The sequence below is a fragment of the Cyanistes caeruleus genome, unplaced genomic scaffold (assembly GCF_971803275.1).
Source record: "Cyanistes caeruleus unplaced genomic scaffold, bCyaCae1.hap1.1 HAP1_SCAFFOLD_125, whole genome shotgun sequence".
Taxonomy (NCBI): domain Eukaryota; kingdom Metazoa; phylum Chordata; class Aves; order Passeriformes; family Paridae; genus Cyanistes; species Cyanistes caeruleus.
The window spans coordinates 12,453-558,645 of NW_028255922.1; the positions used below are offsets into that span (position 1 = coordinate 12,453).

General features: G+C 45.5%; 12 protein-coding genes, 1 long non-coding RNA gene and 2 pseudogenes across 20 annotated transcripts in view; 10 read left to right on the forward strand and 5 right to left on the reverse strand.

Annotated features, from left to right (window-relative positions):
* Positions 1–5,481, forward strand: part of LOC147646085 (serine/threonine-protein kinase PAK 1-like) — a 10,219-nt gene extending 4,738 nt beyond the window's left edge. For both annotated transcript variants that reach the window (XM_086873935.1, XM_086873936.1), the window contains exons 4-11: positions 208–271; positions 597–645; positions 1,655–1,764; positions 2,530–2,647; positions 3,040–3,139; positions 3,559–3,755; positions 4,660–4,797; positions 5,249–5,481. In XM_086873935.1, coding sequence (XP_086730061.1) covers positions 208–271; positions 597–645; positions 1,655–1,764; positions 2,530–2,647; positions 3,040–3,139; positions 3,559–3,755; positions 4,660–4,797; positions 5,249–5,341 — 869 coding nt within the window. In that variant the 3' untranslated portion in view covers positions 5,342–5,481. The remainder of the gene's footprint in view (positions 1–207; positions 272–596; positions 646–1,654; positions 1,765–2,529; positions 2,648–3,039; positions 3,140–3,558; positions 3,756–4,659; positions 4,798–5,248) is intronic.
* A 12,162-nt stretch (positions 5,482–17,643) lies between these two features.
* Positions 17,644–27,297, forward strand: LOC147646086 (uncharacterized). Its single transcript, XM_086873938.1, has 11 exons — positions 17,644–20,404; positions 20,861–20,898; positions 21,308–21,812; positions 22,021–22,084; positions 22,410–22,458; positions 23,468–23,577; positions 24,343–24,460; positions 24,853–24,952; positions 25,371–25,567; positions 26,475–26,612; positions 27,064–27,297. The coding sequence occupies exons 1-11, from the start codon at positions 19,876–19,878 to the stop codon at positions 27,154–27,156; spliced, it is 1,941 nt and encodes a 646-aa protein (XP_086730064.1). The 5' UTR covers positions 17,644–19,875; the 3' UTR covers positions 27,157–27,297.
* A 2,967-nt stretch (positions 27,298–30,264) lies between these two features.
* On the forward strand, positions 30,265–114,955 carry LOC147646087 (uncharacterized). Its single transcript, XM_086873947.1, has 3 exons — positions 30,265–30,382; positions 32,786–32,908; positions 112,947–114,955. The coding sequence occupies exons 2-3, from the start codon at positions 32,890–32,892 to the stop codon at positions 113,693–113,695; spliced, it is 768 nt and encodes a 255-aa protein (XP_086730073.1). The 5' UTR covers positions 30,265–30,382; positions 32,786–32,889; the 3' UTR covers positions 113,696–114,955.
* LOC147646088 (uncharacterized) lies at positions 36,819–37,544 on the forward strand. Its single transcript, XM_086873933.1, has 2 exons — positions 36,819–37,118; positions 37,203–37,544. The coding sequence occupies exons 1-2, from the start codon at positions 36,819–36,821 to the stop codon at positions 37,542–37,544; spliced, it is 642 nt and encodes a 213-aa protein (XP_086730059.1).
* Positions 114,956–118,428: 3,473 nt separating the features above from the next.
* Positions 118,429–131,989, forward strand: LOC147646089 (uncharacterized). Its single transcript, XM_086873939.1, has 13 exons — positions 118,429–118,830; positions 120,489–120,526; positions 120,970–121,101; positions 122,584–122,718; positions 122,991–123,332; positions 123,779–123,868; positions 124,268–124,439; positions 125,919–125,982; positions 126,679–126,727; positions 127,106–127,218; positions 127,811–127,928; positions 128,352–128,451; positions 128,910–131,989. The coding sequence occupies exons 1-13, from the start codon at positions 118,752–118,754 to the stop codon at positions 129,383–129,385; spliced, it is 1,908 nt and encodes a 635-aa protein (XP_086730065.1). The 5' UTR covers positions 118,429–118,751; the 3' UTR covers positions 129,386–131,989.
* A 9,350-nt stretch (positions 131,990–141,339) lies between these two features.
* Positions 141,340–143,389, forward strand: LOC147646090 (uncharacterized). Its single transcript, XM_086873934.1, has 2 exons — positions 141,340–142,435; positions 143,322–143,389. The coding sequence occupies exons 1-2, from the start codon at positions 141,679–141,681 to the stop codon at positions 143,387–143,389; spliced, it is 825 nt and encodes a 274-aa protein (XP_086730060.1). The 5' UTR covers positions 141,340–141,678.
* A 2,871-nt stretch (positions 143,390–146,260) lies between these two features.
* On the reverse strand, positions 146,261–376,607 carry LOC147646091 (serine/threonine-protein kinase PAK 1-like). 5 transcript variants are annotated; one of them, XR_015281968.1, is made up of 11 exons: positions 181,022–184,745; positions 180,528–180,565; positions 179,614–180,118; positions 179,342–179,405; positions 178,967–179,015; positions 177,848–177,957; positions 176,965–177,082; positions 176,295–176,577; positions 175,863–176,059; positions 174,821–174,958; positions 146,261–146,493 (listed from the first exon to the last, which is right to left on the reverse strand). XR_015281968.1 is itself a non-coding variant. In XM_086873943.1 (11 exons), the coding sequence occupies exons 1-11, from the start codon at positions 373,411–373,413 to the stop codon at positions 146,404–146,406; spliced, it is 1,938 nt and encodes a 645-aa protein (XP_086730069.1). In that variant the 5' UTR covers positions 373,414–376,607; the 3' UTR covers positions 146,261–146,403. The 5 variants fall into 5 exon arrangements, 2 of the variants coding, with proteins under 2 accessions (XP_086730069.1, XP_086730070.1); XR_015281967.1 differs by having other exon boundaries at positions 146,261–146,415; positions 174,291–174,958; positions 181,022–181,753; XM_086873943.1 differs by lacking the exons at positions 174,821–174,958; positions 175,863–176,059; positions 176,295–176,577; ... (5 more) ...; positions 180,528–180,565; positions 181,022–184,745 and adding exons at positions 366,678–366,815; positions 367,723–367,919; positions 368,342–368,441; ... (5 more) ...; positions 372,391–372,428; positions 372,885–376,607.
* Positions 149,063–156,776, reverse strand: LOC147646092 (uncharacterized). Its single transcript, XR_015281970.1, has 4 exons — positions 151,467–156,776; positions 151,093–151,141; positions 149,974–150,083; positions 149,063–149,209 (listed from the first exon to the last, which is right to left on the reverse strand). It is a non-coding gene; the product is annotated as an uncharacterized LOC147646092 (long non-coding RNA).
* LOC147646093 (uncharacterized) lies at positions 156,974–385,279 on the forward strand. 2 transcript variants are annotated; one of them, XM_086873945.1, is made up of 3 exons: positions 156,974–157,083; positions 191,307–191,715; positions 383,510–385,279. In XM_086873945.1, the coding sequence occupies exons 2-3, from the start codon at positions 191,425–191,427 to the stop codon at positions 384,026–384,028; spliced, it is 810 nt and encodes a 269-aa protein (XP_086730071.1). In that variant the 5' UTR covers positions 156,974–157,083; positions 191,307–191,424; the 3' UTR covers positions 384,029–385,279. The 2 variants fall into 2 exon arrangements, with proteins under 2 accessions (XP_086730071.1, XP_086730072.1); XM_086873946.1 differs by lacking the exon at positions 156,974–157,083 and adding an exon at positions 184,932–185,012.
* Positions 182,421–183,635, forward strand: LOC111922110 (uncharacterized; annotated as a pseudogene).
* LOC147646094 (serine/threonine-protein kinase PAK 3-like) lies at positions 196,777–209,779 on the forward strand. The gene is made up of 14 exons (XM_086873941.1): positions 196,777–197,381; positions 199,049–199,086; positions 199,529–199,660; positions 200,798–201,142; positions 201,589–201,678; positions 202,078–202,252; positions 203,726–203,789; positions 204,486–204,534; positions 204,913–205,025; positions 205,618–205,735; positions 206,159–206,258; positions 206,723–206,919; positions 208,270–208,407; positions 209,516–209,779. The coding sequence occupies exons 1-14, from the start codon at positions 197,303–197,305 to the stop codon at positions 209,633–209,635; spliced, it is 1,758 nt and encodes a 585-aa protein (XP_086730067.1). The 5' UTR covers positions 196,777–197,302; the 3' UTR covers positions 209,636–209,779.
* On the reverse strand, positions 246,138–250,977 carry LOC147646095 (uncharacterized). Its single transcript, XM_086873942.1, has 4 exons — positions 250,522–250,977; positions 250,184–250,243; positions 249,861–250,059; positions 246,138–249,219 (listed from the first exon to the last, which is right to left on the reverse strand). The coding sequence occupies exon 4, from the start codon at positions 248,861–248,863 to the stop codon at positions 247,109–247,111; it is 1,755 nt and encodes a 584-aa protein (XP_086730068.1). The 5' UTR covers positions 248,864–249,219; positions 249,861–250,059; positions 250,184–250,243; positions 250,522–250,977; the 3' UTR covers positions 246,138–247,108.
* A 4,825-nt stretch (positions 385,280–390,104) lies between the features above and the next one.
* Positions 390,105–478,437, reverse strand: LOC147646096 (serine/threonine-protein kinase PAK 3-like). Of its 2 annotated transcripts, XR_015281965.1 has the most exons (16): positions 477,706–478,437; positions 476,009–476,046; positions 475,434–475,565; positions 473,817–473,951; positions 473,200–473,544; positions 472,664–472,753; positions 472,090–472,264; positions 470,547–470,610; positions 470,038–470,086; positions 469,155–469,267; positions 468,445–468,562; positions 467,922–468,021; positions 467,261–467,457; positions 465,777–465,914; positions 464,509–464,689; positions 390,105–390,229 (listed from the first exon to the last, which is right to left on the reverse strand). XR_015281965.1 is itself a non-coding variant. In XM_086873937.1 (15 exons), exons 1-15 carry the CDS (start codon positions 477,980–477,982, stop codon positions 464,588–464,590), a joined length of 2,073 nt encoding a protein of 690 aa, XP_086730063.1. In that variant the 5' UTR covers positions 477,983–478,437; the 3' UTR covers positions 464,424–464,587. The 2 variants fall into 2 exon arrangements, 1 of the variants encoding a protein (XP_086730063.1); XM_086873937.1 differs by lacking the exon at positions 390,105–390,229 and having other exon boundaries at positions 464,424–464,689.
* An 18,546-nt stretch (positions 478,438–496,983) lies between these two features.
* On the forward strand, positions 496,984–510,669 carry LOC147646097 (uncharacterized). The gene is made up of 15 exons (XM_086873948.1): positions 496,984–497,260; positions 498,928–498,965; positions 499,391–499,522; positions 501,005–501,139; positions 501,412–501,753; positions 502,200–502,289; positions 502,689–502,860; positions 504,342–504,405; positions 505,102–505,150; positions 505,529–505,641; positions 506,234–506,351; positions 507,039–507,138; positions 507,603–507,799; positions 509,150–509,287; positions 510,404–510,669. Exons 1-15 carry the CDS (start codon positions 496,993–496,995, stop codon positions 510,503–510,505), a joined length of 2,058 nt encoding a protein of 685 aa, XP_086730074.1. The 5' UTR covers positions 496,984–496,992; the 3' UTR covers positions 510,506–510,669.
* Positions 510,670–535,182: 24,513 nt separating this feature from the next.
* Positions 535,183–546,188, reverse strand: LOC147646098 (uncharacterized; annotated as a pseudogene).
* Between the last annotated feature and the right edge of the window lie 5 nt (positions 546,189–546,193).

Consider the following 546,193-nt stretch of genomic DNA (forward strand, 5'->3'; position numbering starts at 1 on the left):
TACGTCTGCTCTGTTCCTGTGTGCCAGAGCAGGGTGCTGTGTGTGTGTCTCAGCATCAGCTGCACCCAGGGTTGCTCTGCAGCTGAATGGCACAGGGTCATTTATTGTCCTTCCACAGCTGAGAGCAAGGGGCTCCTGGCCCCAGGGAGTGGGGCTGCATTCTGGCTCTCATCTGAGAGGGAGCATCTTCCCCCTGGTTTCTTTCAGGGAACACCGTGAGCGTGGGGGAGCCTGCCGAGAAATACCTGGAACTGGAGCAGATTGGCCAAGGGTAAGTGCAAGGCAGTTACTTCTGCACAAGCAGGGCCCAGGTATTTTGCTGGTGCAGGATGCAGTGAGAAGTCAGGAGAGCTCCAAACCCCTTCAGACACTGGGGTACGATGCTTCTGCCTCTCAGGGCTGATCAGAATTGATAACTGTGGTCAGAAGGCACCTTGCATGGCAGAGGGCTGGTGGCTGCTGTGCTGTTGTTTGAAGGGTGGATGCACTCGGGTGTTTTGTGAACGCTGCAGGCAGCAGAGATCTCCTGTCTGGGCTGGCTTTCACTGCCAGGGCCTAAAGCGCTGCTTCTTTCTTCTCTGCTGTTTTGTCTCCAGGGCTTTTGGAACCGTTTCCAAAGGACTCGACAGGGCCACGGGAGGAGAGGTCAGTGTCAACACGCCCAGCACGTCTGGCAGCTCTCGAGGGCTTTCCCCTCTGCTGGGAGCTGTGGCTGGAGCTGTGGGGCCCAGCAGAGCTTTCCTGCACAGGCTGCTCCTCTGAAGGCAGAGCAGGGTCAGCCTGCAGAGCACAGCTGGGACAGACTTGGTCCTTCTCAAGTTCCCAAAGGAAGGCAAGGAGGGCAGCGGTGTCTGTCAGAGCAGGACACGCTGGCCTGGTCTTCATGTCTAAAAGTGTGAATGCATCAGCTGGTGGAGGCTAAGGCCCAATTTACCTTCATCCCAGCCTCAGACAGGAACATTATTTAACAGTTTTATCATCCTGAGTTTCATCAGGATACCTCAAGGCCCAATTAAGGAGAGATCCTGCTTGGGCTCAGTTTGGGGTTTTAGTCCTACTGCAGCTGTCCCCACAGAGACAGGAGAGAAATGAGAAGATGGATGTGCAGAGCAAAGCTCTCTCCTAAACCCTGCAGCTGTGTTTGGGTCTGGTGTCAGTGGCAGCTGGGACAGGGATTATCTGAGCAATGGATGTGCACGTTTGCTTTGTTGTGCTATCCCAAACAGGGCAGGGACATTTGAAATCATGGCCAAATGCCATAGAATTGCTAAAGGGTTCCCAGCTGTTTTGCTCTGTGTGCACAGAAACAGAATTACCTCCTGCTTGCAAAATGTGTTGGAATAATAATCCTAAGAGTGCTGAGGCCATTTGAGAAGACTGTAGGTGCAGAGAATGTTGTTAGAGCTTGGAGGCTGACAGCTGAGGGAGCATTTCTGCAGAGCTTACAGAGCCAAATGTCTCTGGCCATGAGTCCTGTAACAGCCCCAGTGAGCAGAGCAATGGGCTGTGGGAATGGCACTTGCTGAGCTCTGGTGTCCCATCCCAAGGCAGTTTGGCACAGCCCGGCTCGCTCGCTCCAAAAAGACTCGCTCCGTGTTTGCTGTGGCCTCCTGCCACAGACTGCTCCAGTTAAAGGTCTGCAATGTCCCTTCAGGTGGCCATCAAGAAAATGAGCCTCAGAGGGCAGAACAGGGAACGAGCTGTGAATGAGGTCGTGGTCCTGAAGGACAAGAAGAACCCCAACATTGTCAACTCTCTGGACAGGTGAGTGCTTCAGGTCTTCTCCCGTACACGGGCCCTGCGTTCATCTTTCCTGGCATCCCCAGTCTGTAGCCTGTTCTGAAAATGCCTGACCCGGCCATATCTTCCCAGAACAACAGCCTGGCACTTCACTCCTTCCATGTGCTTTTGTTGCTTTGCTTTGGCTTTTTCTTCAAGTTGACCCCATTTGCTGTGTTTTACAGCAAGTGCTGATAAACCCTGGTAGAAATTATTTTCCTTGGCTTCTTCTTCCCAGCCCTTTCCCATTGCTGCAGGTGCCAGGAAAACCAGGTTCTTGTTTCCAGAAATGCCTCATTTTCCCATTTTTCAATGGCTCTGCCTATTTCTGAAGGGACTTTGTGCAAGGTTTTCCAAGCATTTGCCTGCTTTTGCCCCAAGTGCTGCACGGCCTCCTCCCCTGGAGAACTCTGGAAGTTGTGTTGCCTTGTTCCGGAGGGAATGGTGGAACTGATGAGTTCAGATGCTGAAGCAGCTGGGGGCAAGTGTTGTGGTTCCACATTGAGCTGGGCTGTTGCTAAAGTGCATTTTTCACCTGCTTGCCATCTAAGGCCTCTCCTTTCTCCCAGGTGCCTCCTTCTCCTTTAGCCTGGGCAGATTCCAAGGCCTGTGCAGCCTGGCAGGAATGTCTCTCCATCTGATTCTGTCCTCATTGACAAGTGACCTGGGAACAAAACTCCACTCTGGGCTTTTCCCTGGGGGAATTGAGCAATGCACATTCATCTCTGTGCCATTGTTCTCCTCTTCCAGCTTCCTTGTTGATGGAGATCTCTGGCTGGTGATGGAATACATGGATGGAGGAACTTTGCAGGACGTTGTCAGACAGACACGCATGGCTGAAGGAGAGATGGCAGCTGTCAGTCAGGAGGTGAGGGATCCTGCTTGTGCTTCCCATGGCTGGGACACCATGGTCCTTCCAAAGAAGCTGTGAGAACAGAGTGGCTCCATGCTCAGGCCTTTGTTTCTGTGTTGTTTTTATGAGCTGGAGAGGAAAGAGCCTCTGAAGTGAATGGCCAGCAAATATCACTGCATTTCTACTCTGTTCTTGTCTTCTTTCCTGCTGTTGTGGTACTCTTTGTCTTTTTTGGATCTGATTTGCTGCTCTCAGCTTCGCCTTGAACCTTTTGCCTGGAGTTTGTCTGCACTGCACTCCTGGGCTGTCACAGCAAAGTTGCTGCTGGCAGAATTCTAAACTGTCCTTTCTTGTATGATATATTCCGGCCTCTGATTTTTTCCCTCGTGTTTCTTGTTGTCTCTCAGTGTCTGCAGGGCCTGGATTTCCTCCATTCCATCCGGGTGATCCACAGAGATCTGAAGAGCTCCAACATCCTTCTGGGAATGGACGGCTCTGTCAAGCTGGGTGGGTGTTCCTGGCCAGGCACGGCGCTCCCGGGGTGCGGCTGTGGGGCTGCTTCCCAGTGAGGGCCAGAGCCCCACAAGTGCTGCTGGTGGCACTGCCCGGCCCCTGCTGCCAGCTGAGAGCGGCTGCCCCGTGCAGAGAGCTCAGGAGAGGAGCAGGCTGTCAGGAGTGCCTTTGCTCTGGGAATGGCCCTCCCAGAGGGGCAGGAGTTGCAATCTAAAGCTTCAAAGGAAATCAGTAAAAGCCAAGCATGAAAGCTGAGGGCTTCTTTAAGGGTCCAGTTCCATCTTTCCTTGGCTACAGCCCTGAGGACTTTTCCAGCTGGATTCAGCACTGCATTCCCAGACTGAGAGTGGGGAATCTTTGTGCTTGGTTTCCTCATTGCAGCTGCCTTTGACAGTGCTTGTTTCTGTCCTCAGCTGATTTTGGCCTCTGTGCTCAGCTCAGCCCTGAGCAGGACCAGTGCAGCTCCATGGTGGGCACTGCTCACTGGATGGCCCCAGAAGTTGTGACCCGTTCTCCTTACGGCCCTAAGGTGGACATCTGGTCCTTTGGCATTGTGACCATCGAGATGGTGGAAGGAGAACCTCCTTACTTCCAGCAAACGGGGGCCATGGTAAGAGGCAAATTCTCCAGGCTTTGCAGAGGCCTGTGAGCACAGGGTGACCCTGCACTGGGAGGAGCAGCTGGAGGTTTCTGCACATCGCAAAGGGAATTCCCACAGCACCTGAGCCTGAACACAGACAAATATTCTGCAGTCTCCAGCAACAATTTGCTTTGGCATTTAAGTTGTTGCAGCTCTTGTGAGGATCACCCAAATACATGAAGCAAGTGCATCAGCTCTAATGTTGTCTTGTAGAAAACCCCAAACCAACCCCAACACCCACACCCAAACCCAACAAGATTTCTGGAGGAGTTTCTAAAAGAAGTTTTGTGAGATGAACTACCCCCTGGCTCTTCTCACTGGGAAACTATACTGAAACATGAAGATGATTGTTTAACATCCCCACAGTCTAACATATTTCTTTCCTTCCTTTTACTTTCTCTGCGTCACCAAGCCTGAGCTTTCAGCCACACAAACCTGCTGTTCCTTGCCTGGCAGTTTCTGGCATGGGGCATCAGGAATGCTTTTACTTGAGTGTCAGTGGCACTGCAGAGATGCATCTGATGTAAAAATACCTTAAAATAACACAGGCAGACCACACTAACTCTTGAAAATGGCCTGTAAAGCTGGCGTCTGTATTTGGAGAAGCAAAATGGGCTATTTCTGATGGAGGTTCCTACTGACAAAGTCAGCCAATGCAGTCGGCTCTGAAGGCGAGATCATTTGGATGTTGCAATGTCTGTGGCTGCTCCAGGGTTTGGGTTTTTTGGCTGGCCCAGAAGAATGAGCTGTGAGCAGCAGCATCTGTGCCAGGGAGGAAAGTGCCCGGGGAGCTGGGGCAGAGAAAGCGGGCTGGATGTGAGCACGTGTGGGTGTGGAGGAAGCTGTCAGAGCGCTGTGTTTGCTTTTCCTGCAGGCCCGCGCTCTGATCCGGCAGAACGGGAGCCCGCAGCTGCAGGAGCCCAGGCGCCTGTCGGCTCTGCTGCGGGACTTCCTCGAGTGCAGCCTGGAGCCGGACGAGGAGCGGCGCTTCTCTGCCCAGGAGCTGCTGCAGGTGAATGCCAAGCGGCTGCGGGGGAAACGGCAGCGCCAGGGAGGGCTTTTCTTGTGGGGCCCCCTCCCATCATCTCCAGTCCCGCTGCTTTTCACACGCAAAGCCAGCAGAATCCTCGCCTGCTTTGGCTTGGCAGGCTCCTGTCGAGCTCATCTGGAGCTGGTGCCCCGCCACGAGCGGGGACATCTTCAAGCACATCAGGTGGCTCAGAGCCCTGCCTGACCTGAGCCTGGATGTTTCCAGGGAGGAGCCACCTCCCACATCTCTGGGCTCCCTCTCTCAGTGTTTCCCCACTCTCCTGCTACAGCAATTCTTCTTTACATCTAATCTGAGCCTGCTTCCCTCTCTTGACTTTCAAACCATTCCCCTTTGTCCTGTTGCAACAGAGCCTGTGAGGAACTTGAGTCTGGAAAGTAACAGTTCATTTCTTTCTTTTTTATCCCTTGGGCAGCACCCATTTTTGTCATCAGCCAAGCCTCTCTCCAGCCTGACCCCTCTGATCACTGCAGCAAAGCAACTGAGGGAGCAGCGCAGGAGGAGATGAAGCCCTGGAGGCCAGCTTTTCATTATAGTAGTTAGGAGAAGTAGTTAGTTATGTTAGTTAGGACTGCTAGTTACTTAGGGTAGTTAGGACAGCCTGCTTGTTATGGCAGTTATTTGAATAAAATCTCTGTTAAACCTCAATCCCTTGAGGTGTCCTGTCCTTCTCCCGCTGTGACTCAGCTGCCCGGAGCACTGCGAGGGGAGAGCGGGCCCAGCCTCGCCCAGAGCTGAGCCCCAGCAGAGCCTGGCAGAGCCCAGAGCAGCCTCGGCATCTGCAGAGTCAGCCTGGAAGGAGGCGCTTGGAGCCTTCTGGGCTGCAGCCGGCTCTTGCTTACAAACTGTGTGCGCTGGAAAATGCCTCTGGTTCTGCGGGAGGGCAGAAGGGGCCCGGGGAAGGCCCAAGTGTTCCATGCAAGGGAAAAACCTGCCCTGTGTTTGTGATAAAGAACTATGTTGTTTTTGACCTTCGCTATTATGTGTTGGCTTTTGCAAATTATTATAATCAGAACGATTTTGATATAGCACAGTTTGTAATCACTTTGAACTGCTTTTGATATAGTAGTGTTATAAATGACTTTCAAATTTCCAAACAATCAAATTTAATTAATTATAACATAGCTTAATAAATTGGATACAAAATAATAAAAGAATAGAATTTAGTAAAAGAATAGAATTTAGTAAAAAAGAGATACAATTTAGTAGATATAATCAGATACATATTTTATATATATATATATATATATATATGTGTGAATATAATTGGCCAGTGGTTACAAATGCTTAAGGCATAAGCAAAACCAACCAGGGTGTGGGGGGGTCTTCTCACCTCACCTCACGTACGAAACAAAGCACTTCAAGCTAAACTTATATACTGTATGCTTATACATATTCATTAATGTTTCCCATAAGTTTCCTCCTTTTTCTGGTTTTACTGACCATTTATTTTCTAAACTACATCCTGTACCTTAATTTTGACATGTAACATCTGCAAAGGGGTGCATCTGCTTTGTAACACTGATTCTTGATAGTTTCTAATAATAACTTTAATAACAGTTACAATTTAGTTAGCACGAATCAATTCCATTTATTACACTGGGAATGGGGAACCCCTGCGCTTCCATTTCTGGGCGAACCCCCCTTCCTGGGCACAGAGACCCCCTTGAACGTTCATTTCGGGGCACCGGGACCCCCTGGTACCCCCTTCCCCGGCCCCAAAAACCCCTGCACCCCCTTATCTGGAACCTGGAATCCCCTTAAACCCCCATTCTCGGGAATGGAAACCTCTCAGAACCCCCATTTCTGGGCACCAGAACCCCCCTGAACCTCCATTTTCAGGCACTGGGACCCCTTGAGCCCCAGAACAGAGGGACCCTCCTGAACTCCCATTCCGCTGCAGCAGGACCCCCGTGCACCCCTGTATCCAGGACTGGAACCCTCCCAAACCCCCCATCCTCACACCCTAGGACCCCCCGCAGATGAGCCAGGGACCGGCCTGGCCCGGCAGGCCCCGCTGTACAAGGCTCAGCGAGCCCTCCCAGGGCTCTCCCACTGCAGAGGTCAATCAGGGAGAAGTGCCAACTGACCAGCCCTGCTGGGGAGACGTGTATCCAAAATGAGAATGGATCCCCCAAAACCACAGCTCTTCCTTTTAAACAGAAAAGGGGGAGATGTTGTGGTGTGTTTTTGTTTAATTTAAAGTTGTTTCTATAAGTGGTTTGTTCTGTTACCCCCCTGCTTTGTTGGTTTAACCCAAAGTTATCTCCTCCCCTGCCCTGCCTATCATTGTATCCCAACCCCTTTTTCCAGTACCTTCCCTATCAATCTTGTCCACCCTGCCCCTTGTTCCCCAATGTTCCCTGTCAATCCTGCCTTATGCCAACCCCCTGCTTGGACGTCCCCTTTGGAAATCCCCTAATCCACAGCACCCCATTGGTCCATGTGTCCTATTCCCCTCCCCAGGATATCCCTCACTGGTTGAAGTTTTGTATCCACCCCTGGGCCCTCCCCATATATAAATTGCTGTACGCTTGTGTTCTGAGTCTTTTGTCCCTGGACCCTTGGGAGATTAAGCCTTTCCCTGAAACCCAATACCAAAACCCAAAAAAAAATACCTTCCCCCCATTCTTGCCTCCACACTGTGCCTGACAGCTGTTAAGTGCTGCAGAGCATTGCTCTAAGCCACACCTTGGGTCATCCTGCTCCAGAGGTGTGTTCCACTCCTGGCGTGGAGCTGAGGAAGAGCTGACCGGCCTTGGCACCATTTCACACCCAGCTGATCGCATTGTGCCCAATCTCTCCGAGCGCCCACCCCAGCATGTCCATCTCGCTGGTGCCCTTGAGCTGGAGCCAGCAGCTCCTGGTGCTGCTGGAAACCGCCCCCGGCATTGCGAGCTCAGCTCCAGCTGCCAGGTGGAGCACGGCAGCCTGGAGCACCCCCTGAGCAGGCACTGGGGCACGGCCCGGCCCCCACAGCGCCGGGGGCAGCGGGGGAGGCACTGGGGGGGCCCAGAGGGGGATTGGGGTGTGCTGGGAGGAACTGGGAGGGAGTTTGAGATAGACTGGTTTAAACTGGGGAAGGGATTGAGGTGCTTAGGATGGCTGGGAAGGGGTTTGAAGGATGTTGGGGAGGGTGGGATGGGGTTCTGGGGGTCCTGGTGGACCCTGGGAGGGAGTTTGGGGGTGCTGGGTGTCACAGGGAGGGATTTGAGTGAGCCTGGAGGAGCTGCAAGGAGATTGGGGATTGGAAAGCAGGGATTGGGATGAGGTTGGTTGTGCTGGGAAGAGACTGGGAGGAGTCTTGATGAGTCCTGGTGGGGCTGGGAAGGGACTGGGAGAGGGTTTGGGGGTCCAGGGGCAGTGGGGAGAAATTGTGAGGGGGCTGTGGGATCCTGAGAGGAATAGGAGGGGCTCTGCTGGGTCCTGGGGAGGCTGGGAAGAGACTGGCAGTGATTTACCAAAATAGCAATATTGATCCAGTATCAACATCAATCTGTTAATGGACAAAAAAACCTCTCCAACAGTTTAAAGTTACAAAGTGGATGTTTAATCACAGCACTGGGCGAGTGCGGGAGTCGCGCCTTAATACGCACTGCGAGTTGACAAAAGATTCCAGTGTCTATTTATTTACAAAAGTCTTGAATATCCAAAATACTAATACATATTAATACTAATGCATATGCATAATGCTAACACTTCCCATTCCCCAGGTTTGATTAAAATGCACGGTAATGATTTAAAAAGTCATTATGCCTGCATGGTGGGCTCCTTAATTTGAGGAGGGGGTCATTTTGGCATGTAGTGGTCATCAAGAGATGAAGGAAAACCACTCTTCCTCACTCTCACCTTTCTACCATTACAATGGTGGACATTACAAAGGACATTTGGTACAACTCCAATTTCCTCCCTTGTGACTTTGAAATGGGTTTCCAGATGTAAGGTCTGTGATCTTCCTGAACCCGTTTATCAGTTTCTCTTTTCACATTATAAACACAGCTGACCAAACATACAATGACAAGTAATTTTTTACCTAAGTTCAAGATTCATTATCTCAAATCCTGCTTCTCACTTAAATCATTAACTCTAACTAGTTCCAGCAAGGCCTATCTCTAGCCATAATCTCTAATTTTTCTCTAATTCTTAATTGTTTAAAATTAGTGACTCCAAAAGAGGTTTCAGAGGGTCCTGGGTGGGCTGGGAGAGACTGGGAGGGTCCTTGGAGGAGGTTGGGATGTCTGTGAGAGGTTTTGGGGGTCCTGACCCCGGCAGGTGCCCCAGGGATGAGTGAAATGCCACCCGCAGCAAGATGCTGACGGGGACCGGGGGCTCCACGTTGGCCTTCATCTTCCTGGCACTGGGGCTCAGCTTCTGCCTGTGCAGGAAGGTGAGGTGGGGTCACAGGGGTCGTGTCCTCCCTCCCCACAGAGTGTGTGTGCTCCCCTCTGGGCCCCCAAGCCCGGTGTCACCCCCTTTTCTCTGCCCACACAGCTCCTGAGGCAAAAGGTTCTTGAAGATTCAAAGTCAACAATTCCCACCGTCATTCTGTATCCTGTTGGATTTTCATTCCCCTGCTTTCATCCAGGTACCCACCTGGCTTCCAGGGAGCCAGGAAGATGTGGAGCCTCCCAGCCAGGTGTCTTCCCAACACGCATCACCAGGACCACGGATCACCAGGGCTCTGCCCAACGGGGGTCACTGGGGATCATCCAACGCCCATCCTCCCATGGGGGATGGAGCTGGAGCAGCGCACGAAGCTCTTCCCGCACTCAGGGCACTCGCAGGGCTTCCCTTACTGGTGCCTACGTTGGTGTCGGGACAAGTGAGAGCTGGTGGAGAAGCTCTTCCCACACTAGGGACACTCGTAGGGCCTCTCCCCAGTGTGGATGCGCCGGTGGACGGTGAGGTGGCCATTGTACTGGAAGCCCTTCCCGCAGTCGGGGCAGCGGAAGGGCCTCTCCTCTGTGTGAATCCGCTCATGTTTGAGAACATCAGAGCTGCGCTGAAACCTCTTCCCACACTTGGGACACTCGAAGGGCCTCTCCCCAGTGTGGATGAGCTGGTGTGCCCTCAGGTTGGAGCTCCACCCAAAGCTCTTCCCACATTCCAAGCAGGTGTAGGGCCGTTCCCCTGTGTGGATCACCTGGTGTCTCATCAGGTCAGAGATACTTCTGAAGCTCTTCCCACATTTCCCACACTCATAGGGTCGTTTCCCAGTGTGGATCATCTGGTGTTTCCAAAAGTCGGAGCTCCGGCTGAAGCTCTTCCCACATTTCCCACACTCATATGGCCGTTCCCCAGTGTGGATCACCTGGTGTTTCATCAGGTAAGATGTGTTGGTGAAGCTCTTCCCACATTCCCCACACCCATAGGGCTTTTCCCCAGTGTGGGTCATCTGGTGCTGGATCAGTTGGGAGCTCCACCTGAAACCCTTCCCACACTCCAAGCACTTGTGAGGCTTCTCCCCCTGCTCTGAGCTCCGGCTGGATCTCTGGCCGTGTTCCTGGCACTGGGGGGATCTTTCCTCCTCGGAGCTCCCTGGACTGGATTTGCAGACCCTCCTTGTGCGGCATCTCTGGAGCTTTTTCTTCTCTTCCATCTCAACATAGTTTGGGAACGTAAAATCCTGGTTGGGGGGAAAAAAAAAACAGGAGAGCACCTTGGACTGGAGTTTCCTCCTTGCCCAAGTTCATCTCAGAAAGTCATTGGGCATCTTGTGTCTATAAGAACGTCCAGCACACAAAGATTCGGCCCAAACATCCTCAAAAAAGATCCATAGCTAATCAAACTACGAGATTCAGCCAAAACCCCCTGCAGAACAGAAAGGTGCAGCCCCTACAAGAAACAAAAGCACCAACATTTATCCCAATAAAGCTCAGAAACACAAAGATTCAGCCCCGTGAAAATGGTTATTCCCCTCCCCAGTCACCTACTGCATTTGGTGGGGGGGGAATGCTCCTGGGGCTGGGGGAGCTGCAGACACAGGGATGAACTTTGTGCTGCTTCCTCTTTGTGCTCCTCTTCCTCCTGTGTCCCTGCTCTAGGTCACACTCCTCCTCCTCCTTCTGCACAGCCCCAGGTACATATTTTCACCATTTTGTTCTTCAGCCCTGCTTCTCCTTCCCTTCTCCTCCTGCCCCCAGGCCCAGCACCCACTGCCGCCTCCCTCTTCCCCCCCAGTCCCACAGCATCCCACCGCAGGGGCACGGATGCAGCTGGGCCAGCTCGGCCTGGGGCAGCGCTGGGCTCTCGGCCGCTTCCGCCCGCACTCGCTCCCCACTGCAGCCGCTCCCGCCACCACAGCGCGGGGGGGCCCGGCCTTGGCGCTCCCCCCTCCCACCTCCCCAAATTCCCCTCCAGGGGGGCGCCAAGGCCCGGGGGGGAGGGGCGCAGCTGGGCTCCAGCTGGGGAACGCTGGCAGCTGCGGCTCTGCCTGGACACTGATGAGTCATCAGCGCCGCGCGCTCTGATTGGCTCAGCCCTGCCTGAGCCCTGCGCCTGCACCAAGGGGGGACACCCTGCTCCAGGGGGGATGGCCCCAAAACGGGGGAACCCCAGCAAAGGAACAACAACAAAGCCTCTTTACAAACTGATCCCCTCAACCTCACTGCACATAGGGCCAGGGACGTGGACATAAGGAAGTGACAGGAGGAGCCAGCAGCTGCAGAAAATGTTATGAATTGATGACACAGACTGCTGCTCAGCCAAGGTCCTGCTAAATTCATCAACTTCCAGAAGAACAACAAAGACTTAACACAACCATCAATATCCTTAGCTATACAAGTGGGGTGCATATTAAGGGGGTATGTAGGAGGTGCATTGGGAAGTCTCTACCTCTCCAGGACTACAGCCAATGGGGAAAGGGAGAGGGAGATGTGACCAAGAAAATTAGGATGAAAAGGAGGCTGTGTCCTCCAACAACTGGAGAGACCCCACAGGAAATGAACCATGGCCTCTCCCTATTTTTATGAATGAAATAACTTACAGGACTCCTATGTCTTCCTTGTAGACAGAAGCCTGTGGGGATGTCAAGTTTTCCACACACCTTGGGGCTCCTCCGCAATTCCTTCCACCGTCCGGGCCAGCGGGCAGTGAGTGCAGCTGAAGGGGCCTCACCCAGTTTGAGGGATCGGCTCCCTCGGCTGGCGGCGGCACCGGGCATTGATTGGGTACCCGAGAGTGAGCAGGAGACAGACGAGTGACGGATCAGGGCGGCTCTCAAGAGTCGGCAGGGAGAGAGCACTGAAAATCTCAGCAGTGACTACAGTGGCATCTTCGGGGAGTGAACATGGCAGGGCACCCAGGGAGGGGACAAAAGGGAAAGCCACAATGGGGTCCCAGCAAAAGGGATGAGGATCCCAAAATATCTCTCAAGGGTCCCTTGGGAGCATGTGGAGGTCATTTGCACATTCTCCCAGAGGGAATTAAGGACATGGACACCCAGGGGGCAATAAGGGAAGTCCAGAAGGGATTTAGACAACAGGGGATGGATGGTGTTGGTGTGTTGGAAAGGGATTGGCTGAAGGGGGGTGTGCAGGAATGTGCTTAAGGCAAGAAGCAACAAGAGCAATCTATGGGGTAAGAAAAATAATAATGGAAGAGTAAGAGAAAAGTACTGAGGATTGTGATGTTTTCCAGAAGGGTCTTATCCTCAGAATTTGCCAGCAGATCCATTGTATCCCAGTTTTGGAGGACAGGAAAACAAGGAGGTGAGGATTTCAGGGGGTTTCTCTGAGCTGGGAGCGGCAGGAGCGGGCGCAGAGCTGCGGCACCGGGAGCACGGGCTGGGGGCCTGTGGGGAGCTGTGGGGCCGGGCCGGGGCTGTGGGGCAGCCGGGGCTCAGCGCCGGGCGCTGCCTGAGCCCAGCACCCCCCGGGCAGGGCCGGCAGTGGCCCCCGGCCCCCAGGAGGCTGCGGGACGCCCCGGCCGCTGCCCGGCCCCGTGGAGCTGCCGGCCCTGCCCGCCGGGGGGGCCGCCTTTGGACACTGCGGCAGGACAGGGACCGGCTCTGGGATACGGGCTGGGGAGGGGAGCCTCAGCACAGCCAGCACGAGGAAGGAACAGCTCACAAATGGCGATTAGACCTGCAAGGATCCACATGATCTTTTAAGCATTTCCTGGTGGGTCCCTGGAGAAAGGAAGGATTGTGCAGAAAGCTCAGCAGCTGCCACAGGATGGGCACCCACAGGCACTGAGGGGGCTGCAGCAGCGACAGAAGAAGCCCCTGCAGCACTTGCTCACAAAGGCTCAGCAGCTGAATGCAGCAAGGGATGAGCAAAAGGCCAAGCTGAAGGCAAAGGCCATAGCACAGTTCCTACAGCCCCTGAGGGATCAAGCCCAGGGCCCAAGGGGGCCCCAGCACCCAGGGGACACCCTCGGCCACAAGCACCTGGCACAGGCATTGCCCTCCTGGCCAGGGCACAGCCCACCCAAACAGCCCCTGGCAAGGAATCAGCCTTCCAGCTGCAGGGCACAAGGACACTGCAAGCACAGACAGCAGCACCCTCAGCACCAGCAAGTCCAGCCCTTGATGGACACGCATTCTTAGCGGTGGCACAGCTCCCATTCCACCAGGGACCCACCACACTGCAGCCCTTGGGAACATCCAGGGTGGGGCTGGATCCAGAGGAGACCTTTCCTGATGGACACAGGGGCCTCTCCATCCACTCGGAATCTTACACCTAAGGGGGAAAATTGTTAAGGTATATTTTAATTATTAAGGCACAAAGTGGGAAAGATGAGTTGTTGTCTTTTATTCAGCCACTATTAGCAGATGTGGAGGATGGGTTTAAAATGCAGGAGCTTTTATTTGCTCACAATTGTGATTGTAATTTACTGGGAAGGGATTTGATGGCTAAATGGGGAATGCAAATTAATGTTGCAAAAGGTGATACAGAGGCTGGTTCTGTTGTACCTCTGTGTCAAATGTCTGGCAGAGCCATGGCTGAAGTGAACCCACAAGTGTGGGCAGCCCCAGGGAAATTGGCAAAATTAGATATGGAGCCTCTCCAAATTTCCCTGAAGCAACCAGGACAAGAGGTGTCCAAAAGCAATCCCCTGTTCCAAGGGAGGGAAGGAAGGGCTCACAGCCTGTCTGGGAGTCCTGCTCAAGGCACGGCTTGGGCAGCCAGGGATGGCTCCCTAGAATGCTCCTATCCTGCCAAACAAGAAATCCAATGGAATCCACAGAATGCTGCAGGACCCAAGAAGAAGAAATGAGATGATGAAACCGAGGCACCCCACACTCTCAGATCCTTACACCAGCCTCAACCAGGTGCCCTCCTCACACTGCTGCCATTCACAACTTGATGCAAAAGATGCTTTCTGGGGATCTGCCCACTCACAGAGGATGCAAACTGAATTCTGCCTTGGGCTGGCAACAAGAGCTAGAAGGGAAAATGCTCAAGACATGGACGGTCCTTCTGCAGGGATGCACGGAAGCACCGGCCTGATTGGGGCAAGCCTTGCAGGAAATATCAAAGGAAATGACCTCACCTCCAGGGACTGGCTTAATGCAGGATGTGGATGACTTGATCCAGTCAGAAAAACAAGGAGAAGAGGTAGAGGAAGCCTCTGTGAAATGGCTTCATTTTCAGGCAAAAAAGCAGCTTTGAGTATCTGAAAAAAAAGAAAGGGCAAAAGGTAGAGAAAATGGTTAAATATTTGGGACCTACGTTGATGGAAGTTTTGTCTTTTATTGACCCTGAGAGGGTTCAGGGAATCTCAGAAATAATGTTTCCCTGGACTAAAATAGTGCTGCAGCAATTCTTAGGATTAACAGGGAATTGCAGGAGCTGGATTGAGGATTCTCTTTTCTAGCCAGAACACTGTGTGACTTCTTTAGCCCCAGATAGTCTCAATGTTATGGTGTAGATATAAGAAAGAGAACAAAACTTAACAAAATGAAAATAATAAAATGATTGATGCCCCAGCCATGGCTCTTCCCGACTCAGAAATCTGAACTGGAAGGGAATATTAAACAGGCCACCCCTGAGCCTGCACTGAAGGCAACGCAGCAGCAGCCAGGGCTCCCCAGCGGGGGAAGCCCCTGCGCCTGCCCACAGATCCTCTGCTCAAATCCTCGGCCTGGGCACCCTCCTTTGCCATCTCCAGCCACTGCGGGACAATCCTTGCTCTCACTCTTGCAGCTTCAGGCCTTTCTGTGCCTGCCCTCGCCACAGCTGCTGGGGAAGGCACCGGGACAATTCCACTCTGCCTCTCAATTCCACTCACACTCTGCCCTGCCTGGGATTAGCTGCTGGCAAAATAGACCAACTTGAAAATGATTTAAAATCTTATTTCTCTAAAGGGACTTGGTTTGCCTTTGCCTTGGGGAAAGGAGTTTTAATGTTTCTTTTCCACCACTCAGCAGAGATGAAATTAACATCTCAACAGACTGGGAATAGCCCAAAAGATTCTCCCCAAGATAATGACCATCCACAAAACATCAACACCCAGCAGCAAACATCAACCAACACCTGCCCCATACACTGCCCCAGGCACAGCTGGAGACACCTGGTCTGGAAAAGGCTGAGCAGGAAATCCAAGAGTGCCCACCTAATTCCCATCACAGGCACAGAAATCCGGCTGCAACAGGAAACCAAATCCTAACAACTCCACACCTTCAAACCAATGAACATTAAACCAATGGATTTCTATGGGGTCAGACTGTATAAATTTAGGAAAATCTAGTCAAACTCGTGTGTCATGGAATGATTTTCTCTGTACACCCAGCCTAAGTGTGCATGAAATTATTCCTGTTGCACATTCTGGCCAGAATCAAGTAATGCCTTATTTCTCTAAAGACATTGTTGAATAGTTTTTGCTTTTCTCAGTTTCAGTGAAAGGATTACACCGTTAGAGTAATTTTTTCTAATAATTTTACTTCTCTATTGTCGGTTCTGTTTGGGCCAGTGGTGTGAGAATCAGTTTTTAGCCCTAGGAGAATAAAAAGAAAACACTTGATTGCTTTCGCAGTTTTGTTTTATATTTGAACGTGACTCTTAGTGATGACAAAATGATGGTATGAGTTTTTCGATGTTCACCTTTAAGCTGCACTTTGAAAACTAGAAGAGCTTTAAAGTTGGTGCTTTAACACATAAACAATTATTAGAATATTGTTTAAAAAAAAATAAATAGCAGATCTGTGGGGGGCCACGTGTGAGTCAGGGGATGTCTGCCCTGGAAGAGAAGCTTTGCTCCAGGCAGCCAGGAGAGGAGCTTTAGAAATGCAAATTAACACTGATGGCCCAAAGCCTGCACAATGGACCAGGGGTTTCCTGGCTGCAGGAGGAATTGGGCTGATTCCAGGAAGGAAAAAACAGAGGCAATGAGTGAATCTGCTTGGAGATAGGGACAGGGACTTGTACATAAGGCAACAATGGGAGAAACCATCATTTTCAGAAAATGTTACTAATTGACAAGGACTGCTGCTCAGACCAAGTCCCAATACATTCCTGAACTTCCAGAAGAACAAACACTTCACCGAGCCACGAATATCGGATGTTATACAAAAAGGACATGCAGCAGGCGGATCGGGAAGGCTGAACCTTCCAAGCACCTCCGCCAGTGTTGGGCAAAGGGACAGGGACATGCGGCCGGGAAAATCAGGACAAAAACGAGGCCGCGTCCTCCAACAACTGGAGAGAGCGCACGGCAAATGCCCCATGGCCTCTCCCTTTGGGCAGCAATAAAGTCACTTGCACACCGCTCCTCTGGCTCCTTGGGCCACACAAACCTCTGGCGCCGGGAATTTTCCCGCCCGGCCCCGGGCCCAGCGCAGCCACCTCCGGCCTCCCGACACGAAGCGGGACGAGCCAGCGCTGCTCCGCCACCGCCTCCTGCCGAGGCCCCAGCGGCAAGGAGACCGCGGGCAGCCGCTCCCGCAGCGCCCTCAGCCCAGGGCCAACACGGGCCGGCCACGGCACAAGCCACCCGCCACAGCCCCCTGCCGCCCCCTCCCGGGCCCGCAGCGAGCCCCGAGCCCCCGCAGAACCGAGCGCGGCTCCCACCTGCGATGGCCGGGGCCGCCTCCGAGCTCCGCCGCCGCCTCACCGGGCTCCGGCCGCCGCTGCCGCCGCTGCCGGGCCCGCACAGACGCTCCGGCAATGGCGGCTCTCCCAAGCCACGGCCGCCCTGGGAGCGCCAGCGGGGCCGGGCTTGTGCCCTCTCTGCCCAATCAGCGCGCGCCAGAGCCACGAGTGACGGCAGCAGCAGCCAATGGCAGCCAGCGGCGGGCTCTGCACACGGCACAGCCCTGCCCCGCACTCTCAGGGCCCGCCCCGGGCTGCGTGAGGGGAAAGGCGGGGATGAGGAACAGCCCTGGAACGGGCCCGGCCCGAGCCGCCATTGAGCTCCCAACACAAAGTTCTCCGCAGCTCCCGGCTCACCTTGCCCAGCCCTGGCTGCTGGGTGCCTCCGGCTCAGCGGGAAACTCTGGAGCCTCATGCACGTCTAATTAGGAGCATCAGTGCATCGCTTTGATTTCCCCCAAAAAAGGGAACCCGCCCTCCAAACCCCTTCAGCTGAGTGGAGGAGAGATTTCTTGCAGAAAACTCCCAAAAATACCAAAACCAAAGCGAAGTGAGCCAGGACCCCCCAGCAGCGCCTCTCTGCCGTCCCAGCTGAAGCCCTCGCTGGCTGCTCCAGGCTGGAGCGGCACACTGGGAGCACTGGGAAGGGGCCCCGGCTCGGGGCGCAGCCCCCGGGGCAGCCCCACGGCCCCCACGGCAGCTCCAAGGCTCCGCCAGCCGGGATCGAACGTGGGACGGGGAGCAGGGGAAGGGACGGGGATACCGGAGCCGAGGAAACACGAGGGACACCGGGGGCACTTCACGAGCATTTAACGCAAAAGATAAAATCATAAGGGAGACAAAAGCAACAGCACCTGTAGCACCATAGCACAGGGCCACACAAGGACATGTCCCACTGCTGTGGGGTGATGCTAGCCCGAGTCCAGGCACCCACCACAGCTGCTCTCTCACTGCCCTCCACAGCCACACAGGGAGAGAAAATTTAACCAAGGGTTCATGAGTTAAGGACCCGGGAGCATTTCCTCATCAAATGAAGTCACGGATAAAACAGGAGATTTGACTTGAATTTATTGCCAATAAGCTCAGAGCAGGAGAATAAGAAGACCCTTAAAAGCACCTTCCTTCCACCCCTCCCTCCTTCCAGCTCTGCATCCTAACCTGGCAGTGCAAGGATACAGGGAATGGAGCCATGGTCAGTTCATCTCCTGGGGCTTTTCCTGCTGTTCAAGGACAGGAGTCGTTCCCCTGCTGCACTCTGGGATCTCTCCCACCAGAGAGGTCTCCAGGAACTTCTCCAACCTGAGTCCATTCCATGGGAGCAGCCCCCTCACAGTGCTGCAGCGTGGGTCATTCTGCCACGGGGTCAGTCCTTCCAGGACAGGCGGCTCCAGCAGGGACCCCTCTGTCCACAGGTGTCCCCTGGGGTCACAGCCTCATCTCAGGCATTCCCCTGCTCTGGCATGGGCTTCTCCAGGGGCTTTGGGTGTATCTCTGCATCCCAGTGAATCTCCAGGGGCAGTCAATCTGCAATTCCCATTGTTGGTCTGTGTTCTGATGGATATTCCTGCCTTTGTGTTTACCCAGGTGCCCACGGGGAGTCAGGAAGATCTGTTTGGTCAAGGTTGAGCTCTGTGAGAAGCTCTTCCCACACTGGGGACACTCGTAGGGCCTCACCCCAGTGCGGATGTGTCGGTGCCTGATGAGGGTGCAGTTTTGTGAAGCCCTTCCCCCAGTCAGGGAAGCAGAAGGGCCTCTCCTCTGTGTGAATCCACTGATGTTTGATGAGACCTGAGCCCTTTGGAAATCTCTTCCCACACTCAGGATGCACTGGTGTGCCCCGAGGTTGGAGCTCCAGCTGAAGCTCTTCCCACATTCCAAGCATTTGTGGGGCTTCTCCCTGCCATGAGCTCTCTCCCCCAGCTCTGAGCTCCGGCAGGATCTCCAGATGCCTTCCTGGCACTGGGGGGATCTTTCCTCCTTGCAGCTCCCTGGGTTGGGTTTGCAGCCCCTCCTCATGCAGGATCTCTGGGGATTTTCCTCCTCCTCCATCTGGCCATGGCTTGGGAATGACAAATCCTGGTTTGGGGGAAACCAAAGTGGGAGTGCCTTGGAGTAGAGGCTCCTCCTACCCAAGTCCATGTCTAGAGCTCAGCAGGAGTCTTGTGGCCATGATAATATCCAAAATATCAAGATTCAGCCCCAAAAAAGTCTCCCAGGATTTCCCCATCTCTTGTCTTTCCTATTTGGTCTCCCAGAAGTTTCAGTTCCCTGGGATGATGGGGGTCCAAGGGCTCCAGGGGTTCCCCCTTCTCTGGGGTCCTCCTTAGCGATGATCCAGGGACTTTTGGGGGTCCATGGGCTCCCTTCTCCCCTGATGCTCTGCTTTGAGATCCCAGGGATCCCAGGAGTCTCTCCTCTCCAGGCTCCCACCTCTCCAAGCTGCCAGGGTCCCCTAGCTCTGGGATCGCCCCTCTCTGCTCTCCCCATTCTGGGGGTCCCAGGGGTTCCTCTCCTCTGCTCTCCCAGGGGTCCCCAGGACCAATGTCCTCCCCAGCCAATACTGGGCAATGGCCATGTGGACCCCAAAGATCCCCCAAGGGGCTCAGCTTTGGGGTCCTGCAAGATCCAAACCTACACACACAGAGAAAAAAAGTCTCCCAGGGACGCCAGACAATATTTAGGGCTCAATTCCGCAATCTGCAAGTTCCAAACACACCCTAATAAAAGGACCCTCTCAGGGACCCCTCTGACAGATTTGGGACCAGCTCCCCCTCCCTGCTCACCTGCAGGATGAGGTGGGGGCGATGGGCCAGTGGCTGGGGGTGCTGCAGACACAGGGGGCACTGGAACCTCCAGCTACTCCTTCTATTCCTGTTCCTGCTCCTCCTTTTCCTTTCTCCCTCCTCCTGCTCCTCCTCCTTCTTAATCCCACCTCCTCCCCAGTTCCTGCCTTCTGTATATTTACATTGAAGAATCTTGCTTGTTTTTAGAACTAGAACAAAGATTCCAGATGGAACAAGCCTTGCTGGTTTTATTCAGCAGTATCAGTGACTACAGGTCGTGTTTGCTTTGGTTTGGTGCTGTCCTCGTTCCTCCTCAGTGCTCAGGCTGGGCTATGGGGTGTCCTTGTTTGCTGCATTTTCAGAGTTCCTCTTGGATCCTTTGGGCAATAGGCCGTGCCCTGGGAGGATTCTTTGTGCTCCTTTGTGACACAGGAGAAGCTTCCAGGCGGTTTTTGCGTGAGCGGCTGCTGTGGTGTCACAGGAGCGTTGCCACGTCCCCGTGGTGTTCCCGTTGCTGTGGGACACGGAGGCCTCAGTGTCCAGAGCGGCTCTGGGCGCCTGCTCGTTGCCAGAGGATCCTCCTGCCCGAGGCATTCTCAGCAGCCAGCCCAGCCCCTGACGGGTGTCCTTCGGTGCTTGCAGGGGTACAGTCTGCAGACGTGTGCAGCGCAGCCAAAATGATGCAGCAAGTGGTTGCTGCAGTTGGCACTCTGTTCTCTGTGGCTTATTCGGGGTATTTTTTAACCCACTTGGCACGTAAGTTGAGGTTTTCCCTCGGTGCAGCCTCTGTGGCTTTGGGCTTGCTGTGTGCTTTCTGTTCTTCCACTGGAACGGAGTTGACTCTGTAACCAAATTGCCCTGAGGACAGGGTTGGTTTGGGAGAGCTCCTGCCAGCAGCTGCAGCTGAAAAAGGGGGTGTCTGCAGCCAGCGGGGCGTGCACAGCATTTGCAATGAGGCCTGGGGGGGTTCTGTTCCCTCAAGCGGGGAGTCTGTGGCAGCGGAGCCTGGAACTCCCTCCGTTTGCTGCTCCAGCCAAGAGCTGACACAGCCCAGTATTTTGTGCTGCTCTCTTGCTTGCTGTGTGAAGGGCCTGTGGCTCCTGGAGGGATGCTGTGAAAGCAAAATGCTCTCTCAGGCTTGCCTTGCTCATTTCCCACCACAGGCAGTTTTTTCCTAACAACATCTGGTTCACGTTCCCTCTCCCGTTGCAGGGCACCTCACGCGTGGATCCCGAGCAGCTCCTCCTTCGGTGAGTGGCAAAGGAAGCTTTGGTGTTCAGAATTGTGCAGCAAGTTGTGAGCTCGGCGTGTGGCAGCCGAGTGCCAGCCTGGGAGGCTGAAGGAAAGTTCCTGTCAGTGTCTTTGCAGCAGCAGCAGCAGCAGCAGCAAAGAGATCCCTGGCAGTTTTCTCTGTTTTTTCTGAAGAGCTTTTGAAGAGCTGCAGGACTGGTTTTGCAAGCAGAAGATTGCTTGCTGGCTTTAGGCATGGTGGAATATGGAATTCCCAACAATAAGTGGCAATGTGGGCTTTAGCCCATTGTTAGTTTGAACAGCTCTGAACCCTATTTCTGCTTAGTGCAGCTGGATGTGTAGCTGAGGATAAAGAAGGTGATAACTGAGATAGAACTTCTCGTCCCTCACGCTCCCGTCTGTCCACAGGGCACCAAAGCAGCATCAGCACCTCCTCTGGCTCCCTCTGCTTGCAAAGAGGAGGCCAAAGAGGAGGAAGAGAGCAGTGAACTTCCCGCTGTTCTGGGAGACGAGGGCGAACACCCCGCGGTTTGGGAATACAACGGCGAGGCTCCCGCAGTGTGTGACAAGGACAGTGGACATCTCCCGGTGTGGGACGAGGACGGTGGATGTCCCTTGGTGTGGGATGAGCATGGCCAAGCTCCCATGGCATGGGACGAGGATGACAGCAATCTCCCAGTGTGGGATGAGGACAGAGAACGTCCTGTGGCTTGGGAAGAGGAGGGTGAACCAGCAGCTTTTTGGGAAGAGGACGAGGAGCCTGCACTGCTTTGGGAAGAGGACGAGGAACCTCCCTCTGCTCCTGAAGAGGACACCGAAGCTCCCTGTGCTGCAGGATCCTGGGCTGAACATTCTGACAGCAGCACAGCCCTGCAGCCAGAGGGGAGCGGGGAGTGGAGCCTGATGCAGCTGAGTACGTCTGCTCTGTTCCTGTGTGCCAGAGCAGGGTGCTGTGTGTGTGTCTCAGCATCAGCTGCACCCAGGGTTGCTCTGCAGCTGAATGGCACGGGGTCATTTATTGTCCTTCCCCAGCTGAGAGCAAGGGGCTCCCGGCCCCAGGGAGTGGGGCTGCATTCTGGCTCTCATCTGAGAGGGAGCATCTTCCCCCTGGTTTCTTTCAGGGAACACCGTGAGCGTGGGGGAGCCTGCCGAGAAATACCTGGAACTGGAGCAGATTGGCCAAGGGTAAGTGCAAGGCAGTTACTTCTGCACAAGCAGGGCCCAGGTATTTTGCTGGTGCAGGATGCAGTGAGAAGTCAGGAGAGCTCCAAACCCCTTCAGACACTGGGGTACGATGCTTCTGCCTCTCAGGGCTGATCAGAATTGATAACTGTGGTCAGAAGGCACCTTGCATGGCAGAGGGCTGGTGGCTGCTGTGCTGTTGTTTGAAGGGTGGATGCACTCGGGTGTTTTGTGAACGCTGCAGGCAGCAGAGATCTCCTGTCTGGGCTGGCTTTCACTGCCAGGGCCTAAAGCGCTGCTTCTTTCTTCTCTGCTGTTTTGTCTCCAGGGCTTTTGGAACCGTTTCCAAAGGACTCGACAGGGCCACGGGAGGAGAGGTCAGTGTCAACACGCCCGGCACGTCTGGCAGCTCTCGAGGGCTTTCCCCTCTGCTGGGAGCTGTGGCTGGAGCTGTGGGGCCCAGCAGAGCTTTCCTGCACAGGCTGCTCCTCTGAAGGCAGAGCAGGGTCAGCCTGCAGAGCACAGCTGGGACAGACTTGGTCCTTCTCAAGTGCCCAAAGGAAGGCAAGGAGGGCAGTGGTGTCTGTCAGAGCAGGACACACTGGCCTGGTCTTCATGTCTAAAAGTGTGAATGCATCAGCTGGTGGAGACTGAGGCCCAATTTACCTTCATCCCAGCCTCAGACAGGAACACTGTTTAGCAGTTTTATCATCCTGAGTTTCATCAGGATACCTCAAGGCCTAATTAAGGAGAGATCCTGCTTGGGCTCAGTTTGGGGTTTTAGTCCTACTGCAGCTGTCCCCACAGAGACAGGAGAGAAATGAGAAGATGGATGTGCAGAGCAAAGCTCTCTCCTAAACCCTGCAGCTGTGTTTGGGTCTGGTGTCAGTGGCAGCTGGGACAGGGATTATCTGAGCAATGGATGTGCACGTTTGCTTTGTTGTGCTATCCCAAACAGGGCAGGGACATTTGAAATCCTGGCCAAATGCCATAGAATTGCTAAAGGGTTCCCGGCTGTTTTGCTCTGTGTGCACAGAAACAGAATTACCTCCTGCTTGCAAAATGTGTTGGAATAATAATCCTAAGAGTGCTGAGGCCATTTGAGAAGACTGTAGGTGCAGAGAATGTTGTTAGAGCTTGGAGGCTGACAGCTGAGGGAGCATTTCTGCAGAGCTTACAGAGCCAAATGTCTCTGGCCATGAGTCCTGTAACAGCCCCAGCGAGCAGAGCAATGGGCTGTGGGAATGGCACTTGCTGAGCTCTGGTGTCCCATCCCAAGGCAGTTTGGCACAGCCCGGCTCGCTCGCTCCAAAAAGATTCGCTCCGTCTTTGCTGTGGCCTCCTGCCACAGACTGCTCCAGTTAAAGGTCTGCAATGTCCCTTCAGGTGGCCATCAAGAAAATGAGTCTCAGAGGGCACAACAGGGAACGAGCTGTGAATGAGGTCGTGGTCCTGAAGGACAAGAAGAACCCCAACATTGTCAACTCTCTGGACAGGTGAGTGCTTCAGGTCTTCTCCCGTACACGGGCCCTGCGTTCATCTTTCCTGGCATCCCCAGTCTGTAGCCTGTTCTGAAAATGCCTGACCCGGCCATATCTTCCCAGAACAACAGCCTGGCACTTCACTCCTTCCATGTGCTTTTGTTGCTTTGCTTTGGCTTTTTCTTCAAGTTGACCCCATTTGCTGTGTTTTACAGCAAGTGCTGATAAACCCTGGTAGAAATTATTTTCCTTGGCTTCTTCTTCCCAGCCCTGTCCCATTGCTGCAGGTGACAGGAAGACCAGGTTCCTGTTTCCAGAAATGCCTGATTTTCCCATTTTTCAATGGCCTTGCCTATTTCTGAAGGGACTTTGTGCAAGGTTTTCCAAGCATTTGCCTGCTTTTGCCCCAAGTGCTGCACGGCCTCCTCCCCTGGAGAACTCTGGAAGTTGTGTTGCCTTGTTCCGGAGGGAATGGTGGAACTGATGAGTTCAGATGCTGAAGCAGCTGGGGGCAAGTGTTGTGGTTCCACATTGAGCTGGGCTGTTGCTAAAGTGCATTTTTCACCTGCTTGCCATCTAAGGCCTCTCCTTTCTCCCGGGTGCCTCCTTCTCCTTCAGACTGTGCAGATTCCAAGGCCTGTGCAGCCTGGCAGGAATGTCTCTCCATCTGATTCTGTCCTCACTGACAAGTGACCTGGGAACAAAACTCCACTCTGGGCTTTTCCCTGGGGGAATTGAGCAATGCACATTCATCTCTGTGCCATTGTTCTCCTCTTCCAGCTTCCTTGTTGATGGAGATCTCTGGCTGGTGATGGAATACATGGATGGAGGAACTTTGCAGGACGTTGTCAGACAGACACGCATGGCTGAAGGAGAGATGGCAGCTGTCAGTCAGGAGGTGAGGGATCCTGCTTGTGCTTCCCATGGCTGGGACACCATGGTCCTTCCAAAGAGGCTGTGAGAGCAGAGTGGCTCCATGCTCAGGCCTTTGTTTCTGTGTTGTTTTTATGAGCTGGAGAGGAAAGAGCCTCTGAAGTGAATGGCCAGCAAATATCACTGCATTTCTACTCTGTTCTTGTCTTCTTTCCTGCTGTTGTGGTACTCTCTGTCTTTTTTGGATCTGATTTCCTGCTCTCAGCTTCGCCTTGAACCTTTTGCCTGGAGTTTGTCTGCACTGCACTCCTGGGCTGTCACAGCAAAGTTGCTGCTGGCAGAATTCTAAACTGTCCTTTCTTGTATGATATATTCTGGCCTCTGATTTTTTCCCTCGTGTTTCTTGTTGTCTCTCAGTGTCTGCAGGGCCTGGATTTCCTCCATTCCAACCGGGTGATCCACAGAGATCTGAAGAGCTCCAACATCCTTCTGGGAATGGACGGCTCTGTCAAGCTGGGTGGGTGTTCCTGGTCAGGCACGGCGCTCCCGGGGTGCGGCTGTGGGGCTGCTTCCCAGTGAGGGCCAGAGCCCCACAAGTGCTGCTGGTGGCACTGCCCGGCCCCTGCTGCCAGCTGAGAGTGGCTGCCCCATGCAGAGAGCTCAGGAGAGGAGCAGGCTGTCAGGAGTGCCTTTGCTCTGGGTATGGCCCTCCCAGAGGGGCAGGAGTTGCAATCTAAAGCTTCAAAGGAAATCAGTAAAGCCAAGCATGAAAGCTGAGGGCTTCTTTAAGGGTCCAGTTCCATCTTTCCTTGGCTACAGCCCTGAGGACATTTCCAGCTGGATTCAGCACTGCATTCCCAGACTGAGAGTGGGGAATCTTTGTGCTTGGTTTCCTCATTGCAGCTGCCTTTGACAGTGCTTGTTTCTGTCCTCAGCTGATTTTGGCCTCTGCGCTCAGCTCAGCCCTGAGCAGGACCAGTGCAGCTCCATGGTGGGCACTGCTCACTGGATGGCCCCAGAAGTTGTGACCAGTTCTCCTTACGGCCCCAAGGTGGACATCTGGTCCTTTGGCATTGTGACCATCGAGATGGTGGAAGGAGAACCTCCTTACTTCCAGCAAACGGGGGCCATGGTAAGAGGCAAATTCTCCAGGCTTTGCAGAGGCCTGTGAGCACAGGGTGACCCTGCACTGGGAGGAGCAGCTGGAGGTTTCTGCACCTCGCGAAGGGAATTCCCACAGCACCTGAGCCTGAACACAGACAAATATTCTGCAGTCTCCAGCAACAATTTGCTTTGGCATTTAAGTTGTTGCAGCTCTTGTGAGGATCACCCAAATACATGAAGCAAGTGCATCAGCTCTAATGTTGTCTTGCAGAAAACCCCAAACCAACCCCAACACCCGCACCCAAACCCAACAAGTTTTCTGAAGGAGTTTCTAAAAGAAGTTTTGTGAGATGAACTCCCCCTGGCTCTTCTCACTGGGAAACTTGTCTAAAACATGAAGATGATTGTTTAACATCCCCACAGTCTAACACATTTCTTTCCTAGTCCAAGCTACTTTCTCTGTGTCACCAAGCCTGAGCCTTCAGCCACACAAACCTGCTGTTCCTTGCCTGGCAGTTTCTGGCATGGGGCATCAGGAATACTTTTAACTTGAGTGTCAGTGGCACTGCAGAGATGCATTTGATGTAAGAATCCCTTGAAATAACACAGGCAGACCACACTGACTCTTGAAAATGGCCTGTAAAGCTGGTGTGTGTATTTGGAGAAGCAAAATGGGCTATTTCTGATGGAGGTTCCTACTGACAAAGTCAGCCAATGCAGTCGGCTCTGAAGGCGAGATCATTTGGATGTTGCAATGGCTGTGGCTGCACCAGGGTTTGGGTTTTTTGGCTGGCCCAGAAGAATGAGCTGTGAGCAGCAGCATCTGTGCCAGGGAGGAAAGTGCCCGGGGAGCTGGGGCAGAGAAAGCGGGCTGGATGTGAGCACGTGTGGGTGTGGAGGAAGCTGTCAGAGCGCTGTGTTTGCTTTTCCTGCAGGCCCGCGCTCTGATCCGGCAGAACGGGAGCCCGCAGCTGCAGGAGCCCAGGCGCCTGTCGGCTCTGCTGCGGGACTTCCTCGAGTGCAGCCTGGAGCCGGACGAGGAGCGGCGCTTCTCTGCCCAGGAGCTGCTGCAGGTGAATGCCAAGCGGCTGCGGGGGAAACGGCAGCGCCAGGGAGGGCTTTTCTTGTGGGGCCCCCTCCCATCATCTCCAGTCCCGCTGCTTTTCACACGCAAAGCCAGCAGAATCCTCGCCTGCTTTGGCTTGGCAGGCTCCTGTCGAGCTCATCTGGAGCTGGTGCCCCGCCACGAGCGGGGACATCTTCAAGCACATCAGGTGGCTCAGAGCCCTGCCTGACCTGAGCCTGGATGTTTCCAGGGAGGAGCCACCTCCCACATCTCTGGGCTCCCTCTCTCAGTGTTTCCCCACTCTCCTGCTACAGCAATTCTTCTTTACATCTAATCTGAGCCCGCTTCCCTCTCTTGACTTTCAAACCATTCCCCTTTGTCCCGTTGCAACAGAGCCTGTGAGGAACTTGAGTCTGGAAAGTAACAGTTCATTTCTTTCTTTTTTATCCCTTGGGCAGCACCCATTTTTGTCATCAGCCAAGCCTCTCTCCAGCCTGACCCCTCTGATCACTGCAGCAAAGCAACTGAGGGAGCAGCGCAGGAGGAGATGAAGCCCTGGAGGCCAGCTTTTCATTATAGTAGTTAGGAGAAGTAGTTAGTTATGTTAGTTAGCACTGTTAGTTAGTTAGAGTAGGTTAGGACAGCCTGTTTGTTATGGCAGTTATTTGAATAAAATCTCTGTTAAACCTCCAGTCCCTTGAGGTGTCCTGTCCTTCTCCCGCTGTGACTCAGCTGCCCGGAGCACTGCGAGGGGAGAGCGGGCCCAGCCTCGCCCAGAGCTGAGCCCCAGCAGAGCCTGGCAGAGCCCAGAGCAGCCTCGGCATCTGCAGAGTCAGCCTGGAAGGAGGCGCTTGGAGCCTTCTGGGCTGCAGCCGGCTCTTGCTTACAAACTGTGTGCGCTGGAAAATGCCTCTGGTTCTGCGGGAGGGCAGAAGGGGCCCGGGGAAGGCCCAAGTGCTCCATGCAAGGGAAAAACCTGCCCTGTGTTTGTGAGAAAGAACTATGTTGTTGTTGCCCTTTGCTATTATGTGCTGGCTTTTGCCAATTATTATAATCACAATGATTTTGATATAGCACAGTTTGTAATCACTTTTATCTGCTTTTGATATAGTAGAATTTGTCAGCTTTCTGTGGCCAATGCCCTGGCCCCTGTGTAGCTCATATCCTCAGGACATCATTTATGGATGATATTTTAGCTTGTGGACAGTGTGATAAACATATATTATAGTTTTGGCTTTTACAGAATATTAAGGTGTATGTTATGTGTTGTGCAATATAATGTTAACTTTGGCAGAAGTAGCTGTGATATAACAACAAATGCTTTTATTTTTGTAACTAACTGACTATAATGAGAATAACTCAGATGTATTTCTGAAATAGCTGATGTTAATTTAAAGTACTTGTGGAAGTAGCTAAAACTGTCTGCACGGTCAGATAACATTTAAGGAACAGATGTGACAAGGACCCGTGCCACTGACCCTCGGGCTATCAGTACCTGTCTCCTGCTGCGAGCATGGAACGGGGCTGTTGTGAGTGAGTCACACACAACCCTCAAAACAACAATCCACAATTACTGCTCCTACTCTAAAAAGGCAGGTCAGGGGTTGAAACAAGCTAAAGAACTCCTGGAACATATAAACGAGTTCAGAGCAATGTTTGAATATGTATTAATGTTATGGATATGTATTTGACCAATGCAATGAAAAAATATAGAAGAGTTGTTACTGATGTGCTTCTGGTTATGGCTACGCACCCAATGCTGTTTTTATCCCCTTTTATCCCTTATTAAACTTTTAAAAATTTTCAAGAGGTAGGCTCATTTCTCACAAAACCCAAGGTGCTCACACCTTGCTTTTTCCCCAAGCCAAGATTTGTCAATCCCAAACTTTGTCCGGATGGAGAAGGAGGATTAGAGGTAAAGGAAGGTACCCCGGGATCCCCAGGAAGGTCAGGAGGAAGCCACTGCCCTTTTCCCCCCTCTCCTCTGCTCTATCTCCCAGCCCAGCATTGCCCCTGGCTGCAGGACAACCCTGCTGCTAATGCCAGATTGGGGGGATCTCCTTCCCCATCCCTCTGGCATGGAGACAAATCCCATCCTCTCTTTCTCCAAACTCCTTCCTCTCTTCATTCTGCCTTTCACCCATCTACATTCCTTTACCTTTTCCATCCTCTCTGGTTCCTTCTTGTACCTTCCCCTCATTCTGCTTTTTCCTTTCCCTTCTCCCTGTCTCTTCCTCTCCTTGTCCTTCCTCCTGCAGGCACTGAGCTGTGGACAGAGACCAGGGAAAACAAATCCCTGCCACAGAACCTCGTGGAAGAGGCCATTTGGAGCAGCTGCTCCACAAAGAAATCCAAAGGGGAGGAAAAGCCCCCAAGATCCCACAGCAGGAGGGGCTGCAAACCCAGCCCAGGGAGCTGTGAGGGGGAAAGACCCTCCCTGTCCCACGAAGGTGGCCGGAGACCCGGCCAGAGCTCAGAGCTAGGGGAGAAGCCTCATGGTGGGGAGAAGCCCCACAAGTGCTTGGGATGTGGGAAGGACTTCAAGTGGAGCTTCAAGCTGAAGAAACCTCAGAACATCCACAGCGGGGATTGGCCCTACGTGTGTGGGGAACGTGAGAAGAGCGTCAGGTGCAGCTCTACCTAGTTCTGGTGCCTCCAAAGATGGCGGTGCTGGATGCAGAGATCCATGAGGATGCAGAGATCCCCCCACAGTCCCTGGAGAAGCCCATGCCTGAGCAGGGGAATGCCTGAGATGAGGCTGTGACCCTGGGGGACACCTGTGGACAGAGGGGTCCCTGTTGGAGCCGCCTGTCCTGGAAGGTCTGACCCCGTGGCAGAGTGACCCACGCTGCAGCACTGTGAGGGGGCTGCTTCCATGGAATGGACTCAGGTTGGAGAAGTTCCTGGAGACCTCTCTGGTGGGAGAGATCCCAGAGTGCAGCAGGGGAACGACTCCTGTCGCTGAGAAGTGAGAAAAGCCACGGAAGATGAACTGACCATGGCTCCATCCCGGCTGGCAGAGCCTTAGAGCTGCTGTGGGGGCCGTGGGGCTGCCCCGGGGGCTGCACCCCGAGCCGGGGCCCCTTCCCAGTGCTCCCAGTGTGCCGCTCCAGCCTGGAGCAGCCAGCGAGGGCTTCAGCTGGGACGGCAGAGAGGCACTGCTATGGGGTCTTGGCTCATTTCGCTTTGGCTGGCTCTTCCCAAGCTGGGGACAAACTATTTTGGTTGTTTTCTACCAGAATTCTCCCTCTTTCTCGTCCACAGGGTTTGGGGCTGTTTTCCCTGTTTGGGGGAAATCAAAGCAATGCACTGATGCTCCTAATTAGAGGTGGGAGAAGTGACGCTACAGGGCTTCCCGCCGAGCCGGAGCCACCCAGCAGCCAGGGCTGGGCAAGGTGAGCCGGGAGCTGCAGAGAACTTTGTTTGTGTTGGGAGCTCAATGGCGGCTCGGGCCGGGCCCGTTCCAGGGCTGTTCCTCATCCCCGCCTTTCCCCTCACGCAGCCCGGGGCGGGCCCTGAGAGCGCGGGGCGGGGCTGTGCCGTGTGCAGAGCCCGCCGCTGGCTGCGATTGGCTGATTCTGCCGTCACTCGTGGCTCTGGCGCGCGCTGATTGGGCAGAGAGGGCACAAGCCCGGCCCCGCTGGCGCCGCCAGGGCGGCCGTGGGGCAGGAGAGCCGCCATTGCCGGAGCGTCTGTGCGGGCCCGGCAGCGGCGGCAGCAGCGGCCGGAGCCCGGTGAGGCGGCGGCGGAGCTCGGAGGCGGCCCCGGCCATCGCAGGTGGGAGCCGCGCTCGGTTCTGCGGGGGCTCGGGGCTCCCTGCGGGCCCGGGAGGGGGCGGCAGGGGGCTGTGGCGGGTGGCTTGTGCCGTGGCCGGCCCGTGTTGGCCCTGGGCTGAGGGCGCTGCGGGAGCGGCTGCCCGCGGTCTCCTTGCCGCTGGGGCCTCGGCAGGAGGCGGTGGCGGAGCAGCGCTGGCTCGTCCCGCTTCGTGTCGGGAGGCCGGAGGTGGCTGCGCTGGGCCCGGGGCTGGGCGGGAAAATTCCCGGCGCCAGAGGTTTGTGTGGCCCAAGGAGCCAGAGGAGCGGTGTGCAAGTGACTTTATTGCTGCCCAAAGGGAGAGGCCATGGGGCATTTGCCGTGCGCTCTCTCCAGTTGTTGGAGGACGCGGCCTCGTTTTTGTCCTGATTTTCCCGGCCGCATGTCCCTGTCCCTTTGCCCAACACTGGCCGAGGTGCTTGGAAGGTTCAGCCTTCCCGATCCTCCTGCTGCATGTCCTTTTTGTATAACACCCGATATTCCTGCCTCTGTGAAGTGTTTGTTCTTCTGGAAGTTCAGGAATGTATCGGGACTTGGTCTGAGCAGCAGTCCTTGTCAATTAGTAACATTTTCTGAAACTGATGGTTTCTCCCTTTGTTGCCTTATGTACAAGTCCCTGGCCCTATCTCCAAGCAGATTCACTCATTGCCTCTGTTTTTTCTTCCTGGAATCAGCCCAATTCCTCCTGCAGGCAGGAAGCCCCTGGTCCATTGTGCAGGCTTTGGGCCATCAGTGTTAATTTGCATTTCTAAAGCTCCTCTCCTGGCTGCCTGGAGCAAAGCTTCTCTTCCAGGGCAGACATCCCGTGACTCACACGTGGCCCCCCACAGATCTGCTATTTATTTTTTTTTAAACAATATTCTAATAATTGTTTATGTGTTAAAGCACCAACTTTAAAGCTCTTCTAGTTTTCAAAGTGCAGCTTAAAGGGGAACATCAAAAAACTCATACCATCATTTTGTCATGACTAAGAGTCAAGTACAAATATAAAACAAAAATGAGAAAGCAATCAAGTGTTTTCTTTCTCCTAGGACTAAAACTGATTCTCACACCACTGGCCCAAACAGAACCAACAATATAGAAGTAAAATTATTACAAAAAATTACTCTAACGGTGTAATCCTTTCACTGAAACTGGGAAAAGCAAAAACTCTTCAACAGTGTCTTTAGAAAAATAAGACATTACTTGATTCTGGCCAGAATGTGCAACAGGAATAATTTCATGCACACTTAGGCTGGGTGTGCAGAGAAAATCATTCCATGACACACGAGTTTGACTAGATTTTTCTAAATTCATACACTCTGACACCATAGAAATCCCTTGGTTTACTGTTCATTGGTTTGAAGGTGTGGAGTTGTTAGGATTTGGTTTCCTGTTGCAGCCGGATTTCTGTGCCTGTGATGGGAATTAGGTGGGCACTCCTGGATTTTCTGCTCAGCCTTTACCAGACCAGGTGTCTCCAGCTGTGCCTGGGGCAGTGTCTGGGGTAAGATGTTGGTTGATGTTTGCTGCTGGGTGTTGATGTTTTGTTGTTGGTCGTTATCTTGGTGGGAATCTTTTGGGCTATTCCCAGTCTGTTGAGATGTTAATTTCATCTCTGCTGAGTGGTGGAAAAGAAACATCCCTTAAAAAAACCTTTAAATTTCCTTTCCCCAAGGCGAAGGCAAACCAAGTTCCTTTAGAGAAATAAGATTTGAAGCCATTTTAAAGTTTGTCTATTTTGCCAGCAGCTCATCCCAGGCAGGGCAGAGTGTGAGTGGAATTGAGAGGCAGAGTGGAATTGTCCCGGTGCCTTCCCCAGCAGCTGTGGCGAGGGCAGGCACAGAAAGGCCTGAAGGTGCAAGAGTGAGAGCAAGGATTGTCCCGCAGTGGCTGGAGATGGCAAAGGAGGGTGGCCAGGCCGAGGATTTGAGCAGAGGATCTGTGGGCAGGCCCAGGAGCTTCCCCCGCTGGGGAGCCCTGGCTGCTGCTGCGTTGCCTTCAGTGCAGGCTCAGGGGTGGCCTGTTTAATATTCCCTTCCAATTCAGATTTCTGAGTCTGGAAGAGCCATGGCTGGGGCATCTGTCATTTTATTTTTTTCATTTTGTTGAGTTTTGTTCTCTTTCTTATGTCCACTCCATAACATTGAGACTATATGGGGGAAAAAAATTCATGTAATGTTCTGGGTGGAAGAGAGAATCCTCAATCCAGCTCCTGCTATTCCCTGTTAATTGTAAGAATTGTACCAGCTACATTTTAGTCCTGGGTAACATTATTTCTTAGTTTCCCTGGACTCTCTCAGGGTCAATACACCACAAGCCTTCAGTCAAAATAGGTCCCAAATGTTTAACCATTTTCTCTACCATTTGCTCTTCCTTTTTTTTCAGATACTCAAAGCTGTTTTTTTGCCTGAAAATGAAGCCATTTCACAGAGGCTTCCTCTACCTCTTCTCCTTGTTTTTCTGACTGGATCAAGTCCTCCACATCCTGCATGAAGCCAGTCCCTGGGGGTGAGGTCAATTCCTTTGATATTTCCTGCAAGGCTTGCCCCAATCAGGCCGGTGCTTCCGTGCATCCCTGCAGAAGGACCGTCCATGTCTTGAGCATTTTCCCTTCTAGCTCTTGTTGCCAGCCCAAGGCAGAATTGTGTTTGCATCCTCTGGAAGTGGGCAGATCCCCAGAAAGCATCTTTTGCATCAAGCTCTGAATGGCAGCAGTGTGAGGGGGGCACCTGGTTCAGGCTGGTGTAAGGATCTGAGAGTGTGGGGTGCCTCGGTTTCATCATCTCATTTCTTCTTCTTGGGTCCTGCAGCATTCTGTGGATTCCATTGGATTTCTTGTTTGGCAGGATAGGAGCATTCTAGGGAGCCATCCCTGGCTCCCCAAGCCGTGCCTTGAGCAGGACTCCCAGACAGGCTGTGAGCCCTTCCTTCCCTCCCTTGGAACAGGGGATTGCTTTTGGACACCTCTTGTCCTGGTTGCTTCAGGGAAATTTGGAGAGGCTCCATATCTAATTTTGCCAATTTCCCTGGGGCTGCCCACACTTGTGGGTTCACTTCAGCCTAGGCTCTGCCAGACATTTGACACAGAGGTACAACAGAACCAGTCTCTGTATCACCTTTTCCAACATTAATTTGCATTCCCCGTTTTGCCATCAAATCCCTTCCCAGTAAATTACAATCACAATTGTGAGCAAATAAAAGTTCCTGCATTTTAAACCCATCCCCCACATTTGTTAATAGTGGCTGAATAAAACACACCCACTCATCTTTCCCACTTAGTGCCTCAATAGCTAAAATATTCCTTAACAATTTTCCCCCCTTTTATTGTAAGATTCTGATTGGATGGAGAGGCCCCTGTGTCCATCAGGAAAGGTCTCCTCTGGATCCAGAGCCACCCTGTGTTCCCAAGGGCTGCAGTGTGGTGGGTCCCTGGTGGAATGGGAGCTGTGCCACCGCTAAGAATGCGTGTCCATCAAGGGCTGGACTTGCTGGTGCTGAGGGTGCTGCTGTCTGTGCTTGCAGTGTCCTTGTGCCCTGCAGCTGGAAGGCTGATTCCTTGCCAGGGGCTGTTTGGGTGGGCTGTACCCTGGCCAGGAGGGCAATGCCTGTGCCAGGTGCTTTGGCCGAGGGTGTCCCCTGGGTGCTGGGGCCCCCTTGGGCCCTGGGCTTGATCCCTCAGGGGCTGTAGGAACTGTGCCATGGCCTTTGCCTTCAGCTTGGCCTTTTGCTCATCCCTTGCTGCATTCAGCTGCTGAGCCTTTGTGAGCAAGTGCTGCAGGGGCTTCTTCTGTCGCTGCTGCAGCCCCCCTCAGTGCCTGTGGGTGCTCATCCTGTGGCAGCTGCTGAGCTTTCTGCAAAATCCTTCCTGTCTCCAGGGACCCACCAGGAAATGCTTAAAAGATCATGTGGATCCTTGCAGGTCTAATCGCCATTTGTGAGCTGTTCCTTTCTCGTGCTGGCTGTGCTGAGGCTCCCCTCCCCAGCCCGTATCCCAGAGCCGGTCCCTGTCCTGCCGCAGTGTCCAAAGGCGGCCCCCCCGGCGGGCAGGGCCGGCAGCTCCACGGGGCCGGGCAGCGGCCGGGGCGTCCCGCAGCCTCCTGGGGGCCGGGGGCCACTGCCGGCCCTGCCCGGGGGGTGCTGGGCTCAGGCAGCGCCCGGCGCTGAGCCCCGGCTGCCCCACAGCCCCGGCCCGGCCCCACAGCTCCCCACAGGCCCCCAGCCCGTGCTCCCGGTGCCGCAGCTCTGCGCCCGCTCCTGCCGCTCCCAGCTCAGAGAAACCCCCTGAAATCCTCACCTCCTTGTTTTCCTGTCCTCCAAAACTGGGATACAAAGGATCTGAGTCAGCTGGCAAATTCTGAGGATAAGACCCTTCTGAAAATCCTTCCAATCCTCAGTATTTTTCTCTTTTTCCTCTTTTATATAATCATTTTTCTTACCCCGTGGATTCCTCCTGCTGCTTCTTGCCTTAAGCACATTCCTGCACACTCCCCTTCAGCCAATCCCTTCCCAGCACACCAACACCATCCATCCCCTGTTGTCTAAATCCCTTCTGGACTTCCCTTCTTGCCCCCCTGGGTGTCCATGTCCTTAATTCCCTCTGGGAGAATGTGCAAACGACCTCCACATGCTCCCAAGGGACCCTTGAGAGATATTTTGGGATCCTCATCCCTTTGGCTGGGACCCCATTGTGGCTTTCCCTTTTGTCCCCTCCCTGGGTGCCCTGCCATGTTCACTCCCCTAAGATGCCACTGTAGTCACTGCTGAGATTTTCAGTGCTCTCTCCCTGCCGACTCTTGAGAGCCGCCCTGATCCGTCACTCGTCTGTCTCCTGCTCACTCTCGGGTACCCAATCAATGCCCGGTGCCGCCGCCAGCCGAGGGAGCCGATCCCCCAAACTGGGTGAGGCCCCTTCAGCTGCACTCACTGCCCGCCGGCCCGGACGGTGGAAGGAATTGCAGAGGAGCCCCAAGGTGTGTGGAAAAATTGACATCCCCAGAGGTTTCTGTCCACAAGGAAGGCAGAGGAGTCCTGTAACAGTAATTTCATTCATAAAAATAGGGCGAGGCTATGGGACATTTCCCATGGGGTCTCTCCAATTATTGGAGGACACAGCCTCCTTTTCATCCTAATTTTCTTGGTCACATCTCCCTCTCCCTTTCCCCATTGGCTGAAGTCCTGGAGAGGCACAGACTTCCCAATGCACCTCCCACATACCCCCTTAATATGTACCTCACTTTTGTATAGCTAACGATATTGATGGCTGTGTTAAGTCTTTGTTGTTCTTCTGGAAGTTGATGAATTTAGCAGGACCTTGGCTGAGCAGCAGTCTGTGTCATCAATTCATAACATTTTGTGCAGCTGATGGCTCCTCCTGTCACTTCCTTATGTCCACGTCCCTGGCCCTATGTGCAATGAGGTTGAGGGGATCAGTTTGTAAAGAGGCTTTGTTGTTGTTCCTTTGCTGGGGTTGCCCCGTTTTGGGGCCATCCCCCCTGGAGCAGGGTGTCCCCCCTTGGTGCAGGCGCAGGGCTCAGGCAGGGCTGAGCCAATCAGAGCGCGCGGCGCTGATGACTCATCAGTGTCCAGGCAGAGCCGCAGCTGCCAGCGTTCCCCAGCTGGAGCCCAGCTGCGCCCCTCCCCCCCGGGCCTTGGCGCCCCCCTGGAGGGGAATTTGGGGAGGTGGGAGGGGGGAGCGCCAAGGCCGGGCCCCCCCGCGCTGTGGTGGCGGGAGCGGCTGCAGTGGGGAGCGAGTGCGGGCGGAAGCGGCCGAGAGCCCAGCGCTGCCCCAGGCCGAGCTGGCCCAGCTGCATCCGTGCCCCTGCGGTGGGATGCTGTGGGACTGGGGGGGAAGAGGGAGACGGCAGTGGGTGCTGGGCCTGGGGGCAGGAGGAGAAGGGAAGGAGAAGCAGGTTTGAAGAACAAAACGGTCGAAGGATTCACGTGGGAGGAGCAGGTGCAGGAGGAGGAGAAATAGTAGGAGGAAGCAGAGTGGGAGGAAGAGTAGGGCCACAGGAGGAGGTGGGAGAGAAGGAAGAGAAAGCAGGACAACGTTCCATTCTCCCTGTATGTGCAGTTCCAGGAGTGTTGCCCTGGAGGTGACTGGGGAGGGGATCCACGATTTTGATGGGGCTGAATCTTGGTGTTTCTGAACTTTTTTGGGCTAAATATTGGTGCTTTTTTTTTTTGCAGGGGCTGAATCTTTGTATTCTGGAGGGGGTTTTTCCTGAATTTGGTGTTTGGGTAGTTTTTCATCATTGTTTTCTTGTTTGGGCTGAATCTTGGTGCTTTGCTTTGTTACAGACACAAGATGCCCAATGACTTTCTGAGATGAACTTGGGCATGGAGGAACCCCCTGCCCAAGGCGCTCTCCTCTCCTTTTCCTCCTAACCAGGAATTTTCATTCCCAAACTGTGTCCAGATGGAAGAGGAGGAGAAAAAGCCCCAGAGATCCTGCATGAGGAGGGGCTGGAAACCCAGTCCAGGGAGCTGCGAGGAGGAAAGATCCCCCCAGTGCCAGGAACACGGCCAGAGATCCAGCCGGAGCTCAGAGCTGGGGGAGAAGTCCCACAAGTGCTTGGAATGTGGGAAGGGCTTCAGAAAGAGATCTCACCTGATCGAGCACCAGGTGATCCACACTGGTGAAAAGCCCTATGGGTGTGGGGAATGTGGGAAGAGCTTCAGCCAGAGCTCCAGCCTGAGGAATCACCAGAAGATCCACATGAGAGAACAACCCTATGAGTGTGGGAAATGTGGGCAGAGCTTCAGAAATATCTCTGACCTGATGAGACACCAGGTGATCCACACAGGGGAACGGCCCTACACCTGCTTGGAATGTGGGAAGAGCTTTGGGTGGAGCTCCAGTCTGAGGGAGCACCAGCGCATCCACACTGGGGAGAGGCCCTATGAGTGTCCCCAGTGTGGGAAGAGGTTTCGGACCAGCTCCAATGTCCTCAAACATGAGCGGATTCACACAGAGGAGAGGCCCTTCCGCTGCCCCGACTGCGGGAAGGGCTTCAAACACAACTCCAACCTCATCAGGCACCGGCGCATCCACAGTGGGGAGAGGCCCTACGAGTGTCCCCAGTGTGGGAAGAGCTTCTCACGGAGCTCTCACTTGACCCGACACCAACGGAGGCCCCAGTAAGGGAAGTCCTGTGAGTGCCCCGAGTGCGGGAAGAGCTTCGTGCGCTGCTCCAGCTCCATCCCCCATGGGAGGATGGGCGTTGGATGATCCCCAGTGACCCCCGTTGGGCAGAGCCCTGGTGATCCGTGGTCCTGGTGATCCATGTTGGGAAGACACCTGGCTGGGAGGCTCCACATCTTCCTGGCTCCCTGTGGACACCTGGATGAAATCAGGGGAATGGAAATTCAACAGGATACAGAATGACAATGGGAATTGTTGACTTTCAATCCTTGGAACCTTTTGCCTCAGGAGCTGTGTGGGCAGAGAAAAGGGGGTGACACCGGGCTCGGGGGCCCAGAGGGGAGCACAAACGCTCTGGGTGAGGGAGACACGACCCCCAGAACCCTCCCTCACCTTCCTGCGCAGGCAGAAGCCAAGCCCCAGTGCCAAGAAGACGAAGCCCAACACTGAGACTCCAATCCCCATCAGCATCTTGCGTTGGGCAGCGTTTGATGGCATCCCTGGGGCATCTGCAGAGGTCAGGACCCCCAAAACCTCTCACAGACACCCCAAGCCCCTCCAAGGACCCTCCCAGTCTCCCCCAGCCTACCCAGGACCCTCTGAAACCTCCTTTGGAGTCACTAATTTTAAACAATTAGTAATTTTAGAAAAATTAGGGGTCTTGGCTAGAGATAGGCCTTGTTGGAACTAGTTAGAGTTAATGATGAAGTGAGAAGCAGGATTTGAGATAATGAATCTCGGACTTAGATAAAAAATTACTTTTCATTGTATATTTGTTCAGCTGTGCTTATAATGAGAAAAGAGAAACTGATAAACGGGTTCAGGAAGATCACAGACCTTACATCTGGAAACCCATTTAAAAGTCACAAGGGAGGAAACTGGAGTTGGACCAAATGTCATTTGTAATGTTAACCATTGTAAAGGCAGAAAGGTGAGAGTGAGGAAAAGCGGTTTTCCTTCATCTCCTGATGAACCCTCCACACCAAAATGACCTCCTCCTCAAATTGGGGAGCCAACCATGCAGGTGTAATGACATTAAAATCATTACCATGAATTCTAATCCGAAGTGGCACATGGGAGGTGCTAGCATTATGCATATGCATTAGTATTAATAAGTATTAGTATTTTGGATATTTAAGACTTTTGTAAATAAATAGACACTGGAATCTTTTGTCAGCTTGCAGTGCGTATTAAGGGGTGACTCCTGCACTTGCCCAGTGCTGTGATTAAACATCCACTTTGTAACTTTAAACTGTTGGAGAGGTTTTTTGTCCATTAACAGATTGATGTTGATACTCGATCAATATTGCTATTTTGGTAAATCACTGCCAGTCTCTTCCCAGCCTCCCCAGGACCCAGCAGAGCCCCTCCTGTTCCTCTCAGGATCCCACAGCCCCCTCCCAATTTCTCCCCACTGCCCCTGGACCCCCAAACCCTCTCCCAGTCCCTTCCCAGCCCCACCAGGACTCATCAAGACTCCTCCCAGTCTCTTTCCAGCACAACCAACCTCATCCCAATCCCTGCTTTCCAATCCTCAGTCTCCTTCCAGCTCGTCCAGGCTCACTCAGATCTCTCCCAGTGACACCCAGCACCCCCAAACTCCCTCCCAGGGTCCAGCAAGACCCCCAGAACCCCATCCCACCCTCCCCAACATCCTTCAAACCCCTTCCCAGCCATCCTAAGCACATCAATCCCTTCCCCAGTTTAAACCAGTCTATCTCAAACTCCCTCCCAGTTCCTCCCAGCACCCCCCAATCCCCCTCTGGGCCCCCCCAGTGCCTCCCCCGCTGCCCCCGGCGCTGTGGGGGCCGGGCCGTGCCCCAGTGCCGGCTCAGGGGGTGCTCCAGGCTGCCGTGCTCCACCTGGCAGCTGGAGCTGAGCCCGCATTGCCGGGGGCGGTTTCCAGCAGCACCAGGAGCTGCTGGCTCCAGTCCCCGCTGGGGAGCACGGCAGTGGCCAGCACGTGGCCCGAGAGCTGCTGCTGGCCCTGGGAGCAGCTCAGCTGGATGTGGGCAGGGGAGAAATCCATCAGGGAGCAGAGCAGGCGGCCGGGGCCGGGCTGGGAGCTGGAGGGCACCAGCGAGATGGACACGCTGGGATGGGCACTGGGAGAGAGTGGAGAGGAGTGGTGTGGCATTGGGAGGGACTGGGAATGGACAGGGAGGGACTGGGGTGGCACTGAAAGAGATGAGAGTGGATACTGGGACACTGGATGAGGGCGTGGAGTTTTGGGAGTGAAGTGAGAATGAGCCAGGAATCGACTGGAAATGGCTAAAAAGGAGTGCAAGGGACTCTGGGGCCTCTGGGAGGGACTGTGGTGGCACTGGGAGGGACTGTGGGGGCACTGGACGGGACTGCGGTGGCACTGGGCGGGACTGTGGTGGCACTGGGCGGGACTGTGGTGGCACTGGGCGGGACTGTGGTGGCACTGGGAGGGACTGTGGTGGCACTGGGCGGGACTAGGAATGAAGTGCGCGGCACTGGGAGGCCGAGTCCAGCGCGGGGCTCTCGGCTCTGTGGATCTGCCCGGCAACTGATGAGTCATCAGAGAGACGCGCTCTGATTGGCTGGGGGGCGAGAGATACACGGAGAGGCGAGATCGACAGGCGGGGTCACTGGGAGAGGCTGGGATGGACTGGGAGAGGCTGGGATGGACTGGGAGAGGCTGGGATGGACTGGGAGAGCCACGGGAGCCATTGGGAGGGACAAGGGGCCCCGGGGATGGGCACAAGGAAGGCTGAGGGCTCTGGGGTGATTCCCAGGGAGGTTTCGAGGGACACGGCCGGGCCCCTCTCTGTGCCCCGCGAGCAGCGGCCCGGACAGAAGAGTTCAGGAGCGGGAGGAGGTGTTTCTCAAGATTGATTTTAATCCTCATTCTCCTGGTCTGATTTGCTCAGTCCTAAGCTCAGTTCATTTCCCCATGTCGGGCTGTTGTGCCCCTGATGGTGATCCCTGAGTGACCTCTCCCTGCCCTTGTCCCGACCCACGAGGATTTGGATTTGTTTCAGTTCAGTGGAATTCGTGGTGATTTGGGAGGAGCTGGAGCAAAGCAGCTGGAAAGCACAGTGGGCGTGTGTCCTGGGTTGATTATGATGTTAAATTGTATCCCCATTCGTCCACCTAACCCCGACACAGGTTCTGTATTCTTAAAATTCCATCTGAGAGTAAAAGTGAGTGGAAAAGAAGCACCAAGTCTGTTATCAGACTGCACTTGCTCCCCCCGCATCGGGAGTTTTGACTACAGCACAGACAGACAACAAGACACAGATCGCCTTGGCTTTCCAGCTAGCCGGAGCAGAGAGGTCTTCCTGGACTGTTTTCTTTCCCTTTTCCTGAAACGAATCGAAGCTGCTCTGGACTGGGGACTCGGGGCAGCACCGGGAGCACCCCTGGACTACCGGGAGCCCAGCCTGGGCAGCGGCATTTTCCAGCGCCAGAGGGACTGATAACAGAGCCAACACCCCCAGGAAAGAGACCCTCTGAAGTTCCTCATCTCTGCTGAAGGGCGAGAGGTTTTGTAATTTGATATCGTTCATTTTTGTGCTGGGTAGTGCTGTGCCTGGGAAATAAACAGGTTTTTTCCACTTCTCTCAGAGAAATCTCTTCCCGAACTGGATGGGGGGTGGGAGAAAGGGGCCACGTGGGTTTGCTTCCCGGGGGAACCCACTGGAGGTTTTCTCCCAAATTTGCCCTAAACCAGGAGAATCACCCAAATTACACAAACACATCACAAAATTCCAGAAACATCCCTCAAAATTCCAGAAAAATCCCAAAAAATGACAGAAAACACCCACAAAAATTCCTAAATCTTCTCAAAACCCTACCAAATTCCAGAAATATCCCACATTATCTCCAAAAACTTCCGCACAATCTAAGAAAAACCCCTCAAAACACTTCAAGACTCCTCAAAATCCCACAAAATTTCAGAAAAACCTCACAAAATTCCAGTAAAATATCCACAAAATTCCCTTAATCTTCTCATAAGCTTACCAAATTCCAGAAATATCCCACAAAAATCTCCACAAATTTCCGCACAATCAAAGTAAAATCCCACACAATTCTTCAAGGCTCCTCAAAATCCCACAAAATTCCAGAAAATTACCACAACATTCCAAAACAATCCCACCAAATTCCAGAAACGCCTCACAAACTTACAAAAAAAACCCCCACAAAGTCCCCAAAATCTTCTCATAAGCCCACCAACTTCCAGATACATCCCACACAATCTTTAAAAATTTCCAAAAAACCTAAGAAAAATCCCTCAAAGTTCTTCAATTCTCCTCCATATCCCACAAAATTCCACAGAAACCACACAACATTCCAAAAATATCCCAAAAAATTCCAGAAACATCCCACAAAATCCTTCAAGTCTCCTCAGAATCCCACAAAATTCCAGATAATTCCTCAACATTCCAAAGAAATCCCAACAAATTCCAGAAACATCTCACAAAATTCCTGAAAAAACCCCACAAAATTCCCAAAATCTTCTCAAAACCCTACCAAATTCCAGAAATATCCCACAAAATCTCCACTAATTTCCACCAAAGCTAAGAAAAATCCCACACAATTCTTCAAGGCTCCTCAAAATCCCACAAAATTCCAGAAACATTGAACAAAATTCCATAAAAAACCCCACAAAATTCCCAAAATCTTCTCATAAGCCTACCAAATTCCAGAAACATCCCACAAAACCACCACTAATTTCCACACAATCGATGAAACATCCCACATAATCCTTCAAGTCTCCTCAAAATCTCACAAAATTCCAGACAATTCCACGACATTCGAAAGAAACACCTCAAAATTCCGGAAACATCTCACAAAATTCCTGAAAAAACCCCACAAAATTCCAAAAATCTTCTCATAAGCTCGACAAATTCCAGAAACATCCCACAAAATCTCTACAAATTTCCACACAATATAAGAAAAACCCCTCAAAATCCTTCAAGTCTCCTCAAAATCCTACAATATTTCAGACAATTCCACAACATTCCAAAGAAACCCCACCAAATTCCAGAGACATCTCAAAAATTCCTGAAAAAACCCCACAAAATTCCCAAAATCTTCTCATAAGCTCAACAAATTACAGAAACATCCCACAATATCTCCACTAATTTCCACTAAACCTAAGAAAAATCCCACAAAATCCTTCAAGTCTCCTCAAAATCCCACCAAATTCCATAAACATTCCACAAAATTCCAGAAAAAAATCCACAAAATTCCCAAAATCTTCTCAAAACCCTACCAAATTCTACAAATATCCCACAAAATCTCCACTAATTTCCACATAATCTAAGAAAAATATACTCAAAATTCTTCAAGTCTCCTCAAAATCCCACAAAATTCCAGAAACATTGAACAATATTCCAGAAAAAAATCCATAAAATTCCCCAAATCTTCTCATAAGCCCACCAAATTCCAGAAGCATCCCACAATATCTCCACTAATTTCCACACAATCTTAGAAAAATCCCACAAAATCCTTCAAGTCTCCTCAAAATCACACCAAATTCCATAAACATTCCACAAAATTCCAGAAAAAAATCCACGAAATTCCCAAAATCTTCTCATAAGCCCACAAAATTCCAAAAACATCTCACAAAATTCCTGAAAAAACCCCACAAAATTCCCAAAATCTTCTAATAAGCCCACCAAATTCCAAAAACACCCCACAAAATCTCCACTAATTTCCACACAATCTAAGAAAAATCCCACACAATTCTTCAAGTCTCCTCAAAATCCCACAAAATTTCAGACAATTCCACAACATTCCAAAGAAATCCCACCAAATTCCAGAAACATCTCAAAAATTCCTGAAAAAACCCCACAAAATTCCTAAAATCTTCTCATAAGCTCAACAAATTCCAGAAACATCCCACAAAATCTCCACTAATTTCCACAGAATCTAAGAAAAATATACTCAAAATTCTTCAAGTCTCCTCCATACCTCACAAAATTCCACAGAAACCACACAACATTCCAAAATAATCCTAAAAATTCTAGAAACACCCCTCAAAATCCTTCAAGTCTCCTCAAAATCCCACAAAATTCCAGACAATTCCACAACATTCCAAAGAAATCCCAACAAATTCCAGAAACACCTCACAAAATTCCTGAAAAAAATCCACAAAATCCCCAAAATCTTCTCATAAGCCTACCAAATTCCAGAAATATCCCACAAAATCTCCACAAATTTCCACACAATCTAAGAAAAATCCCACACAATTCTTCAAGTCTTCTCAAAATCCCAAAAAATTCCAGAAAATTACCACAACTTTCCAAAAAAAACCCCACAAAATTCCCTAAATCTTCTCAAAACCCTACCAAATTCCAGAAATATCCCACAAAATCTCCACTAATTTCCACTAAACCTAAGAAAAACCCCTCAAAATTCTTCAAGTCTCCTCCATATCCCACAAAATTCCACAGAAACCACACAACATTCCAAAATAATCCTAAAAATTCTAGAAACATCCCACAAAATCCTTCAAGTCTCCTCAAAATCCCAAAATATTTCAGACAATTCCACAACATTCCAAAGAAATCCCACCAAATTCCAGAAACATCTCAAGAATTCAAGAAAAAAATCCACAAAATTCCCAAAATCTTCTCATAAGCCTGCCAAGTTCCAGAAATCTCCCACAAAATCTCCACAAGTTTCCATGCAATCTAAGAAAAATCCCACACAATTCTCCAAGTCTCCTCAAAATCCCACACAATTCCAGAAAATTACTACAACATTCCCAATAAATGCCACAAAATTCCCTGAAACTTCTAAAAACCCAACCAAATTCCAGAAACACCCCACAAAATCTCCACTAATTTCCACAAAATCTAAGAAAAAGGCCATCAAAATTCTTCAAGTCTCCTCAAAATCACCCAAATTACACAAAAACATCACAAAATTCTGGAAACACACCGCAAAATTCCAGAAAAATCCCAAAAAATGGCAGAAAACAGCCACAAAAGTTCCCGAATCTTCTCAAAACCCTACCAAATTCCAGAAATATCACACAAAATCTCCACTAATTTCCACTAAACCTAAGAAAAACCCCTCAAAATTCTTCAGGTCTCCTCAAAATCCCACAAAATTCCACAGAAACCACACAACATTCCAAAATAATCATAAAAATTCTAGAAACACCCCACGAAATCCTTCAAGTCTCCTCAAAATCCCACAAAATTCCAGACAATTCCACAACATTCCAAAGAAATCCAATCAAATTCCAGAAACACCTCAAAAATTACAGAAAAAAAATCCACAAAATTCCCAAAATCTTCTAATAAGCCCACCAAATTCCAAAAACATCCCACAAAATCTCCACAAGTTTGCACACAATCTAACAAAACTCCCACTAAATCCTTCAAGTCTCCTCAAAATCCCATAAAATTCCAGACGATTCCACGACATTCCAAAGAAATCCCTCAAAATTCCAGAAACATCTCACAAAATTCCTGAAAAAACCCCACAAAATTCCCAAAATCTTCTAAAAACCCTACCAAATTCCAGAAATATCCCACAAAATCTCCACTAATTTCCACTAAACCTAAGAAAAATCCCTCAAAACTCTTCAAGTCTCCTCCATATCCTACAAAATTCCACAGAAACCACACAACATTCCAAAATAATCCTAAAAATTCTAGAAACATCCCTCAAAATCCTTCAAGTCTCCTCAAAATCCCACAATATTTCAGACAATTCCACAACATTCCAAAGAAATCCCACCAAATTCCAAAAACATCTCAAGAATTCAAGAAAAAAATCCACAAAATTCCCAAAATCATCTCATAAACGTACAAAATTCCAAAAATATCCCACATAATCTCCACCAGTTTCCACGCAATCTAAGAAAAATCCCACACAATTCTTCAAGTCTCCTCAAAATCCCACAAAATTCCAGAAACACCTCACAAAATTCCAGACAAAAATCCACAAAATTCCCAAAATCTTCTCATAAACCCAACAAATTCCAGAAATATCCCAAAAAATCTCCACTAATTTCCACACAATCTAAGAAAAATATACTCAAAATTCTTCAAGTCTCCTCAAAATCCCACAAAATTTCAAACAATTCCACAACATTCCAAAGAAATCCCACCAAATTCCAGAAACACCTCACAAAGTTCCCGAAAAAAATCCATAAAATTCTCTAAATCTTCTCAAACCCCCACCAAATTCCAGAAACTTCCCACAAAATCTCCACTAATTTCCACTAAACCTAAGAAAAATCCCTCAAAATTCTTCAAGTCTCCTCAAAATCCCACAAAATTCCAGACAATTCCACAACATTTCAAAGAAATCCCAACAAATTCCAGAAACACCTCACAAAATTCCAGACAAAAATCCAAAAAATTCCCAAAATCTTCTCATAAGCCTACCAAATTCCAGAAAATCTCCCACAAAATCTCCACAAGTTTCCACACATTCTAACAAAAATCCTACACAATTCTTCAAGTCTCCTCATAATCCCAAAAAATTCCAGAAAATTACCACAACATTCCCAATAAATGCCACAAAATTCCCTGAAACTTCCGAAAACCCAACCAAATTCCAGAAACACCCCACAAAATCTCCACCAATTTCCACAAAATCTAAGAAAAAGGCCATCAAAATTCTACAAGTCTCCTCAAAATCAACCAAATTACACAAAAACATCACAAAATTCTAGAAACACACCACAAAATTCCAGAAAAATCCCCCAAAATGGCAGAAAACACCCACAAAAGTTCCCGAATCTTCTCAAAACCCTACCAAATTCCAGAAATATCCCACAAAATCTCCACTAATTTCCACGCAATCTAAGAAAAATCCCACAAAATCCTTCAAGTCTCCCCAAAATCCCACCAAATTCCATAAACATTCCACAAAATTCCAGAAAAAAATCCACGAAATTCCCAAAATCTTCTCATAAGCCCACCAAATTACAAAAAAATCCCACAAAATTCCCTAAATCATCTCAAAACCTAACCAAATTATAGAAACAACCCTCATGGTCTTTAAAAATTTCCACCAAACCTAAGAAAAATCCCACACAATTCTTCAAGGCTCCTCAAAATCCCACAAAATTCCAGAAACATTGAACAAAATTTCATAAAAAACGCCACAAAATTCCCAAAATCTTCTCATAAGCTCGACAAATTCCAGAAATATCCCACAAAATCTCCACTAATTTCCACACAATATAAGAAAAACCCCTCAAAATCCTTCAAGTCTCCTCAAAATCCCACAAAATTCCAGACAATTCCACAACATTCCAAAGAAATCCCACCAAATTCCAGAGACATCTCAAAAATTCCTCAAAAAAACCCACAAAATTCCCAAAATTTTCTCATAAGCTCACCAAATTCCAGAAACATCCCACAAAATCTCCACTAATTTCCACACAATCTAAGAAAAATCCCACACAATTCTTCAGGGCTCCTCAAAATCCCACAAAATTCCAGAAAATTACCACAACATTCCCAATAAATGCCACAAAATTCCCTGAAACTTCCGAAAACCCAACCAAATTCCAGAAACATCCCACAAAATCTCCAATAATTTCCACACAATCTATGAAAAATATACTCAAAATTCTTCAAGTTTCCTCAAAATCCCACAAAATTTCAGACAATTCCACAACATTCCAAAGAAATCCCTCAAAATTCCAGAAACACCTAACAAAATTCCAGAAAAAAATCCATAAAATTCCCCAAATCTTCTCAAACCCCCACCAAATTCCAGAAACATCCCACAAAATCTCCACTAATTTCCACTAAACCTAAGAAAAATCCCTCAAAATTCTTCAAGTCTCCTCCATATCTCACAAAATTCCACAGAAACCACACAACATTCCAAAATAATCCTAAAAATTCTAGAAACACCCCTCAAAATCCTTCAAGTCTCCTCAAAATCCCACAAAATTCCAGACAATTCCACAACATTCCAAAGAAATCCCAACAAATTCCAGAAACACCTCACAAAATTACAGAAAAAAATTCACAAAATTACATAAATCTTCTAATAAGCCTACCAAATTCCAGAAATATCCCACAAAATCTCCACAATTTTCCACACAATCTAAGAAAAATCCCACACAGTTCTCCAAGTCTTCTCAAAATCAAAAAAAATTCCAGAAAATTACCACAACTTTCCAAAAAAAATCCCACAAAATTCCCTAAATCTTCTCAAAACCCTACCAAATTCCAGAAATATCCCACAAAATCTCCACTAATTTCCACAAAACCTAAGAAAAATCCCTCAAAAATCTTCAAGTCTCCTCCATATCCCACAAAATTCCACAGAAACCACACAACATTCAAAATAATCCTAAAAATTCTAGAAACACCACTCAAAATCCTTCAAGTCTCCTCAAAATCCCACAAAATTCCAGAAATACCTCACAAAATGCCAGACAAAAATCCACAAAATTCCCAAAATCTTCTCATAAGCCCAACAAATTCCAGAAATATCCCAAAAAATCTCCACTAATTTCCACACAATCTAAGAAAAATCCCACACAATTCTACAAGTCTCCTCAAAATCCCACACAATTCCAGAAAATTACCACAACATTCCCAATAAATGCCACAAAATTCCCTGAAACTTCCGAAAACCCAACCAAATTCCAGAAACACCCCACAAAATCTCCACCAATTTCCACAAAATCTAAGAAAAAGGCCATTAAAATTCTACAAGTCTCCTCAAAATCACCCAAATTGCACAAAAACATCAAAAAATTCTAGAAACATCCCTCAAAATTCCAGAAAAATCCCAAAAAATGGCGGAAAACAGCCACAAAAGTTCCCTAAATCTTCTCAAAACCCTACCAAATTCCAGAAATATCCCACAAAATCTCCACTAATTTCCACACAATATAAGAAACATCCCACAAAATCCTTCAAGTCTCCTCAAAATCCCACAAAATTCCTGACAATTCCACAACATTCAAAAAAAATCCCACCAAATTCCAGGAACACCTCACAAAATTCCTGAAAAAAACCCTCAAAATTCCAAAAATCTTCTCATAAGCCCAACAAATTCCAGAAGTATCCCAAAAAATCACCACAAATTTCCACACAATCTAAGAAGAATCCCTCACAATTCTTCAAGTCTCCTCAAAATCCCAGAAAATTCCAGAAAATTACCACAACATTCCAACGAAATCCCACAAAATTCCCTAAATCTTCTCATAAACTCAACAAATTCCAGAAACATCCCACAAAATCCCCACAAATTTCCACACAATCTAAGAAAAATCCCACACAATTCTTGAAGGCTCCTCCATATCCCACAAAATTCCACAGAAACCACACAACATTCCAAAAAATTCCTAAAAATTCTAGAAACATCCCACAAAATCCTTCAAGTCTCCTCAAAATCCCACAAAATTCCAGACAATTCCACAACATTCCAAAGAAATCGCACCGAAATCCAGAAATACCTCACAAAATTCCAGACAAAAAGCCGCAAAATTCCCAAAATCTTCTCCTAAGCCCAACAAATTCCAGAAACATCCCACAAAATCTCCCCAAATTTCCACACAATCTAAGAAAAACCTTTCAAAATTTTTCAAGTCTCCTCAAAATCCCACAAAATTCCAGAAACACCTCACAAAATTCCTGAAAAAAATCTACAAAATTCCCTAAATCTTCTCATAAGCCTACCATATTCCAGAAATATCCCACAAAAATCTCCAGAAATTTCCATGCAATCTAAGAAAAATCCCACACAATTCATCAAGGCTGCTTAAAATCACACAAAATTCCAGAAAATTACCACAACATTCCAAAAAAATCCCACAAAATTCCCTAAAACTTCAGAAAACCCTACCAAATTCTTGAAATATCCCCACAAAATCTCCACTAATTTCCTCACAATCTAAGAAAAATGTACTCAAAATTCTTCAAGTCTCTCCAAAAGCACCCAAATTACAAAAAATCATCACAAAATTCCAGAAACATCCCGCCACCTTCCAGAAAAATCCAGAAAAATGCCTGAAAACACCCACAAAATTCCCTAAATCTTCTCAAAACCCTACCAAATTCCAGAAATATCCCACATAATTTTCACATATTTCCACAAAGCCTGAGAAAATCCCACACAATTCTTCAGGGCTCCTCAATATCCTACAAAATTCCACAAAAACCCCACAACATTCCAAAAAATCCTAACAATTCTAGAAACAACCCACAAAATATCTCAGGTCTTCTCAAAATCCTACAAAATTCCTGACAATTCCACAACATTTAAAAAAAATCCCACCAAATTCCAGGAACACCTCACAAAATTCCAGAAAAAAACCCCTCAAAATTCCAAAAATCTTCTCATAAGCCCAACAAATTCCAGAAATATCCCAAAAAATCTCCACAAATTTCCACACAATCTAAGAAGAATCCCTCACAATTCTTCAAGTCTCCTCAAAATCCCAGAAAATTCCAGAAAATTACCACAACATTCCAACGAAATCCCACAAAATTCCCTAAATCTTCTCATAAGCTCAACAAATTCCAGAAACATCCCACAAAATCCCCACAAATTTCCACACAATCTAAGAAAAATCCCACACAATTCTTGAAGGCTCCTCCATATCCCACAAAATTCCACAGAAACCACACAACATTCCAAAAAATTCCTAAAAATTCTAGAAACATCCCACAAAATCCTTCAAGTCTCCTCAAAATCCCACAAAATTCCAGACAATTCCACAACATTCCAAAGAAATCGCACCGAAATCCAGAAATACCTCACAAAATTCCAGACAAAAAGCCGCAAAATTCCCAAAATCTTCTCCTAAGCCCAACAAATTCCAGAAACATCCCACAAAATCTCCCCAAATTTCCACACAATCTAAGAAAAACCTTTCAAAATTTTTCAAGTCTCCTCAAAATCCCACAAAATTCCAGAAACACCTCACAAAATTCCTGAAAAAAATCTACAAAATTCCCTAAATCTTCTCATAAGCCTACCATATTCCAGAAATATCCCACAAAAATCTCCAGAAATTTCCATGCAATCTAAGAAAAATCCCACACAATTCATCAAGGCTGCTTAAAATCACACAAAATTCCAGAAAATTACCACAACATTCCAAAAAAATCCCACAAAATTCCCTAAAACTTCAGAAAACCCTACCAAATTCTTGAAATATCCCCACAAAATCTCCACTAATTTCCTCACAATCTAAGAAAAATGTACTCAAAATTCTTCAAGTCTCTCCAAAAGCACCCAAATTACAAAAAATCATCACAAAATTCCAGAAACATCCCGCCACCTTCCAGAAAAATCCAGAAAAATGCCTGAAAACACCCACAAAATTCCCTAAATCTTCTCAAAACCCTACCAAATTCCAGAAATATCCCACATAATTTTCACATATTTCCACAAAGCCTGAGAAAATCCCACACAATTCTTCAGGGCTCCTCAATATCCTACAAAATTCCACAAAAACCCCACAACATTCCAAAAAATCCTAACAATTCTAGAAACAACCCACAAAATATCTCAGGTCTTCTCAAAATCCTACAAAATTCCTGACAATTCCACAACATTTAAAAAAAATCCCACCAAATTCCAGGAACACCTCACAAAATTCCAGAAAAAAACCCCTCAAAATTCCAAAAATCTTCTCATAAGCCCAACAAATTCCAGAAATATCCCAAAAAATCTCCACAAATTTCCACACAATCTAAGAAGAATCCCTCACAATTCTTCAAGTCTCCTCAAAATCCCACAAAATTCCAGAAAATTACTACAACATTCCAAAAAAATCCCACAAAATTCCCTGAAACTTCCGAAAACCCAACCAAATTCCAGAAACACCCCACAAAATCTCCACTAATTTCCACACAATCTAAGAAAAAGGCCATCAAAATCCTTCAAGTCTCCTCAAAATCCTACAAAGATCCACAAAACAATCCAAAAAAATCCTAAAAATTCTAGAAACATCCCACAAAATTCTAGAAAAAAATCACGAAATTCCTTAAATCTTCTCACAGGCTCATGAAATTCCAGATATATCCCACAAAATTCTCCACAAATTTCCACGCAATCTAAGAAAAATGCTTAAAAACTTTTCATGAGTCTTCGAAATCTTTCAAAATTCAAAGAAAATCTCACAAAATTCAAGAAACTTCCACAAAAATCTCTTCAAAATCCCACAAAATTTTTAAAAAAATCCCACAACATTAAAGAAAAAAATACCACAAAATTCACTAAATCTTCTCAAAACTTTACCGAATTCCAGAAATATCCCACAAAATCTCCACAATTTCCACAAAATTCTACAAAAATCCCTCAAAATTTGAGAAAATTCCACAAAATTTAAGAGAAGTTTGACAACATTTGAAAAAAATACCACAAAATTACCTAAATTTTCTCCCTTCACCAAATTCCAGAAACATCTCACAAAATCTGCACAAATTTCCAGAAAATATTAGAAATATCCCTCAAAATTCATCAAGTTTCCTCAATATACCACAAAATTCCAGAAAAATCCTACAAAATTGCAGCAAAATCCCAAAAAATTCTTAAATCTTCTCATAACCCTACCAAATTTTTGAAACATCCCACAAAATCTCCACAAATTTCCACACAATCTAAGAAAAATCCCACAAAATTGTTCAAGTCTCCTCAAAATCCCACAAAATTTCACAACATTCAAAACAAATCCCACAAAATTCCAAAAAAATCCCACAAAAATATTTAAATTTTATCAAAATCCCACAAAAGCTCTGAAAAATCCCATGAAATTCCAGAAAAATCACACAAAAATCCCTGAAACGTCTCAAAACTCTACCAAATTCCAGAAACATCCCAAAAAATCTGCTGCAATTTCCTCAAAGCCTAAGAAAAATCCCTCAAAATTCCTCAAGTCTCCTCAAAATCCCACAAAATTCCACAAAAACCCCACAACATTCCATAAAAATCCCAATAATTCTATAAACCTCCCACAAAATCCTTCAAGTCTCCTTAAAATCTCACAAAATGGCAGAAAACACCCACAAAATTTTCTAAAACTTCTCAAAACCCTACACATTTCCAGAAACATCCCAAAATATCTCCACAATTTTTACAAAATTCCAGAAAAATCCCATATATTGCAGAAAAATTAAAAAAAACCCTCAATCTTATCAAAACCCTACCAATTTCCAGAAACATCCCACAGAATCTCCTCCTATTTACACAGAATTCCAGAAAAAAAAATCACAAAATTCTTGAAAAGCCCCACAAAATTCAAGAAAAATCCCACCAAATTCCAGAAGCATCCGCAAAATCTCCACAGTGTTCCACAAAATTCCAGAAAAATACCAAAAAACTCTTCAAGTCTTCTCAGAATCCCAAAAAATTCTAGAAAAATCCTCAAAATTCCAGAAAATTTCCCACAAAATTCACTATATCTCCTCAATATCTCACAAAATTTTACAAAATATCCCACAAAATTCCACAAATTTCTCACAAAATTCCAGTAAAATCTGATGAAATTGTTAGCGTTCAGGAGCACAGACAATCATGAATGATTATATGCAGGTGCTTTATTAAGAGATCTGGGTGTCAGGGGTACACATACCCAAATCTGACCCGACTTGGTTTTGAGTTGAACATGTTTTTCTACTCTATCGTTATATAACTTACATATTAATTGTTAAACTTACAGCGTTCTATTGTATACATTGATGTTACCCAAGCATGGATTTCTCATGATCCCCCTCAGACCCCTAACATTGTTTCTCATGTTCTTTAAACAATAATAATATCTAATCACATCTAACAATTGTATCATTTATTATATACTGCTAACACAGGTGCAGTTTCACCTGATCTTTAGCAAGGACAAGGCCTAACATTTCCCATAGCCTACTTTTCCCAGGCTTGCCAAACCTAACTTTATTTCTTAGTCCCTGAATTTTCTAAGATTTTAAGACCTTTTACTATTATTCCCCCCTTTGAAAGCATTTTTACTTCACTAGAAGTGCAAATGTTTTCACTTGATACAGTCCTTTGTTTCTGAGTTTATACTTGATGTTCTTCGAATCCTTGATTGATGTAAGCATTGTCCTGGATGTTGTCACGAACTGGAGAACCAGAAGATGGTGGGGGTGAGGATCTCACATCAGTGCCTTTATTATTTTCTGGTTCCAGGACATTTTCTTCTGTATTTCTCCCTTGAAGATGCTGTCAACTAACCAAATTGCTAAGAATACAGTTAGTAAGATGATCACACTCTCAATGATAGATTTAATCCATGAACTCACATTCCACCCTAACCCTTTGAAGATTTTGCCTAACCAACTTGTAGACAAATCCTTTTGCTCTTCCTGTGCTCCGTGCTCTATTTGTTGCAATTGATTGATGTCATATTCTACATGTGCAGTCACATTTGGGGTGTGGACGCAGCAATGATCAATCCATCCCTTTAAAAAACTCACACACTCCATGCTCTTTCAGGAGTAGTAAATTGTAATTGTGCGTTTAGTTCTTTAAATCTTTCTCAGGTCACTCTTGCTAATTTATCTACCCGACCTGTAAGTCTGTACAACATTTCTTTATTCTGATAGTTTGCTATAGGACCGAGCAAAGACTCTAGGGCCCACCCAGATTCCACTCTACTAGAGGCTTCTTGCCAAGTGTCATCCTGATTCTGTTCCTATCCTAATCTTCCCTAGCTATGCCTGTGTCTAGTCACTGAGTTGTTTTTTAAGCAGATTTCACATTTTGACATTACTGATTTTGTCATTGTTAGCATCTGTACCGAGATTAATTTTTGTTTCATCAATTTCACCAATGCCTCTGCACCCCAATGACATTTGCTATGTTTCATTTGTAGAACTTTATTGGAGGACTGCCAGCGATTCACCGCTCATCACAGAAGTAAACGTGAACGCCGTTTATTTCTATCTTTAGCACACCTTTTATAGGGTTCTACAGGGCCTGCGGGCAGAGCAAGTTACTATTGGCTAACACACACAGGTTTGCATTTTTTCTCCTACACACAAAGATATTGTTTTGCTTTACTCTTCTGCAGGAGGGTTTCAAGGACTTTAGCCTTTAATATCACGACTTATTTCAAAGGCTGTTTTGTGCATACAGGCCTTTACTAATATATAAAATATAGCAACAATTCCCCCTTTCTCTTTTTGCACAAACCAGGCTTTGGATGTGACTCATTCTATATTCTTATGAAGACAAGATAACACAAAACTTAGACTTTCATCCCGATTAACATTATAAGTAAAGTCCGTCCCCCTTCTAGCACAAGAGACCTCAACCATCCAGTGATGCTCCAGCTGGAGAACCAACTTCCAATGGGGTCACTATCTTCTTTCAGGGCATGTAACCCATCCTGTAGCTGTTGCAGTTGCGCATGGATGGAAACTGAATGATCAGTAAGATTCAAGCAGCACATGCCTTCAAACTCCCCACAACCATGTCCTTGTGCTAAGAGCAAAGAGTCAATTGCAGCTCGATTTTATAATACTGCATGACGTACACTACTCACATCAGCTGAAAGTTCACTTAACATCATGGATGTTAAGTTCAATCCTTCTTAGTCTAACAAGCGAGCCTTTTTAGAGTTGCTAAGCTTTAATTCATTCAGGCTTCACTTTGACTGATGTTTTTTATTTTATCAACTACATTCAGCAATTGGTGTAAGCTTGGATGGAAACAAAGTAAGTTTCCCAAAATAACAGGGTTTTCTATGTGGATTAGCAGGAATCTAATTCCATGCTCTATCTCCACAGATTAGCAATATGGAACTAAGTAATCGCTTTGGTAATTGTCCTGTGAGATTGCACCACTAATAAAGGCTTTACTCTCAGTGTGAGTAACGAGATCAGCTATAGGGTTGTCTGCAGCCCAGTGCTGCATTACTTTGTTAGAATAACGTTTTGTCGGGGGTTCAAACATTATCCATCCACCTGAGGTATGGGTGGAACCTAACAAATCTAATTCTTCTGAGGGCTGCATGGTAACATTGAGAACTTTGATAATTTTTGCTTGCCTGCAGGCTTCAAGTTGTCTTAATGTGAAGCCAACAGTGCAACTGCACTCTTGCAACATTGCAAATTGATTCAGTCGAGTCTCATTACTTATTAAACCTTTAAATGCTGGAGGATCCCATTCAGGGACTCCTATGAGACAGGTGTGAAGGGATCTCCAGGTGTGGCTAGGCTCAAACACATTGACCTTTGGCCAGTTCAGTGTGCCAGAGTGACCCATATGTTCTGTCACTTTTGGATGTTAGTTAGCAGACAGTTGGTCAGGACTATACACAACACAATTACCATAAGCAGTTTTTTCCATGTAAATGACACCATACTAGCAAATTCACAGCTAAACTTTAACGTTAAATGAACTTTCAAAGATGCTTACACTAGCTCTTGAAGGGGGAAATGCTTATACTTTATACTAATTTATACTAAATAACAATTGCTATACAGGCTAAACTCTTTATCTTAAACTATTATCTAACTACTTTTAACACACGTGCTCTGGTATATGTGTAGTCTAAGCGTGAAAGCAATTTGCTGAAAGGGTAAACACACAACTACAATTTGCTTTATATACAGTTAGATGGAGTCTCTACACTTTTCTTAGATCTTCTACAGAATTTCCTTCACAAACAGACTATAATTTAACACAGTTCAGTCTTGGAACGTTCACTGCTCCCGTGATGTCAGCTGGCAGCTGATCGGTGACTGAAGGCTTTGATGTTCAGGTTGTTCTTCACGTCCTTCTAAATCATAAAACAAAAGATAACTGAAAAATTGGTAGAGACACAACATCATAATAACAACATAAAATCTCTGTTGGCAACTGTCTGTGTAGTGTTCAGACACAACTGTGTCCTGACAGCTCCACTTCTGATCCATGTCTGGAGTACCAAGGCTGTGTGGTGACATCTCTGTTCACTGATCTCGTGTGTTCAGGGGCACACAGTCTGGTCAGATGGACAGGTGACCTTTTTGAACCTGCCAACAAAACACAGACACTTCTCCCCTTGAAGTTAATGAATTACACTAATCAAATGCTTTTAGGGCATCAATTTCCCCCGTTTTTTTTTAAAAAAAATAAAAATGAGATGTACTTCTGTTATAAACATCAACATTAACACAAAACCATATACAATCAGTAAGAACCTATAGCAGTTTAAAATCAATAAATCATAAACATTATTAATAAGATATGTAATATAAAACTACTATTAATTACTAAAACACTGCACCAGCATCCCATAGTTAGCAAACAAACAGAAACAAAAAATTATCAGTGAAGGATTGGATCACCACCTCCGGAAATGATTCTCCAAGCTCACTTCAAAATTGATCCAGCTGTCATATTAATAGGGTCAAATTGCTGAGTCAAAAAGTGACTCAAATACTGATTTGGGACAGAAAACATCTGGATCTATTGGCAAACAGATCTGTCCAGGTAAAGTTAAGGCTTGGTCAGGGCCTGGCTTTAAACTGGAAAGATGCCTCTTAACTCATTTCTAAAACAAGGTTCTCAATAGCAGCAGCTAGGAGATGCTCACAGCACAGCAAACTGTTAAAATGCATTTGTACAAATCAAATGATCAGAAGCCTCAGGTACCAGACCAATTAAACCATGCAGCAGCTGGTTTAATCTGAAGCCTCTCCCATGGCAGCTGATCCTCAGCAATGGTACATCTTCTTAAAATTCTGGAAACACTGAAAAATAAGAAAACTATGGCAAACAAAAACTGCAGAGATTGTAACAACCAATAGAACTCCCGATGAAGTCAAGGGTGTCACCGACTGCATTCCCTTCTATCCACAAGCAGGTGTTCATCAGTGTTCTGTCACAGCTGTTTCAGTTGTGGCTGTCTTCATCTCTCTAGGAAAATAACTATACTTTGCAGTTTAGACAAGTGTCTCCAATAAAACATAAACAATTTAAATTAAACAATATTTAAACCTAACAATAATGATTTATGACAAAAGGAAATAACAAAACTTAACCTTAAAAAATATCTAAGTTATAAAACTTAACTTAAAAACATTCAAGCCTAAACATAATAAAACTTGACTTTTCTTAATTCTATTAACACTTAATCTATATTAAATAAAAACATACCTTAATCTTATTCTGTTACTATAAAGAGGCAACTAAAAATTTGATATGTACCTTCTAAACACAATATAACAATAACATGGATTCACTATAAAGATTATAAAAACATAACAAATCCATCACAATTCTATGTCATCTAGCTTTGAGAATAACTCACAATAACTGCAAATGGTACTAAAAATACTCATTCAAAACAGGAATTTGTCTAGTATATATTCAAATTAGTTAGGATTTTAAAGTGCAGATTTTCTAGAGAAAAACCACAACACAGGATTTGGCAAGTTGCCATTCAGCTTTTGTAGCACTTTTCAGAAATATTAAGTCTAATTCTTAAACTAAAATCTAAAATCCAAATTGGTATATATGCAGTTATATGTGTTTTATATAACAAAAGGACTCACATTGAAATTACCTTATTAAAATTGTGGAAAAAACAAGCAAATGGGTAATATATACTTTAACTTAACTTTGTCTTGTACAGTAAAGTTCTCTTAACTAATTATTTTTTAAACCACAAATCTCTTCTGCAGATAACGTTAATTGGAGTGTTTTCCTAGTAGCTGTAAATCATACCATATTTTAACCTTAGGTTCTAAAACCAGTTATTGCACGGTAACTTCTGTTAATATTCACCTTAAACACCTTTTTTTTTTTTAACTTTCAAAGAATCACAATAATTTCTCCAGTAAAACTCCAAAAACTGCAACTGCATGAACTCATAATTACTTAAAACACAAAATCAACTCTAAAAGGGTATATAAAAACATTTTAAAAAACCAATGAACCATGACTTTTTAACAAACTGGTACTATCCCGGTGCTTTTTCTTAGAGAGGGAGGGGGGGGTGGACTGCCCGCCCTGCTGCTGCTCTCTGCTGCTGTTATCTTTATTCACATTCTCCACATACTCTCGCAGGAAAAAAAAAAACAAAAAAACACCTCACAAAGTTAACTTTAACACATACAGCTGTTTCTCTCAATCTCTCTTGTTCACTGATAGAGGAAAAAAGGGGCACAATTTTTACAAAAGCAGGCGATGTTACACAAAAAGTCTCTCACGGTCAGGTGCTAACAACGGTGACCATTGCAGCTTATCAACTTCTAATTACAGTGATGAATTTCGAACTAGATACCATATAGTTTGTGATTTTTTGGCAATTTTGTCTCTTTCTGAAGCTGTCTGAGCCACCTGTTCCTGCTCAGCTGTTTCTGTAATTGTTCAGTGTGGCCTTGGAACTTTTTCTGCACTGCTTCTGCCCCGGGGGTGCCCCCGCTCTCTGCGCACACCTCAGTGCTCCCCATGTCCCACTGGTTCGGGTGGAAACCAATCTATATTTGGATTCTTTTCCTCCAGGGTAGCAAAGTTGGAACTTAAATAAGATTGTAATGTTAAGAGTGACTCCATAAGTGAAGAAAATAGTTCAGGATATATCACATCCTGCCGTAACTGAACAGATTCTGTTCGTTGTTTCAGCGTTTCCTCTGGAATTTCTTTCTCATTATTTCCTTCTCTCTGACTCTCCCTCCCTCTTTCCATGGGCAGCACAGATAGGAGTGTTTGCCCAGCAGTGGGAGGCAAAGGCGTGAGCATACCCATAAGCAAGAAGTCCAGGAAGCTCCTTGCGCAAATCAAAACCCTTAAGCTGTGGCTTTTCTAAAAAGCAGGTAAATAAATCATGTGCTGCTTGCCTTTCCATCTTACCGTCAGCGCTGTTGCAGCCCTACAAGGTTTGGCAGCACGTTACGGCCAGGACTCTCCTCTGAGGTCGCCTGGGGCGCGGCACCGTTGCTTTTCGCCGTCCTTGCTGCGGAGGACCCGTCCCCTGTCGCCGACTCCCGTGGCCTTCGCTTTTTAATGTCCCAAAGGTCCCAAAGGTCCCAAGGGTCCCATTTGTTCGGGCGCCATTTGATGAGTTCGGCGGGAGACAAGCAGCACTCAATATGAATGATCAGCAAGTCTCATTTATTGGCAACTCCAAACTCCCTATATAACATCAATAATTAGGCTCACACATAGTGCAAAAGCAAGCTCATTATTGGATATTTCATTTAAGGAGAACTCCACCTAGTTCCACATTCTTGTGGTCATTCATCTGTGCTGAATCCACATTCTTCTGATCACAGTGTCCTGTTCTCAGTTCACAGTTATCAGTAAGGTCTTTCTGACATTGAAACATCTCATACCAACTACACTCTACTGTTGTTTAATTCTTTCTCAGCTAATTGCTGCATGGGAACACGACCTTTGTTAGCTAGCCACTCTTTCACACTGTTGAGCTTCAGGAGCCTCCTGGGAAGCACCAGCCATGAAGATTCCAGTGGGCTCAGCTGCACCCTGCAGGGGTACTGGGTGTGGCCCGTTGTGACTCAGCGGTGCTAAGAGACCCCTGTGACATCAGAGAGCCCCACCACGACTCAGGGTGTGTCAGCGGCGCAGAACCCTGAGGTGCCCAGTCCCGTGAGAGCCACTCTTGCAGAAGGAAGCAGCTCCCGAGATCCATTCGCGCTTCAGGATCTCAGAGATGGAGGAGAAGAAGGCAAAACCCAAATGCTCCCAGCCACCCAGCCCCCTGCCCAGCTGGGGGCAAGACCAGGCCCTCAGCGGGCACTTGGTGGGGGCAGTGGGTGGCTCAGCCTGGCCACAGTCAGGCACTGAGGAGAAGGAGGGGCCCTTGGTCATCACGGAAGAGAAGAACCCTGACGTGGATGACGAGCCTTCCCAGTGGGGAGACCTTCGGGCCCAAGAGCCTCGCCTCTACGGAGCAGGGAGTCACCAAGAGTTGCACCAGGGGAAGGTGGCTGTGAGAGTGCCCTGGGGAGATGTGGCACAGCAACACCTCTACCAGTGGCAACAAAGGGTGACAGTCAAGGAGCTGCCTCAAGGGGAGAAGGAGGTGAGTGACCTAAAGCTGTCCCAGCAAGGGGAAGGAAGTGCGAACAGCCAGGAGAACCAGACACATTCTCCTGCCCCCAGTGAGGAGATGCCATCAGCAGGGGTACAGAGCTCAGGCCCTGCCCCTCACAGCACCTGCTGCTCCCCCAGCCTGCCGGGAGCCCAGAGCCCCAGTGAGCAGCAGGCTGTCGCTGAGGGGAGGTCACTCCTAGCAGAGGAAGGGAGTGAGGAGGGGACCCCAGCTGAGTATGATGAAGACTGGGAACAATACACCCAGAGTGAGTCTTCCCAGGAGTGCCAAGCAGAGCCAGAGCTGTCCCAGGAAGAGGTCAGCAGCTGCCAGGACTGGTACGACTCGGAAGAGTGCAGCGAACTGGGCCATGGAGACTTCCTGGACGGGGACTCCAGCAGCCTAGACGATTCCACCGAGGAAGACAACAGCAGCACACAGGACAGCTATGAATATGTGAGCATCCTCAGCTTTGGGATCACCCCCCTGCCACAGGAGGAGGACAGCTTGGACAAAGTCAGCGTCCTCGAGCTGTGTGAAGCAGAAAGCAGGGCCCAAAGCCTGGCAGCTCTTGCGGCAGACGGGCTGCCAGTGCCTGTCCCTCGGGAGGCCTGGCTTGAGGTCCAGGCACCAGAGTCACTCCGTGCCTCACTTTCCTCCCTGCACGGCCAAGCCTCCATGGCCCAGCAGGGGCCTGAGGCAGGGCCTCAGAGCCTGGGGCCTGCCCTGCACAGCCTCGAGGTCCCCGAGGCCCTCAGGCAGCAGCCGTCTCCCTCCAGCAAACGGCCCGGCTTCCTCAGGCGGGCACGGCGGGCGCTGCGGGCGCTGTTCCGCTGGCCCTGCTGGGCACCACAGCCACAGGAGTAGCGCCGCTGCCAGGCTTACAGATGGCAGCTGGCCCAGGGCCCCAGGGAGCCACACCTTGCCCTGGACATGGCCCTGCAGCCTCAGCTGCCATGGCTACTGTGGACTGTGCCAGGGGCATCTCCCCAACACCCAGAGTCACCGCTGTGGCCAACCCCAAACAGCAGCCATGGGGCACATTGGTGCCAGGGCGCTCAGCAGTGAATCCCAGAGTCATCAAGGTGGGAAGAGACCCCGACAGTCACCCAGTGCCACTGGCCTCCTGGCAGCACTGCCATCACCGCAAAACCACATCCTCAAGGGCCACAACTCTTCGACACTCCAGAGACAGCCACTCCACCACCTCCCCGGGCAACTTCTTCTAATGCCTCACGCCTCTGTCAGAGAAAAACTGCTTCTGATATTGAGTCTGAACTTCCCCTGGTGGCATCACGGGACATTTCCTCTCATGAAAGGATCCCATGCCAGTCCTTTGGGATTATATCCATGAAGAATGGGCACAGACCAGAGGTGCTGCTCCACTGACGTGACTGCAGAACTCTGACTCGTACCATTCTTCCAAAAAAATCAACGTTGAGTTTAGGAAATAGTAGTAGTTAGGAATAAGAATAGGAATAGGAATAAGAAGATGAATAGGAATAAGAAGATGAAGATAGTCATTAATATAAGAAGAATAGGAATTACAGGAAGCATAACAAGTGAATAAGATTAATTAGAATAAGAAGAATAGGATGAAGAAGAAATAGTAGTAGTAAATAGGAATAAAAATTAGGAATAAGAAGAATAAGAGTAAGACGAAGAAGAAAAAATAGTAGTAGCAATTAAGAAGGGAAAGAAGAAGAAGAAGAAGAAGCAGAAGGGAAAGAAGAAGACGATTTAGATGAAGAAATAGTAAATAGGAAGAAGAAGAAGAAGAAGAAGATCATCAAATTAAAATACACATCTGGGATCCCAGAATGCAGGGGAGGACTTTAAAAAGCGCCTACTTCCACCTGATCGTCTTCTGAGCACTCTCTGCCTCTGAGACCTCCTCCCTATTTCTATGTCCCTGGCACCCATTTCTTTCTCAATAAAACCCACGTTCAATAAAATCTGCTTGTTGTCCTCCTATGGTCTCATTTGCACCTTCACTGGGGCAGAGGCACCTCTCCTGCATGGCATCCTAACCCTGGGTGGAACCATGGGCAGGGTCCCTTCCAGTCATGAACACTCCAGGATTCTGTCAGGACTCCCTTCCCTTCTTCCCTCCGCTTCCAGCTGGAGAATGTGCAGCAAAGCAACCTTTGCTGTCTGCTCTGGGAGCCCACCCAGCTGCTGGACCCTGCCCAGCTCCCTTGGGAGGCACAGCAGGAGCAGCACCCTGGCAGCCTCGGGAATTGCCCTCTGGGGTCCATGGCACACACTGCAATGGGCTGGCATTCCAGCTTCCAGCAAGGAAAAGATGTTCCTGCCCTTCAAGGCAAAGTTCTCAAAGGGCAGAGACCCAAGTGGAGTGTCATGGAGTTACTTTACCTTTAAGGGAGTTGGAGTTGCTGGGAAGTGCTTGGAGTCTTTTCTCCTGACCAATTATCGGTCATTGCTGGGAACTGACAGCAGTTTAGGCCATTGAAAAGTGAGATCAACTTGTGAACCCTACCTTAAAATGTAAAAGCAGAGCTCTCTGAGTTCTCTTTGTTTCCTGGCAATGAAGGGTGGCAGAGCTCCAGGCCTCCCGTCCCTGCCCAGGCCATGCGGCCGGGCGGGGATGGGGCCGGGCCTGCCCCGTCTCCCGGCCGGGAGATGGGGGGGGTCTGGGGAAGGTTTTCCCCGGGCCAGGCCGGGCCGAGCCGATCTCTGGCTCGGCTGCAGGTTTTGCTGTAACTACATTCACTAGAAACTGCCCAGTGAAGAAAGAGAGAGGCCCTGGACTTGCAGCGGGTTGGAGCAGAGACTACACGCTCTAAAGCAGCCATGAGAAAACTTCCCTTCGCAGACGGCTCCAGCTCCTGTTCGGCAGAGATCTCCGAACCATCTACAAAAGCCTGGGCAAGATGTTAACTCTTTCATTACCCAGATGAGACTTGCAGATTAATCTTTTTATCCAGAGAGAGAGAGAGAGAGAGATCAACATGAAAAGAGACTTTATAAACTACCAGTGACAAGAAAGAAAAGAAGCTTCAAGAAAGGTAGAGAATTAAGAAGATGCTTTAATTAAGCTGAAATATCTCCCTGTTAAAACTATGGAGATGGACAATGAAGTCCTGAAAAGAACTCCTTTAATTCATTATATAGGATCTAGAGAGGAATAGTGTTCAAAGTGTAAATTTGAGTAAAGAGTAATTATAGTATAGTGAAGTACTAAGAGATTAAAAGCCCTGAGAGGCCATGAGAAAACGGTTTTCTGGTGAAGCTCACAGAAACAGATGAAGAAGACTTTTTTTGCCTTTGAATAACTTATCCTTAAAAATGCTATCTCTAGACTCATGGCCCATACACACTTCAGAGTGATGTGAGAATGGGAGGAGTGAACTCTAATAATAGCAGCTCTAGGCAGCTAACATTAGGGCAATAGAAAACTATTGTGAGAAACTCCATAAATTAACAGGAAGAAACTTCTGTTTCTCTATAAAGATTGGTAAAAAGACTAGCAAGAATTGGGACTGTTTTAACCATCAGAGTTCCAGAGTTTTTGTCTCTGTTGTCATGTGAACAAGGGAATAGTGGGTAGATAGGGGATGGAAGGGTTTTTCTGGAAGTTTATTCTGGTGTTCTTATTATTGTGGTTTGTCAATAAACTTTCTTTTTTTTTCCCTTTTAAGTTGTATGCCTGTTTTGCTCTTATTCTAATCCATATCTTACAGCAAGAAGTAAGTAATTTTCTTAGTTAGTGGTTTAAAACCACGACATGGAGCAAGATCTTACAATGACATTCCACTGCCAGCCTCCATAACTTCATCCAGGGCTGCTTTACCTCCTGGATTGGGGAAAAACAAAAATCAGGAGAGGGTCTTTGGCTGGGAACTGCCACAGGAAAAGAGGGACACTGGGAGGGAAAAAGAGCAGACAAAGGAAGGCAGGAGAGAAAGGAGGACACAAATGGCAACCAGCTGAGAAGGTGGCACTCTGAAAACCAAACAGAAAAAGAATGGGGCAGAAATGAAGGATTCTGAAACTTTATTTACTATGCTTCTCTGGGCAACCTGTGCCAGGACCTCACCACCCTCACAGGGAAGATTTTCTACATTAAACATGAATTTCCTCTCTTTCACTCTGAGCCACACAAACTCGTTTGTGGTAATTCTCATAAACTGCTCAGCTCTTTGTTCCAGTGCACCCAGCAAGCAACAGGCAGGACAGTTCCACCAGCATGGAAACCCAACTCACAGCTGAGGGACTCAGAAAATCTAAACACCAGCAGAACACCAAAAGGGCACATTTATCATTTTTGCTACAATACACAGCACTGAAAGTGATAGCTAATGACAGCCTCCTAGTCACCCCAATCCTTTCTCCATTTTAAACTTTCTCTGAAATAACCAAAATAACTCTTCAAATTCCTTCATCTTTATCAATCACAGAGCTTTTCAGAGCAGACTCAGGAAGAGAGCACATTAGCATGTTGTTATTCAGACATGGCTTGTTGTCCGTCTTCCCCTGCTAAATGACAGCAGTAGATACTGGGAATAACCAGGTATCCTGAGGAATTTTTCCTGCAGCAAGTTATTTTCCTATCATGGTCCATCTGTAATTTTATGACTTATTAAAAGACCAATATAAATACAGTACAGTGCCTTGCAATTACTCCCCCATATATTTATAAACCTCAAAGTCTTCCAGGTCCTAAAAACAGGAAAAACCCTGTGTCACTCTTTCAGGAGATTAACGTAGTTAGGGACTGGACACATCCTCTGTAGGACTAACTAGAGAAACAGCTGAAGCTCCAGCAGATCCTCAATAAACTTTTCAGGAATAAAATTGTGTTATTTCAGTGTGCTGATTTTTTATTAATCTAGTTATTATCTTTTTATTTCTTTTCTCTTTCTGACTTTTCAAAAGCTGATGTTGCACAAAAAAGTGAGCTGTGGAAACCTGAAGCAAGCTGGGCAATTAGGGCTGAACTGCTCCATCTGCTTCACAGAGAATTTTTATTTGACCCCAGGAATGCTGGTTACTCAAGCAGACTAAACAATTTTGATTCATTTCAGCATGTGAGGACTGGGGTGTGCAGCTTCAGGCCAGGCTGGCAGGGTTGAACAGGAATTCCCAAACAGCACTGGAGTCATGGTCCCCTCAGCATACCCTGCTCCACCCAGCCCCAGCCTGCTGGGAATCAGGCTCAGACGTAAAAGCATGAATTCTGAATATCTCAGGATTGCTGTGTCGCTGCCCGCTCGGCCCTTCACGCCCCGGCTAGCTCGTGCCAAGCGTCAGCAGCAGGAGTGGGGAACCAGGTGAGCACTGTGTGGCTCGACCTGGAACCTCTAGAGCTCCTTTGGGCTCGGGCTCTATAGTGTGCAGGGCGACACGAGGTGCAGTAAAGGGAGAGAGAGTGCTCGGAGTTCTCCAATTTCCCAGGAACAAATTTCTTCCAGCAGGTGCAGGGAGAAGGCGATGAGGGACAGGGCTGGGATCTCGAGGAGAAAGTCCGAGCCGAGACCCTGGGCACCTCTGTGCGCCAGGTTTTAAAGCCCGTGGGCGGCTCATACAACAACCAATAATATGGCAGCAGGGGAGGTGTTGTGGGAAGGGGTTACAATACACAAATCCAATGGTAGGGACTTGGGGGAGGGAGGATAGCTATACAACCAATAGGGCATCGAGTAAGGGGTGATGAACAGGGAAGGAACCAGAACAAAAGGTGTGGTGTACATAGACTGATAGGGCTTGGGGGTAGGACCAAAGTGATGGATGGGGAACAATCTGAAAAGAGGGGAGAGGTTTACAATGACAGGCAACTGGGAACAAACCATATCGGGATAGTGGGGAGTAACTGGGACAAACCAACTCTAAACTCAATGAAGGTGAACAAACATACTTAATGAAGGTAAACTAACAGGCGGCAACATCTCCCCCTTTCTTTTTTAGAAAGAGGAGGTTGCATCGGCAGGAGGTGCAGAGGGTTCAACAAACCAGTCCTGGGGTACGGGAGAAGGAGGAGGTGAAGAGGGAGGAGAAGGAACGCTAACAAAATTGACTTGAGGGGAGGGGGATACAAGATGTAAAACTGATTGAACTAAACATCTTCTTAAAACTGCAAACGCTATTAAAACGATGAAAACGACGAAAACAATCCATAAAACAGTCTTTAAAATGGATGAGAGCCATCCGGAGACCCCCCATCCCGAAAAAAGACTGGTGACCCAGTCATTAGTCTCTTGGCGTATTTGGTGGATCATGCCCTTCATTTCTGTGATGGTTTTCTTGATGTCTGTGCTCCTGGTGGTCAGATTCATGCAGCAAAGTCCCTCAAATTCTTTACAATCATGATTATGGAGGAGCAGTAGGAAATCAATAGCAGCGCGATTTTGTAGCGTTGCTCGCCTGGTTATCTCCTCGTCTTCGAGGAGGTCGCTCAGCGCGGTTGACGTTAAATTGGCTTGCTTGACCACCCAACACTCTAATTGGCCTAATTCTCCGAGGGCTTGTGCCGCAGCCAACCATGGCAGAAATACTGACACAGCAACCCGTTTTGGTTTATTCCAATGAAAAATTTCAGAGTCGCAATCAGGGTCAAGATCTTCGAGACTGCGCTTCTTAATGACCGAATTATTCTTTCGTTCCCAATTTTCAATTTGAGATGTATTGGGCGCAAACAAAGACAACCGGCCTAAAGTGCACGGCCCTCCGAGAAGGCGAGAGGGGATGCCAGCTCACGCTCGGTCCCCACAAACTAAAAATATGCCCTTAGGCAACTTAAGAGGGTAGGAACTGAGGGTGGAGGGCATCTTAACATGGGCGATGTTCTTGCACCAGGAGGCTGCTTGAAACTGTTTGTTGTCTTGTATTAAATTAGAATAAAGAGTAGGATCTGAGGGGTAGTAACGGAAATGGATACAATAGGGTGCGGGGGAGGAGTTTAACAAATCAAATTCCTGGGGCTCAGCGGTTGCCCGTTCCAAGAAGGCCAGCCAGTCTCTCCACAGTAGGAGGGGGTTCTGGACAGGCCTCTTTATCTTGTAAGTGGGTGCAGAGCGGGCCACTCGCTGAGCTGGCCTCCCTTTATTAGCTTCTTTGAACAAACCCAACAGGGAATCCGGGTACTCATCAGGCTTTAACGGGATCCCCACCAGGCAAGTGGTCATCGGATTTCCCGCTGCTCCTGTGGATAAGCATAGCTCATCCCGTTGGAGGGACTTTGCCAACATGACCCAAACATTTTGTTTGGGTTGGGGCACGATCCACATGTTGATCTGGGTCACCAGCATCATCAGGAGCGCAGTGGTTGGCGCAACAATCGGGGTGGTCATCTTTCCGATGGCTCTTTCTGAAAACAAAGAAAACAGATACTTCACTGAACATAAAGGGATATCAAAAAATCAATAGAGGGAAAAGGGGGCTCGAGGTTTTCCTCCTCCTCATTACTCCTGGGGGTTACGGATTTGGCCTGCACAGACATCTTCTTGATCGTCCGGTGGCCTGGAGGGATGTTTTGGGATATAAGGTTTCACCCACTTTTGTGGGATCCACCTTAGTCCCTGGGGCGAAGAAACACATGCGTATCCTCCCCCCCAGGTCACTAGATCGAATGGACCCAGGATTTTTTGGGTCTCTGGGTCCCGAACCAGCACTGGAGGGCGGTGCTGCAGCTGGTAGTTGCTGGTGGAGTCAAAGTGCTGGGTCACCGGAGGGTTGGGATTACTATCACTGCAGTTTAGAAAATTGATGGTGAACAGTGCCTTTGATAGTCTGTCCTGAGGGACACAACCTTTCATGGAATCCCACTGACGTTTGAGGACGCGCTTGAGCGATTGGTGGGCTCGCTCCACGATCGCTTGGCCGGTGGGGGAGTGTGGGATGCCTCTCTTATGTGTCACTCCCCAACTCTGCAGGAATTCCTCCAGTTTCCTGGAGGCATATGCTGGGCCATTATCCGTTTTTAACTCCTTGGGGACCCCCAACACAGAGAAAGCTTTCATGAGGTGTTTACAGACATGCTCGGCTTTCTCCCCGGCGTGGGCAGAAGCAAAGACTGCTCCCGAGAAAGTGTCTACCGAAACGTGCACGAACTTTAACCTGCTTTATTCAGGAATATGGGTCACGTCCATTTGCCACACCTCACAACTCCCTAGGCCTCGAGGGTTCACCCCTGACCCCAGAGAGGGCATTGCGGTAGTCTGGCAATGTGGGCATGTGGCCACAATGGCTCTGGCCTGATCTCGCCGCAGGTGGAATTGGCGGACTAGACCAGGCACATTTTGATGGAACATCTGATGGCTCAGCTTAGCTTGTTGGAACAGATCTGGGAGCTGAGCCATGGAAACAGGGGCAGCGAGGGAATCAGCTACCTGGTTTCCCTCGGCTACCGGGCCAGGGAGATTCGTATGTGACCTTACATGCATTACAAAAAATGGTTGCTTTCTGTGGGAAACAGGATATATTAGCTTAGAAAGCAACTCAAACAATTTTGGGTTTGAGACCTCCTTCAGAGCAGCGTGCTCTGCTCTGGCAACTACCCCTGCAACATAGGCCGAATCAGTGATTAAATTGAAAGGTTCAGGAAACTTCTCAAAGGCTCTGACGACTGCATCCAACTCAGCAACTTGTGGAGACCCTTCCACATATTGAATATCTGCTTCCCACTGCTGAGTTTCGGGATCTCGCCAAGTCACTACAGACTTGTGAGATGCCCCGGATGCGTCTGTGAACACAGTCAAAGCTTTGAGGGGCTTTCTGCTCCGCATTTCTTTTGGAATCGGTTCAAATTTAGAATTGAAAAATTTGTGGGCAGGGGCATGGACCGAAACTTGGCCTTCAAAACTATCTAAAGCAATCTGGAGTGTCTCATTCTCCCGAAGTAGTTGATTAAACATTTCTTTTGTGAGCCTATCTGGAGACGCTTTGTCCCGAGACAAGCTGACTGGTACTCGAACGCATGCAAAATCACATCCTGCCATCTCCTGAAGCCGAGCTCGAGCTCTCCTGATGAGCTGAGCCATCAGCTCCTGTGGCCGGGTGATACTTTTGGACCTTTGATGGCTCAAGAAAACCCACTCTATGATTAAGAGGGGATCCTTAGAGCCCTGGTCCCACTGAAAAATCAGCCCACTGAGGTGTGGCATTCTCCCGAGTATGATGAATTCAAAAGGCAGGGTCGGTTCGTACTGATGTGCTTGCCTTTCGACAAGCGCATCCTCCACTTTCTCTAGGGTTTTCCTCGCCTCTGGGGTCAGAGTCCTGGGAGAACTCAGCTCCTTCTCCCCCTTCAAAAGTGTGAAGAGGGGGGCTAGGTCTTCTGTGGAAAGGCCCAGCCAAGGCCTGACCCAGTTTAAGGTCCCACACAGCGAGTGAAGGTCCGCTAAGGTTTTCGGATTGCTGTTTATTGCCAATTTTTGAGGCACAACAGTCCTCTCAGCAATCCGCAGACCCAAATACTTCCAGGGTGGCATCCATTGAACTTTATCCTCCTGGAGTTGAAAGCCTGCAGATGTTAAAACCTTAACCACTCGGTCAAGTGATCGGGTAAGTAGATCGTCATGGGGGGCGCACACTAGGACATCATCCATGTAGTGATGGATGATGACCTCCCCCATCTCTTTGCGCACAGGAGACAGCAACGAGGAGACGTACCACTGGCAGATGGTGGGTGAATTCTTCATGCCTTGTGGCAAAACCCGCCAGTGGAACCTCCTCATTGGGGCTTCTCGGTTGAGGGTTGGCACCGAGAAGGCAAACCGTGGGGCGTCGTCAGGATGTAGGGAAATTTGAAAGAAGCAGTCCTTGATGTCAATTATAGCCAGATTCCAATTTTGGGGGAGCATAGTCGGGGTAGGCATCCCTGGTTGAAGGGGCCCCATGTCAACAATGATTTTGTTGATGGCATGAAGGTCGTGGAGGAGTCGCCACTTGTCTTTCCCCGGCGTTTGGATAACAAACACCGGGGAATTCCAAGGGCTGGTAGTTTCTACTATGTTACCCTTATACAACTGCTCCTCCACGAGCTCATTGAGCGCCCTTAATTTGTCTTTTCGAAGCGGCCACTGATCAATCCAGATTGCTTCATCAGTGGTCCAATCGAGCTTCTGGAAGGGGCGCTCTACAGTGGCCGCTATTAAAAATCCCGAGGGGTTTTCGGGATTTCAATCTTTACCCCCCATTGTGACATAAGGTCCCTCCCCCACAAGGGAACCTGAAAATCTGCAACAAATGGGCGTAAATTTGCCAATTGCCCATCCGGTCCCTTAATTTGTACTATGCTCTTAGATACCTGCGCCAATTGAGTACCCCCTATACCCTGAACCTTCCCCGCCACGGGTTGCAACTCCCAATGTGACGGCCATCTCCTTTGGGGGATGATTGTCACATCTGCCCCTGTATCAAGCAGACCCCTCAAGTTGACAGATTCCGCACCCTGCTTGATGCTGCAGTCGATGATGGGTTTATTTTCACCCACCACCTCTGCCCTGTAGACGCCTGGTGCGTGGTCGTCTACCGGGACTCCCTCTGGGACAGGAATGTACTGAGCTATGATTTGCCCTTTTGGGAGAAAATATGGTGGGTGAATGCAGCGCGCTAAGAGGATGAGATCTTCCGGACCACCCGGGAAGGTGATCGGGGAGATCTCAATCTCTGGGGGTGTGTGTCTTGTGTCCCCGATGGCGATGAACTTACAGTCGTATCCATTCCCTGGCTGGTTCTCCTCCAGTGGGTCCACAGCTACCACCGTCCAGTGCTGGGACCGGAAGAGGATGTCTTTGACGGTGATAAGGTGTCGCGTCCGGTAAATTTGCCACGTCCGATGTTTCTTTCCCCCCACCTCCGCGATACCTGCCCCATTTTTTGCATCGCGCGGGGCAGGTTCGCGCCGCGCTCTCAGTTTTTTTGTTTTTTATTAGCTGTTCCCTCCAGTACCCTCTCCCAGATCCATTTCCCACGAGCCCCTGGCATGGGTGGGCGGTGGGACAGTCCCTCGCCATGTGACCCAGTTGTCCACATCGGAAACACTGAGTAGTTCTTGCTGGTGGAAGGATGAACTGGCCCGACGGGTGTTGAGTCACTGCCGCTGTTGGAGTTCTCCTGGCCGCCTGTGGTGGTGGTGGTACCCTGGACGCCCCCACTAACGGAACTTTCTTCTCACATGCATCAATGAGGACGTCCAAGGTTGGCGGTGGATACATGGGCAAACTAAATATAACCTGTTTGCAGATGTCATTACAGTTTGCCTTAGCCATTTCTAAGACAAGCTGCTCTTGTAGCTCAGGTTTATCAACTTGTCTTTCTATTTGCTCCTGTAAACGGTTAATAAACACGGTAAATGGCTCATCGGGGAACTGTTTAATATTTGAGAAGTTGGTCAGGGGTTCCCCCCCTGGCAGGATGTTAAATACCTTCTCTGCGGCCTCCGTGATCTTAGCTAAGACAGGCCGTGGTAAAACCCTTGCCTGTTCTTCCGGCTTCCCCCAATTCCCTTCACCGCACAAGTGATCTATCGAGAGGGGGTTTTCGTCCGCGTCAACCGCGGACTCCTCGCTGCGCAACAGCTCAGGAAGGATGGCCTCTAACGACTTCTTCCACCTCTGTTTCCACAGCCTATAATCAGCTGGGGAAAGGAGGCAGGCAAACAACTCTTTTAAGTCGTGGGGGACCATCTCGTTCGCGGAGAAGGTGGCTTTTAATAAACCCTTAAAGTATTCACTTCTCCTGCCGAACTCTTTCTGGGCTTTGCACAGCTCCCTCTTTGTCTGGAAGAAGAAGGGTTCCCATTCTCGGTACCTCCCTCCCCTTCCTCTAAAACTGACCGGTGCGGCAAAGGGAATCACTACCTGTTCCGGGTTCTGGCCTTCAGGCCTGTCACTTCCTGTCCCCGAAGCGTGGGAACCGGATGGGACAGTGTGGGAGCTGGGAGGAGGGACGTGGGAACCAGGAGGAGGGGCGTGGGAACCGGAAGGGGGGGCGTGGGAACCGGAAGGAGGGGCGTGGGAACCAGAAGCCGGAAGAGGCGGGGCTGGAGGACCGACTGAGGAGGAGGGCTGAAGGGAGGAGCAGCGGCCGGAAGGGGTGGGGCTTTGGGAGGTCACACTTTGGAGACACGCCCCCGAGGAGGAGGAACCACCCAAGGGGAAGTGGGAGGAGTCAGGGTAGGATGGAAGGGAGGGGCTAGGGAGGAAGGGGTTGGTCATTGAGGGAAGAAAGGGGTTCTTGGAAGAAGGAGCACAAGGGGGGGGTCCGACCATGCGGTCCCCGCCATCTTGTGCCCCTTGGAGGCCATTTTTAGGGTTAGGAGAGGGGTCAGAGAATATAGGGGAGCATTGGAAACTGGGGGAAACTGAGGCACGGGGGTTAGAAGAGGAATCGGGGAACATGGAGGAGCCTTGGAGACTGGGGGAAACTGAGGCATGGGGGTCTGAGGGTAAAAACTGGGGACTTGTAACCTGGGAAGCATTTAACTGAGGGCTGATAACTGGGGAAACAGAGGAATGGGAAGACACTCTGGCAGCTTGGCCAGGGCTGCCAGGGCAAGGGTTCTGGGAGAGACGTGGGGAGCCAGGGATTCTGTTACCCTTGGGGGATTCCTGAACAGGACAACTTGCCCTGCAGGTCGCTCTGCAGGTCTCCCTCAACTCAGGATCAGGGGGAGAGGTACATGGGGATAGGGAAACTGGGGAAACTGGGGAATTGTGTGGCGGCTGCTTCTGCATTTTCTTTTCCTCTATTACAGCAGACTGAATTAAAATAAATAATGTTACAAATTTTTCAACTGAATTATCACCTCCATTAACTATTTCCGTTAATTTGGACCCAACCACATTCCAGAAATCTACAGAATTTGCTTTGTCTGGGGTTACATTTGGGAAATGCAGGAACAGCCATCTCACAAACCTCTTTACCCTCCCACGAGAAAACTTCTTATTCCCCCCCTCAAGGGTGCCCACAACTTGGTAAAAAACTCTCTTTTGCTGCGCCGAAAGACGTGCTCCCATCTTGTCAACCCTGGCAAAACAATCCCACCGCCCCCTGCAACCAAACAACAAATCAACTAAAATAAAAATACGGGTCCAGACCGGGCTACACACACACTCCCCCTGAGGGAGTTTTCACACACTGGGCACCCCCTTTTCCCACACACAGGGACCACTCACCCAAGTCCGGACAGTTGTTGCAGGCGACGTCCACACCTCCCGAGGCGACCGTCTGCACGTCTGACGGCTGCCGCCTTGACCTCTGGGAGCACAACTCGGCAAAAACGAGTCTGCTACTACCAGAGCAGCTGCCGCTCACGGTCTTTGTGAAATAGGTCCACCAACCTCTCCGGGGGTCTCTACGCCTCGCGAGAGGCCCCACGTTGGGCGCCAGCTGTCGCTGCCCGCTCGGCCATTCACGCCCCAGCTAGCTTGTGCCAAGCGTCAGCGGCAGGAGTGGGGAACCAGGTGAGCACTGTGTGGCTCGACCTGGAACCTCTAGAGCTCCTTTGGGCTCGGGCTCTATAGTGTGCAGGGCGACACGAGGTGCAGTAAAGGGAGAGAGAGTGCTCGGAGTTCTCCAATTTCCCAGGAACAAGTTTATTCCAGCAGGTGCAGGGAGAAGGCGATGAGGGACAGGGCTGGGATCTCGAGGAGAAAGTCCGAGCCGAGACCCTGGGCACCTCTGTGCGCCAGGTTTTAAAGCCCGTGGGCGGCTCATACAACAACCAATAATATGGCAGCAGGGGAGGTGTTGTGGGAAGGGGTTACAATACTCAAATCCAATGGTAGGGACTTGGGGGAGGGAGGATAGCTATACAACCAATAGGGCATCGAGTAAGGGGTGATGAGCAGGGAAGGAACCAGAACAAAATGTGTGGGGTACATAGATTGATAGGGCTTGGGGGTAGGACCAAAGTGATGGATGGGGAACAATCTGGAAAGAGGGTAGAGGTTTACAATGACAGGCAACTGGGAAAAACTATATCGGGATAGTGGGGGAGTAACTGGGACAAACCAACTCAAAACTCAAAGAAGGTGAACAAATATACTTAATGAAAGTAAACTAACAGGAGGCAACAAATCTCCTCCAATATCCACACAATTTCAGAAATATCCTTCCAAATTCTTCACGTCTCATCAATATCCCACAACATTCCGAAAAAATCCCACAAAATTGCAGAAAAATGCCACAAAATGGCAGAAAACTCCCACAAAATTCCCTAAAACTTCTCAAAACTCTAACAAATTCAAGAAACATCCCACAAAATCTCCTGCAATTTCCACACAATTCCAGAAATATCCTTCAAAATTCTTCAAGTCTCATCAATATCCCACAACATTCCAGAAAAATCCCACAACATTCAGAAAAAATCCCACAAAATTGCAGCCAAATCCCACAAAATTGCAGAAAAGTCACAATAAAATCCTTACATCTTCTCAAAACCATATCAAATATATGAAATATCCCACAAAATCTTTTCCAAGTTCCACAGAATCTAAGATAATTGACTCAAAATTCTTCTTGTCTCCTCAATATCACTCAAAATTCCACAAAACCCCCACGTAATTCCAGAAACAGCCCACAAAATTTAAGGAACAATCCCACAAAATGGCAGAAAACTCCCACCAAATTCCCTAAAACTTCTCAGAACTCTACCAAATTCCTGAAACATCCCACAAAATCTCCACAAATTTCCACACAATCTAAGAAAAATCCCACAAAATTCTTCAGGTCTCCTCAGAATCCATCAAAATTCTATAAAAATTCCACCAAAATTCTAAAAAATGTCAACAAATTCCAGAAACATCCAACAAAATCTCCTCAATATCCCACAAAATTAAAGGAAAACCCCATAAAATGGCAGAAAACTCCCACCAAATTCCCTACACCTTCTCAAAACCCTACCAGATTCCAGAAACATCCCACAAAATCTCCACAGATTTCCACACAATCTAAGAAAATTCCACAAAATTCTTCAAGTCTCCTCAGAATCCCACAAAATTCCAAAAAAATTCCACAAAATTCTTCAAAATGTCACCAAATTCCAGAAACATCCCAAAAAATCACCTCCAATTCCCACAAAATTCCACAAATATCCTTCAAAATTCTTCAAGTCTCATCAATATCCCTCAAAATTCCACAAAACCCCCATGTAATTCCAGAAATATCCCACAAAATTTAAGGAACAATCCAACAAAATGGCAATAAACTTCCACAAAATTCCCTAAATCGTCTCTATACACGAACAAATTCAAGAAACATCGCACAAAATCTCCACAAATTTCCACACAATCTAAGAAAAATCCAAAAAAATTCTTCAACTCTCCTCATAATTCCACAAAATTCCACAAAAATTCCACAGAATTCTTAAACTTGTCACCAAATTCCAGAAACATCCCACAAAATCTCCTCCAATTTCCACACAATTCCAGAAATATCCTTCAAAATTCTTCAAGTCTCATCAACATCCCTCAAAATTCCAGAAAAATCCCACAACATTCAGAAAGAATCCCACAAAATTGCAGCCAAATCCCACAAAATTGCAGAAAAGTCACAATAAAATCCTTACATCTTCTCAAAACCATATCAAATATTTGAAATATCCCACAAAATCTTGACCAAGTTCCACAGAATCTAAGATAATTGACTCAAAATTCTTCCTGTCTCCTCAATATCCCTCAAAATTCCACAAAACCCCCACGTAATTCCAGAAACAGCCCACAAAATTTAAGGAACAATCCCACAAAATGGCAGAAAACTCCCACCAAATTCCCTAAAACTTCTCAAAACCCTACCAAATTCCTGAAACATCCCACAAAATCTCCACAAATTTCCACACAATCTAAGAAAAATCCCACAAAATTCTTCAGGTCTCCTCAGAATCCCTCAAAATTCTAAAAAAATTCCACCAAAATTCTACAAAATTCTTAAAAATGTTACCAAATTCCAGAGACATCCCAAAAAATTTCCTCCAATTTCCTCAAAATTCCAGAAATATCCTTCAAAATTCTTCAAGTCTCCTCAATATCCCTCAAAATTCCACAAAACCCACACGTAATTCCAGAAACATCCCACAAAATAGATGCAAAAATCCCATAAAATGGCAGAAAACTCCCACCAAATTCCCTAAAACTTCTCAAAACCCTACCAAATTCCTGAAACATCCCACAAAATCTCCACAAATTTCCACACAATCTAAGAAAATTCCACAAAATTCTTTGTCTCCTCAGAATCCCACAAAATCCCACAAAAATTCCACAAAATTCTTAAAAATGTCAACAAATTCCAGAAACATCCCACAAAATCTCCTCAATATCCCACAAAATTAAAAGAAAACCCCATAAAATGGCAGAAAACTCCCACCAAATTCCCTACACCTTCTCAAAACCCTACCAGATTCCAGAAACATCCCACAAAATCTCCACAGATTTCCACACAATCTAAGAAAATTCCACAAAATTCTTCAAGTCTCCTCAGAATCCCACAAAATTCCAAAAAAATTCCACAAAATTCTTCAAAATGTCACCAAATTCCAGAAACATCCCAAAAAATCACCTCCAATTCCCACAAAATTCCACAAATATCCTTCAAAATTCTTCAAGTCTCATCAATATCCCTCAAAATTCCACAAAACCCCCATGTAATTCCAGAAATATCCCACAAAATTTAAGGAACAATCCAACAAAATGGCAATAAACTTCCACAAAATTCCCTAAATCGTCTCTATACACGAACAAATTCAAGAAACATCGCACAAAATCTCCACAAATTTCCACACAATCTAAGAAAAATCCAAAAAAATTCTTCAACTCTCCTCATAATTCCACAAAATTCCACAAAAATTCCACAGAATTCTTAAACTTGTCACCAAATTCCAGAAACATCCCACAAAATCTCCTCCAATTTCCACACAATTCCAGAAATATCCTTCAAAATTCTTCAAGTCTCATCAACATCCCTCAAAATTCCAGAAAAATCCCACAACATTCAGAAAGAATCCCACAAAATTGCAGCCAAATCCCACAAAATTGCAGAAAAGTCACAATAAAATCCTTACATCTTCTCAAAACCATATCAAATATTTGAAATATCCCACAAAATCTTGACCAAGTTCCACAGAATCTAAGATAATTGACTCAAAATTCTTCCTGTCTCCTCAATATCCCTCAAAATTCCACAAAACCCCCACGTAATTCCAGAAACAGCCCACAAAATTTAAGGAACAATCCCACAAAATGGCAGAAAACTCCCACCAAATTCCCTAAAACTTCTCAAAACCCTACCAAATTCCTGAAACATCCCACAAAATCTCCACAAATTTCCACACAATCTAAGAAAAATCCCACAAAATTCTTCAGGTCTCCTCAGAATCCCTCAAAATTCTAAAAAAATTCCACCAAAATTCTACAAAATTCTTAAAAATGTTACCAAATTCCAGAGACATCCCAAAAAATTTCCTCCAATTTCCTCAAAATTCCAGAAATATCCTTCAAAATTCTTCAAGTCTCCTCAATATCCCTCAAAATTCCACAAAACCCACACGTAATTCCAGAAACATCCCACAAAATAGATGCAAAAATCCCATAAAATGGCAGAAAACTCCCACCAAATTCCCTAAAACTTCTCAAAACCCTACCAAATTCCTGAAACATCCCACAAAATCTCCACAAATTTCCACACAATCTAAGAAAATTCCACAAAATTCTTTGTCTCCTCAGAATCCCACAAAATCCCACAAAAATTCCACAAAATTCTTAAAAATGTCAACAAATTCCAGAAACATCCCACAAAATCTCCTCAATATCCCACAAAATTAAAAGAAAACCCCATAAAATGGCAGAAAACTCCCACCAAATTCCCTACACCTTCTCAAAACCCTACCAGATTCCAGAAACATCCCACAAAATCTCCACAGATTTCCACACAATCTAAGAAAATTCCACAAAATTCTTCAAGTCTCCTCAGAATCCCACAAAATTCCAAAAAAATTCCACAAAATTCTTCAAAATGTCACCAAATTCCAGAAACATCCCAAAAAAACACCTCCAATTCCCACAAAATTCCACAAATATCCTTCAAAATTCTTCAAGTCTCATCAATATCCCTCAAAATTCCACAAAACCCCCATGTAATTCCAGAAATATCCCACAAAATTTAAGGAACAATCCAACAAAATGGCAATAAACTTCCACAAAATTCCCTAAATCGTCTCTATACACGAACAAATTCAAGAAACATCCCACAAAATCTCCACAAATTTCCACACAATCTAAGAAAAATCCCACAAAATTCTTCAGGTCTCCTCAGAATCCCTCAAAATTCTAAAAAAATTCCACCAAAATTCTACAAAATTCTTTAAAATGTTACCAAATTCCAGAAACATCCCAAAAAATCACCTCCAATTTCCTCAAAATTCCACAAATATCCTTCAAAATTCTTCAAGTCTCCTCAATATCCCTCAAAATTCCACAAAACCCACACGTAATTCCAGAAACATCCCACAAAATAGATGCAAAAATCCCATAAAATGGCAGAAAACTCCCACCAAATTCCCTAAAACTTCTCAAAACCTTACCAAATTCCAGAAACATCTCATGAAATCTCCACAAATTTCCACACAATCTAAGAAAAATCCCACAAAATTCTTCAACTCTCCTCAATACCCCACAAAATTCCACAAAAATTCCACAAAATTCTTAAACTTGTCACCAAATTCCAGAAACATCCCACAAAATCTCCTCCAATTTCCACACAATTCCAGAAATATCCTTCAAAATTCTTCAAGTCTCATCAATATCCCACAACATTCCAGAAAAATCCCACAACATTCAGAAAGAATCCCACAAAATTGCAGCCAAATCCCACAAAATTGCAGAAAAGTCACAAAAAAATCCTTAAATCTTCTCAAAACCATATCAAATATTTGAAATATCCCACAAAATCTTTACCAAGTTCTACAGAATCTAAGATAATTGACTCAAAATTCTTCTTGTCTCCTCAATATCCCTCAAAATTCCACAAAACCCCCACGTAATTCCAGAAACAGCCCACAAAATTTAAGGAACAATCCCACAAAATGGCAGAAAACTCCCACCAAAATCCCTAAAACTTCTCAAAACTCTACCAAATTCCTGAAACATCCCACAAAATCTCCACAAATTTCCACACAATCTAAGAAAAATCCCACAAAATTCTTCAGGTCTCCTCAGAATCCCTCAAAATTCTAAAAAAATTCCACCAAAATTCTACAAAATTCTTAAAAATGTTACCAAATTCCAGAAACATCCCAAAAAATCACCTCCAATTTCCTCAAAATTCCAGAAATAGCCTTCAAAATTCTTCAAGTCTCCTCAATATCCCTCAAAATTCCACAAAACCCACACGTAATTCCAGAAACATCCCACAAAATAGATGCAAAAATCCCATAAAATGGCAGAAAACTCCCACCAAATTCCCTAAAACTTCTCAAAACCCTACCAGGTTCCAGAAACATCCCACAAAATCTCCACAAATTTCCACACAATCTAAGAAAATTCCACAAAATTCTTTGTCTCCTCAGAATCCCACAAAATTCCACAAAAATTCCACAAAATTCTTAAAAATGTCAACAAATTCCAGAAACATCCCACAAAATCTCCTCAATATCCCACAAAATTAAAAGAAAACCCCATAAAATGGCAGAAAACTCCCACCAAATTCCCTACACCTTCTCAAAACCCTACCAAATTCCAGAAACATCCCACAAAATCTCCACAAATTTCCACACAATCTAAGAAAATTCCACAAAATTCTTTGTCTCCTCAGAATCCCACAAAATTCCACAAAAATTCCACAAAATTCTTAAAAATGTCAACAAATTCCAGAAACATCCCACAAAATCTCCTCAATATCCCACAAAATTAAAAGAAAACCCCATAAAATGGCAGAAAACTCCAACCAAATTCCCTACACCTTCTCAAAACCCTACCAGATTCCAGAAACATCCCACAAAATCTCCACAGATTTCCACACAATCTAAGAAAATTCCACAAAATTCTTCAAGTCTCCTCAGAATCCCACAAAATTCCAAAAAAATTCCACAAAATTCTTCAAAATGTCACCAAATTCCAGAAACATCCCAAAAAATCACCTCCAATTCCCACAAAATTCCACAAATATCCTTCAAAATTCTTCAAGTCTCATCAATATCCCTCAAAATTCCACAAAACCCCCATGTAATTCCAGAAATATCCCACAAAATTTAGGGAACAATCCAACAAAATGGCAATAAACTTCCACAAAATTCCCTAAATCGTCTCTATACACGAACAAATTCAAGAAACATCCCACAAAATCTCCACAAATTTCCACACAATCTAAGAAAAATAAAAAAAAATTCTTCAAGTCTCCTCATAATTCCACAAAATTCCACAAAAATTCCACAGAATTCTTAAACTTGTCACCAAATTCCAGAAACATCCCACAAAATCTCCACAAATTTCCACACAATCTAAGAAAAATCCCACAAAATTCTTCAGGTCTCCTCAGAATCCCTCAAAATTCTAAAAAAATTCCACCAAAATTCTACAAAATTCTTTAAAATGTTACCAAATTCCAGAAACATCCCAAAAAATCACCTCCAATTTCCTCAAAATTCCACAAATATCCTTCAAAATTCTTCAAGTCTCCTCAATATCCCTCAAAATTCCACAAAACCCACACGTAATTCCAGAAACATCCCACAAAATAGATGCAAAAATCCCATAAAATGGCAGAAAACTCCCACCAAATTCCCTAAAACTTCTCAAAACCTTACCAAATTCCAGAAACATCTCATGAAATCTCCACAAATTTCCACACAATCTAAGAAAAATCCCACAAAATTCTTCAACTCTCCTCAATACCCCACAAAATTCCACAAAAATTCCACAAAATTCTTAAACTTGTCACCAAATTCCAGAAACATCCCACAAAATCTCCTCCAATTTCCACACAATTCCAGAAATATCCTTCAAAATTCTTCAAGTCTCATCAATATCCCACAACATTCCAGAAAAATCCCACAACATTCAGAAAGAATCCCACAAAATTGCAGCCAAATCCCACAAAATTGCAGAAAAGTCACAAAAAAATCCTTAAATCTTCTCAAAACCATATCAAATATTTGAAATATCCCACAAAATCTTTACCAAGTTCTACAGAATCTAAGATAATTGACTCAAAATTCTTCTTGTCTCCTCAATATCCCTCAAAATTCCACAAAACCCCCACGTAATTCCAGAAACAGCCCACAAAATTTAAGGAACAATCCCACAAAATGGCAGAAAACTCCCACCAAAATCCCTAAAACTTCTCAAAACTCTACCAAATTCCTGAAACATCCCACAAAATCTCCACAAATTTCCACACAATCTAAGAAAAATCCCACAAAATTCTTCAGGTCTCCTCAGAATCCCTCAAAATTCTAAAAAAATTCCACCAAAATTCTACAAAATTCTTAAAAATGTTACCAAATTCCAGAAACATCCCAAAAAATCACCTCCAATTTCCTCAAAATTCCAGAAATAGCCTTCAAAATTCTTCAAGTCTCCTCAATATCCCTCAAAATTCCACAAAACCCACACGTAATTCCAGAAACATCCCACAAAATAGATGCAAAAATCCCATAAAATGGCAGAAAACTCCCACCAAATTCCCTAAAACTTCTCAAAACCCTACCAGGTTCCAGAAACATCCCACAAAATCTCCACAAATTTCCACACAATCTAAGAAAATTCCACAAAATTCTTTGTCTCCTCAGAATCCCACAAAATTCCACAAAAATTCCACAAAATTCTTAAAAATGTCAACAAATTCCAGAAACATCCCACAAAATCTCCTCAATATCCCACAAAATTAAAAGAAAACCCCATAAAATGGCAGAAAACTCCCACCAAATTCCCTACACCTTCTCAAAACCCTACCAAATTCCAGAAACATCCCACAAAATCTCCACAAATTTCCACACAATCTAAGAAAATTCCACAAAATTCTTTGTCTCCTCAGAATCCCACAAAATTCCACAAAAATTCCACAAAATTCTTAAAAATGTCAACAAATTCCAGAAACATCCCACAAAATCTCCTCAATATCCCACAAAATTAAAAGAAAACCCCATAAAATGGCAGAAAACTCCCACCAAATTCCCTACACCTTCTCAAAACCCTACCAGATTCCAGAAACATCCCACAAAATCTCCACAGATTTCCACACAATCTAAGAAAATACCACAAAATTCTTCAAGTCTCCTCAGAATCCCACAAAATTCCAAAAAAATTCCACAAAATTCTTCAAAATGTCACCAAATTCCAGAAACATCCCAAAAAATCACCTCCAATTCCCACAAAATTCCACAAATATCCTTCAAAATTCTTCAAGTCTCATCAATATCCCTCAAAATTCCACAAAACCCCCATGTAATTCCAGAAATATCCCACAAAATTTAGGGAACAATCCAACAAAATGGCAATAAACTTCCACAAAATTCCCTAAATCGTCTCTATACACGAACAAATTCAAGAAACATCCCACAAAATCTCCACAAATTTCCACACAATCTAAGAAAAATAAAAAAAAATTCTTCAAGTCTCCTCATAATTCCACAAAATTCCACAAAAATTCCACAGAATTCTTAAACTTGTCACCAAATTCCAGAAACATCCCACAAAATCTCCACAAATTTCCACACAATCTAAGAAAAATCCCACAAAATTCTTCAGGTCTCCTCAGAATCCCTCAAAATTCTAAAAAAATTCCACCAAAATTCTACAAAATTCTTTAAAATGTTACCAAATTCCAGAAACATCCCAAAAAATCACCTCCAATTTCCTCAAAATTCCACAAATATCCTTCAAAATTCTTCAAGTCTCCTCAATATCCCTCAAAATTCCACAAAACCCACACGTAATTCCAGAAACATCCCACAAAATAGATGCAAAAATCCCATAAAATGGCAGAAAACTCCCACCAAATTCCCTAAAACTTCTCAAAACCTTACCAAATTCCAGAAACATCTCATGAAATCTCCACAAATTTCCACACAATCTAAGAAAAATCCCACAAAATTCTTCAACTCTCCTCAATACCCCACAAAATTCCACAAAAATTCCACAAAATTCTTAAACTTGTCACCAAATTCCAGAAACATCCCACAAAATCTCCTCCAATTTCCACACAATTCCAGAAATATCCTTCAAAATTCTTCAAGTCTCATCAATATCCCACAACATTCCAGAAAAATCCCACAACATTCAGAAAGAATCCCACAAAATTGCAGCCAAATCCCACAAAATTGCAGAAAAGTCACAAAAAAATCCTTAAATCTTCTCAAAACCATATCAAATATTTGAAATATCCCACAAAATCTTTACCAAGTTCTACAGAATCTAAGATAATTGACTCAAAATTCTTCTTGTCTCCTCAATATCCCTCAAAATTCCACAAAACCCCCACGTAATTCCAGAAACAGCCCACAAAATTTAAGGAACAATCCCACAAAATGGCAGAAAACTCCCACCAAAATCCCTAAAACTTCTCAAAACTCTACCAAATTCCTGAAACATCCCACAAAATCTCCACAAATTTCCACACAATCTAAGAAAAATCCCACAAAATTCTTCAGGTCTCCTCAGAATCCCTCAAAATTCTAAAAAAATTCCACCAAAATTCTACAAAATTCTTAAAAATGTTACCAAATTCCAGAAACATCCCAAAAAATCACCTCCAATTTCCTCAAAATTCCAGAAATAGCCTTCAAAATTCTTCAAGTCTCCTCAATATCCCTCAAAATTCCACAAAACCCACACGTAATTCCAGAAACATCCCACAAAATAGATGCAAAAATCCCATAAAATGGCAGAAAACTCCCACCAAATTCCCTAAAACTTCTCAAAACCCTACCAGGTTCCAGAAACATCCCACAAAATCTCCACAAATTTCCACACAATCTAAGAAAATTCCACAAAATTCTTTGTCTCCTCAGAATCCCACAAAATTCCATAAAAATTCCACAAAATTCTTAAAAATGTCAACAAATTCCAGAAACATCCCACAAAATCTCCTCAATATCCCACAAAATTAAAAGAAAACCCCATAAAATGGCAGAAAACTCCCACCAAATTCCCTACACCTTCTCAAAACCCTACCAAATTCCAGAAACATCCCACAAAATCTCCACAAATTTCCACACAATCTATAAAAATTCCACAAAATTCTTTGTCTCCTCAGAATCCCACAAAATTCCACAAAAATTCCACAAAATTCTTCAAAATGTCAACAAATTCCAGAAACATCCCACAAAATCTCCTCAATATCCCACAAAATTAAAAGAAAACCCCATAAAATGGCAGAAAACTCCCACCAAATTCCCTACACCTTCTCAAAACCCTACCAGATTCCAGAAACATCCCACAAAATCTCCACAGATTTCCACACAATCTAAGAAAATTCCACAAAATTCTTCAAGTCTCCTCAGAATCCCACAAAATTCCAAAAAATTCCACAAAATTCTTCAAAATGTCACCAAATTCCAGAAACATCCCAAAAAATCACCTCCAATTCCCACAAAATTCCACAAATATCCTTCAAAATTCTTCAAGTCTCATCAATATCCCTCAAAATTCCACAAAACCCCCATGTAATTCCAGAAATATCCCACAAAATTTAGGGAACAATCCAACAAAATGGCAATAAACTTCCACAAAATTCCCTAAATCGTCTCTATACACGAACAAATTCAAGAAACATCCCACAAAATCTCCACAAATTTCCACACAATCTAAGAAAAATAAAAAAAAATTCTTCAAGTCTCCTCATAATTCCACAAAATTCCACAAAAATTCCACAGAATTCTTAAACTTGTCACCAAATTCCAGAAACATCCCACAAAATCTCCACAAATTTCCACACAATCTAAGAAAAATCCCACAAAATTCTTCAGGTCTCCTCAGAATCCCTCAAAATTCTAAAAAAATTCCACCAAAATTCTACAAAATTCTTTAAAATGTTACCAAATTCCAGAAACATCCCAAAAAATCACCTCCAATTTCCTCAAAATTCCACAAATATCCTTCAAAATTCTTCAAGTCTCCTCAATATCCCTCAAAATTCCACAAAACCCACACGTAATTCCAGAAACATCCCACAAAATAGATGCAAAAATCCCATAAAATGGCAGAAAACTCCCACCAAATTCCCTAAAACTTCTCAAAACCTTACCAAATTCCAGAAACATCTCATGAAATCTCCACAAATTTCCACACAATCTAAGAAAAATCCCACAAAATTCTTCAACTCTCCTCAATACCCCACAAAATTCCACAAAAATTCCACAAAATTCTTAAACTTGTCACCAAATTCCAGAAACATCCCACAAAATCTCCTCCAATTTCCACACAATTCCAGAAATATCCTTCAAAATTCTTCAAGTCTCATCAATATCCCACAACATTCCAGAAAAATCCCACAACATTCAGAAAGAATCCCACAAAATTGCAGCCAAATCCCACAAAATTGCAGAAAAGTCACAAAAAAATCCTTAAATCTTCTCAAAACCATATCAAATATTTGAAATATCCCACAAAATCTTTACCAAGTTCTACAGAATCTAAGATAATTGACTCAAAATTCTTCTTGTCTCCTCAATATCCCTCAAAATTCCACAAAACCCCCACGTAATTCCAGAAACAGCCCACAAAATTTAAGGAACAATCCCACAAAATGGCAGAAAACTCCCACCAAAATCCCTAAAACTTCTCAAAACTCTACCAAATTCCTGAAACATCCCACAAAATCTCCACAAATTTCCACACAATCTAAGAAAAATCCCACAAAATTCTTCAGGTCTCCTCAGAATCCCTCAAAATTCTAAAAAAATTCCACCAAAATTCTACAAAATTCTTAAAAATGTTACCAAATTCCAGAAACATCCCAAAAAATCACCTCCAATTTCCTCAAAATTCCAGAAATAGCCTTCAAAATTCTTCAAGTCTCCTCAATATCCCTCAAAATTCCACAAAACCCACACGTAATTCCAGAAACATCCCACAAAATAGATGCAAAAATCCCATAAAATGGCAGAAAACTCCCACCAAATTCCCTAAAACTTCTCAAAACCCTACCAGGTTCCAGAAACATCCCACAAAATCTCCACAAATTTCCACACAATCTAAGAAAATTCCACAAAATTCTTTGTCTCCTCAGAATCCCACAAAATTCCATAAAAATTCCACAAAATTCTTAAAAATGTCAACAAATTCCAGAAACATCCCACAAAATCTCCTCAATATCCCACAAAATTAAAAGAAAACCCCATAAAATGGCAGAAAACTCCCACCAAATTCCCTACACCTTCTCAAAACCCTACCAAATTCCAGAAACATCCCACAAAATCTCCACAAATTTCCACACAATCTATAAAAATTCCACAAAATTCTTTGTCTCCTCAGAATCCCACAAAATTCCACAAAAATTCCACAAAATTCTTAAAAATGTCAACAAATTCCAGAAACATCCCACAAAATCTCCTCAATATCCCACAAAATTAAAAGAAAACCCCATAAAATGGCAGAAAACTCCCACCAAATTCCCTACACCTTCTCAAAACCCTACCAGATTCCAGAAACATCCCACAAAATCTCCACAGATTTCCACACAATCTAAGAAAATTCCACAAAATTCTTCAAGTCTCCTCAGAATCCCACAAAATTCCAAAAAAATTCCACAAAATTCTTCAAAATGTCACCAAATTCCAGAAACATCCCAAAAAATCACCTCCAATTCCCACAAAATTCCACAAATATCCTTCAAAATTCTTCAAGTCTCATCAATATCCCTCAAAATTCCACAAAACCCCCATGTAATTCCAGAAATATCCCACAAAATTTAGGGAACAATCCAACAAAATGGCAATAAACTTCCACAAAATTCCCTAAATCGTCTCTATACACGAACAAATTCAAGAAACATCCCACAAAATCTCCACAAATTTCCACACAATCTAAGAAAAATAAAAAAAAATTCTTCAAGTCTCCTCATAATTCCACAAAATTCCACAAAAATTCCACAGAATTCTTAAACTTGTCACCAAATTCCAGAAACATCCCACAAAATCTCCACAAATTTCCACACAATCTAAGAAAAATCCCACAAAATTCTTCAGGTCTCCTCAGAATCCCTCAAAATTCTAAAAAAATTCCACCAAAATTCTACAAAATTCTTTAAAATGTTACCAAATTCCAGAAACATCCCAAAAAATCACCTCCAATTTCCTCAAAATTCCACAAATATCCTTCAAAATTCTTCAAGTCTCCTCAATATCCCTCAAAATTCCACAAAACCCACACGTAATTCCAGAAACATCCCACAAAATAGATGCAAAAATCCCATAAAATGGCAGAAAACTCCCACCAAATTCCCTAAAACTTCTCAAAACCTTACCAAATTCCAGAAACATCTCATGAAATCTCCACAAATTTCCACACAATCTAAGAAAAATCCCACAAAATTCTTCAACTCTCCTCAATACCCCACAAAATTCCACAAAAATTCCACAAAATTCTTAAACTTGTCACCAAATTCCAGAAACATCCCACAAAATCTCCTCCAATTTCCACACAATTCCAGAAATATCCTTCAAAATTCTTCAAGTCTCATCAATATCCCACAACATTCCAGAAAAATCCCACAACATTCAGAAAGAATCCCACAAAATTGCAGCCAAATCCCACAAAATTGCAGAAAAGTCACAAAAAAATCCTTAAATCTTCTCAAAACCATATCAAATATTTGAAATATCCCACAAAATCTTTACCAAGTTCTACAGAATCTAAGATAATTGACTCAAAATTCTTCTTGTCTCCTCAATATCCCTCAAAATTCCACAAAACCCCCACGTAATTCCAGAAACAGCCCACAAAATTTAAGGAACAATCCCACAAAATGGCAGAAAACTCCCACCAAAATCCCTAAAACTTCTCAAAACTCTACCAAATTCCTGAAACATCCCACAAAATCTCCACAAATTTCCACACAATCTAAGAAAAATCCCACAAAATTCTTCAGGTCTCCTCAGAATCCCTCAAAATTCTAAAAAAATTCCACCAAAATTCTACAAAATTCTTTAAAATGTTACCAAATTCCAGAAACATCCCAAAAAATCACCTCCAATTTCCTCAAAATTCCAGAAATAGCCTTCAAAATTCTTCAAGTCTCCTCAATATCTCTCAAAATTCCACAAAACCCACATGTAATTCCAGAAACATCCCACAAAATAGATGCAAAAATCCCATAAAATGGCAGAAAACTCCCACAAAATTCCCTAAAACTTCTCAAAACCCTACCAGGTTCCAGAAACATCTCACGAAATCTCCACAAATTTCCACACAATCTAAGAAAATTCCACAAAATTCTTCAAGTCTCCTCAGAATCCCACAAAATTCCACAAAAATTCCACAAAATTCTTAAAAATGTCAACAAATTCCAGAAACACCCCAAAAAATCACCTCCAATTCCCACAAAATTCCACAAATATCCTTCAAAATTCTTCAAGTCTCCTCAATATCCCTCAAAATTCCACAAAACCCCCATGTAATTCCAGAAATATCCCACAAAATTTAAGGAACAATCCAACAAAATGGCAATAAACTTCCACAAAATTCCCGAAGAATTGTCTCTATACACGAACAAATTCCAGAAACATCCCACAAAATCTCCACAAATTTCCACACAATCTAAGAAAAATCCCACAAAATTCTTCAAGTCTCCTCATAATTCCACAAAATTCCACAAAAATTCCACAGAATTTTTAAACTTGTCACCAAATTCCAGAAACATCCCACAAAACCTCCTCCAATTTCCACACAATTCCAGAAATATCCTTCAAAATTCTTCAAGTCTCATCAATATCCCACAACATTCCAGAAAAATCCCACAACATTCAGAAAGAATCCCACAAAATTGCAGAAAAGTCACAAAAAAATCCTTAAATCTTCTCAAAACCATATCAAATATTTGAAATATCCCACAAAATCTTTACCAAGTTCCACAGAATCTAAGATAATTGACTCAAAATTCTTCTTGTCTCCTCAATATCCCTCAAAATTCCACAAAACCCCCACGTAATTCCAGAAACAGCCCAAAAATTTAAGGAACAATCCCACAAAATGGCAGAAAACTCCCACCAAATTCCCTAAAACTTTTCAAAACCCTACCAAATTCCTGAAACATCCCATAAAATCTCCTCCAATTTCCACACAATTCCAGAAATATCCTTCAACATTTTTCAATTCTTATCAATATCCCACAACATTCCAGAAAAATTCCATAAAATGGCAGAAAACTCCCACAAAATTCTTTAAAACTTCTCAAAACCTTACCAAATTCCCCAAAAATTCCACAAAATTCTTAAAAATGTCACCAAATTCCTGAAACATCCCACAAAATCACCACAAAGTTGCACAAAATTCCAAAAAGATACACAAGATTCCAGAAAAATTTCCACAAAATTCCCTAAATCTCCTCAATATCCCACAAAATTTTACAGAAAATCCCACAAAATTCCAGTAAAATCTGATTAAATTGTTATCGTTCAAGAACACAGACAATCACAGAATGATTATATGAAGGTGCTTTATTGTAGAGATTTGGGATTTATGGGTACACATACCCAAATCTGACCCGACTTGGTTTTGAGTTGAACATGTTTTTGTACTCTATCGTTATATAACTTACATATTAATTGTTAAACTTACATTGTTCTATTTTATACATTGATGTTACATGGATTTCTCGTGATCCCCCCCAGCCCCCTAACATTGTTCCTCATGTTCTTTAAACAATAATTGTATCTAATCACATCTAACAATTGTATCATTTATCATCTACTGACTACACAGGTGCAGTTTCACCTGATCTTTAGCAAGCACAAGGCCTAACATTTTCCATGGCCTACTTTTCCCAGGTTTGCCAAACCTAACTTTCTTTCTAAGTCCCTGAATTTTCTATGATTTCAAAGCCTTTTACTATCATTCCCCCCTTTGAAAGCATTTTCACTTCACTATAAGTGCAAATGTTTTCACTTGATACAGTCCTTTGTTTCTGAGTTTATACTTGATGTTCTTCGAATCCTTGAGTGATGTAAGCGTTGTCCTGGATGTTGTCATGAACTGGAGAACCAGAAGATGGTGGGTGAGGATCTCACATCAGTGCCTTTATTATTTTCTGGTTCCAGGACGTTTTCTTCTGTATTTCTCCCTTGAAGATGCTGTCAACTAACCAAATTGCTAAGAATACAGTTAGTAAGATGATCACACTCTCAATGATAGATTTAATCCATGAACTCACATTCCACCCTAACCCTTTGAAGATTTTGCCTAACCAACTTGTAGACAAATCCTTTTGCTCTTCCTGTGCTCCGTGCTCTATTTGTTGTAATTCATTGATGTCATATTCTACATGTGCAGTTACATTTGCGGTGTGGATGCAGCAATGATCAATCCGTCCCTTTAAAAAACTCACACACTCCATGCTCTTTCAGGAGTAGTAAATTGTAATTGTACGCTTAGTTCTTTAAATCTTTCTCAGATCACTCTTGCTAATTTATCTACCGGACCTGTAAGTTTGTACAACATTTCTCTCTTCTGATAGTTTGCTATAGGACCAAGCAAAGACTCTAGGGCCCACCCAAATTTCACTCTACTAGAGGCTTCTTGCCAAGTGTCATCCTGATTCTGTTCCTATCCTAATCTTCCCTAGCTATGCCTGTGTCTAGTCACTGAGTTGTTTTTTAAGCAGATTTCACATTTTGACATTACTGATTTTGCCATTGTTAGCATCCGTACCGAGATTAATTTTTGTTTCATCAATTTCACCAATGCCTCTGCACCCCAATGACATTTGTTATGTTTCATTTGTAGAACTTTATTGGAGGACCGCCAGCAACCCACCGCTCTTCACAGAAGTAAACGTGAACCCCGTTTATTTCTATCTTTAGCACACCTTTTATAGGGTTCTACAGGGCCTGCAGGCAGAGCAAGTTACTATTGGCTAACACACACAGGTTTACATTTTTTCTCCTGGACACAAGGATTTTGTTTTGCTTTACTCTCTCTTCTGCAGGAGGGTTTCAAGGACTTTAGCCTTTAATATCACGACTTATTTCAAAGACTGGTTTGTGCAGACAGGCCTTTACTAATATATAAAATATAGCAACAATTCCCCCTTTCACTTTTTGCACAAACCAGGCTTTGGATGTGACTCATTCTATAGTTTCATGAAGCCAAGATAACACACAAACTAGACTTTCATCCCCATTAACATTATAAGTAAAGTCCGTCCCCCCTCCAGCACAAGAGACCTCAACCATCCAGTGATGCCCCAGCTGGCGAACCAACTTCCAATGGGGTCACTATCTTCCTCCAGGGCATGTAACCCATCCTGTAGCTGTTGTAGTTGCCCATGGATGGAAGCTGAATGATCAGTAAGATTCAGACAGCACATGCCTTCAAACTCCTTACAACCATGTCCTTGTGCTAAGAGCAAAAAGTCAATTGTGGCTCGATTTTGTAATACTGCATGACGTACACTACTCACATCAGCTGAAAGTTCACTTAACATTGTGGATATTAAATTCAATTTTTTATTAGTCTAACAAGCGAGCCTTTTTAGAGTTGCTAAGCTTTAATTCATTCAGGCTTCACTTTGACTGATGTTTTTTATTTTATCAGCTACATTCTACAATTGATGTAAGCTTGGATGGAAACAAAGTAAATTTCCCAAAATAACAGGGTTTTCTATGTGGATTAGCAGGAATCTAATTCTATGCTCTATCTCCACAGATCAGGAATATGGAACTAGGTAATCACTTTGGTAATTGTTCTGTGAGATTGCACCACTAATAAAGGCTTTACTGTCAGTGTGAGTAACGAGATCAGCTATAGGGTTGTCTGCAGCCCAGTGCTGCATTACTTTGTTGGAATGACGTTTTGTTGGGGGTTCAAACATTATCCAGCCACCTGAGGTATTGGTGGAACCTAACAAATCTAATTCTTCTGAGGGCTGCATGGTAACATTGAGAACTTTGGTAATTTTTGCTTGCCTGCAGGCTTCAAGTTGTCTTAATGTGAAGCCAACAGTGCAATTGCACTCTTGCAACATTGCCAATCCATTCAGTCGAGTCTCATTACTAATTAAACCTTTAAATGCTGCTTGAGGATCCCATTCAGGGGCTCCTATGAGACAGGTGTGAAAAGGATCTCCAGGTGTGGCTAGGCTCAAACACATTGACCTTTGGCCAGTTCAGTGTGCCAGAGTGACCCATATGTTCTGTCACTTTTGAATGTTAGTTAGCAGACAGTTGGTCAGGACTATACACAACACAATTACCATAAGCAGTTTGTTCCATGTAAATGACACCATACTTGCAAACTCACAGCTAAACTTTAACGTTAAATGAACTTTCAAAGATGCTTACACTACCTCTTGAAGGGGGAAATGCTTATACTTTATACTAACATAACAATTACTACACAGGCTAAACTCTTAAACTATTATCTAACTACTTTTAACACACATGCTCTGGTATATATGTAGTCTAAGCGTGGAAGCAATTTGCTGAAAGGGTAAACACACAACTACAATTTGCTTTATATACAGTTAGATGGAGTCTCAACACTTTTCTTAGATCTTCTACAGAATTTCCTTCACAAACAGACTATGATTTAACACGATTCAGTCTTGGAACATTCACTGCTCCCATGATGTCAGCTGGCAGCTGATCGGTGACTGAGGGCTTTGATGTTCAGGTTGTTCTTCACATCCTTCTAAACCTTAAAACAAAAGAAAACTAAAAAATTGGTAGAGACACAACATCATAATAACAACATAAAATTTCTGTTGGCAGCCGTCTGTGTAGTGCTCAGACACAACTGTGTCCTGACAGCTCCACTTCTGATCCATGTCTGGAGTACCAAGGCTGTGTGGTGACATCTCTGTTCACTGATCTCGTGTGTTCAGAGGCAGACAGTCTGGTCAGATGGACAGGTGACCTTTTTGAACCTGCCAACAAAACACAGACACTTCTCCCCTTGAAGTTAATGAATTACACTAATCAAAATGCTTTTAGGATATCAATTTTCCCCGTTTTCTTAAAAAAAAATAAAAATGAGATGTACTTCTGTTATAAACATCAACATCAACACAAACCCATATATACAAGGATTAAGAACCTATAGCAGGTAAAAAATGAATTAAATCATAAACATTATTAATAAGATATGTAATATAAAACTACTATTAATTACTAAAACACTGCACCAGCATCCCATAGTTAGCAAACAAACAGAAACAAAAAATCATCAGTGAAGGATTGGATAACCACCTCCGGAAATGATTCTCCAAGCTCACTTCAAAATTGATCCAGCTGTCATATTAATAGGGTCAAATTGCTGAGTCAAAAAGTGACTCAAATACTGATTTGGTACAGAAAACATCTGGATCTGCTGGCAAACATTCTGTCCAGGTAAAGTTAAGGCTTGGCCAGGGCCTGGCTTTAAACTGGAAAGATGCCTCTTAACTCATTTCTAAAACAAGGTTCTCAATAGCAGCAGCTAGGAGATGCTCACAGCACAGCAAACTGTTAAAATGCATTTGTACAAAGCAAATGATCAGAAGCCTCAGGTACCAGACCAATTAAACCATGCAGCAGTTGGTTTAATCTGAAGCCTCTCCCATGGCAGCTGATCCTCAGCAATGGTACATCTTCTTAAAATTCTGGAAACACTGAAAAATAAGAAAGCTATAACAAACAAAAACTGCAGAGATTGCAACAACCAATAGAACTCCTGATGAAGTCAAGGGTGTCACAGACTGCATTCCCTTCTATCCACAAGCAGGTGTTTATCAGCGTTCTGTCACAGCTGTTTCAGTTGTGGCTATCTTCATCTCTCTAGGAAAATAACTATACTTTGCAGTTTAGACAAGTGTCTCCAATAAAACATAAAGAATTTAAATTAAACAATATTTAAACCTAACAATAATGATTTATGACAAAAGGAAGTAACAAACTTAACCTTAAAAGAATATCTAAGTTATAAAACTTAACTTATAAACATTCAAGCCTAAATATAATAAAACTTGACTTTTCTTAATTCTATTAACACTTAATCTATATTAAATAAAAACATACCTTAATCTTATTCTGTTACTATAAAGAGGCAACTAAAGGTTTGATATGTACCTTTTAAACACAATATAACAGTAACATGGATTCACTATAAAGATTATAAAAACATAACAAATCCATCACAATACTATGTCATCTAGCTTTGAGAATAACTCGCAATAACTGCAAATGGTACTAAAAATACTTATTCATAATAGGAATTTGCCTTGCTTAAATTGGTTAGGATTTTAAAGTGCAGTATTTCTAGAGAAAAACCACAACAACACTGGATTTGGCAAGTTGCCATTTAGCTTTTGTAGCACTTTTCAGAAACATTAAGCCCAATTCTTAAACTAAAATCCAAATTGGTATATATGCAGTTATATGTGTTTTATATAACAAAAGGACTCACATTGAAATTACCTTATTAAAATTGTGGAAAAAACAAGCAAATGGGTAATATATACTTTAACTTAACTTTGTCTTGTACAGTAAAGTTCTCTTAACTAATTATTTTTTAAACCACAAATCTCTTCTGCAGATAACGTTAATTGGAGTGTTTTCCTAGTAGCTGTAAATCATACCATATTTTAACCTTAGGTTCTAAAACCAGTTATTGCAAGGTAACTTCTGTTAATATTCACCTTAAACACCTTTTTTTTTGAAAAGGGGCCTTTTTAAACTTTCAAAGAATCACAATAATTTCTCCAGTAAAACTCTAAAAACTACAACTGCATAAACTCATAATTACTTAAAACACAAAATTAACTCTAACCGGGTATACAAAAACATTTTTAAAAACCAATGAATCATGACTTTTTAACAAACTGGGTACTATCCCGGTGCTTTTTCTTAGAGAGGGAGCGGGGGGGTGGACTGCCCGCCCTGCTGCTGCTCTCTGCTGCTGTTATCTTTCTTCACATTCTCCACATACTCTCGCAGAAAATAACCCAAAAAAAACACCTCACAAAGTTAACTTTAACACATACAGTTGTTTCTCTCAATCTCTCTTGTTCACTGAGAGAGGAAAAAACTGGCACAATTTTTACAAAAGCAGGCGATGTTACACGAAAATCTCTCACAGCCAGGTGCTAACAACGGTGACCATTGCAGCTTATCAACTTCTAATTACAGTGATGAATTTCATACTAGATACCATATAGTTTGTGATTTTTTGGCTATTTTGTCTCTTTTTGAAGCTGTCTGAGCCACCTGTTTCTGCTCAGCTGTTTCTGTAATTGTTCAGTGTGGCCTTGGAACTTTTTCTGCACTGCTTCTGCCCCAGGGGTGCCCCTGCTCTCTGCGCACACCTCAGTGCTCCCCCATGTCCCTCTGGTTCGGGTGGAAACCAATCTAAATCTGGATTCTTTTCTTCCAGGGTAGCAAAGTTGGAACTTAAATAAGATTGTAGTGTTAAGAGTGACTCCAAAAGTGAAGCAAATAGTTCAGGATATATCACATCCTGCTGTAACTGAACAGATTCTGTTCGTTGTTTCAGCGTTGCTGTGGAATTTCTTTCTCATTATTTCCTTCTCTCTGACTCTCCCTCCCTCTTTCCATGGGCAGCATAGATAGGAGTGTTTGCCCAGCAGTGGGAGGTAAAGGTGTACGCATACCCATAAGCAAGAAGTCCAGGAAGCTCCTTGCACAAATCAAAACCCTTAAGCTGTGGCTTTTCTAAAAAGCAGGTAAATAAATCATGTGCTGCTTGCCTTTCCATCTTACCGTCAGCGCTGTTGCAGCCCTACAAGGTTCGGCAGCACGTTACGGCCAGGACTCTCCTCTGAGGTCGCCTGGGGCGCGGCACCGTTGCTTTTCGCCGTCCTTGCTGCGGAGGACCCGTCCCCTGTCGCCGACTCCCGTGGCCTTCGCTTTTTAATGTCCCAAAGGTCCCAAAGGTCCCAAGGGTCCCATTTGTTCGGGCGCCATTTGATGAGTTCGGCGGGAGACAAGCAGCACTCAATATGAAAGATCAGCAAGTCTCCTTTATTGGTAACTCCAAACTCCCTATATAACATCAATAATTAGGCTCACACATAGTGCAAAAGCAAGCTCATTATTGGATATTTTGTTTAAGGACAACTCCACCTAGTTCCACATTCTTGTGGTCGTTCATCTGTGCTGAATCCACATTCTTCTGATCACAGTGTCCTGTTCTGAGTTCACAGTTATCACTAAGGTCTTTCTGACATTGCAACATCTCATACCAACTACACTCTACCGTTGTTTAATTCTTTCTCAGCTAATTGCTGCATGGGAACACGACCTTTGTTAGCTAGCCACTCTTCCACACTGTTGAGCTTCGGGAGCCTCCCGGGAAGCACCAGCCCTCCCCAGCCCACCCTTGGGAGCACTTTTCCTTTTCTCCCTCCTGACAATTTTATCCCCAAAACTGCCGTGGGAACGTTGTATCCAAGCACATCCTCCAGCGCTGCACTTTCCTCCTGTGAATTCCCTGTGCAGGGAATGTGTCTGTGCTTTTCCCTGCTCTGTTCACTGACAAGCAAACCTGAGCCCGTGGGACTGTCAGAGCTCCTTCATGCCATGAAATCAGGTTGTGTTTCTCATGGCATGTTCTGGAGGAGCTTTTCTTGGTGTGCCTTGTGCTGCTGGAAATGACACAAGAGCCAGGAGGGAACAGAAGCTGCTGCTGCCCGTTGGCTCAGGGCCAGGGAACCAAGTTGTGCTCCCGGGCAGTTGGGCCCTGCTGGAAGCAGAGCCGCGTTTCCCTTGAGCAGCTCAAGCTTGTGACAGCTCCAAACAGGAAACCTCAGCAGAAAACTCTTCCTCCAAACTCAGCTGCTTTCCCTCCTGCAGCTGTTTGGGAAAGAGCCTCAAAGCACAGACTCTGCTGGGAGCCATTGGTGCATTTCCTCCCTCCCGGCAGCAGCAGCTCCTGAGCCCTTCACGGGCTCCTGGCCCTTCCCAAACCCTTCAGCTCCCTCAGAACTCTCAGCACTCACTAACATGTGCATTTCTTTCATATTTAAACTGCATTTAAACTTCTCCTTTTCTCTCCTCTCTATCTTTTTTATCTCCTCTTTATCTCCTTTAATCCCGTCAGCACCAGTAGGATGGGGATGGAGTCTTGGGGTGGGTGTGGGATGAACTGAGGATCCAGCAGAGAAGGGCAAGGCAGAGGGGAGAGGACTCAGCCAACCCTTCTCCTGCTCTCTCCTCCCCCAGGCTCCAGCTAAAGCAAGTCAGACAGGAAAGGATCCCACAAATGCTGTGTTCTCCTCTATCTGAGCTTGGCTGGGGATCCTCAGCTTCAGCCTGGTGCAGTGGCTGAGATTCGCTAATTTGAGTTTTTTGTCTAATGCACTAAATAATGTGGTGGGTTTAGCACAGGCTGAAATCTCCAGGGCACTTACTCATTTCTCACTGTGAAATATGGATTAGGAGAAGGGAAAACCAGGCTTTAAACTTAGAAGGAATAAAGGAACTTTATTAACAGGACTACAAGAATGAGAAACCAGAATAAAACTTACAGAATGCCTTTCTTCTCCTGAATAACTTTTGTTGTTTTTTTTTTTTTAACTGACAGCATAGAGATAGAACTTGGGATGTTAAAACAGAATTCATTACACAAGAGTTTTTTATTAGTTTTTGTAGGGAGAGGAGTTTTTTCTTATTGTATCATGAAGACTTTTTTACAAGAAACAAGTTTTTTGTGGTTTTTTATTTTTACAAATAGCAGGCATCTGGGAAAAAAAATTTCTATTGTGACATTTTTCTCATTTTTACAGCCCTCCTAGAGGTGTGTCTATGGGTTATGAATTCATGGGGTGTTATTTTAAGGATGAGTTGTTTGAAGGCAAAAGTTTTCTTCATTTGTTTTTGCGATCATCTTTGGAAATGGAAGTTTTCTACTTCTCTCCATCAATGCAATGGGGATGTTATTGTTTTTATTTATTTTCTGTTCAAGCTTTTCATGGGATTACAGTTATTTTAACATTTGTTTCATTAATGGATGCTTTTGTTTAGATTTACAATTTTAATACTTTATTTTATACTTTTTTTCATGAAGTAAATGAGATATTTTAGTATATCAATGATTATCTCTATAGTCTTACTAAATGATTATTTTAGTTTCAATTGCCATTTTTTCATTTCTTTTCTATCTGAGGTTTGGCCCTTTTTTTTACTGACTTTGATGTTTTTATGTTGTTTTTTTGTGTGTTATTACTGTGAAAAACGAAGTTCACTCCTGTAAAATTTTAAAAATGTTTAATAAAGACAATAAGAGACATAAAGAAAAGCAAAGAGATACGGCCGGGTGCCTTGGCGCGCTGCCAAGAGCACACCTGGTATTTCAGGAGTGTCCTTTTTATCCCATCCTTGCTGCGAGAGGTTAATGCATATTCAAGCATGTCCCCTCCCTGGTTCCACCTTCTTGGATCATATTTTTTTCAATTTTATTTTCTGTTGGCCAGCATAATTTTTGCTGGTCTAGCTGGTCAGCATTATTTCGGAGTTTTTGGTTTCCTTTCTGCTGCAGATGGTCACTTGTTGATAAGAGTCCAGGCCCCTTATACTTCCTCAGAGAGCAGATGGGCTTCATATCTTTCCCCCTTGCCAACGTCCTGGTACCGGCTTTTTGGTAACAGTTTGCTCTCCATTTCCTGCTGCTGATAACAGCCTGTTTTCCACAGTTTGATCCTCCCATTGTCTTGCCTGTTGGAGTTATCTTGCCTTCTCCAGATGAGACATATCCTTACCATTCAGAATTCCTATCTAAGCCTATAACTTGCTAAGAGAGAAAAGAATATAGTGAAAGCATATAATATATTTATCAGAATAATTGTGAAAAGCCAATATTTACAACATGAATTCACAACAAGCCCTCCTTTTATTTTTTTTATAAATCATTTGGCTTGAGCAATAATTCTTGTTTTCTAGCTTCTAGCACTCGTTCATTTTTCTCACAAATCAGTTTAGCTTCTTCCAATGGATCTTTCACATTATTTTGTTTTCTTAATACCATGATTTTTTGTGCCGTTCCAGATGTGGCCAATTTTGGTTCTGTAGGCATTGCTACTATTTGCATGCCCTGCACCACTTTGGTAATTAGTTGGATGAAACAGGGGATTAGACAAGGAAGGAATATTAAACTAGCTGTAGCGCATAGGAGGAAGAAACCTAGCTTCTTCCACCATTCTGTCCCCAGCAGGTTATCCCACCAATTAGTGGTCATCATTGACTCCCATTTTTGGACTGGCACATGGGCTATTTTTCTGATGTTCTTGGCGATATCTAGAACGGCATTTCCATTGTCATCAATTTGCAAACAACAATCTGATGTATTAAATTTCCCGCAAACACCCCCTTCTTCAGCCAATAGATAGTCTAAAGCCAGTCTATTCTGATATATTGCAGCTCTGGCTTGGCGTTGCTGACTGACTATTAATTCCATAGCCCCAGCTGTTTCATTGGTTATGATTTCTACCACAGCTTGGAGTCTTATAATGCGATTTAGCATGTAAATTGGGGTTCGATATCCCCAGCTTCCATCTTGTGCCTAAGTAGCTGGTCCATATGTTTCTAGTATGCGTTCAGGGGGCCATTCCTCATCTCCCCATTTTTGAGGTCCTCCAAACAATTCCCTTTTATTTCTTTTTAGGTCCTCATAAACCGGCACTCCTAATTGATCTCCATCTGGTCCTGGCAAAAGGAAGAATCCTGGTTGAATGATTCCCAGAGTACAACTCCCTTTCCATTGTGAAGGGAGCTTTGGGTATGCCCTTTTTCCACATATCTAAAATAAGCCATCTGGTGCCTTCCAATAGTCATTTTTCTGTTGATTTATATTTTCCCAAAATTTAGATATTTCTGGGATTCCAGAGTAAGGATTTTTCTCTTTACCATTACATCTGAAGAGTGTGGTTCGATTATCATAAACACAATTCTTTTCTTTTACTTTTCCTTGAGTCTAATACAGAGTTGGTTCCTCTGGGATCCACCATGTAGAAGTTCCATTGCTAACCTTATACCTTTTACAGGGAGTTTTCCTTATTTCTTTAATAAATTCCTTACCAGTTCGCCACAAACATTCCTCCCCTATCACTGTTGAACTTAGAATCCATCCTTCTGGTCGAGTCCCCCCTCTTATATTGGTCCGGTTCCACTTAAGGAGTTCCACCGGGCCTATGCTACTACCTTTCCATGGCCATTCTTCCGTCATTAAAGCTCCTCCACAGACCCAACAGTTCGTTATGTTAAGTTCTTTACTTATCCTTTCCTCTAAATCCACAAACAGGTTTTTTCCTAGTCTTGAGATATCTATTTCTCCTTTTAATTGCTGTTTGAGCCTTGCATACAAGTCCTGACGTGAGGTTAAGTTAGGTTTAGGTTGCTGTGTTGGTTTTATGTTTTTTCTTATCACTTGTTCTTTTCTCAAATCTTGGGTCTTTCCCTTGACCGCCCCCGTGAAACAAATCCATTTTTCCCCTTTTGGGCAAGTGCTTCCCAATCTAGTACCACTGACTCCTAAGTTTTCTGTGATCCAATATTTTTCTTCTTTATGTATACAGGTACTTAACTTGGATGGGTTATAGCAGTGACTATTGATATTGGTGTGGGTAATAAGAAAGAAACCCCGGCGTCTTTCCATGTACAGCTTTCGATAGCATTTGTAACATGGCTTTGCTGGTGTCCCAAAAGGGAGAAGGATAAGTGACAGAAGAAGGAATAATAGGGGTCCAGTATGGCTTACACCCCCACCCATCCTGCCTATGAGGTTGCAGCTCACAGCAGGTGTTTTATATTCTTCTTGGTGGCGAGTTATAGAGGCCAATCTGGTCTTGCCCCCTATTTCCTTGTCACTTCCTCTTTTGTAATTTCCAAGCAAATCTCTTTTGACACCTTTTAACAGTAGTATTCCACTGTTCCTCAGGTATTTCCCACTCAACAGGCACCAGTAATTCCCATCCACAGAGCAGAGTTATTATTTCATTTGCCTGCAACTCCGTTTGGACAGAGGATCGATTTTGTGCTCGACACTCCTTACAACAAGAACGCCGATTGTGTGAGCTGCAATACCAATTTTTCCTACAAATTAAACACTTATATTTAACCCAGCTAGCATGTCCCGTATTGGGATGATTTAGACAAGGTATATGGTGTGGCACTGATGGAAGTTGTGATTCTCCCCCTTCTTTATACAGATCACAGGCCAAAGCAAAAATATGAGGATTTCCCGACCGAAACAGCCCCGATCCTCCTGTTTGGAGTGGGAGTATTCCTCCCCAAGGTGGATATCGAAGGTGTCTCAGAACTTGTCCAGGCAGGACTTGAAACCACTGATACAGGCTTGGTTTCACTTCCCAATTAGGTGTGATTCTTTGCTCATCCCTTAGATCCTGTGGATTGTCCCAGTTCATTACCGCCCAGCCCCCGCTTTAGAGTCAGTTTGGTATCACCCGGTTCAGAAGTTACAGTCCATTCCTCAGGTCTCTTCACAGGTCCCTTGATTCTACTGGCGTGGATCCACCCTCGTTCCCTGGTCCGGATTGCAGCCTCCGTTGTCAGCAGTACCTGGAAAGGACCTTCCCATTGAGGAGTTAAAGATTGTTCCTTCCATGTCTTTACCAGTACCCATTCTCCTGGATGAATATTATGAATTTTGAACTCCAAAGGGGTGGTTTGAGGGATCATTCCTTTTAGCCTTAAGTTTTCAAGTGTTTTAGCAATTGTGGTGACATATTTTCTGACACTTACTTCTCCTACTTCATAAGTGGCGGTTTCATGTCGGGTGGTAAGGAAGGGTAGTCCAAACATCATTTCATAGGGTGACACTCCCAGGTCTGACCTGGGTTGTGTTCGAACTCTTAATAGAGACGGGGTAAACATTTTACCCAGGACATCTGGGTTTCAATCATTAATTTTGTTAAGGTCTTCTTTAAAGTTTGATTCATTCTTTCCACCCGGCCTGAACTTTGTGGGTGCCAGGGGGTATGCAATTCCCATTTTATTCCCAAGGTTTGGGTTATTTGCTGTAAGACTTTAGATGTAAAATGTGTTCCTCTATCTGAGTCTATTTTATTAATCATTCCATACCTGGGAATAATCTGTTCCAAAAGAGTTTTACACACCACATTAGCTGTGGCCCTGGCAGCGGGAATAGCTTCCACCCAGTGAGTTAAGTGGTCTACTATTACCAATAGGAACTTCCATTTTTGGACTTGGGGAAGTTCAGTAAAATCCACTTGAATACTTTGGAACGGCCGTAAGGCTAATTCACGGCCACCCAATGGTGTTTTTCTCATTATTTTTCTATTTACCTTTTGGCAAGTTATGCAGTTTTCAGTTATTTGTTTTGCTACCCCAAAAATTCCAATACATCCAAAATCCCTTAGAAAGTGATCACACAAAGCCTGAGTACCCCAATGAGTTTTCTGATGCATATCTTCTAATATTTTCCTGGTGAGTGGTTTATTAAGTAACTGTCTCCCATCAGGGAGTTTCCACTTTCCAGACTGATCCCGTTCTCCCCCTATCTTGAGTAATTCTTTTTCTTCTTTCTCATTAAATTTAGGGATTTCCAATTCTTCCCTGTCTGGGGTTAAAATTAACATTACTCGTTTGTCCCCATTTTCTGCCGCCTCTTTAGCCTCCTGATCCGCCAAGTTATTCCCTCTTATTTCAGGTGTCATTCCCTTTTGGTGTCCTTTGATATGTACTACAGCTATCTCCTCAGGCAGTTTTAACGCTTCTAAAACTTCTAAAATAAGTCCCTCATGTACTAGTCCTTTCCTTTTTGAGTTTAGTAACCCCCTTTCTTCCCAAATTTTCTCAAAGGTATGAATTACTCTAAAGGCATACTTTGAATCAGTATAGATTGTCCCCTTTTTATGTGCTAAATGCTCCAGTGCTCTTTTTAAAGCATATAATTCACAAGATTGAGCAGACCAGTTTGAAGGTAGACTTCCTTTTTCGATGGTCTGCATATTTTCCCCATCAACTACAGCATATCCCGACATTCTTTTTCCTTGCAAGCATCTGGATGAACCATCAACATATATTTTTTTCCCCTCCAAAAGGGTTTGTTCTGCTAAATCTTCCCGAACTTTAGTTTGGCATTGTATAATTTCCAGACAATTATGTACCAAATCATCTTTTGGTTCCCCATACAGGAATTGGGCCGGATTGAGACTCCTGCTTGTTTCTATTGTCAAATCATTATTGTCAATTAAGATTGCTTCATATTTTAACATCCTGGAGTCTGTTAACCATTTCTCAGCTTTTTGATTTAGCACATTTCGAACAGCATGAGGAGTGCATACAATTAATTTACTTCCAAAGGTGAGCTTACGGCTTTCTTCCACCAAAATAGCAGTAGCTGCTGTTGCCTGAATACATACTGGCCAGCCATGGCTCACTGGATCCAATAATTTGGATAGAAAGGCGATTGGTTTCTTCACCCCCCCCCCCCCATTCTTGAACTAAAACCCCGTGAGCTACTCCGTTTTCCACATTAACATATAAATGAAAGGGTTTTTCTAAGGAGGGTAGGCTTAGGGCTGGTACTGAGGCTAGTTTCAATTTCAATTGTTCTAATTTATCATCATCATCTTTAGTCCATATTATATTGTCCCCTCCTGTCAATTTCTCATACAAAAATTTTACTGCTTGTGTGTATCCTTCAATCCACAATCTACAGTATCCCAGTAGTCCTAGCAGTTTCCTAACCTCTTTCTTTGAAGAGGGAGGAGGAAGGGATAGGATCTCTGCAATTCTTTCAGGATTTAATTTCCTGCTACCTTTGCTTATCAGGTGACCAAGATATTTTACCTCTGATTCTACAAACTGTAACTTTCCTTTTGATACTCTGAGTCCCTTTTCTCCAAGAAAATTCAGAAGTTTTATAGTAGCTTCTCTAACTTCAGCTTCTATTTCTCCTGATATTAGGAGATCATCCACATATTGGATGATTTGTATTCCTACAGGAGTGGGGAAAGTTTGTAGTATCTCTTCTAAGGCTTGCCCGAATAGATTTGGGGACTCTGTGAATCCTTGTGGTAATTTTGTCCATCTTAATTGTTGCTTTCTCCCAGTATTTGGATCTTCCCATTCAAAGGCAAAAATATCTCGGCTTTCTTCTGCCAGTGGGCAGGCCCAGAAAGCATCTTTAAGATCCACCACACTGAACCACTGATGTTGAGGTGGGACTTTACTTAAAAGAGTATAAGGATTAGGAACCACAGGGTAACGGGCTCGTGTTCTTTTATTAACCTCCCTTAAATCCTGCACTAATCTGTAATTTCCATCAGATTTCTTTACTGGGAGTATAGGGGTGTTATGAGGAGATTTGCAAGGTTCCAATGTCCCATCCTTTATCAATTCTTCTATGACTGGCTTTAAGCCTTCTCTCCCCTCCAAAGAAATAGGATACTGACGTACACGTATGGGACATTCTTCCCTTTCAATAGTGACCCTTATGGGGTCAATATTCAATCCACCCCTATTTCCTTTTCCAGCCCAAACCTCTTTGTTAATTTGTTCTTCATCTTCCTGGCCAAGTTTTAACACTTTGGCTGTCATTTTCCCTTCTTCTGGGATAACCCCAATTCCTAATTGTATCTGTAAATCCCTTCCCAATAAGTTGCTGCCAGCCCCAGGAACTAGTAAAACATCTCCTATTCCTATTTTTGTTTCTCCTTCTATGACTACATTTTTAGTGACAGGAACTTTAAACCCTTCCCCTTTTGCCCCTGTTACTTTTACAGTATCATTACTTATATCACATCCCTTTGGAATATTAACAACACAAGTCCTTTCTGCCCCAGTATCAACTATAAATTCTAATTTCTCCTCTTGGGGGCCCACTTTTAAAGTTATCAAAGGCTCCAGATGGTATTTGTCTCCCCAAAAATAATAGAGCCCCTGACTTCCCTATTCTTCCTCTGGAGGTGTCTCTTGAAATATCTTTAGATCCCTCCTTAAGTGAGGGCACTCTCGTTTAAAATGCCCTTCCTTTTTGCAATAAAAACAGGTATTCCTGGGTTGCCCCGGGAATTTTGATTGTGCTGGATTTTTATTTCTTCCCTTTTCCCCACTTCTAGCCCCTGAGTGTTTAGGAGGAATTCCTGAGGGGTTTTGATTCAGATTTTTCTGGAAGGTGTTTTCCCTCATAGTGGCTATCATGATTTTTGCTTCTACTTTAGCTTTTTCTTCATCTCTCCGTACATAAACCCTTTGAGCTTCTCTTAATAAATCATTTAAGGGTTTGTCATGCCAGTCCTCCAATTTTTCTAGTTTTTTCCTAATATCTGGCCATGCTCGGGTGACAAAATTAACCCTTAGCAGGGCTTGTCCTGCTAGGGACTCAGGGTCTATTCCAGAGTATTGTTTCATATTTTTTCGGAGCCTTTCCAGCCATTCAGTTGGGGTTTCCTCTTTTCCCTGTTGTCCCTCAAAGGCTTTTCTGACATTTTGCCCTCGGGGCGCTCCCTCCTTTATCCCTTTGATTATCAAATTACGATAATCATTCATACTTCCCCTCCCAACTTCATCATTCTGGTTCCAATCAGGAGGTGCAGTTGGCAATTTCTGTTCTCCTGGTGGGCCTTGTTGGTTTTCTCTTTCCCATATTTTTATCCCAGCAGTTCTAATCATATCTCTTTCCTCTTGGGAAAATATTATTTTCATTATTGATTGCATTTCTTCCCAAGTGAAAATATTGGGCCCTAGGAATTGATCTAATTGTTCGGCTGTACCTATAGGGTCTTCTAATAGCCCTTTAATCTCCTTTTTGAAATTCCTAACTTCTGTAGAAGTCAAAGGAGCATTCACAAATCCCGTTCCCCCCTGGACTCCCCCCATAGGTACTTCTCGTAATGGGAATAAATTGATTTCTTGGTTCCACTCTCTCTGTTTATCTGTTTTTACACCCCCCTTCCCTTGTTTTGTATTAGTGTTGGTAACATAGAGATTATCAGGCTGCTTTTGAGCTTTAATTGCTCCCCTTGTGTTCTGATATGGTGCCCCTTCATTAAGAAGAGATGTTATCTGGGCGGCAGGCGCTGAACCCTCCAAAGGAAAAGAGGCAGAAACAGAGCCCGGCAGGGAAGCTGGAATCCCTAGTGCAGAAGGAGTGAGGGCAGGGCCTGGCAGTGAAGCCAGGGCCGCCTGTGCCGAGCTGCTGGGGTCTGGCAGTGAAGCCGGGGCTGCTGCAGCCGGAGTGCTGGTGTCTGGCAATGAAGCCGGGGCTGCCAGGACAGGGATGCTGGAGCCTGGCAATGAAGCCGGGGCTGCCAGGGCAGGGATGCTGTAGCCCGCCAATGAAGCCAGGGCCGCCAGGGCGGGTGGAGCAGAAGCCAGAGTCGGGACACCCAGCGCTCTCCCCGGTTCGAAGGGGGGAGCAGGAGTTCCCGGGACAGGTGGAATTCCCAGCATCAGCGGGGGTGGGAGGATTCCCAGCGCCATTGGAGGCGGAGGAATTCCCGGAGGCTGGGGAACCCCTGCGGCTGGCTGCAGCGGGGGGGGCTCCCTGTGCCAGCGGTGGATGTAAAGCATCCAGGGGGTCCCATTTTTTTTTATTTTCTGTTTGCTCAACCTCTGGAGTTTTAGATACTTTAAAAACTCTGGCTCCCAGAAGTTCTGTGTTTCCTAGCCAGCAAGAGGCATATTCTCTTTCTTCTGGATTAAATGGCTCTTTTGAATTCACAAATATATTTAGAGCCTGGCAGATCCAAGCCTCAGAGGACCCGTATTTTGGCCAGTAAACATGATCAGGTGTAATTTCCTTTTTTACCCACTCCTTCATGCAAAATTGGATCATTTTTACTTTGTCTTTCCCCTTTGTATCAGGATCTGAATCCCAATTTGCTAGCTTGATCCCGAGGGGACTATCTTGAGGTATATCCTCTGGTATTTTATTAATTCTTTTTTCTCTTAAGGCCAGCTTACTGGTTCTCTGTCCCATTTTTCCAAGTGTTCTCTGTTTCAACCTACTCCTTTAAGCACCACTATTTAGAACACCAATTGTACTATTTTAGAATACCAATTTCACTCCTTTAAAACACCAGTTCACTTCTTCAAAACAACATACCACAAGTTCACTTCTTTAAAACACTAATTACCCTTCACAGCACCACCAACAAAAACCAACAAACCCCAAATCCTTCTTTCAATGCTCTTGTTACAGTCCACCTTCCCCCTCCTTCAAGATACAGTTATACACGATCTCTCATTCACACATGCATTCTCATTTCTTTAATAGGTTTTTCTCACTCATTTTTCACTCACACCAAGACAATACAATAATAAGGTACCTTCAATGTTGTTGGCCAACCCCCCCAGATTTTCTTGGGTACTGTATCCCACACTTCCCGTGGTTTGCACCCTCAACCTGGCAATATTCCCGGGGATTTATTATTTTTTATCCCCTTTTTGTCCCGTCTCCCAGTACACTGGACTTAGGAGAACTCCCGACTCCTTCCTTTCCAGGGGCTCAACCCCTCCCTGAGACCCCAGTCTCAGAAACCCCGGGGGGATTCTCTCACTCCTCTTTCTTTCGCTTCGTCCAATTCCCGGCCTATTTTCTCGCGAAAGATAGGAACCGCGGTACTATGGACTCCACTCTCGCTCCGCAGGTCTGGGGTAACCAGCTTGCGTCTCATTCACACACATTCATCCCCCCGTTTCCACCCCCCTGATCAGTACTTACCAATTCCTGTTCAGGTCCTGAAAGATTATGGGGTTTTGAAGGAGCGCTTTATTACCTTTATTTTTTTGTTTGTTTTTATTTTTCTTTGCTTTACTTGTCTCTCTCTTGTCCTCCGGGTGTTGTCCTGCTACCACCGATGACACCAGAAGAGCCAAAGCGGATTACCAAAACTGGCAGGGAGGCGCCTTCCCCCGCCTGGAATCTCCTGGTTTCCCCGGGGCGAGGTGCTTAATCCCGGACGAGCCCCCAATTTCTGTGAAAAACGAAGTTCACTCCTGTAAAATTTTAAAAATGTTTAATAAAGACAATAAGAGACATAAAGTAAAGCAAAGAGATACGGCCGGGTGCCTTGGCGCGCTGCCAAGAGCACACCTGGTATCTCAGGAGTGTCCTTTTTATCCCATCCTTGCTGCGAGAGGTTAATGCATATTCAAGCATGTCCCCTCCCTGGTTCCACCTTCTTGGATCATATTTTTTTCAATTTTATTTTCTGTTGGCCAGCATAATTTTTGCTGGTCTAGCTGGTCAGCATTATTTCGGAGTTTTTGGTTTCCTTTCTGCTGCAGATGGTCACTTGTTGATGAGAGTCCAAGCCCCTTATACTTCCTCAGAGAGCAGATGGGCTTCATATCTTTCCCCCTTGCCAACGTCCTGGTACCGGCTTTTTGGTAACAGTTTGCTCTCAATTTCCTGCTGCTGATAACAGCCTGTTTTCCACAGCTTGATCCTCCCATTGTCTTGCCTGTTGGAGTTATCTTGCCTTCTCCAGATGAGACATATCTTTACCATTCAGAATTCCTATCTAAGCCTATAACTTGCTAAGAGAGAAAAGAATATAGTGAAAGCATATAATATATTTATCAGAATAATTGTGAAAAGCCAATATTTACAACATGAATTCACAACACTGATATGAATTCTTTCAGGTTCCTGGAGTCTGGTGTTGCAGGATTTGTTCTGATGGCAGGTCATCTTTTCCCGTTTTTTGGGTGCTCCCTCCAGCCAGGGCTGCATCAATTGTCAACTTTTCCCTAATTATTCATCACATACTTGGATTCTCAACTGATTTCTCTGAACTTGTGGTAGCAAATAAACCCCAGTAGTCTGATACACCCTATATAACATAGACAGAGACAGCACATGTTGGAGTGGGGACAGGGATGATTCCCCCCCACTTGTTTTAGTGAAGTTTTCACAACATTCTCCATTTTCTGTTTTCCATTGCAGCTGAACCAATTTCTGCTGCAGAGTCAGATATCCTCACAATGGGCTGTGCCTTTAGCTGTGCAAATTCCATCTGTGCAAGCAGGCAGAGCTTGGGCTGAGGGGCAGAGCGAATCAGCCCAATTCCTCCTGCAGGCAGGAAGCCCCTGGGCCATTGTGCAGGATTTGGGCCATCAGTGTTAATTTGCATTTCTAAAGCTCCTTTCCTGGCTGCCTGGAACAAAGCTTCTCTTTCTGGGCAGCTGGGGGTGATTCAAGTGTTCTCCCCAATTCCCTATTGGTGCCTTCTTTGGCCCTTTTCTTTTTTTGACAAAAAAATATTCTATTAAAGGTTTACGAGTTAAAGGGTCATCTTTAAAGCTCTTCTAGTTTTTCAAAATGCAGCTTAAATGTGAAGATAACCCATACCATTTTGCCAACACTATGAGCCACACACATACATAAAAAGAAAAATTACAAAGCAATCAAGTATTTTCTTTTTCTTCTCCTAGGACTAAAAACTGATTCTCACACCACGGTCCCAAACAGAACCAACAATATAGAAGTAAAATTATTATGAAATTTTTTTCTAATGGTGTAATTCTTTCACTGAAACTGTGAATATCAAAAATTCTTCAACAATGTCTTTAGGGAAATAAATCATTACTTGATTCTGTACAGAATGTGCAACAGGAATAATTTCATGCACACTTAGGCTGGGTGTGCAGAGAAAATCATTCCATGACACATGAGTTTGACTAGATTTTTCTAAATTTATACATTCTGACCCCATAGAAATCCCTTGGTTTAATGTTCATTGGTTTGAAGGTGTGGAGTTGTTAGGATTTGGTTTCCTGTTGCAGCCGGATTTCTGTGCCTGTGATGGGAATTAGGTGGGCACTCCTGGATTTCCTGCTCAGCCTTTTCCAGACCAGGTGTCTCCAGCTGTGCCTGGGGCAGTGTCTGGGTAGATGTTGGTTGATGTTTGCTGCTGGGTGTTGATGTTTTGTTGATGGTCGTTATCTTGGGGGGAATCTTTTGGGCTATTCCTAGTCTGTTGAGATGTTAATTTCATCTCTGCTGAGTGGTGGAGCATCCTTTAAAAAACACCTTTAAATTTCCTTTCTCCAAGGCAAAGGCAAACCAAGACCATTTAGAAAAATAAAATTTGAAGCCATTTTCAAGTTGGTCTATTTTGCCAGCAGCTAATCCCAGGCAGGGCAGAGTGTGAGTGGAATTGAGAGGCAGAGTGGAATTGTCCCGGTGCCTTCCCCAGCAGCTGTGGCGAGGGCAGGCACAGAAAGGCCTGAAGGTGCAAGAGTGAGAGCAAGGATTGTCCCGCAGTGGCTGGAGATGGCAAAGGAGGGTGGCCAGGCCGAGGATTTGAGCAGAGGATCTGTGGGCAGGCGCAGGGGCTTCCCCCGCTGGGGAGCCCTGGCTGCTGCTGCGTTGCCTTCAGTGCAGGCTCAGGGGTGGCCTGTTTAATATTCCCTTCCAGTTCAGATTTCTGAGTCTGGAAGAGCCATGGCTGGGTCATCAATCATTTTATTTTTCTTATTTTGTTAAGTTTTGTTCTCTTTCTTATGTCCACCCCATAATATTGAGACTATCTGGGGGTAAAAAATGCACGCAATGTTCTGGGTGGAAAAGAGAATCCTCAATCCAGCTCCTGCAATTCCCTGTTAATCCTAAGAATTGCTTCAGCTCCATTTTAGTCCGGGGAAACATTATTTCTGAGATTCCCTCGACTCTCTCAGGGTCAATACAAGACAAACCTGCAATCAAAATAGGTCTTGAATATTTAACCATTTTCTCTACCATTTGCCCTTTCTTTTTTTTCAGATACTCAAAGCTGCTTTTTTGCCTGAAAATGAAGCCATTTCACAGAGGCTTCCTCTACCTCTTCTCCTTGTTTTTCTGACTGGAGCAAGTCATCCACATCCTGCATTAAGCCAGTCCCTGGGGGTGAGGTCAATTCCTTTGATATTTCCTGCAAGGCTTGCCCCAATCAGGCCGGTGCTTCCGTGCATCCCTGCAGAAGGACCGTCCATGTCTTGAGCATTTTCCCTTCTAGCTCTTGTTGCCAGCCCAAGGCAAAATTGTGTTTGCATCCTCTGGAAGTGGGCAGATCCCCAGAAAGCCTCTTTTGCATCAAGTTGTGAATGGCAGCAGTGTGAGGAGGGCACCAGGTTCAGGCTGGTGTAAGGATCTGAGAGTGTGGGGTGCCTCGGTTTCATCATCTCATTTCTTCTTCTTGGGTCCTGCAGCATTCTGTGGATTCCATTGGATTTCTTGTTTGGCAGGATAGGAGCATTCTAGGGAGCCATCCCTGGCTCCCCAAGCCGTGCCTTGAGCAGGACTCCCAGACAGGCTGTGAGCCCTTCCTTCCCTCCCTTGGAACAGGGGATTGCTTTTGGACACCTCTTGTCCTGGTTGCTTCAGGGAAATTTGGAGAGGCTCCATATCTAATTTTGCCAATTTCCCTGGGGCTGCCCACACTTGTGGGTTCACTTCAGCCTAGGCTCTGCCAGACATTTGACACAGAGGTACAGCAGAACCAGCCTCTGTATCCCCTTTTGCAACATTAATTTGCATTCCCAATTTTAGCCATCAAATCCCTTCCCAGTAAATTACAATTTGAATTACAATTGTGAGCCAATAAAAGTTCCTGCATTTTATACCCATCCCCCACATCTGTTAATAGTGGCTGAAGAAAACACACCCACTCATCTTTCCCACTTAGTGTCTAAATAATTAAAATATTCCCTAACACCTTTAGGTGTAAGATTCTGAGTGGATGGAGAGGCCCCTGTGTCCATCAGGAAAGGTCTCCTCTGGATCCAGAGCCACCCTGGATGTTCCCAAGGGCTGCAGTGTGGTGGGTCCCTGGTGGAATGGGAGCTGTGCCACCGCTAAGAATGCGTGTCCATCAAGGGCTGGACTTGCTGGTGCTGAGGGTGCTGCTGTCTGTGCTTGCAGTGTCCTTGTGCCCTGCAGCTGGAAGGCTGATTCCTTGCCAGGGGCTGTTTGGGTGGGCTGTGCCCTGGCCAGGAGGGCAATGCCTGTGCCAGGTGCTTGTGGCCGAGGGTGTCCCCTGGGTGCTGGGGCCCCCTTGGGCCCTGGGCTTGATCCCTCAGGGGCTGTAGGAACTGTGCCATGGCCTTTGCCTAAATGTTGGTGCTTTGGTTTCTTTTGAGGGCTGAACCTTTCTATTCTGTAGGGGGTTTTGGCTGAATCTTGTTATTTGATTAGTTTTTGATCTGTTTTGATATTTAGAGGATATTTGGGCTGAGTCTTGGTGTCCTGGAGGTTCTTACAGATACAAGATGCCAAACGACTTTCTGAGATGAACTTGGGCAAGGAGGAACCCCCAGTCCAAGACGCTCTCCTGTTTTGTTCTTTTTTCCCCCCAACCAGGATTTTACATTCCCGAACTGTGTTCAGATGGAGGAGGAGGAGAAAAGCCCTGGGGATCGCACACAAGGAGGGGCTGCAAACCCAGTCCAGGGAGCTGTGAGGAGAGACCCTCCCAGTTCCAGGAACACGGCCAGAGGTCCAGTCTAGGCTCAGAGCTGGAGGAGAAGCCCCACAAGTGTTTGGAATGTGGGAAGGGCTTCAGCTACAGGTCCTTCCTGCTCCGGCACCAGGTGATCCACACTGGGGAAAAGCCCTACGAGTGTGGGGAATGTGGGAAGAGCTTCAGCCAGAGCTCTGACCTGAGGAATCACCAGAGGATCCACACTGGGGAAAAGCGCTATGAGTGTGAGAAATGTGGGAAGAGCTTCACCAACACGTTTTACCTGATTAAACACCAGGTGATTCACACAGGGGAACGGCCGTACACCTGCTTGGAATGTGGGAAGAGCTTTGGGTGGAACTCCTACCTGAGGGCACACCAGCGCATCCACACCAGGGAGAGGCCGTACGAGTGTCCCAAGTGTGGGAAGAGGTTTCAGACCAGCTCCAATGTTCTCAGACACGAGCGGATTCACACAGGGGAGAGGCCCTTCCGCTGCCCCGACTGCGGGAAGGGCTTCCAGCACAACTCCAACCTTCTCAGGCACCAGCTCATCCACAGTGGGGAGAGGCCCTACGAGTGTCCCCAGTGTGGGAAGAGCTTCTCACAGAGCGCTCACTTGACCCGACACCAACGGAGGCACCAGTAAGGGAAGCCCTGCGAGTGCCCCGAGTGCGGGAAGAGCTTCGTGCGCTGCTCCAGCTCCATCCCCCATGGGAGGATGGGCGTTGGATGATCCCCAGTGACCCCCGTTGGGCAGAGCCCTGGTGATCCGTGGTCCTGGTGATGCGTGTTGGGAAGACACCTGGCTGGGAGGCTCCACATCTTCCTGGCTCCCTGTGGGCACCTGGATGAAAGCAGGGGAATGAAGTCCATCAGGACACAGACCAACAATGGGAATTCCTTCAGGAGAGTGGATTTTTTGACCTTCAATCCTAGAGAAACTTTTGTTGCTGCCTCAGGAGCTCTGTGGGCAGAGAAAAGTGTGTGACACTGGGCTTGGGGGTCCTGAAGGAAGACACATGCTCTAGGAGAGGGGATATCCAAACCTAGGGACCCCGTCTCACATTCTTGCTCAGGTAGAAGCCAAGCCCCAGTGCCAGAAAGACTAAACCCAACATGGAGCCCCCGATCCCCATCAGCATCTTGCTGCAGGTGGCATTTTACGGCGTCACTGGGGCATCTGCAGAGGTCAGGACCCCCAAAACCTCTCACAGAACCCCCAAGTACCTCAAAGTTCCCTCCCAGTGTCCCCCAGCCCACCCAGGACCCTCTGAAACCTCCTTCAGAGTCACTAATTTTAAACAATTAGGTATTTTAGAAAAATTGGAGATCTTAGCTAGAGATAGGCCTTGCTGGAACTAGTCAGAGATAATGATTAAGTGAGAAGCAGGATTTGAGATAATGAATTTCAGACTGAGGTAAAAAGTTACTTGTCATTGTATGTTTGGTCAGCTGTGCTTATAATGAGAAAAGAGAAAGTGATAAACGGGTTCAGGAAGATCACAGACCTTACATCTGGAAACCCATTTCCAAGTCACAAGGGAGGAAATTGGAGTTGTACCAAATGTCATTTGTAATGTCAACCACTGTAAAGGTAGAAAGGTGAGAGTGAGGAAGAGCTGTTTTCCTTCATCTCTTGATGACCCCTCCTCACCAAAACGACCCCCTCCTCAAATTAGGGAGCCCACCACGCAGGCATAATGACGTTTTAAACTCATTACCATGAATTTTAGTCTGAAGTGGAGCATGGGAGGTGTTAGCATTATGAATATGTATTTATATTTTGGATATTCAAGACTCCTGTGAATAGACACTGGAATCTTTTGTCAACTTGCAGTGCGTATTAAGGGGATGACTCCTGCACTCTCCCAGTGCTGTGATTAAACATCAACTGTGTAACTTTAAACTGTTGGAGAGGTTTTTTGTCCATTAACAGATTGATATTGATACTGGATCAATATTGCTATTTTGGTAAATCACTGCCAGTCTCTTCCCAGCCTCCCCAGGACCCAGCAGAGCCCCTCCTGTTCCTCTCAGAATCCCACAGCCCCCTCCCAATTTCCCCCCACTGCCCCAGGACCCCCAGACCCTCTCCCAGTCCCTTCCCAGCCCCACCAGGACTCATCAAGATTCCTCCCAGTCTCTTCCTAGCACAACCAACCTCATCCCAATCCCTGCTTTCCAATCCCCAGTCTCCTTCCAGCTCCTCCAGGCTCACTCAAATCTCTCCCAGAGACACCCAGCACCCCCAAACTCCCTCCCAGGGTCCACCAGGACCCCCAGAACCCCATCCCACCCTCCCCAACATCCTTCAAACCCCTTCCCAGCCATCCTAAGCACCTCAATCCCTTCCCCAGTTTAAACCAGTCTATCTCAAACTCCCTCCCAGTTCCTCCCAGCACAGCCCAATCCCCCTCTGGGCCCCCCCAGTGCCTCCCCCGCTGCCCCCGGCGCTGTGGGGGCCGGGCCGTGCCCCAGTGCCGGCTCAGGGGGTGCTCCAGGCTGCCGTGCTCCACCTGGCAGCTGGAGCTGAGCCCGCATTGCCGGGGGCGGTTTCCAGCAGCACCAGGAGCTGCTGGCTCCAGTCCCCGCTGGGGAGCACGGCAGTGGCCAGCACGTGGCCCGAGAGCTGCTGCTGGCCCTGGGAGCAGCTCAGCTGGATGTGGGCAGGGGAGAAATCCATCCGGTAGCAGAGCAGGCAGCCGGGGCCGGGCTGCGAGCTGGAGGGCACCAGCGAGATGGACACGCTGGGGACTCTGGGAGAGAGTGGAGAGGAGTGGTGTGAGTGAGTGGTGTGTCATTGGGAGGGACTGGGAATGGACTGGGAGGGACTGGGGTGGCACTAAAAGAGATGGGAGCAGATACTGGGACACTGGAAGAGAGCGTGGAGGTCTGGGAGTGAAGTGACAATGAACTCGGAATAGACTGGGAATGGACTAAAAAGGAGTGGGAGGGACTCTGGGGCCTCTGGGAGGGACTGTGGTGGCACTGGGCGGGACTGTGGTGGCACTGGGAGGGACTGTGGTGGCACTGGGCGGGACTGTGGTGGTACTGGGCGGGACTGGGAATGAAGTGCGCGGCACTGGGCGGCCGAGTCCAGCGCGGGGCTCTCGGCTCTGTGGATCTGCCCGGCAACTGATGAGTCATCAGAGAGACGCGCTCTGATTGGCTGAGGGGCGGCAGATCCATGGAGGGGCGAGATGGACAGGCGGGGTCACTGGGAGTGACTGGGATGGACTGGGAGAGGCTGGGATGGACTGGGAGAGCTACGGGAGCCACTGGGAGGGACAAGGGGCCCCGGGGATGGGCACAAGGAAGGCTGAGGGCTCTGGGGTGATTCCCAGGGAGGTTTGCAGGGACACGGCCGGGCCCCTCTCTGTGCCCCGCGAGCAGCGGCCCGGACAGAAAAGTTCAGGAGCGGGAGGAGGCGTTTCTCAAGATTGATTTTAATCCTCATTCTCCTGGTCTGATTTGCTCAGTTTTAAGCTCAGTTCATTTCCCCATGTCTGGGGATCTGTGCCCCTGATGGTGATCCCTGAGTGACCTCTCCCTGCCCTTGTCCCGACCCACGAGGACTTGGATTTGTTTCAGTTCAGTGGAATTCATGGTGATTTGGGGGGAGCTGGAGCAAAGCAGCTGGAAAGCACAGTGGGCTTGACAGGGACTGAACCAGGGCAGGAGTTGGGGCTGCCTTGAGTGAGCTCTCAGTGTGAACCTTCATGGGGTCTTTAAGGGAATTTTGTTGAATTTTTATATTCATTATGAAAAAGCAGGGTCACAAGTGGAGCTCCACTTTCAGCTTGAAATGAGGGGATGGAACGTGGGCACTGGAACTTCTGTAACCTCAAGTTGTTCCTTTTTGCTGGACACTTTAGCTTTGGCAATCTGAAGCCCTTCAGCAGCAATGTCTCTGACACCCCCTGGTTTCTGGCTCAGACCCAGCTCGCAGCTTGGACAAGGTCTGGGCTTTGTCCTCTTGAGCTTCGGGAGCCTCCCGGGAAGCACCAGCCCTCCCCAGCCCACCCTTGGTAGCACTTTTTCTTTTCTCTCTGCTGACGATTTTATCCCCAAAACTGCCATGGGAACGTTGTATCCAAGCACATCCTCCAGCGCTGCACTTTCCTCCTGTGAATTCCCTGTGCAGGGAATGTGGCTGTGCTTTTCCCTGCTCTGTTCACTGACAAACAAACCTGAGCCCGTGGGACTGTCAGAGCTCCTTCATGCAATGAAATCAGGTTGTGTTTCTCATGGCATGTTCTGGAGGAGCTTTTCTTGCTGTGTCTTGTGCTGCTGGAAATGACACAAGAGCCAGGAGGGAACAGAAGCTGCTGCTGCCCGTTGGCTCAGGGCCAGGGAACCAAGTTGTGCTCCCGGGCAGTTGGGCCCTGCTGGAAGCAGAGCCGCGTTTCCCTTGAGCAGCTCAAGCTTGTGACAGCTCCAAACAGGAAACCTCAGCAGAAAACTCTTCCTCCAAACTCAGCTGCTTTCCCTCCTGCAGCTGTTTGGGAAAGAGCCTCAAAGCACAGACTCTGCTGGGAGCCATTGGTGCATTCCCTCCCTCCCGGCAGCAGCAGCTCCTGAGCCCTTCACGGGCTCCTGGCCCTTCCCAAACCCTTCAGCTCCCTTTCAACTCTCAGCAGTCACTAACATGTGCATTTCTTTCATATTTAAGCTGCATTTAAACTTCTCTTTTTCTCTCCTCTCTATCTTTTTAATCTCCTCTTCATCTCCTTTAATCCCCTCAGCACCAGTAGGATGGGGATGGAGTCTTGGGGTGGGTGTGGGATGAACTGAGGATCCAGCAGAGAAGGGCCAGGCAGAGGGGAGAGGACTCAGCCAACCCTTCTCCTGCTCTCTCCTCCCCCAGGCTCCAGCTAAAGCAAGTCAGACTGGAAAGGATCCCACAAATGCTGTGTTCTCCTCCCTCTGAGCTTGGCTGGGGATCCTCAGCTTCAGCCTGGTGCAGTGGCTGAGATTCACTAATTTGAGATTTTTGGCTAATGCACTAAATTGAAGAGGTTTATTATTACTTAATCACCTTTCATCTTTGCCAAGTTCTGCTGCACTGTGTCTGCTTTTCACCCAATACACTGCTAGCTCACCTACACACATGTGCTTCTTAGGATAATATTTAGATTCATAGCTTACTCTCTAAAATCACACAATTACACTTGAAATCTCTCCACCATCTCACTCAATGCAGTTTTTTATTTACTTATGGCATATTCTTACTTGCAGCTATAGGAACATAAGCTTATGAATTCTCAACTAAACGTCTGTGAACCTTTAGCATTGCATGAACCCAAGCTCCTTCCAAGGCTGTAAATCAAATCCTTCAGTATCTGTGGAAGTTTCTGTCTTTCCATTTCCCACAGCCCAGCAAAGGATTTGTGACCCTTTGTGACAGAGGAGAACCTGCCAGGCAATTTTGTGTTTGCTGTAGGGAAGGTTGGGTTGCTCTGCATCAATTCCCAGAGCAGTGCAGAGCATTGGCTTTGTGATGTCAGGGCATGGATGCCACCTTGTCGTGGTGACATCCCAAGGTTGCCTTGGTGCACGGAAGGCCTCAGGGTCAGAGCAGCTCTTGGGCTTGCTCAGTGCAGGAGCATCCTCCTGCTTGAGGCGTTTGTCAGTGGGCAGCTGCACACTGACAGGAGCCGTGTTTGTTTTTGTGGTGGAGCAGAGTGTGCAAACTGGCAAAAATGATGGAGCAGCTCGCTGCTGCCATTTGCACCATTTATGGCATTGGCTACGCCGGCTATTACCTCACCAACCTGGCACGTAAGTAGAGGTTTTCCCTGGCTGGAACCTGAGCTGGCTTTTGTAGGTCTCCCTGCTCTTTCTTAGTGACCGGGTTGCTATTGAAACACAAAGACCATGAGGATGCCCCTGGTTTGGTCAAGCTCCTGTCAACACCTTCAGCAAAACACGGGGTGTCTGTAGCCAGGGGGCTGCGGGCAGCATTTGCAGGGCTTCTGTTCCCTCCACGGGAGAGCCTGTGGCAGCAGAGTCTGGCATTTCCTCACTTTGCTGGCTCAATCTCTTGGGGTGACTTTACTTTTAAGATAGCTCTGAGAGCTGGGGAAGTTGAAACTGCTGGAGGCTGATGGGAGTTTTTTCTCCTGACTAATTCCTGGCCATGGGTGAGAATTGGCAGCGGTTTTAACTATTGAGAAGTGAGATCAACCTGTGAACACCACCTTAAGATGGGAGGCCGGGAATTTCTTGCTCTCTTTGGTTTCTGGCTTCTGACGAGGTCACAGGGCTCTGTCTCGGCCTCCTCCCCCCCTCCAGGCCGGACAAGGCTGCAGAGGACAGGGTGGGGGGAGAAACGGAGCCGGCCAGCCTGACTTGGTTTGCAGTTTCTGCCACTGAACTGAAACCTGACACCATCAACATCTGCAGCTTTAGCAAGATTTTAACTCTTTTACTGCCTGCATGAGACTTGCAGATTAATCCTTTTTTTCCAGAGAGAGAGAGAGAGGGAGTGATCAACCATCAACCCATCAAAGAGAGTGAAGAAACAAATTAAATTGAGAGGGGGAAGAGAAAGGAGATGCTTTAATAAGCTGAAATATTTTTCTGTTAAAGCTATGGAGATGGACAGTAGTGTTCTGAAAAAACCTCCTTTAATTCATGACAGAGTATATTGGGAGGAATGGAGTGTTTCCAAGTGTGGATTTTGAGCAAATGATGAAGTAGTTGTGACACTGTGAGATGCTGGAACAGAGCGGGAGAAGTAAGAGTTGAAGATTTGGGCTTTTAAGAAGCAAAAAGAAAACTTCTGTTTCCAGGAGGGCTCACAAAAACAGATAAAGAGAACTTTTGCCTTTGAATAACTCATTCATAAAAATGACATCCCTAGACTCATGACCCATAACACACCTCAGAGTGATGGGAAATGGGAGGAGACAACTGATGGCAGATTTGCGGGCAGCTGGCATCAGAGAAATAGAAAGCTATGAAGAAAAATAGTTTTTGTGTGAAAAACTCCATAGATAGCAGAAGAAGACTTTTGTTTCTTTACAATGACTGATGAAAAGACTCCAGCAGGAATTGGGACTGTTGTAAACACCAAAGATCCAAAGTTTCTTGTCTCTATGTTGTCATGTAAACAAGGGAATGGTTGGGTAGTGGGGGAGAAAAGGGTTGTTCTGGAAGTTTTATTCTGGTTTCTTATTCTTGTACTTTTTGTTAATGAACTTCCTTTATTCCATTTAAGTTTTCAGCCTGTTTTGCTCTTGTTCTAATCCATATCTCACAGCAAGAAATAAGTAAGTTTTCTAGTGATTTTTTAGTTGCTGCTTTAAACCACACCAGTCAAGCAGGACACCTTTGAAAATGCAGACTGGGAGATCTTCTCAGATGCTGCTCTAAATAGGCCACGGTTCTCTCCAGTTTTCTCAAAGAATTTGGTTCCTTTTCCTTGCCCACTGCAGGTCATCTGAGCCGTGTGTTCAGAGGTGCCGATCCTGAGGTGAGTCAGAAAGGAACATTTGATGTTTCTGGAGTTTCAGAACTGTGCAGGGAACTGTGAGCTTGGCCTGTGGCAGTAGAGTGCAGAGGGCCAGCTGGGTGGGCTGAAAGAAGATCCATTTCCATGTTTACAGCAGCAATAGCAAAGGCATTGTTGGCTATTTCCTAATTTTCCATTGCAGAGCTTTAAAAGAACTCAAAGCTCAGATTTGCAGAGAGAACGTTGTTTGCTGATAGTAGCCAGGGTGAACTCTCTAATTCAGAACTATTTTCTGCCTGGCTGAATTAACCCATTTTAATTTACTTGGAGAGACTTAGAATCCCATTGCTATCAAAGCTGATGATTTGTGCTTGGTAGAGCTGGTTGTAGAAATCGAGCTGAAGAGAAATAAGGTTCTAAATGATAGGGAGCTGCCTGTCCCTAACTCCACCATCTGTCCACAGAGCCCAGAAGCAAGAGCAGACTCTGCTGTGGCTCCCTCTGCTCCTGGAGAAGAGGCCAAAGAGGAGCAAAATGAGCAAAAGGAGCACGAGCCTCCAGCTGTGGTCACAGCCCAGCCTGACCATGCCCAGACAGTAAGTGCCAGTGCTGGGTGCTGCTGTCTTTAGTGCAAGGCAGAGCTGCAAGTTTCTGAGCAGCCAGCACTTGCTGTTGCTGGCTGAGGATGCTGAGTGCTGGAGTCCTGCCAGCACCCAGCCATTCCCCCATCCCGTGGCAGCTGGAAATTGGGCTTTGAGCCGTCGTGCTGAGGCCCCAAAGCGCTGCTGCCTGCGGGTGAGCAGCTGGCTGCTTGGCTCAGGGAAGCTCTGTCTCTTGGCTTCTGCCAAGCCATGGCCAAGGGCTCACACGGCATTTCTGGGGCTCACAGGGATTGCTTTGTTTGCTGTCCCTTTTTGGAAACATCTGGATGACCTGGAGAACTGTTCTGTAGTTTTCTTGAGCAATTCTTCACTTCTGCAGAGTCTTTTAGGCCACCTGTCTTTTGGCTTTTGATAAGCTGCAAGGAGATGATTGTGTTGTCCATGAAGCTGTGGCCGGCCATTCTTGTCCTGTGTGGCCAAAGAAACAAACTGTGTAGTTCTGAACCCTTCTTCTGAGGCAAAATCCACAAGTGGCAAGTTTCTCTTGATACGTTTTGTGGTGAAGTCTGCAGCTTTGGAAACTGCATTGGAGCCTAGTGTGGGGGCAAAGCTGCAAGTCCTTGAGTGCTGTCTTTTGTTGCTAAGAACCCCTTTAGAGATGGTTGTTTTTTCTCCTTAGAGCTGTTTTCCTCCTCCTGCCTCTTCTGTCCTGACACTCCCTGTTCAACCTCTAAATTTCTGCCTGTCCTAGTGAGGTGGGACAATTCCATGGTTTAGGTGGTTTTTGGTGACTTTGGTCATACATGCATTACATGACCCATGGCTTCCTTCATTGGCATCCCTAGGGGTGTGTCAATTAATTTGTTGGTGGGGCCTTTTGAGGATCTCTGTCAGTGCCACTCAGAATTCTCAGCTGACAAAAGAGGGAGGAGAAACACCTTGGTCCTCTTCCATATCCTGAGGTGGCCATAGAGGCTCTCTGACCTGCAGCAGAGGATCAAATTGCACACATCCTTGTCTCCTGAATGAGCAGGATTTCTAACAAGAGTGTAGATGTCAGAAGGGCAGGAGTGGCAGGGCAGGCCTGAAAAGAACATGAACTCCAGCAGTGTCTCTCCCAAGGGCTGAGCTCACCCAGGAAGCCCCTGCAGAGCCAGGATGGAGCTGTGGGACAGGGCTGGCTGTCAGTCACTAGGGAGAGACAAGCAGGACACAGCAGAAGGGGAGGGAGGCCCTTGAGAAATGCCCCACATTTCCTGTCAGCTGCCCAAGAGTCTGTTGGAGTTTCAGTGCCAGATGGGCCCTGATTGCACTGCCAGGGTCCCTTTGGAATCTGTGCTTCCCCACGGGCAGAGAACAAGGCAGGAGAGCAGCAGCACAGAGCTTTGGGAACGTGGGAGCCCATCAGCCTTTGAGTCTTGGCCCACAAATGTTGGATGAGAAGTTGAAGCCCATCTTCTCTTGCTTTCTCTGCAGGTCCATCCAGAGAAAGAGCAGGAGCAGATTGTTTTATCAGGACGGCCGTGCCAGCCTGAGGGAGAGCTGTTCCCAGCCCAAGAGCAGGAAGAGCAGCTGGGGCAGCAGGTGGAAGAGCCACTGGAGAATGGCCAGGTAAGGCTGACTCAGCAGGGGACAGAGTGAAGGGCAGGAAGAGGGGCATAAAACGCAGCTCTTGGGACTGAGCAGGCCACAAGTGCCAGAGGCCCTGAAAGCAAAGAGCCTCTGCAGAGATCAGCAGCGGGACAGGAGGTTACAGTGGAAGCAGAGGTGGGTAGGGAAGCAGAAAGAAGTGACTGAATGAGTGTGATTTTGAGGCTGAAACTGAGGAAGAAGCTGAGCCTGATGGCAGCTCCCAGGCACTTGCTCTCCATTTGTGTGTACAGAACATCGAGGCAGAGCCCCAGGCAGAGCTGCCCGAAGCTCCGAGGGCCATCATGGCAGTGAAGAGGAGGCCTGAGGAAGACAGAAGCATCGAAGAGGAGATGGATCTCCCCTGGCAGAGAGGAAATCAAGAAAACCAGGTGAGTGAAAGAGTGGCAGACACTCCACTCATGGAAATTCCTCTCTGTCATTCTTCACAGGCCTCCGATGAAGAGCTGCTGGCAGAGCTGCAGGAAACTGAGGCTAGGATCAGGGCAAGGGAGGAGAGGCTGGAGGAAGAAAGAAGAATAATCGAAGAGAAATTCCATCTCCTCGCTCAGCAGCAAGAGGCTCTAGAAAATCGAGTGAGTGAAAGAGCGATAGGCACAGCAGTCACTGCAGTCTGGTGCTTTCTGCCCTTCTTGCCTTTCCTCTGCAGAGCAGCAGGGGGCTGGGCTGATGCCTCTCAGTGCCATCCTGCTGTAGTGTCTATCCCAGCTGCTTGGAAGGACATTTCCTGCTGTGCTCAATCTCAGCTGCTGCCCTGGACAGTGGCACCAGTCATTTGCCCCTTTTGCCAGCACTCATCTCAAGGGATTCCTGCTGGCCTGCTCCTGCTCTCCTTGTTTCTTCAGGGCTTTTTGCAAGTGAACTCAGTCCCCCAGACAGATTTGGAATACAAGCTGCAAGCTGTCTGTATCCCTTGGTGAATCTGCTGCTGTCCTGCTCTTTCCCTTTGCTCACAGTCAATGAGCCTTGGCACACAGGGACAAGCTGTGGTCTCTGACTGCTTTGTTCTCTTTGACTTGAGGTGGACGTGTTGATATCTCACCTGGCAGCCCGCGAAGGCTTCCAGCAAATGCCTGCTGATGAAGAGCCCCAAGGTCGGCGGCAGGCACAGGTACTGTCCCAAGCACAAGTGCTGCAGGCTGAGCACCTTCTGAAGATGGTGCAGGAAAAGAGGACTGAGGGGGAGGAGCTCCAACATTAGAACAAGGAGCTGCAAATGTGTCTGCAGCCCTTGGAGGGGGAAAGGGATCCTTGGGAGAAAGTGGAATGGTCGTTGTTGCAGTCATCCTTCAGAAAATCCAGGAAAATGGAATATGAAACTGGCCATGAACTTGATTAAAACCAACCTTGGGTTTTGACCATTTGGTTCCAGAAGTGGGCATCCAAAAAATCCAGCTGATGAGCTTTGCATGTGGCTAACAGCAACTTCCTAAGGGCTTGCATTTGAAAAGGGAACTCGGGGTAATCTCTGCCAGCCAGCTTCCTGACACAAACTCCTTTCTTCTCGCAGATCTACGCAGGCTCTTCCATTCAATCTGCTGCAGCAGCAGCAGCAGCAGCATATAAAGGAGCCTTTGTTCCCCAAGCTGAGCAGTGGAGCCGGGGCAGTTTGTCCATTTCCAGCAGTGACACATCTGCTGCTCAGCTCCAGGAGAGCCTGGGAGACTTCGTGGAGCAACTGAGTACGTCTGGTGTATTTCTTGTCTGAGGGACAGTGTATTGTGTGCACGTGCCAGCAGAGCTGTAGCAAATGATCCTCCTCACTTTGGTGTCCCAGAGACATTTAGGACTCCCCACAGGAACTGCTGTGCTCTGAGGCAGCGAGAGAGCGCTCTGGCTGTTCCTGCTGCCTCTGAGGGCAGCTTGGACTGGCTCGGCTTTGCCTGGCATTCCCTTGCCACTAAAGGCAGAAGCAGGAAATGTTCTTGGATCAGCAGGAGGCTGTGGCCTAGCAAATGATCTATGCAAGTCCTGTGTGCTAGTAGCCAGACTGAACAGAATATTTGATTCCTAAATTCTCCTTAGACTCCAGACTTCCCACCAGTCGTCAGAACCAAAAGACTTCAGAGATACTGATTGGTTTCGGGGTTTTGTCTTTTTGTTGTGGTTCCGTTTTTAGTTTTCAGTTTCTATACTCTTTGGTTTCAGATTTGGGGTTTTTTGGTAGAGTTTTTTTTTTCTCCATCCTGAAAGAGCTGTTCTGCCCCATGTGTCCTACTAGTGTCATTTTTAGGACTGTTTTTATTGCCTCTACTATATCTACAAGGTTTTTATGAGAATGCTGTATTTTTGTCAGTGAGGACTCGTTTGAAAGAACATCAGGTGACAGCAGAAACAGAGAGCAAGAGATGTTTTCATTGGGCCCACACTGAAGAAACAGATACTTGTATAACAATCTGTAATTAATATCCTAGTTTTATTTTTCTAAAGATGTGTCCAAGAGACACATCGACGTGGTGTGATCAGATAAAACAGCACTGCAGGCATTTCTCAGGAGCGAGCCTGCAGCCCCTGTGCTGTGTATTCCTCAGATCCATGGCACTTTTTCATCCCTGATTCCCAGCCATTCCCATGACTCTTAGAATCCTACCTATTGGCCCAAGCCCTGCTCAGATCAGTCTCTGGGAAAACACATCAAGCCCTTTGTGATTCTGCAGCACAACCCATTTAATCTGCTTCTTGCCCATAACAGCTGCCAGTGCTGTGCTCTCAGAAAAGACCTGGTGGGGTTGAGGAAAGATCCCAGCTGATTTGGTGTCTACCTTCACCTGCTGGCACACAAAAGGGCCTTGATCTGCACCTGGCTGTGTCTGATCTCCAAGGCAATGCTGTTGTGTCCTGAACGGGGGCCACAGCTTTTCAGGGGCTCAGGCTGGCTGTGTCTTCTTGCCATTGCTTGTCAGTGCTCATGCTTGGCCTTTGCCAGCCTTGTGCTGTGCCCTGCTGTGCCCTCTGTGCTTCATTTCCTTCCAAGGACTGCACAAAATCAGTCTCTCTGCTGGCCATTTGTACTGCACAACTGCCTGTCTTGTTGCTGCTGTGCTTGCTGCCCAGCTGACCACAGAGGGTTCAGAGCCCCAGACAGCGGGGCTGCCTTTGGCATCTCCTGCAAGTTCGGATCTCTGCCTGAGAGTCAGCATCTTGCATTTTGTTTCCCTCAGGGAGAATGGTGAACAAGGAAAATCCCATCACAAAATACATCGAACTGGAAAGCCTTGGCAGCGGGTGAGTCCAACCACAGTCACTTCTACACAGCCATGGGCCAGGTGTTTCCCTGGGGGAATATCCATCAAGTGGGAAGTCAGACAAGTTGTCCACATGTTTAGACAGCGGGCTTAGTCTGCCCCATCTCTCAGTACTGGCCAGAATTTGTCAAGTGTGCTCAGAAGGCATTGTCAAAGACATCTCCATGCTGCCAAGGTCTTGCCTGCAGCAAGGAACAGAACCTGGTAAATCTGCTTGTCTCTCAAGTGTGGGACAGCTCAGGATTCATTTTCTTCGCATTTTTGGATGTCTCCAAATCATCTGGCCACACTAATGAAAGGAGAAGAATCTTGCTTGCCTGAAAGCATAACCTACCCCCAATGAGAGCTGTCAGATAACAGTTCTCAGGAACATTTCTCTCCAAGAGTTTGCTAAAGGAAATACTCCGTGCTCAGGATTAGAATTGCACAGTTTAGAAGCTGATAGCCGAGATGAAGGAATAAGCTGCCTTTTGGAGCTGAGGCAGTAAAGCCCAAGGCTTCAGGAACAGGCACAGTGCCCAGGCACTTGAGGGGAAAATGCATCATCTGCCTTCTGGCAGACCCCTCCTGCAACCTGCAGCTTTTAGGCATTTACAGCAGAGCTCTCCTGTCTGGACTGGCTTCCACTGCAAGATCTAAATGGCTTCTCCTTTCTTTGCTGCTGTTTTGTTTCTAGGGGTTTTGGAGAGGTTTCCAGAGCACTTGACATTGCAACAGGAGGAGAGGTAAATGTCAACAGCCCCTGCAGCCTCTGCTGCTCTCCAGGCCTTTCCCCACTGCTGACAGCTGGGGCTGGAGCTTTGAGCAGAGCTGTGCTGAAAAGGCACAAGAAGCACAGACTGGAGCCAGCCTGCAAATTGCACTTGGAACAGGCTTTGTGGACAAGGCAAATCGCCAGTGGCCACGTGTCCTGTAACTGACCCCCAAGGGAGCAGAGAAATGGGCTGTTGCAATGTCACTCCCTAATTACTCCAGTGATGAGGTCTAATCACAAGGCACTTGGGCACAGCTTGGCTGTGCCATTCCAAAATCACTTGCTCCATGTGTGTTGTGGTCTCATGCTACCAATTTTCTCAAATTACTCCTTTTCAATGTCATTTGAGGTGGCCATAAAGAAAATAAATGTGCAAGGAGTGAGTAGGAAGATACTAACCATGAATGAAATCAGGATCATGGAGAGTAATAGGAGTCCCAGGATCGTGAATTACTTAGCCAGGTGAGTGGTCACGGTCCTATCCCTTGAATGTTTGTTTACATACTACAAGCAGGAGAGCTTAAAAACCCACTTTGGTCAGTGGCAGGAAATAGAGCTGTTAATGATTATTTCTCTACTTATCTCCAATGGATGGGAAGAGACTGCATTTTGTCTGCATGAATCCACCCTGGCAAATGCAGACTGAAAATTGTTCAAAAACCTGCATCAGCCCTATCTTAAGAATTCAATACCTTCTAAGTTCATTGTCTCCACAGTTCTTTGGGCTTGAGTTTTTCAAGTTTCTTAAATGCTGATGAACCATCCAAGAGAGGATTGCCCTTGCATTGTTGCCCCTCTTTTCCATTGCTGTGTATGCCAGGAAGACTAGGTGCTTATTTCCAGAAATGCCATGCGTGACAAGTTTTTTATCTGGGCTCTTCCTAAACTGCCTTTCTCCTTGAGACAGCACAGACTGCAAACACTGCACAGCCTAGAGGCAATGTCTATGCCTTTACTTCTGCCCTTGTCTCCAAGGGACCCAGAAACAAGACTCAAGCAAAAAACCAACCTAGCCGTGCATGTTCACCTGCATGGCCTTGTTTCCTTTTTTCAGCTACCTTGTGCATGAGGAACTCTGGTTGGTGATGGAGTACATGGACGGAGGCACTCTGAGAGATCTCATCGACGAGATTCAAATGTCTGAAGGAGAGATTGCAGCTGTCAGTCGGGAGGTCAGGGATCCCATCTGTGCTTCCAAGGCCTTGAGCTGCATTGTCTGGGAAACAGGGGCTCAGAACGGGAGGGATTTCATGGGCCAGGCTTGGTTTCTGTGCTGCTGCTCGGCTATGGGCAAGCAAGAGCATCTCAAGGGAACTGTCTGCCAGTGCCCCTACACTCACTGGACTCACTTCCTGTACTCTTATCCCCTGCTCTTGTATTCTATCTCTGTCTCTTGCATTGGCATTTGCAGTTCTCCACTGAGAAAGGTGCTGCTCTGCTACTGTGGGAGCAGCAGGCTTTTGCTCTCAATGGCGCTGTGTTCTGCAATTCCTCCCCATTCCCCTGCAAAGGGAACCTTCCACAGCTGTTTCCTTGCTTGTGCGATGAACTCACAGCACTACTTTTTGTCCTCCTGGTTCTGTTTTCTCTCTCAGTGCCTGCAAGGACTGGATTTTCTTCACTCCAACCACGTGATCCATCGAGATGTCAAGAGCAACAACATCCTTCTCAGAACCGACGGCTCTGTCAAGCTGGGTCAGTGTATTCTTGCTCAGCTTCAGCCTTCCAGGAATGGGGGGTGTGGGGCTGCTTTCAGTGACTGCCAGCTCCCCAAAAATGCTGCTGCTGGCAGTGCAGGGGTCCCCCCTGCTGTGGGCTGAAGGCACAGTTGCAGGGTGCACACAGCTATGACAAGGAACCACAAGCAGCCCAGAGTGCTATTGCTCTGTGTGTGTCTGAGTGTGTTCCTTCCAGAGGGAGGGAGCTGCAATCTAAACCTTCAGGGGAACAAAAGGCACTGCTGGAGGAAGTGTAAGAAATGGGGGGATGTTTGAAGTAGCCAATTGCCTTGGCTAAAGCCCCAAGGAAACAGAGCAGGGAGTATTGTCCAGGAAATTCAACTGCACATTCTCAAACTTCTACCGGGGAATTCTCTGGCTTGGTTTCCTAATTGACAGTATTAAAATTAAAAGAGTATTTTGCTTTCTCCTCAGCTGATTTTGGCCTTTCTGCTCAGCTCACCCCTGAGCAAAATCAGCGGTGCTCGGTGACCGGGACTCCTTGGTGGATGGCACCTGAAGTGGTGAAGCGTCAACCATATGGCCCCAAAGTGGACGTGTGGTCTTTTGGAATTGTGGCAATTGAAATGGCCGAACAAAAAACTCCTTATGACAGTTTCACTGCTCGATCGGTAAGGAGCAAATACTCTCTGATCCCGCTGTCTTTCTCACCTGTCCCGGGTTCTCTGCTCACTGCACAAAATCCCATGGCCATCTGCTGGAAGTACTTCCACCAAGGCCCCTTCTACAAATGTCCCTGCAGCACATCAGCATCTGCTGGAGCTTCGGTTGCAGCACTGGGGGAACTCAAGCCTTACCTCGCCCAAACCATCTCCATTCTCAGGCAGCATTTTGCTTTGCCTTACAAGTCGTTCCAGCTCTTTTGGCTGTGTAGATGGCCCCAAGAATAGGAAACAAGCATCTCAGAGCTGCTGTTATCTTTCCAGAAATGAAGCAAAGAAACTCAAACCAAACCAAGTTTCTAAAACAGTGCTTTTGAGAGAAGAAGTGCAGCCCCATTCTTCTCACAGGGAAACTTGCCTGAAACCTGGAGATGAGGCTGTAAAGCCAGAGTCTCTTCTGCTTCTTGTGCAGTGCTGCTGAGACACTCAGTGACCACCTTCTTTCCTAACCCAAGCTACTTTCTCCATATCACCAAGCTGGAGCCTGGTGACAGGGAGAGCCTGCCAAAACCTCCTGTTTGTTTCCTGGCACTTTCTGGGATGGGCACAGCGTTAATGCATTGACTTGAGAATCCAACGAGCACAGGCTTACCACAGGGATGACACTTCTGATTTCACCATGAATATTTTCCTTTTGCCACATAAGGGAACCTGAAATTTTCAGAGTGCTGAGAGACAGAGCTGCAGGTGGCTCCTGTGTGCCCAAACAGGCATTTTCAACCCAATACATTTGTGGAGGCATCTTAATGTGTCTGTGTTGAAAATGAGATTCCAAAGGTTTGTTTCCTTCCCTGAGGAACACCTGCTGCATTTCCTTTCTTTTCTTCCAATTACCATCATTTTCAAGAACAGGACGAAAAGCTGGATGAGTTTTGCTTTATGGCAGCTGTGCTTAAGGGACCAACAAGCACTGCAGAGATTCTTTTCATATAAGAATCCTTGGAATAGTACAGTTAGTTAGAATAGCAAAATCCCTCTTCCAAAAAGGCTGCCAAGCTGCTGGGAATCCTTTGAGAAGGAAACACGTATTTGCTGATGTAGTTGCCACTAACTAGAGCAGGCAATGAAATCAGCTGCCAAGGCAAGATCTGCTGGATGTTGGCAAAGCTGTGGCTTTGGGGCTTGGGTTTTTTCATGATACAGGAAAGTCGTCATCCAAATGCTACAGGAAAGTCATGTCTGCCTCTCTGCCAGGGCAAAAACTGCCACTGCAGAGTGGAGCTGGAACAATGGGCTCTGGGAGAGCAGTTCCAGATGGGAAAGAAGCAGGTGGAGCCTTGTGTTTCCTTTTTCTCCAGGCTAAATTCCACATAGCCACAGAAGGGACCCCACAGCTGCGGCAGCCCGAGCAATTCTCGCCTTTGCTGCGTGACTTCCTGAGCTGCTGCCTGCAGAAAGGCGAGGCGCAGCGCTGGTCTGCCAAGGAGCTGCTGCAGGTAAAATGCCAAAAGGGCTGCAGGTGAAACAGTGTCCCAGGGATGGGCTCCTCCTCCACTGAAATCCAAGGCATCAGATGAGCCCCCATCCTCCTCCCTTCCAACCTTGGTGCTGTTCAGCTGACAGTGGGGAGCAATCCTAGACTGGGCTGGGCTGGCAGGGAGTGCTGGGTTTTAGCGCTGGCTAAAATCACCAGGGCACTTACTCATTTCTTGCTGGGAGCTATGGATTAGGAGAAGGGCAAAACAGGCTTCAAACTTCAAAGGAATAACAAATTTTATTATCAGGCCCACAAGAATAAGAAAGGTCTCACCTGTGCAGTGAAAGGGTTCAATCTCACCCAGGTCATGGCAGTCACGGTGTTGGATTTCAGGCTGTGCTGGGCCCCTCTCTCTGCCCGGGAGCCGCTGGGAGGGGAGGCTCGGCCTGGAGCCGTCGCTGCACGCCGGGGAGAGGGTTTAGTGTGGGCAAGATGTCAGCAGCCGTGGCCTGGCCCAGCCTGGGGCCGGGGTCCCGCAGCCTCCATCCCCCGCCCGGGAGCCGCTGGGCTCTGGCCCGGCCTCCCCCAGGAGCACAGGCCGTGGGCAAGCAGGGCCGGCCTCACCAGAGCTCCGTTACCTTCGGGCTCCGGAAGCAAAGAGGGCCAGTGCCCGGGCTGGTGGTTTTCAAAATGTGCATCATCACAGAAGCACATCTCATTTCTAAATGGTGCAAAATGTTGTCAGTTCTCAGAACTAGCCAGCCATTGGCCTGTCTCAGGCACAGAGGAAGCTCCCAGCAGCTTCTCTCAAAGAAATCACTTCCGTGCGGGGTTTCTTACTTCTTTCCCTAAACGTCAATTCATCTCAAACTAACTCACAGGGACATGGAAAGGTCATCTAGTCTGTGTCCTGCAATGAGCAGGGACATCTTTCAAGAGATCAGGATACTCACACCTCAGATATTTCCAGGGATGGGCCTCCTACCAGCTCTTGGGGCAACCAAGTGCCACTCTTGCCCCATGCTCCTGACCTACTCTGACTCAATCCCCTTTCCATTTAAAAACTATTCCCCTGCCTTTGAAGCTCTTACCTTGGAAAATCATGCTTTCTTGTTGTTTTCTTTTCCTTTCTGCAGCATCAATTTATAACATCGGCCATGCCTGGGTCCAGCCTGGCACCTCTCATCGTTGCAGTAAAGAAGTGGAAGGAGGAGGCAGGAATGCAACAATTAATTTAGAACTGCCTTCTCCATGCCCAGTTTAGAGTAGGATTATAGAGTAGGATTGTAGAGTAGGGTTGTAGAGTAGGGTTGTAGAGTAGGATTATAGAGTAGGATTGTAGTGCAGGATGGTAGTGTAGGTTTGTAGTGTAGGATTGTAGAGTAGGATTTTAAATAAAATTTATAAAATCTCAACTCCTTTGGAACATTTCTCTCCTTCTGACCCTGTGAGAAAGCTCAACATTTCCTCCTGAATTGTCAGTTTTTTCTTAGAGGTGGAAAGTGACATTGATGGCTTCTTTGGTACAGTTTGTAAGGGGGGAAGGCTCCTCTTCATTCATCCTCTCCAGACCACACTGCCTTTGGAATATGGCCAACTGGACAAGTTTTGCCAGAATGCTGTGGCATTTCTATTTGAGGCAGAAACAGCAATGGCATTTGCAGGAAAAACCAAAGGAGGAGCGGTGCAACACAAACATCCTGTGCAGATGCAGGTTGTGCAGATTTGACTCGAGAGTATTTGGGTTCCTGCCACTTGGATTTGTATCCCGAAGAGAAATCTCTTTGGCTGGAGGAGAGTCTGGCTGAAGAGAGAAAGCAGAAAGAGCAGTGAGGGTGCTGTGCAAGGTCTCCTGTGGTGCAGAGCTGTCAGCGACTGTGAGAGCGGGCCCAGCCTTGGCCAGGCTGGAGCCCCAGCAGAGCCCTGGCAGAGCCCGGAGAAGCCTGAGCCTCGGCAGAGGCAGGCTGGAAGGAGGCCCTTGGAGCTGCAAGAGGCAGCAGCCTGGCCCTGGCTGCCTCTTGCTGGCACCAGGCAAATCCTCCGCTCTCAGAGCCAAGCTGGCAGCTGGCTGCTCCTGAGGGGAAGCGGCGCCGTGCTGGGCACAGCACACACTGGTGCCATGGGCTGTCTGGAGTCTGCACAGGAGGAGAGAAAGGCAAAGAGCAGCCCAGGGCTGCTGCCCTGCCTGACCATTGCTGCGCTTCTGCCGCCTGCCCTGGAACTCCTGGCAATGGTCAGCAGTGTGTGCAGCACTCTGGGCACAGGGGGAGGGAGCCGGGCTGCTCCGCAGGCTCCAGCACAGGGCAGTGTCCTTCAGGCACGGCATTTCTGCCAGGGGAACCGAGGCCAGCGTGAGGCACTGACAGCAAGTCAGGGCACATCTGCACGAGCCAGTGCCTCACACAGCTCTGGGACCAAGCGCCTGCAATCCTGGAGCTCTGCACTGAGCCACAGCAAAGCTGTGAAATGCAGAGGGTTTTGCAGAAATATTCAGGGGCACCAGGCCAGCCTGCTTGGTGCTCTCTGGGGCACAGCAAGCACTGTGCAATGCAGCTCGGAGCTGCTGGCAGAGAGGGACTATGGGCATGTGCCTGAGGCTTCTTCTTGAGTAGTGATTTGGGAGGGAGCAGAAGGGTCTCAGTAGGCAATTGGTGTTTTCTTCATTAATTGCTTAATGAAAGATACAATGTGGCCTCACACAGCAAGAGCACTTGTAGAACTTACTGACTATAAGTTTGTGTTGAATTCCCAGAAAAGGGAAGTGTTGAAGTGTAACAAAAAGGCCTTTTGAATTCAGTTAGCCCCTGAGCCTTCATCCAAAACAACCACCAGGAGGCTGACAACTACCTCATGCAGAGCCCTGCTGCAAGGGCTTCCATAATCATGGAATTAGAAAATATGAAGCTTAGGAAAGTAGAATGTGCCCATTAAGTTTAAAAAGTTTAAAAGCTTGTCCTGTGCAAAGAATGGACAAGTGAGTTTGTGGTGGAGCTTCCCCCTCACTCCTGGTGTTGAATAAACGAATCCCTGCTCTGCAGGCCCTACACTATGGAGTACTGTTTTCTTGACTACTATTTGTGCATCATAATCATGCTATGCTTTTCATTGTCTTCTTAGAACCTTCCAGGCATAAAGTGAGTAAGACAGTGAGTTGTGTATTGATAGGGCCGAAGAAACATTTCCAAATGCCATCCTGGGAAAGGAAAGGACACGAAACAGCGCTGGGGAAGAGCGTCCCTCGCACAGCCCTCAGAGCTGCCACCATGCACAAGATGGCGGCCGGGGCTGAGGCTGTGCCACCATGCACAAGATGGCGGCCGGGGCTGAGGCTGTGCCACCATGCACAAGATGGCGGCCGGGGCTGAGGCTGTGCCACCGTGCACAAGATGCCGGCCGGGGCTGAGGCTGTGCCACCGTGCACAAGATGCCGGCCGGGGCTGAGGCTGTGCCACCGTGCACAAGATGCCGGCCGGGGCTGAGGCTGTGCCTCTCAGAGCGCTCTGCAGCCTCTGCCAGCCCAGCCCCAGCCCCGGAGCAGCGCAGGGCGGGCAGAGCCCCCTTCCAGCCGTCTGCTTCAATGGACATTGACAGACACCCGGGCCACGCACACAGGCTGACACCTTTGCTCTGTGCACACAAACACATACCACACACTTGGGAACCTCGGCTGGCAGCATTTTCAGGTGGAAATACAAAGAAACTCCAGGGTTTGAATGTTTTCAAATAGAATATTTCATTTGCCAATAAAAAGATTAAAAGCAGAAAGGGGCATCCCAGCCTGTTTCTTCCATGCAGGAATAGTGTCACAGTGACTGTGAGCTGATGAAGACGGAGATGGGATTTAATCCAAAGCAGATTGTGCAGTGGGTGCTCACCTGTGATATGTATCCCTCACAGTACCTATTTATTTGGAACACTAGGAAGATTATGAGGCTGGGCAAGATATTAACCCTTTCAATACAGACATGAGACCTACAAACCTTGTTCATCTCTCCAGGGACAGAAAAGGACAAAATAATAACACACAAAAAAACAACATAAAAACATCAAAGTCAGTAAAAAAAAAGGCCAAACCTCAGATAGAAAAGAAATGAAAAAATGGCAGCTGAAACTAAAATAATCATTTAGTAAGGCCATAGAGATAATCACTGATATACTAAAATATCTCATTTAATTCATGAAAAAAAGTATAAAATAAAGTATTAAAACTATAAATCTAAACAAAAGCATCCATTAATGAAACAAATGTTAAAATAACTGTAATCCCATGAAAAGCCTGAACAGAAAATAAATAAAAACAATAACATGCCCATTGCACCCAGGGAGAGAAGTAGAAAACTTCCATTTCCAAAGATGATCACAAAAACAAATGAAGAAAACTTTTGCCTTCAAACAACTCATCCTTAAAATAACACCCCATGAATTCATAACCCATAGACACACCTCTAGGAGGGCTGTAAAAATGAGAAAAATGTCACAATAGAAAATTTTTTTCCCAGATGTCTGCTATTTGTAAAAATGAAAAACCACAAAAAACCTGTTTCTTGTAAAAAAGTCTTCATGATACAATAAGAAAAAAGTCCTCTCCCTACAAAAAATAATAAAAAACTCTTGTGTAATTAATACCGTTTTAACATCCCAAGTTCTATCTCTATGCTGTCAGTTTGAAAAAAACAAAAACAAAAGTTATTCAGGAGAGGAAAGGCGTTCTGTAAGTTTTATTCTGGTTTCTCATTCTTATAGTCCTGTTAATAAAGTTTTTTATTCCTTCTAAGTTTAAAGCCTGGTTTTCCCTTCTCCTAGTCCATATCTCACAGTGAGAAATGAGTAAGTGCCCTGGAGATTTCAGCCAGCGCTAAACCCACCACATTATTTAGTGCATTAGCCAAAAAACTCAAATTAGCGAATCTCAGCCACTGCACCAGGCTGAAGCTGAGGATCCCCAGCCAAGCTCAGAGGGAGGAGAACACAGCATTTGTGGGATCCTTTCCAGTCTGACTTGCTTTAGCTGGAGCCTGGGGGAGGAGAGAGCAGGAGAAGGGTTGGCTGAGTCCTCTCCCCTCTGCCTTGCCCTTCTCTGCTGGATCCTCAGTTCATCCCACACCCACCCCAAGACTCCATCCCCATCCTACTGGGGCTGACGGGATTAAAGGAGATAAAGAGGAGATAAAAAAGATAGAGAGGAGAGAAAAAGAGAAGTTTAAATGCAGTTAAATATGAAAGAAATGCATATGTTAGTGAGTGCTGAGAGTTCCAAGGGAGCTGAAGGGTTTGCGAAGGGCCAGGAGCCCGTGAAGGGCTCAGGAGCTGCTGCTGCCGGGAGGGAGGAAATGCACCAATGGCTCCCAGCAGAGTCTGTGCTTTGAGGCTCTTTCCCAAACAGCTGCAGGAGGGAAAGCAGCTGAGTTTGGAGGAAGAGTTTTCTGCTGAGGTTTCCTGTTTGGAGCTGTCACAAGCTTGAGCTGCTCAAGGGAAACGCGGCTCTGCTTCCAGCAGGGCCCAACTGCCCGGGAGCACAACTTGGTTCCCTGGCCCTGAGCCAACGGGCAGCAGCAGCTTCTGTTCCCTCCTGGCTCTTGTGTCATTTCCAGCAGCACAAGACACAGCAAGAAAAGCTCCTCCAGAACATGCCATGAGAAACACAACCTGATTTCATTGCATGAAGGAGCTCTGACAGTCCCACGGGCTCAGGTTTGTTTGTCAGTGAACAGAGCAGGGAAAAGCACAGACACATTCCCTGCACAGGGAATTCACAGGAGGAAAGTGCAGCGCTGGAGGATGAGCTTGGATACAACGTTCCCACGGCAGTTTTGGGGATAAAATTGTCAGGAGAGAGAATAGAAAAAGTGCTACCAAGGGTGGTCTGGGGAGGGCTGGTGCTTCCCGGGAGGCTCCCGAAGCTCAGCAGTGTGGTAGAGTGGCTAGCTAACAAAGGTCGTGTTCCCATGCAGCAATTAGCTGAGAAAGAATTAAACAACAGTAGAGTGTAGTTGGTATGAGATGTTGCAATGTCAGAAAGACCTTAGTGATAACTGTGAACTGAGAACAGGACACTGTGATCAGAAGAATGTGAATTCAGCACAGATGAACGACCACAAGAAGGTGGAACTAGGTGGAGTTGTCCTTAAATTAAATACCCAATAATGAGCTTGCTTTTGCACTATGTAGGAGCCTAATTATTGATGTTATATAGGGAGTTTGGAGTTGCCAATAAAGGAGACTTGCTGATCATTCATATTGAGTGCTGCTTGTCTCCCGCCGAACTCATCAAATGGCGCCCGAACAAATGGGACCCTTGGGACCTTTGGGACCTTTGGGACATTAAAAAGCGAAGGCCACGGGAGTCGGCGACAGGGGACGGGTCCTCCGCAGCAAGGACGGCGAAAAGCAACGGTGCCGCGCCCCAGGCGACCTCAGAGGAGAGTCCTGGCCGTAACGTGCTGCCAAACCTTGTAGGGCTGCAACAGCGCTGACGGTAAGATGGAAAGGCAAGCAGCACATGATTTATTTACCTGCTTTTTAGAAAAGCCACAGCTTAAGGGTTTTGATTTGCTCAAGGAGCTCCCTGGACTTCTTGCTTGTGGGTATGCTCACGCCTTTGCCTCCCACTGCTGGGCAAACACTCCTGTCTATGCTGCCCATGGAAAGAGGGAGGGAGAGTCAGAGAGAAGGAAATAATGAGAAAGAAATTCCAGAGGAAACGCTGAAACAACGAACAGAATCTGTTCAGTTACGGCAGGATGTGATATATCCTGAACTATTTGCTTCACTTTTGGAGTCACTCTTAACACTACAATCTTATTTAAGTTCCAACTTTGCTACCCTGGAAGAAAAGAATCCAAATTTAGATTGGTTTCCACCCGAACCAGGGGGACATGGGGGAGCACTGAGGTGTGCGCAGAGAGCGGGGGCACCCCCGGGGCAGAAGCAGTGCAGAAAAAATTCCAAGGCCACACTGAACAATTACAGAAACAGCTGAGCAGGAACAGGTGGCTCAGACAGCTTCAGAAAGAGACAAAATAGCCAAAATTCACAAACTATATGGTACCTAGTTCGAAATTCATCACTGTAATTAGAAGTTGATAAGCTGGAATGGTCACCGTTGTTACCACCTGGTCCTAAGAGACTTTTGTGTCTTTGCCTCGCCTGCTTTTGTAAAAATTGTGCCCCTTTTTTCCTCTATCAGTGAACAAGAGAGATTGAGAGAAACAGCTGTATGTGTTAAAGTTAACTTTGTGAGGTGTTTTTTTGTTTTTTTTTTTTCTGCAAGAGCATGTGGAGAATGTGAAGAAAGGTAACAGCAGCAGAGAGCAGCAGCAGGGCGGGCAGTCCACCCCCCTGCTCCCTCTCTAAGAAAAAGCACTGGGATAGTACCCAGTTTGTTAAAAAGTCATGATTCATGGGTTTTTAAAAATGTTTTTATATACCCTGTTAGAGTTAATTTTGTGTTTTAAGTAATTATGAGTTTATGCAGTTGCAGTTTTTTAGAGTTTTCCTGGAGAAATTATTGTGATTCTTTGAAAGTTTAAAAAGGCCCCTTTTCAAAAAAAAAGGTGTTTAAGGTGAATATTAACAGAAGTTACCTTGCAATAATTAGCCTCAAAACCTAAGGTTAAAATATAGTATAATTTACAGCTACTAAGAAAACCTTCCAATTGATGTTATCTACAAAAGATATTTATGGTTTAAAAAAATTAATTAGTTAAGAGAACTTCACTGTACAAGACAAAGTTAAGTTAAAGTATATATTACCCATTTGCTTGTTTTTTCCACTATTTTAATAAGGTAATTTCAATGTGAGTCCTTTTGTTATATAAAACACATATAACTGCATATATACCAATTTGGATTTTGGATTTTAGTTTAAGAATTAGACTTAATGTTTCTGAAAAGTGCTACAAAAGCTGAATGGCAACTTGCCAAATCCTGTGTTGTTGTGGTTTTTCTCTAGAAATACTGCACTTTAAAATCCTAACCAATTTGAACATATACTAGGCAAATTCCTGTTTTGAATGAGTATTTTTAGTACCATTTGCAGTTATTGTGGGTTATTCTCAAAGCTAGATGACATAGAATTGTGATATACTTGTTACATTTTTATAATCTTCATAGTGAATCCATGTTACTATTATATTGTGTTTAGAAGGTATATATCAAACTTTTAGTTGCCTCTTTGTAGTAACAGAATAAGATTAAGTTATGTTTTTATTTAATATAGATTAAGTGTTAATAGAATTAAGAGAAGTCAAGTTTTATTATGTTTAGGCTTGAATGTTTTTAAGTTAAGTTTTATAACTTAGATATTCTTTTAAGGTTAAGTTTGTTACTTCCTTTTGTCATAAATCATTACTGTTAGGTTTAAATATTGTTTAATTTAAATTGTTTTATGTTTTATTGGAGACACTTGTCTAAACTGCAAAGTATAGTTATTTTCCTAGAGAGATGAAGATAGCCACAACTGAAACAGCTGTGACAGAACACTGATGAAACCTGCTTGTGGATAGAAGGGAATGCAGTCTGTGACACCCTTGACTTCATCAGGAGTTCTATTGGTTGTTACAATCTCTGCAGTTTTTGTTTGTTATAGCTTTCTTATTTTTCAGTGTTTCCAGAATTTTAAGAAGATTTACCATTGCTGAGGATCAGCTGCCATGGGAGAGGCTTCAGATTAAACCAACTGCTGCATGGTTTGATTGGTCTGGTACCTGAGGCTTCTGATCATTTGCTTTGTACAAATGCATTTTAACAGTTTGCTGTGCTGTGAGCATCTCCTAGCTGCTACTATTGAGAACCTTGTTTTAGAAATGAGTTAAGAGGCATCTTTCCAGTTTAAAGCCAGGCCCTGGCCAAGCCTTGACTTTACCTGGACGGAATGTTTGCCAGCAGATCCAGATGTTTTCTGTACCAAATCAGTATTTGAGTCACTTTTTGACTCAGCAATTTGACCCTATTAATATGGCAGCTGGATCAATTTTGAAGTGGGCTTGGAGAATCATTTCCGGAGGTGGTGATCCAATCCTTCACTGATGATTTTTCGTTTCTCTTTGTTTGCTAACTATGGGATGCTGGTGCAGTGTTTTAGTAATTAATAGTAGTTTTATATTACATATGTTATTAATAATGTTTCTGATTTAATTGATTTTTAACTGCTATAGGTTCTTACTAATTGTATATAGTTTTGTGTTAATGTTGATGTGTATAACAGAAGTACATCTCATTTTTATTTTTTTTAAAAAAAATGGGGGAAATTGATGCCCTAAAAGCATTTTGATTAGTGTAATTCATTAACTTCAAGGGGAGAAGTGTCTGTGTTTTGTTGGCAGGTTCAAAAAGGTCACCTGTCCATCTGACCAGACTGTGTGCCTCTGAACACACGAGATCCAGTGAACAGAGAAGTCACCACACAGCCTTGGTACTCCAGACATGGATCAGAAGTGGAGCTGTCAGGACACAGTTGTGTCTGAACACTACACAGACAGTTGCCAACAGAAATTCTATGTTGTTATTATGATGTTGTGTCTCTACCAATTTTTCAGTTATCCTTTGTTTTAAGATTTAGAAGGATGTGAAGAACAACCTGAACATCAAAGCCCTCAGTCACCGATCAGCTGCCAGCTGACATCACGGGAGCAGTGAACGTTCCAAGACTGAATCGTGTTAAATCAACTAACATCCAAAAGTGACAGAACATATGGGTCACTCTGGCACACTGAACTGGCCAAAGGTCAATGTGTCTGAGCCTAGCCACACCTGGAGATCCTTTTCACACCTGTCTCATAGGAATCCCTGAATGGGATCCTCCAGCATTTAAAGGTTTAGTCAGTAATGAGACTCGACTGAATCAATTGGCAATGTTGCAAGAGTGCAATTGCACTGTTGGCTTCACATTAAGACAACTTGAAGCCTGCTGGCAAGTAAAAATTATCAAAGTTCTCAATGTTACCATAGGGCCCCCCAGAAGAATTAGATTTGTTAGGTTCCACCAATACCTCAGGTGGATGGATAATGTTTGAACCCCCAACAAAACGTCATTCTAACAAAGTAATGCAGCACTGGGCTGCAGACAACCCTGTAGCTGATCTCGTTACTACACAGAGTAAAGCCTTTATTAGTGGTGCAATCTCACAGAACAATTACCAAAGCGATTAATTAGTTCCATATTCCTAATCTGTGGAGATAGAGCATAGAATGAGATTCCTGCTAATCCACATAGAAAACTCTGTTATTTTGGGAAACTTACTTTGTTTCCATCCAAGTTTACACCAATTGCTGAATGTAGTTGATAAAATAAAAAATATCAGTCAGTCAAAGTGAAGCCTGAATGAATTAAAGCTTAGCAACTCTAAAAAGGCTCGCTTGTTAGACTAAGAAAAAATTGAACTTAACATCCACAATGTTAAGTGAACTTTCAGCTGATGTGAGTAGTGTATGTCATGCAGTATTACAAAATCGAGCTGCAATTGACTTTTTGCTCTTAGCACAAGGACATGGTTGTGAGGAGTTTGAAGGCATGTGCTGTCTGAATCTTCCTGATCATTCAGTTTCCATCCATGGGCAACTACAACAGCTTCAGGATGGGTTACATGCCCTGAAAGAAGATAGTGACCCCACTGGAAGTTGGTTCTCCAGCTGGGGCATCACCGGATGGTTGAGGTCTCTTGTGCTAGAAGGGGGACGGACTTTACTTATAATGTTAATGGGGATGAAAGTCTAAGTTGTGTGTTATCTTGTCTTCATGAAACTATAGAATGAGTCACATCCAAAGCCTGGTTTGTGCAAAAAGAGAAAGGGGGAATTGTTGCTATATTTTATATATTAGTAAAGGCCTGTCTGCACAAACCAGTCTTTGAAATAAGTCGTGATATTAAGGGCTGAAATCCTTGAAACTTGCCTGCAGAAGAGAGAGTAAAGCAAAACAATATCCTTGTGTACAAGGATAAGAATGTAAACCTGTGTGTGTTAGCCAATAGTAACTTGCTCTGCCCGCAGACCCTGTAGAACCCTATAAAAGGTGTGCTAAAGATAGAAATAAACGGCATTCACAATTACTTCTGTTAAGACTGGTGAACAGCTCGGGGGTCTTTCAACACCAAACTATGTTGAGATGGAAGAGAAGAAAAAGCCCCAGAGATGCCGCACAAGGAGGGTCTGCAAATCCAGTCCAGGGAGCTCCGAGGAGGAAAGATCCCCCCAGTGCCAGGAACACGGCCAGAGATCCAGCCGGAGCTCAGAGCAGGGGGAAAAGCCCCACAAGTGCTTGGAGTGTGGGAAGGGTTTCAGGTGGAGCTCCCAACTGATCCAGCACCAGGTGATTCACACTGGGGAAAAGCCCTACGAGTGTGGGAAATGCGGGAAGAGCTTCACCAACACATCTTACCTGATGAAACACCAGGTGATCCACAGTGGGGAACGGCCGTATGAGAGTGGGAAATGTGGGCAGAGCTTCAGAAGTATCTCTGACCTGATGACACACCAGGTGATCCACACAGGGGAACGGCCCTACACCTGCTTGGAATGTGGGAAGAGCTTTGGGTGGAGCTCCTACCTGAGGGTACACCAGCTCATCCACACTGGGGAGAGGCCCTTCGAGTGTCCCGAGTGTGGGAAGAGGTTTCAGCGCAGCTCTGATGTTCTCAAACATGAGCGGATTCACACAGACGAGAGGCCCTTCCGCTGCCCCGACTGCGGGAAGAGCTTCCAGTACAACGGCCACCTCACCGTTCACCGGCGCATCCACACTGGGGAGAGGCCCTACGAGTGTCCCCAGTGTGGGAAGAGCTTCTCCACCAGCTCAACCTTGACACCAACGGAGTCACCAGTAAGGGAAGCCCTGCGAGTGCCCCGAGTGCGGGAAGAGCTTCGTGCGCTGCTCCAGCTCCATCCCCCATGGGAGGATGGGCGTTGGATGATCCCCAGTGACCCCCGTTGGGCAGAGCCCTGGTGATCCGTGGTCCTGGTGATGCGTGTTGGGAAGACACCTGGCTGGGAGGCTCCACATCTTCCTGGCTCCCTGTGGGCACCTGGATGAAAGCAGGGGAATGAAAATCCAACAGGATACAGAATGACAGTGGGAATTGTTGACTTTCAATCTTCAAGAACCTTTTGCCTCAGGAGCTGTGTGGGCAGAGAAAAGGGGGTGACACCGGACTTGGGGGCCCAGAGGGGAGCACACACACTCTGTGGAGGGGAGGACACGACCCCCGTGACCCCACCTCACCTTCCTGCACAGGCAGAAGCCGAGCCCCAGTGCCAGGAAGATGAAGGCCAACGTGGAGCCCCCGGTCCCCGTCAGCATCTTGCTGCGGGTGGCATTTCACGCATCCCTGGGGCAACTGCCGGGGTCAGGACCCCCAAAACCTCTCACAGACATCCCAACCTCCTCCAAGGATCCCCCCAGTCTCTCCCAGCCCACGCAGGACCCTCTGAAACCTCTTTTGGAGTCACTAATTTTAAACAATTAAGAATTAGAGAAAAATTAGAGATTATGGCTAGAGATAGGCCTTGCTGGAACTAGTTAGAGTTAATGATTTAAGTGAGAAGCAAGATTTGAGTTAATGAATCTTGAACTTAGGTAAAAAATTACTTGTCATTGTATGTTTGGTCAGCTGTGCTTATAATGTGAAAAGAGAAACTGATAAACGGGTTCAGGAAGATCACAGACCTTACATCTGGAAACCCATTTAAAAGTCACAAGGAAGGAAATTGGAATTGTACCAAATGTTATTTGTAATGTCAACCATTGTAAAGGTAGAAAGGTGAGAGTGCGGAAGAGTGGTTTTCCTTCATCTCTTGATGACCACTACATGCCAAAATGACCCCCTCCTCAAATTAAGGAGCCCACCATGCAGGCATAATGACTTTTTAAATCATTACCATGCATTTTAATCAAACCTGGGAATGGGAAGTGTTAGCATTATGCATATGCATTAGTATTAATATGTATTAGTATTTTAGATATTTTAAGACTTCTGTAAATAAATAGACACTGGAATCTTTTGTGAACTTGCAGTGCATATTAAGGCGTGAGTCCCACACTCACCCAGTGCTGTGATTAAACATCCACTTTGTAACTTTAAACTGTTGGAGAGGTTTTTTTGTCCATTAACAGATTGGTGTTGATACCAGATCAGTATCACTATTTTGGTAAATCACTGCCAGTCTCTTCCCAGCCTCCTCAGGACCCAGCAGAGCCCCTCCTGTTCCTCTCAGGATCCCTCAGCCCCCTCCCAATTTCTCCCCACTTCCCCAGGACCCCCAGACCCTCTCCCAGTCCCTTCCCAGCCCCACCAGGACTCATCAAGACTCCTTCCAGTCTCTTCCCAGCACAACCAACCTCATCCTAATCCCTGTTTTCCAATGCCCAATCTCCTTCCAGCTCCTCCAGGCTCACTCAAATCCCTCCCAGTGACACCCAGCACCCCCAAACTCCCTCCCAGGGTCCACCAGGACCCCCAGAACCCCATCCCACCCTCCCCAACATCCTTTCAAACCCCTTCCCAGCCATCCTAAGCACCTCAGTCCCTTCCCCAGTTTAAACCAGTCTATCTCAAACTCCCTCCCATTTCCTCCCAGCACACCCTAATCCCCCTCTGGGCCCCCCCAGTGCCTCCCCTTCTGTCCCCGACGCTGTGGGGGCCGGGCCGTGCCCCAGTGCCGGCTCAGGGGGTGCTCCAGGCTGCCGTGCTCCACCTGGCAGCTGGAGCTGAGCCCGCATTGCCGGGGGAGTTTCCAGCAGCACCAGGAGCTGCTGGCTTCAGCTCAAGGGCACCAGCGAGATGGACACGCTGGGGTGGGCGCTTGGAGAGATTGGGCACACTGGGATCAGCTGGGTGTGAAATGGTGCCAAGGCCGGTCAGCTCTTCCTCAGCTCCACGCCAGGAGTGGAACACACCTCTGGAGCAGGATGACCCGAGATGTGGCTTAGAGCAATGCTCTACAGCACTTAACAGCTGTCAGGCACAGTGTGGAGACAAGAATGGGGGGAAGGTCTTTTATATTGGGGTTCAGAGAAAGGTTTAACCACCCAAGGGTCCAGGGACAAAAGACACAGAACACAAGCGTACAGCAATTTATATATGGGGAGGGCCCAGGGGTGGATACAATTTCAACCAGTGAGGGATATCCTGGGGAGGGGAATAGGACACATGGACCAATGGGGTGCTGTGGATTAGGGGATTTCCAAAGGGGACGTCCAAGCAGGGGGTTGGCATAAGGCAGGATTGACAGGGAACATTTGGGAACAAGGGGCAGGGTGGACAAGATTGATAGGGAAGGTGCTGGAAAAAGGGGTTGGGATACAATGATAGGCAGGGCAGGGGAGGAGATAACTTTGGGTTATACCAACAAAGCAGGGGGGTAACAGCCTGGCTTGGCTGCAGGGGGGTCCCAGGGTGTGAGGATGGGGGGTTTGGGAGGGTTCCAGCCCTGGATACAGGGGTGCACGGGGGTCCTGCTGCAGCGGAATGGGAGTTCAGGGGGATCCCTTCCTCTGTTCTGGGGTTCAAGGGGTCCCGGTGCCTGAAAATGGAGGTTCATGGGGGTTCTGGTGCCGAGAAATGGGGGTTCTGGGAGGTTTCCATTCCCGAGAATGGGTGTTCAGGGGATTCCAGGTTCCAGATAAGGGGGTGCAGGGGTTTTTGGGGGTGGGTAAGGGAGTTCCAGGGTTCCCAGTGCCCCGAAATGAAAGTTCAAGGGGGTCTCTGTGCCCAGGAAGGGGGGTTTGCCCGGAAATGGAAGTGCAGGGGTTCCCCATTCCCAGTGTAATAAATGGAATTGATTCGTGCTACTTAAATTGCAACTGTTACTAAAGTTATCATTAGAAACGATCAAGAATTAGTGTTACAAAGCAGATGTACCCCTTTGCAGATGTTACACGTCAAAATTAAGGTACAGGATGTAGTTTAGAAAATAAACGGTCAGTAAAATCAGAAAAAGGAGGAAACTTATGGGAAACATTAATGAATATGTATAAGCATACAGTATATAAGTTTAGCTTGAAGTGCTTTGTTTCGTACGTGAGGTGAGGTGAGAAGAACCCCCCACACCCCAGTCGGTTTTGTTTATGCCTTAAGCATTTGTAACCACTGGCCAATTATATTCACATATATATATATATATATATATATATATGTATCTGAATATATCTACTAAATTGTATCTCTTTTTTACTAAATTCTATTCTTTTATTATTTTGTATCCAATTTATTAAGCTATGTTATCAATTAATTAAATTTGATTGTTTGGAAATTTGAAAGTCATTTATAACACTACTATATCAAAAGCAGTTAAAAGTGATTACAAACTGTGCTATATCAAAATCGTTCTGATTATAATAATTTGCAAAAGCCAGCACATAATACAAAGGGCAACAACAACATAGTTATTTCTCACAAACACAGGGCAGGTTTTTCCCTTGCATGGAGCACTTGCGCCTTCCCCGGGCCCCTTCTGCCCTCCCGCAGAACCAGAGGCATTTTCCAGCGCACACAGTTTGTAAGCAAGAGCCGGCTGCAGCCCAGAAGGCTCCAAGCGCCTCCTTCCAGGCTGACTCTGCAGATGCCGAGGCTGCTCTGGGCTCTGCCAGGCTCTGCTGGGGCTCAGCTCCGGGCGAGGCTGGGCCCGCTCTCCCCTCGCAGTGCTCCGGGCAGCTGAGTCACAGCGGGAGAAGGACAGGACACCTCAAGGGATTGAGGTTTAACAGAGATTTTATTCAAATAACTGCCATAACAAACAGGCTGTCCTAACCTACTCTAACTAACTAACAGTGTTAACTAACATAACTAACATAACTTGTCCTAACTACTATAACGAAAAGTTGGCCTCCTGTGCTTCATCTTCTCCGCTGCTCCCTCAGTTGCTTTGCTGCAGTGATCAGAGGGGTCAGGCTGGAGAGAGGCTTGGCTGATGACAAAAATGGGTGCTGCCCAAGGGATAAAAAAGAAAGAAATGAACTGTTACTTTCCAGACTCAAGTTCCTCACAGGCTCTGTTGCAACGGGACAAAGGGGAATGGTTTGAAAGTCAAGAGAGGGAAGCGGGCTCAGATTAGATGTAAAGAAGAATTGCTGTAGCAGGAGAGTGGGGAAACACTGAGAGAGGGAGCCCAGAGATGTGGGAGGTGGCTCCTCCCTGGAAACATCCAGGCTCAGGTCAGGCAGGGCTCTGAGCCACCTGATGTGCTTGAAGATGTCCCCGCTCGTGGCGGGGCACCAGCTCCAGATGAGCTCGACAGGAGCCTGCCAAGCCAAAGCAGGCGAGGATTCTGCTGGCTTTGCGTGTGAAAAGCAGCGGGACTGGAGATGATGGGAGGGGGCCCCACAAGAAAAGCCCTCCCTGGCGCTGCCGTTTCCCCCGCAGCCGCTTGGCATTCACCTGCAGCAGCTCCTGGGCAGAGAAGCGCCGCTCCTCGTCCGGCTCCAGGCTGCACTCGAGGAAGTCCCGCAGCAGAGCCGACAGGCGCCTGGGCTCCTGCAGCTGCGGGCTCCCGTTCTGCCGGATCAGAGCGCGGGCCTGCAGGAAAAGCAAACACAGCGCTCTGACAGCTTCCTCCACACCCACACGTGCTCACATCCAGCCCGCTTTCTCTGCCCCAGCTCCCCGGGCACTTTCCTCCCTGGCACAGATGCTGCTGCTCACAGCTCATTCTTCTGGGCCAGCCAAAAAACCCAAACCCTGGTGCAGCCACAGCCATTGCAACATCCAAATGATCTTGCCTTCAGAGCCGATTGCATTGGCTGACTTTGTCAGTAGGAACCTCCATCAGAAATAGCCCATTTTGCTTCTCCAAATACAGACACCAGCTTTACAGGCCATTTTCAAGAGTTAGTGTGGTCTGTCTGTGTTATTTTAAGGTATTCTTACATCAAATGCATCTCTGCAGTGCCACTGACACTCAAGTAAAAGCATTCCTGTTGCCCCATGCCAGAAACTGCCAGGCAAGGAACAGCAGGTTTGTGTGGCTGAAAGCTCAGCCTTGGTGACACAGAGAAAGTAGCTTGGACTAGGAAATAAATGTGTTAGACTGTGGGGATGTTAAACAATCATCTTCATGTTTCAGTATAGTTTCCCAGTGAGAAGAGCCAGGGGGAAATGCATCTCACAAAACTTCTTTTAGAAACTCCTTCAGAAAACTTGTTGGGTTTGGGTGTGGGTGTTGGGGCTGGTTTGGGGTTTTGTACAAGACAACATTAGAGCTGATGCACTTGCTTCATGTATTTGGGTCATCCTCACAAGAGCTGCAACAACTTAAATGCCAAAGCAAATTGTTGCTGGAGGCTGCAGAATATTTGTCTGTGTTCAGGCTCAGGTGCTGTGGGAATTCCCTTTGCGATGTGCAGAAACCTCCAGCTGCTCCTCCCAGTGCAGGGTCACCCTGTGCTCACAGGCCTCTGCAAAGCCTGGAGAATTTGCCTCTTACCATGGCCCCCGTTTGCTGGAAGTAAGGAGGTTCTCCTTCCACCATCTCGATGGTCACAATGCCAAAGGACCAGATGTCCACCTTGGGGCCGTAAGGAGAACTGGTCACAACTTCTGGGGCCATCCAGTGAGCAGTGCCCACCATGGAGCTGCACTGGTCCTGCTCAGGGCTGAGCTGAGCACAGAGGCCAAAATCAGCTGAGGACAGAAACAAGCACTGTCAAAGGCAGCTGCAATGAGGAAACCAAGCACAAAGATTCCCCACTCTCAGTCTGGGAATGCAGTGCTGAATCCAGCTGGAAAAGTGCTCAGGGCTGTAGCCAAGGAAAGATGGAACTGGACCCTTAAAGAAGCCCTCAGCTTTCATGCTTGGCTTTACTGATTTCCTTTGAAGCTTAAGATTGCAACTCCTGCCCCTCTGGGAGGGCCATACCCAGAGCAAAGGCACTCCTGACAGCCTGCTCCTCTCCTGAGCTCTCTGCACGGGGCAGCCGCTCTCAGCTGGCAGCAGGGGCCGGGCAGTGCCACCAGCAGCACTTGTGGGGCTCTGGCCCTCACTGGGAAGCAGCCCCACAGCCGCACCCCGGGAGCGCCGTGCCTGGCCAGGAACACCCACCCAGCTTGACAGAGCCGTCCATTCCCAGAAGGATGTTGGAGCTCTTCAGATCTCTGTGGATCACCCGGATGGAATGGAGGAAATCCAGGCCCTGCAGACACTGAGAGACAACAAGAAACACAAGGGAAAAAATCAGAGGCTGGAATATATCACACAAGAAAGGACAGTTTAGAATTCTGCCAGCAGCAACTTTGCTGTGACAGCCCAGGAGTGCAGCGCAGACAGGCTCCAAGCAAAAGGTTCAAGGCAAAGCTGAGAACAGCAAATCCAAAAAAGCCAGGGAGTACCACAACAGCAGGAAAGAACACAAGAACAGAGTAGAAATGCAGTGATATTTGCAGGCCATTCACTTCAGAGGCTCTTTCCTCTCCAGCTCATAAAAACAACACAGAAACAAAGGCCTGAGCATGGAGCCACTCTGCTCTCACAGCCTCTTTGGAAGGACCATGGTGTCCCAGCCATGGGAAGCACAAGCAGGATCCCTCACCTCCTGACTGACAGCTGCCATCTCTCCTTCAGCCATGCGTGTCTGTCTGACAACGTCCTGCAAAGTTCCTCCATCCATGTATTCCATCACCAGCCAGAGATCTCCATCAACAAGGAAGCTGGAAGAGGAGAACAATGGCACAGAGATGAATGTGCATTGCTCAGTTCCCCCAGGGAAAAGCCCAGAGTGGAGTTTTGTTCCCAGGTCACTTGTCAATGAGGACAGAATCAGATGGAGAGACATTCCTGCCAGGCTGCACAGGCCTTGGAATCTGCACAGTCTGAAGGAGAAGGAGGCACCCGGGAGAAAGGAGAGGCCTTAGATGGCAAGCAGGTGAAAAATGCACTTTAGCAACAGCCCAGCTCAATGTGGAACCACAACACTTGTCCCCAGCTGCTTCAGCATCTGAACTCATCAGTTCCACCATTCCCTCCGGAACAAGGCAACACAACTTCCAGAGTTATCCAGGGGAGGAGGCCGTGCAGCACTTGGGGCAAAAGCAGTCAAATGCTTGGAAAACCTTGCACAAAGTCCCTTCAGAAATAGGCAAGGCCATTGAAAAATGGGCAAATGAGGCATTTCTGGAAACAAGAACCTGGTTTTCCTGGCACCTGCAGCATGGGAAAGGGCTGGGAAGAAGAAGCCAAGGAAAATAATTTCTACCAGGTTTTATCAGCACTTGCTGTAAAACACAGCAAATGGGGTCAACTTGAAGAAAAAGGCAAAGCAAAGCAACAAAAGCACATGGAAGGAGTGAAGTGCCAGGCTGTTGTTCTGGGAAGATATGGCCGGGTCAGGCATTTTCAGAACAGGCTACAGACTGGGGATGCCAGGAAAGATGAACGCAGGGCCCGTGCACGGGAGAAGACCTGAAGCACTCACCTGTCCAGAGAGTTGACAATGTTGGGGTTCTTCTTGTCCTTCAGGACCACGACCTCATTCACAGCTCGTTCCCTGTTGTGCCCTCTGAGACTCATTTTCTTGATGGCCACCTGAAGGGACATTGCAGGCCTTTAACTGGAGCAGTCTGTGGCAGGAGGCCACAGCAAACACAGAGCGAGTCTTCTTGGAGCAAGCGAGCCGGGCTGTGCCAAACTGCCTTGGGATGGGACACCAGAGCTCAGCAAGTGCCATTCCCACAGCCCATTGCTCTGCTCGCTGGGGCTGTTACAGGACTCATGGCCAGAGACATTTGGCTCTGTAAGCTCTGCAGAAATGCTCCCTCAGCTGTCAGCCTCCAAGCTCTAACAACATTCTCTGCACCTACAGTCTTCTCAAATGGCCTCAGCACTCTTAGGATTATTATTCCAACACATTTTGCAAGCAGGAGGTAATTCTGTTTCTGTGCACACAGAGCAAAACAGCCGGGAACCCTTTAGCAATTCTATGGCATTTGGCCAGGATTTCAAATGTCCCTGCCCTGTTTGGGATAGCACAACAAAGCAAACGTGCACATCCATTGCTCAGATAATCCCTGTCCCAGCTGCCACTGACACCAGACCCAAACACAGCTGCAGGGTTTAGGAGAGAGCTTTGCTCTGCACATCCATCTTCTCATTTCTCTCCTGTCTCTGTGGGGACAGCTGCAGTAGGACTAAAACCCCAAACTGAGCCCAAGCAGGATCTCTCCTTAATTAGGCCTTGAGGTATCCTGATGAAACTCAGGATGATAAAATTGATAAACAGTGTTCCTGTCTGAGGCTGGGATGAAGGTAAATTGGGCCTCAGTCTCCAGCAGCTGATGCATTCACACTTTTAGACATGAAGACCAGGCCAGTGTGTCCTGCTCTGACAGACACCGCTGCCCTCCTTGCCTTCCTTTGGGCACTTGAGAAGGACCAAGTCTGTCCCAGCTGTGCTCTGCAGGCTGACCCTGCTCTGCCTTCAGAGGAGCAGCCTGTGCAGGAAAGCTCTGCTGGGCCCCACAGCTCCAGCCACAGCTCCCAGCAGAGGGGAAAGCCTTCGAGAGCTGCCAGACGTGCTGGGCGTGTTGACACTGACCTCTCCTCCCGTGGCCCTGTTGAGTCCTTTGGAAACGGTTCCAAAAGCCCTGGAGACAAAACAGCAGAGAAGAAAGAAGCAGCGCTTTAGGCCCTGGCAGTGAAAGCCAGCCCAGACAGGAGATCTCTGCTGCCTGCAGCGTTCACAAAACACCCGAGTGCATCCACCCTTCAAACAACAGCACAGCAGCCACCAGCCCTCTGCCATGCAAGGTGCCTTCTGACCACAGTTATCAATTCTGATCAGCCCTGAGAGGCAGCAGCATCGTACCCCAGTGTCTGAAGGGGTTTGGAGCTCTCCTGACTTTTCACTGGATCCTGCACCAGCAAAATACCTGGGCCCTGCTTGTGCAGAAGTAACTGCCTTGCACTTACCCTTGGCCAATCTGCTCCAGTTCCAGGTATTTCTCGGCAGGCTCCCCCACGCTCACGGTGTTCCCTGAAAGAAACCAGGGGGAAGATGCTCCCTCTCAGATGAGAGCCAGAATGCAGCCCCACTCCCTGGGGCCGGGAGCCCCTTGCTCTCAGCTGGGGAAGGACAATAAATGACCCTGTGCCATTCAGCTGCAGAGCAACCCTGGGTGCAGCTGATGCTGAGACACACACACAGCACCCTGCTCTGGCACACAGGAACAGAGCAGACGTACTCAGCTGCATCAGGCTCCACTCCCCGCTCCCCTCTGGCTGCAGGGCTGTGCTGCTGTCAGAATGTTCAGCCCAGGATCCTGCAGCACAGGGAGCTTCGGTGTCCTCTTCAGGAGCAGAGGGAGGTTCCTCATCCTCTTCCCAAAAAGCTGCTGGTTCACCCTCCTCTTCCCAAGCCACAGGACGTTCTCTGTCCTCATCCCACACCGGGAGATTGCTGTCATCCTCGTCACACGCCATGGGAGCTTGGCCATGCTCATCCCACACCAGGGGACATCCACCGTCCTCATCCCCCACCGGGAGATGTCCACTGTCCTTGTCCCACACCGCGGGAGCCTTGCCGTTGTTTTCCCAAACCGCGGGGTGTTCGCCCTCGTCTCCCAGAACAGCGGGAAGTTCACTGCTCTCTTCCTCCTCTTTGGCCTCCTCTTGGCAAGCAGAGGGAGCCAGAGGAGGTGCTGATGCTGCTTTGGTGCCCTGTGGACAGACGGGAGCGTGAGGGACGGGAAGTTCTATCTCAGTTATCACCTTCTTTATCCTCAGCTACACATCCAGCTGCACTAAGCAGAAATAGGGTTCAGAGCTGTTCAAACTAACAATGGGCTAAAGCCGACATTGCCACTTATTGTTGGGAATTCCATATTCCACCATGGCTAAAGCCAGCAAGCAATCTTCTGCCTGCAAAACCAGTCCTGCAGCTCTTCAAAAGCTCTTCAGCAGAAACAGAGAAAACTGCCAGGGATCTCTTTGCTGCTGCTGCTGCTGCAGCAAAGACACTGACAGGAACTTTCCTTCAGCCTCCCAGGCTGGCACTCGGCTGCCACACGCCGAGCTCACAACTTGCTGCACAATTCTGAACACCAAAGCTTCCTTTGCCACTCACCGAAGGAGGAGCTGCTGGGGATCCACGCGTGAGGTGCCCTGCAACGGGAGAGGGAACGTGAACCAGATGTTGTTAGGAAAAAACTGCCTGTGGTGGGAAATGAGCAAGGCAAGCCCGAGAGAGCATTTTGCTTTCACAGCATCCCTCCAGGAGCCACAGGCCCTTCACACAGCAAGCAAGAGAGCAGCACAAAATACTGGGCTGTGTCAGCTCTTGGCTGGAGCAGCAAACGGAGGGAGTTCCAGGCTCCGCTGCCACAGACTCCCCGCTTGAGGGAACAGAACCCCCCCAGGCCTCATTGCAAATGCTGTGCACGCCCCGCTGGCTGCAGACACCCCCTTTTTCAGCTGCAGCTTCTGGCAGGAGCTCTCCCAAACCAACCGTGTCCTCAGGGCAATTTGGTTACAGAGTCAACTCCGTTCCAGTGGAAGAACAGAAAGCACACAGCAAGCCCAAAGCCACAGAGGCTGCACCGAGGGAAAACCTCAACTTACGTGCCAAGTGGGTTAAAAAATACCCCGAATAAGCCACAGAGAACAGAGTGCCAACTGCAGCAACCACTTGCTGCATCATTTTGGCTGCGCTGCACACGTCTGCAGACTGTACCCCTGCAAGCACAGAAGGACACCCGTCAGGGGCTGGGCTGGCTGCTGAGAATGCCTCGGGCAGGAGGATCCTCTGGCAAAGAGCAGGCGCCCAGAGCCGCTCTGGACACTGAGGCCTCCGTGTCCCACAGCAACGGGAACACCACGGGGACGTGGCAACGCTCCTGTGACACCACAGCAGCCGCTCACGCAAAAACCGCCTGGAAGCTTCTCCTGTGTCACAAAGGAGCACAAAGAATCCTCCCAGGGCACAGCCTATTGCCCAAAGGATCCAAGAGGAACTCTGAAAATGCAGCAAACAAGGACACCCCATAGCCCAGTCTGAGCACTGAGGAGGAACGAGGACAGCACCAAACCAAAGCAAACACGACCTGTAGTCACTGATACTGCTGAATAAAACCAGCAAGGCTTGTTCCATCTGGAATCTTTGTTCTAGTTCTAAAAACAAGCAAGGTTCTTCACTGTAAATATACAGAAAGCAGGAACTGGGGAGGAGGTGGGATTAGGAAGGAGGAGGAGCAGGAGGAGAGAGAAAGGAAAAGGAGGAGCAGGAACAGGAATAGAAGGAGAAGCTGGAGGTTCCAGTGCCCCCTGTGTCCACAGCACCCCCGGCCACGGGCCCATCGCCCCCACCTCATCCTGCAGGTGAGCAGGGAGGGGGAGCTGGTCCCAAATCTGTCAGGGGGTCCCTGAGAGGGTCTTTTTATTGGAGTGTGTTTGGAACTTGCAGATTGTGGAATTGAGCCCCAAATATTGTCTGGTGTCCCTGGGAGGTTTTTATCCTCTGTGTGTGTAGGTTTGGATCTTGCAGGACCCCAAAGCTGAGCCCCTTGGGAGATCTTTGGGGTCCACGTGGCCATTGCCCAGTATTGGCTGGGGAGGACATTGGTCCTGGGGACCCCTGGGAGAGCAGAGGAGAGGAACCCCTGGGACCCCCAGAATGGGGAGAGCAGAGAGGGGCGATCCCGGAGCTGGGGGACCCTGGCAGCTTGGAGAGGTGGGAGCCTGAGAGGAGACACTCCTGGGATTCCTGGGATCTCAAAGCAGAGATCAGGGGAGAAGGGACCCCATGGACCCCCAAAAGCCTCTGGATCATCGCTAAGGAGGACCCCAGAGAAGGGGGAACCCCTGGAGCCCTTGGACCCCCATCATCCCAGGGAAGGGAAACCTCTGGAATCCCAAATAGGAAAGACAAGAGATGGGGAAATCCTGGGAGACTTTTTTTGAGGCTGAATCTTGATATTTTGGAGATTATCATGGACACAAGACTCCTGCTGAGCTCGAGACATGGACTTAGGCAGGAGGAGCCTCTACTTCAAGGCACTCCCACTTTGTTTACCCCCAAATCAGGATTTGTCATTCCCAAGCCATGGCCAGATGGAGGAAGAGGAGGAAAATCCCCAGAGATCCTGCATGAGGAGGGGCTGCAAACCCAGCCCAGGGAGCTGCAAGGAGGAAAGATCCCCCCTGTGCCAGGAAGGCATCTGGAGATCCTGCCGGAGCTCAGAGCTGGGGGAGAGAGCTCATGGCAGGGAGAAGCCCCACAAATGCTTGGAATGTGGGAAGAGCTTCAGCTGGAGCTTCAAGTGGAGGAAACACCAAAGGATCCACCCTGGGAAATGGCTCTGGGAGTGTGGGGAGTGTGGGAAGGGCTTCAAGAACAGCTCCCATCTGATCTGGCACCAGGTGATTCACACTGGGGAGAGCCCCTAGGAGTGTGGGGAGTGTGGGAAGAGGTTCAGGAAGATCTCTGTCCTGATTAACCACCGTAGGATCCACACAGGGGATAAGCCTGGAAAGTGCTTGGAATGTGGGAAGAGCTTCAGTCGCAGCTCCCACCTGATCTGGCACCAGAACATCCACACAGGAGAATGCCCCAGAGAGTGTGGGGAATGTGGTAAGAGCTTCATTGAGATGTCCAATCTGATCCACACAGGGGAAAAGCCCTACACGTGTGGGGAGTGTGGAGAGGGCTTCAGCTGGAGCTCCAACCTCGGGGCACACCAGTGCATCCTGAGTGTGGGAAGAGATTTCCAAGGAGCTCAAGTCTCATCAAACATCAGTGGATTCACACAGAGGAGAGGCCCTTCCGCTGCCCTGACTGTGGGAAGGGCTTCACAAAACTGCACCCTCATCAGGCACCGGCACATCCACACTGGGGAGAGGCCCTATGAGTGTCCCCAGTGTGGGAAGAGCTTCTCACAGAGCTCAACCTTGACCAAACAGATCTTCCGGACTCCCTGTGGGCACCTGGATGAACACAGGGGCAGGAACATCCATCAGAACACAGAGCAACAATGGGAATTGCAGATTGACTGCCCCTGGAGATTCACCAGAATGCAGAGATCCCCCCACAGCCCCTGGAGAAGCCCATGCCCGAGCAGTGGAATGCCTGAGATGAGGCTGTGACCCCAGGGGACACCTGTGGACTGAGGGGCCCCTGCTGGAGCCCCCTGTCATGGAAGGTCTGACCCCATGGCAGAGTGACCCACGCTTCAGCACTGTGAGGGGGCTGCTTCCATGGAATAGACTCAGGTTGGAGAAGTTCCTGGAGACCTCTCTGGTGGGAGAGATCCCAGAGTGCAGCAGGGGAATGACTCCTGTCCCTGAACAGCAGGAAAAGCCCTGGGAGATGAACTGACCATGCCTCCATTCCCTGTATCCCTGCACTGCCAGGTTAGGATGCAGAGCTGGAAGGAGGGAGGGGTGGAAGGAAGGTGCTTTTAAGGGTCTTCTTATTCTCCTGCTCTGAACTTATTTGCAATAAATTCAATTTATATCTGCTGTTTTGCCCATGACTGTGTTTGATGAGGAAACAGTCTCGGGTCCTTAACTCATGAACCCTTGGTTAAATTTTCTCTCCCTGTGTGGCTGTGGAGGGCAGTGAGAGAGCAGCTGTGGTGGGTGCCTGGACTCGGGCCAGCATCACCCCACAGCAGTGGGACATGTCCTTGTGTGGCCCTGTGCTATGGTGCTACAGGTGCTGTTGCTTTTGTCTCCCTTATGATTTTATCTTTTGCATTAAATGCTTGTGAAGTGCCCCCGGTGACCCTCGTCTTCCCTCAGCTCCGGTATCCCCGTCCCTTCCCCTGCTCCCTGTCCCACGTTCCATCCCGGCTGGCGGAGCCTTGGAGCTGCCGTGGGGGCCGTGGGGCTGCCCCGGGGGCTGCGCCCCGAGCCGGGGCCCCTTCCCAGTGCTCCCAGTGTGCCGCTCCAGCCTGGAGCAGCCAGCGAGGGCTTCAGCTGGGACGGCAGAGAGGCGCTGCTGGGGGGTCCTGGCTCACTTCGCTTTGGTTTTGGTATTCTTGGGAGTTTTCTGCAAGAAATCTCTCCTCCACTCAGCTGAAGGGGTTTGGAGGGCGGGTCCCCTTTTTTGGGGGAAATCAAAGCGATGCACTGATGCTCCTAATTAGACGTGCATGAGGCTCCAGAGTTTCCCGCTGAGCCGGAGCCACCCAGCAGCCAGGGCTGGGCAAGGTGAGCCGGGAGCTGCGGAGAACTTTGTTTGTGTTGGGAGCTCAATGGCGGCTCGGGCCGGGCCCGTTCCAGGGCTGTTCCTCGTCCCCGCCCTTCCCCTCACGCAGCCCGGGGCGGGCCCTGAGAGCGCGGGGCGGGGCTGTGCCGTGTACAGAGCCCGCCGCTGGCTGCGATTGGCTGCTGCTGCCGTCACTCGTGGCTCTGCCGCGCGCTGATTGGGCAGAGAGGGGACAAGCCCGGCCCCGCTGGCGCTCCCAGGGCGGCCGTGGGGCAGGAGAGCCGCCATTGCCGGAGCGTCTGTGCGGGCCCGGCAGCGGCGGCAGCAGCGGCCGGAGCCCGGTGAGGCGGCGGCGGAGCTCGGAGGCGGCCCCGGCCATCGCAGGTGGGAGCCGCGCTCGGTTCTGCGGGGGCTCGGGGCTCGCTGCGGGCCCGGGAGGGGGCGGCAGGGGGCTGTGGCGGGTGGCTTGTGCCGTGGCCGGCCCGTGTTGGCCCTGGGCTGAGGGCGCTGCGGGAGCGGCTGCCCGCGGTCTCCTTGCCGCTGGGGCCTCGGCAGGAGGCGGTGGCGGAGCAGCGCTGGCTCGTCCCGCTTCGTGTTGGGAGGCCGGAGGTGGCTGCGCTGGGCCCGGGGCCGGGCGGGAAAATTCCCGGCGCCAGAGGTCTGTGTGGCCCAAGGAGCCAGAGGAGTGGTGTGCAAGTGACTTTATTGCTGCCCAAAGGGAGAGGCCATGGGGCATTTGCCGTGCGCTCTCTCCAGGTGTTGGAGGACGCGGCCTCGTTTTTGTCCTGATTTTCCCGGCCGCATGTCCCTGTCCCTTTGCCCAACACTGGCGGAGGAGCTTGGAAGGTTCAGCCTTCCCGATCCGCCTGCTGCATGTCCTTTTTGTATAACATCCGATATTCCTGGCTCTGTTAAATGTTTGTTCTTCTGGAAGTTCAGGAATGTAGCGGAGCTTGGTCTGAGCAGCAGTCCTTGTCAATTAGTAACATTTTCTGAAACTGATGGTTTCTCCCATTGCTTCCTTATGTACAAGTCCCTGGCCCTATCTCCAAGCAGATTCACTCATTGCCTCTGTTTTTTCCTTCCTGGAATCAGCCCAATTCCTCCTGCAGGCAGGAAGCCCCTGGGCCATTGTGCAGGCTTTGGGCCATCAGTGTTAATTTGCATTTCTAAAGCTCCTCTCCTGGCTGCCTGGAACAAAGCTTCTCTTCCAGGGCAGACATCCCGTGATTCACACGTGGCCCCCCACAGATCTGCTATTTATTTTTCGTTAAACAATATTCTAATAATTGTTTATGTGTTAAAGCACCAACTTTAAAGCTCTTCTAGTTTTCAAAGTGCAGCTTAAAGGTGAACATCGAAAAACTCATGCCATCATTTTGTCATCACTAAGTGTCACGTTCAAATATAAAACAAAACTGCGAAAGTAATCAGGTGTTTTCTTTTTATTCTCCTGGGACTAAAAACTGATTCTCACACCACTGGCCCAAACAGAACCGACAATAGAGAAGTAAAATTATTAGAAAAAATTACTCTAACGGTGTAATCCTTTCACTGAAACTGAGAAAAGCAAAAACTATTCAACAGTGTCTTTAGAGAAATAAGGCATTACTTGATTCTGGCCAGGATGTGCAACAGGAATAATTTCATGCACACTTAGGCTGGGTGTGCAGAGAAAATCATTCCATGACACACGAGTTTGACTAGATTTTTCTAAATTTATACAGTCTGACCCCATAGAAATCCCTTGGTTTAATGTTCATTGGTTTGAAGGTGTGGAGTTGTTAGGATTTGGTTTCCTGTTGCACCTGGATTTCTGTGCCTGTGATGGGAATTAGGTGGGCACTCCTGGATTTCCTGCTCAGCCTTTTCCAGACCAGGTGTCTCCAGCTGTGCCTGGGGCAGTGTCTGGGGTAGGTGTTGGTTGATGTTTGCTGCTGGGTGTTGATGTTTTGTTGATGGTCGTTATCTTGCTGGGAATCTTTTGGGCTATTCCCAGTCTGTTGAGATGTTAATTTCATCTCTGCTGAGTGGTGGAAAAGAAACATTAAAATTCCTTTCCCCAAGGCAAAGGCAAACCAAGTCCCTTTAGAGAAATAAGATTTTAAATCATTTTCAAGTTGGTCTATTTTGCCAGCAGCTAATCCCAGGCAGGGCAGAGTGTGAGTGGAATTGAGAGGCAGAGTGGAATTGTCCCGGTGCCTTCCCCAGCAGCTGTGGCGAGGGCAGGCACAGAAAGGCCTGAAGCTGCAAGAGTGAGAGCAAGGATTGTCCCGCAGTGGCTGGAGATGGGAAAGGAGGGTGGCCAGGCCGAGGATTTGAGCAGAGGATCTGTGGGCAGGCGCAGGGGCTTCCCCCGCTGGGGAGCCCTGGCTGCTGCTGCGTTGCCTTCAGTGCAGGCTCAGGGGTGGCCTGTTTAATATTCCCTTCCAATTCAGATTTCTGAGTCTGGAAGAGCCATGGCTGGGGCATCAATCTTTTATTTTTTTCATTTTGTTAAGTTTTGTTCTCTTTCTTATATCTACACCATAACATTGAGACTCTCTGGGGCTAAAGAAGTCACACAATGTTCTGCCTAGAAAAGAGAATCCTCAATCCAGCTCCTGCAATTCCCTGTTAATTGTAGGAATTGTTCCAGCTCCATTTTAGTACTGGGTCACATTATTTCTGAGATTCCCTGAACCCTCTCAGGGTCAATAAAAGACAAAACTTCCATCAACGTAGGTCCCAAATATTTAACCATTTTCTCTACCTTTTGCCCTTTCTTTTTTTTCAGCTACTCAAAGCTGCTTTTTAGCCTGAAAATGAAGCCATTTCACAGAGGCTTCCTTTACCTCTTCTCCTTGTTTTTCTGACTGGATCAAGTCATCCACATCCTGCATTAAGCCAGTCCCTGGAGGTGAGGTCAATTCCTTTGATATTTCCTGCAAGGCTTGCCCCAATCAGGCCAGTGCTTCCGTGCATCCCTGCAGAAGGACCGTCCATGTCTTGAGCATTTTCCCTTCTAGCTCTTGTTGCCAGCCCAAGGCAGAATTGTGTTTGCATCCTCTGGAAGTGGGCAGATCCCCAGAAAGCATCTTTTGCATCAAGTTGTGAATGGCAGCAGTGTGAGGAGGGCACCTGGTTGAGGCTGGTGTAAGGATCTGAGAGTGTGGGGTGCCTCGGTTTCATCATCTCATTTCTTCTTCTTGGGTCCTGCAGCATTCTGTGGATTCCATTGGATTTCTTGTTTGGCAGGATAGGAGCATTCTAGGGAGCCATCCCTGGCTCCCCAAGCCGTGCCTTGAGCAGGACTCCCAGACAGGCTGTGAGCCCTTCCTTCCCTCCCTTGGAACAGGGGATTGCTTTTGGACACCTCTTGTCCTGGTTGCTTCATGGAGATTTGGAGAGGCTCCATATCTAATTTTGCCAATTTCCCTGGGGCTGCCCACACTTGTGGGTTCACTTCAGCCTAGGCTCTGCCAGACATTTGACACAGAGGTACAACAGAACCAGCCTCTGTATCACCTTTTGCAACATTCATTTGCAATCCCAATTTAGCCATCAAATCCCTTCCCAGTAAATTACAATCACAATTGTGAGCAAATAAAAGTTCCTGCATTTCAAACCAAACCCCCACATCTGCTAATAGTGGCTGAATACAACACACCTGCTCATCTTTCCCACTTAGTGCCTTAATAATTAAAATATACCTTAACAATTTACTCCCCTTAGGTGTAAGATTCCGAGTGGATGGAGAGGCCCCTGTGTCCATCAGGAAAGGTCTCCTCTGGATCCAGAGCCACCCTGGATGTTCCCAAGGGCTGCAGTGTGGTGGGTCCCTGGTGGAATGGGAGCTGTGCCACCGCTAAGAATGCGTGTCCATCAAGGGCTGGACTTGCTGGTGCTGAGGGTGCTGCTGTCTGTGCTTGCAGTGTCCTTGTGCCCTGCAGCTGGAAGGCTGATTCCTTGCCAGGGGCTGTTTGGGTGGGCTGTGCCCTGGCCAGGAGGGCAATGCCTGTGCCAGGTGCTTGTGGCCGAGGGTGTCCCCTGGGTGCTGGGGCCCCCTTGGGCCCTGGGCTTGATCCCTCAGGGGCTGTAGGAACTGTGCCATGGCCTTTGCCTTCAGCTTGGCCTTTTGCTCATCCCTTGCTGCATTCAGCTGCTGAGCCTTTGTGAGCAAGTGCTGCAGGGGCTTCTTCTGTCGCTGCTGCAGCCCCCCTCAGTGCCTGTGGGTGCTCATCGTGTGGCAGCTGCTGAGCTTTCTGCAAAATCCTTCCTTTCTCCAGGGACCCAGCAGGAAATGCTTAAAAGATCATGTGGATCCTTGCATGTCTAATCGCCATTTGTGAGCTGTTCCTTCCTCGTGCTGGCTGTGCTGAGGCTCCCCTCCCCAGCCCGTATCCCAGAGCCGGTCCCTGTCCTGCCGCAGTGTCCAAAGGCGGCCCCCCCGGCGGGCAGGGCCGGCAGCTCCACGGGGCCGGGCAGCGGCCGGGGCGTCCCGCAGCCTCCTGGGGGCCGGGGGCCACTGCCGGCCCTGCCCGGGGGGTGCTGGGCTCAGGCAGCGCCCGGCGCTGAGCCCCGGCTGCCCCACAGCCCCGGCCCGGCCCCACAGCTCCCCACAGGCCCCCAGCCCGTGCTCCCGGTGCCGCAGCTCTGCGCCCGCTCCTGCCGCTCCCAGCTCAGAGAAACCCCCTGAAATCCTCACCTATTTGTTTTCCTGTCCTCCAAAACTGGGATACAAAGGATCTGAGTCAGCTGCGTTGCCTTCGAAAGGCACGGCGACCTCGTTCAGGGGTGACATGGTGACCAACCCCAGGTCACTCGGTCCATCTGCACACTGACACAAATGTGGTGGACAGCAAAATGGCGTTTATTGGTGAAGAATTTGACACTTTATAACCTAAGTTTCCAATGTCACTCCCATCTGCTTTCATCACAGCTAGGTGCCATTGGCTAATTATGGGTGTAATTACCATAAACTCTTTGGGGGGGTGTTTCTGTCTTTCCGTACATCGCGATGTCTTCCGACTGCTGGCCCCTAGCTCTCCACATTTCTCCCCTTCTTATGCTTAACTAAATTGTCTAGAATATACGGTGTATTAGTCTTGAAAGTTCTAGCGTTATTTTATCTTTATCTGTCTTTAAACATTTTATCTAACTTACCTATATTATGAAAAGTTTTAAAAGTATATATCATAGACTTGAGTAAAAATGTAAGGTGCGCTATACTTAACTAAAAAGGCTAAAAACTTATAAAATAGACACTGCAGCTTTTCATTAACAAACATAAGGCACACTGAGCAGGCAGTGACCAAGTGCATTCTTAGAGCATCTGCTGTCTTTCTACAAACAGGATGTTGACCCTCTCTAGTCGGCTCTTGACAAAAGACACAAGCTTATTTAAAACACATGGTCCAAAGATTAACACTAGTAAGATCATTACGATTGGCCTGATCAGGGTGGACACTGGGGTGGTCAGCCATGGAGACTGGTTAAACAGTGATTCGAACCACCCTTGTTGAACTTCTCTATCTCTCTTTCTCTGCGCTAGTCTTTCTTTCAGTTCAGCTATAGAATCTCTGACCACTCCGGTGTGATCAGCATAAAAGCAACACTCTTCCCTTAAGGCGGCACAGAGGCCTCCTTGCTGCATTAGCAGAAGATCTAGCCCACATCTGTTCTGCAGGACAACTTCAGAGAGTGAGGACAGTGAATGTTCTAGAAAGGAGATGGATTTTTCAATTATCTGCAATTCTTCATCAATTCTCATCTGCAGCTGAGACAGTCTCTGTTGTTGGGTCACGAGGGCAGAGACACCTGTGACAGCACCAGTTGCTCCCAGGCTAAGCAGCATCCCTATGGTCACACCTGTCACCAGTTCTCTTTTCTGAAGTCAGGTGAGTCTGTCCGACTGCAGATTTAACTCCTCATCCGAGTGGTACAGGATCCTGGGAACAATCACAACTTGCACACAAAAATCGTTAGAAACACTGAAGTCACAAACAGATGGGCATGGGGTAATCATTGTCGGGTCTGTGCCCATTAGCTGCTGCAGACTGGAACCTTGCAATTTAGGGTTTATTGGTGAGTGGATCTTCTGTCCCCCATCTGTCACCCGGACTGAGAACGCCAGCGCAGCTGAAGGGACCCAGCTGGCACATGCAGCTTTTACTTCTCCCCAGTCTGTGAGAGGGCTATCTCCTCTCAGTTCTTTAGTAATGTGGAGGGGAATATTCTTGTTTATTTTTGTTGTTTCCTCCTCTAAGGAGTCGGTCACGGACCACTCATCCCCGCTGGTGTCTCAGTCGGAGTTGGAACTCGACTGGCTAACCATTTCTGGTTTCCCGTGCCTTTTTGTTGGGCTCCGGCCCCACCTACGTCCCTCGTGGGCAGGTCATTCCCTCCCTCCTGGTTCGCCCCTTTCTTTTGGTCTGCTCCGCCCTCTGCTCTTCTCCCCCTTACAGCTCTCCCCCCCCACCCTTTCTCCTTCACGTTCTCCTGTTCTCGCTGTGCAGCACTCCCACTTCTTATCTCCTTCGCTTCACATTCTCGTTCCCTCCCACGTACTTTATCTTTCTTGTCCTCATTCTTTGCCCATCTACGTACGCTTGTCAATGCCAGCGTTTGTTCCCTGCTCCTACCAAGGACATTTTCACTTTGCTCTTTGTCTTTTTGCTTGGTGCCATCTTGGGGCACATAGGGCGGTGGTCCTTCCCAGGCTTTCCCCGCGGCACCCCTGGCTTCTTCTGTTAACTCCTTCCAGAAAGTTTCTGCTCTCTGCTGACCCTCGGTAAGTGGATCGGGATTTGGGAATTGAGGGGACGTATCGCCCTCTTGTTTCCCCTTTGGCTCAGCAGAGCCGCTCTCATCTGGGACCTGTAATGTCTGTGTAGCCGCCCTGACCCCCAGTTTCGGGGTGGCCAACAAACAGTTTTTTGCTCTTGTATAGCTTTTCGCAGAGCTTTAACAATCTTCCCCCATGACTTAAGATGTTTCCCGGTGCCTGAGGACATGGTTTCCTCGGCTAAAGCTTTGGTACATCTGTCCCACTCCTCAGGGTGGAGAATATCTACTGGCTGGTCTATGACCCCAATATGCAAAAGCCTTGCAAGTGCAAGAGTAAAATCCTTAGGTTTACAATCGATACCCCACTGCTTATGTAATTGCGATACAACCTTCACAAGGGCTTCCATCTCCTTGTTGGTCCAGGAGCATCCTCCCTGCTGGGCTGGTCCAGCGGCTCCGCCCGTCGCCCCCCGTCCAGGCGATTCCCGCTTTCTGGATTTGATCCCGGGTTTCGGCACCACTTTGTCGCCTTTAAAGGCATGGCGACCTGGTTTAGGGACGGCACGGTGACCAATCCCAGGTCACTCAGTCCATCTGCACACACCACCAATGTGACGGATGGCAAAATGGCGTTTATTGGTGAAGAATTTGACACTTTATAATCTGTGTTCACAGTGTCACTCCCATCTGCTTTCATCACAGCTAGGTGCCATTGGCTAATTATGGGAGTAATTACCATAAACTGTTGAGGAGGGGAGTGATTCCATCTTTCTGTACATCCCAATATCTTCCGACCGCCGGACCTTAGCTGCCCACAGAGGCCATGTGACATTTCCCATGGGGTCTCTCCAGTTGTTGGCAGACACAGCCTCCTTTTCATCCTAATTTTCTTGGCCACATCTCCCTCTCCCTTTCCCCATTGGCTGAAGTACTGGACAGGTACAGACTGCCCAATACCACTTAATATGAACTCTTTTAGCCATAATTTTGTTTAGCTAACAATATTGATGGCTGTGTTAAGTCTTTGTTGTTCTCCTGGAAGTTCATGAATTTAGGAGAAACTTGGCTGAGCAGCAGTCTGTGTCATCACTTAATAACATTTTGTGCAACTGATGGCTCCTCGTGTCACTTCCTTATGTCCACGTCCCTGGCCCTATGTGCAATGAGGTTGAGGGGATCAGTTTGTAAAGAGGCTTTGTTGTTGTTCCTTTGCTGGGGTTGCCCCGTTTTGGGGCCATCCCCCCTGGAGCAGGGTGTCCCCCCTTGGTGCAGGCGCAGGGCTCAGGCAGGGCTGAGCCAATCAGAGCGCGCGGCGCTGATGACTCATCAGTGTCCAGGCAGAGCCGCAGCTGCCAGCGTTCCCCAGCTGGAGCCCAGCTGCGCCCCTCCCCCCCGGGCCTTGGCGCCCCCCTGGAGGGAAATTTGGGGAGGTGGGAGGGGGGAGCGCCAAGGCCGGGCCCCCCGCGCTGTGGTGGCGGGAGCGGCTGCAGTGGGGAGCGAGTGCGGGCGGAAGCGGCCGAGAGCCCAGCGCTGCCCCAGGCCGAGCTGGCCCAGCTGCATCCGTGCCCCTGCGGTGGGATGCTGTGGGACTGGGGGGGAAGAGGGAGGCGGCAGTGGGTGCTGGGCCTGGGGGCAGGAGGAGAAGGGAAGGAGAAGCAGGGTTGAAGAGCAAAATGGTGAAATTATGTACCTGGAGTTTTGCAGAAGGAGGAGGAGGAGTGTGAGGTAGAGCAGGGACTCAGGACGAGGAGGAGTAGGAAGAGAAAGCAGCACCAAGTTCATCCCTAAATCTTCAGCTCCCCCACCCCAGGAATGTTGCCTCCCCACATGCAGCGGGTGACTGGGGAGGGGGATCCACGATTTTCTTGGGGCTGAATCTTGGTGTTTCTAAGCTTTATTGGGCTAAATGTTGGTGCTTTGATTTCTTGTGAGGGCTGAACCTTTCTGTTCTGGAGGGGGTTTTGGCTGAATCTTGTTTGATTAGTTTTTGGAAAACACAATCAGTGTTTTCTTGTTTGGTCTGAATGTTGGTGTTTTAGAGATTCTTACAGACAAAAGATGACCAATTACTTTCTGAGATGAACTTGGGCAAGGAGGAAACCCCAGCCCAAGGCACTCTCTTGTTGTTTATTTTCCCCCAAACAGGAATTTTACGTGACCAAACCATGTCCAGATGGAGCAGGAAGAGGAAAAGCCCTGGAGATGCCGCACAAGGAGGGGCTGCAAACTCAGTCCAGGGAGCTGCAAGGAGGAAAGATCCCCCAAGTGCCAGGAACACGGCCAGAGATCAAGCCGGAGTTCAGAGCTGGGGGTGAAACCTCATGGTGGGGAGAAGCCCCACAAGTGCTTGGAATGTGGGAAGAGCTTCAGCCGGAGCTCCGACCTGAAGAAACACCAGAGGATCCACACTGGGGAAAAGCCCTATGAGTGTGGGAAATGTGGGAAGTGTTTCAGAGATATCTCTGACCTGATGAAACACCAGGTGATCCACACAGGGGAACGACCCTACACCTGCTTGGAATGTGGGAAGAGCTTTGGGTGGAGCTCTGACTTGAGGAAACACCATCGCATCCACACTGGGGAGAGGCCCTACGAGTGTCCCCAGTGTGGGAAGAGGTTTCAGACCAGCTCCAGTGTCCTCCTACATGAGCGGATTCACACAGATGAGAGGCCCTTCCGCTGCCCCGACTGCGGGATGAGCTTCAACCGCAACTCCACGCTTGTCAGTCACCGGCGCATCCACACTGGGGAGAGGCCCTACGAGTGTCCCCAGTGTGGGAAGAGCTTCTCCAGGAGCTCTCACTTGACCCGACACCAACGGAGGCACCAGTAAGGGAAGCCCTGTGAGTGCCCCGAGTGCGGGAAGAGCTTCATGCGCTGCTCCAGCTCCATTCCCCATGGGAGGATGGGCGTTGGATGATCCCCAGTGACCCCCGTTGGGCAGAGCCCTGGTGATCCGTGGTCCTGGTGATCTGTGTTGGGAAGACACCTGGCTGGGAGGCTCCACATCTTCCTGGCTCGCTGTGGGCACCTGGATGAACACCGGGACAGGAACAACACTGGGACACAGACCAACAATGGGAATTCTTTGTGGGGGGCAGATTTGTTGACTTTCAATCCCAGAAAATCTTTTGCATTCAGTCTTATCTTCTGGTGGCATCAAGGAATACTGGATGGTCTTGGAGGTCTTTTCCAACCTCACTGATTGCACAGTTTTGATTTCCTATTGCCCAAGGGTGTCTTCCACAGCCAAATGGTGATGAAGTGGGGCAAAGATCAAGGTTTTGGAGACAGTGGTGTGGAAACCCCTCCCCCCCTTCTTCCCTCCCACTCAATCACAAGGATGCTCAGCCAGCACAAAGAAATCCTTTTGTTTTGGCCTTGATTTTCTTTTCATTTCTTTTCTTTCCTTTAAAATATCTAATTTTGGGGTAAAGATAAAGACATTGAATTAAGACATGGGTGAGAACATTGAGGGACATAGACATGGTGGGACATGGAGAGTGACATAGACATGGACAGGGACATGACTATGGATGCTAACTCTGAAATAGAGAGCACGGTGCTTGTGGAAATTGCAGGCCACATAGTTTTCTCAGTCTTGCCTGGGAATTCATAAGGAGGAATTAAAACAATCCTCAGAGATAAAGAACAGCCTTGCAGGTGCTGTTTGTCTGTTCCTTGTTTTCTTGCAAGAGAAGGTCGAGGGGTGGTGTACCCCACTGACCAATGATGTTGATGTGGTAGTTTACTAACCAGTAAGAGTTTCTTTTCTGTACTTTTCACGTATCGGTCTATAAAAAAGACCTGAGGTAATAAACCAGAGAGAAATTCTCCTGATCAACTCCCAAGAGAGTCTGTGTCGTTCTTCTCGCCATTCCTAATAGAGCAACAGCTGGTGACCCCAACGTGATGTGCATCTAGTGACCCCCCGAGGGTCAGTGCAGCCAGCGGTCGACGAGCCAGCTGCTTCCCCCACAGAGGGGTAAGTGAGAATCTCCCGGGCTCCCCTGGAGGGGGCTGGTTTTTTTAGACCAACGGGATAGTGGAGCCCTGCCAGTGAGCGGGCTTGGAACGGCTTATCTTGACGAAGCTAGAATTTAAAGTCCCTGGTTAAGCCACTGCGTCTGCATCATTGCATTCGCGGGCTGTCAAGATAGACGGTTCTCACAATGGAGAACTGCAATTGAACTAATGATCAGCTTGTCTTCTCTGCGTGACAAGACACCTTGCCAGGCATGGGACTCGATATTTCTGAAGATGCTATGTGCACTTTGTTCCAGTGAGTAAAAGTGCAAAGTTTTACTGTGACTCTTGATAATGCCTTTAACCTCGAGATTTGGCTGTCAGTGGGAGACCGCCTATGGTCTGAGTTAGCTGCAGGAGATACTGGCGTGTGCAGCTTGGCAGCCACCTGGGGCGTGCTCTTTAAAGCACTGGAGCGGTGCCGGTCTGAGGACAGTGATGCCGGGATAGAAGATTCGGAAGCCAGGGGTGCCTCTTTTGTACACCATGAGAGACTGGGGGGTGAGACCAAGAACCCGTCACCCGCGGAGTTGGGCGCACAAGCCTCGCCAACAGAGAGGCGACACAGGAATGGAGACTGCCCGTCCCCGCCCACGCCTCCGTCTGCGGCGCCTTCACCAGCGCTGCGAGCGCTGCCGCAAGCGGCCGCGGGGGGCCCTTCGTTGTCGATGGTGTTCTTCAGCCCCCCCCCCGCACCCTCTGCGTTCCTTTCTCCTGTGCTGCAAAGGACAGCACGGACGCCCCTGCTGCAGCCTGCCGGCGCGGCAGGGGGAGCAACACCCCCTGTGTCCATCCGAAGGGCCCGCTGGCACGGCGGGGGGAGATCAGCTTTCAGCCCCCCCCGTGTTCAGCCGCGAACCCGTGCATGCGTGAACCTCACCGGGACACCCATCGCAGCAGCCTTCATCAGGGGTGTCCCCTCCGGCCTCCGCACCGCCTCTGCACAACCCCCTGACGGCAGCGACACCGCCCACCACGGCAGAGGCAGGCGTGGTTCCTTCCCTCCATGCCCAGCCCAGTGCGGGGGGCAGACAGGTCCACAAGCAGAGCCAGTGCCCCTGCCGGCTACTGCAACGCAATTGTCACGGCAACCACCACTGGAAACAACAATAACTGGGCAAAAACTTCAGTGAGTAACAGCAGCAACAACTTTACAATGGAGTCAGCTTTACTCAAACCATGCAAACTTCAAACCGCTCAGCAACACGGCTGCAAAACCCGACGAACAACAACGGCAGCCTGAACCTGACGAAACAACCATCTCCACACTGCAGATAGGTTCCCTGTTTACTTCACTGACTGCAGAGATTCAGGAAGCTTTTAACCACAGCCATGTAAACTCTACAAGTCCCTCAGTCATATTTGAGGGGAAAATCCAATGGACAACAAAAAAAAAAAAGGGGGGGGGGAGAATCAAAGCATCGTGAATTGCATTGTTGATTGATCTGTAAAAAGTTTATAGATTTTGCATAGTAGAATTGAGTAGACTGGGTTTGGATCTGGGTGTTCTTGAGTTTTGTCACTTTAGTGTTCTTTAAAACTTCCCTGTTGGTGTATGTTAGTTCACTGAACTAGTCAACCAACAAGTCCTTGCAAAGAAACAATCCTTAAACATCAAAAACGTAAGCCAGAAAATCATTCTAAATCAGTGTCCATTCCAATTTCTATTGAAGGAGACCACTTGTGCTGTGTTTGCTCTCTTTCCTGCAAGGGCCCAGCAGGAGATTACAAACACTGCTTTTTTATTTTAAAACAAAAAGGGGGAATTATGGATGCTAACTCTGAAATAGAGAGCACGGTGCCTGTGGAAATTGCAGGCCACATAGCTTTCTCAGTCTTGCCTGAAAAAGTGGCCTGGGAAATCATGGGGAGGAATTAAAACAATCCTCAGAGATAGAGAACAGCCTTGCAGGTGCTGTTTGTCTGTTCCTTGTTTTCTTGCAAGAGAAGGTCAAGGGGTGGTGTACCCCACTGACCAGTGATGGTGATGTGGTAGTTTACTAGCCAATAAGAGTTTCTTCTCTGTACTTTTCACGTATCGGTCTATAAAAAAGACCTGAGTTAATAAACCAGAGAGAAATTCTCCTGATCAACTCCCAAGAGAGTCTGTGTTGTTCTTCTTGCTGTTCCTAATAGAGCGACACGTGGCCATTCATGGGGACATGGGGGGACACGGGCACAGATGGAGACGTGGGGGACAATGCCAGGGGTGGAAACATGGTGGGGACACAGCCATGGGTGAGGACATGGTGGGCCATGGCTGCTGCCATGGGGAGAACTTGCAGGGGCTGTGGGGGATGCTGGGTTTGAGGGAGTTGAGGGTTCCTGGCAGGGACTTGGGGCTTGCTGAGGGCTTTGGGGAGCCCAGGCCGAGCGGCTGCGGCTGCGCTGGGAGCCCCTGGCGGAGGTTCTGGGGCAGCTGCTCAAGGACCCCCTGGCCTGGAGCCCCAGCCGGGCATTGGGCTCCTGGAAGGGAATGAACGTCCTTGTGCCCAGGAGGGAAATCCCAGCACCCCCAGGGTGTGGGGGGCAGCTGAGAGGCCACAGCAGGGAGGGGAAAGCCAGACAGAGCTGTCCCCCTCCAGAACTGCACCCCAGAAGTTCCCAAAGTCAGGAATTGTTCCCAGGAGAAAGCTGCCAGCATCTGCTTGAATTGAGTGAAAGGGGGGATGGGAGGGGTGGGGTGGTGGATTGGTCGGCAGTGGGGCAGGGGTGGAGGAGCAGGGGCATGGGAGCCCCATATTGGGTTTGGATGAGTCTTGCTCCTCCTTCTTCATCCCACCTCCTTCTCCTCTCCGGCCCTTTTCCTCCATCTCTTCTCCTGTTCCCCCCAGGCCCAGTGCCCACCCTTGGATCCCCATTTTTCCAATTCCTTCACATCCCACAGGAGGAGCCGGGGCAGGCCGGGCTGGGGCAGTGCTGGGCTCTTGGCATGGTCCAGGTACCACCCATGCACCCCCTCCCCAAATTTCCCTGGTCGCTTCAGGGGTCCCAGCCCTTTTTAGGGTTTGCTGGGTGCCATGCTGGAGTTTGGTGTCTCCCAAGGAGTCCCCAGAACAGCGTGACAGATCAGGGGGACACACGGGGGTCCTGATCCAACCTGGGGCAGCATCTGTCCCTGACAGGGTACCCCCATGGGGTCTCCCCAAGTCCCTCCCCAATGCCCCCCATAAATGGGACAGGGGTGAACTGGGAAGCTTTACTGGGAACACTGGGAGCAGCCGGCCGGGGGCAGAGTGACAGCAGGGCTGGGGACACACACAACCCCTCCAAAATCAGCCCAGGGATGGAGCAGGGGGTCCTGGCCGGGCCTGAAGTCACGGGGATGGGCTGTGGCAGCCAGCGGCTCAGGAGCTCTGTGGGCAGAGAAAAGGGGGTGACACTGGGCTGGGGGCCCTGGGGGAGCACACACGTTCCAGGAGAGGGAGAATATGACCCCCAGGACCCCCCCTCACCTTCTTGTGCAGGCAGAAGCTGAGCCCCAGTGCCAGGAAGACGAAGCCCAACATGGAGCCCTCGATCCATATCAGCATCTTCCTGCGGGCAGTGTACAGCAGCATCTCTGGGAAGTCTGCAGGGGTCGGGATCCCCCCTAAAACCTCTCACAGACACCCCAAGCCCTTCCAAGCACCTTTCCACTCTCACCCACCCTACCAGGACCTCTGAAACCTCCTCCCAGTCCCTTCCCAGCCTCCCCAGGATCCACCAAAGCCCCTCCTGTCCCTATCAGGATCCCACAGCCCCCTCCCAGTTGCCCCTCACCACCACAGGAGCCCCAAACCCCCTCCCAGTTCCTTCTCAGCCCCACCAGGACTCATCAGGAACCCTCTCAGTCTCTTCCCAGTGCAATGAACCACATCCCATTCTCTGCTTTCCAATCCCCAATCTCCTTCCAGCCCCTCCAGGCTCACTCAAATCCCTCCCAGTTACACCCAGCACCCCCAAACTCCCTCCCAGTTTCCACCAGGACCCCCAGAACCCCATCCCACCCTCCCCAATAACCTTTAATCCCCTTCTCAGCCATTCTTGGCCCACAAACCCCTCTCCCAGTTTAAATCAGTCTATCTCAAACTCCCTCCCAGTTACTCCCAGTGTCGCTCTATTGGGAACGGTGAGAAGAACAACACAGACTCTCTTGTGAGTTGAACAGGAGAGCTCTTAAGGTTTATTACCTCAGATCTTTTTTTATAGACCGATACATGAAAGTATAGAAAGGTAAAACTTATTGGTCAGTGAACTAACACATCACCATCATTGGTCACTGGGGTACACCACCCCTCGACCTTCTCTTGCAAGAAAACACGAAACTGACAAACAGCACCTGCAAGGCTGTCTTCTGTCTCTGAGGATTGTTTTAATTCCTCCCCATGATTTCCCAGGCCACTTTCTCAGTCAAGACTGAGGAAGTTATGCAGCCTGCTATTCCACAGGCACTGGGCTCCCTACTTTTGCTCATAGTTAACATCCATACTCCCAGCACACCCCAATCCCCCTCCCAGCCCCCCCAGTGCCTCCCCCGCTGCCCCCGGCGCTGTGGGGGCCGGGCCGTGCCCCAGTGCCGGCTCAGGGGGTGCTCCAGGCTGATGTGCTCCACCTGGCAGCTGGAGCTGAGCCCGCATTGCCGGGGGCGGTTTCCAGCAGCACCAGGAGCTGCTGGCTCCAGCTCAAGGGCACCAGCGAGATGGACACGCTGGAGGGCACTGGGAGAGAGTGGGGACACACTGGGATCAGCTGGGTGTGAAATGGTGCCAAGGCTGGTCAGCTCTTCCTCAGCTCCACACTGGGATTGGAACACACCTCAGGAGCAGGATGACCCGAGGTGTGGCTTAGAGCAATGTTCTGCAGCACTTAACAGTTGTCAGACACAGTGTGGAGGCAAGAATGGGGGGAAGGTCTTTTATATTGGGGTTCAGAGAAAGGTTTAACCGCCCAAGGGTCCAGGGACAAAAGACACAGAATACAAGTGTACAGCAATTTATATATGGGGAGGGCCCAGGGGTGGATACAAAACTTCAACCAGTGAGGGATATCCTGGGGAGGGGAATAGGACACATGGACCAATGGGGTGCTGTGGATTAGGGGATTTCCAAAGGGGACGTCCAAGCAGGGGGTTGGCATAAGGCAGGATTGACAGGGAACATTTGGGAACAAGGGGCAGGGTGGACAAGATTGATAGGGAAGATACTGGAAAAAGGGGTTGGGATACAATGATGGGCAGGGCAAGGGAGGAGATAACTTTGGGTTAAACCAACAAAGCAGGGGGGTAACAGCCTGGCTCGGCTGCAGGGGGGTCCCAGGGGGTGAGGATGGGGGGTTTGGGAGGGTTCCAGTCCTGGATACAGGGGTGCACGGGGGTCCTGCTGCAGCGGAATGGGAGTTCAGGGGGATCCCTTCCTCTGTTCTGGGGCTCAAGGGTCCCGGTGCCTGAAAATGGAGGTTCAGGGGGGTTCTGGTGCCCAGGAATGGGGGTTCTGGGAGGTTTCCATTCCCAAGAATGGGGGTTCAGGGGATTCCAGGTTCCAGATAAGGGGGTGCAGGAGATTTTTGGAGCTGGGAAGGGGGTACCGGGGCATCCTGGTGCTCCAAAATGAATGTCCAAGGGAGTCTCTGTGCCAAGGAAGGGGGGTTCACCCAGAAATGGAAGTGCAGGGGTTCCCCATTCCCAGTGTAATAAATGGAATTGATTCGTGCTACTTAAATTGCAACTGTTACTAAAGTTATCATTAGAAACGATCAAGAATCAGTGTTACAAAGCAGATGTACCCCTTTGCAGATGTTACATGTCAAAATTAAGGCACAGGATGTAGTTTAGAAAATAAATGGTCAGTAAAATCAGAAAAAGGAGGAAACTTATGGGAAACATTAATGAATATGTATAAGCATACAGTATATAAGTTTAGCTTGAAGTGCTTTGTTTCGTACATGAGGTGAGGTGAGAAGACCCCCCCCCACACCCCGGTCGGTTTTGCTTATGCCTTAAGCATTTGTAACCACTGGCCAATTATATTCACATATATATATATATATATATATATATATATATATATATATATATAAAAATATGTATCTGAATATATCTACTAAATTGTATCTCTTTTTTACTAAATTGTATTCTTTTAATAAATTGTATTCTTTTATTATTTTGTATCCAATTTATTAAGCTATGTTATCAATTAATTAGATTTGATTGTTTGGAAATTTGAAAGTCATTTATAACACTACTATATCAAAAGCAGTTAGAAATGATTACAAACTGTGCTATATCAAAATCGTTCTGATTATAATAATTGGCAAAAGCCAACACATAATAGCGAAGGTCAACAACAACACAGTTATTTATCACAAACACAGGGCAGGTTTTTCCCTTGCATGGAGCACTTGGGCCTTCCCCGGGCCCCTTCTGCCCTCCCGCAGAACCAGAGGCATTTTCCAGCGCACACAGTTTGTAAGCAAGAGCCGGCTGCAGCCCAGAAGGCTCCAAGCGCCTCCTTCCAGGCTGACTCTGCAGATGCCGAGGCTGCTCTGGGCTCTGCCAGGCTCTGCTGGGGCTCAGCTCTGGGCGAGGCTGGGCCCGCTCTCCCCTCGCAGTGCTCCGGGCAGCTGAGTCACAGCGGGAGAAGGACAGGACACCTCAAGGGATTGAGGTTTAACAGAGATTTTATTCAAATAACTGCCATAACAAACAGGCTGTCCTAACTACCCTAACTAACTAACTAACAGTGCTAACTAAGGTTACTAACTACTTTTCCTAACTACTACAACGAAAAGCTCTCGTCAAGGGCTTCATCTCCTCCTGCGCTGCTCCCTCAGTTGCTTTGCTGCAGTGATCAGAGGGGTCAGGCTGGAGAGAGGCTTGGCTGATGACAAAAATGGGTGCTGCCCAAGGGATAAAAAAGAAAGAAATGAACTGTTACTTTCCAGACTCAAGTTGCTCACAGGCTCTGTTGCAAGAGGACAAAGGGGAATGGTTTGAAAGTCAAGAGAGGGAAGCAGGCTCAGATTAGATGTAAAGAAGAATTGCTGTAGCAGGAGAGTGGGGAAACACTGAGAGAGGGAGCCCAGAGATGTGGGAGGTGGCTCCTCCCTGGAAACATCCAGGCTCAGGTCAGGCAGGGCTCTGAGCCACCTGATGTGCTTGAAGATGTCCCCGCTCGTGGCGGGGCACCAGCTCCAGATGAGCTCGACAGGAGCCTGCCAAGCCAAAGCAGGCGAGGATTCTGCTGGCTTTGCGTGTGAAAAGCAGCGGGACTGGAGATGATGGGAGGGGGCCCCACAAGAAAAGCCCTCCCTGGCGCTGCCGTTTCCCCCGCAGCCGCTTGGCATTCACCTGCAGCAGCTCCTGGGCAGAGAAGCGCCGCTCCTCGTCCGGCTCCAGGCTGCACTCGAGGAAGTCCCGCAGCAGAGCCGACAGGCGCCTGGGCTCCTGCAGCTGCGGGCTCCCGTTCTGCCGGATCAGAGCGCGGGCCTGCAGGAAAAGCAAACACAGCGCTCTGACAGCTTCCTCCACACCCACAGGTGCTCACATCCAGCCCGCTTTCTCTGCCCCAGCTCCCCGGGCACTTTCCTCCCTGGCACAGATGCTGCTGCTCACAGCTCATTCTTCTGGGCCAGCCAAAAAACCCAAACCCTGGTGCAGCCACAGCCATTGCAACATCCAAATGATCTTGCCTTCAGAGCCGACTGCATTGGCTGACTTTGTCAGTAGGAACCTCCATCAGAAATAGCCCATTTTGCTTCTCCAAATACAGACACCAGCTTTACAGGCCATTTGCAAGAGTCAGTGTGGTCTGCCTGTGTTATTTCAAGGGATTCTTACATCAAATGCATCTCTGCAGTGCCACTGACACTCAAGTTAAAAGCATTCCTGATGCCCCATGCCAGAAACTGCCAGGCAAGGAACAGCAGGTTTGTGTGGCTGAAAGCTCAGGCTTGGTGACACAGAGAAAGTAAAAGGAAGGAAAGAAATATGTTAGAGTGTGGGGATGTTAAACAATCATCTTCATGTTTTAGACAAGTTTCCCAGTGAGAAGAGCCAGGGGGAGTTCATCTCACAAAACCTCTTTTAGAAACTCCTCCAGAAATCTTGTTGGGTTTGGGTGTGGGTGTTGGGGTTGGTTTGGGGTTTTCTGCAAGACAACATTAGAGCTGATGCACTTGCTTCATGTATTTGGGTCATCCTCACAAGAGCTGCAACAACTTAAATGCCAAAGCAAATTGTTGCTGGAGACTGCAGAATATTTGTCTGTGTTCAGGCTCAGGTGCTGTGGGAATTCCCTTTGCGATGTGCAGAAACCTCCAGCTGCTCCTCCCAGTGCAGGGTCACCCTGTGCTCACAGGCCTCTGCAAAGCCTGGAGAATTTGCCTCTTACCATGGCCCCCGTTTGCTGGAAGTAAGGAGGTTCTCCTTCCACCATCTCGATGGTCACAATGCCAAAGGACCAGATGTCCACCTTGGGGCCGTAAGGAGAACGGGTCACAACTTCTGGGGCCATCCAGTGAGCAGTGCCCACCATGGAGCTGCACTGGTCCTGCTCAGGGCTGAGCTGAGCGCAGAGGCCAAAATCAGCTGAGGACAGAAACAAGCACTGTCAAAGGCAGCTGCAATGAGGAAACCAAGCACAAAGATTCCCCACTCTCAGTCTGGGAATGCAGTGCTGAATCCAGCTGGAAAAGTGCTCAGGGCTGTAGCCAAGGAAAGATGGAACTGGACCCTTAAAGAAGCCCTCAGCTTTCATGCTTGGCTTTACTGATTTCCTTTGAAGCTTTAGATTGCAACTCCTGTCCCTCTGGGAGGGCCATACCCAGAGCAAAGGCACTCCTGACAGCCTGCTCCTCTCCTGAGCTCTCTGCACGGGGCAGCCGCTCTCAGCTGGCAGCAGGGGCCGGGCAGTGCCACCAGCAGCACTTGTGGGGCTCTGGCCCTCACTGGGAAGCAGCCCCACAGCCGCACCCCGGGAGCGCCGTGCCTGGCCAGGAACACCCACCCAGCTTGACAGAGCCGTCCATTCCCAGAAGGATGTTGGAGCTCTTCAGATCTCGGTGGATCACCCGGATGGAATGGAGGAAATCCAGGCCCTGCAGACACTGAGAGACAACAAGAAACACAAGGGAAAAAATCAGAGGCTGGAATATATCACACAAGAAAGGACAGTTTAGAATTCTGCCAGCAGCAACTTTGCTGTGACAGCCCAGGAGCGCAGTGCAGACAAGCTCCAGGCAAAAGGTTCAAGGCAAAGCTGAGAACAGCAAATCCAAAAAAGCCAGGGAGTACCACAACAGCAGGAAAGAAGACAAGAACAGAGTAGAAATGCAGTGATATTTGCAGGCCGTTCACTTCAGAGGCTCTTTCCTCTCCAGCTCATAAAAACAACAGAGAAACAAAGGCCTGAGCATGGAGCCACTCTGCTCTCACAGCCTCTTTGGAAGGACCACGGTGTCCCAGCCATGGGAAGCACAAGCAGGATCCCTCACCTCCTGACTGACAGCTGCCATCTCTCCTTCAGCCATGCGTGTCTGTCTGACAACGTCCTGCAAAGTTCCTCCATCCATGTATTCCATCACCAGCCAGAGATCTCCATCAACAAGGAAGCTGGAAGAGGAGAACAATGGCACAGAGATGAATGTGCATTGCTCAGTTCCCCCAGGGAAAAGCCCAGAGTGGAGTTTTGTTCCCAGGTCACTTGTCAGTGAGGGCAGAATCAGATGGAGAGACATTCCTGCCAGGCTGCACAGGCCTTGGAATCTGCCCAGTCTAAAGGAGAAGGAGGCACCTGGGAGAAAGGAGAGGCCTTAGATGGCAAGCAGGTGAAAAATGCACTTTAGCAACAGCCCAGCTCAATGTGGAACCACAACACTTGTCCCCAGCTGCTTCAGCATCTGAACTCATCAGTTCCACCATTCCCACTGGAACAAGGCAACACAACTTCCAGAGTTATCCAGGGGAGGAGGCCGTGCAGCACTTGGGGCAAAAGCAGGCAAATGCTTGGAAAACCTTGCACAAAGTCCCTTCAGAAATAGGCAAGGCCATTGAAAAATGGGCAAATGAGGCATTTCTGGAAACAGGAACCTGGTCTTCCTGTCACCTGCAGCAATGGGACAGGGCTGGGAAGAAGAAGCCAAGGAAAATAATTTCTACCAGGGTTTATCAGCACTTGCTGTAAAACACAGCAAATGGGGTCAACTTGAAGAAAAAGGCAAAGCAAAGCAACAAAAGCACATGGAAGGAGTGAAGTGCCAGGCTGTTGTTCTGGGAAGATATGGCCGGGTCAGGCATTTTCAGAACAGGCTACAGACTGGGGATGCCAGGAAAGATGAACGCAGGGCCCGTGTATGGGAAAAGACCTGAAGCACTCACCTGTCCAGAGAGTTGACAATGTTGGGGTTCTTCTTGTCCTTCAGGACCACGACCTCATTCACAGCTCGTTCCCTGTTGTGCCCTCTGAGACTCATTTTCTTGATGGCCACCTGAAGGGACATTGCAGACCTTTAACTGGAGCAGTCTGTGGCAGGAGGCCACAGCAAACACGGAGCGAGTCTTTTTGGAGCGAGCGAGCCGGGCTGTGCCAAACTGCCTTGGGATGGGACACCAGAGCTCAGCAAGTGCCATTCCCACAGCCCATTGCTCTGCTCGCTGGGGCTGTTACAGGACTCATGGCCAGAGACATTTGGCTCTGTAAGCTCTGCAGAAATGCTCCCTCAGCTGTCAGCCTCAAAGCTCTAACAACATTCTCTGCACCTACAGTCTTCTCAAATGGCCTCAACACTCTTAGGATTATTATTCCAACACATTATGCAAGCAGGAGGTAATTCTGTTTCTGTGCACACAGAGCAAAACAGCCGGGAACCCTTTAGCAATTCTATGGCATTTGGCCAGGATTTCAAATGTCCCTGCCCTGTTTGGGATAGCACAACAAAGCAAACGTGCACATCCATTGCTCAGATAATCCCTGTCCCAGCTGCCACTGACACCAGACCCAAACACAGCTGCAGGGTTTAGGAGAGAGCTTTGCTCTGCACATCCATCTTCTCATTTCTCTCCTGTCTCTGTGGGAACAGCTGCAGTAGGACTAAAACCCCAAACTGAGCCCAAGCAGGATCTCTCCTTAATTAGGCCTTGAGGTATCCTGATGGAACTCAGGATGATAAAACTGCTAAATAGTGTTCCTGTCTGAGGTTGGGATGAAGGTAAATTGGGCCTCAGTCTCCAGCAGCTGATGCATTCACACTTTTAGACATGAAGACCAGGCCAGGGTGTCCTGCTCTGACAGACACCGCTGCCCTCCTTGCCTTCCTTTGGGCACTTGAGAAGGACCAAGTCTGTCCCAGCTGTGCTCTGCAGGCTGACCCTGCTCTGCCTTCAGAGGAGCAGCCTGTGCAGGAAAGCTCTGCTGGGCCCCACAGCTCCAGCCACAGCTCCCAGCAGAGGGGAAAGCCCTCGAGAGCTGCCAGACGTGCTGGGCGTGTTGACACTGACCTCTCCTCCCGTGGCCCTGTCGAGTCCTTTGGAAACGGTTCCAAAAGCCCTGGAGACAAAACAGCAGAGAAGAAAGAAGCAGCGCTTTAGGCCCTGGCAGTGAAAGCCAGCCCAGACAGGAGATCTCTGCTGCCTGCAGCGTTCACGAAACACCCGAGTGCATCCACCCTTCAAACAACAGCACAGCAGCCACCAGCCCTCTGCCATGCAAGGTGTGCAAGAGAAAACAGTTATCAATTCTGATCAGCCCTGAGAGGCAGCAGCATCGTACCCCAGTGTCTGAAGGGGTTTGGAGCTCTCCTGACTTCTCACTGGATCCTGCACCAGCAAAATACCTGGGCCCTGCTTGTGCAGAAGTAACTGCCTTGCCCTTACCCTTGGCCAATCTGCTCCAGTTCCAGGTATTTCTCGGCAGGCTCCCCCACGCTCACGGTGTTCCCTGAAAGAAACCAGGTGGAAGATGCTCCCTCTCAGATGAGAGCCAGAATGCAGCCCCACTCCCTGGGGCCGGGAGCCCCTTGCTCTCAGCTGGGGAAGGACAATAAATGACCCTGTGCCATTCAGCTGCAGAGCAACCCTGGGTGCAGCTGATGCTGAGACACACACACAGCACCCTGCTCTGGCACACAGGAACAGAGCAGACGTACTCAGCTGCATCAGGCTCCACTCCCCGCTCCCCTCTGGCTGCAGGGCTGTGCTGCTGTCAGAATGTTCAGCCCAGGATCCTGCAGCACAGGGAGCTTCAGTGTCCTCTTCAGGAGCAGAGGGAGATTCTCCATCCTCTTCCCAAAGCACAGCATCTTCTCTTTCCTCTTCCCAAAACTCTGCAGCTTCTCTGTCCTCTTCCCAAAAAGCTGCAGGTTCATCATCATCTTTCCAAGCCATGGGACATTCTCTGTCCGCTTCCCATGCTGGAAGATGTTCACCCTCCTCTTCCCAAGCCACAGGATGTCCACCATCCTCGTCCCACACCGGGAGATGTCCACTGTCCTTGTCCCACACCGCGGGAGCCTCGCTGTTGTATTCCCAAACCGCGGAGTGTTCTCCCTCGTCTCCCAGAACAGCGGGAAGTTCACTGCTCTCTTCCTCCTCTTTGGCCTCCTCTTTGCAAGCAGAGGGAGCCAGAGGAGGTGCTGATGCTGCTTTGGTGCCCTGTGGACAGACGGGAGCGTGAGGGACGGGAAGTTCTATCTCAGTTATCACCTTCTTTATCCTCAGCTACACATCCAGCTGCACTAAGCAGAAATAGGGTTCAGAGCTGTTCAAACTAACAATGGGCTAAAGCCGACATTGCCACTTATTGTTGGGAATTCCATATTCCACCATGGCTAAAGCCAGCAAGCAATCTTCTGCTTGCAAAACCAGTCCTACAGCTCTTCAAAAGCTCTTCAGCAGAAACAGAGAAAACTGCCAGGGATCTCTTTGCTGCTGCTGCTGCTGCTGCTGCAAAGACACTGACAGGAACTTTCCTTCAGCCTCCCAGGCTGGCACTCGGCTGCCACACGCCGAGCTCACAACTTGCTGCACAATTCTGAACACCAAAGCTTCCTTTGCCACTCACCGAAGGAGGAGCTGCTGGGGATCCACGCGTGAGGTGCCCTGCAACGGGAGAGGGAACGTGAACCAGATGTTGTTAGGAAAAAACTGCCTGTGGTGGGAAATGAGCAAGGCAAGCCCGAGAGAGCATTTTGCTTTCACAGCATCCCTCCAGGAGCCACAGGCCCTTCACACAGCAAGCAAGAGAGCAGCACAAAATACTGGGCTGTGTCAGCTCTTGGCTGGAGCAGCAAACGGAGGGAGTTCCAGGCTCCGCTGCCACAGACTCCCTGCTTGAGGGAACAGAACCCCCCCAGGCCTCATTGCAAATGCTGTGCACGCCCCGCTGGCTGCAGACACCCCCTTTTTCAGCTGCAGCTTCTGGCAGGAGCTCTCCCAAACCAACCCTGTCCTCATGGCAATTTGGTCACAGAGTCAACTCCGTTCCAGTGGAAGAACAGAAAGCACACAGCAAGCCCAAAGCCACAGAGGCTGCACCGAGGGAAAACCTCAACTTACGTGCCAAGTGGGTTAAAAAATACCCCGAATAAGCCACAGAGAACAGAGTGCCAACTGCAGCAACCACTTGCTGCATCATTTTGGCTGCGCTGCACACGTCTGCAGACTGTACCCCTGCAAGCACAGAAGGACACCCGTCAGGGGCTGGGCTGGCTGCTGAGAATGCCTCGGGCAGGAGGATCCTCTGGCAACGAGCAGGCGCCCAGAGCCGCTCTGGACACTGAGGCCTCCGTGTCCCACAGCAACGGGAACACCACGGGGACGTGGCAGCGTTCCTGTGACACCACAGCAGCCGCTCACGCAAAAACCGCCTGGAAGCTTCTCCTGTGTCACAAAGGAGCACAAAGAATCCTCCCAGGGCACAGCCTATTGCCCAAAGGATCCAAGAGGAACTCTGAAAATGCAGCAAACAAGGACACCCCATAGCCCAGTCTGAGCACTGAGGAGGAACGAGGACAGCACCAAACCAGAGCAAACACGACCTGTAGTCACTGATACTGCTGAATAAAACCAGCAAGGCTTGTTCCATCTGGAATCTTTGTTCTAGTTCTAAAAACAAGCAAGATTCTCCACTGTAAATATACAGAAAGCAGGAACTGGGGAGGAGGTGGGATTAGGAAGGAGGAGGAGCAGGAGGAGGGAGAAAGGAAAAGGAGGAGCAGGAACAGGAATAGAAGGAGAAGCTGGAGGTTCCAGTGCCCTCTGTGTCCGCAGCACCCCCGGCCACGGGCCCATCGCCCCCACTTCATCCTGCAGGTGAGCAGGGAGGGGGAGCTGGTCCCAAATCTGTCAGGGGGTCCCTGAGAGGGTCTTTTTATTGGAGTGTGTTTGGAACTTGCAGATTGTGGAATTGAGCCCCAAATATTGTCTGGTGTCCCTGGGAGGTTTTTATCCTCTGTGTGTGTAGGTTTGGATCTTGCAGGACCCCAAAGCTGAGCCCCTTGGGGGATCTTTGGGGTCCACGTGGCCATTGCCCAGTATTGGCTGGGGAGGACATTGGTCCTGGGGACCCCTGGGAGAGCAGAGGAGAGGAACCCCTGGGACCCCCAGAATGGGGAGAGCAGAGAGGGGCGATCCCGGAGCTGGGGGACCCTGGCAGCTTGGAGAGGTGGGAGCCTGGAGAGGAGAGACTCCTGGGATTCCTGGGATCTCAAAGCAGAGATCAGGGGAGAAGGGACCCCATGGACCCCCAAAAGCCTCTGGATCATCGCTAAGGAGGACCCCAGAGGAGGGGGAACCCCTGGAGCCCTTGGACCCCCATCATCCCAGGGAACTGAAACTTCTGGGAGACCAAATAGGAAAGACAAGAGATGGGGAAATCCTGGGAGACTTTTTTTGAGGCTGAATATTGATATTTTGGAGATTATCATGGACACAAGACTCCTGCTGAGCTCTAGACATGGACTTGGGCAGGAAGAGCCTCTACTCCAAGGCACTCCCACTTTGTTTACCCCCAAATCAGGATTTGTCATTCCCAAGCCATGGCCAGATGGAGGAAGAGGAGGAAAATCCCCAGAGATCCTGCATGAGGAGGGGCTGCAATCCCAGCCCAGGGAGCTGCAAGGAGGAAAGATCCCCCCTGTGCCAGGAAGGCATCTGGAGATCCTGCCGGAGCTCAGAGCTGGGGGAGAGAGCTCATGGCAGGGAGAAGCCCCACAAATGCTTGGAATGTGGGAAGAGCTTCAGCTGGAGCTTCAAGCTGAGGGAACACCAGAGGATCCACCCTGGGAAATGGCTCTGGGAGTGTGGGGAGTGTGGGAAGGGCTTCAAGAATAGCTCCCATCTGATCTGGCACCAGGTGATTCACACTGGGGAGAGCCCCTAGGAGTGTGGGGAGTGTGGGAAGAGGTTCAGGAAGATCTCTCTCCTGATTAACCACTGTAGGATCCACACAGGGGAAAAGCCTGGAAAGTGCTTGGAATGTGGGAAGAGCTTCAGTCGCAGCTCCCACCTGATCTGGCACCAGAACATCCACACAGGAGAATGCCCTAGCGAGTGTGGGGAATGTGGGGAGAGCTTCATTGAGATGTCCAATCTGATTTGTCACCAGAAGATCCACACAGGGGAAAAGCCCTACACGTGTGGGGAGTGTGGAAAGGGCTTCAGCTGGAGCTGCAAACTCGGAGCACACCAGTGCATCCTGAGTGTGGGAAGAGATTTCCAAGGAGCTCAAGTCTCATCAAACATCAGTGGATTCACACAGAGGAGAGGCCCTTCCACTGCCCTGACTGTGGGAAGGGCTTCACAAAACTGCACCCTCATCAGGCACCGGCACATCCACACTGGGGAGAGGCCCTATGAGTGTCCCCAGTGTGGGAAGAGCTTCTCACAGAGCTCAACCTTGACCAAACAGATCTTCCTGACTCCCCGTGGGCACTTGGGTAAACACAAAGGCAGGAACATCCATCAGAACACAGAGCAACAATGGGAATTGCAGATTGACTGCCCCTGGAGATTCACTGGGATGCAGAGATACACCCAAAGCCCCTGGAGAAGCCCATGCCAGAGCAGGGGAATGCCTGAGATGAGGCTGTGACCCCAGGGGACACCTGTGGACAGAGGGGTCCCTGCTGGAGCCGCCTGTCCTGGAAGGACTGACCCCGTGGCAGAATGACCCACGCTGCAGCACTGTGAGGGGGCTGCTCCCATGGAATGGACTCAGGTTGGAGAAGTTCCTGGAGACCTCTCTGGTGGGAGAGATCCCAGAGTGCAGCAGGGGAATGACTCCTGTCCCTGAACAGCAGGAAAAGCCCTGGGAGATGAACTGACCATGCCTCCATTCCCTGTATCCCTGCACTGCCAGGTTAGGATGCAGAGCTGGAAGGAGGGAGGGGTGGAAGGAAGGTGCTTTTAAGGGTCTTCTTATTCTCCTGCTCTGAGCTTATTGGCAATAAATTCAAGTCAAATCTCCTGTTTTATCCATGACTTCATTTGATGAGGAAATGCTCCCGGGTCCTTAACTCATGAACCCTTGGTTAAATTTTCTCTCCCTGTGTGGCTGTGGAGGGCAGTGAGAGAGCAGCTGTGGTGGGTGCCTGGACTCGGGCCAGCATCACCCCACAGCAGTGGGACATGTCCTTGTGTGGCCCTGTGCTATGGTGCTACAGGTGCTGTTGCTTTTGTCTCCCTTATGATTTTATCTTTTGCGTTAAATGCTCGTGAAGTGCCCCCGGTGACCCTCGTATTCCCTCGGCTCCGGTATCCCCGTCCCTTCCCCTGCTCCCCGTCCCACGTTCCATCCCGGCTGGAGGAGCCTTGGAGCTGCCGTGGGGGCCGTGGGGCTGCCCCGGGGGCTGCGCCCCGAGCCGGGGCCCCTTCCCAGTGCTCCCAGTGTGCCGATCCAGCCTGGAGCAGCCAGCGAGGGCTTCAGCTGGGACGGCAGAGAGGCGCTGCTGGGGGGTCCCGGTTCACTTAAGTTTGGTTTTGGTAATTTTGGGAGTTTAGTGCAAAAAATCTCTCCTCTCCTCCACTCAGCCAAAGGGGCGGGGGGGGGGGGTTCCCTTATTTGGGGGAAATCAAAGCGATGCACTGATGCTCCTAATTAGATGTGCATGAGCCTCCAGGTCTTCCCGCTGAGCCGGAGGCACCCAGCAGCCAGGGCTGGGCAAGGCGGGCCGGGAGGTGCGGAGAACTTTGTTTGTGTTGGGAGCTCAATGGCGGCTCGGGCCGGGCCCGTTCCAGGGCTGTTCCTCATCCCCGCCTTTCCCCTCACGCAGCCCGGGGCGGGCCCTGAGAGCGCGGGGCGGGGCTGTGCCGTGTGCAGAGCCCGCCGCTGGCAGCGATTGGCTGCTGCTGCCGTCACTCGTGGTTTTGGCGCGCGCTGATTGGGCAGAGCGGGCACAAGCCCGGCCCCGCTGGCGCCCCCAGGACGGCCGTGGGGCAGGAGAGCCGCCATTGCCGGAGCGTCTGTGCGGGCCCGGCAGCGGCGGCAGCGGCGGCCGGAGCCCGGTGAGGCGGCGGCGGAGCTCGGAGGCGGCCCCGGCCATCGCAGGTGGGAGCCGCGCTGGGTTCTGCGGGGGCTCGGGGCTCGCTGCGGGCCCGGGAGGGGGCGGCAGGGGGCTGTGGCGGGTGGCTTGTGCCGTGGCCGGCCCGTGTTGGCCCTGGGCTGAGGGCGCTGCGGGAGCGGCTGCCCGCGGTCTCCTTGCCGCTGGGGCCTCGGCAGGAGGCGGTGGCGGAGCAGCGCTGGCTCGTCCCGCTTCGTGTCGGGAGGCCGGAGGTGGCTGCGCTGGGCCCGGGGCCGGGCGGGAAAATTCCCGGCGCCAGAGGTTTGTGTGGCCCAAGGAGCCAGAGGAGCGGTGTGCAAGTGACTTTATTGCTGCCCAAAGGGAGAGGCCATGGGGCATTTGCATGCGCTCTCTCCAGGTGTTGGAGGACGCGGCCTCGTTTTTGTCCTGATTTTCCCGGCCGCATGTCCCTGTCCCTTTGCCCAACACTGGCCGAGGTGCTTGGAAGGTTCAGCCTTCCCGATCCGCCTGCTGCATGTCCTTTTTGTATAACACCCGATATTCCTGGCTCTGTGAAGTGTTTGATCTTCTGGAAGTTCAGGAATGTAGCGGGACTTGGTTTGAGCAGCAGTCCTTGTCAATTAGTAACATTTTCTGAAAATGATGGTTTCTCCCTTTGTTGCCTTATGTACAAGTCCCTGGCCCTATCTCCAAGCAGATTCACTCATTGCCTCTGTTTTTTCTTCCTGGAATCAGCCCAGTTCCTCCTGCAGGCAGGAAGCCCCTGGGCCATTGTGCAGGCTTTGTCTCATCAGTGTTAATTTGCATTTCTAAAGCTCCTCTCCTGGCTGCCTGGAGCAAAGCTTCTCTTCCAGGGCAGACATCCCGTGACTCACACGTGGCCCCCCACAGATCTGCTATTTATTTTTTTTTTAAACAATATTCTAATAATTGTTTATGTGTTAAAGCACCAACTTTAAAGCTCTTCTAGTTTTCAAAGTGCAGCTTAAAGGGGAACATCAAAAAACTCATACCATCATTTTTTAATGACTAAGAGTCAAGTACAAATATAAAACAAAAATGAGAAAGCAATCAAGTGTTTTCTTTTCATTCTCCTAGGACTAAAACTGATTCTCACACCACTGGCCCAAACAGAACCGACAATATAGAAGTAAAATTATTACAAAAAATTACTCTAACGGTGTAATCCTTTCACTGAAACTGAGAAAAGCAAAAACTATTCAACAATGTCTTTAGAAAAATAAGGCATTACTTGATTCTGGCCAGAATGTGCAACAGGAATAATTTCATGCACACTTAGGCTGGGTGTGCAGAGAAAATCATTCCATGACACACGAGTTTGACTAGATTTTTCTAAATTTATACACTCTGACACCATAGAAAACCCTTGCTTTATTGTTCATTGGTTTCAAGGTGTGGAGTTGTTAGGATTTGGTTTCCTGTTGCATCCGGATTTCTGTGCCTGTGATGGGAATTAGGTGGGCACTCCTGGATTTTCTGCTCAGCCTTTTCCAGACCAGGTGTCTCCAGTTGTGCCTGGGGCAGTGTCTGGGGTAAGATGTTGGTTGATGTTTGCTGCTGGGTGTTGATGTTTTGTTGATGGTCGTTATCTTGGGGGGAATCTTTTGGGCTATTCCCAGTCTGTGGAGATGTTAATTTCATCTCTGCTAAGTGGTGGAAAAGAAACATTAAAATTCCTTTCCCCAAGGCAAAGGCAAACCAAGTCCCTTTAGAGAAATAAGATTTGAAGCCATTTTCAAGTTGGTCTATTTTCCCATATTCTAATCCCAGGCAGGGCAGAGTGTGAGTGGAATTGAGAGGCAGAGTGGAATTGTCCCGGTGCCTTCCCCAGCAGCTGTGGCGAGGGCAGGCACAGAAAGGCCTGAAGCTGCAAGAGTGAGAGCAAGGATTGTCCCACAGTGGCTGGAGATGGCAAAGGAGGGTGGCCAGGCCGAGGATTTGAGCAGAGGATCTGTGGGCAGGCCCAGGGGCTTCCCCCACTGGGGAGCCCTGGCTGCTGCTGCGTTGCCTTCAGTGCAGGCTCAGGGGTGGCCTCTTTAATATTCCCTTGCAGTTCAGATTTCTGAGTGTGGAAGAGCCATGGCTGGGGCATCAATCATTTTATTTTTTTCATTTTGTTGAGTTTTGTTCTCTTTCTTATATCCACTCTATAAAATTGAGACTATCTGGGGCTAAAAAAGTCACAGAATGTTCTGGCTAAAAGATAGAATCCTCAGTCCAGCTCCTACAATTCCCTGTTAATTGTAAGAATTGTTTCAGCTCCATTTTAGTCCTGAGTAACATTACTTCTCAGATTCACTGGACCCTCTCAGAGTCAATACACCACAAGCCTTCAGTCAAAATGGGTCTCAAAATATTTCAACATTTTCTGTAATGTTTGCCCCTTTTTTTCAGCTACTCAAAGCATCTTTTTAGCCTGAAAATGAAGCCATTTCACAGAGGCTCCCTCTACCTCTTCTCCTTGTTTTTCTGACTGGAGCAAGTCATCCACATCCTGCATTAAGCCAGTCCCTGGGGATGAGGTCAATTCCTTTGATATTTCCTGCAAGGCTTGCCCCAATCAGGCCGGTGCTTTCGTGCATCCCTGCAGAAGGACCGTCCATGTCTTGAGCATTTTCCCTTCTAGCTCTTGTTGCCAGCCCAAGGCAGAATTGTGTTTGCATCCCCTGTGAGTGGGCAGATTGCCAGAAAGCATCTTTTGCATCAAGTTGTGAATGGCAGCAGTGTGAGGAGGGCACCTGGTTGAGGCTGGTGTAAGGATCTGAGAGTGTGGGGTGCCTCGGTTTCATCATCTCATTTCTTCTTCTTGGGTCCTGCAGCATTCTGTGGATTCCATTGGATTTCTTGTTTGGCAGGATAGGAGCATTCTAGGGAGCCATCCCTGGCTGCCCAAGCCGTGCCTTGAGCAGGACTCCCAGACAGGCTGTGAGCCCTTCCTTCCCTCCCTTGGAACAGGGGATTGCTTTTGGACACCTCTTGTCCTGGCTGCTTCAGGGAAATTTGGAGAGGCTCCATATCTAATTTTGCCAGTTTCCCTGGGGCTGCCCACACTTGTGGGTTCACTTCAGCCGTGGCTCTGCCAGACATTTGACACAGAGGTACAACAGAACCAGCCTCTGTATCACCTTTTGCAACATTAATTTGCATTCCCAATTTAGCCATCATATCCCTTTCTAGTAAATTACAATCACAATTGTGAGTAAATAAAAGTTCCTGCATTTCAAACCCATCCCCCACATCTGCTAATAGTGGCTGAATAAAACACACCCACTCATCTTTCCTACTTAGTACTTTAATAATTTATATATTCCCTAGCACCTTTAGGTGTAAGATTCCGATTGGATGGAGAGGCCCCTGTGTCCATCAGGAAAGGTCTCCTCTGGATCCAGAGCCACCCTGGATGTTCCCAAGGGCTGCAGTGTGCTGGGTCCCTGGTGGAATGGGAGCTGTGCCACCGCTAAGAATGCGTGTCCATCAAGGGCTGGACTTGTTGGTGCTGAGGGTGCTGCTGTCTGTGCTTGCAGTGTCCTTGTGCCCTGCAGCTGGAAGGCTGATTCCTTGCCAGGGGCTGTTTGGGTGGGCTGTGCCCTGGCCAGGAGGGCAATGCCTGTGCCAGGTGCTTGTGGCCGAGGGTGTCCCCTGGGTGCTGGGGCCCCCTTGGGCCCTGGGCTTGATCCCTCAGGGGCTGTAGGAAGTGTGCCATGGCCTTTGCCTTCAGCTTGGCCTTTTGCTCATCCCTTGCTGCATTCAGCTGCTGAGCCTTTGTGAGCAAGTGCTGCAGGGGCTTCTTCTGTCGCTGCTGCAGCCCCCTCAGTGCCTGTGGGTGCTCATCCTGTGGCAGCTGCTGAGCTTTCTGCAAAATCCTTCCTTTCTCCAGGGACCCACCAGGAAATGCTTAAAAGATCATGTGGATCCTTGCAGGTCTAATCGCCATTTGTGAGCTGTTCCTTCCTCGTGCTGGCTGTGCTGAGGCTCCCCTCCCCAGCCCGTATCCCAGAGCCGGTCCCTGTCCTGCCGCAGTGTCCAAAGGCGGCCCCCCCGGCGGGCAGGGCCGGCAGCTCCACGGGGCCGGGCAGCGGCCGGGGCGTCCCGCAGCCTCCTGGGGGCCGGGGGCCACTGCCGGCCCTGCCCGGGGGGTGCTGGGCTCAGGCAGCGCCCGGCGCTGAGCCCCGGCTGCCCCACAGCCCCGGCCCGGCCCCACAGCTCCCCACAGGCCCCCAGCCCGTGCTCCCGGTGCCGCAGCTCTGCGCCCGCTCCTGCCGCTCCCAGCTCAGAGAAACCCCCTGAAATCCTCACCTCCTTGTTTTCCTCTCCTGGAAAACTGGGATACAAAGGATCTGAATAAGCAAGCAAATTTGGAGGATGAGACCCTTCTGAAACACATCCCAATCCTCAGTATTTTTCTCTTCCTCTTTTCCATTATCCTTTTTCTTATCCCATGGATTCCTCCTGCTGCTTCTTGCCTTAAGCACATTCCTGCACACTCCCCTTCAGCCAATCCCTTCCCAACACACCAACACCATCCATCCCCTGTTGTCTAAATCCCTTCTGGACTTCCCTTCTTGCCCCCCTGGGTGTCCATGTCCCTAGTTAGCTCTGGGAGAATGTGCAAATTACCTCCACATGCTCCCAAGGGACCCTTGAGAGATATTTTGGGATCCTCATCCCTTTTGCTGGGACCCCATTGTGGCTTTCCCTTTTGTCCCCTCCCTGGGTGCCCTGCCATGTTCACTCCCCGAAGATGCCACTGTAGTCACTGCTGAGATTTTCAGTGCTCTCTCCCTGCCGACTCTTGAGAGCCGCCCTGATCCGTCCCTCGTCTGTCTCCTGCTCACTCTCGGGTACCCAATCAATGCCCGGTGCCGCCGCCAGCCGAGGGAGCCGATCCCCCAAACTGGGTGAGGCCCCTTCAGCTGCACTCACTGCCCGCCGGCCCGGACGGTGGAAGGAATTGCGGAGGAGCCCCAAGGTGTGTGGAGAAATTGACATCCCCACAGGTTTCTGTCCACAAGGAAGACAGAGGAGTCCTGTAACAGTAATTTCATTCATAAAAATAGGGCGAGGCCATGGGACATTTCCCATGGGGTCTCTCCAGTTGTTGGCAGACACAGCCTCCTTTTCATCCTAATTTTCTTGGTCACATCTCGCTCTCCCTTTCCCCACTGGCTGAAGTCCTGGAGAGGTACAGACTTCCCAATGCACCTCCTACATACCCCCTTAATATGCACCCCACTTTTGTATAGCTAACGATATTGATGGCTGTGTTAAGTCTTTGTTGTTCTTCTGGAAGTTGATGAATTTAGCAGGACCTTGGCTGAGCAGCAGTCTGTGTCATGAATTAATAACATTTTGTGCAGCTGCTGGCTCCTCCTATCACTTCCTTATGTCCACGTCCCTGGCCCTATGTGCAATGAGGTTGAGGGGATCAGTTTGTAAAGAGCCTTTGTTGTTGTTCCTTTGCTGGGGTTCCCCCGTTTTGGGGCCATCCCCCCTGGAGCAGGGTGTCCCCCCTTGGTGCAGGCGCAGGGCTCAGGCAGGGCTGAGCCAATCAGAGCGCGCGGCGCTGATGACTCATCAGTGTCCAGGCAGAGCCGCAGCTGCCAGCGTTCCCCAGCTGGAGCCCAGCTGCGCCCCTCCCCCCCGGGCCTTGGCGCCCCCCTGGAGGGGAATTTGGGGAGGTGGGAGGGGGGAGCGCCAAGGCCGGGCCCCCCCGCGCTGTGGTGGCGGGAGCGGCTGCAGTGGGGAGAGAGTGCGGGCGGAAGCGGCCGAGAGCCCAGCGCTGCCCCAGGCCGAGCTGGCCCAGCTGCATCCGTGCCCCTGCGGTGGGATGCTGTGGGACTGGGGGGGAAGAGGGAGGCGGCAGTGGGTGCTGGGCCTGGGGGCAGGAGGAGAAGGGAAGGAGAAGCAGGGTTGAAGAACAAAACGGTCGAAGGATTCACGTGGGAGGAACAGGTGCAGGAGGAGGAGAAATAGTAGGAGGAAGAGGAGTGGGAGGAAGAGTAGGGACACAGGAGGAGGTGGGAGAGAAGGAAGAGGAAGCAGGACAACGTTCCATTCTCCCTGTATGTGCAGTTCCAGAAGTGTTGCCCTGGAGGTGACTGGGGAGGGGATCCACGATTTTGATGGGGCTGAATCTTGGTGTTTCTGAACTTTTTTGGGCTAAATATTGGTGCTTTGTTTTTTTGCAGGGGCTGAATCTTTGTATTCTGGAGGGGGTTTTGACTGAATTTGGTGTTTGGGTAGTTTTTCATCATTGTTTTGATGTTTGGGCTGAATCTTGGTGCTTTGCTTTGTTACAGACACAAGATGCCCAATGACTTTCTGAGATGAACTTGGGCATGGAGGAACCCCCAGCCCAAGGCGCTCTCCTCTCCTTTTCCTCCTAACCAGGAATTTTCATTCCCAAACTGTGTCCAGATGGCAGAGGAGGAGAAAAAGCCCCAGAGATCCTGCATGAGGAGGGGCTGGAAACCCAGTCCAGGGAGCTGCGAGGAGGAAAGATCCCCCCAGTGCCAGGAACACGGCCAGAGATCCAGCCGGAGCTCAGAGCTGGGGGAGAAGCCCCACAAGTGCTTGGAATGTGGGAAGGGCTTCAGAAAGAGATCCCACCTGATCGAGCACCAGGTGATTCACACTGGTGAAAAGCCCTATGGGTGTGGGGAATGTGGGAAGAGCTTCAGCCAGAGCTCCAGCCTGAGGAATCACCAGGTGATCCACACTGGGGAACGGCCCTATGAGTGTGGGAAATGTGGGAAGTGTTTCAGAGGTATCTCTGACCTGATGAGACACCAGGTGCTCCACACAGGGGAACGGCCCTACACCTGCTTGGAATGTGGGAAGAGCTTTGGGTGGAGCTCCAGTCTGAGGGAGCACCGGCACATCCACACTGGGGAGAGGCCCTACGAGTGTCCCAAGTGTGGGAAGAGGTTTCAGACCAGCTCCAGTGTCATCAGACATGAGCGGATTCACACAGACGAGAGGCCCTTCCGCTGCCCCGACTGCGGGAAGGGCTTCAACCGCAACGGCAACCTCACCATCCACCGGCGCATCCACAGTGGGGAGAGGCGCTACGAGTGTCCCCAGTGTGGGAAGAGCTTCTCACAGAGCTCTCACTTGACCCGACACCAACGGAGGCACCAGTAAGGGAAGCCCTGTGAGTGCCCTGAGTGTGGGAAGAGCTTCGTGCGCTGCTCCAGCTCCATCCCCCATGGGAGGATGGGCGTTGGATGATCCCCAGTGACCCCCGTTGGGCAGAGCCCTGGTGATCCGTGGTCCTGGTGATGCGTGTTGGGAAGACACCTGGCTGGGAGGCTCCACATCTTCCTGGCTCCCTGTGGGCACCTGGATGAAAGCAGGGGAATGAAAATCCAACAGGATACAGAATGACAGTGGGAATTGTTGACTTTCAATCCTTGGAACCTTTTGCCTCAGGAGCTGTGTGGGCAGAGAAAAGGGGGTGACACTGGGCTTGGGGGCCCAGAGGGGAGCACAAACGCTCTGGGTGAGGGAGACACTACCCCCAGAACCCTCCCTCACCTTCCTGCACAGGCAGAAGCCGAGCCCCAGTGCCAAGAAGACGAAGCCCAACACTGAGACTCCAATCCCCATCAGCATCTTGCGTTGGGCAGCATTTGATGGCATCCCTGGGGCATCTGCAGAGATCAGGACCCCCAAAACCTCTCACAGACACCCCAAACCCCTCCAAGGACCCTCCCAGTCTCCCCCAGCCTACCCAGGACCCTCTGAAACCTCCTTTGGAGTCACTAATTTTAAACAATTAAGAATTTTAGAAAAATTAGGGGTCTTGGCTAGAGATAGGTCTTGCTGGAACTAGTTAGAGTTAATGATTAAGTGAGAAACAGGATTTGAGATAATGAATCTTGGACTTAGATAAAAAATTACTTTTCATTGTATGTTTGTTCAGCTGTGCTTATAATGAGAAAAGAGAAACTGATAAACGGGTTCAGGATGATTACAGACCTTACATCTGGAAACCCATTTCAAAGTCACAAGGGAGGAAACTGGAGTTGTACCAAATGTCATTTGTAATGTCAACCATTGTAAAGGTAGAAAGGTGAGAGTGAGGAAGAGCGGTTTTCCTTCATCCCTTGATGAACCCTCCACACCAAAATGACCTCCTCCTCAAATTGGGGAGCCAACCATGCAGGCGTAATGACATTAAAATCATTACCATGAATTCTAATCCGAAGTGGCACATGGGAGGTGCTAGCATTATGCATATGTATTAGTATTAATATGTATTAATATTAGTATTTTTGATATTTAAGACTTTTGTAAATAAATAAACACTGGAATCTTTTGTCAGCTTGCAGTGTGTATTAAGGGGTGACTCCCGCACTCGCCCAGTGCTGTGATTAAACATCCACTGTGTAACTTTAAACTGTTGGAGAGGTTTTTTGTCCATTAACAGATTGATGTTGATACTGGATCAATATCGCTATTTTGCTAAATCACTGCCAGTCTCTTCCCAGCCTCCCCAGGACCCAGCAGAGCCCCTCCTGTTCCTCTCAGGATCCCACAGCCCCCTCCCAATTTCTCCCCACTGCCCCTGGACCCCCAGACCCTCTCCCAGTCCTTTCCCAGCCCCACCAGGACTCATCAAGACTCCTCCCAGTCTCTTTCCAGCACAACCAACCTCATCCCAATCCCTGCTTTCCAATCCCCAATCTCCTTCCAGCCCATCCAGGCTCACTCAAATCCCTCCCAGTGACACCCAGCACCCCCAAACTCCCTCCCAGTGTCCACCAGCACCCCCAGAACCCCATCCCACCCTCCCCAACATTCTTCAAACCCCTTCCCAGCCATCCTAAGCACCCCAATCCCTTCCCCAGTTTAAACCAGTCTATCTCAAACTCCCTCCCAGTTTCTCCCAGCACCCCCCAATCCCCCTCTGGGCCCCCCCAGTGCCTCCCCCGCTGCCCCCGGCGCTGTGGGGGCCGGGCCGTGCCCCAGTGCCGGCTCAGGGGGTGCTCCAGGCTGCCGTGCTCCACCTGGCAGCTGGAGCTGAGCCAGCATTGCCGGGGGCGGTTTCCAGCAGCACCAGGAGCTGCTGGCTCCAGTCCCCGCTGGGGAGCACGGCAGTGGCCAGCACGTGGCCCGAGAGCTGCTGCTGGCCCTGGGAGCAGCTCAGCTGGATGTGGGCAGGGGAGAAATCCATCAGGGAGCAGAGCAGGCGGCCGGGGCCGGGCTGGGAGCTGGAGGGCACCAGCGAGATGGACACGCTGGGATGGGCACTGGGAGAGAGTGGAGAGGAGTGGTGTGGCATTGGGAGGGACTGGGAATGGACTGGCAGGGACTGGGGTGGCACTGAAAGAGATGAGAGTGGATACTGGGACACTGGAAGTAAGTGTGGAGGTCTGGGAGTAAAGTAGGAATGAACTCGGAGTAGACTGGGAATGGGCTAAAAAGGAGTGGAAGGGACTCTGGGTCCTCAGGGCGGGACTGTGGTGGCACTGGGAGGGACTGTGATGGCACTGGGAGGGACTGTGGTGGCACTGGGCGGGACTGTGGTGGCACTGGGAGGGACTGTGGTGGCACTGGGAGGGACTGTGGTGTCAATGGGAGGGACTGTGGTGGCACTGGGCGGGACTGTGGTGGCACTGGGAGGGACTGTGGTGGCACTGGGAGGGACTGGGAATGAAGTGCGCGGCACTGGGCGGCCGAGTCCAGCGCGGGGCTCTCGGCTCTGTGGATCTGCCCGGCAACTGATGAGTCATCAGAGAGACGCGCTCTGATTGGCTGAGGGGCGGCAGATCCACGGAGGGGCGAGATGGACAGGCGGGGTCACTGGGAGAGGCTGGGATGGACTGGGAGAGGCTGGGATGGACTGGGAGAGCCACGGGAGCCATTGGGAGGGACAAGGGGCCCCAGGGATGGGCACAAGGAAGGCTGAGGGCTCTGGGGTGATTCCCAGGGAGGTTTGGAGGGACACGGCCGGGCCCCTCTCTGTGCCCCGCGAGCAGCGGCCCGGACAGAAAAGTTCAGGAGCGGGAGGAGGTGTTTCTCAAGATTGATTTTAATCCTCATTCTCCTGGTCTGATTTGCTCAGTCCTAAGTTCAGTTCATTTCCCCAGGTCGGGCTGTTGTGGCCCTGATGGTGATCCCTGAGTGACCTCTCCCTGCCCTTGTCCCGACCCACGAGGATTTGGATTTGTTTCAGTTCAGTGGAATTCATGGTGATTTGGGAGGAGCTGGAGCAAAGCAGCTGGAAAGCACAGTGGGCTTGACAGGGACTGACCCAGGGCAGGAGTTGGGGCTGCCTCCAGTGAGCTCTCACAGTGTGAACCTTCATGGGGTCTTTCTAAGGGAATTTTGTTGAAGTTTGACATTCTTTATTAAAAAGCAGAATCACAAGGGGAGCTCCGCTTTTAGCTTGAAATGAGGGGATGGAACGTGGGCACTGAGACTTCTGTAACCTCAAGTTGTTCCTTGATCCTGGACACTTTAGCTTTGGCAATCTGAAGCCCTTCAGCAGCAATGTCTCTGCCACCCCCTGGTTTCTGGCTCAGACCCAGCTCGCAGCTTGGACAAGGTCTGGGCTTTGTCCTCTTGAGCTTTGGGAGCCTCCTGGGAAGCACCAGCCCTCCCCAGCCCACCCTTGGTAGGACTTTTTCTTTTCTCTCTGCTGACGATTTTATCCCCAAAACTGCCGTGGGAACGTTGTATCCAAGCTCATCCTCCAGCGCTGCACTTTCCTCCTGTGAATTCCCTGTGCAGGGAATGTGTCTGTGCTTTTCCCTGCTCTGTTCACTGACAAACAACCCTGAGCCCGTGGGACTGTCAGAGCTCCTTCATGCAATGAAATCAGGTTGTGTTTCTCATGGCATGTTCTGGAGGAGCTTTTCTTGGTGTGCCTTGTGCTGCTGGAAATGACACAAGAGCCAGGAGGGAACAGAAGCTGCTGCTGCCCGTTGGCTCAGGGCCAGGGAACCAAGTTGTGCTCCCGGGCAGTTGGGCCCTGCTGGAAGCAGAGCCGCGTTTCCCTTGAGCAGCTCAAGCTTGTGACAGCTCCAAACAGGAAACCTCAGCAGAAAACTCTTCCTCCAAACTCAGCTGCTTTCCCTCCTGCAGCTGTTTGGGAAAGAGCCTCAAAGCACAGACTCTGCTGGGAGCCATTGGTGCATTTCCTCCCTCCCGGCAGCAGCAGCTCCTGAGCCCTTCACGGGCTCCTGGCCCTTCCCAAACCCTTCAGCTCCCTTTCAACTCTCAGCAGTCACTAACATATGCATTTCTTTCATATTTAAACTGCATTTAAACTTCTCCTTTTCTCTCCTCTCTATCTTTTTAATCTCCTCTTTATCTCCTTTAATCCCGTCAGCACCAGTAGGATGGGGATGGAGTCTTGGGGTGGGTGTGGGATGAACTGAGGATCCAGCAGAGAAGGGCAAGGCAGAGGGGAGAGGACTCAGCCAACCCTTCTCCTGCTCTCTCCTCCCCCAGTCTCCAGCTAAAGCAAGTCAGACTGGAAAGGATCCCACAAATGCTGTGTTCTCCTCCCTCTGAGCTTGGCTGGGGATCCTCAGCTTCAGCCTGGTGCAGTGCCTTAGCTTCGCTAATTTGAGTTTTTTGGCTAATGCACTACATTGAAGAGGTTTATTATTACTTAATCACCATTCACCTTTGCCAAGTTCTGCTGCACTGTGTCTGCTTTTCACCCAATAGACTGCTAGCTCACCTACACACATGTGCTTCTTAGGATAATATTTAGATTCATAGCTTACTCTATAAAATCACACAATTACAGTTGAAAACTCTCCACCATCTCACTCAATGCAGTTTTTTATTTGCTTATGGCATATTCTTACTTGCAGCTATAGGAACATAAGCTTATGAATTCTCGACTCAACGTCTGTGAACCTTTAGCATTGCATGAACCCAAGCTCCTTCCAAGGCTGTCAATCAAACCCTTCAGTATCTGTGGAAGTTTCTGTCTTTCCATTTCCCACAGCCCACCAAAGGATTTGTGACCCTTTGTGACAGAGGAGAACCTGCCAGGCAATTTTGTGTTTGCTGTAGGGAAGGTTGGGTTGCTCTGCATCAATTCCCAGAGCAGCGCAGAGCATTGGCTTTGTGATGTCAGGGCATGGATGCCACCTTGTCGTGGTGACATCCCAAGGTTGCCTTGGTGCACGGAAGGCCTCAGGGTCAGAGCAGCTCTTGGGCTTGCTCAGTGCAGGAGCATCCTCCTGCTTGAGGCGTTTGTCAGTGGGCAGCTGCACACTGACAGGAGCCGTGTTTGTTTTTGTGGTGGAGCAGAGTGTGCAAACTGGCAAAAATGATGGAGCAGCTCGCTGCTGCCGTTTGCACCATCTATGTCATCGGATATTCTGGATATTACCTCACCAACCTGGCACGTAAGTAGAGGTTTTCCCTGGCTGGAACCTGAGCTGGCTTTTGTAGGTCTCCCTGCTCTTTCTTAGTGACCGGGTTGCTATTGAAACACAAAGACCATGAGGATGCCCCTGGTTTGGTCAAGCTCCTGTCAACACCTTCAGCAAAACACGGGGTGTCTGTAGCCAGGGGGCTGCGGGCAGCATTTGCAGGGCTTCTGTTCCCTCCATGGGAGAGCCTGTGGCAGCAGAGTCTGGCATTTCCTCACTTTGCTGGCTCAATCTCTTGGGGTGACTTTACTTTTAAGATAGCTCTGAGAGCTCGGGAAGTTGAAACTGCTGGAGGCTGATGGGAGTTTTTTCTCCTGACTAATTCCTGGCCATGGGTGAGAATTGGCAGCGGTTTTAACTATTGAGAAGTGAGATCAACCTGTGAACACCACCTGAAGATGTGAGGCCGGGAATTTCTTGCTCTCTTTGGTTTCTGGCTTCTGATGAGGTCACAGGGCTCTGTCTCGGCCTCCTCCCCCCCTCCAGGCCGGACAAGGCTGCAGAGGACAGGGTGGGGGGAGAAACGGAGCCGGCCGGCCTGACTTGGTTTGCAGTTTCTGCCATTGAACTGAAACCTGACACCATCAACATCTGCACCTTTGGCAAGATTTTAACTCTTTTACTGCCTGCATGAGACATGCAGATTAATCCTTTTTTTCCAGAGAGAGAGAGAGAGGGAGTGATCAACCATCAGCCCATCAAAGACAGTGATGAAAAAAAATAAATTTAGAGGGGGAAGAGGAAGAAGGAGATGCTTTTAATAAGCTGAAATATTTTTCTGTTAAAGCTATGGAGATGGACAGTAGTTTTCTGAATAAAACCTCCTTTAATTCATGACAGAGTATATTGGGAGGAATGGAGTGTTTCACAGTGTGGATTTTGAGCAAATGATGAAGTAGTTGTGACACTGTGAGATGCTGGAACAGAGGGGGAGAAGTAAGAGTTGAAGATTTGGGCTTTTAAGAAGCAAAAAGAAAACTTCTGTTTCCAGGGGGGCTCACAAAAACAGATAAAGAGAACTTTTGTCTTTGAATAACTCATTCTTAAAAATGACATCCCTAGACTCATGACCCATAACACACCTCAGAGTGATGGGAAATGGGAGGAGACAACTGATGGCAGATTTCCTGACAGCTGGCATCAGAGAAATAGAAAGCTATGAAGAAAAATAGTTTTCTTGTGAAAAACTCCATAGATAGCATAAGAAGACTTTTGTTTCTCTACAAAGACTGATGAAAAGACTCCAGCAGGAATTCGGACTGTTGTAAACACCAAAGATCCAAAGTATTTTTGTCTCTATGTTGTCATGTAAACAAGGGAATGGTTGGGTAGTGGGGGAGAGAAGGGTTGTTCTGGAAGTTTTATTCTGGTTTCTTATTCTTGTAGTTTTTGTTAATGAACTTTCTTTATTCCATTTAAGTTTTAAGCCTGTTTTGCTCTTGTTCTAATCCATATCTCACTGCAAGATACAAGTAACTTTTCTAGTGATTTTTTTGAAGTTGTTGCTTTAAACCACACCAGTCAAGCAGGACACCTTTGAAAATGTAGACTGGGAGATCTTCTCAGATGCTGTTCTAAATAGGCCACGGTTCTCTCCAGTTTTCTCAAAGAATTTGGTTCCTTTTCCTTGCCCACTGCAGGTCATCTGAGCCGTGTGTTCAGAGGTGCCGATCCTGAGGTGAGTCAGAAAGGAACATTTGATGCTCCTGGTGTTTCAGAATTGTGCAGGGAACTGTGAGCTTGGCCTGTGGCAGTAGAGTGCAGAGGGCCAGCTGGGTGGGCTGAAAGAAGATCCATTTCCATGTTTAAAACAGCAATAGCAAAGGCATTGTTGGCTATTTCCTAATTTTCATTGCAGAGCTTTAAAAGAACTCAAAGCTCAGATTTGCAGAGAGAACGTTGCTTGCTGATAGTAGCCAGGGTGAACTCTCTAATTCAGAACTATTTGCAGCCTGGCTGAATTAACCCATTTTAATTTAGTTGGAGAGACTTAGAATCCCATTGCTATCAAAGCTGATGATTTGTGCTTGGTAGAGCTGGTTGTAGAAATCGAGCTGAAGAGAAATAAGGTTCTAAATGATAGGGAGCTGCCTGTCCCTAACTCCACCATCTGTCCACAGAGCCCAGAAGCAAGAGCAGACTCTGCTGTGGCTCCCTCTGCTCCTGGAGAAGAGGCCAAAGAGGAGCAAAATGAGCAAAAGGAGCACGAGCCTCCAGCTGTGGTCACAGCCCAGCCTGACCATGCCCAGACAGTAAGTGCCAGTGCTGGGTGCTGCTGTCTTTAGTGCAAGGCAGAGCTGCAAGTTTCTGAGCAGCCAGCACTTGCTGTTGCTGGCTGAGGATGCTGAGTGCTGGAGTCCTGCCAGCACCCAGCCATTCCCCCATCCCGTGGCAGCTGGAAATTGGGCTTTGAGCCGTCGTGCTGAGGCCCCAAAGCGCTGCTGCCTGCGGGTGAGCAGCTGGCTGCTTGGCTCAGGGAAGCTCTGTCTCTTGGCTTCTGCCAAGCCATGGCCAAGGGCTCACATGGCATTTCTGGGGCTCAAAGGGCTTGGTTTGTTTGCTGTCTCTTTTTGGAAACCTCAGGATGACCTGGAGAAGTGTTCTGCAGTTTTCTGGAGTAATTCTTCACTTCTGCAGAGTCTTTTAGGCCACCTGTCTTTTGGCTTTTGATAAGCTGCAAGGAGATGATTGTGTTGTCCATGCAGCTGTGGCCAGCCATTCTTGTCCTGTGTGGCCAAAGAAACAAACTGTGTAGTTCTGAACCCTTCTTCTGAGGCAAAATCCACAAGTGGCAAGTTTCTCTTGATACGTTTTGTGGTGAAGTCTGCAGCTTTGGAAACTGCATTGGAGCCTAGTGTGGGGGCAAAGCTGCAAGTCCTTGAGTGCTGTCTTTTGTTGCTAAGAACCCCTTTAGAGATGGTTGTTTTTTCTCCTTAGAGCTGTTTTCCTCCTCCTGCCTCTTCTGTCCTGACACTCCCTGTTTAACCTGTAAATTTCTGCCTGTCCTAGTGAGGTGAGACAATTCCATGGTTTAGGTGGTTTTTGGTGACTTTGGTCATACATGCATTACATGACCCATGGCTTCCTTCATTGGCATCCCTAGGGGTGTGTCAATTAATTTGTTGGTGGGGCCTTTTGAGGATCTCTGTCAGTGCCACTCAGAATTCTCAGCTGACAAAAGAGGGAGGAGAAACACCTTGGTCCTCTTCCATATCCTGAGGTGGCCATAGAGGCTCTCTGACCTGCAGCAGAGGATCCAATTGCACACATCCTTGTCTCCTGACTGAGCAGGATTTCTAACAAGAGTGTAGATGTCAGAAGGGCAGGAGTGGCAGGGCAGGCCTGAAAAGGGCAGCTCCCAGGCACTTGCTCTCCATTTGTGTGTACAGAACATCGAGGCAGAGCCCCAAGCAGAGCTGCCCGAAGCTCCGAGGGCCATCATGGCAGTGAAGAGGAGGCCTGAGGAAGAAAGGAGAAACATCGAGGAGGAGATGAATCTCCACTGGCAGAGAGGAAATCAACGAAACCAGGTGAGTGAAAGTGAGGCAGACACTCCACTCATGGAAATTCCACTCTGTCGTTCTTCACAGGCCTCCGAGGAGGAGCTTCTGGCAGAGCTGCAGGAAGCTGAGGCTAGGATCAGGGCAAGGGAGAACAGGCTGGAGGAAGAAAGGAGAATCATCCAAGAGAAATTAGATCTCCTCGCTCAGCAGCAAGAGGCTCTAGAAAATCGAGTGAGTGAAAGAGCGACAGGCACAGCAGTCACTGCAGTCTGGTGCTTTCTGCCCTTCTTGCCTTTCCTCTGCAGAGCAGCAGGGGGCTGGGCTGATGCCTCTCAGTGCCATCCTGCTGTAGTGTCTATCCCAGCTGCTTGGAAGGACATTTCCTGCTGTGCTCAATCTCAGCTGCTGCCCTGGACAGTGGCACCAGTCATTTGCCCCTTTTGCCAGCACTCATCTCAAGGGATTCCTGCTGGCCTGCTCCTGCTCTCCTTGTTTCTTCAGGGCTTTTTGCAAGTGAACACAGTCCCCCAGACAGATTTGGAATACAAGCTGCAAGCTGTCTGTATCCCTTGGTGAATCTGCTGCTGTCCTGCTCTTTCCCTTTGCTCACAGTCAATGAGCCTTGGCACACAGGGACAAGCTGTGGTCTCTGACTGCTTTGTTCTCTTTGACTTGAGGTGGACGTGTTGATATCTCACCTGGCAGCCTGCGAAGGCTTCCAGCAAATGCCGGCTGATGAAGAGCCCCAAGGTCGGCGGGAGGCACAGGTACTGTCCCAAGCACAAGTGCTGCAGGCTGAGCACCTTCTGAAGATGGTGCAGGAAAAGAGGACTGAGGGGGAGGAGCTCCAACATTAGAACAAGGAGCTGCAAATGTGTCTGCAGCCCTTGGAGGGGGAAAGGGATCCGTGGGAGGAAGTGCAATGGTCGTTGTTGCAGTCATCCTTCAGAAAATCCAGGAAAATGGAATATGAAACTGGCCATCAACTTGATTAAAACCAACCTTGGGTTTTGACCATTTGGTTCCAGAAGTGGGCATCCAAAAAATCCAGCTGATGAGCTTTGCATGTGGCTAACAGCAACTTCCTAAGGGCTTGCATTTGAAAAGGGAACTCGGGGTAATCTCTGCCAGCCAGCTTCCTGACACAAACTCCTTTCTTCTCTCAGATCTACACAGGCTCTTCCATTCAATCTGCTGTAGCAGCAGCAGCAGCAGCAGCATCTAAAGGAGCCTTTGTTCCCCAAGCTGAGCAGTGGAGCCGGGGCAGTTTGTCCATTTCCAGCAGTGACACATCTGCTGCTCAGCTCCAGGAGAGCCTGGGAGACTTCGTGGAGCAATTGAGTACGTCTGGTGTATTTCTTGTCTGAGGGACAGTGTATTGTGTGCACGTGCCAGCAGAGCTGTAGCAAATGATCCTCCTCACTTTGGTGTCCCAGAGACATTTAGGACTCCCCACAGGAACTGCTGTGCTCTGAGGCAGCGAGAGAGCGCTCTGGCTGTTCCTGCTGCCTCTGAGGGCAGCTTGGACTGGCTCGGCTTTGCCTGGCATTCCCTTGCCACTAAAGGCAGAAGCAGGAATTGTTCTTGGATCAGCAGGAGGCTGTGGCCTAGCAAATGATCTATGCAAGTTCTGTGTGGTAGTGGCCAAACTGAACAGAGTATTTAATTCCTAAATTCTCCTTAGACTCCCGACTTCCCACCTGTTGTCAGCACCAAAAGACTTCACAGAAACTGATTTGGGATTTTGTCTTTTTGTTGTGGTTCTGTTTTCTGTGTGGTGTTTTTTATAGATTTTTGTTTTGGTTTTGGTGGTTTTTTGGTAGGTTTTTTTTTCTCCATCCTGAAAGAGCTGTTCTGCCCCATGTGTCTTACTGGTGTCATTTTTAGGACTGTTTTTATTGCCTCTACTACATCTACAAGGTTTTTATGAGAATGCTGTATTTTTGTCAGTGAGGACTCCTTTGAAAGAACATCAGGTGACAGCAGAAACAGAGAGCAAGAGATGTTTTCATTGGGCCCACAATGAAGAAACAGATACTTGTATAACAATCTGTAATTAGTATCCTAGTTTTATTTTTCTAAAGATGTGTCCAAGAGACACATCGACGTGGTGTGATCAGATAAAACAGCACTGCAGGCATTTCTCAGGAGCGAGCCTGCAGCCCCTGTGCTGTGTATTCCTCAGATCCATGGCACTTTTTCATCCCTGATTCCCAGCCATTCCCATGACTCTTAGAATCCTACCTATTGGCCCAAGCCCTGCTCAGATCAGTCTCTGGGAAACACATCAAGCCCTTTGTGATTCTGCAGCACAACCCATTTAATCTGCTTCTTGCCCATAACAGCTGCCAGTGCTGTGCTCTCAGAAAAGACCTGGTGGGGCTGAGAAAAGATCCCAGCTGATTTGGTGTCTACCTTCACCTGCTGGGACACAAAAGGGCCTTGATCTGCACCTGGCTGTGTCTGATCTCCAAGGCAATGCTGTTGTGTCCTGAACGGGGGCCACAGCTTGTCAGGGGCTCAGGCTGGCTGAGTCTTCTTGCCATTGCTTGTCAGTGCTCATGCTTGGCCTTTGCCAGCCTTGTGCTGTGCCCTGCTGTGCTCTCTGCGCTTCATTTCCTTCCAAGGACTGGACAAAATCAGTCTCTCTGCTGCCCATTTGTACTGCACAACTGCCTGTCTTGTTGCTGCTGTGCTTGCTGCCCAGCTGACCACAGAGGGTTCAGAGCCCCAGACAGCGGGGCTGCCTTTGGCATCTCCTGCAAGTTGGGATCTCTGCCTGAAAGTCAGCATCTTGCATTTTGTTTCCCTCAGGGAGGATGGTGAACAAGGAAAATCCCATCACAAAATACATTGAACTGGAAAGTCTTGGCAGCGGGTGAGTCCAACCACAGTCACTTCTACACAGCCACGGGCCAGGTGTTTCACTGGTGGAATATCCATCAAGTGGGAAGTCAGACAAGTTGTCCACATGTTTAGACAGCGGGCTTAGTCTGCCCCATCTCTCAGTACTGGCCAGAATTTGTCAAGTGTGCTCAGAAGGCATTATCAAAGACATCTCCATGCTGCCAAGGTCTTGCCTGCAGCAAGGAACAGAACCTGGTAAATCTGCTTGTCTCTCAAGTGTGGGACAGCTCAGGATTCATTTCCTTCGCATTTTTGGATGTCTGCAAATCATCTGGCCACACTAATGAAAGGAGAAGAATCTTGCTTGCCTGAAAGCACAACCTACCCCCAATGAGAGCTGTCAGATAACAGTTCTCAGGAACATTTCTCTCCAAGAGTTTGCTACAGGAAATACTCCATGCTCAGGATTAGAATTGCACAGTTTAGAAGCTGATAGCCGAGATGAAGGAATAAGCTGCCTTTTGGAGCTGAGGCAGTAAAGCCCAAGGCTTCAGGAACAGGCCCAGTGCCCAGGCACTTGAGGGGAAAATGCATCATCTGCCTTCTGGCAGACCCCTCCTGCAACCTGCAGCTTTTAGGCATTTACAGCAGAGCTCTCCTGTCTGGACTGGCTTCCACTGCAAGATCTAAATGGCTTCTCCTTTCTTTGCTGCTGTTTTTTTTCTAGGGGTTTTGGAGAGGTTTCCAGAGCACTTGACATTGCAACAGGAGGAGAGGTAAATGTCAACAGCCCCTGCAGCCTCTGCTGCTCTCCAGGCCTTTCCCCACTGCTGACAGCTGTGGCTGGAGCTTTGAGTAGAGCTGTGCTGAAAAGGCACAAGAAGCACAGACTGGAGCCAGCCTGCAAATTGCACTTGGAACAGGCTTTGTGGACAAGGCAAATCGCCAGTGGCCACATGTCCTGTAACTGACCCCCAAGGGAGCAGAGAAATGGGCTGTTGGAATGTCACTCCCTAATTACTCCGGTGATGAGGTCTAATCACAAGGCACTTTGGCTCAGCTTGGCTGTGCCATTCCAAAATCACTTGCTCCATGTGTGTTGTGGTCTCATGCTACCAATTGTCTCAAGTTACTCCTTTTCAATGTCATTTGAGGTGGCCATAAAGAAAATAAATGTGCAAGGAGTGAATAGGAAGATACTAACCATGAATGAAATCAGGATCATGGAGAGTAATAGGAGTCCCAGGATCGTGAATTACTTAGCCAGGTGAGTGGTCACGGTCCTATCCCTTGAATGGTTGTTTACATACTACAAGCATGAGAGCTTAAAACCCCACTTTGGTCAGTGGCAGGAAATAGAGTTGTTAATGATTATTTCTCTACTTATCTCCAATGGATGGGAAGAGACTGCATTTTGTCTGCATGAATCCACCCTGGCAAATGCAGACTGAAAATTGTTCAAAAACCTGCATCAGCCCTATCTTAAGAATTCAATACCTTCTAAGTTCATTGCCTCCACAGTTCTTTGGGACTCAGTTTTTCAAGTTTCTTAAATGCTGATGAACCATCCAAGAGAGGATTGCCCTTGCATTGTTGCCCCTCTTTTCCATTGCTGTGCATGCCAGGAAGACTAGGTGCTTATTTCCAGAAATGCCATGCGTGACAGGTTTTTTATCTGGGCTCTTCCTAAACTGCCTTTCTCCTTGAGACAGCACAGACTGCAAACACTGCACAGCCTAGAGGCAATGTCTATGCCTTTACTTCTGCCCTTGTCTCCAAGGGACCCAGAAACAAGACTCAAGCAAAAAACCAACCTAGCCGTGCATGTTCACCTGCATGGCCTTGTTTCCTTTTTTCAGCTACCTTGTGCATGAGGAACTCTGGCTGGTGATGGAGTACATGGACGGAGGCACTCTGAGAGATCTCATCGACGAGATTCAAATGTCTGAAGGAGAGATTGCAGCTGTCAGTCGGGAGGTCAGGGATCCCATCTGTGCTTCCAAGGCCTTGAGCTGCATTGTCTGGGAAACAGGGGCTCAGAATGGGAGTGATTTCATGGGCCAAGCTTGGTTTCTGTGCTGCTGCTCGGCTATGGGCAAGCAAGAGCATCTCAAGGGAACTGTCTGCCAGTGCCCCTACACTCACTGGACTCACTTCCTGTACTCTTATCCCCTGCTCTTGTATTCTATCTCTGTCTCTTGCATTGGCATTTGCAGTTCTGCACTGAGAAAGGTGCTGCTCTGCTCCTGTGGGAGCAGCAGGCTCTTGCTCTCAATGGCGCTGTGTTCTGCCATTCCTCCCCATTCCCCTGCAAAGGGAACCTTCCACAGCTGTTTCCTTGCTTGTGCGATGAACTCACAGCACTACTTTTTGCCCCCCTGGTTCTCTTTTCTCTCTCAGTGCCTGCAAGGACTGGATTTTCTTCACTCCAACAACGTGATCCATCGAGATGTCAAGAGCAACAACATCCTTCTCAGAACTGACGGCTCTGTCAAGCTGGGTCAGTGTATTCTTGCTCAGCTTCAGCCTTCCAGGAATGGGGGGTGTGGGGCTGCTTTCAGTGACTGCCAGCTCCCCAAAAATGCTGCTGCTGGCAGTGCAGGGGTCCCCCCTGCTGTGGGCTGAAGGCACAGTTGCAGGGTGCACACAGCTATGACAAGGAACCACAAGCAGCCAAGAGTGCTATTGCTCTGTGTGTGTCTGTGTGTGTTCCTTCCAGAGGGAGGGAGCTGCAATCTAAACCTTCAGGGGAACAAAAGGCACTGCTGGAGGAAGTGTAAAAAATGGGGGGATGTTTGAAGTAGCCAATTCATATTTCCTTGGCTAAAGCCTCAGGGAAAGAGAGCAGGGAGTGTTGTCCAGGAAATTCAACTGCACATTCTCAAACTTCCACTGGGGAATTCTCTGGCTTGGTTTCCTAATTGAGAGTATTAAAATTAAAAGAGTATTTTGCTTTCTCCTCAGCTGATTTTGGCCTTTCTGCTCAGCTCACCCCTGAGCAAAATCAGCGGTGCTCGGTGACCGGGACTCCTTGGTGGATGGCACCTGAAGTGGTGAAGCGTCAACCATATGGCCCCAAAGTGGACGTGTGGTCTTTTGGAATTGTGGCAATTGAAATGGCCGAACAAAAAACTCCTTATGACAGTTTCACTGCTCGATCGGTAAGGAGCAAATACTCTCTGATCCCGCTGTCTTTCTCACCTGTCCCGTGTTCTCTGCTCACTGCACAAAATCCCATGGCCATCTGCTGGAAGTACTTCCACCAAGGCCCCTTCTACAAATGGCCCTGCAGCACATCAGCATCTGCTGGAGCTTTGGTTGCAGCACTGGGGGAACTCAAGCCTTACCTCGCCCAAACCATCTCCATTCTCAGGCAGCATTTTGCTTTGCCTTAGAAGTCGTTCCAGCTCTTGTGGCTGTGTAGATGGCCCCAAGAATAGGAAACAAGCATCTCAGAGCTGGTGTTATCTTTCCAGAAATGAAGCAAAGAAACTCAAACCAAACCAAGTTTCTAAAACAGTGCTTTTGAGAGAAGAAGTGCAGCCCCATTCTTCTCACAGGGAAACTTGTCTGAAACCCAGAGATGAGGCTGTAAAGCCAGAGTCTCTTCTGCTTCTTGTGCAATGCTGCTGAGACACTCAGTGACCACCTTCTTTCATAACCCAAGCCACTTTCTCCATATCACCAAGCTGGAGCCTGGTGACGGGGAGAGCCTGCCAAAACCTCCTGTTTGTTTCCTGGCACTTTCTGGGATGGGCACAGCGTTAATGCATTGACTTGAGAATCCAACGAGCACAGGCTTACCACAGGGGTGACACTTCTGATTTCACCATGAATATTTTCCTTTTGCCACGTAAGGGAACGTGAAATTTTCAGAGTGCTGAGAGACAGAGCTGCAGGTGGCTCCTGTGTGCCCAAACAGGCATTTTCAACCCCATACATTTGTGGAGGCATCTTAATGTGTCTGTGTTGAAAATGAGATTCCAAAGGTTTGTTTCCTTCCCTGAGGAACACCTGCTGCATTTCCTTTCTTTTCTTCCAATTACCATCATTTTCAAGAACAAGACAATAAGCTGGATGAGTTTTGTTTTATGGCAGCTGTGCTTAAGGGACCAACAAGCACTGCAGAGATTCTTTTCATGTAAGAATCCTTGGAAATAGTACAGTTAGTTAGAATAGCAAAATCCCTCTTCCAAAAAGGCTGCCAAGCTGCTGGGAATCCTCCGAGAAGGAAACATGTATTTGCTGATGTAGTTGCCACTAACTAGATCAGGCAATGAAATCAGCTGCCAAGGCAAGATCTGCTGGATGTTAGCAAAGCTGTGGCTTTGGGGCTTGGGTTTTTTCATGATACAGGAAAGTCGTCATCCAAATGCTACAGGAAAGTCATGTCTGCCTCTCTGCCAGGGCAAAAACTGCCACTGCAGAGTGGAGCTTAAACAATGGGCTCTGGGAGAGCAGTTCCAGATGGGAAAGAAGCAGGTGGAGCCTTGTGTTTCCTTTTTCTCCAGGCTAAATTCCACATAGCCACAGAAGGGAGCCCACAGCTGCGGCAGCCCGAGCAATTCTCGCCTTTGCTGCGAGACTTCCTGAGCTGCTGCCTGCAGAAAGGCGAGGCGCAGCGCTGGTCTGCCAAGGAGCTGCTGCAGGTAAAATGCCAAAAGGGCTGCAGGTGAAACAGGGATGGGCTCCTCCTCCACTGAAATCCAAGGCATCAGATGAGCCCCCATCCTCCTCCCTTCCAACCTTGGTGCTGTTCAGCTGACAGTGGGGAGCAATCCTAGACTGGGCTGGGCTGGCAGGGAGTGCTGGGTTTTAGCGCTGGCTAAAATCACCAGGGCACTTACTCATTTCTTGCTGGGAGCTCTGGATTCGGAGAAGGGCAAAACAGGCTTCAAACTTCAAAGGAATAACAAATTTTATTAGCAGGCCCACAAGAATAAGAAAGGTCTCACCTGTGCAGTGAAAGGGTTCAATCTCACCCAGGTCATGGCAGTCACGGTGTTGGATTTCAGGCTGTGCTGGGCCCCTCTCTCTGCCCGGGAGCCGCTGGGAGGGGAGGCTCGGCCTGGAGCCGTCGCTGCACGCCGGGGAGAGGGTTTAGTGTGGGCAAGATGTCAGCAGCCGTAGCCTGGCCCAGCCTGGGGCCGGGGTCCCGCAGCCTCCATCCCCCGCCCGGGAGCCGCTGGGCTCTGGCCCGGCCTCCCCCAGGAGCACAGGCCGTGGGCGAGCAGGGCTGGCCTCACCAGAGCTCCGTTACCTTCGGGCTCCGGAAGCAAAGAGGGCCAGTGCCCGGGCTGGTGGTTTTCAAAATGTGCATCATCACAGAGGCACATCTCATTTCTAAATGGTGCAAAATGTTGTCAGTTCTCAGAACTAGCCAGCCATTGGCCTGTCTCAGGCACAGAGGAAGCTCCCAGCAGCTTCTCTCAAAGAAATCACTTCCGTGCGGGGTTTCTTACTTCTTTCCCTAAATGTCAATTCATCTCAAACTAACACACAGGGACATGGAAAGGTCATCTAGTCTGTGTCCTGCAATGAGCAGGGACATCTTTCAAGAGATCAGGATACTCACACCTCAGATATTTCCAGGGGTGGGCCACCTACCAGCTCTTGGGGCAACCTGTGCCACTCTTGCCCCATGCCCCTGACCTACTCTGACTCAATCCCCTTTCCATTTAAAAAGTATTCCCCTGCCTTTGAAGCTCTTAGCTTGGAAAATCATGCTTTCTTGTTGTTTTATTTTCCTTTCTGCAGCATCAATTTATAACATCGGCCATGCCTGGGTCCAGCTTGGCACCTCTCATCGTTGCCGTGAAGAAGTGGAAGGAGGAGGCAGGAATGCAACAATCAATTTATAAACTGTCTTCTCCATGAAAAACTTAGAGTAGGATTATAGAGTAGGATTGCAGAGTAGGATTGTAGAATAGGATTATAGAGTAGGATTGTAGTGCAGGATGGTAGTGTAGGTTTGTAGTGTAGGATTGTAGAGTAGGATTTTAAATAAAATTTCTCAAATCTCAACTCCTTTGGAACATTTCTCTCCTTCTGACCCTGTGAGAAAGCTCAACATTTCCTTCTGAACTGTCAGTTTTTTCTTAGAGGTGGAAAGTGACATTGATGGCTTCTTTGGTACAGTTTGTAAGGGGAGAAGGCTCCTCTTCATTCATCCTCTCCAGACCACACTGCCTTTGGAATATGGCCAACTGGCCAAGTTTTGCCCAGCTCTGGCATTTCTATTTGAGGCAGAAACAGCAATGGCATTTGCAGGAAAAACCAAAGGAGGAGCGGTGCAACGCAAACATCCTGTGCAGATGCAGGCTGTGCAGATGTGACTCGAGAACATTTGGGTTCCTGCCACTTGGATTTGTATCCCTAAGAGAAATCTCTTTGGCTGGAGGAGAGTCTGGCTGAAGAGAGAAAGCAGAAAGAGCAGTGAGGGTGCTGTGCAAGGTCTCCTGTGGTGCAGAGCTGTCAGCGCCTGTGAGGTGAGAGCGGGCCCGGCCTTGGCCAGGCTGGAGCCCCAGCAGAGCCCTGACAGAGCCCAGAGAAGCCTGAGCCTCGGCAGAGGCAGGCTGGAAGGAGGCCCTTGGAGCTGCAAGAGGCAGCAGCCTGGCCCTGGCTGCCTCTTGCTGGCACCAGGCAAATCCTCCGCTCTCAGAGCCAAGCTGGCAGCTGGCTGCTCCTGAGGGGAAGCGGCGCCGTGCTGGGCACAGCACACACTGGTGCCATGGGCTGTCTGGAGTCTGCACAGGACGAGAGAAAGGCAAAGAGCAGCCCAGGGCTGCTGCCCTGCCTGACCATTGCTGCTCTTCTGCCGCCTGCCCTGGAACTCCTGGCAATGGTCAGCAGTGTGTGCAGCACTCTGGGCACAGGGGGAGGGAGCCAGGCTGCTCCGCAGGCTCCAGCACAGGGCAGTGTCCTTCAGGCACGGCATTTCTGCCAGGGGAACCGAGGCCAGCGTGAGGCACTGACAGCAAGTCAGGGCACATCTGCACGAGCCAGTGCCTCACACAGCTCTGGGACCAAGCGCCTGCAATCCTGGAGCTCTGCACTGAGCCACAGCAAAGGTGTGAAATGCAGAGGGTTTTGCAGAAATATTCAGGGGCACCAGGCCAGCCTGCTTGGTGCTCTCTGGGGCACAGCAAGCACTGTGCAATGCAGCTTGGAGCTGCTGGCAGAGAGGGACGATGGGCATGTGCCTGAGGCTTGTTCTTGAGTAGTGATTTGGAAGGGAGCAGAAGGGTCTCAGTAGGCAATTTGTGTTTTCTTCATGAATTGCTGAATGAAAGACACAATGTGGCCTCACGCAGCAAGAGAACTTGCAGAACTTACTGACTATAAGTTTGTGCTGAATTCCCAGAAAAGGGAAGTGTTGAAGTGTAACAAACAGGGCTTTTGAATTCAGGTAGCTCCTGAGCCTTCATCCAAAACAACCACCAGGAGGCTGACAACTATCTCGTGCAGAGCCCTGCTGCAAGGGCTTCCATAATCACGGAATTAGAAAATATGAAGCTTAGGAAAATAGAATGTGCCCATCAAGTTAAAAAAGTTTAAAAGCTTGTCCTGTGCAAAGAATGGACAAGTGAGTTTGTGGTGGAGCTTTCCTCCTCACTCCTGGCATTGAATAAACAAATCCCTGCTCTGTAGGCCCTACACTATGGAGTACTGTTTTCTTGATTACGTTTTGCTCATCGTAATCACACTATGCTTTTCATTTTCTTCTTAGAACCTTCTAAGCATGAAGTGAGTAAGACAGTGAGTTGTGTATTGATAGGGCCAAAGAAATATTTCCAAATGCCATCCCGGGAAAGGAAAGGACGTGAAACAGCGCTGGGGAAGAGCGTCCCTCGCACAGCCCTCAGAGCTGCCACCGTGCACAAGATGGCGGCCGGGGCTGAGGCTGTGCCACCATGCACAAGATGGCGGCCGGGGCTGAGGCTGTGCCACCGTGCACAAGATGGCGGCCGGGGCTGAGGCTGTGCCACCGTGCACAAGATGCCGGCCGGGGCTGAGGCTGTGCCACCGTGCACAAGATGCCGGCCGGGGCTGAGGCTGTGCCACCATGCACAAGATGCCGGCCGGGGCTGAGGCTGTGCCACCGTGCACAAGATGCCGGCCGGGGCTGAGGCTGTGCCTCTCAGAGCGCTCTGCAGCCTCTGCCAGCCCAGCCCCAGCCCCGGAGCAGCGCAGGGCGGGCAGAGCCCCCTTCCAGCCGTCTGCTTCAATGGACATTGACAGACACCCGGGCCACGCACACAGGCTGACACCTTTGCTCTGTGCACACAAACACGTACCACACACTTGGGAACCTCGGCTGGCACCATTTTCAGGTGAAAATACAAAGAAACTCCAGGGTTTGAAGGTTTTCAAATAGAATATTTCATTTGCCAATAAAAGGACCAAAAGCAGAAAGGGCCATCCCAGCCTGTTTCTTCCATGCAGGAATAGTGTCACAGTGACTGTGAGCTGATGAAGACGGAGATGGGATTTAATCCAAAGCAGATTGTGCAGTGGGTGCTCACCTGTGATATGTATCCCTCACAGTACCTATTTATTTGGAACACTAGGAAGATTATGAGCCTGGGCAAGATATTAACCCTTTCAATACAGACATGAGACCTACAAACCTTGTTCATCTCTCCAGGGACAGAAAAGGACAGAGTAGCAACACACCAAAAAACAACATAAAAACATCAAAGTGAGTTAAAAAAAAAGTCAAATCTTAGATAGAAAAGAAATTAAAAACTGGCAATTGAAACAAAAATATTCTTATAGTAAAGCCATAGAAATAAACAATGATATACAAAATAACTCCTTTAATTAATGAAAAAAGTATAAAATAATATTCAAACTGTAAATCTAACCAAAAGCATCCATTAAAGAAACCAAACACATGTTAAAGTAACTGTTATCCCATAAAAGTTTGAACAGAAAAACAAATAAAAATAATAAAATGCCCTTTGCCCCCAGGGAGAGAAGAAAACTTCTGTTTCCAATGATGATCACAAAAACAAATGAAGAGAACCTTTGCCTTCAAACAACTCATCCTTAAAATAACACCCCATGAATTCATAACCCATAGACACACCTCTAGGAGGGCTGTAAAAATGACAAAAAATGTCACGATAGCAAAACTTCTTCCCAGGCAGCTAGGATCTGTAAAAATAAAAAACCACAAAAAACCTGTTTCTTGTAAAAATGTTTCCATGACATAACAAAATCTAATAAAAACTATTTTATAATTAATACTGTCTAAAAACCCCATGTTTTATCTCTACATTATCTGTTAAAACAAAACAAAAAAAAAGTTATTCAGGGAGAGAAAAGGTTTCTGGAGGTTTTATTCTGGTTTCTCATTCTTGTAGTCCTGTTAATAAAGTTTCTTTATATGTTCTAAGTTTTAAGCCTGGTTTGCCCTTCTCCTAATCCATATCTCACAGTGAGAAATGAGTAAGTGCCCTGGAGATTTCAGCCAGTGCTAAACCCACCACATTATTTAGTGCATTAGCCAAAAAACTCAAATTAGAGAATCTAAGCCATCACTGCACCAGGCTGAAGCTGAGGATCCCCAGCCAAGCTCAGAGGGAGGAGAACACAGCATTTGTGGGATCCTTTCCAGTCTGACTTGCTTTAGCTGGAGACTGGGGGAGGAGAGAGCAGGAGAAGGGTTGGCTGAGTCCTCTCCCCTCTGCCTTGCCCTTCTCTGCTGGATCCTCAGTTCATCCCACACCCACCCCAAGACTCCAGCCCCATCCTACTGGTGCTGACGGGATTAAAGGAGATAAAGAGGAGATTAAAAAGATAGAGAGGAGAGAAAAAGAGAAGTTTAAATGCAGTTTAAATATGAAAGAAATGCACATGTTAGTGAGTGCTGAGAGTTCCAAGGGAGCTGAAGGGTTTGGGAAGGGCCAGGAGCCCGTGAAGGGCTCAGGAGCTGCTGCTGCCGGGAGGGAGGAAATGCACCAATGGCTCCCAGCAGAGTCTGTGCTTTGAGGCTCTTTCCCAAACAGCTGCAGGAGGGAAAGCAGCTGAGTTTGGAGGAAGAGTTTTCTGCTGAGGTTTCCTGTTTGGAGCTGTCACAAGCTTGAGCTGCTCAAGGGAAACGCGGCTCTGCTTCCAGCAGGGCCCAACTGCCCGGGAGCACAACTTGGTTCCCTGGCCCTGAGCCAACGGGCAGCAGCAGCTTCTGTTCCCTCCTGGCTCTTGTGTCATTTCCAGCAGCACAAGACACACCAAGAAAAGCTCCTCCAGAACATGCCATGAGAAACACAACCTGATTTCGTTGCATGAAGGAGCTCTGACAGTCCCACAGGCTCAGGTTTGTTTGTCAGTGAACAGAGCAGGGAAAAGCACAGCCACATTCCCTGCACAGGGAATTCACAGGAGGAAAGTGCAGGGCTGGAGGATGTGCTTGGATACAACGTTCCCACGGCAGTTTTGGGGATAAAATCGTCAGCAGAGAGAAAAAGAAAAGTCCTACCAAGGGTGGGCTGGGGAGGGCTGGTGCTTCCCGGGAGGCTCCCGAAGCTCAACAGTGTGGAAGAGTGGCTAGCTAACAAAGGTCGTGTTCCCATGCAGCAATTAGCTGAGAAAGAATTAAACAACAGTGGAGTGAAGTTGGTATGAGATGTTGCAATATCAGAAAGACCTTAGTGATAACTGTGAACTGAGAACAGGACACTGTGATCAGAAGAATGTGGATTCAGCACAGATGAACGACCACAAGAATGTGGAACTAGGTGGAGTTGTCCTTAAACGAAATACCCAATAATGAGCTTGCTTTTGCACTATGTGTGAGCCTAATTATTGATGTTATATAGGGAGTTTGGAGTTGCCAATAAATGAGACTTGCTGATCATTCATATTGAGTGCTGCTTGTCTCCCGCCAAACTCATCAAATGGCGCCCGAACAAATGGGACCCTTGGGACCTTTGGGACCTTTGGGACATTAAAAAGCGAAGGCCACGGGAGTCGGCGACAGGGGACGGGTCCTCCGCAGCAAGGACGGCGAAAAGCAACGGTGCCGCGCCCCAGGCGACCTCAGAGGAGAGTCCTGGCCGTAACGTGCTGCCAAACCTTGTAGGGCTGCAACAGCGCTGACGGTAAGATGGAAAGGCAAGCAGCACATGATTTATTTACCTGCTTTTTAGAAAAGCCACAGCTTAAGGGTTTTGATTTGTGCAAGGAGCTCTCTGGACTTATTGCTTATGGGTATGCTCATTCCTTTACCTCCCACTGCTGGGCAAACACTCCTATCCGTGCTGCCCATGGAAAGAGGGAGGGAGAGTCAGAGAGAAGGAAATAATGAGAAAGAAATTCCAGAGGAAACGCTGAAACAACGAACAGAATCTGTTCAGTTACGGCAGGATGTGATATATCCTGAACTATTTGCTTCACTTTTGGAGTCACTCTTAACACTACAATCTTATTTAAGTTCCAACTTTGCTACCCTGGAGGAAAAGAATCCAAATTTAGATTGGTTTCCACCCGAACCAGGGGGACATGGGGGAGCACTGAGGTGTGCGCAGAGAGCGGGGGCACCCCCGGGGCAGAAGCAGTGCAGAAAAAGTTCCAAGGCCATGCTGAACAATTACAGAAACAGCTGAGCAGAAACAGGTGGCTCAGACAGCTTCAAAAAGAGACAAAATAGCCAAAAAATCACAAACTATATGGTATCTAATTCAAACTTCATCACTGTAATTAGAAGTTGATAAGCTGCAATGGTCACCGTTGTTACCACCTGGTCCTAAGAGACTTTTGTGTCTTTGCATCGCCTGCTTTTGTAAAAATTGTGCCCCTTTTTTCCTCTCAGTGAACAAGAGAGATTGAGAGAAACAACTGTATGTGTTAAAGTTAACTTTGTGAGGTTTTTGGGGTTTTTTTCCTGCGAGAGTATGTGGAGAATGTGAAGAAAGATAACAGCAGCAGAGAGCAGCAGCAGGGCAGGCAGTCCACCCCCCCCCCCTCTAAGAAAAAGCACCGGGATAGTACCCAGTTTGTTAAAAAGTCATGATTCATGGGTTTTTTGAATGTTTTTATATACCCTTTTGGAGTTAATTTTGTGTTTTAAGTAATTATGTAAGTAAGTATTAGTTGTAGTTTTTAGAGTTTTCCTGGAGAAGTTATTGTGATTCTTTGAAAGTTTAAATAGGTCCCTTTTCAAAAAAAAGGTGTTTAAGGTGAATATTAACAGAAGTTGCCTTGCAATAATTAGTTTTAAAACCTAAGGTTAAAATATGGTATGATTTACAGCTACTAAGAAAACCTTCCAATTGATGTTATCTAAAAATGAGATTTGTGGTTTAAAAAAATTAATTAGTTAAGAGAACTTTACTGTACAAGACAAAGTTAAGTTAAAGTATATATTACCCATTTGCTTGTTTTTTCCACAATTTTAATAAGGTAATTTCAATGTGAGTCCTTTTGTTATATAAAACACATATAACTGCATATATACCAATTTGGATTTTGGATTTTAGTTTAAGAATTAGACTTAATGTTTCTGAAAAGTGCTACAAAAGCTGAATGGCAACTTGCCAAATCCTGTGTTGTTGTGGTTTTTCTCTAGAAAAACTGCACTTTAAAATCCTAACCAATTTAAACATATACTAGGCAAATTCCTATTATGAATAAGTATTTTTAGTAACATTTGCAGTTATTGTGAGTTATTCTCAAGGCTAGATGACATAGAATTGTGGTGGATTTGTTACATTTTTATAATCTTTATAGTGAATCCATGTTACTGTTATATTGTGTTTAAAAGGTATATATCAAACCTTTAGTTGCCTCTTTGTAGTAACAGAATAAGATTGTTATGTTTTTATTTAATATAGATTAAGTGTTAATAGAATTAAGAGAAGTCAAGTTTTATTATGTTTAGGCTTGAATGTTTTTAAGTTAAGTTTTATAACTTAGATATTCTTTTAAGGTTAAGTTTTGTTATTTCCTTTTGCCATAATTAATTTTATTAATTTTAAATACTGTTTAATTTAAATTGTTTTATGTCTTATTGGAGACACTTGTCTAAACTGCAAAGTGTAGTTATTTTCCTAGAGAGATGAAGATAGCCACAACTGAAACAGCTGTGATAGAACACTGATGAACACCTGCTTGTGGATAGAAGTGAATGCAGTCTGTGACACCCTTCACTTCACCAGGAGTTCTATTGGTTGTTGCAATCTCTGCAGTTTTTGTTTGTTATAGCTTTCTTATTTTTCAGTGTTTCCAGAATTTTAAGAAGATGTACCATTGCTGAGGATCAGCTGCCATGGGAGAGGCTTCAGATTAAACCAACTGCTGCATGGTTTAATTGGTCTGGTACCTAAAGCTTCTGATTATTTGCTTTGTACAAATGCATTTTAACAGTTTGCTGTGCTGTAAGCATCTCCTAGCTGCTGCTATTGAGAACCTTGTTTTAGAAATGAGTTAAGAGGCATCTTTCCAGTTTAAAGCCAGGCCCTGGCCAAGCCTTGACTTTACCTGGACGGAAAGTTTGCCAGCAGATCCAGATGTTTTCTGTCCCAAATCAGTATTTGAGTCACTTTTTGACTCAGCAATTTGACCCTATTAATATGACAGCTGGATCAATTTTGAAGTGGGCTTGGAGAATCATTTCCGGAGGTGGTGATCCAATCCTTCACTGATGATTTTTTGTTTCTGTTTGTTTGCTAACTATGGGATGCTGGTGCAGTGTTTTAGTAATTAATAGTAGTTTTATATTACATATGTTATTAATAATGTTTATGATTTAATTGATTTTTAACTGCTATAGGTTCTTACTAATTGTATATGGTTTTGTGTTAATGTTGATGTGTATAACAGAAGTACATCTCATTTTTATTTAAAAAAAAAAAAACAAATGGGGGAAATTGATGCCCTAATAGAATTTGATTAGTGTAATTCATTAACTTCAAAGGAAGAAGTGTCTGTGTTTTGTTGACAGGTTCAAAAAGGTCACCTGTCCATCTGACCAGACTGTCTGCCTCTGAACACACGAGATCCAGTGAACAGAGAAGTCACCACACAGCCTTGGTACTCCAGACATGGATCAGAAGTGGAGCTGTCAGGACACAGTTGTGTCTGAGCACTACACAGACAGTTGCCAACAGAAATTTTATGTTGTTATTATGATGTTGTGTCTCTACCAATTTTTCAGTTATCTTTTGTTTTAAGATTTAGAAGGATGTGAAGAACAACCTGAACATCAAAGCCCTCAGTCACCGATCAGCTGCCAGCTGACATCACGGGAGCAGTGAACGTTCCAAGACTGAATCGTGTTAAATCATGATCTGTTTGTGAAGGAAATTCTGTAGAAGATCTAAGAAAAGTGTAGAGACTCCATCTAACTGTATATAAAGCAAACTGTAGTTGTGTGTTTACCCTTTCAGCAAATTGCTTTCATGCTTAGACTACATATATACCAGAGCACATGTGATAAAAGTAGTTAGATAGTTTAAGATAAAGAGTTTAGCCTGTATAGCAGTAGTTATATTAGTATAAATTAGTATAAAGTATAAGCATTTCCCCCTTCAAGAGCTAGCATCTGTGAAAGTTCATTTAACGTCAAAGTTTAGCTGTGAGTTTGTAAGTATGGTGTCATTTACATGGAACAAACTGCTTATGGTAATTGTGTTGTGTATAGTCCTGACCAACTGTCTGCTAACTAACATCCAAAAGTGACAGAACATATGGGTCACTCTGGCACACTGAACTGGCCAAAGGTCAATGTGTCTGAGCCTAGCCACACCTGGAGATCCTTTTCACACCTGTCTCATAGGAGTCCCTGAATGGGATCCTCAAGCAGCATTTAAAGGTTTAATAAGTAATGAGACTCGACTGAATAGATTGGCAATGTTGCAGGAGCGCAATTGCACTGTTGGCTTCACATTAAGACAACTTGAAGCCTGCTGGCAAGCAAAAATTATCAAAGTTCTCAATGTTACCATGCAGCCCTCAGAAGAATTAGATTTGTTAGGTTCCACCCATACCTCAGGTGGCTGGATAATGTTTGAACCCCTGACAAAACGTCATTCCAACAAAGTAATGCAGCACTAGGCTGCAGACAGCCCTATAGCTGATCTCTTTACTACCATTGAAAGTAAAGCCTTTATTAGTGGTGCAATCTCACAGAACAATTACCAAAGCGATTACTTAGTTCCATATTCCTAATTTGTGGACATAGAGCATGGAATGAGATTCCTGCTAATCCACATAGAAGACCCTGTTATCTTGAGAAACTTACTTTGTTTCCATCCAAGCTTACACCAATTGCTGAATGTAGTTGATAAAATAAAAAACATCAGTCAGAAAATTCTAAAATTTTTTTCTAAAAGTGAAGCCTGAACGAATTAAAACTTAGCAACTCAAAAAAGGCTCGCTTGTTAGACTAAGAAGGATTAAACTTAACATCCACAATGTTAAGTGAGCTTTCAGCCGATGTGAGTAGTGTACATCATGCAGTATTACAAAACTGAGCTGCAATTGACTTTTTGCTGTTAGCACAAGGACATGGTTGTGAGGAGTTTGAAGGCATGTGCTGCTTGAATCTTACTGATCATTCAGTTTCCATCCATGGGCAACTGCAACAGCTACAGGATGGTTTACATGCCCTGAAAGAAGATAGTGACCCCACTGGAAGTTGGTTCTCCAGCTGGGGCATCACCGGATGGTTGAGGTCTCTTGTGCTAGAAGGGGGACGGACTTTACTTATAATGTTAATGGGGATGAAAGTCTAAGTTGTGTGTTATCTTGTTTTCATAAGAGTATAGAATGAGTCACATCCAAAGCCTGGTTTGTGCAAAAAGAGAAAGGGGGAATTGTTGCTATATTTTATATATTAGTAAAGGCCTGTCTGCACAAACCAGCCTTTGAAATAAGTCGTGATATTAAGGGCTAAAGTCCTTGAAACCCTCCTGCAGAAGAGAGAGTAAAGCAAAACAAAATCCTTGTGTGTAGGAGAAAAAATGTAAACCTGTGTGTGTTAGCCAATAGTAACTTGCTCTGCCCGCAGGCCCTGTAGAACCCTATAAAAGGTGTGCTAAAGATAGAAATAAACGCCGTTCACGTTTACTTCTGTGAACAGTGGTGAGTTGCTGGCGGTCCTCCAATGAAGTTCTACAAATGAAACATAACAAATGTCATTGGGGTGCAGAGGCATTGGTGAAATTGATGAAACAAAAATTAATCTCGGTACGGATGCTAACAATGGCAAAATCAGTAATGTCAAAATGTGAAATCTGCTTAAAAAACAACTCAGTGACTAGACACAGGCATAGCTGGGGAAGATTAGGATAGGAACAGAATCAGGATGACACTTGGCAAAATCCTCTAGTAGAGTGAAATTTGGGTGGGCCCTGGAGTCTTTGCTCGGTCCTATAGCAAACTATCAGAATAAAGAAATGTTGTACAGACTTACAGGTCAGGTAGATAAATTAGCAAGAGTGACCTGAGAAAGATTTAAAGAACTAAACATACAATTACAATTTACTACTCCTGAAAGAGCATGGAGTGTGTGAGTTTTTTTAAAGGGATGGATTGATCATTGCTGTGTCCACACCGCAAATGTAACTGCACATGTAGAATATGACATCAATCAATTGCAACAAATAGAGCACGAAGCACAGGAAGAGCAAAAGGATTTGTCTACAAGTTGGTTAGGCAAAATCTTCAAAGGGTTAGGGTGGAATGTGAGTTCATGGATTAAATCTATCATTGAGAGTGTGATCATCTTACTAACTGTATTCTTAGCAATTTGGTTAGTTGACAGCATCTTCAAGGGAGAAATACAGAAGAAAACGTCCTGGAACCAGAAAATAATAAAGGCACTGATGTGAGATCCTCACCCCCACCATCTTCTGGTTCTCCAGTTCATGACAACATCCAGGACAACGCTTACATAAATCAAGGATTCGAAGAACATCAAGTATAAACTCAGAAACAAAGGACTGTATCAAGTGAAAACATTTGCACTTCTAGTGAAGTGAAAATCCTTTCAAAGGGGAGAACGATAGTAAAAGGCTTTGAAATCATAGAAAATTCGGGAACTTAGAAAGAAAGTTAGGTTTGGCAAGCCTGGGAAAAGTAGGCCATGGAAAATGTTAGGCCTTGTCCTTGCTAAAGATCAGGTGAAACTGCACCTGTGTAGTCAGTAGATGATAAATGATACAATTGTTGGATGTGATTAGATATAATTATTGTTTAAAGAACATGAGGAACAATGTTAGGGGGCTGGGGGGGATCACGAGAAATCCATGCTTGGGTAACTTCAATGTATACAATAGAACAATGTAAGTTTAACAAGTAATATGTAAGTTATATAACGATAGAATACAAAAACATGTTCAACTCAAAACCAAGTCGGGTCAGATTTGGGTATGTGTACCCATAAATCCCAAATCTCTACAATAAAGCACCTTCATATAATCATTCCGTGATTGTCTGTGTTCTTGAACGATAACAATTTCATCAGATTTTACTGGAATTTTGTGGGATTTTCTGTAAAATTTTTTGGGATATTGAGGAGATTTAGGGAATTTTGTGGAAATTTTTCTGGAATCTTGTGTATTTTTTTGGAATTTTGTGCAACGTTCTGGTGATTTTGTGGGATGTTTCAGGAATTTGGTGACATTTTTAAGAATTTTGTGGAATTTTTGTGGAATTTGGTCAGGTTTTGAGAAGTTTTAAATAATTTTGTGGGAGTTTTCTGCCATTTTATGGAATTTTTCTGGAATGTTGTGGGATATTGATAAGAATTGAAAAATGTTGAAGGATATTTCTGGAATTGTGTGGAAATTGGAGGAGATTTTATGGGATGTTTCTGGAATTTCGTGACATTTTTAAGAATTTTGTGGAATTTTTGTGCAATTTTGTGGGATTCTGAGGAGACTTGAAGAATTTTGTGGGAATTTTCTTAGATTGTGTGGAAATTTGTGGAGATTTTGTGGGATGTTTCAGGAATTTGGTAGGGTTTTGAGAAGTTTTAGGGAATTTGGTGGGAGTTTTCTGCCATTTTGTGGGATTGTTCCTTAAATTTTGTGGGCTGTTTCTGGAATTACGTGGGGGTTTTGTGGAATTTTGGGAGATATTGAGGAGACAAGAAGAATTTTGAGTCAATTATCTTAGACTCTGTGGAACTTGGTAAAGATTTTGTGGGATATTTCAAATATTTGATATGGTTTTGAGAAGATTTAAGGATTTTTTCGTGACTTTTCTGCAATTTTGTGGGATTTGGCTGCAATTTTGTGGGATTTTTTCTGAATGTTGTGGGATTTTTCGGGAATGTTGTGGGATATTGATGAGACTTGAAGAATTTTGAAGGATATTTCTGGAATTGTGTGGAAATTGGAGGAGGTTTTGTGGGATGCTTCTGGAATTTGGTGACAAGTTTAAGAATTTTGTGGAATTTTTGTGGAATTTTGTGTAATTATGAGGAGAGTTGAAGAATTTTGAAGGATATTTGTGGAATTTTGTGGGAATTGGTGGTGATTTTTTGGGATGTTTCTGCAATTTGGTGACATTTTTAAGAATTTTGTGGAATTTTTGTAAAATTTTGTGGGATTCTGAGGAGACTTGAAGAATTTTGTGGAATTTTCTTAGATTGTGTGGAAATTTGTGGAGATTTTGTGGGATGTTTCTGGATTCTGGTTAGGTTTTGGGAAGATGTAGGGAATTTTGTGGGAGTTTTCTGCCATTTTATGGGATTTTTCTGGAGTGTTGTGGGATATTGATGAGAATTGAAGAATTTTGAAGGACATTTCTGGAATTCTGTGGAAATTGGTGGAGATTTTATGGGATGTTTCTGGAATTTGGTAACATGTTTAAGAATTTTGTGGAATTTTTATGGAATTTTGTGGGGTATTGAGGAGACTTGAAGAATTTTGTGGAATTTTCTTAGATTGTGTGGAAATCTGTGGAGATTTTGTGGGATGTTTCTGGAATTTGGTCGAGTTTAGAGACTATTTAGGGAATTTTGTGGGAGTTTTCTGCCATATTATGGGGTTTTCTTTTAATTTTGTGGGATATTGAGGAGATTTTGTGAGATGTTTCAGGAATTTGTTGACATTTTTAAGAATTTTTTGTGTAATTTTTGTGGAATTTTGTAAGATTCTGAGGAGACTTGAAGAATTTTGTGGGATCTTCTCAGATTGTGTGGAAATTTGTGGAGATTTTGTGGGATGTTTCTGGAATTTGTTCGGGTATAGAGACAATTTAGGGAATTTTGTGGGAGTTTTCTGTCATTTTGTGGGATTGTTCCTTAAATTTTGTGGGATATTTCTGGAATTACGTGGGAGTTTTGTGGAATTTTGAGGGATGTTGATGAGACTTGAAGAATTTTGAAGGATATTTCTGGAAATTTGTGGAAATTGGAGGAGATTTTGTGGGATGTTTTTGGAATCTGGTAGGGTTCTGAGAAGTTTTAGGGAATTTGGTCAAAGTTTTCTGCCATTTTATGGGATTTTTCTGGAATGTTGTGGGATATTGATAAGAATTGAAAAATGTTGAAGGATATTTTTGGAATTGTGTGGAAATTGGAGGAGATTTTATGGGATGTTTCTGGAATTTGGTGACATTTTTAAGAATTTTGTGGAATTTTTGTGCAATTTTGTAAGATTCTGAGGAGACCTGAAGAATTTTGTGGGAATTTTCTTAGATTGTGTGGAAATTTGTGGAGATTTTGTGGGATGTTTCTGGAATTTGGTAGGGTTTTGAGAAGTTTTACGGAATTTGGTGGGAGTTTTCTGCCATTTTGTGGGATTGTTCCTTAAATTTTGTGGGCTGTTTCTGGAAATACGTGGGGGTTTTGTGGAATTTTGGGAGATATTGAGGAGACAGGAAGAATTTTGAGTCAATTATCTTAGATTCTGTGGAACTTGGTAAAGATTTTGTGGCATATTTCAAATATTTGATATGGTTTTGAGAAGATTTAAGGATTTTTTTGTGACTTTTCTGCAATTTTGTGGGATTTTTTCTGAATGTTGTGGGATTTTTCGGGAATGTTGTGGGATATTGATGAGACTTGAAGAATTTTGAAGGATATTTCTGGAATTGTGTGGAAATTGGAGGAGGTTTTGTGGGATGTTTCTGAAATTTGGTGACAAGTTTAAGAATTTTGTGGAATTTTTGTGGAATTTTGTGGAATTATGAGGAGAGTTGAAGAATTTTGAAGGATATTTGTGGAATTTTGTGGGAATTGGTGGTGATTTTTTGGGATGTTTCTGGAATTTGGTGACATTTTTAAGAATTTTGTGGAACTTTTTTGGAATTTTGTGGGATTCTGTGGAGACTTGAAGAATTTTGTGGAATTTTCTTAGATTGTGTGGAAATTTGTGGAGATTTTGTGGGATGTTTCTGGATTCTGGTAGGGTTTTGGGAAGATGTAGGGAATTTTGTGGGAGTTTTCTGCCATTTTATGGGATTTTTCTGGAGTGTTGTGGGATATTGATGAGAATTGAAGAATTTTGAAGGACATTTCTGGAATTGTGTGGAAATTAGAGGAGGTTTTGTGGGATGTTTCTGGAATTTGGTGACAAGTTTAAGAATTTTGTGGAATATTTGTGGAATTTTGTGGGGTATTGAGGAGTGTTGAAGAATTTTGTGGGATTTTTCTTAGATTGTGTGGAAATTTGTGGAGATTTTGTGGGATGTTTCTGGAATTTGTTCGTGTATAGAGACAATTTAGGGAATTTTGTGGAAGTTTATTGCCATTTTGTTGGATTGTTCCTTAAATTTTGTGGGATATTTCTGGAATTACGTGGGGGTTTTGTGGAATTTCAAGGGATGTTGATGAGACTTGAAGAATTTTGTGGGATTTTTCTGGAAATTTGTGGAAATTGGAGGCGATTTTGTGGGATGTTTCTGGAATTTGGTGACATTTTTAAGAATTTTGTGGAATTTTTGTGGAATTTTTTGGGATTCTGAGGAGACTTGAAGAATTTTGTGGAATTTTCTTAGATTGTGTGGAAATTTTTGGAGATTTTGCGGGATGTTTCAGGAATTTGGTAGAGTTTTGAGAAGTTTTAGGGAATTTGGTGGGAGTTTTCTGTCATTTTATGGGATTTCTCTGGAATGTGGTGGGATATTGATAAGAATTGAAAAATGTTGAAGGATATTTCTGGAATTGTGTGGAAATTGGAGGAGATTTTATGGGATGTTTCTGGAATTTCGTGACATTTTTAAGAATTTTGTGGAATTTTTGTGCAATTTTGTAAGATGCTGAGGAGACTTGAAGAATTTTGTGGGAATTTTCTTAGATTGTGTGGAAATTTGTGGAGATTTTGTGGGATGTTTCAGGAATTTGGTAGGGTTTTGAGAAGTTTTAGGGAATTTGGTGGGAGTTTTCTGCCATTTTGTGGGATTGTTCCTTAAATTTTGTGGGCTGTTATCTGGAATTACATGGGGGTTTTGTGGAATTTTGGGAGATATTGAGGAGACAAGAAGAATTTTGAGTCAATTATCTTAGATTCTGTGGAACTTGGTCAAGATTTTGTGGGATATTTCAAATATTTGATATGGTTTTGAGAAGATTTAAGGATTTTTTCGTGACTTTTCTGCAATTTTGTGGGATTTGGCTGCAATTTTGTGGGATTTTTTCTGAATGTTGTGGGATTTTTCGGGAATGTTGTGGGATATTGATGAGACTTGAAGAATTTTGAAGGATATTTCTGGAATTGTGTGGAAATTGGAGGAGGTTTTGTGGGATGCTTCTGGAATTTGGTGACAAGTTTAAGAATTTTGTGGAATTTTTGTGGAATTTTGTGTAATTATGAGGAGAGTTGAAGAATTTTGAAGGATATTTGTGGAATTTTGTGGGAATTGGTGGTGATTTTTTGGGATGTTTCTGCAATTTGGTGACATTTTTAAGAATTTTGTGGAATTTTTGTAAAATTTTGTGGGATTCTGAGGAGACTTGAAGAATTTTGTGGAATTTTCTTAGATTGTGTGGAAATTTGTGGAGATTTTGTGGGATGTTTCTGGATTCTGGTTAGGTTTTGGGAAGATGTAGGGAATTTTGTGGGAGTTTTCTGCCATTTTATGGGATTTTTCTGGAGTGTTGTGGGATATTGATGAGAATTGAAGAATTTTGAAGGACATTTCTGGAATTCTGTGGAAATTGGTGGAGATTTTATGGGATGTTTCTGGAATTTGGTAACATGTTTAAGAATTTTGTGGAATTTTTATGGAATTTTGTGGGGTATTGAGGAGACTTGAAGAATTTTGTGGAATTTTCTTAGATTGTGTGGAAATCTGTGGAGATTTTGTGGGATGTTTCTGGAATTTGGTCGAGTTTAGAGACTATTTAGGGAATTTTGTGGGAGTTTTCTGCCATATTATGGGGTTTTCTTTTAATTTTGTGGGATATTGAGGAGATTTTGTGAGATGTTTCAGGAATTTGTTGACATTTTTAAGAATTTTTTGTGTAATTTTTGTGGAATTTTGTAAGATTCTGAGGAGACTTGAAGAATTTTGTGGGATCTTCTCAGATTGTGTGGAAATTTGTGGAGATTTTGTGGGATGTTTCTGGAATTTGTTCGGGTATAGAGACAATTTAGGGAATTTTGTGGGAGTTTTCTGTCATTTTGTGGGATTGTTCCTTAAATTTTGTGGGATATTTCTGGAATTACGTGGGAGTTTTGTGGAATTTTGAGGGATGTTGATGAGACTTGAAGAATTTTGAAGGATATTTCTGGAAATTTGTGGAAATTGGAGGAGATTTTGTGGGATGTTTTTGGAATCTGGTAGGGTTCTGAGAAGTTTTAGGGAATTTGGTCAAAGTTTTCTGCCATTTTATGGGATTTTTCTGGAATGTTGTGGGATATTGATAAGAATTGAAAAATGTTGAAGGATATTTTTGGAATTGTGTGGAAATTGGAGGAGATTTTATGGGATGTTTCTGGAATTTGGTGACATTTTTAAGAATTTTGTGGAATTTTTGTGCAATTTTGTAAGATTCTGAGGAGACCTGAAGAATTTTGTGGGAATTTTCTTAGATTGTGTGGAAATTTGTGGAGATTTTGTGGGATGTTTCTGGAATTTGGTAGGGTTTTGAGAAGTTTTACGGAATTTGGTGGGAGTTTTCTGCCATTTTGTGGGATTGTTCCTTAAATTTTGTGGGCTGTTTCTGGAAATACGTGGGGGTTTTGTGGAATTTTGGGAGATATTGAGGAGACAGGAAGAATTTTGAGTCAATTATCTTAGATTCTGTGGAACTTGGTAAAGATTTTGTGGCATATTTCAAATATTTGATATGGTTTTGAGAAGATTTAAGGATTTTTTTGTGACTTTTCTGCAATTTTGTGGGATTTTTTCTGAATGTTGTGGGATTTTTCGGGAATGTTGTGGGATATTGATGAGACTTGAAGAATTTTGAAGGATATTTCTGGAATTGTGTGGAAATTGGAGGAGGTTTTGTGGGATGTTTCTGAAATTTGGTGACAAGTTTAAGAATTTTGTGGAATTTTTGTGGAATTTTGTGGAATTATGAGGAGAGTTGAAGAATTTTGAAGGATATTTGTGGAATTTTGTGGGAATTGGTGGTGATTTTTTGGGATGTTTCTGGAATTTGGTGACATTTTTAAGAATTTTGTGGAACTTTTTTGGAATTTTGTGGGATTCTGTGGAGACTTGAAGAATTTTGTGGAATTTTCTTAGATTGTGTGGAAATTTGTGGAGATTTTGTGGGATGTTTCTGGATTCTGGTAGGGTTTTGGGAAGATGTAGGGAATTTTGTGGGAGTTTTCTGCCATTTTATGGGATTTTTCTGGAGTGTTGTGGGATATTGATGAGAATTGAAGAATTTTGAAGGACATTTCTGGAATTGTGTGGAAATTAGAGGAGGTTTTGTGGGATGTTTCTGGAATTTGGTGACAAGTTTAAGAATTTTGTGGAATATTTGTGGAATTTTGTGGGGTATTGAGGAGTGTTGAAGAATTTTGTGGGATTTTTCTTAGATTGTGTGGAAATTTGTGGAGATTTTGTGGGATGTTTCTGGAATTTGTTCGTGTATAGAGACAATTTAGGGAATTTTGTGGAAGTTTATTGCCATTTTGTTGGATTGTTCCTTAAATTTTGTGGGATATTTCTGGAATTACGTGGGGGTTTTGTGGAATTTTGAGGGATGTTGATGAGACTTGAAGAATTTTGTGGGATTTTTCTGGAAATTTGTGGAAATTGGAGGCGATTTTGTGGGATGTTTCTGGAATTTGGTGACATTTTTAAGAATTTTGTGGAATTTTTGTGGAATTTTTTGGGATTCTGAGGAGACTTGAAGAATTTTGTGGAATTTTCTTAGATTGTGTGGAAATTTTTGGAGATTTTGCGGGATGTTTCAGGAATTTGGTAGAGTTTTGAGAAGTTTTAGGGAATTTGGTGGGAGTTTTCTGTCATTTTATGGGATTTCTCTGGAATGTGGTGGGATATTGATAAGAATTGAAAAATGTTGAAGGATATTTCTGGAATTGTGTGGAAATTGGTGGAGATTTTATGGGATGTTTCTGGAATTTGGTGACATTTTTAAGAATTTTGTGGAATTTTTGTGCAATTTTGTAAGATGCTGAGGAGACTTGAAGAATTTTGTGGGAATTTTCTTAGATTGTGTGGAAATTTGTGGAGATTTTGTGGGATGTTTCAGGAATTTGGTAGGGTTTTGAGAAGTTTTAGGGAATTTGGTGGGAGTTTTCTGCCATTTTGTGGGATTGTTCCTTAAATTTTGTGGGCTGTTATCTGGAATTACATGGGGGTTTTGTGGAATTTTGGGAGATATTGAGGAGACAAGAAGAATTTTGAGTCAATTATCTTAGATTCTGTGGAACTTGGTCAAGATTTTGTGGGATATTTCAAATATTTGATATGGTTTTGAGAAGATTTAAGGATTTTTTTGTGACTTTTCTGCAATTTTGTGGGATTTGGCTGCAATTTTGTGGGATGTTTTCTGAATGTTGTGAAATTTTTCGGGAATGTTGTGGGATATTGATGAGACTTGAAGAATTTTGAAGGATATTTGTGGAATTTTGTGGGAATTGGTGGTGATTTTTTGGGATGTTTCTGGAATTTGGTGACATTTTTAAGAATTTTGTGGAATTTTTTTGGAATTTTGTGGGATTCTGAGGAGACTTGAAGAATTTTGTGGAATTTTCTTAGATTGTGTGGAAATTTGTGGAGGTTTTATGGGATGTTTCAGGAATTTGGTAGGGTTTTGAGAAGGTGTAGGGAATTTGGTGGGAGTTTTCTGCCATTTTATGGGGTTTTCTTTTAATTTTGTGGGATATTGAGGCGGTTTTGTGGGATGTTTCTGGAATTTGTTGACATTTTTAAGAATTTTGTGCAATACTTGTGGAATTTTTGAGATTCTGAGAGACGAAGAATTTTGTGGAATTTTCTTAGATTGTGTTGAAATTTGTGGAGATTTTGTGGGATGTTTCTGGAATTTGTTCGGGTATAGAGACAATTTAGGGAATTTTGTGGAAGTTTATTGCCATTTTGTTGGATTGTTCCTTAAATATTGTTGGATATTTCTGGAATTACGTTGGGGTTTTGTGGAATTTTGAGGGATGTTGATGAGACTTGAAGAATTTTGTGGGATTTTTCTGGAAATTTGTGGAAATTGGAGGAGATTTTGTGGGATGTTTCTGGGATTTGGTGACATTTTTAAGAATTTTGTGGAATTTTTTTGGAATTTTTTGGGATTCTGAGGAGACTTGAAGAAATTTGTGGGAATTTTCTTAGATTGTGTGGAAATTTGTGGAGATTTTGTGGGATGTTTCAGGTATTTAGTAGGGTTTTGAGAAGTTTTAGGGAATTTGGTGGGAGTTTTCTGCCATTTTATGGGATTGTTCCTTAAATTTTATGGGCTGTTTCAGGAAATACGTGGGGGTTTTGTGGAATTTTGGGAGATATTGAGGAGACAAGAAGAATTTTGAGTCAATTATCTTAGATTCTGTGGAACTTGGTAAAGATTTTGTGGGATATTTCAAATATTTGATATGTTTTTGAGAAGATTTAAGGATTTTTTTGTGACTTTTCTGTAATTTTGTGGGATTGGCTGCAATTTTGTGGGATTTTTTCTGAATGTTGTGAAATTTTTCGGGAATGTTGTGGGATATTGATAAGAATTGAAAAATGTTGAAGTATATTTCTGGAATTGTGTGGAAATTGGAGGAGATTTTGTGGGATGTTTCTGGGATTTGGTGACATTTTTAAGAATTTTGTGGAATTTTTGTGGAATTTTTTGGGATTCTGAGGAGAGTTGAAGAATTTTGTGGAATTTTCTTAGATTGTGTGGAAATTTGAGGAGATTTTGTGGGATGTTTTTGGAATCTGGTAGGGTTTTGAGAAGATGTAGGGAATTTGGTGGGAGTTTTCTGCCATTTTATGGGATTTTTCTGGAATGTTGTGGGATATTGATAAGAATTGAAAAATGTTGAAGGATATTTCTGGAATTGTGTGGAAATTGGTGGAGATTTTATGGGATGTTTCTGGAATTTGGTGACATTTTTAAGAATTTTGTGGAATTTTTGTGCAATTTTGTAAGATGCTGAGGAGACTTGAAGAATTTTGTGGGAATTTTCTTAGATTGTGTGGAAATTTGTGGAGATTTTGCGGGATGTTTCAGGAATTTGGTAGGGTTTTGAGAAGTTTTAGGGAATTTGGTGGGAGTTTTCTGCCATTTTGTGGGATTGTTCCTTAAATTTTGTGGGCTGTTTCTGGAATTACGTGGGGGTTTTGTGGAATTTTGAGAGATATTGAGGAGACAAGAAGAATTTTGAGTCAATTATCTTAGATTCTGTGGAACTTGGTCAAGATTTTGTGGGATATTTCAAATATTTGATATGGTTTTGAGAAGATTTAAGGATTTTTTTGTGACTTTTCTGCAATTTTGTGGGATTTGGCTGCAATTTTGTGGGATTTTTTCTGAATGTTGTGAAATTTTTCGGGAATGTTGTGGGATATTGATGAGACTTGAAGAATTTTGAAGGATATTTCTGGAATTGTGTGGAAATTGGAGGAGGTTTTGTGGGATGTTTCTGGAATTTGGTGACAAGTTTAAGAATTTTGTGGAATTTTTGTGGAATTTTGTGGAATTATGAGGAGAGTTGAAGAATTTTGAAGGATATTTGTGGAATTTTGTGGGAATTGGTGGTGATTTTTTGGGATGTTTCTGGAATTTGGTGACATTTTTAAGAATTTTGTGGAACTTTTTTGGAATTTTGTGGGATTCTGTGGAGACTTGAAGAATTTTGTGGAATTTTCTTAGATTGTGTGGAAATTTGTGGAGATTTTGTGGGATGTTTCTGGATTCTGGTAGGGTTTTGGGAAGATGTAGGGAATTTTGTGGGAGTTTTCTGCCATTTTATGGGATTTTTTGGAGTGTTGTGGGATATTGATGAGAATTGAAGAATTTTGAAGGACATTTCTGGAATTGTGTGGAAATTGATGGAGATTTTGTGGGATGTTTCTGGAATTTGGTGACAAGTTTAAGAATTTTGTGGAATATTTGTGGAATTTTGTGGGGTATTGAGGAGAGTTGAAGAATTTTGTGGGATTTTTCTTAGATTGTGTGGAAATTTGTGGAGATTTTGTGGGATGTTTCTGGAATTTGTTCGGGTATAGAGACAATTTAGGGAATTTTGTGGAAGTTTATTGCCATTTTGTTGGATTGTTCCTTAAATTTTGTGGGTTATTTCTGGAATTACGTGGGGGTTTTGTGGAATTTTGAGGGATGTTGATGAGACTTGAAGAATTTTGTGGGATTTTTCTGGAAATTTGTGGAAATTGGAGGCGATTTTGTGGGATGTTTCTGGAATTTGGTGACATTTTTAAGAATTTTGTGGAATTTTTGTGGAATTTTTTGGGATTCTGAGGAGACTTGAAGAATTTTGTGGAATTTTCTTAGATTGTGTGGAAATTTTTGGAGATTTTGCGGGATGTTTCAGGAATGTGGTAGAGTTTTGAGAAGTTTTAGGGAATTTGGTGGGAGTTTTCTGTCATTTTATGGGATTTCTCTGGAATGTGGTGGGATATTGATAAGAATTGAAAAATGTTGAAGGATATTTCTGGAATTGTGTGGAAATTGGAGGAGATTTTATGGGATGTTTCTGGAATTTGGTAACATTTTTAAGAATTTTGTGGAATTTTTGTGGAATTTTTTGGGGTATTGAGGAGTCTTGAAGAATTTTGTGGGAATTTTCTTAGATTGTGTGGAAATTTGTGGAGATTTTGTGGGATGTTTCAGGAATTTGGTAGAGTTTTGAGAAGTTTTAGGGAATTTGGTGGGAGTTTTCTGTCATTTTGTGGGATTGTTCCTTAAATTTTGTGGGATATTTCTGGAATTACGTGGGGGTTTTGTGGAATTTTGAGAGATATTGAGGAGGCTTGAAGAATTTTGTGGGATTTTTCTGGAAATTTGTGGAAATTGGAGGAGATTTTGTGGGATGTTTCTGGAATTTGGTGACATTTTTAAGAATTTTGTGGAATATTTGTGGAATTTTTTGGGATTCTGAGGAGACTTGAAGAATTTTGTGGAGTTTTCTTAGATTGTGTGGAAATTTGTGGAGATTTTGTGGGATGTTTCTGGAATCTGGTAGGGTTTTGAGAAGATGTAGGGAATTTGGTGGGAGTTTTCTGCCATTTTGTGGGATTGTTCCTTAAATTTTGTGGGCTGTTTCTGGAATTGCGTGGGGGTTTTGTGAAATTTTGGGAGATATTGAGGAGACAAGAAGAATTTTGAGTCAATTATCTTAGATTCTGTGGAACTTGGTCAAGATTTTGTGGGATATTTCAAATATTTGATATGGTTTTGAGAAGATTTAAGGATTTTTTTGTGACTTTTCTGCAATTTTGTGGGATTTGGCTGCAATTTTGTGGGATTTTTTCTGAATGTTGTGGGATTTTTCTGGAATGTTGTGGGATATTGATGAGACTTGAAGAATTTTGAAGGATATTTCTGGAATTGTGTGGAAATTGGAGGAGGTTTTGTGGGATGTTTCTGGAATTTGGTGACAAGTTTAAGAATTGTGTGGAATTTTTGTGGAATTTTGTGGGGTATTGAGGAGAGTTGAAGAATTTTCTGGGATTTTTCTTAGATTGTGTGGAAATTTGTGGAGATTTTGTGGGATGTTTCTGGAATTTGTTCGGGTATAGAGACAATTTAGGGAATTTTGTGGGAGTTTTCTGTCATTTTGTGGGATTGTTCCTTAAATTTTGTGGGATATTTCTGGAATTACGTGGGAGTTTTGTGGAATTTTGAGGGATGTTGATGAGACTTGAAGAATTTTGAAGGATATTTCTGGAAATTTGTGGAAATTGGAGGAGATTTTGTGGGATGTTTCTGGAATTTGGTGACATTTTTAAGAATTTTGTGGAATTTTTGTGGAATTTTTTTGGATTCTGAGGAGACTTGAAGAATTTTGTGGAATTTTCTTAGATTGTGTGGAAATTTGTGGAGATTTTGTGGGATGTTTCTGGAATCTGGTAGGGTTTTGAGAAGGTGTAGGGAATTTGGTGGGAGTTTTCTGTCATTTTATGGGATTTCTCTGGAATGTTGTGGGATATTGATAAGAATTGAAAAATGTTGAAGGATATTTCTGGAATTGTGTGGAAATTGGAGGAGATTTTATGGGATGTTTCTGGAATTTGGTGACATTTTTAAGAATTTTGTGGAATTTTTGTGCAATTTTGTGGGATTCTGAGGAGACTTGAAGAATTGTGTGGGAATTTTCTTAGATTGTGTGGAAATTTGTGGAGATTTTGTGGGATGTTTCAGGAATTTGGTAGAGTTTTGAGAAGTTTTAGGGAATTTGGTGGGAGTTTTCTGCCATTTTATGGGATTTTTCTGGAATGTTGTGGGATATTGATGAGAATTGAAGAATTTTGAAGGACATTTCTGGAATTGTGTGGAAATTGATGGAGATTTTGTGGGATGTTTCTGGAATTTGGTCGAGTTTAGAGATTATTTAGGGAATTTTGTGGGAGTATTCTGCCATTTTATGGGGTTTTCTTTTAATTTTGTTGGATATGGAGGAGATTTTGTGGGATGTTTCTGGAATCTGGTAGGGTTTTGAGAAGATGTAGGGAATTTGGTGGGAGTTTTCTGCCATTTTGTGGGATTTTTCCTTAAATTTTGTGGGCTGTTTCTGGAATTGCGTGGGGGTTTTGTGAAATTTTGGGAGATATTGAGGAGACAAGAAGAATTTTGAGTCAATTATCTTAGATTCTGTGGAACTTGGTCAAGATTTTGTGGGATATTTCAAATATTTGATATGGTTTTGAGAAGATTTAAGGATTTTTTTGTGACTTTTCTGCAATTTTGTGGGATTTGGCTGCAATTTTGTGGGATGTTTTCTGAATGTTGTGAAATTTTTCGGGAATGTTGTGGGATATTGATGAGACTTGAAGAATTTTGAAGGATATTTCTGGAATTGTGTGGAAATTGGAGGAGGTTTTGTGGGATGTTTCTGGAATTTGGTGACAAGTTTAAGAATTTTGTGGAATATTTGTGGAATTTTGTGGGGTATTGAGGAGAGTTGAAGAATTTTGTGGGATTTTTCTTAGATTGTGTGGAAATTTGTGGAGATTGTGTGGGATGTTTCTGGAATTTGTTCGGGTATAGAGACAATTTAGGGAATTTTGTGGAAGTTTATTGCCATTGTGTTGGATTGTTCCTTAAATTTTGTGGGATATTCCTGGAATTACGTGGGGGTTTTGTGGAATTTTGAGGGATGTTGATGAGACTTGAAGAATTTTGTGGGATTTTTCTGGAAATTTGTGGGATTCTGAGGAGACTTGAAGAATTTTGTGGAATTTTCTTAGATTGTGTGGAAATTTGTGGAGATTTTGCGGGATGTTTCTGGAATCTGGTAGGGTTTTGGGAAGATGTAGGGAATTTTGTGGGAGTTTTCTGCCATTTTATGGGATTTTTCTGGAGTGTTGTGGGATATTGATAAGAATTGAAAAATGTTGAAGGATATTTCTGGAATTGTGTGGAAATTTGTGGAGATTTTGTGGGATGTTTCTGGAATTTGGTGACAAGTTTAAGAATTTTGTGGAATATTTGTGGAATTTTGTGGGGTATTGAGGAGAGTTGAAGAATTTTGTGGGGTTTTTCTTAGATTGTGTGGAAATTTGTGGAGATTTTGTGGGATGTTTCAGGAATTTGGTAGAGTTTTGGGAAGTTTTAGGGAATTTGGTGGGAGTTTTCTGCCATTTTATGGGATTTTTCTGGAGTGTTGTGGGATATTGATGAGAATTGAAGAATTTTGAAGGACATTTCTGGAATTGTGTGGAAATTGATGGAGATTTTGTGGGATGTTTCTGGAATTTGGTCGAGTTTAGAGATTATTTAGGGAATTTTGTGGGAGTATTCTGCCATTTTATAGGGTTTTCTTTTAATTTTGTTGGATATGGAGGAGATTTTGTGGGATGTTTCTGGAATTTGGTGACATTTTTAAGAATTTTGTGGAATTTTTGTGGAATTTTGTGGGATTCTGAGGAGACTTGAAGAATTTTGTGGAATTTTCTTAGATTGTGTGGAAATTTGTGGAGATTTTGCGGGATGTTTCTGGAATCTGGTAGGGTTTTGGGAAGATGTAGGGAATTTTGTGGGAGTTTTCTGCCATTTTATGGGATTTTTCTGGAGTGTTGTGGGATATTGATGAGAATTGAAGAATTTTGAAGGACATTTCTGGAATTGTGTGGAAATTGGTGAAGATTTTATGGGATGTTTCTGGAATTTGATAACATTTTTAAGAATTTTGTGGAATTTTTGTGGAATTTTGTGGGGTATTGAGGAGAGTTGAAGAATTTTGTGGAATTTTCTTAGATTGTGTGGAAATTTGTGGAGATTTTGTGGGATGTTTCTGGAATCTGGTAGGGTTTTGAGAAGGTGTAGGGAATTTGGTGGGAGTTTTCTGCCATTTTATGGGATTTTTCTGGAGTGTTGTGGGATATAGATGAGAATTGAAGAATTTTGAAGGACATTTCTGGAATTGTGTGGAAATTGATGGAGATTTTGTGGGATGTTTCTGGAATTTGGTCGAGTTTAGAGATTATTTAGGGAATTTTGTGGGAGTTGTCTGCCATTTTATGAGGTTTTCTTTTTATTTTGTTGGATATGGAGGAGATTTTGTGGGATGTTTCAGGAATTTCGTGACATTTTTAAGAATTTTGTGGAATTTTTGTGGAATTTTGTAAGATTCTGAGGAGACTTGAAGAATTTTGTGGGATCTTCTCAGATTGTGTGGAAATTTGTGGAGATTTTGTGGGATGTTTCTGGAATTTGGTAGGGTTTTGAGAAGTTTTAGGGAATTTGGTGGGAGTTTTCTGCCATTTTGTGGGATTGTTCCTTAAATTTTGTGGGCTGTTTCTGGAATTACGTGGGGGTTTTGTGGAATTTTGGGAGATATTGAGGAGACAAGAAGAATTTTGAGTCAATTATCTTAGATTCTGTGGAACTTGGTAAAGATTTTGTGGGATATTTCAAATATTTGATATGGTTTTGAGAAGATTTAAGGGTTTTTTTGTGACTTTTCTGCAATTTTGTGGGATTTGGCTGCAATTTTGTGGGAATTTTCTGAATGTTGTGAAATTTTTCAGGAATGTTGTGGGATATTGATGGGACTTGAAGAATTTTGAAGGATATTTCTGGAATTGTGTGGAAATTGGAGGAGGTTTTGTGGGATGTTTCTGGAATTTGGTGACAAGTTTAAGAATTTTGTGGAATTTTTGTGGAATTTTGTGGGGTATTGAGGAGAGTTGAAGAATTTTGTGGGATTTTTCTTAGATTGTGTGGAAATTTGTGGAGATTTTGTGGGATGTTTCTGGAATTTGGTGACATTTTTAAGAATTTTGCGGAATTTTTGTGGAATTTTTTGGGATTCTGAGGAGACTTGAAGAATTTTGCGGAATTTTCTTAGATTGTGTGGAAATTTGTGGAGATTTTGTGGGATGTTTCTGGAATCTGGTAGGGTTTTGAGAAGATGTAAGGAATTTGGCGGGAGTTTTCTGTCATTTTATGGGATTTCTCTGGAATGTTGTGGGATATTGATAAGAATTGAAAAATGTTGAAGGATATTTCTGGAATTGTGTGGAAATTGGAGGAGATTTTATGGGATGTTTCTGGAATTTGGTGACATTTTTAAGAATTTTGTGGAATTTTTGTGCAATTTTGTGGGATTCTGAGGAGACTTGAAGAATTTTGTGGGAATTTTCTTAGATTGTGTGGAAATTTGTGGAGATTTTGTGGGATGTTTCAGGAATTTGGTAGGGTTTTGAGAAGTTTTAGGGAATTTGGTGGGAGTTTTCTGCCATTTTATGGGATTTTTCTGGAATGTTGTGGGATATTAATAATATTTGAAAAATGTTGAAGGATATTTCTGGAATTGTGTGGAAATTTGTGGAGATTTTGTGGGATGTTTCTGGAATTTGGTGACAAGTTTAAGAATTTTGTGGAATTTTTGTGGAATTTTGTGGGGTATTGAGGAGAGTTGAAGAATTTTGTGGGGTTTTTCTTAGGTTGTGTGGAAATTTGTGGAGATTTTGTGGGATGTTTCAGGAATTTGGTAGAGTTTTGAGAAGTTTTAGGGAATTTGGTGGGAGTTTTCTGCCATTTTATGGGATTTTTCTGGAGTGTTGTGGGATATAGATGAGAATTGAAGAATTTTGAAGGACATTTCTGGAATTGTGTGGAAATTGATGGAGATTTTGTGGGATGTTTCTGGAATTTGGTCGAGTTTAGAGATTATTTAGGGAATTTTGTGGGAGTATTCTGCATTTTATGGGGTTTTCTTTTAATTTTGTTGGATATGGAGGAGATTTTGTGGGATGTTTCTGGAATCTGGTAGGGTTTTGAGAAGATGTAGGGAATTTGGTGGGAGTTTTCTGCCATTTTGTGGGATTGTTCCTTAAATTTTGTGGGCTGTTTCTGGAATTGCGTGGGGGTTTTGTGAAATTTTGGGAGATATTGAGGAGACAAGAAGAATTTTGAGTCAATTATCTTAGATTCTGTGGAACTTGGTCAAGATTTTGTGGGATATTTCAAATATTTGATATGGTTTTGAGAAGATTTAAGGATTTTTTTGTGACTTTTCTGCAATTTTGTGGGATTTGGCTGCAATTTTGTGGGATGTTTTCTGAATGTTGTGGGATTTTTCGGGAATGTTGTGGGATATTGATGAGACTTGAAGAATTTTGAAGGATATTTCTGGAATTGTGTGGAAATTGGAGGAGGTTTTGTGGGATGTTTCTGGAATTTGGTGACAAGTTTAAGAATTTTGTGGAATATTTGTGGAATTTTGTGGGGTATTGAGGAGAGTTGAAGAATTTTGTGGGATTTTTCTTAGATTGTGTGGAAATTTGTGGAGATTGTGTGGGATGTTTCTGGAATTTGTTCGGGTATAGAGACAATTTAGGGAATTTTGTGGAAGTTTATTGCCATTTTGTTGGATTGTTCCTTAAATTTTGTGGGATATTCCTGGAATTACCTGGGGGTTTTGTGGAATTTTGAGGGATGTTGATGAGACTTGAAGAATTTTGTGGGATTTTTCTGGAAATTTGTGGGATTCTGAGGAGACTTGAAGAATTTTGTGGAATTTTCTTAGATTGTGTGGAAATTTGTGGAGATTTTGCGGGATGTTTCTGGAATCTGGGAGGGTTTTGGGAAGATGTAGGGAATTTTGTGGGAGTTTTCTGCCATTTTATGGGATTTTTCTGGAGTGTTGTGGGATATTGATAAGAATTGAAAAATGTTGAAGGATATTTCTGGAATTGTGTGGAAATTTGTGGAGATTTTGTGGGATGTTTCTGGAATTTGGTGACAAGTTTAAGAATTTTGTGGAATATTTGTGGAATTTTGTGGGGTATTGAGGAGAGTTGAAGAATTTTGTGGGGTTTTTCTTAGATTGTGTGGAAATTTGTGGAGATTTTGTGGGATGTTTCAGGAATTTGGTAGAGTTTTGGGAAGTTTTAGGGAATTTGGTGGGAGTTTTCTGCCATTTTATGGGATTTTTCTGGAGTGTTGTGGGATATTGATGAGAATTGAAGAATTTTGAAGGACATTTCTGGAATTGTGTGGAAATTGATGGAGATTTTGTGGGATGTTTCTGGAATTTGGTCGAGTTTAGAGATTATTTAGGGAATTTTGTGGGAGTATTCTGCCATTTTATAGGGTTTTCTTTTAATTTTGTTGGATATGGAGGAGATTTTGTGGGATGTTTCTGGAATTTGGTGACATTTTTAAGAATTTTGTGGAATTTTTGTGGAATTTCGTGGGATTCTGAGGAGACTTGAAGAATTTTGTGGAATTTTCTTAGATTGTGTGGAAATTTGTGGAGATTTTGCGGGATGTTTCTGGAATCTGGTAGGGTTTTGGGAAGATGTAGGGAATTTTGTGGGAGTTTTCTGCCATTTTATGGGATTTTTCTGGAGTGTTGTGGGATATTGATGAGAATTGAAGAATTTTGAAGGACATTTCTGGAATTGTGTGGAAATTGGTGAAGATTTTATGGGATGTTTCTGGAATTTGATAACATTTTTAAGAATTTTGTGGAATTTTTGTGGAATTTTGTGGGGTATTGAGGAGAGTTGAAGAATTTTGTGGAATTTTCTTAGATTGTGTGGAAATTTGTGGAGATTTTGTGGGATGTTTCTGGAATCTGGTAGGGTTTTGAGAAGGTGTAGGGAATTTGGTGGGAGTTTTCTGCCATTTTATGGGATTTTTCTGGAGTGTTGTGGGATATAGATGAGAATTGAAGAATTTTGAAGGACATTTCTGGAATTGTGTGGAAATTGATGGAGATTTTGTGGGATGTTTCTGGAATTTGGTCGAGTTTAGAGATTATTTAGGGAATTTTGTGGGAGTTGTCTGCCATTTTATGAGGTTTTCTTTTTATTTTGTTGGATATGGAGGAGATTTTGTGGGATGTTTCAGGAATTTCGTGACATTTTTAAGAATTTTGTGGAATTTTTGTGGAATTTTGTAAGATTCTGAGGAGACTTGAAGAATTTTGTGGGATCTTCTCAGATTGTGTGGAAATTTGTGGAGATTTTGTGGGATGTTTCTGGAATTTGGTAGGGTTTTGAGAAGTTTTAGGGAATTTGGTGGGAGTTTTCTGCCATTTTGTGGGATTGTTCCTTAAATTTTGTGGGCTGTTTCTGGAATTACGTGGGGGTTTTGTGGAATTTTGGGAGATATTGAGGAGACAAGAAGAATTTTGAGTCAATTATCTTAGATTCTGTGGAACTTGGTAAAGATTTTGTGGGATATTTCAAATATTTGATATGGTTTTGAGAAGATTTAAGGATTTTTTTGTGACTTTTCTGCAATTTTGTGGGATTTGGCTGCAATTTTGTGGGATTTTTTCTGAATGTTGTGAAATTTTTCAGGAATGTTGTGGGATATTGATGGGACTTGAAGAATTTTGAAGGATATTTCTGGAATTGTGTGGAAATTGGAGGAGGTTTTGTGGGATGTTTCTGGAATTTGGTGACAAGTTTAAGAATTTTGTGGAATTTTTGTGGAATTTTGTGGGGTATTGAGGAGAGTTGAAGAATTTTGTGGGATTTTTCTTAGATTGTGTGGAAATTTGTGGAGATTTTGTGGGATGTTTCTGGAATTTGTTCGGGTATAGAGACAATTTAGGGAATTTTGTGGAAGTTTATTGCCATTTTGTTGGATTGTTCCTTAAATTTTGTGGGATATTCCTGGAATTACCTGGGGGTTTTGTGGAATTTTGAGGGATGTTGATGAGACTTGAAGAATTTTGTGGGATTTTTCTGGAAATTTGTGGAAATTTGTGGAGATTTTGTGGGATGTTTCTGGAATTTGGTGACATTTTTAAGAATTTTGTGGAATTTTTGTGGAATTTTTTGGGATTCTGAGGAGACTTGAAGAATTTTGTGGAATTTTCTTAGATTGTGTGGAAATTTGTGGAGATTTTGTGGGATGTTTCTGGAATCTGGTAGGGTTTTGAGAAGATGTAAGGAATTTGGCGGGAGTTTTCTGTCATTTTATGGGATTTCTCTGGAATGTTGTGGGATATTGATAAGAATTGAAAAATGTTGAAGAATATTTCTGGAATTGTGTGGAAATTGGAGGAGATTTTATGGGATGTTTCTGGAATTTGGTGACATTTTTAAGAATTTTGTGGAATTTTTGTGCAATTTTGTAAGATGCTGAGGAGACTTGAAGAATTTTGTGGGAATTTTCTTAGATTGTGTGGAAATTTGTGGAGATTTTGTGGGATGTTTCAGGAATTTGGTAGAGTTTTGAGAAGTTTTATGGAATTTGGTGGGAGTTTTCTGCCATTTTGTGGGATTGTTCCTTAAATTTTGTGGGCTGTTTCTGGAATTACGTGGGGGTTTTGTGGAATTTTGGGAGATATTGAGGAGACAAGAAGAATTTTGAGTCAATTATCTTAGATTCTGTGGAACTTGGTAAAGATTTTGTGGGATATTTCAAATATTTGATATGGTTTTGAGAAGATTTAAGGATTTTTTTGTGACTTTTCTGCAATTTTGTGGGATTTGGCTGCAATTATGTGGGATGTTTTCTGAATGTTGTGGGATTTTTCGGGAATGTTGTGGGATATTGATGAGACTTGAAGAATTTTGAAGGATATTTCTGGAATTGTGTGGAAATTGGAGGAGGTTTTGTGGGATGTTTCTGGAATTTGGTAACATTTTTAAGAATTTTGTGGAATTTTTGTGGAATTTTTTTGGGTATTGAGGAGTCTTGAAGAATTTTGTGGGAATTTTCTTAGATTGTGTGGAAATTTGTGGAGATTTTGTGGGATGTTTCAGGAATTTGGTAGAGTTTTGAGAAGTTTTAGGGAATTTGGTGGGAGTTTTCTGTCATTTTGTGGGATTGTTCCTTAAATTTTGTGGGATATTTCTGGAATTACGTGGGGGTTTTGTGGAATTTTGAGGGATATTGAGGAGACTTGAAGAATTTTGTGGGATTTTTCTGGAAATTTGTGGAAATTGGAGGAGATTTTGTGGGATGTTTCTGGAATTTGGTGACATTTTCAAGAATTTTGTGGAATATTTGTGGAAGTTTTTGGGATTCTGAGGAGACTTGAAGAATTTTGTGGAGTTTTCTTAGATTGTGTGGAAATTTGTGGAGATTTTGTGGGATGTTTCTGGAATCTGGTAGGGTTTTGAGAAGATGTAGGGAATTTGGTGGGAGTTTTCTGCCATTTTGTGGGATTGTTCCTTAAATTTTGTGGGCTGTTTCTGGAATTGCGTGGGGGTTTTGTGAAATTTTGGGAGATATTGAGGAGACAAGAAGAATTTTGAGTCAATTATCTTAGATTCTGTGGAACTTGGTCAAGATTTTGTGGGATATTTCAAATATTTGATATGGTTTTGAGAAGATTTAAGGATTTTTTTGTGACTTTTCTGCAATTTTGTGGGATTTGGCTGCAATTTTGTGGGATTTTTTCTGAATGTTGTGGGATTTTTCTGGAATGTTGTGGGATATTGATGAGACTTGAAGAATTTTGAAGGATATTTCTGGAATTGTGTGGAAATTGGAAGAGGTTTTGTGGGATGTTTCTGGAATTTGGTGACATTTTTAAGAATTTTGTGGAATTTTTGTGGAATTTTGTGGGATTCTGAGGAGACTTGAAGAATTGTGTGGGAATTTTCTTAGATTGTGTGGAAATTTGTGGAGATTTTGTGGGATGTTTCTGGAATCTGGTAGGGTTTTGGGAAGATGTAGGGAATTTTGTGGGAGTTTTCTGCCATTTTATGGGATTTTTCTGGAGTGTTGTGGGATATTGATGAGAATTGAAGAATTTTGAAGGACATTTCTGGAATTGTGTGGAAATTGGTGAAGATTTTATGGGATGTTTCTGGAATTTGATAACATTTTTAAGAATTTTGTGGAATTTTTGTGGAATTTTGTGGGGTATTGAGGAGAGTTGAAGAATTTTGTGGAATTTTCTTAGATTGTGTGGAAATTTGTGGAGATTTTGTGGGATGTTTCTGGAATCTGGTAGGGTTTTGAGAAGGTGTAGGGAATTTGGTGGGAGTTTTCTGCCATTTTATGGGATTTTTCTGGAGTGTTGTGGGATATAGATGAGAATTGAAGAATTTTGAAGGACATTTCTGGAATTGTGTGGAAATTGATGGAGATTTTGTGGGATGTTTCTGGAATTTGGTCGAGTTTAGAGATTATTTAGGGAATTTTGTGGGAGTTGTCTGCCATTTTATGAGGTTTTCTTTTTATTTTGTTGGATATGGAGGAGATTTTGTGGGATGTTTCAGGAATTTCGTGACATTTTTAAGAATTTTGTGGAATTTTTGTGGAATTTTGTAAGATTCTGAGGAGACTTGAAGAATTTTGTGGGATCTTCTCAGATTGTGTGGAAATTTGTGGAGATTTTGTGGGATGTTTCTGGAATTTGGTAGGGTTTTGAGAAGTTTTAGGGAATTTGGTGGGAGTTTTCTGCCATTTTGTGGGATTGTTCCTTAAATTTTGTGGGCTGTTTCTGGAATTACGTGGGGGTTTTGTGGAATTTTGGGAGATATTGAGGAGACAAGAAGAATTTTGAGTCAATTATCTTAGATTCTGTGGAACTTGGTAAAGATTTTGTGGGATATTTCAAATATTTGATATGGTTTTGAGAAGATTTAAGGATTTTTTTGTGACTTTTCTGCAATTTTGTGGGATTTGGCTGCAATTTTGTGGGATTTTTTCTGAATGTTGTGAAATTTTTCAGGAATGTTGTGGGATATTGATGGGACTTGAAGAATTTTGAAGGATATTTCTGGAATTGTGTGGAAATTGGACGAGGTTTTGTGGGATGTTTCTGGAATTTGGTGACAAGTTTAAGAATTTTGTGGAATATTTGTGGAATTTTGTGGGGTATTGAGGAGAGTTGAAGAATTTTCTGGGATTTTTCTTAGATTGTGTGGAAATTTGTGGAGATTTTGTGGGATGTTTCTGGAATTTGTTCGGGTATAGAGACAATTTAGGGAATTTTGTGGAAGTTTATTGCCATTTTGTTGGATTGTTCCTTAAATTTTGTGGGATATTCCTGGAATTACCTGGGGGTTTTGTGGAATTTTGAGGGATGTTGATGAGACTTGAAGAATTTTGTGGGATTTTTCTGGAAATTTGTGGAAATTTGTGGAGATTTTGTGGGATGTTTCTGGAATTTGGTGACATTTTTAAGAATTTTGTGGAATTTTTGTGGAATTTTTTGGGATTCTGAGGAGACTTGAAGAATTTTGTGGAATTTTCTTAGATTGTGTGGAAATTTGTGGAGATTTTGTGGGATGTTTCAGGAATTTGGTAGAGTTTTGAGAAGTTTTAGGGAATTTGGTGGGAGTTTTCTGTGATTTTGTGGGATTGTTCCTTAAATTTTGTGGGATATTTCTGGAATTACGTGGGGGTTTTGTGGAATTTTGAGGGATATTGAGGAGACTTGAAGAATTTTGTGGGATTTTTCTGGAAATTTGTGGAAATTGGAGGAGATTTTGTGGGATGTTTCTGGAATTTGGTGACATTTTTAAGAATTTTGTGGAATATTTGTGGAATTTTTTGGGATTCTGAGGAGACTTGAAGAATTTTGTGGAGTTTTCTTAGATTGTGTGGAAATTTGTGGAGATTTTGTGGGATGTTTCTGGAATCTGGTAGGGTTTTGAGAAGATGTAGGGAATTTGGTGGGAGTTTTCTGCCATTTTGTGGGATTGTTCCTTAAATTTTGTGGGCTGTTTCTGGAATTGCGTGGGGGTTTTGTGAAATTTTGGGAGATATTGAGGAGACAAGAAGAATTTTGAGTCAATTATCTTAGATTCTGTGGAACTTGGTCAAGATTTTGTGGGATATTTCAAATATTTGATATGGTTTTGAGAAGATTTAAGGATTTTTTTGTGACTTTTCTGCAATTTTGTGGGATTTGGCTGCAATTTTGTGGGATTTTTTCTGAATGTTGTGGGATTTTTCTGGAATGTTGTGGGATATTGATGAGACTTGAAGAATTTTGAAGGATATTTCTGGAATTGTGTGGAAATTGGAGGAGGTTTTGTGGGATGTTTCTGGAATTTGGTGACAAGTTTAAGAATTGTGTGGAATTTTTGTGGAATTTTGTGGGGTATTGAGGAGAGTTGAAGAATTTTCTGGGATTTTTCTTAGATTGTGTGGAAATTTGTGGAGATTTTGTGGGATGTTTCTGGAATTTGTTCGGGTATAGAGACAATTTAGGGAATTTTGTGGGAGTTTTCTGTCATTTTGTGGGATTGTTCCTTAAATTTTGTGGGATATTTCTGGAATTACGTGGGAGTTTTGTGGAATTTTGAGGGATGTTGATGAGACTTGAAGAATTTTGAAGGATATTTCTGGAAATTTGTGGAAATTGGAGGAGATTTTGTGGGATGTTTCTGGAATTTGGTGACATTTTTAAGAATTTTGTGGAATTTTTGTGGAATTTTTTTGGATTCTGAGGAGACTTGAAGAATTTTGTGGAATTTTCTTAGATTGTGTGGAAATTTGTGGAGATTTTGTGGGATGTTTCTGGAATCTGGTAGGGTTTTGAGAAGGTGTAGGGAATTTGGTGGGAGTTTTCTGTCATTTTATGGGATTTCTCTGGAATGTTGTGGGATATTGATAAGAATTGAAAAATGTTGAAGGATATTTCTGGAATTGTGTGGAAATTGGAGGAGATTTTATGGGATGTTTCTGGAATTTGGTGACATTTTTAAGAATTTTGTGGAATTTTTGTGCAATTTTGTGGGATTCTGAGGAGACTTGAAGAATTGTGTGGGAATTTTCTTAGATTGTGTGGAAATTTGTGGAGATTTTGTGGGATGTTTCAGGAATTTGGTAGAGTTTTGAGAAGTTTTAGGGAATTTGGTGGGAGTTTTCTGCCATTTTATGGGATTTTTCTGGAATGTTGTGGGATATTGATGAGAATTGAAGAATTTTGAAGGACATTTCTGGAATTGTGTGGAAATTGATGGAGATTTTGTGGGATGTTTCTGGAATTTGGTCGAGTTTTGAGAAATTTTAGGGAATTTGGTGGAAGTTTTCTGCCATTTTGTGGGATTGTCCCTTAAATTTTGTGGGATTTTTCTGGAATTACGTGGGGGTTTTGTGGAATTTTGGGAGATATTGAGGAGACAAGAAGAATTTTGAGTCAGTTATCTTAGATTCTGTGGAACTTGGTAAAGATTTTGTGGGATATTTCAAATATTTGATATGGTTTTGAGAAGATTTAAGGATTTTTTTGTGACTTTTCTGCAATTTTGTGGGATTTGGCTGCAATTTTGTGGGATTTTTTCTGAATGTTGTGAAATTTTTCAGGAATGTTGTGGGATATTGATGGGACTTGAAGAATTTTGAAGGCTTGTACTAGTTTGAAATCAAACCAGTGAGAGATCGCAAGTCAGAATTATAATTTAATAGGAAAATGATAAAAAGAATAAATGCAATAATATCAAAAACACTGACAGAGTCAGAATACAGCCTGGAACCCTGTTAGGGTGATGGTAGTCGTCCAGATGAGGTGGTCTTGTTGAAGCGTGATCCTCTGGAAGAAAGGGGGTCTGGTCTTCAGCTGAAAGTCCAGCAGTAGCTCCTGTCCTCTGGAAGTCCCGTAGGTAAGGGCTGCTGTGGTGTTCGAATTCTCAGCTTATATCCAGTGTGGAATGCTTGGCTCCTCCCTCGGGGAGGAGCATCTCACAATGGGATGGTGAGTCATGAGATAAGGCCTTGATGAGCCATTAACAGAAAACAGTCCAGGAGGAAGTTATCTCTGAGTCATGCAGCAAGGCAGTGGTGGGCCCATTAACAGGGGACAATACAGGGGGAAGTTATCTATGAGTCATGGGGCAGGGCATTGATGGGCCCATTAACAGAAGGTAGCCCGGGGGGGGGGGGGGGAGGCAGGGAGCACTGCCTCACCTGGTTTCAACAGTACATGAGGATGGTGATAGAATATACTGCAACCCAGGACATAATCCACCCCTTATTCTATTACCATCTACATAATTCCAAATCAGTACCTTCCTTAAACTCCACACACACACACACACATATATATATATATATACAATGGAACCTTACACACAGTTCTCACTTAAAATGAGGTCTCCTTGTGGCACACATCGGGTTTCCCCATCTTTCCGCATTACCCACCAAGTGCAACCAGGTCCTTGAGCGAAGACAATCCCACGGATAGGTTTGCTCTTGCCTGAGGTGGGATTAATCCAAACAGTCTTTCCTAACATACCTCTCATGTGTACCACAGGGACTTTATCTCCATCCACCGTGTGCAAGGGTTCAGACTGGGCAGGACCAGCTCGATTGATGGATCCTCTGGTGTTAACCATCCAGGTGGCCTTTGCTAAGTTCACTTCCTAATTTTTGAAGGTTCCTCCACCAAGTGCTTTTAGGGTAGTCTTGAGTAGTCCATTGCACCGTTCAACTTTCCCAGCAGCTGGTGCATGATAAGGGATATGATAGATCCATTCAATTCCATGTTCTCTGGCCCAAGTACTTACGAGGCTGTTCTTGACATGCGTCCCGTTGTCTGACTCGATTCTCTCAGGGGTGCCATGTCTCCAAAGGACTTGCTTTTCCAGGCCCAAGATGGTGTTCCGGGCAGTAGCATGAGGCACAGGGTATGTCTCCAGCCATCCAGTGGTTGCTTCCACCATGGTCAACACGTAGCGCTTGCCTTGGCGGGTTTGGGGAAGGGTGATGTAGTCAATTTGCCAGCCTTCCCCATACCTGTACTTGGACCATCTTCCACCGTACCACAGAGGCTTCACCCGCTTGGCCTGTTTGATTGCAGCGCAGGTCTCGCAGTTGTGGATAACCTGTGAGATGCTGTCCATAGTAAGGTCCACCCCTCGCTCACGAGCCCATCGGTACGTTGCATCTCGTCCCTGATGACCAGAGGCATCATGGGCCCAACGAGCTAAAAATAATTCTCCCTTGTGCTGCCAGTCCAGATCCACCTGTGATATTTTCACCTTGGCAGCTCGATCCACCTGCTCATTGTTACGGTGCTCTTCATTAGCCCGACTTTTGGGTACATGAGCATCCACGTGTCGAACCTTCACGATCAGCTTCTCCACCCGAGCGGCGATGTCCTGCCAAATCTCAGCGGCCCAGATGGGTTTCCCTCTGCGCTGCCAGTTGGCTTTTCTCCAGCGATCCAGCCATCCCCACAGAGCATTAGCTACCATCCAGGAGTCAGTGTAGAGATAGAGCCTCGGCCACTTCTCTCTTTCAGCAATATCTAAAGCCAGCTGGACAGCTTTAAGTTCTGCGACCTGACTCGATCCACCCTCTCCCTCGGTAGCTTGTGCAACTCGTCGTGTGGGGCTCCATACAGCAGCTTTCCATTTCCGGTTAGTGCTTACAATTCGGCAGGAACCATCGGTGAAGAGGGCATATCGTCTTTCACTCTCCGGTAGCTCATTATATGGTGGGGCTTCCTCAGCACGTGTCACTTGCTCCTCTTCTTCAGAAGATAATCCAAAAGTCTCACCTTCAGGCCAGTTTGTTATAATTTCCAGAATCCCAGGGCGGTTCAGGTTTCCAATACGGGCACGCTGTGTAATGAGGGCAATCCATTTGCTCCAAGTAGCATCGGTGGCATGATGCGTGGAAGGAATCTTTCCCTTGAACATCCACCCCAGCACCGGCAGTCGGGGTGCCAGAAGCAGCTGCGCTTCAGTACCAATGACCTCTGAGGCAGCTTGGACTCCTTCATAGGCGGCCAAAATTTCCTTCTCTGTTGGGGTGTAGTTGGCCTCGGATCCTCTGTAGCTTCGGCTCCAGAATCCCAGTGGTCGACCCCGAGTCTCACCAGGCACCTTCTGCCAAAGGCTCCAGGACAGACCATTGTTCCCGGCTGCAGAGTAGAGCACGTTTTTCACTTCTGGCCCCGTTCTGACTGGACCAAGGGCTACCGCATGAGCGATTTCCTGCTTGATCTGGGCGAAAGCTTGTTGCTGTTCAGGGCCCCAATGGAAATTGTTCTTCTTGCGGGTAACCAGGTAGAGAGGGCTCACAATCTGGCTATATTCAGGAATGTGCATTCTCCAAAAGCCTATGGCACCTAGGAAAGCTTGTGTTTCCTTCTTGTTGGTCGGTGGAGACATCGCAGTGATCTTATTGATGACTTCAGTGGGAATCTGACGCCGTCCATCTTGCCACTTTACCCCCAGGAACTGGATCTCCCGGGCAGGTCCCTTGACTTTGCTCCTTTTGATGGCAAAACCAGCCTTCAGGAGAATCTGGATGATCTTCTGTCCCTTCTCAAATACTTCTGCTGCCGTGTTCCCCCACACAATGATGTCATCAATGTACTGCAGGTGTTCTGGAGCCTCACCCTTTTCTAGCACAGTCTGGATCAGTCCATGGCAGATAGTAGGACTGTGCTTCCACCCCTGGGGCAGTCGGTTCCAGGTATACTGCACACCCCTCCAGGTGAAGGCAAACTGAGGCCTGCACTCTGCTGCCAGAGGAATGGAGAAAAACGCATTTGCAATATCAATGGTCGCGTACCACTTTGCTGCCTTGGATTCCAGCTCATACTGAAGCTCCAGCATGTCTGGTACGGCTGCACTCAGTGGTGGCGTGACTTCATTCAGTCCACGGTAATCCACCGTCAGTCTCCATTCTCCACTGGACTTACGCACTGGCCATATGGGGCTGTTAAAGGGTGAACGAGCCTTGCTGACCACCCCTTGGCTCTCCAGCTCACGAATCATCGTATGGATGGGGACCACAGAGTCTCTGTCGGTGCGGTATTGCCGACGGTGCACTGTTGCTCTGGCAATTGGTACCTGTTGTTCTTCAACTCTCAGTAGTCCCACAGCAGAAGGGTTGTCTGAGAGACCAGGCAAGGTACTCAGTTGTCTGATGCCTTCTGTCTCTAGAGCAGCTATCCCAAAAGCCCAGCGATAACCTTTTGGGTCTTTGAAGTACCCGTTCCTGAGGTAATCTATGCCGAGGATGCATGGGGCCTCTGGACCAGTCACGATGGGGTGTTTCTGCCACTCATTCCCAGTTAAACTCACTTCAGCTTCCAGTACCGTGAGCTCCTGGGATCCCCCTGTCACCCCAGAAATAGAAATGGGTTCCGCTCCCACATACCTTGATGGCATTAGAGTGCATTGAGCGCCGGTATCAACCAAAGCCGTATATCTTTGTGGGTCAGATGTGCCAGGCCATCGGATCCACACTGTCCAATAGATCCGGTTGTCCCTCTCCTCTACCTGGCTAGAGGCAGGGACCCTCTAATCCTGGTCATGGTGCACGTTGCTCTCCTCCGGTGAATATGCTCTTGATGTCCCTTCAAGAGGATCACTCATATCATCATTTCTATACCTTCTGATGTTCTGGCCACGAGAGACCGGAGCGGCGCTGGCTCTAGATGAGCTCCTTGTGGTAGTTGTCCCTCTTTTTAGTTCACGTACCCGGGCTGCTAAGGAGGAGGTGGGTTTTCCATCCCACTTCCTCATGTCTTCTCCATGCTCCTGGAGAAAAAACCAGAGGTTACCTCGTGGAGTGTATCCTTTCTCCCTGGCTGGGGAATGCCTACTCCTAATAGCAGAGACTCTTGTTGGTTCTGGGGAGACGTGGTAAATTTCTTCCTTAAGTTCCTTTTTTAGTTTCTGATGGCCCTCTTCAATCAAGCTCCGGACTTGCTCAGCCAGCCTTGTTTCCACAGATGAGACATGGGTGCGAAACGGGGCAGTGACAGTGTCCTCGTAGATTCTTAGTTTATTGGCCAGGACACCCACCCTGTCCTCACCTTCCCTCCATTGCAGTGTTGCCAGGTAACGGGAGTACATCTCTGGTCCAAGCCGTGCAAATCTCAGCCACATCTGTGACGTGCACTGGACACCATCTGGGCTCTTAGGAAATCTCTCATCTTCTGCAAAAATGATCTCCAGCACAGCCAACTCCCTCAGGCATCGGATACCCTGTTCCATTGTGCTCCATTTTCCCTGGTGCACCTGGAGGTCTTCTTTGCAGAGGTATCTGTCCCTTACACTTGTCAGCAGTCGCCTCCAGAGGCTGAGAGTTTCTTGGGTTCTCCCAATCCCCTGGTCAATGACCACATCCCGGGACAGCGATCCCAGTTGCCTGGCCTCACTTCCATCCAGGATGGTGTCGTTTGCTGCAGCGTCCCAGATGCGGAGCAGCCAGGTTAGGATGGACTCGTTCGTCTGGCGGGTGAATTCCCTCCGCAGGTCACGCAGCTCACCTAGGGATAGAGAGCGAGTGATAATCTCTGGTTCTGTCTCCTCCGCTGCGTGTGAAGGTCCTGCCTCACCCTCATCAGTCACTATGCGGACTGATTTGCTTTTTGATTTCTTTTTCTGAATGGGGGCAACTTCTACCGGTTTAGGCTGCTCTGGTTCGGTGACTGTTTGTGTGGAGGTGCTCATGGCCCTTTTGGTTCCTTTCTCCTCTGTGGTCGTCTGCGTAGACATGGACGCTGTTGTTTTGCTCTTGGTTCCTTTCTCCTCTGTGGCAGTCTGAGTGGACACGGATGCTGTTGCTTTGCTCTTGGTTTCTTTCTCCTCTGTGGCAGTCTGCGTAGACACGGACGCTGTGGCTTTGCTCTTGGTTCCTTTCTCCTCTGTGGCAGTCTGTGTGGTCATGGATGCTGTTGCTCTGCTCTTGGTTCTTTTCTCTTCCTCCTCAAGAAGACGCTGTACCACACCAAACAGTGCTTTGTTTCTAAGCATGGTGTACATGGTGCAGGCCATGCAGAGAAAACAAAACAGCAAGACTAGGCTGTCCTTGGCATCCAGAGAGAACTCAATATTTTTAAAAACTGCTGTGCCTGACCTGAAAGGCTGGAAGAAACCACTCTCCACTCTTCCCACCAAGGGCAGGGTGCGATTGTTGAGAAGGTCCCAGATGTAGCAGCCCAGACTAGGACAAGCAAACAAAATTGAGTATATATTCCGAATGGTATTCATTGCCTCACAGGTTATCATGCCATAAGCATAATAAACCAATAAAGCAATTCTCATACCATTCCCTGGTCTCAACAGGAGCAATACAACAGGCAAGTAGTTCCCCATGTGAGGGAAAATATAGAGAGCAAGATACAGTACCCATATAGACAAGCCAACCACCATGGTGGATAGGTTTCTGTTAATATGAAATTGCAATTCTGACTTTCTCTCAGGTTAATGCCCCACGTTGGGCGCCAAAATATGTACTAGTTTGAAATCAAACCAGTGAGAGATCGCAAGTCAGAATTATAATTTAATAGGAAAATGATAAAAAGAATAAATGCAATAATATCAAAAACACTGACAGAGTCAGAATACAGCCTGGAACCCTGTTAGGGTGATGGTAGTCGTCCAGATGAGGTGGTCTTGTTGAAGCGTGATCCTCTGGAAGAAAGGGGGTCTGGTCTTCAGCTGAAAGTCCAGCAGTAGCTCCTGTCCTCTGGAAGTCCCGTAGGTAAGGGCTGCTGTGGTGTTCGAATTCTCAGCTTATATCCAGTGTGGAATGCTTGGCTCCTCCCTCGGGGAGGAGCATCTCACAATGGGATGGTGAGTCATGAGATAAGGCCTTGATGAGCCATTAACAGAAAACAGTCCAGGAGGAAGTTATCTCTGAGTCATGCAGCAAGGCAGTGGTGGGCCCATTAACAGGGGACAATACAGGGGGAAGTTATCTATGAGTCATGGGGCAGGGCATTGATGGGCCCATTAACAGAAGGTAGCCCGGGGGGGGGGGGGGGGGGGAGGCAGGGAGCACTGCCTCACCTGGTTTCAACAGTACATGAGGATGGTGATAGAATATACTGCAACCCAGGACAAGGCTATTTCTGGAATTGTGTGGAAATTGGAGGAGGTTTTGTGGGATGTTTCTGGAATTTGGTGACAAGTTTAAGAATTTTGTGGAATTTTTGTGGAATTTTGTGGGGTATTGAGGAGAGTTGAAGAATTTTCTGGGATTTTTCTTAGATTGTGTGGAAATTTGTGGAGATTTTGTGGGATGTTTCTGGAATTTGTTCGGGTATAGAGACAATTTAGGGAATTTTGTGGAAGTTTATTGCCATTTTGTTGGATTGTTCCTTAAATTTTGTGGGATATTCCTGGAATTACGTGGGGGTTTTGTGGAATTTTGAGGGATGTTGATGAGACTTGAAGAATTTTGTGGGATTTTTCTGGAAATTTGTGGAAATTTGTGGAGATTTTGTGGGATGTTTCTGGAATTTGGTGACATTTTTAAGAATTTTGTGGAATTTTTGTGGAATTTTTTGGGATTCTGAGGAGACTTGAAGAATTTTGTGGAATTTTCTTAGATTGTGTGGAAATTTGTGGAGATTTTGTGGGATGTTTCTGGAATCTGGTAGGGTTTTGAGAAGTTTTAGGGAATTTGGTGGGAATTTTCTGCCATTTTGTGGGATTGTTCCTTAAATTTTGTGGGCTGTTTCTGGAATTACATGGGGGTTTTGTGGAATTTTGGGAGATATTGAGGAGACAAGAAGAATTTTGAGTCAATTATCTTAGATTCTGTGGAACTTGGTAAAGATTTTGTGGGATATTTCAAATATTTGATATGGTTTTGAGAAGATTTAAGGATTTTTTTGTGACTTTTCTGCAATTTTGTGGGATTTGGCTGCAATTTTGTGGGATTTTTTCTGAATGTTGTGAAATTTTTCGGGAATGTTGTGGGATATTGATGAGACTGGAAGAATTTTGAAGGATATTTCTGGAATTGTGTGGAAATTGGAGGAGATTTTGTGGGATGTTTCTGGAATTTGGTGACATTTTTAAGAATTTTGTGGAATTTTTGTGGAATTTTGTGGAATTATGAGGAGACTTGAATTTTGCGGAATTTTCTTAGATTGTGTGGAAATTTGTGGAGATTTTGTGGGATGTTTCTGGAATTTGGTCGAGTTTAGAGACTACTTAGGGAATTTTGTGGGAGTTTTGTGCCATTTTATGGGATTTCTCTGGAATGTTGTGGGATATTGATAAGAATTGAAAAATGTTGAAGGATATTTCTGGAATTGTGTGGAAATTGGAGGAGATTTTATGGGATGTTTCTGGAATTTGGTAACATTTTTAAGAATTTTGTGGAATTTTTGTGGAATTTTTTGGGGTATTGAGGAGTCTTGAAGAATTTTGTGGGAATTTTCTTAGATTGTGTGGAAATTTGTGGAGATTTTGTGGGATGTTTCAGGAATTTGGTAGAGTTTTGAGAAGTTTTAGGGAATTTGGTGGGAGTTTTCTGTCATTTTGTGGGATTGTTCCTTAAATTTTGTGGGATATTTCTGGAATTACGTGGGGGTTTTGTGGAATTTTGAGGGATATTGAGGAGGCTTGAAGAATTTTGTGGGATTTTTCTGGAAATTTGTGGAAATTGGAGGAGATTTTGTGGGATGTTTCTGGAATTTGGTGACATTTTTAAGAATTTTGTGGAATATTTGTGGAATTTTTTGGGATTCTGAGGAGACTTGAAGAATTTTGTGGAGTTTTCTTAGATTGTGTGGAAATTTGTGGAGATTTTGTGGGATGTTTCTGGAATCTGGTAGGGTTTTGAGAAGATGTAGGGAATTTGGTGGGAGTTTTCTGCCATTTTGTGGGATTGTTCCTTAAATTTTGTGGGCTGTTTCTGGAATTGCGTGGGGGTTTTGTGAAATTTTGGGAGATATTGAGGAGACAAGAAGAATTTTGAGTCAATTATCTTAGATTCTGTGGAACTTGGTAAAGATTTTGTGGGATATTTCAAATATTTGATATGGTTTTGAGAAGATTTAAGGATTTTTTTGTGACTTTTCTGCAATTTTGTGGGATTTGGCTGCAATTTTGTGGGATTTTTTCTGAATGTTGTGGGATTTTTCTGGAATGTTGTGGGATATTGATGAGACTTGAAGAATTTTGAAGGATATTTCTGGAATTGTGTGGAAATTGGAGGAGGTTTTGTGGGGTGTTTCTGGAATTTGGTGACAAGTTTAAGAATTGTGTGGAATTTTTGTGGAATTTTGTGGGGTATTGAGGAGAGTTGAAGAATTTTCTGGGATTTTTCTTAGATTGTGTGGAAATTTGTGGAGATTTTGTGGGATGTTTCTGGAATTTGTTCGGGTATAGAGACAATTTAGGGAATTTTGTGGTAGTTTTCTGTCATTTTGTGGGATTGTTCCTTAAATTTTGTGGGATATTTCTGGAATTACGTGGGAGTTTTGTGGAATTTTGAGGGATGTTGATGAGACTTGAAGAATTTTGAAGGATATTTCTGGAAATTTGTGGAAATTGGAGGAGATTTTGTGGGATGTTTCTGGAATTTGGTGACATTTTTAAGAATTTTGTGGAATTTTTGTGGAATTTTTTTGGATTCTGAGGAGACTTGAAGAATTTTGTGGAATTTTCTTAGATTGTGTGGAAATTTGTGGAGATTTTGTGGGATGTTTCTGGAATCTGGTAGGGTTTTGAGAAGGTGTAGGGAATTTGGTGGGAGTTTTCTGTCATTTTATGGGATTTCTCTGGAATGTTGTGGGATATTGATAAGAATTGAAAAATGTTGAAGGATATTTCTGGAATTGTGTGGAAATTGGAGGAGATTTTATGGGATGTTTCTGGAATTTGGTGACATTTTTAAGAATTTTGTGGAATTTTTGTGCAATTTTGTGGGATTCTGAGGAGACTTGAAGAATTGTGTGGGAATTTTCTTAGATTGTGTGGAAATTTGTGGAGATTTTGTGGGATGTTTCAGGAATTTGGTAGAGTTTTGAGAAGTTTTAGGGAATTTGGTGGGAGTTTTCTGCCATTTTATGGGATTTTTCTGGAATGTTGTGGGATATTGATGAGAATTGAAGAATTTTGAAGGACATTTCTGGAATTGTGTGGAAATTGATGGAGATTTTGTGGGATGTTTCTGGAATTTGGTCGAGTTTTGAGAAATTTTAGGGAATTTGGTGGAAGTTTTCTGCCATTTTGTGGGATTGTCCCTTAAATTTTGTGGGATTTTTCTGGAATTACGTGGGGGTTTTGTGGAATTTTGGGAGATATTGAGGAGACAAGAAGAATTTTGAGTCAGTTATCTTAGATTCTGTGGAACTTGGTAAAGATTTTGTGGGATATTTCAAATATTTGATATGGTTTTGAGAAGATTTAAGGATTTTTTTGTGACTTTTCTGCAATTTTGTGGGATTTGGCTGCAATTTTGTGGGATTCTTTCTGAATGTTGTGAAATTTTTCAGGAATGTTGTGGGATATTGATGGGACTTGAAGAATTTTGAAGGCTATTTCTGGAATTGTGTGGAAATTGGAGGAGGTTTTGTGGGATGTTTCTGGAATTTGGTGACAAGTTTAAGAATTTTGTGGAATTTTTGTGGAATTTTGTGGGGTATTGAGGAGAGTTGAAGAATTTTCTGGGATTTTTCTTAGATTGTGTGGAAATTTGTGGAGATTTTGTGGGATGTTTCTGGAATTTGTTCGGGTATAGAGACAATTTAGGGAATTTTGTGGAAGTTTATTGCCATTTTGTTGGATTGTTCCTTAAATTTTGTGGGATATTCCTGGAATTACCTGGGGGTTTTGTGGAATTTTGAGGGATGTTGATGAGACTTGAAGAATTTTGTGGGATTTTTCTGGAAATTTGTGGAAATTTGTGGAGATTTTGTGGGATGTTTCTGGAATTTGGTGACATTTTTAAGAATTTTGCGGAATTTTTGTGGAATTTTTTGGGATTCTGAGGAGACTTGAAGAATTTTGCGGAATTTTCTTAGATTGTGTGGAAATTTGTGGAGATTTTGTGGGATGTTTCTGGAATCTGGTAGGGTTTTGAGAAGATGTAAGGAATTTGGCGGGAGTTTTCTGTCATTTTATGGGATTTCTCTGGAATGTTGTGGGATATTGATAAGAATTGAAAAATGTTGAAGGATATTTCTGGAATTGTGTGGAAATTGGAGGAGATTTTATGGGATGTTTCTGGAATTTGGTGACATTTTTAAGAATTTTGTGGAATTTTTGTGCAATTTTGTAAGATGCTGAGGAGACTTGAAGAATTTTGTGGGAATTTTCTTAGATTGTGTGGAAATTTGTGGAGATTTTGTGGGATGTTTCAGGAATTTGGTAGGGTTTTGAGAAGTTTTAGGGAATTTGGTGGGAGTTTTCTGCCATTTTATGGGATTTTTCTGGAATGTTGTGGGATATTAATAATATTTGAAAAATGTTGAAGGATATTTCTGGAATTGTGTGGAAATTTGTGGAGATTTTGTGGGATGTTTCTGGAATTTGGTGACAAGTTTAAGAATTTTGTGGAATTTTTGTGGAATTTTGTGGGGTATTGAGGAGAGTTGAAGAATTTTGTGGGGTTTTTCTTAGGTTGTGTGGAAATTTGTGGAGATTTTGTGGGATGTTTCAGGAATTTGGTAGAGTTTTGAGAAGTTTTAGGGAATTTGGTGGGAGTTTTCTGCCATTTTATGGGATTTTTCTGGAGTGTTGTGGGATATAGATGAGAATTGAAGAATTTTGAAGGACATTTCTGGAATTGTGTGGAAATTGATGGAGATTTTGTGGGATGTTTCTGGAATTTGGTCGAGTTTAGAGATTATTTAGGGAATTTTGTGGGAGTATTCTGCCATTTTATGGGGTTTTCTTTTAATTTTGTTGGATATGGAGGAGATTTTGTGGGATGTTTCTGGAATCTGGTAGGGTTTTGAGAAGATGTAGGGAATTTGGTGGGAGTTTTCTGCCATTTTGTGGGATTGTTCCTTAAATTTTGTGGGCTGTTTCTGGAATTGCGTGGGGGTTTTGTGAAATTTTGGGAGATATTGAGGAGACAAGAAGAATTTTGAGTCAATTATCTTAGATTCTGTGGAACTTGGTCAAGATTTTGTGGGATATTTCAAATATTTGATATGGTTTTGAGAAGATTTAAGGATTTTTTTGTGACTTTTCTGCAATTTTGTGGGATTTGGCTGCAATTTTGTGGGATGTTTTCTGAATGTTGTGGGATTTTTCGGGAATGTTGTGGGATATTGATGAGACTTGAAGAATTTTGAAGGATATTTCTGGAATTGTGTGGAAATTGGAGGAGGTTTTGTGGGATGTTTCTGGAATTTGGTGACAAGTTTAAGAATTTTGTGGAATATTTGTGGAATTTTGTGGGGTATTGAGGAGAGTTGAAGAATTTTGTGGGATTTTTCTTAGATTGTGTGGAAATTTGTGGAGATTGTGTGGGATGTTTCTGGAATTTGTTCGGGTATAGAGACAATTTAGGGAATTTTGTGGAAGTTTATTGCCATTTTGTTGGATTGTTCCTTAAATTTTGTGGGATATTCCTGGAATTACCTGGGGGTTTTGTGGAATTTTGAGGGATGTTGATGAGACTTGAAGAATTTTGTGGGATTTTTCTGGAAATTTGTGGGATTCTGAGGAGACTTGAAGAATTTTGTGGAATTTTCTTAGATTGTGTGGAAATTTGTGGAGATTTTGCGGGATGTTTCTGGAATCTGGTAGGGTTTTGGGAAGATGTAGGGAATTTTGTGGGAGTTTTCTGCCATTTTATGGGATTTTTCTGGAGTGTTGTGGGATATTGATAAGAATTGAAAAATGTTGAAGGATATTTCTGGAATTGTGTGGAAATTTGTGGAGATTTTGTGGGATGTTTCTGGAATTTGGTGACAAGTTTAAGAATTTTGTGGAATATTTGTGGAATTTTGTGGGGTATTGAGGAGAGTTGAAGAATTTTGTGGGGTTTTTCTTAGATTGTGTGGAAATTTGTGGAGATTTTGTGGGATGTTTCAGGAATTTGGTAGAGTTTTGGGAAGTTTTAGGGAATTTGGTGGGAGTTTTCTGCCATTTTATGGGATTTTTCTGGAGTGTTGTGGGATATTGATGAGAATTGAAGAATTTTGAAGGACATTTCTGGAATTGTGTGGAAATTGATGGAGATTTTGTGGGATGTTTCTGGAATTTGGTCGAGTTTAGAGATTATTTAGGGAATTTTGTGGGAGTATTCTGCCATTTTATAGGGTTTTCTTTTAATTTTGTTGGATATGGAGGAGATTTTGTGGGATGTTTCTGGAATTTGGTGACATTTTTAAGAATTTTGTGGAATTTTTGTGGAATTTCGTGGGATTCTGAGGAGACTTGAAGAATTTTGTGGAATTTTCTTAGATTGTGTGGAAATTTGTGGAGATCTTGCGGGATGTTTCTGGAATCTGGTAGGGTTTTGGGAAGATGTAGGGAATTTTGTGGGAGTTTTCTGCCATTTTATGGGATTTTTCTGGAGTGTTGTGGGATATTGATGAGAATTGAAGAATTTTGAAGGACATTTCTGGAATTGTGTGGAAATTGGTGAAGATTTTATGGGATGTTTCTGGAATTTGATAACATTTTTAAGAATTTTGTGGAATTTTTGTGGAATTTTGTGGGGTATTGAGGAGAGTTGAAGAATTTTGTGGAATTTTCTTAGATTGTGTGGAAATTTGTGGAGATTTTGTGGGATGTTTCTGGAATCTGGTAGGGTTTTGAGAAGGTGTAGGGAATTTGGTGGGAGTTTTCTGCCATTTTATGGGATTTTTCTGGAGTGTTGTGGGATATAGATGAGAATTGAAGAATTTTGAAGGACATTTCTGGAATTGTGTGGAAATTGATGGAGATTTTGTGGGATGTTTCTGGAATTTGGTCGAGTTTAGAGATTATTTAGGGAATTTTGTGGGAGTTCTCTGCCATTTTATGAGGTTTTCTTTTTATTTTGTTGGATATGGAGGAGATTTTGTGGGATGTTTCAGGAATTTCGTGACATTTTTAAGAATTTTGTGGAATTTTTGTGGAATTTTGTAAGATTCTGAGGAGACTTGAAGAATTTTGTGGGATCTTCTCAGATTGTGTGGAAATTTGTGGAGATTTTGTGGGATGTTTCTGGAATTTGGTAGGGTTTTGAGAAGTTTTAGGGAATTTGGTGGGAGTTTTCTGCCATTTTGTGGGATTGTTCCTTAAATTTTGTGGGCTGTTTCTGGAATTACGTGGGGGTTTTGTGGAATTTTGGGAGATATTGAGGAGACAAGAAGAATTTTGAGTCAATTATCTTAGATTCTGTGGAACTTGGTAAAGATTTTGTGGGATATTTCAAATATTTGATATGGTTTTGAGAAGATTTAAGGATTTTTTTGTGACTTTTCTGCAATTTTGTGGGATTTGGCTGCAATTTTGTGGGATTTTTTCTGAATGTTGTGAAATTTTTCAGGAATGTTGTGGGATATTGATGGGACTTGAAGAATTTTGAAGGATATTTCTGGAATTGTGTGGAAATTGGAGGAGGTTTTGTGGGATGTTTCTGGAATTTGGTGACAAGTTTAAGAATTTTGTGGAATTTTTGTGGAATTTTGTGGGGTATTGAGGAGAGTTGAAGAATTTTGTGGGATTTTTCTTAGATTGTGTGGAAATTTGTGGAGATTTTGTGGGATGTTTCTGGAATTTGTTCGGGTATAGAGACAATTTAGGGAATTTTGTGGAAGTTTATTGCCATTTTGTTGGATTGTTCCTTAAATTTTGTGGGATATTCCTGGAATTACCTGGGGGTTTTGTGGAATTTTGAGGGATGTTGATGAGACTTGAAGAATTTTGTGGGATTTTTCTGGAAATTTGTGGAAATTTGTGGAGATTTTGTGGGATGTTTCTGGAATTTGGTGACATTTTTAAGAATTTTGTGGAATTTTTGTGGAATTTTTTGGGATTCTGAGGAGACTTGAAGAATTTTGTGGAATTTTCTTAGATTGTGTGGAAATTTGTGGAGATTTTGTGGGATGTTTCTGGAATCTGGTAGGGTTTTGAGAAGATGTAAGGAATTTGGCGGGAGTTTTCTGTCATTTTATGGGATTTCTCTGGAATGTTGTGGGATATTGATAAGAATTGAAAAATGTTGAAGAATATTTCTGGAATTGTGTGGAAATTGGAGGAGATTTTATGGGATGTTTCTGGAATTTGGTGACATTTTTAAGAATTTTGTGGAATTTTTGTGAAATTTTGTAAGATGCTGAGGAGACTTGAAGAATTTTGTGGGAATTTTCTTAGATTGTGTGGAAATTTGTGGAGATTTTGTGGGATGTTTCAGGAATTTGGTAGAGTTTTGAGAAGTTTTATGGAATTTGGTGGGAGTTTTCTGCCATTTTGTGGGATTGTTCCTTAAATTTTGTGGGCTGTTTCTGGAATTACGTGGGGGTTTTGTGGAATTTTGGGAGATATTGAGGAGACAAGAAGAATTTTGAGTCAATTATCTTAGATTCTGTGGAACTTGGTAAAGATTTTGTGGGATATTTCAAATATTTGATATGGTTTTGAGAAGATTTAAGGATTTTTTTGTGACTTTTCTGCAATTTTGTGGGATTTGGCTGCAATTATGTGGGATGTTTTCTGAATGTTGTGGGATTTTTCGGGAATGTTGTGGGATATTGATGAGACTTGAAGAATTTTGAAGGATATTTCTGGAATTGTGTGGAAATTGGAGGAGGTTTTGTGGGATGTTTCTGGAATTTGGTAACATTTTTAAGAATTTTATGGAATTTTTGTGGAATTTTTTTGGGTATTGAGGAGTCTTGAAGAATTTTGTGGGAATTTTCTTAGATTGTGTGGAAATTTGTGGAGATTTTGTGGGATGTTTCAGGAATTTGGTAGAGTTTTGAGAAGTTTTAGGGAATTTGGTGGGAGTTTTCTGTCATTTTGTGGGATTGTTCCTTAAATTTTGTGGGATATTTCTGGAATTACGTGGGGGTTTTGTGGAATTTTGAGGGATATTGAGGAGACTTGAAGAATTTTGTGGGATTTTTCTGGAAATTTGTGGAAATTGGAGGAGATTTTGTGGGATGTTTCTGGAATTTGGTGACATTTTTAAGAATTTTGTGGAATATTTGTGGAATTTTTTGGGATTCTGAGGAGACTTGAAGAATTTTGTGGAGTTTTCTTAGATTGTGTGGAAATTTGTGGAGATTTTGTGGGATGTTTCTGGAATCTGGTAGGGTTTTGAGAAGATGTAGGGAATTTGGTGGGAGTTTTCTGCCATTTTGTGGGATTGTTCCTTAAATTTTGTGGGCTGTTTCTGGAATTGCGTGGGGGTTTTGTGAAATTTTGGGAGATATTGAGGAGACAAGAAGAATTTTGAGTCAATTATCTTAGATTCTGTGGAACTTGGTCAAGATTTTGTGGGATATTTCAAATATTTGATATGGTTTTGAGAAGATTTAAGGATTTTTTTGTGACTTTTCTGCAATTTTGTGGGATTTGGCTGCAATTTTGTGGGATTTTTTCTGAATGTTGTGGGATTTTTCTGGAATGTTGTGGGATATTGATGAGACTTGAAGAATTTTGAAGGATATTTCTGGAATTGTGTGGAAATTGGAGGAGGTTTTGTGGGATGTTTCTGGAATTTGGTGACATTTTTAAGAATTTTGTGGAATTTTTGTGGAATTTTGTGGGATTCTGAGGAGACTTGAAGAATTTTGTGGAATTTTCTTAGATTGTGTGGAAATTTGTGGAGATTTTGTGGGATGTTTCTGGAATCTGGTAGGGTTTTGGGAAGATGTAGGGAATTTTGTGGGAGTTTTCTGCCATTTTATGGGATTTTTCTGGAGTGTTGTGGGATATTGATGAGAATTGAAGAATTTTGAAGGACATTTCTGGAATTGTGTGGAAATTGGTGAAGATTTTATGGGATGTTTCTGGAATTTGATAACATTTTTAAGAATTTTGTGGAATTTTTGTGGAATTTTGTGGGGTATTGAGGAGAGTTGAAGAATTTTGTGGAATTTTCTTAGATTGTGTGGAAATTTGTGGAGATTTTGTGGGATGTTTCTGGAATCTGGTAGGGTTTTGAGAAGGTGTAGGGAATTTGGTGGGAGTTTTCTGCCATTTTATGGGATTTTTCTGGAGTGTTGTGGGATATAGATGAGAATTGAAGAATTTTGAAGGACATTTCTGGAATTGTGTGGAAATTGATGGAGATTTTGTGGGATGTTTCTGGAATTTGTTCGGGTATAGAGACAATTTAGGGAATTTTGTGGAAGTTTATTGCCATTTTGTTGGATTGTTCCTTAAATTTTGTGGGATATTCCTGGAATTACCTGGGGGTTTTGTGGAATTTTGAGGGATGTTGATGAGACTTGAAGAATTTTGTGGGATTTTTCTGGAAATTTGTGGAAATTTGTGGAGATTTTGTGGGATGTTTCTGGAATTTGGTGACATTTTTAAGAATTTTGTGGAATTTTTGTGGAATTTTTTGGGAATCTGAGGAGACTTGAAGAATTTTGTGGAATTTTCTTAGATTGTGTGGAAATTTGTGGAGATTTTGTGGGATGTTTCAGGAATTTGGTAGAGTTTTGAGAAGTTTTAGGGAATTTGGTGGGAGTTTTCTGTCATTTTGTGGGATTGTTCCTTAAATTTTGTGGGATATTTCTGGAATTACGTGGGGGTTTTGTGGAATTTTGAGGGATATTGAGGAGACTTGAAGAATTTTGTGGGATTTTTCTGGAAATTTGTGGAAATTGGAGGAGATTTTGTGGGATGTTTCTGGAATTTGGTGACATTTTTAAGAATTTTGTGGAATATTTGTGGAATTTTTTGGGATTCTGAGGAGACTTGAAGAATTTTGTGGAGTTTTCTTAGATTGTGTGGAAATTTGTGGAGATTTTGTGGGATGTTTCTGGAATCTGGTAGGGTTTTGAGAAGATGTAGGGAATTTGGTGGGAGTTCTCTGCCATTTTGTGGGATTGTTCCTTAAATTTTGTGGGCTGTTTCTGGAATTGCGTGGGGGTTTTGTGAAATTTTGGGAGATATTGAGGAGACAAGAAGAATTTTGAGTCAATTATCTTAGATTCTGTGGAACTTGGTCAAGATTTTGTGGGATATTTCAAATATTTGATATGGTTTTGAGAAGATTTAAGGATTTTTTTGTGACTTTTCTGCAATTTTGTGGGATTTGGCTGCAATTTTGTGGGATTTTTTCTGAATGTTGTGGGATTTTTCTGGAATGTTGTGGGATATTGATGAGACTTGAAGAATTTTGAAGGATATTTCTGGAATTGTGTGGAAATTGGAGGAGGTTTTGTGGGATGTTTCTGGAATTTGGTGACAAGTTTAAGAATTGTGTGGAATTTTTGTGGAATTTTGTGGGGTATTGAGGAGAGTTGAAGAATTTTCTGGGATTTTTCTTAGATTGTGTGGAAATTTGTGGAGATTTTGTGGGATGTTTCTGGAATTTGTTCGGGTATAGAGACAATTTAGGGAATTTTGTGGTAGTTTTCTGTCATTTTGTGGGATTGTTCCTTAAATTTTGTGGGATATTTCTGGAATTACGTGGGAGTTTTGTGGAATTTTGAGGGATGTTGATGAGACTTGAAGAATTTTGAAGGATATTTCTGGAAATTTGTGGAAATTGGAGGAGATTTTGTGGGATGTTTCTGAAATTTGGTGACATTTTTAAGAATTTTGTGGAATTTTTGTGGAATTTTTTTGGATTCTGAGGAGACTTGAAGAATTTTGTGGAATTTTCTTAGATTGTGTGGAAATTTGTGGAGATTTTGTGGGATGTTTCTGGAATCTGGTAGGGTTTTGAGAAGGTGTAGGGAATTTGGTGGGAGTTTTCTGTCATTTTATGGGATTTCTCTGGAATGTTGTGGGATATTGATAAGAATTGAAAAATGTTGAAGGATATTTCTGGAATTGTGTGGAAATTGGAGGAGATTTTATGGGATGTTTCTGGAATTTGGTGACATTTTTAAGAATTTTGTGGAATTTTTGTGCAATTTTGTGGGATTCTGAGGAGACTTGAAGAATTGTGTGGGAATTTTCTTAGATTGTGTGGAAATTTGTGGAGATTTTGTGGGATGTTTCAGGAATTTGGTAGAGTTTTGAGAAGTTTTAGGGAATTTGGTGGGAGTTTTCTGCCATTTTATGGGATTTTTCTGGAATGTTGTGGGATATTGATGAGAATTGAAGAATTTTGAAGGACATTTCTGGAATTGTGTGGAAATTGATGGAGATTTTGTGGGATGTTTCTGGAATTTGGTCGAGTTTTGAGAAATTTTAGGGAATTTGGTGGAAGTTTTCTGCCATTTTGTGGGATTGTCCCTTAAATTTTGTGGGATTTTTCTGGAATTACGTGGGGGTTTTGTGGAATTTTGGGAGATATTGAGGAGACAAGAAGAATTTTGAGTCAGTTATCTTAGATTCTGTGGAACTTGGTAAAGATTTTGTGGGATATTTCAAATATTTGATATGGTTTTGAGAAGATTTAAGGATTTTTTTGTGACTTTTCTGCAATTTTGTGGGATTTGGCTGCAATTTTGTGGGATTTTTTCTGAATGTTGTGAAATTTTTCAGGAATGTTGTGGGATATTGATGGGACTTGAAGAATTTTGAAGGCTATTTCTGGAATTGTGTGGAAATTGGAGGAGGTTTTGTGGGATGTTTCTTGAATTTGGTGACAAGTTTAAGAATTTTGTGGAATATTTGTGGAATTTTGTGGGGTATTGAGGAGAGTTGAAGAATTTTCTGGGATTTTTCTTAGATTGTGTGGAAATTTGTGGAGATTTTGTGGGATGTTTCTGGAATTTGTTCGGGTATAGAGACAATTTAGGGAATTTTGTGGAAGTTTATTGCCATTTTGTTGGATTGTTCCTTAAATTTTGTGGGATATTCCTGGAATTACGTGGGGGTTTTGTGGAATTTTGAGGGATGTTGATGAGACTTGAAGAATTTTGTGGGATTTTTCTGGAAATTTGTGGAAATTTGTGGAGATTTTGTGGGATGTTTCTGGAATTTGGTGACATTTTTAAGAATTTTGTGGAATTTTTGTGGAATTTTTTGGGATTCTGAGGAGACTTGAAGAATTTTGTGGAATTTTCTTAGATTGTGTGGAAATTTGTGGAGATTTTGTGGGATGTTTCTGGAATCTGGTAGGGTTTTGAGAAGATGTAAGGAATTTGGCGGGAGTTTTCTGTCATTTTATGGGATTTCTCTGGAATGTTGTGGGATATTGATAAGAATTGAAAAATGTTGAAGGATATTTCTGGAATTGTGTGGAAATTGGAGGAGATTTTGTGGGATGTTTCTGGAATTTGGTGACATTTTTAAGAATTTTGTGGAATTTTTGTGGAATTTTTTTGGATTCTGAGGAGACTTGAAGAATTTTGTGGAATTTTCTTAGATTGTGTGGAAATTTGTGGAGATTTTGTGGGATGTTTCTGGAATCTGGTAGGGTTTTGAGAAATTTTAGGGAATTTGGTGGGAATTTTCTGCCATTTTGTGGGATTGTTCCTTAAATTTTGTGGGCTGTTTCTGGAATTACGTGGGGGTTTTGTGGAATTTTGGGAGATATTGAGGAGACAAGAAGAATTTTGAGTCAATTATCTTAGATTCTGTGGAACTTGGTAAAGATTTTGTGGGATATTTCAAATATTTGATATGGTTTTGAGAAGATTTAAGGATTTTTTTGTGACTTTTCTGCAATTTTGTGGGATTTGGCTGCAATTTTGTGGGATTTTTTCTGAATGTTGTGAAATTTTTCGGGAATGTTGTGGGATATTGATGAGACTGGAAGAATTTTGAAGGATATTTCTGGAATTGTGTGGAAATTGGAGGAGATTTTGTGGGATGTTTCTGGAATTTGGTGACATTTTTAAGAATTTTGTGGAATTTTTGTGGAATTTTGTGGAATTATGAGGAGACTTGAAGAATTTTGCGGAATTTTCTTAGATTGTGTGGAAATTTGTGGAGATTTTGTGGGATGTTTCTGGAATTTGGTCGAGTTTAGAGACTACTTAGGGAATTTTGTGGGAGTTTTGTGCCATTTTATGGGATTTTTCTGGAATGTTGTGGGATATTGATAAGAATTGAAAAATGTTGAAGGATATTTCTGGAATTGTGTGGAAATTGGAGGAGATTTTATGGGATGTTTCTGGAATTTGGTAACATTTTTAAGAATTTTGTGGAATTTTTGTGGAATTTTTTGGGGTATTGAGGAGTCTTGAAGAATTTTGTGGGAATTTTCTTAGATTGTGTGGAAATTTGTGGAGATTTTGTGGGATGTTTCAGGAATTTGGTAGAGTTTTGAGAAGTTTTAGGGAATTTGGTGGGAGTTTTCTGTCATTTTGTGGGATTGTTCCTTAAATTTTGTGGGATATTTCTGGAATTACGTGGGGGTTTTGTGGAATTTTGAGGGATATTGAGGAGACTTGAAGAATTTTGTGGGATTTTTCTGGAAATTTGTGGAAATTGGAGGAGATTTTGTGGGATGTTTCTGGAATTTGGTGACATTTTTAAGAATTTTGTGGAATATTTGTGGAATTTTTTGGGATTCTGAGGAGACTTGAAGAATTTTGTGGAGTTTTCTTAGATTGTGTGGAAATTTGTGGAGATTTTGTGGGATGTTTCTGGAATCTGGTAGGGTTTTGAGAAGATGTAGGGAATTTGGTGGGAGTTTTCTGCCATTTTGTGGGATTGTTCCTTAAATTTTGTGGGCTGTTTCTGGAATTGCGTGGGGGTTTTGTGAAATTTTGGGAGATATTGAGGAGACAAGAAGAATTTTGAGTCAATTATCTTAGATTCTGTGGAACTTGGTCAAGATTTTGTGGGATATTTCAAATATTTGATATGGTTTTGAGAAGATTTAAGGATTTTTTTGTGACTTTTCTGCAATTTTGTGGGATTTGGCTGCAATTTTGTGGGATTTTTTCTGAATGTTGTGGGATTTTTCTGGAATGTTGTGGGATATTGATGAGACTTGAAGAATTTTGAAGGATATTTCTGGAATTGTGTGGAAATTGGAGGAGGTTTTGTGGGATGTTTCTGGAATTTGGTGACAAGTTTAAGAATTGTGTGGAATTTTTGTGGAATTTTCTGGGGTATTGAGGAGAGTTGAAGAATTTTCTGGGATTTTTCTTAGATTGTGTGGAAATTTGTGGAGATTTTGTGGGATGTTTCTGGAATTTGTTCGGGTATAGAGACAATTTAGGGAATTTTGTGGGAGTTTTCTGTCATTTTGTGGGATTGTTCCTTAAATTTTGTGGGATATTTCTGGAATTACGTGGGAGTTTTGTGGAATTTTGAGGGATGTTGATGAGACTTGAAGAATTTTGAAGGATATTTCTGGAAATTTGTGGAAATTGGAGGAGATTTTGTGGGATGTTTCTGGAATTTGGTGACATTTTTAAGAATTTTGTGGAATTTTTGTGGAATTTTTTTGGATTCTGAGGAGACTTGAAGAATTTTGTGGAATTTTCTTAGATTGTGTGGAAATTTGTGGAGATTTTGTGGGATGTTTCTGGAATCTGGTAGGGTTTTGAGAAGGTGTAGGGAATTTGGTGGGAGTTTTCTGCCATTTTATGGGATTTCTCTGGAATGTTGTGGGATATTGATAAGAATTGAAAAATGTTGAAGGATATTTCTGGAATTGTGTGGAAATTGGAGGAGATTTTATGGGATGTTTCTGGAATTTGGTGACATTTTTAAGAATTTTGTGGAATTTTTGTGCAATTTTGTGGGATTCTGAGGAGACTTGAAGAATTGTGTGGGAATTTTCTTAGATTGTGTGGAAATTTGTGGAGATTTTGTGGGATGTTTCAGGAATTTGGTAGAGTTTTGAGAAGTTTTAGGGAATTTGGTGGGAGTTTTCTGCCATTTTATGGGATTTTTCTGGAATGTTGTGGGATATTGATGAGAATTGAAGAATTTTGAAGGACATTTCTGGAATTGTGTGGAAATTGATGGAGATTTTGTGGGATGTTTCTGGAATTTGGTCGAGTTTTGAGAAATTTTAGGGAATTTGGTGGAAGTTTTCTGCCATTTTGTGGGATTGTCCCTTAAATTTTGTGGGCTGTTTCTGGAATTACGTGGGGGTTTTGTGGAATTTTGAGGGATATTGAGGAGACAAGAAGAATTTTGAGTCAGTTATCTTAGATTCTGTGGAACTTGGTAAAGATTTTGTGGGATATTTCAAATATTTGATATAGTTTTGAGAAGATTTAAGGATTTTTTTGTGACTTTTCTGCAATTTTGTGGGATTTGGCTGCAATTTTGTGGGATTTTTTCTGAATGTTGTGAAATTTTTCAGGAATGTTGTGGGATATTGATGAGACTTGAAGAATTTTGAAGGATATTTCTGGAATTGTGTGGAAATTGGAGGAGGTTTTGTGGGATGTTTCTGGAATTTGGTGACATTTTTAAGAATTTTGTGGAATTTTTGTGGAATTTTGTGGGATTCTGAGGAGACTTGAAGAATTGTGTGGGAATTTTCTTAGATTGTGTGGAAATTTGTGGAGATTTTGTGGGATGTTTCAGGAATTTGGTAGAGTTTTGGGAAGTTTTAGGGAATTTGGTGGGAGTTTTCTGCCATTTTATGGGATTTTTCTGGAGTGTTGTGGGATATTGATGAGAATTGAAGAATTTTGAAGGACATTTCTGGAATTGTGTGGAAATTGGTGAAGATTTTATGGGATGTTTCTGGAATTTGGTCGAGTTTAGAGATTATTTAGGGAATTTTGTGGGAGTATTCTGCCATTTTATAGGGTTTTCTTTTAATTTTGTTGGATATGGAGGAGATTTTGTGGGATGTTTCTGGAATTTGGTGACATTTTTAAGAATTTTGTGGAATTTTTGTGGAATTTTGTGGGATTCTGAGGAGACTTGAAGAAATTTGTGGAATTTTCTTAGATTGTGTGGAAATTTGTGGAGATTTTGCGGGATGTTTCTGGAATCTGGTAGGGTTTTGGGAAGATGTAGGGAATTTTGTGGGAGTTTTCTGCCATTTTATGGGATTTTTCTGGAGTGTTGTGGGATATTGATGAGAATTGAAGAATTTTGAAGGACATTTCTGGAATTGTGTGGAAATTGGTGAAGATTTTATGGGATGTTTCTGGAATTTGATAACATTTTTAAGAATTTTGTGGAATTTTTGTGGAATTTTGTGGGGTATTGAGGAGAGTTGAAGAATTTTGTGGAATTTTCTTAGATTGTGTGGAAATTTGTGGAGATTTTGTGGGATGTTTCTGGAATCTGGTAGGGTTTTGAGAAGGTGTAGGGAATTTGGTGGGAGTTTTCTGCCATTTTATGGGATTTTTCTGGAGTGTTGTGGGATATAGATGAGAATTGAAGAATTTTGAAGGACATTTCTGGAATTGTGTGGAAATTGATGGAGATTTTGTGGGATGTTTCTGGAATTTGGTCGAGTTTAGAGATTATTTAGGGAATTTTGTGGGAGTTGTCTGCCATTTTATGAGGTTTTCTTTTAATTTTGTTGGATATGGAGGAGATTTTGTGGGATGTTTCAGGAATTTCGTGACATTTTTAAGAATTTTGTGGAATTTTTGTGGAATTTTGTAAGATTCTGAGGAGACTTGAAGAATTTTGTGGGATCTTCTCAGATTGTGTGGAAATTTGTGGAGATTTTGTGGGATGTTTCTGGAATTTGGTAGGGTTTTGAGAAGTTTTAGGGAATTTGGTGGGAGTTTTCTGCCATTTTGTGGGATTGTTCCTTAAATTTTGTGGGCTGTTTCTGGAATTACGTGGGGGTTTTGTGGAATTTTGGGAGATATTGAGGAGACAAGAAGAATTTTGAGTCAATTATCTTAGATTCTGTGGAACTTGGTCAAGATTTTGTGGGATATTTCAAATATTTGATATGGTTTTGAGAAGATTTAAGGATTTTTTTGTGACTTTTCTGCAATTTTGTGGGATTTGGCTGCAATTTTGTGGGATTTTTTCTGAATGTTGTGAAATTTTTCAGGAATGTTGTGGGATATTGATGAGACTTGAAGAATTTTGAAGGATATTTCTGGAATTGTGTGGAAATTGGAGGAGGTTTTGTGGGATGTTTCTGGAATTTGGTGACATTTTTAAGAATTTTGTGGAATTTTTGTGGAATTTTGTGGGATTCTGAGGAGACTTGAAGAATTGTGTGGGAATTTTCTTAGATTGTGTGGAAATTTGTGGAGATTTTGTGGGATGTTTCAGGAATTTGGTAGAGTTTTGGGAAGTTTTAGGGAATTTGGTGGGAGTTTTCTGCCATTTTGTTGGATTGTTCCTTAAATTTTGTGGGATATTCCTGGAATTACCTGGGGGTTTTGTGGAATTTTGAGGGATGTTGATGAGACTTGAAGAATTTTGTGGGATTTTTCTGGAAATTTGTGGAAATTTGTGGAGATTTTGTGGGATGTTTCTGGAATTTGGTGACATTTTTAAGAATTTTGTGGAATTTTTGTGGAATTTTTTGGGATTCTGAGGAGACTTGAAGAATTTTGTGGAATTTTCTTAGATTGTGTGGAAATTTGTGGAGATTTTGTGGGATGTTTCTGGAATTTGTTCGGGTATAGAGACAATTTAGGGAATTTTGTGGGAGTTTTCTGTCATTTTGTGGGATTGTTCCTTAAATTTTGTGGGATATTTCTGGAATTACGTGGGAGTTTTGTGGAATTTTGAGAAATGTTGATGAGACTTGAAGAATTTTGAAGGATATTTCTGGAAATTTGTGGAAATTGGAGGAGATTTTGTGGGATGTTTCTGGAATTTGGTGACATTTTTAAGAATTTTGTGGAATATTTGTGGAATTTTTTGGGATTCTGAGGAGACTTGAAGAATTTTGTGGAGTTTTCTTAGATTGTGTGGAAATTTGTGGAGATTTTGTGGGATGTTTCTGGAATCTGGTAGGGTTTTGAGAAGATGTAGGGAATTTGGTGGGAGTTTTCTGCCATTTTGTGGGATTGTTCCTTAAATTTTGTGGGCTGTTTCTGGAATTGCGTGGGGGTTTTGTGAAATTTTGGGAGATATTGAGGAGACAAGAAGAATTTTGAGTCAATTATCTTAGATTCTGTGGAACTTGGTCAAGATTTTGTGGGATATTTCAAATATTTGATATGGTTTTGAGAAGATTTAAGGATTTTTTTGTGACTTTTCTGCAATTTTGTGGGATTTGGCTGCAATTTTGTGGGATTTTTTCTGAATGTTGTGGGATTTTTCTGGAATGTTGTGGGATATTGATGAGACTTGAAGAATTTTGAAGGATATTTCTGGAATTGTGTGGAAATTGGAGGAGGTTTTGTGGGATGTTTCTGGAATTTGGTGACAAGTTTAAGAATTGTGTGGAATTTTTGTGGAATTTTGTGGGGTATTGAGGAGAGTTGAAGAATTTTCTGGGATTTTTCTTAGATTGTGTGGAAATTTGTGGAGATTTTGTGGGATGTTTCTGGAATTTGTTCGGGTATAGAGACAATTTAGGGAATTTTGTGGGAGTTTTCTGTCATTTTGTGGGATTGTTCCTTAAATTTTGTGGGATATTTCTGGAATTACGTGGGAGTTTTGTGGAATTTTGAGGGATGTTGATGAGACTTGAAGAATTTTGAAGGATATTTCTGGAAATTTGTGGAAATTGGAGGAGATTTTGTGGGTTGTTTCTGGAATTTGGTGACATTTTTAAGAATTTTGTGGAATTTTTGTGGAATTTTTTTGGATTCTGAGGAGACTTGAAGAATTTTGTGGAATTTTCTTAGATTGTGTGGAAATTTGTGGAGATTTTGTGGGATGTTTCTGGAATCTGGTAGGGTTTTGAGAAGGTGTAGGGAATTTGGTGGGAGTTTTCTGTCATTTTATGGGATTTCTCTGGAATGTTGTGGGATATTGATAAGAATTGAAAAATGTTGAAGGATATTTCTGGAATTGTGTGGAAATTGGAGGAGATTTTATGGGATGTTTCTGGAATTTGGTGACATTTTTAAGAATTTTGTGGAATTTTTGTGCAATTTTGTGGGATTCTGAGGAGACTTGAAGAATTGTGTGGGAATTTTCTTAGATTGTGTGGAAATTTGTGGAGATTTTGTGGGATGTTTCAGGAATTTGGTAGAGTTTTGAGAAGTTTTAGGGAATTTGGTGGGAGTTTTCTGCCATTTTATGGGATTTTTCTGGAATGTTGTGGGATATTGATGAGAATTGAAGAATTTTGAAGGACATTTCTGGAATTGTGTGGAAATTGATGGAGATTTTGTGGGATGTTTCTGGAATTTGGTCGAGTTTTGAGAATTTTTAGGGAATTTGGTGGAAGTTTTCTGCCATTTTGTGGGATTGTCCCTTAAATTTTGTGGGATTTTTCTGGAATTACGTGGGGGTTTTGTGGAATTTTGGGAGATATTGAGGAGACTTGAAGAATTTTGAGTCAGTTATCTTAGATTCTGTGGAACTTGGTAAAGATTTTGTGGGATATTTCAAATATTTGATATGGTTTTGAGAAGATTTAAGGATTTTTTTGTGACTTTTCTGCAATTTTGTGGGATTTGGCTGCAATTTTGTGGGATTTTTTCTGAATGTTGTGAAATTTTTCAGGAATGTTGTGGGATATTGATGGGACTTGAAGAATTTTGAAGGCTATTTCTGGAATTGTGTGGAAATTGGAGGAGGTTTTGTGGGATGTTTCTGGAATTTGGTGACAAGTTTAAGAATTTTGTGGAATTTTTGTGGAATTTTGTGGGGTATTGAGGAGAGTTGAAGAATTTTGTGGGATTTTTCTTAGATTGTGTGGAAATTTGTGGAGATTTTGTGGGATGTTTCTGGAATTTGTTCGGGTATAGAGACAATTTAGGGAATTTTGTGGAAGTTTATTGCCATTTTGTTGGATTGTTCCTTAAATTTTGTGGGATATTCCTGGAATTACGTGGGGGTTTTGTGGAATTTTGAGGGATGTTGATGAGACTTGAAGAATTTTGTGGGATTTTTCTGGAAATTTGTGGAAATTTGTGGAGATTTTGTGGGATGTTTCTGGAATTTGGTGACATTTTTAAGAATTTTGTGGAATTTTTGTGGAATTTTTTGGGATTCTGAGGAGACTTGAAGAATTTTGTGGAATTTTCTTAGATTGTGTGGAAATTTGTGGAGATTTTGTGGGATGTTTCTGGAATTTGTTCGGGTATAGAGACAATTTAGGGAATTTTGTGGGAGTTTTCTGTCATTTTGTGGGATTGTTCCTTAAATTTTGTGGGATATTTCTGGAATTACGTGGGAGTTTTGTGGAATTTTGAGGGATGTTGATGAGACTTGAAGAATTTTGAAGGATATTTCTGGAAATTTGTGGAAATTGGAGGCGATTTTGTGGGATGTTTCTGGAATTTGGTGACATTTTTAAGAATTTTGTGGAATATTTGTGGAATTTTTTGGGATTCTGAGGAGACTTGAAGAATTTTGTGGAGTTTTCTTAGATTGTGTGGAAATTTGTGGAGATTTTGTGGGATGTTTCTGGAATCTGGTAGGGTTTTGAGAAGATGTAGGGAATTTGGTGGGAGTTTTCTGCCATTTTGTGGGATTGTTCCTTAAATTTTGTGGGCTGTTTCTGGAATTGCGTGGGGGTTTTGTGAAATTTTGGGAGATATTGAGGAGACAAGAAGAATTTTGAGTCAATTATCTTAGATTCTGTGGAACTTGGTCAAGATTTTGTGGGATATTTCAAATATTTGATATGGTTTTGAGAAGATTTAAGGATTTTTTTGTGACTTTTCTGCAATTTTGTGGGATTTGGCTGCAATTTTGTGGGATTTTTTCTGAATGTTGTGGGATTTTTCTGGAATGTTGTGGGATATTGATGAGACTTGAAGAATTTTGAAGGATATTTCTGGAATTGTGTGGAAATTGGAGGAGGTTTTGTGGGATGTTTCTGGAATTTGGTGACAAGTTTAAGAATTGTGTGGAATTTTTGTGGAATTTTGTGGGGTATTGAGGAGAGTTGAAGAATTTTCTGGGATTTTTCTTAGATTATGTGGAAATTTGTGGAGATTTTGTGGGATGTTTCTGGAATTTGTTCGGGTATAGAGACAATTTAGGGAATTTTGTGGGAGTTTTCTGTCATTTTGTGGGATTGTTCTTTAAATTTTGTGGGATATTTCTGGAATTACGTGGGAGTTTTGTGGAATTTTGAGGGATGTTGATGAGACTTGAAGAATTTTGAAGGATATTTCTGGAAATTTGTGGAAATTGGAGGAGATTTTGTGGGATGTTTCTGGAATTTGGTGACATTTTTAAGAATTTTGTGGAATTTTTGTGGAATTTTTTTGGATTCTGAGGAGACTTGAAGAATTTTGTGGAATTTTCTTAGATTGTGTGGAAATTTGTGGAGATTTTGTGGGATGTTTCTGGAATCTGGTAGGGTTTTGAGAAGGTGTAGGGAATTTGGTGGGAGTTTTCTGTCATTTTATGGGATTTCTCTAAAATGTTGTGGGATATTGATAAGAATTGAAAAATGTTGAAGGATATTTCTGGAATTGTGTGGAAATTGGAGGAGATTTTATGGGATGTTTCTGGAATTTGGTGACATTTTTAAGAATTTTGTGGAATTTTTGTGCAATTTTGTGGGATTCTGAGGAGACTTGAAGAATTGTGTGGGAATTTTCTTAGATTGTGTGGAAATTTGTGGAGATTTTGTGGGATGTTTCAGGAATTTGGTAGAGTTTTGAGAAGTTTTAGGGAATTTGGTGGGAGTTTTCTGCCATTTTATGGGATTTTTCTGGAATGTTGTGGGATATTGATGAGAATTGAAGAATTTTGAAGGACATTTCTGGAATTGTGTGGAAATTGATGGAGATTTTGTGGGATGTTTCTGGAATTTGGTCGAGTTTTGAGAAATTTTAGGGAATTTGGTGGGAGTTTTCTGCCATTTTGTGGGATTGTCCCTTAAATTTTGTGGGATTTTTCTGGAATTACGTGGGGGTTTTGTGGAATTTTGGGAGATATTGAGGAGACAAGAAGAATTTTGAGTCAGTTATCTTAGATTCTGTGGAACTTGGTAAAGATTTTGTGGGATATTTCAAATATTTGATATGGTTTTGAGAAGATTTAAGGATTTTTTTGTGACTTTTCTGCAATTTTGTGGGATTTGGCTGCAATTTTGTGGGATTTTTTCTGAATGTTGTGAAATTTTTCAGGAATGTTGTGGGATATTGATGGGACTTGAAGAATTTTGAAGGCTATTTCTGGAATTGTGTGGAAATTGGAGGAGGTTTTGTGGGATGTTTCTGGAATTTGGTGACAAGTTTAAGAATTTTGTGGAATTTTTGTGGAATTTTGTGGGGTATTGAGGAGAGTTGAAGAATTTTCTGGGATTTTTCTTAGATTGTGTGGAAATTTGTGGAGATTTTGTGGGATGTTTCTGGAATTTGTTCGGGTATAGAGACAATTTAGGGAATTTTGTGGAAGTTTATTGCCATTTTGTTGGATTGTTCCTTAAATTTTGTGGGATATTCCTGGAATTACGTGGGGGTTTTGTGGAATTTTGAGGGATGTTGATGAGACTTGAAGAATTTTATGGGATTTTTCTGGAAATTTGTGGAAATTTGTGGAGATTTTGTGGGATGTTTCTGGAATTTGGTGACATTTTTAAGAATTTTGTGGAATTTTTGTGGAATTTTTTGGGATTCTGAGGAGACTTGAAGAATTTTGTGGAATTTTCTTAGATTGTGTGGAAATTTGTGGAGATTTTGTGGGATGTTTCTGGAATCTGGTAGGGTTTTGAGAAGATGTAAGGAATTTGGCGGGAGTTTTCTGTCATTTTATGGGATTTCTCTGGAATGTTGTGGGATATTGATAAGAATTGAAAAATGTTGAAGGATATTTCTGGAATTGTGTGGAAATTGGAGGAGATTTTATGGGATGTTTCTGGAATTTGGTGACATTTTTAAGAATTTTGTGGAATTTTTGTGCAATTTTGTAAGATGCTGAGGAGACTTGAAGAATTTTGTGGGAATTTTCTTAGATTGTGTGGAAATTTGTGGAGATTTTGTGGGATGTTTCAGGAATTTGGTAGGGTTTTGAGAAGTTTTATGGAATTTGGTGGGAGTTTTCTGCCATTTTATGGGATTTTTCTGGAATGTTGTGGGATATTAATAAGAATTGAAAAATGTTGAAGGATATTTCTGGAATTGTGTGGAAATTTGTGGAGATTTTGTGGGATGTTTCTGGAATGTGGTAGAGTTTTGAGAAGTTTTAGGGAATTTGGTGGGAGTTTTCTGTCATTTTATGGGATTTCTCTGGAATGTGGTGGGATATTGATAAGAATTGAAAAATGTTGAAGGATATTTCTGGAATTGTGTGGAAATTGGAGGAGATTTTATGGGATGTTTCTGGAATTTGGTAACATTTTTAAGAATTTTGTGGAATTTTTGTGGAATTTTTTGGGGTATTGAGGAGAGTTGAAGAATTTTGTGGGGTTTTTCTTAGGTTGTGTGGAAATTTGTGGAGATTTTGTGGGATGTTTCAGGAATTTGGTAGAGTTTTGAGAAGTTTTAGGGAATTTGGTGGGAGTTTTCTGCCATTTTATGGGATTTTTCTGGAGTGTTGTGGGATATTGATGAGAATTGAAGAATTTTGAAGGACATTTCTGGAATTGTGTGGAAATTGATGGAGATTTTGTGGGATGTTTCTGGAATTTGGTCGAGTTTAGAGATTATTTAGGGAATTTTGTGGGAGTATTCTGCCATTTTATGGGGTTTTCTTTTAATTTTGTTGGATATGGAGGAGATTTTGTGGGATGTTTCTGGAATCTGGTAGGGTTTTGAGAAGATGTAGGGAATTTGTTGGGAGTTTTCTGCCATTTTGTGGGATTTTTCCTTAAATTTTGTGGGCTGTTTCTGGAATTGCGTGGGGGTTTTGTGAAATTTTGGGAGATATTGAGGAGACAAGAAGAATTTTGAGTCAATTATCTTAGATTCTGTGGAACTTGGTAAAGATTTTGTGGGATATTTCAAATATTTGATATGGTTTTGAGAAGATTTAAGGATTTTTTTGTGACTTTTCTGCAATTTTGTGGGATTTGGCTGCAATTTTGTGGGATGTTTTCTGAATGTTGTGAAATTTTTCGGGAATGTTGTGGGATATTGATGAGACTTGAAGAATTTTGAAGGATATTTCTGGAATTGTGTGGAAATTGGAGGAGGTTTTGTGGGATGTTTCTGGAATTTGGTGACAAGTTTAAGAATTGTGTGGAATTTTTGTGGAATTTTGTGGGGTATTGAGGAGAGTTGAAGAATTTTCTGGGATTTTTCTTAGATTGTGTGGAAATTTGTGGAGATTTTGTGGGATGTTTCTGGAATTTGTTCGTGTATAGAGACAATTTAGGGAATTTTGTGGAAGTTTATTGCCATTTTGTTGGATTGTTCCTTAAATTTTGTGGGATATTCCTGGAATTACGTGGGGGTTTTGTGGAATTTTGAGGGATGTTGATGAGACTTGAAGAATTTTGTGGGATTTTTCTGGAAATTTGTGGGATTCTGAGGAGACTTGAAGAATTTTGTGGAATTTTCTTAGATTGTGTGGAAATTTGTGGAGATTTTGCGGGATGTTTCTGGAATCTGGTAGGGTTTTGGGAAGATGTAGGGAATTTTGTGGGAGTTTTCTGCCATTTTATGGGATTTTTCTGGAGTGTTGTGGGATATTGATAAGAATTGAAAAATGTTGAAGGATATTTCTGGAATTGTGTGGAAATTTGTGGAGATTTTTGGGATGTTTCTGGAATTTGGTGACAAGTTTAAGAATTTTGTGGAATATTTGTGGAATTTTGTAGGGTATTGAGGAGAGTTGAAGAATTTTGTGGGGTTTTTCTTAGATTGTGTGGAAATTTGTGGAGATTTTGTGGGATGTTTCAGGAATTTGGTAGAGTTTTGGGAAGTTTTAGGGAATTTGGTGGGAGTTTTCTGCCATTTTATGGGATTTTTCTGGAGTGTTGTGGGATATTGATGAGAATTGAAGAATTTTGAAGGACATTTCTGGAATTGTGTGGAAATTGATGGAGATTTTGTGGGATGTTTCTGGAATTTGGTCGAGTTTAGAGATTATTTAGGGAATTTTGTGGGAGTATTCTGCCATTTTATAGGGTTTTCTTTTAATTTTGTTGGATATGGAGGAGATTTTGTGGGATGTTTCTGGAATTTGGTGACATTTTTAAGAATTTTGTGGAATTTTTGTGGAATTTTGTGGGATTCTGAGGAGACTTGAAGAATTTTGTGGAATTTTCTTAGATTGTGTGGAAATTTGTGGAGATTTTGCGGGATGTTTCTGGAATCTGGTAGGGTTTTGGGAAGATGTAAGGAATTTTGTGGGAGTTTTCTGCCATTTTATGGGATTTTTCTGGAGTGTTGTGGGATATTGATGAGAATTGAAGAATTTTGAAGGACATTTCTGGAATTGTGTGGAAATTGGTGAAGATTTTATGGGATGTTTCTGGAATTTGATAACATTTTTAAGAATTTTGTGGAATTTTTGTGGAATTTTGTGGGGTATTGAGGAGAGTTGAAGAATTTTGTGGAATTTTCTTAGATTGTGTGGAAATTTGTGGAGATTTTGTGGGATGTTTCTGGAATCTGGTAGGGTTTTGAGAAGGTGTAGGGAATTTGGTGGGAGTTTTCTGCCATTTTATGGGATTTTTCTGGAGTGTTGTGGGATATAGATGAGAATTGAAGAATTTTGAAGGACATTTCTGGAATTGTGTGGAAATTGATGGAGATTTTGTGGGATGTTTCAGGAATTTGGTCGAGTTTAGAGATTATTTAGGGAATTTTGTGGGAGTTGTCTGCCATTTTATGAGGTTTTCTTTTTATTTTGTTGGATATGGAGGAGATTTTGTGGGATGTTTCAGGAATTTCGTGACATTTTTAAGAATTTTGTGGAATTTTTGTGGAATTTTGTAAGATTCTGAGGAGACTTGAAGAATTTTGTGGAATTTTCTTAGATTGTGTGGAAATTTGTGGAGATTTTGCGGGATGTTTCTGGAATCTGGTAGGGTTTTGAGAAGTTTTAGGGAATTTGGTGGGAGTTTTCTGCCATTTTGTGGGATTGTTCCTTAAATTTTGTGGGCTGTTTCTGGAATTACGTGGGGGTTTTGTGGAATTTTGGGAGATATTGAGGAGACAAGAAGAATTTTGAGTCAATTATCTTAGATTCTGTGGAACTTGGTAAAGATTTTGTGGGATATTTCAAATATTTGATATGGTTTTGAGAAGATTTAAGGATTTTTTTGTGACTTTTCTGCAATTTTGTGGGATTTGGCTGCAATTTTGTGGGATGTTTTCTGAATGTTGTGGGATTTTTCGGGAATGTTGTGGGATATTGATGAGACTTGAAGAATTTTGAAGGATATTTCTGGAATTGTGTGGAAATTGGAGGAGGTTTTGTGGGATGTTTCTGGAATTTGGTGACAAGTTTAAGAATTTTGTGGAATATTTGTGGAATTTTGTGGGGTATTGAGGAGAGTTGAAGAATTTTGTGGGATTTTTCTTAGATTGTGTGGAAATTTGTGGAGATTGTGTGGGATGTTTCTGGAATTTGTTCGGGTATAGAGACAATTTAGGGAATTTTGTGGAAGTTTATTGCCATTTTGTTGGATTGTTCCTTAAATTTTGTGGGATATTCCTGGAATTACGTGGGGGTTTTGTGGAATTTTGAGGGATGTTGATGAGACTTGAAGAATTTTGTGGGATTTTTCTGGAAATTTGTGGAAATTGGAGGAGATTTTGTGGGATGTTTCTGGAATTTGGTGACATTTTTAAGAATTTTGTGGAATATTTGTGGAATTTTTTGGGATTCTGAGGAGACTTCAAGAATTTTGTGGAATTTTCTCAGATTGTGTGGAAATTTGTGGAGATTTTGTGGGATGTTTCTGGAATCTGGTAGGGTTTTGAGAAGTTTTAGGGAATTTGGTGGGAATTTTCTGCCATTTTGTGGGATTGTTCCTTAAATTTTGTGGGCTGTTTCTGGAATTACGTGGGGGTTTTGTGGAATTTTGGGAGATATTGAGGAGACAAGAAGAATTTTGAGTCAATTATCTTAGATTCTGTGGAACTTGGTAAAGATTTTGTGGGATATTTCAAATATTTGATATGGTTTTGAGAAGATTTAAGGATTTTTTTGTGACTTTTCTGCAATTTTGTGGGATTTGGCTGCAATTTTGTGGGATTTTTTCTGAATGTTGTGAAATTTTTCGGGAATGTTGTGGGATATTGATGAGACTGGAAGAATTTTGAAGGATATTTCTGGAATTGTGTGGAAATTGGAGGAGATTTTGTGGGATGTTTCTGGAATTTGGTGACATTTTTAAGAATTTTGTGGAATTTTTGTGGAATTTTGTGGAATTATGAGGAGACTTGAAGAATTTTGCGGAATTTTCTTAGATTGTGTGGAAATTTGTGGAGATTTTGTGGGATGTTTCTGGAATTTGGTCGAGTTTAGAGACTACTTAGGGAATTTTGTGGGAGTTTTGTGCCATTTTATGGGATTTTTCTGGAATGTTGTGGGATATTGATAAGAATTGAAAAATGTTGAAGGATATTTCTGGAATTGTGTGGAAATTGGAGGAGATTTTATGGGATGTTTCTGGAATTTGGTAACATTTTTAAGAATTTTGTGGAATTTTTGTGGAATTTTTTGGGGTATTGAGGAGACTTGAAGAATTTTGTGGGAATTTTCTTAGATTGTGTGGAAATTTGTGGAGATTTTGTGGGATGTTTCAGGAATTTGGTAGAGTTTTGAGAAGTTTTAGGGAATTTGGTGGGAGTTTTCTGTCATTTTGTGGGATTGTTCCTTAAATTTTGTGGGATATTTCTGGAATTACGTGGGGGTTTTGTGGAATTTTGAGGGATATTGAGGAGACTTGAAGAATTTTGTGGGATTTTTCTGGAAATTGTGTGGAAATTGGAGGAGATTTTGTGGGATGTTTCTGGAATTTGGTGACATTTTTAAGAATTTTGTGGAATATTTGTGGAATTTTTTGGGATTCTGAGGAGACTTGAAGAATTTTGTGGAATTTTCTTAGATTGTGTGGAAATTTGTGGAGATTTTGTGGGATGTTTCTGGAATCTGGTAGGGTTTTGAGAAGATGTAGGGAATTTGGTGGGAGTTTTCTGCCATTTTGTGGGATTGTTCCTTAAATTTTGTGGGCTGTTTCTGGAATTGCGTGGGGGTTTTGTGAAATTTTGGGAGATATTGAGGAGACAAGAAGAATTTTGAGTCAATTATCTTAGATTCTGTGGAACTTGGTCAAGATTTTGTGGGATATTTCAAATATTTGATATGGTTTTGAGAAGATTTAAGGATTTTTTTGTGACTTTTCTGCAATTTTGTGGGATTTGGCTGCAATTTTGTGGGATGTTTTCTGAATGTTGTGAAATTTTTCGGGAATGTTGTGGGATATTGATGAGACTTGAAGAATTTTGAAGGCTATTTCTGGAATTGTGTGGAAATTGGAGGAGGTTTTGTGGGATGTTTCTGGAATTTGGTGACAAGTTTAAGAATTTTGTGGAATTTTTGTGGAATTTTGTGGGGTATTGAGGAGAGTTGAAGAATTTTCTGGGATTTTTCTTAGATTGTGTGGAAATTTGTGGAGATTTTGTGGGATGTTTCTGGAATTTGTTCGTGTATAGAGACAATTTAGGGAATTTTGTGGAAGTTTATTGCCATTTTGTTGGATTGTTCCTTAAATTTTGTGGGATATTCCTGGAATTACGTGGGGGTTTTGTGGAATTTTGAGGGATGTTGATGAGACTTGAAGAATTTTGTGGGATTTTTCTGGAAATTTGTGGGATTCTGAGGAGACTTGAAGAATTTTGTGGAATTTTCTTAGATTGTGTGGAAATTTGTGGAGATTTTGCGGGATGTTTCTGGAATCTGGTAGGGTTTTGGGAAGATGTAGGGAATTTTGTGGGAGTTTTCTGCCATTTTATGGGATTTTTCTGGAGTGTTGTGGGATATTGATAAGAATTGAAAAATGTTGAAGGATATTTCTGGAATTGTGTGGAAATTTGTGGAGATTTTGTGGGATGTTTCTGGAATTTGGTGACAAGTTTAAGAATTTTGTGGAATATTTGTGGAATTTTGTAGGGTATTGAGGAGAGTTGAAGAATTTTGTGGGGTTTTTCTTAGATTGTGTGGAAATTTGTGGAGATTTTGTGGGATGTTTCAGGAATTTGGTAGAGTTTTGGGAAGTTTTAGGGAATTTGGTGGGAGTTTTCTGCCATTTTATGGGATTTTTCTGGAGTGTTGTGGGATATTGATGAGAATTGAAGAATTTTGAAGGACATTTCTGGAATTGTGTGGAAATTGATGGAGATTTTGTGGGATGTTTCTGGAATTTGGTCGAGTTTAGAGATTATTTAGGGAATTTTGTGGGAGTATTCTGCCATTTTATAGGGTTTTCTTTTAATTTTGTTGGATATGGAGGAGATTTTGTGGGATGTTTCTGGAATTTGGTGACATTTTTAAGAATTTTGTGGAATTTTTGTGGAATTTTGTGGGATTCTGAGGAGACTTGAAGAATTTTGTGGAATTTTCTTAGATTGTGTGGAAATTTGTGGAGATTTTGCGGGATGTTTCTGGAATCTGGTAGGGTTTTGGGAAGATGTAAGGAATTTTGTGGGAGTTTTCTGCCATTTTATGGGATTTTTCTGGAGTGTTGTGGGATATTGATGAGAATTGAAGAATTTTGAAGGACATTTCTGGAATTGTGTGGAAATTGGTGAAGATTTTATGGGATGTTTCTGGAATTTGATAACATTTTTAAGAATTTTGTGGAATTTTTGTGGAATTTTGTGGGGTATTGAGGAGAGTTGAAGAATTTTGTGGAATTTTCTTAGATTGTGTGGAAATTTGTGGAGATTTTGTGGGATGTTTCTGGAATCTGGTAGGGTTTTGAGAAGGTGTAGGGAATTTGGTGGGAGTTTTCTGCCATTTTATGGGATTTTTCTGGAGTGTTGTGGGATATAGATGAGAATTGAAGAATTTTGAAGGACATTTCTGGAATTGTGTGGAAATTGATGGAGATTTTGTGGGATGTTTCTGGAATTTGGTCGAGTTTAGAGATTATTTAGGGAATTTTGTGGGAGTATTCTGCCATTTTATGGGGTTTTCTTTTAATTTTGTTGGATATGGAGGAGATTTTGTGGGATGTTTCTGGAATCTGGTAGGGTTTTGAGAAGATGTAGGGAATTTGTTGGGAGTTTTCTGCCATTTTGTGGGATTTTTCCTTAAATTTTGTGGGCTGTTTCTGGAATTGCGTGGGGGTTTTGTGAAATTTTGGGAGATATTGAGGAGACAAGAAGAATTTTGAGTCAATTATCTTAGATTCTGTGGAACTTGGTCAAGATTTTGTGGGATATTTCAAATATTTGATATGGTTTTGAGAAGATTTAAGGATTTTTTTGTGACTTTTCTGCAATTTTGTGGGATTTGGCTGCAATTTTGTGGGATGTTTTCTGAATGTTGTGAAATTTTTCGGGAATGTTGTGGGATATTGATGAGACTTGAAGAATTTTGAAGGATATTTCTGGAATTGTGTGGAAATTGGAGGAGGTTTTGTGGGATGTTTCTGGAATTTGGTGACAAGTTTAAGAATTTTGTGGAATTTTTGTGGAATTTTGTGGGATTCTGAGGAGACTTGAAGAATTTTGTGGAATTTTCTTAGATTGTGTGGAAATTTGTGGAGATTTTGCGGGATGTTTCTGGAATCTGGTAGGGTTTTGGGAAGATGTAAGGAATTTTGTGGGAGTTTTCTGCCATTTTATGGGATTTTTCTGGAGTGTTGTGGGATATTGATGAGAATTGAAGAATTTTGAAGGACATTTCTGGAATTGTGTGGAAATTGGTGAAGATTTTATGGGATGTTTCTGGAATTTGATAACATTTTTAAGAATTTTGTGGAATTTTTGTGGAATTTTGTGGGGTATTGAGGAGAGTTGAAGAATTTTGTGGAATTTTCTTAGATTGTGTGGAAATTTGTGGAGATTTTGTGGGATGTTTCTGGAATCTGGTAGGGTTTTGAGAAGGTGTAGGGAATTTGGTGGGAGTTTTCTGCCATTTTATGGGATTTTTCTGGAGTGTTGTGGGATATAGATGAGAATTGAAGAATTTTGAAGGACATTTCTGGAATTGTGTGGAAATTGATGGAGATTTTGTGGGATGTTTCAGGAATTTGGTCGAGTTTAGAGATTATTTAGGGAATTTTGTGGGAGTTGTCTGCCATTTTATGAGGTTTTCTTTTTATTTTGTTGGATATGGAGGAGATTTTGTGGGATGTTTCAGGAATTTCGTGACATTTTTAAGAATTTTGTGGAATTTTTGTGGAATTTTGTAAGATTCTGAGGAGACTTGAAGATTTTTGTGGGATCTTCTCAGTTTGTGTGGAAATTTGTGGAGATTTTGTGGGATGTTTCTGGAATTTGGTAGGGTTTTGAGAAGTTTTAGGGAATTTGGTGGGAGTTTTCTGCCATTTTGTGGGATTGTTCCTTAAATTTTGTGGGCTGTTTCTGGAATTACGTGGGGGTTTTGTGGAATTTTGGGAGATATTGAGGAGACAAGAAGAATTTTGAGTCAATTATCTTAGATTCTGTGGAACTTGGTAAAGATTTTGTGGGATATTTCAAATATTTGATATGGTTTTGAGAAGATTTAAGGATTTTTTTGTGACTTTTCTGCAATTTTGTGGGATTTGGCTGCAATTTTGTGGGATGTTTTCTGAATGTTGTGGGATTTTTCGGGAATGTTGTGGGATATTGATGAGACTTGAAGAATTTTGAAGGATATTTCTGGAATTGTGTGGAAATTGGAGGAGGTTTTGTGGGATGTTTCTGGAATTTGGTGACAAGTTTAAGAATTTTGTGGAATATTTGTGGAATTTTGTGGGGTATTGAGGAGAGTTGAAGAATTTTGTGGGATTTTTCTTAGATTGTGTGGAAATTTGTGGAGATTGTGTGGGATGTTTCTGGAATTTGTTCGGGTATAGAGACAATTTAGGGAATTTTGTGGAAGTTTATTGCCATTTTGTTGGATTGTTCCTTAAATTTTGTGGGATATTCCTGGAATTACGTGGGGGTTTTGTGGAATTTTGAGGGATGTTGATGAGACTTGAAGAATTTTGTGGGATTTTTCTGGAAATTTGTGGAAATTGGAGGAGATTTTGTGGGATGTTTCTGGAATTTGGTGACATTTTTAAGAATTTTGTGGAATATTTGTGGAATTTTTTGGGATTCTGAGGAGACTTCAAGAATTTTGTGGAATTTTCTCAGGTTGTGTGGAAATTTGTGGAGATTTTGTGGGATGTTTCTGGAATCTGGTAGGGTTTTGAGAAGTTTTAGGGAATTTGGTGGGAATTTTCTGCCATTTTGTGGGATTGTTCCTTAAATTTTGTGGGCTGTTTCTGGAATTACGTGGGGGTTTTGTGGAATTTTGGGAGATATTGAGGAGACAAGAAGAATTTTGAGTCAATTATCTTAGATTCTGTGGAACTTGGTAAAGATTTTGTGGGATATTTCAAATATTTGATATGGTTTTGAGAAGATTTAAGGATTTTTTTGTGACTTTTCTGCAATTTTGTGGGATTTGGCTGCAATTTTGTGGGATTTTTTCTGAATGTTGTGAAATTTTTCGGGAATGTTGTGGGATATTGATGAGACTGGAAGAATTTTGAAGGATATTTCTGGAATTGTGTGGAAATTGGAGGAGATTTTGTGGGATGTTTCTGGAATTTGGTGACATTTTTAAGAATTTTGTGGAATTTTTGTGGAATTTTGTGGAATTATGAGGAGACTTGAAGAATTTTGCGGAATTTTCTTAGATTGTGTGGAAATTTGTGGAGATTTTGTGGGATGTTTCTGGAATTTGGTCGAGTTTAGAGACTACTTAGGGAATTTTGTGGGAGTTTTGTGCCATTTTATGGGATTTTTCTGGAATGTTGTGGGATATTGATAAGAATTGAAAAATGTTGAAGGATATTTCTGGAATTGTGTGGAAATTGGAGGAGATTTTATGGGATGTTTCTGGAATTTGGTAACATTTTTAAGAATTTTGTGGAATTTTTGTGGAATTTTTTGGGGTATTGAGGAGACTTGAAGAATTTTGTGGGAATTTTCTTAGATTGTGTGGAAATTTGTGGAGATTTTGTGGGATGTTTCAGGAATTTGGTAGAGTTTTGAGAAGTTTTAGGGAATTTGGTGGGAGTTTTCTGTCATTTTGTGGGATTGTTCCTTAAATTTTGTGGGATATTTCTGGAATTACGTGGGGGTTTTGTGGAATTTTGAGGGATATTGAGGAGACTTGAAGAATTTTGTGGGATTTTTCTGGAAATTGTGTGGAAATTGGAGGAGATTTTGTGGGATGTTTCTGGAATTTGGTGACATTTTTAAGAATTTTGTGGAATATTTGTGGAATTTTTTGGGATTCTGAGGAGACTTGAAGAATTTTGTGGAATTTTCTTAGATTGTGTGGAAATTTGTGGAGATTTTGTGGGATGTTTCTGGAATCTGGTAGGGTTTTGAGAAGATGTAGGGAATTTGGTGGGAGTTTTCTGCCATTTTGTGGGATTGTTCCTTAAATTTTGTGGGCTGTTTCTGGAATTGCGTGGGGGTTTTGTGAAATTTTGGGAGATATTGAGGAGACAAGAAGAATTTTGAGTCAATTATCTTAGATTCTGTGGAACTTGGTCAAGATTTTGTGGGATATTTCAAATATTTGATATGGTTTTGAGAAGATTTAAGGATTTTTTTGTGACTTTTCTGCAATTTTGTGGGATTTGGCTGCAATTTTGTGGGATGTTTTCTGAATGTTGTGAAATTTTTCGGGAATGTTGTGGGATATTGATGAGACTTGAAGAATTTTGAAGGCTATTTCTGGAATTGTGTGGAAATTGGAGGAGGTTTTGTGGGATGTTTCTGGAATTTGGTGACAAGTTTAAGAATTTTGTGGAATTTTTGTGGAATTTTGTGGGGTATTGAGGAGAGTTGAAGAATTTTCTGGGATTTTTCTTAGATTGTGTGGAAATTTGTGGAGATTTTGTGGGATGTTTCTGGAATTTGTTCGTGTATAGAGACAATTTAGGGAATTTTGTGGAAGTTTATTGCCATTTTGTTGGATTGTTCCTTAAATTTTGTGGGATATTCCTGGAATTACGTGGGGGTTTTGTGGAATTTTGAGGGATGTTGATGAGACTTGAAGAATTTTGTGGGATTTTTCTGGAAATTTGTGGGATTCTGAGGAGACTTGAAGAATTTTGTGGAATTTTCTTAGATTGTGTGGAAATTTGTGGAGATTTTGCGGGATGTTTCTGGAATCTGGTAGGGTTTTGGGAAGATGTAGGGAATTTTGTGGGAGTTTTCTGCCATTTTATGGGATTTTTCTGGAGTGTTGTGGGATATTGATAAGAATTGAAAAATGTTGAAGGATATTTCTGGAATTGTGTGGAAATTTGTGGAGATTTTGTGGGATGTTTCTGGAATTTGGTGACAAGTTTAAGAATTTTGTGGAATATTTGTGGAATTTTGTAGGGTATTGAGGAGAGTTGAAGAATTTTGTGGGGTTTTTCTTAGATTGTGTGGAAATTTGTGGAGATTTTGTGGGATGTTTCAGGAATTTGGTAGAGTTTTGGGAAGTTTTAGGGAATTTGGTGGGAGTTTTCTGCCATTTTATGGGATTTTTCTGGAGTGTTGTGGGATATTGATGAGAATTGAAGAATTTTGAAGGACATTTCTGGAATTGTGTGGAAATTGATGGAGATTTTGTGGGATGTTTCTGGAATTTGGTCGAGTTTAGAGATTATTTAGGGAATTTTGTGGGAGTATTCTGCCATTTTATAGGGTTTTCTTTTAATTTTGTTGGATATGGAGGAGATTTTGTGGGATGTTTCTGGAATTTGGTGACATTTTTAAGAATTTTGTGGAATTTTTGTGGAATTTTGTGGGATTCTGAGGAGACTTGAAGAATTTTGTGGAATTTTCTTAGATTGTGTGGAAATTTGTGGAGATTTTGCGGGATGTTTCTGGAATCTGGTAGGGTTTTGGGAAGATGTAAGGAATTTTGTGGGAGTTTTCTGCCATTTTATGGGATTTTTCTGGAGTGTTGTGGGATATTGATGAGAATTGAAGAATTTTGAAGGACATTTCTGGAATTGTGTGGAAATTGGTGAAGATTTTATGGGATGTTTCTGGAATTTGATAACATTTTTAAGAATTTTGTGGAATTTTTGTGGAATTTTGTGGGGTATTGAGGAGAGTTGAAGAATTTTGTGGAATTTTCTTAGATTGTGTGGAAATTTGTGGAGATTTTGTGGGATGTTTCTGGAATCTGGTAGGGTTTTGAGAAGGTGTAGGGAATTTGGTGGGAGTTTTCTGCCATTTTATGGGATTTTTCTGGAGTGTTGTGGGATATAGATGAGAATTGAAGAATTTTGAAGGACATTTCTGGAATTGTGTGGAAATTGATGGAGATTTTGTGGGATGTTTCTGGAATTTGGTCGAGTTTAGAGATTATTTAGGGAATTTTGTGGGAGTATTCTGCCATTTTATGGGGTTTTCTTTTAATTTTGTTGGATATGGAGGAGATTTTGTGGGATGTTTCTGGAATCTGGTAGGGTTTTGAGAAGATGTAGGGAATTTGTTGGGAGTTTTCTGCCATTTTGTGGGATTTTTCCTTAAATTTTGTGGGCTGTTTCTGGAATTGCGTGGGGGTTTTGTGAAATTTTGGGAGATATTGAGGAGACAAGAAGAATTTTGAGTCAATTATCTTAGATTCTGTGGAACTTGGTCAAGATTTTGTGGGATATTTCAAATATTTGATATGGTTTTGAGAAGATTTAAGGATTTTTTTGTGACTTTTCTGCAATTTTGTGGGATTTGGCTGCAATTTTGTGGGATGTTTTCTGAATGTTGTGAAATTTTTCGGGAATGTTGTGGGATATTGATGAGACTTGAAGAATTTTGAAGGATATTTCTGGAATTGTGTGGAAATTGGAGGAGGTTTTGTGGGATGTTTCTGGAATTTGGTGACAAGTTTAAGAATTTTGTGGAATTTTTGTGGAATTTTGTGGGGTATTGAGGAGAGTTGAAGAATTTTCTGGGATTTTTCTTAGATTGTGTGGAAATTTGTGGAGATTTTGTGGGATGTTTCTGGAATTTGTTCGTGTATAGAGACAATTTAGGGAATTTTGTGGAAGTTTATTGCCATTTTGTTGGATTGTTCCTTAAATTTTGTGGGATATTCCTGGAATTACGTGGGGGTTTTGTGGAATTTTGAGGGATGTTGATGAGACTTGAAGAATTTTGTGGGATTTTTCTGGAAATTTGTGGGATTCTGAGGAGACTTGAAGAATTTTGTGGAATTTTCTTAGATTGTGTGGAAATTTGTGGAGATTTTGCGGGATGTTTCTGGAATCTGGTAGGGTTTTGGGAAGATGTAGGGAATTTTGTGGGAGTTTTCTGCCATTTTATGGGATTTTTCTGGAGTGTTGTGGGATATTGATAAGAATTGAAAAATGTTGAAGGATATTTCTGGAATTGTGTGGAAATTTGTGGAGATTTTGTGGGATGTTTCTGGAATTTGGTGACAAGTTTAAGAATTTTGTGGAATATTTGTGGAATTTTGTAGGGTATTGAGGAGAGTTGAAGAATTTTGTGGGGTTTTTCTTAGATTGTGTGGAAATTTGTGGAGATTTTGTGGGATGTTTCAGGAATTTGGTAGAGTTTTGGAAAGTTTTAGGGAATTTGGTGGGAGTTTTCTGCCATTTTATGGGATTTTTCTGGAGTGTTGTGGGATATTGATGAGAATTGAAGAATTTTGAAGGACATTTCTGGAATTGTGTGGAAATTGATGGAGATTTTGTGGGATGTTTCTGGAATTTGGTCGAGTTTAGAGATTATTTAGGGAATTTTGTGGGAGTATTCTGCCATTTTATAGGGTTTTCTTTTAATTTTGTTGGATATGGAGGAGATTTTGTGGGATGTTTCTGGAATTTGGAGACATTTTTAAGAATTTTGTGGAATTTTTGTGGAATTTTGTGGGATTCTGAGGAGACTTGAAGAATTTTGTGGAATTTTCTTAGATTGTGTGGAAATTTGTGGAGATTTTGCGGGATGTTTCTGGAATCTGGTAGGGTTTTGGGAAGATGTAAGGAATTTTGTGGGAGTTTTCTGCCATTTTATGGGATTTTTCTGGAGTGTTGTGGGATATTGATGAGAATTGAAGAATTTTGAAGGACATTTCTGGAATTGTGTGGAAATTGGTGAAGATTTTATGGGATGTTTCTGGAATTTGATAACATTTTTAAGAATTTTGTGGAATTTTTGTGGAATTTTGTGGGGTATTGAGGAGAGTTGAAGAATTTTGTGGAATTTTCTTAGATTGTGTGGAAATTTGTGGAGATTTTGTGGGATGTTTCAGGAATCTGGTAGGGTTTTGAGAAGGTGTAGGGAATTTGGTGGGAGTTTTCTGCCATTTTATGGGATTTTTCTGGAGTGTTGTGGGATATAGATGAGAATTGAAGAATTTTGAAGGACATTTCTGGAATTGTGTGGAAATTGATGGAGATTTTGTGGGATGTTTCTGGAATTTGGTCGAGTTTAGAGATTATTTAGGGAATTTTGTGGGAGTTCTCTGCCATTTTATGAGGTTTTCTTTTTATTTTGTTGGATATGGAGGAGATTTTGTGGGATGTTTCAGGAATTTCGTGACATTTTTAAGAATTTTGTGGAATTTTTGTGCAATTTTGTGGGATTCTGAGGAGACTTGAAGAATTGTGTGGGAATTTTCTTAGATTGTGTGGAAATTTGTGGAGATTTTGTGGGATGTTTCAGGAATTTGATAGAGTTTTGAGAAGTTTTAGGGAATTTGGTGGGAGTTTTCTGCCATTTTATGGGATTTTTCTGGAATGTTGTGGGATATTGATGAGAATTGAAGAATTTTGAAGGACATTTCTGGAATTGTGTGGAAATTGATGGAGATTTTGTGGGATGTTTCTGGAATTTGGTCGAGTTTTGAGAAATTTTAGGGAATTTGGTGGAAGTTTTCTGCCATTTTGTGGGATTGTCCCTTAAATTTTGTGGGCTGTTTCTGGAATTACGTGGGGGTTTTGTGGAATTTTGAGGGATATTGAGGAGACAAGAAGAATTTTGAGTCAGTTATCTTAGATTCTGTGGAACTTGGTAAAGATTTTGTGGGATATTTCAAATATTTGATATGGTTTTGAGAAGATTTAAGGATTTTTTTGTGACTTTTCTGCAATTTTGTGGGATTTGGCTGCAATTTTGTGGGATTTTTTCTGAATGTTGTGAAATTTTTCAGGAATGTTGTGGGATATTGATGGGACTTGAAGAATTTTGAAGGCTATTTCTGGAATTGTGTGGAAATTGGAGGAGGTTTTGTGGGATGTTTCTGGAATTTGGTGACAAGTTTAAGAATTTTGTGGAATTTTTGTGGAATTTTGTGGGGTATTGAGGAGAGTTGAAGAATTTTCTGGGATTTTTCTTAGATTGTGTGGAAATTTGTGGAGATTTTGTGGGATGTTTCTGGAATTTGTTCGGGTATAGAGACAATTTAGGGAATTTTGTGGAAGTTTATTGCCATTTTGTTGGATTGTTCCTTAAATTTTGTGGGATATTCCTGGAATTACCTGGGGGTTTTGTGGAATTTTGAGGGATGTTGATGAGACTTGAAGAATTTTGTGGGATTTTTCTGGAAATTTGTGGAAATTTGTGGAGATTTTGTGGGATGTTTCTGGAATTTGGTGACATTTTTAAGAATTTTGTGGAATTTTTGTGGAATTTTTTTGGATTCTGAGGAGACTTGAAGAATTTTGTGGAATTTTCTTAGATTGTGTGGAAATTTGTGGAGATTTTGTGGGATGTTTCTGGAATCTGGTAGGGTTTTGAGAAGATGTAAGGAATTTGGCGGGAGTTTTCTGTCATTTTATGGGATTTCTCTGGAATGTTGTGGGATATTGATAAGAATTGAAAAATGTTGAAGGATATTTCTGGAATTGTGTGGAAATTGGAGGAGATTTTATGGGATGTTTCTGGAATTTGGTGACATTTTTAAGAATTTTGTGGAATTTTTGTGCAATTTTGTAAGATGCTGAGGAGACTTGAAGAATTTTGTGGGAATTTTCTTAGATTGTGTGGAAATTTGTGGAGATTTTGTGGGATGTTTCAGGAATTTGGTAGGGTTTTGAGAAGTTTTAGGGAATTTGGTGGGAGTTTTCTGCCATTTTATGGGATTTTTCTGGAATGTTGTGGGATATTAATAAGAATTGAAAAATGTTGAAGGATATTTCTGGAATTGTGTGGAAATTTGTGGAGATTTTGTGGGATGTTTCTGGAATTTGGTGACAAGTTTAAGAATTTTGTGGAATTTTGTGGGGTATTGAGGAGAGTTGAAGAATTTTGTGGGGTTTTTCTTAGGTTGTGTGGAAATTTGTGGAGATTTTGTGGGATGTTTCAGGAATTTGGTCGAGTTTAGAGATTATTTAGGGAATTTTGTGGGAGTATTCTGCCATTTTATGGGGTTTTCTTTTAATTTTGTTGGATATGGAGGAGATTTTGTGGGATGTTTCTGGAATCTGGTAGGGTTTTGAGAAGATGTAGGGAATTTGGTGGGAGTTTTCTGCCATTTTGTGGGATTTTTCCTTAAATTTTGTGGGCTGTTTCTGGAATTGCGTGGGGGTTTTGTGAAATTTTGGGAGATATTGAGGAGACAAGAAGAATTTTGAGTCAATTATCTTAGATTCTGTGGAACTTGGTAAAGATTTTGTGGGATATTTCAAATATTTGATATGGTTTTGAGAAGATTTAAGGATTTTTTTGTGACTTTTCTGCAATTTTGTGGGATTTGGCTGCAATTTTGTGGGATGTTTTCTGAATGTTGTGAAATTTTTCGGGAATATTGTGGGATATTGATGAGACTTGAAGAATTTTGAAGGATATTTCTGGAATTGTGTGGAAATTGGAGGAGGTTTTGTGGGATGTTTCTGGAATTTGGTGACAAGTTTAAGAATTTTGTGGAATTTTTGTGGAATTTTGTGGGGTATTGAGGAGAGTTGAAGAATTTTCTGGGATTTTTCTTAGATTGTGTGGAAATTTGTGGAGATTTTGTGGGATGTTTCTGGAATTTGTTCGTGTATAGAGACAATTTAGGGAATTTTGTGGAAGTTTATTGCCATTTTGTTGGATTGTTCCTTAAATTTTGTGGGATATTCCTGGAATTACGTGGGGGTTTTGTGGAATTTTGAGGGATGTTGATGAGACTTGAAGAATTTTGTGGGATTTTTCTGGAAATTTGTGGGATTCTGAGGAGACTTGAAGAATTTTGTGGAATTTTCTTAGATTGTGTGGAAATTTGTGGAGATTTTGCGGGATGTTTCTGGAATCTGGTAGGGTTTTGGGAAGATGTAGGGAATTTTGTGGGAGTTTTCTGCCATTTTATGGGATTTCTCTGGAATGTTGTGGGATATTGATAAGAATTGAAAAATGTTGAAGGATATTTCTGGAATTGTGTGGAAATTTGTGGAGATTTTGTGGGATGTTTCTGGAATTTGGTGACAAGTTTAAGAATTTTGTGGAATATTTGTGGAATTTTGTGGGGTATTGAGGAGAGTTGAAGAATTTTGTGGGGTTTTTCTTAGATTGTGTGGAAATTTGTGGAGATTTTGTGGGATGTTTCAGGAATTTGGTAGAGTTTTGGGAAGTTTTAGGGAATTTGGTGGGAGTTTTCTGCCATTTTATGGGATTTTTCTGGAGTGTTGTGGGATATTGATGAGAATTGAAGAATTTTGAAGGACATTTCTGGAATTGTGTGGAAATTGATGGAGATTTTGTGGGATGTTTCTGGAATTTGGTCGAGTTTAGAGATTATTTAGGGAATTTTGTGGGAGTATTCTGCCATTTTATAGGGTTTTCTTTTAATTTTGTTGGATATGGAGGAGATTTTGTGGGATGTTTCTGGAATTTGGTGACATTTTTAAGAATTTTGTGGAATTTTTGTGGAATTTTGTGGGATTCTGAGGAGACTTGAAGAATTTTGTGGAATTTTCTTAGATTGTGTGGAAATTTGTGGAGATTTTGCGGGATGTTTCTGGAATCTGGTAGGGTTTTGGGAAGATGTAGGGAATTTTGTGGGAGTTTTCTGCCATTTTATGGGATTTTTCTGGAGTGTTGTGGGATATTGATGAGAATTGAAGAATTTTGAAGGACATTTCTGGAATTGTGTGGAAATTGATGGAGATTTTGTGGGATGTTTCTGGAATTTGGTCGAGTTTAGAGATTATTTAGGGAATTTTGTGGGAGTTCTCTGCCATTTTATGAGGTTTTCTTTTTATTTTGTTGGATATGGAGGAGATTTTGTGGGATGTTTCAGGAATTTCGTGACATTTTTAAGAATTTTGTGGAATTTTTGTGGAATTTTGTAAGATTCTGAGGAGACTTGAAGAATTTTGTGGGATCTTCTCAGATTGTGTGGAAATTTGTGGAGATTTTGTGGGATGTTTCTGGAATTTGGTAGGGTTTTGAGAAGTTTTAGGGAATTTGGTGGGACTTTTCTGCCATTTTGTGGGATTGTTCCTTAAATTTTGTGGGCTGTTTCTGGAATTACGTGGGGGTTTTGTGGAATTTTGGGAGATATTGAGGAGACAAGAAGAATTTTGAGTCAATTATCTTAGATTCTGTGGAACTTGGTAAAGATTTTGTGGGATATTTCAAATATTTGATATGGTTTTGAGAAGATTTAAGGATTTTTTTGTGACTTTTCTGCAATTTTGTGGGATTTGGCTGCAATTTTGTGGGATTTTTTCTGAATGTTGTGAAATTTTTCAGGAATGTTGTGGGATATTGATGGGACTTGAAGAATTTTGAAGGATATTTCTGGAATTGTGTGGAAATTGGAGGAGGTTTTGTGGGATGTTTCTGGAATTTGGTGACAAGTTTAAGAATTTTGTGGAATTTTTGTGGAATTTTCTGGGGTATTGAGGAGAGTTGAAGAATTTTGTGGGATTTTTCTTAGATTGTGTGGAAATTTGTGGAGATTTTGTGGGATGTTTCTGGAATTTGTTCGGGTATAGAGACAATTTAGGGAATTTTGTGGAAGTTTATTGCCATTTTGTTGGATTGTTCCTTAAATTTTGTGGGATATTCCTGGAATTACCTGGGGGTTTTGTGGAATTTTGAGGGATGTTGATGAGACTTGAAGAATTTTGTGGGATTTTTCTGGAAATTTGTGGAAATTTGTGGAGATTTTGTGGGATGTTTCTGGAATTTGGTGACATTTTTAAGAATTTTGTGGAATTTTTGTGGAATTTTTTGGGATTCTGAGGAGACTTGAAGAATTTTGTGGAATTTTCTTAGATTGTGTGGAAATTTGTGGAGATTTTGTGGGATGTTTCTGGAATCTGGTAGGGTTTTGAGAAGATGTAAGGAATTTGGCGGGAGTTTTCTGTCATTTTATGGGATTTCTCTGGAATGTTGTGGGATATTGATAAGAATTGAAAAATGTTGAAGAATATTTCTGGAATTGTGTGGAAATTGGAGGAGATTTTATGGGATGTTTCTGGAATTTGGTGACATTTTTAAGAATTTTGTGGAATTTTTGTGCAATTTTGTAAGATGCTGAGGAGACTTGAAGAATTTTGTGGGAATTTTCTTAGATTGTGTGGAAATTTGTGGAGATTTTGTGGGATGTTTCAGGAATTTGGTAGGGTTTTGAGAAGTTTTATGGAATTTGGTGGGAGTTTTCTGCCATTTTGTGGGATTGTTCCTTAAATTTTGTGGGCTGTTTCTGGAATTACGTGGGGGTTTTGTGGAATTTTGGGAGATATTGAGGAGACAAGAAGAATTTTGAGTCAATTATCTTAGATTCTGTGGAACTTGGTAAAGATTTTGTGGGATATTTCAAATATTTGATATGGTTTTGAGAAGATTTAAGGATTTTTTTGTGACTTTTCTGCAATTTTGTGGGATTTGGCTGCAATTTTGTGGGATGTTTTCTGAATGTTGTGGGATTTTTCGGGAATGTTGTGGGATATTGATGAGACTTGAAGAATTTTGAAGGATATTTCTGGAATTGTGTGGAAATTAGAGGAGGTTTTGTGGGATGTTTCTGGAATTTGGTGACATTTTTAAGAATTTTGTGGAATTTTTGTGGAATTTTTTTGGGTATTGAGGAGTCTTGAAGAATTTTGTGGGAATTTTCTTAGATTGTGTGGAAATTTGTGGAGATTTTGTGGGATGTTTCAGGAATTTGGTAGAGTTTTGAGAAGTTTTAGGGAATTTGGTGGGAGTTTTCTGTCATTTTGTGGGATTGTTCCTTAAATTTTGTGGGATATTTCTGGAATTACGTGGGGGTTTTGTGGAATTTTGAGGGATATTGAGGAGACTTGAAGAATTTTGTGGGATTTTTCTGGAAATTTGTGGAAATTGGAGGAGATTTTGTGGGATGTTTCTGGAATTTGGTGACATTTTTAAGAATTTTGTGGAATATTTGTGGAATTTTTTGGGAATCTGAGGAGACTTGAAGAATTTTGTGGAGTTTTCTTAGATTGTGTGGAAATTTGTGGAGATTTTGTGGGATGTTTCTGGAATCTGGTAGGGTTTTGAGAAGATGTAGGGAATTTGGTGGGAGTTTTCTGCCATTTTGTGGGATTGTTCCTTAAATTTTGTGGGCTGTTTCTGGAATTGCGCGGGGGTTTTGTGAAATTTTGGGAGATATTGAGGAGACAAGAAGAATTTTGAGTCAATTATCTTAGATTCTGTGGAACTTGGTCAAGATTTTGTGGGATATTTCAAATATTTGATATGGTTTTGAGAAGATTTAAGGATTTTTTTGTGACTTTTCTGCAATTTTGTGGGATTTGGCTGCAATTTTGTGGGATTTTTTCTGAATGTTGTGGGATTTTTCTGGAATGTTGTGGGATATTGATGAGACTTGAAGAATTTTGAAGGATATTTCTGGAATTGTGTGGAAATTGGAGGAGGTTTTGTGGGATGTTTCTGGAATTTGGTGACATTTTTAAGAATTTTGTGGAATTTTTGTGGAATTTTGTGGGATTCTGAGGAGACTTGAAGAATTTTGTGGAATTTTCTTAGATTGTGTGGAAATTTGTGGAGATTTTGCGGGATGTTTCTGGAATCTGGTAGGGTTTTGGGAAGATGTAGGGAATTTTGTGGGAGTTTTCTGCCATTTTATGGGATTTTTCTGGAGTGTTGTGGGATATTGATGAGAATTGAAGAATTTTGAAGGACATTTCTGGAATTGTGTGGAAATTGGTGAAGATTTTATGGGATGTTTCTGGAATTTGATAACATTTTTAAGAATTTTGTGGAATTTTTGTGGAATTTTGTGGGGTATTGAGGAGACTTGAAGAATTTTGTGGAATTTTCTTAGATTGTGTGGAAATTTGTGGAGATTTTGCGGGATGTTTCTGGAATCTGGTAGGGTTTTGGGAAGATGTAGGGAATTTTGTGGGAGTTTTCTGCCATTTTATGGGATTTTTCTGGAGTGTTGTGGGATATAGATGAGAATTGAAGAATTTTGAAGGACATTTCTGGAATTGTGTGGAAATTGATGGAGATTTTGTGGGATGTTTCTGGAATTTGGTCGAGTTTAGAGATTATTTAGGGAATTTTGTGGGAGTTGTCTGCCATTTTATGAGGTTTTCTTTTTATTTTGTTGGATATGGAGGAGATTTTGTGGGATGTTTCAGGAATTTCGTGACATTTTTAAGAATTTTGTGGAATTTTTGTGGAATTTTGTAAGATTCTGAGGAGACTTGAAGAATTTTGTGGGATCTTCTCAGATTGTGTGGAAATTTGTGGAGATTTTGTGGGATGTTTCTGGAATTTGGTAGGGTTTTGAGAAGTTTTAGGGAATTTGGTGGGAGTTTTCTGCCATTTTGTGGGATTGTTCCTTAAATTTTGTGGGCTGTTTCTGGAATTACGTGGGGGTTTTGTGGAATTTTGGGAGATATTGAGGAGACAAGAAGAATTTTGAGTCAATTATCTTAGATTCTGTGGAACTTGGTAAAGATTTTGTGGGATATTTCAAATATTTGATATGGTTTTGAGAAGATTTAAGGATTTTTTTGTGACTTTTCTGCAATTTTGTGGGATTTGGCTGCAATTTTGTGGGATTTTTTCTGAATGTTGTGAAATTTTTCAGGAATGTTGTGGGATATTGATGGGACTTGAAGAATTTTGAAGGATATTTCTGGAATTGTGTGGAAATTGGAGGAGGTTTTGTGGGATGTTTCTGGAATTTGGTGACAAGTTTAAGAATTTTGTGGAATTTTTGTGGAATTTTCTGGGGTATTGAGGAGAGTTGAAGAATTTTGTGGGATTTTTCTTAGATTGTGTGGAAATTTGTGGAGATTTTGTGGGATGTTTCTGGAATTTGTTCGGGTATAGAGACAATTTAGGGAATTTTGTGGAAGTTTATTGCCATTTTGTTGGATTGTTCCTTAAATTTTGTGGGATATTCCTGGAATTACCTGGGGGTTTTGTGGAATTTTGAGGGATGTTGATGAGACTTGAAGAATTTTGTGGGATTTTTCTGTAAATTTGTGGAAATTTGTGGAGATTTTGTGGGATGTTTCTGGAATTTGGTGACATTTTTAAGAATTTTGTGGAATTTTTGTGGAATTTTTTGGGATTCTGAGGAGACTTGAAGAATTTTGTGGAATTTTCTTAGATTGTGTGGAAATTTGTGGAGATTTTGTGGGATGTTTCTGGAATTTGTTCGGGTATAGAGACAATTTAGGGAATTTTGTGGGAGTTTTCTGTCATTTTGTGGGATTGTTCCTTAAATTTTGTGGGATATTTCTGGAATTACGTGGGAGTTTTGTGGAATTTTGAGGGATGTTGATGAGACTTGAAGAATTTTGAAGGATATTTCTGGAAATTTGTGGAAATTGGAGGAGATTTTGTGGGATGTTTCTGGAATTTGGTGACATTTTTAAGAATTTTGTGGAATTTTTGTGGAATTTTTTTGGATTCTGAGGAGACTTGAAGAATTTTGTGGAATTTTCTTAGATTGTGTGGAAATTTGTGGAGATTTTGTGGGATGTTTCTGGAATCTGGTAGGGTTTTGAGAAGGTGTAGGGAATTTGGTGGGAGTTTTCTGTCATTTTATGGGATTTCTCTAAAATGTTGTGGGATATTGATAAGAATTGAAAAATGTTGAAGGATATTTCTGGAATTGTGTGGAAATTGGAGGAGATTTTATGGGATGTTTCTGGAATTTGGTGACATTTTTAAGAATTTTGTGGAATTTTTGTGCAATTTTGTGGGATTCTGAGGAGACTTGAAGAATTTTGTGGGAATTTTCTTAGATTGTGTGGAAATTTGTGGAGATTTTGTGGGATGTTTCAGGAATTTGGTAGAGTTTTGAGAAGTTTTAGGGAATTTGGTGGGAGTTTTCTGCCATTTTATGGGATTTTTCTGGAATGTTGTGGGATATTGATGAGAATTGAAGAATTTTGAAGGACATTTCTGGAATTGTGTGGAAATTGATGGAGATTTTGTGGGATGTTTCTGGAATTTGGTCGAGTTTTGAGAAATTTTAGGGAATTTGGTGGAAGTTTTCTGCCATTTTGTGGGATTGTCCCTTAAATTTTGTGGGATTTTTCTGTAATTACGTGGGGGTTTTGTGGAATTTTGGGAGATATTGAGGAGACAAGAAGAATTTTGAGTCAGTTATCTTAGATTCTGTGGAACTTGGTAAAGATTTTGTGGGATATTTCAAATATTTGATATGGTTTTGAGAAGATTTAAGGATTTTTTTGTGACTTTTCTGCAATTTTGTGGGATTTGGCTGCAATTTTGTGGGATTTTTTCTGAATGTTATGAAATTTTTCAGGAATGTTGTGGGATATTGATGGGACTTGAAGAATTTTGAAGGATATTTCTGGAATTGTGTGGAAATTGGAGGAGGTTTTGTGGGATGTTTCTGGAATTTGGTGACAAGTTTAAGAATTTTGTGGAATATTTGTGGAATTTTGTGGGGTATTGAGGAGAGTTGAAGAATTTTGTGGGATTTTTCTTAGATTGTGTGGAAATTTGTGGAGATTTTGTGGGATGTTTCTGGAATTTGTTCGGGTATAGAGACAATTTAGGGAATTTTGTGGAAGTTTATTGCCATTTTGTTGGATTGTTCCTTAAATTTTGTGGGATATTCCTGGAATTACCTGGGGGTTTTGTGGAATTTTGAGGGATGTTGATGAGACTTGAAGAATTTTGTGGGATTTTTCTGGAAATTTGTGGAAATTTGTGGAGATTTTGTGGGATGTTTCTGGAATTTGGTGACATTTTTAAGAATTTTGTGGAATTTTTGTGGAATTTTTTTGGATTCTGAGGAGACTTGAAGAATTTTGTGGAATTTTCTTAGATTGTGTGGAAATTTGTGGAGATTTTGTGGGATGTTTCTGGAATCTGGTAGGGTTTTGAGAAGATGTAAGGAATTTGGCGGGAGTTTTCTGTCATTTTATGGGATTTCTCTGGAATGTTGTGGGATATTGATAAGAATTGAAAAATGTTGAAGGATATTTCTGGAATTGTGTGGAAATTGGAGGAGATTTTATGGGATGTTTCTGGAATTTGGTGACATTTTTAAGAATTTTGTGGAATTTTTGTGCAATTTTGTAAGATGCTGAGGAGAGTTGAAGAATTTTGTGGGAATTTTCTTAGATTGTGTGGAAATTTGTGGAGATTTTGTGGGATGTTTCAGGAATTTGGTAGGGTTTTGAGAAGTTTTATGGAATTTGGTGGGAGTTTTCTGCCATTTTATGGGATTTTTCTGGAGTGTTGTGGGATATTGATGAGAATTGAAGGATTTTGAAGGACATTTCTGGAATTGTGTGGAAATTGATGGAGATTTTGTGGGATGTTTCTGGAATTTGGTCGAGTTTAGAGATTATTTAGGGAATTTTGTGGGAGTATTCTGCCATTTTATGGGGTTTTCTTTTAATTTTGTTGGATATGGAGGAGATTTTGTGGGATGTTTGTGGAATCTGGTAGGGTTTTGAGAAGATATAGGGAATTTGGTGGGAGTTTTCTGCCATTTTGTGAGATTTTTCCTTAAATTTTGTGGGCTGTTTCTGGAATTGCGTGGGGGTTTTGTGAAATTTTGGGAGATATTGAGGAGACAAGAAGAATTTTGAGTCAATTATCTTAGATTCTGTGGAACTTGGTCAAGATTTTGTGGGATATTTCAAATATTTGATATGGTTTTGAGAAGATTTAAGGATTTTTTTGTGACTTTTCTGCAATTTTGTGGGATTTGGCTGCAATTTTGTGGGATTTTTTCTGAATGTTGTGGGATTTTTCGGGAATGTTGTGGGATATTGATGAGACTTGAAGAATTTTGAAGGATATTTCTGGAATTGTGTGGAAATTGGAGGAGGTTTTGTGGGATGTTTCTGGAATTTGGTGACAAGTTTAAGAATTTTGTGGAATTTTTGTGGAATTTTGTGGGGTATTGAGGAGAGTTGAAGAATTTTGTGGGGTTTTTCTTAGATTGTGTGGAAATTTGTGGAGATTTTGTGGGATGTTTCAGGAATTTGGTAGAGTTTTGGGAAGTTTTAGGGAATTTGGTGGGAGTTTTCTGCCATTTTATGGGATTTTTCTGGAGTGTTGTGGGATATTGATGAGAATTGAAGAATTTTGAAGGACATTTCTGGAATTGTGTGGAAATTGATGGAGATTTTGTGGGATGTTTCTGGAATTTGGTCGAGTTTAGAGATTATTTAGGGAATTTTGTGGGAGTATTCTGCCATTTTATAGGGTTTTCTTTTAATTTTGTTGGATATGGAGGAGATTTTGTGGGATGTTTCTGGAATTTGGTGACATTTTTAAGAATTTTGTGGAATTTTTGTGGAATTTTGTGGGATTCTGAGGAGACTTGAAGAATTTTGTGGAATTTTCTTAGATTGTGTGGAAATTTGTGGAGATTTTGCGGGATGTTTCTGGAATCTGGTAGGGTTTTGGGAAGATGTAGGGAATTTTGTGGGAGTTTTCTGCCATTTTATGGGATTTCTCTGGAATGTTGTGGGATATTGATAAGAATTGAAAAATGTTGAAGGATATTTCTGGAATTGTGTGGAAATTTGTGGAGATTTTGTGGGATGTTTCTGGAATTTGGTGACAAGTTTAAGAATTTTGTGGAATTTTTGTGGAATTTTGTGGGGTATTGAGGAGAGTTGAAGAATTTTGTGGGGTTTTTCTTAGGTTGTGTGGAAATTTGTGGAGATTTTGTGGGATGTTTCAGGAATTTGGTAGAGTTTTGAGAAGGTGTAGGGAATTTGGTGGGAGTTTTCTGCCATTTTATGGGATTTTTCTGGAGTGTTGTGGGATATTGATGAGAATTGAAGAATTTTGAAGGACATTTCTGGAATTGTGTGGAAATTGATGGAGATTTTGTGGGATGTTTCTGGAATTTGGTCGAGTTTAGAGATTATTTAGGGAATTTTGTGGGAGTATTCTGCCATTTTATGGGGTTTTCTTTTAATTTTGTTGGATATGAAGGAGATTTTGTGGGATGTTTCTGGAATCTGGTAGGGTTTTGAGAAGATATAGGGAATTTGGTGGGAGTTTTCTGCCATTTTGTGAGATTTTTCCTTAAATTTTGTGGGCTGTTTCTGGAATTGCGTGGGGGTTTTGTGAAATTTTGGGAGATATTGAGGAGACAAGAAGAATTTTGAGTCAATTATCTTAGATTCTGTGGAACTTGGTAAAGATTTTGTGGGATATTTCAAATATTTGATATGGTTTTGAGAAGATTTAAGGATTTTTTTGTGACTTTTCTGCAATTTTGTGGGATTTGGCTGCAATTTTGTGGGATTTTTTCTGAATGTTGTGAAATTTTTCGGGAATGTTGTGGGATATTGATGAGACTTGAAGAATTTTGAAGGATATTTCTGGAATTGTGTGGAAATTGGAGGAGGTTTTGTGGGATGTTTCTGGAATTTGGTGACAAGTTTAAGAATTTTGTGGAATTTTTGTGGAATTTTGTGGGGTATTGAGGAGAGTTGAAGAATTTTGTGGGGTTTTTCTTAGATTGTGTGGAAATTTGTGGAGATTTTGTGGGATGTTTCAGGAATTTGGTAGAGTTTTGGGAAGTTTTAGGGAATTTGGTGGGAGTTTTCTGCCATTTTATGGGATTTTTCTGGAGTGTTGTGGGATATTGATGAGAATTGAAGAATTTTGAAGGACATTTCTGGAATTGTGTGGAAATTGATGGAGATTTTGTGGGATGTTTCTGGAATTTGGTCGAGTTTAGAGATTATTTAGGGAATTTTGTGGGAGTATTCTGCCATTTTATAGGGTTTTCTTTTAATTTTGTTGGATATGGAGGAGATTTTGTGGGATGTTTCTGGAATTTGGTGACATTTTTAAGAATTTTGTGGAATTTTTGTGGAATTTTGTGGGATTCTGAGGAGACTTGAAGAATTTTGTGGAATTTTCTTAGATTGTGTGGAAATTTGTGGAGATTTTGCGGGATGTTTCTGGAATCTGGTAGGGTTTTGGGAAGATGTAGGGAATTTTGTGGGAGTTTTCTGCCATTTTATGGGATTTCTCTGGAATGTTGTGGGATATTGATAAGAATTGAAAAATGTTGAAGGATATTTCTGGAATTGTGTGGAAATTAGAGGAGATTTTATGGGATGTTTCTGGAATTTGGTGACATTTTTAAGAATTTTGTGGAATTTTTGTGCAATTTTGTAAGATGCTGAGGAGACTTGAAGAATTTTGTGGGAATTTTCTTAGATTGTGTGGAAATTTGTGGAGATTTTGTGGGATGTTTCAGGAATTTGGTAGGGTTTTGAGAAGTTTTATGGAATTTGGTGGGAGTTTTCTGCCATTTTATGGGATTTTTCTGGAATGTTGTGGGATATTAATAAGAATTGAAAAATGTTGAAGGATATTTCTGGAATTGTGTGGAAATTTGTGGAGATTTTGTGGGATGTTTCTGGAATTTGGTGACAAGTTTAAGAATTTTGTGGAATTTTTGTGGAATTTTGTGGGGTATTGAGGAGAGTTGAAGAATTTTGTGGGGTTTTTCTTAGGTTGTGTGGAAATTTGTGGAGATTTTGTGGGATGTTTCAGGAATTTGGTAGAGTTTTGAGAAGGTGTAGGGAATTTGGTGGGAGTTTTCTGCCATTTTATGGGATTTTTCTGGAGTGTTGTGGGATATTGATGAGAATTGAAGAATTTTGAAGGACATTTCTGGAATTGTGTGGAAATTGATGGAGATTTTGTGGGATGTTTCTGGAATTTGGTCGAGTTTAGAGATTATTTAGGGAATTTTGTGGGAGTATTCTGCCATTTTATGGGGTTTTCTTTTAATTTTGTTGGATATGAAGGAGATTTTGTGGGATGTTTCTGGAATCTGGTAGGGTTTTGAGAAGATATTGGGAATTTGGTGGGAGTTTTCTGCCATTTTGTGAGATTTTTCCTTAAATTTTGTGGGCTGTTTCTGGAATTGCGTGGGGGTTTTGTGAAATTTTGGGAGATATTGAGGAGACAAGAAGAATTTTGAGTCAATTATCTTAGATTCTGTGGAACTTGGTCAAGATTTTGTGGGATATTTCAAATATTTGATATGGTTTTGAGAAGATTTAAGGATTTTTTTGTGACTTTTCTGCAATTTTGTGGGATTTGGCTGCAATTTTGTGGGATGTTTTCTGAATGTTGTGAAATTTTTCGGGAATGTTGTGGGATATTGATGAGACTTGAAGAATTTTGAAGGATATTTCTGGAATTGTGTGGAAATTGGAGGAGGTTTTGTGGGATGTTTCTGGAATTTGGTGACAAGTTTAAGAATTTTGTGGAATTTTTGTGGAATTTTGTGGGGTATTGAGGAGAGTTGAAGAATTTTGTGGGGTTTTTCTTAGATTGTGTGGAAATTTGTGGAGATTTTGTGGGATGTTTCAGGAATTTGGTAGAGTTTTGGGAAGTTTTAGGGAATTTTGTGGGAGTTTTCTGCCATTTTATGGGATTTTTCTGGAGTGTTGTGGGATATAGATGAGAATTGAAGAATTTTGAAGGACATTTCTGGAATTGTGTGGAAATTGATGGAGATTTTGTGGGATGTTTCTGGAATTTGGTCGAGTTTAGAGATTATTTAGGGAATTTTGTGGGAGTATTCTGCCATTTTATAGGGTTTTCTTTTAATTTTGTTGGATATGGAGGAGATTTTGTGGGATGTTTCTGGAATTTGGTGACATTTTTAAGAATTTTGTGGAATTTTTGTGGAATTTTGTGGGATTCTGAGGAGACTTGAAGAATTTTGCGGAATTTTCTTAGATTGTGTGGAAATTTGTGGAGATTTTGCGGGATGTTTCTGGAATCTGGTAGGGTTTTGGGAAGATGTAGGGAATTTTGTGGGAGTTTTCTGCCATTTTATGGGATTTCTCTGGAATGTTGTGGGATATTGATAAGAATTGAAAAATGTTGAAGGATATTTCTGGAATTGTGTGGAAATTGGAGGAGATTTTATGGGATGTTTCTGGAATTTGGTGACATTTTTAAGAATTTTGTGGAATTTTTGTGCAATTTTGTGGGATTCTGAGGAGACTTGAAGAATTTTGTGGGAATTTTCTTAGATTGTGTGGAAATTTGTGGAGATTTTGTGGGATGTTTCAGGAATTTGGTAGGGTTTTGAGAAGTTTTATGGAATTTGGTGGGAGTTTTCTGCCATTTTATGGGATTTTTCTGGAATGTTGTGGGATATTAATAAGAATTGAAAAATGTTGAAGGATATTTCTGGAATTGTGTGGAAATTTGTGGAGATTTTGTGGGATGTTTCTGGAATTTGGTGACAAGTTTAAGAATTTTGTGGAATTTTGTGGGGTATTGAGGAGAGTTGAAGAATTTTGTGGGGTTTTTCTTAGGTTGTGTGGAAATTTGTGGAGATTTTGTGGGATGTTTCAGGAATTTGGTCGAGTTTAGAGATTATTTAGGGAATTTTGTGGGAGTATTCTGCCATTTTATGGGGTTTTCTTTTAATTTTGTTGGATATGGAGGAGATTTTGTGGGATGTTTCTGGAATCTGGTAGGGTTTTGAGAAGATGTAGGGAATTTGGTGGGAGTTTTCTGCCATTTTGTGGGATTTTTCCTTAAATTTTGTGGGCTGTTTCTGGAATTGCGTGGGGGTTTTGTGAAATTTTGGGAGATATTGAGGAGACAAGAAGAATTTTGAGTCAATTATCTTAGATTCTGTGGAACTTGGTCAAGATTTTGTGGGATATTTCAAATATTTGATATGGTTTTGAGAAGATTTAAGGATTTTTTTGTGACTTTTCTGCAATTTTGTGGGATTTGGCTGCAATTTTGTGGGATGTTTTCTGAATGTTGTGAAATTTTTCGGGAATATTGTGGGATATTGATGAGACTTGAAGAATTTTGAAGGACATTTCTGGAATTGTGTGGAAATTGATGGAGATTTTGTGGGATGTTTCTGGAATTTGGTCGAGTTTAGAGATTATTTAGGGAATTTTGTGGGAGTTGTCTGCCATTTTATGAGGTTTTCTTTTTATTTTGTTGGATATGGAGGAGATTTTGTGGGATGTTTCAGGAATTTCGTGACATTTTTAAGAATTTTGTGGAATTTTTGTGGAATTTTGTAAGATTCTGAGGAGACTTGAAGATTTTTGTGGGATCTTCTCAGTTTGTGTGGAAATTTGTGGAGATTTTGTGGGATGTTTCTGGAATTTGGTAGGGTTTTGAGAAGTTTTAGGGAATTTGGTGGGAGTTTTCTGCCATTTTGTGGGATTGTTCCTTAAATTTTGTGGGCTGTTTCTGGAATTACGTGGGGGTTTTGTGGAATTTTGGGAGATATTGAGGAGACAAGAAGAATTTTGAGTCAATTATCTTAGATTCTGTGGAACTTGGTAAAGATTTTGTGGGATATTTCAAATATTTGATATGGTTTTGAGAAGATTTAAGGATTTTTTTGTGACTTTTCTGCAATTTTGTGGGATTTGGCTGCAATTATGTGGGATGTTTTCTGAATGTTGTGGGATTTTTCGGGAATGTTGTGGGATATTGATGAGACTTGAAGAATTTTGAAGGATATTTCTGGAATTGTGTGGAAATTAGAGGAGGTTTTGTGGGATGTTTCTGGAATTTGGTGACATTTTTAAGAATTTTGTGGAATTTTTGTGGAATTTTTTTGGGTATTGAGGAGTCTTGAAGAATTTTGTGGGAATTTTCTTAGATTGTGTGGAAATTTGTGGAGATTTTGTGGGATGTTTCAGGAATTTGGTAGAGTTTTGAGAAGTTTTAGGGAATTTGGTGGGAGTTTTCTGTCATTTTGTGGGATTGTTCCTTAAATTTTGTGGGATATTTCTGGAATTACGTGGGGGTTTTGTGGAATTTTGAGGGATATTGAGGAAACTTGAAGTATTTTGTGGGATTTTTCTGGAAATTTGTGGAAATTGGAGGAGATTTTGTGGGATGTTTCTGGAATTTGGTGACATTTTTAAGAATTTTGTGGAATTTTTGTGGAATTTTTTGGAATTCTGATGAGACTTGAAGAATTTTGTGGAGTTTTCTTAGATTGTGTGGAAATTTGTGGAGATTTTGTGGGATGTTTCTGGAATCTGGTAGGGTTCTGAGAAGTTTTAGGGAATTTGGTCAAAGTTTTCTGCCATTTTGTGGGATTTTTCTGGAGTGTTGTGGGATATAGATGAGAATTGAAGAATTTTGAAGGACATTTCTGGAATTGTGTGGAAATTGATGGAGATTTTGTGGGATGTTTCTGGAATTTGGTCGAGTTTAGAGATTATTTAGGGAATTTTGTGGGAGTTGTCTGCCATTTTATGAGGTTTTCTTTTTATTTTGTTGGATATGGAGGAGATTTTGTGGGATGTTTCAGGAATTTCGTGACATTTTTAAGAATTTTGTGGAATTTTTGTGGAATTTTGTAAGATTCTGAAAAGACTTGAAGACTTTTGTGGGATCTTCTCAGATTGTGTGGAAATTTGTGGAGATTTTGTGGGATGTTTCTGGAATTTGGTAGGGTTTTGAGAAGTTTTAGGGAATTTGGTGGGAGTTTTCTGCCATTTTGTGGGATTGTTCCTTAAATTTTGTGGGCTGTTTCTGGAATTACGTGGGGGTTTTGTGGAATTTTGGGAGATATTGAGGAGACAAGAAGAATTTTGAGTCAATTATCTTAGATTCTGTGGAACTTGGTAAAGATTTTGTGGGATATTTCAAATATTTGATATGGTTTTGAGAAGATTTAAGGATTTTTTTGTGACTTTTCTGCAATTTTGTGGGATTTGGCTGCAATTTTGTGGGATTTTTTCTGAATGTTGTGAAATTTTTCAGGAATGTTGTGGGATATTGATGGGACTTGAAGAATTTTGAAGGATATTTCTGGAATTGTGTGGAAATTGGACGAGGTTTTGTGGGATGTTTCTTGAATTTGGTGACAAGTTTAAGAATTTTGTGGAATATTTGTGGAATTTTGTGGGGTATTGAGGAGAGTTGAAGAATTTTGTGGGATTTTTCTTAGATTGTGTGGAAATTTGTGGAGATTTTGTGGGATGTTTCTGGAATTTGTTCGGGTATAGAGACAATTTAGGGAATTTTGTGGAAGTTTATTGCCATTTTGTTGGATTGTTCCTTAAATTTTGTGGGATATTCCTGGAATTACGTGGGGGTTTTGTGGAATTTTGAGGGATGTTGATGAGACTTGAAGAATTTTGTGGGATTTTTCTGGAAATTTGTGGAAATTTGTGGAGATTTTGTGGGATGTTTCTGGAATTTGGTGACATTTTTAAGAATTTTGTGGAATTTTTGTGGAATTTTTTGGGATTCTGAGGAGACTTGAAGAATTTTGTGGAATTTTCTTAGATTGTGTGGAAATTTGTGGAGATTTTGTGGGATGTTTCTGGAATTTGTTCGGGTATAGAGACAATTCAGGGAATTTTGTGGGAGTTTTCTGTCATTTTGTGGGATTGTTCCTTAAATTTTGTGGGATATTTCTGGAATTACGTGGGAGTTTTGTGGAATTTTGAGGGATGTTGATGAGACTTGAAGAATTTTGAAGGATATTTCTGGAAATTTGTGGAAATTGGAGGAGATTTTGTGGGATGTTTCTGGAATTTGGTGACATTTTTAAGAATTTTGTGGAATTTTTGTGGAATTTTTTGGGATTCTGAGGAGACTTGAAGAATTTTGTGGAATTTTCTTAGATTGTGTGGAAATTTGTGGAGATTTTGTGGGATGTTTCTGGAATCTGGTAGGGTTTTGAGAAGGTGTAGGGAATTTGGTGGGAGTTTTCTGTCATTTTATGGGATTTCTCTGGAATGTTGTGGGATATTGATAAGAATTGAAAAATGTTGAAGGATATTTCTGGAATTGTGTGGAAATTGGAGGAGATTTTATGGGATGTTTCTGGAATTTGGTGACATTTTTAAGAATTTTGTGGAATTTTTGTGCAATTTTGTGGGATTCTGAGGAGACTTGAAGAATTTTGTGGGAATTTTCTTAGATTGTGTGGAAATTTGTGGAGATTTTGTGGGATGTTTCAGGAATTTGGTAGAGTTTTGAGAAGTTTTAGGGAATTTGGTGGGAGTTTTCTGCCATTTTATGGGATTTTTCTGGAATGTTGTGGGATATTGATGAGAATTGAAGAATTTTGAAGGACATTTCTGGAATTGTGTGGAAATTGATGGAGATTTTGTGGGATGTTTCTGGAATTTGGTCGAGTTTTGAGAAATTTTAGGGAATTTGGTGGAAGTTTTCTGCCATTTTGTGGGATTGTCCCTTAAATTTTGTGGGATTTTTCTGTAATTACGTGGGGGTTTTGTAAAATTTTGGGAGATATTGAGGAGACAAGAAGAATTTTGAGTCAGTTATCTTAGATTCTGTGGAACTTGGTAAAGATTTTGTGGGATATTTCAAATATTTGATATGGTTTTGAGAAGATTTAAGGATATTTTTGTGACTTTTCTGCAATTTTGTGGGATTTGGCTGCAATTTTGTGGGATTTTTTCTGAATGTTGTGAAATTTTTCAGGAATGTTGTGGGATATTGATGGGACTTGAAGAATTTTGAAGGATATTTCTGGAATTGTGTGGAAATTGGAGGAGGTTTTGTGGGATGTTTCTGGAATTTGGTGACAAGTTTAAGAATTTTGTGGAATATTTGTGGAATTTTGTGGGGTATTGAGGAGAGTTGAAGAATTTTGTGGGATTTTTCTTAGATTGTGTGGAAATTTGTGGAGATTTTGTGGGATGTTTCTGGAATTTGTTCGGGTATAGAGACAATTTAGGGAATTTTGTGGAAGTTTATTGCCATTTTGTTGGATTGTTCCTTAAATTTTGTGGGATATTCCTGGAATTACGTGGGGGTTTTGTGGAATTTTGAGGGATGTTGATGAGACTTGAAGAATTTTGTGGGATTTTTCTGGAAATTTGTGGAAATTTGTGGAGATTTTGTGGGATGTTTCTGGAATTTGGTGACATTTTTAAGAATTTTGTGGAATTTTTGTGGAATTTTTTGGGATTCTGAGGAGACTTGAAGAATTTTGCGGAATTTTCTTAGATTGTGTGGAAATTTGTGGAGATTTTGTGGGATGTTTCTGGAATCTGGTAGGGTTTTGAGAAAATGTAAGGAATTTGGCGGGAGTTTTCTGTCATTTTATGGGATTTCTCTGGAATGTTGTGGGATATTGATAAGAATTGAAAAATGTTGAAGGATATTTCTGGAATTGTGTGGAAATTGGAGGAGATTTTATGGGATGTTTCTGGAATTTGGTGACATTTTTAAGAATTTTGTGGAATTTTTGTGCAATTTTGTAAGATGCTGAGGAGACTTGAAGAATTTTGTGGGAATTTTCTTAGATTGTGTGGAAATTTGTGGAGATTTTGTGGGATGTTTCAGGAATTTGGTAGGGTTTTGAGAAGTTTTATGGAATTTGGTGGGAGTTTTCTGCCATTTTATGGGATTTTTCTGGAATGTTGTGGGATATTAATAAGAATTGAAAAATGTTGAAGGATATTTCTGGAATTGTGTGGAAATTTGTGGAGATTTTGTGGGATGTTTCTGGAATTTGGTGACAAGTTTAAGAATTTTGTGGAATTTTTGTGGAATTTTGTGGGGTATTGAGGAGAGTTGAAGAATTTTGTGGGGTTTTTCTTAGGTTGTGTGGAAATTTGTGGAGATTTTGTGGGATGTTTCAGGAATTTGGTAGAGTTTTGAGAAGTTTTAGGGAATTTGGTGGGAGTTTTCTGCCATTTTATGGGATTTTTCTGGAGTGTTGTGGGATATTGATGAGAATTGAAGAATTTTGAAGGACATTTCTGGAATTGTGTGGAAATTGATGGAGATTTTGTGGGATGTTTCTGGAATTTGGTCGAGTTTAGAGATTATTTAGGGAATTTTGTGGGAGTATTCTGCCATTTTATGGGGTTTTCTTTTAATTTTGTTGGATATGGAGGAGATTTTGTGGGATGTTTCTGGAATTTGGTGACATTTTTAAGAATTTTGTGGAATTTTTGTGGAATTTTGTGGGATTCTGAGGAGACTTGAAGAATTTTGTGGAATTTTCTTAGATTGTGTGGAAATTTGTGGAGATTTTGCGGGATGTTTCTGGAATCTGGTAGGGTTTTGGGAAGATGTAGGGAATTTTGTGGGAGTTTTCTGCCATTTTATGGGATTTCTCTGGAATGTTGTGGGATATTGATAAGAATTGAAAAATGTTGAAGGATATTTCTGGAATTGTGTGGAAATTGGAGGAGATTTTATGGGATGTTTCTGGAATTTGGTGACATTTTTAAGAATTTTGTGGAATTTTTGTGCAATTTTGTGGGATTCTGAGGAGACTTGAAGAATTTTGTGGGAATTTTCTTAGATTGTGTGGAAATTTGTGGAGATTTTGTGGGATGTTTCAGGAATTTGGTAGAGTTTTGAGAAGTTTTATGGAATTTGGTGGGAGTTTTCTGCCATTTTGTGGGATTGTTCCTTAAATTTTGTGGGCTGTTTCTGGAATTACGTGGGGGTTTTGTGGAATTTTGGGAGATATTGAGGAGACAAGAAGAATTTTGAGTCAATTATCTTAGATTCTGTGGAACTTGGTAAAGATTTTGTGGGATATTTCAAATATTTGATATGGTTTTGAGAAGATTTAAGGATTTTTTTGTGACTTTTCTGCAATTTTGTGGGATTTGGCTGCAATTATGTGGGATGTTTTCTGAATGTTGTGGGATTTTTCGGGAATGTTGTGGGATATTGATGAGACTTGAAGAATTTTGAAGGATATTTCTGGAATTGTGTGGAAATTAGAGGAGGTTTTGTGGGATGTTTCTGGAATTTGGTGACATTTTTAAGAATTTTGTGGAATTTTTGTGGAATTTTTTGGGGTATTGAGGAGTCTTGAAGAATTTTGTGGGAATTTTCTTAGATTGTGTGGAAATTTGTGGAGATTTTGTGGGATGTTTCAGGAATTTGGTAGAGTTTTGAGAAGTTTTAGGGAATTTGGTGGGAGTTTTCTGTCATTTTGTGGGATTGTTCCTTAAATTTTGTGGGATATTTCTGGAATTACGTGGGGGTTTTGTGGAATTTTGAGGGATATTGAGGAGACTTGAAGAATTTTGTGGGATTTTTCTGGAAATTTGTGGAAATTGGAGGAGATTTTGTGGGATGTTTCTGGAATTTGGTGACATTTTTAAGAATTTTGTAGAAATTTTGTGGAATTTTTTGGAATTCTGATGAGACTTGAAGAATTTTGTGGAGTTTTCTTAGATTGTGTGGAAATTTGTGGAGATTTTGTGGGATGTTTCTGGAATCTGGTAGGGTTTTGAGAAGATGTAGGGAATTTGGTGGGAGTTTTCTGCCATTTTGTGAGATTTTTCCTTAAATTTTGTGGGCTGTTTCTGGAATTGCGTGGGGGTTTTGTGAAATTTTGGGAGATATTGAGGAGACAAGAAGAATTTTGAGTCAATTATCTTAGATTCTGTGGAACTTGGTCAAGATTTTGTGGGATATTTCAAATATTTGATATGGTTTTGAGAAGATTTAAGGATTTTTTTGTGACTTTTCTGCAATTTTGTGGGATTTGGCTGCAATTTTGTGGGATGTTTTCTGAATGTTGTGAAATTTTTCGGGAATGTTGTGGGATATTGATGAGACTTGAAGAATTTTGAAGGATATTTCTGGAATTGTGTGGAAATTGGAGGAGGTTTTGTGGGATGTTTCTGGAATTTGGTGACAAGTTTAAGAATTTTGTGGAATTTTTGTGGAATTTTGTGGGGTATTGAGGAGAGTTGAAGAATTTTGTGGGGTTTTTCTTAGATTGTGTGGAAATTTGTGGAGATTTTGTGGGATGTTTCAGGAATTTGGTAGAGTTTTGGGAAGTTTTAGGGAATTTGGTGGGAGTTTTCTGCCATTTTATGGGATTTTTCTGGAGTGTTGTGGGATATTGATGAGAATTGAAGAATTTTGAAGGACATTTCTGGAATTGTGTGGAAATTGATGGAGATTTTGTGGGATGTTTCTGGAATTTGGTCGAGTTTAGAGATTATTTAGGGAATTTTGTGGGAGTATTCTGCCATTTTATAGGGTTTTCTTTTAATTTTGTTGGATATGGAGGAGATTTTGTGGGATGTTTCTGGAATTTGGTGACATTTTTAAGAATTTTGTGGAATTTTTGTGGAATTTTGTGGGATTCTGAGGAGACTTGAAGAATTTTGTGGAATTTTCTTAGATTGTGTGGAAATTTGTGGAGATTTTGCGGGATGTTTCTGGAATCTGGTAGGGTTTTGGGAAGATGTAGGGAATTTGGTGGGAGTTTTCTGCCATTTTATGGGATTTCTCTGGAATGTTGTGGGATATTGATAAGAATTGAAAAATGTTGAAGGATATTTCTGGAATTGTGTGGAAATTGGAGGAGATTTTATGGGATGTTTCTGGAATTTGGTGACATTTTTAAGAATTTTGTGGAATTTTTGTGCAATTTTGTAAGATGCTGATGAGACTTGAAGAATTTTGTGGGAATTTTCTTAGATTGTGTGGAAATTTGTGGAGATTTTGTGGGATGTTTCAGGAATTTGGTAGGGTTTTGAGAAGTTTTATGGAATTTGGTGGGAGTTTTCTGCCATTTTATGGGATTTTTCTGGAATGTTGTGGGATATTAATAAGAATTGAAAAATGTTGAAGGATATTTCTGGAATTGTGTGGAAATTTGTGGAGATTTTGTGGGATGTTTCTGGAATTTGGTGACAAGTTTAAGAATTTTGTGGAATTTTTGTGGAATTTTGTGGGGTATTGAGGAGAGTTGAAGAATTTTGTGGGGTTTTTCTTAGGTTGTGTGGAAATTTGTGGAGATTTTGTGGGATGTTTCAGGAATTTGGTAGAGTTTTGAGAAGGTGTAGGGAATTTGGTGGGAGTTTTCTGCCATTTTATGGGATTTTTCTGGAGTGTTGTGGGATATTGATGAGAATTGAAGAATTTTGAAGGACATTTCTGGAATTGTGTGGAAATTGATGGAGATTTTGTGGGATGTTTCTGGAATTTGGTCGAGTTTAGAGATTATTTAGGGAATTTTGTGGGAGTATTCTGCCATTTTATGGGGTTTTCTTTTAATTTTGTTGGATATGAAGGAGATTTTGTGGGATGTTTCTGGAATCTGGTAGGGTTTTGAGAAGATATTGGGAATTTGGTGGGAGTTTTCTGCCATTTTGTGAGATTTTTCCTTAAATTTTGTGGGCTGTTTCTGGAATTGCGTGGGGGTTTTGTGAAATTTTGGGAGATATTGAGGAGACAAGAAGAATTTTGAGTCAATTATCTTAGATTCTGTGGAACTTGGTAAAGATTTTGTGGGATATTTCAAATATTTGATATGGTTTTGAGAAGATTAAAGGATTTTTTTGTGACTTTTCTGCAATTTTGTGGGATTTGGCTGCAATTTTGTGGGATGTTTTCTGAATGTTGTGAAATTTTTCGGGAATGTTGTGGGATATTGATGAGACTTGAAGAATTTTGAAGGATATTTCTGGAATTGTGTGGAAATTGGAGGAGGTTTTGTGGGATGTTTCTGGAATTTGGTGACAAGTTTAAGAATTTTGTGGAATTTTTGTGGAATTTTGTGGGGTATTGAGGAGAGTTGAAGAATTTTGTGGGGTTTTTCTTAGATTGTGTGGAAATTTGTGGAGATTTTGTGGGATGTTTCCGGAATTTGGTAGAGTTTTGGGAAGTTTTAGGGAATTTGGTGGGAGTTTTCTGCCATTTTATGGGATTTTTCTGGAGTGTTGTGGGATATTGATGAGAATTGAAGAATTTTGAAGGACATTTCTGGAATTGTGTGGAAATTGATGGAGATTTTGTGGGATGTTTCTGGAATTTGGTCGAGTTTAGAGATTATTTAGGGAATTTTGTGGGAGTATTCTGCCATTTTATAGGGTTTTCTTTTAATTTTGTTGGATATGGAGGAGATTTTGTGGGATGTTTCTGGAATTTGGTGACATTTTTAAGAATTTTGTGGAATTTTTGTGGAATTTTTTGGGGTATTGAGGAGTCTTGAAGAATTTTGTGGGAATTTTCTTAGATTGTGTGGAAATTTGTGGAGATTTTGTGGGATGTTTCAGGAATTTGGTAGAGTTTTGAGAAGTTTTAGGGAATTTGGTGGGAGTTTTCTGTCATTTTGTGGGATTGTTCCTTAAATTTTGTGGGATATTTCTGGAATTACGTGGGGGTTTTGTGGAATTTTGAGGGATATTGAGGAGACTTGAAGAATTTTGTGGGATTTTTCTGGAAATTTGTGGAAATTGGAGGAGATTTTGTGGGATGTTTCTGGAATTTGGTGACATTTTTAAGAATTTTGTAGAATTTTTGTGGAATTTTTTGGAATTCTGATGAGACTTGAAGAATTTTGTGGGATTTTTCTTAGATTGTGTGGAAATTTGTGGAGATTTTGTGGGATGTTTCTGGAATCTGGTAGGGTTTTGAGAAGATGTAGGGAATTTTGTGGGAGTTTTCTGCCATTTTGTGAGATTTTTCCTTAAATTTTGTGGGCTGTTTCTGGAATTGCGTGGGGGTTTTGTGAAATTTTGGGAGATATTGAGGAGACAAGAAGAATTTTGAGTCAATTATCTTAGATTCTGTGGAACTTGGTCAAGATTTTGTGGGATATTTCAAATATTTGATATGGTTTTGAGAAGATTTAAGGATTTTTTTGTGACTTTTCTGCAATTTTGTGGGATTTGGCTGCAATTTTGTGGGATGTTTTCTGAATGTTGTGAAATTTTTCGGGAATGTTGTGGGATATTGATGAGACTTGAAGAATTTTGAAGGATATTTCTGGAATTGTGTGGAAATTGGAGGAGGTTTTGTGGGATGTTTCTGGAATTTGGTGACATTTTTAAGAATTTTGTGGAATTTTTGTGGAATTTTGTGGGGTATTGAGGAGAGTTGAAGAATTTTGTGGGGTTTTTCTTAGATTGTGTGGAAATTTGTGGAGATTTTGTGGGATGTTTCAGGAATTTGGTAGAGTTTTGGGAAGTTTTAGGGAATTTGGTGGGAGTTTTCTGCCATTTTATGGGATTTTTCTGGAGTGTTGTGGGATATTGATGAGAATTGAAGAATTTTGAAGGACATTTCTGGAATTGTGTGGAAATTGATGGAGATTTTGTGGGATGTTTCTGGAATTTGGTCGAGTTTAGAGATTATTTAGGGAATTTTGTGGGAGTATTCTGCCATTTTATAGGGTTTTCTTTTAATTTTGTTGGATATGGAGGAGATTTTGTGGGATGTTTCTGGAATTTGGTGACATTTTTAAGAATTTTGTGGAATTTTTGTGGAATTTTGTGGGATTCTGAGGAGACTTGAAGAATTTTGTGGAATTTTCTTAGATTGTGTGGAAATTTGTGGAGATTTTGCGGGATGTTTCTGGAATCTAGTAGGGTTTTGGGAAGATGTAGGGAATTTTGTGGGAGTTTTCTGCCATTTTATGGGATTTCTCTGGAATGTTGTGGGATATTGATAAGAATTGAAAAATGTTGAAGGATATTTCTGGAATTGTGTGGAAATTGGAGGAGATTTTATGGGATGTTTCTGGAATTTGGTGACATTTTTAAGAATTTTGTGGAATTTTTGTGCAATTTTGTAAGATGCTGAGGAGACTTGAAGAATTTTGTGGGAATTTTCTTAGATTGTGTGGAAATTTGTGGAGATTTTGTGGGATGTTTCAGGAATTTGGTAGGGTTTTGAGAAGTTTTATGGAATTTGGTGGGAGTTTTCTGCCATTTTATGGGATTTTTCTGGAATGTTGTGGGATATTAATAAGAATTGAAAAATGTTGAAGGATATTTCTGGAATTGTGTGGAAATTTGTGGAGATTTTGTGGGATGTTTCTGGAATTTGGTGACAAGTTTAAGAATTTTGTGGAATTTTTGTGGAATTTTGTGGGGTATTGAGGAGAGTTGAAGAATTTTGTGGGGTTTTTCTTAGGTTGTGTGGAAATTTGTGGAGATTTTGTGGGATGTTTCAGGAATTTGGTAGAGTTTTGAGAAGGTGTAGGGAATTTGGTGGGAGTTTTCTGCCATTTTATGGGATTTTTCTGGAGTGTTGTGGGATATTGATGAGAATTGAAGAATTTTGAAGGACATTTCTGGAATTGTGTGGAAATTGATGGAGATTTTGTGGGATGTTTCTGGAATTTGGTCGAGTTTAGAGATTATTTAGGGAATTTTGTGGGAGTATTCTGCCATTTTATGGGGTTTTCTTTTAATTTTGTTGGATATGAAGGAGATTTTGTGGGATGTTTCTGGAATCTGGTAGGGTTTTGAGAAGATATTGGGAATTTGGTGGGAGTTTTCTGCCATTTTGTGAGATTTTTCCTTAAATTTTGTGGGCTGTTTCTGGAATTGCGTGGGGGTTTTGTGAAATTTTGGGAGATATTGAGGAGACAAGAAGAATTTTGAGTCAATTATCTTAGATTCTGTGGAACTTGGTCAAGATTTTGTGGGATATTTCAAATATTTGATATGGTTTTGAGAAGATTTAAGGATTTTTTTGTGACTTTTCTGCAATTTTGTGGGATTTGGCTGCAATTTTGTGGGATGTTTTCTGAATGTTGTGAAATTTTTCGGGAATGTTGTGGGATATTGATGAGACTTGAAGAATTTTGAAGGATATTTCTGGAATTGTGTGGAAATTGGAGGAGGTTTTGTGGGATGTTTCTGGAATTTGGTGACAAGTTTAAGAATTTTGTGGAATTTTTGTGGAATTTTGTGGGGTATTGAGGAGAGTTGAAGAATTTTGTGGGGTTTTTCTTAGATTGTGTGGAAATTTGTGGAGATTTTGTGGGATGTTTCCGGAATTTGGTAGAGTTTTGGGAAGTTTTAGGGAATTTGGTGGGAGTTTTCTGCCATTTTATGGGATTTTTCTGGAGTGTTGTGGGATATTGATGAGAATTGAAGAATTTTGAAGGACATTTCTGGAATTGTGTGGAAATTGATGGAGATTTTGTGGGATGTTTCTGGAATTTGGTCGAGTTTAGAGATTATTTAGGGAATTTTGTGGGAGTATTCTGCCATTTTATAGGGTTTTCTTTTAATTTTGTTGGATATGGAGGAGATTTTGTGGGATGTTTCTGGAATTTGGTGACATTTTTAAGAATTTTGTGGAATTTTTGTGGAATTTTGTGGGATTCTGAGGAGACTTGAAGAATTTTGTGGAATTTTCTTAGATTGTGTGGAAATTTGTGGAGATTTTGCGGGATGTTTCTGGAATCTAGTAGGGTTTTGGGAAGATGTAGGGAATTTGGTGGGAGTTTTCTGCCATTTTATGGGATTTCTCTGGAATGTTGTGGGATATTGATAAGAATTGAAAAATGTTGAAGGATATTTCTGGAATTGTGTGGAAATTGGAGGAGATTTTATGGGATGTTTCTGGAATTTGATAACATTTTTAAGAATTTTGTGGAATTTTTGTGCAATTTTGTAAGATGCTGAGGAGACTTGAAGAATTTTGTGGGAATTTTCTTAGATTGTGTGGAAATTTGTGGAGATTTTGTGGGATGTTTCAGGAATTTGGTAGGGTTTTGAGAAGTTTTATGGAATTTGGTGGGAGTTTTCTGCCATTTTATGGGATTTTTCTGGAATGTTGTGGGATATTAATAATAATTGAAAAATGTTGAAGGATATTTCTGGAATTGTGTGGAAATTTGTGGAGATTTTGTGGGATGTTTCTGGAATTTGGTGACAAGTTTAAGAATTTTGTGGAATTTTTGTGGAATTTTGTGGGGTATTGAGGAGAGTTGAAGAATTTTGTGGGGTTTTTCTTAGGTTGTGTGGAAATTTGTGGAGATTTTGTGGGATGTTTCAGGAATTTGGTAGAGTTTTGAGAAGGTGTAGGGAATTTGGTGGGAGTTTTCTGCCATTTTATGGGATTTTTCTGGAGTGTTGTGGGATATTGATGAGAATTGAAGAATTTTGAAGGACATTTCTGGAATTGTGTGGAAATTGATGGAGATTTTGTGGGATGTTTCTGGAATTTGGTCGAGTTTAGAGATTATTTAGGGAATTTTGTGGGAGTATTCTGCCATTTTATGGGGTTTTCTTTTAATTTTGTTGGATATGAAGGAGATTTTGTGGGATGTTTCTGGAATCTGGTAGGGTTTTGAGAAGATATTGGGAATTTGGTGGGAGTTTTCTGCCATTTTGTGAGATTTTTCCTTAAATTTTGTGGGCTGTTTCTGGAATTGCGTGGGGGTTTTGTGAAATTTTGGGAGATATTGAGGAGACAAGAAGAATTTTGAGTCAATTATCTTAGATTCTGTGGAACTTGGTCAAGATTTTGTGGGATATTTCAAATATTTGATATGGTTTTGAGAAGATTTAAGGATTTTTTTGTGACTTTTCTGCAATTTTGTGGGATTTGGCTGCAATTTTGTGGGATGTTTTCTGAATGTTGTGAAATTTTTCGGGAATGTTGTGGGATATTGATGAGACTTGAAGAATTTTGAAGGATATTTCTGGAATTGTGTGGAAATTGGAGGAGGTTTTGTGGGATGTTTCTGGAATTTGGTGACAAGTTTAAGAATTTTGTGGAATTTTTGTGGAATTTTGTGGGGTATTGAGGAGAGTTGAAGAATTTTGTGGGGTTTTTCTTAGATTGTGTGGAAATTTGTGGAGATTTTGTGGGATGTTTCCGGAATTTGGTAGAGTTTTGGGAAGTTTTAGGGAATTTGGTGGGAGTTTTCTGCCATTTTATGGGATTTTTCTGGAGTGTTGTGGGATATTGATGAGAATTGAAGAATTTTGAAGGACATTTCTGGAATTGTGTGGAAATTGATGGAGATTTTGTGGGATGTTTCTGGAATTTGGTCGAGTTTAGAGATTATTTAGGGAATTTTGTGGGAGTATTCTGCCATTTTATAGGGTTTTCTTTTAATTTTGTTGGATATGGAGGAGATTTTGTGGGATGTTTCTGGAATTTGGTGACATTTTTAAGAATTTTGTGGAATTTTTGTGGAATTTTGTGGGATTCTGAGGAGACTTGAAGAATTTTGTGGAATTTTCTTAGATTGTGTGGAAATTTGTGGAGATTTTGCGGGATGTTTCTGGAATCTGGTAGGGTTTTGGGAAGATGTAGGGAATTTGGTGGGAGTTTTCTGCCATTTTATGGGATTTCTCTGGAATGTTGTGGGATATTGATAAGAATTGAAAAATGTTGAAGGATATTTCTGGAATTGTGTGGAAATTGGAGGAGATTTTATGGGATGTTTCTGGAATTTGGTGACATTTTTAAGAATTTTGTGGAATTTTTGTGCAATTTTGTGGGATTCTGAGGAGACTTGAAGAATTTTGTGGGAATTTTCTTAGATTGTGTGGAAATTTGTGGAGATTTTGTGGGATGTTTCAGGAATTTGGTAGGGTTTTGAGAAGTTTTATGGAATTTGGTGGGAGTTTTCTGCCATTTTGTGGGATTGTTCCTTAAATTTTGTGGGCTGTTTCTGGAATTACGTGGGGGTTTTGTGGAATTTTGGGAGATATTGAGGAGACAAGAAGAATTTTGAGTCAATTATCTTAGATTCTGTGGAACTTGGTAAAGATTTTGTGGGATATTTCAAATATTTGATATGGTTTTGAGAAGATTTAAGGATTTTTTTGTGACTTTTCTGCAATTTTGTGGGATTTGGCTGCAATTATGTGGGATGTTTTCTGAATGTTGTGGGATTTTTCGGGAATGTTGTGGGATATTGATGAGACTTGAAGAATTTTGAAGGATATTTCTGGAATTGTGTGGAAATTAGAGGAGGTTTTGTGGGATGTTTCTGGAATTTGGTGACATTTTTAAGAATTTTGTGGAATTTTTGTGGAATTTTTTGGGGTATTGAGGAGTCTTGAAGAATTTTGTGGGAATTTTCTTAGATTGTGTGGAAATTTGTGGAGATTTTGTGGGATGTTTCAGGAATTTGGTAGAGTTTTGAGAAGTTTTAGGGAATTTGGTGGGAGTTTTCTGTCATTTTGTGGGATTGTTCCTTAAATTTTGTGGGATATTTCTGGAATTACGTGGGGGTTTTGTGGAATTTTGAGGGATATTGAGGAGACTTGAAGTATTTTGTGGGATTTTTCTGGAAATTTGTGGAAATTGGAGGAGATTTTGTGGGATGTTTCTGGAATTTGGTGACATTTTTAAGAATTTTGTGGAATTTTTGTGGAATTTTTTGGAATTCTGATGAGACTTGAAGAATTTTGTGGAGTTTTCTTAGATTGTGTGGAAATTTGTGGAGATTTTGTGGGATGTTTCTGGAATCTGGTAGGGTTTTGAGAAGGTGTAGGGAATTTGGTGGGAGTTTTCTGCCATTTTATGGGATTTTTCTGGAGTGTTGTGGGATATAGATGAGAATTGAAGAATTTTGAAGGACATTTCTGGAATTGTGTGGAAATTGATGGAGATTTTGTGGGATGTTTCTGGAATTTGGTCGAGTTTAGAGATTATTTAGGGAATTTTGTGGGAGTTCTCTGCCATTTTATGAGGTTTTCTTTTTATTTTGTTGGATATGGAGGAGATTTTGTGGGATGTTTCAGGAATTTCGTGACATTTTTAAGAATTTTGTGGAATTTTTGTGGAATTTTGTAAGATTCTGAGGAGACTTGAAGAATTTTGTGGGATCTTCTCAGATTGTGTGGAAATTTGTGGAGATTTTGTGGGATGTTTCTGGAATTTGGTAGGGTTTTGAGAAGTTTTAGGGAATTTGGTGGGACTTTTCTGCCATTTTGTGGGATTGTTCCTTAAATTTTGTGGGCTGTTTCTGGAATTACGTGGGGGTTTTGTGGAATTTTGGGAGATATTGAGGAGACAAGAAGAATTTTGAGTCAATTATCTTAGATTCTGTGGAACTTGGTAAAGATTTTGTGGGATATTTCAAATATTTGATATGGTTTTGAGAAGATTTAAGGATTTTTTTGTGACTTTTCTGCAATTTTGTGGGATTTGGCTGCAATTTTGTGGGATTTTTTCTGAATGTTGTGAAATTTTTCAGGAATGTTGTGGGATATTGATGGGACTTGAAGAATTTTGAAGGATATTTCTGGAATTGTGTGGAAATTGGACGAGGTTTTGTGGGATGTTTCTGGAATTTGGTGACAAGTTTAAGAATTTTGTGGAATATTTGTGGAATTTTGTGGGGTATTGAGGAGAGTTGAAGAATTTTGTGGGATTTTTCTTAGATTGTGTGGAAATTTGTGGAGATTTTGTGGGATGTTTCTGGAATTTGTTCGGGTATAGAGACAATTTAGGGAATTTTGTGGAAGTTTATTGCCATTTTGTTGGATTGTTCCTTAAATTTTGTGGGATATTCCTGGAATTACGTGGGGGTTTTGTGGAATTTTGAGGGATGTTGATGAGACTTGAAGAATTTTGTGGGATTTTTCTGGAAATTTGTGGAAATTTGTGGAGATTTTGTGGGATGTTTCTGGAATTTGGTGACATTTTTAAGAATTTTGTGGAATTTTTGTGGAATTTTTTGGGATTCTGAGGAGACTTGAAGAATTTTGTGGAATTTTCTTAGATTGTGTGGAAATTTGTGGAGATTTTGTGGGATGTTTCTGGAATTTGTTCGGGTATAGAGACAATTTAGGGAATTTTGTGGGAGTTTTCTGTCATTTTGTGGGATTGTTCCTTAAATTTTGTGGGATATTTCTGGAATTACGTGGGAGTTTTGTGGAATTTTGAGGGATGTTGATGAGACTTGAAGAATTTTGAAGGATATTTCTGGAAATTTGTGGAAATTGGAGGAGATTTTGTGGGATGTTTCTGGAATTTGGTGACATTTTTAAGAATTTTGTGGAATTTTTGTGGAATTTTTTTGGATTCTGAGGAGACTTGAAGAATTTTGTGGAATTTTCTTAGATTGTGTGGAAATTTGTGGAGATTTTGTGGGATGTTTCTGGAATCTGGTAGGGTTTTGAGAAGGTGTAGGGAATTTGGTGGGAGTTTTCTGTCATTTTATGGGATTTCTCTGGAATGTTGTGGGATATTGATAAGAATTGAAAAATGTTGAAGGATATTTCTGGAATTGTGTGGAAATTGGAGGAGATTTTATGGGATGTTTCTGGAATTTGGTGACATTTTTAAGAATTTTGTGGAATTTTTGTGCAATTTTGTGGGATTCTGAGGAGACTTGAAGAATTTTGTGGGAATTTTCTTAGATTGTGTGGAAATTTGTGGAGATTTTGTGGGATGTTTCAGGAATTTGGTAGAGTTTTGAGAAGTTTTAGGGAATTTGGTGGGAGTTTTCTGCCATTTTATGGGATTTTTCTGGAATGTTGTGGGATATTGATGAGAATTGAAGAATTTTGAAGGACATTTCTGGAATTGTGTGGAAATTGATGGAGATTTTGTGGGATGTTTCTGGAATTTGGTCGAGTTTTGAGAAATTTTAGGGAATTTGGTGGAAGTTTTCTGCCATTTTGTGGGATTGTCCCTTAAATTTTGTGGGATTTTTCTGTAATTACGTGGGGGTTTTGTGGAATTTTGGGAGATATTGAGGAGACAAGAAGAATTTTGAGTCAGTTATCTTAGATTCTGTGGAACTTGGTCAAGATTTTGTGGGATATTTCAAATATTTGATATGGTTTTGAGAAGATTTAAGGATTTTTTTGTGACTTTTCTGCAATTTTGTGGGATTTGGCTGCAATTTTGTGGGATGTTTTCTGAATGTTGTGAAATTTTTCAGGAATGTTGTGGGATATTGATGGGACTTGAAGAATTTTGAAGGCTATTTCTGGAATTGTGTGGAAATTGGAGGAGGTTTTGTGGGATGTTTCTGGAATTTGGTGACAAGTTTAAGAATTTTGTGGAATTTTTGTGGAATTTTGTGGGGTATTGAGGAGAGTTGAAGAATTTTCTGGGATTTTTCTTAGATTGTGTGGAAATTTGTGGAGATTTTGTGGGATGTTTCTGGAATTTGTTCGGGTATAGAGACAATTTAGGGAATTTTGTGGAAGTTTATTGCCATTTTGTTGGATTGTTCCTTAAATTTTGTGGGATATTCCTGGAATTACCTGGGGGTTTTGTGGAATTTTGAGGGATGTTGATGAGACTTGAAGAATTTTGTGGGATTTTTCTGGAAATTTGTGGAAATTTGTGGAGATTTTGTGGGATGTTTCTGGAATTTGGTGACATTTTTAAGAATTTTGTGGAATTTTTGTGGAATTTTTTGGGATTCTGAGGAGACTTGAAGAATTTTGCGGAATTTTCTTAGATTGTGTGGAAATTTGTGGAGATTTTGTGGGATGTTTCTGGAATCTGGTAGGGTTTTGAGAAAATGTAAGGAATTTGGCGGGAGTTTTCTGTCATTTTATGGGATTTCTCTGGAATGTTGTGGGATATTGATAAGAATTGAAAAATGTTGAAGGATATTTCTGGAATTGTGTGGAAATTGGAGGAGATTTTATGGGATGTTTCTGGAATTTGGTGACATTTTTAAGAATTTTGTGGAATTTTTGTGCAATTTTGTAAGATGCTGAGGAGACTTGAAGAATTTTGTGGGAATTTTCTTAGATTGTGTGGAAATTTGTGGAGATTTTGTGGGATGTTTCAGGAATTTGGTAGGGTTTTGAGAAGTTTTATGGAATTTGGTGGGAGTTTTCTGCCATTTTATGGGATTTTTCTGGAATGTTGTGGGATATTAATAAGAATTGAAAAATGTTGAAGGATATTTCTGGAATTGTGTGGAAATTTGTGGAGATTTTGTGGGATGTTTCTGGAATTTGGTGACAAGTTTAAGAATTTTGTGGAATTTTTGTGGAATTTTGTGGGGTATTGAGGAGAGTTGAAGAATTTTGTGGGGTTTTTCTTAGGTTGTGTGGAAATTTGTGGAGATTTTGTGGGATGTTTCAGGAATTTGGTAGAGTTTTGAGAAGTTTTAGGGAATTTGGTGGGAGTTTTCTGCCATTTTATGGGATTTTTCTGGAGTGTTGTGGGATATTGATGAGAATTGAAGAATTTTGAAGGACATTTCTGGAATTGTGTGGAAATTGATGGAGATTTTGTGGGATGTTTCTGGAATTTGGTCGAGTTTAGAGATTATTTAGGGAATTTTGTGGGAGTATTCTGCCATTTTATGGGGTTTTCTTTTAATTTTGTTGGATATGGAGGAGATTTTGTGGGATGTTTCTGGAATCTGGTAGGGTTTTGAGAAGATATAGGGAATTTGGTGGGAGTTTTCTGCCATTTTGTGAGATTTTTCCTTAAATTTTGTGGGCTGTTTCTGGAATTGCGTGGGGGTTTTGTGAAATTTTGGGAGATATTGAGGAGACAAGAAGAATTTTGAGTCAATTATCTTAGATTCTGTGGAACTTGGTAAAGATTTTGTGGGATATTTCAAATATTTGATATGGTTTTGAGAAGATTTAAGGATTTTTTTGTGACTTTTCTGCAATTTTGTGGGATTTGGCTGCAATTTTGTGGGATGTTTTCTGAATGTTGTGAAATTTTTCGGGAATGTTGTGGGATATTGATGAGACTTGAAGAATTTTGAAGGATATTTCTGGAATTGTGTGGAAATTGGAGGAGGTTTTGTGGGATGTTTCTGGAATTTGGTGACAAGTTTAAGAATTTTGTGGAATTTTTGTGGAATTTTGTGGGGTATTGAGGAGAGTTGAAGAATTTTGTGGGGTTTTTCTTAGATTGTGTGGAAATTTGTGGAGATTTTGTGGGATGTTTCAGGAATTTGGTAGAGTTTTGGGAAGTTTTAGGGAATTTGGTGGGAGTTTTCTGCCATTTTATGGGATTTTTCTGGAGTGTTGTGGGATATTGATGAGAATTGAAGAATTTTGAAGGACATTTCTGGAATTGTGTGGAAATTGATGGAGATTTTGTGGGATGTTTCTGGAATTTGGTCGAGTTTAGAGATTATTTAGGGAATTTTGTGGGAGTATTCTGCCATTTTATAGGGTTTTCTTTTAATTTTGTTGGATATGGAGGAGATTTTGTGGGATGTTTCTGGAATTTGGTGACATTTTTAAGAATTTTGTGGAATTTTTGTGGAATTTTGTGGGATTCTGAGGAGACTTGAAGAATTTTGTGGAATTTTCTTAGATTGTGTGGAAATTTGTGGAGATTTTGCGGGATGTTTCTGGAATCTGGTAGGGTTTTGGGAAGATGTAGGGAATTTTGTGGGAGTTTTCTGCCATTTTATGGGATTTCTCTGGAATGTTGTGGGATATTGATAAGAATTGAAAAATGTTGAAGGATATTTCTGGAATTGTGTGGAAATTGGAGGAGATTTTATGGGATGTTTCTGGAATTTGGTGACATTTTTTAGAATTTTGTGGAATTTTTGTGCAATTTTGTGGGATTCTGAGGAGACTTGAAGAATTTTGTGGGAATTTTCTTAGATTGTGTGGAAATTTGTGGAGATTTTGTGGGATGTTTCAGGAATTTGGTAGAGTTTTGAGAAGTTTTATGGAATTTGGTGGGAGTTTTCTGCCATTTTGTGGGATTGTTCCTTAAATTTTGTGGGCTGTTTCTGGAATTACGTGGGGGTTTTGTGGAATTTTGGGAGATATTGAGGAGACAAGAAGAATTTTGAGTCAATTATCTTAGATTCTGTGGAACTTGGTCAAGATTTTGTGGGATATTTCAAATATTTGATATGGTTTTGAGAAGATTTAAGGATTTTTTTGTGACTTTTCTGCAATTTTGTGGGATTTGGCTGCAATTTTGTGGGATGTTTTCTGAATGTTGTGAAATTTTTCAGGAATGTTGTGGGATATTGATGGGACTTGAAGAATTTTGAAGGATATTTCTGGAATTGTGTGGAAATTGGAGGAGGTTTTGTGGGATGTTTCTGGAATTTGGTGACAAGTTTAAGAATTTTGTGGAATATTTGTGGAATTTTGTGGGGTATTGAGGAGAGTTGAAGAATTTTGTGGGATTTTTCTTAGATTGTGTGGAAATTTGTGGAGATTTTGTGGGATGTTTCTGGAATTTGTTCGGGTATAGAGACAATTTAGGGAATTTTGTGGAAGTTTATTGCCATTTTGTTGGATTGTTCCTTAAATTTTGTGGGATATTCCTGGAATTACCTGGGGGTTTTGTGGAATTTTGAGGGATGTTGATGAGACTTGAAGAATTTTGTGGGATTTTTCTGGAAATTTGTGGAAATTTGTGGAGATTTTGTGGGATGTTTCTGGAATTTGGTGACATTTTTAAGAATTTTGTGGAATTTTTGTGGAATTTTTTTGGATTCTGAGGAGACTTGAAGAATTTTGTGGAATTTTCTTAGATTGTGTGGAAATTTGTGGAGATTTTGTGGGATGTTTCTGGAATCTGGTAGGGTTTTGAGAAAATGTAAGGAATTTGGCGGGAGTTTTCTGTCATTTTATGGGATTTCTCTGGAATGTTGTGGGATATTGATAAGAATTGAAAAATGTTGAAGGATATTTCTGGAATTGTGTGGAAATTGGAGGAGATTTTATGGGATGTTTCTGGAATTTGGTGACATTTTTAAGAATTTTGTGGAATTTTTGTGCAATTTTGTAAGATGCTGAGGAGACTTGAAGAATTTTGTGGGAATTTTCTTAGATTGTGTGGAAATTTGTGGAGATTTTGTGGGATGTTTCAGGAATTTGGTAGGGTTTTGAGAAGTTTTATGGAATTTGGTGGGAGTTTTCTGCCATTTTATGGGATTTTTCTGGAATGTTGTGGGATATTAATAAGAATTGAAAAATGTTGAAGGATATTTCTGGAATTGTGTGGAAATTTGTGGAGATTTTGTGGGATGTTTCTGGAATTTGGTGACAAGTTTAAGAATTTTGTGGAATTTTTGTGGAATTTTGTGGGGTATTGAGGAGAGTTGAAGAATTTTGTGGGGTTTTTCTTAGGTTGTGTGGAAATTTGTGGAGATTTTGTGGGATGTTTCAGGAATTTGGTAGAGTTTTGAGAAGTTTTAGGGAATTTGGTGGGAGTTTTCTGCCATTTTATGGGATTTTTCTGGAGTGTTGTGGGATATTGATGAGAATTGAAGAATTTTGAAGGACATTTCTGGAATTGTGTGGAAATTGATGGAGATTTTGTGGGATGTTTCTGGAATTTGGTCGAGTTTAGAGATTATTTAGGGAATTTTGTGGGAGTATTCTGCCATTTTATGGGGTTTTCTTTTAATTTTGTTGGATATGGAGGAGATTTTGTGGGATGTTTCTGGAATCTGGTAGGGTTTTGAGAAGATATAGGGAATTTGGTGGGAGTTTTCTGCCATTTTGTGAGATTTTTCCTTAAATTTTGTGGGCTGTTTCTGGAATTGCGTGGGGGTTTTGTGAAATTTTGGGAGATATTGAGGAGACAAGAAGAATTTTGAGTCAATTATCTTAGATTCTGTGGAACTTGGTCAAGATTTTGTGGGATATTTCAAATATTTGATATGGTTTTGAGAAGATTTAAGGATTTTTTTGTGACTTTTCTGCAATTTTGTGGGATTTGGCTGCAATTTTGTGGGATGTTTTCTGAATGTTGTGAAATTTTTCGGGAATGTTGTGGGATATTGATGAGACTTGAAGAATTTTGAAGGATATTTCTGGAATTGTGTGGAAATTGGAGGAGGTTTTGTGGGATGTTTCTGGAATTTGGTGACAAGTTTAAGAATTTTGTGGAATTTTTGTGGAATTTTGTGGGGTATTGAGGAGAGTTGAAGAATTTTGTGGGGTTTTTCTTAGATTGTGTGGAAATTTGTGGAGATTTTGTGGGATGTTTCAGGAATTTGGTAGAGTTTTGGGAAGTTTTAGGGAATTTGGTGGGAGTTTTCTGCCATTTTATGGGATTTTTCTGGAGTGTTGTGGGATATTGATGAGAATTGAAGAATTTTGAAGGACATTTCTGGAATTGTGTGGAAATTGATGGAGATTTTGTGGGATGTTTCTGGAATTTGGTCGAGTTTAGAGATTATTTAGGGAATTTTGTGGGAGTATTCTGCCATTTTATAGGGTTTTCTTTTAATTTTGTTGGATATGGAGGAGATTTTGTGGGATGTTTCAGGAATTTGGTGACATTTTTAAGAATTTTGTGGAATTTTTGTGGAATTTTGTGGGATTCTGAGGAGACTTGAAGAATTTTGTGGAATTTTCTTAGATTGTGTGGAAATTTGTGGAGATTTTGCGGGATGTTTCTGGAATCTGGTAGGGTTTTGGGAAGATGTAGGGAATTTTGTGGGAGTTTTCTGCCATTTTATGGGATTTCTCTGGAATGTTGTGGGATATTGATAAGAATTGAAAAATGTTGAAGGATATTTCTGGAATTGTGTGGAAATTGGAGGAGATTTTATGGGATGTTTCTGGAATTTGGTGACATTTTTAAGAATTTTGTGGAATTTTTGTGCAATTTTGTGGGATTCTGAGGAGACTTGAAGAATTTTGTGGGAATTTTCTTAGATTGTGTGGAAATTTGTGGAGATTTTGTGGGATGTTTCAGGAATTTGGTAGAGTTTTGAGAAGTTTTATGGAATTTGGTGGGAGTTTTCTGCCATTTTGTGGGATTGTTCCTTAAATTTTGTGGGCTGTTTCTGGAATTACGTGGGGGTTTTGTGGAATTTTGGGAGATATTGAGGAGACAAGAAGAATTTTGAGTCAATTATCTTAGATTCTGTGGAACTTGGTCAAGATTTTGTGGGATATTTCAAATATTTGATATGGTTTTGAGAAGATTTAAGGATTTTTTTGTGACTTTTCTGCAATTTTGTGGGATTTGGCTGCAATTATGTGGGATGTTTTCTGAATGTTGTGGGATTTTTCGGGAATGTTGTGGGATATTGATGAGACTTGAAGAATTTTGAAGGATATTTCTGGAATTGTGTGGAAATTAGAGGAGGTTTTGTGGGATGTTTCTGGAATTTGGTGACATTTTTAAGAATTTTGTGGAATTTTTGTGGAATTTTGTGGGATTCTGAGGAGACTTGAAGAATTTTGTGGGAATTTTCTTAGATTGTGTGGAAATTTGTGGAGATTTTGTGGGATGTTTCAGGAATTTGGTAGGGTTTTGAGAAGGTGTAGGGAATTTGGTGGGAGTTTTCTGCCATTTTATGGGATTTTTCTGGAGTGTTGTGGGATATAGATGAGAATTGAAGAATTTTGAAGGACATTTCTGGAATTGTGTGGAAATTGATGGAGATTTTGTGGGATGTTTCTGGAATTTGGTCGAGTTTAGAGATTATTTAGGGAATTTTGTGGGAGTTCTCTGCCATTTTATGAGGTTTTCTTTTTATTTTGTTGGATATGGAGGAGATTTTGTGGGATGTTTCAGGAATTTCGTGACATTTTTAAGAATTTTGTGGAATTTTTGTGGAATTTTGTAAGATTCTGAGGAGACTTGAAGAATTTTGTGGGATCTTCTCAGATTGTGTGGAAATTTGTGGAGATTTTGTGGGATGTTTCTGGAATTTGGTAGGGTTTTGAGAAGTTTTAGGGAATTTGGTGGGACTTTTCTGCCATTTTGTGGGATTGTTCCTTAAATTTTGTGGGCTGTTTCTGGAATTACGTGGGGGTTTTGTGGAATTTTGGGAGATATTGAGGAGACAAGAAGAATTTTGAGTCAATTATCTTAGATTCTGTGGAACTTGGTAAAGATTTTGTGGGATATTTCAAATATTTGATATGGTTTTGAGAAGATTTAAGGATTTTTTTGTGACTTTTCTGCAATTTTGTGGGATTTGGCTGCAATTTTGTGGGATTTTTTCTGAATGTTGTGAAATTTTTCAGGAATGTTGTGGGATATTGATGGGACTTGAAGAATTTTGAAGGATATTTCTGGAATTGTGTGGAAATTGGACGAGGTTTTGTGGGATGTTTCTGGAATTTGGTGACAAGTTTAAGAATTTTGTGGAATATTTGTGGAATTTTGTGGGGTATTGAGGAGAGTTGAAGAATTTTGTGGGATTTTTCTTAGATTGTGTGGAAATTTGTGGAGATTTTGTGGGATGTTTCTGGAATTTGTTCGGGTATAGAGACAATTTAGGGAATTTTGTGGAAGTTTATTGCCATTTTGTTGGATTGTTCCTTAAATTTTGTGGGATATTCCTGGAATTACGTGGGGGTTTTGTGGAATTTTGAGGGATGTTGATGAGACTTGAAGAATTTTGTGGGATTTTTCTGGAAATTTGTGGAAATTTGTGGAGATTTTGTGGGATGTTTCTGGAATTTGGTGACATTTTTAAGAATTTTGTGGAATTTTTGTGGAATTTTTTGGGATTCTGAGGAGACTTGAAGAATTTTGTGGAATTTTCTTAGATTGTGTGGAAATTTGTGGAGATTTTGTGGGATGTTTCTGGAATTTGTTCGGGTATAGAGACAATTTAGGGAATTTTGTGGGAGTTTTCTGTCATTTTGTGGGATTGTTCCTTAAATTTTGTGGGATATTTCTGGAATTACGTGGGAGTTTTGTGGAATTTTGAGGGATGTTGATGAGACTTGAAGAATTTTGAAGGATATTTCTGGAAATTTGTGGAAATTGGAGGAGATTTTGTGGGATGTTTCTGGAATTTGGTGACATTTTTAAGAATTTTGTGGAATTTTTGTGGAATTTTTTTGGATTCTGAGGAGACTTGAAGAATTTTGTGGAATTTTCTTAGATTGTGTGGAAATTTGTGGAGATTTTGTGGGATGTTTCTGGAATCTGGTAGGGTTTTGAGAAGGTGTAGGGAATTTGGTGGGAGTTTTCTGTCATTTTATGGGATTTCTCTGGAATGTTGTGGGATATTGATAAGAATTGAAAAATGTTGAAGGATATTTCTGGAATTGTGTGGAAATTGGAGGAGATTTTATGGGATGTTTCTGGAATTTGGTGACATTTTTAAGAATTTTGTGGAATTTTTGTGCAATTTTGTGGGATTCTGAGGAGACTTGAAGAATTTTGTGGGAATTTTCTTAGATTGTGTGGAAATTTGTGGAGATTTTGTGGGATGTTTCAGGAATTTGGTAGAGTTTTGAGAAGTTTTAGGGAATTTGGTGGGAGTTTTCTGCCATTTTATGGGATTTTTCTGGAATGTTGTGGGATATTGATGAGAATTGAAGAATTTTGAAGGACATTTCTGGAATTGTGTGGAAATTGATGGAGATTTTGTGGGATGTTTCTGGAATTTGGTCGAGTTTTGAGAAATTTTAGGGAATTTGGTGGAAGTTTTCTGCCATTTTGTGGGATTGTCCCTTAAATTTTGTGGGATTTTTCTGTAATTACGTGGGGGTTTTGTGGAATTTTGGGAGATATTGAGGAGACAAGAAGAATTTTGAGTCAGTTATCTTAGATTCTGTGGAACTTGGTCAAGATTTTGTGGGATATTTCAAATATTTGATATGGTTTTGAGAAGATTTAAGGATTTTTTTGTGACTTTTCTGCAATTTTGTGGGATTTGGCTGCAATTTTGTGGGATGTTTTCTGAATGTTGTGAAATTTTTCAGGAATGTTGTGGGATATTGATGGGACTTGAAGAATTTTGAAGGCTATTTCTGGAATTGTGTGGAAATTGGAGGAGGTTTTGTGGGATGTTTCTGGAATTTGGTGACAAGTTTAAGAATTTTGTGGAATTTTTGTGGAATTTTGTGGGGTATTGAGGAGAGTTGAAGAATTTTCTGGGATTTTTCTTAGATTGTGTGGAAATTTGTGGAGATTTTGTGGGATGTTTCTGGAATTTGTTCGGGTATAGAGACAATTTAGGGAATTTTGTGGAAGTTTATTGCCATTTTGTTGGATTGTTCCTTAAATTTTGTGGGATATTCCTGGAATTACCTGGGGGTTTTGTGGAATTTTGAGGGATGTTGATGAGACTTGAAGAATTTTGTGGGATTTTTCTGGAAATTTGTGGAAATTTGTGGAGATTTTGTGGGATGTTTCTGGAATTTGGTGACATTTTTAAGAATTTTGTGGAATTTTTGTGGAATTTTTTGGGATTCTGAGGAGACTTGAAGAATTTTGCGGAATTTTCTTAGATTGTGTGGAAATTTGTGGAGATTTTGTGGGATGTTTCTGGAATCTGGTAGGGTTTTGAGAAAATGTAAGGAATTTGGCGGGAGTTTTCTGTCATTTTATGGGATTTCTCTGGAATGTTGTGGGATATTGATAAGAATTGAAAAATGTTGAAGGATATTTCTGGAATTGTGTGGAAATTGGAGGAGATTTTATGGGATGTTTCTGGAATTTGGTGACATTTTTAAGAATTTTGTGGAATTTTTGTGCAATTTTGTAAGATGCTGAGGAGACTTGAAGAATTTTGTGGGAATTTTCTTAGATTGTGTGGAAATTTGTGGAGATTTTGTGGGATGTTTCAGGAATTTGGTAGGGTTTTGAGAAGTTTTATGGAATTTGGTGGGAGTTTTCTGCCATTTTATGGGATTTTTCTGGAATGTTGTGGGATATTAATAAGAATTGAAAAATGTTGAAGGATATTTCTGGAATTGTGTGGAAATTTGTGGAGATTTTGTGGGATGTTTCTGGAATTTGGTGACAAGTTTAAGAATTTTGTGGAATTTTTGTGGAATTTTGTGGGGTATTGAGGAGAGTTGAAGAATTTTGTGGGGTTTTTCTTAGGTTGTGTGGAAATTTGTGGAGATTTTGTGGGATGTTTCAGGAATTTGGTAGAGTTTTGAGAAGTTTTAGGGAATTTGGTGGGAGTTTTCTGCCATTTTATGGGATTTTTCTGGAGTGTTGTGGGATATTGATGAGAATTGAAGAATTTTGAAGGACATTTCTGGAATTGTGTGGAAATTGATGGAGATTTTGTGGGATGTTTCTGGAATTTGGTCGAGTTTAGAGATTATTTAGGGAATTTTGTGGGAGTATTCTGCCATTTTATGGGGTTTTCTTTTAATTTTGTTGGATATGGAGGAGATTTTGTGGGATGTTTCTGGAATCTGGTAGGGTTTTGAGAAGATATAGGGAATTTGGTGGGAGTTTTCTGCCATTTTGTGAGATTTTTCCTTAAATTTTGTGGGCTGTTTCTGGAATTGCGTGGGGGTTTTGTGAAATTTTGGGAGATATTGAGGAGACAAGAAGAATTTTGAGTCAATTATCTTAGATTCTGTGGAACTTGGTAAAGATTTTGTGGGATATTTCAAATATTTGATATGGTTTTGAGAAGATTTAAGGATTTTTTTGTGACTTTTCTGCAATTTTGTGGGATTTGGCTGCAATTTTGTGGGATGTTTTCTGAATGTTGTGAAATTTTTCGGGAATGTTGTGGGATATTGATGAGACTTGAAGAATTTTGAAGGATATTTCTGGAATTGTGTGGAAATTGGAGGAGGTTTTGTGGGATGTTTCTGGAATTTGGTGACAAGTTTAAGAATTTTGTGGAATTTTTGTGGAATTTTGTGGGGTATTGAGGAGAGTTGAAGAATTTTGTGGGGTTTTTCTTAGATTGTGTGGAAATTTGTGGAGATTTTGTGGGATGTTTCAGGAATTTGGTAGAGTTTTGGGAAGTTTTAGGGAATTTGGTGGGAGTTTTCTGCCATTTTATGGGATTTTTCTGGAGTGTTGTGGGATATTGATGAGAATTGAAGAATTTTGAAGGACATTTCTGGAATTGTGTGGAAATTGATGGAGATTTTGTGGGATGTTTCTGGAATTTGGTCGAGTTTAGAGATTATTTAGGGAATTTTGTGGGAGTATTCTGCCATTTTATAGGGTTTTCTTTTAATTTTGTTGGATATGGAGGAGATTTTGTGGGATGTTTCTGGAATTTGGTGACATTTTTAAGAATTTTGTGGAATTTTTGTGGAATTTTGTGGGATTCTGAGGAGACTTGAAGAATTTTGTGGAATTTTCTTAGATTGTGTGGAAATTTGTGGAGATTTTGCGGGATGTTTCTGGAATCTGGTAGGGTTTTGGGAAGATGTAGGGAATTTTGTGGGAGTTTTCTGCCATTTTATGGGATTTCTCTGGAATGTTGTGGGATATTGATAAGAATTGAAAAATGTTGAAGGATATTTCTGGAATTGTGTGGAAATTGGAGGAGATTTTATGGGATGTTTCTGGAATTTGGTGACATTTTTTAGAATTTTGTGGAATTTTTGTGCAATTTTGTGGGATTCTGAGGAGACTTGAAGAATTTTGTGGGAATTTTCTTAGATTGTGTGGAAATTTGTGGAGATTTTGTGGGATGTTTCAGGAATTTGGTAGAGTTTTGAGAAGTTTTATGGAATTTGGTGGGAGTTTTCTGCCATTTTGTGGGATTGTTCCTTAAATTTTGTGGGCTGTTTCTGGAATTACGTGGGGGTTTTGTGGAATTTTGGGAGATATTGAGGAGACAAGAAGAATTTTGAGTCAATTATCTTAGATTCTGTGGAACTTGGTCAAGATTTTGTGGGATATTTCAAATATTTGATATGGTTTTGAGAAGATTTAAGGATTTTTTTGTGACTTTTCTGCAATTTTGTGGGATTTGGCTGCAATTTTGTGGGATGTTTTCTGAATGTTGTGAAATTTTTCAGGAATGTTGTGGGATATTGATGGGACTTGAAGAATTTTGAAGGATATTTCTGGAATTGTGTGGAAATTGGAGGAGGTTTTGTGGGATGTTTCTGGAATTTGGTGACAAGTTTAAGAATTTTGTGGAATATTTGTGGAATTTTGTGGGGTATTGAGGAGAGTTGAAGAATTTTGTGGGATTTTTCTTAGATTGTGTGGAAATTTGTGGAGATTTTGTGGGATGTTTCTGGAATTTGTTCGGGTATAGAGACAATTTAGGGAATTTTGTGGAAGTTTATTGCCATTTTGTTGGATTGTTCCTTAAATTTTGTGGGATATTCCTGGAATTACCTGGGGGTTTTGTGGAATTTTGAGGGATGTTGATGAGACTTGAAGAATTTTGTGGGATTTTTCTGGAAATTTGTGGAAATTTGTGGAGATTTTGTGGGATGTTTCTGGAATTTGGTGACATTTTTAAGAATTTTGTGGAATTTTTGTGGAATTTTTTTGGATTCTGAGGAGACTTGAAGAATTTTGTGGAATTTTCTTAGATTGTGTGGAAATTTGTGGAGATTTTGTGGGATGTTTCTGGAATCTGGTAGGGTTTTGAGAAAATGTAAGGAATTTGGCGGGAGTTTTCTGTCATTTTATGGGATTTCTCTGGAATGTTGTGGGATATTGATAAGAATTGAAAAATGTTGAAGGATATTTCTGGAATTGTGTGGAAATTGGAGGAGATTTTATGGGATGTTTCTGGAATTTGGTGACATTTTTAAGAATTTTGTGGAATTTTTGTGCAATTTTGTAAGATGCTGAGGAGACTTGAAGAATTTTGTGGGAATTTTCTTAGATTGTGTGGAAATTTGTGGAGATTTTGTGGGATGTTTCAGGAATTTGGTAGGGTTTTGAGAAGTTTTATGGAATTTGGTGGGAGTTTTCTGCCATTTTATGGGATTTTTCTGGAATGTTGTGGGATATTAATAAGAATTGAAAAATGTTGAAGGATATTTCTGGAATTGTGTGGAAATTTGTGGAGATTTTGTGGGATGTTTCTGGAATTTGGTGACAAGTTTAAGAATTTTGTGGAATTTTTGTGGAATTTTGTGGGGTATTGAGGAGAGTTGAAGAATTTTGTGGGGTTTTTCTTAGGTTGTGTGGAAATTTGTGGAGATTTTGTGGGATGTTTCAGGAATTTGGTAGAGTTTTGAGAAGTTTTAGGGAATTTGGTGGGAGTTTTCTGCCATTTTATGGGATTTTTCTGGAGTGTTGTGGGATATTGATGAGAATTGAAGAATTTTGAAGGACATTTCTGGAATTGTGTGGAAATTGATGGAGATTTTGTGGGATGTTTCTGGAATTTGGTCGAGTTTAGAGATTATTTAGGGAATTTTGTGGGAGTATTCTGCCATTTTATGGGGTTTTCTTTTAATTTTGTTGGATATGGAGGAGATTTTGTGGGATGTTTCTGGAATCTGGTAGGGTTTTGAGAAGATATAGGGAATTTGGTGGGAGTTTTCTGCCATTTTGTGAGATTTTTCCTTAAATTTTGTGGGCTGTTTCTGGAATTGCGTGGGGGTTTTGTGAAATTTTGGGAGATATTGAGGAGACAAGAAGAATTTTGAGTCAATTATCTTAGATTCTGTGGAACTTGGTCAAGATTTTGTGGGATATTTCAAATATTTGATATGGTTTTGAGAAGATTTAAGGATTTTTTTGTGACTTTTCTGCAATTTTGTGGGATTTGGCTGCAATTTTGTGGGATGTTTTCTGAATGTTGTGAAATTTTTCGGGAATGTTGTGGGATATTGATGAGACTTGAAGAATTTTGAAGGATATTTCTGGAATTGTGTGGAAATTGGAGGAGGTTTTGTGGGATGTTTCTGGAATTTGGTGACAAGTTTAAGAATTTTGTGGAATTTTTGTGGAATTTTGTGGGGTATTGAGGAGAGTTGAAGAATTTTGTGGGGTTTTTCTTAGATTGTGTGGAAATTTGTGGAGATTTTGTGGGATGTTTCAGGAATTTGGTAGAGTTTTGGGAAGTTTTAGGGAATTTGGTGGGAGTTTTCTGCCATTTTATGGGATTTTTCTGGAGTGTTGTGGGATATTGATGAGAATTGAAGAATTTTGAAGGACATTTCTGGAATTGTGTGGAAATTGATGGAGATTTTGTGGGATGTTTCTGGAATTTGGTCGAGTTTAGAGATTATTTAGGGAATTTTGTGGGAGTATTCTGCCATTTTATAGGGTTTTCTTTTAATTTTGTTGGATATGGAGGAGATTTTGTGGGATGTTTCAGGAATTTGGTGACATTTTTAAGAATTTTGTGGAATTTTTGTGGAATTTTGTGGGATTCTGAGGAGACTTGAAGAATTTTGTGGAATTTTCTTAGATTGTGTGGAAATTTGTGGAGATTTTGCGGGATGTTTCTGGAATCTGGTAGGGTTTTGGGAAGATGTAGGGAATTTTGTGGGAGTTTTCTGCCATTTTATGGGATTTCTCTGGAATGTTGTGGGATATTGATAAGAATTGAAAAATGTTGAAGGATATTTCTGGAATTGTGTGGAAATTGGAGGAGATTTTATGGGATGTTTCTGGAATTTGGTGACATTTTTAAGAATTTTGTGGAATTTTTGTGCAATTTTGTGGGATTCTGAGGAGACTTGAAGAATTTTGTGGGAATTTTCTTAGATTGTGTGGATATTTGTGGAGATTTTGTGGGATGTTTCAGGAATTTGGTAGAGTTTTGAGAAGTTTTATGGAATTTGGTGGGAGTTTTCTGCCATTTTGTGGGATTGTTCCTTAAATTTTGTGGGCTGTTTCTGGAATTACGTGGGGGTTTTGTGGAATTTTGGGAGATATTGAGGAGACAAGAAGAATTTTGAGTCAATTATCTTAGATTCTGTGGAACTTGGTCAAGATTTTGTGGGATATTTCAAATATTTGATATGGTTTTGAGAAGATTTAAGGATTTTTTTGTGACTTTTCTGCAATTTTGTGGGATTTGGCTGCAATTATGTGGGATGTTTTCTGAATGTTGTGGGATTTTTCGGGAATGTTGTGGGATATTGATGAGACTTGAAGAATTTTGAAGGATATTTCTGGAATTGTGTGGAAATTAGAGGAGGTTTTGTGGGATGTTTCTGGAATTTGGTGACATTTTTAAGAATTTTGTGGAATTTTTGTGGAATTTTGTGGGATTCTGAGGAGACTTGAAGAATTTTGTGGGAATTTTCTTAGATTGTGTGGAAATTTGTGGAGATTTTGTGGGATGTTTCAGGAATTTGGTAGAGTTTTGAGAAGTTTTAGGGAATTTGGTGGGAGTTTTCTGTCATTTTGTGGGATTGTTCCTTAAATTTTGTGGGATATTTCTGGAATTACGTGGGGGTTTTGTGGAATTTTGAGGGATATTGAGGAGACTTGAAGAATTTTGTGGGATTTTTCTGGAAATTTGTGGAAATTGGAGGAGATTTTGTGGGATGTTTCTGGAATTTGGTGACATTTTTAAGAATTTTGTAGAATTTTTGTGGAATTTTTTGGAATTCTGATGAGACTTGAAGAATTTTGTGGAGTTTTCTTAGATTGTGTGGAAATTTGTGGAGATTTTGTGGGATGTTTCTGGAATCTGGTAGGGTTTTGAGAAGATGTAGGGAATTTGGTGGGAGTTTTCTGCCATTTTGTGGGATTGTTCCTTAAATTTTGTGGGCTGTTTCTGGAATTGCGTGGGGGTTTTGTGGAATTTTGGGAGATATTGAGGAGACAAGAAGAATTTTGAGTCAATTATCTTAGATTCTGTGGAACTTGGTCAAGATTTTTTGGGATATTTCAAATATTTGATATGGTTTTGAGAAGATTTAAGGATTTTTTTGTGACTTTTCTGCAATTTTGTGGGATTTGGCTGCAATTTTGTGGGATGTTTTCTGAATGTTGTGAAATTTTTCGGGAATGTTGTGGGATATTGATGAGACTTGAAGAATTTTGAAGGCTATTTCTGGAATTGTGTGGATATTAGAGGAGGTTTTGTGGGATGCTTCTGGAATTTGGTGACAAGTTTAAGAATTTTGTGGAATTTTTGTGGAATTTTGTGGGGTATTGAGGAGAGTTGAAGAATTTTGTGGGATTTTTCTTAGATTGTGTGGAAATTTGTGGAGATTTTGTGGGATGTTTCTGGAATTTGTTCGGGTATAGAGACAATTTAGGGAATTTTGTGGAAGTTTATTGCCATTTTGTTGGATTGTTCCTTAAATTTTGTGGGATATTTCTGGAATTACGTGGGGATTTTGCGGAATTTTGAGGGATGTTGATGAGACTTGAAGAATTTTGTGGGATTTTTCTGGAAATTTGTGGAAATTTGTGGAGATTTTGTGGGATGTTTCTGGAATTTGGTGACATTTTTAAGAATTTTGTGGAATTTTTGTGGAATTTTTTGGGATTCTGAGGAGACTTGAAGAATTTTGTGGAATTTTCTTAGATTGTGTGGAAATTTGTGGAGATTTTGTGGGATGTTTCAGGAATTTGGTAGAGTTTTGAGAAGTTTTAGGGAATTTGGTGGGAGTTTTCTGTCATTTTGTGGGATTGTTCCTTAAATTTTGTGGGATATTTCTGGAATTACGTGGGGGTTTTGTGGAATTTTGAGGGATATTGAGGAGACTTGAAGAATTTTGTGGGATTTTTCTGGAAATTTGTGGAAATTGGAGGAGATTTTGTGGGATGTTTCTGGAATTTGGTGACATTTTTAAGAATTTTGTAGAATTTTTGTGGAATTTTTTGGAATTCTGATGAGACTTGAAGAATTTTGTGGAGTTTTCTTAGATTGTGTGGAAATTTGTGGAGATTTTGTGGGATGTTTCTGGAATCTGGTAGGGTTTTGAGAAGATGTAGGGAATTTGGTGGGAGTTTTCTGCCATTTTGTGGGATTGTTCCTTAAATTTTGTGGGCTGTTTCTGGAATTGCGTGGGGGTTTTGTGGAATTTTGGGAGATATTGAGGAGACAAGAAGAATTTTGAGTCAATTATCTTAGATTCTGTGGAACTTGGTCAAGATTTTTTGGGATATTTCAAATATTTGATATGGTTTTGAGAAGATTTAAGGATTTTTTTGTGACTTTTCTGCAATTTTGTGGGATTTGGCTGCAATTTTGTGGGATGTTTTCTGAATGTTGTGAAATTTTTCGGGAATGTTGTGGGATATTGATGAGACTTGAAGAATTTTGAAGGATATTTCTGGAATTGTGTGGATATTAGAGGAGGTTTTGTGGGATGCTTCTGGAATTTGGTGACAAGTTTAAGAATTTTGTGGAATTTTTGTGGAATTTTGTGGGGTATTGAGGAGAGTTGAAGAATTTTGTGGGATTTTTCTTAGATTGTGTGGAAATTTGTGGAGATTTTGTGGGATGTTTCTGGAATTTGTTCGGGTATAGAGACAATTTAGGGAATTTTGTGGAAGTTTATTGCCATTTTGTTGGATTGTTCCTTAAATTTTGTGGGATATTTCTGGAATTACGTGGGGATTTTGCGGAATTTTGAGGGATGTTGATGAGACTTGAAGAATTTTGTGGGATTTTTCTGGAAATTTGTGGAAATTTGTGGAGATTTTGTGGGATGTTTCTGGAATTTGGTGACATTTTTAAGAATTTTGTGGAATTTTTGTGGAATTTTTTGGGATTCTGAGGAGACTTGAAGAATTTTGTGGAATTTTCTTAGATTGTGTGGAAATTTGTGGAGATTTTGTGGGATGTTTCAGGAATTTGGTAGAGTTTTGAGAAGTTTTAGGGAATTTGGTGGGAATTTTCTGTCATTTTGTGGGATTGTTCCTTAAATTTTGTGGGATATTTCTGGAATTACGTGGGGGTTTTGTGGAATTTTGAGGGATGTTGATGAGACTTGAAAAATTTTGAAGGATATTTCTGGAAATTTGTGGAAATTGGAGGAGATTTTGTGGGATGTTTCTGGAATTTGGTAGAGTTTTGAGAAGTTTTAGGGAATTTGGTGGGAGTTTTCTGCCATTTTGTGGCATTTTTCTGCAATTTTGTGGGATTTTTTCGGAATGTTGTGGGATATTGATGAGACGTGAAGAATTTGGAAGGATATTTCTGAAATTGTGTGGATATTGGAGGAGATCTGTTGCCGCCTGTTAGTTTACTTTCATTAAGTATGTTTGTTCACCTTCTTTGAGTTTAGAGTTGGTTTGTCCCAGTTACTCCCCCACTATCCCAATATAATTGTTCCCAGTTGCCTGTCATTGTAAACCTCTCCCCTCTTTCCAGATTGTTCCCCATCCATCACTTTGGTCTTACTTCCAAGCCCTATCAATCTATGTACCCCACACCTTTTGTTCTGGTTCCTTCCCTGCTCATCATCCCTTACTTGATGCCCTATTGGTTGTATGGCTATCCTCCCTCCCCCAAGTCCCTACCATTGGATTTGTGTATTGTAACCCCTTCCCACAACACCTCCCCTGCTGCAATATTATTGGTTGTTGTATGAGCCGCCCACAGGCTTTAAAACCTGGCGCACAGAGGTGCCCAGGGTCTCGGCTCGGACTTTCTCCTCGAGATCCCAGCCCTGTCCCTCATTGCCTTCTACCTGCACCTGCTGGAATAAACTTGTTCCTGGGAAATTGGAGAACTCCGAGCACTCTCTCTCCCTTTACTGCACCTCGTGTTGCCCTGCACACTATAGAGCCCGAGCCCAAAGGAGCTCTAGAGGTTCCAGGTTGAGCCACACAGTGCTCACCTGGTTCCCCACTCCTGCCGCTGACGCTTGGCACAAGCTAGCCGGGGCGTGAAGGGCCGAGCGGGCAGCGACAGCTGGCGCCCAACGTGGGGCCTCTCGCGAGGCGTAGAGACCCCCGGAGAGGTTGGTGGACCTATTTCACAAAGACCGTGTGCGGCAGCTGCTCTGGTAGTAGCAGACTCATTTTTGCCGAGTTGCGCTCCCAGAGGTCGAGGCGGCAGCTGTCAGACGTGCAGACGGTCGCCTCGTGAGGTGTGGACGTCGCCTGCAACAACTGTCCGGACTTGGGTGAGTGGTCCCTGTGCGTGGGAAAAGGGGGCGCCCAGTGTGTGAAAACTCCCTCGGGGGGAATGTGTGTGTAGCCCGGTCTGGACCCGTATTTTTATTTTAGTTTATTTGTTGTTTGGTTGCAGGGAGCGGTGGGATTGCTGTGCCAGGGTTGACAAGATGGGAGCACGTCTTTCAGCACAGCAAAAGAGAGTTTTTTACCAAATTGTGGGCACCCTTGAGGGGGGGAATAAGAAGTTTTCTCGTGGGAGGGTAAAGAAGTTTGTGAGATGGCTGTTCCTGCATTTCCCAAATGTAACCCCAGACAAAGCAAATTCTGTAGAATTCTGGAATGTGGTTGGGTCCAAATTAACGGAAATAGTTAATGGAGGTGATAATTCAGTGGAAAAATTTGTAACATTATTTATTTTAATTCGGTCTGTTATAATAGAGGAAAAGAAAATGCAGAAGCAGCCGCCACACAATTCCCCAGTTTCCCCAGTTTCCCTATCCCCATGTACCTCTCCCCCTGATCCTGAGTTGAGGGAGACCTGCAGAGCGACCTGCAGGGCAAGTTGTCCTGTTCAGGGATCCCCCAAGGGTAACAGGATCCCTGGCTCCCCACGTCTCTCCCAGAACCCTTGCCCTGGCAGCCCTGGCCAAGCTGCCAGAGTGTCTTCCCATTCCTCAGTTTCCCCAGTTATCAGCCCTCAGTTAAACGTTTCCCAGGTTACAAGTCCCCAGTTTTTACCCTCAGACCCCCATGCCTCAGTTTCCCCCAGTCTCCAAGGCTCCTCCATGTTCCCTGATTCCTCTTCTAACCCCCGTGCCTCAGTTTCCCCCAGTTTCCAATGCTCCCCTATATTCCCTGACCCCTCTCCTAACCCTCAAAATGGCCTCCAAAGGGCACAAGATGGCGGGGACCGCATGGTCGGACCCCCCCCTTGTGCTCCCTCTTCCAAGAACCCCTTTCTTCCCTCAATGAACAACCCTTTCCTCCCTAGCCCCTCCCTTCCATCCTACCCTGACTCCTCCCACTTCCCCTTGGGTGGTTCCTCCTCCTCGGGGGCATGTCTCCAAAGTGTGACCTCCCAAAACCCCACCCCTTCCGGCCGCTGCTCCTCCCTTCAGCCCTCCTCCTCAGTCGGTCCTCCAGCCCCGCCTCTTCCGGCTTCCGGTTCCCACGCCCCTCCTTCCGGTTCCCACGCCCCTCCTCCCGGTTCCCACGCCCCTCCTCCCAGTTCCCACGTCCCTCCTCCTGGTTCCCACGTCCCTCCTCCCAGCTCCCACACTGTCCCATCCGGTTCCCACGCTTCGGGGACAGGAAGTGACAGGCCTGAAGACCAGAACCCGGAACAGGTAGTGATTCCCTTTGCCGCACCGGTCAGTTTTAGAGGAAGGGGAGGGAGGTACCGAGAATGGGAACCCTTCTCCTTCCAGACAAAGAGGGAGCTGTGCAAAGCCCAGAAAGAGTTCGGCAGGAGAAGTGAACACTTTAAGGGTTTATTAAAAGCCACCTTCTCCGCGAACGAGATGGTCCCCCACGACTTAAAAGAGTTGTTTGCCTGCCTCCTTTCCCCAGCTGATTATAGGCTGTGGAAACAGAGGTGGAAGAAGTCGTTAGAGGCCATCCTTCCTGAGCTGTTGCGCAGCGAGGAGTCCGCGGTTGACGCGGATGAAAACCCCCTCTCGATAGATCACTTGTGCGGTGAAGGGAACTGGGGGAAGCCGGAAGAACAGGCAAGGGTTTTACCACGGCCTGTCTTAGCTAAGATCACGGAGGCCGCAGAGAAGGTATTTAACATCCTGCCAGGGGGGGAACCCCTGACCAACTTCTCAAATATTAAACAGTTCCCCGATGAGCCATTTACCGTGTTTATTAACCGTTTACAGGAGCAAATAGAAAGACAAGTTGATAAACCTGAGCTACAAGAGCAGCTTGTCTTAGAAATGGCTAAGGCAAACTGTAATGACATCTGCAAACAGGTTATATTTAGTTTGCCCATGTATCCACCGCCAACCTTGGACGTCCTCATTGATGCATGTGAGAAGAAAGTTCCGTTAGTGGGGGCGTCCAGGGTACCACCACCACCACAGGCGGCCAGGAGAACACCAACAGCGGCAGTGACCCAACACCCGTCGGGCCAGTTCATCCTTCCACCAGCAAGAACTACTCAGTGTTACCGATGTGGACAACTGGGTCACATGGCGAGGGACTGTCCCACCGCCCACCCACGCCAGGGGCTCGTGGGAAATGGATCTGGGGGGAGAGTACTGGAGGGAACAACTAATAAAAAACAAAAAAACTGAGAGCGCGGCGCGAACCTGCCCCGCGCGATGCAAAAAATGGGGCAGGTATCACGGAGGTGGGGGGAAAGAAACATCGGACGTGGCAAATTTACCGGACGCGACACCTTATCACCGTCAAAGACATCCTCTTCCGGTCCCAGCACTGGACGGTGGTAGCTGTGGACCCACTGGAGGAGAACCAGCCAGGGAATGGACACGACTGTAAGTTTATCGCCATCGGGGACACAAGACACACACCCCCAGAGATTGAGATCTCCCCGATCACCTTCCCGGGTGGTCCGGAAGATCTCATCCTCTTAGCGCGCTGCATTCACCCACCATATTTTCTCCCAAAAGGGCAAATCATAGCTCAGTACATTCCTGTCCCAGAGGGAGTCCCGGTAGACGACCACGCACCAGGCGTCTACAGGGCAGAGGTGGTGGGTGAAAATAAACCCATCATCGACTGCAGCATCAAGCAGGGTGTGGAATCTGTCAACTTGAGGGGTCTGCTTGATACAGGGGCATCCCCCAAAGGAGATGGCCGTCACATTGGGAGTTGCAACCCGTGGCGGGGAAGGTTCAGGGTATAGGGGGTACTCAATTGGCGCAGGTGTCTAAGAGCGTAGTACAAATTAAGGGACCGGATGGGCAATTGGCAAATTTACGCCCATTTGTTGCGGATTTTCAGGTTCCCCTCACAGGGAGGGACCTTATGTCACAATGGGGGGTAAAGATTGAAATCCCGAAAACCCCTCGGGTTTTTTAATAGCGGCCACTGTAGAGCGCCCCTTCCAGAAGCTCGATTGGACCACTGATGAAGCAATCTGGATTGATCAGTGGCCGCTTCGAAAAGACAAATTAAGGGCGCTCAACGAGCTCGTGGAGGAGCAGTTGTATAAGGGTAACATAGTAGAAACTACCAGCCCTTGGAATTCCCCGGTGTTAGTTATCCGAAAGCCGGGGAAAGACAAGTGGCGACTCCTCCACGACCTTCGTGCCATCAACAAAATCATTGTTGACATGGGGCCCCTTCAACCAGGGATGCCTACCCCGACTATGCTCCCCCGAAATTGGAATCTGGCCATAATCGACATCAAGGACTGTTTCTTTCAAATTCCCCTACATCCTGACGACGCCCCACGATTTGCCTTCTCAGTGCCAACCCTCAACCGAGAAGCCCCAATGAGGAGGTTCCACTGGCGGGTTTTGCCACAAGGCATGAAGAATTCACCCACCATCTGCCAGTGGTACGTCTCCTCGTTGCTGTCTCCTGTGCGCAAAGAGATGGGGGAGGTCATCATCCATCACTATATGGATGATGTCCTAGTGTGCGCCCCCCATGACGATCTACTTACCCGATCACTTGACCGAGTGGTTAAGGTTTTAACATCTGCAGGCTTTCAACTCCAGGAGGATAAAGTTCAACGGATGCCACCCTGGAAGTATCTGGGTCTGCGGATTGCTGAGAGGACTGTTGTGCCTCAAAAATTGGCAATAAACAGCAATCCGAAAACCTTAGCGGACCTTCACTCGCTGTGTGGGACCTTAAACTGGGTCAGGCCTTGGCTGGGCCTTTCCACAGAAGACCTAGCCCCCCTCTTCACACTTTTGAAGGGGGAGAAGGAGCTGAGTTCTCCCAGGACTCTGACCCCAGAGGCGAGGAAAGCCCTAGAGAAAGTGGAGGATGCGCTTGTCGAAAGGCAAGCACATCGGTACGAACCGACCCTGCCTTTTGAATTCATCATACTCGGGAGAATGCCACACCTCAGTGGGCTGATTTTTCAGTGGGACCAGGGCTCTAAGGATCCCCTCTTAATCATAGAGTGGGTTTTCTTGAGCCATCAAAGGTCCAAAAGTATCACCCGGCCACAGGAGCTGATGGCTCAGCTCATCGGGAGAGCTCGAGCTCGGCTTCGGGAGATGGCTGGATGTGATTTTGCATGCGTTCGAGTACCAGTCAGCTTGTCTCGGGACAAAGCGTCTCCAGATAGGCTGACAAAAGAAATGTTTAATCAACTACTTCGGGAGAATGAGACACTCCAGATTGCTTTAGATAGTTTTGAAGGCCAAGTTTCGGTCCATGCCCCTGCCCACAAATTTTTCAATTCTAAATTTGAACCGATTCCAAAAGAAATGCGGAGCAGAAAGCCCCTCAAAGCTTTGACTGTGTTCACAGACGCATCCGGGGCATCTCACAAGTCTGTAGTGACTTGGCGAGATCCCGAAACTCAGCAGTGCGAAGCAGATATTCAATATGTGGAAGGGTCTCCACAAGTTGCTGAGTTGGATGCAGTCGTCAGAGCCTTTGAGACGTTTCCTGAACCTTTCAATTTAATCACTGATTCGGCCTATGTTGCAGGGGTAGTTGCCAGAGCAGAGCACGCTGCTCTGAAGGTCTCAAACCCGAAATTGTTTGAGTTGCTTTCTAAGCTAATACATGCTGTTTCCCACAGAAAGCAACCATTTTTTGTAATGCATGTAAGGTCACATATGGATCTCCCTGGCCCGGTAGCCGAGGGAAACCAGGTAGCTGATTCCCTCGCTGCCCCTGTTTCCATGGCTCAGCTCCCAGATCTGTTCCAACAAGCTAAGCTGAGCCATCAGATGTTCCATCAAAATGTGCCTGGTCTGGTCCGCCAATTCCACCTGCGGCGAGATCAGGCCAGAGCCATTGTGGCCACATGCCCGCACTGCCAATCCACCGCAATGCCCTCCTTGGGATCGGGGGTCAACCCTCGAGGTCTGGAGAGCTGCGAAGTGTGGCAGATGGACGTAACACACGTCCCTGAGTTTGGCAGGTCTCGGTTCGTACACCTTTCCATCGATACCTTCTCAGGTGCTGTCTTTGCTTCTGCCCACACAGGAGAGAAAGCCGAGCATGTCTGTAAACACCTAATGCAGGCTTTCTCTGTACTGGGGGTCCCCAAAGAAATAAAAACAGACAATGGCCCAGCATACACCTCCAGGAAACTGGAGGAATTCCTGCAGGAGTGGGGAGTGGAACATAAGAGAGGCATCCCACACTCCCCCACCGGCCAAGCGATCGTTGAGCGAGCCCATCAGTCGCTCAAGCGTGTCCTTTCTCATCAAAGGGAGACTGTGAAGGGCTGCACGCCACAAGAGCGGTTGTGCAAAGCCCTTTACACGCTAAACTTTCTCAATTGTTCCGAACAGGACCCTAACCCTCCAGTGGCCCGGCATTTCAAGACCAACAAGAACTACCAGTTGCAGCAGCGCCCTCCAGTGCTGGTCCGGGACCCTGAGACCCAGAAGATCTTGGGTCCTTTCGATCTGGTGACCTGGGGGCGGGGGTACGCTTGCATATCCTTGCCCCAGGGACTAAGGTGGATCCCACAAAGATGGGTGAAACCTTATGTCCCCAGACATCCAAGCAGGCCACCAGATAGGGTCGAGGATGTCAATGACGTCGTGTCCGGATGAGCCATCCCCCATCCCGAGGAGGAGGAGGAAACAACCCAAGCCCCTTTTTGTTATGTCAACCTACCTTTCTTTTCAGTTAAAGTTATGTTTTTCGTATGTTTTGTTTTCAGAAAGAGCCATCGGAAAGATGACCACCCCGATCGTTGCACCAACCACTGCACTCCTGATGATGCTGGTGACCCAGATCAACATGTGCATCGTGCCCCAACCCAAACAAAATGTTTGGGTCATGTTGGCAAAGTCCCTCCAACGGGATGAGCTATGCCTATCCACAGGAGCAGCAGGAAATCCGATGACCACTTGCCTGGTGGGGATCCCGTTAAAGCCTAATGAATGCCCGGATTCCCTGTTGAGTTTGTTCAGCGAAGTTAATAAAGGGAGGCCAGCTCAGCGAGTGGCCCGCTCTGCACTCACCTACAAGATTAAGAGGCCTGTCCAGAACCCTCTCCTACTATGGAGAGACTGGCTGGTCTTCTTGGAAAGGGCAACCGCTGAGCCCCAAGAATTTGATTTGTTAAACTCCTCCCCCGCACCCTATTGTATCCATTTCCGTTACTACCCCTCAGATCCTACTCCTTATTCTAATTTAATGCAGGACAACAAACAGTTTCAAGCAGCCTCCTGGTGCAAGAACATCGCCCATGTTAAGATGCCCTCAACCCTCAGTTCCTACCCTCTTAAGTTGCCTAAGGGCATATTTTTAGTTTGTGGGGACCGAGCGTGGGCTGGCATCCCCTCTCGCCTTCTCGGAGGGCTGTGCACTTTAGGCCGGTTGTCTTTGTTTGCGCCCAATACATCTCAAATTGAAAATTGGGAACGAAAGAATAATTCGGTCATTAAGAAGCGCAGTCTCGAAGATCTTGACCCTGATTGCGACTCTGAAATTTTTCATTGGAATAAACCAAAAGGGCTTGCTGTGTCAGTATTTCTGCCATGGTTGGCTGCGGTACAAGCCCTCGGAGAATTAGGCCAATTAGAGTGTTGGGTGGTCAAGCAAGCCAATTTAACGTCAACCGCGCTGAGCGACCTCCTCGAAGACGAGGAGATAACCAGGCGAGCAACGCTACAAAATCGCGCTGCTATTGATTTCCTACTGCTCCTCCATAATCATGATTGTAAAGAATTTGAGGGATTTTGCTGCATGAATCTGACCACCAGGAGCACAGACATCAAGAAAACCATCACAGAAATGAAGGGCATGATCCACCAAATACGCCAAGAGACTAATGACTGGGTCACCAGTCTTTTTTCGGGATGGGGGGTCTCCGGATGGCTCTCATCCATTTTAAAGACTGTTTTATGGATTGTTTTCGTCGTTTTCATCGTTTTAATAGCGTTTGCAGTTTTAAGAAGATGTTTAGTTCAATCAGTTTTAAATCTTGTATCCCCCTCCCCTCAAGTCAATTTTGTTAGCGCTCCTTCTCCTCCCTCTTCACCTCCTCCTTCTCCCGTACCCCAAGACTGGTTTGTTGAACCCTCTGCACCTCCTGCCGATGCAACCTCCTCTTTCTAAAAAAGAAAGGGGGAGATGTTGCCGCCTGTTAGTTTACCTTCATTAAGTATGTTTGTTCACCTTCGTTGAGTTTAGAGTTGGTTTGCCCCAGTTACTCCCCACTATCCCGATATGGTTTGTTCCCAGTTGCCTGTCATTGTAAACCTCTCCCCTCTTTCCAGATTGTTCCCCATCCATCACTTTGGTCCTACCCCCAAGCCCTATCAATCTATGTACACCACACCTTTTGTTCTGGTTCCTTCCTTGTTCATCACCCCTTACTCGATGCCCTATTGGTTGTATAGCTATCCTCCCTCCCCCAAGTCCCTACCATTGGATTTGTGTATTGTAACCCCTTCCCACAACACCTCCCCTGCTGCAATATTATTGGTTGTTGTATGAGCCGCCCACGGGCTTTAAAACCTGGCGCACAGAGGTGCCCAGGGTCTCGGCTCGGACTTTCTCCTCGAGATCCCAGCCCTGTCCCTCATTGCCTTCTCCCTGCACCTGCTGGAATAAACTTGTTCCTGGGAAATTGGAGGACTCCGAGCACTCTCTCTCCCTTTACTGCACCTCGTGTCGCCCTGCATACTATAGAGCCCGAGCCCAAAGGAGCTCTAGAGGTTCCAGGTCGAGCCACACAGTGCTCACCTGGTTCCCCACTCCTGCCGCTGACGCTTGGCACGAGCTAGCCGGGGCGTGAAGGGCCGAGCGGGCAGCGACACAGCAATCCTGAGATATTCAGAATTCATGCTTTTACGTCTGAGCCTGATTCCCAGCAGGCTGGGGCTGGGTGGAGCAGGGTATGCTGAGGGGACCATGACTCCAGTGCTGTTTGGGAATTCCTGTTCAACCCTGCCAGCCTGGCCTGAAGCTGCACACCCCAGTCCTCGCATGCTGAAATGAATCAAAATTGTTTAGTCTGCTTGAGTAACCAGCATTCCTGGGGTCAAATAAAAATTCTCTGTGAAGCAGATGGAGCAGTTCAGCCCTAATTGCCCAGCTTGCTTCAGGTTTCCACAGCTCACTTTTCTGTGCAATATCAGCTTTTGAAAAGCCAGAAAGAGAAAAGAAATAAAAAGATAATAACTAGATTAATAAAAAATCAGCACACTGAAATAACACAATTTTATTCCTGAAAAGTTTATTAAGGATCTGCTGGAGCTTCAGCTGTTTTTCTAGTTAGTCCTACAGAGGATGTGTCCAGTCCCTAACTACGTTAATCTCCTGAAAGAGTGACACAGGGTTTTTCCTGTTTTTAGGACCTGGAAGACTTTGAGGTTTATAAATATATGGGGGAGTAATTGCAAGGCACTGTACTGTATTTATATTGGTCTTTTAATAAGTCATAAAATTACAGATGGACCATGATAGGAAAATCACTTGCTGCAGGAAAAATTCCTCAGGATACCTGCTTATTCCCAGTATCTACTGCTGTCATTTAGCAGGGGAAGACGGACAACAAGCCATGTCTGAATAACAACATGCTAATGTGCTCTCTTCCTGAGTCTGCTCTGAAAAGATCTGTGATTGATAAAGATGAAGGAATTTGAAGAGTTATTTTGGTTATTTCAGAGAAAGTTTAAAATGGAGAAAGGATTGGGGTGACTAGGAGGCTGTCATTAGCTATCACTTTCAGTGCTGTGTATTGTAGCAAAAATGATAAATGTGCCCTTTTGGTGTTCTGCTGGTGTTTAGATTTTCTGAGTCCCTCAGCTGTGAGTTGGGTTTCCATGCTGGTGGAACTGTCCTGCCTGTTGCTTGCTGGGTGCACTGGAACAAAGAGCTGAGCAGTTTATGAGAATTACCACAAACGAGTTTGTGTGGCTCAGAGTGAAAGAGAGGAAATTCATGTTTAATGTAGAAAATCTTCCCTGTGAGGGTGGTGAGGTCCTGGCACAGGTTGCCCAGAGAAGCATAGTAAATAAAGTTTCAGAATCCTTCATTTCTGCCCCATTCTTTTTCCGTAAGTTCCGGTTTGGTTTTCAGAGTGCCACCTTCTCAGCTGGTTGCCATTTGTGTCCTCCTTTCTCTCCTGCCTTCCTTTGTCTGCTCTTTTTCCCTCCCAGTGTCCCTCTTTTCCTGTGGCAGTTCCCAGCCAAAGACCCTCTCCTGATTTTTGTTTTTCCCCAATCCAGGAGGTAAAGCAGCCCTGGATGAAGTTATGGAGGCTGGCAGTGGAATGTCATTGTAAGATCTTGCTCCACTTGGGTCTCTGCCCTTTGAGAACTTTGCCTTGAAGGGCAGGAACATCTTTTCCTTGCTGGAAGCTGGAATGCCAGCCCATTGCAGTGTGTGCCATGGACCCCAGAGGGCAATTCCCGAGGCTGCCAGGGTGCTGCTCCTGCTGTGCCTCCCAAGGGAGCTGGGCAGGGTCCAGCAGCTGGCTGGGCTCCCAGAGCAGACAGCAAAGGTTGCTTTGCTGCACATTCTCCAGCTGGAAGCGGAGGGAAGAAGGGAAGGGAGTCCTGACAGAATCCTGGAGTGTTCATGACTGGAAGGGACCCTGCCCATGGTTCCACCCAGGGTTAGGATGCCATGCAGGAGAGGTGCCTCTGCCCCAGTGAAGGTGCAAATGAGACCATAGGAGGACAACAAGCAGATTTTATTGAACGTGGGTTTTATTGAGAAAGAAATGGGTGCCAGGGACATAGAAACAGGGAGGAGGTCTCAGAGGCAGAGAGTGCTCAGAAGACGATCAGGTGGAAGTAGGCGCTTTTTAAAGTCCTTCCCTGCATTCTGGGATCCCAGATGTGTATTTTAATTTGATGATCTTCTTCTTCTTCTTACTATTTACTATTTCTTCATCTAAATCGTCTTCTTCTTTCCCTTCTTCTTCTTCTTCTTCTTTCCCTTCTTAATTGCTACTACTATTTTTTCTTCTTCATCTTACTCTTATTCTTCTTATTCCTAATTTTTATTCCTATTTACTACTACTATTTCTTCTTCATCCTATTCTTCTTATTCTAAATCTTATTCATTTGTTATGCTTCCTGTAATTCCTATTCTTCTTATATTAATGACTATCTTCATCTTCTTATTCCTATTCATCTTCTTATTCCTATTCCTATTCTTATTCCTAACTACTACTATTTCCTAAACTCAACGTTGATTTTTTTGGAAGAATGAGTCAGAGTTCTGCAGTCACGTCAGTGGAGCAGCACCTCTGGTCTGTGCCCATTCTTCATGGATATAATCCCAAAGGACTGGCGTGGGATCCTTTCATGAGAGGAAATGTCCCGTGATGCCACCAGGGGAAGTTCAGACTCAATATCAGAAGCAGTTTTTCTCTGACAGAGGCGTGAGGCATTAGAAGAAGTTGCCCGGGGAGGTGGTGGAGTGGCTGTCTCTGGAGTGTCGAAGAGTTGTGGCCCTTGGGGATGTGGTTTTGCGGTGATGGCGGTGCTGCCAGGAGGCCGGTGGCACTGGGTGACTGTCGGGGTCTCTTCCCACCTTGATGACTCTGGGATTCAGTGCTGAGCGCCCTGGCACCAATGTGCCCCATGGCTGCTGTTTGGGGTTGGCCACAGCGGTGACTCTGGGTGTTGGGGAGATGCCCCTGGCACAGTCCACAGTAGCCATGGCAGCTGAGGCTGCAGGGCCATGTCCAGGGCAAGGTGTGGCTCCCTGGGGCCCTGGGCCAGCTGCCATCTGTAAGCCTGGCACCGGCGCTACTCCTGTGGCTGTGGTGTCCAGCAGGGCCAGCGGAACAGCGCCCGCAGCGCCCGCCGTGCCCGCCTGAGGAAGCCGGGCCGTTTGCTGGAGGGAGACGGCTGCTGCCTGAGGGCCTCGGGGACCTCGAGGCTGTGCAGGGCGGGCCCCAGGCTCTGAGGCCCTGCCTCAGGCCCCTGCTGGGCCATGGAGGCTTGGCCGTGCAGGGAGGAAAGTGAGGCACGGAGTGACTCCGGTGCCTGGACCTCAAGCCAGGGCTCCCGAGGGACAGGCACTGGCAGCCCGTCTGCCACAAGAGCTGCCAGGCTTTGGGCCCTGCTTTCTGCTTCACACAGCTCGAGGACGCTGACTTTGTCCAAGCTGTCCTCCTCCTGTGGCAGGGGGGTGATCCCAAAGCTGAGGATGCTCACATATTCATAGCTGTCCTGTGTGCTGCTGTTGTCTTCCTCGGTGGAATCGTCTAGGCTGCTGGAGTCCCCGTCCAGGAAGTCTCCATGGCCCAGTTCGCTGCACTCTTCCGAATCGTACCAGTCCTGGGAGCTGCTGACTTCTTCCTGGGACAGCTCTGGCTCTGCTTGGCACTCCTGGGAAGACTCACTCTGGGTGTATTGTTCCCAGTCTTCATCATACTCAGCTGGGGTCCCCTCCTCACTCCCTTCCTCTGCTAGGAGTGACCTCCCCTCAGCGACAGCCTGCTGCTCACTGGGGCTCTGGGCTCCCGGCAGGCTGGGGGAGCAGCAGGTGCTGTGAGGGGCAGGGCCTGAGCTCTGTACCCCTGCTGATGGCATCTCCTCACTGGGGGCAGGAGAATGTGTCTGGTTCTCCTGGCTGTTCGCACTTCCTTCCCCTTGCTGGGACAGCTTTAGGTCACTCACCTCCTTCTCCCCTTGGGGCAGCTCCTTGACTGTCACCCTTTGTTGCCACTGGTAGAGGTGTTGCTGTGCCACATCTCCCCAGGGCACTCTCACAGCCACCTTCCCCTGGTGCAACTCTTGGTGACTCCCTGCTCCGTAGAGGCGAGGCTCTTGGGCCCGAAGGTCTCCCCACTGGGAAGGCTCGTCATCCACGTCAGGGTTCTTCTCTTCCGTGATGACCAAGGGCCCCTCCTTCTCCTCAGTGCCTGACTGTGGCCAGGCTGAGCCACCCACTGCCCCCACCAAGTGCCCGCTGAGGGCCTGGTCTTGCCCCCAGCTGGGCAGGGGGCTGGGTGGCTGGGAGCATTTGGGTTTTGCCTTGTTCTCCTCCATCTCTGAGATCCTGAAGCGCGAATGGATCCCGGGAGCTGCTTCCTTCTGCAAGAGTGGCTCTCACGGGACTGGGCACCTCAGGGTTCGCTTACACACCCTGAGTCGTGGTGGGGCTCTCTGATGTCACAGGGGTCTCTTAGCACCGCTGAGTCACAACGGGCCACACCCAGTACCCCTGCAGGTAGCAGCTGAGCCCACTGGAATCTTCATGGCTGGTGCTTCCCGGGAGGCTCCCGAAGCTCAACAGTGTGAAAGAGTGGCTAGCTAACAAAGGTCGTGTTCCCATGCAGCAATTAGCTGAGAAAGAATTAAACAACAGTAGAGTGTAGTTGGTATGAGATGTTGCAATGTCAGAAAGACCTTAGTGATAACTGTGAACTGAGAACAGGACACTGTGATCAGAAGAATGTGGATTCAGCACAGATGAACAACCACAAGAATGTGGAACTAGGTGGAGTTGTCCTTAAATGAAATATCCAATAATGAGCTTGCTTTTGCACTATGTATGAGCCTAATTATTGATGTTAGATAGGGAGTTTGGAGTTGCCAATAAATGAGACTTACTGATCATTCATATTGAGTGCTGCTTGTCTCCCGCCGAACTCATCAAATGGCGCCCGAACAAATGGGACCCTTGGGACCTTTGGGACCTTTGGGACATTAAAAAGCGAAGGCCACGGGAGTCGGCGACAGGGGACGGGTCCTCCGCAGCAAGGACGGCGAAAAGCAACGGTGCCGCGCCCCAGGCGACCTCAGAGGAGAGTCCTGGCCGTAACGTGCTGCCAAACCTTGTAGGGCTGCAACAGCGCTGATGGTAAGATGGAAAGGCAAGCAGCACATGATTTATTTACCTGCTTTTTAGAAAAGCCACAGCTTAAGGGTTTTGATTTGCGCAAGGAGCTCCCTGGACTTCTTGCTTATGGGTATGCTCATTCCTTTGCCTCCCACTGCTGGGCAAACACTCCTATCTGTGCTGCCCATGGAAAGAGGGAGGGAGAGTCAGAGAGAAGGAAATAATGAGAAAGAAATTCCACAGCAACGCTGAAACAACGAACAGAATCTGTTCAGTTACGGCAGGATGTGATATATCCTGAACTATTTGCTTCACTTTTGGAGTCACTCTTAACATTACAATCTTATTTAAGTTCCAACTTTGCTACCCTGGAAGAAAAGAATCCAAATTTAGATTGGTTTCCACCCAAACCAGGGGGACATGGGGGAGCACTGAGGTGTGCGCAGAGAGCGGGGGCACCCCTGGGGCAGAAGCAGTGCAGAAAAAGTTCCAAGGCCACACTGAACAATTACAGAAACAGCTGAGCAGAAACAGGTGGCTCAGACAGCTTCAGAAAGAGACAAAATAGCCAAAAAGTCACAAACTATATGGTATCTAATTCAAACTTCATCACTGTAATTAGAAGTTGATAAGCTGGAATGGTTACCGTTGTTACCACCTGGCCATGAGAGATTTTCGTGTAACATCGCTTGCTTTTGTAAAAATTATGCCCCTTTTTTCCTCTCTCAGTGAACAAGAGAGATTGAGAGAAACAACTGTATGTGTTAAACTTAACTTTGTGAGATGTTTTTTCGGGGTTTTTTTTTCTGCAAGGGTATGTGGAGAATGTGAAGAAAGATAACAGCAGCAGAGAGCAGCAGCAGGGCGGGCAGTCCACCCCCCCGCTCCCTCTCTAAGAAAAAGCACCGGGATAGTACCCAGCTTGTTAAAAAGTCATGATTCATGGGTTTTTTAAAATGTTTTTATATACCCTTTTAGAGTTAATTTTGTGTTTTAAGTAATAATGAATTTATGCAGTTGCAGTTTTTTAGAGTTTTACTGGAGAAATTATTGTGTTTCTTTGAAAGTTTAAAAAGGCCCCTTTTCAAAAAAAAAAGGTGTTTAAGGTGAATATTAACAGAAGTTACCTTGCAATAATTAGTTTTAGAACCTAAGGTTAAAATATGGTATGATTTACAGCTTCTAAGAAAACCTTCCAGTTAATGTTATCTACAAAAGAGATTTGTGGTTTAAAAAAAAAATAATTAGTTAAGAGAACTTTACTGTACAAGACAAAGTTAAGTTAAAGTATATATTACCCATTTGCTTGTTTTTTCCACAATTTTAATAAGGTAATTTCAATGTGAGTCCTTTTGTTATATAAAACACATATAACTGCATATATACCAATTTGGATTTTGGATTTTAGTTTAAGAATTAGACTTAATGTTTCTGAAAAGTGCTACAAAAGCTGAATGGCAACTTGCCAAATCCTGTGTTGTGGTTTTTCTCTAGAAAAACTGCACTTTAAAATCCTAACCAATTTAAGCAAGGCAAATTCCTATTATGAATAAGTATTTTTAGTACCATTTACAGTTATTGTGAGTTATTCTCAAAGCTAGATGACATAGTATTGTGATGGATTTGTTATGTTTTTATAATCTTTATAGTGAATCTATGTTACTGTTATATTGTGTTTAAAAGGTGTATATCAAACCTTTAGTTGCCTCTTTGTAGTAACAGAATAAGATTAAGTTATGTTTTTATTTAATATAGATTAAATGTTAATAGAATTAAGAATAGTCAAGTTTTATTATATTTAGGCTTGAATGTTTTTAAGTTAAGTTTTATAACTTAGATATTCTTTTAAGGTTAAGTTTGTTACTTCCTTTTGTCATAAATCATTATTGTTAGGTTTAAATATTGTTTAATTTAAATTGTTTATGTTTTATTGGAGACACTTGTCTAAACTGCAAAGTATAGTTATTTTCCTAGAGAGATGAAGATAGCCACAACTGAGAAAGCTGTGACAGAACACTGATGAACACCTGCTTGTGGATAGAAGGGAATGCAGTCTGTGACACCCTTGACTTCATCAGGAGTTCTATTGGTTGTTGCAATCTCTGCAGTTTTTGTTTGCCATAGTTTTCTTATTTTTCAGTGTTTCCAGAATTTTAAGAAGATGTACCATTGCTGAGAATCAGCTGCCATGGGAGAGGCTTCAGATTAAACCAACTGCTGCATGGTTTAATTGGTCTGGAACCTGAGGCTTCTGATCATTTGCTTTGTACAAATGCATTTTGCTGCATGGTTTAATTGGTCTGGTACCTGAGGCTTCTGATCATTTGCTTTGTACAAATGCATTTTAACAGTTTGCTGTGCTGTAAGCATCTCCTAGCTGCTGCTATTGAGAACCTTGTTTTAGAAATGAGTTAAGAGGCATCTTTCCAGTTTAAAGCCAGGCCCTGGCCAAGCCTTGACTTTACCTGGACAGAATGTTTGCCAGCAGATCCAGATGTTTTCTGTACCAAATCAGTATTTGAGTCACTTTTTGACTCAGCAATTTGACCCTATTAATATGACAGCTGGATCAATTTTGAAGTGGGCTTGGAGAATCATTTCCGGAGGTGGTTATCCAATCCTTCACTGATGATTTTTTGTTTCTGTTGGTTTGCTAACTATGGGATGCTGGTGCAGTGTTTTAGTAATTAATAGTAGTTTTATATTACATATGTTATTAATAATGTTTATGATTTAATTGATTTTTTAACTGCTATAGGTTCTTAATCCTTGTATATATGGGTTTGTGTTTATGTTGATGTTTATAACAGAAGTACATCTCATTTTTTTTTTTTTTAAGAAAACAGGGAAAATTGATATCCTAAAAGCATTTTGATTAGTGTAATTCATTAACTTCAAAGGAAGAAGTGTCTGTGTTTTGTTGACAGGTTCAAAAAGGTCACCTGTCCATCTGACCAGACTGTCTGCCTCTGAACACACGAGATCCAGTGAACAGAGAAGTCACCACACAGCCTTGGTACTCCAGACATGGATCAGAAGTGGAGCTGTCAGGACACAGTTGTGTCTGAGCACTACACAGACAGTTGCCAACAGAAATTTTATGTTGTTATTATGATGTTGTGTCTCTACCAATTTTTCAGTTATCCTTTGTTTTAAGATTTAGAAGGATGTGAAGAACAACCTGAACATCAAAGCCCTCAGTCACTGATCAGCTGCCAGCTGACATCAAGGGAGCAGTGAACGTTCCAAGACTGAATTGTGTTAAATCATGATCTGTTTGTGAAGGAAATTCTGTAGAAGATCTAAGAAAAGTGTAGAGACTCCATCTAACTGTATATAAAGCAAATTGTAGTTGTGTGTTTACCCTTTCAGCAAATTGCTTCCACACTTAGACTACATATATACCAGAGCATGTGTGGTAAAAGTAGTTAGATAATAGTTTAAGATTAAGAGTTTAGCCTGTGTAGTAATTGTTATATTAGTATAAAGTATAAGCATTTCCCCCCTTCAAGAGGTAGTGTAAGCATCTTTGAAAGTTCATTTAACATTAAAGTTTAGCTGTGAGTTTGCAAGTATGGTGTCATTTACATGGAACAAACTGCTTATGGTAATTGTGTTGTGTATAGTCCTGACCAACTGTCTGCTAACTAACATCCAAAAGTGACAGAACATATGGGTCACTCTGGCACACTGAACTGGCCAAAGGTCAATGTGTCTGAGCCTAGCCACACCTGGAGATCCTTTTCACACCTGTCTCATAGGAATCCCTGAATGGGATCCTCCAGCATTTAAAGGTTTAGTTAGAAATGAGACTTGACTGAATCAATTTGCAATGTTGCAAGAGTGCAATTTCACTGTTGGCTTCACATTAAGACAACTTGAAGCCTGCTGGCAAGCAAAAATTACCAAAGTTCTCAATGTTACCATAGGGCCCCCCAAAAGAATTAGATTTGTTAGGTTCCACCAATACCTCAGGTGGATGGATAATGTTTGAACCCCCGACAAAACGTCATTCTAACAAAGTAATGCAGCACTGGGCTGCAGACAACCCTGTAGCTGATCTCGTTACTACCATTGAAAGTAAAGCCTTTATTAGTGGTGCAATCTCACAGAACAATTACCAAAGCGATTAATTAGTTCCATATTCCTAATCTGTGGAGATAGAGCATAGAATGAGATTCCTGCTAATCCACATAGAAAACTCTGTTATTTTGGGAAACTTACTTTGTTTCCATCCAAGCTTACACCAATTGCTGAATGTAGTTGATAAAATAAAAAACATCAGTCAGTCAAAGTGAAGCCTGAATGAATTAAAGCTTAGCAACTCTAAAAAGGCTCACTTGTTAGACTAAGAAAAAATTGAACTTAACATCCACAATGTTAAGTGAGCTTTCAGCCGATGTGAGTAGTGTATGTCATGCAGTATTACAAAATCGAGCCACAATTGACTTTTTGCTCTTAGCACAAGGACATGGTTGTGGGGAGTTTGAAGGCATGTGCTGTCTGAATCTTACTGATCATTCCGTTTCCATCCATGGGCAACTACAACAGCTACAGGATGGGTTACATGCCCTGAAAGAAGATAGTGACCCCACTGGAAGTTGGTTCTCCAGCTGCGGCATCACCGGATGGTTGAGGTCTCTTGTGCTAGAAGGGAGACAGACTTTACTTATAATGTTAATGGGGATGAAAGTCTAAGTTGTGTGTTATCTTGTCTTCATAAGAGTATAGAATGAGTCACATCCAAAGCCTGGTTTGTGCAAAAAGAGAAAGGGGGAATTGTTGCTATATTTTATATATTAGTAAAGGCCTGTCTGCACAAACCAGTCTTTGAAATAAGTCGTGATATTAAGGGCTGAAATCCTTGAAACTTGCCTGCAGAAGAGAGAGTAAAGCAAAACAATATCCTTGTGTACAAGGATAAGAATGTAAACCTGTGTGTGTTTGCCAATAGTAACTTGCTCTGCCCGCAGACCCTGTAGAACCCTATAAAAGGTGTGTTAATAATAGAAATAAATGGCATTCACAATTACTTCTGTTAAGACTGGTGAACAGCTCGGGGGTCTTTCAACACCAAACTATGTTGAGATGGAAGAGAAGAAAAAGCCCCAGAGATGCCGCACAAGGAGGGTCTGCAAATCCAGTCCAGGGAGCTCCGAGGAGGAAAGATCCCCCCAGTGCCAGGAACACGGCCAGAGATCCAGCCGGAGCTCAGAGCAGGAGGAAAAGCCCCACAAGTGCTTGGAATGTGGGAAGGGTTTCAGGTGGAGCTCCCAACTGATCCAGCACCAGGTGATTCACACTGGGGAAAAGCCCTACGAGTGTGGGAAATGCGGGAAGAGCTTCACCAACACATCTTACCTGATGAAACACCAGGTGATCCACACTGGGGAACGGCCATATGAGTGTGGGAAATGTGGGCAGAGCTTCAGAAGTATCTCTGACCTGATGACACACCAGGTGATCCACACAGGGGAACGGCCCTACACCTGCTTGGAATGTGGGAAGAGCTTTGGGTGGAGCTCCTACCTGAGGGCACACCAGCTCATCCACACTGGGGAGAGGCCCTTCGAGTGTCCCGAGTGTGGGAAGAGGTTTCAGCGCAGCTCTGATGTTCTCAAACATGAGCGGATTCACACAGACGAGAGGCCCTTCCGCTGCCCCGACTGCGGGAAGAGCTTCCAGTACAATGGCCACCTCACCGTTCACCGGCGCATCCACACTGGGGAGAGGCCCTACGAGTGTCCCCAGTGTGGGAAGAGCTTTCTCCACCAGCTCAACCTTGACACCAATGGAGTCACCAGTAAGGGAAGCCCTGCGAGTGCCCCGAGTGCGGGAAGAGCTTTGTGCGCTGCTCCAGCTCCATCCCCCATGGGAGGATGGGCGTTGGATGATCCCCAGTGACCCCCGTTGGGCAGAGCCCTGGTGATCCGTGGTCCTGGTGATGCGTGTTGGGAAGACACCTGGCTGGGAGGCTCCACATCTTCCTGGCTCCCTATGGGCACCTGGATGAAAGCAGGGGAATGAAAATCCAACAGGATACAGAATGACAGTGGGAATTGTTGACTTTGAATCTTCAAGAACTTTTTGCCTCAGGAGCTGTGTGGGCAGAGAAAAGGGGGTGACACCGGGCTTGGGGGCCCAGAGGGGAGCACACACACTCTGTGGAGGGGAGGACACGACCCCCGTGACCCCACCTCACCTTCCTGCACAGGCAGAAGCCGAGCCCCAGTGCCAGGAAGATGAAGGCCAACGTGGAGCCCCCGGTCCCCGTCAGCATCTTGCTGCGGGTGGCATTTCACGCATCCCTGGGGCAACTGCCGGGGTCAGGACCCCCAAAACCTCTCACAGACATCCCAAGCCTTTCCAAGGACCCTCCCAGTCTCTCCCAGCCCACGCAGGACCCTCTGAAACCTCTTTTGGAGTCACTAATTTTAAACAATTAAGAATTAGAGAAAAATTAGAGATTATGGCTAGAGATAGGCCTTGCTGGAACTAGTTAGAGTTAATGATTTAAGTGAGAAGCAGGATTTGAGTTAATGAATCTTGAACTTAGGTAAAAAATTACTTGTCATTGTATGTTTGGTCAGCTGTGCTTATAATGTGAAAAGAGAAACTGATAAACGGGTTCAGGAAGATCACAGACCTTACATCTGGAAACCGATTTAAAAGTCACAAGGAAGGAAATTGGAATTGTACCAAATGTTATTTGTAATGTCAACCATTGTAAAGGTAGAAAGGTGAGAGTGAGGAAGAGTGGTTTTCCTTCATCTCTTGATGACCACTACATGCCAAAATGACCCCCTCCTCAAATTAAGGAGCCCACCATGCAGGCATAATGACTTTTTAAATCATTACCGTGCATTTTAATCAAACCTGGGGAATGGGAAGTGTTAGCATTATGCATATGCATTAGTATTAATATGTATTAGTATTTTAGATATTTTAAGACTTCTGTAAATAAATAGACACTGGAATCTTTTGTCAACTTGCAGTGCATATTAAGGCGTGAGTCCCACACTCACCCAGTGCTGTGATTAAACATCCACTTTGTAACTTTAAACTGTTGGAGAGGTTTTTTTGTCCATTAACAGATTGGTGTTGATACCAGATCAGTATCACTATTTTGGTAAATCACTGCCAGTCTCTTCCCAGCCTCCTCAGGACCCAGCAGAGTCCCTCCTGTTCCTCTCAGGATCCCTCAGCCCCCTCCCAATTTCTCCCCACTTCCCCAGGACCCCCAGACCCTCTCCCAGTCCCTTCCCAGCCCCACCAGGACTCATCAAGACTCCTTCCAGTCTCTTCCCAGCACAACCAACCTCATCCTAATCCCTGTTTTCCAATGCCCAATCTCCTTCCAGTCCCTCCAGGCTCACTCAAATCCCTCCCAGTGACACCCAGCACCCCCAAACTCCCTCCCAGTGTCCACCAGGACCCCCAGAACCCCATCCCACCCTCCCCAACATCCTTCAAACCCCTTCCCAGCCATCCTAAGCACCTCAATCCCTTCTCCAGATTAAACCAGGCCATCTCAAACTCCCTCCCAGTTCCTCCCAGCACACCCCAATCCCCCTCTGGGCCCCCCCAGTGCCTCCCCTTCTGTCCCCGACGCTGTGGGGGCCGGGCCATGCCCCAGTGCCGGCTCAGGGGGTGCTCCAGGCTGACGTGCTCCACCTGGCAGCTGGAGCTGAGCCCGCATTGCCGGGGGAGTATCCAGCAGCACCAGGAGCTGCTGGCTTCAGCTCAAGGGCACCAGCGAGATGGACACGCTGGGGTGGGCGCTTGGAGAGATTGGGCACACTGGGATCAGCTGGGTGTGAAATGGTGCCAAGGCCGGTCAGCTCTTCCTCAGCTCCACGCCAGGAGTGGAACACACCTCAGGAGCAGGATGACCCGAGATGTGGCTTAGAGCAATGCTCTACAGCACTTAACAGCTGTCAGGCACAGTGTGGAGGCAAGAATGGGGGGAAGGTCTTTTATATTGGGGTTCAGAGAAAGATTTAGTCTCCCAAGGGTCCAGGGACAAAAGACACAGAATACAAGTGTACAGCAATTTATATATGGGGAGGGCCCAGGGGTGGATACAATTTCAACCAGTGAGGGATATCCTGGGGAGGGGAATAGGACACATGGACCAATGGGGTGCTGTGGATTAGGGGATTTCCAAAGGGGACGTCCAAGCAGGGGGTTGGCATAAGGCAGGATTGACAGGGGACATTTGGGAACAAGGGGCAGGGTGGACAAGATTGATAGGGAAGGTGCTGGAAAAAGGGGTTGGGATACAATGATAGGCAGGGCAGGGGAGGAGATAACTTTGGGTTATACCAACAAAGCAGGGGGGTAACAGCCTGGCTTGGCTGCAGGGGGGTCCCAGGGTGTGAGGATGGGGGGTTTGGGAGGGTTCCAGTCCTGGATACAGGGGTGCACGGGGGTCCTGCTGCAGCGGAATGGGAGTTCAGGGGGATCCCTTCCTCTGTTCTGGGGTTCAAGGGGTCCTGGTGCCTGAAAATGGAGGTTCATGGGGGTTCTGGTGCCCAGAAATGGGGGTTCTGGGAGGTTTCCATTCCCGAGAATGGGTGTTCAGGGGATTCCAGGTTCCAGATAAGGGGGTGCAGGGGTTTTTGGGGGTGGGTAAGGGAGTTCCAGGGTTCCCAGTGCCCCGAAATGAAAGTTCAAGGGGGTCTCTGTGCCCAGGAAGGGGGGTTTGCCCGGAAATGGAAGTGCAGGGGTTCCCCATTCCCAGTGTAATAAATGGAATTGATTCGTGCTACTTAAATTGCAACTGTTACTAAAGTTATCATTAGAAACGATCAAGAATTAGTGTTACAAAGCAGATGTACCCCTTTGCAGATGTTACACGTCAAAATTAAGGTACAGGATGTAGTTTAGAAAATAAATGGTCAGTAAAATCAGAAAAAGGAGGAAACTTATGGGAAACATTAATGAATATGTATAAGCATACAGTATATAAGTTTAGCTTGAAGTGCTTTGTTTCGTACGTGAGGTGAGGTGAGAAGAACCCCCCACACCCCAGTCGGTTTTGCTTATGCCTTAAGCATTTGTAACCACTGGCCAATTATATTCACATATATATATATATATAAATATGTATCTGAATATATCTACTAAATTGTATCTCTTTTTTACTAAATTCTATTCTTTTATTATTTTGTATCCAATTTATTAAGCTATGTTATCAATTAATTAAATTTGATTGTTTGGAAATTTGAAAGTCATTTATAACACTACTATATCAAAAGCAGTTAAAAGTGATTACAAACTGTGCTATATCAAAATCGTTGTGATTATAATAATTTGCAAAAGCCAGCACATAATAGCAAAGGGCAACAACAACATAGTTCTTTATCACAAACACAGGGCAGGTTTTTCCCTTGCATGGAGCACTTGGGCCTTCCCCGGGCCCCTTCTGCCCTCCCGCAGAACCAGAGGCATTTTCCAGCGCACACAGTTTGTAAGCAAGAGCCGGCTGCAGCCCAGAAGGCTCCAAGTGCCTCCTTCCAGGCTGACTCTGCAGATGCCGAGGCTGCTCTGGGCTCTGCCAGGCTCTGCTGGGGCTCAGCTCTGGGCGAGGCTGGGCCCGCTCTCCCCTCGCAGTGCTCCGGGCAGCTGAGTCACAGCGGGAGAAGGACAGGACACCTCAAGGGATTGAGGTTTAACAGAGATTTTATTCAAATAACTGCCATAACAAGCAGGCTGTCCTAACTATTCTAACTAACTAGCAGTCCTAACTACCCTAACTAACTACTTGTTCTAACTACTGTAATGAAAATTGGCCTCCTGTGCTTCATCTCCTCCTGCGCTGCTCCCTCAGTTGCTTTGCTGCAGTGATCAGAGGGGTCAGGCTGGAGAGAGGCTTGGCTGATGACAAAAATGGGTGCTGCCCAAGGGATAAAAAAGAAAGAAATGAACTGTTACTTTCCAGAGTCAAGTTCCTCACAGGCTCTGTTGCAACGGGACAAAGGGGAATGGTTTGAAAGTCAAGAGAGGGAAGCAGGCTCAGATTAGATGTAAAGAAGAATTGCTGTAGCAGGAGAGTGGGGAAACACTGAGAGAGGGAGCCCAGAGATGTGGGAGGTGGCTCCTCCCTGGAAACATCCAGGCTCAGGTCAGGCAGGGCTCTGAGCCACCTGATGTGCTTGAAGATGTCCCCGCTCGTGGCGGGGCACCAGCTCCAGATGAGCTCGACAGGAGCCTGCCAAGCCAAAGCAGGCGAGGATTCTGCTGGCTTTGCATGTGAAAAGCAGCGGGACTGGAGATGATGGGAGGGGGCTCCACAAGAAAAGCCCTCCCTGGCGCTGCCGTTTCCCCCGCAGCCGCTTGGCATTCACCTGCAGCAGCTCCTGGGCAGAGAAGCGCCGCTCCTCGTCCGGCTCCAGGCTGCACTCGAGGAAGTCCCGCAGCAGAGCCGACAGGCGCCTGGGCTCCTGCAGCTGCGGGCTCCCGTTCTGCCGGATCAGAGCGCGGGCCTGCAGGAAAAGCAAACACAGCGCTCTGACAGCTTCCTCCACACCCACACGTGCTCACATCCAGCCCGCTTTCTCTGCCCCAGCTCCCCGGGCACTTTCCTCCCTGGCACAGATGCTGCTGCTCACAGCTCATTCTTCTGGGCCAGCCAAAAAACCCAAACCCTGGTGCAGCCACAGCCATTGCAACATCCAAATGATCTTGCCTTCAGAGCTGATTGCACTGGCTGACTTTGTCAGTAGGAACCTCCATCAGAAATAGCCCATTTTGCTTCTCCAAATACACACACCAGCTTTACAGGCCATTTTCAAGAGTCAGTGTGGTCTGCCTGTGTTATTTCAAGGGATTCTTACATCAAATGCATCTCTGCAGTGCCACTGACACTGAAGTTAAAAGTATTCCTGATGCCCCATGCCAGAAACTGCCAGGCAAGGAACAGCAGGTTTGTGTGGCTGAAGGCTCAGGCTTGGTGACACAGAGAAAGTAGCTTGGACTAGGAAAGAAATGTGTTAGACTGTGGGGATGTTAAACAATCATCTTCATGTTTTAGACAAGTTTCCCAGTGAGAAGAGCCAGGGGGAGTTCATCTCACAAAACTTCTTTTAGAAACTCCTTCAGAAAACTTGTTGGGTTTGGGTGTGGGGGTTGGGGTTTGTTTGGGGTTTTCTGCAAGACAACATTAGAGCTGATGCACTTGCTTCATGTATTTGGGTGATCCTCACAAGAGCTGCAACAACTTAAATGCCAAAGCAAATTGTTGCTGGAGACTGCAGAATATTTGTCTGTGTTCAGGCTCAGGTGCTGTGGGAATTCCCTTTGCGATGTGCAGAAACCTCCAGCTGCTCCTCCCAGTGCAGGGTCACCCTGTGCTCACAGGCCTCTGCAAAGCCTGGAGAATTTGCCTCTTACCATGGCCCCCGTTTGCTGGAAGTAAGGAGGTTCTCCTTCCACCATCTCGATGGTCACAATGCCAAAGGACCAGATGTCCACCTTGGGGCCGTAAGGAGAACTGGTCACAACTTCTGGGGCCATCCAGTGAGCAGTGCCCACCATGGAGCTGCACTGGTCCTGCTCAGGGCTGAGCTGAGCGCAGAGGCCAAAATCAGCTGAGGACAGAAACAAGCACTGTCAAAGGCAGCTGCAATGAGGAAACCAAGCACAAAGATTCCCCACTCTCAGTCTGGGAATGCAGTGCTGAATCCAGCTGGAAATGTCCTCAGGGCTGTAGCCAAGGAAAGATGGAACTGGACCCTGAAAGAAGCCCTCAGCTTTCATGCTTGGCTTTACTGATTTCCTTTGAAGCTTTAGATTGCAACTCCTGCCCCTCTGGGAGGGCCATACCCAGAGCAAAGGCACTCCTGACAGCCTGCTCTCTGCACTCCTGAGCTCTCTGCACGGGGCAGCCACTCTCAGCTGGCAGCAGGGGCCGGGCAGTGCCACCAGCAGCACTTGTGGGGCTCTGGCCCTCACTGGGAAGCAGCCCCACAGCCGCACCCCGGGAGCGCCGTGCCTGGCCAGGAACACCCACCCAGCTTGACAGAGCCGTCCATTCCCAGAAGGATGTTGGAGCTCTTCAGATCTCTGTGGATCACCCGGTTGGAATGGAGGAAATCCAGGCCCTGCAGACACTGAGAGACAACAAGAAACACGAGGGAAAAAATCAGAGGCCAGAATATATCATACAAGAAAGGACAGTTTAGAATTCTGCCAGCAGCAACTTTGCTGTGACAGCCCAGGAGTGCAGTGCAGACAAGCTCCAGGCAAAAGGTTCAAGGCAAAGCTGAGAACAGGAAATCAGATCCAAAAAAGACAGAGAGTACCACAACAGCAGGAAAGAAGACAAGAACAGAGTAGAAATGCAGTGATATTTGCTGGCCATTCACTTCAGAGGCTCTTTCCTCTCCAGCTCATAAAAACAACACAGAAACAAAGGCCTGAGCATGGAGCCACTCTGCTCTCACAGCCTCTTTGGAAGGACCATGGTGTCCCAGCCATGGGAAGCACAAGCAGGATCCCTCACCTCCTGACTGACAGCTGCCATCTCTCCTTCAGCCATGCGTGTCTGTCTGACAATGTCCTGCAAAGTTCCTCCATCCATGTATTCCATCACCAGCCAGAGATCTCCATCAACAAGGAAGCTGGAAGAGGAGAACAATGGCACAGAGATGAATGTGCATTGCTCAATTCCCCCAGGGAAAAGCCTGGAGTGGAGTTTTGTTCCCAGGTCACTTGTCAGTGAGGACAGAATCAGATGGAGAGACATTCCTGCCAGGCTGCACAGTCCTTGGAATCTGCCCAGGCTAAAGGAGAAGGAGGCACCCGGGAGAAAGGAGAGGCCTTAGATGGCAAGCAGGTGAAAAATGCACTTTAGCAACAGCCCAGCTCAATGTGGAACCACAACACTTGTCCCCAGCTGCTTCAGCATCTGAACTCATCAGTTCCACCATTCCCTCCGGAACAAGGCAACACAACTTCCAGAGTTATCCAGGGGAGGAGGCCGTGCAGCACTTGGGGCAAAAGCAGTCAAATGCTTGGAAAACCTTGCACAAAGTCCCTTCAGAAATAGGCAAGGCCATTGAAAAATGGGAAAATCAGGCATTTCTGGAAACAGGAACCTGGTCTTCCTGTCACCTGCAGCAATGGGAAAGGGCTGGGAAGAAGAAGCCAAGGAAAATAATTTCTACCAGGGTTTATCAGCACTTGCTGTAAAACACAGCAAATGGGGTCAACTTGAAGAAAAAGGCAAAGCAAAGCAACAAAAGCACATGGAAGGAGTGAAGTGCCAGGCTGTTGTTCTGGGAAGATATGGCCGGGTCAGGCATTTTCAGAACAGGCTACAGACTGGGGATGCCAGGAAAGATGAACGCAGGGCCCGTGTATGGGAGAAGACCTGAAGCACTCACCTGTCCAGAGAGTTGACAATGTTGGGGTTCTTCTTGTCCTTCAGGACCACGACCTCATTCACAGCTCGTTCCCTGTTGTGCCCTCTGAGACTCATTTTCTTGATGGCCACCTGAAGGGACATTGCAGACCTTTAACTGGAGCAGTCTGTGGCAGGAGGCCACAGCAAACACGGAGCGAGTCTTTTTGGAGCGAGCGAGCCGGGCTGTGCCAAACTGCCTTGGGATGGGACACCAGAGCTCAGCAAGTGCCATTCCCACAGCCCATTGCTCTGCTCGCTGGGGCTGTTACAGGACTCATGGCCAGAGACATTTGGCTCTGTAAGCTCTGCAGAAATGCTCCCTCAGCTGTCAGCCTCCAAGCTCTAACAACATTCTCTGCACCTACAGTCTTCTCAAATGGCCTCAGCACTCTTAGGATTATTATTCCAACACATTTTGCAAGCAGGAGGTAATTCTGTTTCTGTGCACACAGAGCAAAACCGCCGGGAACCCTTTAGCAATTCTATGGCATTTGGCCAGGATTTCAAATGTCCCTGCCCTGTTTGGGATAGCACAACAAAGCAAACGTGCACATCCATTGCTCAGATAATCCCTGTCCCAGCTGCCACTGACACCAGACCCAAACACAGCTGCAGGGTTTAGGAGAGAGCTTTGCTCTGGACATCCATCTTCTCATTTCTCTCCTGTCTCTGTGGGGACAGCTGCAGTAGGACTAAAACCCCAAACTGAGCCCAAGCAGGATCTCTCCTTAATTAGGCCTTGAGGTATCCTGATGAAACTCAGGATGATAAAATTGATAAACAGTGTTCCTGTCCGAGGCTGGGATGAAGGTAAATTGGGCCTCAGTCTCCACCAGCTGATGCATTCACACTTTTAGACATGAAGACCAGGCCAGTGTGTCCTGCTCTGACAGACACCGCTGCCCCCCTTGCCTTCCTTTGGGCACTTGAGAAGGACCAAGTCTGTCCCAGCTGTGCTCTGCAGGCTGACCCTGCTCTGCCTTCAGAGGAGCAGCCTGTGCAGGAAAGCTCTGCTGGGCCCCACAGCTCCAGCCACAGCTCCCAGCAGAGGGGAAAGCCCTCGAGAGCTGCCAGACGTGCTGGGCGTGTTGACACTGACCTCTCCTCCCGTGGCCCTGTCGAGTCCTTTGGAAACGGTTCCAAAAGCCCTGGAGACAAAAACAGCAGAGAAGAAAGAAGCAGCGCTTTAGGCCCTGGCAGTGAAAGCCAGCCCAGACAGGAGATCTCTGCTGCCTGCAGCGTTCACAAAACGCCCGAGTGCATCCACCCTTCAAACAACAGCACAGCAGCCACCAGCCCTCTGCCATGCAAGGTGCCTTCTGACCACAGTTATCAATTCTGATCAGCACTGAGAGGCAGCAGCATCGTACCCCAGTGTCTGAAGGGGTTTGGAGCTCTCCTGACTTCTCACTGCATCCTGCACCAGCAAAATACCTGGGCCCTGCTTGTGCAGAAGTAACTGCCTTGCCCTTACCCTTGGCCAATCTGCTCCAGTTCCAGGTATTTCTCGGCAGGCTCCCCCACGCTCACGGTGTTCCCTGAAAGAAACCAGGTGGAAGATGCTCACTCTCAGATGAGAGCCAGAATGCAGCCCCACTCCCTGGGGCCGGGAGCCCCTTGCTCTCAGCTGGGGAAGGACAATAAATGACCCTGTGCCATTCAGCTGCAGAGCAACCCTGGGTGCAGCTGATGCTGAGACACACACACAGCACCCTGCTCTGGCACACAGGAACAGAGCAGACGTACTCAGCTGCATCAGGCTCCACTCCCCGCTCCCCTCTGGCTGCAGGGCTGTGCTGCTGTCAGAATGTTCAGCCCAGGATCCTGCAGCACAGGGAGCTTCAGTGTCCTCTTCAGGAGCAGAGGGACGTTCCTCATCCTCTTCCCAAAGCAGTGCAGGTTCCTCATCCTCTTCCCAAAATGCTGCTGGTTCACCCTCCTCTTCCCAAGCCACAGGATGTTCTCTGTCCTCATCCCACACCGGGAGATTGCTGTCATCCTCGTCACACGCCATGGGAGCTTGGCCATGCTCATCCCACACCAGGGGACATCCACCATCCTCGTCCCACACCGGGAGATGTCCACTGTCCTTGTCCCACACCGCGGGAGCCTCGCCGTTGTATTCCCAAACCGCGGGGTGTTCGCCCTCGTCTCCCAGAACAGCGGGAAGTTCACTGCTCTCTTCCTCCTCTTTGGCCTCCTCTTTGCAAGCAGAGGGAGCCAGAGGAGGTGCTGATGCTGCTTTGGTGCCCTGTGGACAGACGGGAGCGTGAGGGACGGGAAGTTCTATCTCAGTTATCACCTTCTTTATCCTCAGCTACACATCCAGCTGCACTAAGCAGAAATAGGGTTCAGAGCTGTTCAAACTAACAATGGGCTAAAGCCGACATTGCCACTTATTGTTGGGAATTCCATATTCCACCATGGCTAAAGCCAGCAAGCAATCTTCTGCCTGCAAAACCAGTCCTGCAGCTCTTCAAAAGCTCTTCAGCAGAAACAGAGAAAACTGCCAGGGATCTCTTTGCTGCTGCTGCTGCTGGAAAGACACTGACAGGAACTTTCCTTCAGCCTCCCAGGCTGGCACTCGGCTGCCACACGCCGAGCTCACAACTTGCTGCACAATTCTGAACACCAAAGCTTCCTTTGCCACTCACCGAAGGAGGAGCTGCTGGGGATCCACGCGTGAGGTGCCCTGCAACGGGAGAGGGAACGTGAACCAGATGTTGTTAGGAAAAAACTGCCTGTGGTGGGAAATGAGCAAGGCAAGCCCGAGAGAGCATTTTGCTTTCACAGCATCCCTCCAGGAGCCACAGGCCCTTCACACAGCAAGCAAGAGAGCAGCACAAAATACTGGGCTGTGTCAGCTCTTGGCTGGAGCAGCAAACGGAGGGAGTTCCAGGCTCCGCTGCCACAGACTCCCCGCTTGAGGGAACAGAACCCCCCCAGGCCTCATTGCAAATGCTGTGCACGCCCCGCTGGCTGCAGACACCCCCTTTTTCAGCTGCAGCTTCTGGCAGGAGCTCTCCCAAACCAACCGTGTCCTCAGGGCAATTTGGTTACAGAGTCAACTCCGTTCCAGTGGAAGAACAGAAAGCACACAGCAAGCCCAAAGCCACAGAGGCTGCACCGAGGGAAAACCTCAACTTACGTGCCAAGTGGGTTAAAAAATACCCCGAATAAGCCACAGAGAACAGAGTGCCAACTGCAGCAACCACTTGCTGCATCATTTTGGCTGCGCTGCACACGTCTGCAGACTGTACCCCTGCAAGCACAGAAGGACACCCGTCAGGGGCTGGGCTGGCTGCTGAGAATGCCTCGGGCAGGAGGATCCTCTGGCAACGAGCAGGCGCCCAGAGCCGCTCTGGACACTGAGGCCTCCGTGTCCCACAGCAACGGGAACACCACGGGGACGTGGCAACGCTCCTGTGACACCACAGCAGCCGCTCACGCAAAAACCGCCTGGAAGCTTCTCCTGTGTCACAAAGGAGCACAAAGAATCCTCCCAGGGCACGGCCTATTGCCCAAAGGATCCAAGAGGAACTCTGAAAATGCAGCAAACAAGGACACCCCATAGCCCAGCCTGAGCACTGAGGAGGAACGAGGACAGCACCAAACCAAAGCAAACACGACCTGTAGTCACTGATACTGCTGAATAAAACCAGCAAGGCTTGTTCCATCTTGAATCTTTGTTCTAGTTCTAAAAACAAGCAAGGTTCTCCACTTTAAATATACAGAAGGCAGAACTGGGGAGGAGGTGGGATTAGGAAGGAGGAGGAGCAGGAGGAGGGAGAAAGGAAAAGGAGGAGCAGGAACAGGAATAGAAGGAGAAGCTGGAGGTTCCAGTGCCCTCTGTGTCCGCAGCACCCCCGGCCACGGGCCCATCGCCCCCATCTCATCCTGCAGGTGAGCAGGGAGGGGGAGCTGGTCCCAAATCTGTCAGGGGGACCCTGAGAGGGTCTTTTTATTGGGGTGTGTTTGGAACTCGCAGATTGAGGAATTGAGCCCCAAATATTGTCTGGCGTCCCTGGGAGGTTTTTTTCTCTGTGTGTGTAGGTTTGGATCTTGCAGGACCCCAAAGCTGAGCCCCTTGGGGGATCTTTGGGGTTCACATGGCCATTGCCCAGTATTGGCTGGGGGAGGACATTGGTCCTGGGGACCCCTGGGAGCGCAGAGGAGAGGAACCCCTGGGACCCCCAGAGTGGGGAGAGCAGAGAGGGGCGATCCCAGAGCTGGGGGATCCTGGCAGCTTGGAGAGGTGGGAGCCTGGAGAGGAGAGACTCCTGGGATCCCTGGGATCTCAAAGCAGAGATCAGGGGAGAAGAGACTCGATGGACCCCCAAAAGCCCCTGGATCATCGCTGAGGAGGACCCCAGAGGAGGGGGAACCCCTGGAGCCCTTGGACCCCCATCATCCCAGGGAACTGAAACCTCTGGAAGCCCAAAAGTGTAAAGACAAGAGATGGGGAACTCCCGGGAGAGTTTTTTTCAGGCTGAATCTTGATATTTTGGAGATTATCATGGACACAAGACTCCTGCTGATCTCTAGACACGGACTTGGGCAGGAGGAGCCTCTACTCCAAGGCACTCCCACTTTGGTTACCCCCAAACCAGGATTTGTCATTTCCAAGCCATGGCCAGATGGAGGAGGAGGAAAATCCCCAGAGATCCTGCATGAGGAGGGGCTGCAAACTCAGCCGAGGGAGCTGCAAGTAGGAAAGATCCCCCCTGGTCCAGGAAGGCATCTGGAGATCCTGCCAGAGCTCAGAGCTGGGGGAGAGAGCTCATGGCAGGGAGAAGCCCCACAAGTGCTTGGAATGTGGGAAGAGCTTCAGCTGGAGCTTCAAGCTGAGGGAACACCAGAGGATCCATCCTGGGGAATGGCTCTGTGAGTCTGGGGAGTGTGGGAAGGGCTTCAAGAACAGGTCCCATCTGATCTGGCACCAGGTGATTCACACTGGGGAGAGCCCCTAGGAGTGTGGGGAGTGTGGGAAGAGGTTCAGGAAGATCTCTGTCCTGATTAACCACCATAGGATCCACACAGGGGAAAAGCCTGGAAAGTGCTTGGAATGTGGGAAGAGCTTCAGTCGCAGCTCCCACCTGATCTGGCACCAGAACATCCACACAGGAGAATGCCCCAGCGAGTGTGAGGAATGTGGGGAGAGCTTCATTGAGATGTCCAATCTGATTTGTCACCAGAAGATACACACAGGGGAAAAGCCCTACACGTGTGGGGAGTGTGGAAAGGGCTTCAGCTGGAGCTGCAACCTCGGGGCACACCGGTGCATCCTGAGTGTGGGAAGAGATTTCCAAGGGGCTCAGGTCTCATTAAACATCAGTGGATTCACACAGAGGAGAGGCCCTTCTGCTTCCCTGACTGTGGGAAGGGCTTCACAAAACTGCACCCTCATCAGGCACCGACACATCCACACTGGGGTGAGGCCCTACGAGTGTCCCCAGTGTGGGAAGAGCTTCTCACAGAGCTCAACCTTGACCAAACAGATCTTCCTGATTCCCTGTGGGCACCTGGATGAACACAGGGGCAGGAATATCCATCAGAACACAGAGCAACAATGGGAATTGCAGATTGACTGCCCCTGGAGATTCACCAGAATGCAGAGATACCCCTGCAGTCCCTGGAGAAGCCCATGCCCGAGCAGGGGAATGCCTGAGATGAGGCTGTGACCCCGGGGGACACCTGTGGACAGAGGGGTCCCTGCTGGAGCCGCCTGTCCTGGAAGGTCTGACCCCGTGGCAGAGTGACCCACGCTGCAGCACTGTGAGGGGGCTGCTCCCCATGGAATGGACTCAGGTTGGAGAAGTTCATGGAGACCTCTCTGGTGGGAGAAATCCCAGAGTGCAGCAGGGGAACGACTCCTGTCCCTGAGCAGCAGGAAAAGCCCTGGGAGATGAACTGACCATGGCTCCATTCCCTGTATCCCTGCACTGCCAGGTTAGGATGCAGAGTTGGAAGGAGGGAGGGGTGGAAGGACGGTGCTTTTAAGGGTCTTCTTATTCTCCTGCTCTGAGCTTATTGGCAATAAATTCAATTCATATTTCCTGTTTTGCCCATGACTCTGTTTAATGAGGAAAGTCCCAGGTCCTTAACTCATGAACCCTTAGTTAAATTTTCTCTCCCTGTGTGGCTGTGGAGGGCAGTGAGAGAGCAGCTGTGGTGGGTGCCTGGACTCGGGCCAGCATCACCCCACAGCAGTGGGACATGTCCTTGTGTGGCCCTGTGCTATGGTGCTACAGGTGCTGTTGCTTTTGTCTCCCTTATGATTTTATCTTTTGCGTTAAATGCTCGTGAAGTGCCCCCGGTGTCCCTCGTATTCCCTCGGCTCCGGTATCCCCGTCCCTTCCCCTGCTCCCCGTCCCACGTTCCATCCCGGCTGGCGGAGCCTTGGAGCTGCCGTGGGGGCCGTGGGGCTGCCCCGGGGGCTGCGCCCCGAGCCGGGGCCCCTTCCCACTGCTCCCAGTGTGCCGATCCAGCCTGGAGCAGCCAGCGAGGGCTTCAGCTGGGACGGCAGAGAGGCGCTGCTGGGGGGTCCCGGTTCACTTCGCTTTGGTTTTGGTAATTTTGGGAGTTTAGTGCAAGAAATCTCTCCTCTCCTCCACTCAACCAAAGGGGCGGGGGGGGTTCCCTTATTTGGGGGAAATCAAAGCGATGCACTGATGCTCCTAATTAGATGTGCATGAGGCTCCAGGGCTTCCCGCTGAGCCGGAGCCACCCAGCAGCCAGGGCTGGGCAAGGCGGGCCGGGAGGTGCGGAGAACTTTGTTTGTGTTGGGAGCTCAATGGCGGCTCGGGCCGGGCCCGTTCCAGGGCTGTTCCTCATCCCCGCCTTTCCCCTCACGCAGCCCGGGGCGGGCCCTGAGAGCGCGGGGCGGGGCTGTGCCGTGTGCAGAGCCCGCCGCTGGCTGCGATTGGCTGCTGCTGCCGTCACTCGTAGCTCTGGCGCGCGCTGATTGGGCAGAGCGGGGACAAGCCCGGCCCCGCTGGCGCCCCCAGGGCGGCCGTGAGGCAGGAGAGCCGCCATTGCCGGAGCGTCTGTGCGGGCCCGGCAGCGGCGGCAGCAGCGGCCGGAGCCCGGTGAGGCGGCGGCGGAGCTCGGAGGCGGCCCCGGCCATCGCAGGTGGGAGCCGCGCTCGGTTCTGCGGGGGCTCGGGGCTCGCTGCGGGCCCGGGAGGGGGCGGCAGGGGGCTGTGGCGGGTGGCTTGTGCCGTGGCCGGCCCGTGTTGGCCCTGGGCTGAGGGCGCTGCGGGAGCGGCTGCCCGCGGTCTCCTTGCCGCTGGGGCCTCGGCAGGAGGCGGTGGCGGAGCAGCGCTGGCTCGTCCCGCTTCGTGTCGGGAGGCCGGAGGTGGCTGCGCTGGGCCCGGGGCCGGGCGGGAAAATTCCCGGCGCCAGAGGTTTGTGTGGCCCAAGGAGCCAGAGGAGTGGTGTGCAAGTGACTTTATTGCTGCCCAAAGGGAGAGGCCATGGGGCATTTGCCGTGCGCTCTCTCCAGGTGTTGGAGGACGCGGCCTCGTTTTTGTCCTGATTTTCCCGGCCGCATGTCCCTGTCCCTTTGCCCAGCACTGGCCGAGGTGCTTGGAAGGTTCAGCCTTCCCGATCCGCCTGCTGCATGTCCTTTTTGTATAACACCCGATATTCCTGGCTCTGTGAAGTGTTTGATCTTCTGGAAGTTCAGGAATGTAGCGGGACTTGGTCTGAGCAGCAGTCCTTGTCAATTAGTAACATTTTCTGAAAATGATGGTTTCTCCCTTTGTTGCCTTATGTACAAGTCCCGGGCCCTATCTCCAAGCAGATTCACTCATTGCCTCTGTTTTTTCTTCCTGGAATCAGCCCAATTCCTCCCGCAGGCAGGAAGCCCCTGGTCCATTGTGCAGGCTTTGTCCCATCAGTGTTAATTTGCATTTCTAAAGCTCCTCTCCTGGCTGCCTGGAACAAAGCTTCTCTTCCAGGGCAGACATCCCGTGACTCACACGTGGCCCCCCACAGATCTGCTATTTTTTTTTTTTTAAACAATATTCTAATAACTGTTTATGTGTTAAAGCACCAACTTTAAAGCTCTTCTAGTTTTCAAAGTGCAGCTTAAAGGGGAACATCAAAAAACTCATACCATCATTTTGTCATGACTAAGAGTCAAGTACAAATATAAAACAAAAATGAGAAAGCAATCAAGTGTTTTCATTCTCCTAGGACTAAAACTGATTCTCACACCACTGGCCCAAACAGAACCGACAATATAGAAGTAAAATTATTACAAAAAATTACTCAAACGGTGTAATCCTTTCACTGAAACTGAGAAAAGCAAAAACTCTTCAACAATGTCTTTAGAAAAATAAGACATTACTTGATTCTGGCCAGAATGTGCAACAGGAATAATTTCATGCACACTTAGGCTGGGTGTGCAGAGAAAATCATTCCATGACACACGAGTTTGACTAGATTTTTCTAAATTTATACACTCTGACACCATAGAAATCCCTTGGTTTATTGTTCATTGGTTTGAAGGTGTGGAGTTGTTAGGATTTGGTTTCCTGTTGCCCCCGGATTTCTGTGCCTGTGATGGGAATTAGGTGGGCACTCTTGGATTTATGCTCAGCCTTTTCCAGACCAGGTGTCTCCAGCTGTGCCTGGGGCAGTGTCTGGGGTAAGATGTTGGTTGATGTTTGCTGCTGGGTGTTGATGTTTTGTTGATGGTCGTTATCTTGGGGGGAATCTTTTGGGCTATTCCCAGTCTGTTGAGATGTTAATTTCATCTCTGATGAGTGGTGGAACATCCCTTAAAAAAAACTCTAAAATTCCTTTCCCCAAGGCAAAGGCAAACCAAGTGTGAGCAGAGAAATAAGATTTGAAGCCATTTTCAAGTTGGTCTATTTCTCCAGCAGCTAATCCCAGGCAGGGCAGAGTGTGAGTGTAATTGAGAGGCAGAGTGGAATTGTCCCGGTGCCTTCCCCAGCAGCTGTGGCGAGGGCAGGCACAGAAAGGCCTGAAGCTGCAAGAGTGAGAGCAAGGATTGTCCCGCAGTGGCTGGAGATGGCAAAGGAGGGTGGCCAGGCCGAGGATTTGAGCAGAGGATCTGTGGGCAGGCGCAGGGGCTTCCCCCGCTGGGGAGCCCTGGCTGCTGCTGCGTTGCCTTCAGTGCAAGCTCAGGGGTGGCCTGTTTAATATTCCCTTGCAATTCAGATTTCTGAGTGTGGAAGAGCCATGGCTGGGGCATCAATCATTTTATTTTTTTCGTTTCGTTAAGTTTTGTTCTCTTTCTTATGTCCACCCCATAACATTGAGGCTATCTGGGGATTAAAAGTTCACACAATGTTCTGGCTAGAAGAGAGAATCCTCAATCCAGCTCCTGCAATTCCCTGTTAATTGTAAGAATTGCTGCAGCTCCTTTTTAGTCCAGGGAAACATTATTTCTGAGATTTCCTGGACCCATTCAGCGTCAATACAAGACAAAGCTTCTGTCAATATAGGTCCCAAATATTTAACTATTTTCTCTACCATTTGCCATTTCTTTTTTTTCAGATACTCAAAGCTGATTTTTAGCCTGAAAATGAAGCCATTTCACAGAGGCTTCCTCTGCCTCTTCTCTTTGTCCTCCTGACTGGATCAAGTCATCCACATCCTGCATTAAGCCAGTCCCTGGGGGTGAGGTCAATTCCTTTGGTATTTCCTGCAAGGCTTGCCCCAATCAGGCCGGTGCTTCCGTGCATCCCTGCAGAAGGACCGTCCATGTCTTGAGCATTTTCCCTTCTACCTCTTGTTGCCAGCCCAAGGCAGAATTGTGTTTGCATCCTCTGGAAGTGGGCAGATCCCCAGAAAGCATCTTTTGCATCAAGTTCTGACTGGCAGCAGTGTGAGGAGGGCACCTGGTTGAGGCTGGTGTAAGGATCTGAGAGTGTGGGGTGCCTCGGTTTCATCATCTCATTTCTTCTTCTTGGGTCCTGCAGCATTCTGTGGATTCCATTGGATTTCTTGTTTGGCAGGATAGGAGCATTCTAGGGAGCCATCCCTGGCTGCCCAAGCCGTGCCTTGAGCAGGACTCCCAGACAGGCTGTGAGCCCTTCCTTCCCTCCCTTGGAACAGGGGATTGCTTTTTGACACCTCTTGTCCTGGTTGCTTCAGGGAAATTTGGAGAGGCTCCATATCTAATTTTGCCAATTTCCCTGGGGCTGCCCACACTTGTGGGTTCACTTCAGCCATGGCTCTGCCAGACATTTGACACAGAGGTACAACAGAACCAGCCTCTGTTTCACCTTTTGCAACATTAATTTGCATTCCCCGTTTAGCCATCAAATCCCTTCCCAGTAAATTACAATCACAACTGTGAGCAAAGAAAAATTCCTGCATTTTAAACCCATCCTCCACATCTGCTAATAGTGGCTGAATAAAAGTCAACCACTCATCTTTCTCACTTAGTGCCTTATTAATTAAAATATACCTTAACAATTTTCCCCCTTAGGTGTGAGGTTCTGAGTGGATGGAGAGGCCCCTGTGTCCATCAGGAAAGGTCTCCTCTGGATCCAGAGCCACCCTGGATGTTCCCAAGGGCTGCAGTGTGGTGGGTCCCTGGTGGAATGGGAGCTGTGCCACCGCTAAGAATGCGTGTCCATCAAGGGCTGGACTTGCTGGTGCTGAGGGTGCTGCTGTCTGTGCTTGCAGTGTCCTTGTGCCCTGCAGCTGGAAGGCTGATTCCTTGCCAGGGGCTGTTTGGGTGGGCTGTGCCCTGGCCAGGAGGGCAATGCCTGTGCCAGGTGCTTGTGGCCGAGGGTGTCCCCTGGGTGCTGGGGCCCCCTTGGGCCCTGGGCTTGATCCCTCAGGGGCTGTAGGAAGTGTGCCATGGCCTTTGCCTTCAGCTTGGCCTTTTGCTCATCCCTTGCTGCATTCAGCTGCTGAGCCTTTGTGAGCAAGTGCTGCAGGGGCTTCTTCTGTCGCTGCTGCAGCCCCCCTCAGTGCCTGTGGGTGCTCATCGTGTGGCAGCTGCTGAGCTTTCTGCAAAACCCTTCCTTTCTCCAGGGACCCAGCAGGAAATGCTTAAAAGATCATGTGGATCCTTGCAGGTCTAATCGCCATTTGTGAGCTGTTCCTTCCTCGTGCTGGCTGTGCTGAGGCTCCCCTCCCCAGCCCGTATCCCCGAGCCGGTCCCTGTCCTGCCGCAGTGTCCAAAGGCGGCCCCCCCGGCGGGCAGGGCCGGCAGCTCCACGGGGCCGGGCAGCGGCCGGGGCGTCCCGCAGCCTCCTGGGGGCCGGGGGCCACTGCCGGCCCTGCCCGGGGGGTGCTGGGCTCAGGCAGCGCCCGGCGCTGAGCCCCGGCTGCCCCACAGCCCCGGCCCGGCCCCACAGCTCCCCACAGGCCCCCAGCCCGTGCTCCCGGTGCCGCAGCTCTGCGCCCGCTCCTGCCGCTCCCAGCTCAGAGAAACCCCCTGAAATCCTCACCTCCTTGTTTTGCTGTCCTGGAAAACTGGGATACAAAGGATCTGAGTAAGCAAGCAAATTTGGAGGATGAGACCCTTCTGAAACACATCCCAATCCTCAGTATTTTTCTCTTCCTCTTTTCCATTATCCTTTTTCTTATCCCATGGATTCCTCCTGCTGCTTCTTGCCTTAAGCACATTCCTACATTCCTGCACACTCCCCTTCAGCCAATCCCTTCCCAACACACCAACACCATCCATCCCCTGTTGTCTAAATCCCTTCTGGACTTCCCTTATTGTCCCCCTTGTGTGTCCATATCCCTAGTTAGCTCTGGGAGAATGTGCAAACAACCTCCACATGCTCCCAAGGGACCCTTGAGAGATATTTTGGGATCCTCATCCCTTTTGCTGGGACCCCATTCTGGCTTTCCCTTTTGTCCCCTTCCTGGGTGCCCTGCCATGTTCACTCCCCAAAGATGCCACTGTAGTCACTGCTGAGATTTTCAGTGCTCTCTCCCTGCCGACTCTTGAGAGTCGCCCTGATCCGTCACTCGTCTGTCTCCTGCTCACTCTCGGGTACCCAATCAATGCCCGGTGCCGCCGCCAGCCGAGGGAGCCGATCCCCCAAACTGGGTGAGGCCCCTTCAGCTGCACTCACTGCCCGCCGGCCCGGACGGTGGAAGGAATTGCGGAGGAGCCCCAAGGTGTGTGGAAAAATTGACATCCCCAGAGGTTTCTGTCCACAAGGAAGACAGAGGAGTCCTGTAACAGTAATTTCATTCATAAAAATAGGGCGAGGCCATGGGACATTTCCCATGGGGTCTCTCCAATTATTGGAGGACACAGCCTCCTTTTCATCCTAATTTTCTTGATCACATCTCCCTCTCCCTTTCCCCATTGGCTGAAGTCCTGGAGAGGCACAGACTTCCCAATGCACCTCCCACATACCCCCTTAATATGTACCTCACTTTTGTATAGCTAAGGATATTGATGGCTGTGTTAAGTCTTTGTTGTTCTTCTGGAAGTTGATGAATTTAGCCGGACCTTGGCTGAACAGCAGTCTGTGTCATCAATTAATAACATTTTGTGCAGCTGATGGCTCCTCCTGTCACTTCCTTATGTCCACGTCCCTGGCCCTATGTGCAATGAGGTTGAGGGGATCAGTTTGTAAAGAGGCTTTGTTGTTGTTCCTTTGCTGGGGTTGCCCCAGCCATGTTTTGGGGCCATCCCCCCTGGAGCAGGGTGTCCCCCCTTGGTGCAGGCGCAGGGCTCAGGCAGGGCTGAGCCAATCAGAGCGCGCGGCGCTGATGACTCATCAGTGTCCAGGCAGAGCCGCAGCTGCCAGCGTTCCCCAGCTGGAGCCCAGCTGCGCCCCTCCCCCCCGGGCCTTGGCGCCCCCCTGGAGGGGAATTTGGGGAGGGGGGAGCGCCAAGGCCGGGCCCCCCCGCGCTGTGGTGGCGGGAGCGGCTGCAGTGCGGAGCGAGTGCGGGCGGAAGCAGCCGAGAGCCCAGCGCTGCCCCAGGCCAAGCTGGCCCAGCTGCATCCGTGTCCCTGCGGTGGGATGCTGTGGGACTGGGGGGGAAGAGGGAGGCGGCAGTGGGTGCTGGGCCTGGGGGCAGGAGGAGAAGGGAAGGAGAAGCAGGGTTGAAGAACAAAACGGTGGAAGGATTCACGTGGGAGGAACAGGTGCAGGAGGAGGAGAAATAGTAGGAGGAAGAGGAGTGGGAGGAAGAGTAGGGCCACAGGAGGAGGTGGGAGAGAAGGAAGAGGAAGCAGGACAACGTTCCATTCTCCCTGTATGTGCAGTTCCAGTAGTGTTGCCCTGGAGGTGACTGGGGAGGGGATCCACGATTTTGATGGGGCTGAATCTTGGTGTTTCTGAACTTTTTTGGGCTAAATATTGGTGCTTTGTTTTTTTGCAGGGGCTGAATCTTTGTATTCTGGAGGGGGTTTTTCCTGAATTTGGTGTTTGGGTAGTTTTTCATCATTGTTTTCTTGTTTGGGCTGAATCTTGGTGCTTTGCTTTGTTACAGACACAGGATGCCCAATGACTTCCTGAGATGAACTTGGTCATGGAGGAACCCCCAGTCCAAGGCTCTCTCCTCTCCTTTTCCTCCTAACCAGGAATTTTCATTCCCAAACTGTGTCCAGATGGAAGAGGAGGAGAAAAAGCCCCAGAGATCCTGCATGAGGAGGGGCTGGAAACCCAGTCCAGGGAGCTGCGAGGAGGAAAGATCCCCCCAGTGCCAGGAACACGGCCAGAGATCCAGCCGGAGCTCAGAGCTGGGGGAGAAGCCCCACAAGTGCTTGGAATGTGGGAAGGGTTTCAGAAAGAGATCCCACCTGATCGAGCACCAGGTGATCCACACTGGTGAAAAGCCCTATGGGTGTGGGGAATGTGGGAAGAGCTTCAGCCAGAGCTCCAGCCTGAGGAATCACCAGAAGATCCACATGAGAGAACAACCCTATGAGTGTGGGAAATGTGGGCAGAGCTTCAGAAATATCTCTGACCTGATGAGACACCAGGTGATCCACACAGGGGAACGGCCCTACACCTGCTTGGAATGTGGGAAGAGCTTTGGGTGGAGCTCCAACCTGAGGAAACACCAGCGCATCCACACTGGGGAGAGACCCTACGAGTGTCCCGAGTGTGGGAAGAGGTTTCGGACCAGCTCCAATGTCCTCAAACATGAGCGGATTCACACAGAGGAGAGGCCCTTCCGCTGCCCCGACTGCAGGAAGGGCTTCAAACGCAACTCCCACCTCATCAGGCACCGGCGCATCCACACTGGGGAGAGGCCCTACGAGTGTCCCCAGTGTGGGAAGAGCTTCTCACGGAGCTCTAACTTGACCCAACACCAACGTAGGCACCAGTAAGGGAAGCCCTGTGAGTGCCCCGAGTGCAGGAAGAGCTTCGTGCGCTGCTCCAGCTCCATCCCCCATGGGAGGATGGGCGTTGGATGATCCCCAGTGACCCCCGTTGGGCAGAGCCCTGGTGATCCGTGGTCCTGGTGATGCGTGTTGGGAAGACACCTGGCTGGGAGGCTCCACGTCTTCCTGGCTCCCTGTGGGCACCTGGATGAAAGCAGGGGAATGAAAATTCAACAGGATACAGAATGACAATGGGAATTGTTGACTTTCAATCCTTGGAACCTTTTGCCTCAGGAGCTGTGTGGGCAGAGAAAAGGGGGTGACACCGGGCTCGGGGGCCCAGAGGGGAGCACAAACGCTCTGGGTGAGGGAGACACGACCCCAGAACCCTCCCTCACCTTCCTGCGCAGGCAGAAGCCAAGCCCCAGTGCCAAGAAGACGAAGCCCAACACTGAGACTCCAATCCCCATCAGCATCTTGCGTTGGGCAGCGTTTGATGGCATCCCTGGGGCATCTGCAGAGGTCAGGACCCCCAAAACCTCTCACAGACACCCCAAGCCCCTCCAAGGACCCTCCCAGTCTCCCCCAGCCTACCCAGGACCCTCTGAAACCTCCTTTGGAGTCACTAATTTTAAACAATTAAGAATTTTAGAAAAATTAGGGGTCTTGGCTAGAGATAGGCCTTGCTGGAACTAGTTAGAGTTAATGATGAAGTGAGAAACAGGATTTGAGATAATGAATCTCGGACTTAGATAAAAAATTACTTTTCATTGTATGTTTGTTCAGCTGTGCTTATAATGAGAAAAGAGAAACTGATAAACGGGTTCAGGAAGATCACAGACCTTACATCAGGAAACCCATTTCCAAGTCACAAGGGAGGAAACTGGAGTTGTACCAAATGTCATTTGTAATGTCAACCATTGTAAAGGTAGAAAGGTGAGAGTGAGGAAGAGCGGTTTTCCTTCATCCCTTGATGAACCCTCCACACCAAAACGACCCCCTCCTCAAATTGGGGAGCCAACCATGCAGGCGTAATGACATTAAAATCATTACCATGAATTCTAATCCGAAGTGGAACATGGGAGGTGCTAGCATTATGCATATGCATTAGTATTAATATGTATTAGTATTCTGGATATTTAAGACTTTTGTAAATAAATAGACACTGGAATCTTTTGTCAACTTGCAGTGCATATTAAGGGGTGACTCCCGCACTCGCCCAGTGCTGTGATTAAACATCCACTTTGTAACTTTAAACTGTTGGAGAGGTTTTTGTCCATTAACAGATTGATGTTGATACCAGATCAATATCGCTATTTTGGTAAATCACTGCCAGGCTCTTCCCAGCCTCCCCAGGACCCAGCAGAGCCCCTCCTGTTCCTCTCAGGATCCCACAGCCCCCTCCCAATTTCTCCCCACTGCCCCTGGACCCCCAAACCCTCTCCCAGTCCCTTCCCAGCCCCACCAGGATTCATCAAGACTCCTCCCAGTCTCTTTCCAGCACAACCAACCTCATCTCAATCCCTGCTTTCCAAACCTCAATCTCCTTCCAGCTCCTCCAGGCTCACTCAGATCTCTCCCAGTGACACCCAGCACCCCCAAACTCCCTCCCAGTGTCCACCAGGACCCCCAGAACCCCATCCCACCCTCCCCAACATCCTTCAAACCCCTTCCCAGCCATCCTAAGCACATCAATCCCTTCCCCAGTTTAAACCAGTCTATCTCAAACTCCCTCCCAGTTCCTCCCAGCACACCCCAATCCCCCTCTGGGCCCCCCCAGTGCCTCCCCCGCTGCCCCCGGCGCTGTGGGGGCCGGGCCGTGCCCCAGTGCCGGCTCAGGGGGTGCTCCAGGCTGCCGTGCTCCACCTGGCAGCTGGAGCTGAGCCCGCATTGCCGGGGGCGGTTTCCAGCAGCACCAGGAGCTGCTGGCTCCAGCCCCCGCTGGGGAGCACGGCAGTGGCCAGCACGTGGCCCGAGAGCTGCTGCTGGCCCTGGGAGCAGCTCAGCTGGATGTGGGCAGGGGAGAAATCCATCAGGGAGCAGAGCAGGCGGCCGGGGCCGGGCTGGGAGCTGGAGGGCACCAGCGAGATGGACACGCTGGGATGGGCACTGGGAGAGAGTGGAGAGGAGTGGTGTGGAAATGGGAGGGACTGGGAATGGACAGGGAGGGACTGGGGTGGCACTGAAAGAGATGAGAGTGGATACTGGGACACTGGAAGTAAGTGTGGAGGTCTGGGAGTAAAGTAGGAATGAACTCGGAGTAGACTGGGAATAGGCTAAAAAGGAGTGGGAGGGACTCTGGGTCCTCAGGGCGGGACTGTGGTGGCACTGGGCGGGACTGTGGTGGCACTGGGCGGGACTGTGGTGGCACTGAGCGGGACTGCGGTGGCACTGGGAGGGACTGTGGTGGCACTGGGCGGGACTGTGGTGGCACTGGGAGGGACTGGGAATGAAGTTCGCTGCACTGGGTGGCCGAGGCCAGCGCGGGGCTCTCGGCTCTGTGGATCTGCCCGGCAACTGATGAGTCATCAGAGAGGCGCGCTCTGATTGGCTGAGGGGCGGCAGATCCACGGAAAGGCGACATGGACAGGCGGGGTCACTGGGAGAGGCTGGGATGGACTGGGAGAGGCTGGGATGGACTGGGAGAGCCACGGGAGCCACTGGGAGGGACAAGGGACCCCGGGGATGGGCACACGGAAGGCTGAGGGCTCTGGGGTGATTCCCAGGGAGGTCTGGAGGGACACGGCCGGGCCCCTCTCTGTGCCCCGCGAGCAGCGGCCCGGACAGAAAAGTTCAGGAGCGGGAGGAGGTGTTTCTCAAGATTGATTTTAATCCTCATTCTCCTGGTCTGATTTGCTCAGTCCTAAGCTCAGTTCATTTCCCCGTGTCGGGCTGTTGTGCCCCTGATGGTGATCCCTGAGTGACCTCTCCCTGCCCTTGTCCCGACCCACGAGGATTTGGATTTGTTTCAGTTCAGTGGAATTCGTGGTGATTTGGGGGGAGCTGGAGCAAAGCAGCTGGAAAGCACAGTGGGCCTGACAGGGACTGAACCAGGGCAGGAGTTGGGGCTGCCTCGAGTGAGCTCTCACAGTGTGAACCTTCATGGGGTCTTTCTAAGGGAATTTTGTTGAAGTTTGACATTCTTTATTAAAAGGCAGAGTCACAAGGGGATCTCTGCTTTCAGCTTGAAATGAGGGGATGGAACGTGGGCACTGGGACTTCTGGATGCTTTTGTTTAGATTTACAGTTTTAATATATTTTTATATATTTTTCATTAATTAAAGGAGTTATTTTGTATATCATTGTTTATTTCTATGGCTTTACTATAAGAATATTTTTGTTTCAATTACCATTTTTTCATTACTTTTCTATCTAATGTTTGACTTCTTTTTTTACTGACTTTGATGTTTTTTTGTTGTTTTTTTTGTGTGCTATTACTCTGTCCTTTTCTGTCCCTGGAGAGATGAACAAGGTTTGTAGGTCTCATGTCTGTATTGAAAGGGTTAATATCTTGCCCAGGCTCATAATCTTCCTAGTGTTCCAAATAAATAGGTACTGTGAGGGATACATATCACAGGTGAGCACCCACTGTACAATCTGCTTTGGATTAAATCCCATCTCCGTCTTCATCAGCTCACAGTCACTGTGACACTATTCCTGCTTGGAAGAAACAGGCTGGGATGGCCCTTTCTGCTTTTGGTCCTTTTATTGGCAAGTGAAATATTCTATTTGAAAACCTTCAAACCCTGGAGTTTCTTTGTATTTCCACCTGAAAATGCTGCCAGCCGAGGTTCCCAAGTGTGTGGTACGTGTTTGTGTGCACAGAGCAAAGGTGTCAGCCTGTGTGCGTGGCCCGGGTGTCTGTCAATGTCCATTGAAGCAGACGGCTGGAAGGGGGCTCTGCCCGCCCTGCGCTGCTCCGGGGCTGGGGCTGGGCTGGCAGAGGCTGCAGAGCGCTCTGAGAGGCACAGCCTCAGCCCCGGCCGCCATCTTGTGCACGGTGGCACAGCCTCAGCCCCGGCCGGCATCTTGTGCACGGTGGCACAGCCTCAGCCCCGGCCGGCATCTTGTGCACGGTGGCACAGCCTCAGCCCCGGCCGCCATCTTGTGCACGGTGGCACAGCCTCAGCCCCGGCCGGCATCTTGTGCACGGTGGCACAGCCTCAGCCCCGGCCGCCATCTTGTGCATGGTGGCACAGCCTCAGCCCCGGCCGCCATCTTGTGCATGGTGGCAGCTCTGAGGGCTGTGCGAGGGACGCTCTTCCCCAGCGCTGTTTCACGTCCTTTCCTTTCCCGGGATGGCATTTGGAAATGTTTCTTCGGCCCTATCAATACACAACTAACTGTCTTACTCACTTCATGCTTAGAAGGTTCTAAGAAGAAAATGAAAAGCATAGTGTGATTACGATGAGCAAAACATAATCAAGAAAACAGTACTCCATAGTGTAGGGCCTACAGAGCAGGGATTTGTTTATTCAATGCCAGGAGTGAGGAGGAAAGCTCAACCACAAACTCACTTGTCCATTCTTTGCACAGGACAAGCTTTTAAACTTTTTTAACTTGATGGGCACATTCTACTTTCCTAAGCTTCATATTTTCTAATTCCGTGATTATGGAAGCCCTTGTAGCAGGGCTCTGCACGAGATAGTTGTCAGCCTCCTGGTGGTTGTTTTGGATGAAGGCTCAGGAGCTACCTGAATTCAAAAGCCCTATTTGTTACACTTCAACACTTCCCTTTTCTGGGAATTCAGCACAAACTTATAGTCAGTAAGTTCTGCAAGTTCTCTTGTTGCGTGAGGCCACATTGTGTCTTTCATTCAGCAATTAATGAAGAAAACACCAATTGCCTACTGAGACCCTTCTGCTCCCTTCCAAATCACTACTCAAGAACAAGCCTCAGGCACATGCCCACAGTCCCTCTCTGCCAGCAGCTCCGAGCTGCATTGCACAGTGCTTGCTGTGCCCCAGAGAGCACCAAGCAGGCTGGCCTGGTGCCCCTGAATATTTCTGCAAAGCCCTCTGCATTTCACACCTTTGCTGTGGCTCAGTGCAGAGCTCCAGGATTGCAGGCGCTTGGTCCCAGAGCTGTGTGAGGCACTGGCTCGTGCAGATGTGCCCTGACTTGCTGTCAGTGCCTCACGCTGGCCTCGGTTCCCCTGGCAGAAATGCCGTGCCTGAAGGACACTGCCCTGTGCTGGAGCCTGCGGAGCAGCCCGGCTCCCTCCCCCTGTGCCCAGAGTGCTGCACACACTGCTGACCATTGCCAGGAGTTCCAGGGCAGGCGGCAGAAGAGCAGCAATGGTCAGGCAGGGCAGCAGCCCTGGGCTGCTCTTTGCCTTTCTCTCGTCCTGTGCAGACTCCAGACAGCCCATGGCACCAGTGTGTGCTGTGCCCAGCACGGCGCCGCTTCCCCTCAGGAGCAGCCAGCTGCCAGCTTGGCTCTGAGAGCGGAGGATTTGCCTGGTGCCAGCAAGAGGCAGCCAGGGCCAGGCTGCTGCCTCTTGCAGCTCCAAGGGCCTCCTTCCAGCCTGCCTGTGCCGAGGCTCAGGCTTCTCCGGGCTCTGCCAGGGCTCTGCTGGGGCTCCAGCCTAGCCAAGGCCGGGCCCGCTCTCACCTCACAGTCGCTGACAGCTCTGCACCACAGGAGACCTTGCACAGCACCCTCACTGCTCTTTCTGCTTTCTCTCTTCAGCCAGACTCTCCTCCAGCCAAAGAAATTTCTCTTAGGAATACAAATTCAAGTGGCAGGAACCCAAATACTCTCGAGTCACATCTGCACAACCTGCATCTGCACAGGATGTTTGCGTTGCACCGCTCCTCCTTTGGTTTTTCCTGCAAATGCCATTGCTGTTTCTGCCTCAAATAAAAATGTCACAGCATTCTGGCAAAACTTGTCCAGTTGGCCATATTCCAAAGGCAGTGTGGTCTGGGGAGGATGAATGAAGAGGAGCCTTCCCCCCTTTACAAACTGTACCAAAGAAGCCATCAATGTCCCTTTCCACCTCTAAGAAAAAACTGACAATTCAGGAGGAAATGTTGAGCTTTCTCACAGGGTCAGAAGGAGAGAAATGTTCCAAAGGAGTTGAGATTTTAGAAATTTTATTTAAAATCCTACTCTACAATCCTACACTACAAACCTACACTACCATCCTGCACTACAATCCTACTCTATAATCCTACTCTACAATCCTACTCTGCAATCCTACTCTATAATCCTACTCTAAGTTGGTCATGGAGAAGACAGTTCTAAATTAATTGTTGCATTCCTGCCTCCTCCTTCCACTTTTTCACTGCAACGATGAGAGGTGCCAGGCTGGACCCAGGCATGGCCGATGTTATAAATTGATGCTGCAGAAAGGAAAAGAAAACAACAGAAAGTATGATTTTCCAAGCTAAGAGCTTCAAAGGCAGGGGAATACTTTTTAAATGAAAAGGGGATTGAGTCAGAGTAGGTCAGGAGCATGGGGCAAGAGTGGCACAGGTTGCCCCAAGAGCTGGTAGGAGGCCCATCCCTGGAAATATCTGAGGTGTGAGTATCCTGATCTCTTGAAAGATGTCCCTGCTCATTGCAGGACACAGACTAGATGACCTTTCCATGTCCCTGTGTGTTAGTTTGAGATGAATTGACATTTAGGGAAAGAAATAAGAAACCCCGCACGGAAGTGATTTCTTTGAGAGAAGCTGCTGGGAGCTTCCTCTGTGCCTGAGACAGGCCAGTGGCTGGCTAGTTCTGAGAACTGACAACATTTTGCACCATTTAGAAATGAGATGCGCCTCTGTGATGATGCACATTTTGAAAACCACCATCCCGGGCACTGGCCCTCTTTGCTTCCGGAGCCCGAAGGTAACGGAGCTCTGGTGAGGCCGGCCCTGCTCGCCCACGGCCTGTGCTCCTGGGGGAGGCCGGGCCAGAGCCCAGCGGCTCCCGGGCGGGGGATGGAGGCTGCGGGACCCCGGCCCCAGGCTGGGCCAGGCCACGGCTGCTGACATCTTGCCCACACTAAACCCTCTCCCCGGCGTGCAGCGACGGCTCCAGGCCGAGCCTCCCCTCCCAGCGGCTCCCGGGCAGAGAGAGGGGCCCAGCACAGCCTGAAATCCAACACCGTGACTGCCATGACCTGGGTGAGATTGAACCCTTTCACTGCACAGGTGAGACCTTTCTTATTCTTGTGGGCCTGCTAATAAAATTTGTTATTCCTTTGAAGTTTGAAGCCTGTTTTGCCCTTCTCCGAATCCAGAGCTCCCAGCAAGAAATGAGTAAGTGCCCTGGTGATTTTAGCCAGCGCTAAAACCCAGCACTCCCTGCCAGCCCAGCCCAGTCTAGGATTGCTCCCCACTGTCAGCTGAACAGCACCAAGGTTGGAAGAGAGGAGGATGGGGGCTCATCTGATGCCTTGGATTTCAGTGGAGGAGGAGCCCATCCCTGGGACGCTGTTTCACCTGCAGCCCTTTTGGCATTTTACCTGCAGCAGCTCCTTGGCAGACCAGCGCTGCGCCTCGCCTTTCTGCAGGCAGCAGCTCAGGAAGTCACGCAGCAAAGGTGAGAATTGCTCGGGCTGCCGCAGCTGTGGGCTCCCTTCTGTGGCTATGTGGAATTTAGCCTGGGGAAAAAGGAAACACAAGGCTCCACCTGCTTCTTTCCCATCTGGAACTGCTCTCCCAGAGCCCATTGTTTAAGCTCCACTCTGCAGTGGCAGTTTTTGCCCTGGCAGAGAGGCAGAGATGACTTTCCTGTAGCATTTGGATGACGACTTTCCTGTATCATGAAAAAACCCAAGCCCCAAAGCTGCAGCTTTGCCAACATCCAGCAGATCTTGCCTTGGCAGCTGATTTCATTGCCTGCTCTAGTTAGTGGCAACTACATCAGCAAATACATGTTTCCTTCTCGGAGGATTCCCAGCAGCTTGGCAGCCTTTTTGGAAGAGGGATTTTGCTATTCTAACTAACTGTACTATTTCCAAGGATTCTTACGTGAAAAGAATCTCTGCAGTGCTTGTTGGTCCCTTAAGCACAGCTGCCATAAAACAAAACTCATCAGGCTTTCTGTCCTGTTCTTGAAAATTATGGTAATTGGAAGGAAAGAAAGGAAATGCAGCAGGTGTTCCTCAGGGAAGGAAACAAACATTTGGAATCTCATTTTCAACACAGACACATAAAGATGCCTCCACAATTGTAGTGGGTTGAAAATGCCTGTTTGGGCACACAGGAGCCACCTGCAGCTCTGTCTCTCAGCACTCTGAAAATTTCATGTTCCCTTGGGTGGCAAAAGGAAAATATTCATGGTGAAATCAGAAGTGTCACCCCTGTGGTAAGCCTGTGCTCGTTGGATTCTCAAGTCAATGCATTAACGCTGTGCCCATCCCAGAAAGTGCCAGGAAACAAACAGGAGGTTTTGGCAGGCTCTCCTCGTCACCAGGCTCCAGCTTGGTGATATGGAGAAAGTGGCTTGGGTTAGGAAAGAAGGTGGTCACTGAGTGTCTCAGCAGCACTGCACAAGAAGCAGAAGAGACTCTGGCTTTACAGCCTCATCTCCAGGTTTCAGGCAAGTTTCCCTGTGAGAAGAATGGGGGTGCACTTCTTCTCTCAAAAGCACTGTTTTAGAAACTTGGTTTGCTTTGAGTTTCTTTGCTTCATTTCTGGAAAGATAACACCAGCTCTGAGATGCTTGTTTCCTATTCTTGGGGCCATCTACACAGCCAAAAGAGCTGGAACGACTTGTAAGGCAAAGCAAAATGCTGCCTGAGAATGGAGATGGTTTGGGCGAGGTAAGGCTTGAGTTCCCCCAGTGCTGCAACCAAAGCTCCAGCAGATGCTGATGTGCTGCAGGGCCATTTGTAGAAGGGGCCTTGGTGGAAGTACTTCCAGCAGATGGCCATGGGATTTTGTGCAGTGAGCAGAGAACACGGGACAGGTGAGAAAGACAGCGGGATCAGAGAGTATTTGCTCCTTACCGATTGAGCAGTGAAACTGTCATAAGGAGTTTTTTGTTCGGCCATTTCAATTGCCACAATTCCAAAAGACCACACGTCCACTTTGGGGCCATATGGTTGACGCTTCACCACTTCAGGTGCCATCCACCAAGGAGTCCCGATCACCGAGCACCGCTGATTTTGCTCAGGGGTGAGCTGAGCAGAAAGGCCAAAATCAGCTGAGGAGAAAGCAAAATACTCTTTTAATTTTAATACTCTCAATTAGGAAACCAAGGCAAAGAATTCCCCAGTGGAAGTTTGAGAATGTGCAGTTGAATTTCCTGGACAACACTCCCTGCTCTGTTTCCTTAGGGCTTTAGCCAAGGAAATATGAATTGGCTACTTCAAACATCCCCCCATTTTTTACACTTCCTCCAGCAGTGCCTTTTGTTCCCCTGAAGGTTTAGATTGCAGCTCCCTCCCTCTGGAAGGAACACACACAGACACACACAGAGCAATAGCACTCTGGGCTGCTTGTGGTTCCTTGTCATAGCTGTGTGCACCCTGCAACTGTGCCTTCAGCCCACAGCAGGGGGGACCCCTGCACTGCCAGCAGCAGCATTTTTGGGGAGCTGGCAGTCACTGAAAGCAGCCCCACACCCCCCATTCCTGGAAGGCTGAAGCTGAGCAAGAATACACTGACCCAGCTTGACAGAGCCGTCGGTTCTGAGAAGGATGTTGTTGCTCTTGACATCTCGATGGATCACGTGGTTGGAGTGAAGAAAATCCAGTCCTTGCAGGCACTGAGAGAGAAAACAGAACCAGGGGGGCAAAAAGTAGTGCTGTGAGTTCATCGCACAAGCAAGGAAACAGCTGTGGAAGGTTCCCTTTGCAGGGGAATGGGGAGGAATGGCAGAACACAGCGCCATTGAGAGCAAGAGCCTGCTGCTCCAACAGGAGCAGAGCAGCACCTTTCTCAGGAAAGGCATGTCAGCTTTTGAAAGAGCACCAGCAACTGCTGTTGTAGACTGTCCCCTGCAAAGCAGCCAGGGTGACTGCAGCTGCAGTGCATGTGCTCAGAAGCAAACAGCATTTGGGCTGCACTACTACCCTTTTCAGCTGAGAACTAAAACAAATATGTCTCTCTTTTTTCTCTTTCCTGTTGGTTTCAAATCCGGCCAGTACACCTTTGCTTTAGAGACAAGGAATGTAGTGCAGACAGGCAAAAGTTTAGCTAGGCAAGGTGGAGAAGTGCAAATGCCAATGGAAGAGACAGAGCTAGAATACAAGAGCAGGGGATAAGAGTACAGGAAGTGAGTCCAGTGAGTGTAGGGGCACTGGCAGACAGTTCCCTTGAGATGCTCTTGCTTGCCCATAGCCGAGCAGCAGCACAGAAACCAAGCTTGGCCCATGAAATCCCTCCCGTTCTGAGCCCCTGTTTCCCAGACAATGCAGCTCAAGGCCTTGGAAGCACAGATGGGATCCCTGACCTCCCGACTGACAGCTGCAATCTCTCCTTCAGACATTTGAATCTCGTCGATGAGATCTCTCAGAGTGCCTCCGTCCATGTACTCCATCACCAGCCAGAGTTCCTCATGCACAAGGTAGCTGAAAAAAGGAAACAAGGCCATGCAGGTGAACATGCACGGCTAGGTTGGTTTTTTGCTTGAGTCTTGTTTCTGGGTCCCTTGGAGACAAGGGCAGAAGAAAAGGAATAGACATTGCCTCTAGGCTGTGCAGTGTTTGCAGTCTGTGCTGTCTCAAGGAGAAAGGCAGTTTAGGAAGAGCCCAGATAAAAAACCTGTCACGCATGGCATTTCTGGAAATAAGCACCTAGTCTTCCTGGCATGCACAGCAATGGAAAAGAGGGGCAACAATGCAAGGGCAATCCTCTCTTGGATGGTTCATCAGCATTTAAGAAACTTGAAAAACTCAAGCCCAAAGAACTGTGGAGGCAATGAACTTAGAAGGTATTGAATTCTTAAGATAGGGCTGATGCAGGTTTTTGAACAATGTCCAGTCTGCATTTGCCAGGGTGACATGCCATGCAGACAAAATGCAGTCTCTTCCCATCCATTGGAGATAAGTAGAGAAATAATCATTAACAGCTCTATTTCCTGCCACTGACCAAAGTGGGTTTTTAAGCTCTCATGCTTGTAGTATGTAAACATTCAAGGGATAGGACCGTGACCACTCACCTGGCTAAGTAATTCACGATCCTGGGACTCCTATTACTCTCCATGATCCTGATTTCATTCATGGTTAGTATCTTCCTACTCACTCCTTGCACATTTATTTTCTTGATGGCCACCTCAAATGACATTGAAAAGGAGTAATTTGAGAAAATTGGTAGCATGAGACCACAACACACATGGAGCAAGTGATTTTGGAATGGCACAGCCAAGCTGTGCCCAAGTGCCTTGTGATTAGACCTCATCACTGGAGTAATTAGGAAGTGACATTCCAACAGCCCATTTCTCTGCTCCCTTGGGGGTCAGTTACAGGACATGTGGCCACTGGCAATTTGCCTTGTCCACAAAGCCTGTTCCAAGTGCAATTTGCAGGCTGGCTCCAGTCTGTGCTTCTTGTGCCTTTTCAGCACAGCTCTCCTCAAAGCTCCAGCCACAGCTGTCAGCAGTGGGGAAAGGCCTGGAGAGCAGCAGAGGCTGCAGGGGCTGTTGACATTTACCTCTCCTCCTGTTGCAATGTCAAGTGCTCTGGAAACCTCTCCAAAACCCCTAGAAACAAAACAGCAGCAAAGAAAGGAGAAGCCATTTAGATCTTGCAGTGGAAGCCAGTCCAGACTGGAGAGCTCTGCTGTAAATGCCTAAAAGCTGCAGGTTGCAGGAGGGGTCTGCCAGAAGGCAGATGATGCATTTTCCCCTCAAGTGCCTGGGCACTGGGCCTGTTCCTGAAGCCTTGGGCTTTACTGCCTCAGCTCCAAAAGGCAGCTTATTCCTTCATCTCGGCTATCAGCTTCTAAACTGTGCAATTCTAATCCTGAGCATGGAGTATTTCCTTTAGCAAACTCTTGGAGAGAAATGTTCCTGAGAACTGTTATCTGACAGCTCTCATTGGGGGTAGGTTGTGCTTTCAGGCAAGCAAGATTCTTCTCCTTTCATTAGTGTGGCCAGATGATTTGGAGACATCCAAAAATGCGAAGGAAATGAATCCTGAGCTGTCCCACACTTGAGAGACAAGCAGATTTACCAGGTTCTGTTCCTTGCTGCAGGCAAGACCTTGGCAGCATGGAGATGTCTTTGACAATGCCTTCTGAGCACACTTGACAAATTCTGGCCAGTACTGAGACATGGGGCAGACTAAGCCCGCTGTCTAAACATGTGGACAACTTGTCTGACTTCCCACTTGATGGATATTCCACCAGTGAAACACCTGGCTCATGGCTGTGTAGAAGTGACTGTGGTTGGACTCACCCGCTGCCAAGACTTTCCAGTTCGATGTATTTTGTGATGGGATTTTCCGTGTTCACCATTCTCCCTGAGGGAAACAAAATGCAAGATGCTGACTTTCAGGCAGAGATCCGAACTTGCAGGAGATGCCAAAGGCAGCCCCGCTGTCTGGGGCTCTGAACCCTCTGTGGTCAGCTGGGCAGCAAGCACAGCAGCAACAAGACAGGCAGTTGTGCAGCACAAATGGGCAGCAGAGAGACTGATTTTGTCCAGTCCTTGGAAGGAAATGAAGCGCAGAGAGCACAGCAGGGCACAGCACAAGGCTGGCAAAGGCCAAGCATGAGCACTGACAAGCAATGGCAAGAAGACACAGCCAGCCTGAGCCCCTGACAAGCTGTGGCCCCCGTTCAGGACACAACAGCATTGCCTTGGAGATCAGACACAGCCAGGTGCAGATCAAGGCCCTTTTGTGTCCCAGCAGGTGAAGGTAGACACCAAATCAGCTGGGATCTTTTCTCAGCCCCACCAGGTCTTTTCTGAGAGCACAGCACTGGCAGCTGTCATGGGCAAGAAGCAGATTAAATGGGTTGTGCTGCAGAATCACAAAGGGCTTGATGTGTTTTCCCAGAGACTGATCTGAGCAGGGCTTGGGCCAATAGGTAGGATTCTAAGAGTCATGGGAATGGCTGGGAATCAGGTATGAAAAAGTGCCATGGATCTGAGGAATACACAGCACAGGGGCTGCAGGCTCGCTCCTGAGAAATGCCTGCAGTGCTGTTTTATCTGATCACACCACGTGGATGTGTCTCTTGGACACATCTTTATAAAAATAAATCTGGGATATTAATTACAGGTTGTTATACAAGTATCTGTTTCTTCATTGTGGGCCCAATGAAAACATCTCTTGCTCTCTGTTTCTGCTGTCACCTGATGTTCTTTCAAAGGAGTCCTCACTGACAAAAATACAGCATTCTCATAAAAACCTTGTAGATGTAGTAGAGGCAATAAAAACAGTCCTAAAAATGACACCAGTAAGACCCACGGGGCAGAACAGCTCTTTCAGGATGGAGAAAAAAAAAACTCTACCAAAAAACCACCAAACCCAAAACAAAAATCTATAAAAAACACCACACAGAAAACACAACCACAACAAAAAGACAAAATCCCAAATCAGTTTCTGTGAAGTCTTTTGGTTCTGACGACTGGTGGGAAGTCTGGAGAATCAGGAGATTTTAGGAATCAAATATTCTGTTCAGTTTGGCCACTAGCACACAGAACTTGCATAGATCATTTGCTGGGCCACAGCCTTCTGCTGATCCAAGAACAATTCCTGCTTCTGCCTTTAGTGGCAAGGGAATGCCAGGCAAAGCCGAGCCAGTCCAAGCTGCCCTCAGAGGCAGCAGGAACAGCCAGAGCGCTCTCTCGCTGCCTCAGAGCACAGCAGTTCCTGTGGGGAGTCCTAAATGTCTCTGGGACACCAAAGTGAGGAGGATCATTTGCTACAGCTCTGCTGGCACGTGCACACAATACACTGTCCCTCAGACAAGAAATACACCAGACGTACTCAGTTGCTCCACGAAGTCTCCCAGGCTCTCCTGGAGCTGAGCAGCAGATGTGTCACTGCTGGAAATGGACAAACTGCCCCGGCTCCACTGCTCAGCTTGGGCAACAAAGGCTCCTTTAGATGCTGCTGCTGCTGCTGCTGCTACAGCAGAGTGAATGGAAGAGCCTGTGTAGATCTGCGAGAAGAAAGGAGTTTGTGTCAGAAAGCTGGCTGGCAGAGATTACCCCGAGTTCCCTTTTCAAATGCAAGCCCTTAGGAAGTTGCTGTTAGCCACATGCAAAGCTCATCAACTGGATTTTTTGGATGCCCGCTTCTGGAACCAAATGGTCAAAACCCAAGGTTGGTTTTAATCAAGTTGATGGCTAGTTTCATATTCCATTTTCCTGGATTTTCTCAAGGATGACTGCAACAACGACCATTGCACTTCCTCCCACGGATCCCTTTCCCCCTCCAAGGGCTGCAGACACATTTGCAGCTCCTTGTTCTAATGTTGGAGCTCCTCCCCCTCAGTCCTCTTTTCCTGCACCATCTTCAGAAGGTGCTCAGCCTGCAGCACTTGTGCTTGGGACAGTACCTGTGCCTCCCGCCGGCCTTGGGGCTCTTCATGAGCCGGCATTTGCTGGAAGCCTTCGCAGGCTGCCAGGTGAGATATCAACACGTCCACCTCAAGTCAAAGAGAACAAAGCAGTCAGAGACCACAGCTTGTCCCTGTGTGCCAAGGCTCATTGACTGTGAGCAAAGGGAAAGAGCAGGACAGCAGCAGATTCACCAAGGGATACAGACAGCTTGCAGCTTGTATTCCAAATCTGTCTGGGGGACTGTGTTCACTTGCAAAAAGCCCTGAAGAAACAAGGAGAGCAGGAGCAGGCCAGCAGGAATCCCTTGAGATGAGTGCTGGCAAAAGGGACAAATGACTGGTGCCACTGTCCAGGGCAGCAGCTGAGATTGAGCACAGCAGGAAATGTCCTTCCAAGCAGCTGGGATAGACACTACAGCAGGATGGCACTGAGAGGCATCAGCCCAGCCCCCTGCTGCTCTGCAGAGGAAAGGCAAGAAGGGCAGAAAGCACCAGACTGCAGTGACTGCTGTGCCTATCGCTCTTTCACTCACTCGATTTTCTAGAGCCTCTTGCTGCTGAACGAGGAGATGGAATTTCTCTTCGATTGTTCTTCTTTCTTCCTCCAGCCTCTCCTCCCTTGCCCTGATCCTAGCCTCAGTTTCCTGCAGCTCTGCCAGAAGCTCCTCCTCAGAGGCCTGTGAAGAACCAGAGAGAGGAATGTCCATGAGTGGAGTGTCTGCCACACTTTCACTCACCTGGTTTTCTTGATTTCCTCTCTGCCAGGGGAGATTCATCTCCTCTTCGATGCTTTTGTCTTCCTCAGGCCTCCTCTTCACTGCCATGATGGCCCTCGGAGCTTCGGGCAGCTCTGCCTGGGGCTCTGCCTCGATGTTCTGTACACACAAAAGGAGAGCAAGTGCCTGGGAGCTGCCCTTTTCAGGCCTGCCCTGCCACTCCTGCCCTTCCGACATCTACACTCTTGTTAGAAATCCTGCTCATTCAGGGGACAAGGATGTGTGCAATTGGATCCTCTGCTGCAGCTCAGAGAGCCTCTATGGCCACCTCAGGATATGGAAGAGGACCAAGGTGTTTCTCCTCCCTCTTTTGTCAGCTGAGAATTCTGAGTGGCACTGACAGAGATCCTCAAAAGGCCCCACCAACAAATTAATTGACACACCCCTAGGGATGCCAATGAAGGAAGCCATGGGTCATGTAATGCATGTATGACCAAAGTCAGCAAAAACCACCTAAACCATGGAATTGTCCCACCTCACTAGGACAGGCTGAAATTTATAGGTTAAACAGGGAGTGTCAGGACAGAAGAGGCAGGAGGAGGAAAACAGCTCTGAGGAGAAAAAACAACCATCTCTAAAGGGGTTCTTAGCAACACAAGACAGCACTCAAGGACTTGCAGCTTTGCCCCCACACTAGGCTCCAATGCAGTTTCCAAAGCTGCAGACTTCACCACAAAACGTATCAAGAGAAACTTGCCACTTGTGGATTTTGCCTCAGAAGAAGGGTTCAGAACTACACAGTTTGTTTCTTTGGCCACACAGGACAAGAATGGCTGGCCACAGCTTCATGGACAACACAATCATCTCCTTGCAGCTTATCAAAAGCCAAAAGACAGGTGGCCTAAAAGTCTCTGCAGAAGTGAAGAATTACTCCAGAAAACTGCAGAACACTTCTCCAGGTCATGCAGAGGTTTCCAAAAAGGGACAGCAAACAAAGCAAGCCCTGTGAGCCCCAGAAATGCCGAGTGAGCCCTTGGCCATGGCTTGGCAGAAGCCAAGAGACAGAGCTTCCCTGAGCCAAGCAGCCAGCTGCTCACCCGCAGGCAGCAGCGCTTTGGGGCCTCAGCACGACGGCTCAAAGCCCAATTTCCAGCTGCCACGGGATGGGGGAATGGCTGGGTGCTGGCAGGACTCCAGCACTCAGCATCCTCAGCCAGCAACAGCAAGTGCTGGCTGCTCAGAAACTTGCAGCTCTGCCTTGCACTAAAGACAGCAGCACCCAGCACTGGCACTTACTGTCTGGGCATGGTCAGGCTGGGCTGTGACCACAGCTGGAGGCTCGTGCTCCGTTTGCTCATTTTGCTCCTCTTTGGCCTCTTCTCCAGGAGCAGAGGGAGCCACAGCAGAGTCTGCTCTTGCTTCTGGGCTCTGTGGACAGATGGTGGAGTTAGGGACAGGCAGCTCCCTATCATTTAGAACCTTATTTCTCTTCAGCTCGATTTCTACAACCAGCTCTACCAAGCACAAATCATCAGCTTTGATAGCAATGGGATTCTAAGTCTCTCCAACTAAATTAAAATGGGTTAATTCAGCCAGGCTGCAAATAGTTCTGAATTAGAGAGTTCACCCTGGCTACTATCAGCAAGCAACGTTCTCTCTGCAAATCTGAGCTTTGAGTTCTTTTAAAGCTCTGCAATGGAAAATTACGAAATAGCCAACAGTGCCTTTGCTATTGCTGTTGTAAACATGGAAATGGATCTTCTTTCAGCCCACCCAGCTGGCCCTCTGCACTCTACTGCCACAGGCCAAGCTCACAGTTCCCTGCACAATTCTGAAACACCAGGAACATCAAATGTTCCTTTCTGACTCACCTCAGGATCGGCACCTCTGAACACACGGCTCAGATGACCTGCAGTGGGCAAGGAAAATGAACCAAATTCTTTGAGAAAACTGGAGAGAACCGTGGCCTGTTTAGAACAGCATCTGAGAAGATCTCCCAGTGTGCATTTTCAAAGGTGTCCTGCTTGACTGGTGTGGTTTAAAGCAGCAACTAAAAAATCACTAGAAAACTTACTTATTTCTTGCAGTGAGATATGGATTAGAACAAGAGCAAAACAGGCTTAAAACTTAAATGGAATAAAGAAAGTTTATTGACAAAAACTACAAGAATAAGAAACCAGAATAAAACTTCCAGAACAACCCTTTTCTCCCCCACTACCCAACCATTTCCTTGTTTACATGACAACATGGAGACAAAAAACTTTGGATCTTTGGTGTTTACAACAGTTCCAATTCCTGCTGGAGTCTTTTCATCAGTCTTTGTAGAGAAACAAAAGTCTTCTTCTGCTATCTATGGAGTTTTTCACAAGAAAACTATTTTTCTTCATAGCTTTCTATTTCTCTGATGCCAGCTGCCCGGAAATCTGCCATCAGTTGTCTCCTCCCATTTCCCATCACTCTGAGGTGTGTTATGGGTCATGAGTCTAGGGATGTCATTTTTATGAATGAGTTATTCAAAGACAAAAGTTCTCTTTATCTGTTTTTATGAGCCCTCCTGGAAACAGAAGTTTTCTTTTTGTTTCTTAAAAGCCATAACTCTTCAACTATTACTTCTCCTCCTCTGTTCCAGCATCTCACAGTGTCACAACTACTTCATCATTTGCTCAAAATCCACACTTGGAAACACTCCATTCCTCCCAATATACTCTGTCATGAATTAAAGGAGTTTTTTTCAGAACACTACTGTCCATCTCCATAGCTTTAACAGAAAAATATTTCAGCTTATTAAAGCATCTCCTTCTTTCTCTTCCCCCTCTCCATTTAATTTGCTTCTTCACTCTCTTTGATGGGTTGATGGTTGATCACTCCCTCTCTCTCTCTCTCTCTGGAAAAAACGGATTAATCTGCAAGTCTCATGCAGGCAGTAAAAGAGTTAAAATCTTGCTAAAGCTGCAGATGTTGATGGTGTCAGGTTTCAGTTTCAGAAACTGCAGTTCAGTGTCAGAAACTGCAAACCAAGTCAGGCTGGCCGGCTCCGTTTCTCCCCCCACCCCGCCCTCTGCAGCCTTGTCCGGTCTGGAGGGGGGGAGGAGGCCGAGACAGAGCCCTGTGACCTCGTCAGAAGCCAGAAACCAAAGAGAGCAAGAAATTCCCGGCCTCACATCTTAAGGTGGTGTTCACAGGTTGATCTCACTTCTCAATAGTTAAAACCGCTGCCAATTCTCACCCATGGCCCGGAATTAGTCAGGAGAAAAAACTCCCATCAGCCTCCCGCAGTTTCAACTTCCCGAGCTCTCAGAGCTATCTTAAAAGTAAAGTCACCCCAAGAGATTGAGCCAGCAAAGTGAGGAAATGCCAGACTCTGCTGCCACAGGCTCTCCCATGGAGGGAACAGAAGCCCTGCAAATGCTGCCCGCAGCCCCCTGGCTACAGACACCCCGTGTTTTGCTGAAGGTGTTGACAGGAGCTTGACCAAACCAGGGGCATCCTCATGGTCTTTGTGTTTCAATAGCAACCCGGTCACTAAGAAAGAGCAGGGAGACCTACAAAAGCCAGCTCAGGTTCCAGCCAGGGAAAACCTCTACTTACGTGCCAGGTTGGTGAGGTAATAGCTGGCGTAGCCAATGCCATAAATGGTGCAAATGGCAGCAGCGAGCTGCTCCATCACTGTAGCACTGCTGTGCCAGTTTGCACACTCTGCTCCATAACAAAAACAAACATGGCTCCTGTCAGTGTGCAGCTGCCCACTGACAAATGCCTCAAGCAGGAGGATGCTCCTGCACTGAGCAAGCCCAAGAGCTGCTCTGAGCCTGAGGCCTTCCGTGCACCAAGGCAACCTTGGGATGTCACCACGACAAGGTGGCATCCATGCCCTGACATCACAAAGCCAATGCTCTGCGCTGCTCTGGGAACTGATGCAGAGCAACCCAACCTTCCCTACAGCAAACACAAAATTGCCTGGGAGCTTCTCCTCTGTCACAAAGGGTCACAAATCCTTTGGTGGGCTGTGGGAAATGGAAAGACAGAAACTTCCACAGGTACTGAAGGGTTTGATTGACAGCCTTGGAAGGAGCTTGGGTTCATGCAATGCTAAAGATTCACAGACACTGAGCAGAGAATTCATAAACTTATGTTCCTTTAGCTGCAAGTAAGAATATGCCATAAGTAAATAAAAAACTGTATTGAGTGAGATGGTGGAGAGTTTTCATCTGTGATTGTGTGATTTTATAGAGTAAGCTATGAATCTAAATATTATCATGAGAAGCACATGTGTGTAGGTGAGCTAGCAGTGTATTGGGTGAAAAGCAGATGCAGTGCAGCAGAACTTGGCAAAGGTGAAAGGTGATTAAGTAATAATAAACCTCTTCAATTTAGTGCATTAGCCAAAAATCTCAAATCAGCGAATCTCAGCCACTGCACCAGGCTGAAGCTGAGGATCCCCAGCCAAGCTCAGAGGGAGGAGAACACAGCATTTGTGGGATCCTTTCCAGTCTGACTTGCTTTAGCTGGAGCCTGGGGGAGGAGAGAGCAGGAGAAGGGTTGGCTGAGTCCTCTCCCCTCTGCCTTGCCCTTCTCTGCTGGATCCTCAGTTCATCCCACACCCACCCCAAGACTCCATCCCCATCCTACTGGTGCTGACGGGATTAAAGGAGATAAAGAGGAGATTAAAAAGATAGAGAGGAGAGAAAAAGAGAAGTTTAAATGCAGTTTAAATATGAAAGAAATACCTATGTTAGTGACTGCTGAGAGTTCCAAGGGAGCTGAAGGGTTTGGGAAGGGCCAGGAGCCCGTGAAGGGCTCAGGAGCTGCTGCTGCCGGGAGGGAGGAAATGCACCAATGGCTCCCAGCAGAGTCTGTGCTTTGAGGCTCTTTCCCAAACAGCTGCAGGAGGGAAAGCAGCTGAGTTTGGAGGAAGAGTTTTCTGCAGAGGTTTCCTGTTTGGAGCTGTCACAAGCTTGAGCTGCTCAAGGGAAACGCGGCTCTGCTTCCAGCAGGGCCCAACTGCCCGGGAGCACAACTTGGTTCCCTGGCCCTGAGCCAACGGGCAGCAGCAGCTTCTGTTCCCTCCTGGCTCTTGTGTCATTTCCAGCAGCACAAGACACACCAAGAAAAGCTCCTCCAGAACATGCCATGAGAAACACAACCTGATTTCATTGCATGCAGGAGCTCTGACAGTCCCACGGGCTCAGGTTTGTTTGTCAGTGAACAGAGCAGGGAAAAGCACAGACACATTCCCTGCACAGGGAATTCACAGGAGGAAAGTGCAGCGCTGGAGGATGTGCTTGGATACAACGTTCCCACGGCAGTTTTGGGGATAAAATCGTCAGCAGAGAGAAAAGAAAAAGTGCTCCCAAGGGTGGGCTGGGGAGGGCTGGTGCTTCCCGGGAGGCTCCCGAAGCTCAAGAGGACAAAGCCCAGACCTTGTCCAAGCTGCGAGCTGGGTCTGAGCCAGAAACCAGGGGGTGGCAGAGACATTGCTGCTGAAGGGCTTCAGATTGCCAAAGCTAAAGTGTCCAGCATCAAGGAACAACTTGAGGTTATGGAAGTCCCAGTGCCCACGTTCCATCCCCTCATTTCAAGCTGAAAGCAGAGCGCCCCTTGTGACTCTGCTTTTTAATAATCAATGTCAAACTTCAACAAAATTCCCTTAGAAAGACCCCATGAAGGTTCACAATGTGAGAGCTCACTCGAGGCAGCCCCAACTCCTGCCCTGGTTCAGTCCCTGTCAAGCCCACTGTGCTTTCCAGCTGCTTTGCTCCAGCTCCCCCCAAATCACCATGAATTCCACTGAACTGAAACAAATCCAAATCCTCGTGGGTCGGGACAAGGGCAGGGAGAGGTCACTCAGGGATCACCATCAGGGGCACAACAGCCCGACATGGGGAAATGAACTGAGCTTAGGACTGAGCAAATCAGACCAGGAGAATGAGGATTAAAATCAATCTTGAGAAACACCTCCTCCCGCACCTGAACTTTTCTGTCCGGGCCGCTGCTCGAGGGGCACAGAGAGGGGCCCGGCCTTGTCCCTCGAAACCTCCCTGGGAATCACCCCAGAGCCCTCAGCCTTCCGTGTGCCCATCCCCGGGGCCCGTTGTCCCTCTGAATGGCTCCCGTGGCTCTCCCAGTCCATCCCAGCCTCTCCCAGTCCATCCCAGCCTCTCCCAGTGACCCCGCCTGTCCATCTCGCCTCTCCGTGGATCTGCCGCCCCTCAGCCAATCAGAGCGCGTCTCTCTGATGACTCATCAGTTGCCGGGCAGATCCACAGAGCCGAGAGCCCCGCGCTGGACTCGGCCACCCAGTGCAGCGAACTTCATTCCCAGTCCCTCCCAGTGCCACCACAGTCCCGCCCAGTGCCACCACAGTCCCGCCCAGTGCCGCCACAGTCCCGCCCACTCCTTTTTAGCCATTCCCAGTCTATTCCTAGTTCATTCTCACTTCACTCCCAGACCTCCACGCCCTCATCCAGTGTCCCAGTATCCACTCTCATCTCTTTCAGTGCCATCCCAGTCCCTCCCTGTCCATTCCCAGTCCCTCCCAATGCCACACCACTCCTCTCCACTCTCTCCCAGTGCCCATCCCAGCGTGTCCATCTCGCTGGTGCCCTCCAGCTCCCAGCCCGGCCCCGGCCGCCTGCTCTGCTCCCTGATGGATTTCTCCCCTGCCCACATCCAGCTGAGCTGCTCCCAGGGCCAGCAGCAGCTCTCGGGCCACGTGCTGGCCACTGCCGTGCTCCCCAGCGGGGACTGGAGCCAGCAGCTCCTGGTGCTGCTGGAAACCGCCCCCGGCAATGCGGGCTCAGCTCCAGCTGCCAGGTGGAGCACGGCAGCCTGGAGCACCCCCTGAGCCGGCACTGGGGCACGGCCCGGCCCCCACAGCGCCGGGGGCAGCGGGGGAGGCACTGGGGGGGCCCAGAGGGGGATTGGGCTGTGCTGGGAGGAACTGGGAGGGAGTTTGAGACAGACTGGTTTAAACTGGGGAAGGGATTGAGGTGCTTAGGATGGCTGGGAAGGGGTTTGAAGAATGTTGGGGAGGGTGGGATGGGGTTCTGGGGGGCCTGGTGAACCCTGGGAGGGAGTTTGGGGGTGCTGGGTGTCACTGGGAGGGATTTGAGTGAGCTTGGAGGAGCTGGAAGGAGATTGGGGATTGGAAAGCAGGGATTGGGATGAGGTTGGTTGTGCTGGAAAGAGACTGGGAGGAGTCTTGATGAGTCCTGGTGGGCCTGGGAAGGGACTGGGAGAGGGTTTGGGGGTCCAGGGGCAGTGGGGAGAAATTGGGAGGGGGCTGTGGGATCCTGAGAGGAACAGGAGGGTCTCTGCTGGGTCCTGGGGAGGCTGGGAAGAGACTGGCAGTGATTTACCAAAATAGCGATATTGATCCAGTATCAACATCAATCTGTTAATGGACAAAAAACCTCTCCAACAGTTTAAAGTTACAAAGTGGATGTTTAATCACAGCACTGGGCGAGTGCGGGAGTCACCCCTTAATACGCACTGCAAGTTGACAAAAGATTCCAGTGTCTATTTATTTACAAAAGTCTTAAATATCCAGAATACTAATACATATTAATACTAATGCATATGCATAATGCTAGCACCTCCCATGTTCCACTTCGGATTAGAATTCATGGTAATGATTTTAATGTCATTACGCCTGCATGGTTGGCTCCCCAATTTGAGGAGAGGGTCGTTTTGGTGTGGAGGGTTCATCAAGGGATGAAGGAAAACCGCTCTTCCTCACTCTCACCATTCTACCTTTACAATGGTTGACATTACAAATGACATTTGGTACAACTCCAGTTTCCTCCCTTGTGACTTGGAAATGGGTTTCCTGATGTAAGGTCTGTGATCTTCCTGAACCCGTTTATCAGTTTCTCTTTTCTCATTATAAGCACAGCTGAACAAACATACAATGAAAAGTAATTTTTTATCTAAGTCCGAGATTCATTATCTCAAATCCTGTTTCTCACTTAATCATTAACTCGAACTAGTTCCAGCAAGGCCTATCTCTAGCCAAGATCCCTAATTTTTCTAAAATTCTTAATTGTTTAAAATTAGTGACTCCAAAGGAGGTTTCAGAGGGTCCTGGGTAGGCTGGGGGAGACTGGGAGGGTCCTTGGAGGGGCTTGGGGTGTCTGTGAGAGGTTTTGGGGGTCCTGACCTCTGCAGATGCCCCAGGGATGCCATCAAACGCTGCCCAACGCAAGATGCTGATGGGGATTGGAGTCTCAGTGTTGGGCTTCGTCTTCTTGGCACTGGGGCTCGGCTTCTGCCTGCGCAGGAAGGTGAGGGAGGGTTCTGGGGTCGTGTCTCCCTCACCCAGAGCATTTGTGCTCCCCTCTGGGCCCCCAAGCCTGGTGTCACCCCCTTTTCTCTGCCCACACTGCTCCTGAGGCAAAAGGTTCTTGAAGATTGAAAGTCAACAATTCCCATTGTCATTCTGTATCCTGTTGAATTTTCATTCCCCTGTTTCATCCAGGTGCCCACAGGGAGCCAGGAAGATGTGGAGCCTCCCAGCCAGGTGTCTTCCCAACACGCATCACCAGGACCACGGATCACCAGGGCTCTGCCCAACGGGGGTCACTGGGGATCATCCAACGCCCATCCTCCCATGGGGGATGGAGCTGGAGCAGCGCACGAAGCTCTTCCCGCACTCGGGGCACTCGCAGGGCTTCCCTTACTGGTGCCTACGTTGGTGTCGGGTCAAGTTAGAGCTCCGTGAGAAGCTCTTCCCACACTGGGGACACTCGAAGGGCCTCTCCCCAGTGTGGATGCGCCGGTGCCTGATGAGGTGGGAGTTGCGTTTGAAGCTCATCCCGCAGTCGGGACAGCGGAAGGGCCTCTCGTCTGTGTGAATCCGCTCATGTTTGAGGACATTGGAGCTGGTCTGAAACCTCTTCCCACACTCAGGACACTCATAGGGCCTCTCCCCAGTGTGGATGCGCTGGTGTTTCCTCAGGTTGGAGCTCCACCCAAAGCTCTTCCCACATTCCAAGCAGGTGTAGGGCCGTTCCCCTGTGTGGATCACCTGGTGTCTCATCAGGTCAGAGGTATTTCTGAAGCTCTTCCCACATTTCCCACACTCATAGGGTTGTTCTCTCATGTGGATCTTCTGGTGATTCCTCAGGCTGGAGCTCTGGCTGAAGCTCTTCCCACATTCCCCACACCCATAGGGCTTTTCACCAGTGTGGATCACCTGGTGCTCGATCAGGTGGGATCTCTTTCTGAAACCCTTCCCACATTCCAAGCACTTGTGGGGCTTCTCCCCCAGCTCTGAGCTCCGGCTGGATCTCTGGCCGTGTTCCTGGCACTGGGGGGATCTTTCCTCCTCGCAGCTCCCTGGACTGGGTTTCCAGCCCCTCCTCACGCAGGATCTCTGGGGCTTTTTCTCCTCCTCTTCCATCTGGACACAGTTTGGGAATGAAAATTCCTGGTTAGGAGGAAAAGGAGAGGAGAGCGCCTTGGACTGGGGGTTCCTCCATGCCCAAGTTCATCTCAGGAAGTCATTGGGCATCTTGTGTCTGTAACAAAGCAAAGCACCAAGATTCAGCCCAAACAAGAAAACAATGATGAAAAACTACCCAAACACCAAATTCAGGAAAAACCCCCTCCAGAATACAAAGATTCAGCCCCTGCAGAAAAACAAAGCACCAATATTTAGCCCAAAAAAGTTCAGAAACACCAAGATTCAGCCCCATCAAAATCGTGGATCCCCTCCCCAGTCACCTCCAGGGCAACACTCTTGGAACTGCACATACAGGGAGAATGGAACGTTGTCCTGCTTCCTCTTCCTTCTCTCCCACCTCCTCCTGTGGCCCTACTCTTCCTCCCACTCCTCTTCCTCCTACTATTTCTCCTCCTCCTGCACCTGCTCCTCCCACGTGAATCCTTAGACCGTTTTGTTCTTCAACCCTGCTTCTCCTTCCCTTCTCCTCCTGCCCCCAGGCCCAGCACCCACTGCCGCCTCCCTCTTCCCCCCCAGTCCCACAGCATCCCACCGCAGGGGCACGGATGCAGCTGGGCCAGCTCGGCCTGGGGCAGCGCTGGGCTCTCAGCCGCTTCCGCCCGCACTCGCTCCCCACTGCAGCCGCTCCCGCCACCACAGCGCGGGGGGGCCCGGCCTTGGCGCTCCCCCCTCCCACCTCCCCAAATTCCCCTCCAGGGGGGCGCCAAGGCCCGGGGGGGAGGGGCGCAGCTGGGCTCCAGCTGGGGAACGCTGGCAGCTGCGGCTCTGCCTGGACACTGATGAGTCATCAGCGCCGCGCGCTCTGATTGGCTCAGCCCTGCCTGAGCCCTGCGCCTGCACCAAGGGGGGACACCCTGCTCCAGGGGGGATGGCCCCAAAACGGGGCAACCCCAGCAAAGGAACAACAACAAAGCCTCTTTACAAACTGATCCCCTCAACCTCATTGCACATAGGGCCAGGGACGTGGACATAAGGAAGTGACAGGAGGAGCCATCAGCTGCACAAAATGTTATGAATTGATGACACAGACTGCTGTTCAGCCAAGGTCCTGCTAAATTCATCAACTTCCAGAAGAACAACAAAGACTTAACACAGCCATCAATATCCTTAGCTATACAAAAGTGAGGTACATATTAAGGGGGTATGTGGGAGGTGCATTGGGAAGTCTGTGCCTCTCCAGGACTACAGCCAATGGGGAAAGGGAGAGGGAGATGTGACCAAGAAAATTAGGATGAAAAGGAGGCTGTGTCCTCCAATAATTGGAGAGACCCCATGGGAAATGTCCCATGGCCTCGCCCTATTTTTATGAATGAAATTACTGTTACAGGACTCCTCTGTCTTCCTTGTGGACAGAAACCTCTGGGGATGTCAATTTTTCCACACACCTTGGGGCTCCTCCGCAATTCCTTCCACCGTCCGGGCCGGCGGGCAGTGAGTGCAGCTGAAGGGGCCTCACCCAGTTTGGGGGATCGGCTCCCTCAGCTGGCGGCGGCACCGGGCATTGATTGGGTACCCGAGAGTGAGCAGGAGACAGACGAGTGACGGATCAGGGCGGCTCTCAAGAGTCGGCAGGGAGAGAGCACTGAAAATCTCAGCAGTGACTACAGTGGCATCTTTGGGGAGTGAACATGGCAGGGCACCCAGGAAGGGGACAAAAGGGAAAGCCAGAATGGGGTCCCAGCAAAAGGGATGAGGATCCCAAAATATCTCTCAAGGGTCCCTTGGGAGCATGTGGAGGTTGTTTGCACATTCTCCCAGAGCTAACTAGGGATATGGACACACAAGGGGGACAATAAGGGAAGTCCAGAAGGGATTTAGACAACAGGGGATGGATGGTGTTGGTGTGTTGGGAAGGGATTGGCTGAAGGGGAGTGTGCAGGAATGTGCTTAAGGCAAGAAGCAGCAGGAGGAATCCATGGGATAAGAAAAAGGATAATGGAAAAGAGGAAGAGAAAAATACTGAGGATTGGGATGTGTTTCAGAAGGGTCTCATCCTCCAAATTTGCTTGCTTACTCAGATCCTTTGTATCCCAGTTTTCCAGGACAGCAAAACAAGGAGGTGAGGATTTCAGGGGGTTTCTCTGAGCTGGGAGCGGCAGGAGCGGGCGCAGAGCTGCGGCACCGGGAGCACGGGCTGGGGGCCTGTGGGGAGCTGTGGGGCCGGGCCGGGGCTGTGGGGCAGCCGGGGCTCAGCGCCGGGCGCTGCCTGAGCCCAGCACCCCCCGGGCAGGGCCGGCAGTGGCCCCCGGCCCCCAGGAGGCTGCGGGACGCCCCGGCCGCTGCCCGGCCCCGTGGAGCTGCCGGCCCTGCCCGCCGGGGGGGCCGCCTTTGGACACTGCGGCAGGACAGGGACCGGCTCTGGGATACGGGCTGGGGAGGGGAGCCTCAGCACAGCCAACACGAGGAAGGAACAGCTCACAAATGGCGATTAGACCTGCAAGGATCCACATGATCTTTTAAGCATTTCCTGCTGGGTCCCTGGAGAAAGGAAGGGTTTTGCAGAAAGCTCAGCAGCTGCCACACGATGAGCACCCACAGGCACTGAGGGGGGCTGCAGCAGCGACAGAAGAAGCCCCTGCAGCACTTGCTCACAAAGGCTCAGCAGCTGAATGCAGCAAGGAATAAGCAAAAGGCCAAGCTGAAGGCAAAGGCCATGGCACAGTTCCTACAGTCCCTGAGGGATCAAGCCCAGGGCCCAAGGGGGCCCCAGCACCCAGGGGACACCCTCGGCCACAAGCACCTGGCACAGGCATTGCCCTCCTGGCCAGGGCACAGCCCACCCAAACAGCCCCTGGCAAGGAATCAGCCTTCCAGCTGCAGGGCACAAGGACACTGCAAGCACAGACAGCAGCACCCTCAGCACCAGCAAGTCCAGCCCTTGATGGACACGCATTCTTAGCGGTGGCACAGCTCCCATTCCACCAGGGACCCACCACACTGCAGCCCTTGGGAACATCCAGGGTGGGGCTGGATCCAGAGGAGACCTTTCCTGATGGACACAGGGGCCTCTCCATCCACTCAGAACCTCACACCTAAGGGGGAAAATTGTTAAGGTATATTTTAATTAATAAGGCACTAAGTGAGAAAGATGAGTGGTTGACTTTTATTCAGCCACTATTAGCAGATGTGGAGGATGGGTTTAAAATGCAGGAATTTTTCTTTGCTCACAGTTGTGATTGTAATTTACTGGGAAGGGATTTGATGGCTAAACGGGGAATGCAGATTAATGTTGCAAAAGGTGATACAGAGGCTGGTTCTGTTGTACCTCTGTGTCAAATGTCTGGCAGAGCCATGGCTGAAGTGAACCCACAAGTGTGGGCAGACCCAGAGAAACTGGCAAAATTAGATATGGAGCCTCTCCAAATTTCCCTGAAGCAACCAGGACAAGAGGTGTGGAAAAGCAATCCCCTGTTCCAAAGGAGGGAAGGAAGGGCTCACAGCCTGTCTGGGAGTCCTGCTCAAGGCACGGCTTGGGCAGCCAGGGATGGCTCCCTAGAATGCTCCTATCCTGCCAAACAAGAAATCCAATGGAATCCACAGAATGCTGCAGGACCCAAGAAGAAGAAATGAGATGATGAAACCGAGGCACCCCACACTCTCAGATCCTTACACCAGCCTCAACCAGGTGCCCTCCTCACACTGCTGCCATTCACAACTTGATGCAAAAGATGCTTTCTGGGGATCTGCCCACTTCCAGAGGATGCAAACACAATTCTGCCTTGGGCTGGCAACAAGAGGTAGAAGGGAAAATGCTCAAGACATGGACGGTCCTTCTGCAGGGATGCTCGGAAGCACCAGCCTGATTGGGGCAAGCCTTGCAGGAAATACCAAAGGAATTGACCTCACCCCCAGGGACTGGCTTAATGCAGGATGTGGATGACTTGATCCAGTCAGGAGGACAAGGAGAAGAGGCAGAGGAAACCTCTGTGAAATGGCTTCATTTTCAGGCTAAAAAACAGCTTTGAGTATCTGAAAAAAAAGAAATGGCAAATGGTAGAGAAAATGGTTAAATATTTGGGACCTATATTGACAGAAGCTTTGTCTTGTATTGACCCTGAGAGGGTCCAGGAAATCTCAGAAATAATGTTTCCCTGGACTAAAATGGAGCTGCAGCAATTCTTACAATTAACAGGGAATTGCAGGAGCTGGATTGAGGATTCTCTCTTCTAGCCAGAACATTGTGTGAACTTTTAATCCCCAGATAGCCTCAATGTTATGGGGTGGACATAAGAAAGAGAACAAAACTTAACAAAATGAAAATAATAAAATGATTGATGCCCCAGCCATGGCTCTTCCAGACTCAGAAATCTGAATTGCAAGGGAATATTCAACAGGCCACCCCTGAGCCTGCACTGAAGGCAACGCAGCAGCAGCCAGGGCTCCCCAGCGGGGGAAGCCCCTGCGCCTGCCCACAGATCCTCTGCTCAAATCCTCGGCCTGGCCACCCTCCTTTGCCATCTCCAGCCACTGCGGGACAATCCTTGCTCTCACTCTTGCAGCTTCAGGCCTTTCTGTGCCTGCCCTCGCCACAGCTGCTGGGGAAGGCACCGGGACAATTCCACTCTGCCTCTCAATGACACTCACACTCTGCCCTGCCTGGGATTCGCTGCTGGCAAAATAGACCAACTTGAAAATGGCTTCAAATCTTATTTCTCTAAAGGGACTTGGTTTGCCTTTGCCTTGGGGAAAGGAAATTTAAAGGTTTTTTTAAGGGATGTTCCACCACTCAGCAGAGATGAAATTAACATCTCAACAGACTGGGAATAGCCCAAAAGATTCCCCCCAAGATAACGACCAGCAACAAAACATCAACACCCAGCAGCAAACATCAACCAACATCTTACCCCAGACACTGCCCCAGGCACAGCTGGAGACACCTGGTCTGGAAAAGGCTGAGCAGGAAATCCAGGAGTGCCCACCTAATTCACATCAGAGGCACAGAAATCCCGGTGCAACAGGAAACCAAATCCTAACAACTCCACACCTTGAAACCAATGAACATTAAACCAATGGATTTCTATGGGGTCAGAATGTATAAATTTAGGAAAAAATTAGTCAAACTCATGTGTCATGGAATGATTTTCTCTGCACACCCAGCCTAAGTGTGCATGAAATTATTCCTGTTGCACATTCTGGCCAGAATCAAGTAATGCCTTATTTCTCTAAAGACATTGTGGTGAGTTTTTGCTTTTCACAGTTTCAGTGAAGGGATTACACCATTAGAATAATTTTTCATAATAATTTTATTTCCATATTGTGGGTTCTGTTTGGGCCAGTGTTGTGAGAATCAGTTTTTAGTCCTCGTTGAATAAAAAGAAAATACTTGATTGCTTTGTAATTTCTCTTTTTATGTTTGTATGTGGCCCATACTGATGGCAAAAGGATGGTATGGGTTATCTTATGTTCACATTTAAGATGTATTTTGAAAAACTAGAAAAGCTTAAAAGGTGGCCCTTTAACTCGTAAACCACTAATAGAATATTTTTTTTGTCAAAAAAAGAAAATCGGCAAAGAAGGCACCAGCAGGGAAGTGGGGAGAACACTTGAATCACCCACAGCTGCCCTGGAAGAGAAGCTTTGTTCCAGGCAGCCAGGAGAGGAGCTTTAGAAATGCAAATGAACACTGATGGCCCAAAGCCTGCACAATGGCCCAGGGGCTTTGGGTATCAGACCATTGGGGTTTATTTGCTGCCACAAGTTCAGGGAAATCAGTTGGGAATCCAAGTATGTGATGATTTCATGAGAGAAAAGCTGACAATTGATGCAGCCCTGGCTAGAGGGAGCACCCAGAAATGGGGAAAAGATGAACGGCCACCAGAACAAATCCTGCAACACCATGGAGCAGACCCTGGGAACCCTGATGAATTCACATCAGGTACCAGAGAAACCATTTCTCATTTCAATGGGATAATTAGATTACAGGATGCCATTGAAATAATAACCAACCACACAGCTCCAGCTCCTGACCTTCCCCCCAACCAATCCACTCAGATGAGGAACACAACATTTCACCATGGGATGGGATCAGATTACCTTTTAGTAGAAAAAGGAGAGGTTTGGGAAAAGTTACGTAACTCAAACTGCTGATGGAAAACAGATGGCAATGGAAAAGTAGTAAAACAGATAACAAAGGAAATACCAAAGCAGCTCATATACTTGACCTGGAAAGGATGGGAATGGGACACACTTTTGTGGTTCCCTCGCAGACCATGGGTTAAACAAATGCTGTTTCTCCTCTCATGTGCTACAGCAACTCTCATCTTTTTACCATGCACCACACCTTGCTGAGTGCAGCTCATTCAGCAGCTGAGCAAGGGGATGCAGGTGGCAGCCAGGCCTCCTGAGCCACAAACGGCTACAAAAGGACAGAGAATGAGGGCACTGACAGCAATCCCAAAACCAAAGAACACCCAGGAAGAAAAAACAGACACCATGAGAAAATCTGCTTGGAGATAGGGCCAGGGACTTGTACATAAGGAAGCAATGGGAGAAATCACCAGTTTCAGAAAATGTTACTAATTGACAAGGACTGCTGTTCAGACCAAGTCCCGCTACATTCCTGAACTTCCAGAAGAACAAACACTTCACAGAGACAGGAATATCGGGTGTTATACAAAAAGGACATGCAGCAGGCAGATCGGGAAGGCTGAACCTTCCAAGCACCTCCGCCAGTGTTGGGCAAAGGGACAGGGACACGCGGCCGGGAAAATCAGGACAAAAACGAGGCCGCGTCCTCCAACACCTGGAGAGAGCGCACGGCAAATGCCCCATGGCCTCTCCCTTTGGGCAGCAATAAAGTCACTTGCACACCGCTCCTCTGGCTCCTTGGGCCACACAAACCTCTGGCGCCGGGAATTTTCCCGCCCGGCCCCGGGCCCAGCGCAGCCACCTCCGGCCTCCCGACACGAAGCGGGACGAGCCAGCGCTGCTCCGCCACCGCCTCCTGCCGAGGCCCCAGCGGCAAGGAGACCGCGGGCAGCCGCTCCCGCAGCGCCCTCAGCCCAGGGCCAACACGGGCCGGCCACGGCACAAGCCACCCGCCACAGCCCCCTGCCGCCCCCTCCCGGGCCCGCAGCGAGCCCCGAGCCCCCCTCGCAGAACCGAGCGCGGCTCCCACCTGCGATGGCCGGGGCCGCCTCCGAGCTCCGCCGCCGCCTCACCGGGCTCCGGCCGCTGCTGCCGCCGCTGCCGGGCCCGCACAGACGCTCCGGCAATGGCGGCTCTCCTGCCCCACGGCCGCCCTGAGGGCGCCAGCGGGGCCGGGCTTGTCCCCGCTCTGCCCAATCAGCGCGCGCCAGAACCACGAGTGACGGCAGAAGCAGCCAATCGCAGCCAGCGGCGGGCTCTGCACACGGCACGGCCTCGCGTGCCTTGGGCTGCGCTCCGCCATTTCTCGGCCCCCTGGGCTGAGGAGCGGCCCCGGCGCTGGGCCCGGCCCGGGCAGGAGGCCAAGGAAGCGCCGCTGCGCTGAAGCGCCGGGAGCTCGGGGTGCCCGGGAGCTGAGGGCGCTGCGAGCTGGGGGTGAGTCCGGGATGGAGCAGGGCATGCCGGAGCGAGGCCAAAACTCTGTGACTCTCCTTCCTGTCCCGGGCGGGAGCAGAACACACAAGGAAAGGCTCGGGGGTCGGGATGAGGGTGGGGAGAGTTCAATCCTTGGTCACGGGCACAGCACACCTGACTTGAGGAAATTAAATTGAATTTATTATCCAACGTGTCAGAACAAGAAAACGAGAAGGAAAGTAATTCCTACGGAAATCCATCTTTCCCCCCAGCTGTCCCTCCTTCCCGGGCTTAACTTTGTGCCCCTCTCCGTCCCCCTCCCCGCCCAGAGGCACAGGGATGGGGGTCACAGTCAGGTCATGTCACTGCCTCCCCCTGAGGGCCAGGAATCCTTGTCCTGCTGCAGCCTGGGGTCCCTCGCAGGGGCCAGAGTCCCTCAGGACCAGGCTGCTCCAGCGGGGATGGCCAGGGGGATCCCCGAGTCCGGCCAGGAGCCACTTGCATGGCTGTGCAGAGGCTTCTGCCGGGCTCGGGGCCTCTCTCAGGCACCCCCTGCTCCGGCCCGGCCTCACTGCCCCCCTCACCCCACCCATGCAGCGAGTGCCCGGGCAGGGAGATGCACGATTTTCACGGGGCTGAATCTCGGTGTATCTGAGCTTTATTGGGCTGAATGTTGGTGCTTTGTTTTTTTGTGGGGGCAGAATCTTTCTGTTTTGGGAGGATATCAGCTTTTTGGTGTTTTGGAAGTTTTTGATCTCTTTTGATGTTTGGAGGATGTTGGTGCTGAATCTTGGTGTCCTGGAGGTTCTTTCAGACACAAGATGCCCATTGACTTCCTGAGAGCACCTTGGGCAAGGCGGTACCCCCAGCCCAAAGTGCTCTCCTCTTGTTTTTTCCCCCAAACCAGGATTTTTCATTCCTAAGCTGTGGCTGGATGGAGGAGGTGGAAAAGCCCTGGAGAAGCCGCATGAGAAGGGTCTGCAAACCCAGCCCAGGGAGCTGCGAGGAGGAAAGATCCCCCCTATGCCAGGAACATGGCCAGAGATCCAGCCAGAGCTCAGAGCTGGGGGAGAAGCCTCATGGTGGGGAGAAGCCCTGCAACTGCTTGGAATGTGGGAAGGGTTTCAGGTACAGGTGCGAGCTGATCCAGGACCAGGTGATTCACACTGGGGAAAAGCCCTACGAGTGTGGGGAATGTGGGATGAGCTTCAGCTACATCTCCTACCTGAGGGAACACCAGAGGATCCACACTGGGGAAAAGCCCTATGAGTGTGGAAAATGTGGGAAGTGCTTCAGCAAGAGGTCCAACCTGAGGGCACACCAGGTGATCCACACTGGGGAATGGCCCTACACCTGCTTGGAATGTGGGAAGAGCTTTGGGTGGAGCTCTGACCTGAGGGCACACCAGCTCATCCACACTGGGGAGAGGCCCTATGAGTGTCCCGAGTGTGGGAAGAGGTTTCAGTGCAGCTCCCATGTCCTCCTACATGAGCGAATTCACACAGACGAGAGGCCCTTCCGCTGCCCTGACTGCGGGAAGGGCTTCAACTGCAACTCCACCCTTGTCAGGCACCGGCGCATCCACACTGGGGAGAGGCCCTACGAGTGTCCCCAGTGTGGGAAGAGCTTCTCACAGAGCTCTCACTTGACCCAACACCAACGTAGTCACCAGTAAGGGAAGCCCTGCGAGTGCCCCGAGTGCGGGAAGAGCTTCGTGCGCTGCTCCAGCTCCATCCCCCATGGGAGGATGGGCATTGGATGATCCCCAGTGACCCCCGTTGGGCAGAGCCCTGGTGATCCGTGGTCCTGGTGATGCGTGTTGGGAAGACATGTGGCTGGGAGGCTCCACATCTTCCTGGCTCCCTGTGGGCACCTGGATGAAAGCAGGGGAATGAAAATCCATCAGGACACAGACCAACAATGGGAATTCCTTGAGGAGAGTGGATTTGTTGACTTTCAATCCTAGAGAACCTTTTGTCGCTGCCTCAGGAGCACTGTTGGCAGAGAAAAGGGGGTGACACTGGGCTTGGGGGCCCTGAGGGAACACACATGCTCTGGGGGAGGGGATATCCAAACTTAGGGACCCTGTCTCACATTATTGCTCAGGTAGATGCTGAGCCCCAGAACCAGGAAGACGAAACCCAGCATGGAGACTCCAATCTCCGTAAGCATCTTACTGCAGGTGGCATTTCATGGCGTCCCTGGGGCAACTGCAGAGGTCAGGACCCCCAAAACCTCTCACAGACCCCACAGGTACCTCAAAGGACCCTCTCAGTCTCCCCCAGCCTGCCCAGGACCCTCTGGAACTAACTCCTTTGGTTAGTTAGTCCTCCTTTGGACTAACTAATTTTAAAAAATTAGGTATTTTAGAAAATTTGGAGATCTCAGCTAGAGACAGGCCTTGCTGGAGCTAGTTAGAGTTAATGATTAAGTGAGAAGCAGGATTTGAGATAATGAATCTCAGACTTAGGTAAAAAATTACTTGTCATTGTATGTTTGTTCAGCTGTGCTTATAATGAGAAAAGAGAAACTGATAAACGGGTTCAGGAAGATCACAGACCTTACATCTGGAAACCCATTTCAAAGTCACAAGGGAGGAAATTGGAGTTGTACCAAATGTCATTTGTAATGTTAACCATTGTAAAGGTAGAAAGGTGAGAGTGAGGAAGAGCGGTTTTCCTTCATCTCCTGATGACCCCTTCTCACCAAAACGACCCCCTCCTCAAATTGGGGAGCCAACCACGCAGTTGTAATGACATTTTAAACTGATTACAGTGCATTTTAATCCAAAGTGGGGAATGGGAAGTGTTAGCATTATGCATATGTATTAGTATTAATATGTATTAGTATTTTGGATATTCAAGACTTTTGTAAATAAATTCACACTGGAATCTTTTGTCAACTTGCAGTGCGTATTAAGGGGTGACTCCCGCACTCGCCCAGTGCTGTGATTAAACATCCACTTTGTAACTTTAAACTGTTGGAGAGGTTTTTTGTCCATTAACAGATTGATGTTGATACTGGATCAATATTGCTGTTTTGGTAAATCACTGCCAGTCTCTTCCCAGCCTCCCCAGGACCCAGCAGAGCCCCTCCTGTCCTCTCAGGATCCCACAGCCCCCTCCCAATTTCTCCCCACTGCCCCTGGACCCCCAAACCCTCTCCCAGTCCCTTCCAGCACCAGCAGGACCCATCAAGACTCCTCCCAGTCTCTTCCCAGCACAACCAACCTCATGCCAATCCCTGCTTTCCAATCCCCAATCTCCTTCCAGCCCCTCCAGGCTCACTCAAATCCCTCCCTGTGACACCCAGCACCCCCAAACTCCCTCCCAGTGTCCACCAGGACCCCCAGAACCCCATCCCACCCTCCCCAACATCCTTTAATCCTCTTCCCAGCCATCCTAAGCACCTCAATCCCTTCCCCAGTTTAAACCAGTCTATCTCAAACTCCCTCCCAGTTCCTCCCAGCACAGCCCAGTCCCCCTCTGGGCCCCCCCAGTGCCTCCCCCGCTGCCCCCGGCGCTGTGGGGGCCGGGCCGTGCCCCAGTGCCGGCTCAGGGGGTGCTCCAGGCTGCCGTGCTCCACCTGGCAGCTGGAGCTGAGCCCGCATTGCCGGGGGCGGTTTCCAGCAGCACCAGGAGCTGCTGGCTCCAGTCCCCGCTGGGGAGCACGGCAGTGGCCAGCACGTGGCCCGAGAGGTGCTGCTGGCCCTGGGAGCAGCTCAGCTGGATGTGGGCAGGGGAGAAATCCATCAGGGAGCAGAGCAGGCGGCCGGGGCCGGGCTGGGAGCTGGAGGGCACCAGCGAGATGGACACGCTGGGATGGGCACTGGGAGAGATGGGAGACGAGTTGTGTGGCATTGAGAGGGACTGGGAATGGACTGGCAGGGACTGGGATGGCACTGAAAGAGATGAGAGTGGATACTGGGACACTGGATGAGGGCGTGGAGGTCTGGGAGTGAAGTGAGAATGAACTAGGAATAGACTGGGAATGGCTAAAAAGGAGTGGGCGGGACTGTGGCGGCACTGGGCGGGACTGTGGTGGCACTGGGCGGGACTGTGGTGGCACTGGGAGGGACTGTGGTGGCACTGGGAGGGACTGGGAATGAAGCGCGCGGCGCTTCCAGGCCGAGTCCAGCGCGGGGCTCTCGGCTTTGTGGACCTGCCCGGCAACTGATGAGTCATCAGAGAGGCGCGCTCTGATTGGCTGAGAGGCGGCAGATCCATGGAGGGGCGAGATGGACAGGCGGGGTCACTGGGAGAGGCTGGGATGGACTGGGAGAGGCTGGGATGGACTGGGAGAGCCACGGGAGCCATTGGGAGCCCACAAGGGGCCCCGGGGATGGGCACAAGGAAGGCTGAGGGCTCTGGGGTGATTGCCAGGGAGGTTTGGAGGGACACGGCCGGGCCCCTCTCTGTGCCCCGCGAGCAGCGGCCCAGACAGAAAAGTTCAGGAGCGGGAGGAGGCGTTTCTCAAGATTGATTTTAATCCTCATTCTCCTGGTCTGATTTGCTCAGTCCTAAATTCAGTTCATTTCCCCGTGTCGGGCTGTTGTGCCCCTGATGGTGATCCCTGAGTGACCTCTCCCTGCCCTTGTCCCGACCCACGAGGATTTGGATTTGTTTCAGTTCAGTGGAATTCATGGTGATTTGGGGGGAGCTGGAGCAAAGCAGCTGCAAAGCACAGTGGGCGTGTGTCCTGGGTTGTTTATGATGTTAAATTGTATCCCCATTCGTCCACCTAACCCAGACACAGGTTCTGTATTCTTAAAATTCCATCTGAGAGTAAAAGTGAGTGGAAAAGAAGCACCAAGTCTGTTATCAGACTGCACTTGCTCCCCCCGCCTCGGGAGTTTTGACTACAGCACAGACAGACAACAAGACACAGATCGCCTTGGCTTTCCAGCTAGCCGGAGCAGAGAGGTCTTCCTGGACTGTTTTCTTTCCCTTTTTCTGAAACGAATCGAAGCTGCTCTGGACTGGGGACTCGGGGGAGCACCGGGAGCACCCCTGGACTACCGGGAGCCCGGCCTGGGCAGCGGCATTTTCCAGCGCCAGAGGGACTGATAACAGAGCCAACACCCCCAGGAAAGAGACCCTCTGAAGTTCCTCATCTCTGCTGAAGGGCGAGAGGTTTTGTAATTTGATATCGTTCATTTTTGTGCTGGGTAGTGCTGTGCCTGGGAAATAAACAGGTTTTTTCCACTCCTCTCAGAGAAATCTCTTCCCGAACTGGATGGGGGGTGGGAGAAAGGGGCCACGTGGGTTTGCTTCCCGGGGGGAGCCCACTGGAGGTTTTCTCCCAAATTTACCCTAAACCAGGACAATCACCCAAATTACACAAACACATCACAAAATTTCAGAAACATCCCTCAAAATTCTAGAAAAAATGACAAAAAATGGCAGAAAACACCCACAAAATTTCCTAAATCTTCTCAAATCTCTACCAAATTCCGGAAGCATCCCACATAATCTCCAAAAATTTCCGCACAATTTAAGAAAAGCCCCTCAAAACGATTCAAGTCTCCTCAAAATCCCACAAAATTCCAGAAACACCCCACAAACTTGCAAAAAAACCCGCACGAATTTCCCAAAATCTTCTCATAAGCCCACCAAATTCCAGAAACATCCCACAAAATCTCCACAAATTTCCACACAATCTAAGAAAAATCCCACACAATTCTTCAAGGCTCTTCAAAATCCCATAAAATTCAAGAAACTTAACACAACTTTGCAAAAAAATTCCAGAAAATTCCCTTAAACTTCTGAAAACCCCACCAAATTCCAGAAACACCCTACAAAATCTCCACTAATTTCCACGCAATCTAAGAAAAAGGCCCACACAATTCTTCAAGGCTCCTCAGAATCCCACAAAATTCCAGACAATTCCAAAACATTCCAAAGAAATCCCACCAAATTCCAGAAACAACCCACAAAATTCCAGAAAATCTCCACAAAAATCTCCACAAATTTCCACACAATCTAAGAAAAATCCCACACAATTCTTCAAGGCTCCTCAAAATCCCACAAAATTCCAGAAAATTACCAAAACACTCCAAAAAAATCCCACCAAATTCCAAAAACCTTCTCATAACCCTACCAAATTCCAGAAACATCCCACAAAATCTCCACAAATTTCCACACAGTCTAAGAAAAATGTAGTCAAAGTTCTTCAAGTCTCCTCAGAATCCCACAAAATTTCAGACAATTCCACAACATTCCAATAAAAATCCCACCAAATTCCAGAAACACCTCAAAAATTCCAGAAAAAATCCACAAAATTCCCAAAATCTTCTCATAAGCCTACCAAATTCCAGAAATATCCCACAAAAATGTCCAGAAGTTTCCACACAATCTAAGAAAAACCCCTCAAAATTCTTCAAGTCTCCTCAAAATCCCACAAAATTCCAGAAAATTACCACAACATTCCAAAACAATCCCACAAAATTCCAGAAACACCTCACAAACTTACAAAAAAAAACCCCACGAAGTCCCCAAAATCTTCTCATAAGCCCACCAACTTCCAGATACATCCCACACAATCTTTACAAATTTCCACTAAACCTAAGAAAGATCACTCAAAGTTCTTCAAGTCTCCTCAATATCCCACAAAATTCCAGAAACACCTCAAAAATTCCTGAAAGAAATCCACAAAATTCCCAAAATCTTCTCATAAGCCTACCAAATTCCAGAAACATCCCAAAAATTCCTTCAAGTCTCCTCAAAATCCCACAAAATTCCAGACAATTCCTCAACATTCCAAAGAAATCCCACCAAATTGCAGAATCATCTCACAAAATTCCAGAAAAAATAAGCAAAATTACCCAGACCTTCTCATAAGCCTACCAAATTCCAGAAATATCCCAAAAAATCTCCACAAGTTTCCACGCAAAGAAAAACCTTTCAGAATTCTTCAAGTCTCCTCAAAATCCCACCAAATTCTATAAACATTACACAAAATTCCTGAAAAAAAACCACAAAATTCCCAAAATCTTCTCATAAGCCTACCAAATTCCAGAAATATCCCACAAAATCTCCAGAAGTTTCCACGCAATCTAAGAAAAATCCCACACAATTCTCCAAGTCTCCTCAAAATCCCACAAAATTCCAGAAACACTGAACAAAATTCCAGAAAAAAACCCACGAAATTCCCAAAATCTTCTCATGAGCTTCCAAAACTCCAGAAACATCCCACAAAAATCTCCAGAAGTTTCCACACAATCTAAGAAAAACCCCTCAAAATTCTTCAAGTCTCCTCAAAATCCCACAAAATTCCAGAAACATTCCACAAAATTCCAGAAAAAAACCACAAAATTCCCTAAATCTTCTCCAAACCTTACCAAATTCCAGAAATATCCCACAAAATCTTCACAAATTTCCACAAAGCCTAAGAAAAATCCCACAAAATTATTCAAGGCTCCTCAATATCCTACAAAATACCTCAAAAACCCCACAACATTCAAAAAAATTTCTAACAATTCTCGAAACAACCCACAAAATCTCTCAAGTCTCCTCAAAATCCCACAAAATTACAGACAATTACCACAACATTCCAAAAAAATCCCACAAATTCCAAAAATCTTCTCCTAACCCTACCAAATTCCAGAAACATCCCACAAAATCTCCACTAATTTCCACACAATCTAAGAAAAATGTACTCAAAATTCTTCAAGTCTCCTCAGAATCCCACAAAATTTCAGACAATTCCACAACATTCCAAAGAAATCCCACCAAATTCCAGAAACACCTCAAAAAATTCCAGAAAAAATCCACAAAATTGCCAACATCTTCTCATAAGCCTACCAAATTCCAGAAATATCCCACAAAATCTCCACAAGTTTCCACGCAATCTAAGAAAAATCCCACACAATTCTTCAAGTCTCCTCAAAATCCCACCAAATTCCAGGAACATTCCACAAAATTCCAGAAAAAAACCACAAAATTACCTAAATCTTCTCAAAACCCTACCAAATTCCAGAAACATCCATCATAATCTTTACAAATTTCCACTAAACCTAAGAAAGATCCCTCTAAATTCTTCAAGGCTCCTCAATATCCCACAAAATTCCACAGAAACCCCACAACATTCCAAAAAAATCCAAAAAATTCCAGAAACATCCCACACATTCCTTCAAGTCTCCTCAAAATCCCACAAAATTCCAGACAATTCCAAAACATTCCAAAGAAATCCCTCCGAAATCCAGAAATACCTCACAAAATTCCTTAAAAAAAGCCACAAAATTCCCCAGATCTTCTTATAAGCCCACCAAATTCCAGAAATATCCCATAAAATCTCCACAAATTTCCACGCAATCTAAGAAAAACCTTTCAGAATTCTTCAAGACTCCTCAAAATCCCACAAAATTCCATAAACATTACACAAAATTCCTGAAAAAACCCACAAAATTCCCAAAATCTTCTCATAAGCTTACCACATTCCAGAAAATCTCCACAAAAATCTCCACAAATTTCCACACATTCTAACAAAAATCCCACACAATTCTTCAAGGCTCCTCAAAATCCCACAAAATCCAAGAAAACTGCCACAACATTCCAAAAAAATCCTAACAATTCTAGAAACAGCCCACAAAATCTCTCAGGTCTCCTCAGAATCCCACAGAATTCCAGAAAATTACGACAGCATTTCAAAAAAATCCCACCAAATTCCAAAAATCTTCTCATAACCCTACCAAATTCCAGAAAACATTACACAAAATCCCCACTAATTTACACAAAATCTAAGAAAAATGTACTCAAAATTCTTCAGGTCTCCTCAGAATCCCACAGAATTCCAGACAATTCCACAACATTCCAAAGAAATCCCACCAAATTCCAGAAACACCTCAAAAATTCCTGAAAAAATCCACAAAATTCCCAAAATCTTCTCATAGGCCTACCAAATTCCAGAAATATCCCACAAAATCTCCACAAGTTTCCACGTAATCTAAGAAAAATCCCACACAATTCTTCAAGTCTCCTCAAAATCCCACAAAATTCCAGAAACATTCCACAAAATTCCAGAAAAAAAACACAAAATTCCCTAAATCTTCTCAAAACCCCACCAAATTCTAGAAACACCCTAAAAAATCTCCACTAATTTCCACGCAATCTAACAAAAAGGCCCACACAATTCTTCAAGGCTCCTCAGAATCTTACAAAATTCCAGACAATTCCAAAACATTCCAAAGAAATCCCACCAAATTCCAGAAACATCCCACAAAATTCCAGAAAATCTCCACAAAAATCTCCACAAATTTCCACACAATCTAAGAAAAATCCCACACAATTCTTCAAGGCTCCTCAAAATCCCACAAAATTCCAGAAACATTACACAAAATTCCTGAAAAAAACCCACAAAATTCCCAAAATCTTCTCATAAGCCTACCAAATTCCAGAAATAACCCACAAAATCTCCACAAGTTTCCACGCAATCTAAGAAAAATCCCACTCAATTCTCCAAGTCTCCTCAAAATCCCACAAAATTCCAGAAACATTGAACAAAATTCCAAAAAAAACCCCACGAAATTCCCAAAATCTTCTCATAAGCTTCCAAAACTCCAGAAACATCCCACAAAAATCTCCACAAGTTTCCACACAATCTAAGAAAAACCCCTCAAAATTCTTCAAGTCTCCTCAAAATCCCACAAAATTCCAGAAACATTCCACAAAATTCCAGAAAAAACCCACAACATTCCCTAAATCTTCTCAAAACCCTACCAAATTCCTGAAATATCCCACATAATCTTCACAAATTTCCACAAAGCCTAAGAAAAATCCCACAAAATTATTCAAGGCTCCTCAGTATCCTACAAAATTCCTCAAAAACCCCACAACAGTCAGAAAAAATCCTAACAATTGTAGAAACAACCCACAAAATCTCTCAGGTCTCCTCAAAGTCCCACAAAATTGCAGACAATTACCACAACATTCCAAAAAAATCCCACAAATTCCAAAAATCTTCTCATAACCCTACCAAATTCCAGAAACATCCCACAAAATCTCCACTAATTTCCACACAATCTAAGAAAAATGTACTCAAAGTTCTTCAAGTCTCCTCAGAATCCCACAAAATTCCAGACAATTCCACAACATTCCAAAGAAATCCCACCAAATTCCAGAAACACCTCAAAAAATTCCAGAAAAAATCCACAAAATTCCCAAAATCTTCTCATAAGCCTACCAAATTCCAGAAATATGCCACAAAATCTCCACAAGTTTCCACGCAATCTAAGAAAAACCCCTCAAAATTCTTCAAGTCTCCTTCCTCAAAATCTCACAAAATTTCAGAAACATTCCACAAAATTCCAGAAAAAAACCACAAAATTACCTAAATCTTCTCAAAACCCTACCAAATTCCAGAAATATCCCCCAAAAAATCTCCACAAGTTTCCACACATTCTAACAAAAATCCCACATAATTCTTCAGGGCTCCTCTATATCCTACAAAATTCCACAGAAACCCCAAACATTCCAAAAAAATCCAAAAAATTCTAGAAACATCCCACAAAATCCTTCAAGTCTCCTCAAAATCCCACAAAATTCCAGACCATTCCATAACATTCTAAAGAAATCCCATCAAAATCCAGAAATACCTCACAAAATTACTGAAAAAATCCACAAAATTCCCCAGATCTTCTTATAAGCCCACCAAATTCCAGAAATATCCCATAAAATCTCCACAAATTTCCACGCAATCTAAGAAAAACCTTTCAGAATTCTTCAAGTCTCCTCAAAATCCCACAAAATTCCATAAACATTACACAAAATTTCTGAAAAAAATCCACAAAATTCCCAAAATCTTCTCATAAGCTTACCACATTCCAGAAATATCCCACAAAAATCTCCACACATTTCCATGCAATCTAAGAAAAATCCCACACAATTCATCAAGGCTGCTTAAAATCCCACAAAATTCCAGAAAATTACCACAACTTTCCAAAAAAATCCCACAAAATTCCATAAAACTTCAGAAAACCCTACCAAATTCTTGAAATATCCCCACAAAATCTCCACTAATTTCCACAAAATCTAAGAAAAATGTACTCAAAATTCTTCAAGTCTCTACAAAATCACCCAAATTACAAAAAAACCCACAAAATTCCAGAAACATCCCACCAAATTCCAGAAAAATTCCAAAAAATGGCAGAAAACACCCACAAAAGTTCCTAAATCTTCTCAAAACCCCACTAAATTCTAGAAACGTCCCTCATAATCTTTACAAATTTCAACTAAACCTAAGAAAAATCCTTAAAAATTCTTCAAGTCTCCTCAATATCCCACAAAATTCCACAGAAACCACAAAACATTCCAAAAAAATCCTAACACTTCTAGAAACACCCCACAAAATCCTTCAAGTCTCCTCAAAATCCCACAAAATTCCATACAATTCCACAACATTCAAAAAAAATCCCACCAAATTCCAGATACATTCCCTCAAAATTCCGGAAAAGTTCCTGAATCTTCTCATAAGCCCACCAAATTCCAGAAATATCCCACAAAATCTCCACAAATTTCCACACAATCTAAGAAAAACCCCTCAAAATTCTTCAAGTCTCCTCAAAATAACACAAAATTCCAGAAATAGTCCACAAAATTCCAGAAAAAACCCATGAAATTACCTTAATCTTCTCATAAGCCTACCAAATTCCAAAAACACCCTACAAAATCTCCACTAATTTCCACAAAATCTAAGAAAAAGGCCATCAAAATTCCTCAAGTCTCCTCAAAATCACCCAAATTACACCAAAACATCACAAAATTCCAGAAACATCCCTCAAAATTCCAGAAAAATCCCAAAAAATGGCAGAAAACACCCCCAAAATTTCCTAAATCTTCTGAAAACCTTACGACATTCCAGAATCATCCCACATAATCTTTACAAATTTCCACAAAACCTTAGAAAAATCCCTCAAAATTCTTCAAGTCCCCTCAATATCCCACAATGATCCACAATACCCCAAAACATTCAAAAAAAAAATCCCAAAAATTCTTGAAATATCCCACAAAATTCTAGAAAAAAAGCAAGAAATTCCTTAAATCTTCTCACAGGCTCACGAAATTCCAGATATATCCCACAAAATTCTCCACAAATTTCCACACAATCTAAGAAAAATGCCTAAAAGAACTTTTCATGAGTCTTCAAAATGTTTCAAAATTCGAAAAAAATCTCACAAAATTCAAGAAAATTCCACAAAAATCTCTTCAATATCCCACAAAATTTTAAAAAAAATCACACAACATTAAAGAAAAAAATACCACAAAATTCCCTAAATCTTCTCAAAACTTTACTGAATTCCAGAAACATCCCACAAAATCTCCACAATTTCCACAAAATTCTACAAAAATTCCTCAAAATTTGAGAAAATTCCACAAAATTTAAGAGAAGTTTGACAACATTTGAAAAAAATACCAGAAAATTACCTAAATTTTCTCCCTTCACCAAATTCCAGAAACATCTCACAAAATCTCCACTAATTTCCAGAAAATATTAGAAATATCCCTCAAAATTCATCAAGTTTCCTCAATATATCACAAAATTCCAGAAAAATCCTACAAAATTGCAGCAAAAACCCCAAAAAATCCTTAAATCTTCTCATAACCCTACCAAATTTATGAAACATCCCACAAAATCTCCACAAAGTTCCACAAAATCTAAGAAAAATCCCGTGGAATTCTACATGTTTCCTCAATATCCCTCAAAATTCTACAATACCCCCTCCAAATTCTGGAAATATCCCACAAAATCTCCACAAATTTCCACACAATCTAAGAAAAATCCCACAAAATTGTTCAAGTCTTCTCAAAATCCCACAAAATTCTACAAAAATTCCACAAAAGTGCCACAAAATTCTTCAAAATGCCACCAAATTCCAGAAACATAAAAAAAATCTCTTCAAATTTCCACAACATTCCAAAATATTTCCTCAAAATTCCAGAAACATCCACACAGATCTCTTCCACTTTCAACAAAATTCCAGAAATATCCCTCAAAATTCTTCAAGTCTCTTCATTATCCCACAACATTCCAGAAAAATCCCGCAAAATTAAAAAAAAATCCCAAAAAATAGCATATAAATCCCTCAAAATTGCAGAAAAAAATAAAATAAGTCCTTAAATCTTCTCAAAACTGAATCAAATTTTTGAAACATCCCACAAAATCTCCACAAATTCCCACAAAATCTAAGAAAGATGCCTGAAAATTCTTCATGTCTCCTCAATATCCCTCAAAATTCCATAAAACCCCCACGAAACTCCAGACGCATCACACAAAATTTAAGGAACAATCCCACAATATTCCAGAAAAATCCCCCAAAAATTCTTCAAGACTTCTCAAAATCCCACAAAATTTTACAACATTCAAAAAAAATCCCACAAAATTCCAAAAAAATCCCACAAAAGTATTTAAATTTTATCAAAATCCCACAAAAGCTCAGAAAAATCACATGAAATTCCAGAAAAATCCGACAAAAATCCCTGAAACGTCTCAAAACCCTACCGAATTCCAGAAACATCCTAAAAAATCTGCTCCAATTTCCACAAAGCCTAAGAAAAATCCCTCAAAATTCCTCGTCTCCTCAAAATCCCACAAAATTCCACAAAAACCCCACAACATTCCATAAAAATCCCAATAATTCTATAAACCTCCCACAAAATATTTCAAGTCTCCTTAAAATCCCACAAAATGGCAGAAAGCACCCACAAAATTTCCTAAAACTTCTCAAAACCCTACACATTTCCAGAAACATCCCAAAGTATCTTCATAAATTTCTACAAAATTCCAGAAAAATCCCATAAAATTGCAGAAAAATAAAAAAACCTCTCAATCTTATCAAAACCATACCAATTTCCAGAAACATCCCACAGAATCTCCTCCTATTTACACAGAATTCCAGAAAAAAAAAATCACAAAATTGTTGAAAAGCCCCACAAAATTCAAGAAAAATCCCACCAAATTCCAGAAAAATCCCACAAAATTCCCTAAATCTTCACAAAACCCTACCAAATTCCAGAAACATCCACAAAATCTCCACAGTGTTCCACAAAATTCCAGAAAAATACCAAAAAACTCTTCAAGTCTTCTCAGAATCCCACAAAATTCTAGAAAAATTCTCAAAATTCCAGAAAATTTCCCACAAAATTCCCTAAATCTCCTCAATATCTCACAAAATTTTACATAATATCACACAAAATTCCACAAATTTCTCACAAAATTCCAGTAAAATCTGATGAAATTGTTAGCGTTCAGGAGCACAATCACGAATGATTATATGCAGGTGCTTTATTAAGAGATCTGGGTGTCAGGGGTACACATACCCAAATCTGACCCGACTTGGTTTTGAGTTGAACATGTTTTTCTACTCTATCGTTATATAACTTATATATTAATTATTAAACTTACATCATTCTATTGTATACATTGATGTTACCCAAGCATGGATTTCTCATGATCCCCCTCAGACCCCTAACATTGTTCCTCATGTTCTTTAAACAATAATAATATCTAATCACATCTAACAATTGTATCATTTATTATATACTGCTAACACAGGTGCAGTTTCACCTGATCTTTAGCAAGGACAAGGCCTGACATTTCCCAGAGCCTACTTTTCCCAGGCTTGCCAAACCTAACTTTATTTCTAAGTCCCTGAATTTTCTAAGATTTTAAGACCTTTTACTATTATTCCCCCCTTTGAAAGCATTTTTATTTCACTAGAAGTGCAAATGTTTTCACTTGATACAATCCTTTGTTTCTGAGTTTATACTTGATGTTCTTCGAATCCTTTATTGATGTAAGCTTTGTCCTGGATGTTGTCACAAATTGGAGAACCAGAAGATGGTGGGTGTGGATCTCACATCAGTGCCTTTATTATTTTCTGGTTCCAGGACATTTTCTTCTGTATTTCTCCCTTGAAGATGCTGTCAACTAACCAAATTGCTAAGAATACAGTTAGTAAGATGATCACACTCTCAATGATAGATTTAATCCATGAACTCACATTCCACCCTAACCCTTTGAAGATTTTGCCTAACCACCTTGGAGACAAATCCTTTTGCTCTTCCTATGCTTCGTGCTCTATTTGTTGCAATTGATTGATGTCATATTCTACATCTGCAATTACATTTGCGGTGTGGATGCAGCAATGATCAATCCATCCCTTTAAAAAACTCACACACTCCATGCTCTTTCAGGAGTAGTAAATTGTAATTGTACGTTTAGTTCTTTAAATCTTTCTCTGGTCACTCTTGCTAATTTATCTGCCGGACCTGTAAGTTTGTACAACATTTCTTTATTCTGATAGTTTGCTATAGGGCCAAGTAAAGACTCTAGGGTCCACCCAAATTTCACTCTACTAGAGGCTTCTTGCCAAGTGTCACCCTGATTCTGTTCCTACCCTAATCTTCCCTAGCTATGTCTGTGTCTAGCCACTGAGTTGTTTTTTAAGCAGATTTCACATTTTGACATTACTGATTTTGCCATTGTTGGCATCCGTACCGAGATTAATTTTTGTTTCATCAATTTCACCAATGCCTCTGCACCCCAATGACATTTGTTATGTTTCATTTGTAGAACTTTATTGGAGGACCGCCAGCAACTCACCGCTCTTCACAGAAGTAAATGTGAACGCCGTTTATTTCTATCTTTAGCACACCTTTTATAGGGTTCTACAGGGCCCGCGGGCAGAGCAAGTTACTATTGTCTAACACACACAGGTTTACATTTTTTCTCCTACACACAAAGATATTGTTTTGCTTTACTCTCTCTTCTGCAGGAAGGTTTCAAGGACTTTAGCCTTTAATATCACGACTTATTTCAAAGACTGGTTTGTGCAGACAGGCCTTTACTAATATATAAAATATAGCAACCATTCCCCCTTTCTCTTTTTGCACAAACCAGGCTTTGGATGTGACTCATTCTATACTCTTATGAAGACAAGATAACACACAACTTAGACTTTCATCCCCATTAACATTATAAATAAAGTCCGTCCCCCTTCTAGCACAAGAGACCTCAACCATCCGGTGATGCCCCAGCTGGAGAACCAACTTCCAGTGGGGTCACTATCTTCTTTCAGGGCATGTAACCCATCCTGTAGCTGTTGTAGTTGCTCATGGATGGAAACTGAATGATCAGTAAGATTCAGACAGCACATGCCTTCAAACTCCTCACAACCATGTCCTTGTGCTAAGAGCAAAAAGTCAATTGCGGCTCGATTTTGTAATACTGCATGACGTACACTACTCACATCGGCTGAAGCTCACTTAACATTGTGGATGTTAAATTCAATTCTTTCTTAGTCTAACAAGCGAGCCTTTTTAGAGTTGCTAAGCTTTAATTCATTCAGGCTTCACTTTGACTGACTGATGTTTTTTATTTTAACAACTACATTCAGCAATTGGTGTAAGCTTGGATGGAAACAAAGTAAGTTTCCCAAAATAACAGGGTTTTCTATGTGGATTAGCAGGAATCTCATTCCATGCTCTATCTCCACAGATTAGGAATATGGAACTAATTAATCGCTTTGGTAATTGTTCTGTGAGATTGCACCACTAATAAAGGCTTTACTCTGTGTAGTAACGAGATCAGCTATAGGGTTGTCTGCAGCCCAGTGCTGCATTACTTTGTTAGAATGGCTTCTGTTGGGGGTTCAAACATTATCCATCCACCTGAGGTATTGGTGGAACCTAACAAATCTAATTCTTCTGAGGGCTGCATAGTAACATTGAGAACTTTGGTAATTTTTGCTTGCCAGCAGGCTTCAAGTTGTCTTAATGTGAAGCCAACAGTGCAATTGCACTCTTGCAACATTGCCAACCCATTCAGTCGAGTCTCATTACTAATTAAACCTTTAAATGCTGGAGGATCCCATTCAGGGACTCCTATGAGACAGGTGTGAAAAGGATCTCCAGGTGTGGCTAGGCTCAAACACATTGACCTTTGGCCAGTTCAGTGTGCCAGAGTGACCCATATGTTCTGTAGCTTTTGGATGTTAGTTAGCAGACAGTTGGTCGGGACTATACACAACACAATTACCATAAGCAGTCTGTTCCATGTAAATGACACCATACTTGCAAACTCACAGCTAAACTTTAACGTTAAATGAACTTTCAAAGATGCTTACACTACCTCTTGAAGGGGGAAATGCTTATACTTTATACTAATATAACAATTACTACACAGGCTAAACTCTTTATCTTAAACTATTATCTAACTACTTTTAACACAGTTGCTCTGGTATATATGTAGTCTAAGTGTGGAAGCAATTTGCTGAAAGGGTAAACACACAACTACAATTTGCTTTATATACAGTTAGATGGAGTCTCTACACTTTTCTTAGACCTTCTACAGAATTTCCTTCACAAACAGACTATGATTTAACAAGATTCAGTCTTGGAACGTTCACTGCTCCCTTGATGTCAGCTGGCAGCTGATCGGTGACTGAGGGCTTTGATGTTCAGGTTGTTCTTCACATCCTTCTAAATCTTAAAACAAAGGATAACTGAAAAATTGGTAGAGACACAACATCATAATAACAACATAAAATTTCTGTTGGTAAACTGTCTGTATAGTGTTCAGACACAACTGTGTCCTGACAGCTCCACTTCTGATCCATGTCTGGAGTACCAAGGCTGTGTGGTGACTTCTCTGTTCACTGGATCTCGTGTGTTCAGAGGCACACAGTCTGGTCAGAGGGACAGGTGACCTTTTTGAACCTACCAACAAAACACAGATACTTCTCCCCTTGAAGTTAATAAATTACACTAATCAAATGCTTTTAGAGCATCAATTTCCCCCGTTTTTTTTTTAAAAAAAAATAAAATGAGATGTACTTCTGTTATAAACATCAACATTAACACAAAACCATAAACAATCAGTAAGAACCTATAGCAGTTAAAAATCAATAAATCATAAACATTATTAATAAGATATGTAATATAAAACTACTATTAATTACTAAAACACTGCACCAGCATCCCATAGTTAGCAAGCAAACAGAAACAAAAAATCATCAGTGAAGGATTGGATCACCACCTCTGGAAATGATTCTCCAAGCTCACTTCAAAATTGATCCAGCTGTCATATTAATAGGGTCAAATTGCTGAGTCAAAAAGTGACTCAAATACTGATTTGGGACAGAAAACATCTGGATCTGCTGGCAAATATTCCATCCAGGTAAAGTCAAGGCTTGGCCAGGGCCTGGCTTTAAACTGGAAAGATGCCTCTTAACTCATTTCTAAAACAAGGTTCTCAATAGCAGCAGCTAGGAGATGCTTACAGCACAGCAAACTGTTAAAATGCATTTGTACAAAGCAAATGATCAGAAGCCTCAGGTACCAGACCAATTAAACCATGCAGCAGTTGGTTTAATCTGAAGCCTCTCCCATGGCAGCTGATCCTCAGCAATGGTACATCTTCTTAAAATTCTGGAAACACTGAAAAATAAGAAAGCTATAACAAACAAAAACTGCAGAGATTGCAACAACCAACAGAACTCCTGATGAAGTCAAGGGTGTCACAGACTGCATTCCCTTCTATCCACAAGCAGGTGTTCATCAGTGTTCTCTCACAGCTGTTTCAGTTGTGGCTATCTTCATCTCTCTAGGAAAATAACTATACTTTGCAGTTTAGACAAGTGTCTCCAATAAAATATAAAGAATTTAAATTAAACAATATTTAAACCTAACAATAATGATTTATGACAAAAGGAAGTAACAAACTTAACCTTAAAAGAATATCTAAGTTATAAAACTTAACTTAAAAACATTCAAGCCTAAATATAATAAAACTTGACTATTTTAATTCTATTAACACTTAATTTATATTAAATAAAAACATAACTTAATCTTATTCTGTTACTACAAAGAGGCAACTAAAGGTTTGATATATACCTTTTAAACACAATATAACAGTAACATAGATTCACTATAAAGATTATAAAAACATAACAAATCCATCACAATACTATGTCATCTAGCTTTGAGAATAACTCACAATAACTGCAAATGGTACTAAAAATACTCATTCATAACAGGAATTTGCCTTGCTTAAATTGGTTAGGATTTTAAAGTGCAGTTTTTCTAGAGAAAAACCACAACAACACAGGATTTGGCAAGTTGCCATTCAGCTTTTGTAGCACTTTTCATAAACATTAAGTCTAATTCTTAAACTAAAATCCAAAATCCAAATTGGTATATATGCAGTTATATGTGTTTTATATAACAAAAGGACTCACATTGAAATTACCTTATTAAAATTGTGGGAAAAACAAGCAAATGGGTAATATATACTTTAACTTAACTTTGTCTTGTACAGTAAAGTTCTCTTAACTAATTATTTTTTTTTTAAACCACAAATCTCTTTTGTAGATAACATTAATTGTAAGGTTTTCTTAGAAGCTGTAAATCATACCATATTTTAACCTTAGGTTTTAAAACTAATTATTGCAAGGTAACTTCTGCTAATATTCACCTTAAACACCTTTTTTTTTTGAAAAGGGGCCTTTTTAAACTTTCAAAGAAACACAATAATTTCTCCAGTAAAACTCTAAAAAACTGCAACTGCATAAATTCATTATTACTTAAAACACAAAATTAACTCTAAAAGGGTATATAAAAACATTTTTAAAAACCCATGAACCATGACTTTTTAACAAACTGGGTACTATCCTGGTGCTCTTTCTTAGAGAGGGAGCCGGGGGTGGACTGCCCGCCCTGCTGCTGCTCTCTGCTGCTGTTATCTTTCTTCACATTCTCCACATACTCTCGCAGAAAAAAAACAACAAAAAAACACCTCACAAAGTTAACACATACAGTTACTTCTCTCAATCTCTCTTGTTCACTGATAGAGGATTGGTCATCACGGAAGAGAAGAACCCTGACGTGGATGACGAGCCTTCCCAGTGGGGAGACCTTCGGGCCCAAGAGCCTCGCCTCTACGGAGCAGGGAGTCACCAAGAGTTGCACCAGGGGAAGGTGGCTGTGAGAGTGCCCTGGGGAGATGTGGCACAGCAACACCTCTACCAGTGGCAACAAAGGGTGACAGTCAAGGAGCTGCCCCAAGGGGAGAAGGAGGTGAGTGACCTAAAGCTGTCCCAGCAAGGGGAAGGAAGTGCGAACAGCCAGGAGAACCAGACACATTCTCCTGCCCCCAGTGAGGAGATGCCATCAGCAGGGGTACAGAGCTCAGGCCCTGCCCCTCACAGCACCTGCTGCTCCCCCAGCCTGCCGGGAGCCCAGAGCCCCAGTGAGCAGCAGGCTGTCGCTGAGGGGAGGTCACTCCTAGCAGAGGAAGGGAGTGAGGAGGGGACCCCAGCTGAGTATGATGAAGACTGGGAACAATACACCCAGAGTGGGTCTTCCCAGGAGTGCCAAGCAGAGCCAGAGCTGTCCCAGGAAGAGGTCAGCAGCTGCCAGGACTGGTACGACTCGGAAGAGTGCAGCGAACTGGGCCATGGAGACTTCCTGGACGGGGACTCCAGCAGCCTAGACGATTCCACCGAGGAAGACAACAGCAGCACACAGGACAGCTATGAATATGTGAGCATCCTCAGCTTTGGGATCACCCCCCTGCCACAGGAGGAGGACAGCTTGGACAAAGTCAGCGTCCTCGAGCTGTGTGAAGCAGAAAGCAGGGCCCAAAGCCTGGCAGCTCTTGCGGCAGACGGGCTGCCAGTGCCTGTCCCTCGGGAGGCCTGGCTTGAGGTCCAGGCACCGGAGTCACTCCGTGCCTCACTTTCCTCCCTGCACGGCCAAGCCTCCATGGCCCAGCAGGGGCCTGAGGCAGGGCCTCAGAGCCTGGGGCCTGCCCTGCACAGCCTCGAGGTCCCCGAGGCCCTCAGGCAGCAGCCGTCTCCCTCCAGCAAACGGCCCGGCTTCCTCAGGCGGGCACGGCGGGCGCTGCGGGCGCTGTTCCGCTGGCCCTGCTGGGCACCACAGCCACAGGAGTAGCGCCGCTGCCAGGCTTACAGATGGCAGCTGGCCCAGGGCCCCAGGGAGCCACACCTTGCCCTGGACATGGCCCTGCAGCCTCAGCTGCCATGGCTACTGTGGACTGTGCCAGGGGCATCTCCCCAACACCCAGAGTCACCGCTGTGGCCAACCCCAAACAGCAGCCATGGGGCACATTGGTGCCAGGGCGCTCAGCAGTGAATCCCAGAGTCATCAAGGTGGGAAGAGACCCCGACAGTCACCCAGTGCCACTGGCCTCCTGGCAGCACCGCCATCACCGCAAAACCACATCCCCAAGGGCCACAACTCTTCGACACTCCAGAGACAGCCACTCCACCACCTCCCCGGGCAACTTCTTCTAATGCCTCACGCCTCTGTCAGAGAAAAACTACTTCTGATATTGAGTCTGAACTTCCCCTGGTGGCATCACGGGACATTTCCTCTCATGAAAGGATCCCACGCCAGTCCTTTGGGATTATATCCATGAAGAATGGGCACAGACCAGAGGTGCTGCTCCACTGACGTGACTGCAGAACTCTGACTCGTACCATTCTTCCAAAAAAATCAACGTTGAGCTTAGGAAATAGTAGTAGTTAGGAATAAGAATAGGAATAGGAATAAGAAGATGAATAGGAATAAGAAGATAGTCATTAATATAAGAAGAATAGGAATTACAGTAAGCATAACAAGTGAATAAGATTAATTAGAATAAGAAGAATAGGATGAAGAAGAAATAGTAGTAGTAAATAGGAATAAAAATTAGGAATAAGAAGAATAAGAGTAAGACGAAGAAGAAAAAATAGTAGTAGCAATTAAGAAGGGAAAGAAGAAGAAGAAGAAGAAGGGAAAGAAGAAGACGATTTAGATGAAGAAATAGTAAATAGGAAGAAGAAGAAGAAGATCATCAAATTAAAATACACATCTGGGATCCCAGAATGCAGGGAAGGACTATAAAAAGCACCTACTTCCACCTGATCGTCTTCTGAGCACTCTCTGCCTCTGAGACCTCCTCCCTATTTCTATGTCCCTGGCACCCATTTCTTTCTCAATAAAACCCACGTTCAATAAAATCTGCTTGTTGTCCTCCTATGGTCTCATTTGCACCTTCACTGGGGCAGAGACACCTCTCCTTCATGGCATCCTAACCCTGGGTGGAACCATGGGTAGGGTCCCTTCCAGTCATGAACACTCCAGGATTCTGTCAGGACTCCCTTCCCTTCTTCCCTCCGCTTCCAGCTGGAGAATGTGCAGCAAAGCAACCTTTGCTGTCTGCTCTGGGAGCCCACCCAGCTGCTGGACCCTGCCCAGCTCCCTTGGGAGGCACAGCAGGAGCAGCACCCTGGCAGCCTCGGGAATTGCCCTCTGGGGTCCATGGCACACACTGCAATGGGCTGGCATTCCAGCTTCCAGCAAGGAAAAGATGTTCCTGCCCTTCAAGGCAAAGTTCTCAAAGGGCAGAGACCCAAGTGGAGCAAGATCTTACAATGACATTCCACTGCCAGCCTCCATAACTTCATCCAGGGCTGCTTTACCTCCTGGATTGGGGAAAAACAAAAATCAGGAGAGGGTCTTTGGCTGGGAACTGCCACAGGAAAAGAGGGACACTGGGAGGGAAAAAGAGCAGACAAAGGAAGGCAGGAGAGATAGGAGGACACAAATGGCAACCAGCTGAGAAGGTGGCACTCTGAAAACCAAACCGGAACTTATGGAAAAAGAATGGGGCAGAAATGAAGGATTCTGAAACTTTATTTACTATGCTTCTCTGGGCAACCTGTGCCAGGACCTCACCACCCTCACAGGGAAGATTTTCTACATTAAACATGAATTTCCTCTCTTTCACTCTGAGCCACACAAACTCGTTTGTGGTAATTCTCATAAACTGCTCAGCTCTTTGTTCCAGTGCACCCAGCAAGCAACAGGCAGGACAGTTCCACCAGCATGGAAACCCAACTCACAGCTGAGGGACTCAGAAAATCTAAACACCAGCAGAACACCAAAAGGGCACATTTAGCATTTTTGCTACAATACACAGCACTGAAAGTGATAGCTAATGACAGCCTCTTAGTCACCCCAATCCTTTCTCCATTTTAAACTTTCTCTGAAATAACCAAAATAACTCTTCAAATTCCTTCATCTTTATCAATCACAGATCTTTTCAGAGCAGACTCAGGAAGAGAGCACATTAGCATGTTGTTATTCAGACATGGCTTGTTGTCCGTCTTCCCCTGCTAAATGACAGCAGTAGATACTGGGAATAACCAGGTATCCTGAGGAATTTTTCCTGCAGCAAGTTATTTTCCTATCATGGTCCATCTGTAATTTTATGACTTATTAAAAGACCAATATAAATACAGTACAGTGCCTTGCAATTACTCCCCCATATATTTATAAACCTCAAAGTCTTCCAGGTCCTAAAAACAGGAAAAACCCTGTGTCACTCTTTCAGGAGATTAACGTAGTTAAGGACTGGACACATCCTCTGTAGGACTAACTAGAAAAACAGCTGAAGCTCCAGCAGATCCTTAATAAACTTTTCAGGAATAAAATTGTGTTATTTCAGTGTGCTGATTTTTTATTCATCTAGTTATTATCTTTTTATTTCTTTTCTCTTTCTGACTTTTCAAAAGCTGATGTTGCACAAAAAAGTGAGCTGTGGAAACCTGTAGCAAGCTGTTCAATTAGGGCTGAACTGCTCCATCAGCTTCACAGAGAATTTTTATTTGACCCCAGGAATGCTGGTTACTCAAGCAGACTAAACAATTTTGATTCATTTCAGCATGTGAGGACTGGGGTGTGCAGCTTCAGGCCAGGCTGGCAGGGTTGAACAGGAATTCCCAAACAGCACTGGAGTCATGGTCCCCTCAGCATACCCTGCTCCACCCAGCCCCAGCCTGCTGGGAATCAGGCTCAGACGTAAAAGCATGAATTCTGAATATCTCAGGATTGCTGTGTCGCTGCCCGCTCGGCCCTTCACGCCCCGGCTAGCTTGTGCCAAGCGTCAGCGGCAGGAGTGGGGAACCAGGTGAGCACTGTGTGGCTCGACCTGGAACCTCTAGAGCTCCTTTGGGCTCGGGCTCTATAGTATGCAGGGCGACACGAGGTGTAGTAAAGGGAGAGAGAGTGCTCGGAGTCCTCCAATTTCCCAGGAACAAGTTTATTCCAGCAGGCGCAGGGAGAAGGCGATGAGGGACAGGGCTGGGATCTCGAGGAGAAAGTCCGAGCCGAGACCCTGGGCACCTCTGTGTGCCAGGTTTTAAAGCCCGTGGGCGGCTCATACAACAGCCAATAATATGGCAGCAGGGGAGGTGTTGTGGGAAGGGGTTACAATACTCAAATCCAATGGTAGGGACTTAGGGGAGGGAGGATAGCTATACAACCAATAGGGCATCGAGTAAGGGGTGATGAGCAGGGAAGGAACCAGAACAAAAGGTGTGGTGTACATAGACTGATAGGGCTTGGGGGTAGGACCAAAGTGATGGATGGGGAACAATCTGGAAAGAGGGGAGAGGTTTACAATGACAGGCAACTGGGAACAAACCATATCGGGATAGTGGGGAGTAACTGGGGCAAACCAACTCTAAACTCAACGAAGGTGAACAAACATACTTAATGAAGGTAAACTAACAGGCGGCAACATCTCCCCCTTTCTTTTTTAGAAAGAGGAGGTTGCATCGGCAGGAGGTGCAGAGGGTTCAACAAACCAGTCTTGGGGTACGGGAGAAGGAGGAGGTGAAGAGGGAGGAGAAGGAGCGCTAACAAAATTGACTTGAGGGGAGGGGGATACAAGATGTAAAACTGATTGAACTAAACATCTTCTTAAAACTGCAAACGCTATTAAAACGATGAAAACACGAAAACAATCCATAAAGCAGTCTTTAAAATGGATGAGAGCCATCCGGAGACCCCCCATCCCGAAAAAACCAGTCATTAGTCTCTTGGCGTATTTGGTGGATCATGCCCTTCATTTCTGTGATGGTTTTCTTGATGTCTGTGCTCCTGGTGGTCAGATTCATGCAGCAAAGTCCCTCAAATTCTTTACAATCATGATTATGGAGGAGCAGTAGGAAATCAATAGCAGCGCGATTTTGTAGCGTTGCTCGCCTGGTTATCTCCTCGTCTTCGAGGAGGTCGCTCAGCGCGGTTGACGTTAAATTGGCTTGCTTGACCACCCAACACTCTAATTGGCCTAATTCTCCAAGGGCTTGTGCCGCAGCCAACCATGGCAGAAATACTGACACAGCAACCCGTTTTGGTTTATTCCAATGAAAAATTTCAGAGTCGCAATCAGGGTCAAGATCTTCGAGACTGCGCTTCTTAATGACCGAATTATTCTTTCGTTCCCAATTTTCAATTTGAGATGTATTGGGTGCAAACAAAGACAACCGGCCTAAAGTGCACAGCCCTCCGAGAAGGCGAGAGGGGATGCCAGCCCACGCTCGGTCCCCACAAACTAAAAATATGCCCTTAGGCAACTTAAGAGGGTAGGAACTGAGGGTTGAGGGCATCTTAACATGGGCGATGTTCTTGCACCAGAAGGCTGCTTGAAACTGTTTGTTGTCCTGCATTAAATTAGAATAAGGAGTAGGATCTGAGGGGTAGTAACGGAAATGGATACAATAGGGTGCGGGGGAGGAGTTTAACAAATCAAATTCTTGGGGCTCAGCGGTTGCCCTTTCCAAGAAGACCAGCCAGTCTCTCCATAGTAGGAGAGGGTTCTGGACAGGCCTCTTAATCTTGTAGGTGAGTGCAGAGCGGGCCACTCGCTGAGCTGGCCTCCCTTTATTAGCTTCGCTGAACAAACTCAACAGGGAATCCGGGTATTCATTAGGCTTTAACGGGATCCCCACCAGGCAAGTGGTCATCGGATTTCCTGCTGCTCCTGTGGATAGGCATAGCTCATCCCGTTGGAGGGACTTTGCCAACATGACCCAAACATTTTGTTTGGGTTGGGGCACGATCCACATGTTGATCTGGGTCACCAGCATCATCAGGAGTGCAGTGGTTGGTGCAACGATCGGGGTGGTCATCTTTCCAATGGCTCTTTCTGAAAACAAAACATACGAAAAACATAACTTTAACTGAAAAGAAAGGTAGGTTGACATAACAAAAAGGGGCTTGGGTTGTTTCCTCCTCCTCCTCGGGATGGGGGATGGCTCATCCGGACACGACGTCATTGACATCCTCGACCCTATCTGGTGGCCTGCTTGGATGTCTGGGGACATAAGGTTTCACCCATCTTTGTGGGATCCACCTTAGTCCCTGGGGCGAGGATATGCAAGCGTACCTCCGCCCCCAGGTCACCAGATCGAAAGGACCCAAGATCTTCTGGGTCTCAGGGTCCCGGACCAGCACTGGAGGGCGCTGCTGCAACTGGTAGTTCTTGTTGGTCTTGAAATGCCGGGCCACTGGAGGGTTAGGGTCCTGTTCGGAACAATTGAGAAAGTTTAGCGTGTAAAGGGCTTTGCACAACCGCTCTTGTGGCGTGCAGCCCTTCACAGTCTCCCTTTGATGAGAATGGACACGCTTGAGCGACTGATGGGCTCCCTCAACGATCGCTTGGCCGGTGGGGGAGTGTGGGATGCCTCTCTTATGTTCCACTCCCCACTCCTGCAGGAATTCCTCCAGTTTCCTGGAGGTGTATGCTGGGCCATTGTCTGTTTTTATTTCTTTGGGGACCCCCAGTACAGAAAAAGCCTGCATTAGGTGCTTACAGACATGCTCGGCTTTCTCTCCTGTGTGGGCAGAAGCAAAGACAGCACCTGAGAAGGTATCGATGGAAAGGTGTATGAACCGAAACCTGCCAAACTCAGGGACGTGTGTTACATCCATCTGCCACACTTCGCAGCTCCCCAGACCTCGAGGGTTGACCCCCGATCCCAAGGAGGGCATTGCGGTGGATTGGCAGTGCGAGCATGTGGCCACAATTGCTCTAGCCTGATCTCGCCGCAGGTGGAATTGGCGGACCAGACCAGGCACATTTTGATGGAACATCTGATGGCTCAGCTTAGCTTGTTGGAACAGATCTGGGAGCTGAGCCATGGAAACAGGGGCAGCGAGGGAATCAGCTACCTGGTTTCCCTCGGCTACCGGGCCAGGGAGATCCGTATGTGACCTTACATGCATTACAAAAAATGGTTGCTTTCTGTGGGAAACAGCATGTATTAGCTTAGAAAGCAACTCAAACAATTTCGGGTTTGAGACCTCCTTCAGAGCAGCGTGCTCTGCTCTGGCAACTACCCCTGCAACATAGGCCGAATCAGTGATTAAATTGAAAGGTTCAGGAAACCTCTCAAAGGCTCTGACGACTGCATCCAACTCAGCAACTTGTGGAGACCCTTCCACATATTGAATATCTGCTTCCCACTGCTGAGTTTCGGGATCTCGCCAAGTCACTACAGACTTGTGAGATGCCCCGGATGCGTCTGTGAACACAGTCAAAGCTTTGAGGGGCTTTCTGCTCCGCATTTCTTTTGGAATCGGTTCAAATTTAGAATTGAAAAATTTGTGGGCAGGGGCATGGACCGAAACTTGGCCTTCAAAACTATCTAAAGCAATCTGGAGGGTCTCATTCTCCCGAAGTAGTTGATTAAACGTTTCTTTTGTCAGCCTATCTGGAGACGCTTTGTCCCGAGACAAGCTGACTGGTACTCGAACGCATGCAAAATCACATCCAGCCATCTCCCGAAGCCGAGCTCGAGCTCTCCCGATGAGCTGAGCCATCAGCTCCTGTGGCCGGGTGATACTTTTGGACCTTTGATGGCTCAAGAAAACCCACTCTATGATTAAGAGGGGATCCTTAGAGCCCTGGTCCCACTGAAAAATCAGCCCACTGAGGTGTGGCATTCTCCCGAGTATGATGAATTCAAAAGGCAGGGTCAGTTCGTACCGATGTGCTTGCCTTTCGACAAGCGCATCCTCCACTTTCTCTAGGGCTTTCCTCGCCTCTGGGGTCAGAGTCCTGGGAGAACTCAGCTCTTTCTCCCCCTTCAAAAGTGTGAAGAGGGGGGCTAGGTCTTCCGTGGAAAGGCCCAGCCAAGGCCTGACCCAGTTTAAGGTCCCACACAGCGAGTGAAGGTCCGCTAAGGTTTTCGGATTGCTGTTTATTGCCAATTTTTGAGGCACAACAGTCCTCTCAGCAATCCGCAGACCCAGATACTTCCAGGGTGGCATCCATTGAACTTTATCCTCCTGGAGTTGAAAGCCTGCAGATGTTAAAACCTTAACCACTCGGTCAAGTGATTGGGTAAGTAGATCGTCATGGGGGGCGCACACTAGGACATCATCCATGTAGTGATGGATGATGACCTCCCCCATCTCTTTGCGCACAGGAGACAGCAACGAGGAGACGTACCACTGGCAGATGGTGGGTGAATTCTTCATGCCTTGTGGCAAAACCCGCCAGTGGAACCTCCTCATTGGGGCTTCTCGGTTGAGGGTTGGCACCGAGAAGGCAAACCGTGGGGCGTCGTCAGGATGTAGGGGAATTTGAAAGAAACAGTCCTTGATGTCGATTATGGCCAGATTCCAATTTTGGGGGAGCATAGTCGGGGTAGGCATCCCTGGTTGAAGGGGCCCCATGTCAACAATGATTTTGTTGATGGCACGAAGGTCGTGGAGGAGTCGCCACTTGTCTTTCCCCGGCTTTCGGATAACAAACACCGGGGAATTCCAAGGGCTGGTAGTTTCTACTATGTTACCCTTATACAACTGCTCCTCCATGAGCTCGTTGAGCGCCCTTAATTTGTCTTTTCGAAGCAGCCACTGATCAATCCAGATTGCTTCATCAGTGGTCCAATCAAGCTTCTGGAAGGGGCGCTCTACAGTGGCCGCTATTAAAAATCCCGAGGGGTTTTCGGGATTTCAATCTTTACCCCCCATTGTGACATAAGGTCCCTCCCCCACAAGGGAACCTGAAAATCCGCAACAAATGGGCGTAAATTTGCCAATTGCCCATCCGGTCTCTTAATTTGTACTACGCTCTTAGATACCTGCACCAATTGAGTACCCCCTATACCCTGAACCTTCCCCGCCACGGGTTGCAACTCCCAATGTGACGGCCATCTCCTTTGGGGGATGATTGTCACATCTGCCCCTGTATCAAGCAGACCCCTCAAGTTGACAGATTCCGCACCCTGCTTGATGCTGCAGTCGATGATGGGTTTATTTTCACCCACCACCTCTGCCCAGTAGACGCCTGGTGCGTGGTCGTCTACCGGGACTCCCTCTGGGACAGGAATGTACTGAGCTATGATTTGCCCTTTTGGGAGAAAATATGGTGGGTGAATGCAGCGCGCTAAGAGGATGAGATCTTCCGGACCACCCGGGAAGGTGATCGGGGAGATCTCAATCTCTGGGGGTGTGTGTCTAGTGTCCCCGATGGCGATGAACTTACAGTCACGTCCATTCCCTGGCTGGTTCTCCTCCAGTGGGTCCACAGCTACCACCGTCCAGTGCTGGGACCGGAAGAGGATGTCTTTGACGGTGATAAGGTGTCGCGTCCGGTAAATTTGCCACGTCCGATGTTTCTTTCCCCCCACCTCCACGATACCTGCCCCATTTTTTGCATCGCGCGGGGCAGGTTCGCGCCGCGCTCTCAGTTTTTTTGTTTTTTATTAGCTGTTCCCTCCAGTACCCTCTCCCCAGATCCATTTCCCACGAGCCCCTGGCGTGGGTGGGCGGTGGGACAGTCCCTCGCCATGTGACCCAGTTGTCCACATCGGTAATACTGAGTATTTCTTGCTGGTGGAAGGATGAACTGGCCCGACGGGTGTTGGGTCACTGCCACTGTTGGTGTTCTCCTGGCCGCCTGTGGTGGTGGTGGTACCCTGGACGCCCCCACTAACGGAACTTTCTTCTCACATGCATCAATGAGGACGTCCAAGGTTGGCGGTGGATACATGGGCAAACTAAATATAACCTGTTTGCAGATGTCATTACAGTTTGCCTTAGCCATTTCTAAGACAAGCTGCTCTTGTAGCTCAGGTTTATCAACTTGTCTTTCTATTTGCTCCTGTAAACGGTTAATAAACACGGTAAATGGCTCATCGGGGAACTGTTTAATATTTGAGAAGTTGGTCAGGGGTTCCCCCCCGGCAGGATGTTAAATACCTTCTCTGCGGCCTCCGTGATCTTAGCTAAGACAGACTGTGGTAAAACCCTTGCCTGTTCTTCCGGCTTCCCCCAATTCCCTTCACCGCACAAGTGATCTATCGAGAGGGGGTTTTCATCCGCGTCAACCGCGGACTCCTCGCTGCGCAACAGCTCAGGAAGGATGGCCTCTAACGACTTCTTCCACCTCTGTTTCCACAGCCTATAATCAGCTGGGGAAAGGAGGCAGGCAAACAACTCTTTTAAGTCGTGGGGGACCATCTCGTTCGCAGAGAAAGTGGCTTTTAATAAACCCTTGAAGTATTCACTTCTCCTGCCGAACTCTTTCTGGGCTTTGCACAGCTCCCTCTTTGTCTGGAAGGAGAAGGGTTCCCATTCTCGGTACCTCCCTCCCCTTCCTCTAAAACTGACCGGTGCGGCAAAGGGAATCACTACCTGTTCCGGGTTCTGGTCTTCAGGCCTGTCACTTCCTGTCCCCGAAGCGTGGGAACCGGATGGGACAGTGTGGGAGCTGGGAGGAGGGACGTGGGAACCAGGAAGAGGGGCGTGGGAACCGGAAGGAGGGGCGTGGGAACCGGAAGGAGGGGCGTGGGAACCAGAAGCCGGAAGAGGCGGGGCTGGAGGACCGACTGAGGAGGAGGGCTGAAGGGAGGAGCAGCGGCCGGAAGGGGTGGGGTTTTGGGAGGTCACACTTTGGAGACACGCCCCCGAGGAGGAGGAACCACCCAAGGGGAAATGGGAGGAGTCAGGGTAGGATGGGAGGGAGGGGCTAGGGAGGAAGGGGTTGGTCATTGAGGGAAGAAAGGGGTTCTTGGAAGAAGGAGCACAAGGGGGGCGTCCGACCATGCGGTCCCCGCCATCTTGTGCCCTTTGGAGGCCATTTTGAGTGTTAGGAGAGGGGTCAGGGAATATAGGGGAGCATTGGAAACTGGGGGAAACTGAGGCACGGGGGTTAGAAGAGGAATCAGGGAACATGGAGGAGCCTTGGAGACTGGGGGAAACTGAGGCATGGGGGTCTGAGGGTAAAAACTGGGGACTTGTAACCTGGGAAACGTTTAACTGAGGGCTGATAACTAAGGAAACTGAGGAATGGGAAGACACTCTGGCAGCTTGGCCAGGGCTGCCAGGGCAAGGGTTCTGGGAGAGACATGGGGAGCCAGGGATCCTGTTACCCTTGCGGGATCCCTGAACAGGACAACTTGCCCTGCAGGTCGCTCTGCAGGTCTCCCTCAACTCGGGATCAGGGGGAGAGGAACATGGGGATAGGGAAACTGGGGAAACTGAGGAATTGTGTGGCGGCTGCTTCTGCATTTTCTTTTCCTCTATTACAGCAGACCGAAGTAAAATAAATAATGTTACAAATTTTTCCACTGAATTACCACCTCCATTAACTATTTCCGTTAATTTGGACCCAACCGCATTCCAGAATTCTACAGAATTTGCTTTGTCTGGGGTTACATTTGGGAAATGCAGGAACAGCCATCTCACAAACTTCTTTACCCTCCCACGAGAAAACTTCTTATTCCCCCCCTCAAGGGTACCCACAACTTGGTAAAAAACTCTCTTTTGCTGTACCGAAAGACGTGCTCCCATCTTGTCAACCCTGGCACAGCAATCCCACCGCCCTCTGCAACCAAACAACAAATCAACTAAAATAAAAATACGGGTCTGGACCGGGCTACACACACACTCCCCCCGAGGGAGTTTTCACACACTGGGCGCCCCCTTTTCCCACACACAGGGACCACTCACCCAAGTCCGGACAGTTGTTGCAGGCGACGTCCACATCTCACGAGGCGACCGTCTGCACGTCTGACGGCTGCCGCCTCGACCTCTGGGAGCGCAACTCGGCAAAAACGAGTTTGCTACTACCAGAGCAGCTGCCGCTCACGGTCTTTGTGAAATAGGTCCACCAACCTCTCCGGGGGTCTCTACGCCTCGCGAGAGGCCCCATGTTGGGCGCCAGCTGTGTCGCTGCCCGCTCGGCCCTTCACGCCCCGGCTAGCTTGTGCCAAGCGTCAGCGGCAGGACTGGGGAACCAGGTGAGCACTGTGTGGCTCGACCTGGAACCTCTAGAGCTCCTTTGGGCTCGGGCTCTATAGTGTGCAGGGCGACACGAGGTGCAGTAAAGGGAGAGAGAGTGCTCGGAGTTCTCCAATTTCCCAGGAACAAGTTTATTCCAGCAGGTGCAGGGAGAAGGCGATGAGGGACGGGGCTGGGATCTCGAGGAGAAAGTCCGAGCCGAGACCCTGGGCACCTCTGTGCGCCAGGTTTTAAAGCCCGTGGGCGGCTCATACAACAACCAATAATATGGCAGCAGGGGAGGTGCTGTGGGAAGGGGTTACAATACTCAAATCCAATGGTAGGGACTTGGGGGAGGGAGGATAGCCATACAACCAATAGGGCATCGAGTAAGGGATGATGAGCAGGGAAGGAACCAGAACAAAAGGTGTGGTGTACATAGATTGATAGGGCTTGGGGGTAGGACCAAAGTGATGGATGGGGAACAATCTGGAAAGAGGGGAGAGGTTTACAATGACAGGCAACTGGGAACAACTATAGTTAGTGGGGGAGTAACTGGGACAAACCAACTCTAAACTCAAAGAATGTGAAAAAACATACTTAATGAAAGTAAACTAACAGGCGGCAACAGATCTCCTCCAATATCCACACAATTTCAGAAATATCCTTCCAAATTCTTCACGTCTCATCAATATCCCAAAACATTCCGAAAAAATCCCACAAAATTGCAGAAAAATGCCACAAAATGGCAGAAAACTCCCACAAAATTCCCTAAAACTTCTCAAAACTCTACCAAATTCCAGAAACATCCCACAAAATCTCCTCCAATTTCTACACAATTCCAGAAATATCCTTCAAAATTCTTCAAGTCTCTTCAACATCCCTCAAAATTCCAGAAAAATCCCACAACATTCAGAAAAAATCCCACAAAATTGCAGCCAAATCCCACAAAATTGCAGAAAAGTCACAAAAAAATCCTTAAATCTTCTCAAAACCATATCAAATATTTGAAATATCCCACAAAATCTTTACCAAGTTCCACAGAATCTAAGATAATTGACTCAAAATTCTTCCTGTCTCCTCAATATCCCTCCAAATTCCACAAAACCCCCACGTAAATCCAGAAACAGCCCACAAAATTTAAGGAACAATCCCACAAAATGGCAGAAAACTCCCACCAAATTCCCTAAAACTTCTCAAAACCCTACCAAATTCCAGAAACATCCCACAAAATCTCCACAAATTTCCACACAATCTAAGAAAAATCCCACAAAATTCTTCAAGTATCCTCAAAATTCCAAAAATTTCCACAAAAATTCCACAAAACTCTTAAAAATGTCACGGAATTCCAGAAACATCCCAAAAAATCACCTCCAATTTCCACACAATTCCAGAAATATCCTTCAACATTTTTCAATTCTTATCAATATCCCACAACATTCCAGAAAAATTCCATAAAATGGCAGAAAACTCCCACAAAATTCCCTACATCTTCCCAAAACCCTACCAGATTCCAGAAACATCCCACAAAATCTCCACAAATCTCCACACAATCTGAGAAGATCCCACAAAATTCTTCAAGTCTCCTCAGAATCCCACAAAAGTCCACAAAAATTCCACAAAATTCTTAAAAATGTCACCAAATTAAAGAAACATCCCACAAAATCTCCTCAATATCCCACAAAATTAAAGGAAAACCCCATAAAATGGCAGAAAACTCCCACCAAATTCCCTACACCTTCTCAAAACCCTACCAAATTCCTGAAACATCCCACAAAATCTCCACAAATTTCCACACAATCTAAGAAAATTCCACAAAATTCTTCAAGTCTCCTCAGAATCCCACAAAATTCCAAAAAAATTCCACAAAATTCTTAAAAATGTCACCAAATTCCAGAAACATCCCAAAAAATCACCTCCAATTCCCACAAAATTCCACAAATATCCTTCAAAATTCTTCAAGTCTCATCAATATCCCTCAAAATTCCACAAAACCCCCATGTAATTCCAGAAATATCCCACAAAATTTAAGGAACAATCCAACAAAATGGCAATAAACTTCCACAAAATTCCCTAAATCGTCTCTGTACACGAACAAATTCAAGAAACATCCCACAAAATCTCCACAGATTTCCACACAATCTAAGAAAAATCCCACAAAATTATTCAAGTCTCCTCATAATTCCACAAAATTCCACAAAAATTCCACAAAATTCTTAAAAATGTCACCAAATTCCAGAAACATCCCAAAAAATCACCTCCAATTTCCACACAATTCCAGAAATATCCTTCAAAATTCTTCAAGTCTCATCAATATCCCACAACATTCCAGAAAAATCCCACAACATTCAGAAAAAGTCCCACAAAATTGCAGCCAAATCCCACAAAATTGTAGAAAAGTCACAAAAAATCCTTAAATCTTCTCAAAACCATATCAAATATTTGAAATATACCACAAAATCTTTACCAAGTTCCACAGAATCTAAGATAATTGACTCAAAATTCTTCTTGTCTCCTCAATATCCCTCAAAATTCCACAAAACCCCCACGTAATTCCAGAAACAGCACACAAAATTTAAGGAACAATCCCACAAAATGGCAGAAAACTCCCACCAAATTCCCTAAAACTTCTCAAAACCCTACCAAATTCCTGAAACATCCCACAAAATCTCCACAAAATTCCACACAATCTAAGAAAAATCCCACAAAATTCTTCAACTCTCCTCAATACCCCACAAAATTCCACAAAAATTCCACAAAATTCTTAAACTTGTCACCAAATTCCAGAAACATCCCACAAAATCTCCTCCAATTTCCACACAATTCCAGAAATATCCTTCAAAATTCTTCAAGTCTCATCAATATCCCACAACATGCCAGAAAAATCCCACAACATTCAGAAAGAATCCCACAAAATTGCAGCCAAATCCCACAAAATTGCAGAAAAGTCACAAAAAAATCCTTAAATCTTCTCAAAACCATATCAAATATTTGAAATATCCCACAAAATCTTTACCAAGTTCCACAGAATCTAAGATAATTGACTCAAAATTCTTCTTGTCTCCTCAATATCTCTCAAAATTCCACAAAACCCCCATGTAATTCCAGAAACAGCCCACAAAATTTAAGGAACAATCCCACAAAATGGCAGAAAACTCCCACCAAATTCCCTAAAACTTCTCAAAACTCTACCAAATTTCTGAAACATCCCACAAAATCTCTACAAAATTCCACACAATCTAAGAAAAATCCCACAAAATTCTTCAGGTCTCCTCAGAATCCCTCAAAATTCTAAAAAAATTCCACCAAAATTCTACAAAATTCTTAAAAATGTTACCAAATGCCAGAAACATCCCAAAAAATTTCCTCCAATTTCCTCAAAATTCCAGAAATATCCTTCAAAATTCTTCAAGTCTCCTCAATATCTCTCAAAATTCCACAAAACCCCCATGTAATTCCAGAAATATCCCACAAAATTTAAGGAACAATCCAACAAAATGGCAATAAACTTCCACAAAATTCCCTAAATCGTCTCTATACACGAACAAATTCAAGGAACAATCCCAAAAAATCGCCACAAATTTCCACACAATCTAAGAAAAATCAAAAAAAATTCTTCAAGTCTCCTCATAATTCCACAAAATTCCAAAAAAATTCCACAAAATTCTTAAAAATGTCACCAAATTTAAGAAACATCCCACAAAATCTCCTCCAATTCCCACAAAATTCCAGAAATATCCTTCAAAATTCTTCAAGTCTTATCAACATCCCTTAAAATTCCACAAAACCCCCACGTAATTCCAGAAATATCCCACAAAATTTAAGGAACAATCCAACAAAATGGCAATAAACTTCCACAAAATTCCCTAAAAATTGTCTCTATACCCGAACAAATTCCAGAAACAATCCAACAAAATCTCCACAAAATTCCACACAATCTAAGAAAAATCCCACAAAATTCTTCAACTCTCCTCAATACCCCACAAAATTCCACAAAAATTCCACAAAATTCTTAAACTTGTCACCAAATTCCAGAAACATCCCACAAAATCTCCTCCAATTTCCACACAATTCCAGAAATATCCTTCAAAATTCTTCAAGTCTCATCAATATCCCACAACATGCCAGAAAAATCCCACAACATTCAGAAAGAATCCCACAAAATTGCAGCCAAATCCCACAAAATTGCAGAAAAGTCACAAAAAAATCCTTAAATCTTCTCAAAACCATATCAAATATTTGAAATATCCCACAAAATCTTTACTAAGTTCCACAGAATCTTAGATAATTGACTCAAAATTCTTCTTGTCTCCTCAATATCTCTCAAAATTCCACAAAACCCCCACGTAATTCCAGAAACAGCCCACAAAATTTAAGGAACAATCCCACAAAATGGCAGAAAACTCCCACCAAATTCCCTAAAACTTCTCAAAACCCTACCAAATTCCAGAAACAATCCCACAAAATCTCCACAAATTTCCACACAATCTAAGAAAAATCCCACAAAATTATTCAAGTATCCTCAAAATTCCAAAAATTTCCACAAAAATTCCACAAAATTCTTAAAAATGTTACCAAATTCCAGAAACATCCCATAAAATCTCCTCCAATTTCCACACAATTCCAGAAATATCCTTCAACATTTTTCAATTCTTATCAATATCCCACAACATTCCAGAAAAATTCCATAAAATGGCAGAAAACACCCACAAAATTCTTTAAAACTTCTCAAAACCTGACCAAATTCCACAAAAATTCCACAAAATTTTTAAAAATGTCACCAAATTCCTGAAACATCCCACAAAATCACCACAAAGTTGCACAAAATTCCAAAAAAATACACAAGATTCCAGAAAAATTTCCACAAAATTCCCTAAATCTCCTCAATATCCCACAAAATTTTACAGAAAATCCCACAAAATTCCAGTAAAATCTGATGAAATTGTTATCGTTCAAGAACACAGACAATCAGGGAATGATTATATGAAGGTGCTTTATTGTAGAGATTTGGGATTTATGGGTACACATACCCAAATCTGACCCGACTTGGTTTTGAGTTGAACATGTTTTTCTACTCTATCGTTATATAACTTACATATTAATTGTTAAACTTACATTGTTCTATTGTATACATTGATGTTACCCAAGCATGGATTTCTTGTGATCCCCCCCAGCCCCCTAACATTGTTCCTCATGTTCTTTAAACAATAATTATATCTAATCACATCTAACAATTGTATCATTTATCATCTACTGACTACACAGGTGCAGTTTCACCTGATCTTTAGCAAGCACAAGGCCTAACATTTTCCATAGCCTACTTTTCCCAGGCTTGCCAAACCTAACTTTCTTTCTAAGTCCCCGAATTTTCTATGATTTCAAAGCCTTTTACTATCATTCCCCCCTTTGAAAGCATTTTCACTTCACTAGAAGTGCAAATGTTTTCACTTGATACAGTCCTTTGTTTCTGAGTTTATACTTGATGTTCTTCGAATCCTTGATTTATGTAAGCGTTGTCCTGGATGTTGTCATGAACTGGAGAACCAGAAGATGGTGGGTGAGGATCTCACATCAGTGCCTTTATTATTTTCTGGTTCCAGGACGTTTTCTTCTGTATTTCTCCCTTGAAGATGCTGTCAACTAACCAAATTGCTAAGAATACAGTTAGTAAGATCACACTCTCAATGATAGATTTAATCCATGAACTCACATTCCACCCTAACCCTTTGAAGATTTTGCCTAACCACCTTGGAGACAAATCCTTTTGCTCTTCCTGTGCTTCGTGCTCTATTTGTTGCAATTGATTGATGTCATATTCTACATGTGCAGTTACATTTGCGGTGTGGATGCAGCAATGATCAATCCGTCCCTTTAAAAAACTCACACACTCCATGCTCTTTCAGGAGTAGTAAATTGTAATTGTACGTTTAGTTCTTTAAATCTTTCTCAGGTCACTCTTGCTAATTTATCTGCCGGACCTGTAAGTTTGTACAACATTTCTCTCTTCTGATAGTTTGCTATAGGACCAATCAAAGACTCTAGGGTCCACCCAAATTTCACTCTACTAGAGGGTTTTGCCAAGTGTCATCCTGATTCTGTTCCTATTCTAATCTTCCCTAGCTATGCCTGCGTCTAGTCACTGAGTTGTTTTTTAAGCAGATTTCACATTTTGACATTACTGATTTTGCCATTGTTAGCATCCGTACCGAGATTAATTTTTGTTTCATCAATTTCACCAATGCCTCTGCACCCCAATGACATTTGTTATGTTTCATTTGTAGAACTTTATTGGAGGACCGCCAGCAACTCACCGCTCTTCACAGAAGTAAACGTGAATGCCGTTTATTTCTATCTTTAGCACACCTTTTATAGGGTTCTACAGGGCCTGCGGGCAGAGCAAGTTACTATTGGCTAACACACACAGGTTTACATTTTTTCTCCTGGACACAAGGATTTTGTTTTGCTTTACTCTCTCTTCTGCAGGAGGGTTTCAAGGACTTTAGCCTTTAATATCACGACTTATTTCAAAGACTGGTTTGTGCAGACAGGCCTTTACTAATATATAAAATATAGCAACAATTCCCCCTTTCACTTTTTGCACAAACCAGGCTTTGGATGTGACTCATTCTATACTCTTATGAAGACAAGATAACACACAACTTAGACTTTCATCCCCATTAACATTATAAGTAAAGTCCATCCCCCCTCCAGCACAAGAGACCTCAACCATCCAGTGATGCCCCAGCTGGAGAACCAACCTCCAATGGGGTCACTATCTTCTTTCAGGGCATGTAACCCATCCTGTAGCTGTTGCAGTTGCCCATGGATGGAAACTGAATGATCAGTAAGATTCAAGCAGCACATGCCTTCAAACTCCCCACAACCATGTCCTTGTGCTAAGAGCAAAAAGTCAATTGTGGCTCGATTTTATAATACTGCATGACGTACACTACTCACATCAGCTGAAAGTTCACTTAACATCATGGATGTTAAGTTCAATCCTTCTTAGTCTAACAAGCGAGCCTTTTTAGAGTTGCTAAGCTTTAATTCATTCAGGCTTCACTTTGACTGATGTTTTTTATTTTATCAGCTACATTCTACAATTGATGTAAGCTTGGATGGAAACAAAGTAAGTTTCCCAAAATAACAGGGTTTTCTATGTGGATTAGCAGGAATCTAATTCCATGCTCTAACTCCACAGATTAGGAATATGGAACTAGGTAATCACTTTGGTATTTGTTCTGTGAGATTGCACCACTAATAAAGGCTTTACTCTCAGTGTGAGTAACGAGATCAGCTATAGGGTTGTCTGCAGCCCAGTGCTGCATTACTTTGTTATAATGACTTTTTGTTGGGGGTTCAAACATTATCCATCCACCTGAGGTATGGGTGGAACCTAACAAATCTAATTCTTCTGAGGGCTGCATAGTAATATTGAGAACTTTGGTAATTTTTGCTTGCCAGCAGGCTTCAAGTTGTCTTAATGTGAAGCCAACAGTGCAATTGCACTCTTGCAACATTGCCAATTGATTCAGTCGAGTCTCATTACTAATTAAACCTTTAAATGCTGGAGGATCCCATTCAGGGACTCCTATGAGACAGGTGTGAAAAGGATCTCCAGGTGTGGCTAGGCTCAAACACATTGACCTTTGGCCAGTTCAGTGTGCCAGAGTGACCCATATGTTCTGTCACTTTTGGATGTTAGTTAGCAGACAGTTGGTCAGGACTATACACAACACAATTACCATAAGCAGTTTGTTCCATGTAAATGACACCATACTTGCAAACTCACAGCTAAACTTGAACGTTAAATGGACTTTCAAAGATGCTTACACTAGCTCTTGAAGGGGGAAATGCTTATACTTTATACTAACATAACAATTACTACACAGGCTAAACTCTTAAACTATTATCTAACTACTTTTAACACACATGCTCTGGTATATATGTAGTCTAAGCGTGAAAGCAATTTGCTGAAAGGGTAAACACACAACTACAATTTGCTTTATATACAGTTAGATGGAGTCTCTACACTTTTCTTAGATCTTCTACAGAATTTCCTTCACAAACAGACTATGATTTAACACAATTCAGTCTTGGAACGTTCACTGCTCCCTTGATGTCAGATGGCAGCTGATCAGTGACTGAGGACTTTGATGTTCAGGTTGTTCTTCACATCCTTCTAAATCTTAAAACAAAAGAAAACTGAAAAATTGGTAGAGACACAACATCATAATAACAACATAAAATTTCTGTTGGCAACTGTCTGTGTAGTGCTCAGACACAACTGTGTCCTGACAGCTCCACTTCTGATCCATGTCTGGAGTACCAAGGCTGTGTGATGACTTCTCTGTTCACTGGATCTCGTGTGTTCAGAGGCACAGTCTGGTCAGATGGACAGGTGACCTTTTTGAACCTGCCAACAAAACACAGACACTTCTCCCCTTGAAGTTAATGAATTACACTAATCAAAATGCTTTAAGGATATCAATTTTCCCCATTTTCTTAAAAAAAAATAAAAATGAGATGTACTTCTGTTATAAACATCAACATCAACACAAACCCATATACACAAGGATTAAGAACCTATAGCAGTTAAAAAATCAATTAAATCATAAACATTATTAATAAGATATGTAATATAAAACTACTATTAATTACTAAAACACTGCACCAGCATCCCATAGTTAGCAAACAAACAGAAACAAAAAATCATCAGTGAAGGATTGGATAACCACCTCCGGAAATGATTCTCCAAGCTCACTTCAAAATTGATCCAGCTGTCATATTAATAGGGTCAAATTGCTGAGTCAAAAAGTGACTCAAATACTGATTTGGGACAGAAAACATCTGGATCTGCTGGCAAACTTTCTGTCCAGGTAAAGTCAAGGCTTGGCCAGGGCCTGGCTTTAAACTGGAAAGATGCCTCTTAACTCATTTCTAAAACAAGGTTCTCAATAGTAGCAGCTAGGAGATGCTCACAGCACAGCAAACTGTTAAAATGCATTTGTACAAAGCAAATGATCAGAAGCCTCAGGTACCAGACCAATTAAACCATGCAGCAGTTGGTTTAATCTGAAGCCTCTCCCATGGCAGCTGATCCTCAGCAATGGTACATCTTCTTAAAATTCTGGAAACACTGAAAAATAAGAAAGCTATAACAAACAAAACTGCAGAGATTGTAACAACCAATAGAACTCCCGATGAAGTCAAGGGTGTCACAGACTGCATTCACTTCTATCCACAAGCAGGTGTTCATCAGCGTTTTGTCACAGCTGTTTCAGATGTGGCTATCTTCATCTCTCTAGGAAAATAACTATACTTTGCAGTTTAGACAAGTGTCTCCAATAAAACATAAACAATTTAAATTAAACAGTATTTAAAATTAATAAAATTAATTATAACAAAAGGAAATAACAAAACTTAACCTTAAAAGAATATCTAAGTTATAAAACTTAACTTAAAAACATTCAAGCCTAAACATAATAAAACTTGACTTTTCTTAATTCTATTAACACTTAATCTATATTAAATAAAAACATAACTTAATCTTATTCTGATACTACAAAGAGGCAACTAAAAGTTTGATATATACCTTTTAAACACAATATAATAGTAACATGGATTCACTATGAAGATTATAAAAATGTAACAAGTATATCACAATTCTATGTCATCTAGCTTTGAGAATAACCCACAATAACTGCAAATGGTACTAAAAATACTCATTCAAAACAGGAATTTGCCTAGTATTTGTTCAAATTGGTTAGGATTTTAAAGTGCAGTTTTTCTAGAGAAAAACCACAACAACACAGGATTTGGCAAGTTGCCATTCAGCTTTTGTAGCACTTTTCAGAAACATTAAGTCTAATTCTTAAACTAAAATCCAAAATCCAAATTGGTATATATGCAGTTATATGTGTTTTATATAACAAAAGGACTCACATTGAAATTACCTTATTAGAATTGTGGAAAAAACAAGCAAATGGGTAATATATACTTTAACTTAACTTTGTCTTGTACAGTAAAGTTCTCTTAACTAATTAATTTTTTCAAACCATAAATATCTTTTGTAGATAACATCAATTGGAAGGTTTTCTTAGTAGCTGTAAATTATACCATATTTTAACCTTAGGTTTTAAGGCTAATTATTGCAAGGTAACTTCTGTTAATATTCACCTTAAACACCTTTTTTCTTGAAAAGGGGCCTTTTTAAACTTTCAAAGAATCACAATAATTTCTCCAGGAAAACTCTAAAAAACTGCAACTGCATAAACTCATAATTACTTAAAACACAAAATTAACTCTAACAGGGTATATAAAAACATTTTTAAAAACCCATGAATCATGACTTTTTAACAAACTGGGTACTATCCCGGTGCTTTTTCTTAGAGAGGGAGGGGGGGGTGGACTGCCCGCCCTGCTGCTGCTCTCTGCTGCTGTTATCTTTCTTCACATTCTCCACATGCTCTCGCAGAAAAAAAACAACAAAAAAACACCTCACAAAGTTAACTTTAACACATACAGTTACTTCTCTCAATCTCTCTTGTTCACTGATAGAGGAAAAAAGGGGCACAATTTTTACAAAAGCTGGCGATGTTACACGAAAAGTCTCTCACGGTCAGGTGCTAACAATGGTGACCATTGCAGCTTATCAACTTCTAATTACAGTGATGAATTTCGAACTAGGTACCATATAATTTGTGAATTTTGGCTATTTTGTCACTTTTTGAAGCTGTCTGAGCCACCTGTTCCTGCTCAGCTGTTTCTGTAATTGTTCAGTGTGGCCTTGGAACTTTTTCTGCACTGCTTCTGCCCCGGGGGTGCCCCTGCTCTCTGCGCACACCTCAGTGCTCCCCCATGTCCCCCTGGTTTGGGTGGAAACCAATCTAAATTTGGATTCTTTTCCTCCAGGGTAGCAAAGTTGGAACTTAAATAAGATTGTAGTGTTAAGAGTGACTCCAAAAGTGAAGCAAATAGTTCAGGATATATCACATCCTGCCGTAACTGAACAGATTCTGTTCGTTGTTTCAGTGTTTGCTCTGGAATTTCTTTCTTATTATTTCCTTCTCTCTGACTCTCCCTCCCTCTTTCCATGGGCAGCATAGATAGGAGTGTTTGCCCAGCAGTGGGAGGTAAAGGAATGAGCATACCCATAAGCAAGAAGTCCAGGAAGCTCCTTGCGCAAATCAAAACCCTTAAGCTGTGGCTTTTCTAAAAAGCAGGTAAATAAATCATGTGCTGCTTGCCTTTCCATCTTACCGTCAGCGCTGTTGCAGCCCTACAAGGTTTGGCAGCACGTTACGGCCAGGACTCTCCTCTGAGGTCGCCTGGGGCGCGGCACCGTTGCTTTTCGCCGTCCTTGCTGCGGAGGACCCGTCCCCTGTCGCCGACTCCCGTGGCCTTCGCTTTTTAATGTCCCAAAGGTCCCAAAGGTCCCAAGGGTCCCATTTGTTCGGGCGCCATTTGATGAGTTTGGCGGGAGACAAGCAGCACTCAATATGAATGATCAGCAAGTCTCATTTATTGGCAACTCCAAACTCCCTATATAACATCAATAATTAGGCTCCTACATAGTACAAAAGCAAGCTCATTATTGGGTATTTCGTTTAAGGACAACTCCACCTAGTTCCACCTTCTTGTGGTCATTCATCTGTGCTGAATTCACATTCTTCTGATCACAGTGTCCTGTTCTCAGTTCACAGTTATCACTAAGGTCTTTCTGACTTTGCAACATCTCATACCAACTACACTCTACTGTTGTTTAATTCTTTCTCAGCTAATTGCTGTATGGGAACACGACCTTTGTTAGCTAGCCACTCTTCCACACTGTTGAGCTTCGGGAGCCTCCCGGGAAGCACCAGCCCTCCCCAGCCCACCCTTGGTAGCACTTTTTCTTTTCTCTCTGCTGACGATTTTATCCCCAAAACTGCCGTGGGAACGTTGTATCCAAGCACATCCTCCAGCGCTGCACTTTCCTCCTGTGAATTCCCTGTGCAGGGAATGTGTCTGTGCTTTTCCCTGCTCTGTTCACTGACAAACAAACCTGAGCCCGTGGGACTGTCAGAGCTCCTTCATGCCATGAAATCAGGTTGTGTTTCTCATGGCATGTTCTGGAGGAGCTTTTCTTGGTGTGTCTTGTGCTGCTGGAAATGACACAAGAGCCAGGAGGGAACAGAAGCTGCTGCTGCCCGTTGGCTCAGGGCCAGGGAACCAAGTTGTGCTCCCGGGCAGTTGGGCCCTGCTGGAAGCAGAGCCGCGTTTCCCTTGAGCAGCTCAAGCTTGTGACAGCTCCAAACAGGAAACCTCAGCAGAAAACTCTTCCTCCAAACTCAGCTGCTTTCCCTCCTGCAGCTGTTTGGGAAAGAGCCTCAAAGCACAGACTCTGCTGGGAGCCATTGGTGCATTTCCTCCCTCCCGGCAGCAGCAGCTCCTGAGCCCTTCACGGGCTCCTGGCCCTTCCCAAACCCTTCAGCTCCCTTTCAACTCTCAGCAGTCACTAACACAGGTATTTCGTTAATATTTAAGCTGCATGTAAACTTGTCTTTTTCTCTCCTCTCTATCTTTTTAATCTCCTCTTTATCTCCTTTAATCCCGTCAGCCCCAGAAGGGTGGGGATGGAGTCTTGGGGTGGGTGTGGGATGAACTGAGGATCCAGCAGAGAAGGGCAAGGCAGAGGGGAGAGGACTCAGCCAACCCTTCTCCTGCTCTCTCCTCCCCCAGGCTCCAGCTAAAGCAAGTCAGGCTGGAAAGGATCCCACAAATGCTGTGTTCTCCTCCCTCTGAGCTTGGCTGGGGATCCTCAGCTTCAGCCTGGTGCAGTGGCTGAGATTCGCTAATTTGAGTTTTTTGGCTAATGCACTAAATAATGTGGTGGGTTTAGCGCTGGCTGAAATCTCCAGGGCACTTACTCATTTCTCACTGTGAGATATGGATTAGGAGAAGGGCAAAATAGGCTTAAAACTTAGAAGGAATAAAGGAACTTTATTAACAGGACTACAAGAATGAGAAACTCTAATAAAACTTTCAGAACGCCTTTCCTCTCCTTTTTTTTTTTTCCTGACACTGTAGAGATAGAACTTGGGATGTTAACACAGTATTAATTACACAATAGTTTTGTATTAGTTTTTGTAGGGAGAGAAGTTTTTTCCTGTTATGTCATGGAGGCTTTTTTACAAGGAATGGATTTTTTTGTGCTTTTTCATTTTTACAAATAGCAGCCGCCTGGGAAGAAATTTTTCTGTCGTGACATTTTCCTGATTTTTACAGCCCTCCTAGAGGTGTGTCAATGGATTATGAATTCATGGGGTTTTATTTTAAGGATGAGTTGTTTGAAGGCAAAGATTCTCTTCATTTGTTTTTGTGATCATCGTTGGAAACAGAAGTTTTCTTCTCTCCCTGGGGGCAAAGGGCATTTTATTGTTTTTATTTGTTTTTCTGTTCAAACTTTTATGGGATAACAGTTACTTTAACATGTGTTTGGTTTCTTTAATGGATGCTTTTGTTTAGATTTACAGTTTTAATATATTTTTATACTTTTTTCATTAATTAAAGGAGTTATTTTGTATATCATTGTTTATTTCTATGGCTTTACTATAAGAATATTTTTGTTTCAATTACCATTTTTTCATTACTTTTCTATCTAATGTTTGACTTCTTTTTTTTACTGACTTTGATGTTTTTTTGTTGTTTTTTTTGTGTGTTATTACTCTGTCCTTTTCTGTCCCTGGAGAGATGAACAAGGTTTGTAGGTCTCATCCGTGTATTGAAAGGGTTAATATCTTGCCCAGCCTCATAATCTTCCTAGTGTTCCAAATAAATAGGTACTGTGAGGGATACATATCACAGGTGAGCACCCACTGCACAATCTGCTTTGGATTAAATCCCATCTCCGTCTTCATCAGCTCACAGTCACTGTGACACTATTCCTGCATGGAAGAAACAGGCTGGGATGGCCCTTTCTGCTTTTGGTCCTTTTATTGGCAAATGAAATATTCTATTTGAAAACCTTCAAACCCTGGAGTTTCTTTGTATTTCCACCTGAAAATGCTGCCAGCCGAGGTTCCCAAGTGTGTGGTACGTGTTTGTGTGCACAGAGCAAAGGTGTCAGCCTGTGTGCGTGGCCCGGGTGTCTGTCAATGTCCATTGAAGCAGACGGCTGGAAGGGGGCTCTGCCCGCCCTGCGCTGCTCCGGGGCTGGGGCTGGGCTGGCAGAGGCTGCAGAGCTCCAGGGCCTCAGCCCCGGCCGGCATCTTGTGCACGGTGGCACAGCCTCAGCCCCGGCCGCCATCTTGTGCATGGTGGCACAGCCTCAGCCCCGGCCGCCATCTTGTGCACGGTGGCAGCTCTGAGGGCTGTGCGAGGGACGCTCTTCCCCAGCGCTGTTGCACGTCCTTTCCTTTCCCAGGATGGCATTTGGAAATGTTTCTTCGGCCCTATCAATACACAACTCACTGTCTTACTCACTTTATGCCTGGAAGGTTCTAAGAAGACAGTGAAAAGCATAGTGTGATTATGATGCACAAATAGTAGTCAAGAAAACAGTACTCCATAGTGTAGGGCCTGCAGAGCAGGGATTCGTTTATTCAACACCAGGAGTGAGGGGGAAGCTCCACCACAAACTCACTTGTCCATTCTTTGCACAGGACAAGCTTTTAAACTTTTTAAACTTAATGGGCACATTCTACTTTCCTAAGCTTTATATTTTCTAATTCCATGATTGTGGAAGCCCTTGCAGCAGGGCTCTACATGAGGTAGTTGTCAGCCTCCTGGTGGTTGTTTTTGATGAAGGCTCAGGAGCTACCTGAATTCAAAAGGCCTTTTTGTTACACTTCAACACTTCCCTTTTCTGGGAATTCAACACAAACTTATGGTCAGTAAGTTCTGCAAGTTCTCTTGCTGTGTGAGGCCACATTGTGTCTTTCATTCAGCAATTCATGAAGAAAACACCAATTGCCTACTGAGACCCTTCTGCTCCCTCCCAAATCACTACTCAAGAACAAGCCTCAGGCACATGCCCATAGTCCCTCTCTGCCAGCAGCTCCGAGCTGCATTGCACAGTGCTTGCTGTGCCCCAGAGAGCGCCAAGCAGGCTGGCCTGGTGCCCCTGAATATTTCTGCAAAACCCTCTGCATTTCACACCTTTGCTGTGGCTCAGCGCAGAGCTCCAGGATTGCAGGCGCTTGGTCCCAGAGCTGTGTGAGGCAGTGGCTCGTGCAGATGTGCCCTGACTTGCTGTCAGTGCCTCACGCTGGCCTCGGTTCCCCTGGCAGAAATGCCGTGCCTGAAGGACACTGCCCTGTGCTGGAGCCTGCGGAGCAGCCCGGCTCCCTCCCCCTGTGCCCAGAGTGCTGCACACACTGCTGACCATTGCCAGGAGTTCCAGGGCAGGCGGCAGAAGAGCAGCAATGGTCAGGCAGGGCAGCAGCCCTGGGCTGCTCTTTGCCTTTCTCTCCTCCTGTGCAGACTCCAGACAGCCCATGGCACCAGTGTGTGCTGTGCCCAGCACGGCGCCGCTTCCCCTCAGGAGCAGCCAGCTGCCAGCTTGGCTCTGAGAGTGGAGGATTTGCCTGGTGCCAGCAAGAGGCAGCCAGGGCCAGGCTGCTGCCTCTTGCAGCTCCAAGGGCCTCCTTCCAGCCTGCCTCTGCCGAGGCTCAGGCTTCTCCGGGCTCTGCCAGGGCTCTGCTGGGGCTCCAGCCTGGCCAAGGCCGGGCCCGCTCTCACCTCACAGTCGCTGACAGCTCTGCACCACAGGAGACCTTGCACAGCACCCTCACTACTCTTTCTGCTTTCTCTCTTCAGCCAGACTCTCCTCCAGCCAAAGAGATTGCTCTTAGGGATACAAATCCAAGTGGCAGGAACCCAAATACTCTCGAGTCACATCTGCACAGCCTGCATTTGCACAGGATGTTTGCGTTGCACTGCTCCTCCTTTGGTTTTTCCTGCAAATGCCATTGCTGTTTCTGCCTCAGATAGAAATGCCAGAGCTGGGCAAAACTTGGCCAGTTGGCCATATTCCAAAGGCAGTGTGGTCTGGAGAGGATGAATGAAGAGGAGCCTTCCCCCCTTACAAACTGTACCAAAGAAGCCATTAATGTCACTTTCCACCTCTAAGAAAAAACTGACAATTCAGAAGGAAATGTTGAGCTTTCTCACAGGGTCAGAAGGAGAGAAATGTTCCAAAGGAGTTGAGATTTTAGAAATTTTATTTAAAATCCTACTCTACAATCCTACACTACAAACCTACACTACCATCCTGCTCTACAATCCTACTCTATAATCCTACTCTACAATCCTACTCTGCAATCCTACTCTATAATCCTACTCTAAGTTGGTCATGGAGAAGACAGTTCTAAATTAATTGTTGCATTCCTGCCTCCTCCTTCCACTTCTTTACTGCAACGATGAGAGGTGCCAGGCTGGACCCAGGCATGGCCGATGTTATAAATTGATGCTGCAGAAAGGAAAAGAAAATAACAAGAAAGCATGATTTTCCAAGCTAAGAGCTTCAAAAGACTTTTTAAATGGAAAGGGGATTGAGTCAGAGTAGGTCAGGAGCATGGGGCAAGAGTGGCACAGGTTGCCCCAAGAGCTGGTAGGAGGCCCATCCCTGGAAATATCTGAGGTGTGAGTATCCTGATCTCTTGAAAGATGTCCCTGCTCATTGCAGGACACAGACTAGATGACCTTTCCATGTCCTTGTGTGTTAGTTTGAGGTGAATTGACATTTAGGGAAAGAAGTAAGAAACCCCGCACGGAAGTGATTTCTTTGAGAGAAGCTGCTGGGAGCTTCCTCTGTGCCTGAGACAGGCCAATGGCTGGCTAGTTCTGAGAACTGACAACATTTTGCACCATTTAGAAATGAGATGTGCTTCTGTGATGATGCACACTTTGAAAACCACCAGCCCGGGCACTGGCCCTCTTTGCTTCCGGAGCCCGAAGGTAACGGAGCTCTGGTGAGGCCGGCCCTGCTCGCCCACGGCCTGTGCTCCTGGGGGAGGCCGGGCCAGAGCCCAGCGGCTCCCGGGCGGGGGATGGAGGCTGCGGCCAGGCCACGGCTGCTGACATCTTGCCCACACTAAACCCTCTCCCCGGCGTGCAGCGACGGCTCCAGGCCGAGCCTCCCCTCCCAGCGGCTCCCGGGCAGAGCGAGGGGCCCAGCACAGCCTGAAATCCAACACCGTGACTGCCATGACCTGGGTGAGATTGAACCCTTTCACTGCACAGATGAGACCTTTCTTATTCTTGTGGGCCTGATAATAAAATTTGTTATTTCTTTGAAGTTTGAAGCCTGTTTTGCCCTTCTCCTAATCCATAGCTCCCAGCAAGAAATGAGTAAGTGCCCTGGTGATTTTAGCCAGCGCTAAAACCCAGCACTCCCTGCCAGCCCAGCCCAGTCTAGGATTCGTCCCCACTGTCAGCTGAACAGCACCAAGGTTGGAAGGGAGGAGGATGGGGGCTCATCTGATGCCTTGGATTTCAGTGGAGGAGGAGCCCATCCCTGGGACACTGTTTCACCTGCAGCCCTTTTGGCATTTTACCTGCAGCAGCTCCTTGGCAGACCAGCGCTGCGCCTCGCCTTTCTGCAGGCAGCAGCTCAGGAAGTCACGCAGCAAAGGCGAGAATTGCTCGGGCTGCCGCAGCTGTGGGCTCCCTTCTGTGGCTATGTGGAATTTAGCCTGGAGAAAAAGGAAACACAAGGCTCCACCTGCTTCTTTCCCATCTGGAACTGCTCTCCCAGAGCCCATTGTTCCAGCTCCACTCTGCAGTGGCAGTTTTTGCCCTGGCAGAGAGGCAGAGATGACTTTCCTGTAGCATTTGGATGACGACTTTCCTGTATCATGAAAAAACCCAAGCCCGAAAGCCACAGCTTTGCCAACATCCAGCAGATCTTGCCTTGGCAGCTGATTTCATTGCCTGCTCTAGTTAGTGGCAACTACATCAGCAAATACATGTTTCCTTCTCGGAGGATTCCCAGCAGCTTGGCAGCCTTTTTGGAAGAGGGATTTTGCTATTCTAACTAACTCTACTATTCCAAGGATTCTTATAAGAAAAGAATCTCTGCAGTGCTTGTTGGTCCCTTAAGCACAGCTGCCATAAAGCAAAACTCGTCCAGCTTTTTGTCCTGTTCTTGAAAATGATGGTAATTGGAAGAAAAGAAAGGAAATGCAGCAGGTGTTCCTCAGGGAAGGAAACAAACCTTTGGAATCTCATGTTCAACACAGACACATTAAGATGCCTCCACAAATGTATTGGGTTGAAAATGCCTGTTTGGGCACACAGGAGCCACCTGCAGCTCTGTCTCTCAGCACTCTGAAAATTTCAGGTTCCCTTACGTGGCAAAAGGAAAATATTCATGGTGAAATCAGAAGTGTCATCCCTGTGGTAACCCTGTGCTGGTTGGATTCTCAAGTCAATGCATTAACGCTGTGCCCATCCCAGAAAGTGCCAGGAAACAAACAGGAGGTTTTGGCAGGCTCTCCCCGTCACCAGGCTCCAGCTTGGTGATATGGAGAAAGTGGCTTGGGTTAGGAAAGAAGGTGGTCACTGAGTGTCTCAGCAGCACTGCACAAGAAGCAGAAGAGACTCTGGCTTTACAGCCTCATCTCCAGGTTTCAGGCAAGTTTCCCTGTGAGAAGAATGGGGCTGCACTTCTCTCAAAAGCACTGTTTTAGAAACTTGGTTTGCTTTGAGTTTCTTTGCTTCGTTTCTGGAAAGATAACACCAGCTCTGAGATGCTTGTTTCCTATTCTTGGGGCCATCTACACAGCCAAAAGAGCTGGAACGACTTCTAAGGCAAAGCAAAATGCTGCCTGAGAATGGAGATGGTTTGAGCGAGGTAAGGCTTGAGTTCCCCCAGTGCTGCAACCAAAGCTCCAGCAGATGCTGATGTGCTGCAGGGCCATTTGTAGAAGGGGCCTTGGTGGAAGTACTTCCAGCAGATGGCCATGGGATTTTGTGCAGTGAGCAGAGAACACGGGACAGGTGAGAAAGACAGCGGGATCAGAGAGTATTTGCTCCTTACCGATCGAGCAGTGAAACTGTCATAAGGAGTTTTTTGTTCGGCCATTTCAATTGCCACAATTCCAAAAGACCACACGTCCACTTTGGGGCCATATGGTTGACGCTTCACCACTTCAGGTGCCATCCACCAAGGAGTCCCGGTCACCGAGCACCGCTGATTTTGCTCAGGGGTGAGCTGAGCAGAAAGGCCAAAATCAGCTGAGGAGAAAGCAAAATACTCTTTTAATTTTAATACTCTCAATTAGGAAACCAAGCCAGAGAATTCCCCAGTGGAAGTTTGAGAATGTGCAGTTGAATTTCCTGGACAACACTCCCTGCTCTCTTTCCTTAGGGCTTTAGCCAAGGAAATATGAATTGGCTACTTCAAACATCCCCCCATTTTTTACACTTCCTCCAGCAGTGCCTTTTGTTCCCCTGAAGGTTTAGATTGCAGCTCCCTCCCTCTGGAAGGAACACACACAGACACACACAGAGCAATAGCACTCTTGGCTGCTTGTGGTTCCTTGTCATAGCTGTGTGCACCCTGCAACTGTGCCTTCAGCCCACAGCAGGGGGGACCCCTGCACTGCCAGCAGCAGCATTTTTGGGGAGCTGGCAGTCACTGAAAGCAGCCCCACACCCCCCATTCCTGGAAGGCTGAAGCTGAGCAAGAATACACTGACCCAGCTTGACAGAGCCGTCGGTTCTGAGAAGGATGTTGTTGCTCTTGACATCTCGATGGATCACGTGGTTGGAGTGAAGAAAATCCAGTCCTTGCAGGCACTGAGAGAGAAAAGAGAACCAGGGGGGCAAAAAGTAGTGCTGTGAGTTCATCGCACAAGAAAGGAAACAGCTGTGGAAGGTTCCCTTTGCAGGGGAATGGGGAGGAATGGCAGAACACAGCGCCATTGAGAGCAAGAGCCTGCTGCTCCAACAGTAGCAGAGCAGCACCTTTCTCAGTGGAGAACTGCAAATGCCAATGCATGAGACAGAGATAGAATACAAGAGCAGGGGATAAGAGTACAGGAAGTGAGTCCAGTGAGTGTAGGGGCACTGGCAGACAGTTCCCTTGAGATGCTCTTGCTTGCCCATAGCCGAGGAGCAGCACAGAAACCAAGCTTGGCCCATGAAATCACTCCCGTTCTGAGCCCCTGTTTCCCAGACAATGCAGCTCAAGGCCTTGGAAGCACAGATGGGATCCCTGACCTCCCGACTGACAGCTGCAATCTCTCCTTCAGACATTTGAATCTCATCGATGAGATCTCTCAGAGTGCCTCCGTCCATGTACTCCATCACCAGCCAGAGTTCCTCATGCACAAGGTAGCTGAAAAAAGGAAACAAGGCCGTGCAGGTGAACATGCACGGCTAGGTTGGTTTTTTGCTTGAGTCTTGTTTCTGGGTCCCTTGGAGACAAGGGCAGAAGTAAAGGCATAGACATTGCCTCTAGGCTGTGCAGTGTTTGCAGTCTGTGCTGTCTCAAGGAGAAAGGCAGTTTAGGAAGAGCCCAGATAAAAAACCTGTCACGCATGGCATTTCTGGAAATAAGCACCTAGTCTTCCCGGCATGCACAGCAATGGAAAAGAGGGGCAACAATGCAAGGGCAATCCTCTCTTGGATGGTTCATCAGCATTTAAGAAACTTGAAAAACTCAAGCCCAAAGAACTATGGGGGCAATGAACTTAGAAGGTATTGAATTCTTAAGATAGGGCTGATGCAGGTTTTTGAACAATGTTCAGTCTGCATTTGCCGGGGTGGATTCATGCAGACAAAATGCAGTCTCTTCCCATCCATTGGAGATAAGTAGAGAAATAATCATTAACAGCTCTATTTCCTGCCACTGACCAAAGTGGGTTTTTAAGCTCTCATGCTTGTAGTATGTAAACAAACATTCATGGCATAAGACCGTGACCACTCACCTGGCTAAGTAATTCACAATCCTGGGACTCCTATTACTCTCCATGATCCTGATTTCATTCATGGTTAGTATCTTCCTACTCACTCCTTGCACATTTATTTTCTTTATGGCCACCTCAAATGACATTGAAAAGGAGTAATTTGAGAAAATTGGTAGCATGAGACCACAACCCACATGGAGCAAGTGATTTTGGAATGGCACAGCCAAGCTGTGCCAAAGTGCCTTGTGATTAGACCTCATCACTGGAGTAATTAGGGAGTGACATTGCAACAGCCCATTTCTCTGCTCCCTTGGGGGTCAGTTACAGGACATGTGGCCACTGGCGATTTGTCCACTTGGTAACTAAGGTGTATCAACAATCACCCACCAAGCTCTGACCACACTCTCTGCTGCTCTGCTTGGTTCAAAAGAAGGAATGGGTGCCTTGGTTCTCTGTGGATACATCCTGGGCTATGGGCAGGGCTCAGGGCTTTTAGGAACATCTTGCAGATCTCTCCCTACGTGTGGCTCCCAAGTGCAGCACTGCACGTGTCTAGGGAACTACCAGGAGCATTCAGATGTATTTGCTGGCAGCCAGAAATGAGAATTCAGGACTCTGAAGCTGTAGCCCCAAAAAGCAGTGAGGTGCTCTAAGACACCACCTTTGTTTTAGCAATTGAGAGCGTGTGGGCGCGTCCTTCTCTGAAAGGAACCGCTGCCCTCCTTGTCTTCCTACGGGCAGCTGAGGAGGACAAAGCCTGTTCCGAGTGCAATTTGCAGGCTGGCTCCAGTCTGTGCTTCTTGTGCCTTTTCAGCACAGCTCTACTCAAAGCTCCAGCCACAGCTGTCAGCAGTGGGGAAAGGCCTGGAGAGCAGCAGAGGCTGCAGGGGCTGTTGACATTTACCTCTCCTCCTGTTGCAATGTCAAGTGCTCTGGAAACCTCTCCAAAACCCCTAGAAAAAAAACAGCAGCAAAGAAAGGAGAAGCCATTTAGATCTTGCAGTGGAAGCCAGTCCAGACAGGAGAGCTCTCCTGTAAATGCCTAAAAGCTGCAGGTTGCAGGAGGAGTCTGCCAGAAGGCAGATGATGCATTTTCCCCTCAAGTGCCTGGGCACTGGGCCTGTTCCTGAAGCCTTGGGCTTTACTGCCTCAGCTCCAAAAGGCAGCTTATTCCTTCAAGCAGATTTCCCAGGTTGTGTTCCTTGCTGCAGGCAAGACCTTGGCAGCATGGAGATGTCTTTGACAATGCCTTCTGAGCACACTTGACAAATTCTGGCCAGTACTGAGACATGGGGCAGACTAAGCCCGCTGTCTAAACATGTGGACAACTTGTCTGACTTCCCACTTGATGGATATTCCCCCAGGGAAACACCTGGCCCGTGGCTGTGTCGAAGTGACTGTGGTTGGACTCACCCACTGCCAAGACTTTCCAGTTCGATGTATTTTGTGACAGGATTTTCCTTGTTCACCATTCTCCCTGAGGGAAACAAAATGCAAGATGCTGACTTTCAGGCAGAGATCCCAACTTGCAGGAGATGCCAAAGGCAGCCCCGCTGTCTGGGGCTCTGAACCCTCTGTGGTCAGCTGGGCAGCAAGCACAGCAGCAACAAGACAGGCAGTTGTGCAGTACAAATGGGCAGCAGAGAGACTGATTTTGTCCAGTCCTTGGAAGGAAATGAAGTACAGAGGGCACAGCAGGGCACAGCACAAGGCTGGCAAAGGCCAAGCATGAGCACTGACAAGCAATGGCAAGAAGACACAGCCAGCCTGAGCCCCTGACAAGCTGTGGCCCCCGTTCAGGACACAGCAGCATTGCCTTGGAGATCAGACACAGCCAGGTGCAGATCAAGGCCCTTTTGTGTCCCAGCAGGTGAAGGTAGACACCAAACCAGCTGGGATCTTTTCTCAGCCCCACCAGGTCTTTTCTGAGAGCACAGCACTGGCAGCTGTTATGGGCAAGAAGCAGATTAAATGGGTTGTGCTGCAGAATCACAAAGGGCTTGATGTGTTTTCCCAGAGACTGATCTGAGCAGGGCTTGGGCCAATAGGTAGGATTCTGAGAGTCATGGGAATGGCTGGGAATCAGGGATGAAAAAGTGCCATGGATCTGAGGAATACACAGCACAGGGGCTGCAGGCTCGCTCCTGAGAAATGCCTGCAGTGCTGTTTTATCTGATCACAACACGTGGATGTGTCTCTTGGACACATCTTTATAAAAATAAAACTAGGATATTAATTACAGATTGTTATACAAATATCTGTTTCTTCAGTGTGGGCCCAATGAAAACATCTCTTGCTCTCTGTTTCTGCTGTCACCTGATGTTCTTTCAAACGAGTCCTCACTGACAAAAATACAGCATTCTCATAAAAACCTTGTAGATATAGTAGAGGCAATAAAAACAGTCCTAAAAATGACAGCAGTAAGACACCTGGGGCAGAACAGCTCTTTCAGGATGGAGAAAAAACAAACTCTACCAAAAAACCCCAAATCTGAAACCAAAAAGTATAGAAACTGAAAACTAAAAACAGAACCACAACAAAAAGACAAAACCCCAAATCCAATCAATATCTCTGAAGTCTTTTGGTTCTGACGACTGGTGGGAAGTCTGCAGTCTAAGGAGAATCTAGGAATCAAATATTCTGTTCAGTTTGGCCACTAGCACACAGGACTTGCATAGATCATTTGCTGGGCCACAGCCTTCTGCTGATCCAAGAACAATTCCTGCTGCTGCCTTTAGTGGCAAGGGAATGCCAGGCAAAGCCGAGCCAGTCCAAGCTGCCCTCAGAGGCAGCAGGAACAGCCAGAGCGCTCTCTCGCTGCCTCAGAGCACAGCAGTTCCTGTGGGGAGTCCTAAATGTCTCTGGGACACCAAAGTGAGGAGGATCATTTGCTACAGCTCTGCTGGCACGTGCACACAATACACTGTCCCTCAGACAAGAAATACACCAGACGTACTCAGTTGCTCCACGAAGTCTCCCTGGCTCTCCTGGAGCTGAGCAGCAGATGTGTCACTGCTGGAAATGGACAAACTGCCCCGGCTCCACTGCTCAGCTTGGGCAACAAAGGCTCCTTTAGATGCTGCTGCTGCTGCTGCTGCTGCAGCAGAGTGAATGGAAGAGCCTGTGTAGATCTGCGAGAAGAAAGGAGTTTGTGTCAGAAAGCTGGCTGGCAGAGATTACCCCGAGTTCCCTTTTCAAATGCAAGCCCTTAGGAAGTTGCTGTTAGCCACATGCAAAGCTCATCAACTGGATTTTTTGGATGCCCACTTCTGGAACCAAATGGTCAAAACCCAAGGTTGGTTTTAATCAAGTTGATGGCCAGTTTCATATTCCATTTTCCTGGATTTTCTGAAGGATGACTGCAACAACGACCATTGCACTTCCTCCCAAGGATCCCTTTCCCCCTCCAAGGGCTGCAGACACATTTGCAGCTCCTTGTTCTAATGTTGGAGCTCCTCCCCCTGAGTCCTCTTTTCCTGCACCATCTTCAGAAGGTGCTCAGCCTGCAGCACTTGTGCTTGGGACAGTACCTGTGCCTGCCGCCGACCTTGGGGCTCTTCATCAGCCGGCATTTGCTGGAAGCCTTCGCAGGCTGCCAGGTGAGATATCAACACGTCCACCTCAAGTCAAAGAGAACAAAGCAGTCAGAGACCACAGCTTGTCCCTGTGTGCCAAGGCTCATTGACTGTGAGCAAAGGGAAAGAGCAGGACAGCAGCAGATTCACCAAGGGATACAGACAGCTTGCAGCTTGTATTCCAAATCTGTCTGGGGGACTGTGTTCACTTGCAAAAAGCCCTGAAGAAACAAGGAGAGCAGGAGCAGGCCAGCAGGAATCCCTTGAGATGAGTGCTGGCAAAAGGGGCAAATGACTGGTGCCACTGTCCAGGGCAGCAGCTGAGATTGAGCACAGCAGGAAATGTCCTTCCAAGCAGCTGGGATAGACACTACAGCAGGATGGCACTGAGAGGCATCAGCCCAGCCCCCTGCTGCTCTGCAGAGGAAAGGCAAGAAGGGCAGAAAGCACCAGACTGCAGTGACTGCTGTGCCTATCGCTCTTTCACTCACTCGATTTTCTAGAGCCTCTTGCTGCTGAGCGAGGAGATGGAATTTCTCTTCGATGATTCTCCTTTCTTCCTCCAGCCTGTTCTCCCTTGCCCTGATCCTAGCCTCAGCTTCCTGCAGCTCTGCCAGAAGCTCCTCATCAGAGGCCTGTGAAGAACCAGAGAGAGGAATTTCCATGAGTGGAGTGTCAGCCACTCTGTCACTTACCTGATTTTGTTGATTTCCTCTCTGCCAGGGGAGATTCATCTCCTCCTGGATGTTCCTCCTGTCTTCCTCAGGCCTCCTCTTCACTGCCGTGATGGCCCTCGGAGCTTCGGGCAGCTCTGCTTGGGGCTCTGCCTCGATGTTCTGTACACACAAATGGAGAGCGAGTGCCTGGGAGCTGCCATCAGGCTCAGCTTCTTCCTCAGTTTCAGCCTCAAAATCACACTCATTCAGTCACTTCTTTCTGCTTCCCTACCCACCTCTGCTTCCACTGTAACCTCCTGTCCCGCTGCTGATCTCTGCAGAGGCTCTTTGCTTTCAGGGCCTCTGGCACTCATGGCCTGCTCAGTCCCAAGAGCTGCGTTTTATGCCCCTCTTCCTGCCCTTCACTCTGTCCCCTGCTGAGTCAGCCTTACCTGGCCATTCTCCAGTGGCTCTTCCACCTGCTGCCCCAGCTGCTCTTCCTGCTCTTGGGCTGGGAACAGCTCTCCCTCAGGCTGGCACGGCCGTCCTGATAAAACAATCTGCTCCTGCTCTTTCTCTGGATGGACCTGCAGAGAAAGCAAGAGAAGATGGGCTTCAACTTCTCATCCAACATTTGTGGGCCAAGACTCAAAGGCTGATGGGCTCCCACGTTCCCAAAGCTCTGTGCTGCTGCTCTCCTGCCTTGTTCTCTGCCCGTGGGGAAGCACAGATTCCAAAGTGACCCTGGCAGTGCAATCAGGGCCCATCTGGCACTGAATCTCCAACAGACTCTTGGGCAGCTGACAGGAAATGTGGGGCATTTCTCAAGGGCCTCCCTCCCCTTCTGCTGTGTCCTGCTTGTCTCTCCCTAGTGACCGACAGCCAGCCCTGTCCCACAGCTCCATCCTGGCTCTGCAGGGGCTTCCTGGGTGAGCTCAGCCCTTGGGAGAGACACTGCTGGAGTTCATGTTCTTTTCAGGCCTGCACTGCCACTCCTGCCCTTCTGACATCCACACTCTTGTTAGAAATCCTGCTCATTCAGGAGACAAGGATGTGTGCAATTGGATCCTCTGCTGCAGGTCAGAGAGCCTCTATGGCCACCTCAGGATATGGAAGAGGATCAAGGTGTTTCTCCTCCCTCTTTTGTCAGCTGAGAATTCTGAGTGGCACTGACAGAGATCCTCAAAAGGCCCCACCAACAAATTAATTGACACACCCCTAGGGATGCCAATGAAGGAAGCCATGGGTCATGTAATACATGTATGACCAAAGTCACCAAAAACCACCTAAACTATGGAATTGTCCCACCTCACTAGGACAGGCAGAAATTTATAGGTTAAACAGGGAGTGTCAGGACAGAAGAGGCAGGAGGAGGAAAACATCTCTGAGGAGAAAAAACAACCATCTCTAAAGGGGTTCTTAGCAACAAAAGACAGCACTCAAGGACTTGCAGCTTTGCCCCCACACTAGGCTCCAATGCAGTTTCCAAAGCTGCAGACTTCACCACAAAACGTATCAAGAGAAACTTGCCACTTGTGGATTTTGCCTCAGAAGAAGGGTTCAGAACTACACAGTTTGTTTCTTTGGCCACACAGGACAAGAATGGCTGGCCACAGCTGCATGGACAACACAATCATCTCCTTGCAGCTTATCAAAAGCCAAAAGACAGGTGGCCTAAAAGACTCTGCAGAAGTGAAGAATTACTCCAGAAAACTGCAGAACACTTCTCCAGGTCATCCAGAGGTTTCCAAAAAGGGACAGCAAACAAACCAATCCCTGTGAGCCCCAGCAATGCCGTGTGAGCCCTTGGCCATGGCTTGGCAGAAGCCAAGAGACAGAGCTTCCCTGAGCCAAGCAGCCAGCTGCTCACCCGCAGGCAGCAGCGCTTTGGGGCCTCAGCACGACGGCTCAAAGCCCAATTTCCAGCTGCCACGGGATGGGGGAATGGCTGGGTGCTGGCAGGACTCCAGCACTCAGCATCCTCAGCCAGCAACAGCAAGTGCTGGCTGCTCAGAAACTTGCAGCTCTGCCTTGCACTAAAGACAGCAGCACCCAGCACTGGCACTTACTGTCTGGGCATGGTCAGGCTGGGCTGTGACCACAGCTGGAGGCTCGTGCTCCTTTTGCTCATTTTGCTCCTCTTTGGCCTCTTCTCCAGGAGCAGAGGGAGCCACAGCAGAGTCTGCTCTTGCTTCTGGGCTCTGTGGACAGATGGTGGAGTTAGGGACAGGCAGCTCCCTATCATTTAGAACCTTATTTCTCTTCAGCTCGATTTCTACAACCAGCTCTACCAAGCACAAATCATCAGCTTTGATAGCAATGGGATTCTAAGTCTCTCCAACTAAATTAAAATGGGTCAATTCAGCCATACTGCAAATAGTTCTGAATTAGAGAGTTCACCCTGGCTACTATCAGCAAGCAACGTTCTCTCTGCAAAGCTGAGCTTTGAGTTCTTTTAAAGCTCTGCAATGGAAAATTAGGAAATAGCCAACAATGCCTTTGCTATTGCTGCTGTAAACATGGAAATGGATCTTCTTTCAGCCCACCCAGCTGGCCCTCTGCACTCTACTGCCACAGGCCAAGCTCACAGTTCCCTGCACAATTCTGAAACTCCAGAAACATCAAATGTTCCTTTCTGACTCACCTCAGGATCGGCACCTCTGAACACACGGCTCAGATGACCTGCAGTGGGCAAGGAAAATAAACCAAATTCTTTGAGAAAAGAGGAGGGAACCGTGGCCTATTTAGAACAGCATCTGAGAAGATCTCCCAGTCTACGTTTTCAAAGGTGTCCTGCTTGACTGGTGTGGTTTAAAGCAGCAACTGAAAAATCACTAGAAAACTTATTTATTTCTTGCTGTGAGATATGGATTAGAACAAGAGAAAAACAGGCTTAAAACTTAAATGGAATAAAGAAAGTTTATTGACAAAAACTACAAGAATAAGAAACGAGAATGAAACTTCCAGAACAACCCTTTTCTCCCCCACTACCCAACCATTCCCTTGTATACATGACAACATAGAGACAAAAAAACTTTGGAACTTTGGTGTTTACAACAGTCCCAATTCCTGCTAGAGTCTTTTCATCAGTCTTTGTAGAGAAACAGAAGTCTTCTTCTGCTATCTATGGAGTTTCTCACAAGAAAATTATTTTTCTTCATAGCTTTCTATTTCTCTGATGCCAGCTGCCCAGAAATCTGCCATCAGTTGTCTCCTCCCATTTCCCATCACTCTGAGGTGTGTTATGGGTCATGAGTCTAGGGATGTCATTTTTATGAATGAGTTATTCAAAGGCAAAAGTTCTCTTTATCTGTTTTTGTGAGCTTCTCTGGAAACAGAAGTTTTCTCTTTTTGCTTCTTAAAAGCCACAAATCTTCAACTCTTACTTCTCCCCCTCTGTTCCAGCATCTCACAGTGTCACAACTACTTCATCATTTGCTCAAAATCCACACTTGGAAACACTCCATTCCTCCCAATATACTCTGTCATGAATTAAAGGCGGTTTTTTCAGAACACTACTGTCCATCTCCATAGCTTTAACAGAAAAATATTTCAGCGTATTAAAGCATCTCCTTATTTCTCTTCCCTCTCTCAATTTAATTTTTTTCTTCACTCTCTTTGATGGGTTGATGGTTGATCACTTCCTCTCCCTCTCTCTGGAAAAAAAGGATTAATCTGCAAGTCTCATGCAGGTAGTAAAAGAGTTAAAATCTTGCTAAAGCTGCAGATGTTGATGGCGTCAGGTTTCAGTTCAGTGGCAGAAACTGCAAACCAAGTCAGGCCGGCTCCGTTTCTCCCCCCACCCCGCCCTCTGCAGCCTTGTCCGGCCTGGAGGCGGGGAGGAGGCCGAGACAGAGCCCTGTGACCTCGTCAGAAGCCAGAAACCAAAGAGAGCAAGAAATTCCCGGCCTCACATCTTCAGGTGGTGTTCACAGGTTGATCTCACTTCTCAATAGTTAAAACCGCTGCCAATTCTCACCCATGGCCAGGAATTAGTCAGGAGAAAAAACTCCCATCAGCCTCCAGCAGTTTCAACTTCCCGAGCTCTCAGAGCTATCTTAAAAGTAAAGTCACCCCAAGAGATTGAGCCAGCAAAGTGAGGAAATGCCAGACTCTGCTGCCACAGGCTCTCCCGTGGAGGGAACAGAAGCCCTGCAAATGCTGCCCGCAGCCCCCTGGCTACAGACACCCCGTGTTTTGCTGAAGGTGTTGACAGGAGCTTTACCAAACCAGGGGCATCCTCATGGTCTTTGTGTTTCAATAGCAACCCGGTCACTAAGAAAGAGCAGGGAGACCTACAAAAGCCAGCTCAGGTTCCAGCCAGGGAAAACCTCTACTTACGTGCCAGGTTGGTGAGGTAATAGCCGGAGTAGCCGATGACATAAATGGTGCAAACGGCAACAGCGAGCTGCTCCATCATTGTAGCACTGCTGTGCCAGTTTGCACACTCTGCTCCACCACAAGAACAAACACGGCTCCTGTCAGTGTGCAGCTGCCCACTGACAAACGCCTCAAGCAGGAGGATGCTCCTGCACTGAGCAAGCCCAAGAGCTGCTCTGACCCTGAGGCCTTCCGTGCACCAAGGCAACCTTGGGATGTCACCACGACAAGGTGGCATCCATGCCCTGACATCACAAAGCCAATGCTCTGCGCTGCTCTGGGAATTGATGCAGAGCAACACAACCTTCCCTACAGCAAACACAAAATTGCCTGGCAGGTTCTCCTCTGTCACAAAGGGTCACAAATCCTTTGCTGGGCTGTGGGAAATGGAAAGACAGAAACTTCCACAGATACTGAAGGATTTGATTGACAGCCTTGGAAGGAGCTTGGATTCATGCAATGCTAAAGGTTCACAGACGCTGAGTCGAGAATTCATAAGCTTATGTTCCTATAGCTGCAAGTAAGAATATGCCATAAGTAAATAAAAAACTGCATTGAGTGAGATGGTGGAGAGATTTCAACTGTAATTGTGTGATTTTATAGAGTAAGCTATGAATCTAAATAATATCCTAAGAAGCACATGTGTGTAGGTGAGCTAGCAGTGTATTGGGTGAAAAGCAGACACAGTGCAGCAGAACTTGGCAAAGGTGAAAGGTGATTAAGTAATAATAAACCTCTTCAATTTAGTGCATTAGCCAAAAATCTCAAATCAGCGAATCTCAGCCACTGCACCAGGCTGAAGCTGAGGATCCCCAGCCAAGCTCAGAGGGAGGAGAACACAACATTTGTGGGATCCTTTCCAGTCTGACTTGCTTTAGCTGGAGCCTGGGGGAGGAGAGAGCAGGAGAAGGGTTGGCTGAGTCCTCTCCCCTCTGCCTTGCCCTTCTCTGCTGGATCCTCAGTTCATCCCACACCCACCCCAAGACTCCAGCCCCATCCTACTGGTGCTGACGGGATTAAAGGAGATAAAGAGGAGATTAAAAAGATAGAGAGGAGAGAAAAAGAGAAGTTTAAATGCAGCTTAAATATGAAAGAAATACCTATGTTAGTGCCTGCTGAGAGTTCCAAGGGAGCTGAAGGGTTTGGGAAGGGCCAGGAGCCCGTGAAGGGCTCAGGAGCTGCTGCTGCCGGGAGGGAGGAAATGCACCAATGGCTCCCAGCAGAGTCTGTGCTTTGAGGCTCTTTCCCAAACAGCTGCAGGAGGGAAAGCAGCTGAGTTTGGAGGAAGAGTTTTCTGCTGAGGTTTCCTGTTTGGAGCTGTCACAAGCTTGAGCTGCTCAAGGGAAACACGGCTCTGCTTCCAGCAGGGCCCAACTGCCCGGGAGCACAACTTGGTTCCCTGGCCCTGAGCCAACGGGCAGCAGCAGCTTCTGTTCCCTCCTGGCTCTTGTGTCATTTCCAGCAGCACAAGACACACCAAGAAAAGCTCCTCCAGAACATGCCATAAGAAACACAACCTGATTTCATGGCATGGAGGAGCTCTGACAGTCCCACGGGCTCAGGGTTGTTTGTCAGTGAACAGAGCAGGGAAAAGCACAGACACATTCCCTGCACAGGGAATTCACAGGAGGAAAGTGCAGTGCTGGAGGATGTGCTTGGATACAACGTTCCCACGGCAGTTTTGGGGATAAAATCGTCAGCAGAGAGAAAAGAAAAAGTGCTCCCAAGGGTGGGCTGGGGAGGGCTGGTGCTTCCCGGGAGGCTCCCAAAGCTCAAGAGGACAAAGCCCAGACCTTGTCCAAGCTGTGAGCTGGGTCTGAGCCAGAAACCAGGGGGTGGCAGAGACATTGCTGCTGAAGGGCTTCAGATTGCCAAAGCTAAAGTGTCCAGGATCAAGGAACAACTTGAGGTTATGGAAGTCCCAGTGCCCACGTTCCATCCCCTCATTTCAAGCTGAAAGCAGAGCGCCCCTTGTGACTCTGCTTTTTAATAATCAATGTCAAACTCCAACAAAATTCCCTTAGAAAGACCCCATGAAGGTTCACACTGTGAGAGCTCACTCGAGGCAGCCCCAACTCCTGCCCTGGTTCAGTCCCTGTCAAGCCCACTGTGCTTTCCAGCTGCTTTGCTCCAGCTCCCCCCAAATCACCACGAATTCCACTGAACTGAAACAAATCCAAATCCTCGTGGGTCGGGACAAGGGCAGGGAGAGGTCACTCAGGGATCACCATCAGGGGCACAACAGCCCGACCTGGGGAAATGAACTGAACTTAGGACTGAGCAAATCAGACCAGGAGAATGAGGATTAAAATCAATCTTGAGAAACACCTCCTCCCGCACCTGAACTTTTCTGTCCGGGCCGCTGCTCGAGGGGCACAGAGAGGGGCCCGGCCTTGTCCCTCGAAACCTCCCTGGGAATCACCCCAGAGCCCTCAGCCTTCCGTGTGCCCATCCCCGGGGCCCCTTGTCCCTCTGAATGGCTGCCGTGGCTCTCCCAGTCCATCCCAGCCTCTCCCAGTCCATCCCAGCCTCTCCCAGTTACCCCGCCTGTCCATCTCGCCTCTCCGTGGATCTGCCGCCCCTCAGCCAATCAGAGCGCGTCTCTCTGGTGACTCATCAGTTGCCGGGCAGATCCACAGAGCCGAGAGCCCCGCGCTGGACTCGGCCTCCCAGTGCCGCGCACTTCATTCCCAGTCCCGCCCAGTGCCACCACAGTCCCTCCCAGTGCCACCACAGTCCCTCCCAGTGCCACCACAGTCCCTCTCGGTGCCACCACAGTCCCGCCCAGTGCCACCACAGTTCCGCCCTGTGGACCCAGAGTCCCTTCCACTCCTTTTTAGCCCATTCCCAGTCTACTCCGAGTTCATCCCTACTTTACTCCCAGACCTCCGCACTTACTTCCAGTGTCCCAGTATCCACTCTCATCTCTTCAGTGCCACCCCAGTCCCTCCCTGTCCATTCCCAGTCCCTCCCAATGCCACACCACTCCTCTCCACTCTCTCCCAGTGCCCATCCCAGCGTGTCCATCTCGCTGGTGCCCTCCAGCTCCCAGCCCGGCCCCGGCCGCCTGCTCTGCTCCCTGATGGATTTCTCCCCTGCCCACATCCAGCTGAGCTGCTCCCAGGGCCAGCAGCACCTCTCGGGCCACGTGCTGGCCACTGCCGTGCTCCCCAGCGGGGACTGGAGCCAGCAGCTCCTGGTGCTGCTGGAAACCGCCCCCGGCAATGCGGGCTCAGCTCCAGCTGCCAGGTGGAGCACGGCAGCCTGGAGCACCCCCTGAGCCGGCACTGGGGCACGGCCCGGCCCCCACAGCGCCGGGGGCAGCGGGGGAGACACTGGGGGGGCCCAGAGGGGGATTGGGGTGTGCTGGGAGGAACTGGGAGGGAGTTTGAGACAGACTGGTTTAAACTGGGGAAGGGATTGAGGTGCTTGGGATGGCTGGGAAGGGGTTTGAAGGATGTTGGGGAGGGTGGGATGGGGTTCTGGGGGTCCTGGTGGACACTGGGAGGGAGTTTGGGGGTGCTGGGTGTCACTGGGAGGGATTTGAGTGAGCCTGGAGGAGCTGGAAGGAGATTGGGCATTGGAAAGCAGGGATTGGGATGAGGTTGGTTGTGCTGGGCAGAGACTGGGAGGAGTCTTGATGAGTCCTGGTGGGGCTGGGAAGGGACTGGGAGAGGGTTTGGGGGTCCTGGGGCAGTGGGGGGAAATTGGTAGGGGGCTGTGGGATCCTGAGAGGAACAGGAGGGGCTCTGCTGGGTCCTGGGGAGGCTGGGAAGAGACTGGCAGTGATTTAGCAAAATAGCAATATTGATCCAGTATCAACATCAATCTGTTAATGGACAAAAAAACCTCTCCAACAGTTTAAAGTTACACAGTGGATGTTTAATCACAGCACTGGGCGAGTGCGGGAGTCACCCCTTAATACGCACTGCAAGTTGACAAAAGATTCCAGTGTCTATTTATTTACAAAAGTCTTAAATATCCTAAATATTAAAATGCACAATAATGATTTTAAAAAGTCATTACGCCTGTGTGGTTGGCTCCCTAATTTGAGGAGGGATTTGTTTTGGTGAGAAGGGGTCATCAAGAGATGAAGGAAAACGGCTTTTCCTCACTCTGACCATTCTGCCTTTACAATGGTTGACATTACAAATGACATTTGGTACAACTCCAGTTTCCTCGCTTGTGACTTTGAAATGGGTTTCCAGATGTAAGGTCTGTGATCTTCCTGAACCCGTTTATCAGTTTCTCTTTTCTCATTATAAGCACAGCTGAACAAACATACAATGAAAAGTAATTTTTTACCTGAGATTCATTATCTCAAATCTTGCTTCTCAATTAATCATTAACTCTAACTAGTTCCAGCAAGGCCTATCTCTAACTAATATCTCTTATTTTTCTAAAATTCTTAGTTTTTAAATATTATTATCTCCAAAGAAGGTTTCAGAGGGTCCTGGATGGGCTGAGAGACACTGGGAGGGTCCTTGGAATGGCCTGGGATGTCTGTGAGACGTTTTGGGGGTCCTGACCCCTGCAGACCCCCCCAGGGATGATGACAGATGCTGCCCACAGCAAGAAGCTGAAGGGGATCAGAGTCTCCGTGTTGGGCTTTGTCTTCCTGGCACTGGGGCTCGGCTTCTGCCTGTGCAGGAAGGTGAGTGGGATCCTGGGGGTCGTGTCCTCCCCCCCCACAGAGCGTGTGTGCTCCCCTCAGAATCCCCCAAGCATGGTGTTACCGCCGTTTCTCTGCCCACACAGCTCCTGAGGCAAAAGGTTCTCAAGGATTGAAAGTCAACAATTCCCACTGTCATTCTATATCCCCTTGGATTTTAATTCCCCTGATTTCATCCAGGTGCCCACAGGGAGCCAGGAAGATGTGGAGCCTCCCAGCCAGGTGTCTTCCCAACACGCATCACCAGGACCACAGATCACCAGGGCTCTGCCCAACGGGGGTCACTGGGGATCATCCAACGCCCATCCTCCCATGGGGGATGGAGCTGGAGCAGCGCACGAAGCTCTTCCCGCACTCGGGGCACTCACAGGGCTTCCCTTACTGGTGCCCCCGTTGGTGTTGGGTCAAGTGATAGCCCCTGGAGAAGCTCTTCCCACACTGGGGACACTCGTAGGGCCTCTCCCCAGTGTGGATGCGCCGGTGGGCAGTGAGGTTGGAGTTGTGCTTGAAGCCCTTCCCGCAGTCGGGGCAGCGGAAGGGCCTCTCGTCTGTGTGAATCCGCTCATGTAGGAGGACATGGGAGCTGCGCTGAAACCTCTTCCCACACTGGGGACACTCGTAGGGCCTCTCCCCAGTGTGGATGAGCTGGTGATTTCTCAGGTCAGAGCTCCACCCAAAGCTCTTCCCACATTCCAAGCAGGTGTAGGGCCGTTCCCCAGTGTGAATCACCTGGTGTTGCATCAGGTTAGAGATATCTCTGAAGCTCTTCCCACATTTCCCACACTCATAGGGCCGTTCCCCAGTGTGGATCCTCTGGTGTTTCCTCAGGCTGTAGCTCTGGCTGAAGCTCTTCCCACATTCCCCACACTCATAAGGCTTTTCCCCAGTGTGGGTCACCTGGTGCTGGAGCAGGTGGGAGCTCCACCTGAAGCCCTTCCCACACTCCAAGCACTTGTGGGGCTTCTCCCCCAGCTCTGAGCTCCGGCTGGATCTCTGGCCGTGTTCCTGGCACTGGGGGGATCTTTCTTCCTTGCAGCTCCCTGGACTGCGTTTCCAGCCCCTCCTTGTGTGGCATCTCCAGGGCTTTTCCTCCTCCTCTTCCATCTGGACACAGTTTGGGAAGAAAAATTCCTGGTTAGGAGGAAACGGAGAGGAGAGCGCCTTGGGCTGGGGGTTCCACCATGCCCAAGTTCATCTCAGAAAGTCATTGGGCATCTTGTGTCTGTAACAAAGCAAAGCACCAAGATTCAGCCCAAACATCAAAACAAAGATCAGAAACTGCCCAAACACCAAATTCAGTCAAAACCCCCTCCAGAATACAAAGATTCAGCCCCAGCAAAAAAACAAAGCACCAATATTTAGCCCAATAAAGTTCAGAAACATCAAGATTCAGCCCCATCAAAATCGTAGATCCCCTCCCCAGTCACCTCCAGGGCAACACTCCTGGAACTGCACACACAGGGAAGGTGGAACCTTGTGCTGCTTCCTCTTCCTGCTCCTCCTCCTCCTCCTGTGGCCCTACTCTTCTTCACACTCCTCTTCCTCCTACTATTTCTCTTGCTGCACAATCCAACCTTCTCCCACGTGAATCCTTTGACCATTTTGTTCTTCAGCTCTGCTTCTCCTTCCCTTCTCCTCCTGCCCCCAGGCCCAGCACCCACTGCCGCCTCCCTCTTCCCCCCCAGTCCCACAGCATCCCACTGCAGGGGCACGGATGCAGCTGGGCCAGCTCGGCCTGGGGCAGCGCTGGGCTCTCGGCCGCTTCCGCCCGCACTCGCTCCCCACTGCAGCCGCTCCCGCCACCACAGCGCGGGGGGGCCCGGCCTTGGCGCTCCCCCCTCCCACCTCCCCAAATTCCCCTCCAGGGGGGCGCCAAGGCCCGGGGAGGGCATAGGTGGGATCCAAGTGGGACCACTGTGGGGAAAAAATGAATGTTAAAAAGACATCCTGGACAAAGAGATGATGACCTCAAAATATCTCTCAAGGGTCCCTTGGGAGCATGTGGAGGTCGTTTGCACATTCTCCCAGAGGGAGTTAAGGACATGGACACCCAGGGGGGCAAGAAGGGAAGTCCAGAAGGGATTTAGACAACAGGGGATGGATGGTGTTGGTGTGTTGGGAAGGGATTGGCTGAAGGGGAGTGTGCAGGAATGTGCTTAAGGCAAGAAGCAGCAGGAGGAATCCATGGGGTAAGAAAAATGATGATGGAAGAGAAGAGGAAGAAAAAAAATACCGAGGATTGGAATGTGTTTCAGAAGGGTCTTATCCTCAGAATTTGCCAGCTGACTCAGATCCTTTGTATCCCAGTTTTGGAGGACAGGAAAACAAGGAGGTGAGGATTTCAGGGGGTTTCTCTGAGCTGGGAGCGGCAGGAGCGGGCGCAGAGCTGCGGCACCGGGAGCACGGGCTGGGGGCCTGTGGGGAGCTGTGGGGCCGGGCCGGGGCTGTGGGGCAGCCGGGGCTCAGCGCCGGGCGCTGCCTGAGCCCAGCACCCCCCGGGCAGGGCCGGCAGTGGCCCCCGGCCCCCAGGAGGCTGCGGGACGCCCCGGCCGCTGCCCGGCCCCGTGGAGCTGCCGGCCCTGCCCGCCGGGGGGGCCGCCTTTGGACACTGCGGCAGGACAGGGACCGGCTCTGGGATACGGGCTGGGGAGGGGAGCCTCAGCACAGCCAGCACGAGGAAGGAACAGCTCACAAATGGCGATTAGACCTGCAAGGATCCACATGATCCTTTAAGCATTTCCTGCTGGGTCCCTGGAGAAAGGAAGGATTTTGCAGAAAGCTCAGCAGCTGCCACACGATGAGCACCCACAGGCACTGAGGGGGGCTGCAGCAGCGACAGAAGAAGCCCCTGCAGCACTTGCTCACAAAGGCTCAGCAGCTGAATGCAGCAAGGGATGAGCAAAAGGCCAAGCTGAAGGCAAAGGCCATGGCACAGTTCCTACAGCCCCTGAGGGATCAAGCCCAGCGCCCAAGGGGGCCCCAGCACCCAGGGGACACCCTCGGCCAAAGCACCTGGCACAGGCATTGCCCTCCTGGCCAGGGCACAGCCCACCCAAACAGCCCCTGGCAAGGAATCAGCCTTCCAGCTGCAGGGCACAAGGACACTGCAAGCACAGACAGCAGCACCCTCAGCACCAGCAAGTCCAGCCCTTGATGGACACGCATTCTTAGCGGTGGCACAGCTCCCATTCCACCAGGGACCCACCACACTGCAGCCCTTGGGAACATCCAGGGTGGCTCTGGATCCAGAGGAGACCTTTCCTGATGGACACAGGGGCCTCTCCATCCACTCGGAATCTTACACCTAAAGGTGCTAGGGAACATTTTAATTATTAAGACACTAAGTGGGAAAGATGAGTGGGTGTGTTTTATTCAGCCACTATTAGCTGATGTGGGGGATGGGTTTAAAACGCAGGAATTTTTATTTGCTCACAATTGTGATTGTAATTTACTGGGAAGGGATGTGATGGCAAAATGGGGAATGCAAATGAATGTTGCAAAAGGGGATACAGAGGCTGGTTCTGTTGTACCTCTGTGTCAAATGTCTGGCACAGCCTAGGCTGAAGTGAACCCACAAGTGTGGGCAGCCCCAGGGAAATTGGCAAAATTAGATATGGAGCCTCTCCAAATTTCCCTGAAGCAACCAGGACAAGAGGTGTCCAAAAGCAATCCCCTGTTCCAAGGGAGGGAAGGAAGGGCTCACAGCCTGTCTGGGAGTCCTGCTCAAGGCACGGCTTGGGCAGCCAGGGATGGCTCCCTAGAATGCTCCTATCCTGCCAAACAAGAAATCCAATGGAATCCACAGAATGCTGCAGGACCCAAGAAGAAGAAATGAGATGATGAAACCGAGGCACCCCACACTCTCAGATCCTTACACCAGCCTCAACCAGGTGCCCTCCTCACACGGCTGCCATTCACAACTTGATGCAAAAGATGCTTTCTGGGGATCTGCCCACTTCCAGAGGATGCAAACACAATTCTGCCTTGGGCTGGCAACAAGAGCTAGAAGGGAAAATGCTCAAGACATGGACGGTCCTTCTGCAGGGATGCACGGAAGCACCGGCCTGATTGGGGCAAGCCTTGCAGGAAATATCAAAGGAATTGACCTCACCCCCAGGGACTGGCTTCATGCAGGATGTGGAGGACTTGATCCAGTCAGAAAAACAAGGAGAAGAGGTAGAGGAAGCCTCTGTGAAATGGCTTCATTTTCAGGCTAAAAAGCAGCTTTCAGTATCTGAAAAAAAACAAAGGGCAAATGGTAGAGAAAATGGTTAAATATTTAAAACAATTTTTGACTCAGGGTTTGTGGTGTATTGATTCAGAGAGAGTTCAGGGAATCTCAGAAATAATGTTTCCCAGGACAAAAATGGAGCTGGAACAATTCTTAGGATAATTAGGGAACTGCAGGAACTGGACTGAGGATTCTTTATTCTGGCCTGAGCATTCTATTACTTCTTTAGCCCCAGATAGTCTCAATTTTATAGACATATGAAAGAGAACAAAATTTAACAAAATGAAAAAAATAAAATGATTGATGCCCCAGCCATGGCTCTTCCAGACTCAGAAATCTGAATTGCAAGGGAATATTAAACAGCCACCCCTGAGCCTGCACTGAAGGCAACGCAGCAGCAGCCAGGGCTCCCCAGCGGGGGAAGCCCCTGCGCCTGCCCACAGATCCTCTGCTCAAATCCTCGGCCTGGCCACCCTCCTTTGCCATCTCCAGCCACTGCGGGACAATCCTTGCTCTCACTCTTGCAGCTTCAGGCCTTTCTGTGCCTGCCCTCGCCACTGCTGCTGGGGAAGGCACCGGGACAATTCCACTCTGCCTCTCAATTCCACTCACACTCTGCCCTGCCTGGGATTAGCTGCTGGCAAAATAGACCAACTTGAAAATGGCTTCAAATCCTATTTCTCTGAAGGGAGTTGGTTTGCCTTTGCCTTGGGGAAAGGAATTTTAATCTTTCTTTTAAAGGAATTTTAATATTTCTTTTCCACCACTCAGCAGGGATGAAATTTACATCTCAACAGACTGGGAATAGCCCAAAAGATTCCATCAGCAAACATCAACCAACACCTACCCCAGACACTGCCCAAGGCACAGCTGGAGACACCTGGTCTGGAAAAGGCTGAGCAGGAAATCCAGGAGTGCCCACCTAATTCACATCACAGGCACAGAAATCCGGCTGCAACAGGAAACCAAATCCTAATAACTCCACACCTTCAAACCAATGAACATTAAACCAATGGATTTCTATGGGGTCAGAATGTATAAATTTAGGAAAATCTAGTCAAACTCATGTGTCATGGAAAGATTTTCTCTGCACACCCAGCCTAAGTGTGCATGAAATTATTCCTGTTGCACATTCTGGCCAGAATCAAGTAACACCTTATTTCTCTAAAGACACTGTTGAAGAGTTTTTGCTTTTACAGTTTCAGAAAAAAGATTACACCGTTAGAATAATTTTTTGTAATTATTTTACTTCTATATTGTTGGTTCTGTTTGGGACAATGTTGTAAGAATCAGTTTTTAGTCCTAGGAGAATAAAAAGAAAACACTTGATTGCTTTCTCATTTTTGTTTTATATTTGTACTTGACTCTTAGTGATAACAAAATGATGGTATGAGTTTTTTGATGTTCCTCTTTAAGCTGCACTTTGAAAACTAGAAGAGCTTTAAAGTTGGCGCTTTAACAGATAAAGAGTTAATAAAATATTGTTTAAAAAAATAAATAGCAGATTCTGTGTGGGGCCACATGTGAGTCAGGAGATGTCTGCCCTGGAAGAGCTTTGTTCCAGGCAGCCAGGAGAGGAGCTTTAGAAATGCAAATTAACACTGATGGCCCAAAGCCTGCACAATGGCCCAGGGGCTTCCTGCCTGCAGGAGGAATTGGGCTGATTCCCTTTGCCCCTCAGCCCAAGCTCTGCCTGCTTGCACAGATGGAATTTGCACAGCTAAAGGCACAGCCCATTGTGAGGATATCTGACTCTGCAGCAGAAATTGGTTAAGCTGCAAAGGAAAATGGAGAATGTTGTGAAAACTTCATTAAAACAAGTGGGGGGAATCATCCCTGTCCCCACTCCAACATGTGCTGTCACTGTCTATGTTATATAGGGTGTATCAGACCACTGGGGTTTATTTGCTACCACAAGTTCAGGGAAATCAGTTGGGAATCCAAGTACGTGATGATTTAATGAGAGAAAAGCTGACAATTGATGCAGCCCTGGCTGGAGGGAGCACCCAGAAATGGGGAAAAGACGAACGACCACCAGAACAAATCCTGCAACACCATGGACCAGACCCTGGGAACCCTGATGAATTCATAGCAGGTACCAGAGAAACCATTTCTCATTTCAATGGCACAATTAGATTACAGGATGTCATTGAAATAATAACCAACCAGACAGCTCCAGCTCCTGACCTTCCCCCCAACCAATCCACTCAGATGAGGAACACAACATTTCACCATGGGATGGGATCAGATTACCTTTTAGCAGAAAAAGGAGAGGTTTGGGAAAAGTTAAAAGATTCAAACTGCTGATAGCAAACAGATCAGCAAGGAAAAGGTGCAGAAACAGATAACAAAGGAAATAGCAAAGCAGCTCAGGTACTTGTTCAAACGTGGAAAGGATGGGAATGGGACACAGTTTTATGGTTCCCTGGCAGACCACGGGTTAAACAAATGCTGTTTCTCCTCTCATGTGCTACAGCAACTCTCATCTTTTTACCATGCACCACACCTTGCTGAGTGCAGCTCATTCAGCAGCTGAGCAAGGGGATGCAGGTGGCAGCCAGGCCTCCTGAGCCACAAACGGCTACAAAAGGACAGAGAATGAGGGCACTGAGAGCAATCCCAAAAACAAAGAACACCCAGGAAGAAAAAACAGAGGCAATGAGTGAATCTGCTTGGAGATGGGGCCAGGGACTTACACATAAGGAAGCAATGGGAGAAATCACCAGTTTCAGAAAATGTTACTAATTGACAAGGACTGCTGCTCAGACCAAGTCCCGATACATTCCTGAACTTCCAGAAGAACAAACACTTCACAGAGCCAGGAACATCGGATGTTATACAAAAAGGACATGCAGCAGGCGGATCGGGAAGGCTGAACCTTCCAAGCACCTCGGCCAGTGTTGGGCAAAGGGACAGGGACATGCGGCCGGGAAAATCAGGACAAAAACGAGGCCGCGTCCTCCAACAACTGGAGAGAGCGCACGGCAAATGCCTCATGGCCTCTCCCTTTGGGCAGCAATAAAGTCACTTGCACACCACTCCTCTGGCTCCTTGGGCCACACAAACCTCTGGCGCCGGGAATTTTCCCGCCCGGCCCCGGGCCCAGCGCAGCCACCTCCGGCCTCCCGACACGAAGCGGGACGAGCCAGCGCTGCTCCGCCACCGCCTCCTGCCGAGGCCCCAGCGGCAAGGAGACCGCGGGCAGCCGCTCCCGCAGCGCCCTCAGCCCAGGGCCAACACGGGCCGGCCACGGCACAAGCCACCCGCCACAACCCCCTGCCGCCCCCTCCCGGGCCCGCAGCGAGCCCCGAGCCCCCGCAGAACCGAGCGCGGCTCCCACCTGCGATGGCCGGGGCCGCCTCCGAGCTCCGCCGCCGCCTCACCGGGCTCCGGCCGCTGCTGCCGCCGCTGCCGGGCCCGCACAGACGCTCCGGCAATGGCGGCTCTCCTGCCCCACGGCCGCCCTGGGGGCGCCAGCGGGGCCGGGCTTGTCCCCGTTCTGCCCAATCAGCGCGCGCCAGAACCACGAGTGACGGCAGAAGCAGCCAATCGCAGCCAGCGGCGGGCTCTGCACACGGCACGGCCTCGCCTGCCTTGGGCTGAGCTCCGCCATTCCTCGGCCCCCTGGGCTGAGGAGCGGCCCCGGCGCTGGGCCCGGCCCGGGCAGGAGGCCAAGGAAGCGCCGCTGCGCTGAAGCGCCGGGAGCTCGGGGTGCCCGGGAGCTGAGGGCGCTGCGAGCTGGGGGTGAGTCCGGGATGGAGCAGGGCATGCCGGAGCGAGGCCAAAACTCTGTGACTCTCCTTCCTGTCCCGGGCGGGGAGCAGAACACTCAAGGAAAGGCTCGGGGGTCGGGATGAGGGTGGGGACAGTTCAATCCTTGGTCACGGGCACAGCACACCTGACTTGGGAAAATTAATTGAGTTTATTCTCAAACGTGTCAGAACAAGAAAACGAGAAGTAAAGTAATTCCTACGGAAATGCATCTTCCCCCCAGCTGTCCCTCCTTCCCGGGCTTAACTTTGTGCCCCTCTCCGTCCCCCTCCCCGCCCAGAGGCACAGGGATGGGGGTCACAGTCAGGTCATGTCACTGCCTCCCCCTGAGGGCCAGGAATCCTTGTCCTGCTGCAGCCTGGGGTCCCTCGCAGGGGCCAGAGTCCCTCAGGACCAGGCTGCTCCAGCGGGGATGGCCAGGGGGATCCCCGAGTCCGGCCAGGAGCCGCTTGCATGGCTGTGCAGGGGCTTCTGCCGGGCTCGGGGCCTCTCTCAGGCACCCCCTGCTCCGGCCCAGCCTCACTGCCCCCCTCACCCCCCATGCAGCGAGTGCCCGGGCAGGGAGATGCACGATTTTCACGGGGCTGAATCTTGGTGTTTCTGAGCTTTATTGGGCTGAATGTTGGTGCTTTGTTTTTTTGTGGGGGCTGAATCTTTCTATTTTGGGAGGATATCAGCTTTTTGGTGTTTTGGAAGTTTTTGATCTCTTTTGATGTTTGGAGGATGTTGGTGCTGAATCTTGGTGTCCTGGAGGTTCTTTCAGACACAAGATGCCCAGTGACTTCCTGAGAGCACCTTGGGCAAGGAGGTACCCCCAGCCCAAAGTGCTCTCCTCTTGTTTTTTCCCCAAACCAGGATTTTTCATTCCTAAGCCGTGGCTGGATGGAGGAGGTGGAAAAGCCCTGGAGAAGCCGCATGAGAAGGGTCTGCAAACCCAGCCCAGGGAGCTGCGAGGAGGAAAGATCCCCCCTATACCAGGAACATGGCCAGAGATCCAGCCGGAGCTCAGAGCTGGGGGAGAAGCCTCATGGTGGGGAGAAGCCCTGCAACTGCTTGGAATGTGGGAAGGGTTTCAGGTACAGGTGCGAGCTGATCCAGGACCAGGTGATTCACACTGGGGAAAAGCCCTACAAGTGTGGGGAATGTGGGATGAGCTTCAGCTACATCTCCTACCTGAGGGAACACCAGAGGATCCACACTGGGGAAAAGCCCTACGAGTGTGGAAAATGTGGGAAGTGCTTCAGCAAGAGGTCCAACTTGAGGGCACACCAGGTGATCCACACAGGGGAACGGCCCTACACCTGCTTGGAATGTGGGAAAAGCTTTGGGTGGAGCTCTGACCTGAGAAAACACCAGCTCATCCACACTGGGGAGAGGCCCTATGAGTGTCCCGAGAGTGGGAAGAGGTTTCAGCGCAGCTCCACTGTCATCAGACATGAGCGGATTCACACAGACGAGAGCCCCTTCCGCTGCCCCGACTGCGGGAAGGGCTTCAACCGCAACTCCACCCTCACTCTCCACCGGCGCATCCACACTGGGGAGAGGCCCTACAAGTGTCCCCAGTGTGGGAAGAGCTTCTCACAGAGCTCTCACTTGACCCAACACCAACGGAGGCACCAGTAAGGGAAGCCCTGCGAGTGCCCCGAGTGCGGGAAGAGCTTCGTGCGCTGCTCCAGCTCCATCCCCCATGGGAGGATGGGCGTTGGATGATCCCCAGTGACCCCCGTTGGGCAGAGCCCTGGTGATCCGTGGTCCTGGTGATGCGTGTTGGGAAGACACCTGGCTGGGAGGCTCCACATCTTCCTGGCTCCCTGTGGGCACCTGGATGAAAGCAGGGGAATGAAAATCCATCAGGATACAGACCAACAATGGGAATTCCTTGAGGAGACTGGATTTGTTGACTTTCAATCCTAGAGAACCTTTTGTCGCTGCCTCAGGAGCTCTGTTGGCAGAGAAAAGGGGGTGACACTGGGCTTGGGGGCCCTGAGGGAACACACATGCTTTGGGGGAGGGACCCCGTCTCACATTCTTGCTCAGGTAGATGCTGAGCCCCAGAACCAGGAAGACGAAACCCAACATGGAGACTCCAATCTCCGTCAGCATCTTACTGCAGGTGGCATTTCATGGCGTCCCTGGGGCAACTGCAGAGGTCAGGACCCCGAAAACCTCTCAGAGACCCCACAGGTACCTCAAAGGACCCTCTCTGTCTCCCCCAGCCTGCCCAGGACCCTCTGGAACCTCCTTTGGACTAACTAATTTTAAAAAATTAGGTATTTTAGAAAATTTGGAGATCTCAGCTAGAGACAGGCCTTGCTGGAGCTAGTTAGAGTTAATGATTAAGTGAGAAGCAGGATTTGAGATAATGAATCTTGGACTTAGGTAAAAAATTACTTGTCACTGTATGTTTGTTTAGAGGTGCTTATAATGAGAAAAGAGAAAGTGATAAACGGGTTCAGGAAGATCACAGACCTTACATCTGGAAACCCATTTCAAAGTCACAAGGGAGGAAACTGGAGTTGTACCAAATGTCATTTGTAATGTCAACCATTGTAAAGGTAGAAAGGTGAGAGTGAGGAAGAGCCGTTTTCCTTCATCTCCTGATGACCCCTCCTCACCAAAACGACCCCCTCCTCAAATTGGGGAGCCAACCACGCAGTTGTAATGACATTTTAAACTGATTACAGTGCATTTTAATCCAAAGTGGGGAATGGGAAGTGTTAGCATTATGCATATGTATTGGTATTAATATGTATTAGTATTTTGGATATTCAAGACTTTTGTAAATAAATTCACACTGGAATCTTTTGTCAACTTGCAGTGCATATTAAGGGGTGACTCCCGCCCTCGCCCAGTGCTGTGATTAAACATCCACTTTGTAACTTTAAACTGTTGGAGAGGTTTTTTTGTCCATTAACAGATTGATGTTGATACTGCATCAATATCACTATTTTGGTAAATCACTGCCAGTCTCTTCCCAGCCTCCCCAGGACCCAGCAGAGCCTCTCCTGTTCCTCTCAGGATCCCACAGCCCCCTACCAATTTCCCCCCACTGCCCCAGGACCCCCAAACCCTCTCCCAGTCCCTTCCCAGCCCCACCAGGACTCATCAAGACTCCTCCCAGTCTCTTCCCAGCACAACCAACCTCATCCCAATCCCTGCTTTCCCATCCCCAATCTCCTTCCAGCTACTCCAGGCTCACTCAAATCCCTCCCAGTGACACCCAGCACCCCCAAACTCCCTCCCAGTTTCCACCAGGACCCCCAGAACCCCATCCCACCCTCCCCAACATCCTTTAATCCCCTTCCCAGCCATCCTAAGCACCTCAATCCCTTCCCCAGTTTAAACCAGTCTGTCTCAAACTCCCTCCCAGTTCCTCCCAGCACAGCCCAATCCCCCTCTGGGCCCCCCCAGTGCCTCCCCCGCTGCCCCCGGCGCTGTGGGGGCCGGGCCGTGCCCCAGTGCCGGCTCAGGGGGTGCTCCAGGCTGCCGTGCTCCACCTGGCAGCTGGAGCTGAGCCCGCATTGCCGGGGGCGGTTTCCAGCAGCACCAGGAGCTGCTGGCTCCAGTCCCCGCTGGGGAGCACGGCAGTGGCCAGCACGTGGCCCGAGAGCTGCTGCTGGCCCTGGGAGCAGCTCAGCTGGATGTGGGCAGGGGAGAAATCCATCAGGGAGCAGAGCAGGCGGCCGGGGCCGGGCTGGGAGCTGGAGGGCACCAGCGAGATGGACACGCTGGGATGGGCACTGGGAGAGATGGGAGACGAGTTGTGTGGCATTGAGAGGGACTGGGAATGGACTGGCAGGGACTGGGATGGCACTGAAAGAGATGAGAGTGGATACTGGGACACTGGAAGTAAGTGTGGAGGTCTGGGAGTGAAGTAGGAATGAACTAAGAATAGACTGGGAATGGCTAAAAAGGAGTGGGCGGGACTGTGCTGGCACTGGGAGGGACTGTGGTGGCACTGGGCGGGACTGTGGTGTCACTGGGAGGGACTGTGGTGGCACTGGGCGGGACTGTGGTGGCACTGGGAGGGACTGTGGTGGTACTGGGCGGGACTGTGATGGCACTGGGCGGGACTGTGGTGGCACTGGGAGGGACTGTGGTGGCACTGGGAGGGACTGGGAATGAAGTGCGCGGCACTGAGGGGCCGAGTCCAGCGCGGGGCTCTCGGCTCTGTGGATCTGCCCGGCAACTGATGAGTCATCAGAGAGGCGCGCTCTGATTGGCTGAGGGGCGAGAGATGCACGGAGGGGCGAGATGGACAGGCGGGGTCACTGGGAGTGACTGGGATGGACTGGGAGAGGCTGGGATGGACTGGGAGAGCCACGGGAGCCATTGGGAGGGACAAGGGGCCCCGGGGATGGGCACAAGGAAGCCTGAGGGCTCTGGGGTGATTCCCAGGGAGGTTTGGAGGGACACGGCCGGGCCCCTCTCTGTGCCCCTCGAGCAGCGGCCCGGACAGAAAAGTTCAGGAGCGGGAGGAGGTGTTTCTCAAGATTGATTTTAATCCTCATTCTCCTGGTCTGATTTGCTCAGTCCTAAGTTCAGTTCATTTCCCCAGGTCGGGCTGTTGTGGCCCTGATGGTGATCCCTGAGTGACCTCTCCCTGCCCTTGTCCCGACCCACGAGGATTTGGATTTGTTTCAGTTCAGTGGAATTCATGGTGATTTGGGAGGAGCTGGAGCAAAGCAGCTGGAAAGCACAGTGGGCTTGACAGGAACTGAACCAGGGCAGGAGTTGGGGCTGCCTCGAGTGAGCTCTCACATTGTGAACCTTCATGGGGTCTTTCTAAGGAAATTTTGTTGTAGTTTGACATTCATTATTAAAAAGCAGAGTCACAGATGGAGCTCTGCTTTCACCTTGAAATGAGGGGGTGGAACGTGGGCACTGGGACTTCTGTAACTTCAAGTTGTTCCTTGATCCTGGACACTTTAGCTTTGGCAATCTGAAGCCCTTCAGCAGCAATGTCTCTGCCACCCCCTGGTTTCTGGCTCAGACCCAGCTCGCAGCTTGGACAAGGTCTGGGCTTTGTCCTCTTGAGCTTTGGGAGCCTCCCGGGAAGCACCAGCCCTCCCCAGCCCACCCTTGGTAGCACTTTTTCTTTTCTCTCTGCTGACGATTTTATCCCCAAAACTGCCGTGGGAACGTTGTATCCAAGCACATCCTCCAGCACTGCACTTTCCTCCTGTGAATTCCCTGTGCAGGGAATGTGTCTGTGCTTTTCCCTGCTCTGTTCACTGACAAACAAACCTGAGCCCGTGGGACTGTCAGAGCTCCTTCATGCCATGAAATCAGGTTGTGTTTCTCATGGCATGTTCTGGAGGAGCTTTTCTTGGTGTGTCTTGTGCTGCTGGAAATGACACAAGAGCCAGGAGGGAACAGAAGCTGCTGCTGCCCGTTGGCTCAGGGCCAGGGAACCAAGTTGTGCTCCCGGGCAGTTGGGCCCTGCTGGAAGCAGAGCCGTGTTTCCCTTGAGCAGCTCAAGCTTGTGACAGCTCCAAACAGGAAACCTCCGCAGAAAACTCTTCCTCCAAACTCAGCTGCTTTCCCTCCTGCAGCTGTTTGGGAAAGAGCCTCAAAGCACAGACTCTGCTGGGAGCCATTGGTGCATTTCCTCCCTCCCGGCAGCAGCAGCTCCTGAGCCCTTCACGGGCTCCTGGCCCTTCCCAAACCCTTCAGCTCCCTTTCAACTCTCAGCACTCACTAACATGTGCATTTCTTTCATATTTAAACTGCATTTAAACTTCTCTTTTTCTCTCCTCTCTATTTTTTTAATCTCCTCTTTATCTCCTTTAATCCCCTGACCACCAGTAGGATGGGGATGGAGTCTTGGGGTGGGTGTGGGATGAACTGAGGATCCAGCAGAGAAGGGCAAGGCAGAGGGGAGAGGACTCAGCCAACCCTTCTCCTGCTCTCTCCTCCCCCAGGCTCCAGCTAAAGCAAGTCAGACTGGAAAGGATCCCACAAATGTTGTGTTCTCCTCCCTCTGAGCTTGGCTGGGGATCCTCAGCTTCAGCCTGGTGCAGTGATGGCTTAGATTCGCTAATTTGAGATTTTTGGCTAATGCACTAAATTGAAGAGGTTTATTATTACTTAATCACCCTTCACCTTTGCCAAGTTCTGCTGCACTGTGTCTGCTTTTCACCCAATACACTGCTAGCTCACCTACACACATGTGCTTCTTAGGATAATATTTAGATTCATAGCTTACTCTATAAAATCACACAATTACAGTTGAAATCTCTCCACCATCTCACTCAATGCAGTTTTTTATTTACTTATGGCATATTCTTACTTGCAGCTATAGGAACATAAGCTTATGAATTCTCGACTCAGCGTCTGTGAACCTTTAGCATTGCATGAACCCAAGCTCCTTCCAAGGCTGTCAATCAAACCCTTCAGTATCTGTGGAAGTTTCTGTCTTTCCATTTCCCACAGCCCAGCAAAGGATTTGTGACCCTTTGTGACAGAGGAGAACCTGCCAGGCAATTTTGTGTTTGCTGTAGGGAAGGTTGGGTTGCTCTGCATCAATTCCCAGAGCAGCGCAGAGCATTGGCTTTGTGATGTCAGGGCATGGATGCCACCTTGTCGTGGTGACATCCCAAGGTTGCCTTGGTGCACGGAAGGCCTCAGGGTCAGAGCAGCTCTTGGGCTTGCTCAGTGCAGGAGCATCCTCCTGCTTGAGGCGTTTGTCAGTGGGCAGCTGCACACTGCACAGGAGCCTTGTTTGTTCTTGTGGTGGAGCAGAGTGTGCAAACTGGCAAAAATGATTGAGCAGCTCGCTGCTGCCATTTGCACCATCTATGTCATTGGCTACTCTGGCTATTTCCTGACCAACCTGGCACGTAAGTAGAGGTTTTCCCTGGCTGGAACCTGAGCTGGCTTTTGTAGGTCTCCCTGCTCTTCCTTAGTGACCAGGTTGCTATTGAAACACAAAGACCATGAGGATGCCCCTGGTTTGGTAAAGCTCCTGTCAACACCTTCAGCAAAACACGGGGTGTCTGTAGCCAGGGGGCTGCGGGCAGCATTTGCAGGGCTTCTGTTCCCTCCACGGGAGAGCCTGTGGCAGCAGAGTCTGGCATTTCCTCACTTTGCTGGCTCAATCTCTTGGGGTGACTTTACTTTTAAGATAGCTCTGAGAGCTGGGGAAGTTGAAACTGCTGGAGGCTGATGGGAGTTTTTTCTCCTGACTAATTCCTGGCCATGGGTGAGAATTGGCAGCGGTTTTAACTATTGAGAAGTGAGATCAACCTTTGAACAGCACCTGAAGGTGTGAGGCCGGGAATTTCTTGCTCTCTTTGGTTTCTGGTTTCTGACGAGGTCACAGGGCTCTGTCTCGGCCTCCTCCCCCCCTCCAGGCCGGACAAGGCTGCAGAGGGCGGGGTGGGGGGAGAAGCGGAGCCGGCCAGCCTGACTTGGTTTGCAGTTTCTGCCACTGAACTGAAACCTGACACCATCAACATCTGCAGCTTTAGCAAGATTTTAACTCTTTTACCACCTGCATGAGACTTGCAGATTAATCCTTTTTTTCCAGAGAGAGAGAGAGAGGGAGTGATCAACCATCAGCCCATCAAAGACAGTGATGAAAAAAAATAAATTTAGAGGGGGAAGAGAAAGAAGGAGATGCTTTTAATAAGCTGAAATATTTTTCTGTTAAAGCTATGGAGATGGACAGTAGTTTTCTGAATAAAAACTCCTTTAATTCGTGACAGAGTATATTGGGAGGAACGGAGTGTTTCCAAGTGTGGATTTTGAGCAAATGATGAAGTAGTTGTGACACTGTGAGATGCTGGAACAGAGGGGGAGAAGTAAGAGTTGAAGATTTGTGGCTTTTAAGAAGCAAAAAGAGAAAACTTCTGTTTCCAGGGGGGCTCACAAAAACAGATAAAGAGAACTTTTGTCTTTGAATAAGTCATTCTTAAAAATGACATCCCTAGACTCATGACCCATAACACACCTCAGAGTGATGGCAAATGGGAGGAGATAACTGATGGCAGATTTCCCGGCAGCTGGCATCAGAGAAATAGAAAGCTATGAAGAAAAATCATTTTCTTGTGAAAAACTCCATAGAATGCAGAAGAAGACTTTTGTTTCTCTACAAAGACTGATGAAAAGACTCTAGCAGGAATTGGGACTGTTGTAAACACCAAAGTTCCAAAGTATTTTTGTCTCTATGTTGTCATGTAAACAAGAGAATGGCTGGGTAGTGGGGGAGAAAAGGGTTGTTCTGGAAGTTTTATTCTGGTTTCGTATTCTTGTAGTTTTTGTAAATAAACTTTCTTTATTCCATTTAAGTTTTAAGCCTGTTTTGCTCTTGTTCTAATCCATATCTCACAGCAAGAAATAAATAAGTTTTCTAGTGATTTTTTAGTTGCTGCTTTAAACCACACCAGTCAAGCAGGACACCTTTGAAAATGCAGACTGGGAGATCTTCTCAGATGCTGTTCTAAATAGGCCACGGTTCTCTCCAGTTTTCTCAAAGAATTTGGTTCATTTTCCTTGCCCACTGCAGGTCATGTGAGCCGTGTGTTCAGAGGTGCCGATCCTGAGGTGAGTCAGAAAGGAACATTTGATGTTCCTGGTGTTTCAGAATTGTGCAGGGAACTGTGAGCTTGGCCTGTGGCAGTAGAGTGCAGAGGGCCAGCTGGGTGGGCTGAAAGAAGATCCATTTCCATGTTTACAACAGCAATAGCAAAGGCATTGTTGGCTATTTCCTAATTTTCCATTGCAGAGCTTTAAAAGAACTCAAAGCTCAGCTTTGCAGAGAGAACGTTGCTTGCTGATAGTAGCCAGGGTGAACTCTCTAATTCAGAGCTATTTGCAGCCTGGCTGAATTAACCCATTTTGATTTAGTTGGAGAGACTTAGAATCCCATTGCTATCAAAGCTGATGATTTGTGCTTGGTAGAGCTGAAGAGAAATAAGGTTCTAAATGATAGGGAGCTGCCTGTCCCTAACTCCACCATCTGTCCACAGAGCCCAGAAGCAAGAGCAGACTCTGCTGTGGCTCCCTCTGCTCCTGGAGAAGAGGCCAAAGAGGAGCAAAATGAGCAAAAGGAGCACGAGCCTCCAGCTGTGGTCACAGCCCAGCCTGACCATGCCCAGACAGTAAGTGCCAGTGCTGGGTGCTGCTGTCTTTAGTGCAAGGCAGAGCTGCAAGTTTCTGAGCAGCCAGCACTTGCTGTTGCTGGCTGAGGATGCTGAGTGCTGGAGTCCTGCCAGCACCCAGCCATTCCCCCATCCCGTGGCAGCTGGAAATTGGGCTTTGAGCCGTCGTGCTGAGGCCCCAAAGCGCTGCTGCCTGCGGGTGAGCAGCTGGCTGCTTGGCTCAGGGAAGCTCTGTCTCTTGGCTTCTGCCAAGCCATGGCCAAGGGCTCACACGGCATTTCTGGGGCTCACAGGGCTTGCTTTGTTTGCTGTCCCTTTTTGGAAATCTCTGCATGACCTGGAGAAGTGTTCTGCAGTTTCCTTGAGTAATTCTTCACTTCTGCAGAGTCTTTTAGGCCACCTGACTTTTGGCTTTTGATAAGCTGCAAAGAGATGATTGTGTTGTCCATGAAGCTGTGGCCAGCCATTCTTGTCCTGTGTGGCCAAAGAAACAAACTGTGTAGTTCTGAACCCTTCTTCTGAGGCAAAATCCACAAGTGGCAAGTTTCTCTTGATACGTTTTGTGGTGAAGTCTGCAGCTTTGGAAACTGCATTGGAGCCTGGTGTGGGGGCAAAGCTGCAAGTCCTTGAGTGCTGTCTTTTGTTGCTAAGAACCCCTTTAGAGATGGTTGTTTTTTCTCCTCAGAGCTGTTTTCCTCCTCCTGCCTCTTCTGTCCTGACACTCCCTGTTTAACATCTAAATTTCTACCTGTGCTAGTGAGGTGGGACAATTCCATGGTTTAGGTGGTTTTTGGTGACTTTGGTCATACATGCATTACATGACCCATGGCTTCCTTCATTGGCATCCCTAGGGGTGTGTCAATTAATTTGTTGGTGGGGCCTTTTGAGGATCTCTGTCAGTGCCACTCAGAATTCTCAGCTGACAAAAGAGGGAGGAGAAACACCTTGGTCCTCTTCCATATCCTGAGGTGGCCATAGAGGCTCTCTGACCTGCAGCAGAGGATCCAATTGCACACATCCTTGTCTCCTGAATGAGCAGGATTTCTAACAAGAGTGTAGATGTCAGAGGGGCAGGAGTGGCAGTGCAGGCCTGAAAAGAACATGAACTCCAGCAGTGTCTCTCCCAAGGGCTGAGCTCACCCAGGAAGCCCCTGCAGAGCCAGGATGGAGCTGTGGGACAGGGCTGGCTGTCAGTCACTAGGGAGAGACAAGCAGGACACAGCAGAAGGGGAGGGAGGCCCTTGAGAAATGCCCCACATTTCCTGTCAGCTGCCCAAGAGTCTGTTGGAGATTCAGTGCCAGATGGGCCCTGATTGCACTGCCAGGGTCACTTTGGAATCTGTGCTTCCCCACAGGCAGAGAACAAGGCAGGAGAGCAGCAGCACAGAGCTTTGGGAACGTGGGAGCCCATCAGCCTTTGAGTCTTGGCCCACAAATGTTGGATGAGAAGTTGAAGCCCATCTTCTCTTGCTTTCTCTGCAGGTCCATCCAGAGAAAGAGCAGGAGCAGATTGTTTTATCAGGACAGCCGTGCCAGCCTAAGGGAGAGCTGTTCCCAGCCCAAGAGCAGGAAGAGCAGCTGGGGCAGCAGGTGGAAGAGCCACTGGAGAATGGCCAGGTAAGGCTGACTCAGCAGGGGACAAAGTGAAGGGCAGGAAGAGGGGCATAAAACGCAGCTCTTGGGACTGAGCAGGCCACGAGTGCCAGAGGCCCTGAAAGCAAAGAGCCTCTGCAGAGATCAGCAGCGGGACAGGAGGTTACAGTGGAAGCAGAGGTGGGTAGGGAAGCAGAAAGAAGTGACTGAATGAGTGTGATTTTGAGGCTGAAACTGAGGAAGAAGCTGAGCCTGATGGCAGCTCCCAGGCACTTGCTCTCCATTTGTGTGTACAGAACATCGAGGCAGAGCCCCAGGCAGAGCTGCCTGAAGCTCCGAGGGCCATCATGGCAGTGAAGAGGAGGCCTGAGGAAGACGGAAGCATCCAAGAGGAGATGAATCTCCCCTGGCAGAGAGGAAATCAACAGAACCAGGTGAGTGAAAGAGTGGCAGACACTCCACTCATGGAAATTCCTCTCTGTCATTCTTCACAGGCCTCTGATGAGGAGCTTCTGGCAGAGCTGCAGGAAGCTGAGGCTAGGATCAGGGCAAGGGAGAACAGGCTGGAGGAAGAAAGGAGAATCATCGAAGAGAAATTCCATCTCCTCGCTCAGCAGCAAGAGGCTCTAGAAAATCGAGTGAGTGAAAGAGCAATAGGCACAGCAGTCACTGCAGTCTGGTGCTTTCTGCCCTTCTTGCCTTTCCTCTGCAGAGCAGCAGGGGGCTGGGCTGATGCCTCTCAGTGCCATCCTGCTGTAGTGTCTATCCCAGCTGCTTGGAAGGACATTTCCTGCTGTGCTCAATCTCAGCTGCTGCCCTGGACAGTGGCACCAGTCATTTGCCCCTTTTGCCAGCACTCATCTCAAGGGATTCCTGCTGGCCTGCTCCTGCTCTCCTTGTTTCTTCAGGGCTTTTTGCAAGTGAACACAGTCCCCCAGACAGATTTGGAATACAAGCTGCAAGCTGTCTGTATCCCTTGGTGAATCTGCTGCTGTCCTGCTCCTTCCCTTTGCTCACAGTCAATGAGCCTTGGCACACAGGGACAAGCTGTGGTCTCTGACTGCTTTGTTCTCTTTGACTTGAGGTGGACGTGTTGATATCTCACCTGGCAGCCTGCGAAGGCTTCCAGCAAATGCCGGCTGATGAAGAGCCCCAAGGTCGGCGGCAGGCACAGGTACTGTCCCAAGCACAAGTGCTGCAGGCTGAGCACCTTCTGAAGATGGTGCAGGAAAAGAGGACTGAGGGGGAGGAGCTCCAACATTAGAACAAGGAGCTGCAAATGTGTCTGCAGCCCTTGGAGGGGGAAAGGGATCCTTGGGAGGAAGTGCAATGGTCGTTGTTGCAGTCATCCTTCAGAAAATCCAGGAAAATGGAATATGAAACTGGCCATCAACTTGATTAAAACCAACCTTGCGTTTTGACCATTTGGTTCCAGAAGTGGGCATCCAAAAAATCCAGTTGATGAGCTTTGCATGTGGCTAACAGCAACTTCCTAAGGGCTTGCATTTGAAAAGGGAACTCGGGGTAATCTCTGCCAGCCAGCTTTCTGACACAAACTCCTTTCTTCTCGCAGATCTACACAGGCTCTTCCATTCGATCTGCTGCAGCAGCAGCAGCAGCAGCATCTAAAGGAGCCTTTGTTGCCCAAGCTGAGCAGTGGAGCCGGGGCAGTTTGTCCATTTCCAGCAGTGACACATCTGCTGCTCAGCTCCAGGAGAGCCTGGGAAACTTCGTGGAGCAACTGAGTACGTCTGGTGTATTTCTTGTCTGAGGGACAGTGTATTGTGTGCACGTGCCAGCAGAGCTGTAGCAAATGATCCTCCTCACTTTGGTGTCCCAGAGACATTTAGGACTCCCCACAGGAACTGCTGTGCTCTGAGGCAGCGAGAGAGCGCTCTGGCTGTTCCTGCTGCCTCTGAGGGCAGCTTGGACTGGCTCGGCTTTGCCTGGCATTCCCTTGCCACTAAAGGCAGCAGCAGGAATTGTTCTTGGATCAGCAGAAGGCTGTGGCACAGCAAATGATCTATGCAAGTTCTGTGTGCTAGTGGCCAAACTGAACAGAATATTTGATTCCTAGATTCTCCTTAGACTCCAGACTTCCCACCAGTCGTCAGAACCAAAAGACTTCAGAGATATTGATTGGATTTGGGGTTTTGTCTTTTTGTTGGGGTTCCGTTTTTAGTTTTCAGTTTTTATCCTTTTTTGGTTTCGGATTTGGGGTTTTTTGGTAGAGTTTTTTTTTTTCTCCATCCTGAAAGGGCTGTTCTGCCCCATGGGTTTTAGTGGTGTCATTATTAGGACTGTTTTTATTGCCTCTACTACATCTACAAGGTTTTTATGAGAATGCTGTATTTTTGTCAGTGAGGATTCCTTTGCAAGAACATCAGGTGACAGCAGAAACAGAGAGCAAGAGATGTTTTCATTGGGCCCACAATGAAGAAACAGATACTTGTGCCACAATCTGTAATTAATATCCCAGATTTATTTTTATAAAGATGTGTCCAAGAGACACATCCACGTGGTGTGATCAGATAAAACAGCACTGCAGGCATTTCTCAGGAGCGAGCCTGCAGCCCCTGTGCTGTGTATTCCTCAGATCCATGGCACTTTTTCATCCCTGATTCCCAGCCATTCCCATGACTCTTAGAATCCTACCTATTGGCCCAAGCCCTGCTCAGATCAGTCTCTGGGAAAACACATCAAGCCCTTTGTGATTCTGCAGCACAACCCATTTAATCTGCTTCTTGCCCATGACAGCTGCCAGTGCTGTGCTCTCAGAAAAGACCTGGTGGGGCTGAGAAAAGATCCCAGCTGATTTGGTGTCTACCTTCACCTGCTGGGACACAAAAGGGCCTTGATCTGCACCTGGCTGTGTCTGATCTCCAAGGCAATGCTGTTGTGTCCTGAACGGGGGCCACAGCTTGTCAGGGGCTCAGGCCGGCTGTGTCTTCTTGCCATTGCTTGTCAGTGCTCATGCTTGGCCTTTGCCAGCCTTGTGCTGTGCCCTGCTGTGCTCTCTGCGCTTCATTTCCTTCCAAGGACTGGACAAAATCAGTCTCTCTGCTGCCCATTTGTACTGCACAACTGCCTGTCTTGTTGCTGCTGTGCTTGCTGCCCAGCTGACCACAGAGGGTTCAGAGCCCCAGACAGCGGGGCTGCCTTTGGCATCTCCTGCAAGTTGGGATCTCTGCCTGAAAGTCAGCATCTTGCATTTTGTTTCCCTCAGGGAGAATGGTGAACAAGGAAAATCCCATCACAAAATACATCGAACTGGAAAGTCTTGGCAGCGGGTGAGTCCAACCACAGTCACTTCTACACAGCCATGGGCCAGGGGTTTCACTGGGGGAATATCCATCAAGTGGGAAGTCAGACAGGTTGTCCAAATGTTTAGACAGCGGGCTTAGTCTGCCCCATGTCTCAGTACTGGCCAGAATTTGTCAAGTGTGCTCAGAAGGCATTGTCAAAGACATCTCCATGCTGCCAAGGTCTTGCCTGCAGCAAGGAACAGAACCTGGTAAATCTGCTTGTCTCTCAAGTGTGGGACAGCTCAGGATTCATTTCCTTCGCATTTTTGGATGTCTCCAAATCATCTGGCCACACTAATGAAAGGAGAAGAATCTTGCTTGCCTGAAAGCACAACCTACCCCCAATGAGAGCTGTCAGATAACAGTTCTCAGGAACATTTCTCTCCAAGAGTTTGCTAAAGGAAATACTCCATGCTCAGGATTAGAATTGCACAGTTTAGAAGCTGACACCCGAGATGAAGGAATAAGCTGCCTTTTGGAGCTGAGGCAGTAAAGCCCAAGGCTTCAGGAACAGGCCCAGTGCCCAGGCACTTGAGGGGAAAATGCATCATCTGCCTTCTGGCAGACCCCTCCTGCAACCTGCAGCTTTTAGGCATTTACAGCAGAGCTCTCCTGTCTGGACTGGCTTTCAGTGCAAGATCTAAATGGCTTCTCCTTTCTTTGCTGCTGTTTTGTTTCTAGGGGTTTTGGAGAGGTTTCCAGAGCACTTGACATTGCAACAGGAGGAGAGGTAAATGTCAACAGCCCCTGCAGCCTCTGCTGCTCTCCAGGCCTTTCCCCACTGCTGACAGCTGTGGCTGGAGCTTTGAGTAGAGCTGTGCTGAAAAGGCACAAGAAGCACAGACTGGAGCCAGCCTGCAAATTGCACTTGGAACAGGCTTTGTGGACAAGGCAAATCGCCAGTGGCCACATGTCCTGTAACTGGCCCCCAAGGGAGCAGAGAAATGGGCTGTTGGAATGTCACTCCCTAATTACTCCAGTGATGAGGTCTAATCACAAGGCACTTTGGCTCAGCTTGGCTGTGCCATTCCAAAATCACTTCCTCCATGTGTGTTGTAGTCTCATGCTACCAATTTTCTCAAATTACTCCTTTTCAATGTCATTTGAGGTGGCCATAAAGAAAATAAATGTGCAAGGAGTGAGTAGGAAGATATTAACCATGAATGAAATCAGGATCATGGAGAGTAATAGGAGTCCCAGGATCGTGAATTACTTAGCCAGGTGAGTGGTCAAGGTCCTATCCCTTGAATGTTTGTTTACATACTACAAGCATGAGAGCTTAAAACCCCACTTTGGTCAGTGGCAGGAAATAGAGTTGTTAATGATTATTTCTCTACTTATCTCCAATGGATGGGAAGAGACTGCATTTTGTCTGCATGAATCCACCCTGGCAAATGCAGACTGAAAATTGTTCAAAACCCTGCATCAGCCCTATCTTAAGAATTCAATACCTTCTAAGTTCATTGCCTCCACAGTTCTTTGGGCTTGAGTTTTTCAAGTTTCTTAAATGCTGATGAACCATCCAAGAGAGGATTGCCCTTGCATTGCTGCCCCTCTTTCCCATTGCTGTGCATGCCAGGAAGACTAGGTGCTTATTTCCAGAAATGCCATGCATGACAGGTTTTTTATCTGGGCTCTTCCTAAACTGCCTTTCTCCTTGAGACAGCTCAGACTGCAAACACTGCACAGCCTAGAGGCAATGTCTATGCCTTTACTTCTGCCCTTGTCTCCAAGGGACCCAGAAACAAGACTCAAGCGAAAAACCAACCTAGCTGTGCATGTTCACCTGCATGGCCTTGTTTCCTTTTTTCAGCTACCTTGTGCATGAGGAACTCTGGCTGGTGATGGAGTACATGGACGGAGGCACTCTGAGAGATCTCATCGATGAGATTCAAATGTCTGAAGGAGAGATTGCAGCTGTCAGTCGGGAGGTCAGGGATCCCATCTGTGCTTCCCAGGCCTTGAGCTGCATTGGCTGGGAAACAGGGACTCAGAACGGGAGGGATTTCATGGGCCAGGCTTGGTTTCTGTGTTGCTGCTAGGCTATGGGCAAGCAAGAGCATCTCAAGGGAACTGTCTGCCAGTGCCCCTGCACTCACTGGACTCACTTCCTGTACTCTTATCCCCTGCTCTTGTATTCTAGCTCTGTCTCTTGCATTGGCATTTGCACTTCTCCACCTTGCCTAGCTAAACTTTTGCCTGTCTGCACTACATTCCTTGTCTCTAAAGCAAAGGTGTGCTGGCAGGATTTGAAACAAACAGGAAAGAAAAAAAAGAGAGACTAATTTCTTTTAGTCCTCAGCTGAACAGGATAGTAGTGCAGCCCAAATGCTGTTTGCTTCTGAGCACATGCACTGCAGCTGCAGTCACCCTGGCTGCTTTGCAGGGGACAGTCTACAACAGCAGTTGCTGGTGCTCTTTCAAAAGCTGACATGCCTTTCCTGAGAAAGGTTCTGCTCTGCTCCTGTGGGAGCAGCAGGCTCTTGCTCTCAATGGCGCTGTGTTCTGCCATTCCTCCCCATTCCCCTGCAAAGGGAACCTTCCACAGCTGTTTCCTTGCTTGTGCGATGAACTCACAGCACTACTTTTTGCCCCCCTGGTTCTCTTTTCTCTCTCAGTGCCTGCAAGGACTGGATTTTCTTCACTCCAACCACGTGATCCATCGAGATGTCAAGAGCAACAACATCCTTCTCAGAACCGACGGCTCTGTCAAGCTGGGTCAGTGTATTCTTGCTCAGCTTCAGCATTCCAGGAATGGGGGGTGTGGGACTGCTTTCAGTGACTGCCAGCTCCCCAAAAATGCTGCTGCTGGCAGTGCAGGGGTCCCCCCTGCTGTGGGCTGAAGGCACAGTTGCAGGGTGCACACAGCTATGACAAGGAGCCACAAGCAGCCAAGAGTGCTATTGCTCTGTGTGTGTCTGTGTGTGTTCCTTCCAGAGGGAGGGAACTACAATCTAAACCTTCAGGGGAACAAAAGGCACTGCTGGAGGAAGTGTAAAAAATGGGGGGATGTTTGAAGTAGCCAATTCATATTTCCTTGGCTAAAGCCCTAAGGAAAGAGAGCAGGGAGTGTTGTCCAGGAAATTCAACTGCACATTCTCAAACTTCCACCGCTGAATTCTTTGGCTTGGTTTCCTAATTGAGAGTATTAAAATTAAAAGAGTATTTTGCTTTCTCCTCAGCTGATTTTGGCCTTTCTGCTCAGCTCACCCCTGAGCAAAATCAGCGGTGCTCGGTGACCGGGACTCCTTGGTGGATGGCACCTGAAGTGGTGAAGCGTCAACCATATGGCCCCAAAGTGGACGTGTGGTCTTTTGGAATTGTGGCAATTGAAATGGCCGAACAAAAAACTCCTTATGACAGTTTCACTGCTCGATCGGTAAGGAGCAAATACTCTCTGATCCCGCTGTCTTTCTCACCTGTCCCGTGTTCTCTGCTCACTGCACAAAATCCCATGGCCATCTGCTGGAAGTACTTCCACCAAGGCCCCTTCTACAAATGGCCCTGCAGCACATCAGCATCTGCTGGAGCTTTGGTTGCAGCACTGGGGGAACTCAAGCCTTACCTCACCCAAACCATCTCCATTCTCAGGCAGCATTTTGCTTTGCCTTAGAAGTCGTTCCAGCTCTTTTGGCTGTGTAGATGGCCCCAAGAATAGGAAACAAGCATCTCAGAGCTGCTGTTATCTTTCCAGAAATGAAGCAAGGAAACTCAAACCAAACCAAGTTTCTAAAACAGTGCTTTTGAGAGAAGAGGTGCACCCCCATTCTTCTCACAGGGAAACTTGCCTGAAACCTGGAGATGAGGCTGTAAAGCCAGAGTCTCTTCTGCTTCTTGTGCAGTGCTGCTGAGACACTCAGTGACCACCTTCTTTCCTAACCCAAGCCACTTTCTCCATATCACCAAGCTGGAGCCTGGTGACGGGGAGAGCCTGCCAAAACCTCCTGTTTGTTTCCTGGCACCTTCTGGGATGGGCACAGCGTTAACGCATTGACTTGAGAATCCAACGAGCACAGGGTTACCACAGGGATGACACTTCTGATTTCACCATGAATATTTTCCTTTTGCCACATAAAGGAACCTGAAATTTTCAGAGTGCTGAGAGACAGAGCTGCAGGTGGCTCCTGTGTGCCCAAACAGGCATTTTCAACCCAATACATTTGTGGAGGCATCTTAATGTGTCTGTGTTGAAAATGAGATTCCAAAGGTTTGTTTCCTTCCCTGAGGAACACCTGCTGCATTTCCTTTCTTTTCTTCCAATTACCATCATTTTCAAGAACAGGACAAAAAGCCTGATGAGTTTTGTTTTATGGCAGCTGTGCTTAAGGGACCAACAAGCACTGCAGAGATTCTTTTCATGTAAGAATCCTTGGAAATAGTAGAGTTAGTTAGAATAGCAAAATCCCTCTTCCAAAAAGGCTGCCAAGCTGCTGGGAATCCTCCGAGAAGGAAACATGTATTTGCTGATGTAGTTGCCCCTAACTAGAGCAGGCAATGAAATCAGCTGCCAAGGCAAGATCTGCTGGATGTTGGCAAAGCTGTGGCTTTGGGGCTTGGGTTTTTTCATGATACAGGAAAGTTGTCATCCAAATGCTACGGGAAAGTCATCTCTGCCTCTCTGCCAGGGCAAAAACTGCCACTGCAGAGTGGAGCTGGAACAATGGGCTCTGGGAGAGCAGTTCCAGATGGGAAAGAAGCAGGTGGAGCCTTGTGTTTCCTTTTTCTCCAGGCTAAATTCCACATAGCCACAGAAGGGAGCCCACAGCTGCGGCAGCCCGAGCAATTCTCGCCTTTGCTGCGTGACTTCCTGAGCTGCTGCCTGCAGAAAGGCGAGGCGCAGCGCTGGTCTGCCAAGGAGCTGCTGCAGGTAAAATGCCAAAAGGGCTGCAGGTGAAACAGTGTCCCAGGGATGGGCTCCTCCTCCACTGAAATCCAAGGCATCAGATGAGCCCCCATCCTCCTCCCTTCCAACCTTGGTGCTGTTCAGCTGACAGTGGGGAGCAATCCTAGACTGGGCTGGGCTGGCAGGGAGTGCTGGGTTTTAGCCCTGGCTAAAATCACCAGGGCACTTACTCATTTCTTGCTGGGAGCTATGGATTAGGAGAAGGGCAAAACAGGCTTCAAACTTCAAAGGAATAACAAATTTTATTATCAGGCCCACAAGAAAAAGAAAGGTCTCATCTGTGCAGTGAAAGGGTTCAATCTTAGCCAGGTCATGGCAGTCACGGTGTTGGATTTCAGGCTGTGCTGGGCCCCTCTCTCTGCCCGGGAGCCGCTGGGAGGGGAGGCTCGGCCTGGAGCCGTCGCTGCACGCCGGGGAGAGGGTTTAGTGTGGGCAAGATGTCAGCAGCCGTGGCCTGGCCCAGCCTGGGGCCGGGGTCCCGCAGCCTCCATCCCCCACCCGGGAGCCGCTGGGCTCTGGCCCGGCCTCCCCCAGGAGCACAGGCCGTGGGCGAGCAGGGCCGGCCTCAGCAGAGCTCCGTTACCTTTGGGCTCCGGAAGCAAAGAGGGCCAGTGCCCGGGCTGGTGGTTTTCAAAATGTGCATCATCACACAGGCACATCTCATTTCTAAATGGTGCAAAATGTTGTCAGTTCTCAGAACTAGCCAGCCATTGGCCTGTCTCAGGCACAGAGGAAGCTCCCAGCAGCTTCTCTCAAAGAAATCACTTCCGTGCGGGGTTTCTTACTTCTTTCCCTAAATGTCAATTCATCTCAAACTAACACACAGGGACATGGAAAGGTCATTTAGTCTGTGTCCTGCAATGAGCAGGGACATCTTTCAAGAGATCAGGATACTCACACCTCAGATATTTCCAGGGATGGGCCTCCTACCAGCTCTTGGGGCAACCTGTGCCACTCTTGCCCCATGCTCCTGACCTACTCTGACTCAATCCCCTTTTCATTTAAAAAGTATTCCCCTGCCTTTGAAGCTCTTAGCTTGGAAAATCATGCTTTCTTGTTGTTTTCTTTTCCTTTCTGCAGCATCAATTTATAACATCGGCCATGCCTGGGTCCAGCCTGGCACCTCTCATCGTTGCTGTGAAGAAGTGGAAGGAGGAGGCAGGAATGCAACAATTAATTTAGAACTGTCTTCTCCATGACCAACTTAGAGTAGGATTATAGAGTAGGATTGCAGAGTAGGATTGTAGAGTAGGATTATAGAGTAGGATTGTAGTGCAGGATGGTAGTGTAGGTTTGTAGTGTAGGATTGTAGAGTAGGATTTTAAATAAAATTTCTAAAATCTCAACTCCTTTGGAACATTTCTCTCCTTCTGACCCTGTGAGAAAGCTCAACATTTCCTTCTGAATTGTCAGTTTTTTCTTAGAGGTGGAAAGTGACATTGATGGCTTCTTTGGTACAGTTTGTAAGGGGGGAAGGCTCCTCTTCATTCATCCTCTCCAGACCACACTGCCTTTGGAATATGGCCAATTGGCCAAGTTTTGCCAGAATGCTGTGACATTTCTATTTGAGGCAGAAACAGCAATGGCATTTGCAGGAAAAACCAAAGGAGGAGCGGTGCAACGCAAACATCCTGTGCAGATGCAGGCTGTGCACATGTGATTCGAGAGTATTTGGCTTCCTGCCACTTGGATTTTTATCCCTAAGAGAAATCTCTTTGGCTGGAGGAGAGTCTGGCTGAAGAGAGAAAGCAGAAAGAGCAGTGAGGGTGCTGTGCAAGGTCTCCTGTGGTGCAGAGCTGTCAGCGCCTGTGAGGTGAGAGCGGGCCCGGCCTTGGCCAGGCTGGAGCCCCAGCAGAGCCCTGGCAGAGCCCGGAGAAGCCTGAGCCTCGGTAGAGGCAGGCTGGAAGGAGGCCCTTGGAGCTGCAAGAGGCAGCAGCCTGGCCCTGGCTGCCTCTTGCTGGCACCAGGCAAATCCTCCGCTCTCAGAGCCAAGCTGGCAGCTGGCTGCTCCTGAGGGGAAGCGGCGCCGTGCTGGGCACAGCACACACTGGTGCCATGGGCTGTCTGGAGTCTGCACAGGAGGAGAGAAAGGCAAAGAGCAGCCCAGGGCTGCTGCCCTGCCTGACCATTGCTGCTCTTCTGCCGCCTGCCCTGGAACTCCTGGCAATGGTCAGCAGTGTGTGCAGCACTCTGGGCACAGGGGGAGGGAGCCGGGCTGCTCCGCAGGCTCCAGCACAGGGCAGTGTCCTTCAGGCACGGCATTTCTGCCAGGGGAACCGAGGCCAGCGTGAGGCACTGACAGCAAGTCAGGGCACATCTGCACGAGCCAGTGCCTCACACAGCTCTGGGACCAAGCGCCTGCAATCCTGGAGCTCTGCACTGAGCCACAGCAAAGGTGTGAAATGCAGAGGGCTTTGCAGAAATATTCAGGGGCACCAGGCCAGCCTGCTTGGTGCTCTCTGGGGCACAGCAAGCACTGTGCAATGCAGCTCGGAGCTGCTGGCAGAGAGGGACTATGGGCATGTGCCTAAGGCTTGTTCTTGAGTAGTGATTTGGGAGGGAGCAGAAGGGTCTCAGTAGGCAATTTGTGTTTTCTTCATTAATTGCTGAATGAAAGACACAATGTGGCCTCACACAGCAAGAGAACTTGCAGAACTTACTGACTATAAGTTTGTGTTGAATTCCGAGAAAAGGAAAGTGTTGAAGTGTAACAAAAAGGCCTTTTGAATTTAGGTAGCTCCTGAGCCTTCATCCAAAATGACACCAGGAGGCTGACAACTACCTCATGCAGAGCCCTGCTGCAAGGGCTTCCACAATCATGGAATTAGAAAATATGAAGCTTAGGAAAGTAGAATGTGCCCATTAAGTTTAAAAAGTTTAAAAGCTTGTCCTGTGCAAAGAATGGACAAGTGAGTTTGTGGTGGAGCTTCCCCCTCACTCCTGGTGTTGAATAAACGAATCCCTGCTCTGTAGGCCCTACACGATGGAGTACTGTTTTCTTGACTATTATTTGTGCATCATAATCACGCTATGCTTTTCATGGTCTTCTTAGAACCTTCCAGGCATGAAGTGAGTAAGACAGTGAGCTGTGTATTGATAGGGCCAAAGAAACATTTCCAAATGCCATCCTGGGAAAGGAAAGGACACGAAACAGCGCTGGGGAAGAGCATCCCTCGCACAGCCCTCAGAGCTGCCACCATGCAAAAGATGGCGGCCGGGGCTGAGGCTGTGCCACCATGCACAAGATGGCGGCCGGGGCTGAGGCTGTGCCACCATGCACAAGATGGCGGCCGGGGCTGAGGCTGTGTCACCGTGCACAAGATGGCGGCCGGGGCTGAGGCTGTGCCACCGTGCACAAGATGGCGGCCGGGGCTGAGGCTGTGCCACCGTGCACAAGATGGCGGCCGGGGCTGAGGCTGTGCCACCATGCACAAGATGGCGGCCGGGGCTGAGGCTGTGCCTCTCAGAGCGCTCTGCAGCCTCTGCCAGCCCAGCCCCAGCCCCGGAGCAGCGCAGGGCGGGCAGAGCCCCCTTCCAGCCGTCTGCTTCAATGGACATTGACAGACACCCGGGCCACGCACACAGGCTGACACCTTTGCTCTGTGCACACAAACACGTACCACACACTTGGGAACCTCGGCTGGCAGCATTTTCAGGTGGAAATACAAAGAAACTCCAGGGTTTGAAGGTTTTCAAATAGAATATTTCATTTGCCAATAAAAGGACCAAAAGCAGAAAGGGCCATCCCAGCCTGTTTCTTCCATGCAGGAATAGTGTCACGGTGACTGTGAGCTGATGAAGACGGAGATGGGATTTAATCCAAAGCAGATTGTGCAGTGGGTGCTCACCTGTGATATGTATCCCTCACAGTACCTATTTATTTGGAACACTAGGAAGATTATGAGCCTGGGCAAGATATTAACCCTTTCAATACAGACATGAGACCTACAAACCTTGTTCATCTCTCCAGGGACAGAAAAGGACAGAATAATAACACACAAAAAAACAACATAAAAACATCCAAGTCAGTAAAAAAAAAGGCCAAACCTCAGATAGAAAATAAATGAAAAAATGGCAATTGAAACCAAAATAATCATTTAGTAAGACTATAGAGACAATCATTGATATACTAAAATATCTAATTTACTTCATGAAAAAAAGTATAAAATAAAGTATTAAAACTGTAAATCTAAACAAAAGCATCCATTAATGAAACAAATGTTAAAATAACTGTAATCCCATGAAAAGCTTGAACAGAAAATAAATAAAAACAATAACATGCCCATTGCCCCCAGGGAGAGAAGTAGAAAACTTCTGTTTCCAAAGATGATCAGAAAAACAAATGAAGAAAACATCTGCCTTCAAACAACTCATCCTTAAAATAACACCCCATGAATTCATAACCCATAGACACACCTCTAGGAGGGCTGTAAAAATGAGAAAAATGTCACAATAGAAAATTTTTTTCCCAGATGCCTGCTATTTGTAAAAATGAAAAACCACAAAAAACCTGTTTCTTGTAAAAAAGTCTTCATGATACAATAAGAAAAGACTCCTCTCCCTACAAAAACTAATAAAAAAACTCTTGTGTAATTAATACTGTTTTAACATCCCAAGTTCTATCTCTATGCTGTCAGTTAAAAAAAAAAAAAAAAAAAAAAAAAAGTTATTCAGGAGAGGAAAGGCATTCTGTAAGTTTTATTCTGGTTTCTCATTCTTATAGTCCTGTTAATAAAGTTTTTTATTCCTTCTAAGTTTTAAGCCTGGTTTTCCCTTCTCCTAATCCATATCTCACAGTGAGAAATGAGTAAGTGCCCTGGAGATTTCAGCCAGCGCTAAACCCACCACATTATTTAGTGCATTAGCCAAAAAATCAAATTAGCGAATCTCAGCCACTGCACCAGGCTGAAGCTGAGGATCCCCAGCCAAGCTCAGAGGGAGGAGAACACAGCATTTGTGGGATCCTTTCCAGCCTGACTTGCTTTAGCTGGAGCCTGGGGGAGGAGAGAGCAGGAGAAGGGTTGGCTGAGTCCTCTCCACTCTGCCTTGCCCTTCTCTGCTGGATCCTCAGTTCATCCCACACCCACCCCAAGACTCCATCCCCATCCTACTGGTGATTAAAGGAGATAAAGAGGAGATAAAAGAGATAGAGAGGAGAGAAAAAGAGAAGTTTAAATGCAGTTTAAATATGAAAGAAATACCTATGTTAGTGCCTGCTGAGAGTTCCAAGGGAGCTGAAGGGTTTGGGAAGGGCCAGGAGCCCGTGAAGGGCTCAGGAGCTGCTGCTGCCGGGAGGGAGGAAATGCACCAATGGCTCCCATCAGAGTCTGTGCTTTGAGGCTCTTTCCCAAACAGCTGCAGGAGGGAAAGCAGCTGAGTTTGGAGGAAGAGTTTTCTGCTGAGGTTTCCTGTTTGGAGCTGTCACAAGCTTGAGCTGCTCAAGGGAAACGCGGCTCTGCTTCCAGCAGGGCCCAACTGCCCAGGAGCACAACTTGGTTCCCTGGCCCTGAGCCAACGGGCAGCAGCAGCTTCTGTTCCCTCCTGGCTCTTGTGTCATTTCCAGCAGCACAAGACACACCAAGAAAAGCTCCTCCAGAACATGCCATGAGAAACACAACCTGATTTCATGGCATGAAGGAGCTCTGACAGTCCCACGGGCTCAGGTTTGTTTGTCAGTGAACAGAGCAGGGAAAAGCACAGACACATTCCCTGCACAGGGAGTTCCCAGGAGGAAAGTGCAGCGCTGGAGGATGTGCTTGGATACAACGTTCCCACGGCAGTTTTGGGGATAAAATTGTCAGGAGAGAGAAAAGGAAAAGTGCTCCCAAGGGTGGGCTGGGGAGGGCTGGTGCTTCCCGGGAGGCTCCCGAAGCTCAACAGTGTGGAAGAGTGGCTAGCTAACAAAGGTCGTGTTCCCATGCAGCAATTAGCTGAGAAAGAATTAAACAACAGTAGAGTGTAGTTGGTATGAGATGTTGCAAAGTCAGAAAGACCTTAGTGATAACTGTGAACTGAGAACAGGACACTGTGATCAGAAGAATGTGGATTCAGCACAGATGAACGAGCACAAGAATGTGGAACTAGGTGGAGTTGTCCTTAAATGAAATATCCAATAATGAGCTTGCTTTTGCACTATGTAGGAGCCTAATTATTGATGTTATATAGGGAGTTTGGAGTTGCCAATAAAGGAGACTTGCTGATCATTCATATTGAGTGCTGCTTGTCTCCCGCCAAACTCATCAAATGGCGCCCGAACAAATGGGACCCTTGGGACCTTTGGGACCTTTGGGACATTAAAAAGCGAAGGCCACGGGAGTCGGCGACAGGGGACGGGTCCTCCGCAGCAAGGACGGCGAAAAGCAACGGTGCCGCGCCCCAGGCGACCTCAGAGGAGAGTCCTGGCCGTAACGTGCTGCCAAACCTTGTAGGGCTGCAACAGCGCTGACGGTAAGATGGAAAGGCAAGCAGCACATGATTTATTTACCTGCTTTTTAGAAAAGCCACAGCTTAAGGGTTTTGATTTGCGCAAGGAGCTCCCTGGACTTCTTGCTTATGAGTATGCTCACGCCTTTGCCTCCCACTGCTGGGCAAACACTCCTATCTATGCTGCCCATGGAAAGAGGGAGGGAGAGTCAGAGAGAAGGAAATAATGAGAAAGAAATTCCAGAGCAAACACTGAAACAACGAACAGAATCTGTTCAGTTACGGCAGGATGTGATATATCCTGAACTATTTGCTTCACTTTTGGAGTCACTCTTAACATTACAATCTTATTTAAGTTCCAACTTTGCTACCCTGGAGGAAAAGAATCCAAATTTAGATTGGTTTCCACCCGAACCAGGGGGACATGGGGGAGCACTGAGGTGTGCGCAGAGAGCGGGGGCACCCCTGGGGCAGAAGCAGTGCAGAAAAAGTTCCAAGGCCACACTGAACAATTACAGAAAAGGCTGAGCAGGAACAGGTGGCTCAGACAGCTTCAAAAAGTGACAAAATAGCCAAAATTCACAAACTATATGGTACCTAGTTCGAAATTCATCACTGTAATTAGAAGTTGATAAGCTGCAATGGTCACCATTGTTAGCACCTGACCATGAGAGATTTTCGTGTAACATCGCCTGCTTTTGTAAAAATTGTGCCCCTTTTTTCCTCTATCAGTGAACAAGAGAGATTGAGAGAAACAACTGTATGTGTTAAAGTTAACTTTGTGAGGTGTTTTTTTGTTGTTTTTTTTCTGCAAGAGTATGTGGAGAATGTGAAGAAAGATAACAGCAGCAGAGAGCAGCAGCAGGGCGGGCAGTCCACCCCCCCCCCCTCTCTAAGAAAAAGCACTGGGATAGTACCCAGTTTGTTAAAAAGTCATGGTTCATGGGTTTTTAAAAATGTTTTTATATACCCTGTTAGAGTTAATTTTGTGTTTTAAGTAATTATGAGTTTATGCAGTTGCAGTTTTTTAGAGTTTTCCTGGAGAAATTATTGTGATTCTTTGAAAGTTTAAAAAGGCCCCTTTTCAAAAAAAAAAGGTGTTTAAGGTGAATATTAACAGAAGTTACCTTGCAATAATTAGTTTTAAAACCTAAGGTTAAAATATGGTATGATTTACAGCTTCTAAGAAAACCTTCCAATTAATGTTATCTACAAAAGAGATTTGTGGTTTAAAAAAAACATAATTAGTTAAGAGAACTTTACTGTACAAGACAAAGTTAAGTTAAAGTATATATTACCCATTTGCTTGTATTTCCCACAATTTTAATAAGGTAATTTCAATGTGAGTCCTTTTGTTATATAAAACACATATAACTGCATATATACCAATTTGGATGTTGGATTTTAGTTTAAGAATTAGACTTAATGTTTCTGAAAAGTGCTACAAAAGCTGAATGGCAACTTGCCAAATCCTGTGTTGTTGTGGTTTTTCTCTAGAAAAACTGCACTTTAAAATCCTAACCAATTTGAACATATACTGGGCAAATTCCTGTTATGAATGAGTATTTTTAGTACCATTTGCAGTTATTGTGGGTTATTCTCAAAGCTAGATGACATAGAATTGTGATATACTTGTTACATTTTTATAATCTTCATAGTGAATCCATGTTACTATTATATTGTGTTTAAAAGGTATATATCAAACTTTTAGTTGCCTCTTTGTAGTAACAGAATAAGATTGTTATGTTTTTATTTAATATAGATTAAGTGTTAATAGAATTAAGAAAAGTCAAGTTTTATTATGTTTAGGCTTGAATGTTTTTAAGTTAAGTTTTATAACTTAGATATTCTTTTAAGGTTAAGTTTTGTTATTTCCTTTTGTTATAATTAATTTTATTAATTTTAAATACTGTTTAATTTAAATTGTTTATGTTTTATTGGAGACACTTGTCTAAACTGCAAAGTATAGTTATTTTCCTAGAGAGATGAAGATAGCCACATCTGAAACAGCTGTGACAGAACGCTGATGAACACCTGCTTGTGGATAGAAGGGAATGCAGTCTGTGACACCCTTGACTTCATCAGGAGTTCTATTGGTTGTTACAATCTCTGCAGTTTTGTTTGTTATAGCTTTCTTATTTTTCAGTGTTTCTAGAATTTTAAGATGTACCATTGCTGAGGACCAGCTGCCATGGGAGAGGCTTCAGATTAAACCAACTGCTGCATGGTTTAATTGGTCTGGTACCTGAGGCTTCTGATCATTTGCTTTGTACAAATGCATTTTAACAGTTTGCTGTGCTGTAAGCATCTCCTAGCTGCTGCTATTGAGAACCTTGTTTTAGAAATGAGTTAAGAGGCATCTTTCCAGTTTAAAGCCAGGCCCTGGCCAAGCCTTAACTTTACCTGGACAGAATGTTTGCCAGCAGATCCAGATGTTTTCTGTACCAAATCAGTATTTGAGTCACTTTTTGACTCAGCAATTTGACCCTATTAATATGGCAGCTGGATCAATTTTGAAGTGGGCTTGGAGAATCATTTCCGGAGGTGGTGATCCAATCCTTCACTGATGATTTTTTGTTTCTGTTTGTTTGCTAACTATGGGATGCTGGTGCAGTGTTTTAGTAATTAATAGTAGTTTTATATTACATATCTTATTAATAATGTTTATGATTTAATTGATTTTTTAACTGCTATAGGTTCTTAATCCTTGTATATATGGGTTTGTGTTGATGTTGATGTTTATAACAGAAGTACATCACATTTTTATTTTTTTTTAAGAAAACGGGGAAAATTGATATCCTAAAAGCATTTTGACTAGTGTAATTCATTAACTTCAAGGAGAGAAGTGTCTGTGTTTTGTTGGCAGGTTCAAAAAGGTCACCTGTCCATCTGACCAGACTGTCTGCCTCTGAACACATGAGATCCAGTGAACAGAGAAGTCACCACACAGCCTTGGTACTCCAGACATAGACCAGAAGTGGAGCTGTCAGGACACAGTTGTGTCTGAGCACTACACAGACAGTTGCCAACAGAAATTTTATGTTGTTATTATGATGTTGTGTCTCTACCAATTTTTCAGTTTTCTTTTGTTTTAAGATTTAGAAGGATGTGAAGAACAACCTGAACATCAAAGTCCTCAGTCACTGATCAGCTGCCATCTGACATCAAGGGAGCAGTGAACGTTCCAAGACTGAATTGTGTTAAATCATAGTCTGTTTGTGAAGGAAATTCTGTAGAAGATCTAAGAAAAGTGTAGAGACTCCATCTAACTGTATATAAAGCAAATTGTAGTTGTGTGTTTACCCTTTCAGCAAATTGCTTCCACACTTAGACTACATATATACCAGAGCATGTGTGTTAAAAGTAGTTAGATAATAGTTTAAGAGTTTAGCCTGTGTCGTAATTGTTATGTTAGTATAAAGTATAAGCATTTCCCCCTTCAAGAGGTAGTGTAAGCATCTTTGAAAGTCCATTTAACGTTCAAGTTTAGCTGTGAGTTTGCAAGTATGGTGTCATTTACATGGAACAAACTGCTTATGGTAATTGTGTTGTGTATAGTCCTGACCAACTGTCTGCTAACTAACATCCAAAAGTGACAGAACATATGGGTCACTCTGGCACACTGAACTGGCCAAAGGTCAATGTGTCTGAGCCTAGCCACACCTGGAGATCCTTTTCACACCTGTCTCATAGGAGTCCCTGAATGGGATCCTCAAGCAGCATTTAAAGGTTTAATTAGTAATGAGACTCGACTGAATCAATTGGCAATGTTGCAAGAGTGCAATTGCACTGTTGGCTTCACATTAAGACAACTTGAAGCCTGCTGGCAAGCAAAAATTACCAAAGTTCTCAATGTTACCATAGGGCCCCCCAGAAGAATTAGATTTGTTAGGTTCCACCAATACCTCAGGTGGATGGATAATGTTTGAACCCCCGACAAAACGTCATTCTAACAAAGTAATGCAGCACTGGGCTGCAGACAACCCTATAGCTGATCTCGTTACTACCATTGAAAGTAAAGCCTTTATTAGTGGTGCAATCTCACAGGACAATTACCAAAGTGATTACCTAGTTCCATATTCCTAATCTGTGGAGATAGAGCATGGAATGAGAGTCCTGCAAATCCACATAGAAAACCCTGTTATTTTGGGAAACTTACTTTGTTTCCATCCAAGCTTACACCAATTGCTGAATGTAGCTGATAAAATGAAAAACATCAGTCAGTCAAAGTGAAGCCTGAATGAATTAAAGCTTAGCAACTCTAAAAAGGCTCGCTTGTTAGACTAAGAAAGATTGAACTTAACATCCACAATGTTAAGTGAGCTTTCAGCCGATGTGAGTAGTGTATGTCATGCAGTATTATAAAATCGAGCCACAATTGACTTTTTGCTCTTAGCACAAGGACATGGTTGTGAGGAGTTTGAAGGCATGTGCTGTCTGAATCTTACTGATCATTCAGTTTCCATCCATGGGCAACTGCAGCAGCTACAGGATGGGTTACATGCCCTGAAAGAAGATAGTGACCCCACTGGAAGTTGGTTCTCCAGCTGGGGTATCACTGGATGGTTGAGGTCTCTTGTGCTAGAAGGGGGACGGACTTTACTTATAATGTTAATTGGGATGAAAGTCTAAGTTGTGTGTTATCTTGGCTTCATAAGGGTATAGAATGAGTCACATCCAAAGCCTGGTTTGTGCAAAAAGTGAAAGGGGGAATTGTTGCTATATTTTATATATTAATAAAGGCCTGTCTGCACAAACCAGTCTTTGAAATAACTCGTGATATTAAAGGCTAAAGTCCTTGAAACCCTCCTGCAGAAGAGAGAGTAAAGCAAAACAAAATCCTTGTGTACAGGAGAAAAAATGTAAACCTGTGTGTGTTAGCCAATAGTAACTTGCTCTGCCCTCGGGCCCTGTAGAACCCTATAAAAGGTGTGCTAAAGATAGAAATAAACGGCGTTCACGTTTACTTCTGTGAAGAGCGGTGGGTCGCTGGCGGTCCTCCAATAAAGTTCTACAAATGAAACATAACAAATGTCATTGGGGTGCAGAGGCATTGGTGAAATTGATGAAACAAAAATTAATCTCGGTACAGATGCTAACAATGGCAAAATCAGTAATGTCAAAATGTGAAATCTGCTTAAAAAACAACTCAGTGACTAGACACAGGCATAGCTAGGGAAGATTAGGATAGGAACAGAATCAGGATGACACTTGGCAAGAAGCCTCTAGTAGAGTGAAATTTGGGTGGGCCCTAGAGTCTTTGCTCAGTCCTATAGCAAACTATCAGAATAAAGAAATGTTGTACAAACTTACAGGTCAGGTAGATAAATTAGCTAGAGTGACCTGAGAAAGATTTAAAGAACTAAACGCACAATTACAATTTACTACTCCTGAAAGAGCATGGAGTGTGTGAGTTTTTTAAAGGGATGGATTGATCATTGCTGCATCCACACCCCAAATGTGACTGCAGATGTAGAATATGACATCAATCAATTGCAACAAATAGAGCACGAAGCACAGGAAGAGCAAAAGGATTTGTCTCCAAGGTGGTTAGGCAAAATCTTCAAAGGTTTAGGGTGGAATGTGAGTTCATGGATTAAATCTATCATTGAGAGTGTGATCATCTTACTAACTGTATTCTTAGCAATTTGGTTAATTTACAGCATCTTCAAGGGAGAAATACGGAAGAAAATGTCCTGGAACCAGAAAATAATAAAGGCACTGATGTGAGATCCACCCCCACCATCTTCTGGTTCTCCAGTTCGTGACAACATCCAGGACAACGCTTACATCACTCAAGGATTCGAAGAACATCAAGTATAAACTCAGAAACAAAGGACTGTATCAAGTGAAAACATTTGCACTTCTAGTGAAGTAAAAATGCTTTCAAAGGGGGGAATAATAGTAAAAGGTCTTAAAATCTTAGAAAATTCAGGGACTTAGAAATAAAGTTAGGTTTGGCAAGCCTGGGAAAAGTAGGCTCTGGGAAATGTTAGGCCTTGTCCTTGCTAAAGATCAGGTGAAACTGCACCTGTGTTAGCAGTATATAATAAATGATACAATTGTTAGATGTGATTAGATATTATTATTGTTCAAAGAACATGAGGAACAATGTTAGGGGTCTGAGGGGGATCATGAGAAATCCATGCTTGGGTAACATCAATGTATACAATAGAACGATGTAAGTTTAATAATTAATATATAAGTTTTATAATGATAGAGTAGAAAAACATTTTCAGCTCAAAACCAAGTCGGGTCAGATTTGGGTATGTGTACCCCTGACACCCAGATCTCTTAATAAAGCACCTGCATATAATCATTCATGATTATGTGTGTTCCTGAACGCTAACAATTTCATCAGATTTTACTGGAATTTTGTGAGAAATTTGTGGAATTTTGTGGGATATTTTGTAAAATTTTGTGAGGTATTGAGGAGATTTAGGGAATTTTGTGGGAAATTTCCTGGAATTTTGAGGATTTTTCTAGAATTTTGTGGGATTCTGAGAAGACTTGAAGAGTTTTTTGGTATTTTTCTACCAAAAATTCTACCAAAATTTTTCTAGAATTTTGTGGAACACTGTGGAGATTTTGTGGATGTTTCTGGAATTTGGTAGGATTTTGTGCAGATTTAGGGAATTTTGTGGGATTTTTCTGGAATTTGGTGGGATTTTTCTTGAATTTTGTGGGGCTTTTCAAGAATTTTGTGATTTTTTTTTTCTGGAATTCTGTGTAAATAAGAGGAGATTCTGTGGGATGTTTCTGGAAATGTGTAGGGTTTTGATAAGATTGAGGGGTTTTTTTAATTTTTCTGCAATTTTGTGGGATTTTTCTGGAATTTTGTAGAAAATTGTGGAGATATTTTGGGATGTTTCTGGAAATGTGTAGTGTTTTGAGAAGTTTTAGGAAATTTTGTGGGTGTTTTCTGCCATTTAGTGGGATTTTAAGGAGACTTGAAGGATTTTGTGGGAGGTTTATAGAATTATTGGGATTTTTATGGAATGTTGTGGGGGTTTTGTGGAATTTTGCGGGATTTTGAGGAGACTTGAGGAATTTTGAGGGATTTTTCTTAGGCTTTGTGGAAATTGGAGCAGATTTTTTGGGATGTTTCTGGAATTTGGTAGGGTTTTGAGACATTTCAGGGATTTTTGTGGGATTTTTCTGGAATTTCATGGGATTTTTCAGAGCTTTAGTGGGATTTTGATAAAATCTAAATATTTTTGTGGGATTTTTTTTGAATTTTGTGGGATTTTTTTTGAATGTTGTGAAATTTTGTGGGATTTTGAGGAGACTTGAAGAATTTTTTGGGGATTTTTCTGGAATCTTGTGGGATTGTTCCTTAAATTTTGTGTGATGCTTCTGGAGTTTCGTGGGGGTTTTATGGAATTTTGAGGGATATTGAGGAGACATGAAGAATTTTCAGGCATCTTTCTTAGATTTTGTGGGAATTTGTGGAGATTTTGTGGGATGTTTCTGGAATTCGGTGGGATTTTGAGAAGATTGATGGAATTCTGTGGGATTTTTTTTTTTAATGTTGTGGGATTTTTTTGGAGTTATTCTGGAATTATGAGGAGATTTTGTGGAATGATTCTGGAATTATTGAGGTTTTTGTGAAATTTTGAAGGAATTTGGGAATACTTGAAGAATTTTGTGGGTCTTTTCTTAGATTTTGTGGAAATTTGTGGAGATTTTGTGGGATGTTTCAAAAATTTGATTCGGTTTTGAGAAGATTTAAGGACTTTTTTTTTTTTTTTCCTGCAATTTTCTGGGATTTATATGAAATTTTTGGGGATTTTTTTTAATTTTGTGGGATTTTTCTGGAATGTTGTGGGATAATGAGGAGACTTGAAGAATTTTGAGGGACATTTCTGGAATTTTGTGGAAAGTGGAGGAGATCTGTGTGGATGTTTCTGGAATTTTGAGGGAATATTTTGGAATGTTGTGGAAATTGGAAGAGATTTTTTTTATGTTTCTGGAATTTGGTGACATTTTGAAGAATTTTGTGGCATTTTTGTGGAATTTTTGTAGAATTTTGTGGGATTTTGAGAAGCCTTGAACAATTTTGTGGGATTTTTCCTAGATTGTGTGGAAATTTGTGGAGATTTTGTGGGATGTTTCAAAAATTTGGTAGGGTTATGAGAAGATTTAAGAATTTTTTTGGATTTTGCTGCAATTTTGTAGGATTTTAATGGAATTTTGTGGTATATTGAGGAAACTTGATGAATTTTGAGGGCTATTTCTAATATTTTCTGGAAATTTGTGGAGATTTTGTGAGATGTTTCTGAAATTTGGTGAAGGGAGAAAATTTAGGTAATTTTGTGGTATTTTTTTCAAATGTTGTAGAACTTCTCTTAAATTTTGTGGAATTTGCTCAAATTTTGAGGGATTTTTGTAGAATTTTGTGGAAATTGTGGAGATTATGTGAAATGTTTCTGGAATTCGGTAAAGTTTTGAGAAGATTTAGTGAATTGTGTGGTATTTTTTTCTTTAATGTTGTGGGATTTTTTAAAAATTTTGTGGGATATTGAAGAGATTTTTGTGGAAGTTCTTGAATTTTGTGAGATTTTTTTTGAATTTTGAAAGATTTCGAAGACTCATGAAAAGTTTTTAAGCATTTTTCTGAGATTGTGTGGACATTTGTGGGATATATCTGGAATTTTGGGAGCCTGTGAGAAGATTTAAGGAATTTTGTGATTTTTTTCTAGAATTTTGTGGGCTGTTTCTAGAATTTTTAGGATTTTTTTGGATTGTTTAGGGATTTTGTGGATCTTTGTAGGATTTTGAGGAGACTTGAAGGATTTTGATGGCCTTTTTCTTGGACTTTGTGGAAATTAGTGGAGATTTTGTGGGGTGTTTCTGGAATTTTCTTGGGTTTTCTGAAGTTTTAGGGAATTTTGTGGGATTTTTTTGGAATGTTGTAGTAATTTTCTGGAATTGTGTGGGATTTTGAAAAGCCTTGAAGAATTGTGAGGGATTCTTCTTAGATTGTGTGGAAATTTGTGGAGATTTTTTGGGATATTTCTGGAATTTGTTGGGCTTATGAGAAGGTTTTTGGAATTTTGAGGGGTTTTTTGTCTGGAATTTTGTGAGGTGTTCCTGGAATTTGGTGGGATTTTTTTGGAATGTTGTGGAATTGTCTGGAATTTTGTGGGATTTTGAGGAGACCTGAGAGATATTGTGGGTTGTTTCTAGAATTGTTAGGATTTTTTGGAATGTTTGGGGTTTTGGTGGAACTTTGTAGGATATTGCGAGCCCTGAAGAATTGTGTGGGATTTTTCTCAGGCTTTGTGGAAATTTGTGAAGATTATGTGGGATATTTCTGGAATTTGGTAGAGTTTTGAGAAGATTTAGGAAATTTTGTGTGTGTTTTCTGGCATTTTTTGTGATTTTTCTGGAATTTGGTGGGATGTTTCTGGAATTTTGTGGGGTTTTAAGCAACCTTGATGAATTGTTTGGGATATTTCTTAGATTGCATGGAAATTTGTGGAGATTTTTGTGGGATATTTCTGGAATGTGGTAAGCTTATGAGAAGATTTTGGGAATTTTGTGGGGTTTTTTTCAGGAATTTTGTGTAATGTTTCTGGAATTTTGTGGGATATTGAGGAGACTTGAAGAATTCTGAAAGGCTTTTCTTAGATTGCGTGGAAATTTGTGGAGATTTTATGGGATATTTCTGGAATTTGGTAGGGTTATGAGAAGATCTGGGGAATTTTGTGGATTTTTTCAGGAATTTTGTGAGGTATTTCTGGATTTCGGTGGGATTTCTTTGGAATGTTATGGAATGGTCCGGAATTTTGTGGGATTTTGGAAAGACTTGATGGATTTTGTGGGATGTTTCTCGAATTTTTTGGATTTTTTTGGAATGTTTGTGGTTTCTGTGGAATTTTGTGGGATATTGAGGAGCCTTGAAGAATTTTGAGGGATTTTTCTTAGGTATAGTGGAAATTTGTAAAGATTATGAGGGATGTTTCTAGAATTTGGTAGGGTTTTGAGAAGATTTAGGGAATTTTGTGGGTTTTTTTGGAATGTTGTGGTAATTTTCTGGAATTTTGTGGGGTTTTCAGAAGATTTAGGGAATTTGTTGGATTTTTTTGGAATGTTGTGGCAGTTTTCTTGGATTTTGTGGGATTTTGAGGAGCCTTGAAGAATTGTGTGGGATTTTTGTTAGAAGGTGTGGAAACTTTTTGAGATTTTTTGGGATATTTCTGGAATTTGGTAGGCTTATGAGAAGATTTGGGTAATTTTGCTTTTTTTTTCTGGAATTTTGTGAGATGTTTCTGGAATTTGCTGGGATTTCTTTGGAATGTTGAGGAATTGTCTGGAATTTTGTGGGATATTGAGGAGACTTGAAGGAATTTTTGGGATGTTTCTGGAATTTTTAGGATTTTTTTTGAATGTTGTGGAGTTTCTGTGGAATTTTGTGGAATATTGAGGAGACTTGAAGAACTTTGAGGGATCTTTCTTAGGTTTAGTGGAAATTTGTAAAGATTGTGTGGGATGTATCTGGAAGTTGGTGGGCTTATGAGAAGATTTTGGGGACTTCGTGGGGTTTTTTTAATAAGTTTGTGAGGTGTTTCTGGAATTTGGTGGGATTGTTTTGGAATTTTGTGGTAATTTTCGATGTATCTGGAATTTGGTAGGCTTATGAGAAGATTTTGGGGACTTCGTGGGGGTTTTTTTTGTTACTTTGTGAGGTGTTTCTGGAATTTAGTGGGATTGTTTTGGAATGTTGTGGACTATTTCTGGAATTTTGTGGGATTTTGAGGAGACCTGAGAGATTTTGTGGGTTGTTTCTAGAATTGTTAGGATTTTTTTTGAATGTTATGGGGTTTTTGAGGAATTTTGTAGGATACTGAGGAGCCTTGAAGAATTGTGTGGGATTTTTCTTAGATTGTGTGGAAATTTGAGGCGATTTTGTGGGATATTTCTGGAATTTGGTAGGCTTATGAGAAGATATTGGGGGTTTTGTGGATTTTTTTCTGGAATTTTGTGGGATGTTTCTGGAATTTGGTGGGATTTCTTTGGAATGTTTTGGAATTGTCTGGAATTTTGTGGGATTCTGAGGAGACTTGAAGAATTTTGAGGGCCTTTTTCTTAGATTGCGTGGAAATTAGTGGAGATTTTGTAGGGTGTTTCTGGAATTTGGTGGGGTTTTCAGAAGTTTAAGGGAATTTTCTGGAAGTTTCTTGTACAGTTGTGGCAATTTTCTTGAATTTTGTGGTATTTTGAGGAGCCTTGAAGAATTGTGTGGGATTTTTCTTAGATTGTGTGGAAATTTGTGGAGATTTTGTGGGATGTTTCTGGAATTTGGTAGGCTTATGAGAAGATTTTGGGAATTTTGTGGATTTTTTTATGGAATTTTGTGAGGTGTTTCTGGAATTTGGTGGGATTTTTTTGGAATGTGGAGGAATTGTCTGGAATTTTGTGGAGATTTTGAGGAGACCTGAGAGATTTTGTGGGTTGTTTCTAGAATTGTTAGGATTTTTTTTGAATGTTGTGGGGTTTTTGAGGAATTTTGTAGGATATTGAGGAGCCTTGAAGAATTTTGAGGGATTTTTCTAAGGGTTTGTGGAAATTTGTAAAAATTATGTGGCATGATTCTGGAATGTCGTAAAATTCTGAGAAGATTTAGGGAATTTTGTGGGTGTTTTCTGCCATTTTTGGGGATTTTTCTGGAATTTTGAGGGATGTTTCTGGAATTTTGTAATGTTTTTGTGTAATTTGGGTGATTTTGAGGAGCCTTGAAGAATTTTGATGGCCTTTTTCTTAGATTTTGTGGAAATTAGTGGAGATTTTGTAAGGTGTTTTTGGAATTTGGTGGGCTTATGAGAAGATTAAGGTAATTTCATGGTTTTTTTCTGGAATTTTGTGGACTATTTCTGGAATTTTGTGTTATTTTGAGGAGACTTGAAGAATTTTGAGGGGTTTTTCTTAGATTGTGTGGAAATTTGTGGAGATTTTGTGGGATATTTCTGGAATTTGGTGGGCTTATGAGAAGATTCAGGAACTTTTCTGGAATTTTGAGGGAATGTATCTGGAATTTGGTGGGATTTTTTTGGAATGTTGTGGAATTGTATGGAATTTTGTGGGATTTTGAGGAGACTTGAAGGATTTTTTGGGGTGTTTCTAGAAGCGTTTCGATTTTTTTGGAATGTTTTGTGGTTTCTGTGGAATTTTGTGGGATGTTGAGGAGACTTGAAGAATTTTTAAGGATTTTTCTTAGGTTTAGTGGAAATTTGTAAAGATTGTGAGGGATGTTTCTAGAATTTGGTAGGGTTTTGAGAAGATTTAGGAACTTTTGTGGGTGTTTTCTGCCATTTTTTGGAATTTTTCCGGAATTTGGTGGGATGTTTCTGGAATTTTGTGGGTTTTCTTGTAATTTGGGTGATTTTGGAGAGACTTGAAGAATTTTGAGTACATTTTTCTTAGATTTTGTGGAAATTAGTGGAGATTTTGTGGGGATATTTCAACAATTTGGTTGGGTTTTCTGAAGTTTTAGGGAATTTTGTGGGATTTTTTTGGAACGTTGTGGTAATTTTCTGGAATTTTGTGGGATTTTAAGCAGCCTTGATGAATTTTGTGGGATTTTTCTTAGATTGCATGGAAATTTGTGGAGATTTTTGTGGGATATTTCTGGAATGTGGTAAGCTTATGCGAAGATTTTGGGAATTTTGTGGGGTTTTTTCAGGAATTTTGTGTAATGTTTCTGGAATTTTGTAGGATTTTGAGGAGACTTGAAGAATTCTGAAAGGTTTTTCTTAGATTGCGTGGAAATTTGTGGAGATTTTGTGGGATATTTCTGGAATTTGGTGGACTTATGAGAAGATATTGGGGGTTTTGTGGATTTTTTTCTGGAATTTTGTGGGATGTTTCTGGAATTTGGTGGGATTTCTTTGGAATGTGGAGGAATTGTCTGGAATTATGTGGGATTCTGAGAAGACCTGAGAGATTTTGTGGGTTGTTTCTAGAATTGTTAGGATTTTTTTTGAATGTTGTGGGGTTTTTGAGGAATTTTGTAGGATATGGAGAAGCCTTGAAGAATTTTGTGGGATTTTTCTTAGGCTTTGTGGAAATTTGTGAAGATTATGTGGGATATTTCTGGAATTTGGTAGGGTTTTGAGAAGATTTAGGGAATTTTGTGGGGTTTTTTCTGGAATTTTGTGGAATGTTTCTGGAATTTTGTGGGATTTTGAGGAGACTTGAAGTATTTTGAGGGGTTTTTCTTAGATTGCGTGGAAACTTGTGGAGATTTTTGTGGGATATTCCTGGAGTTTTGTAAGCTTATGAGAAGATTTTGGGAATTTCGTGGGGTTTTTCTGGAATTTTTTTCAATGTTTCTGGAATTTTGTGGGATTTTGAGGAGACTTGGAGAATTGTGTGGGATTTTTCTTAGATTGTGTGGAAATTTGTGGAGATTTTGTGGGATGTTTCTGGAATTTGGTGGGCTTATGAGAAGATTTTGGGAATTTTGTGGATTTTTTTCTGGAATTTTTGAGGTGTTTCTGGAATTTGGTGAGATTTCTTTGGAATGTTGTGGAATTGTCTGAAATTTTGTGGGATTCTGAGGAGACTTGAAGAATTTTGAGTACATTTTTCTTAGATTGTGTGGAAATTAGTGGAGATTTTGTGGGATGTTTCTGGAATTTGGTAGGGTTATGAGAAGATTTTTGGAATTTGAGGGGATTTTTTTGGAATGTTGTGGGAATTTTCTGGAATTTTGTGGGATTTTGAGGAGCCTTGATGAATTGTGTGGGATTTTTCTTCAATTTTGTGGAAATTTGTGGAGATTTTCTGGAATTTTGTGGGGTTTTCAGAAGATTTAGGGAATTTTGTTGGATTTTTTTGGAATGTTATGGCAGTTTTCTTGGATTTTGTGGGATTTTGAGGAGCCTTGGAGAATTGTGTGGGATTTTTGTTAGAATGTGTGGAAACCTGTGGAGATTTTGTGGGATATTTCTGGAATTTGGTGGGCTTATGAGAAGATATTGGGGGTTTTGTGGATTTTTTTCTGGAATTTTGTGGGATGTTTCTGGAATTTGGTGGGATTTCTTTGGAAAGTTTTGGAATTGTCTGGAATTTTGTGGGATTCTGAGGAGAGTTGAAGAATTTTGAGGGCCTTTTTCTTAGATTGCGTGGAAATTAGTGGAGATTTTGTAGGGTGTTTCTGGAATTTGGTGGGGTTTTCAGAAGTTTAAGAGAATTTTCTGGAATTTTCTTGTAAAGTTGTGGTAATTTTCTTGAATTTTGTAGGATTTTGAGGAGCCTTGAAGAATTGTGTGGGATTTTTCTTAGATTGTGTGGAAATTTGTGGAGATTTTGTGGGATATTTCTGGAGTTTTGTAAGCTCATGAGAAGATTTTGGGAAATTCATGTGGGTTTTTTTGCAAGTTTGTGGGGTGTTTCTGGAATTTTGTGCGATTTTGAGGAGCCTTGAAGAATTGTGTGGGATTTTTCTTTGTGCGGAAATTTGTGGAGATTTTTGTGGTGATTTTCCGGAATTTGGTAGGCTTATGAGAAGATTTAGGGAATTTTGTGGATTTTTTTCTGGAATTTTGTGAGGTGTTTCTGGAATTTGGTGGGATTTCTTTGGAATGTTTTGGAATTGTCTGGAATTTTGTGGGATTCTGAGGAGACTTGAAGAATTTTGAGTACATTTTTCTTAGATTGTGTGGAAATTAGTGAAGATTTTGTGGGATGTTTCTGGAATTTGGTAGGGTTATGAGAAGATTTTTGGAATTTGAGGGGATTTTTTTGGAATGTTGTGGTAATTTTCTGGAATTTTGTGGGATTTTGAGGAGCCTTGAAGAATTGTGTGGGATTTTTCTTCGATTTTGTGGAAATTTGTGGAGATTTTCTGGAATTTTGTGGGGTTTCCAGAAGATTTAGGGAATTTTGTTGGATTTTTTTGGAATGTTATGGCAGTTTTCTTGGATTTTGTGGGTTTTTGAGGAGCCTTGAAGAATTGTGTGGGATTTTTGTTAGAATCTGTGGAAACTTGTGGAGATTTTTTGGGATATTTCTGGAATTTGGTAGGCTTATGAGAAGATCTGGGTAATTTTGCTTATTTTTTCTGGAATTTTGTGAGATGTTTCTGGAATTTGGTGGGATTTCTTTGGAATGTTGAGGAATTGTCTGGAATTTTGTGGGATTTTGAGGAGACTTGAAGGAATTTGTGGGATGTTTCTGGAATTTTTAGGATTTTTTTTTTGAATGTTGTGGAGTTTCTGTGGAATTTTGTGTGATATTGAGGAGACTTGAAGAACTTTGAGGGATCTTTCTTAGATTTAGTGGAAATTTGTAAAGATTGTGTGGGATGTATCTGGAAGTTGGTGGTCTTATGAGAAGATTTTGGGGACTTTGTGGGGGTTTTTTTTGTAAGTTTGTGAGATGTTTCTGGAATTTGGTGGGAATTTTTTGGAATGTTGTGGTAATTTTCTGGAATTTTGTGGGATTTTGAGGAGCCTTGAAGAATTGTGTGGGATTTTTCTTAGATTGTGTGGAAATTTGAGGCGATTTTGTGGGATATTTCTGGAATTTGGTGGGCTTATGAGAAGATATTGGGGGTTTTGTGGATTTTTTTCTGGAATTTTGTGGGATGTTTCTGGAATTTGGTGGGATTTCTTTGGAATGTTTTGGAATTGTCTGGAATTTTGTGGGATTCTGAGGAGAGTTGAAGAATTTTGAGGGCCTTTTTCTTAGATTGCGTGGAAATTAGTGGAGATTTTGTAGGGTGTTTCTGGAATTTGGTGGGGTTTTCAGAAGTTTAAGAGAATTTTCTGGAATTTTCTTGTAAAGTTGTGGTAATTTTCTTGAATTTTGTAGGATTTTGAGGAGCCTTGAAGAATTGTGTGGGATTTTTCTTAGATTGTGTGGAAATTCGTGGAGATTTTGTGGGATATTTCTGGAGTTTTGTAAGCTCATGAGAAGATTTTGGGAAATTCGTGTGGGATTTTTTGCAAGTTTGTGGGGTGTTTCTGGAATTTTGTGGGATTTTGAGGAGCCTTGAAGAATTGTGTGGGATTTTTCTTTGTGCGGAAATTTGTGGAGATTTTTGTGGTGATTTTCCGGAATTTGTTCTGCTTATGAGAAGATTTTGGGAATTTTGTGGATTTTTTCAGGAATTTTTTGAGGTGTTTCTGGAATTTTGTGGGATTTTGAGGAGTCTTGAAGAGTTTTGAGTGGTTTTTCTTAGATTGTGCGGAAATTTTTGGAGATTATGTGGGATGCTTCTGGAATTTGGTAGGGTTTTAAGAACATTTAGGAAATTTTGTGGGTGTTTTCTGCCATTTTTTGTCATTTTTTCTAGAATTTTGAGGGATGTTTCTGGAATTTTGTGATGTTTTTGTGTAATTTGGGTGATTGTCCTGGTTTAGGGTAAATTTTGGAGAAAACCTCCAGTGGGTTCCCCCCGGGAAGCAAACCCACGTGGCCCCTTTCTCCCACCCCCATCCAGTTCGGGAAGAGATTTCTCTGAGAGGAGTGGAAAAAACCTGTTTATTTCCCAGGCACAGCACTACCCAGCACAAAAATGAACGATATCAAATTACAAAACCTCTCGCCCTTCAGCAGAGATGAGGAACTTCAGAGGGTCTCTTTCCTGGGGGTGTTGGCTCTGTTATCAGTCCCTCTGGCGCTGGAAAATGCCGCTGCCCAGGCCGGGCTCCCGGTAGTCCAGGGGTGCTCCCGGTGCTCCCCCGAGTCCCCAGTCCAGAGCAGCTTCGATTCGTTTCAGGAAAAGGGAAAGAAAACAGTCCAGGAAGACCTCTCTGCTCCGGCTAGCTGGAAAGCCAAGGCGATCTGTGTCTTGTTGTCTGTCTGTGCTGTAGTCAAAACTCCCGATGCGGGGGGAGCAAGTGCAGTCTGATAACAGACTTGGTGCTTCTTTTCCACTCACTTTTACTCTCAGATGGAATTTTAAGAATACAGAACCTGTGTCTGGGTTAGGTGGACGAATGGGGATACAATTTAACATCATAATCAACCCAGGACACACGCCCACTGTGCTTTCCAGCTGCTTTGCTCCAGCTCCCCCCAAATCACCACGAATTCCACTGAACTGAAACAAATCCAAATCCTCGTGGGTCGGGACAAGGGCAGGGAGAGGTCACTCAGGGATCACCATCAGGGCCACAACAGCCCGACACGGGGAAATGAACTGAATTTAGGACTGAGCAAATCAGACCAGGAGAATGAGGATTAAAATCAATCTTGAGAAACACCTCCTCCCGCTCCTGAACTTTTCTGTCCGGGCCGCTGCTCGCGGGGCACAGAGAGGGGCCCGGCCGTGTCCCTCCAAACCTTCCTGGGAATCACCCCAGAGCCCTCAGGCTTCCTTGTGCCCATCCCCGGGGCCCCTTGTCCCTCCCAATGGCTCCCGTGGCTCTCCCAGTCCATCCCAGCCTCTCCCAGTCCATCCCAGTCACTCCCAGTGACCCCGCCTGTCCATCTCGCCCCTCCGTGGATCTGCCGCCGCTCAGCCAATCAGAGCGCGCAGCTCTGATGACTCATCAGTTGCCGGGCAGATCCACAGAGCCGAGAGCCCCGCGCTGGACTCGGCCCGTCAGTGCCGCGCACTTCATTCCCAGTCCCTCCCAGTGCCACCACAGTCCCTCCCAGTGCCACCACAGTCCCGCCCAGTGCCACCACAGTCCCTCTCAGTGCCACCACAGTCCCGCCCAGTGCCACCACAGTCCCGCCCAGTGCCACCACAGTCCCTTCCAGTGCCACCACAGTCCCTCCCAGTGCCACCACAGTCCCGCCCAGTGCCACCACAGTCCCTCCCAGTGCCACCACAGTCCCGCCCAGTGACACCACAGTCCCTCCCACTCCTTTTTAGCCCATTCTCAGTCTATTCCGAGTTCATTCCCGCTTCACTTCCAGACCTCCACGCTCTCTTCCAGTTTCCGGTATCCACTCTCATCTCTCACAGTGCCACCCCAGTCCCTGCCAGTCCATTCCCAGTCCCTCCCAATGCCACTCGTCTTTCATCTCTCCCAGTTCCCCTCCAGCTGGTCCCACTCTGTCCCCACTCACTCCCAGTGTCCCCAGCGTGTCCATCTCGCTGGTGCCCTCCAGCTCCCAGCCCGGCCCCGGCCGCCTGCTCTGCTCCCTGATGGATTTCTCCCCTGCCCACATCCAGCTGAGCTGCTCCCAGGGCCAGCAGCAGCTCTCGGGCCACGTGCTGGCCACTGCCGTGCTCCCCAGCGGGGACTGGAGCCAGCAGCTCCTGGTGCTGCTGGAAACCGCCCCCGGCAATGCGGGCTCAGCTCCAGCTGCCAGGTGGAGCACGGCAGCCTGGAGCACCCCCTGAGCCGGCACTGGGGCACGGCCCGGCCCCCACAGCGCCGGGGGCAGCGGGGGAGGCACTGGGGGGGCCCAGAGGGGGATTGGGGGGTGCTGGGAGGAACTGGGAGGGAGTTTGAGATGGCCTGGTTTAAACTGGGGAAGGGATTGAGGTGCTTAGGATGGCTGGGATGGGGTTTGAAGAATGTTGGGGAGGGTGGGATGGGGTTCTGGGGGTGCTGGTGGACACTGGGAGGGAGTTTGGGGGTGCTGGGTGTCACTGGGAGGGATTTGAGTGAGCCTGGAGGAGCTGGAAGGAGATTGGGCATTGGAAAGCAGGGATTGGGATGAGGTTGGTTGTGCTGGGAAGAGACTGGGAGGAGTCTTGATGAGTCCTGGTGGGGCTGGGAAGGGACTGGGAGAGGGTTTGGGGGTCCTGGGGAAATGGGGAGAAATTGGGAGGGGGCTGTGGGATCCTGAGAGGAACAGGAGGGGCTCTGGTGGGTCCTGGGGAGGCTGGGAAGAGACTGGCAGTGATTTACCAAAATAGCAATATTGATCCATTATCAACATCAATCTGTTAATGGACAAAAAACCTCTCCAACAGTTTAAAGTTACACAGTGGATGTTTAATCACAGCACTGGGCGAGTGCAGGAGTCACCCCTTAATATGCACTGCAAGCTGACAAAAGATTCCAGTGTCTATTTATTTACAAAAGTCTTAAACATCCAAAATACTAATATATATTAATACTAATGCATATGCATAATGCTAGCACTTCCCATTCTCCACTTTGGATTAAAATGCACGGTAATGATTTTAAAAAGTCATTACACCTGCCTGGTTGGCTCCCCAATTTGAGGAGGGGGTCATTTTGGTGAGGAGGAGTCATCAAGAGATGAAGGAAAACCGCTCTTCCTCACTCTCACCATTCTACCTTTACAATGATTAACATTACAAATGACATTTGGTGCAACTCCAATTTCCTCCCTTGTGACTTTGAAATGGGTTTCCAGATGTAAGGTCTGTGATCTTCCTGAACCCGTTTATCAGTTTCTCTTTTCTCATTATAAACACAGCTAAACAAACATACAATGACAAGTAATTTTTTACCTAAGTCTGAGATTCATTATCTCAAATCCTGCTTCTCACTTCATCATTAACTCTAACTGCTTCCAGCAAGGCCTATCTCTAGCTAAGATCTCCAATTTTTCTCTAATTCATCATTTTTTAAAATAAGTGACTCCCAAGGAGGTTTCAGTGGGTCCTGGATGGGCTGGGAGAAACTGGGAGGGTACTTGGAGGGGCTTGAGGTGTCTGTGAAAGGTTTTGGGGGTCCTGATCTCTGCAGACCCCCCAGGGATGCTGTCAAACGCTGCCCACACCAAGATGCTGATGAGGATTGGAGTCTCCGTGTTGGGCTTTGTCTTCCTGGCACTGGGGCTCGGCTTCTTCCTGCACAGGAATGTGAGAGGGGGTCCCGGGGGTGGTGTCCTCTCTCCCACAGAGCATGTGTGCTCCCCTCAGAGCCTCCAAGCCCAGTGTCACCCCCTTTTCTCTGCCCACACAGCTCCTGAGGCAAAATTTTCTTGAGGATATAAAGTCAACAATTCCCATTGTTGGTCTGTGTCCTGATGGATTTTCATTCCCCTGCTTTCATCCAGGTGCCCACAGGGAGCCAGGAAGATGTGGAGCCTCCCAGCCAGGTGTCTTCCCAACACGCATCACCAGGACCACGGATCACCAGGGCTCTGCCCAACGGGGGTCACTGGGGATCATCCAACGCCCATCCTCCCATGGGGGATGGAGCTGGAGCAGCGCACGAAGCTCTTCCCGCACTCGGGGCACTCGCAGGGCTTCCCTTACTGGTGCCTACGTTGGTGTTGGCTCAAGTTAGATCTCTGTGAGAAGCTCTTCCCACACTGGGGACACTCGTAGGGCCTCTCCCCACTGTGGATGTGCTGGTGCCTTATGAGGTGGGATTTGCGTTTGAAGCCCTTCCCGCAGTCGGGGCAGCGGAAGGGCCTCTCGTCTGTGTGAATCCGCTCATGTACGAGGACATGGGAGCTGTGCTGAAACCTCTTCCCACACTGGGGACACTCGTAGGGCCTCTCCCCAGTGTGGATGCGCCGGTGCCTGAGAAGGTTGGAGTTGTGCTTGAAGCCCTTCCCGCAGTCGGGGCAGCGGAAGGGCCTCTCGTCTGTGTGAATCCGCTCATGTACGAGGACATGGGAGCTGTGCTGAAACCTCTTCCCACACTGGGGACACTCGTAGGGCCTCTCCCCAGTGTGGATGCGCCGGTGCTCCCTCAGACTGGAGCTCCACCCAAAGCTCTTCCCACATTCCAAGCAGGTGTAGGGCCGTTCCCCTGTGTGGAGCACCTGGTGTCTCATCAGGTCAGAGATACCTCTGAAACACTTCCCACATTTCCCACACTCATAGGGTTGTTCTCTCATGTGGATCTTCTGGTGAGTCCTCAGGCTGGAGCTCTGGCTGAAGCTCTTCCCACATTCCCCACACCCATAGGGCTTTTCACCAGTGTGGATCCTCTGGTGCTGGATGAGGTGGGAGCTGTACCTGAAGCCCTTCCCACATTTCAAGCACTTGTGGGGCTTCTCCCCCAGCTCTGAGCTCCGGCTGGATCTCTGGCCATGTTCCTGGCACTGGGGGGATCTTTCCTCCTCGCAGCTCCCTGGACTGGGTTTCCAGCCCCTCCTCATGCAGGATCTCTGGGGCTTTTTCTCCTCCTCTGCCATCTGGACACAGTTTGGGAATGAAAATTCCTGGTTAGGAGGAAAAGGAGAGGAGAGAGCCTTGGACTGGGGGTTCCTCCATGCCCAAGTTCATCTCAGAAAGTCATTGGGCATCTTGTGTCTGTAACAAAGCAAAGCACCAAGATTCAGCCCAAACATCAAAACAATGATGAAAAACTACCCAAACACCAAATTCAGGCAAAACCCCCTCCAGAATACAAAGATTCAGCCCCTGCAAAAAAACAAAGCACCAACATTTAGCCCAATAAAGCTCAGAAACACCAAGATTCAGCCCCATCAAAATCGTGGATCCCCTCCCCAGTCACCTCCAGGGCAACACTCCTGGGACTGCACACACAGGGAGGGTGGAACCTTGTGCTGCTTCCTCTTCCTGCTCCTCCTCCTCCTGTGTCCCTACTCTTCCTCACACTCTGCTTCCTCCTACTATTTCTCCTCCTGCATAAACCCACCTTTTCCTCCCACGTGAATCCTTTGACCATTTTGTTCTTCAACCCCGCTTCTCCTTCCCTTCCCCTCCTGCCCCCAGGCCCAGCACCCACTGCCGCCTCCCTCTTCCCCCCCAGTCCCACAGCATCCCACCGCAGGGGCACGGATGCAGCTGGGCCAGCTCGGCCTGGGGCAGCGCTGGGCTCTCGGCCGCTTCCGCCCGCACTCGCTCCCCACTGCAGCCGCTCCCGCCACCACAGCGCGGGGGGGCCCGGCCTTGGCGCTCCCCCCTCCCACCTCCCCAAATTCCCCTCCAGGGGGGCGCCAAGGCCCGGGGGGGAGGGGCGCAGCTGGGCTCCAGCTGGGGAACGCTGGCAGCTGCGGCTCTGCCTGGACACTGATGAGTCATCAGCGCCGCGCGCTCTGATTGGCTCAGCCCTGCCTGAGCCCTGCGCCTGCACCAAGGGGGGACACCCTGCTCCAGGGGGGATGGCCCCAAAACGGGGCAACCCCAGCAAAGGAACAACAACAAAGCCTCTTTACAAACTGATCCCCTCAAGCTCACTGCACATAGGGCCAGGGACGTGGACATAAGGAAGTGACAGGAGGAGCCAGCAGCTGCACAAAATATTATTAATTGATGACACAGACTGCTGCTCAGCCAAGGTCCTGCTAAATTCATCAACTTCCAGAACAACAACAAAGACTTAACACAGACATCAATATCGTTAGCTATACAAAAGTGGGGTGAATTGGGAAGTCTGTACCTCTCCAGGACTTCAGCCAGTGGGGAAAGGAAGAGGGAGATGTGGCAAGAAAATTAGGATGAAAAGGAGGCTGTGTCTGCCAACAACAGGAGAGACCCCATGGGAAATGTCCCATGGCCTCTCCCTTTTTTATGAATGAAATTACTGTTACAGGACTCCTCTGTCTTCCTTGTGGACAGAAACCTCTGGGGATGTCAATTTTTCCACACACCTTGGGGCTCCTCCGCAATTCCTTCCACCGTCCGGGCCGGCGGGCAGTGAGTGCAGCTGAAGGGGCCTCACCCAGTTTGGGGGATCGGCTCCCTCGGCTGGCGGCGGCACCGGGCATTGATTGGGTACCCGAGAGTGAGCAGGAGACAGACGAGGGACGGATCAGGGCGGCTCTCAAGAGTCGGCAGGGAGAGAGCACTGAAAATCTCAGCAGTGACTACAGTGGCATCTTCGGGGAGTGAACATGGCAGGGCACCCAGGGAGGGGACAAAAGGGAAAGCCACAATGGGGTCCCAGCCAAAGGGATGAGGATCCCAAAATATCTCTCAAGGGTCCCTTGGGAGCATGTGGAGGTCGTTTGCACATTCTCCCAGAGGGAATTAAGGACATGGACACCCAGGGGGCAATAAGGGAAGTCCAGAAGGGATTTAGACAACGGGGGATGGATGGTGTTGGTGTGTTGGGAAGGGATTGGCTGAAGGGGAGTGTGCAGGAATGTGCTTAAGGCAAGAAGCAACAAGAGCAATCTATGGGGTAAGAAAAATAATAATGGAAGAGTAAGAGAAAAGTACTGAGGATTGTGATGTTTTCCAGAAGGTGCTTGTCCTCAGAATTTGCCAGCAGATCCGTTGTATCCCAGTTTTGGAGGACAGGAAAACAAGGAGGTGAGGATTTCAGGGGGTTTCTCTGAGCTGGGAGCGGCAGGAGCGGGCGCAGAGCTGCGGCACCAGGAGCACGGGCTGGGGGCCTGTGGGGAGCTGTGGGGCCGGGCCGGGGCTGTGGGGCAGCCGGGGCTCAGCGCCGGGCGCTGCCTGAGCCCAGCACCCCCCGGGCAGGGCCGGCAGTGGCCCCCGGCCCCCAGGAGGCTGCGGGACGCCCCGGCCGCTGCCCGGCCCCGTGGAGCTGCCGGCCCTGCCCGCCGGGGGGGCCGCCTTTGGACACTGCGGCAGGACAGGGACCGGCTCTGGGATGCGGGCTGGGGAGGGGAGCCTCAGCACAGCCAGCACGAGGAAGGAACAGCTCACAAATGGCGATTAGACCTGCAAGGATCCACATGATCTTTTAAGCATTTCCTGCTGGGTCCCTGGAAAAAGGAAGGGTTTTGCAGAAAGCTCAGCAGCTGCCACAGGATGAGCACCCACAGGCACTGAGGGGGGCTGCAGCAGCGACAGAAGAAGCCCCTGCAGCACTTGCTCACAAAGGCTCAGCAGCTGAATGCAGCAAGGGATGAGCAAAAGGCCAAGCTGAAGGCAAAGGCCATGGCACAGTTCCTACAGCCCCTGAGGGATCAAGGCCAGGGCCCAAGGGGGCCCCAGCACCCAGGGGACACCCTCGGCCACAAGCACCTGGCACAGGCATTGCCCTCCTGGCCAGGGCACAGCCCACCCAAACAGCCCCTGGCAAGGAATCAGCCTTCCAGCTGCAGGGCACAAGGACACTGCAAGCACAGACAGCAGCACCCTCAGCACCAGCAAGTCCAGCCCTTGATGGACACGCATTCTTAGCGGTGGCACAGCTCCCATTCCACCAGGGACCCACCACACTGCAGCCCTTGGGAACATCCAGGGTGGCTCTGGATCCAGAGGAGACCTTTCCTGATGGACACAGGGGCCTCTCCATCCACTCGGAATCTTACACCTAAAGGTGTTAGGGAATATTTTAGCTATTAAGGCACTAAGTGGGAAAGATGAGTGGCTGTGTTTTATTCAGCCACTATTAGCAGATGTGGGGAGAGGGTTTGAAATGCAGGAATTTTTATTTGCTCACAATTGTGATTGTAATTTACTAGAAAGGGATATGATGGCTAAATTGGGAATGCAAATTAATGTTGCAAAAGGTGATACAGAGGCTGGTTCTGTTGTACCTCTGTGTCAAATGTCTGGCAGAGCCATGGCTGAAGTGAACCCACAAGTGTGGGCAGACCCAGAGAAATTGGCAAAATCAGATATGGAGCCTCTCCAAATTTCCCTGAAGCAACCAGGACAAGAGGTGTCCAAAAGCAATCCCCTGTTCCAAGGGAGGGAAGGAAGGGCTCACAGCCTGTCTGGGAGTCCTGCTCAAGGCACGGCTTGGGGAGCCAGGGATGGCTCCCTAGAATGCTCCTATCCTGCCAAACAAGAAATCCAATGGAATCCACAGAATGCTGCAGGACCCAAGAAGAAGAAATGAGATGATGAAACCGAGGCACCCCACACTCTCAGATCCTTACACCAGCCTCAACCAGGTGCCCTCCTCACACTGCTGCCATTCACAACTTGATGCAAAAGATGCTTTCTGGGGATCTGCCCACTCACAGAGGATGCAAACACAATTCTGCCTTGGGCTGGCAACAAGAGGTAGAAGGGAAAATGCTCAAGACATGGACGGTCCTTCTGCAGGGATGCACGGAAGCACCGGCCTGATTGGGGCAAGCCTTGCAGGAAATGTCAAAGGAATTGACCTCACCCCCAGGGACTGGCTTAATGCAGGATGTGGATGACTTGATCCAGTCAGAAAAACAAGGAGAAGAGGTAGAGGAAGCCTCTGTGAAATGGCTTCATTTTCAGGCTAAAAATCAGCTTCGAGTATCTGGAAAAAAATGGCAAACGGTAGAAAAAATGGTTAAATATTTGGGACCTATTTTAACTGAAGCTTTGTCTTGTATTGACCCTGAGAGGGTTCAGGGAATCTCAGAAAAAATGTTTCCCTGGACTAAAAAAGGAGCTGCAGCAATTCTTAGGATTAACAGGGAATTGCAGGAGCTGGACTGAGGATTCTCTCTTCTAGCCAGAATATTCTGTGAATTTTTTACCCCCAGAGAGCCTCAATGTTATGGGGTGGACATAAGAAAGAGAACAAAACAAAATGAAAAAAATAAAATGATTGATGCCCCAGCCATGGCTCTTCCAGACTCAGAAATCTGAATTGCAAGGGAATATTAAACAGGCCACCCCTGAGCCTGCACTGAAGGCAACGCAGCAGCAGCCAGGGCTCCCCAGCGGGGGAAGCCCCTGCGCCTGCCCACAGATCCTCTGCTCAAATCCTCGGCCTGGCCACCCTCCTTTGCCATCTCCAGCCACTGCGGGACAATCCTTGCTCTCACTCTTGCAGCTTCAGGCCTTTCTGTGCCTGCCCTCGCCACAGCTGCTGGGGAAGGCACCGGGACAATTCCACTCTGCCTCTCAATTCCACTCACACTCTGCCCTGCCTGGGATTAGCTGCTGGCAAAATAGACCAACTTGAAAATGGCTTCAAATCTTATTTCTCTGGTCACACTAGGTTTTCCTTTGCCTTGGGGAAAGGAATTTTAATCCTTCTTTTCCACCACTCAGCAGAGATGTGTTTAACATCTCAACAGACTGGGAATAGCCCAAAAGATTCCCCCCAAGATAACGACCATCAACAAAACATCAACACCCAGCAGCAAACATCAACCAACATCTGACCCAGACACTGCCCCAGGCACAGCTGGAGACACCTGGTCTGGCAAAGGCTGAGCAGGAAATCCAGGAGTGCCCACCTAATTCCCATCACAGGCACAGAAATCCGGCTGCAACAGGAAACCAAATCCTAACAACTCCACACCTTCAAACCAATGAACATTAAACCAAGGGATTTCTATGGGATTAGAGTGTATATAGTTTTGGAAAAATCTAGTAAATTCATTTGTCATGGAATGACACACCCACTCTCTGCACACCCAGCCTAAGTGTGCATGAAATTATTCCTGTTGCACATTCTGGCCAGAATCAAGTAACACCTTATTTCTCTAAAGACATTGTTGAAGAGTTTTTGCTTTTCACAGTTTCAGTGAAAAGATTACACTGTTAGAATAATTTTTCATAATAATTTTACTTCTATATTGTCGGTTCTGATTGGGCCAGTGGTGTGAGAATCAGTTTTTAGTTCTAGGAGAATAAAAAAAACCCACTTGATTGCTTTCTCATTTTTGTTTTATATTTGTACGTGACTCTTAGTGATGACAAAATGATGGTATGAGTTTTTCGATGTTCACCCTTAAGCTGCACTTTGAAAAAGAGAAGAGCTTTAAAGTTGGCACTTTAACACATAAACAGCTAATAAAATATTGTTTAAACAAAAAAATAACAGATTCTGTGGGGGCCACGTGTGAGTCACGGGATGTCTGCCCTGGAAGAGAAGCTTTGTTCCAGGCAGCCAGGAAAGGAGCTTTAGAAATGCAAATTAACACTGATGACCCAAAGCCTGCACAATGGCCCAGGGGCTTCCTGCCTGCAGGAGGAATTGGGCTGATTCCCTTTGCCCCTCAGCCCAAGCTCTGCCTGCTTGCACAGATGGAATTTGCACAGCTAAAGGCACAGCCCATTGTGAGGATATCTGACTCTGCAGCAGAAATTGGTTCAGCTGCAAAGGAAAACAGAAAATGGAGAATGTTGTGAAAACTTCACTAAAACAAGTGGGGGAGAATCATCCCTGTCCCCACTCCAACATGTGCTGTCTCTGTCTATGTTATATAGGGTGTATCAGATCACTGGGGTTTATTTGCTACCACAAGTTCAGGGAAATCAGTTGGGAATCCAAATATGTGATGATTTAATGAGAAAAGCTGACAATTGATGCAGCCCTGGCTGGAGGGAGCACCCAGAAATGGGGAAAAGATGGACAGCCACCAGAACAAATCCTGCAACACCATGGACCAGACCCTGGGAACCCTGATGAATTCACATCAGGTACCAGAGAAACCATTTGTCATTTCAATAGGATAATCAGATTACAGGATGCCATTGAAATAACACCCAACCACACAGCTCCAGCTCCTGACCTTCCCCCCAACCAATCCACTCAGATGAGGAACACAACATTTCACTGTGGGATGGGATCACATTATCTATTAGCAGAAGGAGACAGAATTTCTGGAAAAGTAAATGACTCAAACTGCTGTTGACAAATAGATGAGAACAGATACCAAAGGAAACAAGAAAGCAGCTCATGAACCAGACCAAATGAGGAAAGGATGGGAATGGGAAACGTTTTTGTGCTTCCCTGGCAGACCATGGGTTAAACAAATGCCAGACAGAGCTGTCCCCCTTCAAACCTACACCCCAAAAATCCCGTAACTCAGGGATTCCTCCCAGAAAAAAATCTGCTAGGATCCTCCCGAATTGAGTGAAAGGGGGAATGGGACCCCCAGACTGAGCAGGAGGGGCCTGGAACACCCAAATCCAAGCACGGGGGAGTGGGTTGGAGATTGGACGGATGATTAGGAAGGGGCAAGAGTGGGAAAAGGAGAGGGCTGGGACCCCCAAAGCGTGGGGGAGGGTGCTGGGAAACCCAAATTGCATTAAGAGAGGTCAGTGGATTGCGGAAAGGATGAGAAAGGGGGAGAGGAGAGGGAAAGGTGGGGCTGGGATGAAAGAAACCTGGTTCCCTGTCCCACAGCACTCGATCCCTGGAGCGATTCCCTGCGGCTTGTGGGGAGGAAGATCTGCACTGGGGGGTCCCCAAGCCCCCTGCCCATCCCAGCGTGTCCATCTCGCTGGTGCCCTCCAGCTCCCAGCCCGGCCCCGGCCGCCTGCTCTGCTCCCTGATGGATTTCTCCCCTGCCCACATCCAGCTGAGCTGCTCCCAGGGCCAGCAGCAGCTCTCGGGCCACGTGCTGGCCACTGCCGTGCTCCCCAGCGGGGACTGGAGCCAGCAGCTCCTGGTGCTGCTGGAAACCGCCCCCGGCAATGCGGGCTCAGCTCCAGCTGCCAGGTGGAGCACGGCAGCCTGGAGCACCCCCTGAGCCGGCACTGGGGCACGGCCCGGCCCCCACAGCGCCGGGGGCAGCGGGGGAGGCACTGGGGGGGCCCAGAGGGGGATTGGGGTGTGCTGGGAGGAACTGGGAGGGAGTTTGAGATGGCCTGGTTTAATCTGGAGAAGGGATTGAGGTGCTTAGGATGGCTGGGAAGGGGTTTGAAGGATGTTGGGGAGGGTGGGATGGGGTTCTGGGGGTCCTGGTGGACACTGGGAGGGAGTTTGGGGGTGCTGGGTGTCACTGGGAGGGATTTGAGTGAGCCTGGACGAGCTGGAAGGAGATTGGGCATTGGAAAGCAGGGATTGGGATGAGGTTGGTTGTGCTGGGAAGGGACTGGGAGAGGGTTTGGGGGTCCTGGGGCAGTGGGGGGAAATTGGGAGGGGGCTGTGGGATCCTGAGAGGAACAGGAGGGGCTCTGCTGGGTCCTGGGGAGGCTGGGAAGAGACTGGCAGTGATTTACCAAAATAGCAATATTGATCCAGTATCAACATCAATCTGTTAATGGACAAAAACCTCTCCAACAGTTTAAAGTTACAAAGTGGATGCTTAATCACAGCACTGGGCGAGTGCGGGAGTCACCCCTTAATACGCACTGCAAGTTGACAAAAGATTCCAGTGTCTACTTATTTACAAAAGTCTTAAATATCCTAAATATGAATACATATTCATAATGCTAACACCCCCCATTCCCCACTTTGGATTAAAATGCACAGTAATGAGTTTAAAAAGTCATTACACCTGCATGGTTGGCTCCCCAATTTGAGGAGGGGGTCGTTTTGGTGTGGAGGGTTCATCAAGAGATGAAGGAAAACCGCTCTTCCCCACTCTCACCTTTCTACCTTTACAATGGTTGACATTACAAATGACATTTGGTACAACTCCAATTTCCCCCCTTGTGACTTTGAAATGGGTTTCCAGATGTAAGGTCTGTGATCTTCCTGAACCCGTTTATCAGTTTCTCTTTTCCCTTATCAGCACATCTAAACGTACAATGACAAGTAATTTTTTACCTGAGATTCATTATCTCAAATCTTGCTTCTCACTTCATCATTAACTCTAACTAGTTCCATCAAGGCCTATCTCTAGCTAAGATCTCCACTTTTTCTAAAATACCTAATTTTTTAAAATTAGTGACTCTGAAAGAGGTTTTAGAGGGTCCTGGGTGGGCTGGGAGAGACTGGGAGGGTGCTTGGAGGGGACTGAAGTGTCTGTGAGAAGGTTTGGGGGTCCTGACCTCTGCAGACCTCCCAGGGATGCCGTCAAACGCTGCCCAACAGCAAGATGCTGACGGGGATTGGAGTTTCCGTGTTGGGCTTCGTCTTCCTGGCACTGGGGTTCGGCTTCTGCCTGCACAGGGAGGTGAAAGGGGGTCCTAGGGGTGGTGTCCTCCCCCCCCTCAAGAGCGTGGGTGCTCCCCTCGGGCCCCCCAAGCCCAGTGTCACCCCCTTTTCTCTGCCCACACAGCTCCTGAGGCAAAAGGTTCTCAAGGATTGAAAGTCAACAATTCCATTTGTCATTCTGTATCCCCTTGGATTTTAATTCCCTTGCTTTTATCCAGGTGCCCACTGGGAGCCAGGAAAGTGTGGAGCCTCCCAGCCAGGTGTCTTCCCAACACGCATCACCAGGACCACGGATCACCAGGGCTCTGCCCAACGGGGGTCACTGGGGATCATCCAACGCCCATCCTCCCATGGGGGATGGAGCTGGAGCAGCGCACGAAGCTCTTTCCGCACTTGGGACACTCCCAGGGCCTTCCTTACTGGTGCCTCCGTTGGTGTTTGGTCAAGGCTGAGCTCTGTGAGAAGCTCTTCCCACAGTGGGGACACTCGTAGGGCCTCTCCCCAGTGTGGACGCGCCGGTGGATGGCGAGGTTGCCGTTCTGCTTGAAGCCCTTCCCGCAGTCGGGGCAGCGGAAGGGCCTCTCGTCTGTGTGAATCCGCTCATGTACGAGGACATGGGAGCTGGTCTGAAACCTCTTCCCACACTGGGGACACTCGTAGGGCCTCTCCCCAGTGTGGATGAGCTGGTGTTTCCTCAGGGCGGCGCTCCACCCAAAGCTCTTCCCACATTCCAAGCAGGTGTAGGGCCGTTCCCCCGTGTGGATCACTTGGTGTCTCATCAGGTAAGATGTGCTGGTGAAGCTCTTCCCACATTTCCCACACTCATAGGGCTTTTCCCCAGTGTGGGTCATCTGGTGCTGGAGCAGGTCAGAGCTGTACCTGAAGCCCTTCCCAC

Excerpts from the sequence above, each read along its gene's own strand:
- LOC147646095 (XM_086873942.1), bottom strand. The coding sequence starts at position 248,863 with ATGTCTCCACCGACCAACAAGAAGGAAACACAAGCTTTCCTAGGTGCC.
- LOC147646089 (XM_086873939.1), top strand. The coding sequence starts at position 118,752 with ATGATGGAGCAGCTCGCTGCTGCCATTTGCACCATTTATGGCATTGGC. Across the intron at positions 120,527-120,969 it reads TCAGAGGTGCCGATCCTGAG|AGCCCAGAAGCAAGAGCAGA; the intron begins GTGAGTCAGAAA and ends ATCTGTCCACAG. Across the intron at positions 122,719-122,990 it reads AGCCACTGGAGAATGGCCAG|AACATCGAGGCAGAGCCCCA; the intron begins GTAAGGCTGACT and ends TTGTGTGTACAG.
- LOC147646090 (XM_086873934.1), top strand. The coding sequence starts at position 141,679 with ATGGAAGAGAAGAAAAAGCCCCAGAGATGCCGCACAAGGAGGGTCTGC. Across the intron at positions 142,436-143,321 it reads CCGAGTGCGGGAAGAGCTTC|GTAGAAAGGTGAGAGTGCGG; the intron begins GTGCGCTGCTCC and ends ACCATTGTAAAG.
- LOC147646093 (XM_086873945.1), top strand. The coding sequence starts at position 191,425 with ATGGCAGAGGAGGAGAAAAAGCCCCAGAGATCCTGCATGAGGAGGGGC. Across the intron at positions 191,716-383,509 it reads CCAGCCTGAGGAATCACCAG|GTGATCCACACTGGTGAAAA; the intron begins GTGATCCACACT and ends ATCGAGCACCAG.
- LOC147646096 (XM_086873937.1), bottom strand. The coding sequence starts at position 477,982 with ATGCCACCTTGTCGTGGTGACATCCCAAGGTTGCCTTGGTGCACGGAA. Across the intron at positions 473,545-473,816 it reads AGCCACTGGAGAATGGCCAG|AACATCGAGGCAGAGCCCCA; the intron begins GTAAGGCTGACT and ends TTGTGTGTACAG. Across the intron at positions 470,087-470,546 it reads CTGGAAAGTCTTGGCAGTGG|GGGTTTTGGAGAGGTTTCCA; the intron begins GTGAGTCCAACC and ends TTTTTTTTCTAG.
- LOC147646091 (XM_086873943.1), bottom strand. The coding sequence starts at position 373,413 with ATGGAACAAGCCTTGCTGGTTTTATTCAGCAGTATCAGTGACTACAGG. Across the intron at positions 369,827-370,835 it reads ACAGGGCCACGGGAGGAGAG|GTGGCCATCAAGAAAATGAG; the intron begins GTCAGTGTCAAC and ends ATGTCCCTTCAG. Across the intron at positions 366,816-367,722 it reads TCCAGCAAACGGGGGCCATG|GCCCGCGCTCTGATCCGGCA; the intron begins GTAAGAGGCAAA and ends CTTTTCCTGCAG.
- LOC147646097 (XM_086873948.1), top strand. The coding sequence starts at position 496,993 with ATGCCACCTTGTCGTGGTGACATCCCAAGGTTGCCTTGGTGCACGGAA. Across the intron at positions 505,151-505,528 it reads ACATTGCAACAGGAGGAGAG|GTGGCCATAAAGAAAATAAA; the intron begins GTAAATGTCAAC and ends ATGTCATTTGAG. Across the intron at positions 507,800-509,149 it reads ACAGTTTCACTGCTCGATCG|GCTAAATTCCACATAGCCAC; the intron begins GTAAGGAGCAAA and ends CTTTTTCTCCAG.
- LOC147646088 (XM_086873933.1), top strand. The coding sequence starts at position 36,819 with ATGGAAGAGGAGGAGAAAAAGCCCCAGAGATCCTGCATGAGGAGGGGC. Across the intron at positions 37,119-37,202 it reads GGAATCACCAGAAGATCCAC|ACAGGGGAACGGCCCTACAC; the intron begins ATGAGAGAACAA and ends CAGGTGATCCAC.
- LOC147646086 (XM_086873938.1), top strand. The coding sequence starts at position 19,876 with ATGGAACAAGCCTTGCTGGTTTTATTCAGCAGTATCAGTGACTACAGG. Across the intron at positions 20,405-20,860 it reads TTTTTTAACCCACTTGGCAC|GGCACCTCACGCGTGGATCC; the intron begins GTAAGTTGAGGT and ends CTCCCGTTGCAG. Across the intron at positions 24,461-24,852 it reads TGGCAGCTGTCAGTCAGGAG|TGTCTGCAGGGCCTGGATTT; the intron begins GTGAGGGATCCT and ends GTTGTCTCTCAG.
- LOC147646094 (XM_086873941.1), top strand. The coding sequence starts at position 197,303 with ATGATGGAGCAGCTCGCTGCTGCCGTTTGCACCATCTATGTCATCGGA. Across the intron at positions 197,382-199,048 it reads TTACCTCACCAACCTGGCAC|GTCATCTGAGCCGTGTGTTC; the intron begins GTAAGTAGAGGT and ends TGCCCACTGCAG. Across the intron at positions 199,661-200,797 it reads AGCCTGACCATGCCCAGACA|AACATCGAGGCAGAGCCCCA; the intron begins GTAAGTGCCAGT and ends TTGTGTGTACAG.